This window comes from Xiphophorus hellerii, chromosome 4, assembly GCF_003331165.1.
Source record: "Xiphophorus hellerii strain 12219 chromosome 4, Xiphophorus_hellerii-4.1, whole genome shotgun sequence".
NCBI classification, from domain to species: domain Eukaryota; kingdom Metazoa; phylum Chordata; class Actinopteri; order Cyprinodontiformes; family Poeciliidae; genus Xiphophorus; species Xiphophorus hellerii.
This window is the reverse complement of record NC_045675.1, coordinates 26,497,072-27,028,212: the sequence shown is the minus strand read 5'-3', so window position 1 is coordinate 27,028,212 and position 531,141 is coordinate 26,497,072. Positions and strand designations below refer to the sequence as shown.

General features: G+C 40.2%; 9 protein-coding genes across 41 annotated transcripts; 4 read left to right on the top strand and 5 right to left on the bottom strand.

Moving 5' to 3' along the window:
• Positions 1–86,939: 86,939 nt before the first annotated feature.
• On the bottom strand, positions 86,940–178,918 carry cd276 (CD276 molecule). Of its 2 annotated transcripts, none has more exons than XM_032561188.1 (8): positions 178,681–178,918; positions 169,331–169,426; positions 154,048–154,398; positions 150,017–150,313; positions 118,972–119,109; positions 112,685–112,726; positions 106,070–106,108; positions 86,940–87,857 (listed from the first exon to the last, which is right to left on the bottom strand). In XM_032561188.1, exons 2-7 carry the CDS (start codon positions 169,374–169,376, stop codon positions 106,086–106,088), a joined length of 897 nt encoding a protein of 298 aa, XP_032417079.1. In that variant the 5' UTR covers positions 169,377–169,426; positions 178,681–178,918; the 3' UTR covers positions 86,940–87,857; positions 106,070–106,085. The 2 variants fall into 2 exon arrangements, with proteins under 2 accessions (XP_032417079.1, XP_032417078.1); XM_032561187.1 differs by having other exon boundaries at positions 178,677–178,917.
• Positions 178,919–179,850: 932 nt separating this feature from the next.
• LOC116719130 (ubiquitin-like protein 7) lies at positions 179,851–183,984 on the top strand. The gene is made up of 11 exons (XM_032561523.1): positions 179,851–179,961; positions 180,347–180,538; positions 180,664–180,783; positions 180,965–181,050; positions 181,458–181,542; positions 181,625–181,682; positions 181,771–181,904; positions 182,908–182,957; positions 183,043–183,219; positions 183,337–183,450; positions 183,586–183,984. Exons 2-11 carry the CDS (start codon positions 180,364–180,366, stop codon positions 183,724–183,726), a joined length of 1,140 nt encoding a protein of 379 aa, XP_032417414.1. The 5' UTR covers positions 179,851–179,961; positions 180,347–180,363; the 3' UTR covers positions 183,727–183,984.
• A 4,298-nt stretch (positions 183,985–188,282) lies between these two features.
• On the top strand, positions 188,283–193,337 carry psma4 (proteasome 20S subunit alpha 4). Its single transcript, XM_032561495.1, has 10 exons — positions 188,283–188,363; positions 189,297–189,349; positions 189,773–189,798; positions 189,898–189,940; positions 190,373–190,535; positions 191,031–191,108; positions 191,221–191,309; positions 191,407–191,537; positions 192,837–192,960; positions 193,101–193,337. The coding sequence occupies exons 3-10, from the start codon at positions 189,796–189,798 to the stop codon at positions 193,253–193,255; spliced, it is 786 nt and encodes a 261-aa protein (XP_032417386.1). The 5' UTR covers positions 188,283–188,363; positions 189,297–189,349; positions 189,773–189,795; the 3' UTR covers positions 193,256–193,337.
• Positions 193,338–219,215: 25,878 nt separating this feature from the next.
• LOC116718457 (RNA-binding protein with multiple splicing 2) lies at positions 219,216–231,617 on the top strand. 11 transcript variants are annotated; one of them, XM_032560426.1, is made up of 9 exons: positions 219,216–219,745; positions 221,997–222,074; positions 223,133–223,171; positions 223,324–223,386; positions 224,312–224,462; positions 225,798–225,961; positions 227,936–228,008; positions 230,568–230,599; positions 230,692–230,773. In XM_032560426.1, exons 1-7 carry the CDS (start codon positions 219,692–219,694, stop codon positions 227,999–228,001), a joined length of 615 nt encoding a protein of 204 aa, XP_032416317.1. In that variant the 5' UTR covers positions 219,216–219,691; the 3' UTR covers positions 228,002–228,008; positions 230,568–230,599; positions 230,692–230,773. The 11 variants fall into 11 exon arrangements, with proteins under 11 accessions (XP_032416317.1, XP_032416318.1, XP_032416314.1 ...); XM_032560427.1 differs by having other exon boundaries at positions 230,568–230,604; positions 230,692–230,770; XM_032560429.1 differs by having other exon boundaries at positions 219,221–219,745; positions 225,798–225,946.
• Positions 231,618–236,779: 5,162 nt separating this feature from the next.
• LOC116718456 (cytoplasmic polyadenylation element-binding protein 1) lies at positions 236,780–248,692 on the top strand. 4 transcript variants are annotated; one of them, XM_032560422.1, is made up of 11 exons: positions 236,780–236,995; positions 237,203–237,424; positions 238,670–238,899; positions 240,308–240,563; positions 240,649–240,762; positions 241,715–241,819; positions 243,963–244,099; positions 245,545–245,743; positions 245,820–245,914; positions 246,006–246,086; positions 247,237–248,692. In XM_032560422.1, exons 1-11 carry the CDS (start codon positions 236,965–236,967, stop codon positions 247,345–247,347), a joined length of 1,581 nt encoding a protein of 526 aa, XP_032416313.1. In that variant the 5' UTR covers positions 236,780–236,964; the 3' UTR covers positions 247,348–248,692. The 4 variants fall into 4 exon arrangements, with proteins under 4 accessions (XP_032416313.1, XP_032416312.1, XP_032416310.1 ...); XM_032560421.1 differs by lacking the exon at positions 236,780–236,995 and having other exon boundaries at positions 237,002–237,424; positions 240,347–240,563; XM_032560419.1 differs by lacking the exon at positions 236,780–236,995 and having other exon boundaries at positions 237,002–237,424; positions 241,715–241,804.
• Positions 248,693–249,629: 937 nt separating this feature from the next.
• Positions 249,630–252,365, bottom strand: rps17 (ribosomal protein S17). Its single transcript, XM_032560435.1, has 5 exons — positions 252,265–252,365; positions 250,834–250,985; positions 250,087–250,192; positions 249,926–249,991; positions 249,630–249,745 (listed from the first exon to the last, which is right to left on the bottom strand). Exons 1-5 carry the CDS (start codon positions 252,265–252,267, stop codon positions 249,668–249,670), a joined length of 405 nt encoding a protein of 134 aa, XP_032416326.1. The 5' UTR covers positions 252,268–252,365; the 3' UTR covers positions 249,630–249,667.
• Positions 252,366–252,999: 634 nt separating this feature from the next.
• On the bottom strand, positions 253,000–280,984 carry csnk1g1 (casein kinase 1, gamma 1). Of its 6 annotated transcripts, XM_032560790.1 has the most exons (14): positions 280,800–280,983; positions 273,101–273,512; positions 272,390–272,430; positions 271,754–271,823; positions 267,060–267,211; positions 266,729–266,963; positions 265,824–265,909; positions 265,003–265,087; positions 264,582–264,730; positions 264,393–264,500; positions 263,549–263,659; positions 262,158–262,261; positions 258,653–258,676; positions 253,000–256,811 (listed from the first exon to the last, which is right to left on the bottom strand). In XM_032560790.1, the coding sequence occupies exons 2-14, from the start codon at positions 273,279–273,281 to the stop codon at positions 256,757–256,759; spliced, it is 1,401 nt and encodes a 466-aa protein (XP_032416681.1). In that variant the 5' UTR covers positions 273,282–273,512; positions 280,800–280,983; the 3' UTR covers positions 253,000–256,756. The 6 variants fall into 6 exon arrangements, with proteins under 6 accessions (XP_032416681.1, XP_032416682.1, XP_032416684.1 ...); XM_032560791.1 differs by lacking the exon at positions 258,653–258,676; XM_032560793.1 differs by lacking the exon at positions 263,549–263,659.
• A 1,638-nt stretch (positions 280,985–282,622) lies between these two features.
• LOC116719017 (sorting nexin-1-like) lies at positions 282,623–291,712 on the bottom strand. Its single transcript, XM_032561365.1, has 15 exons — positions 291,562–291,712; positions 290,930–291,053; positions 289,559–289,680; positions 289,324–289,381; positions 289,154–289,197; positions 288,926–289,067; positions 288,408–288,486; positions 288,184–288,259; positions 287,063–287,176; positions 286,207–286,300; positions 285,879–286,084; positions 285,570–285,713; positions 284,717–284,797; positions 284,326–284,397; positions 282,623–283,696 (listed from the first exon to the last, which is right to left on the bottom strand). Exons 1-15 carry the CDS (start codon positions 291,679–291,681, stop codon positions 283,646–283,648), a joined length of 1,527 nt encoding a protein of 508 aa, XP_032417256.1. The 5' UTR covers positions 291,682–291,712; the 3' UTR covers positions 282,623–283,645.
• Positions 291,713–295,534: 3,822 nt separating this feature from the next.
• Positions 295,535–504,539, bottom strand: neo1a (neogenin 1a). Of its 14 annotated transcripts, XM_032560368.1 has the most exons (30): positions 504,287–504,538; positions 503,852–504,186; positions 423,372–423,695; positions 386,648–386,923; positions 384,892–385,042; positions 371,961–372,097; positions 358,955–359,109; positions 358,251–358,371; positions 336,326–336,560; positions 333,883–334,037; positions 330,172–330,320; positions 327,415–327,553; positions 326,406–326,455; positions 322,572–322,716; positions 319,843–319,953; positions 319,536–319,730; positions 317,677–317,772; positions 312,133–312,365; positions 307,695–307,833; positions 306,270–306,377; positions 305,416–305,610; positions 304,319–304,351; positions 304,051–304,119; positions 303,206–303,338; positions 302,848–303,092; positions 302,194–302,286; positions 301,757–301,927; positions 299,487–299,819; positions 298,507–298,643; positions 295,535–297,912 (listed from the first exon to the last, which is right to left on the bottom strand). In XM_032560368.1, the coding sequence occupies exons 2-30, from the start codon at positions 503,940–503,942 to the stop codon at positions 297,760–297,762; spliced, it is 4,572 nt and encodes a 1,523-aa protein (XP_032416259.1). In that variant the 5' UTR covers positions 503,943–504,186; positions 504,287–504,538; the 3' UTR covers positions 295,535–297,759. The 14 variants fall into 14 exon arrangements, with proteins under 14 accessions (XP_032416259.1, XP_032416267.1, XP_032416260.1 ...); XM_032560376.1 differs by having other exon boundaries at positions 295,535–297,846; positions 503,852–504,538; XM_032560369.1 differs by having other exon boundaries at positions 303,206–303,329; positions 503,852–504,538.
• Positions 504,540–531,141: the final 26,602 nt, after the last annotated feature.

The window sequence follows — 531,141 nt, the reverse complement described above, 5'->3', positions numbered from 1 at the left end:
TATTGCCAAGTAAATTCATATTTTGATCTATCATGCTTTACACACTGAGAATCAGTGCAACAGTGTCCCCATATTGAGGCCCAGATCTGCCAGAATCTCATCGTACAGTCACCAGTAAAATTTAATCCACACAAAAAAAAACTTTAAAAAAAACAACAACAGCTGATTCCCATCCCCTGGACTGACTAATATGTACATTTCATTTCAAAATCTCCCATTAACAGAACTGACTTTGGATAATAAAATCTTGATCTATGACATTTTGTATGGTAATGATCAGAAACGTGCCGTTTTCCAGCAACAATGTCCTAAAATAAAATCTAACGTCCAACGTAAATTCATTTCAAAAGACGCAGAAGCACCAGATGCAGAAGTGCCTACTCTGAGCATGATGGCGCATTTACAGCGATTATTGTGAACGTGTTTTACTTTTCTCGCAATGGCCATGTCACTGAGTGATCTATAACTGCTTACAAAAGCAATAAGAGTTTGAATAGCCGAGTGGAAAAATGTGTACGCTGACGAAGAAAATCAACTCACACCAGCCCAACTTCTTTTTAAAAATACAAATAGTCTAAAAAAAATTACTATAGATTTCCAATTTGCTGTTCATGCATTTGGAAGAACAGTTGTGCAGCCATAAATCCCTCGCCTTCTAAACTTTCATTTAGCTTTTGCCTTCCATTTTATGGCAGCAGCTGCTCCTCGTGTTCTTCAGTCATTCAGTCACCCCATGAAAAAAAAAGTGTGACTTGAGAAAAGGAGATCCTTTTCTCAGACCATTACCACCCATTTCCCAAAGGTGCAAATCCCATCACACAGTGTTTTTAGAGACTTTGAGAAAGAGGCTTGGCAGAGTAGAAGAATACATTTCTGCTTAATTAATTCCTTTCCTTACTTTAGGTATTAAAAGGCAATGGTCTGTTTAACAACTTTCAGCGACACTAAACGGGCAATTAGTCACAGCCTAATCATTTTTCATACATTTTATGTGTATGCCTAGGGTGGTGTGTGCTCCCGGGAGGGTCATCCCACTAGCCATCTTACTACCACACCTCCTTTTTAACAGCTTCCCACTTCTACAAAGGATTAAGTCATTTAATTTCCTTTGTTCCCAGCTAGTCTGCTGTTATCCATGCTAGATTCAGTTCTAAAATAAGACCCAATCTTAGAAAGCACTATGCCTAGTTTGTCTACCATTAGAATTCACCATGTTTGTTAGACAGTTATAACAGCAAGCAGAATGCCTTCGCAGCTTCTTTGCGAGACAGACTGATACGCCGATGCTTTGCCTCTCTTTGACATATTGGAGTATGTGGGGCGCTTTCACAAAAGCTTAGCAAAGTAACTGTTGTGTTTCTCTGCACCGACTCAGATCTACGACAGTGTTTGTGTGATGTGTTCTTGGCAAAGTAACTACCCCCGAATTTGAAATCCAAACATTGAATGATGAGCCCATTTGAGGGAAAGGCTGTCCACCTTCTGCTGTGCAGGCATTTGATTTTTGTTTTGATAATCTGCTGTTGCTCTCTGTTCTCTCTAACATGTTACTTTTCCAGCATCCAGGAAACCTGAGTTCCACAGTGCAAGCGCAGCTGCTGTCGGCACATCCAAGTTTGTGTTGGATTCCTGCTCGGCGATGACAGGGGGGCCAACTCAAGCTTGGGTGAAACCACGCAAATAGAACGTCTCGCGCAAGTATTTATACCTGTTGAACATTTAAACATTTTGCCAAGCTACAGCCTCACAGTTAACTGTATTTTATTGGATCTTTAGTCATCGATTAACACAAAATACAGCATAATCATGAAGAAGAGGCAGGGGTTGAGGGAAAAGTACAGGAGTAACTGATAAGATCAATGATCTGTTACATTAGCGTGTGTGTCAGCAACACAGAAGTCACCGCACTGAAACCATGTCACAGCGATTACCAAAGGTGTGAAAGCCGGCAGCTTGGCGAGTCAATTTGCAACGCAAGAGTCAAAATTAGCTGCAACTTCAAAAATAAAAAAAAAGAAATGTCCAACAAGGCAAGGCCAAAGTAACATTCACTGAACAAAGAGGTGCTTTTTTTATTATTATTGTGGGTCACATAAAACCATAGACTATAAAGGGGATTTAAAACATGATTTGCAAGTAGAAAGAAAGGAAAGGACACTCAACCCAACAGGAGAAAGGACTGTTCCTAGAATGAGTATGATGAAATGGGAGCAATGTTCATCTATATGAAATTATTTTAGCGTTCCTAAATCTAAAAACCCCATAATCTATCAAAAGCAATCTGAAGGATGATCTTCTTGCATTTCCAAAGAGTAATCTCTCTTACGTAATAAAGAAAAATTCCAGGCTCCCTGGATCTGGATTGGAATTTATCGAGAATCGCTGCTATAACCCAAAGGTTTTTATGAAGACCTAATGAGAGGCAGAAATCAAAGGGGTCAAGAATTAAATGTACTTTTAATCAATCTAATGGATACTCTCCACTAATTAGCTTAAACGAAAATGCAATAATCATGACTACCAAAACAAACACACTAAACCTATTAATCTGCACACTAATTAAGCTACAGAACCTCATAAAAATAGAGGAAATGAACTTTCAAGATAATATTATTAAGCTTGTTAAGAATTATTGCGCATTTGCTAATCTCAGAGGCCTACAGAAATGAATATTAATTGAAAGAAGGAGGAAGATTAATGTACAGGTCTAAAATTTCCTGGACCTATCAGCTTGACCAACACCAGAACCACTACAACACAGTAGAGCACCTTACTTGTCTGAAACTTGGTGTTTCAGTACCTGACCCAGTTTGATCTCTACAGGTGTGTGGGTCTGAACTCAACTCAGCTTGGGGCAAATTGTTTGATTTGGAGGTCATGCAATGGCAGCTCTGGCACAGGTCACTGGAGGGCTGAGTGTGTTTGGATCATGCAGGTTCTGGATTGCCTATGTGCCAGTGAGAAAGTCTTTTACATAACTCGCCAAGTTTGAGATGAACAATTCTCCACTGTGGAATGAGAGAAAACAAACACACTTGGTTTACACAGAAGACAAGAAAAACATGGTGGAAGATATTCAAAAATACTTAACAATACTAAATTTCAAGGTTGTACAGTCTTGGGCTCTCTGACCCAGTCAGAGTAGAATTGTTCTTTCCGATTCCCTGAACTTCCCAGAAGCATGCATTTCCTGGCAAGGGCTCGCCACAAGACAGTGGTCAACCAATCAGAAGTAGCCTTACAGGAAACACGGAAGTGGCATCATATTAAACAGCCAATTGTAAATGGATTCCATTTCTTTTCTTTTTTTTTCAAAACACCTTCTCTACATGTCCGAAAGACTTCTCATACTTCACCGATATAACTTTAAGCATAATTGAAACCTTTTTTTTATATTCTATCATTTCAAACGCAATAATCCCAGTGAACAAAAGAAAGGTTGGCAATCAAAGTTTGACAATCCACGTTGAAATTTGCAGTCATTTAAAGATCATTTTAAAGCTTTAAGAAAACAAGATTGTTGATATAACAGAACCTTTACCATGTAATGACAGGCACTCGGACAATTTTTGTTTAGCATGACAACTGATGAAGTCATACAGTCCAATAGATCCTTGGTACACAACTTTCATACATAACAAATTTGTTTTGATTACATTTAAAGCCCAGGAAAGCCATTCGAATTAATGTGAAAAGAGAAAACTCTTCCCAAATGCCAAATATGTGCCAGCAATACAAGAGAAACATGGCAACTGAAAATCAGTTGGATTATTTTGGTCTTGGATCCTGATATTAATGTAAAACCAAGACAAAAAGTGTTGCTTTTCAACATGAAAAATCCTTAAAGCAGTAATTTATACAGCGTATTACAGGGTTAAGCATTTCGTTTCTTTATTAAATGTGAAAAAGTCGTTGCTGGAGAGGCAGAAAGCAGCTCATCCAGGCAGGCGGGGAGCAGAGGCACAGCTGCAGGTTGGATTGAAGGCCTGATTAGTAACCTCACTAATGGGATGTAATCATTTTCTTACTTAATGAACATCATTTATTTTTAACCAAGTCCACAACTGTACATGATCAGGGTTGTAGCTGCATCTGTCACACTTGAATGGAAATTAATGCTGATTAAAATGAAGCAAAATGTCCATTTTGTGGTTGGTACTGATGCCTGCTGTTAAGTAGGGGACAAAAAGCACATCCTACTCAAATTGCTGCCTCGTTTTCTTTATAAGTTAGTTGGCAAACATCTTTTCTTCTCTTTTTTTTAGTTGGATCAAATTGATCTCCGTAGAAAGCAAAGTTCTAGCGGTGCCACTGTTGCCAATTTCTTCTCCTAGACCAAAAAAAAAAGTGTTTTGTTGTTCAGAGAATATTACTTTTATCTGTAGGCAGTGCTTCAAAGAAGTTTGAGTGCCAAAGGTACTTGTTTAAGGCTTTTATATATTCCTGGTTTGTCTCAGGCTTTTCATGGGAATAAGTGCAGCATCCTCAGATAAGTACAGTGCCTTGTGCTTGAATACCAAAGCTGACGAGTCAGACCCGTTAAAAACTCAGATGTTCCAGAACTTAGCAACGACTCGCTGCAAGCTGAATACTAATTCTACCAGACTTTTCATAGTCAGGAATAATCATTTTATTCTCTCTCCTCCTTCCCTAAGTCTACTGAGAATGTAAATGTTTTTATTATTATTATTATTCCTTTCTTTGTCCCAGACAATTTCTTTGATCGCAGCAGGGACCAAATTTATCTATTATTAATGATTTTGGGAAAAAAAGGAAAAAACAAAAAAATTCGTAGCCCCGTGTGTGTTTATTGCTTTACAGAGCTCCTATGTTGTCGTTAATCCTCTTGCCTTTAATTAACATAACAAAATCATTAATGTCTCTTTTTTTAATCTTTATAATCGTGACTTAAATCCCTTTAGCGATTGCGAAGCATGTCTAATCGTGAAGAAATGGGTTATGATGCGTCTTATTCGGCTTGTTTTCTGACTTGCAGCAGCAGCTGAATAAACTTAAATGGGGCTTATATTCAGCTGCTGTTTCAAGGTGATGTATTATTATTACCAAGTAAGATTTTCTTTCTTTTTTTTTTTACTGACTCATTTGTGCATACCTCCTGTCATATGGCTAAAAAACAAAAATGCTAGTTTCACTGATTTTATGGAGCCGTCATGTAATTTCCACAGATCTAGAGGCTGTGACCAGAAAATGTGGCCACATTCTGAATATGTTTTGTTGTCATACAAGTTTCTCTAAACATAACGGACACATGTGCCAGATCAGACCGTCTGCTCGTTCGACGCTGGAAACACCCAAAAACACAAATGCACCGTCTCATTAACCTTATCTTTAAGTCCAAAAGTTGTTTTCAGATATATTTTAAGTCACATTCCTAAAATTCTGAACATTTATGAAACACACAATCTGGTTCTCCATCCTACTGTGTGATGACTCACTGATGCTTTTGTACTTTCAGGGACAAAATCCTATTATTCTCTGACATTTGTCCCCCCTCTCTCTTTTGTCTGTATTCTACCTCGACAATGGATTGGTAGCCATGTGGCAGCTGCCCATCTCAAGCCTTTGATGCAGTTTTAGTCAGAAATTCAGACAGAAAGCTGCACCATTATGTAGTTATTTAAATGATGTGTAGGCACAGAAAACACACAAGACAACGTTCCTAGCCAACAAAACACAATGAAGCCTCACATTTTATACAGTCCATTTGTATTTATTTTAAGCCTAATATGGTGAACTGGAACAGGAGGAAAATAGGGGGCATCCGATAAGTGAACCTGATTATTCTTGTTATTTATTTCACCAGAGACCACCGATATTAAACAGGAATCCTTTTCTCTATTTTCTCAGCTAAAAAGTGAACTTTTTAACTTCACCTTTGGTGTCTAGGTTGCTTTTTTTTCATTTAAACTGTGAATCTCTTTCCATATTTTTTCATTTATATGACATAAGACTTACAATGCAAACACTGCTTTAAATCTATACATAATATTCTAGGGGGGGAAAGCAACATATTAATCAGAAGATGACCCACACCTGACAGTATTCAGCTCAATCAGCGTTTACAGATGAGCTCACCATTGGAAGCGCAAAAAAAAAAGATTGTTTTTGTTCTGAACAGTGAATGCAAAATCCAAAAGCAGTGCCAGGTCATGCTGACACTCTTCTATAAGAACACTGTTACGAATGGAAGTAGATATTTTTTGTTATCTGTGCAGTATTTAGATATCTACTCAAACAGTGTACTCCTAAGGTTATTGAAGACTGCGTCATATGGGAAAAACAGAGTACATTTTAGGCACTTCTTATGTCTACTAGTGCAAGTACAACTACAAAACTTTTATGTTGTAACAACGTACAACCATTTTGTCAATCAACTCAGAAATGAAAACCTAAAATTCAATGTCTCAGATAATTAGGAAATCATATAAAATCAATACCAGTAGGGTTTTGAAACAGAAATGCCAGGCTTCTGACATGTGATCTTGTCAGCCTGCAGTTCTGCTGAAGTGTAATTGAATCCCTGGTTGCTTTGATAGCGTCCTTCGAGTCATTTGAATTATTGGGTCTGGTGTCTCTCATCTTCACATTGACAATACTCAACAGACTCTCTTTGGGGGTTCAGGTCAGGGGAGTTTGCTGGCCAATCAAATACGATAACACCAACGTCTTTGAACCTGCTTTTGGTAACTTTTGGTAGTGTGGGCAGGTGCCAAAATGAAATCAGCTTCTCCATTAAGCTTGTCAGCGGAAATGAGGTTGAAGTTCTCCAAAATGTGCTGGTAGTCAGCTGCGTTGACTGCAAACTTAGTGGAGCAACACGAGCAGATGACATGATACCCCAAACCATCTCTGGGTTTGGAAACTTCACACTGGACTTCATCCAAAACAGATTCCGTCTCTCTCCACTCTTCCTCCAAACTCTGGGACCTCGTTTTACAAAGACAAAGAAAACTTTCATCTTTAAATAGGACTTTGCACCACTGTGTAGCAGTCCAGTTGCTTTTCACCTTAGCCCAGGTGAGACATGTCTGACGTAGTCCATGGTTTAGAAGTGGAACGCGACACTTGGAACCCATAGGATTTGTCTGTGCGTAGAGGTCCTTGATGTCCTGACTCCAACCTCAGGCCACTTCTTTTCAAATGTTCACTGGAATAGGCTTTGATGAAAACTTTGGACAGAAGAAAAACAACATTGGAAATGTTGTCTGTGTGCACCTGCAACTGACGTAAGACAACAGGAGAGAGGGAAAAGCACGAGCCTGCAGGATCCCCGCATGATCTCCCGCTGCCAGGATAATCTTTATTTCTACTAATCTGCAATGCACTATTATTTTCAAATCTTTTAGGTCAAGAGTGTACGCTGTTTGGAAATAGATAATCAGGCATTCTCTTTTTGTTGCCATTGTGTATGCAGCTTTAAAAATCAAACAAAATCAAAAGACAAAATTGAACCCACAATAAAATTACGTATGGGCCCGTGTGAGATTCCCCACAGTGAGATTAACATAACAACAGCTTCATTGTAACATTGCATTCAATCACAAAAATTAAACACCAAATGGCCTAACTGATTGAGTCTACAAGAGAAAACCAATTATTCCCAGTGATGCTAAAATCTCAGTAGTTACAGTCACAATATTGACTCACACAATAAACAGTTTTATATGTAGAAATTAGAGCAAAACAATAACAACAAAAAGGGAATAAACACCTGCTAAATTTAAAGGTAGACATGGCCGCAACTTCCTTCTTATAAAAGGTAAAAAGAAACAAATGGAGTGGTGTCAGATTTTAGCTGTTGTAGAATTTCTCCTATAAAGCATCAGATTTGCACGTTTGTTTTGGCTGTATTTACCCAGAATGCCATGCGCATACTCCCCAGTTCACCTTAACCAAACAGAATTAGGTTTTTAGGTGGACCACAGTTCTGTTTTTTGGTCTGCATCACAGTTGCCCAAATGAACTAGAGTTTGATTAAAGTATATGAAACAAGGCTGGTGTGAATGTTTATTTTACAGCAGGTTAAACTGCGTCGCTAACTTCTTTTGTCCTGAGACTGTGGTCAGCTGACTAACAGACATGCAGCTCACAGCTTACTCCTTCTAGATGTAAGACCGTGATAAAAAAACAAACAAAACTGTCCATGTTTGTCATGACTGGAGGGTATTTCCAAATATCTTCCTTGTTCTCAAAGAAAAAGTGAATCTCGACGCTGGACGGAGAGGCAACATTTCGGAAAACAAAAGTGTGGAGAAACTTCAGCACGTTTTTCTGGCATCTCACCAAAATACCATCACTGTAGGAACGAGATTACCAAAATGGTTTGACAGTTTTCCAATCTTAGCGTAACCAGGCACCTGTTTCAGAAAATGGCTCAGCAACATAAAAGCTCCACAGATAAATAAATAAATAAATAATACTGGCGTAGCTTGAGGTAAAGTTTTCTAGAATGATTGTGAAGTTGAGGATTTCTCAGCTGAAAAAAACAACAACTTTATTTTGCTTATTTTGCATTAAACAAGTCTAAAGACATGAAACATCACAATAAAGAACATGAACATGAGTAAAAATTCAGCTATTTTAAGAAGGGAAGTTACATTTCCACAGGTAGGTCTCACCTTTTCTGACATCCAGGCCCTGGAGGTGCCGACTGCATGTTTGTTATTAGCCAAGCCCCCCAGACAGTAAAGTTTTGCCGCTGCTCCAGCTATACTACTTTATGCATAAGCAGCCTTCATGCAGCTTTGTATCCTGCGTATATCATGGGGTTACAACCCAACTATAACTTCTCACCGGGCCTATTCATCAGGTGCTGTGATGCATGGTGTGATTTCCAGTGTCAGCACAATGTGTACAAAGCAGTAAATCAGAGAGGCTTTATCTTCATCCGTGTGTGTATTTGTGTGTCTGAAGGGAGCGCCTGTACTGTCGGGAGCCGATTCTGACAATAAGTTGAACCAGACAATAAAATTACAAATAAATAGGAGCCTGATAGGACAAAGCCATTTACTTAACAGTGCGGTCCAAATCAACTATAAGGACTCAAATGATAAAATATCAGTTCACTACAATTTTAACACCTTTACAATTAATTTTACCGGAACTCATTTGGCAAAACAACAGAAGCACTTATTACTTGATTTTAGTCCATAACAACACCTACACACACAAAGATTAGGGCATCTGAGAACTAACATCATAGCAAAAGATGTTAATTGCTCTTTTAAAATATTGCTGGAAAAATGACTAAGATTAATCATCAAAATTATACTTTTTTTTTCAGTTTCACATTAAAAATCTAGAAGATTTGCACTTAGTTGTGATGTTAAGGCAAACCAGTCAAAACTTTAAAGACAGCAGGCTGGTTTAAGAAATCAAATTATTTTTTTAAACATATATTTAAAAACAGACATGGCTTTAAAGGCACCAGGTTTAATTGATTCCCAACACCAAGTCGAAGTTCTTAAAACCGTCGATTTCATGAATGCTGTCTGTATTCTGTATCTCGGAACAGACAAGTATCTTTTTCTATTTAAAAAGCAAAGACACCCAAAAAAATACCCTAAAAAGTTTTTAAAGTAGATAACTGATTCATCTGTCTGGTCAGGATTTATGACTTCCACATCATGCACTGCAGTGTGAAGCCACCCGAAGTCCCTACAGGAGAACATTTAATCACATTGTCAGCTATAATTTGGATTCTTGTTGAATTAGCAGTCATAGTAATAGTTATCATAGAATGTTTCAAAGCATACACACTCAGTTTCGGACATCTTATCTGCAATAAACAGATGGAATAAATTGCATATTTTAGTGTCAATTGTAGCAGCATGATCAATTACTAGATGACTGGGGTTAATGACTCTTTTAAATATCACCCCACACTTCCTGCTACATAAGTCTATAAGATGAATAAGGCCATGTTAATTCTTACACCTCTAGGTCTAGTACACACATAGCCGGGTCTTTAAGAAAACTAAATTCTTCGCCAGATCGTTTGAAATAATATTATTGGTTCAAGAAAAGGGTTCATCCACACAAACGCACTGATTTTCACTACTGAGCAGAGGGCAGTGTAGGGCAAAGCTAAACCCTATGTCAGCCAATCAAAATCCATCAAAAATAACCCCTACTTCCTGTTATGAATCTGGTGCCAGGAGATTCACTTGTGCGGACAGGCAAATAGGTTAAACTACTTTTAAATGCCATGTTAGAAAATACGAGACAATGTCAATTGGGAATTGTGCCGTGTGTGGATGTGGAAACGGCATTATGCCTCCATATAGGGAGGAGTAGTTGGTGTGAAACAGCTGACCTCCAAGCGTTCTTTCTCCTTTGCAGTCCAATGTATTGGAACAGTCTGGCTTGTAAAAACAGGCAAAAAGCATCTGGACCAACGTAAGAATCAGCACCTGTCAAATAGCTGTCATTTTTCCTTCACTGCATGGCCAAACAATCACAAAGGTCACATATGTGACGTCAGCGCTGCATTATTTGTCGCAAACTGTAATGTGCATAGGAACCTCTTTCCTGTGTACAAACACCAATAGCGAAAATTCTCAAATCTCCACTTTGCTTGAAGTTTTTGTCAAACAATCGGTTTTAGTGATATTAGATGGAGTTTACGTGTGGATGAAAGGCCAAATAGCAAAAATCTCTTTCGAGTTTCCTAGACAACAAGCTACGTGTGGATGAGTCCTTAGAAGCTTGTTTTCTGGAGTGAAACATTTCTGTAGGATCTTTTATGCCACTGTGGTTTGATGTCAATGTAGCAGAAAACAGAACGATTCATCAATAATCTGACATTGTGTGGACTACTTCATTGGTTGAACATCCGGCACTTTCTTCCATCACACAATGTCAAGCATCCCGACGGACGGGCGCTTCTGTACACGCAATAAACATGAGTTAACATATGGAGACACATACAGAGGGCAGCAATATTCTGCCCTCGGCTCAGGAGCTTCATACAATATTTACTTGTGTACTACTGAGTGAAATGAACCTACTTTAAGACCAAAGCAACACAGTCAATTCAGTATGAGGACAGCATCCCAAGTAGTCAATAGCAACTATTGTATTACATGCTGGCAATAATGAGGAGAGCAGTCCAGAGGGAAAAAAACATGCCGAAATGCTGCATACCTTAGAGGGTTGCGCTGGAATCTGCAGCATAATACGGACAAGCGGGATAATAGCAGTCCAACTCTGTGGAGTCGAACAAAAGGATTCAGAGATCAAATAGATAAGCCACTCCAGACCTTTCCTTTCCAGTGCATTGTAGAGCTTACATCTCAAAATTCATCCTTTGGAACATCATCCCTTTCCTTCTTTGATATCTCCTACTGATGCTTAAACTACAAGTGCCCGGCTTTGTACAAAGATTGTGATCCAAACTGAAGCTTAATTAAATTCCCAAATATTCAATTGACCCCGCAGCTGGTGATCAGTTTAAACGAACCATGAAGAGGCTGTTTTATTAATACCTGTAATCTTAAATTATACAGGCAGTGTCAGCTCAAATGTGCAGTGGTTGGGCTTCTGCGTGATGCTAATTAGAACAGTAACTGAGTGTGCATCTTATTAAAAATCACAGTTAGAGCCAGCGTCTAACACTTGCACACTGAGTAAACTCCAGTCCCGATGTCACTAAATAAACAGATGTACTAAGGACTGGTAATGAAATTACAGACAGGACTATTTCTGGCAGAGAGCCAGGGTAAACAAAGAAATAAATCCATCTGCCTTTCATGGCAGCTCGCCGCCACACACACACACCCTCACTTCACCCTTTGTTTAGTGCATCGCTAACTGCAGCCAGCACCTGAGCTACACCACCACACAAGGAGGCAACACTTCAGTAGCTATTTTCTCCTCTTCAACGTCTCCATCATGCATCATACGCTCTTCAAGTGCCCCACTGTGGTGGCCCCACGTCTGATTATCAGCACACTTTTTGTGGAAGCCTGGATGCAGCATAAAGAAAGGGAAAAAAAAACAAACTGATTACGGGATCCCAAGTCGTGCCTTCATGGTAAAGACGCCACTTTGATTTTGTTGTATTGTTTTGCAGCAAAGCTAATGTGCAGAATAGCGTCGGGTAGCCCACCAAGATATTCCTGTGGTGTCAGATGAAAATAAGCCTTTGAAGCCAGACATTTATATGCAGTGTTTGAAAAGGTTCAACAATTCTTCACCGTCACTGTCTGACCATAAGTGAAACTAAACTTTTTTCTCCACATGAGGTCAGGAAGTTGAAATTTTGCCCTTAGTCATCCTTTACTCTGATTTTATGTATTTTATATTCTATCTTTATGTGAGTCTACCTGCATTGATTGCCTGTCCATTTGCTGTGGTTGAAAAGAAATATTGCCATTGTGGGATAATATAGGATATTTGCATTGTATTGTAAGGATAAACAAAACATTTGTTTGCCAGAATAATACATTTTTTTTTTACACATTTTTAAAATGATTTAAAATTCAGAAATATACATTTATACATCTGATGTCTACACATGCAATTAGGGAAAGACCATGACGGCGATATGGCTAAGTTAAGTTCTGATGGATTAATTTACAATATTTGATGTATGTGGAGATAACGGGTGTGTTTTAAGGCACTCCTAAAATCACTGCTTCCTTGTGTGACATCCTGGAAAAATCTAAATAAATCAGGTGAACAGGAAGTGAGGATTATCAACAGTTAAATCTTTTACTGACAGAGTCTGAAGAGCCAATCAGAGAACTCAATAATGTAAAAGCAAAATGAAAGGCAAGATTACATTTTATAACTGAACTCCAGTAAAAGGACAATTATTTTGTAGACAATTTTGATGGTAGAAGTGTTTGGTCATATTGGCCAAAATTCCAATATGGAAGAAAAAGGATTTTGAGGGTGTCATTCTCGCTATCAAATATGGATGTGGCAACATAATCTGAAAATATCAGAAAGGGAGGAAAAAGCTTGGCCACAAATTCATCTCCCAATTGGAGAATGACTGTAACAATGCCATCAGGTTAATGACAAACTGGTCAAACTCAGTATTTTGGAGTGACCATTAAAACGCGTTGACGTGATTTGCCATGGAAGATTTGAAAAGTTGAAAACAAGGAGATTTACAAACTTGATTCAGTTGCACCAGTTCTTTAAGGAGGAATGGAACAAAATTCCATCAAACTTTTGTGAAAAGCTTAAGAAAGAAACATTTTAGATCCAACTTAACAAATCCTGAAGAACACTTGGATAAGAAAATCTCTAACATTTTCTGACTCATTACTAATATATTTTGCAAATAGAAATGATTTTGGTAATCCAGTAACAAGATGTAATATTACTTTGTGAGTCACTTAGTCTAAAAGGGTATGTGTCTTTTTATAGTCTATGCAAATATCTGGTTTCAACTGTACCAAGATTTAAACTCCTATGTAGGCAATCAACTTTCAGCTTAGCTTCCTTTATGACAACTCTGTAGAATAAGACATTTTTAATCCTTCCTCTTGTGCCTACAACTTATCCTAGTTCTCATATTTTAAAGCAAAAAAAAAAGGAACATATTTCTCTCCCAGCTTTTTAATATTTCTCTCCCAGCTTTTTAATGATATGTGTTAACTGGTACCTTTAGACTTGTTGCGGTTCTCCTTCTGTTCATTGAAATAAGGCCATTAAAACGTGACGGTCCCACAGGTTGACAATTATTGAATATACCCAGATGTTTCCTTCAAGCTTGCATCATAGGAACAGCTTGGTAAGAATCCCTCTGGATTCCTTATCCAGAGACGATTTGGGGCTCAAGAGGAAGTTTAATAAATTTTGTATTTTACATGTATCATCATGACTAATGACCTTCTTACCAAACCGAAAAAAAAGAAGTCCAACAGACTGCAAGTATTACAGGCAAAAGTATTACAGTGAGTCCTCATGTTGTCTTCTGAAATAAAACACGGACTTATCAAGCACTTGAAAATCCTAAATCACTGATGCAGTTGACATACATACTGTAGTAGTGAATGCAATACAATGCGACAGACTGGCTTTAATAAACACTGTAGAGCTTCAAATAATATTTAAAGGCTTAGGATTTTTCTTTTCTCGCTACTAAAGGAGCACCGTGGAGTTCCACATGTAAAGGCTGCATATGGAAAAAAGTTAAATAAAATCTTCTGATGCTTTGTTGAACTGAACGAGCATAGCCCATTACCAATTTCAAGGCTGTTGCACACACACGCTTCTACATTCATTGTCCCGTTGGCCTCACCTTGAGGGTGTGCTAGGAAATTGTCAATGACGTAAAGATAACAATCATTCACATTAAGGACACATGATGAATACTTCATCCACATGTATGCAGTTACATGACAGATAACTGCATACATGTTACATAATCATGTATTAGATGAACCACAGAAACAACCCAAGATATTTCGATTTCTGTGTTTTGTGCATTACTGCACAAAACCCGTTTTGTCTTAGATAATGTAAAGGAGTCAAACTTACACTGTAAATCTGTTTTACGGTATAAATCAGTGGCTGGCCGTCCCTCAGGTTGGTATCACAGGTTGCATTGGGAGCTGAGGAGCATTGATGAACCAGAACAAGAATCCATAGTTTGACCCAGACAACTGCTGGCCCTCTTCTTCTCCTGCAGGCTTTTAGTTTGTTTAAGTGGGCTGGGCATTGGGGGCAGATGGTTGTAGGTAAGTGGAGGACAGATTTTTATTTTAAAAAAACAGCAACTGTGAATTTACTGACCTCTGTCTCCCCGTCTCTGTAACGGATGATTTGAGAGGGATCCGAGATCTCCCATAGAGTGAAGCCTTGGTCTCAGAGTGACACACTTGTTCCCTGCTATCTGCGGAAGAAGATTGGGGTAAGTGAAAGTATGTGCAGTCACACAGAGAGAGACAGAGAAAGGCCAGTTTAATGTAGGAAAATGTCCATGTCTTCCAAATACTACAGTCTTTCAGCGTTTATTTCCAGTGCGTGAAGTTCTATTTATTGTGATACTTCTAAGTAGAATCTGGTACAACTAGAAGATACTTAATTGATTTTATCTAAGTATGAGTTCGGGTGTTTGGTGAAGTGCTCAGTTTGTTTTTTTGTTGTTGTTGTTTTTGTTTTTTATAAAAAATTTGTATATCATAAAGACAAAGGAATACAGCAGGTAAGTCACAGAGAAGCTTAAAAAAGGTCTTAACTAAATCAGGCATTTGTAGAAAATTTGCAAAAGGTTTACCACCAGGCATGCACACACAAAGGGTAGAAAACCAACAACAAATCAAACAGTAGAGTAGAGCAAAGGTCGGTGGACTGTTACAAGTTGGTATCAGAATCGGTGAGATCAACACTTCATAAAGTATTTCAGATTCCTTTTTGAAATTTTATTTTATTTTTGTATTGCAGTTTCTCAAACCTACCTTGAAATATATGTTGTTTATTAAAGTATTTTGTAGATACAAATTCACCTAAAACACTGAAGAGACAGAAGTGTGATGGTACAGCAAACTCAAAAGGTATTGGTATCAATACTGGCGATACTTGCATGTATTTATTTGGAATCAGATCGATAACAGAAAATGCAGTATTTTAACCACAGTACATCTTATCCATTTTAACCATGGTTAAAACACCATGTCCTAACACATGAATATTCATGCATTAGGACAGTCCAGTCGAAGTTCAGAGCTGAATGCAATTGTGAACCTTACCCTTTTTACTCCTACTTGTTGGTGTATCGCATAAAATCCTAATAAAATACACTGAAGTTAGTGGCTATGAAGTGACAAAATGTAAAAACGTTAAAGAAGTACACGCACTTTTCCAAACTGCTGTGTTTTTTGCTTGTTTCATTTTCAACAACTACTAAATTTAATGACTGAAACACAAAAGAAAATACTTGAGCTACTTTTCTTTTTAATTTCTTCCACGTGTTTAGAAGGGTTATGGGCAGCCTGTTTTACATCCCCACATATCAAGCGAAGCTCAAAGTGCAATGCAGCTGGTATTAAATAATGATGCGTTCTAGATGCTGGCATTAATACTAAGGAGCAGAGTTCTCAGTGATTGGAGGAGAAGAGGAACTTGACTGTGGGCACATGCTGAGGATTAAAACGGCGCCACTTCACCCCACCGTACAATCTCACTAACTGGCGCATCTTTCACCGCCTTTACCGTGGAGACTGCAGAAGTAAATAACCATTTCAGACCCTATGCTCTATTACTGATATGTGCAGAATCTCATTAATAAAACAAAAAGCGACTATTTTTGCTTTAAAATCTCATTAAATATGATCATACATCTCCTCCTGTCAACACGCCGTGTGCATAAAGACAGCTACGGGTCTGCATATCCCCTTTAGAATCAATAGCTCTCCCCAGAGGAATCAGATGGCGGTGTTATAGTATATTTTACAGCAACAAATACCACCGTTAGTTAAAATGATCCAGGAAGGTCTATTAGTGTTTTGGTAGCATGTTCTATAAAACAGGGGTTGCAAATCTGAGGAGGCATGTGTGTGCATGCATTAGCCCCGGGGACTTATTGCTCTATCCTGAAAAGCGCTAGCATGATAATGGCAAGGGACTAGCATTTATCACATGAAGTAACTATTCCCCCCTGACACCAGAGCAGACCTTATCCCTCCAAGCCATCTGCACAAGAGAAAGCACCACGCACAGAGTGACCATAAAATCCAGCGTTCATCTGAGCATGTAATTTAATACCATTGTAAAGATTACCCGCGTTGGCCAGCTCGCACACGCGGGATCCTTCTGCACATGCACATGAACTTTTTATCACAGCTCTTTAAAACAGGGAGCCTGGCAAGTATTATATACACTTCATCAAGCCATTATCTTTGACCACACAGAAAGGTGTAGGTCCGTGTTTCACATTAGAGGGGGAATCAATAGTTTCCCCGCAAGAAAGCGGCGAGGAGTAATGGGGCTAAAGGTTCAGCCGACATCTCGGCTTTCTTACATCAGCGCCATATTTTTTTTTTTTTTCTAGCAAAACAATTTGAATGATTAAAGTTCCTTCTAAATTTATTTTTACCACCGCATAGTGTGTGTGCACTTTCAAGGTTTTAAGTACACAATCAAAAAGATGGGGGGCGGTTGTTTTACACATCACTCACTTGGATTTTTTCCTTAAATTGATCCATGGAAAAAAGGTTGGAAAATAGCTCACCCTTAACTTTTTTTTTTTTTTTAACTCGCTGTAGGTTCTGCGGTTTCCTGTACTTTGATCGCCTGGAGAACCAATGTGTGCAGATTGCTGATTTGTCTTGCATTTTGTCACTTTGTCTCAAAGCAAGCCTTTCTCTTTGAAAAGCTTTTTACAAGATTCAGACTGATGAACTAAACAATGACTTTCAAAGCGACTGGGGCGTAACGTGTTAGCAAATAAACAAAGACTCTTAAATAAAAAAAAGATCTTGCCTTTTTTACGCAACCGTTATGTTACTGCATTTTTTTAATTAATAACCAAACATCTGCTGTTGCAAAACCCTACAAACTCTACGGCTATTTATTCATTTTGTTATGAGCTCCCTGAGAAGTTTATTAGACTTTTTTTTCCTAATGCTCTTTTATGGTCTCCTCATTGGTACATAACACATAAATATGGCAAAGTTGCTTACAGTGGTCATTTGAAGTAAAAAAAAAAAAAAAAATTAAAAATGGAGGTTTAAAATCTAATGAATCCCAGCAGAGGATCATTACTGAACTCGTTAAAAACTTACAAGCAAAAGAGCCACTGTGACTTTAGATCTAAACTTACTTTTAACAATCTGCCGCAGTGACTGCAGCACTATGACAGTATAACACAGATACGGCCGCTATATTCAGCTTATCGTCGACATCTCTGCCTACAAATTTCTGATTTACAATCACAGAGCGCACACACAGTGTGGGTCTTCTGGTGGATGAGAAGTAATGACTTTTGAATTTTATTTGAGGATATAACTTTTTTTTTTTTTTTAAATCAATGAAGAATCGCTAGCTTCACCGGTGTAGCGACCAATACAATGACAAGTCTTAGGAAGACACCTATAACTGCTGCCAAACATAATAGTATCAGAAACTGCCGCTAACCTTCAGGTTCAGCTCTGCTCTCTTTTTGAAGCAAAAGCAGCACAAAGTCAATGATTCTTTGTCGATAGCTCCTCCAGAACATCAAACGTTATCTTTAAAATTGCTGCTGGATGATGATGGTACATTTGCAAGGCAATAGTGGAACTACTTTGTGTCAACGAGGAACATAAAAATAGAGAAATAGATTACTGGCATTTAGAGCTGACATGAGCTATATGAAAAGTAAGACGCAGACGATGATAGCGGCTTGATGAAGTGTATAAAATACTTGCCGTGCTCCCTGTTAGAGAGCTTCGATTCTTCTAATTTGCCTCACTGTCATATCTTCTCTCAATCATCACGAAGCTGCAGACATCTAGGCAGACAGAGTGCAAACAGTGATGGCTATCGGTATTGACATTGGTCTAAAAGGATCCGCTGGCCTTCCCCTGGCCCTGTCGGCTCCATAATTCCCTATTCATAAAAAAAGAAGATAAAAAAAGCCAGCCTCTGCATTCCTCTTCCTCTCTGGTGCTCCACGAGGGAAACAAAGAGCATTACTGCTTAATGCCCCATAGCGTTCTGACATCACCTTTCCACAGGAGAGGAGGACACACTCGATTTGATGGGCTAATTGTGTGTGGCATAATTAATCAATGTCTCCTGAACAGCAAATTCCCATGTGCGCACACCCTATGTCGCATGAATGCCTTCAAAAACATAGAGGGGGGTAATTGAATTTACATTTATTTATATTTCTTTACAAATGATTTAGTCGTTACTGAGAGATACTTGCGAGGTATTTTAACTGGGAAATGGATGCAATAGACGGGCATGAACTGAGTTTGCCCTCGGCAGCGCTGTACTCGAGTGCAGGGACGGCAATCAGCATTGCTTGAGGCTGATTATTTTTTAATGACAGAGTGGGAAGAGGCATCAGAAGAGACTGCAAGATTAAGGTGACGTTTCTGCTCTTTGTTTCACATTAGGTGCATCCTTATGCCACACTTACAGCAGGTTGATCAGGCACTGCATCCATGTAGACTAAAGAGCATTCAGCCGTAGACATCTTTAGCACCCAACAAAAGGTACAATAAATATTGTGTTTATGAAATGGGAGAAAATCTGATGTACCGACACCTCTGTCAGATGGGCTATGTCCCGAGAAGCAACACTGCGTTAAATTTTATTAGGCGCAAAACGGCGACGCCGAGCAAAACTGTTACATTTTGGCTGCTGAAATGTCAGAAAGGGTTTGAGCCACTGCCGTGTGAGACTATCAAGTCTTACCTTCAGGATCAAAACAATAACTACCCCAGAACGGAGTTACGGAAAAGGGAATGACTATGAATATCAAAACTGTCCCAAGTAATAAAATTTGTGTGCATTTTAGAGAGCACGTAAGGTAAACAAGTAACCAGCTGAATCCTGGAGTGGATTTAATTTCCATTACTTAGCACGCAGATCAATTTTAAGTGTCTCTTCACTTAGTTGTCTCCTCGGTTGTGGAAGAAAAAAAGCAATCACTGTCTACAGTTCACACTGTGTTAGTATTGCCAGCAGGCTGCAGCCAATACCTTGGGAAAGTTGCAAAACAAAATTTGAATAAGTCTCACAAACACAAGCTGAGTCACTGGCTTTAAATGCAGATGGGTTATGCAGCTGAAGTTTTGAACTTCAAGTTGTTAAACGACAAATTGCTATTGAGCTGAAAAGGTGCCGTTGTTGCTGTCAACATTTCAGCAACTGGCATAAATGTCTGCAATTTAGTTAAACAAGAAGTGCATAAAGGCTGAAACATGGCAGAAAAATATCAATTTTCTGTTGCCTCTTTAAAGTTAGGTGTATAACACCAGACACAACCTCCAGAGCACAAGGTTTAAAGGTCACACGGTTCCTAGTCACAACATCTAAACACCATCTAGGCTGCTGTGTAATGTGGCTAGGAAGCCCGTTAAGTTTGGCGTTAACAGCAACAATTAGGGAATCTGGTTAGCATGCAAGTTTCCTTTGGTAAAATATATGTAAAATATACAAATTAACAGCAGAGTTAATTTGTCAAGGATACAGATACGGGAAAAATTGTCTGTATGATAAAAAATACTGGGAAAAAACGAGATCATTGATAGGTCAACGAGGAATTGTTATTTTTTTGTCACTCCATTTAGGGATAGACAAAAAAAAATAACGTCGACATCAGGGTGTTCCTGAATAATACCCATTCATAGTTTCCTTTTAGGTCTGACCTGCTGACTCAATTGTTATTCCCAGGGCTGTAATTCACAAAAGAGCAAGATTGGGTTACGGGTGCTACGCCATGTGTCACAGGAGCTCCAAGCCTAACAGAAAATGAAGATTATCCCAATATAAACATGAAAACAAACATCTAAATCACTCCACATAAATGACAGACATTCTACTTCAGTCTCTCTTAAATAAAAACACAACTTGATAAGTTGTTATATTATCCAAATTTCTGAACCCTACAACAACGTGTACACATGGAGCAATTGCAAAATCAGGTTCACTCCATCAAATATGGATATATGAATTATTCTTTACAAATAGCCGTATGCACGTCTAATTTTTAATGATAGCTTATTTTCTTGTTTCAAAATGTCTGGGAACATAGAATTTCTGTTATAATCATTTGTCAATACTCAGAATGATTTAAAATTGATAAATGTTGTCAGTAGTTCAGAGAATAAAACAAAAATGTTCATTTTAATCATCTGTAAATGCTAAATTCAGATATCAGCTATTTTTCCTGTTTTATGTCCCCAGCCTTTATACAAATGCTACTAAACTAAAAAATAGTTTAGTTTAAAGTACATATCGTAGGTTGATCATTTAAAAACAAAGGAAAATATTAGCTTTGATGTATTTAATGAGTACAGAAATTTTTTTTTTTAGTATTTTTGGATTTTTTTAGTATTTGACCTGTTAATTACTGACCAACAAAAATAGAGAATCCTGTTCTCTGGGAGATTAATTGGTTTATCGAAAAAAAAAAATTAACTGAACTAAAAGTTGTCTCGAAGAAGAATATGTCGAAGTGCTACACCAACTAATCAATTGGCTCAGTAAGAATTGATCACCTTCAGTCACTTAAAAGTATGCTATTGATTATCTGGTTCCATGTGACAGAGCAATCGCACTCAGCCCAAAACAAAGACATCGAAACAAAACCCTCACTTAAAGGTCTTCCAGCGATATATGCATTTCTCTGAGAGGTTTTCACTCAAAATATATGATTCTGGAGAGGAGTGAAATGTTACAAGTTTATTTTTTCTGCCTTGCCGGGGCTAAATTCAAAGTGCTTTACATTATAAAACATAAAAACAATAAGCCCAAAACAACAAACTGCAGTGGCAAAACATAAAGGAAAGTTGCAATCCAGACTACAAATAATCAATGTTCCACAATCAAACTTATTAAGAAACGGCAGCTCTAAACAAAGGAGGTTTTAACCTCGATTTAAAGGACCTTAGTGTTTCAGCATTTTTGCAGTTTTCTGGAAGTTTGTTCCAGATTGGAGGAACAAATTCCAATCTGGAGCTTCACTCAGATTTAGTATGACTACTAAATCTGAATGCTGCTTCTCCATGTTTGGTTCTGACTCTGGGGATTCAAAGCAGACTAGACCCAGAAGGCCTGAGTGGCCTGGAAGGTTGATACAGTGACAACAGGTTTTTAAGATATTTTGGTGCAGAGCCCTTCTGTAATTTATAAACTAGCAAAAGTGTATTCCGTGAGCTGGAGGAAGCCAGTATAAGAACTGTGGAACTGGGGTGATGTGCTCTATCTTCCCAGTTTTAGTTAGAACGCAAGTAGCAAGGTTCTGGATCAACTGCAGCCGTCTGATTTTTTCTACGGGGACCTTTGAAGAGGCTTTTGCAGTAATCAGTTCGACTAAAGATAAACACGTGGATGAGTTTCTCAAGATCTTGTCGGGGCATTAGCCCTATCATGCTACAAATGTTCTTCAGATGATAGAAGGCCGGCTTTGTAATTGTCTTCATGTGTCTTTGAAGGTTCAGGTCTGAATCCATCACTTCACCCAGATTCCAGGACTGATCACTAGTTTCTAGTTATAACAGCTGAAGCTGTTTGCTGACTCTATTTCCTTCCTCTTTTGGTCCAAACATAATAACTTCAGTTTTGTTTCTACTCAGCTGAAGAAAGTTATGGTACATCCATACATTGATTTGTTACAAGTGTCAGTTTAGTGCTTGAACAGGTTCAGACTTGTCTCTTCAGAGATTTATTCATAAATAATGAGGAAACACATGCAAACTATACGGCTAAAAGCTAACATCTAAAACAAATGTTTTAAAAAATCCTGCATGTTAATTGGTCCATCTCAAGATATTACAGTTATATTGACATGAATGAGAAATACATTTGTATACATTTTCTATTGGAGTGGAGACAAATGCAACACAGAAAGCTTTTTTAACCTGTATAAGATGGTAACACTACAGACACAGATTCAATTCAAGATAAAAAATAAATAAAAGAGAACTGAGCAAATGAATCCATTGTTTTATTGTGGTGGTGTTATTAAACATTAGGATTTTTGCATAGTCAAATAATAAAAACAAATAAGTATGCAATTTATTCTATAATCACTTTTTTTTGTTTTGCAAAGTTCTTTGTCGTTTTTGTTCCAATATGAATATTAAATAATTTAAAACACGACTAAGTAATGGTTACTTGCATTCCTAATAAGATCACACTGTGCTTTTCAAATTAGATTAGAATTATTAAGAAAGAGGCCAACAATAAAATAGGTACATTTAAAGTACTGTATGAAAACAAAAACAATATCCCTAATAAAGCAACACAATGCTTTCTTTGTCCTAGCTACATGCTAGCAGTTGACCATCTGTAAAGTGGTCAGCATTAGTGTGTTTCTGGGCAGGCACCGATGGAGAGATGTGGAGAGGCTTGTCGAACGTTCTCTAAAGGCTTATGAAATGAGCCGCTGCATGCAGCCCGGCGTCTGACTTTTGGAGGACGGATCGCTTTGATGGTTGCAAAGATCAAAGCCGAGAGATTTGCTTCTATCTGCAGTAATTTCAGACCCCCCTCCACCCCCACCATCGCATATACACAGTCAGACACAGACGCGCAACACTCTTGAGCTCATTCTTCCCTAATTTGTTGTTTGCAGTTTAAAAACCTCAAAACACTTTGTGTTTATCAGCAGAGTTACCATGTCTCCTCTTTGTCTTTCATGTTGAAAAATGATGCTTTCATGCTGCTGCATGCACGCCAGTCAGGCATAACATTAACACCTACAACAGATAACGCTGTTTATCTCTTCTTCATGGCATCCGTTAGTGGTTGGGACACATAAGGCAGCAAGTGATCATTTTGTCGCCATAGCTGTTGTGTCAGAAACGACAGAAAAGGGCAACTGAAGGAGATGAGTGAGTTTGACCACAGTCAAAATTGTGATGGCCGAACAGCTGAGTCAGAGCATTTGGAAAACTGCAGCTAAGGTGAGCTTTTTCTAATCTGCAGCAGACGAAGGTAAAAAGCCGTGATAAACGGACAAAATGTTTGCTCATGGGCAGTCAAGGTTCAGTGATGCATGTAGGGAGCGATAGATGGCCTGTGTGGTCAGTAGAGCTGTCAAATTAATCAGAATTTAGATTAAGTCCATACAAGAAGTATTAACTTCTAAAAAAATACTAATTTGCATCAAAATTTATGCAAAATAAGTCAAATTCACATAGCAAACTAGCTTCCCTCCATTATTTTAAGAAAGCCATGATATGCTAATTGTTGTTTAAATGTTAGCAACTTGCTAGCCGCCCCTTATAGCTCTTTTCAGTTGTGGGAATAAACTGATGCAAAGTTGGCACAATTACAGATACATTTATTGTGTAAACAGCTAACTAGAAAGCAAAAATACATACATGTCCCCAGTTGAAGCAGTAAACGTAGGCTAAACATGCTGGGTAGCATCGGCTACTTACAGGTTTAAATTAGCCACTTTCTGATAACACCACAGGACAATTTAGACAGCTTGTTTAACCCAACAGTCATGATTTTAGACAGTGGGAGGAAGCGGGAGTACCTGGAGAGATCTTATGCATTCACAAGAAGAACATGGAGACTCCTTGCACAAGGACCAGGATTCAAGCTATTGAAAGCCAACAGTGCCACCAACATGCTCCACTGGGCAATTGTTACCCTGCAACCTCGGATGGCTGAGGGTAATGTAGCAGATGATCTTCCCTCAATGTGTGATGCTGCGATATAGAAAAGACAAGACACACACGTTGAGCTCCTTTTACCTTCAACAGGAAAATTTATTCTTCTTTTGATGACCGTACTCCATATACAACACTATATATGCAATACTTCATATCAAATACTTCAGGTATCACTGTATAACTTCAACAAATAACCCTTCAATTATTTGTTATTCGATTATTTCGATTATTTGTTATTGTTATTGATTGTTATTTGTAAATAACATTACAAATGACTGCAATATCCCTTTAAACCGAACGAGAATTATTTTAACATGCTCCATTATGAATTTTATTGAATGACAAAATATTTTAGATAGCTTTTAATTATAAAAACCAATTAGTTTTGTTTTAACTCAAATATCTTGTCCCTTTTCCTCAGACCTTTTGTATTTTTAACTGTCAAAATAAAATTATACGGATTTGCTTTTAACTATTTTAATAGCTTTTACAATTTTTATCCTGCACAAAATATACTTTAATATTTAAGCAATGTAGCTTTTAACTGTATCCACTGTTTTAACATTACAATATTTTATCTCTTACACAAAAAAACTACAAACTGCTCCGTTAATACTGTCTCTTCATGCAACCATTTACTCACTGAGTTTGACAACAACATTGTTTCTGTGTTATTGAAATAACCCATAAAGAAAAGACACCAGAAAAATGTATTTTACCGTTTCAAAAGTGAAAAATACAATAAGTTCAAAATGAATTAAATCTCTAGTCCTTCAACTGTTTCACATGTACAATGTTCGCTCGCATTAGCATTAGTTAGCCTCCCGAAATACGTCCCGTTTTCTACACAATGTCACTCCAAAGCTGTACAAAGTGACCCACCAGTTGACTCTCGAGTCTATAACCTCTTAACTCTTAAAGGACACCACATTTATGCATCAAAACACATTTTTACTGACCTGCGATATAGAAAAGACGAGACACACACGTTGAGCTCTTTTCACCTTCAACAGGAAGATTTATTCTTCTGGTGCTCAATCTTTTCTTGGTCACTAACGCGTCAGCGCCCCTAGCGGCCATGTGTAGAATTGCACGGACTAACTGAAATAACACTACAGAACTTATTACGATGAGAAATTAAAGATACAAAATGAAAAATTATGTTGGGGTGCCTATTTTCTTACTTCTTGGTTTTGTTTACTAACAACTTGTTCTTCCCGGGGTCTCTCTGCACGGAGTTTGCATGTTCTCCCTGTGCATGCGTGGGTTCTCTCCGGGTTCTCCGGCTTCCTCCCACAGTCCAAAAACATGACTGTCAGGTTAATTGGTTTCTCTAAATTCTCCCTAGGTGTGAGTGTGTGTGTGTGTGTGTGCATGGTTGTGTATCCTGTCTGTCTGTTGCCCTGCGACAGACTGGGGACCTGTCCAGGGTGACCCCCGCCTCTCGCCTGGAAAGTTAGCTGGAGATAGACACCAGAACCTCCCGACCCACTAGGGACAAGGGTGTAAGAAAATGGAAGGATGGATATATATACTGTATATACAGTATATTGTTTGTTTGTTTGTTTTTTATACACAATTTCTACTTTGAGACATACTCTAAGTGAGAGACAGCCCATATTTCTCAGATTTTTTCAGTGGCAGAGTTAAGGTTGACATTGAATAGCCAGATGTTGCAGCATAATCATATCTGGCTGTAAAACTTTTATGAGGCATTAGACCTCATGGCCAAGGATGCTGCTGATTATAGGGCCAGGGAGAGGAGGAGGGGGACGCCAGGGGAATTTCTAAAGTTGCAACAATGAGCCTGCTTTTTTTTTTTATCTGATAAGGCCTTCGCTTTGAAATTATTCCGCACATATTAGCCTACATGTTACTTCACTCTACATATTCTGACATTAGTCGGTGTTGTGAGAGATGGGAGTAACTTCCGTTTCCCAAATCTTGATGGCTGCTTATGTAGGCACTCTTTAACACAAAATGTCAGCTGAAACACCAAAGGAGATATGAGATTTTTCTAAGGGAGGATTTTTTTTTTCTCTCCTTCTCTGTTATATTAGTTTCAGCATTTTGTCAGCTAAAACCAGATCTCATTTCAACATCATGACTGAAAAAAAGCGGCTTAGAGCAGATGACACGCCTCCGTCAGAGCCTCCATGCCAGGAAAATGTGGGTTACACAATTACACATAATTCCATAGGCTTCAACAAGAACCCCGTAGTAATGGCGCTTATAGGCGCTTGAAGCCATCCTATTTGAGACATAGCATCTGGACAGAAGAATTCATCCTCTTCTGTACGTCTGCATCTCTGATTCATTAAGACTGACCAAAGGAGAGAGAAAAAACACAGAATAAGGTTAGTCCTGTCACATAGTGGCGCAGAGCAAATGTAGCTTGTCACTCTGAATCTGAATAATCCCATCAGCCTCAATTTTCATTCAGGTTTTATTTTATTTTTTGGCCTAAGGAGAAACACGACAATGAGCACATCTGGTAAACCTTGACAGACATGAGCAAACTATTGCATTCGGTTTTAATTTAAATTTTGAGCTTTTTATCCTTCCCTAAAGAGTGAAATGTCTGGGAATGTGCCGACACAATTTATCATGTTACACGTGCGTCCCAAAACCCAGCAAATTAGAGTTAGAGAAACATATTTGTTTACAGAGCTAAATCGTAAAAATGAACACTCGTATCCAAAAATGTCGCATGTAAAATTATGATGTTGATTTAAACATAGCCACTTGGGTAATGTTTTTTGGGGGTTGTTTTTTTCTTAGCTTGCAGGATCTCCCTTTGATTTAGTAGGTTTTGTCCAGGTGCTCCAGTTTTGTTCTGACACTGCAAAACTGACTTGCAAGTAATTATTCAGCAAGATACAGGACAGTGGGTGTTATTATTGATGAAACAGTACTAGTTACATTGACAGATTATTTCACTTTTAACATGGGGAAAAATATCTTCTTATAACTAAAACAAACTGCCAATGTAACTGGTATTTTTTTCCATCACTATTAATGAAATGATAAACAAGTGCTTGTTTATCTTGTTTCTCAAGATAAACAAACACCTTTATCTTGAAAAGTTACTTGTATGTTAGCTTTGTGTTATTTCAGGTGTGCAAAGATATTTATATTTATAAATCTTACCAAAATTACTTTGTAAGATTTTGTATTTTTGCAGTGCACAGTTAATAAAAACAAGCCTGATTGGCTGAACTGAAGGATTTTTTGCACAACTGTTAGGTCTGAGGGGCGTGCATGAACGTTTCTCTTGTTTCGAACGTCGTTATAAACAGGTGACTGTATGGATCAACCTTTGTGTAGTAATCAGACATAGATGATCGATGGTAAGCTTTCTAGTAAGGTCCCAGCTAGTCTCTTGATTTTTTTTTCTTCTGTTACAAATCATCACAGGCTATGTTGGCTTAAGGACATACAGATGTGTTGCCTTATTCATTATTGCCATTCTATTAGCTCAGCTTGCTGTTTAATTTAAAACAAGATTTTTTTATATTTTTTTTGCGGCAGAAGAGGCTTTTCTCTCTGGCTCGTTCTCATCTGATATTGGTAGATTGTGAAACCTGCCAATCAAGATTCTGTGCTCCTAATGCTAAGCTGAATTCTCCTTTGACACCAAGAGCACGCCCTGTTACCCATCTTTCATCATCCTTGCAGGTGTTCGTTTCAGTCGCATTTCATTCTGCAGCTTCTCTGTAGGGTCTGATTATTATAGATAAACTCATCTAGGTCATCTTGTCAGGGGCCGCCTGTCAATTCTGTACCTGAATCAGAGATGGAAAGTGAGTTTATTCCCTGGTTTTTCTCCACACGCCAAAATATTATATTGACTTACTGTTTTAAATGCGGATGCTTGGTGGGTGAGTGTGACGCCACCTTTTGCTTTGGTAAAAGAGAAAAGGGGGCACAGCCTGATTAGAATTTGATCTCTAAGAAATACGCTGCTTTTTGTATCCAAAAACATGTTTTGTTTTAACGTACTTATGTCTCGTAGGTCTTAGGTATACAGCATTTCAAGCAAAACAAAGGGAAGCGTCATCATTGGTACAAGAACCACACGATAGAAGTAAACAGTCGTCTGGTTGTTTTAAAATAACTCGAACCATACTATGCATAAAAGTCCATTCTTAATATTTCAACGCCTTTGTTCCCAGTGTAATTAAATATAAACTAAAACATATGTTTGTACTGAAATCAGTCGGACAATATTTAGATGACTAAACTTCATGAATTAACAAAATAAGCTGAATAATAAAGGATGGCATAAACGCTTGTATTTTTTATGTATTTTTTTGTTTTTAGTTTATTTCATGTATTTGGAAATTAAAGTAAAAATTACACTATTACTATACATGCTATTTACCTGTTTATTCATTCATTTACTAAGTGACCTTTTTTTAATAATGTGGGTGGATATAATAACTTAAGAGTTTAGAAATTGTGTTCAAGACACATTTCTGTCTGATAAAGCCATATTATTCCGAAACCATGTTAAGAAGTTGATTGAGAGCAAATTTATGCTCACTGAAAGAAAGTCTCCTCTTTTTTATGTATAGAAAATCTACTCTTTGTAATTTACGTAGTAATTATAGCCATTCATGTGTAATGGCAATTGAAAGTAACACATTCACCACAACGTGGGGGATCACCTCTTTCATCACAAACACTAACCACGTATCATCCTATACTCCACTGAGTGTTTATTACACCCACTGATGAGCAATGTCTGGGGCAGAGTACAAAGGTGATCTTGTAGCTTATGAAAAATTAGTTTTAATCAGGCAGATGCAGTGAAGGGACTATCCCCTGGAGCACGATTCAGCACTTCACATGCTGAGTTCTCATTGCATTTCGTCTGAAATGTGTGTTTTCATGCTTCTTTTTGAGATGAAGACATACTGCCCGACTTTCACAGATTTTTTAAAAAGGACTCAGGGTTCACACAAGCAGACACGTTTCAACAAGTTTTTGTTTCACGACTGGAGGACCAGAGATCACATGCTTGACATATCCAGCTGCCTAGGGTTCACACAGGATTTGTCAAACCAGCTAAATGCAAGAGACTCTCATTGCGGGATTCCACTTTAAAGAGTAAACAAACCCACCGGTTGGCAGCACTAATAGATGATATTCTATCAATTCTGACCAGATTGTGTTTTTTTTTTTTATTCTCCCGACAAAATAAAAGAAATGAAATTTAATTTTTCTGGTTGTTAGTAGGTTTAGTTCAAAATGTTGATTATAATATAATGATATGATTTAATGATTAGACTTGATTGACTGGATGTAGAATTTGTGATAACCTACATATTGCTTCTAAGTGTTAAATATTCTGTCCATAAACACGTAAGTCTTTCAAATCAAATTGGGTTAAACTCCAGTTAAAACACAGACAAAATGACCTGTTTATATGTTATAAATAACTGAAAGATTTTAATTTAGTCTATTTTTAAGTGTATGTTCCAAAGTTGAAATGTTTTAATTATTGGTGAGATATGCTTGATACAACCAAATTATTGGAGGCTTTGTGATTAATTCATTGCGATTAATCACATTTTAATCAAGTAGCAACATTTGACTAAAGAAAAGTTTTTCAATTTTAATCAATTTTGTCAGTGACAGAGAATCAATAAATAGACAATATAAAATTACCATATGATGATTGTGCAGCAGTGTGTTCTTGTGCTGTACTTAAATAGTTGTGATTACGTTTTTATTAATGTATTTTCAGGTAAAAAAAAAAAAAAAAAAGAATCAGCTTTTAGGTGAAGTGTCCTCTCACCTTTTCATTGGCTACATGTAACATGATGATGGTTGGGTCGGTTATCATTTCCACCTGTATGAATGTGTCCAAGTTTGACAAAAAAATAAAGATCATGTTTAACTGAGTGTGACTGAGGTTGGGCCAAGTCTGTTCCCCTCATAATCTTGTAGACGTGTGTCTTTACTCCCTCTGACAGTCACTGGTTGTTCTGCCAACTTATTTTCCCCAACTGTCCCCAACTAGTGCAGAATGATACAGACGTTTTTCCTTGCAGGATTCAAGGCTAGTACTGGGCAAAAATATTGTGAAGCGTGTCCCCAGCTTTAAACTGCAACCTCTGCCTTTCAGATTGGTCTTCCTAACTATGTATGACTTGAGGAAGCAGTAGAACAAAACAAGATAAAAGTAAATGAAGCACAATGTCATTCTCCTCAGGCAAGGGTAAATTAAACTTTATCAAAGCCAAACTGTAAACCAGTTCTTTTTGCCTGGCAAGGTTAGGTGATTTGCACATTGATGAGGAGGAGACGTTTAGATGCCTCCCGGAGTTCAGTTTAAATCCTGCAAAATCAGAGGAAGAGAGGAAGAGGGAGAGAGAAAGAGAAATGTAACACATAACTAGACAAAAAAAACCACACTCACAGCCAGACCAACCAAGGCATGCAATTACTCTGGCACAGTGGTTTGTCCCCCCCGTTTCTTGTTAGTGCTGCGTGTTGCTGAGTTCTCTCGAGCGCCGCAGATATACACAGCATCATCACTCCACCGGAACTCCTTCTTCGTTTTCATCACGACATTGATGATGAGGTCTTGAGCTCAATTACTCATTTCTCCTCCACTACCTCAGTATTAATCACCAAGCCCACCACACTGGAGAGCCGGATTTCAGACACACTCCTCTCAGAGAACAGTTGTGTTGTCACTAGATGGGTTTACAGTTTAAACAGACCTGTATCCACACAGCCTGGAGGTGCATGCACACTACAATTATAGTGTTGGACTACATTTTTCTAAGGACTGAGCAAATATTTTATGTCTTTTGGTCTGCATGCGCTAGAATGTTTCCATTCAACTCACCAGTGGCCTCATGTACATTTAGTGGGAATTTCCTTCTGAAAGACGGGACATACAGTTAAACCGAGATATCGGCTTCTGCACAAAGAACTCCAGATGTATGAAACTGCGCTTTCTTCTGAATCCAGCCACATGTCCTTTTATATCCAGATCAAGGTGAAACTGAGCGCACATGAGGGAATATCAGAACACTTCCCTTGAAATCCCTCCTTTTAAATATTCAAGTAGATTTAGAAATGCCCTAGACGTGTGATTCTCCTCCCTCTAAACTCCAAAATCACGTCTAAGTACTAGATGAAGAGGAAGTCAATGGACAGAGAGTAGAGGACGTTCCTTAATTAGGTGCTGAAGAACAAGTTGTGTTATATGGGGAAGATCATAAACTCATCCAGTAACGTTCTTCAATACTTGTATGTATTCCACATGCTATGCAAAAGCTCACCAGTAAGAGTGTGGAGGGGGTATCTCAAACTTTGAGTGTTTTCGTTCACCCACCCTCTGTAAAAAAAAAAAAAAGAAGAAAGAAAAACAAAGGCTCTTAGGAACTTAGATGGTTCTGAAACTGCTGTTTAACCAGCAAAATAATAAATCACTCACTGAACTACCGATCTGTACCAATGATGTCAAGACACTATGATGTCTGGGGGTGAGTATGCCTATTAGAGAGATTAATATTAGTACAATTAAAGGAATATGTTCACAATGAAACAATCCCTGGCGCAGTGTCAACAATCAAAGTCTATTCCCAACGATACAGTTCATTAGAATGGATGAAACAAGCATTAAACTTGACCACAATGTGGGTTAGTTGCATTTGCAAGTCACATAAATTCTAAATGTTAATGCTTCCTGTTAAGCTATTTCACCGTGCAGTGCTGCTTGTACAGCAATGTGCATGCAGTCGATAGATTTAATTACACTGAAACAGCGGTGTTCAAAGTCAGTGTTCAAGGACCGGTGCCCTGCGTGTTGTAGACGTCCTCTTGTTCCAACACACCTGGATCAACTGAATGGATCAATCGCATGCCTCTGCAAAGCCAGGCGACATGCTGAGGAGGTAATACACCCAATAGAATCAGCTATCTCAAATCTTCAGGCCAACAGTCCTGGGGGACTGAAGCAAGTTCTTCCTGCAAATCATGCAGTAAAATTTGATGTAAGCAGCAAAGAAATGGATGATACCATCACACAAGTTGCCTTTTGTGCAACTCAGCATCAAAAGGCAGAGTTCCAGTCTGTCTGTCAGGTCTCTCTGAAGTGTCTCTGTTAGCAATATCTCAATGTGGTCAGTCGGGCTGTGACCACCACTCGCAGGCAAGGCGAGTGACGTGTCTTGCCCAAGGACACTGACTGAGACAGACAAAGCCGCCCTGAAAAGGCAACGGTTTACGGGATGAACTCCTACCACCGTGGCCACTGTCAGATGTGAAGCCATCACCGCCGTTGGATGTTAAACCTTTCTGGCTGTCTTAGCCCCTGAGCATCGGTTTTCTGGTTTTCAACATTCCTTTGCTTTTCTGTGCTTGTGGTGGACAAAGTACTCACTTTCATTACATCAAAGTACTGATCCTAATTGTCAAATGTTACAAACATTAAAAGCAAAAGAATTGTTCATCTAGTACGTAGACGTGATTTTGTAATTTGTTGAATAACTTGACTTTCCTGCAGACGTGGCAAACCTAAAAGCTCAACAACGATATGTTGATGGAAGCGGTGAACAAATTTTAAAACTCAGCCCACTGAACCTCTGCTTGGATGGAAGCGTAGCCACGGGCCAATACAGCAGTGCCATAAAACTACGAATGCAGGCTGGTGTAAAAGCATCGCTGCTCAATGAGCCGCACTCATGAGATGTGACAAGTACTGCTGCCTTACCATATGTTGTCAAATTTATATAGAACAGAAGATTGTGTGAAAAAGCTTAATTCTCCAGCAAATAAAGCTGCTATAATCTATGCAACGCTCATCTGGACAAGACGAAAACTGATATTTATGAAAAATGCTGCTTTAACATTTAAGGTGAATTTGTAAATATATTGATGGAAGTATATGTATTAAATTCTCATGTTTCTGCACAGGTAGCTGACCTGTGTTTATTTATTATTCCATGCTTTCTTAAGCTCTGCGACTTCTTGTTAGTAAATGGAAGTAGACAGAGAAACAGCTTGAGAGGCTGGGGCAGTTTGCTTAATTATAATAAATTTGTGAGTCCTTATCTGTCCTTAGTCAACCTTGGCAATTTTTACTGCACTCGTTTTACTGCGCTCTCCTCTGAGGCGCAGAAAACACCTATCCTCTCGTCAAATATCTACTTAAGACACAAGACAAAGCCTTATCTTCAGGCAGCTGTGAGCGTGTTAGGAGAGTAAATGATTCAGTTCCTCAGTGCAAGACAACTTAGCCTCTGATGCATAGAACTCCTCAGAATTAAAGAAGCAGTACGCTCTCATGTCGTAAATTGATGTTTTCAAATTATATCTTGATAGTGAACGGGACATCTGGTGCTGGAAGAATAAATGCTAGTGACTGAGGGTCAATGCGTGTAACGGAAACCTTGTAAATTCTAGACACTAACAGGTACCATAGAATTGCACAAAAATCCGTGAGGGACGACGGAGTCCCTGAGCGAAATTCCTTGAAAGAGGTGTACGGAGCCTTGTGCCAGAAGCCCATTAAAATGCTTTCTACATCGTTTTAAACTGTGTGATTGTGAGCGTGAGTGGGAATAAAAATAGCAACAGGTATTTTGTTCCATATAACACAGTAGGAGTCTAACAGGTAAACCTTCAATGGATTCAAACTCGACTAAAAACCCACCTGTTTAGGATTGTATTTGAAACATAATCAATTACAAATTTATTAATGGAACCTGACCTAATGTCATGGTTTGATTGTTGATTCTATGTTGCTTTGTGTTTCTGTGTTTGATATGACGTAAAGCCCTTTGAAATGCCTTGCTGCTGAAATGTGCTATACAAATAAAATTTGATTGATTGATTGATTGATATCTGGAATTTTAACAAGCCCAACACTAAAAACAGAATCTAATTCAATACATCTGATATTAAGAAGTCGGATTTTTCTTTTTTTCACGAGTTTTTCAGACAATTACTTATTAAATCAAGAAATGTGACTACCAAGCAACCAGATTGATTACAAACATTTTCCATACCAAGATTAAAGTTACATCCTGTTAATATGTCATTCCATAACTTTTTATAGTCTTCTGATGCAGCTTAAGTCAAGACACAGTATGACTTAACAGATTTACAGACAACATGAAGGACATATATATAAAAGATCCACGTATGTTATTATTTACATTTTAGTACAAATCTTCTACCAAAACAGCATGTGCTGCTTTGATGATTTTCAGACTGATTTTAAGAAGTACTTTTGTTAAAGAAAATATTCCAAGGACCACAAATGTGATCAGAAAAGAAACGTTTAATTTCAACAACTAATGTCTATGTTGGATACTTGATTTTAAATAAAATATTCTGATTTCATATTATTGTATAGTGGATATTATTATATGAATATTTTACTTTATTTCAGAGACTCAATTCACCAAGTGAAGCACATTATATAGATGAAATACGCAGACTGATGTGTTCTAACCTTTGTTTATGGTAATTATGATGACTTTCCATTTATGTGGGCTTAATGACAAGTATATTTAATACCCGCTTAAGGGTATTAAAGGTTGTTCAAACCTTTTAATACCTTTTGAAGGTTGTTATTAAAATGTACTTTTAATCTAACTGACCAGCCTCATTGGGACACATCCTCTAGTTTATTGAATTGGACCATCTTTGCTTATTTTCTAAATATATGTGCATTCACACGGCCCTGGTAGGCAGAAAACACAAAGTAGTGAAATTGAACTTCCTAAAATTGTGTAAGCAGAGACTTTTTGTGTTTTAATAAATTGTTACTTTTTCTATAGAGGGTCAGGTTGGTTTAAAAAGATTTTCTACCTGAATAAAAAAAATAATCATTAGAAAACTTTGATTTACTCAAGCTTTCAAAAGATACCATGACTAATTAAAAAAAAAGATAGACCAAATCTGTGAGGGGAAAATACTTCTTCACATCACGGCTTACTCGCTAACGCTAAAATGACCCAAATGATAAAAGCGCTTGAGATCTAACAGCTCCCGCAGTTGCACCTAGACTGAAACTCTCTCTGCCAACTTAGTTTTTACAGCTTTGCTTTAGAAGTGTAGAAAATGAGTGGCTAACGTCTGATTAAAATTTTCTCCACTTGCATAAGAACTTGCAAGCATTTCGATTGTCAACATTCTCTTCTCAGGCTTTCTATGAGTTTCACGCTCTAATTCAATACAGCAATGGGGCTCTTCTGCCAATCAGAGGCACACTGACAGAGGAGCAGGTGCTTGATGTCATGCTGCAGCGACTCCATTGGTTGATTTACTTCTGAAAAAAAAAAAATACTCCAAAAATATTGTCCATTTATCCTTTTGTGTTTTTTTTAGCAATCCCTTGGTTGGGGTTAAATAGAGGTTTGATAAAGTCACAAACGCTTCAAGACAGGAAAATTGAAGAAAAAAACAACAACTGTACCTTACACAGGTGAAATCTTTTACACGAGTAGTGTTAGGATTCAGCGTGGGGCCACAGGAGACAGGCTGCGATGAAAACAAGGTGCAAATTCTAATGCGAAAGTTGATACAAGAACAAAAAGAAAATCCTAGTTGCCAAACATAAATACAGCAAGCAGGCAAAGGCTTACACACCCTTCAGCGAGGTTCTCAAACGGTAGAAAGAACAAACGGTGTACAACGTGTAACAAATGTTCCAAGGCGCAAACCAAGAATGCTGAGTATATGTTGGAAGAAGTATGGAAAGTGGAAGACAAATAACAAATACAGAAGAAATGTAGAAGCTAAATACAAAGGGACTTCCAGGGAGAACAGGGAGTGCAGAAGCTGCCAACAGAGAGATGAACTGCGAAGATGCGGCTTGGAAACAGATGCACAAAGAAAATCACACTTTAAAATATGAGTGCAGTAAGCACATCCTCCACTAAAAACAACTTCAACCGAAGCATCCAGATAAAATATAGCAGCTTATTCCTTTGCCCGTGTCTCAACTCCCCATCGAGGATTAAGAACACATGGATTAACCAAACTAAATGAATAACTCAGCAGGTGACCAACAAAATCTACCATGACAAGTGGATGTCAGTTGAGCTCAGTTTGGTACACACCCACACAATCCTGAAAGGAGATCCGATTTCTCTGAATAAATTAAATTGCAAAAAGGATTTGCATGTTCACTGGAGAGTTGTTAGCAAAAAAAAACAAAAAACAAGCTTGTTTCTGCAGTCAAAAGTAGTGAGTACCAGACTAAACATATTTACTTTCTCCATGTGTCCACTTGGTTGCAAAATAAAATATCCAGAAGCGAGGCCAAGTCTGTGGTGACTGGTCATTTTGGGGTGTTGGAAATTTTGCCACTAGCCTATACAGGATGCCGGGAGATGTTGGGTCGCCATGGTGATAAGGTTTATGACAGTCAGGGGGCACGTGGCACGTACGGAAGGAAAATACCTACAAAGTAATCAGATGTTTACTTCGTGGCACTTCCAGAAAAAGCACTCATCTCTTAGCAACAGATTAACAAATATTGTTATTGTTCAAAAAACATAGGATTTCTTCTGCTCTTTTGAAATGCTACTTATCTTATGCTATCTATGAATTCTGCAGTTGGTGAATTTTGCAGCAAAGAGAAAATGCTGCAACGTAATATAAATCAGAGCAGAGTGTAACTAATAACATGAATAACCACTCAGCACCGTGCAAAAGTGTCGAGAGCCAGAGATCCCATTTTGCAGAAAACAGAAACTGAAATATCAAACCAAAACAGAACAATTTATAATATAGCTAAATACTGTATATATTGTATATGACTTACAAAGGTCTCTGCATACGTACACAGAGGCACACTGGTTTATCTAAAGTATCAGTTTTAGCAAAAATTGAAAAGATGACCAAAAAAAATTCAGCTCCAAGTTCCACATCAAACTCCGATTCAAAGTTGTACTGACCAACATCATCGGTGAGTCTGAACATTTTGGACATAACACAGAGAAAGAAAGTGATTTAAGAGATAGCTCTTGACATGCAACAAGGTGGTTCCATATTTGTCACACAGCTCTTAACTCTTTAGGCCACGTTCTCCAGTATACGGCATACAATCTGCGCTTATGGCACCTTTTAAAGCCGTTTTAGGGCCTCTCAATGCACTTGAAATTTCATTGTGTTCCTGATTCTTCCCTTTGAGGTCCACACACACACACACACACCCACACCCACACACGCACGAAAACACTCACCCTGCTCTCATATACAGTATATTGCTTTCTGTATAAGCAAGGCTATTTTCTCAACTACCTCTCTGATGAGCGTATAGGGGCCAATGTGGGGTTCAGCGGCTCAGCCAAGGACACTAACACATGCACAGGCTGAGGATCAGAAATGACCTCCCTAGCCACAGGCATACTGTGCTGCTCTCTTTGAGATGCATTTGCAAATATCATTGGACATAAGTGCCGGTGGTATTCATAATATGAGCAATATAAACTTTATGTCTTTTTATTACGCACAATCTATAACGGATCAACTCCGTGTTGAGAATGTGGCAGATAAGATTCACATCATACATTTTTTTTTTTTTTAGCCTTGAGCTGCCTTTATCATGGTGTCGAACAGTGGGTTTCAGTGTTACCTGATAAGGCCACGGGGTATAATAACATTCAGTTATTACAGCTGAAGTCAAGTACCAGTGGAATCAATAAAGGTGAGGTAGAGTATAGCTGATCCTGCCACACAAACAACAGCTTGAGGAAACACAATGAACTGCATGCATTATAATCCTTTGCAACATTTGTTGGTTCTTCAAAGTTCTATTGCTGTTTGCGGTCCCATTACTGTTTTAAAAACCAAGCCCTCTTTTATTGAAGGAGTTAAGTTTCTGCTCGCTTTTTGGTCTCCAATTTTACTCACTGTTGTGTGCACACTGCGTAGCTTCGAACCATTAAAGCTCAGGGCGAGTCTCTTTCGAGTTTCATTCATTCTTCCTCCTAATAAAGTTTTGTGACTCCACAGGGAAGGCAGTTAACTGGAAAGTGGTGGTGTACACAATTTGGAGTGCAAAAAAATCCGAATTTCCACGACAAAAAAAAAAAAAAAAACCTCCACTTTCAAGCTGCCAGTTTGCATAATGTTCCACAAAAGGTGCATCAAAGTCAACCAGAGGTCTTCTTTCAAAAGGGGCATCTGAGTTTTCCTCTGCTGACTTTCCAAGGTAACCACACCAGGGATGCATATTGTGAGGAAGAAAAAAAATATGAAAGTGCTTGCCTTTACACATACATGAATTGAAATCAAATTCCTTTAATTTGGACTTAGCATGTCCTTTGCAACCTTAACAGCCTGAACTCTTTTTATAAAAGCTTTCCACAAGATTTATGAGTGTTTAAACAAATTGCCCATAGTTGTGGTGTTCAGTTTCAAGGAGCGTATTTGTCAGGTCACACTTTGTGCTTGCAGACTGTTTCAGTTCATCCCAAAGATGTTATGTAGACAAGCTGCGGGTTCATGTTCGCAAATTTTGCGCACAATACTGGAGGGCAAAAAGACGATTCTTATGCTTGCCATCCGTAGCCGCGCTAGAACAATTCTGTTGACAAAATGAAAAATGGAGATGTATGTATTATTAATTTAGTGTAGCAAAGGCAAACATAATCCAGACAGGTTTCGACTTGTTCCAAAGAACACGTCTTGCCATAGCAACTGACTGAAAATAGCTCTACTAGTGTATCGGCGTTCAACACCAAAAAACACCCAAAGAACAGAACAGTGAGTGTGTTACAGTGCTACGTATTCATGCCCGACACTTACTTTGCTAATAAGTGATCGTCTGAACGCAGCAGTAGTTAACTAGCTCACGTAAGCACCTGATGATCATTTTGCTGCCTTTTGCTGTATCTCCAGTTGATAAACGTATACAAAAATGTACATTGATAACGCAGGAACTATCGGTTAAACAGAAGTCAAAAACAGGTTGATGTTTAGTTCTTGAAAGAATGATAAGGCTTCTCTTCACAAACTGGGCCACAATTTTCCACCCAATGTTTGGTCAAAACATTTTTGTACGTTTTTACTGTGTGGTTGGCTAGAAGTGATCAAAAGTACACTGTGGGTCTAGTGTTATTTTCAATCAGTAGCTAAAGCTGAAGTTATGCTGTGTTTTATGGAGCAAGCAGTAAAAGAAAAATCCTGTAAAAATCTAAAACTTTCCATAAAACTTAAGAGTTAAACGTAATACAAGCCCATAGCTTTTAATCAATTAAAAAGTTCAGCTTTGCGAAGTGTATTCTTAAAGTTTTAAAAAGGCAAGATGTCTTGTACATTAGCCATTTTAAAATTTAGTCTTCGAATAGTCCCAATAAATCATCTTTAATCACTAAAGAGCTAGTTTTTTTCCTAATTTAATTCTATGCGTGCAGATAGGCTAATTACATTTCATAACAAATATTTCTTTTTTCCTTCCATTCTGGAGTGATTAATTAGGCGCCGTGCTGCAGCAAAGAAATAATATTATATTACAGATTCACACATGTTCAGCCTCCAAACAAATGAACATGAAAGATAACGGATGAATTATGGAGATTCTTTAGCCTTTTCTCTGAATCACAAAGAGCTACATGCACCAAGTACTTAGAGCTGTCATGATTCCAGCCCTTCAGCTCTGCCTTGGCTGTGCTGATTGCTTATTGCCCTCACCTGCACTGAGCTGGTTCCTACTTAAACAGCTGCTCGTCACCAGCTCAGTGCGAGATCGTCTGTTGCCCCTGTCACAGCTTTCAAGCCTTTGTCATCTCATGTTTCCAAGAGTTGTCTGGTTTTTGATCCTGCCTGTTTTTCGACCACAGATTTTTGCCTGATCCTTCGGCTGTAGAGAGTCCTGTTGCTGAACCCTGACTGTTTCTGACCCTGCCTCCTGCCTTCTGGATTTTGGATTTTCACTGCCTGAGAACCTCCCGTGTATGACCCTGGACCGTTTTTCGACTTTGTCTCTGGTTGGTGGATTTTGTCCTCGTCGTCTGTTTGCCCCCCTCAGACCCCCCACAGATCTCCCCTTGTCCATTCCCCCTACCCTCCCCCGGCTGGACTCCTGATCCCTGTGGATTCCTCGTCTCTGACCCACCAGTCTTACCACACCCTTCAACACCTTTCACTTTTTGTAAATAAACCTTTTGGTTACCATCCTCTTGTTGTGGCTGCGTTTTGGGTTCTGGCTGAATCTGCTCTTAACATTACAGTACGATCTCGCCAGTATGAACCCACAGCCAAATCCCAATTGGTGTTCTAAAGTAGAGGATGCTATTACCGGCCTAGAAAGAAATGTCCAGGAGCTCTTACGGGGACTTTCTTCTCTAAGGGATTCCCAAGCCCAAGCTAGGCCCTCAGTTATGCAGCCACGTCCACTTTCTGCCACTCCCACAGTTAATGCTAACAACGAACCTAAGATTCCCCCCCCTGAGCGTTTTGATGGGGATCCTGAACAATGCAGACCTTTTCTAACCCAGTGTTCTCTGCTTTTTGAACTCCAGCCCTCAGCCTTCCCCTCTGAACGAGCCAAGGTGGCCTACGCCATCTCTCTACTATCTGGTAAGGCTAAGCTGTGGGGAACTTCTGAGTGGGAGAATGATGCTGACAGCTGTGACTCATTTTTAGAGTTTTCTGATAGAGGACCACAATTCGTTTCCCGTTTTTGGGGTGAGTTTTGCACCCTTCTCGGCATTGACATCAGTCTCTCTTCAGGTTTTCACCCTCAGACGGATGGCCAGACAGAGAGGATGAATCAGGAGGTTGAGTCCAAGTTGCGCATCCTTTGTATGGATGCTCCCAGTCGCTGGTCCCAGAACTTACCTTGGGTTGAGTACGCCATCAATGGATTACCATCAAGTGCCACAGGTCTGTCACCATTTCATGTCGTTTTTGGCTATCAGCCGCCTATGCTCTCTGTTCAGGAAGGGGCTACCAAGGTTCCTGCTGCCCACTTATCAGCACGTCGTTGTCTCAGAGTCTGGAGAAAGGCCAGAGCGACTCTCTGCAAGACCTCTGCTGTTTATGCCCGCAATGCCAATCGCCACAGGTCCCAAGCCCCACGATACCTGGTGGGTCAGAAGGTGTGGTTATCCACCAAAGATCTGCCCATCAAGGTCGAGAATCGCAAGTTGGCACCCCGTTTTGTGGGCCCATTTCCTGTTGCCAAGGTTATTAACCCAGCAGCGGTGCGTCTCCATTTGCCTTCTTCGATGCGTGTACACCCCACCTTCCATGTCTCCAAGGTCAAACCTGTGAGGTCGTCCAGGTTTTGCCCTCCTTCCAGGCCCCCTCCGCCCCCCCGAATCATTGATGGAGCCCCTGCCTTTACTGTCAGACGCTTGCTGCGTTCCCGACGTTGGGGCCGTGGCGTCCAATACCTTGTCGACTGGGAGGGCTATGGTCCTGAGGAGAGGTCTTGGGTGCCTTCTCGCCTGATCCTGGATAAGGGCCTCATTCGCAATTTCCATTGCCTGCATCCGGACCAGCCCAGAGGGGCGTCACGAGCCGCCCCTTGAGGGGGAGGTGATGTCATGATTCCAGCCCTTCAGCTCTGCCTTGGCTGTGCTGATTGCTTATTGCCCTCACCTGCACTGAGCTGGTTCCTACTTAAACAGCTGCTCGTCACCAGCTCAGTGCGAGATCGTCTGTTGCCCCTGTCACAGCTTTCAAGCCTTTGTCATCTCATGTTTCCAAGAGTTGTCTGGTTTTTGATCCTGCCTGTTTTTCGACCACAGATTTTTGCCTGATCCTTCGGCTGTAGAGAGTCCTGTTGCTGAACCCTGACTGTTTCTGACCCTGCCTCCTGCCTTCTGGATTTTGGATTTTCACTGCCTGAGAACCTCCCGTGTATGACCCTGGACCGTTTTTCGACTTTGTCTCTGGTTGGTGGATTTTGTCCTCGTCGTCTGTTTGCCCCCCTCAGACCCCCCACAGATCTCCCCTTGTCCATTCCCCCTACCCTCCCCCGGCTGGACTCCTGATCCCTGTGGATTCCTCGTCTCTGACCCACCAGTCTTACCACACCCTTCAACACCTTTCACTTTTTGTAAATAAACCTTTTGGTTACCATCCTCTTGTTGTGGCTGCGTTTTGGGTTCTGGCTGAATCTGCTCTTAACATTACAAGAGCGAAGCATTTTATTTAATTCCTTTACGTTCCTGTCTAATCAACCACGTTTAAAAAAGACAGAGGCTTTTCCTAACAGTACACACACAATCTGGAACCAAAGGATTTGGTAATGGGATGGCCAAATGTGTTGGATGTGGTAAAAGTACAGTGCTGTAAAAATATTCCATATTCCCTCGTGGATTTCTTTTGTTTGGCTCAGATTTTTAAAAATCCACTACTAGACAAAGATCCTCTAACTGAATACAAAAATCATGACTCGTTACATTTTCCTTTAAACACATCAAACTGACTCAACTTTGGAAACGCTTTACTCCTTTATGAGAAAGCAGATTTTGAAATGGGATAACTTCTTGTTTGCTTATGTTTTCGATGAATCTCATCTGTACATGTATATGTCGCACCTGTCTGAATAAATAGCAAATAGTAGCACAATAACTGCATTTTCTGCATGTTCTATCATTCTGGGAAACTGTGCTGGAATGGCTAACAGAGGAGAAAAATGGAGCAATTCTTAATAGACTTTTTAAGCCCAAGTAAGAAGCCACAACTACAAAACCAGACTCAGACCAGAAAGAAACACCAAACAAGCAGGAAAACTGTCTCTAGATATCTACATATTGCCAAGGTCCATATGTGAGTGTTGAGTTTTCCGATAAGTCGTTATTCCTGTGGATTTACATCAAGACAATGTAAAGGGATAGAATATAAACATAAAAATCAAAGCAATGATGCAAATAACAAATATTCCAATCAAACTTGCGATCTATGATTGAGTGCAGCACATAATCAAACTCAGCAACTACATGACTTGATACTTTTGTTGTCGACTGAAGAAGTCAGAAGTCATTCTACCGGTGTTACGACTGGAGTCGTTAAATGTTATTATGTAAATGAGTGTGCAGGTACTTGTTTTTGATTGGTGCCTGGAGGACGACGGGGGACGTCCGATTGGTGGCTTCCCGGATGTGAGGAGTATAAAAGCGGCTGACGTGGACTTCCTGGAAGATCCCTCCTCTGCTCATCTCAACCGGCCACATTGTTTGTTTTGTTTGTTAAACTTCTTGGTTTGGAGTTTGTAGGAGTGAGCTGCCATTTCTGTTGCCTTAGTTTTTTCCTGTTTTTTTAGTTAGGGAGGTAAGTTTTGTCATTTGGTTTATTTATTTTCGGTTAGGTAAGTTGATTATTATTTAGATAGTTCCTTTTGTTTGTTGTTTTGGCACTAGCTCATTCTGAAGTTATATGCTCCATTTTTGTTATATTTAAATCAAACATATATTTTTTAATAAATATCATTGTAAAATGTTTAACTTTGTATGTGTTGGCTGTTTGGGATGGGACGAGGAGGGACCTTTCATGTTATGATCTGGCCACCCCTAGACGGGTCGTAACACCGGCCAAGCAGCATTTGTTGCTTTTAAAAAAAAAGAACCTGCAGAACCAAAACAGCTTTTCTCTGACGGAGCAAGTGAACTGGTGATTGGGAGCTACCTTACACTTTGTCACCGTTTTGATCAGAACACCGATTCTACACACCGGGTCGCGATTATCAGAAGTTTAGCTGCATCTTTTACAAAGTGCCCTTCTTTAATGAGACTAGTGAAGTGTTTTTCGAACAGGAAGTCTTTCATGACGAACACTGATAAGCATCCACCTGGGTATAAATTTGCTCCTCTTTTTTCTTTCACCTCCGGATAAAAATCAAGGCCACTGCTTTTTAAAAATTCTCTTGTGATTACATTTCAAACCTTCAAAATGCCTTTTGTTTTCAGTGGGCCACAGCATTGTGAATTAATTTAACACTTCAGCTCTTTTTTTCTTCTCTTCTTTTTTTTTTTTTTTGCTTGGTATAATTAACATAACAAGTGGGCTGGTAATTAGGTTTTCTGGATATGTCAGTTTGTAAGATTAAAAGAAAAAAAAAATCTGAATATCAGCCTGTTTTTTTTTTTTTGTTTTTTTTTTGGTGTGGTGAGCTATCAATTCGCCATTTCCTGGATAATTGTACATTTATTTTTAATTATATGTTACATTGTCTTAATGAGTTACAAGGCATGGTTAAGGTTGATGGAGTGAATTAAAACTGAGATCAAAACGTGTAAGCTAACTTAAGAAGGTAATGAAAACTGCATAGAGTTGCGAGTGTTTCATTGCCTAACTTGGAATGTTTGGTCATGTTTTACCGGCGTTCGTCAAAATTTGACAAGAAATAAAGGCCAATAAAAAAAACAGGAAGCTTAAAAGGGGTTATTATGACACTTTTTAACTTGATGTTATGATCTCATCAAAAATATATCTGGAGAGTAGCTTTGACTCATTCGTGCATGTTGGAGAAATCTTTTAATCTCCTGTAGCCTTAACGCCTGCGCTGCTCATTCAATGAGCCGCCTATTTACCCAAAGGTCTGCCTTGGATTTTCAATCCTTGGTCGAGCTTCCGCTTTTCCCTCTCGGCTCCTCCAGACTAGCCATAGAACCAATTAGCAAACATCTGTGCATCTGCTGAGCTTATATGAACTACACCGCTCATAAAAATGGTTGGAGATGGCATCAATGGATGACATGGAGAAGCGTTGTCATAACGGCGTACGGGTAGGAGGTTCTTAAAGACACAGAGGCCAATTTCAAGGCATCAGATACAAAGTCAAGTTTCTTCTAGGTTGTTTTATGCACAGCATTTTCTCAACTGGAGGTAATATAGTTCCTTGACTGTGCTATAAAATAACACTGAGTAAAGTCTTGAGACAGTCTCTTGTAGGCCAATAAGTAAAGTAGCTTGGCTTCATTCTTAAAACCAGTTCACTTAGTGTTGCAGAAACCGCGAGTTGACTGAATATTTCAACAGATGGCGTACATAGTTAATATTTGAAGATATATAGATCTTCAGGTTTAGCGTGGTCTCCTGTTATAAACTGGGAGCAACAACAGTTAAAGACACTCATCTGCAACCTTCAATCATTACAATATTGGCTCGTGGTTATTTTTGTGGAGGGTTTTTTGTAGTTTAGAGGGAAATTACAGAAGATCAGAATCAATACAAGTTAATCACCGGTGCTGCTTGTGCAACACATGTCTATGAGCAGGTTCATCAACATTCCTCACGATGCTGCTCATCGCGGCCCTGGCTACCCAAGTCTCCATCGTATAGTCCATAGAAACCAACACCCAGCTCCCTTGGCTCATGTGCTACTACATCACTATGGCAACTGCTCTTTAGATCAAAAACCCTTACACACGTTTTGTTTTTCCATATCTCAGCTCCTTTCAAGCTTAACAGCGAGCCGTCCTACTAATGCTGGACAACAGAAAAGCCAGGTGGTGGCAAAATGTGAACATTTTATCTACTGCAAAATAAAGCAGGATGGAGTATAAAAATATTTCACAACAGCCTTGTTCTGATACATTTAAGGCTTGTCTCATTACAAAATTAGCACAGTGAACCGTAGCTATACTTTACAGATGGTGCCACCTTTGTTTGCTAGGCTTTGCGCTTTCTATATCCACTGTTTATGGGCCACAGCACATATTCAATCTAACCCTCAGCAGTGGAGGTTACCATTAGAAGTGTAACAGTGAAAATGTTGGAGAACCAAATAAAAACGTTATTAATTTGTTTTTGTGGAGGCGTGACTCTATATTAGTGACATTATTTCCATTTTGTCTGTATTTACCTTTAAGACAGATGTCACAAATGAGCTCCTCCAGATTTAACTTAATGGTCTGAAGAGGCTGGAAAAGAGGTAAAATAAGTGGGGAAAGTAAGAGTTACTACTGACAGTAGCTCAGATTCTTGTGTGTGACTGCCTCATTAGGTTTCCCCACTGCTCTCAGTTGCTAGTAGGGGCTGTAATGTTCGAAATTACTCAGTGGTAACTTTAAGTGGCTCAGCAGTGCTATAGGATAGCATATACTACACAACATCTTGCACTGTTGGCAACATTTTTGTTTTTTTCCCCTCAAGGGAAAGAAGTTGGCTTCCTAGAAGTGCTCAGCAGTCAGATGCACGACTTAAGAGTTAGCCCATAGGGCATTCACCCATACACCCTGAGTTTGTTGGGTCCTTGTTCCAAGCTGCAGGGGAAACGGATATGGACTGGAGGAGCTGTTGAACACAACCATCACAATTAGGAAATTGTATCTGAATATTAGTCAAAGTGTACTATTAATAACTGTTTTAAATGGTATGCCTCTAAGGTAATACATATAGTCTTTGATACAACCCTTCAAAATAAAGAAGACAATAAAGAAAGCATAAACAGAATATTTATGTTTTTCTTTGTCTGTAATTGTCAAGTTACTTGTCCAGGATGCAACCTGCCTCTTGCCTAATGGCCGCTGGAGAAACGTGCTCCCCCAAAAGGGAGCCTGCAAGGACGGGTGGGTATGAACGATGCAAAGGTATTTCAGCCAATCAGGCATGGTGTTATTACCGCCAACCATAAAAGTGTCCACTTTTAGTTATTTCTTAAGGTTTATAACAACAACAGCTTTAAAAATTTAGAGAAAGTTCATACGCTGTCCCCATATTGTAAATTTCTTTTTACATCTGGGAAAACAATAGCTCGGACAATGTTAACATGCACTACCGTAAATAAGTTACGATAAAAAAAGATAATACATTTTCATTCAAGAAATGTGACCATTTTCCAACAGCCTCTTTGAAGTAGCAACTACACTTATTTGTCCACAGAAACATGTTATAAAATCCTTGGGTATCTGATGAAAGCAGAACTACGGTTTGCAACAGTTTTGTCTGCAGAAGCCCCTAAGTGAATATTGGGATAAATATTGCATGATTCAGATGTGATTTTATTGAGCTATATATGGCAGTCGGCCACACAGCGTGGACGTATTGTGAATGTAGATAGTGTTTTAGAGAGAGACAGATCATGACATCTCTGAGCATGGAGTAAAGACCTGCCTTGCAGAAACAGCACAGAGTTTGAGGGGTTTATCATGTAAAAGACTGAAATATTTATTGGATACAAACAACACTTACACTTGCTGTAGCTCAAATGGGACAATGTCTCCCGTTGAAACATAAAAAAAAGTGTTTGTTGTCTTTTTCCCCCTCTTGTTTTTAATGTCACACTTAAAAATGACTCTTTTTATTTTTACCAATTTCTGCCTCTTTTATTCACGAGCTAAGCTTGATGCTAAAAATGTTGCCTTGAATGATTTTTTTTATTGGATGTCCACCAATCAAGCTGTCAGAGATCAGAATAAAGTTTTGTTGATGCAAAATTGCATTGGGATGTCTTCTAGAGTTTTTTTTTTTTTATTATTTCTCCTCATTTTTGAAGGTGGAACTACCCAGCAGGGAAGGACATTTCAATTCAGTGCATCCACAAAGTGTTTGCAGCATTTTGTTACACTACAGCCTTATTCAAAATTGTACTATATTTATATTTTCCTCAAAATTCTACACACAAATACCCCATGATGACAACGTTACAATAATGAGGTCAACAGAGCATCTTCTTAGCATAGAGTGAGAAAGTAATTGCTGTTATGTCCGAAAATGTCATTTCTATAAAGGTGGCACATGTTTACTATATAAAGTTTGCAAGCTGTGGGACCCATATGGGTACATTGTTTTGCATGGCCCAGATATCAAGAGATCAGATTTTGTGTGTTACATTGAAACATGTAACACACTTTGTCATGTCGTTGTTATTTTCTTGTAGAAGTGCTTCTTACAAAAAAAATATTATTCTGTCAGTTCCACTAAATGCATCAAAAACTAAGAATTACTGCTGTCTGGTATCAGAATGCAATCAACAATTCTGTGCACTTTTGATACACTTTTTGAATTTCATTTTTTAAAAAATTCTGTTTCAATAATTTCATAAAGGTTCGAAACATGACTTCATGCATTAATGTGAAATCTCTTGGAACCCTTTTTATTATTAAAACTAGCATCTCTATCAGGAGACCTACGGCACATTTTGGTCTTTTGTGCTGTGGTTCTTAGAGCAAAAAATGTAATGTGTTTAAATTGTAATTGGCAGGTCAGACTTCAAAGAAAACTGAAATTTGTTATTGGCCAGGAAATATCTGATTGGTCAATCTCTACTTATTAGAGAAAGGCTGATAATCTGCCAAGCACAGAAGGAACATCTTGACCAGGAAGCTGCAACAAGCTTAATAAAATCAGAAGATATATGGTTATATTACAGGCTCTAAATAGTAATATTGCAATTCCCATAGCAGAATTACAGAGGTATTGCCATGTAACCTACATGAAGATTTCTATTAGCTCAGGTGAATATAAAATCAACAAATACTCCTTCTGTACTGTTTTACATTATGTTACTGTATCTAATTATTTCATTAAAAAAAAAAGGAATCTTCAATAATTTGCCCTTTAGTGTGACACATTTAGCCAGTATTCTATGGGCTCACATTGCTGTGCAACGGCTGCAGAAATGGCTTCACTGCTCATATTGCCTTTGGGTTTACTTCATTTAGATTTGCAGTATGGTCCCACTTTGATTTCGAATGTCTGTCTTTATCCCCGTTTTGTCCATGTTCCTGTTCATTTATGTCTTCATAAAGCAATCCTTTTATTTGTTTCACAGCATATTCTCATTATTAACATCTGATAAGGGGCTTTTGTGGGTAATATCCATATTTCATAAGCACCATTTTATAAATCACCCTTCTACTGCAAGACGCCCTTCTATTACAGCACATGTGTGGATATGTCACTGACCCAAATGAATGCAAATAGCCCTTGTTATATCTTTTTCAGTGATTTCCTTTTGTCAAAACAAAGCAGGACTACAGTATATAACCCTTTTCCCAAGCTCTGCCTTTCAGGACATTTTCCTTGTAGTGGTTTTAGGTGCTGTAATGAACTAGCTAGTCCACTATGTCCCACTGTCCTATCAAGAGTGTTTTTGGAGATGAATTTATGCACGCTGATTACCCTGAATTGGAACAACGAGTACAACAAACACGCACTAATAAAAAAGAAACACGGAAAATAATCAAATAAAAAAAGAACATGTGAGTCTGTGTCAGAGTCAACACAGATATTTTGTTCACTTGCTATAATTTCTCGGTTATTCTCCTTCGTGTGAACATATATACTTAAAAAATGAATATTGGGAAACGTTGCATATTTAAGTATTTGTTCTGCTCTGATAGATGCAGACAAATTGTTCAAACAAGTGCAATAATTATGCATCTGTCCACTCTTCTTCTTTTGTTGTGTGCTGTTGTAAGAAATATTATATATCTTTATGTATTTCTTCTATTTCTTAGCTGGGGTTTTTTTTTTTTCTATTTCTTTCCTCGGCTTTTGTTTATTGGTTGAAGAAATCTGATTCAGTTTTGAGAAATGAAACGATTCCCACACTTCAAAATCTTGAAGGCACAAATTTGGTTCTGATCTTTCAACGCGAATATGCCGCCTATGTCATCACTGTTTCTGTTACAAACTGTTGAGGAAGAATCACATGCAAAAGATGTGTGAAAACAGAGGTTACAAACGCATTCACCAGCTGCAGGATTGTGATCATCTTTATACAACTGGTTTCTTATTTCTATGCATATTGCACAAACACACATCTAACACACAAATGTTGGTCCAACTGCCCAGGCCTCTGTCATTTATAGACAATTCAATAGCAACTGGTAAATTGGTGTTGTATACACCAAGGAAAGATACTTATGTTAACATAAAAATATACATGTAATATCTAAAATGTCAAATGTTTGCGCCTCTGTATTTTTCTGGAAACAGAAGAAAATCTGTCTTCCTCTTAGAACACAAATTCTATTGAAATAACGGATTAAGTAAAACAATTTTGCAGAATATAAACATAGAAACTGCCATGTGAGACTTTCTTCATATCTAAAGATATATCCTAGCAGATTGTAATTAATCGTGTTTCCACATGGTTATAGTCGCAAGGAAACTGTTGCATAGAGAATGAGATGGAGACATTTTTGTTCCACAATACTGCATGCTTTCATTTTTCAAAACAGAATTAGAGCTACTTTCAAACTCGAGGAAAACTATATTTGTCACAGTTACTTTGCCATCCGAAGCTAAAGACAAGAGTAAAAGCAGGACATAAGCAGGATATCAAAAACTGCTCAAAATATGCATCCAGGTACGCAATTAATCTTTTACAACATTACACAACAAAAGTGAACAGTAGAAAAAAACATTAGCTCACTGTTTTGGATTACATGAATTGCAAACAATTTAGTATTTTCAGCTGTAACACCATTTTAATTGTCGTACATCATAGCAACAGTTGGGGTGCGGCTCTCAAAAAAAATAGTATTACTTGAAACAAACAAAATGAATAGAGCTCCAAAGACTTCTGTTAGTGAATGTCAAATTTTTCAGACGCAACGACTTTTTGCGTAACCCTAATTACCAGGTACGGTCGAAGAAATTTATATCTGGCCGAGGGTATTTTCGATCGTGAAAGAAGCCACGCCATGAAGTGTCTACAGCACCGTATGAAGTGGAGTAACCATCTCCCACTCTGAAGAGAGAACTTTAATCGCTCGATGTTTGGAAGCGTAGAGAGTGAATGGCTTCATTCGCTTCCTCTGCTGCCATTGCCAAACTACAACCAGGGGCAGACTACGATTCAAAAACAATCTAAGATAATCGACATCATCGTTCACAAAGCATCCATGAAACCGTCAGCTCACATGATGAAGAATTCCACAGTAAAGTGATCAACGCATAGATAACAACCTGAAAAATATATATATAAACACTTGAGGAATATTCTCTTTTCCTCTTTAGCCACTGTATTTAAGTTTCAGTGTCTGCAGCGCAATGACCTGGATTCAGATCCACTGGGAAGACTGTGAGGATGTAGGGGAGCAAACTACACAGGGGACCTTACCATGGATTGGCTTTAACATATGCACCAATTACAGTGAGCACAGCATGCATCCTTTTCCAAACACTGGTGAACACACCATGCACCCCCTGAGAAAACATCTGCCTCTGTAGACACATCCCAGTTCCAGTCCCATGTTTATGCACACGTTATTCTGAAGCACAAGAGCTGACACACACATGCAAGCGGGCAGGCAAAGTGCTCACGCAAATGAAAGATGGCACTTTTTAAACATTTTAGAGGACAGTTTCTTTTTCCTCTTCTTTCCCATCAGAATTGTAATGTAGAATCTCTATTTTATCCATCAGAACCTCAAAATTACTTTTAGAAGAAGGTTATTAAATAATAATTTTCATTTTAATGATCCCCACATTCTTTTTAATTTAATCTGCAGTTGAAATATATGATGTCTGCAAGACTCTGAGATGGACTATAATCAACAAAACATCTCTACAGAACACCTGAACCGTGACTGAGTGTGTAATTAGGCAACGGAGCTCAGAATAATAAGAACAAAAAAAAAAAAAATGTTATAAGAAGCATTGTTTCATTTTCACAGGATGACATTGTTTCTGAAATGCTTGGAGACTAGAAGCAGTTGAATTCAAGTTAAACTTTTTCCTGAAGTAAAAGCTTTGAGTTACAACTCAAGTGGCTTGCAGGATTCAGTGTAAACTGGTTTATACGTTAAAAGTTTAATATTAGTGTTTTAAGCTATTGTCCTAAACCTCCAAGTAGTCGGTGCAATTAGCTCTGGCAGAATGAAACTGGTTTCTTGTATTTGTGTTAAGACAACTTCTATTACTATGTTGCACAGTGTGAAATATTTCAATTTGATCTCTGTATTTATTTCTGCTTTGTTTTTATTCTGTTTTTGCATTTCTTTAGTTTTGTTGCGCTCTTAAAAGCAGACTGTTCTCAATCGACTTGACTTGGCTGCAGTGTCTGGAGGTGGACTGTCAGCAATCGGCTGCCGGTGCCCAGGTGTAGCGCAGAGAGCAGGCCGCATATAAAAGGAGCTCAGGCAGGGAAGCCAGAGAGAGGAACACTGGCATGACAGCCAGCACACATGTACACATTCCAAGCCCAGTGGAACCCACATGTGCCAGGAGCGAGGCCACCGACGATGGTAAGACAACCCAGCACAGATGATAGGGGCAGAGGGGGGACCTCTGCCTGCGCTTGTGTCTCGCGCCGAGGAAGGCGTGACACGTCCATGGAGCGGGACCGTTCCAGAGGGTCAGGGGAGACCAGCTGTGTGCCAGCCAGCAAACGAGGGAGGAGCACGTCATGGACGAAGCAGTGCCTCCTGCGACGGAACTGGCAGTAAAGAACCAAGAGGTTCCAAAAGACGGCTCCTTCCCTGTAGAAGACTGTCACTGCAGAATCGTCTTCTAGTGACTGGAGAAGACGATTCCCTGATTTGTTGGGGGGGGATTAAGCCGTGTTTTGTTACACTTCCCCCTTCCATTAAAAATTTGTTTCAACTTTGTGTAGCGTCTGTTCTTCGGATTTCCGACTTGTTTGCTCCACCCTGCATAAGAAACTTGAAAGTTTTGTTCCTTATACAAAGAAACTTATACTTTATGGCCAACAGTATTGGCTATCAGTAGCCAATGTAGCCACTGTTCTCAGAAGCTGCCTTTCCATTAAAAATGTACACAAATCTTTGTCTACTGCTAATGTTGGAAAAAAAAACACAATTCCAGTGTTTCCATTACATAAGAAATGAAATTAAAATCCAGTGTGAATAAGCTTGTTCACGGGATAATGGATGAAAACAGCTACATGGGATATATTCATAATTTACTCCTGGCACTAGCGTTCAACCATCAGTCAGAGGAGAAGCACCTTTTACTTGGGAGCGGCTATGTATGCAGCGTTTGAGGGAATATGTGGTCTGTGATTTTACAGAAGATCTATGCATTAAATATATTCAAATGAGAACTTTTTATGAACTGTGCGATGCGGTAAGCGCTCTGCGGGCTGCTCATTGTCCAAGAGAAAAAAGAAAAAAAAAAAAACACGTCATCCTCCTACTTCTTCCTGTCATCTTCTTTTGCGTTTTTACCAGTAGTAACATCAGGCTGTTGATCATGTGACTCGTATGATGCGGGAAAAAAAAGTATTTCCATTGCAATTTTGTGAAATACATTATTTTTGATACGACCGAAAAACGTTTTTGCGCTACCCATCGTAGCGCAAAAACGTGTTAAAGGTCAGTTTATTTTTTTAAATGGCATGTTTTCGTTAAAAGAATTGATTTTCGTACTTTCAATTGGTTCAACTCTAACGCTAATTTAAGCGTAGCTAGTGTACTTGAGGGAAGTGTGTGCATCGCTGTCAGAACAGTGTTCCTCTCCTGCTTCCATGTCTCAGCTCCTTTTATCTGAGACCTAATAAGTCTCTGCACTTCACCTCTGCATTGGCACTTGACTGTTGCGCTCCGCCTCCCGACTCCACAGCCAAGTCACTTAAGTTCAAAACAACCTACTTTTCAGAAGGGCTTACAGAGAGAAACAAAACTAAAGGATTGAAATTGAAAAAGAAAATCACAATATAAACAAATACAAAGATCACATACAAATATTTACCAATGTGCAACAATTACATAGAGATATCCCGAGTACATACAAAATGCAGTTTTCAAATTGCATTTGTATTTTTGGCATCTAGTGACTCATGTGGAGCCCCAGTGGTGTTGTTTTACTAACTTTGAGCTTAGGGCCACCTTTGAATACCTCCTATAAATGTATAAACCATGCACCAAGACAAGTTCACTACCAATGAAGAACTTAAGATTAAATTTGACTTAAATAAGTGACGGGCCACAACTTCTGTAAAAAAAAATAAACTAAAATAAACACTCTTTGCTTAGTGTTTTGCAAACATCGGTACAGCTAAATTCAGCAGCCCAGAATATTCACATGATAAAAAATAACTTCATTTAAATCTAACCTGTATTTCCCAAATGCTGAATGTGGGCAGGTGGAGAATTTGGGAGACAAAAAGGATTTTCGTATCCCAGTCAGAATGGATCTTCTGGGGGAAAAAACACTTGAAAGTGTCTTGGATGGAAACCGGCTGCAGTCCAGCCTGCTTTTCCTATGAGTGGATAGATTGCTTCTCACTGACCAGCTTTCTGTCGGCCTTCTGCCCATCACATCACCCACTGATGTTTGCTGATCAGTCAGCTTTTACTGCAATATCATGGATTGGTCCATCTATGTTGCAAAATCCCTCTTAGCTTTCCTATCCTCAGAGGTGAAAATCTCTTGGGTTTGAAAACTTTCGCCCATCTTGGACAAGACGGCCATGGAGCCTCTGCCTGCAATCTGCTCTTTGACGCGTCTTGTTTTTTTTTATTACAACTCATCCCTGCAGACACATTACTTTTAGGTTCACCATTCTCATTATTTAAACCATCTCAGACATATAAAATTATTACAGATAAATGAAAACCATTGCATGTTCTTACTCTTCCGATTCTTCAATAGTTATGGCTGGATTACTTCTGCAAAAAAAAAAAAGAAAAAGACAGATGAATTAGTACAACCAGGTCAATACAAGCTCCCATTCGAAGCCTTCAGAGTTGTTTGTTTAGATGAGCTCATTGTAAGTATCGTTATCCTTTATCTTTCTGCAACTTCTGCGACATGGAATGATCTCACCTTTTCTCAGGTCACCCAACAACATATACATTTGCGGTGCAGAAGGGTGACACCTTTATACATATTTCTAGCTGCAATCTACGGTCTCTCTCCAGCATGTCATGTTGAATATTTAGTTACTTGTCTTCCCTGCAACTGTAAATGCTTTGACTGTTATCAGGCACACCACACAGCTGTGGGCTGTCTTATCTAACAAGGTGGTGTGTGTGTGTGTGTGTGTGTGGGCAAATAGCGTAAGGTGCAAATAGGCCGGATGGCATTTTACTCTACCTCTCTATTAGTTATGTTATTTTATGCACTGCAGCCCCAATCACATGTAAAGACCCCCCATGCTCCCTCCCTTCGGCCACCAGAACGAGAGAGCATTTCTTGACGACAGAAACTATACGAGGTTGTCAAAACCAACCACAGCATTTGTGACTCAACAGTGACTATGTAGGTCAGCAATCTCTGACAGCCTCTATGTGCTTGGAAGGTGTTGCTGCGTACTGCAGAGGCAGCTTGTTCCCTGACACACCGAGTGAGGAACAGATACACACACACCTCGACAAAATTGGGGCTAAACATAGGACGGGTACAGGGAGAGGTCATGGTTATGTAAAGACTGAAACAATAACCACATTATACTAGATGAGGAAACAAAAGTATTCGACAAAAGAATGTCGGTTTCCATTTCAGCATGCAACAAAGAAAAGAAAAAGGAAAAAGGTGCCGTATTCATTCAGGTCATTATGCTGCTTTTCAAGCAAGAGAAGGAAACATTGTGAAATTAAACAGCGAACAAGAACTACAAAACGCAGAAAATTTTGCCAAGTAACCAGCCGATCAGATTTTCCCAGTAAAGCTGCTTCTTTTTTTTTTGTCAGAAATTAGCAGTTTTGTTTTAATATTATATGTTAGTGTGTCCTTTATACTTTGACTTACGTACTTCAGACCTTTTTTTCTGAAATTTAAAAGCTAAATTTAAAATGTTCGTCTCTTCTGTCAAAAAATAAAGTTCTCCGAGTCTTTCAGAATATTCTGGATAAAGACCCCCTCCCAGTTTAGTCTAGCAACATAAGCACCTGAACTATTCTGCTGCAACAGAACAGAACCCCATTCCTAAAATGTTTCTGTCTCTTTAACTTATATCTTCAGCTCTGCAGAACGACACAATGTGACACTAATGCACCCATTGCGCGTTGCTAACCGCGGCGTGCATATTATGCACGGAGCAGAGCGATGTGAAGCAGATCCTCCTTGCAAGACAGAGCCACAACCTGACCTATTCGTGTGTTTTTGCAAAAATATATTTCCCTTACAGCCTACCTCAAAGGTTTAATGCTTGAATTTGTCTTCTGTTTGCTTTTTGGTCGTGAGATCTGGGTCTGATCTGAAAATATTTGCAGCCCAACATATTTAAACTAGACTGTGTTCGTGGGTTGGAGGTTATGCTTGTTTATGAATCTTATAATATTGCCTTGCCATCCCTTCTCGTCCTAATCGCCTACCTTTGCCACAAACCTTCACCTCAATGTTCTCCATGCTGACTGAGACTGATTCATTGAAGTTTTTTGTTTTTGTTTTTGCGGCCCTAGAGGCCTTTGTTCGCAGAAATCAGACAGAAAATGAAATGTTTAGAGAGAAAGGATTAATAAATCCATTAATGGTCCCAAGGTTGGGAATCGAATGTTGAGGGCTGCATCGAGGACCAACCACTTCTGTATATGGTGTTTCACCACTGCATCACACATTGCTCTGTAGAGGAAGAAAGAAAAAAAAAAAACTCATTCAAATTCATATATAATCTAAACTGTGTTCTGTATATGAAGGTCTTTTTCATAACCGTTTTGTTGTTTGATTTCTGAAAAACTGTTTTCAGCTAGAATAATTCAGTTCAGTTGTGACAATTTTAGCTTTATTTTATATTTTGAGGCATCCAGATTTTTTTTAAAGCAGTAAAAACCCTTCAGTCAAGCTACAAATTTTGAGCTAACTTTGGCTTAATGACAGATGGAAAAAAATATTTTTTACAGATACTAAAAACGTTTGTTCTTTAATGTTACTCATTTGCATCAAAATCAATACAAATTGTGTCATTTTCATCTCGCCAGGTCAGCTCACAACTTCGCACAGCAAGCACACAAACTCGTAGATCCTCTCGTTCCCTCAAATGGCTGAGCTTCTTTTGGATGTTTCAAACTCTGGTAACATGCCGAGTAAAACCAGAGAAGAGCCTTTGTGACTAACTTTAGTTAAAAAGAGGGAAAAAAAGCCAGCACAAACCCAAAACCCAAAGGATGACAATATGCTCTGATGCTGGATGCTACACAGCTGGAGCTACAAAGCCAATAGTTAGAACCCTGGCAAAAGAATCTTAAACACCGATGTGCTGATGTTTGAGAATGTTCTAAGAAGGTTGGGGAAGTGCCTGTATGCTACAGCGAAGAAAAACCACATTGCAGATGGTGTAAGCTAATGTCATTTAAATATAAGCAACTTTCTAAAAGTCCCATTATGGTATCGACAATATTTTCCCCACCAATCAACAACTCTGTCTGAAAATAAATCCACATTGGGAAACCTCCAATGGCGGATGACTACCTTGGATGAGGAAGGGCTAAGCGATGACATGAACAGATGATTTTTTGTTTTTTACTTGTAGTTTTGTATCAAACACACTTTTTTTCAACAAACATAGCAAGTATCGTCATTTAAGGTCAATGATCAGTTTCTTAGGTTTCAGAAAAAGCTCGATACAAAACATGGTGAGTAAAGCAATGCCCTTGCAAAAGTTTTTTTTCCTATTTTTATAATTCCTTTAGACAGTTTTTATGTTTAGCAACCTGATTATGAATGCAGTGACTCCAAAGTTTAATCAAGATGGGGGTTTTTTTTTCTCCAAACATTAAACACAGAACAAATGAAAACAGAGGTAAAGCCCATTGCAGGGAAATATAAAAATGTGAGGATGTGGTTTATCACAACTACTGACTCCACCAGCAGTAAAAGCAGAGAGATGCTGTTTTCAAAGGGCATTTTCTCTCTTCAGATTAGGAGTGACCGGTCCACAGCTTTGACACAAACTGCTTTGTCATCCTTAAAGACAACCGAGTCACAAGGTAGAGACATGATGCCTTATGAAAAAAAAAAAAAATTAAAAAAAGATAATGATGGATTACCTTTAATAGCAGAACTCCTCTAAGACAATTAAGAAGAGAAATGACATTGCTAAATTCACCGTTACTCAAGGGCAATTTCTCTCAATACTTCTGAAGTCCACTGTGGGATCATCACTACTGCGATATGTGCTACTACAAAGAAGGAAGACAAACAACTGTCTTTCTCAACAAACAAAAGAAATACAGGGTCAAAGTAGGCGTAGCTACTAAAAAAAGAGAGATAATGATGACTGCACTAGGTGTAGTGTTTGGCTCTGTATGATCCTGACCCACATACACACTGAAGGGATCATTTTTTAAAACGAGGAAGATTCTCCGCCTCACAACGACCGAGGTACCCAGAGAGCGCATGGCAACTTAAGTTTGAAACCTTCTGTTTTAACAACAATTTAAATTTAAAACGTGATTGCCAGCAAGATGACACTTTTATAAAAGGTCACCATTAAAAATAACGAGTTCATCTTTACAAATCTAAGCCAACAGTGCTTTAAAACTACAGGGAGTTAGCTTAAAAGCAGCTGAAAGTTAGCTGACTGCCAGAGCAGAGAGACTACCTAATTAACCAGCGAATATCTGGTTGGTTTTTGTGTTTTTTTTATATTCCTCAACAAAAAGCAGAACAGGAGAAAAAAAAAGTTGACCCTAATATTCTGGCATAATACACAGCTTATATTCCACCTCATGCAGTTCTGATTTCCCATTGATGTGAAAATGAAATGAGCTCCATCTGCGACATGGAAGTTTCTGAATATTAAACCCCACAGCAATATTACGCTTTCTGTCACACTTTGGCTATTTTTCTAGTTAATAGTGTTCTGTTTCACCCCGCAAGCAAATCACACATATTTTTGGTGCTGTGCACGGTTCTTCAGGATAGGTAGGTTCATAAATCTAAATCTTGCATGAGGACAGCTCACAATGCCATAAGGCGGGAGCCCCTAACTAGTGCCTTGTGGGTCCTTGCTTATCATCAGCAGCATTTTTTTGTGTTGCAAATATTCCCACAACAGTCTTTGATGTAATTACTTTCCAAACAGCTCCCCTCCAGCCAATATCCCGTTCTAAATTCACGGCTCGGCTTGTTTGCGACGTCACTGGAGCACACACATTTTTCATTTGTTGCCCCACAGAAAACAAAGATGGTGCACGTCCACTGAGAACGGGGAGAGGATTGAGCTATAATCAGCACTACTGTATGATAGAGTATAAGCAGGTACAATGCGGAGTCCTGAGGGCGCACCAGAGGACAGTCACTCATAAATACAAACCCCCAAAAATGTTATGGTCTATTATTAAACCTGGCGAAAAAGGAATGAATGGCTTCCTCGGAGAAGAGAAAGCGTGCCAACCAACCTGCAGTGCTCTTCATTACAAGGAAACAAAGGGGAACAGAGAGAGATCAATCTACTTTAATGTTCTTTTTTTTTCCAAACAAGAAACTTGTAGACCTTCCTGTTATATGTCATACCAGCACTCTGTAAATGTGAAACTTAAATTTAATTATATCTTGTAATTTAGAGTTGTTAACCCAGGGGCAGCTCAGTCGTGTGATAAGTAAATACTAAGAACCAACTAACACAGCCTTAAAAAAAAAACACAATTAAATACAGTGGTGGATTTATGGTTCTAAAAAAACTGATAAAATCTAAGTAATATAATGATTACTTACTTTCAGGCCTGAAATTAAAAAAAACTTTGTGATGTAACCAACCAATAGATTCTAGAGCTGCATTGTAACGAGATGTGAACCAGCGAGAAAGTCTCCATGACCTTGAAACAGAGGTTACCCAACTAGAGGTCGTGTACGAGACCATGTTGAGTGTTTTAGCTTTTCATCTCCTCGGCTGGTTTGGTCACATGAGCTGCAGACTAGCAGACAAACTTTTCAGAATGCTCTCAATGGCAGGTAAAACAGCAGGTGTGGCACCAAAAACAACTCAACTGCTGAAAGAACATGGAAGACGTGGTCAGTTGCTATGGCAACGAGTCTGGCGTGTAGCCTGGCCAACGGAGAGAGAGCGAGAAAGACGTGGTTTTGAGTTGTACTTCAACGGTTTTTCCCTTTGCCGTGGAGCACAGCGCGAAATTAATAATACCTACATTTCAACGTTTCATTGAGTTGACGGAATTATTCTACGGCGGCAGCGCGGCTTTGGATGGCATGTAAAAGAATTGTCTTTTTGTCCTCCAGCGTTGTACGTATGCGCGAAATTTCCTTATGTAAGCTCACTGAAATATATCAGTGACGTATATCTATATATACTGTATATTTCAAGGGAGAATATACAACCTCCATCCTCTTGCTGTTACTCGGACACAGTGCTGAGCCTAATGTATATTTTTATGTCTGCAAATATTTCTTACGCTGGAAATGTAACAACGTTTTTAGTGTTTTACTTTGGTTACACAAACTTCATTTGAACTCTGCTCCCAATCATTCCACCACCACTTTATTAGGACTTCAAAGAATGAATAGCATAATAAATAAATGAATAAATAAATAAATAAATAAATAGTCAAATGAAATAATGAAATCTACCACGTGTAGAGTTTATAAAGATATAAATCAAAAGCAAATGTCTTATTTTAATACAAGTAATCTGTTTTGGGAAGACTTTGTGACTCAAATCCAATTCTGAGCACTGAAACCAAATTACCATTTTGAATGATCACACATAATGTATCCTAATAGAACACATTATCACATTTCAGTGGCCAATGTTTGTTTAATCTTGGGGGGGGGAAAGGGTCTAACTCATGAAAGATCACAGAATTAAAAGAAAGTCAGATCTGGACCACAGATTTGTCACTGTTTTCACAAAAGCCTCGACATTATTATAATGAGTCCGTGAAATATGCTTCAGAGGACCCGAGCGTATTTTGGGAGATGTGGAAAGGGGAAATTTCTGCTCGTGTTACTTGACAAATTGGGCTCCTAAGTTTCTATTTATATCTTTCTCATCTCACAGGGAGGGCAAAAATCTTCCCAATTCCCTTGCTGTTTGCCAGGGGCTTAGAGTGACAAATTGCTAATCTGGTTATTATGCAATTTATCAGCCGCCTGTATTTTACAGCCGTGTGTGGATATTATGCAGGTTTCATAAGAGCCCAACTACAATAACACTGCGAGGAGCTAATGAGCAACTGCTACTACAGTGGTAATACATCTGAAGTCACTTCAGGGTACTCTTGTTGCAACAACTTGTTAGTCTAAGTCACTTCATTAAACCAACTAAATTATATTTTTACTAATGGTACAGACAGCTTCTCAGGCTTTTGAACCAATGGGACGTGACCAAACGCAAGCAGGGAAGAAACCGAGGCCTGTCTGACAGCGGACACTTTCGGAAAGAGATATTGGGGAACTCGCTGCAGACCGAAAGCCTCGCACATCCCCCTCCTTCCCTGAACGGATGTACGGAAAGCAAGCATCTCAGCAGGAATTCATTACCGCCTCTGGCATCTCTCAACACATGAGCTATGGCCACAGCCATCAGAGGAAGCCGTTTCCATAATGTGAGTGTGGCCTAATACTGATGACAGATTAAAAGTGGCCTGAAGCGAGCATCTTCCCGAGCTTTAGATGGTCATCCTTTTCACAAGTGGCTGCGTTTTTGCCCCATCAGCTAATTAAGGGTGCCCCGTCATTAAAAATGCGTAAATCAGACCTTAATGTGACTCAAGAGCCTTGGTGAGACACTGGGTGGGGAAAAAAATGTGGTCCTCTGATTTAACGGGCCCTGAACTGAAGGGGATATAAGTCTTGATAATGATAGTCAAGTACAGTGTATTGATCACCACTCCCTCTGGTGCCTGTGTGGGTGAAAACAGGCAGGACGGAAATTGAACTGGGATTTCTTGACTTTGTAGAGCAAGCCTGAACAGAGGCGAGGTGGTCAGGATAACGTGACTAATGTGTTTGCATATTGCCACTTTGGTTTACTTTGTCTTCTCAACAGGATGCGCAACCTTTTTTTTTTTTTTGTCCACAAATACTGACAAGAACCCAAAGGTTTTGGGGAAGAAAACCCAAGAAAGAAAGTTCTGGAGCCTTCCTCAGTTGTTTCCTCTTTATCACATTTCTCTTGTGCAGTCTTTTCTAATAATATGACATAATAGGAGAGTATTGTTGTTTTAAATCAAGATTCTGATTATCAAGGCTACTAAATAGATGTTTACTTTAATAGCCTGAACGCACGTAAAATATGTCTAAAATTGCGTCTTATCTTCATGGATTATATTTCATACTTTAAAATATAATTGAAAGCTGCTGCTTCTTTGATCCAGTGCTGATAAATGTTAAATTTACGCAGCATCGAATTCAAAGTGACACACAGATTCAGGAAGCTGTTTACTCACTTTTTCTGCCTTGTTACTTATTTAAGTATAATTCTTTGAAGGCTTGAAGAACGACACCTCTCAAGCAAGGCTATCAGCTTTTTTTGTTTGTTTTTTTGTTTGTTTTTTTTTGGCTTTGCTTTGGTTTCTTTTTCCCAATCGCTGCAGCGAATCATTGCCTCCAGACTCTCGTGTTGATGGCTTTGTGCTGGAAATGTGAAAGGGTTTAATTTAAAGTCAAGATGCTTCAGTTCGGTTGAGGTTAATGACATCTGCTGTTCCAGAAAAGGGGAGTAAAAGTTCACAGTTCACGTTTCTGGGTAGAAGTAGATAATAGAAAGTATTTCCTTGATAGTTCTTACGAGTACTTTTAGAGTTAACTTACTCTAAATTTAAACATGATTAACATTCATAGAAAGACATATAAAGCACTGATTTGCTTGGGGTGGGTTCTCGCTTTTGCACTACCCACAATTCCCTTTCCTGTCAGCAGCAAGACAACTGCGCTCTGACAGACGCTGCTCAAAGAGGCGACTTTTCTCTAATTACACCACATCGACGAAAGTTTGACAGCTTTGGCATTTTTGCATCGCTGTCGTTAATGCAAGAAAACATTTAAATATTTATCATGCGCTCGCCGGCGGGGGGTATGATCATTTTGCTCAACAGTGTCATTAAGTTTTTGGTTAATTATCATGGCCCATTGGGTCCAGCACCTCCTCCAATGTGCCACAATCCTCTGTCCATTATCCACTCTGTAATTATCAGCACACGCTGTCTAGCCACCCCACAGCACTTTCTCTTGGAAACATGTTTATAATTACCTCAAGATGTTGATTTGTCAATTTCTGTTAATGGAAAGCTTCTGTTCGTTTGCCTGGTGTTAAAATCAAAAGGCTTTTACATTTGCACTTGGGGAGTGCTAGCCACAAATTACCTGTACACAAGCCGTGTTTTCAAATTGACTTTCTTTAACCATGTTTTTTTTTTCTCGACACGAGGCTTGAAATTAAAAGTGCAATCATAATGTCCTGGGGACACTAAGAACACCGTCTTGGTTCGAGAAATAAAAGGCCAGTCTGTTATGATTGTACATTATTCACACGGCGAATGTAAAATGTGCATTTACCTTCAAATCTACGCGGCGGCGTCAGAAAAATCGATCCCCTGTTCAAGCAGAGCATCTGCAGAAATAGCTGAAACGCGGTGGAGCACAAACACAGAAACCTGAAACGTCCATGCGAAAGTAAAAAAAATAAAATAAATAAATAAATAAAGGACGAAACGTTGTCAATGTAAACATTGTTACATTTCTATTAAATAAGCGTCAAAAGAGTAAACTGCATGATGAACATTTGATTCAATGTATACCAACAGTAAAATATTGCTGCCACAACATTCACAAAATTCTAAATATTTTTCAAGACATCACAAATAAAGTGCCTGAGTGATTGGAATATTTTGTAGCTGGCTGAAAGAGGGCTGTGCATTGTAATTTTCATTTACCAACTAGACACATTTTGTTGTTTGAGAATACTTGCAATTAAAAAAAAAACCCACAGGGAGACAGTCGTGATGTGGGAACTAAAAGTCTACCACCTTATTATTAAAGTTTCTTTGTTTAAAAAAAAAAAACACAGCTAGCAAGCTCTGAGCTGCATGTCAACCTGGGTATAGCCCAACTAATTAACCAGCGAATATCGCTTGGTTTTAGTGTTTGTAATGTAAAAACCATTATTAAGAAAACCAAAAACGTATTGTTTCGGCCATTATGAAATGCCCCTAAGCATGGGCGCTTTATTACGTTGTAAAAGTGGGTGAGTATTTGGAAAGATATAAAGCATCAAATTAATACTGCATAAACATACACCAACAATATCAGCAGCTCATTAAATGGTGGTGTCAAAATATTAAAGAAGACCCCTGGCGAACAGTGAAGAGCGCCGGTGTCAGTTATATGGTGATTAATAAGACCATTTACCAAGTTTACAGCTAGATTTAGTAGGAAAACCATCCTTGGGATTCTGTTTCTATGAGTGCTTGGGTGCAACACACATAATTAAATATTGCTAGTAAACTACAAAGAAGTGAAAAGCTTCTTTTTTTTCTTTTCTTTTTTTACTGTACTGCATTTTCTTAGATCCATTAAAACACTTAAAAGTTGGCTGAGATTGGGTGATTTTTTTCTTAACTTTTCTTTTTCATAGCTCCATTGGTTTTCCACTGAGGAGGATTTTGGTTTAACGTAGCATTTATTTGAAAATTACGGCTAGATATAGTTGGGATTTATCTTTTGGTATGAATAATGTATCAACATGACAATAAGTTTCACCTTAAGGCAGGATCATAGCCCAGAACGTTTTAGCCAGAGATGCAATGAAATGGCTTAGATCAAAGAATATTCATGTTTAGAGTGGCTTAGTCAAAGTCCAGACCTCAGTAGGGAAGAATTGAAATGGTGTGCTACATTCATATTTTTATTATCTCTACCATCTCTGACAAGAACAACCATTTAATATCCCTCAGCATCTTGCTAGGGGATATTTATCTCAATAGCAGGTCAATATTGACCCGGTATGAATTATTTTGACCCTCCACAATAAGTTCAAGCCCAGGCAATTCTTGGTTTGGAAATTTGTGGAAGTTTAAGTTGATCCTTAAAAGCCCTAAATTATAAAGCAACCCATGCCGCCAACGAGGGGATTTACTGCATACCCGTCTGACCAGCGCTGCACACATGACACATTTTTCATCGTTACCCTTTCAAAGAGCTTACAGATATTATATCCACATGGTTTTGCATGTTCAAACTGCTGCGCGGTGAGAAAAATCCAACTGGGGCTATGCTAAAAACCCCAAACCCAATGAGAGCGCTTTTACGCCTGAAGCAATTGAATATCTAAAATATACTGTGCACAAGCTCCAGGGGCCTCTAAAAACTTCTGCCTGGTTTATAAAGCTGCTTTAGTTTTCTGGGGGCGATGGGAGTAGATTTTTTTTTTTTTTTTTTGCTCGTAGGTTTTCACAAGTTTGGATACAGAAATTTTTATCATGTGTAACTAATGTGTGGTAAACCTTTTGCAATCTTTTCTTTAATTCCCTTACAACCACATGGGGAAAAAAATGTAGGAAACCCCAATTAGACATTAAATACAACTACTGCAGCCTAAACCAGGGGAAACGAACAGTCCAGGACGTTTGTACAGCACTAGCGTCTCATCTTAGATGCAAAAGAGGAAGCGTCATGGCTAAAGCTCACACTGGCTTAAAACGTCTGAAATACAAACCAAACCATCAAAAGTTTTAAGTCTGGAAGTGTTGAATATTTCTGCATCAGTAGCCTAAAGCTAATTTACACCAACTTCTAACTTCTATTTTGTTGGGGTGAAGGAGAAAGTGTCAGTTTTGTTTGTTGTTTTTTTTTTTTTGGTGCATTATCAAAACGTTCAAACTTTCCTGCAAGATCTCGCCAGAGTTAGCCTAAAAATTGGCACATCTTATTTAGAGATCAAGGCTAGGTGGGCAAATCTCATAAATAGTACTGAACATTTCAGCAAGACTGGAGACATGATCCTGAAGTAGTGGATCCAAACTTGACAAACATTCATCACGATGGGTGTCAAAATGCAGAGAGATGTTATTTCTAAAAAATAAAAAAAAAAGAGACATATGAACAGATTTGCTCAAAGTTTTGTACATAAAGGGTAATAATTTATTGTTGCTCAAAGGCAACAATAAATGGGAGGCACGGGTGTTGCTCGTGGAAAAAAAAAAGAGAGATCTGACCTTTCAAGTTTAAAAATCAAAACTCTAATAGATCACAAGAACTGTGAGTTATAGCAATAAAACAAAACTTCTATGCCAGGAAGCAGCTTTTTTTTTTCCAGATGTTTATTTTAACTACATTCCTCAGTATTCAGATGTCTTTAAATTTGTGGTGTGATGACTCCAAGACGCTTACTGTGCAGTTTCGACAGATGTATCTATGCAGGGATTTTTTTTTTTTTTTTTGTTTACTTGCCCAAGAAGATCAACTAGAGAAGAAACAAACTTTGTTGAGAGAGCAGGGATAGATGTGTGCTGGGAGGACGCTCAGAGTTTTACTTTTTGTCTATTTCTTTTTTTTTTTTTTTCATCAAAGCAGAAGGTTGAGACATGCAGTTGTTGGCAAAATACCAAGGAATGATAGTTATAGTTGTTTATAAAGCCTAAAAATAGATTTGCTTGATGATTACCATAATTTCACCAGCATTAAAAAAGGCCACTTCCAAATATCATTCTAATATCATTAGACATGTTTTGTTTTGTTTTTTTTCATTAAAAATACTCCAAACTCACTGAGATTATTTATGCAGGTGAAGAAATATTAGAAGATCAACTGAAAGGCTGATAAATGTCCCTGAACCTGGACAACTGCGAGCCGCTGAAACCAGATCCGCAACTGACGCTAATTGGTCCCTTCAAAGTCGAGGGCGTCTATGAGAAGATATCACGCGTCTCCGACTTGCAATCTCCGCTGTCTGAAATGTTATGCAAAAGAATGCGAGTTTAAATGGAACTGCGGCAGGCGACGTGAGATCTGGAGGCACGTTAAAACATTCGGGTAGAAACTGCACAAGAGCCAAAACCGAGGCAAAGGCGATTGTACGACTGCAAAGAGCTGCAGGGAAAACGGCGCTGCGCCAGCTCATAGTGGCAAACAGAGGAGCAATCAGAAGAGAACACGTCATGTGCAACTTTCACGTGAATAAGAGTCACTGAGAGAAACAAATGGCCCCCTATTGTTTAAACGCTGTTGTGGTATTCGTCCAGTAGTGATGGGCAAAAAAAAAAAAAAAAAAAAAAGAAAAAGGGGGGAAAAGAAAAGGATTTTATGGTAATATTGGGTCTGTGGCATGGAAACAACTGCAGAGTAGACATGGAAAGGATAGATGAATGGATTAGAGAGCACCAAGAATGAATTGATCAATTCACTTTTTGAGAATGAATCATATCAATAGGCAATAAAGAATTTACATTTGTATTGAAATTACAGCAATGAACCAGTTTTGATTGCTTTAGTTTTTTTCTATAGACTTCTGCTGATTTTTAAAAATATACATATATTTTTAGTCAACTATTTGGACATTTACCTTCTTAACATAATGTTTAAGTATTAATGTTAATCACAATGCCCATTTATTAGACTGTTCCGCCATATTCGCACACAGGTTAGTTTCTCAACTAGAGCAACGTGCACCAACGTGTAAATCAAGTTTGATAATGGATAAATTATGACGGCCAGACGAGTGACTCAGGGGATTTCCAAGATCCTCTGACCTTTCGAGGTGTTTCTGCTCTGCTGATCGCTTTAGAAGTCAGTCCCTGTTCTTGTAGAAAGGCGGAGACGCAGTAAGAGGATACAGCTGCAAACAACATTTCGGTATATCATAACACCCTGTTAGCGTCAGCATACCAGCGGTTTTTATCTAAAAAGTTTACTCATTTTAACTTTGTTTTTTGGTTTTTTTTCATTAGAGTGCACTACTCAGACTGGGAGAGGTGTGTTAAGAAAAGCATATTTTTAATTTTATTAAAAGAACATGGAGCCAACACAAATATGAAATGACTCTAATCATTGGGCAGAAGAGAAATAGTGTCTGTGTCATAAAATGTATTTCTTGTGATTGTGGTAACTGTCTCTATACATCTATGTAATGAAAATAAAACCAGGTGGCCTACATATAATACCGATCATAAGACAGTTAAGAAAACATGTTTCCTCAAAGCCATCCATCAGAGAAGACTGGTGTGTAGAGGATGCCTTGGCAAGTCAGGCCAGTTTCCAGCTGAGGAGTTGGTACACGAAATTTGCAGTCTATGCTTACTTTCTGACCTGAACTCTGGTCAGAAAGTGGGTTGGGTTGATCCTCATTTTACCTTCACGTCTCCTTTAATTCTTAATGGCATAGATTCAACAAGGCATGTGAAGCATACCTCAGAAAAGTCGGTTCGTATTGAGCATATTGAATCTTGCTGCCTACTCCTGTGGACATGGAGTGAAAGCTGGGTTGCGAGGTCAGTTCACACCCGCAGTGTAGTTGTGAAAGTGGCAAAGTAGCATGATAACATCAGAATAAACCAGGTACCCAAGAGGTCAATATTCATTCGAATCACTATTGACTTTTTTTTTACATTTTAAACGACAAACACTTTTGTATTATTCACAAGTATTACGTCATTAGCATTTGTAATGTCATTGGTTTCTACACCATGGCTAAATGAAAAGCTGTGACCTTAGCATAGGGGTTACATTTTCATTTTAGTCATGTTGATCCAATGATCAAATGTGTTTAGATTGTAGAAAAGTAGCACAGATTGTGAAATAGAAGAAATTATCAGCAATACATAATCAGCAGGAATTAGAACAAACTTAGAATCCAGAGAAACTCTTATTAGCTTATCTAGAGAAACTACTCATTACCTTAGATCAGTGCTTCTCAATTCCAGTCCTCAGGCCCCCCTGCTCTGCATGTTTTAGATGTGCCTCTATTCCAGAACAGCTGATTCAAATGATTGCATGACCATCAAGTGCTGCAGAAACCTGTTGATCACCCATAGATTCAATCCAGGTGTGTAGCAGAAGGAAAACACCTAAAACATGCAGGGCAGGGGGTGCCTGAGGACCGGAATTGAGAAACGCTGCCTTAGATCAACATTATCGGAACAAGAATCCGGAGAAACCCATACTAGTTTATAAATCACAAACTACTTATTTTTAAACATGGGGTTAGTTTATTGGGTTTTTTTCTTCTTCTTTTGCCCTTTCCTTTGGTTTATTTGTATTTTCTTCTAATTCATAAGGCACTTTGAATTGCCTTCTTGCTGAAAATGTGCTATATAAATAAAATTACCTTATCTTACCTGACCTTAATCACATCTCAGTAGCTGTGTTTCCATTGGCCATGTAATTGTGCAATTTGACATTTTGAAAATAAATTTGCCAACTGGAAACACTGCAATAAAAAAAAACCTCTTGTTTTCCAATAAAACATTTTGGGGCTAGAATATGTGTTTTTTGTGCCTTATAGGAGCTGATTAATTTTGCAAAACTGCAATGGAGACACTTTGTTCGCATCACACTAGTCATGCGATCAACAACCGGATGCCGCCACTGCCGCAAACCACAAAGAAGACAACAGGAAGCAGTTGGAGGATCACAGCGTCATGTTTTTTAGACTTTTTACTCAAACAAAACTTAATAACCTTCTGCTGGTTATTCTGCAGTTTTTCACAAAAGTAACCCAATTGCAAAATTGTGTTTTTTTGACATCAGCATAGTATGGACAAAGTTTTGCTCACATTTGTAATGGAAACGCAGCTAGCGTCTGGTAAAACAAGGTGCTTTTTCAGTGGACGAGACCCTTAATGCACTTTCGCTGTTCTGCTTGATTGTTATTTCGTTTAGCGTTTCAGTGGCTTATGCGATTCAGCCTTTGACCTCTCAAATATAAGGTAAAGTAGTATGTTATTAGTGATTTTTTTTATGTTTAAAGACATGTGAAGTAGGAGTTTTTAAAAAGTCTGAAAAGGAGCTACAAACGAACGCATAAAGAAAGGTGGGAAGATAAACACTTAGACCTTGGCCACCTCTCCATCAGATACAGAGGTGGATACCACTGAACAGATGTGTCTATTCATTATTTGTGTCCAGGGTTGTTCCTGTGTGGATTCCTGAGACACGCTGCAAAGGAAAGCACCTACTCGTCCTCACACCGGGCCTAATCTTTTATTGAACAACCTGAAATACACAAATGAGTCTGCGCATCTGTATTTGTAACATTCAAAGAGACCAATCATTATCTTTTAATTACTAGTGCCCAGTAGTGGGGCCCATTAAAGCAAAGTAATTAATCTAGCACCTTGGCAAAGGAAGGAGATCTGCTATGCTAACAGCAAGTCCACTAAAGTAGTTTTCACAGTTTTAATATTTGCACATGAGGAGGCACTGGAAAAACACAATAACAGAAAAGACAAATGAATGGTGCACACGGGATCTAAAGTGAGGCAATTCAAAGGACTGCAGGCCTCATGTTAAGCACACAATAATTTATTAGCGAGATATCTTTTCACATTAGCTTTCATTTCCTTGTTCCACCGCCGAGACGCCTGGCAACATGTCCAGAGATGAAACATGGAAAATAAATCAATAAATGAAGTGCAGACGAATCTCAACACCTTGGCCTCCTTGCAATATCGCTCCCGTTTATACCCCTTGTTAACATCTTGGTGTGCGTGTGCACCAGCCATGTTGATGATTGATTAACATGTCAAATTAAATCACTGTCAAAGTAACGCCGGCTATGCTGACATTCCAAACAGTCCAATTACAGGCATTAAATGAGTGAACCCAATCAGTCCTCAAGGACAGAGGCTACTGTAGACCACAAAGAGCTCATTTCACTGCCCTTGATCAATTAGCAAAGCAGCGGTCCAGTCGATTTCAAACAGTACAGCCGACTCGCTGCTACAGGTGCGTCTTCATAGATTAGCGTATCACTGAAAGTTCATTTGTTTCTGTAATTCAGCTCGAAACTCACGTAGGGCGTCATTGGGAGCCGTTGCACATGCCGAAATGCAATTCAAGAAGAAGAATTTGACATAAAACTAAAAGTAACATAATTTTTAATATACCCAATTTATGTTGTCCTTCAAACAGAGGAGGCTTAAGCCGCAAAAGATCTTTTCTAAAGATGCCGGCTGTTTAGATAATATATCCGAGCATTTTGGTAGAAAGTTAAGTGGATGGAAAAAGTTAATTAGAAAACGATAAAAAGACAACAGGGATAGCCTGAACCAGAGAGATTCTTTTAAACAACTTCTCACCTGCACTAAGGAGAAAATGAAATGGGATTTGTTGCTCAGATGAAAACAGATTTTGCATTTCCACATACAGAAAATGATTAATCTGCGTTCTGGAGAAAAAGAAGCTAACTTCAAAATAACCTCATTCAGAGTCCGGTGGAAGAGTGGAGAGGCGCTCAGCGGAAAGGATAGCGTGAGGTCCAGCCTGAAAGTTCGCCAGTCAGCTCTGTTATGAGCAGCCATGTCATCACCTGTTGTTGCTCCACTGTGTCTCATCAAGTCAGACTACTAGGAGGCAGGTCTTCCGTCCCTCTGTTGACAAGCTTCATGGATATACCGATGTCATTTTCCAGAGCAGGACTTGTCACACAGGCTCACTCTGCCAGAAACACCTGCTTTAATTATCATGGTGTCACTGTCTGTGTTCGGCTGGCCAGCAAACCAGCCCGATGTAAACCCCGTAGAGGAGCTGTGGAGTGTTGTGAAGAGGAGGATGAGAGACAAAGGACTAAAGTTGAAGGTCACCTTTAAAGCAACCAGGGCTTCCTTACCACCTGGAAGTTTGGTCTCCTCAATGCCAGGATGCATTAATGCAGTAACTCGTTTCACCGGTCCCTTCACTGAGCGTTGGGTGCACAATGATCAGAAATAGATTATTACAGGGGCAGTATTATGTGTTTTCCGGACACATAGTGCCATTTTATAGCATGATCGAGTGTTACCTTCACTATATATATGAAATATGGATTCAAACAAAAACTTTACTCACCTTGAAATTTAATGCCTTGAAATTGGGCCTCTGTCTTTTTAAAAACTCCTGCTCTTTCAGAAGCTCTGCCTTCAGGAAGTCATCACAACATGACTCCTCTAGTAACCTTTTAACAACTTTTGTTTTTTTAACAGCATTGCACTGAGAGGCAGCTAGCATAATGAGCTCAGCAGATGCACAGTTCCATCAGGTGTTTGCTAATTGCTGCTGGCTAGTCTGAAGGAGCTGAGAAGGGGAGGAGTACTCTGTAATTCAGAAGCTTGGAAACTGCCGCACAAAAGAGGAGCTGCGCTTTGAAGGCGGGGCTAGGTCCAACCAGGCTTTTTAAATAGTCTGAATGGTTGCCATGGGAGACAGAAGGATTTCTCAAACATGTTTAAAAGGATCAAGGCAACACTCCAGATATGTTTTTGATGAGGGAATAACATGGTGTAAAGCTGAAAAAAGTTAATTGAACATGATACTAACCCTTTAAAACATATGATTCCATGTAAAATGAATCCACATTCTATTTATGTTTATTTAATTAGTAAAATAAACAAAACCTTGTAATATTTTATTCTTCCGAGATAGATTTGAAATGTGAATAAAGTACAAGTTTGTTTTTAAAGCCTTTGATTTCTTTTCTATTTTCCCTTTTTAAGGGAGCATTAGCTGCAATGAGAAATAACTTTACATTTATTGAACGTAAAAAAAAAAAAACTGCAAAAAAAGTGTAAAAGCACTTGCCGTATTCTATTTAAAGTTTCCTGGATCTGCTGTGGGTTTTAAAAACAGTTGTCGTATTGTTGTTACATTATTGACTCGTTTTACTGGACGTGGATACGGCTGTATTGATCACACATCTGATATTGCGCGCATTCATTTTCTTCATCAGTAATGAAAAAGCCATTTCTTCCGATAACTCTATTGTACTATATGGACAGGAGGTGCAAATTGCTAAAATAAAATAAAAAACATTATGAATTATGGCATGTTGCCATGTTATCACTCTGTGCTGCTGGGTCACTCTTGGTTATTGGGAAAGATTTTTATTTTTGCCTCAATCAGGCAAAAATTTTCTGGAATATCTCGATTCCAGAAAAATAACTGGAAACACAAATTGCTCTTTGGAATAAAATAAATCGTAATAATTCTTCATACTTCAATGAAGAATCCAGCTAATTGCACTTTTTTTTTTTTTTTTGCAAACTCTTCATTTCTGCCTCAGTAATAAAAAAACCTATCAACGCCACGGAGAAAAGCTGAGGAGGGAGAAAAAAGAAGAAGAAGGAAAAAAAAAAAAAAAACTCCGGAGGAAACGCGGTAATTTGTGTGGGTCATTCTCCGGGAGCGTCCTCCTCTCCGTCGTGCCCCCACGCCACCCCACGCCACGCCACGCCATTCCACACACAGGAAATGATTCATCTGCATCCTGGCGAGAAAGAAGCTGAGCGCCGTTTCAAAATTACCTGTGAGTTATCTCCTCAATAACTTCTAATCAGACAGCTGCCGTTTCCTCCACTGTAAACAAAAGTAATTACAGTAGATGTGATGGATGGAAAGAATAAGGGAGCGTCTGCACGCTCAGGACCGGCGTGGGACTCCGCAGAGCGGAACACTTTAATTAGCCGCGGCCTTGCCCGGCGCGACCGAATGAGCCTGACAAAAGCGCGCGTGTTTCCTGTTGCTAAAATAAGCTTCCGCCGACGCCGCGCCGTCTTCTTCGTTTTTCCCCAAGACTTCCCCTCTTCAGCACCTTTGAGAGAGTTATTTTGGGAAGGGAGTAAAACATAGCGTGATATCACTTCATCCTTATTACACCTAATGAGATATTAAATCAAATTTCGGAGGAAAATCAAATATGCCACCGTGGTTCGACCAACCGTGAGTGTCGTCATGTGTTCGCTCCTCCGTCCTCAGTGTGCTCGATATGAGTTTTATTTTAACGCTGGTGTCCAAAGGGGACATAAAGCAGAATAACTTGGAGGCAAGTATAATTCAGGTCTTGTGTTATACATGAACACACATGTGGGGAGTAGAAGTGTTTACTGAGAGCGGATGTAGTAAAGCGTTGACCTTAGCTACAGAGTAAAGTAGTGGACAAGAAATCATAAACATGGTGAAGTTTATTCAGAGGTAGGAGGAACATATTTGCATTGCATTGAGCCTCGTCTTCCTGGTTGACCCAGTGGCACTACGTTATAAACTTTACTTCAACTGAGATTACCTTTGAAACGTTTTCAGAACTTCTCAGCTGCTTTCTGGGAACTAAAGTGAACGTTCTTTCATTTAGCTAACGCAAAGCTTTCCTAGAACTTACTATTCATTTTTACAGACTTCAGTTACCTCATTTCAGGAAAAGCCCAAAAATATTTTTAAGTGAATTTCCAGGTACTTTTCTGAGTCTTTGCTGAAACTTGAGTACTTTCCTAAACATTTTCAGGGAAACAGTACCAGTTATTCTTAACACATATTTCCTTTAGGTTCAAGTAATCTTACCTGGGAAATGATCTCTCAATTTTAAGAAAGTAGCTTCTGGTTTTGTGAAAGTTACTGAGGTAAAATCGCACAGCAGTTGTGGACTTCTACCGTTTTTCAACCAGAAAACAGTGGGTTCTCTCTGAATCAGGAATATTCCTCTGTGGCGAAACCCTCACAAGCTTGTTATCTCCCTGTGAGAAAAATTATCTCTGCTCACAGCTTTGTTTCTTGACAGCTTTGTTTCTGGCTAAACTCCCATGTTTTCGACATAGGATCCAACATTTTCCTCCCGCACTCTCCAGACGCAACGCAGCACCCCTTATCGAGTCTGTGGTTTCGAATTGCCAGGCTTTGAGTTTGCGAAACAGCCTCCAAACAATCAGGTCTTTGTTCTGCAGCAAATATTTTCCGCTTCTCCTGTGACGAAGAGCTCGCTCCTTCTCTCTCTCAGAAAATAATTTCATTTAGACCCGACTCATTTCTTAAAGGTCTTTGGCAAACTATTTCTGCTCTTTTTTTTTCTTCCAATGCTAAACTTGAACAAAATCTTTCAAGTCCAATCCTAAAATCCAGGTCAGGTGTGCAATCAATCTCTGACCTTAAACGTTCACGCAAGAAGCTGCTGATGCAGTGATGACATTTTGATCTTCTAGCTTTTGCATCAAAGGTTTTGCTCTTAAGGCGAAAGGAGGAGGAATGACATCAATGCTTTTTTTTCCTGCTTTTTTTTTTTTACAGCAGCAGTTTTTGAAGATATTTAAACTATTACTTTTGAAAGAAGTATTTCTCAGCTTCATTCATTACCAGAATCAGATGTTTTGAAAGCCTTAAGCGACTAAATGCAGCATCCTCCTGGCACAAGGAGACAATGACTCTCACCGGTATTGTTCTACCGCGGAGTGATTGCTGTAGAGTCAGATTGGACTGTAATGTAAAATTGGTGCCAGTTGTTTGATAGCACAGATTTAGAAAAAACAAAAACAAATTTATTTCTACCAGATCTTACTTGTTCGGCTAACAAAAAGTTGACACACATGCATTTTTCATGATCATGCTCACAGTACAATGGATGAAACGCATCTGTGCCCCCCAGCCTACGCTCACAGGGTTTTTGTGGCGGCAGAACGCCTCCTGCTGCTTCCGCTGCAAACAAGAGAACGGTCATTCGCATCTCGGATTCCTTCGCTGCGGCGGAACGCATTTCGCTTTTTGTTGGGGGAAGAGAACCACGTTTTTAAACAGCCTTTTGCAATGCATCCACAACAATCTAGAGCTATAACTAATGTGATTTTTTTTTTCCATATGTTGCACAATTTGTTTTACTTTGCCGACCCAAAGTTGGAAGAGCCAATTTGGATTAAAAGGAACCTTTTTTTTCCAGCATGAAGTAGCTAATATAGTTAAACTTCAATGATGGTACAAGAAATGTTTTTTTTGCTAGCATTAGTGGTTAAAAAATAAATAAAATAGATTGTAGTCACACAATCTCACTAAATTCCAACTTTTATTTTTATGGTTTTGTTAATAAATAACATTATTTCACAGTTTTAGGTAATTCTAGTTTCAATAGTTCGTTCAAACTCCTTTCGCCAGCATGACAGCTGTAAGTCCTCTCCTGTAATAATTAACTAGTGTGAAATATAAAAAAAGAATCATTAGTTTTCCTCTTTGCCTAATCACTGTGGATAATTTAAATCTTGGGACTCAGGATGTGATGGCTATGGAAAGTGGTTGTGTTTATGTTAGGCAAGGTCAGTGTGATTTGGCCGTATAATTTGGATAATTTTTCAGTTGCTGCAGATTCGTATTTAAAAATCCCCAGGTATTTGATAGAGTTAACGACGTCCCACACCAGAAGAAGGCTCCCGGGGCATTTGGAAAAGTTTGTGCTTCACAGCAGACAAGAGGCAATTTCCCACGTGTTTATCGATTGTTTGATGTTTGACCAGTATAGTGTTTGTCTTTTTTTTTTTTCTCATCTGACCAAAGCACACAATTTCAGGTTAAGTACCAGAACAGTTCAGTCAGCTTTACATGTTTCTGTATTTCTTGGTAGGAGGGAGAATGTTTTAGTATTTGAAGCATTTCCAAACAACCAGCTGGCATGTCGGTGACAATCGTAATGGAGACTCGGTTACTCCGGCCTGCTACTCCTCGCTCCAACTCTCAAACAGTAAATGTTGCTTTTGGACGATGTCACGCTCCCAACTTTCTGGGAACAGTGTAATGTTGCGTAAGATTGATAAAAACATGGATGATTGAGTACCATGTGTACAGTATGAACTTGCCTGTACTGCAGCTTAACTCGATGAACTGCAAAGGCTTGGCCAACATCAGAACAAATTTCAAAAGTTTAGACTACTGGAGTTAATTTATTAATCTATACGCAAAGGCAGATGAGCGAAGACATTTGGTGGTATAGTTTATGTAAATATCTGGATTTAACTGTATGCTGCATAACCTTTCAACAAGAGATATTCCTTTTGTTCAAAGCAGGTTTAAGAACAACATATTCTCTGTGATAGCAAGTTACTGCCAAAGCTGCGTCGTTAGGTTTTTAAATGTGCTTTATAGACAAAACAAATGTCTTTGAAGTGAGATACATAACCTGCAGTAAAGTGAATCCCCCAACTTGGCGTCGGGTTTCATTTAGTCATCAAATAACGAATGCACACCGATAAATCTCTTTTTATATGACAGCGCAAGGTCTCTTCTTTTCATTGGTCCTCTGCCTCGATCGACTTTGATTGTTATCATCAAGGATCTCCCGGTCTGTTAGCGCACACATGATCCCAAATCAAGGGCCTTCGCTCTCCGTGTTCACAAGGTGTAGCTCCCACACTCGTATCAATCACAACTGCAAATCTTTGATGTTGCAACTCGAAAATAAACCACACGCTGCTGACCTTTCCTTCACAGCTACCATCGAGAGACAGATGCATCACTGCAGGTATGGTGCAATTTTACTGATCAGCGCGGGCAACAGCAAGACGAAATTGCATGTTGGTGTCAAGGCCATGTTGCTGCGACTCATTTATTTGGCAAATCACTGAGTTTTGATGGCATGCCCCGCTATTTTTCGTAGGCTGGGTTTTTTTTGTATGTACCTAGAATGCTCAAGCTCTTGGGAAATAAGCAGCAGTGATTCCTGGAAGTAAACATTATTCAACAACAAAAAATGATTTAATGTAAATTAATGGTATGAAGGTAAATATTTAACTGCATCAACGTCTTTGTCAGACGCACTAAAAGTGAGCTGAAACAAAGGGAGTTGTTGTCTCAACAAGCTAAACAGTCTCATGTTGAATTAGTTTTTCCTATTGCATGCTTGTTCCCAGACAATAAAATATTCAGATTCATTTCCATAAATGAATATGTATTTTATCTTGAAGCCAACATTGTCTTTGAAAACAGGAGAAAAAATTTGAAGACAAAAAAAAATTGCATAGGCAACAATACAATTTTATATAATATCTGTTTCAATCTGTTATCAATCTGTTTTCTAATACAATAATTTCTGGCTCTGTTTATAACATAAAATTCAAAGTGGACTGGAGTGGAATGAGGATTGTTTGTACACCTCGCGATTACAGCAGCTTATATACAGTATATATATATATATATATATATATATATATATATGTATATATATATATATATGGGTGGCAACACACATACCCAAATTGTGCATATTTGGAGATTGTGCTCTTAATGTGTGATGCTCTCAAACAGAATCTTCGTATTGTATTAAGTGATGAAGATGAGGAGGATTCATTGTGAATCTTGGTGTAAATGTTGGATGACTAAAAAAAAAACCCAACTAATTACATTTAGCTCAGAGTGACCAACAAAAATGTCTGCATAGCTCATTCTTACTACAAGCACATGCGAGTGTAACAGTTATGGGCTAGGCAGCTAACTGCGGCTACAAACGCAGCGTCAGAAGAGTGGCCTTTAAGGAGCCTGAGGGGTGAAAAAAGCAGGAGGCAGTGCTTTTAGTTTTGGTGAATATATATAAAGTGATTTGAATAAAAAACATACAATTACAGCAACACGATGAGACACATGAGAATTGACTCAGAATAAATTGATTTCCAAATCATAAAGTCCATAGTCCATTCCTAGCTCACCATCTTCCGATCCAGATGAGGATCTGATCCGACAGGTGGAAAAAAAAAAACCCGACCTAAAAGGTCAGAAAACCCATTAAGTGTTTTATCAAAAACAATTCTGTACAAATATAATACAAAGGAAACAATTATTAAATTTAAACATCTAGTTTATGCATACTAAATGCAAATGCAATAATTAGATTCCTAATAATTAAACAAACATTTCAATCAGGTTAAATTAGCCATCATTTAAATAAAACAAAACAAAAAATATCAGATTTCAAACTAATCAATTTAAAGTTAAAGTGCACTTCCAAAATATCAATCAAGAAAAATAAAATAAATTAATTGTCAAATACTCAAGCAGAGTGAGGGAAGGAAAATAAATAAATAAATAAATAAATATACAGTGCAATATCAAACTTAAGTGTAGCTACATTCTGTTTTGATCAATTTTTTCTTAAACTTCAGCGCCTCAGCATCAATGTAAATGTGTCAGAACAGGCACAAAATTCAGCAACAAGTTACCTTTTAGAAGAGAGCGGGCCATACTGAGCCACAGTCAGCACTGACAGAATCCCGGTGACGCTCCAGGTAAACGGTGCCAGTGATTCTAATAAAACAACGCTCCAATGAGCAATCGAGCAGAAGTACCACATGAAAAAGTAATACTGTTATCAAATAACAAACCCACCCGGCAATCAAATCAACAGATTTAAAGATTGTTGGAGGAATTCCTGAGGAAGACGCCAGCAGCCAGCCACAATCACAATGGAAACAGGTGAGGATCTTTAATGCGCGCTGGAGGCGGGGCTTTAAATAAGCTGGCAGAGTTTGGGGCAACACAGGAAGTGGGCCCGCAAAAATAAAAGTCCTTCACTAATTGCGGTTTACACGAGCTTTTGGAGAATTGTGCTGCTTTAAGCGATTTGAATATAAATAGCAAGCCTCTTAGGTATATAAGGCACTCACGTACGTTCCTGAGAAACATTAAAGTTCAGATGGGATTCCTGTGTCATGTCATAGGATGGACCTGCACTATGACATGACAGTGCAGGTGCATCCTGCACTATGTCACTGAGTGCTAATAGCGCTAACTAACCTGACTAAAATCAGCTCTTCCAAATTTGCTGTCATCCTGCGTCGTTCTAACAGATCCCAGGGAGCGTAGGGCGGCCTTAATCTCGTGTTTAGGGGCTCTGAAAGAGCCGCAGCGCAACTGTTTTCAGAAATCCTTGGACTCTCCTGCGTAACTTGTGTAGGCTTAATAGTGTCAAGCACATCCAAAATACATTAAGAACTCTTCCCTCAGGCTTATCTCCTTCTTCTTGATGAAAGCCTGGTAGAATGCTGATTCAGCCCTTGATCCTATCCTATCCTCCATCCATTGCCTAAGAACTTGTTGTCTTTTTAATCTCAGATTTGACGGCTGCAGCTGTGTAAAAACCCCTACAAAGTAATGCTTTGTACATAGTCAGAGCTGATATTCTTGAAAATTTCGTTGGAGGCTTACATGCTTAGCATCTCAATTGTCTTTCTCTCCTTATTGCGGCCCCGCATGTCTGCCCCCGCAACTGCAACATTAATTTTCCGACGCTGATAAATCCCCCCACGCCAACGTCTCATAACCGGTAAAGCCGCTTGCAATTCAGAGAAGGCGACGAAAGCGTTTGGATTAATTTCTCTCTCTTTTTTTTTTTTTCCTTTTAATTATTAAGGTTGCATTGTGCTGGGTTAGTGGTCAGTGTTTAAAAACGAACTCCGATGGCATGTGAACCCCGGATGCCACTGGAGTTGGAGCTCGAAGTCATCTGCCTGTTTCCTGGAGTCATCAGATCAGTGGCCAGTGCATGGGTTGTGTCCAGCAGCAGTTCACTGGCCTAAATGTGCTTCGCCACCAGCTGCATAACTTTTTACCGAGGCGCTTTAGGTCCGCGGTGCGTTCAAGTCAAGTCGTACACTAGAATTCCCACATAAAAATAACCTCGAAATGAGTAATGTGATTGGTCAAATGTTAGCAAGTTTCTAATGAGCGCATTCTTTGTTTTGTGATTTCAAATTTTATTGTACTAGTCACATCCAGGGAGTTAAATTGTCACTTACAAAATGTCATCTTTTGACAAAAAAAAAGTAAAAAAATTTTTTTGGGCTAAAATTACTTTTTGCCATTTAGTGGACAGTTGTTTGTATTCATTTATTGTAAAATAGATGGTGGTGCTTTTGTATGGAGGACCAAAACTTTAATTCTAAATAAAAAGCAAAACTATATAAATGGTCCAGTAAATTAACCAACAGATTTAAAATGCATCAATTAATGTGGAAAAAGGGAGAGCTTTTCCTCAAGTTTTATCATTTAATTGACCTTCATGATTGATTTTTTTCAGCTCAGTTCCAACAACTTACATATTTGGGCACAAAATATGAATTTTACTGCTTTTAAAATATATTTTTCATGTTTTTCCTTTTACTCAGATGCACAACTAATACATATTCCTTACCTCCTATTAACCAAGAAGGTGTTGATGTTTTTCTGATTATCCGTGGCGTCTTTGTCAGTTTTTAATATTTCATCAAACCCACAGAAAATAATACAGTGTTGGTTTAAGATTGTATTTAAGAAGCATTGATTAAGACTGTGGTGTTATGAAATGATGAAAAAAAGTGGTATATTAGATGCAGTTCTGCCCTGCTATCAGATGGTACGACACCCACCAACACTCATGTTACTTTAAACCTCATACATAATTACCACAAAACTGATAGCATATAGACAAAAATAATAATAATCACGTGAGCCTCAACATTGCTGCCAAAGGAGTGTGGATGAATCATGCTCAACAAACTATTTTTATGGGTCATCATTACCCAAAAAACAGTATTAGAGAGCAGAATGATCAAAGTGTTGCAGTACAGGGGCAGATAACAAGCCATAACTGACTGTTCATGGGACCAATAGATGTAAATGTTTTCGTGAGCAAGCAGAGCACACTGTGGGAAGATGAGGGAGGAAAAAGATAGAGCAGTGACATTAAGCACAGCATCACAAGTTTCATTTGAATTTGAGGTACCAGTCATAAAGCATCTCATCAGGAGCGTACCGGTAGTCTCACAAGTCTCACACCTCCATAAGTCAAACATGTAACAAGACGCTACCTGTTATGTTAGTTAGATGTCAATTAGGAAGATTTTGTAAAAAGTATGAAGTTATCTAAACTATTGTGTGCTGCAGGCTAATTAGGTGCTTAGAATAACTAGTTTAGCACTAGGAAATTCTACTTCTTTCCTAGTTTTATATGCAAAATGTGGTTTCTAGTTACCCACCAATTAAAAAGCGATGCCCAGAAGTGAAGCCAGAGTACTCTGTGACAAGAGAAATTATTGCAAAATGTCTAAAGTCGTTAGCGAATTATTTTGTTTAGTATTAGTGAAATAGTAGATATTTCCCAGAGTCTCTGCACACACTCAACGCATAATTAAAAAAAACACCCAACCTAGCTCATTGTAAGGTACAATAACGCAATGCGTGTCAACCAATCATTTAAAGTCCACCAGTTTTCCCTAACTTTGCACTCTTAAATAACACACACCTCGGTTTAGATAAAATGACCTGAACCAAATGACTCAATACCCTCGTCCGCATTCAGCTATTCAGTTCCACAGATGACGAACTGTTCATCTGATTCAGGTGTGTTGGACAAGGGATGAATGCCTCGAAAAGTTGCAGGATGGGGTTCTAGACCTTTGATTCAGATATTTTAGTCTCATTTAGAGGTTGAGAAACTGTCTTATTGAAGAAATATGTCCTAACAATTCAGGCTGTTTAAACCTATCAAAAAAAGAGAGGTTATTTACACCAGCCTCTCTAATGAGTCGCCTAGACTCCCAAGTACGCTGTTTAACAATGTTATTAGTTTGGTTATTTCTCCAGGCTAAAGTTGCTGAAATGTTGATTTTGAAGGTTTTCTTGTAAGGAAGTTTTGCTTTTCTAATTTATTTAATTTTAATGACTTATTGCGTGAACAAACTGTATTCATGCAATTTATTTATTTAGCTATCTTGTTTAATGGAAATCAACAATTGCAAAATTGTGTCTTTTTTTCGACATTGGCGAAATATTGACAAAAGTTTCACACACATTTGTAATGGAAACGTAGCCGGTGTCAACAATTACACTCTTGAAAATCACCTGAGTAAAAAAGTCTTTTTTTCTTGTTGATCACATTTCAGTTTCTTGTTTGCCAGTGGTTCATTATTTGGGTAGATGTTTTTCTGTTCGATTGTAATTACTGATTCTACAGAAAACAAGTAGCTGAGTGCTAGCAAGGTTGTTGACGTCTCTGTACTCATCAAAAGAACTTTGTAAGTCTTTACATTTAAAGTACTCTTGGAGTGAGATGCTGCCTGGCAGTATTCTGATGGCTTTCGCTTGCCACGCGTCCCATGGCAGATTTGTGTATTGTCATAGCTGTGTATGAATCTGTATGAGCACAAAAGCAGAGGTATTGGTAGTGATCTGTATGCATCATCGGTGACAGTGTCTTCTGGAGTTGTGGCTCGTGTGACATTTGTTCTGAAAAATACAGCTGCCGAGATTTCAATGGACAATTTTGGGAACCTCCGAGGAAATCAAGTCCAGTCTATGAATGACAAAAGCAATCAGACGAGCAGCTGCTCTCCCATTGGCTCTGAGGTGCATGTAGACCACTGTGTGGAACAGCTGCGGGAATTTGTGAGGCGAATAAAACAGATGTTGTCAGCAGTTCAATGTCTGGCGTGAATGTTCTCTCTCTTAATCACAACAGTATTGTATTAACGTTTGTGTGCATATAACCGCACCGTAACTCCGATGATTTTTCCAGGTGACAGACGATTGGTCTGGCCAAAACGTGCTGCCAAACTCACCAACAGTGGGTCCCACCTTATTTGCGGTTCGGTATCCGCGTATTTCACCTGTTTCGTAGACTTTTGTGTGGAACGAAACTGCAAATTATTCTCAGAAGGTTCGCCCATTTGGGGATTTTTTTATCTAAAATATTGAAAAGAAAAGCTTTGGTGAACACTTCACTTAAGAGCTTATAGTTAGCATTGCAGCAGAGGTTTATATGAGTAATATTGGCTTGAAAAAAATGCATTTTGTGCAAATCCACTCCCACTCCTTGGTCTTTTTGTCTCCACAGCATTAAGAACAAAGTCATAAACCTCTGACAGAAAAAAATACAGTTCTACCTTTGTCAAAACAAAATAAGGATACAGACGGTGAGCTGAACCGATCGTGTTTGCTGCACCTATTTTCCAAGTAGCTGACCCACCAGCTACAGCAGCCGCAGCTCTTTATTTACCTGCATCTTGATAAGCTGTGATAGAGTAGCTCTGTATTTCCTCTTGTTAACCAATTGCACAGCGGTCTTCAACCCTGGTCCAGGGGCTGGTTTTCTTTACTACCATCTGCTTAAACTGAAACAAACGAATCTCTTTTCCCAGACTAGCTGGCCAGAAAGCCACCGACCTCAGGTGGTCCACTGTGAGCTGAATGCAGGCCAGGTGCAAATCCACACGGAGAAGAACTTGGCATTTGTCTGCTCCCGTTTGATCAGATATTGTTTATGAAGCAGTAAAAGGCTGCCACATTGTTGAGTGTGCACTAAATAAAATTCGAGGGGAAAAAAAAAAATTCATCAGGGCATCATCACATACTAAAATTTAAAGAGCGAAGCTGTCCTAATTTGACCGACAACTTTAATGAGGGCTTCTGTTGGATCAAGTTAAATGCAGCATGGCAGTGCTTGTGCTATGATTAATATCCTGTGTCTTTGGACTGCAGTGTGAGGCAGATTGTGGTAAATTATATATATATATAAAAGGAAAACTTTTGGAAAAATAAACTGTGTGACTGTAAACTTTTCACTGTTCATATACGTCATAAAACCAGTTTTGACAACAACAAAAAAGTCAGTTTAAACAACATCACGAACTGGTGTTATTTTTATTCTGGTTTCTGTTTGTGAATGTTTTCCGTCATGGAGTTATGCCGTACATCTATAATTATTTGCATCTGCGTGTGGTTATTTAATGCCCAAGAACATTTGATATTCAAATAAAGTTTGAAAAGACACGTACCTGCAAACATCACAACTACTGGAAAGCATTTATTTTATTCATGTTTGTATTAAAAGCTATATGCTCATCCCCACCATGGCATCTACAACTTCAAACCCAGCTGTATTGCCAATTTATAGAAATTAAAGCCCTAGCATCTTTATATGTTACTTCCTAAAATACTAATAAAGCCAAAACATTTTTTAAATAACTAAATTACAATAGATTTTTCAGAGTAGTTAAAGGCACTTCTTATAAGGCTGATTATGTGCAATAAAGTGGGATCTGCATACATGTGAGAGTCTGGTCACCCCTAGACAGGTCACAACAATTAAAAGAAACTAGAGTGTTGGGTTATGCTGGTGAACATCAGAGAAGAACAAAACTGGGACAAACATTTCAACATTTAAATGATGTCAGATTTTTTTGTGTTTTGAACAACAGAAAACAAACCTAACACCATTGGTGCCTCAAACAAACTGTCATTAATGTTTTTGGCTGCTTCCTTAGCTGCAACTTTGTTTATGTATGATTTGTTCATATTGTTCTTGATTCTTGACATGAAAATAAATATAAATATTGTGAGCTACAAGCTTGAACACAATGAAAGGTAAACAGTTATAAAAACTGTTACATTCTGGGGGTTTTTCTTTTAAAGAAAACACACATTTTTAGGAAAGAAAATCTAAAGCCTAAGTCACTGTTTGTGACGCAGTAGCAACCACCCGACCCTTTTTCACTGCCAACTGAGTGGGTCACTTGTATTTGAATGCTATGCAAGGTGAATGCAATTTGGAATTAGGGATTGCGAAAGGCTTGACAGACTTCTAAATTAAAGAGAGCCTGCCGTTTTCTTCTTTTGTCTCAGGAGAATGATTTTTTTAATTTCCAGACTGCACATCCAGGGGCTGAAAAAAAAAACTATTCTTCTTTCAGTCTTGTCCTTTTTGACGAGAGAGAAAAAAATATTCCTACACAAATACAGACAAGTGTTATTTTTGCTTCCAAGCACCCAGTTTATACAACTGAAAAACCTATTTCCACTGGGCATCTGTCCCCTCTTCCTATGAGATTTAGAAGTCTTTGCAGAGATTTCAGTATTTGGGCATCACTCGCTCGCAGAATACAAAAATATCTTCCAAGACTGGCACTTTCTTCCTTAATTCCCACTGCATTTCACCCCTTCCCAATTCCTGAATGAGAAAATGAGCGCTTCTCTGAGAAGAGCCAACCAAATAAACCCCTCTTTGGGCCTGGAGCCACTAATCTGTAATTTAATTTCACGCAGGCGTCTGGGGCGCGAGGACACAGACCAAGGTCAAGGACGAATGTACAGAGAGATCTGGATGTTTGGGCACAACCTGGGGTTTGATCAACACTCTCACACAGCTTAAACTGAGGACAGTGAGTGTTTTGTGAGCGCGTGTGTTTTAGCATTCCTCACCTTGCAAGGCCCCTATCTCCAAGAAATGCTACGTTATGAGGATCCGCTCCCCCTTATGGGGCCCAAATCCTGGGCCCTATAGAAAGAATTGCTGTTTGTGTGAGTTGAGTTTATGTTTAGGCTTATGCATGTGCTGGTATTGGGTAAGTTTACGGTTAAGGTCAGTGTAAGGCTATAGAAATGAATGAAAAATGACTGGAAGTCCATGTAAAGTCCTTGTGAAGATAGAAAGACGTGTTATGTGTGAAGGGGTGTGTGTGTGTGTGTGTGTGTGTAGAGGCTGAGAGGTATTTCAGTAATGGTTACTGAAGTCAGACTTGATGCAAGGTAGCTATTCAGCATATGACAGCAACAAACATTCGCAGAGAAAATCCATTATTCAAAACGAGTAAAATGTTTGCAATGACTGAGCATCTGCAAACAGAGAGAGATTAGCCCCAAAATAGGACTGCGTCTAACTGGGAACAATTCAGCATGTCAGAGTTGATCTGCATGCAAATGAAATATTTGTATTACTTTGACCGTAATTCACGCTTTGCTCATTATGGAGTGTAGTTGGCGGATAAATCACCTAATGGAATGTGGAAGGGTGAATTTGAACAGCCTGGCTAATCCTGCGGTAGAAGGGAAGAAACGTCTGTAATAAACTCGACCTTGTTCCGCCTGAATGAAGACAGAGTGTCCCCACCCAAGAACAAAACCAATAACTACCAATGAGCCGACAGTTTCACCATGTCTCTTTAATGTAAATAGGCACTGGCGGGGTTTTTTTTTATTTCAAACAAATGGTTTTGGTATTCATACATAGGCATATGGCACTGGGACTCGCTTAAGTAGTTCAAAAGGATGCAATAAAACAAAATGTACACCCCCGCAGGCTGGAAGAGATAAAACATTCGGCGTCGGCTGTAGAAACTAGCCGAGATTGTCTTTCTTCATTAAAAACTATTTCTTACATGTAAAAGCTGTCAGGTCAGGGAGAGGGATCAGAGTGTTTCACATCCGCCATTTGTAGTTTGTTGGAGCTTCGCTGGCGTTCACTTTCAATTGCCTCGACTTACTGAATATAGGAGAGCGGCGCACACTGACAGGTACAAGTTACTCCAGCGACAGACGCTAATTAGCAAGTCGCGGAGTAATAGGAGAGCCGGGCTCGCTCGCTTGCTCTCTCTCTCTCTCTCTCGCTCTGGCAACTGAAGCAGGGTCATCTCTTTAAGTGTCTCACTTCCTATTAGACAGCAGATCTCTGGCACACGCCCCATCGCAACGCGTGCAGAGTGATGTCAGTGACAGACAAAGGATCCTGTCACATCCTGTCGTTTTCAAAAGCGCCCGCCGCTCCTCGTGTCGCAGGCAACACGACTCATTCAACTGCGTTTACCCGCCGTTGCGTGTCTCCGTCGAGAGAATGAAAGGAAGGCAATAGAAACTAATGGCACATGATGTGTTTATGTGTTTGGATGGGAACTCGGGGGAAAGTCTAAGAAAGGAGATGATGGACTCATCTTCTGCTCAGCGAGGCTTTGACATTCTGCAGGGGATGCTGGAAACAGTCTCTAGGTTGATGGATAGGTGGACTGGGATTACCCGCCAGACTCATCTCCTCCTTCTCCCACCCCGACTGTCTGGCCTCGACTTCTGAAAAGAGACACACACAAAAAAAAACAACACACAGATAACTTTGGGTTCTTTATAGCAGAGGACATGAAGAAAAAAACCTGAGTAAAAAAACAAAAAAATTTAACCTATTATGTAGAGAGAAAAAACGTATCTGCAGTAGAGACTGCAGCCACATACACTGATTAAGCATCAGACTACGACCACTCACCCCTGCGGTGAGGTCGGTCTGCAGTGAATAACACTGATTATCTTTGAGTCATGCTACCTGTTAATGGATGGCATATATTAAGCAGCAAGTAGACATTTTATCCTCAAGGTTGGTATCTTAAAGGCAAGAAAGGCAAGTATGACAAGGGCAATTGTCATGGCAAGATGGCTAAGTTAGAGGAAACTGCGGCTCAAGTGGTTCAAGGAGGGAATGATGGTAAAACAGCGACGATGCCTCAGTAAACCCCAAAAGCCCCATGAGTCACATGATGAGCGAAGGCTGCCCCATATGGTGCGACCTTGCTACTGTAGCTCAAGATGTTTTAGAAGTTAATGTTGGGATGATAAAAAAGGTGATTCCCTGAATGCAGAGACTTCTTTCAGCAGGATAACGCAACCTGGAAAAAAACTAAAATAGTGCAAGTGTTTCTTGATCTGGAGAATATGAGGATGCATTGCCAAAACAAGGCAAGCTGACTGAGGTAGTGTGATGCTTTGGACGATGTCCTGGACACCCTTAGGACTTGTTATCTATAGTTATGTCATTTTGTGACTTTGACATGGACCACCTGCCTCATTAAGACAGTATTCTCTGATGACTGTGAGCTCTCTCAACAGGGTATTGAGACCTGCCCCAAGCTAAAACTGGTTGAGGAACGGTTTGAAGTGCATAAAAATAAGCTTAAGATGTGCGCTTGGCCTCCAGATTCCCCCAGATCCCCACCCAATCCAGCATCTGCACAGGAAAAAAAACCCAGCTCCAATCCATAGAGGAGCCACACCACAGCTTACAGGAGTTAAAACATCTGCTGCTAGCAGGTTAGCGCCACAAATCACAGCACACACTCAGGGATCCAGCACAGCAAAGGAGGGAGCAACACACTCTTAGGCATGTTATAATGCTATGCCTGATTGGTGTGTGAAATAATTGGAGCAAATATACTTCACACAGATTTAACATCATAAAATCACCAGCTACAACACCCCGACAACCAACACATCTATTTAAATCAAGACATCCTCTCTGCGCGTCTCTCTGAACTGTTCCTTCCTCGTAGCCCATGCGGACCACCCCACTGAGAAAGAAATTGTTTTCCTTGCATCATTAAACAGTTTGAATTAACTCGGGTGGAATTTAATTGTGTCACACATGACGTCCCCCTACTTGAAGCTTTTAAAGGCAACGTAGCTATAGCTAGACGTTCGGACGTTTAGCATTATTGAAACCAGTTTTAAATGATTACGGTCCAACCGGTCATCAGGGAGAGGATTCATTTCAGTTTCCAGATATTGCACATACTGTATGTAATCTGAGAGGAAGTAATAATCTCTGACTTGGGATGGAGGGAATATCTGTTTGTGTTCTCTTCGGATGTCAGCTGTCTACACTTGTCCTCATTCCTTTGTCTTGTTCTTGTCTCGTCCCGTCTTTTAAGAACTCGCTTCATAATCCATCCCAGTTATAGTTCGGTCAGGAAGCTGTTCGTAGCACATAACTGACACTAATTATCATCCCTTTATTATATTTTACACATGAGAGCCGATGCGATGCGCTTTAATTCTGAATGAAAACCCTACAGGCACCGCTAACTGCTTGAAAATGTCAAAACAAAAACTGACGCAGTTGGAGAGTCTGCCGGTTGCAAACGATGGAAATCTCAGCAAATTAAAAAACCTGCCGGAAAAAATATCTGCTAAACGGAGATTCTTTAAAAAAAATGCACTCAGGCTTCCATTTGCTCCCTGTCAGGATGCAATCCGACCTGCCATCTTATCCATCACCCAAATGAATACAACGCAATTCTCACACATGCACTGTTCATCGCATTCAAATCCCTCAATGTCCCTCGAGAGATCACTAAGTAAGAGTGTTTCAGAGTGGATTGGTTGAGTGAGAGGGTCAGAGGTGAAAAAAGGAAATAAAAAAAAAAAACTGTACTTTCGCAGAAGTGCAGAGCTATTTGGAGTCTTCTAAAATAACTCTTCCAGGCGAAAAGACTCAAAGAATAAAATCCCTTCCAACGTTTCCAACAATCAGCTTCTCTCAGAGGGATCCAAAGCAGTCACGGCAGAAACAATGAAACCTCTGCCCTAACAACTCGGAGACAAGCTGATGGACGGATCCATTTAGTGCAGGTAAACCGGATCGCGGGCTAATTTACTAAGGATATAGGTGGCTGGTTACAAGAACGGTGCAATGGGTTTAATCTAACAAAGCGTTAAAAACCAGTCTGTCCTCATTTACATCGAAATGAAAATTATTTTCTTTTACCTCCACCAGTAGCTTAGCTCAGCTTAAAGCAAAATGTACTTGTAAAAAAAAAACTAACTCCGCAGCCATAGTTTTTGACTTTGACAGAAACAACAACAACAATCGGAGCAACTATCAAAGCAGGCATCGCTCTGAGAAAGCAAATGACTGGGAATAACCTTGAAGACGAAGTCAGCATAATGAGGAAGCCGCTAAACTTTAGTGATACTTAGGAGAGGATTACCTGATGATGAAAAACACATCATGGCAGTTTCTCTGCACACAATGGATAATTACAAAGTATAATGCACACTGCTCACAGAGGATATACAAGCTCTGCCTTTAAGGATACATTTACATTTAAGCAGATACCTTTACAAGCCTGCACTGAAAATAGGATCCCAAGGGTCCAGCAGGACACGAATAGAGAGGTGTGGAATATATTTAGACAGTGGTTAGACTCATCAGCGTGGGAAGAAATATAATAGGCAATTGTTATTAGGCTTAACCACGCATGGAAATGCACTATTCCAAGCAAACTGTGGTGCTCCACAGTCCTATTGGCATTAAACTAGCAGGGGAGATGTTTACATATCACCAATGTTAGACATTACTATTCATAAGTGACACCTCGAATATAAACAATGCCATCATAGTTGTTTTGAAACCTCCCATTAGGGAGTCTGATTTCCTTAATGGAGAAAGAAATGTTTAGACCGATCTTCCAGATTTGCTAACTTGCTATAAGTTCCATTAATAAGAAAAATGTCAATGGAAAATTTCCAATGCGGAATATTTTCAAATTCTCCATCTTAAAAGTCCGATTGGGAAACTTCTGGAAAGGCTCCAGAAATCTATTTCTAAATCCATGTATGTCTCCTGAGTGGCAGTGGCTATGAACTCCAAATGAACTGTAGAGGCAGCGAAGCCCCAAAGGAGGTGCAGTCACTCACATTAGAGGGTGGTCTTCACTCAAGACTGACACTAAACTGTATGATGATGATGCTTTTATAAGGTCCTGGCACAAGAAAAGCTGCAACCGCTCCAGCTCTCTTTCTCCAGTCAAAAACAGAAATGCACGGTATGTACGATCCCAACAACAGGGAGCCCAGTCTGATGCCAGGTTTACGAGCCGATGCCAGGTGGGATCAGGACCAACCAAAAAAAAAAATCATATAAAATTGTAGTTTGTATCCTTTTATTTAATGAACAAATCCATCCATCCATCCATTTTCTTACACCCTTGTCCCTAGTGGGTCGGGAGGTGCTGGTGTCTATCTCCAGCTAATGTTCCGGGTGAGAGGCGGGGGTCACCCTGGACAGGTCACCAGTCTGTCGCAGGGCAACAGACTGACAGGACACACAACCATGCAGACACACACTCACACCTAGGGAGAATTTAGAGAAACCAATTGACCTGACAGTCATGTTTTTGGACTGTGGGAGGAAGCCGGAGTACCAGGAGAGAACCCACGCATGCACAGGAAGAACATGCAAACTCCATGCAGAAAGACCCCGGGCCGGGAATCAAACCCAGGACCTTCTTGCTACAAGGCAACAGTGCTACCAACTGAGCCACTGTGCAGCCCTAATGGACAAATCAATTGTAAATATATGAAAAAAATGCATGACTGTAAAATGTTATCAAATCTCCATGGCGTACAACACTGCAGAAAATTAAGCTAATCCAAACTGTTTCATAATTTGCTTCTAAGGACCCAGAGTTCCTTTATTGAACAGTTTCTAAGAGTTTTATTTTTAACAAATAGGGAGATAACATTTAGTAATGACCTGGCACAGGGCAGAAGAGATGCATAAACCTTTAGTTGATCATCTACTGTAAGACAAGTTTTCAGCAAAGCCCTTAAAAATACTACTACTGAGTTGCAAACAGCATTATTTTTCATACATTTATTAAAAGAATTCACAACAAAATGCCTGTTAGAATTTGGGGCAGGCTTGCAGCGATATAATTGGTTCGTTCCTTGAGTATTGGTCGAATACAGGACTGATAATGAGAAAATATACAGCGGAAGTCTAAAGAAAAGAAACTTTAAAAGACGTTTTGGAAGCCGGAGAAACTATGGATCAAAGACCACTTTAAATGGCGGCGAAAGTCTCGCTCATTAGAAGGAAAATATAACAGGAACAGGGATGACTAGGGATTTTTGTCCTTAAGAAAGTAGACACAAGAGTACCTTGCAAAATCGTCTCACAGTTTGTCACGTTATAACGACAGATTCTCATGATAACTCGAGAGGAGCTACAAGGATTCACAGCTCAGGTGGGAAAATCTGTCGAGAAAACGGCTCCGTGTTGTAAGCTAGCAAATTCTACTTTTATGGAAGAATGCAACAAAAAAACAAAAGACTCACCTGTCAGATGAGACAGTGTTAGTTGGCTATGATAAGTTTGAGAAATTTACAAAGCAGAATGGGCAAAAAGGCTTCTGTCTCTTTGTGTGTGAAACGTATAGATACAGTAGATACATAAAAAGCCTTGCAGCTGTAAGTACAGTGAAACTTGATACATGCCACACCTTTTCATTTTTATTTGCAAAAAATGTATGCATTCTTTTTCCCACCCACATGTCCGTCCCTATTTTGTGTTGGTCATAAAATCCCTACAAAACACATCTAAGTTTGTGTTTTGGCAAGGATTCTATATGCCTGCACAGTGGGAAACTTCTGGACTTCTATAGGGCTGCACAGTGGCGCAGTTGGTAGCACTGTTGCCTTGCAGCAAGAAGGTCCTGGGTTCGATTCCCGGCCGGGGTCTTTCTGCATGGAGTTTGCATGTTCTCCCTGTGCATGCGTGGGTTCTCTCCGGGTACTCCGGCTTCCTCCCACAGTCCAAAAACATGACTGTTAGGTTAATTGGTCTATCTAAATTCTCCCTAGGGGTGTGTGTGTGTGTGAATGGTTGTTTGTCCTGTATGTCTTTGTGTTGCCCTGCGACAGACTGGCGACCTGTCCAGGGTGTACCCCGCCTCTCGCCTGGAACGTAGCTGGAGATGGGCACCAGCAACCCTCCCGACCCCATTAGGGACAAAGGGTGAACAGAAAATGGATGGATGGATGGATGGATGGATCTATATGCCTCTTTGTTTACTGAAGCCTATAATATAGCCGCTCCTGCATGTTTTGTGCCTTGGGTTGACATTTTACAGGAACATGAGAGGATGTGGCAGACAGTTACTGGAAACAGGAAACGCTGTTGAAATATGTACACTCTGCAGGAGCAGGTCTCTGCGGGAGACAAAAAAAAAAAAACGGAAGAGTCCTGAGCAGTGATAATTCACATAGGTCACAACACATAACAATGATCACCGCTTGAATGATGGAGTAATGCAGCAGCTCCCGCTACAGGCCTTTCCACTTTATCCCAATAACACTAAGCCAGAGTGAGGCGTCTGACAGTTCATACTGTTGCCACAGTGTTATTCGAAAGCAGTGGCAGGCATCACGCACACACAAAAGAAAAAAATCACACCCCTTGATCTGCTTCTCCCCCCGCCCCTACATCAGGGGTGTCAAACTAAAGTCCTCAAGTCCTCCTGCAGTTTTTAGATGTGCCACAGGTACAAAACACTGGAATGAAATGGCTTAATTACCTCCTTCTTGTGTAGATCAGTTCTCCAGAGACTTAGTGAACTAATTATTTTATTCAGGTGTGGTGCAGCAGAGGCACACCTAAAAGTTGCAGGGCAGTGTCCCTCCAGGCCTGGAGTTTGACACCTGTGCCCTACATGGTATGGCCCAGCCTCTCTCTAAAAAACACTCTGCAGCCCCCCTGGTGTTAATTATGAGATCCCCCCCCACCGTCCTGTGAGCCTGGGTGGGACGTGGAAGTGCATTAATCTTGATTTTTCACTTTAGACTAGAGGATCATTTGAAGAGACTCCTGTGGTAAACCCCAAAGGCGAGGTGACTTGGTACCTGAAGGAAGATAGTGGGATGAGAGAAGAAAGACTCCCCTGTTTGTTCAGCGCACATATTGGGATGCTGTCCACCTCTTCAGGCAAGTCAATCATTTACCTTATGGGCCTTATTTTGTCAGCGTGTTAATCTGGATGAATATTTAGAGTCACACAGGACGGCGCAGCAGACGTCTCCCACCTGTGTTGTGATGGATTTTCTCCCAGACGCGGCGTGAAGGTGAGTGTCACCTTTTAAGATGAAATGAGCGAGAGCAAGTGACTTTGAGGAGTTCAGTCAAAGAGTTAACGTTCAGCTAGAGGCGTAGTTGAGCCCGACACGAACACACGATTTGCAGTGTTTGGGGTTTCTGAGAGCACCTTTTGTGATTTACACAAAGTCTGCATCTTAAAGCTGTTGTTCAATTAAAAATACTTCTGTGTTATTAGATTACAGCCACTGCCTCGCTACGCTCTTATTAGCAGGCTGCACAAACTAAATGGAGTGTGTTCAAGTGAATGCACAAGTCATTTTAGCAAATGAGAATAAAATTAGTTCTTTTTAACTAATGAACCAGTTGAGTATTAGAAAACTTTTAGGATAGCATGTTCTTAATCTATTAAAACCTCATATAAACTCTAAAATACATTAAAGATCTGTTGTTGTTGTTTTATTAACCTTTCAGACCTAGTAGTTACAGTCTACTCTACAATCCCAGAATCAGAACCAAACATGGAGAAGCACCGATCAGATTCTATGCACCACAAATCTGGAACAAACTTAGAGGAAACTGCAAAGATGCTGAAACACCGAGTTCCTTTAAATCAAGGTTTAGAATCTTTAATAAACTTAGGCGTTACATGGATCAGCACGAACCTTCACGACTGGTTTTACTAGACCAAAGGGTAGCTTTTGATTCTGCTGACCGCTTAGATTTGAATATTTAAAATGTTACAGAATTTTGTTAATTAGCGATTTTAGCAAGTGTTATATTACATTGCCAGTTTCCTCAGTTCCTTGTCTTCTTTGTTAGCTTGCTTTAATCATCTGTATGCTTTTTCTATCTCAACCCTCCTCTACAAAGGACTCTTTATCACATTTGTCTGTATGAAAAGTGCCATATAAAAATAGATTAATTTGCTACATACTCAGTTGTGTGCAGCATAAAAAAAAAAAAAACTTTCAGTCCTAATTCACTTTCAAATAATCAACCTCTCTGAGCACCAGATTTTTAAAGAAATAGTGCCATATACAGTATATATATATATATATATATATATATATATATATATATATATATATATATTTTTTTTTTTTTTTCTTATAATGATGTTTCTTCCTCTTAAGTTAATGAAGAAGCTCTGAGGCGCATAGCATACATGTAGAAATATGGCCATTGCAGCTTGCTCCATCTGCATGTGTGCAAATTTCTCTCCAAGTTCTGTGACCACGCTATGATGTTATCAGACTTCAGAAAGCTAACCATGAAAGTTCTGGGCAATATGTTCTGCATATTCCCATCACGGTGGGGGGGCTGCTCAGCAGTTAGGGTCTTTTTTTTGCCATCTTTAAATTCTCCTGTGTGGAACAAATCCTCTTTGATAGGCCACAGCTTTGTAAACAATATGCTGATATTAGCTTCTAACTAATAAGACTTCATTCGGTTTAGAACCTGTCTGCCAGGCGTATAGTGCTTGATGTGAAAAGTTTTTAACACCCAAGAGAAAACTCACTTTTTTTTATGTTGACAAAGCAACAATTTGACAAGTTTTCATAAAATGTCCTCTTCATCCAGAGGAACAGAGTAAACTGCTTGAGAGAGCAATGTTAGGCAACGCAACTTCATATAACATAATAACAGTATATATTATCATTAAAGCTGGAGATTTAATACAACTATTTACTTTCTGTATGTGTTCCGTCCATCCGTACAGGGGATACTCATTTCATCCGATTGTACTCGGAATCAGGATCTGGGATCTTGTACTTTATATCATGGGTCATGATCCACGTCTCACGTTCATGTAAAAAAAACATTTGTGGATACATTTGAGTGTACAGAAGTCACATAGCACTTAAGCCTCACGCAGTCTTAGTGCGACGCTCAAGTCTCATAACACCCTCACCAAGTCTTCAAAGACCCTGGGCCCGTTCTCCAAGGCCATGAGGAAAATCACACAACTCTTCCTGAATCTAAGCCTCGACAACGAGAGTCGGAGCCTCCTTTCCAACACCTAGTAAGTACGCTTTCTCTGCAAGGCGGGGAAGTGTGATGCCTCGATGGTTCAGAACACACTCTCCTGTTCCCAATCCAAAACACTGGGGCAAACACGGTAGTATGCCATTCTTCTATAAGTTACCTTGAATTTGAAATATGGAGGCTAAAACAAGCAACGGTCAATATGCTATATAAATCTAGGAATCCTTTATCCTGCGAGGTATAGCCCCTAATCATTTATATGCTGCTACCGCTTGCAGTCCAGTCTCATGTCCACTTTCCAGTACTCAAGCACTTCTTTTTGTACACTCATGAATTTCAGCATCAACACACCGCTGATTTTGTATCTCCCCTCTCATTTGCAACATGAGTAATCTATAGTGGTTAATTGAGCCCACAGGCAGCTGGTTTCAGTGAAGGCTCCTGTGCCGTTCTGGAAAAAAACAGGACCTCTCTAGAGAAGTCGGCTCTCTGTCGAGAGGCAAGCGGAGCAGAACTCTCGCTGCGTTCATTAGCTGTCATTGATCAGGGATCCAGTCACTGTGCAACTCCTATCAAAGCTCCCATATTACCAAGTTTCATCCCCTTAAAAAATACTTCAAAGGCAAAACAAGTAGATCAGGTATGACACGTTTTACAGTTTATTTTTTTGACTGGACTATTTGATGTAGATGTTTGCCAAGGTTTTCAACAGCACCAGACATTGCTACACAGCACAACTGACCATTGCAGTTTTTTTTAATTAAATATGAGCTACTATATTTGTTTATTAGCTCCACTGAAAGCCTATCCTTGTGTAACCTCACAGGAGGGGAACTCTTCAGCAAGTTTTTGACTGGGGAAAAACGAGACAAAGAACACGAATTCGATATGATCCAACATATTGGTTTATGGTGAGTAAAACATTGGTTCCTCCTCCATGGGCTGCCACCTTATCGTGGTGGAGGGGTTTGAGTGTCCCAATGATCCTAGGAGCTATGCTGTCTGGGGCTTCATGCCCCTGGTAGGGTCACCCAAGGCAGACAGGTCCTAGGTGAGGGACCAGACAAAGAGCAGCCCAAAGACCCCAATGATGAAGGAAAACTTTGGACTTGGTGTTCCCTCGCCCGGACGCGGGTCACCGGGGCCCCACTCTGGAGCCAGGCCTGGAGGGGGGGCACGATGGCGAGCGTCTGGTGGCCGGGCTTTTACCCATGGAGCCCGGCCGGGCTCAGCCCGAAGAGGAAACATGGGCCCCCCCTCCCATGGGCCCACCACCCGTGGGAGGGGCCAAAGGGGTCGGGTGCAGTGTGGGATGGGTGGCAGCAGAGGGAGGGGACCCTGGCGGTCCGATCCTCGGTTGCAGAAACTGGCTCTTGGGACGTGGAATGTCACCTCTCTGGTGGGGAAGGAGCCGGAGCTAGTGCGTGAGGTCGAGAGGTTCCGGCTAGAAATAGTCGGTCTCACCTCGACGCACGGCTCTGGTTCTGGAACCAGTCTCCTTGAGAGGGGCTGGACATACTTCCACTCTGGAGTTGCCCAAGGTGAGAGGCGTCGGGCAGGAGTGGGCATACTTGTTGCTCCCCATCTCGGCGCCTGTACGTTGGGGTTTACCCCGGTGAACGAGAGGGTAGCATCCCTCCGCCTACGGGTGGGGGGACGGGTTCTGACTGTCGTTTGTGCTTACGGGCCGAACGACAGTTCAGATTACCCACCCTTTTTGGAGTCCTTAGAGGGGGTACTGGAGAGTGCTCCTCCTGGGGACTCCCTTGTTCTGCTGGGGGACTTCAACGCTCACGTGGGCAATGACAGTGAGACCTGGAGGGGCGTGGTTGGGAGGAACGGCCCGCCCGACCTGAACTCGAGCGGTGTTCTGTTGCTGGACTTCTGTGCTCGCCATGGATTGTCCATAACGAACACCATGTTCAAGCATAAGGGTGTCCATATGTGCACTTGGCACCAGGACACCCTAGGCCGCAGTTCGATGATCGACTTTGTCATCGTTTCATCGGATCTGCGGCCGTATGTCTTGGACACTCGGGTGAAGAGAGGTGCGGAGCTGTCCACTGACCACTACCTGGTGGTGAGTTGGCTCCGGTGGTGGGGGCGAAAGCCGGTCAGACCTGGCAGGCCCAAACGTGTTGTGAGGGTCTGCTGGGAACGTCTGGCGGAATCCCCTGTGAGACGGAGCTTTAACTCCCATCTCCGGCAAAACTTCGAACACGTCCCGGGGGAGGTGGGGGACATGGAGTCTGAGTGGACCGTGTTCCGTGCCTCCATTGTCGAGGCGGCCGATCGGAGCTGTGGCCGCAAGGTTGTCGGTGCCTGTCGCGGCGGCAACCCTCGAACCCGCTGGTGGACACCTTCGGTGAGGGATGCCGTCAGGCTGAAGAAGGAGTCCTATCGGGCCTTTTTGGCCTGTGGGACTCCGGAAGCAGCTGATGGGTACCGGCGGGCGAAGCGGCATGCGGCTCGGGCGGTTGCTGAGGCAAAAACCCGGGCGTGGGAGGAGTTTGGAGAGGCCATGGAGAAAGACTTCCGTACGGCTTCGAGGCGATTCTGGTCCACCATCCGGCGTCTCAGGGGGGGGAAGCGGTGCAGCACCAACACTGTTTATAGTGGGGATGGTGTGCTGCTGACCTCTACTCGGGACGTTGTGGGCCGGTGGGCAGAGTACTTCGAAGACCTCCTCAATCCCACCAACATGCCTTCCACTGAGGAAGCGGAGCCTGGGGACTCTGGGTTGGGCTCTCCAATCTCTGGGGACGAGGTCGCCGAGGTGGTTAAAAAGCTCCTCGGTGGCAGGGCCCCGGGGGTGGATGAGATCCGCCCGGAGTTCCTTAAGGCTCTGGATGTTGTAGGGTTGTGTTGGTTGACGCGACTCTGCAATGTCGCATGGACATCGGGGGCAGTTCCCCTGGATTGGCAGACTGGGGTGGTGGTCCCCCTGTTCAAAAAGGGGGACCGGAGGGTGTGCTCCAATTATAGAGGGGTCACACTCTTAAGCCTCCCTGGCAAGGTCTATTCAGGGGTCCTGGAGAGGAGGGTCCGTCGGATAGTCGAACCTCGGATTCAGGAAGAGCAGTGTGGTTTTCGTCCTGGTCGTGGAACGCTGGACCAGCTCTACACCCTCGGCAGGGTCCTGGAGGGTGCATGGGAGTTCGCCCAACCAGTCTACATGTGTTTTGTGGACCTGGAGAAGGCGTTCGACCGTGTCCCTCGGGGAGCCCTGTGGGGGGTTCTCCGGGAGTATGGGGTACCGGGCCCTTTGATACGGGCTGTCAGGTCCCTGTATGACCGGTGTCAGAGTCTGGTCCGCATTGCCGGCAGTAAGTCGGGCTCGTTTCCGGTGAGAGTTGGACTCCGCCAGGGCTGCCCTTTGTCACCGATTCTGTTCATCACTTTCATGGACAGAATTTCTAGGCGCAGCCAAGGTGTTGAGGGGATTCGATTTGGTGGCCTTAGGATCTCATCTCTGCTTTTTGCAGATGATGTGGTCCTTTTGGCTTCATCAGATCGTGATCTGCAGCTCTCGCTGGAGCGGTTCGCAGCCGAGTGTGACGCGGCCGGGATGAGGATCAGTGCCTCCAAATCCGAGGCCATGGTCTTGAGCCGGAAAAGGGTAGAGTGCCTTCTCCGGGTCAGGGGGGGTGTCCTGCCCCAAGTGGAGGAGTTTAAGTATCTCGGGATCTTGTTCACGAATGGGGGAAGAAGGGAGCGGGAGATCGACAGGCGGATTGGCGCAGCGTCTGCTGTCAAGCGGGCGCTGTACCGGTCCGTCGTGGTGAAGAGAGAGCTGAGCCAAAAAGCGAAGCTCTCGATTTACCGGTCGATCTACGTTCCCACCCTCATCTATGGTCATGAGCTTTGGGTCATGACCGAAAGAACGAGATCGCGGATACAAGCGGCCGAAATGGGTTTTCTCCGTAGGGTGGCTGGGCTCTCCCTTAGAGATAGGGTGAGAAGCTCAGTCATCCGGGAGGGACTCAGAGTAGAGCCGCTGCTCCTTCACATCGAGAGGAGCCAGTTGAGGTGGCTCGGGCATCTGGTCAGGATGCCTCCTAGACGCCTCCCTGGTGAGGTGTTCCGGGCACGTCCCACCGGGAGGAGGCCCCGGGGAAGACCCAGGACACGCTGGAGGGACTATGTCTCTCGGCTGGCCTGGGAACGCCTCGGGATTCCCCCGGAGGAGCTAGAAGAAGTGGCTGGGGAGAGGGAAGTCTGGGCCTCCCTTCTGAAGCTGCTACCCCCGCGACCCGACCTCGGATAAGCGGAAGAAGATGGATGGATGGATGGATGGATGGATGAAAACATTGGTTCTTCATAACCTTTAGAATAGTTGAAGAGCATTTTATCTATTTGAGAATCAGAAGAATTTGAAAAAATATCTCCCTAAAAAATGTTATGGTTCACACTTTAGTAGAAACATTGTAGGGCTTCAGTAATTCAGTCGAATTGAATATTCCTCTTAAGTTTTCATTGTGATTTTGGGCATTACACGTTTGTATCTGCAAATCTTTCATCATCACCACAAACTCCAGGTTTTCCTCTACCTGCAATAAATTGTAGCACAATTATATATATATGCATTTATAAAAGTTACTTTATTTTTTAAAAACCAACACCTTTCTGTCTGGTTGCAAAGCTGGCTACTGTGCGCTGCACTGCTTGCAGTAGTGGAGGAAAATTAGAGACGACAGTCCAAAGGAGAGGGAGAGAAAAAGGTGAAAGAAAGGTACCAGAAGGTAAAGTTGAATACATTTTTAGTTCAAGCCTGTGTACAAAACCCTAATATTAACGTACATTTCATCTGAACGACAGTAACTTAATTAATCTAGTTTGACCGTAATGCTTACTGTTTCAAAAATGTTTTGAAGGCTCCTGATTATGGTGTTTAATCAGCAGCATGGTGTCACCCCTCAGTCTTAGACAGGAAACCTTGTCCTCCTCAAATGCCCCATTCCTTAAACTCCTTAATCTAAAGAGGCTATAAGTAATATGAGACATGCTGGCATTGGAGCTGGATTCAGTCCTGGGCATTTGCATCACTTTCATTATGAGTAGTTCTCTTCCACTGGCAATTGATAAACTTGAAGTTAATCCAGTGATCGGACTCACGGCTCAATTCAAGTTTAACTATTTTTCACTTTATAGCTGCACTTATTCCAAACCTCTTCCTAAACGACACTTTTCAGGTTTGGCATTAAGCAGATATCAACCACTCTACATATATATCTTTTACGTGAGCCCCTCTGTCAACAGTTAATAACCTGCTGATGACATAATTCAGGTTTCAACGTACCTGAATTATGTATCATCAGCAGAATTTGGGTGCATGAGGAGGTAATTCAGGAATTTGATTCAGGTGTGCTGGTCTTCCGACACAAACAAAAGTTTCAGGACATGCACAGCCTTGAGGACTAAACCCTGTTCTACACATCATCAACCTATGTGACTATGTCCATCAAAATGTCCTGTGACCTACACATTAACTTCACGCCCAACCCTCATTCTGTGGGCACAAAGACAATGAAACAAAAGTCTGGCCTGAAAGGGGCTTTCAGCACATTTCACTGTTATTGTAGCACTAAAAAACTTCCCGTCCCATTGATTACTGTACATCTGGCAGCTGCAGCTTCTTAAAATACACTTAGGTTAGCTGTCCTTGCATTCTACCATTTTCGTATCTCTCTTGTCCCTGGAGAATAGCGCACCGATGCACAATGCCGAATGTACTGAGAAAACTGTGACAGAGCAAAGCCTGAGCTGTGACAGGGGGGAAAAAAGTATAACAATGAGATGTATTCTCAACATGACAGGCCGGCGATTAAGTGAATATATAAGAGCAAAATGAATCGATATTTCCCATATTTGCCAAAGAACCTTCTAGGGGGCCGTTATGTAACACTAATTGTACCTATAGGGGACATTTTCTAATGCAATCAGCACTCTCATTGGAATTCACCGAAACTCTTCTGGTAGACAACCGGGATCACCCATGCTGCTCCTTAATTCACGGAGTTCTCTTTATTCCCTTAATGCCGACGTTTTCAATATTTCTTCTCCACTCATTTGCAGCGATCTCTGGCCATGCCAAGGCTCAATACGATTCCATATTCCCTTAATATATAATTAGATTAAAGAGAAAATATAAACCCAGGGATTTCCATCCACCCTTGTTCTTACACCCTCGTCCCCAGTGAGGATCGGGAGGTGCTGGTGCCTATCTCCAGCGAGACGTTTCGGGCGAGAGGCGGGGTTCACCCTGGACAGGTCGCCAGTCCATCGCAGGGATTTCCATCCACTTCATAAAAATATAGCAGTGAGGTTTCTCTGCACCATTGTTACCTGCAGGATATATTTTCACTTCAGATGATAGAATGTGTTGAATTTAGTGTTGAAGAATGTTTATCTGGCATTTAAGAAGTTTTAACACATGATTCTGTTGGTGCAAACCAAGTTATGTGTTGGGATGCCTTGACCCCTTCATTGTAGCGAAGTGTCTATCTTGAGTCCTGACCTTAACCCGAAAGAACAGTTTTGGGATGACTTAGACCAGAGACCGCGACTCAGGCCTTCTTGTCCAACATCACCTTGTAAATAGACTTATGTTAGAGTGATCAAAAAATGAATACACACATCACTAAACCCTGTGAAAAGCTGTCTCAGAAGATTTGAAGGTCTTAGGGTGGGCAGACAATAAAACCTTAGGGATAAAGAAAGAGATGCAACTTTGTACAATCTTATCACTTTAGCAGCAGTAGGAATAAACGCTGCTGTTCTAACTAAGCTAGATCTTGTTAGCATATTTGTTTTGATGCATCTAATGTGACGCCATGGCATTTTTACCTAAGGTTAATATACTGTAAAAATCTAATACTATTAGTGAGTTATACTTATAACAGACAACATGGACAGACCACTAAGGTTGACAGCGCTGTGCATCAAATATCAAGTGACCACTTTAATATGTGTCTGCATGTGCTGAACTTAATAAAACATTTTTTTTTATTATTCCTAAACATCATCAGTCACATGTGAACATGTATCGATAAGGAAGAGGTTTTTATAACCAAAGTGCTTCCTGACTCTGAAAGGACTTAATTAAATGCAGGGCCTTACTTTATTAAATAAGATATGCTGCACTCTGCATAAATGCATAAATCAATAGCAAAACTGCCACAGAAATATTAGAATAATTGATCCGGGGTGATTCAGCAGCAAGGAGGTCCGGGGGCTTGCAGGATATTAGCTCGACGTAATAATCTTGGTGAAGGTCAGTGGATACTCCAGTAATGACAAATGTCCTCTCTTTGACTCCTGCTGGTCAGACTTTATTTTGGCTAGTAACAGGAAATTACTTTCCACACCTTTCATCTTGTTCCACTCACTGTGTAAGCTGCAGCTTTACGACAATGACCAATCAGGGTATCATAAAAACAAGCTGTAACTGTCCCGACTTGTCATAAAAAAAAACATTCACTCAACTGACGTCAAACTGCTGGTTATTAAAGTAAGAATTGGAAGGTCGGTAAATACTACACAATGCCGGCACAATCGACCTTGCAAAACTTCTGTCTGTCTGTGGCATGTCTGAGGAAGATCTGAGAGTTAAATGTACCACTTTTGTGCTGATAAAACTGTAGTTAAGTTTTTCTTCTCAATATATCTGTACCAATTCTGCAGGAGTGTTTGAACAGAAATGCTGCTTTTAGGTAACAATAAAGAACTTGAATGGACTAAGTCCTAACAGTAAATATAGTTAGGAGATGCAAATTAATGACATGTACAACCTGCAAACTTTAATAACTGCAGACCTGATGCCACCACACCGACCGGCATAGCTTTATTAACAGGGTCTTTGTCAAAGCAGCATTAATATTAAAATATATTTATACAAAAATGAAGCCAAAAGTGTGTGAGATTTTTTTCTAGCTTGAACTTTTCTTAGAATGTGTTTCCAATCTGCTGACGATGACCAGGATGAAGAGACGGCAGTGATGAAGGTTTATTGTTAGGAGACAAGAAACAAAGTTGGTCAGTATTTTTTTTTTTTTTTTGTTGCTTCTTTCAAAAGTCAAATTGCTTAAAAGCGTTCTTTTTTTGATACTGGTTACTTGCAATGAAACACATGTTGTCATCATTGCTTTGAATCAAAAAATGCATCACAGTTAATAAGTTGCTTACATTAAATTTGCACCTAAATCGACCGTTTATCAAATCATAAAGAACTACATGGAGAAATGTTTAACTTCTGAAGAAAGCTTCAGGGAGCCCAAAGGGTTAATGGTTGCACCGCAATGGCAGCAGGCAGCAGGATGCTTTCATGGCGCCTAGAAGGGCATTTAAGAGGCAACCTCTCTCCAAGAGAAACCTCAAAAACAGACTGACATTCTGCAGGAAGTAGGAGGATTGGACTGGGGTAATGGAGGTCCCAATGAACTGTCCATCAGACGACTGGGAAAAGGGACTGTCAGGGGAAGGTAAGGAAACGCAACTATGACGTTTGTGTCATGTAGAGAAGAAGAAAAAAAAACAAGACAGGCGATTAAGTGCCGCAGGAATCAAAACACTGACCTTTCGGTTTCATGAGAAAATAAAAATGCCCAGATCACGATCCCAATTTCCGTTGTTTTCGACAAACAAATCCCAACAACACTGAAGAGGTAAAGGTTGCAAAAAAAAGCTAAACTGTTAATCATTCGTGTGATATAGTGGGGGCCATGCGTTTCTCGAACTGACAGATTTATTGGCACGTGCTGAAACGGTCAGAAAGTAGTCAATAGATCAGATAGTGTGCTGCACTGGAAAAACCATGAAAGGCAGCATTAAATGTGCCAAATGTGCTGGGCCTCTAATTGTGGGCTTGTTGTAGACAGGTCAGGCTTTAAGGTGCTTTTCTCAGGGTTGAGAAAAAAAAGGAAGTGAGGAGAATGGTTACACTTTGTCTTCAGTGGTGCCCAGAAACAGAAATGTGTCATTTTTCTTTCAGTTTTTCAAATCACAAAACCTTGGTGCAGCCATCTAAAGCCATCTCTCTCTTTTTAAGGTAACTCATAATTATGAGTGTTTAAGCAGCACTATATATAATTAATGGAGTTTTATTGTTTTTTTAAAGGTAGCAGTTAGATTAAGCCTCGTGTTTCAGAAACGTAAATTCTTTAAAGTAAAAACCATAACAATGAAACCATTGGTTATGTTCACATGACAATCTCATGTTTACCAGGAAATCCTCACAAATTAACAATTTCCCAAATTTTAAAAAATATTTTAAAGAGAAAGACCGACAGCCTATGCGACTCAAACCCAACCTATTTACCATTAATAAGACCCTGACCCTGACTTTGAGTGGACTAAAAAACGCCTAACAGATCAAATTAAGCAGATATTTCATATCAGACAGTGACCTTCTGATTTCTGAAATGATAATGTCAAGACTTCTAATATCCCATACTCTCTCCCAAATTAATGCAGCCTATCTTCAATACAGCAGCACTTTCCAATAACCTCTAGTGTGTGTGTGACACTGTGTCCTTCAAAGAATTCACACAAAGTGTACAAGACGGTGATGACAACAGAGGACAAAAAAAAAACTGTCACCAGAGCAACACATACATGTGAATATATTTGAAGAAAGAAACTGAAAAACGACACGCACCTTCACTCTGCCGTTCTTAGCTCTTCAGTGGCGTCATCGCTGGAGAAAGCAAAAAAAAGAGAAAAAAAAATAAACACACATGAAGACATGATTTCAAAACATCAAATTAACGCATAACAAACTGTAAATATTTACATTGAAAATGAAACGGAAAGATGCAACGAAGGGCATCCTTCGTGCACACTATGATGTGGACCTAATTCTGTTTCACAACCCCTCCCTCTCCGCCGCTCCGTCTCTGCTCACCAACATCGCCGTGGCTAACAGGAAGCAGAGGGCACGGCGTTTTATTTAATTAGTCACAGCAGCTGAGTGCTCATGTGGAACCAAACAGGAGAGGTAGATTGGGGTAGTGAGATGGATAGGCACACTCCCACCGGGCCTTGGCTGGGTTGTCAGAGGAGCACAGATTACATGACAGGGAGCGGGCTGGGGGAGGGCGATGGCTGCGGTAGTGGGTGTTGTTTGGCAAGAAGATGAAAATGGAGCTTGTACAGGGTGAAAGAGGGAGGAGGGGGGGATTCATCCCAGAAAATGGATTGCCTTTAACTCCACAAATATCCAAGCCCTCCCTCAAAAGCACTCGCCGATGGTTTTGTCTAATACGCCAACAAGCTGCCATCGACTGCTTTTATTAACTGTGACAATGCTCATTATTCCAAATGATTTAGAGGCTGCTATTTTTTTTCCCCCTCCCGTCTCATCCCAAGCTGGTCTGTTGGCCTTTTTCCTCGCGGACCACAAGATAACCCCTGCAAGGGGCGCAGGAGTAGCTCAATGTGTGGCAGACGCCTGATGACAGTCTGAGTCCAAGAGAGGAGAAGCGTTTCTCCAACAACCGGCTCGATCAAACACGACGAAAACATCAAGAGACGTCATGCGCGGGGAGAATCTATTAGTATGCAATCAGCTCATGCGGTGTAGATTAAAAATCGTCTGAGGCATGTAAATATAAGTTTCTATGCTTGTTATTATCCAATCGATGGCGCAAGGAAGATCAGCAGGCTGGCACACAAATAAAACATGCTCCTCTCGGTGTGGTGCTGAACCAGCCAGGAATGTGAACGGTGAGCTTATTATATGTGCAAACCGCTAAGCAGTGGTGTTCAGGGAGCTCTGTTAATTAGCACTCTTGAAGATATCCAGTGACCCACATCTAATAATGAAGGGAACACAAATGTTCTATTTACATATCTTTAGTCGGTAATGTGCGACCACTGGGAGAGCCCGCTTGTTCGGTGTGTAGTGTCAATGAAAAGAGAAAAGAAAGTTAAGCTGAGCTACCTGGAACGCTTTCCAGGGACTTCTCGAACTCAACTGTGGCTTTATAGCTTTAATTGATACGTTTGCAGCCTGAACAGAGACAACAACAAAAAAATAATAATCTCTTTTTTTTAGGGTTTCATGCTGTTAAGTCATACTTTATGCCTCTCGTTTCAACGGTTAAGCCATACATTATTCAGGTGTGTTTTCATGCGCTACTTTTGTTTCCATCTCTCTGAAAGAATACATCAAACAGGTGAAACAAATGAGCCCAGATGTAACTTAGGCACAGCTGTTCATCCCCTCAGTTGTTTTTTTTGTTTCTTTCTTTTTTTTTATCTAAAAAATCTACAACATTTGTCCTGATTGCCTGCCAGACCTCGGGCTTTAGTGCGATTTGAGCCTGTGCTGTCTGCCTTCCAGCGGTGGCCTTAGCATTAAGGAGTCAGAAACGAGCGCCGGCCGGGACTGCTAATGCTATAAGCTGTGTGAGGCTTGATATTCCATAACCTTCCACCTACTCAGGGCCTTGCCTCAGTTAAGATGGGTTAATAAAACTGGTTTTACCGCTCTGCTCTCTTTTTCAGAGGGCATGTTAAATTGCTCTTTTACCAATGATTCTGTCTGTGAAAGAACTGGGTCACTCGCGCTCCCTTCCACGGGGAAGTGCACACAAACTGAATTCAGATTCTGATAGGAGCCTCGCTTGCAACGACTGCAGCCGTTTCCTAAACAACGTGACATGCTCAGGTTATTGGACGCATGTCTGGTTGAAGTTGCGGGTTGGGGGAGTGTTGGAAACAAGAGGCGTTTGGTGCATGACTTTTCATCTGCATGAAAATTAGCAATAGGAGTCTTTTTCTGGCCGCACCTCTTGAGTGCCCTTCCTACAATCGACTGTGCGGTTGTGGGACTGCGAAGTTCTGTGCCTGAAAATATAGATGGGAATGTGAGTTACAGTGTTTGCTAAACATTATTTGCCTCTGCTGTATATGCAACAAAGGGATCTCATCCCGCGGCAAATGGATGAGCACAGGTCCCTAGTTATCATTGGTTATTGTTCCAATCAGGCCGGCTTTGAAAGGGGAAAGCGCACTCTCCTTTGGACAGCTCATTAAGACAACACACAAACGTGGCTCCCCATCATCCAGGGTTTATTAAAGTGAGTCTCATTTTAGCTCCTTTGTCTCGCGCAGGAACCTCTGGCTTTGTCAGCGCAATTGAAGCCAGATGGCGAAACAAAGCTGCTTGTCTGAATCGCTTAGAGAGTGATCTCAGAAGACAGAGCCATTAGCTTGACTTCACAAGCTCACCGCCCACAGTGTCCACCTGGTTCCAGCAGGTGCGTGCGCGGCGACGAGAAGGAGCGCAGGGAGTGGGGGGTGGGAGGGTCAAGCGTGGCGACGACGTTGCGTCGCGTCAGCGGCGTGCGGACGCCTTTAGCTACAGCTGAATTATATTGCGTCTTACTAGTTGTGGGATGGCTGACCCTGCTTCTGGCTGCACAGATTTCCCCTCTGAAACATTCATGAGAGAGGGAGCAGAGAATAAAAGCCATTGTCCCCCTTCACTCACAGACTCTCATTCACCTATCGGCTTATTAAAATCACATGGTATTAACTTTGGCGTTCACCAAAAGGCAAAATAATTCAATCAGAATAAAAAAAGAAAGTCAAATGAATAACTCTAATGACATTAATACTTGAGGGAGGACTCGTTCCAAGACCGCGAGGGTTGGTCGCTGAAGCTAGTAATGCAGAAGAGGCTCGCCCTGAGTGCTAATGGAAAAATTAATTCAGGACTCATAAGGTCATATTTCTGCCAAGCAAAATATCACAATCACCCTAATCATGCAAAAAGAAGCACACAAAGCAGTTTCCTGTCTCGGTTCAGCAGCGCTCCTAAGAGGCCAAATGTAAATACTCAGCAAATCAGAGATTTGAAAGGAGGATTCTGTTTTCATGATGAGAGTTTAAATTAGATGTTCTTCTTCCTTTGGCTACAAGGTAAACTGCTGGCAGAGGCAAAATGCCACAAGGGAGAAAAAAGAAAAAGGGAGTCAGATTCTGGGATGAAGAGTCAAAAAACGAGTGAAAGAAGACGGGATTATCGCGTTACCTTTAGTGAAGTACAGTAAACTTTTCTCCTGTCGGGCAGCTGGTTAAGATTTGTTTTTCATGGCAATGTTGACATCAAAATTCTCCACTAATCCCATATTAAAAATTTACTGGACTTCTTTGTTACTTTGCACAGCTCTAATGAAAGAACTGGGAAAATATTTTAGAGGCTGGAAGTCATCTCCCTGAATTTTTTATGTGTCACATTGGACATATTAAAGCTCTTCTCAAGCAAAACAAAACCAAACAATCATATGCCAAAACTTTTTGAACACAAAATCACTACCAGATGAAGACAAAAAAAAAGTTAATCTTCATTTTCCTGCTGCCTTTTTATTTTCATTTGAATAAGCTGCTGCATTTCTGTGAAATCTGCGTCTGTAAAGCTATAGCTCTGCTAACCCTTGTCATAAAATTGAATTTAAAGAAAAATCCAATATTTTGGAACACTTTGTGTAGAAATTGTCACAATTAACCATCCTGAGCAAATAGATCTTAAGTATAGTGTTGTGAAAATATTTGTGTCGATATTGATCAGTGGCAAATTAGCAGGACTTTCAAAAAACTCAAAGAAAGCCCCATCTAATGATATAAAATGGGCTTGAATTGGGTTTTCTGCTGGAAAGGTGTACTTTATAGTTATTCTCTACATAGGTAGGATTTCAGATAAATACTATACTTGTCTGAAAACATTTAGTCTTAATCTAAAATAACTTCCAGACTAAATAACATGATAATGGTTTGGTCAGTCAATCATGTTTTCATTTTCAGTCAGTGGGTTGTTGCGCCACTGGTCCAATCAGTCCTAACTAGTGAAGTGGCGATTTCTGGAGGAGTTGGTAACAGATACTAAGAGGTGCAAACAATATCATGAGAAGGATGTCAAATTGTCATGAACTTTACTTTTTACTTTAAAGACAGCTATCCTATTAGAAGATATGTGTTGTTAAAAAGTTCATCGGCTTGGGATTTTGTTAGCCGTTTTTCGGAAAGGATGAACTCGGTTCTCAGTCTCTGCTTTTCTCAGGAGATGTTACTGCTGGAGGAAATGTCTGGGTCAAGTAAGTTGTATGCAAGTGGAAAGGGGTTTTTTTTGTTTTTGTTTTATTCACTTAGCTTAAAAAAAAACACTAGAACAAAGGCAGCTATCTTAAGGCAACACGATTATGGGTTATTCTTCCAGCCATGTTTATGTGGTCAGGGGCAGCACACAGTCAGTGTTGAAATACACAAGCCTTTTAGCCACTGGCTAATTTGCAGATAAATCCCTGGTTGAGCTCCTCAGCCCCTGGTTGGGCTTTCTGGTCAGTGGTTTGGCTTTTCCCCATCTGATTTGGCTTTTCTATCGACAGATTCATCCAAAAAGACAGATGGATTCTGTTTGAACTGAGCATCAAACTGATTACCTTTTACTGCAGCCTGTCTCCTTGATTCACATTGTTGAATTTTTTTTTTTTCCCCTCCAACAACACATTCATTTGTGTTGCATTTTCTCATTTGGTCTTTGGTTCTGGAAGTACTTTTCTTCATTTATTCATTGTTTTATATGACAGTTGTCAAAAGATGCATGTCCCTTCTTAATGTTTGGGCATTTTAGTGTTTAATCTTCATCTTTTTGGAATCATTGTGTAAATATTTTATTGTATTTAAATGGTGACAGGTTTTTTGTTTGCAAGGCAGATCTACCTAATCGAACTAATAGTCAGCTTACCTAGCCTTACCTTTCTTAAACACTGAAAACTCATCTTTGGTTTGAGATTGGGGGTTAATTAAGTGTTTGTGTAGCATTTTCAAAAAATAAAATAAACTATTTGTAATTTATTTGGGTGCAATTGTGCAGTACTTCCATACTGTAGGCTACTTCTACAGTATGGAAGTAGCCCAGCTGTGTGGTGGTCCCGTCAGTTCACCCCAGAGTTTTTGCAAACTAAGCGCTTAATCAAAGGAAGCGTGAGTCTGAATAGTTTTGTGTGTCCCTGTTTCCAAGGTGACCTCTGCAAATCACCAGACCCGTTTCCAACATGTATCTACAATACTTAAGAACTCAACAGCACAATTAGCACTAGCTTTCTTGTCTTACATTAGATGATGAAATGCTATTGTCACCATTTGCCTAACTTTGCCAGAGTAATATTTAATTTCTAATCATTTATTTCATAAAGCTGTTAATTTATTTAACCAAGCAACAGATTATTGAACTGTCCATAAAGGTCTTCCTCCAACGCTTCGTATACTGAGTATTAAAGTAAAGCAGCAGTCAGAAGCTATGCAGGAACCATCTTTGTATGTTCAATCAGGTCAGTCAGTCATAATAAAGACAAAAACAGCTAAAACATGTCTCTAACACTGCAGCCAGAATGACAAAATATTTGATTTGTGAACTGGATCTCACACGTCTATTAGAGTTTAAGTTATTACCAATAACTATACAGAAAGGGCAGAGTTTTATTCTCTCTGATTCTTTATTGCTCACTAACTAGTTTCTTGGAAATGTTAAATTAAATAGAATTCACATGTACAAATTGAAAGAGTCAACAGTCTGTTTTTTTTTTCTTCTCTACTCGCATGATTTCACATATTACATGGGATGTTTTTCTGCGTCTATTAATTTGCTTTTTCCAAGCAGAGATTAGCTCAGCCTTTCCAGATGACAGGGCTGGAAACAGAAACAGTAGATCGACTCACTTACCTTGTTGTATTTTTATCCTCTGAATCATTTTTTTACTAAATCAACCATATAATCTGGATAATTAATCAATCAAGCTTGTTTGTAAAGTACTTTTCAACATCAATCAGTTTTAAGTGCTTTACATCATAAAAACACAAACAAGAAGTGACAAAAACATCATACAGTCACCAATCTGAGAACAAATATTACATTTTGTGCCATGATCAAAAACATCAATACAAATCATATATGTTGGTCAATTGTTCCATTAATCATGGTTCAAAAAAGTGAGTTTTTAGTCTTGATTTAAAGGAACTCAATGTGGACCAGAACCAGAAGATGAGTGCTTCATTTTTTCTTACAATGGAAAGAAGTCAAGCAAAGTGGCCAACAATAAATATGAATATTAAATGCTTTTGTTTGTTTCTGTTTGCCCCCATCTCACACCACACAAAGTGTGGGTTGCGTAAATGTAGGTGCGTGAATAAGTGGACGAAAGTCGTAGAACTTTACCAGCTGCAACACCGCGTGAGAAAATAAGACTTGACCAGGTAGGGATGGACTGACCTGTCTTTGAGTCCTCTTCTTCCAGCTCCTTGGCCTCTTCGGCTGTGGGGAGACAGAGGTTCCATTATCAGCGGGAGCCACAGCACAAAGCCGGGCGCACCATGGCGTCATTTCATTGCAAGTCAACAGCGAGCAGATCCTTCACAGCTCGAAGGACAAGCTGTGATAAAAAGAGCTATACGACGACGATGCCGCTACACAATGCTTCCCCATCACATCATACACACACACACACACACACACACACGCTGAGTCACGTCCAGCCTTTAACCTCCTATCATGCACTTTCACAAAGACTCTAATCACATTAGACTTTAGCTGCTGGCTTTCAGAAAACCCACTGTCAACACAGTAAGGCAGGGGGTGTGGGGTAAGTGATGGCTGTCACAGGACATGCATGTGGATACGGGCTAAAAATATCCGCCTGCATGTGTTCAAGACATGGATCTGCATTCTCTGTAGCTTCAGAATAAACTCTTTACAGAACAAAACTAAATGCCAGAGCGACTAAATTTATGTGTTTCAACATCGACGCATTTTAGCGCAATTTTCCTCGAACTCCGACTGCCGAGACTGGTGTCCTCTTGGGAAATTAATAAAAGAAATCTTGTTATGAAAGCGGCAGCACAAAGTTTTGCATTTTGAGATTCAAACAGCCTGCGCATGTATATATTTAAAGCGCCTTCCACTGTGTGCTCCGTATGAAATCGATACCTCGCAATGTTAATATTGCAGGTTTATGGATTCTAATGTGGAGCTGTGCAGTTCTCTGGAACAAATATCGCCAATATTGTGTTTGCAACTTCAATGCAGAAAGGAAGCAAAAATATTTTGTGGAGAAAAATATAAATGCAAAAATGCCCCGCTCACACTGCTTCACAAACTCGGAATTGCAGTGTAAAATTACCGCAAGATGCATGAAGCCTTTTCCGCTCCACCAACCGTCTTAGCAGTGTGGCAGTGGCAGAAGTACCTCAGGGGAAGACGCTTTGACAGGAGAGTGACGCTCATTTAAAGGCACCTTAAGGTCAGGGTGAATATGAGGGCAGTCAGAGAGAAGTGACTGAGAGCTGCCTCCGTCGTACACAGAGTGAAACAACTTCAAACCCCAGCTGGCTGCATTTACAACATGTGGCGGCGAGAAAGAGGGCAGCTACTGCTCGAGTGGGAAAGATGGACGAAGTGCATAAACAAACGGAGAATTAGAAGGAGGGAAATCAGCAGCTAGCCGAAGCCAGAAGGATGTTAATGTTTTGTGTCGTCCTTCATTCTGCATATGATTTTTATTTGATTAAATATTGACGCTAGTTAATAAATGTAGCTTTCTAAATCGGTGCCTTTTAGAGTTCAAGTTCAACCCCAGGAAATACTAAATATGGTAGAAAACACACCGCGCCCTGAACGCATCGTCTCAACAGTTAAACATGGTGGTGGTCTCATCATGCTGTGGGACTGCTTTTCTTCATTAGAGACACGGGAGCAGCTCAGAGTTAATGGGAATATGGAATGGAGTGAATACAAGGTTATCGTAAAATAAAACCAGTTAGATGTTGAAAAGGTTTGAGATTCAAGTTCCAGTAGAATAATGCATTTCTAAACACACTATATCAGGGGTTTAAACTAGTGGTCAATTAACACTGGTTTAAGTCACAAACTACTTTTTTATTTATCATGATTATAGAACTCAAGACCTTCTCCTTTTGTAAATAAAGAAAATCTAATATCTAAAAATAGAAATGAAACTGCTCCTCCTTGATTTAGTCATAGAACAATACATTATTCTATGGTAAGTGGACCAAATTGTGCTGTGAATTTGTGGTGCTGAACATGATGTATTTGGTAAGACAAGGCAGAAATGGCTCTTAAAGGTGAAGGTTGCTGATCTGTAGTTTAAATAGATCCATGAAATCGAACAGCCTCTTCAAAATCCAGACCTGGATCAAATTGATCGTTTGGGACAAGACTTGAAAATTGTCGTTCACAGATGCTTTCCTTCAAATCTAACTGAGTTTGAACTACTTTGCAGAGGAAATTAGGCAGAAATGTCACTCTCTACACATGGGAAAGCTGGAAGAGAGATACCCCCAAAGACTTTGAGCTGTAATTGCAGCAACATATGGTTCCATGAAGTACAGACACAGAGAGGCCTGTCACAATAACAAACTGTGTTAGATGATAAATTGTTCCAGAAGTCATTGCGATAAATGACAATATTGTTCTTTTGACATCATTTCCAAGTATTATAATGGTAATAGTATATTAGTGCAAGAATATATTCTCAAATATTATTAAACTTTAAATTCTGATGAATATTTTACACTGGAACTGGAAGATATTTTAAATGTCCAAAATAAACAAACAAAACAACAGAAACAACAAATACAATGAATTTATTGTAACTGTCCATCAAAAAAGGGTTAGTTTAGACCAAAACACCAGACTGAAGACTTTTATCATCCAGTTTATGATAGAGAGAGAAAAGAAACAAACAATAAATCATGCAAATGAAAATTATTGAGCTAATTTTAATCTATCATGCAAATATTATTGATTTATTGCTTACAGTGACAGGCCTAGATATGAATTTCAGATTGTAATTTGTAAATAAATCTTAACACAACAACAAAGGTGGAAAGAACATGGAAAAAGTTGAAACGATGAAAAAGTTCAAAGAGCCTGAATGCTTTTACAAGGCCTTGTATGCCGATTTGAGGTTCGGTTAATTATTTCTTGCACCACAGACACACATAAACGTATATGCGCATTAGGACACAAAGCTTTATGAATCCTGCAATTGAGCAGCATGTCTGAATAATTATATACTTTTCAAAACCAGCTCTTCGTAAACAAAGACATAATCATGTGTTGCTTTCCTAAAAAGCTTTTTTTTAGCCAGTGTTTTGGTCGGAAATGACACAGGCGACCAATATTAGTTATTCCATTTGAGTCACATGCACACACAGCTGATCAATGATAGCATTTGGCCCGAAGCAAAGCTTATTTACCAAAAGGTTAACCTCTGTGAAACATGTGTGCCCCATTGTTAAAAGCCCACAGCGGGGCGGGAGGAAACACAGCCGATATGAGCTATTTTTCACACACGGGGCGAGGGGATCTGTCCCATGTCGATTCTGCATGATCCCAAGAGAAGGTTTGATTAGATCACATGCTTGTCTGAATGTAAAAAGAGCTTAAGAGTGATGGATGACTGACTTCGGTTAGGGCCAGCGGAGGCATGCGCAGCCTCCTTTACACAGTCATTATATAAAGATGTCCAAGGAGGTAATAGAATATCTAAGAGAACAGAGCCACGCTGGCGCTCAGACACACACTGACACCGGCTCGGGGAGAAACTGCAATACCACAAACTGCTCTGTTCTGTTATGATACCCATTCTGGTGCGCCACATTGATTATGACAGGGAAGAAAAATGACTTACCCACTTCTCTACGTTTACTGACCTTTCCCGCCCTCCCTATCCAGTCACAGTGAAGAGAGAGTCAACTTCAATCTGGTTAGGCCAGAGAATACCATTAAAAGATGAGACAACCACAATTAGTTTGCACGTCTGTGTTTTGCTGCCCCGCCGCAGCGCTAGATGTGTGTTTTTGAGCCCATTCTTCCCTTCCATATTCATAGGCAATCCCTCCCATCAGGATTATAATAGTCTGCGCGATTGTAAAGAACGTGTTCAGGTCTGTGACTGGAAAAACCCTTAAGGCTCCAGAAGCACTGCCGGCAGGGGACACACACAAAAAAAAAGATTTAACATTTCAATAAGGCAGAAAATGGACGACCACAAAATGAATCCCGCCTTCAGTGTCCGAGCTGCAGGCGAGGGAATCAGCACCTCATCTAGTCCTGCTGAAGAAAAGGGGGCCCCACAACCCTCGGAGGCCCTCGCCAGTGGGAGGAACTGCATTATATTTCTCTCTTTCCATTTCATTTGATTTCATATGTTCTGTGGAGCTATTTACTCTTTCCTCTGAGTCTGTGTCACTTCCATATTTATTTTTAAACCTCTGGGCCCTGGTGCAGACTCTGGCTGACCTTTATTTAAATGTCTCCTCCACTCTGAGCAGAACTCATTACGGCAGAGCTGGTGGCTTTGCAGTATATATCTCATTTCAAAACTTTTTCCTTCTGCACTTGCGGGGACACTCGGCTATTCTGCGATGCTAATTACTGGACCCGAGTAATGATGTTCCTCCCTGTCATAGATACGTGTCCTGCCATTCGAAACCCTGCTATGTGCATTAAGTCAAACTCCCTCTGGATTCTCAAAGTTCCTTGAGCGGCTAACATCCCATCGCTGCTTACAGTTCAGTTTTTTGTGCTCCTCTAGTGCATCCCCTCGCCCGACGCCACAACACGTGTAAGCGCTGTTGACACATTACTGGAGGACTTGAACGAATGTTGTGTGGATGCAACACATGATTCTTTTTTTTTAGTTATTGATTAATCAATGGATTTATATGTTAATCGGATTTTTTTTTAAATCCCATTCTGCTGATTGTTTTATTTAAGCCTCTTTTTTTTTTTTTTTACAATATTGGAAATACTTTAAAAGTTGTAAGTAAATAATTCACTTTCTTTTTTAAATAAAAAATAAGGATTTTATTGCCTAAAATGCAGTAAATGCAGTAGGGCGACTGTGTCTCTATGGTAGAGTAGTCGTCTTGCGATCGGAAGGTTGTAGGTTCGATTCCAGCTTCCTCCTGCCACATGTCGATGTGCCTCTGAGCAAGGCACTTAACCCCAAATTGCCTACCGATCTGCGTATGGGGGTATAAATGTGTGTGTGTTTGTGAATGCGACTGGGTGAATGTGACTGTAAAGCGCTTTGAGTGGTCAAAAATGACTGGAAAAGCGCTATATAAGTCCAGTCCATTTAAAATAGCATTACTTTAGTGAACAATTTATCATCTGCAGCAACTTATTTTACAGAATTTGAACCAGGTGAGCATAAAACTATGTGACTTGAGGTAGAATGTATTTACAGACAAATGTTTTTAAATGCAAACTGTATATTTTTTGTACAGTTTTGACTTAATTACTGATGTGAATATGTTAAATTGCCTTTTTTGAGTCTGTATACTCCAGTTAACAGGTAATCGATTACTAAATTAGTTGACGATTATTTCAGTAATGGATTCATCACAATTAAGCCGATTAATCGTTTCCCCTCCAGAATGTTCAACTTAATCAATGGCTCTAGAAGAATTGAAAGGGCATTTCTGTCTCCTGGCTGGGTTGCTGTCTACAGCTCACATACTGGGACGCTTTCACTCAACTAAATGAAATAGATTTTTTTAATGGAACATTTTCAACATTAATCTAATAATCAACTCTAACAATTCAAGTTGAAACTTGACTTATTGTAATTGTACCAACTTAAGTACGACTTTAATCTAAGGCTACGTTCGCACAGCAGGTCTTGATGTTCAATTTTGATTTTGTGTTGAAATCTTTTGTTTTTCTTTGTTTGTTAATTCTACCGAATGTTGTGAACATAATTGAACTTCTGTGTGAACGGCTTATGACTCCAAGGCGCAGAAGAAGAACACTGATGTCACACAGCAGTGTAATGTTGCGGTGTTAATGGATGCCACCATTTATAGATAGGTTTTTAAATTATTCAGCAAAAGAGCCAAAAGTGTCGTCGCAAGATCATGACAAGACAAAGGAAGCTAATAAAGAGAAAGCACAACTAAGGGCAATGGTGTTTTGTGGAAAACTGACTGCAACTTCTGATGAGAAGTCTGTTTGGATCCGTAGTTTTAGACCAGGAGTTTTTTGAATGGCGTGCGATGCGCTTCACTGACACAGACTTCTTTCCTAATTATTATTTTCAGCCATTGTTTACGTCTAAATTTACTGCAACTACCTGCTCACACAAGATTGAGATATGTCTCAGGTCAACGTCATAAAAGTCCGATAAAATGCAACATGGCCATTCAGATTCAGACTCGAGGTGTTTTGAAAACTATCAGATACATTTCCGACTTAGTACCACAATTCCGATTTTTGGGGGGGGGGGGGGGTGAAATGGTGGGAATGGTGCCGTTTAGCCTGCTATGAAAAACATTTGATTTGGGTTGCATTCGCCTGCTGTGTCAACGTAGCCTAAGTCTGCGACTTGATTCACCTTTTCTGGCTCGTGATAAGCAAGGCAGCCCCCCAGATAATGATTTCAATACAAAATCTCAACTGTATCATCAACAGTAAACAGAAAAAAAATACAAAGGGCTTAACCCTGCACCTGCTTTTTTTTTTTTCTCCCCTACCTTCTCTCCTGGCCTCCTCACAGCTTTCCTTGATCTTCCTTCGGCAGACAGCAGCCAGAGCGATGAGCAGGCCCAGCAGACACACGGCCAGGCCTACAGTAACCCACAGAGCCACCGGAGGGAAAGCAATGTTCTGACCTGAAGCGAAGAGGGCAGAGGGGGAGAAATGGGCAGAGAAATTACAACCTTTCTATTCAGTCTTGCAGAGCTAAAATAAGAGTGCACCTATCACAACATCCATCACCATTAGTCCGCTACTTGGCAGTTTTTCAAAGCTGAAATTGCGAGAAATGTATAAATAATCCATCCTGCAAAACTTGCAGGGCACATCTTTAGGATATGACTTATGGCTTTTGGTGAACGCTTCCATATCCGTGTTGCATTCATGTTTGAGAACACCCGAGAAGCAAGAAACGACAAAAACTACAAAGGCATGGGTACCTTTGTTTAATGTGAACAGAGAAAGAGTTTCTAATTAAGACTTCTGAGTCGTGCAACTGTGTCCAGATGGTAGATAGCTCACCAGTCGCACAAGGCTGTGTTGTCCTTTCACTCCGAAAGCACTGGCAGAGCTTTCAGATGATGTTGGCACTATCATACCCCCTGCCTTCTGCTACACATTGCTCAGATGTCAGATGTAAGTTCTGATGTTGCTGCTTTAATATCCTCCCGTTTCTTAATATCCCCATGGCAGTTGTGGAAAGCACAACCTGGGCATTTTGTGAAAAAGCAAAGGTGCTTGTAATTGCATTCTCTTCCCCCACCCCTCCAAATAGGTTGACTAAAATGTTGTCTAGCTCGTTTACGTGTGGTAGATTATTTCAAGGAGGCACCTCGAATTACTAACAAAAAGACTAAAAAAAACCAAAACAAAGCAAAACATCTTCACACACGTGTGTTTTCAACCATACAACATTAAGATAACACTCAGCAACACGGAGTTATGCTAACATCCCCTTTGCAGACAATTAGCTGTCCAAGTTAGTCGGAGCGCCCTGGCAAACTGCAAACTGGTGAGGGGAAATAAAACCCGGTCAGCAAGACTAAAAAGATTTCAGACACAGCCAAATTTCCCAGGGGTATTCAAACCGAACAGAGGGAGAAGAAAGGCAGAAAACAGCAGAGCCACTAAATAGCTGTGGGTCGGGATGCGATGCATACAGTCTCTCTGAGTTACTCCGCTCCAGGCAGAAGGGGAAAAAAAATCTAAAAAATGAATGACATTGGAGAGACATAATGATGAGGCATTTGCCAGACCATGGAATCAGCTCTGATTTGGGACAGACTGCATTGCAACATGCACAATAATAATAATAATAATAATAATAATAATAATAAATCTCCACAGTGCATTTTGTTATGACGTAAATGCACCTGATGCGAAATAAAAAGGAAAGGTGCAAATACCTTTTGGGGATGGCAATATCATTTGTTCAGCCCTTTGGTCTTCTTTTCAGAAACTATTAGATGGACTGCCCTGACATTTCTGATTCCCTGCTATGAATCCTAATGACTTTGGGGAGTCGGTGGATTGCCCCTGACTTTTCTCGGAACCTATTGAGTGGAAGGCAATGAAATTCACCGTATTAATTCCTTTTAACTTTCCCTCAAATGCCAACATTGGATCAAATTTTCAACTTGTGCGACTGTGGTGGGTTTCATACATACTTGCAAAACTGCAACTGTTAGCTTTGCAACGGGAGAACATAGTTGTTATTATTACTCCTTAAGAACAGGATATTCACTGTGAAAATGTATGTCATTGTTTATAATTTGTACCCAGTTTATTAGGTATATCTGTTTCTTGCTTGCTGGTGCTAAAGGGGTAAAATAAAATAGCAGTTATTAATATTCCATTAAAAGTTCTGTTATTCTTGTGGGATACCACAAAAACGTGACAAAGAAGCACTCTGATTATTTGATGAAAGCTTTTTAAGATAACAGAGAAGAGGGGAGGAGAAAAGATTAATTTGGAATGTTTCATGTTTCTTCAATTTTTTAAAAATGGGATACAATGTTCCCCATGTATCCAGAGGCAGATGTATTTCAATGTAAAAGGAGCAAATGATAGAAATTAACTCTAAAAGAAAAAGTAAGCACAGAGGTCGCATGAATTAAAAAAGTAAAACAAATCAACTTTTAGCAATTTGGAGACCAAAGGGAGGCAAAATCGTCTAACAGTATGTCAGACTAAAATATTTTAGTCTGACATACTAAAATGTTTAGTCAGTATGTCCGTAAACAGGACTATTTACAGAGACAGAATAATGACAGCTTAAGAATTATTAGCTCACCGGTGGAAAAAATAATATATACACAGCTTTATATATTTTAAGGTCTTTCTGGCCTGTGTTAGCTGAGGCAGAGTTCTTCTAAGGTGCGTACATGATCCAATGAAGTGTTTCGTGGTGCTGGTCTTGCAAAGCAGGATAAACAACCAAATGTCAGAGAGAAAAGAGAAAATCTGGAAAGTCAATCCTGTCATTTTGATGAAACTGTGCAAGACTCCCGAGGCGAGCCATGACTGATGAGGCTGTGGCTCTCTGTCCAGTGAGTGCTTCACTATGCTATATTTAAAGAATGACCATCTGAAAGCCCCACAAGCAGCGAAGCCACAAAACATGTATGAAAGAGCAATAGTCATACCCACGCTGTTCATGTCACTCGAAGTCGAAAATGTAACAGATGTGTCTGCGTCGTTGTGATGAGTAAAGAAGGTGCAGAGCTTTTTGTTTTCACGGTCTCTCTCATTCTCTGTTCTTCTCTCTCACACCTTCCCACCACCCTCTCCCTCCCTCAAGGCAGACTGATAAAGACAAATGCCATAGTCCGCTATCATTGCAATGCCTAGGCCCGAAGGGCTGCAGGGTCATATTTTTCTTTCTCTCTTGTTTGATGATGTGATTTTGTTTTCTTCAGAAATAGATTTGTCTCTAATGGCTCTGTTTACCTATCCTTTCCCCCCCTCTCTTTTTCCTATTCCCTCTATGCCAGGAGAAGAATGGAGTCCTTTGGGCTCTAACGTGACATTATCCAGAGACTTCAGACTTAAAGAGCCGCTCCAAACAGAAATAACTTCACTTTTTTCATTCATTGGTATATACAGCATCGTCTGGAGGCACCTAATGAAAAGATTTAAACGATACGGTGATGACTGGGCATAATGTCGCAATTGACACATTTCTACACTTGTCTGTAGTTTTTGATGTGAATTGAAGCATTGTGTATTCTGTCATAAAACTTGTGTTCAGTGACAGGACATGTGGTTAGTTTTAGTCCAGATGTACCGTATGAACCACATGGGCAACATGCCAACAGGCAAAGCGTTCCAAAGGGTCCATATGTAATGGACAACAAAAAGCATAACCAAAACTCACAATATCCACCAACTGTGGACTCACATATTTGTGGATTTTTCATTATTCACTAAAAAATGTGACTACTTGTGGATATTTTCAGAAATATTCAAGAGGAAATGCTACTTGACACAGCATTGGCTGGCGTCTCAAGCAGATCTAAGAGCACCATCCATTTTCTTTAGCGCTGATTACCTGAACCTAAAAATGGAGATAATGAAGACTGTAGATGTTAACTTATTTGGCAGCGCGAAGACTGTTTCCACTGTGAGTATAAATCCATATTTAGGTATATTTCCTGTTTGTACTGCTTTAGGTAGTTATAAGCATTTTTTTGAGGAGGTTTCAGGTATCCACAAATTTTTGCTCTTTACAGACAGATGTGGTTCTGAACCTCTGCAGATACCAGAGATCTACTGTATATACAGTGGAAATAAAACAGTCCCAAAAAAGTGTCCCCTATTCTTATATCTGCTACCAAAGCAGACGGGACGGATCAAATAAAATACAGTCAATATTAGCTACGGTCCAAGACAAGTGGGCAGAAAGATCAGGCAAAGCATATTTCTTTGCTCTGATTTGTTGTTAAACCATCTAACAAGTACAACAACTGCAACAGATATTTGTGTGACTGAGGGGAAATTACTCTGTCAGCGAGAGAGGAGAGAAGAAGCTCGAAGATGTCATAGCACTGCCTGAAAAAGAAACTGCAAATTAAAGAGAAAGAAAAACACAGAGCATTAACTGCGTCGTGACGGTGTAGCTTGTGCAGCAGCGCACTCCTGAAGGTTTTTGCTAACATCACACGTCCACATGCATGTCAACGGTAGGTGGCTGTGTGCAAGTTCTCACTGTGTCTGTACAAAATACACAAATTTGACAAAATGTTGAACCAGTAGGAGCCGCACTGATATTAATTACGTTACACACCAATCAGGCATAACATTATGACTGACAGGTGAAGCGAGTAACACTGATTAACCCTTCATCGTTGTATTGATTAGCGCGTGCGATATATTAAACACCAAGTGAACATTGAGTCCTGTAAGTTAATGCGTCAATGCCTGAACGTACCGCTCCACATCCATGTCAGTGAGACATTTGGACCTCACAGTCCAGTACCCCCAGTTAGTCGTACTATCTTTACTTCTGTTGAACCACAGCTCTCCATTCAGAGATTTAGTTTTCCCTAAGGCTTTTGTTTAGGCCTGTCGCAATAAGCAATACATCAATTAATCGCATGAGAAAATAAAATTAACTCAATAATTTCCTTTTGCATGATTTATGATTTTTCTCTTTTCTCTATTTTTCTACCAAAACTGGATGATAAAAAGTCTTCAGCTTTTTGCTTTGGTCTCAACTAGCCTTTTTTTTTTTTTTTTTGAACGGCAAATTTGATTACAGACACTTCGTCATTTTCTTTTTCATTTGTTATCTCTGTTGTTTTGTTTATTTATTTTGGATATTTAAATGTCTTCCAGATTCAGTGTTAAATTTTCATTCGAATTTAAAGTTTATTGATCCTTGAGAATCTGTTTTTGCCATATTACCATTAATGCTTTTCCCATTATATTACATGAAAATTGTCTCAAAACAACAATACTTGTGTTTTTGCCATATTACCATTAATGCCTTTCCCATTATATTACTTGAAAATGGTCTCAAAACAACAATACTTGTCATTTGTCACAATAACTTCTGGGACAACGTATTGTGTCAGGCCTAGATGTGTTGGATTAACATAAACTAGGTCCTTTGGGGATTTCCCACATGTCTTCCACACTGACTTACAGGACCAAAACGTTATTATGCAGCTGGTCATAACTGTGTGTCTAATCAAAGAATATATCATGTTCTTCACCCCATCACAATATTCTGCTTAGATTTTTACATTCGTGTGACTAAAAGGAAGAGATACAAGCTGGAGAACCTAGAGATGAAGTTCAGCTTTCCTTGGGAAACAAAAACAGAAGACTGGGCGTTTAATGCTCATCGAAGCAATCCAGATTCCTTGGATTTCAAAGGCTCTGAGGTTTTACAGTGCACTTTAGTTTTACAAGAACTGTGTCTGCAACAGAGAGGAGGCAGCAGTTTCCAAACATACGTAATGGTGTGGCTGTGTTATTTTTATTTTTCTGCTCCGCCCGACATAAAATATGATGCGTCGTGTCCATCCCTTGACACTTCTTATCGAGCACTGTCAATTTTATTTTAAAAATAGCAAAAAGATTTAATGGGTTATTATTGCAGGTCAATATTTGGAGCCTCCTTTATGTGCTGCATTAACCACCTGGAGCATGTCCTTGACGATGATGTCTTATACAAGGCAGGGTAGTTTTTGTGTTCTATAGGAGCCCACAAAAGACTGAGATGGTAAGAAAAAAAAGATATTTACTGGGGGGGCCAAGCATGAGAATGATAAAACGCCACTTCCATATGGAGCCTCTAACACAGGACACAAAGCCCAATATGAAGCTTCCTTAGTCTCTGGAAGACACTACAGGGGACAGAGAAGGGACCAGCTTAGGTATTGTTTGGGCTTCAGTGAATGTAAGAGCCAAGGTTTGCAGGCATTTTTACAAGCCTGAGTGTTTTCTCTGCAGCACCTTTGGTGGAATAAAGTGTTTCTAAGACTCCCTTGCCTGTCATCTTGGTTCGGCGATGTGAAGACGGGAGAGATCAAAGCTGTTTTCTCTCTGTCACCCCAGTTTTACCTGCCTACAAGAAACCTCGCCTCTTAAGCTGGGACCAAAGGAGAATAATGTCCCTTGACAGAAGGATGGCTTCAGGCTGAGAAAGGCCTCAGGGCTCATTGCAGACAAGCTGAAAAGATGAGGAAGGAGGAAAGAAGAGTCAATTAGGTTTTTCTTTCACTGCCAGGATGAACAACCTGATCTTACCCTTTCTCTGTTTTAAAGTTGAGGAAAATAAAAGGTGGATCCAAAATGGAGATAAGCTGATCACAGAAAAGCAAGCTCTACCAGGGGCTAGCCCAGAAGTTGAACAAGGCCATTACCCTATTAAAGGGCTCATGCTTCCTGGAAGACTAGTGCTGTAAACTGTCATCAGTCACATGGCAATTTCTCAGATATTTCTGTGTAATAGTAGCATGAAATATGGTCACAAACATTCAGAAGGTCTAGAAAAAATAACCTTAGTGTCAACAGACATTGAATAGCTTCAGTTTTAGTCATGAACTTGCATTATCAACCTCAGAAGAGTCCATCAAAACCCTGGAATCCTCCCCACTCAGGCACAGTGTGGAAACCTTGTGGCCACGCACACCAGCTGTTCACGTAATGTCTGGAACACCTCTCCTTGTGCGGCGAGGACAAGGAAGTGACTTGTACGGGGGGAAACTTGGCAAACTAAGATTAATGACGACAGGTTTCCGTCCTGTCAGCATCTTTGTTTGAGCCTTCACTCTTTTTTTGCATTTCAGTAAATAGCTTTTCAGCGAAATGCTACCTCGGTGTCTTATTGGCATGCGGAGAGGTAATGTGCTCATCTCTAGGACAACCCACCGCCCATTTACTTACACAATTTGTTTGACATTATTGCCCTTCCCTTGAAGCTTTGGGCTTGAGGCAAACAAGAGTGTGTGATGTGCCGACTTGCACATTAAAACAGAGTAATGGCTCTGCATTTATAGGAATAAAGTTCCTAACAGCCCTCTTTTTTCTCAGCGGGAGAACTATAAAAGCCATCTGCTGGTGGTGGGGCAAGTGATGGAGGGTACACGAGGGAGTAAGGAGGATGAGTTAGTGATTCCATGAAGGTTGAAGGGACAGGATAAGGGGGTGAATGACCGAGTGACCCCAGCAGATGAAAACAAAAGTAGAACTGTGTTTACGCATGGCACTTAGCAAGGGGACTGACTGCCTGGATGCTGGAATGTGTCTCAATGAAGAAAGTAATTTTTGGTGTGACTCTAAACTTAGAGGCTGTTTCTGAGGCTCATTTAGCTGATCTTTCTCTGCAAGAAGTCTGGCTCGCACTCCAAAAGCAGTGCGCTTTTTAAGTGCAGGGTCATAGATTTAGAATGATGAGTTGATGTGGGAAGGCTGCCGCAGCAGTAAAGAGAGACAGGCTTTAATCTGGCTGATCAACAGGTGAATACTTTCTGCTATTCAAGGGTGCCGTGGCACTGAAAGATGCCTAAATGGAGACCTGAAGATCGAACGAACTTGAGGTCCGATTGGCAAGTTCGCCCAGACGTGAATTAGAGGACTGCAGTGTGTGCACACAAAACAAAACAATGTGGCGGCGGGAAATTAAGAGGTGGAGAAGTGAGTACTGTTGCCTGGCAGCTTTTCAGGTTGTGTGGAGTTTGACCGTTGAAGGTCAGGCGTGTCCCTCCCACATTTCAAAAACATACAAATGAAGGTAACTGGTGTCTTTAAACAAACTTAAGAAGTTTTGTCGGACAGTAACATGGTGTGAAAGGTACGCCAGGGTCAGAGGTCGAAAATAGACTTTTTTGTTCTCTGTCATTTTGACCAACAGTATTAAAAAAAATCGGTCATGTTCTATTTTTACCCGTCAAATTCTAATCATATTAACCTAGGCTATACTTAGCCGCAGTTTTATGCGGTTTAGTTAATATTCACCTAGTTTAACCGAAAGCAGATCCCATCACACATAAAGCAGATAAATGCATCTGACTTTTTTGTCTGTAGTGACAAAAAACACTGTGGCTCCAATAACTTATAGTAAATTAAATTAAAGACTCCACTTTAATTACCAACACTTCACCCGCTGGGTCCTGAACGCACAGCCTCACAAATTCCTCCTGGTCGCATCTGCAGAGAAATCTGCGCTGGTTCATCAGTCAGTTGGATCTGCCTGATCCAAACCGATCAATTGAACGCTTCTCCGAAACGGACAGATGTTACGTCTGCCACGCTTGTCCTGAGCGCCGCTCTCCTTCTGGGTGCGGGAGGGTAATGTGAACCAAAAAGACTCCATTTGTTAAAACTGCAGGATGAGTTAAGTTTAATTCTTCGCAAGGCGGAGCGCGCATTGGTTGTGCAGCTGCAGCGCACTGCACATGTTACGGTCTAAATAACTTCTGCACCATTATTTATTTCCTCAAGATAAACTGCCGGCTCCTCTGTTTAGACCACAGGTGTCAAACTCCAGTCCTCGAGGGCCGCTGTCCTGCAGATTTTAGATGTGCCACAGGTACAAAGCACTGGAATGAAATGGCTTAATTACCTCCTCCTTGTGTAGATCAGTTCTCCCAGCCTTGCTAATGACCTAATTATTCTATTCAGGTGAGGTGCAGCAGAGGCACATCTAAAAGTTGCAGGACACTGGCCCTCCAGTTCTGGAGTTAGACACCCCTAGTTTAGACTATAGATGGATTAACACAATGTTGCACTCTGAACTAGAATTATACGCGCCATTTCAACCAAAGGTTTGCAATGCGCTTCCTAACCGGACGCTCCAAACCGTTCGGTTCATAACTCTTCAACACGCTGTCAGCTCCCAGTCAGAAAGACGCATTTCTTTCAGTGTCCATGAGACGATATTCAGAAAGGATTTTTTTTATTGATTGATTTTAGTTGCCTCTACAATGAACTCTTTGCGTAAAGTATATAAAGTCTGTGCATGGGCACCAGTCAGGGTGCTTATTATAACCCGTCAAAATGACAGACGGGCTCCATATTTTCCTGTCGTTTAAAAAAATAGCCGGTCAAATAAATATTTGGTAAACGCGACCTCTGGCCTACAACTAAAAAAAACAGTTGTATTGCTTTGAATCACAATCAATAGAAATTGCTATAAATTTGATGGTGGTAAAGAAAAATTATGTCATGTTTCTTTCGCCTTCTTCTACATGTTTGCTGTTTCTCCTACATTGCTTGTTTAAAACCTTTAATTAACCGCATACTGACCCGCACACTGACCCTGTGTGTGCTTTTACGAGTATGGGTGGGTGCGTGTGTGTGTGTGTGTGTGTGTGGTTATGGAAATTGACGGTCTGACGGGACAAATCCCCCTAGCCCTGTACGACCTTGAAATTTTCCATGCTCCTCGTGAGTATCGCACTAAGACCACTTTAGGGTAAAAAAAAAAAAATACACTTGTTGCTTTTCTGTAAAGGTCAGATTTGGAATGGGTAGTTGTTCTGTCGAGAGATTTTTCGACCTATGCTGGAGATCTCTATTACTTAAGTAAATACAAACACTAAAAGAATGACCGATACGTCTAACTGAAATTGCGCCAGCAGCTGAGAGACAGGTACAAATAATGTGAAGATAAGACAGATGTGTCAGATTCATGGCTGAGGTCAATTTTCTCAACAGCTGAAGTGAAGCACATACCAAATAAGACTAGATAATTATCTGAACATAACGCTCCAAGACAACTGCAGGGCTGTTTGTGTTAACAGGACAGAGAGTGCATTACAGGGAAAGGGTTGTGAAAATGTGTAATAGCTCTGCTGTGGAGTATGTAAACATTAGCCTGCGGTGGAAGTGGGCAGAAGAACCAAAATAAACGTCACACTGGTTCAGATGCAGGCCCTGATCTGGATATGAAAACACCATTTGTTTTGATACAGAATGGATTTTAAATGTCACGTAAAAGTGCACCATGAGCATCAACTCCCTGGGAGTTACCCAATAAGCACAAGGCTCGGTTTCCTTCTAAAACAAACACGTATTTGCATGCTAAAAAAAAAAAAGGGCCAAGTGAAGAAATTGAGTCAGACAGCTCAATTGAGAGAAACAAGCCATGAGGAAACCTGTCAGGAAGTGAAAAGAATATTTGAAAATGTGCCACAAGCAGCAGAAAGCAGGCAGACCCGTCCAAATGATAGGACAAGTCAGCTGTCGAAGGCAGCATGGCAAAATAAATAAAAGATAAATGAAAATATTGATTTGTGGTACTTGAAAAAGACTTTCAAGCATTTAACCCAAAAAAGAAATTCCACATGTGCACTACACATGTGAAAAAGCAGCAAATGACACGCATGCACACCCATACAGTGTCAGCTGCACAGTGTGATAAGCTTTTTGGTGAGCTATCTCTCCTCTACATTTGTTGTAAACTGCAACGGCAGATCATAAGCGATTATAACTTTAGGTAATTATACAATTAGTCTTGCAGCAGAGTTTGTTTCGCCTCTTAACACGCGCAAGCAAATGAAATGAGAAAAATACAACGTGACATATGCCGTTACCATCAGTTTGGAAAATACACTTCTGAATAAATTTCGTACTGAGCTGTCGGTGGATGACTTTATACTCTTGAAAACACCCCGCCCACCTCATCAAACACCAGCCAAGCTAACTGTCTCCCAGCCTCCCTCTCGTCACATTCTGCCCCGCTGGGGCCTCAATTAAAAACTCTTCTGATGTCAAGTAACTGACAGAGAGTCCATCACTTTTGCACATCCTTCTCCGCCGAGAGTGGCATTAAGATGTTGGAGGCAGAGTGGACTATTGATCTTTTTTTTCTTCTTCTTCTTCTTCTTCTTCTTCTTTTGGGTTGCTCAATTTCTTTTACCGAGCCAGATTTGCGAGGCAGGTCAGACATTGGTGTAATAATCTCTTTACAATGTAGTGTTGTATAAAATTTTCATTAGCTTGAAAATAAGAGATGCCCGTTAAGGGTGCTGCGGACGACGTGGAGGAGACAATTAGTGACAGCTTTCTGAGCCAAAACAGCCTATCTGGCTGGTTGATGCTGCCAATTAGAGGATCCGACACTGAAGTGTCAAAGACAATAAGGTATAAAAGGATTGAAGCAACAGCCGAGACCCATTTAGTTCCTCTTACAGAAGCATCATACAACCATTTTAGAAGAGATGGTTAACTGTGATAAAGCATGATCCTATAGTGGTTTTGTGCTGATAGTTAATTGTTGTGCTCATCCAAATTTGCACATTTACAAATGTGTGAAAACTCTTTGGCTGTATAGATAAAAAAAAAAGAAAAGTTTTTCAGTAGGATCATGTCAGCACTCTGAGACGCCGCTCTTAAAAAAAAAGAGAGAAATCACTGTTTTTGGTCCCAAAAAGCACTTAATTAGACTCAATAAGGGTGCTACCATTATTTTTGAAATAGTTGCTAGAGAAATGTGTTTCCTGTCAAAACCCACTAAAATTATATTAATTCTAGTGGGTCCGATTATTGTGCTGGAAAGTGAATCGGGGAGCTCCAGTTCTGACCAACACCAGGAAATCAGATCATATCTATGGCTGCACAATGTCAGAAAGTCCTCTGATGGTGATAGTATTGGTAAATATTGCAATGATGAAATCAGCTGCACTATGTCTATTTTCTCCCTTCCTCTGTTTCCTTGATGTGGAAATCTGAGATGTGCAGAAATATGACTCCTTTAAGCTCAGACGGACACAATTTTTATCTGTTGCAGCTTTTCTACAAAACTCATCTTATCAGCTATTTTTCTATGCATTTTACTCCCCCCCCCAACATGATAAGTACATTTTACTTTACGTTTTTCAATATACTTTTTTTTCTTAAATGAAAATTTCTTTTCCGCTGTTCCTTTTATTTTTTTTATTGATTAAGTCCCTTGAATTACAACATGTATAAATAGTGCTATAAAGACCAGCCTGCCTTGCCTGTATACACAACACTCTTGTACACTATATTTCCAGTAATAAAATATTATAAATGGACTTTTTTTAATTATTCAGAGTTAAGCAACTAAAACGTCACTCAGATTGTGAATGAGCCACAACTCCACTGGGCGTATTAAAATGGTCTTTTCTACTCTGCAGACACCGTTATGTGTGCACCTTATTGCTGAAACAACCCCGACGTTGCATCAGAGTAGTGCAAAAAGGGTGTGAAATATCGTCCAGAATTTGAACTTTAAAATAATACTTATTGAAGCATCCATGTAAAGTTAGGCTGGAATATCAACCAGTAGTTGAACTGGGGTTTTCTTAATTATGCTACAAAGCTGTAATTACCCAGCAACATAACAGCTGTTGGACCATTTTTCTGTCCCGAATTTCCCTAAATTTATGTAAAACGTTTGAAACAAATTTCTAACTTTGAAATGACGTATTTGAGGACTGATGGTCGTTTGTGATAAAAACGGGGACGTAGCTGAAAGGAGGAGTGCTTGCATGATAAAATCTCTGAATACAAAGTAGCAAGGATGTCAGCTAAACCCTGTATCACAAACAAAGCGCAAGGTCTACCCATACATAACATTAAAGAACCACACGATCCTCTTCAAAGAGCCCAAGTTCTTAGTATGCTTCCCTTACTGCGGTATTACTGGGAGAATATATAATGACAGCTTTTTAAAAAAGACATGTCTTTGCCTAAGGCTCTCATTATAAAACAGCATTTTTCATTTTCCTCAGCTGCAGTCTTTGGTGGATATAGGGGAGACAGATGAATATCCTCAAAGCACTCAAGTTAGGCCACGCTCAGACTCTGTTGCAGGTCAAATCAGACTTGTTAGCCGTTCATCTTATGAACACAACCAAACTTGCACACTGTTTATTGTGTTGCTCAGATGAGAATAAAACACAGTCAGATACATTTAGATGAATAATTTTGAGTCCAGAGCCAAAATGCCACATATAATTCAGCCTCTATTTAACACGATGCGTACAGTTAGTTTTTTTGCTTTGATGTTTCACTGCAAATTATGGCTGCATTAGGTTGTAAAGGAGAACACCAACTAAAGTCGACAAAAACTGCTGCATCATCTGCCACAACCGTCAGCCAGTTGAACCAGTTAGGCTCACCACCAGCAGCATGGTTTATAATGACCATCATTCCAGCCAAAACCAGCAGGATGAAGTTCAAATCTAGCAATGTTAAGCGCATTCATAAGGAATCTGTGGTACATTACGATTAAGTTACACTTTGGACCAAAAATGTTCATACCCCATGCAGATTTTGATTAGTCAAATTACTTTCATTTTATCGAGAACTTTGCTAAAATTAGTTAGTTCACAAATCTTAACAAGATTCAACTTTTGGAAAAGTAGAATCAGATTACAAAAACATCGTTTTTGTTTAATTCAAACCAATGTCACATTGAAAATTATTATTACCGTCCTCAATATGCAATAACAGTTATGCTTGCAATTACACTAGTCAAATTCCTCTTGAATTTTTTTTACCAGCTTCTTGCATGTTTTCCCTGTCATTGTTAGCAATGTATCTTAGATGAGCTCCAACTCTCTGAGACTGGAAGGCCTACTTGCCATCACCTTAATCTTTAGTTCCCCCACAGATTCTCTATCAAGCCTTTGCCAAGAAGCCAAACCCAACCTCTAACTGGAGCCAGAGTTTTCTTAGAAGCAATTCTTTGTGTTTCCAACTCCCAAACTCTTGCTCTGATCCCAAGAACCTGGAGCTAACCTAGCAGAGCTCTGTTGCAGGGCCACAGGAAAGAATCGCTTTTATAAGGAGACAAATGTGGGTTCATGGGGAACGACGGTGTTTTGATTTGTTTCCAAACAAAAACACAGTAAAAACTCAGCGCTTAAGCAATGATAAAATGTCAAGTCAGCACCTGAATAACACAATCCGATTGTCTTATCTTCCTGAAGTTCATTTTGAAATCACAATCACAGAAGTTCAGTAGGTCACGGCTAAGCTTCACTCAATCCATAAGCACAATTTCTTATTCAGTCTGTTCACACTTTCAGTCTTTTAATACCATCTCTTATGGTGTTGATGAATCTTGCTCCCAAAGTTGAGTTTAGCTCCAGTTTGAGATCAACTTATTTTATTTTAGAAGAATTCACAAAGTGTTTATAAACACATTAATAAATTGAGAGTATGAATAATTTGATCTGTGTAGTTAGACTTTCTCTATGGATTACAATACCATACAAAATAATCACCTAATCAAATGGTATTGATTGGGTTGTATAAGTGCAAAATGTTAATTATTTTGACTATCTTCTGTCTTTGTTATCATTCTACACAACTGAAATAATATGAAGCCAATGTAAGACCCAAAGAGTCAGTACAGCATTTAAATTCTGGGGAAAAAACCAACATAATAACGTGCTCAATATATTGCTTACTTATGTCAAGTATATTCAAAACTCTAATGGAACAAACATACATACATATTTATACATAGACAAATGTGATGTGGCTCAATATATTTGCAGAGTAATGTCCACATGCTCCTCTTTTGAAGAGACACTGCCTCCCGAAGAGCAGATAAATGTTTGTCCAGGTATCCGACGACTACATGGTGTGAGCATGGATTTATCTATAATAGAATCCAGTTCTAATAGTCTCACAGTTAACCCTATACGTGTCCTCTAGCAGGGGTATGACAAAACAACACAGAAACGAGCTGTACTTTACCGAAACACACCTCAATGATTCCTATAGGGAGACGTGTTGTTGCATTGCAATATAAATTATTGACCAAAAACAAAATAAAGACATCATTTCCTGACACGCTGTTGGAAAGCATACGCTACAGCAGTGACAGTGAGGACTCAAGAGTAGTTGAAATCTCCAGAGATTACCGTGGTTCTGTCAGGGCATCGTGTCAACAGCTGACTTATGTTGCATGTAACACAGCTAGCCTATCTGAGTCACTTGCCTGGACAGGAACTTGCTTCTAGCGCTTAAATATCTGCAGTGCAGAGAGGCCTCTCAGGGTAACCTGTCTATTGTTAACCCACTTGTTAACAAGTACGCCTACTTTCCTACCGCTGCCCTGTCTGCAGGATCCGTCTGTCGGTTCAGTGTGAAAACCAGTGAGAGAGAAGCAGAAGTCTGTAATATGTTCTTTGGTAAATGTATATACAGTACATATATATATACAGTATATATATATTTATATGTATTCCCACAAATTCTTGGCAGCACTTCAAGCATTTATGATGATGCCAAAGACTGGAAATGGTTTAAACTTTTTTCCAATTGCTCTCCATGTGCAGCTGTTTTACATTCATGAGGTCTACAGTTATAGCTCACCTGAGCATTAGCTTCTCAAAACGTAATCACACCTGATGGCGCGATAGACTCTGTTTGATTGAAGACCAAAATTGCAACATTTGTTACATTTTCAGCTGGTTCGGTTAGATAGACTAGCACATTTGTTTTGCTTGTATTTACCCAGAATGCCCTGCGCTACAGTCTGGACTGAACAGGACTGGTGTGAATGCACCCTTAGTCAGCCACTCCCACATTCAACATTTTAGGAGCCATTTATATAAAAATTGTCTCTGATACGACTGCCTCTGTAAATAAATACTAGATATTTAGTTATTGTACAACTAACCTTTTTTGTTACTGCCTAATGTTAGATGAAACTAAACTTTTATTCTTAGTTAGGTCAGTAAGGATTACCAGAATGATTTCTATCTGCTACAATTCCCTTGAGTTTAATCATTAAAGAGGGGCTTCATTCCTGTTTCACGCATCTGGTAAAATACCTCTAATTGACTAATAATTCCATTCTTGTAAAAAAAATAAAATACTTGTTTTAACCAGAAGTCCTTTTTCCCTCTTAGTGACAGTATCGCAATCTATCAAAGCGATTAAGTTACCATAGGACATTTATGGAACATTTACATTATTGCTTTTATTGGACTCATTTGACAGAAGCAAAAAGACCCTTGAAGTCGTTGCATTTCAGTTCCTTCATATGAATCTAACAATGCCTCGAAGCTGTTCCAAAACTCACTGTCAAATACAGCTGTTCGTGGGTTATTGCTTAAATATACTTTGTTTCCTTCAAGCACTTTTAAAATATGATGCCTTGGACAGACTGAGAATGGCTCTGTAAATCTCCCTTAGTGGAACAAAGCTAATCGCAGACTTACAACTTGTGTGTAGCTAAGTTATTTAGCTTGAGAAGACGCTCAGCCTCGGGCTGGGAAAGGAATCAAAGACAACACGTTCCAACACCAATGTTCCACATGGGTTGCAACTTTCTCAAAAGAAAAAGAAGGGAGATGACAAACATATTAGTTTATGCACAGATTAAGACACTTCTATGTATTATCTAATAATGAGAGCTCATGAAACCTAGATCTGTTAAAATGGTTTGCTTTCACTGCCTTTCTTTTCTACATAAACCATGAAAAGACAAGAAGAAATGACAACAAATAGAAATTTTCTTCAAAAAAAGTTTGACTTTTTTTTTTTTTACATGATAAAACAAATCAGAAGGCGGATTAAGTTCAAGTGGAGTTTGGCTGTCTTTGATCAAGGCAAAAAACCTGAAGGTTGTTCAGTAAGTGCAGTAGGATGATCTCAGGTGTAGCCAGTCCACAGGCAATGTTGACGCTTGGTGAGCATTTTCTAAATAAAATCAAAGTAAATGTGAGTCTTCTACTGTGGCCACGACTTTAACAAAGTGCTTCTTATCTACAACATCAGATATTTGGAGAACTACTGTAAAAAATAAAAAATAAAAAAATAAAACGGGCAATAGATTATTTTTAAGCTATATTTGGTCATCGTTACTTTGTCTGCTTGGTCTACTTGCTCATCTTTTGATTTGTGGGGACCCATTTAAACTTAAGTACTGAAAAAAACTCTGTCAAGTTCACATTTGTTCATTTGAATATTATAAATTAAACTAAGGAGCAACCCAGGGTTCAATTTCAGGTCCCACTAATTTTGATTTATAGAGACACATGTCTGTCAGAGGACATGGCGTTCATTTTAACAACTGTGTTGATTTGCAGCTCTATGTTGCCGTGACTCAAGACAAACTGAGTCATCACAAAATTTCAGGGCAATAATATTGCAAAAGTTTTCCTTTGCTCGCTCACTCCAACACAGAGATTTAATACGATTCTGTAGAATTTATTCCAATAATTGCTGTGATTCATTTTAGGATGTTTTAGAGCTTTTGTGTTATTATTGTTGGTCCAAGATTTTATTTACTATTGTAGTTTTCCTAAACCCCTCAGGTTTCCTGGGATCTATTGTAACTAAAGTAAGAGCTAAAACGGCTTCTCTTATTACACCACTGACCTTTGAACCCTTCCTAATGACCCGAGGGCAGCTGATTCTTCCAAGTTAGTAATTGTCTATTTGTATCGTTTTCTTTTCTTATTCATTGGTGTAGAAACTTGGAAATGATTTTTACTCTTTTATTCTTGTCCTGTATTGTTTTTACTGCACTCCATCAGAAATATTGTGATCTTTAACATTTATTTTTGCTTTATTAATTGTTAGTTCCTGTTCTAGAATATGTGTCTTTCGTTTATTTCATGTGTTTCCACACGAGACGGCTGCATTTGCATAGTATGTTAAGGTGTCACAAGATTCTTTAAGCAGTCTTTGAAATTAGGTTTGATTGACCGTGAAAGTGACGTAATGATGTGAAAAGCAAAATGACTCATTGCCGTGTTTTTATGGAGCCAGTAAAAAAAGAATGAAAAAATCCCCTTCTACACTTTGTGCGCCTTCTGATGTGCAGCCAAGACTCGAATCATGCCGTCAGTCTGCCAGAATTGACATGCAATATCTGTAGGTGGGCACAAAAGCAGGTGAAAAAAAAAAATCATCACTTAACACCTATTGTTCCTTTTTAGCATGATGTTTTACAGCATGGTGTTTAGAGTTGCCTGCAAGTTGATTTCTTACATTTAGACAAAGGGACAGCAATTCCCCCAACACAATGCAAGTCTGAGACACTCACAAGACCGCACCCCTATTTAACCACAACAATCGGACAAACAACCTCACATCCACAGCCAGTGTCGCTCCTCATCTGGTGGAGTAAGTGGGTGGAAGAGCCGAGACAGACGCATTATGGATATGACACACTCTTGTGGTGTGGGTCACTGAGCTGTCTGCCATTGAAAGGGGAATTGCTCTTACAGCTGCAACACTCATGCAAAAGGCTGGTGATGAAATTAAACAGGTGACTATTTTATTAAAGGTAAGTGGAGCAGTTTGTCTGTAATGAGCACTACTTTGTCAGACTCTGGAGGTGTGTGTGTCTATGTCGGGGGGGAGAACGGGAGGGCAGGCGCAGCTATAAAGTCCAAACCAGCGGGAAGATATTAATCCCTCCTGAAGATTAAAACAGGCTGCGATGCATTCAAACTGGTATCACGAGGAGCACAACCGCAGCTCAGCTTAACCAGAGTCGCTACTGTGATATTTGACATCAGGGCTTAAAACTAAGGGCTGTTATGGTGGGCGAGTTTCTTACGTCATATCTCTGCAGGTATTTATGTATTAAGTTGTCAGGTAAAAGGAGGAGAGCCAGCTAATCGCTAAACCTCCTCAAAACTCCTCCGGCCCAGGAAGACACCAATACTCAACTCCCGACCTCCGTTTCCCGCTTGGCAATCAATTACTGGTTTCTGTAGCTATTACAAAAAAGAGTCACCTATGCTGCAAATAAGGTAAATGTCTCAACACCTCTTAATTAAAACCACATTAAAGCATTGAGCAATGGTCTCTTTGTAGAACCGAGCTCTAATCTGAACTGTTTGCATGCACAGAACAAAGCAATTTACTGAGTGTGCAAACATCCTTCACAGGACAATAACTCATAGTGCTATCTGGGGTAGTTTAAACATCAAATGAATGGGCTGAATAATTAAACAACCAAACTTTGAAGGTGTGCCTAGAGGTTTGTTTGAGGCTATCCTCACCATAACCGGAGGAAGCTGCAGTTAATATGATTTCATATTGTGAAGCCAAGACTGATGCCAGACCTACTGAAACCAATCTCTCTTACAGGATTTAGAGGTAGCCGTGTGAAATGCATGCTGCAGGACCCTGCTGGTCCTAGTGATAGTCCTTGCTGCGAGTTCAGATCAAAAAAATGAGCCTGATCGGCGGCAAAAAGAAGGCTTTTGTGTGCTTACTGGCATCATAAATACAGTTTCCTGAAAAGGCAAGCCAGGGAGGACAAAGAGAGGTAGTTTCCCATTAGTCCGGGAACAGACATAAAGATGTCACAGAGCGGTTTGAGGAACCGAGCAGGGTGAGACCTCACTGCTTCGAGACTATGCCGCAGATGGATTCTCTTTGAGACCTTGTGCTCAGGAGATGATGACCCAAAATGAGAAGAAGATACTCCTAGATGAACTTGTACAGATGAATCCGCAGTGCAGAATCCACAAAATACAAGCCAACACAAACACGCCCATCGGATCGAGCAGATGGGGGCAATGTCCAACTTTTTATATTACCCTCCGGTTGCAGTTCCTCAGCCGAAAACACAACCCATGCAAAAGAGATCAAAAAGATAGAGGAAGAATATTTAAAACTGTAAAACGGCTGAAACACTGACTTCCTTTAAATCTCGACCTAAAACCCACCTGTTTAGAGTTTATTTGAAACACAATCAATTACGAATTTAATGATGGTATTTGACTTAATGTAATGTTTTGATTGTTGATTATATGTTGCATGATTTTGTGTTTTTGATGATGTAAAACACTTTGAAATGCCTTGCTGCTGAAATGTGCTACACAAATAAAATTTGATTGATTGCTTGATTTATTATATCATTATATATGCATATATCACTTTAATTACAAGAGTGATATATGCATATATACATGAGAACTAGAGGTACCAATTTGACAATGTCTTTTTGAAAACTTTATGAGCAACATCTGACTGGAGAAATGCATCATAAAGGGATTTCTATATCAGAAAGTTATCCTACATGGTGAAACTGTCTTTAACCGACTAATTTGGAGATAAAGAGCTTTGTCTGATGGTAAAATGCATCAAGTCACAAGATTGATGAATGTAGTCTACACAAAAAACAAGATTTCATAACATTCATAACAATAAAAACATTTCCTCTGACTTAAGTTATTTAAGTTCCCTGTCTTCAACATGTTTGACGTCTTTCCACAATCATAAGATTTGTATTCCAAATTTCAGCATTTATTCTTTGTAAATGTCTGCCTTGAGACGACATTTGTTGTGAATTGGTGCCACATAAACAAACTGAACTGGGATGAAATCAAATTAAAAATATTAGGCAGACCTCACAAGAAGAGATCCCGGACAAGTTCTTTGCAAAGTTGCAAAACAGGCCGCCATCCGCTTCCAGCAGAGGATATTTATGTCACAATATTTGTCACATATGACTGATTGTTCAAGAATCTGAATCAATTTAATTTGGCTTAAACATAACAATAGCCAGAGTTTGACCAAAATGCATGAACACATATTGCCTCATGTAAATTTTGAGTGCAGAGAGAGGTCTTTGTTGCAGCAGATCTGCTCTTGGATCTCAGTTTGAAACAAATGCAAATTCCTTTGCAAATATGTCCCTAAATGTCCAAAAAACATTCTTAATCTTAACTCAACTTTGAGCAGTGCCAAGGAAATGACTTTGACAGGGAGACATTGCCAAAAGGCTTTTAGACTCGATGTTGAGATGGACAAATGGTTGTGGAATGATCAGAGAGAGTAAATCCCGGCCTAAAAGAGAGGAAGCTCTTCATCTTTTTGACTGTTCTGCTCTAAAAGAGCCTTGCAGACCACAAACTGAACACAACTGAATCAAACCCAGCAGTCCCTCAGAGCTGCTGGCAAGAATTACACGGGGGGGGGGGGGGAAAAAAAACTGGAAATGTGATAAATGGCATTGTTGTGGAAATAATACAAAGATAAAACTTTCTTGTGATGGAAGCTCAGGAAAAGCCACTCAAAACGTTTTAACACCCGTGACTCCTACAAGTACCCTCGCTTATTAATCCTGATGGGAATTAATGTGCTTACAATGCAGCCATTGCTGCCTGCTTGGGTTTGTTTTAGATGCTCCACATTACTTCGTCTGGCTATTTGGTTGTTTTCCTAGCTGGCCTCCTGATAAGACAGAGGCTGCATTCAGCAAGAGAAAGAAGACCTATTTGTTCACCAGGCCCTAATTAATACAGTGCTTAGTTGAGAAAGTTGCCCGCTCGCTGCTCTACTGACAACAGATCCATTTATATTGCTGCTTTCTGTTTCTCTGAAGACTCTGTTAATTGCATTTAAATTAGTTCTTGTTCAGGGAGAACATGGACCGGCACGGTAACGAGAAGGGGAAAAAAATAAATAAATAAATAAATAAACTTTGTATCTAAGGCTGTGCAACTGAAGAGCCTCTAAGTTGATAGAAGGCACAAATATGCTTGTAAAATATTGAATGTGTAAATCTCAGTGCAGAAACAGAACAGCGGAGAGCTCTGCCAAACAGTGGCTCAGCATTGTTCTGTTTGGCCCTTTGGCAAGACTGTGCTGCTACAGCAATGTTTTTAAGACATATAAATGTTTAAAACTCTCCTCCAATATCTGCAGTGTCAAGGAGAAAAGAATAATGTGTGCTAAAAATGTTATTAGAAGACTTTGTGGAACTGAGGTCTGACTGAGGTTGGAGAGTTTGTCGGCCGAAGAACCAAAGACAGTTGTTGAGGTACGGACACTCTACGGGTGGACACACATTTCTCAGGACAGTGTCCGCACAGTTTTAGCCCATAATGTCACCCATCGATAGGGTATTTACTCTTTATCTACTTCTTCTTACTATGTTCCCACGTCTTCATCTGCTTTGAATAAACTACCTGGAGAAGAATCAGCTGGCTTAACACATAAACACAAGGTTTTCATAACATGACAGCAGCTATTTAGAAGGTAAAGTCACATCAGACTTAAACTCTGACAACATAATAAGAAGTTACAAAACCTCTGATACTGGAGAGAGAAAAAAATATATTATTACACACCATTGAAATGTATCTGCAAGACAAAGGTCAATGTTTCTGCGGCAATTAAAGCAGATTTTTTAACTTTGATTTATCGAGTGAAGGCTTGTTTAAAATGTATGTGTTCTATGGAAATATCTATTAAAAAGGGGGCTTGAAAGGTGAAATTCTAAAAATAAAGTAATTAACTCTGGGATGACTTCACCAGCATATGCACATTCTGGCTCATTGGTAGGAGCTCACAAAGGGGCGGGGAGCGTCCGACTGGGTTTGAGTGTTAAATCGGTATAATAACTTTGCTGGACCAGAGGAATAAAGAGCGTTTGACACGCGCTATAAAAATATTGCAAAAACAATGTTTAAAGGTCTAGGGTTAGCTTTAATTTTGGATTTGTTTGATTTCAGGCACACATGAGCTCACCACTTCCTGTCTTCCTGGTGTTTATTTTTAAATTAAACCACATAAAAAAAACCACAAAAAAGCTGATACTTTCTGCAAAATCCATAAACGCTATTTCTGACTTAGCTCTTAAACACAATAGGTTTTTTAATATTCCAAAAAGGTGTTAATGCCATGTTACCATGGCATGCAGTTCATTGCATGCATGCTGCTTGGCTTTCGCTGCAAATAGTGAAGTAGTTAAAGAGGTACATAAAATACCATGACAGTAGCTGCGCTTCCATTGACCATATAACGCCGCAAATTGGAATTATAAAAATAAATCTGCTTAATGAAAACGTCAATTTAAGAAAACACACATTTTTTGATGAAAAGTGTGCTAGTAAAACTGCAATGGAAACACTTTTCGCATCACAAAAATTCAAGAACTGGAAAACACAAAGAAGAAAACAGAGTTTTAATAAGTTAATGTGTAATGTTCTTCAAGTGGAAATTGTGTTTCTCATTTAATAAAACAGCACAGTTGCGAGATTTTGGTTTTTTGGAATTAGCAGAACATCGAAAAGGCTTTGCGTGCATTTGTAATGGAAACAGGCTGATGAGGTAGCTTAGTCTGTGCATGTTTGAACTAGTTAGTGCAATCCATTCCTTGTACAAGCAGGTTTGATATACTTTCACAGAAAAAAGAAATGAGTGCCAAAAAAATAGCCATGTGCTTGAACTCTTGGTTTATTAAAGGTATTTATAGACTTCAATAGAGTTGTATGATATTAGAAAATCTTGGAATAATACCGGTAAATATTTCGTTTGGCATTTTGGGAAATATGTTGTGTGTAAAAATTTTAAAACGTAAAAAAAAAAAAAGTGCATCAGTGTGAGATTCTGTTTAGCACAGAATTAACACTACACAATGTTACACATGTAAAATACACTTAGAATATGTTAGTCAACAATTATTGGATTCCAAGCAGACCTTAGCAACCTAATTATTACATACACTAATGTTGCAATAGCATTTTTGAGACTTAATTTTCATTTAAGGGGGTCTTGTGTTACTAGTGGTATATATTCAATCATCCATACCTGGAAGGAAAAGGGGAAGTGAGAGAAAGGGAAGACATGCGGTAAATGGCCTTTCTCCGGGAATCAAACTCAGAATAGCTCCGTTGAGGACTGCACAAGTGAGCCACAAGGTGCCCCTGATTCAATTTTCTATACATTTACTTACTTCAAAGCATAGGCCAGTTTCCCGTATGAACTAAAATCTTTATTTAAAGTTATGTTTCAACAACATGAGATACCGGAGAAAGTGCTGGACTGACAGGAGTTTGTTTGGGGCTGTGTGGGGCAAAGAGTAAAGCAGCGCTGCCCCACCCTGACCAGTTGCTGCTTACTGCTGACGAGCTGGTTAAAAGAAGGCTAAAGCACTTATAAGAAACACAAATTACACTGTCTGGAAATATTTGCAGTCATGAGAAAAACAAAATTTTGCTATGGAAAGGGATGCCACCCATCATTCCTGTTAAGTTAATGTTGGGGTTTTTGTATTTTTCCAAGACTTTTTGGCAAAACTAGCCTTTATTCATAGTAATCAACCAGGAAACAGGCAAAGTGAGAAGGATGTGAAGACATGCAGCCGTCTGTGTCAAGGACTAATAGATTTTGTATATGTGGCACCTGCTTCTGGTGCACCAGCTAAATGTAGCAGGATAGTTAGTTGGCCTAGCCAGCAAGGTATTAGTAGCTTAGCTAATTAGTTGGGCTTACTAGCTTGCTAGTACAAGCCAGGTACTAGTTCCTTAGCTAAATAGTTAGCTGGGCAGCTAGCCCAACTAACTAGCCTGCTAATATCGGCTTGGTGTTACTTGAGTCAGCAGAATGGAAAAAATGATTGAACAGTCGAGGTAAAAGGCATTCATAAACTAAAATGATTGGTATTTAGTCAGTTTGTTGCTCAAATTTGTGAATCAAGCTAAGAATAGATTTAAATGAATGTTATAATAATAGGACTGTTACAATTATAACCAGCAATGTTATGATATATTGGCAGGAGTATATAATTTTTTATTCTGAACTGAAGTAATTAGATCATGTTGCACATTTTATTTAAAACATTTGTGTAAATCTACTAAGAGTGATCATATCAGCTTCAACCCGTTCACATCCTTGGGAATCTCACAATACAGGGTAAATGGACTGAACTTATATAGCGCTTTTCCAGTCATTTTGACCACTCAAAGAGCTTTACATGAGAGCCACATTTATGCACCAACACGCAGATCAGTAGGCAACTTGGGGTTAAGTGCCTTGCCCAGGAGCACATTGACATGTGACAGGAAAGTAGCTGAAATCAAACCTGCAGTCTTCTGATCACAACACCACTACTACACCCACAGAGCCACAATCGCCCAAAATTGTACACCAAGTTGTAAACTGGCATGACTAATATCCTTGAAAAATGTAGCATAAAGACATCTGCTCTGCTGCTAAGTGCACTGTACAAATGTGGCCAAGTTGTAGCGGGATTATAGCAAACCACAGAGTGGGATTCAGTGACAATTCTTCCAGGGAGGGCGGGGTGGTCTTGCTGCTCATCAGTGAGTCTATCTGAAGCCCATCAGGCCATCATATCACAGCTCTGAGCTCAGCAAATGTCGTTGTCTCCATCTTGCTTTCTGTCATCCACTTCTCCTTCTTCTTCTAAACCCCACTCTGTAGCTCCCTCTCTCTATCGCCCCGGCTCATCTCTGTATCTACTTCCCTTCCCCACTCTATCTCCATCCACACACTTTTCACTGTAAATGCTGTGCCAGCAGAGTGATGCTGGGGAAATGGCGCCATCCTCATTGAGAGAAGAAGCAGACGGAGTGGAGGGGGTTGATGCGGGGGGTGAAACGGGTGGACGCGGGGATTCAGTGACAGGCCATGAAACCCAAGCCATCAGACAGCTCACTGATCAGGCAGCATTCACACTGCAGCTGTAGATGAAATGCATTAAAAATTCGCATATAGAAAACCGTCCAAAACCCATAGAGTGCAGACCTGGATCTTTAAAGGCTCCCATTGGCTTTTTTTTCTCCCTCTTTCTTTTAAAGCAGAGGAAAATGTTCAGAACGGGGTCGGAGCACGAGACCGGAGGGTGTAGAGAAGGGATGGAATCGGCGCTCAGACACATTGTCCATGCATGCAGACAGGCCACGGTTCATTTGAAGACCGAAGCAGCTCCTTTCCATCACTCGACTCTTCATTAATACCAGCTGTTCCTGTGGGTCTCCCCGCATCCGAGCCTCGCTTCCCTCTGCAAATCTATCAATATGCCAAACACACAAACGCTTCCCATTCCAAGCCGCTGATGAAACCTGACCAGCACTCTGCGGCATGTTTTCACAAATCCGTCTGGAAACTTTTGAGTGCATGTGCCGTGATTATACAGCCAACCAGTTTAACTTGTGGTACTTCTGGAAAAAAAAAAAAGGGTGACATTAACTTGGTTGACTTGCCATTGACTCAACTCGCAGACCACACAGTGCTCCTCTCGGTATGGGTAAAGGGTTCATTTTCTCAGAATTAACCTTGTCAAACTCCTGTTCTGCCTGGGGGAGATTGGTATTAGAATTGTAATTTTTCAATCAGAGATTGGGAAGAGTGTGAAATTTTTAACATGCTTGCTCCTCTCTACCAGCCCCAGCCTCACTCTCTCTCTCTCTCTATTTTTCTGCAACTCTCCAGTTTCTCTCAGTTTTTCCTCCTTCTTTCATGGACCCTTCAGAATGTTAAGCAGATTTCATCAACGCACATATTTGGATTCACCACTGCCTGAGAGGTTGGGAAAGTGTGTTTGTGTGTTCATTTTATAGTGCATACCGCAGACAAATTTGTTTTTACCAACCAAGCAATTCCAGCAGAAGAGTTTTGCTCGGTCAAAATTAATTACAGAAACTGTTAAGCACACACCAGCTGTTGTAAACAAACGCAAACGTGGGTTTATTTCAAACAAGCCCCCCTTGTATCTTGCCACGCGCTATACTATAAATCTTCTGTGTATTTACAAACAGCTTGGGCCATCATCAAGCTGCGCTGTAGCACTCCAGCTGAGAAATGACTCTTATTCATGTGCACCCAGTTGCAGAAAACCACAGTCACCGATGCTTTAATTACAGGTTTCCCCTAGGTTTACTGGTGGATTTGTTTCCTTTGCCGTCCCTTTAAAGAGTCTTTGCTGCATAACATTTAAGCAGCTTCAGTTCTCTTCAGACTTTCACTTTGCTCTTGGTTCTTTTCTTTAGCGGGGTATGTTGATTTAGTCTGATTTTATTTATCATTTCATGTACTAATGGGCCTGTCAGGTTTATAAGAACCGATTACTTGAGATGGAAAACTCCTTGGTATCTTTGTTTGTTTATTTTTTATTTTGTCAATTTGCTCTCATTCAAAAGAAAAGTTCCAATGTCTCCTAATAGTTTCATTTTAATGGCAAGAGAGCGAACATCAACAAAGAAAACAGAAGAAAGCCATTCCTTAAAGTGGTATGAATGAAAGTGAAACAAGCATTTGACCCCCTACCGACAAGACAGAATGTTGTCATGTAGCACAAAGATCAATAATTCAAATCAATTACAGATACGCCTGATCACAACTCTTTATGTGGCTAAAGTACACCTCTTGACTGGATCAATTTCTTCCACTCCAACCTCCCCAGCACAATGGGCCAAGGATGTCAGGGACAAGATAGTAGATCTGCCAAAGGCTTGAAAGCTGTTGCTTATTAAAACCTGGAAATCCATGCGAGATTTTTCAATCTGAAACCACACTGGAGGAGCTTCGTCATTACCATGAAGGCAATCACCAAAACACAGCTGGTAAGACACTGCACTGTAACGTATTGCCACCTTGCATCCTTCGGGTACAGAGCATATGCATGTCTGTCTAAAACGTTCCAAAGCAACATTTCAATGATTCAGCAAAGGCTTGAGGAAATGTGATGTGGTTGAACGATACCAACACTGAGCTCAATCTGACCCATCCATTTGTAGGAGGAGAAATAATGAGTTTGACTCAGACAGCATCTTCCTGGAAACCAAACAGAAGTGGTTGCAACCAAGGGTGCAAAATTATTATTTTTGTCATCATGAGAATCTTGAATTATTAGGAGAACTATGATGTATAGAAACCTCCAAAAAACTAAATGTATCACTGGGATTGTTACTTTTTATGTATTCATTTATTTTATGTAGGTTTCATGAAAGTGGCAATTACTACTAATAGCTATAAAATTTTGTGTTTTTTTATGTTTGTGGTGTCCTGAAGTAGTCTCTATAATCATCAAGTAGATCATAGACATACAATTACTATACAATCTACTATTTTTTATCACCCCCATTTCTCAGTTTTGCAATAGATAACACAAAATATGATGATGAACACTTAAGTTTATATCACCCACCCCTAGAGGTGACAGAGTGAACTCTACACACTGTTTTTAAAAACTCTTGGACGAGAATGTTCTTCCCTCATATGAAAGAGTAAAGATGGGTTATGATTTCATCCTTTCAGTCTTACAAGAACATTGTAAGATGTTCAGTCTTACAAGAACATTGTAAGACTGGGTAACAAAGCAGTGGTTAAAGAAATAAACTAGGGTTGTGGAAGTCATGTCAATAAGCAACAATATGCCTAAAGTTTCTGAAAAAAATAGTTGACCAAAATTCATCCTAAGGCGTGTAAAACATCTGCTTATCAGTCAGAAATATCTTATGCTTGCCAGAAAAAGAGTTGTCTGCTCAGTTCTAAGACATGTTTTGTTTGGGGATCAAACACTTATTTTCAAAATAATATCCTTTATTTTGTGAATGAGGCTTTTGCTGGATTGTTTTTTGAAATTTGGTGTTACCACACTGAAATTAAGCTAGCAAATAGACACAACAGCTAGTAATGCACCAGTCAATCAGATAGAGATTAGGCTCAGCAAATCTTCCTGCAATCAGCTCTGATTTGTGATTAGAAACACTGCAATCAGTTTTTCCCTATAAAAATGCATCAAACTAAGAATTTGCACCATTTTGTGAACAGATTTCAATGAACAAAACAGTCAACAGCATTCATAATATTTTATGCACTGGTTTGAAGCTCAGTGACTCTCAGATAATGATTATGGACACATCCTTTGATACATGAATAGGGATAAAATTGAAATCCTTTTTTGGGGGGGTTGGATTCAACAACACAAACTCTATTAAGGAACATGCAGCACATTTCTCTTGTATTCATTATACTCCTTGGATTAAAAAAAATCTGAACCAGTCAAAATTGGAATCAGCCTGCCAGATTGAAAGAACCGGTGCCAGTCAAATGACAACTACATAAAATATTAACACCTACTGCTTCTGAATCCAAAGAAAGAGTAAAACCCAATAACTCTTAGGATATGATTTGTGATGTTACTTTTTTTTTAATTTCAAGAATAAATCAGTCAGAAGAATAAGAGGTCCGTGACACTCAGGCTAAAGGTAATGACATTAATTTCCTATGAGCCGCAGCAATATATTTGATTGTCCTTTGATGCCACTCCAGCGTGTCCCTTGGCTGTCATTCCAAAAAAATGAGCAACGTTCCTGCTGACCATTTTAGACTCTTTTATGCTTCTGCCATGATTGTTTGTTGTATTTTAAGACCCTGAATCGTATCTCTGTTCACCACTGGTGTCTTCTACATCCATGCCAAGGAACCAAACCTGGACAGAGAAAATGTTTAGCTTGACATGCTTACAATCTCTGTGCTGATCATGCAATGAAAACCAGCACAAATGCAAAGTTACATAAATAAATCATTTATGTTATGGCAGGGACTTTAACGCGTTCATTTCGATTAATTGATTAGACAGATAAAAAATTTAATGCAATTACTCACATTTCTGTTCTGGCCAAAACCTTTGTATTTGTGTGTTTCTGGTAGGCCTGTAAATCTGATGAACAGACGTCATCCACAAACAACAACGATGGACAACAAAGCTGCTTCTCCTGGCCCACAGGGAGTTTATTTTTGCTTTTTAGAAAAAAGCAACCTGATGGGATGCTGGAAAAGACTGTCGTGTGCAAGTTGTGCTAAAAGGAGTTGACCTATCACTGAAGCGATTCTAGCCTGAAATACCATCTCAATGCCAACTATATTGCAGCAAGTACAGATGTCCCCGACGCTAATTTCAGAGCCATACTTCACATTCCTAAAGAAGTATTTTTAAAAATACATTTCATGAATAATCAGTGGTATAATAGGAATGGATATTATAGCACTTTGCATCCGTCTGATGGGTGAATAACCTAAATAACAGATTAAAAACAATAAATATCTTTGTTGTGTCAATTTATGCAACAATTTAGCTGGCCTTTTAATTGCAAATGTTGCTTAGTCGATATATAGTTTTTGAATAAAATGCAATGAACTGAGATTAATTAGTTACACACCCTGCAATTAAGTTGATTAAAATTTTTAAATAGAGTCCCGTCACTAATTTGTTTAAGTGGCTTACTCAATAATTTTACAAATGTGCCGTCTAAATGAATGAAAGGCACGGCAGTGGTACTAAAGAATAGATTACAACCATACCTACAGAAGAGCATCAATCTAATAAAATGGAGAAACCAAAGGTAGCCAAAGCAACACACTACCAAAACAGTTTCTCTAGTTATATTTGTATTGTCATTGTGTGCTTAATACTCCCCCACCTCCCCATTGGCCCTTCTGACTGGTTATCTGTCCTGTTTTGAGGGCAAGCAAACTGTTAGAAAGGCCACCTTCACTCAGCCGTCCAGTTCTGCCAATCGGCCATCCTGTTTCCAGACAGCACAGTCATTTCCCAGCCCAGTGGAGCAGCACTCCCTGACCTCTGCCTCGACCTCTGTCTCAACAGGCCGAGCACCAGTACCAGCACCAGCTACAGTGCAGAGAGCCAGCGTGGGCCACCTCTTCTTATTTATGAGCCATTTCACACAGTGCTGCTCCCATTAGAGACCCAGCCCTAGCCCACCCTTACATGGCATTCTCGTCACATTTAACACAGAGAATACACCAGCAGGGCCAGGGAGACACGGCTCGGTGGTGCCTTGAGGTGAGGCTGAAACGACCATTAAAATCATCACATCGCTGCTGTCACAAGTAGAGTATAAATGATTTGAGAAAGGTAAACATGTGAAACCAATCTATGGCTGATATATTCCTGTATGTAGAGAACATCTAGAGAACCAGTCGCTTCCTTTTTGCATATGTTCATTATACTGCTAATTCTTTTGTAGTTTTTGATAAACAGCAACTTGACTACACTTAGAGAAAATATCCCCCACTGATCTAACTTAACGATGCGAAAGAACTGACAGGTAAAGCTTACTGAAGTGCAAGAAAAATGTTCCTTATTTCCCAGTGGTTTCATTGGAGCTTCAAAAAACACTCCACAGTGTTAAAACTCCACAGCAGGAAAACTCGGCAGACAGAATGGTTCACAAAAGTATATGACATTTTAATGAGAAACTCTGGAAATGCTCCACTGGAAACAAGACTGGTCTGTAGATTCTGCAGTGACAAAATTCAAACACGCACACCAACCAGTACAGAGTAGCTGAAAAAACCCTTACCCACCTGTGACTGTGACAAAGATGGAGCGTTCTTCACTAAGCAGCGGGTTGATCAGTCTGCAGTTGAAGGAGCTGTTGGGCTCCAGCACGACGGTTAGCACACTGGTCATGGTGAACAGCCCTTGTTCATTGGCCACCACTGAAGTTGTGATATTGTCTGTCAGGTTGCGTCCGCTCCCATCCTGCCATATGACATCGGCCTTAGGATACCCACCATAGGCCACACAGGTCAGGGCCACCTCGTCCCCAGGCCGCAAGTTGGATTCAGGCTCCAACGTGACCTCAGGCTTGGTGTAAGGAGCTGAAGGAGGAGAGCACAAACAATAGCTAACAGTAAGCCGACTAATGATATATGGTAAGTAGGATCTGGTGACAGGTTTATCTGAGATAAAAACATATCAGGACTCCGGAGGTGTGTCATGAGCATCATTTCTTGCCATAAACAGACACTGAATTTGTCATTAGTTAAGTGCACCTTGATAGTAGGTGACTGAACTTTGAAATAGACAGCTCTATTGGTACTGGTGACAAAAGAGTTGTCGCTCTTGTGATTAGAAATCAATTATTGATGCAATGTGACCCAAGATTTTTTCATCAGTACCTTCATCTAAATTCTTCTTAGGAAAAAACTTCACTAGCACTTGCTTAACAGTCCTCTTTTTGACATCGGCAAGGAACAACCAGCTTGTTTTCTTCCACCTATAGATAAAAACATGTAAAATAGTTTCTCCGGTGTGCTGTATGAGACATCTTCATTTTAGTTGTACCGTGTCTGCATATAGTGTGGTCATCTTCTCTTTAGCGAGTACTGGACGTGCTTCTTAATCGTGCTCCTCGTGTCTTTATGAGTCTGGGTGCCACACTTACGTGACATTTGTAAAATGATTATCATTATCAGCCATGTTCACATCACAATGTATCCAAAAACAGAATATTATGCATACAATTCTACTAGAGGTGTGGGGAAAACAACAATGTTGACCCTGCTGAGTGCTGCGCCCCAACTCCTTTGGTTGTGGTTCAACTGTGAAAGTTCATGTTTGTGGGACAGAACTGCTTGAGGCAGTTTAGAGAAGGGTTTCTTTGCGCAGACCTGTGATGTATTGGTTTTATGAAACAGTCTATTGAGACAAAAGGACAGCAGAAATGCCTACTCAATGTTCTTCTTTTCAGGTTGTCTGCAGTGAGATTCACCCTCAAAATTGCCTGACATGATTCCAATTAAGTTCCTAATTATATTTAAGGAGCTTAGTGTATCAGAAAACCTCAGATCATACAGAGAGAGACGTCCTCTACAGGTAGCAGTAATGCCATGCTGCTCTACTCCAAAGATGCTCCCTCTAGAGAACCAAGCCAACTCCCTGAGAGGGATTTGGCCCTCTAGAGGTGGTGACACATAGCAGAAGCAAAAAAGAGGGCTGGCAGTCCCTGGGAGAACACTAAATGGATAGCTCATCTGGAATCCGAGACTGCACAGCCCATGCCACCAAAAATGTAGAAGGAAGGAGGTGAAAGGTCCTTTGTCAGACTTGGAGAGTAACACCTTTTTACAAACCCGAAAGGTAAAACACAAGTAAAGAAGGAAGAAAGGAAGAGACAATGATGGCACAGCAAACCAAAAGTTGAAGTAGCTGAAGTTGAGATTAAATAAGTTTGTCTTTACTGCTTTTTAAAAAGTGGGGCTCTCAACACTGAGACAGAATGAGCACCGACTCCAGCTGTGCATTTGACTTACAGATTTCCATCAAGACCCGCTTTCATTTTCTTTCAGCACAGCGTGAAGAAAGTTTGCAGTACTAAGCGCAAATGCGGCCCAAAAATAGAACATCTAATAATGCGCACCATAAAATCAAACCAATTTGTCACTGCAGGACACACTGACAGATCAAAAAATGTTAGCTATCAACACCTCCCAATACACATCCTTCCTGGGAGAATCTGAAGCAATCTCACAACAGATATAGAAATGTGAGAAGGAAGAGAAGGCACACAATATCATTATAAATAAATAAAAGGCTCTCAGCTGTGAAGAGGGGCAGTGTGGTCTCACAGCACGGAAGATGTTAGTGATGGTTGATTGACCGTGACAACAGCTAATAATCAAAGTCAGCACATATTGACCATGACAAGGACCACAATCAGCGCGTATTGACAAAAAAAACAATCCTCGGCAGCCCGGAGGAAGCTGTTTATTACCTGTTTACATCTTGTGGGAAGAAATTATCCTAAATCAACTGCGCCATAAGTGTGTGTGTGTGTGTGGGTGTGTGTCTGAGAAGGCACAATAAGCAGTGATCTCTTAAAAATTTATTATTTTGTTTCTTTAGTGAACACATCTTAGAAACTGCGCCTGCGCTTTATGGGCTGGAAACATCTCGAGGTGCTTCCAATATTTGATTAAAAAGTCCAGATTTATTTAATTTAATATATGTTTCTAATTTTAAGTTGTTAAAAATATGTTTTGTTTTTGTAAACACAATCATCCTTATTGGCATTTGCAAAGTTCATTACCCGAGTTATTCTTGTATCTTGAGATTTACTTAGCTATTTGGGTATTTTACACAGAGCTACAACACCGGTTCATATTGCAGGATTTTGTGACTGCCTGCCACATGCACTGGAGATCAAAATTAACAACCTAGAATTTCCCAAATGTCAAGATCCCTTTGTAGTCATATTCCAAAGTATCAAAAAATGAGAAACGAACAAAACATATTTGTTAAATTGCACATACTCTGAGGCACCATGTAAAAACAAAAAACATCAACGAAAGAAAACTGATTAAAATAAAGAACATCTGACTTCCCTGGCATTTATAGAAAATCAATAATAAATCATGCATTGTTGGAAGGGAGTTTGGCAAGTCATTTCAGCTGAAACAGAAAGCGTGTTAGCATTGGCTTGTTAGCATGGTTGAAAATTACTGCTGAAAAGAGAAGTGATCCAAAGTTTACTTTGGCACTGAAAGTAATGGTTTTTGGGTCACAAAGGTAATATTCTGTTTGTGAAAAAGACTGAGCACAAAGTCTAAAGAAATAAATGAAAGGTGGAGGTAGAATCTTTGTTTCAAGAATGTTTTGTCCAAAAGGAATTGGGTCTCTTATCTACATGGCAGAGAAAAACAGTATGTCACACAGCAAAACAGACGAAGCAGTCCCTCGGAACTGAAAACACTTAAATAATAAGACAGCCAACCAAGACTAGAGATTTGCTGAGGTTATTCAAAGCAAGGACCTGTACACTTTCAACTAATTGTTGACTGTTGTATCCATCAGGAAGTTTAGTTGTAATTTTTCTCCATGCTACAGTCATTGCTGCAAAATGAAGATGCTGTTTAGAAATAAAGACCTTGTGAGGCTCTAGTAGCCTTTATTCAAAGTGAGAGAGAGGAGGAGAAGACATGAGGAAAAAACCCCAGGCTTGTGAATCGAACCCCGGATGGCCTATTTAATTAGGTTGAAAATGGATGAAAAACGTATCACAATACCAGCGTTTCATATTGGTCGATGATGTCAATAAATATTGATTCATTTCTTTTGTTTTAAACATCTGAAACACTGCCAAATTGGTGGCCTAACTTTTTCTGTTTTATCCAGTTTTCACTCCATGCTGTTCTTTCTTATTTTTAAGCAGTTTTGAAGCATTGTGGCAAAACTTTAAACTGCTGCTGCACAAGTTACTCCACAGGTTGTTGCTAGGTAACCAAAGAACGAGCCACCGACCTTGCATAGAGCGGTTGAGCCTTTCTTCTGCCTACGTTCCCCAGAATGCTGTGCAGTTTTGGATTGGAGTTCAGTGAAATTATTGGATTTTCTATCAGATATATTAGCTATTTATATTGAACACATATATATAGCAGTATATGTTGTAATTGGTTTATTGTCCAGCCCTACAACTTCTATATTTTTTCTCTTGTATTGTGAAGTGTTCAAGAACTGTTCTTAATTTTGATCACCAGAATATTTATGATCACACTGCTCCCAAAAATGCAGCACCCTTAACCCCATCTGTCACAGATCTCACAACTCAACTCACCTGCGACCTGCAGCAGCAAGGCAGCACTGTCGTACTCTTGCACTCTGACAAAGCAGGTATAGCTGCCTTCGTCAGCAACCGCCACCCTTTGTAGTAGGAGTGAAGCGTTGCCCATGGTCAGCTGGGAAGGGAAGAGGCTGGTTCGGTTGGCGTAGCTCTCCGCCTGCTCCGTCAGCTGGTCCTGCCCCATGGAGAACCCATGGACGCTGCGCTTGGTGTCAGTCAGCTGCCAGAACACAGTCACGTCGGATAGATTGAAGGGACTTGTGTGGCTGAAGGAGCACTTGAGGGTGACATCTTTGCCATGCAACGCCACCACTGGTAGGTCTGGGACTTGCATTTCCAGCTTAGCTACAAGAGAAAATGTGAGGCATACATGAGATTTAATCAATAATATCAATCACACAGACAATCATTTCATGTGCAAAATCATCAATGCATTTTCCTTTACAAGTTCATTGGTGCTTAAAAGTCCTTACTGTCACTTAATACCTTAGATTTTCTTAAATGTAAGAAAATGTGTTTTCTTACATTTTTGTTGAAACTGTCACTATGTTGTGATAGTATGATGTGAAACAGATAACTTGTGAAAAGAAACTGATCTCCTCTGCCTTCTCCCGGTGCCAACTAGAAACAACCAATCAGAGCCAAAAGAAGGATCTTGGTGCTGACAATCAGGTTTGTGTACACGTCATTCATACCCCTCGTCGCCTTTGCTTCCTACAGCATCTTCCTGAGAGCAGTGACAGTTTTCCTGGGACAGTAAGTTGTTTCTAAGGCTTTCTTCCTGGCTCTGGTTGCATTGATTCATATGGCAATAGCAGCTCAGGGAGGAGGAAGAAGAGCTCAATATTTTCGCAGATTATCTGTCTCATACTGTCACAACATAGCGACAGCTTTAACAAATATGCAAAAAAAAACCAACTTTTTTTTAATAAAAGTAACATACTGCATCTTTAAGAATTCAAAAATATAAAATAAATAACATTAGCAAATACTATGTGGCCCAGGCAGAGCGTAAACATACAGTATTCATTGAATCACAGCTTTAATTTCGTATGCGCTGTTCAGATGTGACTGACTGACACCTACACATATCTGGAAGCCTTTGAACACAAAATCAGAGCAGCATTGGGAGATGTATGCTGTGGCTCCTTCAGAAATGCGCCGTCTGGTTGTGCGGCACAGTAGCATGAAGAGGGAAAGCTGAAATGAGCATGAGAGGGAAGGAGCGAGGGGATCTGAAAGTAAGCATCAGGACTTTTCTCGCGTTCCTGAAAGCTTTGCCTCCTGGTGATGGCTCAGTGCTGTAAAACTCAGCAACGGAGGCAACATCTGTTTGGCTTTAGTTTAATCTTTAGTTAAATCTAGCAAAAAAAAAAAATCTGGGAAAGTGGTGATGGTGCAGGGAGATATGTGAAGCAAAAGAATTAAATGTGTGATCGTTGTGCTTCCTGACTTGATTTTTTTTCTTCTTCTTCTTGCATCCGCACACGTGCGCGAGCGCCCTTGTGTGTACTGTTTGTCTAGACTGGGCCGAGAGCAAAGTCCACACTGCATAATCATTCTGAATTAGTAGCCATCTCAGGCAGGCTAGAGTACATTCATGATATTCTCAAGAGTCAGCATTCTCCATTGATCCCTGTCTGGTGTTATGCAACTTGGAGACACTCATCAGCATCACAGGGGAGAAAAATTCCACTCGGGGCGGCCCCCTCAGAGCAACGCGCTCTACTTCCTGCTCAGCCTCTCTAATTGTTGTAATCAGGGTGGCATTTTAGCCTCCTCACCCCATTTTGAGCTCCGTCTATCACGCCAATGTCGGCGGTGGACCACGTCACCATAAAGGAGATTCAGCTGCAGCAGAGGTGTGAGAATTACTTCCCCCATTAACAACAAACAGCTCTTTCATCTGAAAGGGTTTCATACAAATGGGTATTGCCAAGTCAAGGCAAACCCCTATATTTAATCACATTCTGCCATTCCCTACAAGGAAGCAACTCTCTCTCTCCTCCTCTCTCTCTGAATCACACCCCCACTGACACCAACCCGTTCGTCTGCGAAAACAGTGCCACCTCATGTCTCACCTCACAAGTGCAGAGCGGAGAATGGAAAAAACGCACAGATGTCGGTACGATGAAGCGTGTGAAGCTCGCAGCATGGGTGCTACGATTTCATGGGAAGCCTCTTAGTCTGAGAAAAGAATTTCTTTCCATCTAAACATAAAATCAGAAGGTTTAAATAAGAAAACAAATAAGGGGCTAAAATGACTTGATTTTAGCTTAAATCACAGTGTGTATACCAGCAAAGCGCCAACTTAAAAAACAATTCTCTTGACTTCCAAAGTAGAAGCGACATAAGGCTTCCCTCCCACTTCTAAACTGCAATTACAAAGGCTCCTCTGCTGCTGTGGGGGTTATCTCCCCATATTGTGCTCACACTCACTCAGCAGGGCTGCACAATACCAAAAAGTTATCGCAGCAAAGCAAAGCAGACGCAGCATTGTTTCGGCATCGCCTGGGCAGGCCGAGTTGGTATTTCCGATGCGTTTTCAGGGTGGCCCAACGTTTGCTGTGCAAGTGGTTTTTTTTTTCTTTTACAGGAGCGGAAGGGTCAGTGACAGCCCTCTTCGAGGCACGCATGTTGAAAGGAGGAGGGGAGAGAGCAATTAAATCACTCCCCGAGCAGCCTGGGATGACTCACACCACTGACTTCATACACAAAAGGAGGGGTGGGAGGGGAATGGGAGAGGGAAATAGAAAAGAGAAGATTGGCGCTGAGCTCACACTTAAAGATAATATCTGGAAACAAGCCAACAAAGAGTGTGATGGAAGCTCACAGTCTAATCCCTCAACCAGGACCAAAGCCATGTCAGAGAGAGGGAGCGTTAGAAACTCGTTTTATTTGGCAAACATATTGCATTCTCCTTCGCGTTTTCCTCCCTGCTCCTCGAACCGGTGACCCCGTCTTGACTACGTGGGCCTGAGAGAATGCACCTTTACATACGGATCTTCAGCAGATAACCTGGCCTGCACTGGCAAAGCAGCAAATTCATTGGGTGGGTCTTAAACCAAAACTGGAATAAAACTAGATCATCCAGTTAGAGTACGCATGTACGCTGATGGCACAGTTTTATAAGTGGCTTTTAAAGACGTTACATCTGTCTGTGTAATTGGAGCCTTTTGCTGCATGAAAAGACATATCTCATGTTAAAGGTTAATGCTGTATCAACTTGTTTTCCTCATCTTTGTCCATCAGTAATGATTTAAGCTGGAAAAAAAGGCAAATTATGGAAAAATAAATCTTGTGGTCCTAGGTAATTGATTATAAACTTTGAAAGTTTCATTGAATTGAGTTTATTTTTCTATGCTAGTATAGTATAGCTCTTTTACTCAGTTTTGTATGTACATTTTAACCATCATGTAATATCTTCATTTGCCCAAACTGGAGGGTGGCTTTGTATCCATTTATTCTTGACAAATACCTTTATAAAAATTTTTTTAAATATGGTGGGAGGTGAAATGTAATCACACCTTGTTTTAGTCAAGAGGAAAGCCAAAACAAAATGGAAAACATTATTTCTGAGAAAATGAGGGCAAGTGGTGCAGACTCTCCTGCAAAATCACTTGGACCGATGTGAGAAAAAATATCAACACCTGGATGGAAGACAGAAATATTTCAAATTTAAGAGATTTTACAACAATAAACGGGGAGAATGGATTTATTACTGTCTACTATTACCTTTAGTTTGGATGTTTTGTTTTTGCTCAATTGAAAAACCAAATCTGATTTTTTTTTTTTTAAATCCATTTATGTCTGTCTCTTTATAATGGAAAGGTATATTTACTTTACTGCTATTCCATCCTAATTTAAATAACTCAGCTGACTATAAAGAAATGATTGTCCTTTAAAAAGGTAAGACGCCCTAAAAAGTATTCCTCTAACACAGTCTGGGACATTTTATGGACCCCAGGCCTCATTTATTCTAAGTTAGGTGTTGACTTTAATAATGCTGTTCGTATAAATGGGATAAAATATGCAAATGCAGATTATTTTTATGGCAATATTTAAGAGAGTATTTTCTATCTAAAGTACACAGAAAATACTATGTTACCAGAATAAGATTAAAAATATTTTTTTACAGCTGCATAATCAAAAAAACACATAATATTGTATTTAGCCAATGGCCTTCAACAACAGTTTTAGTTGTTCACATGGGAAAAATAACAGACCAGCCCTGTGTTGCTTCACTTTTTGTTAAAAACACATCTTACCACTAGAACTAATAAAAACAAAAATGGCAACAACTATAAACTATAGTGTCTTTTACTTAAAATCCCATCACTAAATTAAAATGACAGGTCAACATTAAAGCCGTCTTAAAGCGAACAAAAGAGAGCAGACTGCATTGCATGGAGGGGCAAGAGACTGGACAGCACAGACGCACAAGCAGAGATCATAGACGTCATGGAAAATGCACTCGTCAGAGGTGAAACACCACGATCCAAAGCAAATCACAGTGTGCTGTTTTTGATCTGCCAATGTTTACAACAAGCACGTCGTGTACAGACGCTGAGCGATCAGCTCTGCTCTGGTAACCTAGGAAAAAAAACAAAAAACATGTTCTCTCCAAGGATACAAGAGAGAGCAGGAGAGATTAAAGATTACAACACAGGTGGTCTTTAGCGGGGGTCTTGTAGGGAGGCCCGTGGAGTCTTCTCAGGGGGGCAGGTGAGGATCTTACGTCTCCTTCCCTCACCCCAATAAAGAGATGCTCAGAAGCCATAGAGGGCAGGCTGGGAGACGTCAGGCGGTGGGGATTTACACGCTGCACTTTGTGTTTATGGGCCTCAACTCTGTCTGAGTGCCTGCGAGACGGAGACGAACACTTTCACAGCCGACATGAAATAAACTCATTACAGCCTTTGCGAGTGTTGGCAATGGGCCCCGCTCGCCAGCCAGACATGGCCCGGCTAGAATAAGGCTGCGAGTAATCTTCACACTGCGCTCCACTCGTACTTTCATGGCTACCCACCACCTTGTCAATATCAGCTGCTCTTGCCATCCTGACAGCCTTAGATATGCAAGACATGGCTGCTGCCGGATTTGCCTCTACACGGGACTTTTCCATTCCGCTCTCTTTCCATGAGATGAGTGTGAAAGCTGACTGTAAGATTGAGAGACAGCGGGGTTTCAAGCAAGACAGCACTTATGTGCATCTGAGCTATTAAAGAAAGACTGCATGCAAGGTAATGGACGAGGCTATTTGCTCAGTAAATGACCTGGCATTAACCTTGGAAATGTAGACATGCAAGTGCACACGCGTGCTCTCTCGTGCATTTATGTTTACAGTATGAGTATGCACACCAGATTACTGGAAGCGGGATTGTAAGTGGTTCGATCATTTCAGCTGTTATTTTATTAGAGATTTTGAACTCTGTTGACAATCAATCCAACCCTATTGCTATGTGGTTTATGATGAGCAAGTAGTTTCTGAAGTCAAGGCCTTTACATTTACTTGGAGTTACTAGAGTGCCCATTTAACATTTTTACATTTCGGCACTTTACAAAGATTTTTTTTGTACAAACAGTATAAAAATTATGGCAGGTGTGGATGTTCAGCTCCCTTGAATCGATACTTTTAAGAGCCACCTTGCTGGGATGGCAGCAGCCCGTCTTTTGGGTCATTTTTCCACCATTGTTGCAGATCTGGAAACTGAAATGTTGCTAGTTCTTTGCAAAATAGCTCAATCTCAATCAGATTAGATGAAGAGCATGTTTTTGGATCTAGTCTTTGATTCTCAAAAGCATTTAGGTCAGGACTTTGATTGGACCATTTTAATACACAAATGTGTCTTGCTCAAAATCATCCCATTGTAGCTGTATGTTTAGGATCCTTTTGGAAGGTGACATTTATCCCTCACCTTTCTAATTCATAGAAGTTCATTCTCATAATGCAGTTTGTTAGTAAACAAAATGTTCAGCTTTAACTGCAGTAAAATATGGTTCAACAAAACATTGACTTGGAGAGGGCAGCTGAATATGAAGGCATGTCATGTTTTTTTTAATGATTCCTAAGTATAAACTACATGGAAATCTGTGGCTCTAATGTGTACAGTAAAGAAATAATAACTTAAGGGGACATAAATACTTGCATAGCATACACACACAGAGGGATTCTCAAAGGAATACAGATGTTTGAATTATCTAAACAGCTTTTGCCACTGCATGAACCAAGACACATTTCAAAAACCTCTCAGCAAGCACACTTCACATTTAATAACATGCAGTGTAAAGGTACAATTAGTAAGTTTAATAATGGCTACATCCTCTTTTAGTGAGCTAGTTTAAGAACACCGGTGTAGCTGCATAACATACTGGGACATTGGAATGTTAACAAAACCAGTAATATTTAATAAGAATCTACAAAAGATAACTTATTTACAAGAAAGTAATTATAAGTACATCCCACCTGAGCCAAAGTGTGAATGTCTTAAAAGGTGCTTTTAATTGGCTTTAAAGAGATCCAATCACTTCCACTAAATATGACACAAAACAAGCTAGCGTGACAAATGTAATTATAATGTAAAAAATTTATTTTTAAAATTCTGTTTTATGCTATTTTCCTATTTTTCAGTTTAATAATTTTGATCTCCATTAAGAGAAGTGTCTCCACACTGGAGTCATAAAACCACGCTCCTTTGATGTACTGCAGAAAAAAATAATTTTTAGTCAGATTTTTTTTAAGTGTGTACGAAACCTCTCCTTGATGATTGGTCGATACAAAATATCTTGAAGTAGATGCCCACGTTTCATACCCAACCAACACTGCAAAGGTACATAATGGCAAAGAGGCAAAATGATTAGCTGTGAGTAAGGACTCTACTTCTGCAATTTATGCCCCAATTTTATTCCAACTTGTTGCCATTTTGTCTCCTACCAACACCTTTTCTCACGTGAAACACAAACCATTTTAATGAATGAAACATTGTTCCATCATATCTCCCATGTTTTAAACATCTAACTTAACATTGTGTATACTTTGGTGTTTGGTGAGTGAATAAATATTGGTGAAAAGTCAGGGTTTCCCTCAGTGTATTATAAGCCTGGTGGGTCACCAGGCTTTACTTGCATCCCCACCAGGCTAAGAGATTTTAGGGAACTTTTCATGTTTGCCTTTTTTAAGACTGTATAGTTGTTGTTTAGGTATTGTTAATAATGTATCCCAATAACACATATCTACCTAGTGACATTTTCAAATTTCCTGTCAACTTTAAACATTTTTTTAACTCAAAGACACGATGGGCCACTGGATGAATACCACCGAGCTTGGGAAGTTTTCTGGGGGAAACCCACAAATTAAATTAAAACAAAGCTACATTATTAACATATTTGGCTCATTTAAGAAAATAAGTATAATAATTTTATCTTTTTAATTTTTGCAATTTAAAAACTTGTATTTTTATTATAAATAGTGGAGTAAATGGGCGAAATGTAAAGATTTAAGCAGGTAAAGGGAAGCAAAGTTATATATTAAGAAGCGTCCACCTGGTATGTGGGGACAAAACAAAGAAAGTATTAACAAGCTGTTTAAAAAAAGTGAATTAAAATATATATAAAATGTACAAATTTAGGTTTAAATAAGGTTATTCTAAAAAAAACTGCATACGAAAAGAAGTAATGAGTCCTTTCTGGACACCATGACATATCTCTACTTTAACACTGTCATAATCAAAAAAGAAAAAAAAATACATCTTTAGGTATTTATCTTCATAAAGCAGAAATTGCACTGGTATCAAGAAAATGCAAACAAAATTCCACTTTGGACACAGTGGCACACACTCACACAGACACCCAATTTCATGCAGAAACAGACACCCAAAGGCCAGGGAGCACATTGATATTCCACACTTGTATTACTGCTGACAGCTCCACAGCATCACACTGTCTGAGGAATTGGACACGAGGTATCCTGACACTACAATGGAGATGCTGTTACAAAGCTGCTCTGGAGCAGGGAGCTTCCATAATCACAACGAGCAACAGCCCCATACACACACACGCACGCATGCACACCCCCACACCCACACGTATACACAGAGGTACACAGGTGCTGGGGCCCTTGCACTGTCCTTGACATACAAAAACAAACACAGCACAGGAAAGCTCGCCACGCTGTTTAAGTTAGCAATGCGTATAAGAATATAATTACTTTGACAGCTCTTTGATTTATTCAGCAGGTATGTTCGATATATGTAAGCATTGCATGCATTCATCTTTTAGTTGGCAATTCAATACGAAGATCTGCCAGCTTCAGACGCAACCCCACTTCAGCCTCAATATCAGTTCAATAACATTGAACCAGACAAAGGACGTTACCTTCAAGTCTTTCTTCATAAATAAAATAATTGGAGCCGTTTAATTGCTGAGTGGCTCCATTTGGACAGTTAGTGAAGCCATTTGTCTATTACAGCGAGTACACATATACTGTATGTCTGTACATTCTCCATCAGAGCAAACAACTCAGACGGAAACAAAAGCATTTTATACATGAAGGAAATCAAACATTAGCATTGGAGGGCAAATTAGAGAGGCAATATTGACAAAGCAGAGCAAACGGATATGTAAGGTGAAACACTGAGACTGCAATGGACGTATGTTTGAGTTAAGCCAGAGGAAGAGCAAGGGCAAAAAGAAAAATGCTTTTACGACACTGCCCCCATCTGTCAAGCAGTGGGACTGCAGGAAAGCGCACTGTCATTCTGGGCATTTTGCACCAGCTACACTTCAAAGGAGTGTGCTCAAAAGAACTGCGAGTCCTTTCATACTGATAATTCTTATGATCTATAAAATGGCTGTATAGGTCTAAAGGGAAAGCTGGTTTTTGATTTCATGTTGTCCAAAGTGGACGTCTAGATAATGCCAACACTAGAAAGGGAGAGAGAGAAGCAGCATCTGGAGATCATTAAGAATGTGTGTGCTTAGCTAGCATGATGTGGATCAAAATTAGACACTGAATATTTTCTGCATCCTAGGCAGAAATGCCTCCTCAGTGATGAGGCAAAGTAGGGGTTGGATAATCGAGCACTCTGTAGTGTGAAAAGTAAAACTCAACATTAAGAACAGAAGATAATCTCCTCCATTTTTGCTCCCAAAAAACCCGCTGTGAAGTGCTAGTTTCCCCATTGAAAGGGAAATACAGCTGATGGCCCATAAAAAGTACTAGCTACTACTCCATTTTCAAGGTTTTTTCTTTCTTTAGTTCCCTCCCTTGTCCCCCCCCTTCCATTCTTCATGGATGCAAGCCAGCTCATATCCCGTCAATAAGCTGTTAATGGACTCTAGCATTCAGGTACAAGTGTCTGCAGAAGAAAAGTAGGCAGATAAAGGCAAGCCTCTGGCATACAAGCCTGAGGGACGGAGAGCCTTTGATGAGCAGCCGGCTGAGGACAGAAAAGAAGGGTGACGAACAGTGGAGCACCCAAATATAGCAGCAGAGTCATGGAGTCAGTCAGAGCTCGGGGCGGCTAATTTCTAACAATGACAAGCCATACATAATTTAAATTAACTGTGGTGTGTGCAAAAGTTTGCTTTAGCAAACTAAAATATGCCTAGGTCTTGATTTTCTTCAAACACAGAATCGCATTTGAATTTGTCATTTCATTGCTTGAGTTTGTGAAGGATGGACCAGAATAATTCTCAAATGAACATGCCTGAGTTGAAATCAACGCAAGATTTGGCTAATAAAAAGAGCCAAAGAGCTCCCTCAAGGGTTTGTAAGGTAATAATGATGTGAAAGTTCTTCAATCATACTTTATGATCTAAAATATAACAATTAACAGAAGGTAATTAATTAGAAAGTGTAAATGACTTTGGGATCTCCTAGTGTCTTTCCAAAGTGCGAGTATGAGTTAACAATATGCAAAGAAAAAATGACACTAGGATCATAATAGCTAAACTTACAATATTTGACAAAGAATTCAAGTTTCTATATTGGAAAAATCTGTATAAATTGTAATATCATTTTGTATGCATTCTCAGTTTTAACTCCCTTCTCTCTTTTTTCCTTTGAGACACACTAAGCTTACCAGAAAGCAGTAAGAAAGACTAGACAGATTAGAAATACGTTGGCTTATGTTAATATAGAATTGTCTCAGACTTCCATGGTGTGTTTCATAAACTATACAGGCTGTAGGCTCACACGGTCACGGCCTGCTATGCAGATTAAGGTGTACCAAGGTTTAAACAGGTTAGCAATACAAAACTGCTAAAAATGTGTGTCATACTGTTCCTCTACTTTAAAGACTTTTTCTTGAGATTCCAAGAGAAAGTTCTGTGGAAAGCTTTTTGCTGGCTATGTCGAGCGTAGAGCTGCCGGTTCCTCTTCCTGACCATGTATTCTGCTAGTCAGCTGCCTTAAATGACATCTTTCTGTCACTTACGAGAAATGCAGCTTAGGCTATTGAAAATATGATCAATCACAACAAACGGCGATTGATAATATTTCAGTCGCTGTTGATATATTAAGTTGTACAAACTAGAGCAGGGGTCTCAAACTCCAGTCCTCGAGGGCCGCAGTCCTGCAACTTTTAGATGTGCCTCTGCTGCACCACACCTGAATAGAATAACTAGGTCATTAGCAAGGTTCTGGAGAACTGATCTACACAAGGAGGAGGTAATTAAACCATTTCATTCCAGCGTTTTGTACCTGTGGCACATCTAAAAACTGTAAGACAGCGGCCCTTGAGGACTGGAGTTTGAGACCCCTGAACTAGAGGAACACCGCCCTTCCCTCTTAACAAGCTACAACTTAGCTTACCATCATTAGTGCGTGAATGTGCGTATGAATGAGTGAATGACTTGTGTAAAGCACTTTGGAGCCCTTGGACTTGATGAAGTGCTACACCAATGCAGACCTTATTTTTCATTACCTTATTTTTGAAATATAACTTGATTACGTCTGTAATACTTAACATTTCATATTGTTTTATGAGCTGTATGAAAACTGTGGATTACCTGCTTCAACAGCTTCAAAATTCCTAAAACTGAATAGGCTTGAGTAAGTAATGCGTTTAATATCTGCTCCCTTAATTGTTTTTACGTAGAAACCTTTTGTTACTGATCTGTTCATGCACTGAGAGATGCAAAATAAACAATCTACCGGTAGTTGTTGTCAAGGCTCTGTCTCAATCACAGAACCCTAATTATGATAGCGTCACCGCCATGTCACTCTTACTTTACCCAGCTAGTAGGAATCTACCTGTGGATGCAGCTGGTATGCTCCAGCAGCAAGAGGGAAGCTGTGATACTTTCCAAGCACAGATCAGCATCCATTCAACACCTTTTATCACAGCCCACTACACACAAAGAGATCAACATATGGCTGTAGGCCCCTTCTCCCCGGTCAGAGCAACAATCACAGCATATAATCCATATCAATATTTTAACGATCCCACAAGCCAGCCTTTTTAGAACTTGTTGAAATAATCATGAGATGCTTGTTGGGTAATGCACTTTGCTTCAATGAGTAAGTGGTGTGAAAAAAAAAATAATGAAAAAAAAAAATAGCTGAAAACCAACGAGACAGAGGCAAGCCAACAGAGACAGCTCATTATGTATGCACTACAGCGAAACCAATCTTTGTTGAGCCTGTCCTCGATTGTTTTTAAAGGATACTTTACTGGACGCAATCAAATTAGCAAGAACATCACTGATACGGGGTAATAACCCTAAATTGAATTTCTGCACAGGCTAAAGTGTCCCCCCTTTGCAGAATCAATTGCTGTGAAAAGAAAAGGAGGGCAGGGAGAGGGTATTCATAGTTAGCAGACCTTTAAAAAGTACACCAGAGATAAAGGCATGAGAGGGCTATTTTCACGCTCCGGGGCCTGCCCGTCTGCTTGCCCACTACTACACCAGATGCAGTCTCTCCAATTATGCTAGCTGGTTTGAATTACCTTCGAACTCCCCTCGTTTTTCTGGGTGAGGCTTCCGTTACTACATTTGCATGAATTTGACTGTTTTTGGTACCACGAGTCGCAACACAGCGTGTTCTGGCAGCCTTGCATCTGTGCTAAGTGAACACACACTATGACAACAACAAGCAATTAGCCAGACAGTCTCTTGTTAGCCGTGCCACTGGCTGACACTGCCGTGTGTTATGCTGACGTGAGCCAAGGATATCACTTTACTCAGCCATTTGTTGTGGCTCACTCGTTACTGTAACACAATGACATTTTGTCCATTTTGCTGACACTCAGAACAACAAATAGGGAGATGTTTGATGAAAACACTCTTAGGCTTTTAAAAGTTAAGGGTCAGAGGTCAATGCAACACTAAATGAGCCCTTATATTTTGGCATTAGTTTAAACAAAAACCAACAATTCCTCCCCGGTATGCCTGTGTGCAGTACTAGGTAAGTACTGGACAGAGTTTTACTGAGGGAGATTTAATAGGCTGATTTCTAAAGCAAGATAAGGCTTTCTGTATGACATCCTACTCATGTGTTGCCATGTGTTCTTCTCCCCCAAGTATTGTTCTTACAATGTGACTATTGGCAAAGCCTGCAAAGTGAAATCGTATCTAGTGATATGAGAAAGCGCTCCAGTTATTGGGCTATGATGACACAGTGGATTACAGAGAAGGTTGCAGCTGGTAATCCCTTGATGGGATCTCCGTAACCAAGAGACGGTCACCCACATAAAAATATGAACACAGTTTTCTGACTTACAAGGAAAAAATAAGTAATCAATTTGACCTTTATTAGTTATCCCTCTGGATAATGACTGTTGGGTTTGACTGAAAACAGAAAAACAAAGAAATGCACATTCACATTGCAATTCAATACCTACCCAATCGTTAACTGTTTTTAGACTCTCTTTTGGTGCCAAAACACACCTTATTTGTTTACATATGGACTCCACAAGACCTCTGAAGGTGTGCTGTGGTATCTGGCACCAAGATACTTGCAGCAGATGCCATTAAGTCCTATAAGATGCAAGGTGGGATCTCGATGGATGAAAATTTCTTGTCCAGCATGGCCCACAGATGCTTTATTGGACAGAGATCTGGGTCAAGTCAAGTCAAGTTGCCTCGAATCATTCCTGACTCTTTTTTGCTTTGTGGCAGGGTGCATTACGTGTTGAAAGATGCTAACGCCATCAAGCAATTCTGATTGCTTGAAAGAATGTACATGGTTTACAACCACACTTCGCTAGATCATGGATGTTAATTTGAAATCCACATGAATGGAAGGATTCAAAAACTCGCAGCAGAACGTTGTTCAAACTATCACTGCAAGTCAGTAGTGATGGTGTGATGGCTCACCCGGGTGTTCATGAGGGTAGGGTTAGGCTTATGGTTAGTCTACCACATTTACCCGGACACTGTGTGATGTAAGATGAAATGTGATTTATCAGACCAGGTCAACCCTTTATAACCTGGTCTAGTTCTGATGATCATGTGTCAATTGTTGGTGCTTTGGGTTGTGGACATGGGTCCCTGACCGGTCTGCAGCTATATAGCCCCATACGCAACAAAATGCAATATGTTGCAAAATATGCAATATTTTCTCATAAAATCAACCTCAAGATCTTAAGCAATTTGATCTTCATTTGCTTAAAGTCTGACCACACCGGAGAAGCGTTTCTTCCTATGCACATCACCCAAGGCTACGCATGAACTTGTAATCAGTTTGCCAATTATCCTTTCTTAGATCCCTTTTGGTAGATAGTACCACTGTAGACAGAGGACACGCCTCACAAGCTACAGATTTGTAGATGTTTTCACCTAGTCATCTAGCCATTACAATCCTGCCTTTGTCAAACTGTCTCAAATCCTTTTGTTTGCTTTTAACTATTGGCTTTGAAGACAAAATGTTCTCTAGCTGCCCAATACACACCACCCACTAACAGGTGCCACACTGTAGAGATAATAAGTGTTATCCACCATTTATTCACCCTTTCAGTGATTGTAATATTATTTTATATACCACAACCAATAGATGAAGATTTGAATTCGTCTGTGTTATTTGACAATGTGTGGTGGGATATCTTTTCAGCTTCTAATAAGCCAAACAAGGTTCGCACTGCATGTACCTTTTGTCTCATTGTACTGTGATACAGGGGAAGTCTATAGTATCAAACCTGACTTCAACTAATTCACTTAGTGCTCCAGTTAGCAGAGAGAAAGTGAATCATTGTGTGAGCTACAATAGCCCATTACCTGTGAGTTAAAGAGCTCCATCAGTCCACGACACCTCCTCCCCATCCTCCCCCCCAGCGTGGAGAACGAGTTAGGCACTGAATGCCAGACAGCAAGTAATGAGCAGGCCGCAAGCCCATTTGTGCTGGGAGAGAATAGGTCCCTAATGAACCACTGAAGACACTTAGGTCCACTGAGTCAGGACTGAAATGTGCAGCTGATGGCCAATAGAAGCTTGTGCCAATTCCAACAGAAAAAAAGGGGGAAAAAGTGACATGAATTTGGAAGATAAAACTTTCTTCGTAGATTTTGTATGTTCGCCAAAGACTGATGATGTGTCAGCCACAGACCAGCTGGGAAAAACTTTATGGTTACAAAAATATGCCTTCTTCGTCCCTGTGATGACATACTCAGTCTCTTTTTATTCACCGTGTCAGGCAATGCTATCAAACCAATCCAGGCCATTTGTTTCTTGTTTTTTTAGGACGACAGAAGCTCTTCTCCTGGAGTAAAATCTTTGGGTGCGTGAGGAATGAATTCTCAGTTGCAACATAAGTCTAAGCCACGCCACTATTTTGTATTTTGAAATACGAGAAGATAACTTCCTCATTGTACTTTCTTAGTCGCAGCAGAAAAACAGCACTTCCAGCATTTTTCGTCGAGAGCGTCAAGCTCTCCCCACTGCATCTCACGGAAAAGGTCAAAGCGTCTTTGCTTTACGAAATCATAAAAAGTCATAAAAAGAAAACATCTCAATGTCAAAGATTTAAAACACTGTAAAAACTAAACTCAAATGGCTTCCCATGAAAAGTAGGCCACTGCTTATATAGCGAGAGCATCTGTATGACTAGAAAAACAGTCTCTGTAGACCTGTCTGGGTAGACGGACAGAGTTTAAACAGGGAGGTTTATGACTCCCAGACTGCAGGCATGTTATATTGGGGAGTGCCCTCATTTGAACTGCTGTTTGGCCTAATGAAGCCTTTGTTGAGAAAAAAAAAATTACAAGCCTACAGCTTGGTGACAGACGGTAGTAATTCCCTCAATGGTAATGAAAGGATAGGAGAAGTGGAGACACCCACCCAGTGCGTGGACGGCCAGCATTGGAAGCAGCAGGAGGCCTAGCATGATGCTTCAGGATGGATTCAAACAGCGGGTTCACGTCTTCAGACACAGCACTGCAGAGGGGGGAAAAAAAAACTGAGATTCAATACGAGAAATGTTGAAATAATTAGGACAATACAGTAACATGGCAATATGGTAAGAAGTAAAGGTAAAGGTAGGTAAAAGTAGTTTTATTTATATAGCACATTTTCAGCAACAAGGCAATACAAAGTGCTGTAAAGTGTGTGGTGCAGAGTGTGATCCAGGGCAAGATTTTGCAAAGAGACATCTATTGGTACTATGCGCTGTGACTACAAGCCCTTAATGGAAAATGAGAGCTTTAATGTTGACATGTATTTATGATTGAGACTTTTATTTTGAAGGATAAAGGGAAGTCCTTCTTGAGCTTTTTCCCCTGATAGTCTCATCGCCTATCTTGCTGAAACACTTGGTTACATGAAGAAGTCTCTATACGGCTTCGAAATGATTTATCTGGTAGCACATTAGGCACTTTCTAAAAGACAAGCAAGCACTGTGAGGACATGATTACCATTAGCTGCTAACAAAGCTAAAGCTAGCTGCTAACTTTGCATTGGTGCTGAACAAAGGGGCTTTATCACTGTTTCAAAGAGTCTGACCTATAATTAATTATATAAGTTAAAAGCCTAAAAACTGCCCAAAACTGAACGTTAAGTATTTAAAGATGAAATTTAGATTTAAGAAACCTTACTCTACTTATAAATACACAAAAATGGGTCACCTCAGAATTACACAAGCACTGATAACACAAACATAATAGTGAAACATAGACCACACCGACTTCTGAAGCCTAAAATCAAATTTGTTTATTTCCCCCCAAAAATACTAAGATTTTGTCATACAAAAAATTGGATGCATCGTTAGTCCATGGAGGATATGGAAAGCCTATGGTGCTGTACCACCCAGTATGAACATCTTTGAAGACTGAAATTGTTTTTCTGAAGAAAAAGATCTGAAGGTTTCTCTGAAGGTGACTACCTCAGCTTGTTTTTCTCTGGCTTCCTTTAGGGTTTTCCTTTTTCTTTCAGTAGAAAAAAAAGCTGTAATGACAAATGGGGACTTCCAAAGTTGAGTGGAAACAGTCAAGTCATACTCTCTGCTTTACAAGTAAAAAAAAAAACACACACTACTTTAGGAGGAAACAGAGATAGAAAAGGCTATCTTCCCTCTTCTCTACCCTCAAATGTATTCAATATTTATGTGATATCCATCTCTGCTACACTGGTAGAGGCCACTGTTTGTCTATAAAATACTATGAGAAAATCTTCAATGTGATTTTTTTTTCTCCCCGAGATAAGAGGTCATCATTTAACAAAGAGAGAGCAAAAACACTGGGGATATCTCAGTTGTTCTTCTTTCTCAAGTGCATTACATTGTACAGGTACATCTCAAATAAAATGAGGAAATTATGACTCCCAATTTTTTTCTGTCACTCCTTTCAGATATTAAAACTCATAAATTACATAGCTTCATTGCGCATGGAGTGAAATATTTGCAGACTTTATTTCTTGTAATTTTTATGATTATGGCTCTCAGATAATGAAAACCCAAAAATCAGTCTCTCAGAAAATTAGAATCGTCCCCAACATCAATAAAAAGGACATTTTAGGCTTCTGAAAAGTATTTTCATTTTTATGTACTTAGTATTTGGTTGAGCCAAATAATTCCTGCATGACTTGCAGGAATTACAAATTCAATGTGGCGTGGCCTAGAGGAGATCACCCTGACTGTGCTGAGGTGTTCAGGAATTCCGGGCGGCTATGATAGTGACCTGACCTCGCTCCTCTTCCTTTTGACAATGAGTCAGGAATAAAATTTCTTATCTAAATGTCAACATGTTACAATTACCGTACAATTTTAAAAGATTTTTTAAAATCTTTTGTAAAAATGGAAAGAATGTACACCGTGTTCCAAATTATTATGCAAGTGATATTTTCTCAGATTTTCTTAAATGCAAATGATGGTCAGTATAGTTTTCAAGCAATTAACTATTACAGTATAAATCAAATTTTACTGAACAAAGCTCCCCATGCGAACAGTATTTTTTTTCAAAAATAAAAAACTCAAAATGCACTGTTCCAAATTATTATGCACAGCAGATTTTCTAAACATTTTATGGATTATAAAGAACTGCAAACGGTCATTCTTTGAATGTGCAGCATTAAGTGGTCACATGTACTAGAATCAAAAGCTATTTCAATCAAAAACATCTTAACAGACCGAGTTACATCTTAACATAGGACCTTCTTTGATATCACCTGCACAATTCTTGATCCATTGAACTTGTGAGTTTGTGGAAAGTTTCTGCTTGAATTTCTTTGCAGGATGTCAGAATATCTTCCCAGATCTGCTGTTTTGATATGAACTGCATTAAACCCTCAGATCTTCTGCTTGAGGAAACTCCAAAGGTTCTCAATAGGATTGAGGTCAGAGGAGGATGGTGACCACACCATGAGTTTCTCCCCTTTATGCCCATAGCAGCCAATGACACAGTGGTATTCCTTGCAGCATGAGATGGTGCATTGTCATGATGAAGATGATTTTGCTACGGAAGGTGCAGCTCTTGTTTCTGAACCATGAAAGAAAGTGATCAGTCAGAAAGTCCATATACTTTGCTGAGGTTATTTTCACACCTTCAGGGACTCTGAAGGGGCCGACCAATGATTCTCTCCTCATGATTTCAGCCCACAGCATGACTCCACCACCTCCTTGCTGACGTCACAGCCATGTTGGGACGTGGTGGCCATCCACCACCAATCCACTACTGCGTCCATCTGGACCATCCAGGGTTGCACTGCAGTCATCAGTGAACAAGTCTGTTTGAAAATTAATCGTCATGTACGGCTGGGCCCTCTGGGACCGTTTCTGCTTGTGAGCTCTGGTTAGGGGCCCAATAGTAGGTTCATGCACCGCAAGCCTCTGGAGGATCCTCCACCTTGAGGTTCCAGAGGCTCCAGCAGCTTCAAATAACTGTTTGCTGCTTTGTAAGGGCATTTTAACAGCTGCTCTCTTAATCCGATGAATTTGTCTAACAGAAACCTTCCTCATTATGCCTTTATCTGTACAAACCCATCTTTGTTCTGAATCAGCCACAAATCTCTTCACAGTACGATGATATCGCTTCAGTTTTCATTAAATATCTAATGTTTTCATACCTTGTCATACAGCACTACACTATCTGATGATTTTCATCAGCAGAGATCCTTTCACTTTCCCATATTGCTTGAAACCTGTGGCCTGCTTAATAATGTGGAACATCCTTCTAAAGTAGATTTCCTTTAATTGAGCTCACCAGACAAAGTAATCAACCCAGCTCTCTGAAATTAATTATAGTGATTCAAAGAGCCCTGACACACAATACCATCTATAAATTTAGTAACACAACAAAAACTTTCATCTTTATGACACTTAAATCCAATTTGCATAATAATTTGGAACACGGTGTAAATACACTCGTCCTTAGCATGCATTCAAGATTGATTTTGAACTTTTAATGATGCATTTTAAATGTTTTTTTCATCAAAGTGTGATTATAAAGAGCACAACTTCAACACATTTTAAAAACATGAATTTGGGGTACAAGTGTTAATTAAATTTAAGTTTTCTCTAGAGGGGGTGTGGAAATTATTGTAGATCCAAAATTTTTTTTTAAAAATTTGCAGGTTTGCCTTATTAAAATAAGGGCAATCCAGTCTGTTTTTTCTTTTAGGCTCAATTTAAAAAGGAGGGGAAGGAAATGTCTATTCTCAGCTATAAGAACAGGATTTGGTTTACTTTCTTTGAAAATGCTTGCTGTGTTCATCCAGGTTTAATTAATTAATTAAAAGCACACTGGAATCCACAAAAGTCTGTTCTAACATAAAACTCACTGGATGAGATGTTGGGCTATTTACTACAAACTAAAAGAGAATGGAACACCTTGGACAGCCGTAGGACAGCTTAATAAAAATGAAAAAAAAGACTAAACACAAATCGTTTGACTTTATCTCCAAGAGGTTTTAACTTGGACAGAACAGAGTGGGCCAGCACAGAAGAGATCACAAAATATAAGTGAAGAAAGTTTGGAAATAGATAAAACGAGCTGACATTAAACTTCTAGACCCCAACTTTATTAAAAGTTTTTGGGTTTCACCTAAAAACTGAGTGTGTCAGGAAAGAAATCAAATGAAATACGTAGGCAGAATCACGCAAGGACATTATTAGTGGGAGCAAAAAGCATTTGGTTTGCTTAGCAACCATGAACCAACTATTATTGTGCATGTGTATGTACAAAGTTTAATTTTGGGTAATGGGGAAAATCCACATTACATTAAAACTTATGCACCTACCTGCTGTTTGTTAGTTATTTGTTGTATAATCATCCCACATGAGGACTATTAAACAGAAACGAAACTCTGATCAAGACAAAAAAAAAATAGAGAGTATTCAATATTAAGGCCAGGCAAAATTAAATATCAGCGTAGCTTAAACAGCCTATTTTTGAGTAAGTAAAAAATACAGGAATCTCTCGAAAGAGAAAAAATAAAAAGCAACATATTTTTAGCACCAAAAAAACTTGCAGCATTAACACATATACATTTCTTTAATTTCTTTGTACATAAAGAAATACATGTCAGCTTGTTTCGTATAAGATGAGAGCCACCCAGCAGCTGCTATAACCCCTGTCTGCTTGGGATGGTGCCCAACGCGCTGCCTGGTGGATATTCCGCTTATCAGCTATTATGGCTTGGTGCTATGAATCATTTCAGCTCTGTAGCTCCACCCCATGGTTCACCCAAAGGATTTTCCATGCGTCTCTTTTTATAGCTTCAGCAGAAAGGATGTGGGCTAAAATTTGGGCTCGGCATTCAGTTTCCATCACAGCTTCGCTTGCCGTTTGTTCAACAAAGGCCCAGACAGAAGGACAAGTAGAAATGTTTGTAAGATTAAAAAAAAAAAAAAAAAAACTCCACCACAGAGAGAGGGTTGGAAAAGGTTCATTGAGCTGAGATTCAGAAGAGGGAATAAACAGTCAATGACAGAAAAGGGCAGATGCATACCACAATTATCCTGAGCAGAAATCTGCCAGCAGTACGAACCACAGAGCCTGACTCAGGCTGGCCAGACAGCAGGAAGCCAACAAAGGGGTTTTCACTGAATGAGTCAAGCACTTTGGGTCTTTGCAGCCACCTTGCCAGCGTGCGTCCTCTATCCTCCCTTTCATTTCACCACTCACCTCAGTGGAAGTGATTAAAAATAGCTGAATCAACTCACACAAGTGGAAAACTCGAAGAAAATCTGGTCAGTATTTAGGATCAGGGAAGATAGTCGCTATCGCTGCTGTACGCCGATGTGTCAAAACCATGACCAGCTTGCAGGGATGTTACCGGCGGTAGCTTATAATGGTGCCATTTAAAGCCCATTACGTCTGAGAGGAAAGAAGTCGCTGGAAGACTGTGACATCCTGAAAGTGTGGCTTCCTTTCCGAGAATGGCTGTCAGCGCATGAGTCATAATCATCCATGTATTTCATTTTGTCACAATGTAAAGGACTATTAAACTTTATATGGAGGTCAAAAAAAGATAAACGCTTTTTTGGGGGAGTTTACACAGATCATTAAGATTTAAAGTAATGCCGTGTCACCCCAGTAGGCTTTAGGGAAATTTCGCTGAGGGCTAGGTATCTTCCAACAGTTTGGTATCTATGCTTCTCTTTAGTCCACTCCTTTTTTCCCCCAATACAGACATAATGAATATGGCTTGCGTTCAGGGCAGTGGCATATGAGTTGCATCACAGCCAAGCTCCTTAAACCGTTCAAAACTATCGACCCTGTGAAGACACGGAGACTTCTAACCCGCAAAACGAGCACTTTAAACTGGCACCAACATTTAATGAGCCCTCAGGATGACTCAGGTCATTTGGTATATTACTTTGTCAGATTATACATTAGGCCATCAAAATGAAAGGAAGAGCTCCATAAATTTGAAAGGAGTATCTAATCGGAAGAGTTGCGTAACAAAGAAAACTTTAAATAAAGCTACACAAAGGAGGGGAGTTTATATTTAGCACAAATCGAGTGCTAAATCAATTTGATCGAGTCTATCACAGAGCTAATTGATCACAGACTGAAACATTGTAATTTTTAAACTGTGTTTTTTCCCCCAAATACAGTTTGAGAGCCATTGCTGCAGTGATTTTAAGAGTACATGGACCGAGGCCTTTCTTGTGTTTTGTTGGTTTCACGCTGTAAAACTTATTATTTTCCATATGTTTCTGCATGTGTGTGCATAAATATATTATTTTTGCCTTAAGAAGTAATCATACATACATAATATATCATTGAAAATGTGCACAATTCGTCAACTTAAAGGTAAAATCTTCTTCTGTATGTAATAGAGCAAAACAAAGTAGGTAATATCGGTGAAAATCGATAAATCGGTACCGGTTTCCTTAATTTTACGATACTTACATGTGAAACCAATCTTATGCCCCGGTCTTATCTACCTCCGCACAGGTATGAAAATCAGCCAATTTAGAAACTTTTTAGACAAAAAAATCTGCATTGGTCAAATCTGGAATCAGCAGATCAGGCATTTTAAATATTGGTGATTGGCAAGAGGACAGAAAACTGCAATTGGTGCAACCCTAGTAAAAAATTATTCATGTACTGACCCTCTTCTAATGTCATACCCCTAAATGAAATCTAGTCAGATGAACTGCCTTCAGAAATCACAGAAATAGTGAAGAGATGGTGCTTAAAAGCTTCAGGAACGGCTCAAGGATGAAAAATTAACAATAACCAAAGCAGGATAGACTCATAAAACAGCAACCCAAACGTCAACATTTCATAAAGCGGGGTATCATCATCTAATTAAACTGCCAGGCTAAAGAGAATGAGAATTATTTTAAGAAACAGACAAGACAGCTTTGGAAGCTCTAGAGGAGTTGCTCAGATCCACTGCTCAGGTGGGAAATATCAGCTGTGCAATCAACAAGCCATTGAAAGAAAGACAGGAGAAGTCACAAGCCACAAAGAAAATGTAAAGGAAGGGGAAAGTTAACTTCTTGGTAAACATGAAAAAGATTATATTTATGGGTAGTTTTTCTTCAGCAGGGACACCGAAAGTGGTCAAAGTAGGATGGATAATGGACAAAGGTAGTAAAGGTAAAAAGACCTGAGACAATGAACCTAAACATAAAGCTATAGGAATGGTTTAGATACATGGTTCTCAAACAGTGGTACAGTATACTTACCACTGGTGACTTTTAGTGTATGTCTTTGTATCAAATATTTAATTTCAAGTTCATAAGCCATGAAACAGAAAATAGGTAAATAATCGAAGCCCAATGATCTTTACTTCACACACAAATAAAGTACAGTGGAGAATATGTTAAGAAGAGATGATCAGAAGCAGTAATAAGTGTCAGTAGAAATGGCAACAGCACCAAAAATATTTTAACCATATCCTAGTTGCCAGCAATCACAAAGGTTTGCCGATGCCTAACACAATGACCAGACTAATTGTGTGAAAGAGTCCCTGAGGTACAAACTCCCAGAAGTTCAAATAAATGCTTGTTATCACTCCTTCCCCAACGTTTTAAACACTTGGTAGCCGTATTGAATTTTGAGATCAAAGTTATTGAGTATTCTCTTCACTGTAGGTAACTGAATAATTTAGTAATTAGCGAGGTTATGAAAAGTATGAGAACCACTGGTTTTGATCAATATATATACACAAGTACATGCTGTGTGTGTCTGTTTTGGATAAGGTAGTGTTATACTGTAGCCAAGAGCCTTACTTCCTAATTTACAAAGAATCAGAGCAAAGATTGAAAGAAAATACTCGGATAACTATTTAAAAAATGGATTCAACTTTAACAGCATGTCGACTATTAACCAAAGAGATCATATCATAAGCAGGTGTTACTGATCACATGAATGCTTTCTTTTTATTTGACCTATTTTTTGGTATATTCCATTAAAATTAAAAAAACATATTTCCCAAGCAGAGCAGCAACTAATTAGCAGGAGTTCACCAATAAATCGGCCAGTCGATACATCTTTCCCAATGACAGAACCGCCCACCAGTTCACGACTGCATGCGTGCTTAACAATAGTCATCTCAATGTTGTCAACCTAGTGACTTTGTCGATATATTTAGCAACATTTCAGAACCAGTCAAAATCGGAGTCGGCAGGTCAGGATTTTAAAGATGGACCAGAAAACTACAATCGGTTCACCCCTAGTGCTGTTTTAAAATGAGAGTAGCATGAAAGTTCTTGACCTTTGCCAACTATCTTTTGTGTATCTGTCTGTACACATAAAGACACAGTATATGCCTTTTTTATGTACAACATAAAAATCAACATTTGTCATAATAGTTCTATTAAAAAAGCAGTCTGGTTGATAGATCTGTAAAACTACTCACAACACATTTTTGTTCTTCCTTAACAAGCATGTAAACATTTGGTGTTGCAAGACTGATAATTGCTTTCACGGCACATGGGGGGAAAATTAAGTCACATGTTTTTCTGTTATACATATTAGTAACAATTGAAAATACTTGTTGAGGGAGTGTCTGGAATGTTCTAACCACTGCCTGAATTAAATGGGGAATTAAGGAATTGGTAGAGAAAAGAATGCTAGTGGTATGAGTGAGTTAAAGGGCAAAGAAAAATGGGACTCAGCCTGAAGAGACGAGGAAATAGAAACTAGTATTACTCCAGTTCATCAATGGTTTTGCTCAGCATCTCTTTGAACTACCTTCCTTATCTTTTCATTTATCCTCTGGGTTTCATGTCTCTTTTTATCGTTTGTATCCCTTTCTTTATGTGTTTGCTTGTTCACGAATAAACAGTTTTCTTTTTGATTTTGTCGCGTCTTGCTTTTTAAGAAAATCTTTTTTTTTTTTTTTGTTGCTGCCTTAAACAACCTTTTTGTGGATAAATGCAGTGGGTAGTTTTTGCCGAACGGGGGCGCAGCGTGTTCTAGTTAACGTTAGCTTATTAGCTCTTTTTAAACAGTATCCTGTGCTTTGAACTTGTTTGAAGTGAAAAAAACCCCGGACTAAGCCTGGCTTTGGAGCCTGTGAATAGAGCTACTGAGGTTATGAGAGGCTCTGTCTTTCTTCAAGTTTTCACGGTTCCATTTGCTCCACAGCCGGCGCTGCGTTTACTTCCAAAATAACCAAAGTTTACGGTTATTTATTGTGTGTCTTAAGCAAACAGGGTGGGGGGTAAACACTTTTATTTAGCTCGCACACATTTCATGCGTGGTGTTTTAGAAAGACGAAAGTTAAAACTCACCGACCGTCCAGCGGTGGTGGCTCTCTCCTCTGCCCAAACGATGTTATTTTCCAGAGCAGTTCATTCCTCTCACAACAAAGCACCGCTAGAAAACGCAGCCCGCGCACTTTGATTTGGACGGCAGATAAAATTACAGGGGTTTTTATCTGTCGGGTTGTTTCATTGATTTGGGGGCTTCTCTTGGAAGAAACCACTCCTTGCTGCTTTGTCCAGCGGTGATGTCATGCGGAGGCTCCGCTGTACCGACACCCCTTCACTCTTTAACCGTTTAGTGAACACAGCCTGCAAGGCAGCAGGTCTAAAAGAAGCAAGACATTCATTTAAAATTAACGACAATTACAGATAGATAAAGCCATGCAAAATCATCATATTAGTGAATTTATAATTCACTAATAAATTCACTTATTAGTGAATAAATTCACTAATAAGCTATCTCAAACCATGTGTGTGATACGGAATGCAGCAACATTTGTAAACTTTAAAAAAAATAATAATAATAAATACATGTTTAAATATATGTATATGTATTCCAGTTTTATTGAAATGACAGGATGTTTCTCTCTAGTACAGTAGAGTGTAATGAATTATTAATTTGCAATTATAAAATGCACGTTTGTGTCCTAATGTAACCAATCCCCCATTGCAGGTGTTTAAATAATCTCGCGTTGATTTAATATATAACAGTACCGGCTCAGATATAATAAAAATATTACTTTATTACTGAATCATCAATACAGGACACACATAGTTAAATACCCCTGTCTGTATTTTTTGTTAGTTATCATCTGAAATAATCTTTACAATATTCCTTTTTGTAATATTACTTTATGATATTACCTTAAATAATACAATTTTGAATTACCATAATACAATTATAATTCAATTCTGTGTGACTGAAAATAAAGAAGCACTTGTTCTTTTAAAGTACTTTGAAACGGGACTTGTTGTGAATTGGTGCTCCTGAATTGAACATTTTAAAATAATACAAACAAAATGAACAAAATTAGATTCATAACACCACGTAAAAAGAATAATTAAAATCTAGATGGATGCATAGATAGATAGATAGATAGATAGATAGATAGATAGATAGATAGATAGATAGATAGATAGATAGATAGATAGATAGATAGATAGATAGATAGATAGATAGATAGATAGATAGATAGATTTTTGCGTTTGCAACGACCTAAATAGACTTTCCTTTGTTCACGTGGCCGAAGTGAACGTAGCACAGGTCACGTGGCAGAAACCCGGAAGTAAGTGTCTGTAAACAAGAAAACGGGTGAGCGTGCATTTGTTTCACTGTAGCTCACAGATGTAGATTTAAAAGCCGCTGTGCATGACTTGTGATTATCTGTTATAAACCGAAAAAAGCAAAAAACAAATCATACCTTACGAAACTTTCATTTGTACTTCTTAAAATCGTTTCTTTGTGTAGCGCCTAAGCATCAGCTAGCATCAGTGGTTCAGCTGTTTTGCTAGCACAACTTTTCATTTATAAATGAACAATTTAGTCAAAAGCAATGCGGAAATGGCAACGTTTTACTTTGCTCTGACAGCCATTCAGGTTGCCAGAACAACCTGAATGGTTAAATCTAGGATTATCTGATGTGTCTTCAGAGCTTGTCATCTGCTAATCTGCGTGGTGGTTGTATTTTGGGTTACAGCCGTGCAGGTCAAAAAGATGACCTCTTCAGATTGGCACCTGTCGTTAAAACTGGTGGATCAGCCCAAATCCACCTTCCACTTTCCGGAGATGATGCCCGGGGACGTCCCGCCAGGAGGATACAGAGTGGCCACGTTAAAGCAGCTCGTAGCAGCCCAGCTTCCAGACTCGGTCCCAGATCCTGAGCTAATAGGTCTGTCAGTAGAATGAATAAATAAACTGTGAATATCTTCGTTTTCTGGGCTTCCCTGACCGGAAGTAAGGGTTTACAACACTATCGCATGTGTAAATTACACCTAAAGTGTCCCGTCTGTCCAGAGCTGGTTCATTGCGGGAGGAAACTGAAGGATGACCTTACACTGGATGCATGTGGAGTTCAGCCAGGTTCCACCTTACACATTCTCAAGAAGACGTGGCCGGAGCCAGAGGGCAACCCAGGTCTGTGGATATTGCGTCGATAATGAACAGTGCCTAATCCCTATTGTAAATTACACAGAAGATCTGATTGTGAAGGGATGTGTGTGTGTGTGTGGGTGTGTGTGTGTGTGTGGGTGTGTGTGCGTGGGTGGGCGTGTGTGTGTGTGTGTGTGTGTGTGTGTGTGTGTGATCTCTTCTACAGAGCCTGTTAACAGAGCAACAGCAGCCAGAGAGTTTAGAGTGTTTCACGCTGCACTTCATTCACTCAACTCTGCCTATAGAGACTCGGTGAGTAGATTTCCACAAATACTGCATCAGCTACATGTTTCTTGTCCCGATATTTCATTTTGGTTTTTCTACTGAGGTTTCATGTAATGGAGTAACAAAAAGGAGCGCATAATTGCAAAATGAAAGAAAAACATAAATGCAATGCTATATATTTTTAAATGTTCCACGAATAAAACAAAAAGCAATTGTGGTTTAACTTTGAATTTAGCGCCATTTACTCCAGTACCCTTTAATTAATTAAGCGTCTTACTTGTTCGTAATTTGATCTAAATATAAAATAGAGCTATTTGGTGAAGAAGAATGGGCAAAAACTCCCATCCCTTTTGCTAATCTATCACAAAGCACCCTTATATTAAATGTTGAATATTAGCTGATGTTGATGTCTGTTTCTTTTCTTCTGCTCTGAGGTTTATAAAATGCTGACAAACAAAGAGTCTCTGGATCAGATCATCGTAGCCACTCCCGGGCTCAGGTCGGACCCGGTTGGTCTAGGTAAGACTCAGCAGAACCCCACAAGACATTTATAGCTCTGCATCTTATCGCAACTTGTAACATGTCCCCTTTAAACATTCAGGAGTGCTTCAAGACAAAGATCTCTTTGTACAGTTCACGGACCCCAACATGCTGGACATGTGAGTATGACTCTTAGTTTCATTTTTATTTTTTTCCAGGTGTCATGTGACAGATAATATGACACTCGCAGTGCTATTTCTGCTGCAGACTAATCAGTTCACATCCGGCCCTGGTCAACGCCATCATCCTGGTCCTGCATTCGGTGGCCGGCAGTATGCCGGCCCAGTCCAGTGCCGGCTCCTCCCGAAATGTTTCTGCCAATTCTTACAGTGATATGCCAGGTGAGCCATGAGATTGATATGTGTAAAAAAAAAATACATCTTTTTTTTTTTTTTTTTACTTAATGAATACAGTAACGTTTTCACTGGAAGCTAATAATTGTTGTGTATGTTGAAATAGTCTAGAATTAGCAAGGCTGCAGATAACGATTATTTTAGTAACCAATTAGTCTGACGACTAATCGATTATTTGGATTTAAAAATTGGCGCATTCTGCTGGTTTTTCATTTAACCACTTCAGTCATCTTTATATAATATTAAAACTACATTGAAAGATTCAAATAAACAAAAAAATTCAATCCATTTTTTAATTTAGAAAATAAACATTTTATTGCCCAAAATCCAGTAACTCAGCGTGATTAAGTACACTTAAGCATTTTTTAGCAAAGGATACATCTGCAGTTAAATAATACTTCTGACGTGTATTTGAGTCGGTATTCTCCAGTTAACGATTAATCGATTATTAAACAGGGTGTCCCCAAATCCTTAAAAAGTCTTAAATTGATGTGACTTTGAAATGTCTCAAAATCTAAGTTGAAACTAAATACATTAATCAAGGGTCTTAAATTTTATCATGGCAGGACAATTTAATTTTGTATATGTAGTTTGTTTTTCTCATGGGACTTTTCTGTTTAGCAAAAGTATTACATTCTGTCACTCGAGGCGGTTGAAGGTACTTTCAATTGTATGCCAACGTACCCTGCTAGTTATTATGGATGAGTACAAATATACTGTCATTTAGCTGAACACCAGAAACTTTCCAGATTTTCTTGATTTCTATGTTTGATTATGATCCAGCAGGTTCCCACAACCTTCCCTTATGTTTACAGTTTTTTCATTCTTAAATTTCATTCAAGGTAGCATTAAAAAGGTCTTAAATTGGACTCTCTGAAACACGCAGATACCCTGCTAAATTAGTCGACGATTATTTCAGTAATCGACTCGTCACGAATAATCCGATTAATCGTTTCATCCCTAAAAATGAGTCGGATCTCTTTTCTGGCAGGCGGCTTCATGTTCGACGGCATGTCAGATGATGAGGAGGAATTCCACTCGGTAAGTCTTTTCTCACACCTCGTATAAAGACAAGATATTGTAATGGATACGGATGTGGGCTGATTATTCGAGCGTGTTTCAACAGGGGAGTCCGGCAGGTCCCTCCAGCCGAGCCGGGCTCCCAGCAGGAATGCGCCCCGTCTCTCTGGGCCACAGTGGAGCGACGGGGCCTCGGCCGATAACGCAAAGCGAGCTCGCGACGGCTCTGGCCCTGGCCAGCACACCCGACAGCAGCGCCGTTACCCCGACATCGGCGGGTCAGGTTAGACAGCGAAAACTGACCTGGATTTACTGCCTCTTATTTATCAAGGGGAGAATACTCGTTCCTGCAAAAACTTGGCAGCTTTGCGACTCTGTTCTATCTTTTTCTTTGATTAAGATGGACCCCTCCAGTGGCGCAGCCCCGATGCCAGCTGGCACACCAGTCAGTAATGATCTCTTCAGCCAGGCTCTGCAGCAAGCTCTGCAGGCCACCAACATGTCTGCTCTACAGGTGAGCTAACCCACAGCGCGCTCATTTCTTCTAGGGGATAATGAGAAACAAAATGTTAACCAGGTGGCGTTTGGATAAAAGGTTAGTCTTTCTGAACACGTTTTTTTTTTTTTTTTTTTCCTCTTGCTTTGCCAGGGCCGTTGGCAGTCCCAGCTGCAGCAGCTCAGGGACATGGGGATCCAGGACGAGGAGCTGATGCTGAGGGCGCTGCAGGCCACAGATGGCGATATCCAGGCTGCCTTGGAGCTCATATTTGCTGGAGGCCCCGGACTCTAAGCCCTTACCTCCCACCCGGACCCCCTACGGACAGAACCCATAGTAGAGGCGAGAGCAGGAAAACATCTGGCTCACCTGGCTGCCAGCAAATGAGGACATTTACGACTTGCACTGTGTGGTTGTTGTTGCTGTTGCACCATTTGGTTTTAATTAGCGGTTCAAATTACGCTCCACAGATTGTATAAACTGATGTTCGTGTTGATTTGATGGATCATTTCTACAAATGTGAGTGAGCTATAATAAAACTGTTTAAAACTATCTATGCCTTATCATATTTAAAGGATTTTATGTACATTTAATTGTTTTTTAAGCTTCGTATCATGTTTTTATGTTATGCTGTCATCAAGAACATACTTGGGGTGTTGCTTTGATTCCTTCTTGCATGTTGGAAGAATCTTTGAATCTCCCATGGCAACCATTCAGGGATGTCTAAACGCTATTTCCACAAAGCTCCTTCTTAGCGCTGCAGTCTCCAAATCAAGCTTCAGCCCCACACAGCTGCCTTCGCCCTCTGAGCCCTCCCCTCTCAGCTCCTCCAGACTAGCATCTGCAGCAATTGGCAAACACCTGGTGGAACTGCACATCTGCTTCTTAATCCAACACTCCTAAGAATGGCTATAAACAGCATAATAGAGGAGCGTTGCCATGATGTCAGAGAGGGTAGGAGCTTCTTAAAGAGACACTGCGAAGTCAAATGACTTCTGTTCTAATATATACATCATTTTTATAACAACTGAAGGTAATATAGTTACTTGATTGTGCTGTAAAATTGCACTGTGTGCCTGGAAAATACATAATACAGCCAAGCACCCCTTTAAATATCCTTGAAACTTTCTTTTTGTGTGGCCTTAAAGTCTTGAAAAGGAAATAACAGGCAGTATTAGGCATTTCTTTACAAAAATGTTTCATTATTCAACATATAGCAAAAAAAAACAAAAAACCATGACCTGTTCATGTCCAGTTAAGGCCAAAATGATAGATATTCCTGGCAGATTTAGATTTATTTTCATTCAACCAAGTAATGTTTTTCTGGGCCAAAACACAGAGAAGACCTTTTTTTTAAAAAAAATATACAAAACAGTGATGTCAAGATGTTACTTGCTTCAACAATAAACCTGTTTTCTTAAATGGAAAATGTTTGGTGCAGCAGCAAGTATGTTTATGTTTTTTTTCTTTTCATTTTATATCATTTCATTATAACATCCAGCAGCTTCTTACTCAGGCTAATAAGGGTTTGATTGCTGATTAATCAGAAGCTTGTAGATAACGTTCAATGTGCCATTTAACTTTAAAAATATATAAAAGTTGATTCCTCCCCCGCACGCACCAACCAAAAAGACTGCTTTTTTCATTCTTGTATTATCTGTGATGAGATTTAATTCACTGATAAAAAAAACACAGCTTGCAATAATTTCGGACTTCACTGTAGATTATAAAAGAAAATGGCAGCTAAACCAAATTCTGGACCTGTGCTGGGAACACTGAACTGAATATTTGTGTAGTAGATCATTTATCGTAAATTCTCTTGTGATTCAACAGAAGCAAAATTATTTCAGCAGGTTGTTTATCTAACATTGCTTTTATAATAAGCTGTAATGTGTATTTCGTTGTGGTTTAAAAGATTTTTGTAAACGTCTTACACTTGCGGTGCATTGAGCTCAACATGACTTGAGTCCTGAAATGGATTCGCTCATGTTGTCCTCCAATATGTCCACTAGATGGCAGTATAGTACTTTACCCAACCAGGTCAGTCTTTGTCTCTGAAATTAGGAGTAACAACATTAGATATGATATTACAAGAAACATTTGCTAATTCACTGACTCTGATACGTCATGTTGGGAAATAATACATAATTTAGCCCTTTGGTGAGCAAAACATCCGTCCGTCCATCCATCTTCTTCCGCTTATCCGGGGTCGGGTCGCGGGGGTAGCAGCTTAAGAAGGGAGGCCCAGACTTCCCTCTCCCCGGCCACTTGTCCCAGCTCCTCTGAGGGAATCCCAAGGCGTTCCAAGGCCAGCCAAGAAATATAGTCCCTCCAGCGTGTCCTGGGTCTTCCCTGGGGCCTCCTCCCGGTGGGACGTGCCCGGAACACCTCACCAGGGAGGCGTCCAGGAGGTATGCTGACCAGATGCCCGAGCCACCTCAACTGGCTCCTCTCGAAGTGAAGGAGCAGCGGCTCTACTCTGAGACCCTCCCGGTCCACTATTACACCGCTATTACGCAGCTTCAATATCTCACGTAATATCGCTACCAACATGCTCTACTTAACACCCAAAGTAATTAATCTGTTATTTTACGGATTTGTTTATTAAGGAGGACTGTTGACAGACAAGATATGAGAGCAACAATGAGCATCTCCATTAATAAACAGCCATTGCTGCACTGGATTCTCTTTGACCTGCTTCAAAATAAATATTTACAACCTGGCACAAACTAATTATACCACCTTAGCTCACTTCTAGCACACAAACAATATTTGATTTATTTCAAACAGGTTTTTAAAATCAAGAAAAAAAAATCATGTATACATAAACAAAATAATTGGCTTACCACTCCTTTTCTGTTTGAAAAGGAGTAGGAAGAACACTTATTTAATCCTATCCCTTATCTCAATTTAATGATTTACTTACAATGCCCTAATTATCAAAAATTTGTAACTGAAACCATGTTTTAATATTCATGTTCCTGTTCGATATACTGTTCTAAAGAGCCAACAAATAAACTATATTACATGGACAAAATGGTTACAAACTAACTCATAAGACAAAAAAAAATCTATGGAAACATAATAGTAATAGTGACAATTTAAATAACAATCGGACATACAGCCATAGAATAATTAGCAACTCCTTGCCAATGTACACAGATAAATTCTTCTTAATATCCAGGATATTTAACGTTGTCCCCGATTTTTTATTTAATCAAGGATAATGCTTAACTTTATCCTTGATGTTTAACATTATTGCCAATGTTTAGCAAATGTCAAAGTTCATCTCCAGAATAGTTTCCTTTTGCGTTAAACATTGGATATAAAGTAAAACATTCCAGATACATAGCAATAATGACAATTTAACCTTAAACATCCAGGACAATGTTAAGTACTGGAAATAAAATTTTAAAAAAATTGGGGACAGCGTTAAACATCCTGGACAACTTTAAAAACTGGAGATAACATTGAGGACAACATTGTCCCCGATGTTTAATATCGTCTCTTTTTCTGTCATCTCAAAAGAATCTTCATGTCGAATCTCCATATTCAAAGACAAACTCCCAGGATTTTCTGGCTTTATTCATTTTTATTTTAACAAATTGTGAGATTATCGCAGCCTGTGGGGTTTTATTTCCCTGATTGGGAGCGAGAACGCAGCCTGTGGAATGTGACAGGTAGCCAATCAGAAAGCGAGGTGACGTAAGAACGGAAGGGAATCAAAAACAGTTGACATGGCAACTGAGAGTCCGGTGGACATCGGAGGTGAAATGTGGAAATGTTTATTGCTATATGTAAAGGTCATTTTTATACATGCTTATTATATGTGGTTATGTTTATTCAATTAAAAATGTTAACTACAAACAAACATGACTCACCTCCAAATCATAGTGCAGCAAATAGAGCGGCTGCTCCCGCCGTCTTTTTATCAAACGGCTTTTCTTTTTTTATCGCTTAAAATGAATCCACAAACTATCACTGCTGCTCATCCGTCATCCGTGTTTGATTGTCGCTATGGTAACATTTACATATACCTTCAAAATAAGATACAGAATCAATGTCTGCGCGCAAGACGTAACCGAGAGAATCCGGTTAAAGGATTTTCAAAATAAAAGATCCTCCAGACTCAAATAATGCATGAAACGAAAATATTTAATTATTTCTTGCGCGGCCCGGTACCAATTGGTCCACGGACCTGTACCGGTCCGCGGCCCGGGGGTTGGGGGCCACTGGTTTAGATTACATTGGTAAGTGTTAGACCCTCCCATTAATTTGAGTTATTAAGAACACACCGGGTGATTGATGGAGGTTTATTGTTTTGGGCGAAATGTCCGGTGTGATGTAAAATGATATTTTGACCAATTTTTGAACTTGAAACGTCATTAAGTTAACTTTCGTTTTCAACTAAGTTGTAAGAGATTTTTTTGTAATTATTTTTGTTGTTATTTTTACAAGAAATGATCCCGGATGACCGACCTATCTCTAAGGGAGAGCCCAGTTACCTTATAGAGGGAACCCATTTCCGCCACTTGCATCTGCGTGAGAAAAAGAGTTCTGAGAAAAATATACTGGATCAAAATGTCCTTAGACATAAAATGAGTGGAGAAAAAAATTTAAATAAAAGATTTTCCTCCTTTCCCTCAGAAAGTTGTGAACTTTGGTAGGTGTTTATATAAAGTTTTGAAGTTTATTGATTACAATTTGATATAACGTCATCATAACGCCGAAAAGTTTATTTATTTAACTATTTACTTGTTGTTTTTTTGAGTGGACATTGCAGCCAGTAGAGCTCTGCATCACTGCCGGTGCGATGATGCAGAGCCGGCGATTGATCGGTCCTCCTGCTGACAGGTGGCGCTGCTGAGCCGCGACATCCCTACCGCAGAACGCCGGTGTCAGAAGGAGGAAACTGCAAACTGAAAGTGTTGGTAGAGTAGGGATAGCATTTATAATTCCAGATTTAAACATCATGGAAAATAAAAGATTAACGGATAGTTTGAATGTATACACAGGAGAGTTACTGGCTATTTCAATGGCGTTAAAATGGAGTGAAGAATTAAATGACAAGAAAGTGTTAATTTGTTCTGATTCAAGTAGTGCATTAATAAGTATTATGGAACAAGAGTCGGAAGCAAGACAAGACATATTGATAGATATAAATAAATCAATACATAAAATGGGGATACATAGATCTACTGTCAAATTTATTTGGATTCCGGCGCATATTGGAATAATTGGAAACGAATTAGCAGATACATTTGCAAAGAGTGCGAGTAAGAGAAGTGAAATTGAATTGAAAGTTAAGTATAGTAAAAGTGAGATAAAGAGTATAAGTAAAATATATTACAAGAAGAAGTGGCAGGAACAATGGGAGGGTGAAAAGAAGGCAAGGTTTTATTATAGTATTCAAAAAAAAGTGGGGGAGTGTAGAAAGGAAAATAGGAATAAACAAGAGGAAGATATTATATCTAGGTTAAGATTTGGACATGTAGGGCTAAATAGTACTTTGAAAATAATAAATAAACATAGTACGGGGTTATGTAATTTTTGTGGAAAGTTGGAAACAGTTGTACATATTTTTATGGAATGTAATAAATATAATCTAGAAAGAGAGGAATTAGTAGAAGAGTTAAATAGGAATAAAGTTAAATTAAATATTAGAGATCTGCTACAAAAATCTTCTGGAGATGTGGTTTTTAATTCCGTATTTAGGTTTCTTAGAAAAACAGGTCTAATAGGGAGATTATAGGGTTTAGGCATCTGGTTCATACTCCAGTCCAGAAGGTGGCGGTAATGCACCTGACAGTTGTTTGCCAACCGCCATAAAACAAAAAAGAAGAAGAAGAAGAAGAAGAAGAAAGTGTTGGATCCAAGCCTAAGCAAAAGTACGCCAACTTTGAGGATTTCACTAAAGGTAATAATAAGTCGGTGCCTGTCTTTGCGTCTCAATATGTTAATTTTGACAACCGCCAGCATAGTTGTTCTGTAAATTACGTTTGTACTGTAGACGTTTACACATTTAAAACAGCCAGTTAGCTGGCTAAGACATTAGCATGCTTCGATAATGCAGATTCATTCTGTTGCACTCGTTAGCTACTCGCTAGCTGCCAGTGGATGTTATAAGACGGATTAGTTTTAAGTATATTTAGCGTACTCAAGAGTCACAAGTGCACGTTTTTGTTTAAAAATATTAACATATTACGTGTTTTTACTTCCTACATGCGCAATATCTGCAATATTAGAGTAATGTTGAGGGATGTTTTAGCGTTCGCTCTCATTTTTTGTCCCTGATCTCTGCTGCTTAAAACCTGTCCTGTTCTCTGTCCTGTTTTGTCAGGATATTTCCAGTGACCAGGAAAAATGGTTCGTAGCTACGTTGCTTTTTACATTCAAAATGTCACATATATGTAAAGCATATCTAATGAATCTTTACTTATTTAATTAATGGTTGTTGTGGTTTAGTCACGCAGATATGACTCCCGGACAACCATCTTTTCACCTGAAGGCAAGTTGTGTTCCTTTTTTTGTAAAGGGTTTAGAATAGATTTATTGCAATTTATGATAATTATTGTGTTGATTGATGAGTTTTAGACCTAGTGGTATTTGTAGTATTTGATCCATCGATCACCAATCAGAGAAAAATTGACAACCCCAATCTCCTACCCATTGATTGATCTACTGATCAATCCACTCCTTATTATTAGTGTATTCGGCTACTAAGGAAATTGTACAAAGAAATTATTTGTGTAAATTTCTGAACACTATTTTAAATATTAGAAACACAATATTCAGCACAGCAACAATCAAAGTTTTAATTATTTCTGTGTTGAAAATTTAGATTTGACTAGGACATTTTAGTTAGCTAGATGACCTAGAAACTCTGTTATGGAGTAGCTTTATCTCAGTATTTTAATGTAATTTACCCTATAATTTGCAGGGCGTCTGTACCAGGTGGAGTACGCCATGGAAGCAATTGGTCACGCCGGAACGTGCCTCGGGATTCTCGCAAATGACGGAGTGCTGTTAGCAGCTGAGAGACGCAACATCCACAAACTGCTTGATGAGGTTTTCTTCTCCGAGAAGATCTACAAGCTCAACGAGTAAGAAAAACACACTGACTCCTGTTGAGGCGCTTATCAAGCTCAAATACATTCACATGCTTTCACACACTACACTCATATTCTCACACAAAAGGCCCTTTGTAATTGTAACATCTATAGAAACTCCTCAGACTCCCGTCTCCCAGGAAATAGAAACTTAGTTGATAAAATGACGTAAGACATCAGATGACCACCAGGTGCATCCGTAGTATAGTAAACGAATCTTCCCGTTTTTGATCAGATGATGTATAGACTCGGTCACATTCACACCTAGTCTGTAAGGGTAAGCGTCTCCTTTTTTAGCGCTAAAAAAGAATAAAATAAGTAAAGTCTGATTACTTGTACTGGCTGATTTTCTGCTCTGTGTGCGGTACATTTTTGATCCATTTTCAACACTCCCATTCTTACAAAAAAAAAACAACAACTGCTAATACTGTTTTTTTTTTTTTTTATTGTTTTCTTGCAGGAAAGCTAATTATTTGTGTATTCTTTCAGGGATATGGCTTGCAGTGTTGCTGGGATCACATCAGATGCTAACGTACTCACAAATGAGCTGCGACTTATTGCACAGAGGTCAGCATCGACCAGAAAAAATGTTGCAAAGCTGCCAGTGATTGATTCAAAAAGCTGAATACTGAACAAGCTGCTTCTTTAATCGTACCTAACCTGTTTCAATTCTCTCCAGATATTTATTGCAGTACCAGGAGCCGATTCCTTGCGAACAGCTGGTCACAGCTCTGTGTGACATAAAGCAAGCCTACACACAGTTTGGAGGTGAGATATTCGGGTTACTGAAGGAGATGTGGATCTGACCCAGTATAAAGTTGACTTTAGTGAACTACTGGATCACCGGCGCTTGGTGTCTCGACAGGTAAGAGACCGTTTGGCGTCTCTTTGCTGTACATGGGCTGGGACAAACACTACGGCTTCCAGTTATACCAGAGCGACCCAAGCGGTAACTACGGAGGCTGGAAGGCGACCTGTATCGGCAACAACAGTGCTGTAAGTTAAGCCTGTTGCAATAAATCAATTAATCTCGTGATAAATTTAAACAAGCTCAATAATTTCCACTTGCATGGTTTATCGATTTTTCTTTTCTTTTCTCTTTCTACCAAAAACTGGATGACAAAAATTTTCGGTCTGGTTCATTGGTCTGAACTAACCCCTTTTTTTGATGAACAATTTTGTTTTCAGAGACTTCATAATTCCTTTTATCTGTTGTTTTGTTTGTTTATTTTGGACATTTAACATTTCTTCCAGTTCCAGTGTTAAATCTTCATTAGAATTTAAAGTTTATTTATCTTTGAGAGGGCATACTTGCATTATTTTTCCGCTACAATTACTTTACTTGAAAATGGATACAAAACCACAATGTTACTATTTATTGCAATAACTTCTAGGACAATTTATTGTCCAGTAGAATTTATCGTGACAAGTCTGCTGTAAGTCTGAAATTTCTGCTGAACGTCGATGAGAGGAGCACAACCTCAGTTATAACCATCAGTGTTAGTGCACTAGATGTATTTTAATTGTTGGTGATTAAATTCCTACGGATTTCCGTTATAAAGTGAAGGTTTCAGCTAGGGATGCAAGTCATCGATTAATGAGTTAATCTTGCTTTGATTTTTATTGATCGACTAACTATTAATTGATTTTTTAAAAAAGCGTGTTTTCTCTTTTATCAAGCGGCCCGACATCTTTCCATAACATTAAATGGCTAAATGTTTTAGACTCTGCTGACGCTGCTCTGTCATGCAGCACCTCGGCTGAATAAGCTCTGTTGAAACTTAAGGAGCTCATAGAGTGTATGTATTTATAAAAACAGAACCACATGAAGTGCGTTTTCCATCCTACACCAAGCTCCATTTGGACTGTTTCTGTTTAGCCTTTAATTCTGTAGCAACTGGTTCTGCTTAAGGATCACTCTTAAGGTGGTGCCATCTGCTGGATGGCGGCGAAACTACTACAAGAAGGTTTAAGCAAATGTTATGAGTTAATCAAAGTCTGAACTAATTATGATCCATTAAACCAATATTAAGTCAATAAGTGGAACATTGTCCATTTGATGTGTATTGATGATTTCGATGGTGGCACTCATCCAAACGTTTTGCTGGCATTCTGAATTATTGCCTGTGTGGTGTTTTTGTGTTTTTATGATGTGAAGCACTTTGAACTGCCTTATTCCTGAAATGTGCTACACAAATAAGCTTGATTGATTGGCACCCCTAAAAATGGAGTTAATCTTTTCATCTGATTATTTTTCCCTTGGATGCGATTTAATTGTGTTTATCTTGGTTTCAGGCTGCTGTTTCTATGCTGAAGCAGGACTACAAAGAAGGAGAGATGACTCTGCCCTCTGCCCTGGCTTTGGCTGTCAAAGTCCTCAACAAAACAATGGACGTCAGCAAGCTCTCAGCAGAGAAAGGTGAGATCCAGAGAAACTAACTCACTACTTATAACAGGTTTATTTAAAATTGACATAAAATCCGATAAACTATGGAATTCATGAATAGAAAAATCCTCTGAACACCGTGACATAGCTCTTTGTCGCCCCGACTCTTGCAGTTGAGATCGCCACCCTGACGCGAGAAGATGGCAAAACAAGAATCAAGGTGCTGAAACAGAAGGAAGTGGAGGAACTCATCAAAAAGCACGAGGCAGAAGAGGCCAAAGCCGAAAAGGACAAAAAGGAGAAGGAGCAGAAAGAGAAAGATAAATAAGAAGAAAGCAAAGAATGTTCCTCCATTGTCTCATCAAATCCTGTATTGTTTTTGTCTTTTACAATAAATGCTTGGAAATTAATAGATGTGTTTATATTTGAGCTGTTAGCCGAAACCCAGGAATCTGACGGTTGAAGTGTGGGGGAAACTATAATATATACACCACACACATCACACTTACTGGCTCCCCTGACTAGGGCTTGTAATACATGAAATGTTACCAAAAGCGATATCAGGCACTGATTGTTCTTTTTTTTAATGAAAAGCCAACGTTTCGGAGTGCATTTCTATTCTGATATATATGTTGAGCTGTTGATGAAGCAAAATGAGTAATTTTAAGTTTATTTTAAAATTTTGATGCCAACCACTCCTGATAAAGTCCTCTGAGCATTTCGAAGGGAGACATGCCCTCAGTATCACAGATAATCCGCCATACTCATTGTTGCTATTGTTATTTTATGCAATACCTAGGGAGAATTTAGAGAGACCAATTAACCTGACAGTCATGTTTTTGGACTGTGGGAGGAAGCCGGAGTACCCGGAGAGAACCCACGCATGCACAGGGAGAACATGCAAAGTCCGGGCCGGGAATCGAACCCAGGACCTTGTTGCTGCAAGGTAACAGTGCTACCAACTGCGCCACTGTGCAGCCCCCCTAAAAAAAAGGTAGGTATTATTTTTTAAAAATGTACATTGATTTTATTATTTTACCTCATTGACTACATTCAAGGTTTTTTTTCTTTTCCATTTCAGTTTGAGATATTAAGACAATAAAATTCAAATTTGTCTGAAGATTTTCTACAGGCTTACCAGGGATGCTATTAAGCGTGAAAGATGGTGCATTCTTTTCTAACCTGGAGAGTTAAAAACAAATCTATGAACACATTCCTCAAGAAAGAGAAACTGAGCATCACACACCAACAACTTTACGAGTTTTTAAATCGAATATGCAGGTGAATACATTGAAAATAAAAAGCTAAGAAAGACAGAAACAATAACAAACAAGAAAAGACAAGTGCTTTTTCTAAAATATCCTAAAATCTCTCGTCTTCCCATTTTATAAAGGTTTTTGGTCAGACCATCATCGTACGTCATATCCTCGAAAGCTTTCTTTTGTCGTTCACTGCTACCACCACTTGGTGGCGATAGTGTTCGCATTATACCGCATTTGTAATTTCACCGTCTCGAAAAAAGTGGCTCTGATATGTTTTTTTCCAGATAACAGCAGATAAGAAATGCCAGTCGCCCGCCAATCGCACACATCCCATCATTTCTGAGCAATAACGAGACCCTGAGAGAGAATAAGACCCACATGTGCTGACAAACCACAGACTGCTGCAGGTAAATCAGAGGTTTTGGTTATTCTTAAACCGGTGTTGAATCTGCAGACGAGTTCTGAACTCAGATGTAACTTTGCGAGTCCTGTGGAGTCCAGAGCAGGTGGTAAATGTGACAGCAACCGTCTGTTTTATTGCTGAGCGGTGAAAACACGCAGTTACTCTGTAGGTGGCCGCGGCTGGACCGAAACCAGCTGCTGAGAGTGTTGAGTGTTGTCACTCCTTAGGTGAAACTGCAATATTGTAGTTCTTCGGTCTTCCTTTGTATTATTATTATTTTTTTATTCCTAAAGCCACCTGAGCAAATTCTAGGGAGAAATAAAAATTTATATTACGGCATTAGCTATCCGCTTGGTAGTAAACTGAAGGATTTGTTTCACCACTGCTTTAGCGACATGGAGGCACAATTCCAACTTATAATAAAAATGTTCCTTTTTAAACAGTTGAAACACTTTTTTAAAACCGTTTTTCCTGAGAATTCTGCATTAAGTGAAATGAATTTTGTTGGCATTTATTAACCTCAGCTTCAGTTTTTCAAAAATAATTTGGACTTGACCTCTGTTCCTGGCATGAGACACATTCCCCTCAAGAGCTTTATCTTCATTTATTTATGTGTTCTAACTATAACTTATGTCCATATTGACTCATAGGAGCGTAAATAACAATCCTGACAGAAATTCACGGGGTACATATTGCTATGGCAACATATTAGTTTGGTTTAAATGTAAAGCAACAGAATGACTCCTATTTTACTGGAAAGAGACTTTTTGATAAGTGAAGGAGAAAGAAGGGAGGTCAACTGCTTTGACCAATAGGATGAAGGTATAAAACATAGGCAGGCTTTGGACATCAGCGATAACGTAGTGGGAGGAGAAAACAGGGAGGTTCAAGACTTTCAGAAATAGGAAGAAGCTTCAGAAGGAAACTACAACATCAACTTCATGTAGAATGAACCCGAGTGAAATTGGCCTCCCACCTTCTTCAAAAAAGGGTGTCAGACGTTTATGCTAAATTTTGTGCTGCTCTGTGCAGCTAAAAGTTTCATTTGTGCCGCTATCATTCTAAAGATATTAAGAAATGTTTCTAGAGGTCATGAAAGGTCAACCAGACCCCTCCCCCCACCCCCCACCTTCTTCGAATCAGACAAAATTGCTGCCAATCAACTCAACTACGTTTGTGCTGGTTTGTGCAGCAAAAAGTTTTGTTTGTGCTGCTTTGGCTTTGAAGATGTTAATGAAATTTTAAAGGTTATTTTGAATTTGTAAAAGTGTGTGTGTGTGTGGGGAGGGAGCTGGGGGGTGGGCCTTTAAACTTTAATTAATATCTTCAAAGCCAAAGCAGCACAAGCAAAAAATTTTGCTGCACAAACCAGCACAAATGTAGTCGAGTTGATTGACACCAATTTTGTCTGATTTGCAGAAGGTGGGGGGGCTGAATGACCTTTCATGACCTCTGGAAACAACATATCTTTAAAATGATGGTGGCACAAACAAAGATTTTTGCTGCACAAACGTAGCACAAACGTTTGGCACCATTTTTGTTTGATTTGAAGGTGGTGGGGGCAACTACACTCAGGTTTAGAATGAAAGTAGAGTAAATCAGATTAGTGAGCTATTTGATCAGTAGTATAATAAGCATGTCATAAAACCATTTTTCAAATGGAGGCTCTGCTAGTTAATTAATATTTAGCTAATGAAATAAATGCTAACAACTACTTGTGGAAGAAATTATGGCACCAACTGTTCGGTCAGCATTGTTTTTACACACATTTTTCAATTCCAAATTGTAGAAACGTGAATGCTTGTTGGCCATTTTCCATGGCATATTATGTAGGAGCAGCAGCCTATCTGAAGCTGAGAGGAAGCGGTTGGATAAGAAGGCCAGCTCTGTGCTGGGATGCCTCCTCAATACAGTTCAGGCAGTGGGAGACAGAAGACCTTGGGCTAAAATCAAATCACTGTTGGACAATGTCTCCCATCCCATACATAAATTGGATAACTCCCTCAGTGACAGATTTCTACATCCTCTAGGAGCACAAAGGAGTGTTTTCAAGGATCCTTACGCTCTGCAGCTGTGAGCAAGACACAGGCTAAAATGTTAAGATGGGTCCAAAAAAAATATCTTAAGAAAGAGTTTTCAAAGGTTTTATGGACAGGTGTATGGTGGCCCTCAAGCCACTTCAACAATTTGTTAAACACAACTACACATTTTGTAACTAAACAACATATTCAAAAATACGACAATAACTTAGCACAATAATAAATTAAGAAAAACTTGTGCTTAGTTAGTGTCATTAACTAAGCACAAGTACAAATTGCAAAACTCAAAAACATTAACAAAACATAATAATTCTGCACCCTAAGGTGTTTTCACGCCTCACATTTCCCTAGACTCGGTTCAGTTGGGGTCCAAAAATTTGCAACATTTTCAGCTAGTACGGTTCAGTTTCACATTGCACTGTGTCAAACGCGCCAAACCCTTTGAAAAGTTTGTTCCCTTCATTGCCTGTAGTGGCGCTGACAACATAAAAACCTCTGAACAAGAAACTGAGCGCAACTTCCTCCTTCGCAAATACTAAACAAAAATGGAGTGGCGTCAGATTTTAACGATTGTAGGATTTCTCTCTTATGTTTGGTAAAAGACCATGAGTCATTTTCCTGCTAACGCTAGGCTTGCGTGTTTCTTTTCGTTGTATTTACCCAGAACACCCTGCGCTATAGTTCGCTCCCTGCTTTTGGAGCGTTCTCCAGTTTGCTTGCATTCACATATGCATTTGAACTGCGCTAGATTTTTAGGCGGACCAGAGTTTGTTTGTTTTTTTTGTTTGGTGCGCATCAGCATCAATTGGGCATTCACACATCCCCAAACTAACCGTGCTTTCTGGACAAACAAACTAGACTTTGACACCAGTCCTGTTCGGTTTGTTCCAGAGTTTGCAGAGTCTTCTCTGGAGGTTTTTGTGTAGCTCAGTTCAGTGGTTCTTGGTGCAGCGCCACAACAGGCGAAGGGGGGGAACAAGCTTTTCAGAGGGTTTAGTCTGTTTGACACAGTGCAGTTTGAAATTGAACCACAACAGCTGAAAATGTTACAAATGTTGCCATGAACAGTCTACTGGACCAGTGTTTCCCAACCCTGGCCCCCGAGGCACACTGTCCTACATGTTTTAGAGGTTTCCCTGCTTTAATGTGCCTGATTCAACTGATTGCAGTTCAACAAACGCCTGTTAATCAGTCATCAATTGAAATCAGCTGGACTGAAGCAAGGAAATACCTAAAACATGCAGGACAGTGTGCCTTGAGGACCAGGGTTGGGAAACACTGTACTGGACTATTAGGTATGAAAACGCCCAAATAGTTGCCCACTAATTGCTAATGCTTCAAAATATTCTCCTTAGAAAGTTAATGTCTCAGTTTTACTTTATTAAATATTCAGGTCTAAAGTTCTGTTGACATATTTTTATTGACTGAAAGCTCCGAAGTTCTTCAATAATAAAAACAAATGCTGAAAAATACAACTTTCCTTCTAACTGTGTGTGGAGTGAACTAGTAATAAATCTAAAACAGACAGGTTCATCTCAGGTTTTGTTGAGACTATTTTTAGGATGAATTAAATAGGTTTAAACGAAGACATCAAGTGTGATATTTGTGCTTCAGAGTGTTGCTGTGGAAGATCAGTTAGGAATAAAGCAGATGGAAACAAGCCCAGCAGGAAATGATCACCCATTCAGATACCTATAGTTGTTTATGAATTATGGCCATTTGATGTTCTATGGTAGGATAGATAAGAGATCAGAAGTAGAATCGTAAACATTTGTCTTAAAGGAATTTCTAGAAAATTAGGAGGAATAAATCAACCTTGAATCTCCGCTCTGCTGTCTCCATATGTTTTGCACCACAGGTAAATATATGTGAAAGGAATGTAAAATAATTTAAGCCCTTCCTACAGGAGCATATCACACACACAAAAAAAAATAATACACATTTCAACCATACATTCCAGTGGAACATAACGGGATTTTATGTGACAGACACAAAGTGGCACCTAATTGTCAAGCGGAAGGGAAATGACGTCATTTTCAAATCTCATGTCAAAAGAATTTATTTATTTTTTTAGGTTTGTTAAGTAGGAAAACAAACAGTTGAGCTGCAAAAAAGGTGACAATTTGACAGATTTTTAAAATTTATATTAGCCATATTTCTGGACGGCTTTCAGCTTCCAGGCTCTACGAGCAACAAGATGCTTGAGCCACATTTCCGATGAAGGCGCTTAAAATGTAAAACTTTCTTCCACTGATGTCAGCCTCTCATTTTGAGCATCTGTTTGGACCAAAGAGTAAATTATCAGAGCCGACTCATTTAAAGGGCGTACTAAGTGAGGTCAGGGTGTTCACATGAGCTCTGGCAGCGTTCAGTGGGAGGATTCTGGTATCTGAATGACTGGAGCCGCTCGCCGACCTCCTCCCCTCCCCGAGATCCTAAAACACTTCAAACTCTTGTTTTTTAAAAAAAAATTATTATACATTCACAAATATATATATATGTATATATATATTTCACCCTTTTGGAAGGAGCCCTTCCGAAACCTCATTCCGCTCTCACAAATCTTCCCGAACAAGCGCAGACACTTTTGGGGATGAGTCCGTCCCGCCGCGATGAAGCGGATAGGAAGAGCAGGGGGGGGGGGCGGCAATCTGTTGCAGTGTAAACACAGCGCCAGAAAAGGCACTGGAATGTCTCTGCAGTGGGAGCTGGAGAACGAGGTCAGCCGGAGGCCAAGGCAGGTGGTATACATCAGAATCAAGGCTGACATCTCAGCATTAACTTATCCAAACAAGAGGCAGCCGGTATGTTATCCTGCGAGCGCTGGAGGAGGAGGAAGACGAGAGGGGGAGGAGGGAAGAAGACTGAATATAAAGAAGTAGAGGAGTTTCAAAGAGGGGAAACTGACAGGAACAAGGGAGAACATCACTACAGGTCGGTAATCCCCCCCCCTTCACCCATCCAGTCCCCCACTGGGGAAATACACCAGTGTGTGGAGGAGGTGAAACACAACATGGAGACTTCTTAAAGGCCTTGATCGTCTTCCTGTCACCCATCCTCAAACTTTCAGCTGCAAATCTCTGGAAGTCAGTCAGCGATTATGTGTGTTGAGTTATCACATCATCAGCTAATGCCACTGCTGGCTATTTGGATTTATTTATATCTGTAATAAAGCTTCTGTTGTGCGCTGAGCTCCACCGAGATACACTTGTTCCTTCATATCCACTCACTGGCCGTGATTTTTTTGCCAAAAAAAACAAAAACTCTTAAACGATGTGAAATTCTTATCATTCCTCTTCTTTTGTTCGACTATCAGTTTTATAATACAGGCTTCACGCACGAAAGGTATTTCAACCTCAACATATATTTTTTTTCTACTTTTGTTTATGTTTCAGATCTGAAAATTACGGTATTGACTGAACATTTAAAAAAAAAATCTAAAGATAATGACTGAAAATTAAAAAAACTTATTAAGGCTATGACTGGAAAATTTTTTTTAAATATGACTGAAAATTAAAAAAAAAAAAAAAAAAAACATATATATATATATATATAAAGGCTGTAAAGAGGGAAAAAATATACTTGAACACATAAAACTATCCAGCCTGAAGTTGACCTTCAAATAAACTATTACAACTTCCTGTTACTTGTGTTTAAAGGGTTTTATGCTTAAATGTTGTCTTCATCTATGCATTACAAGTCTGATATGGAGAGCCTTTTTGTTTTCGTTGTAGCTCACAGTGAAAAATGGGTTCCTGAATCTGAATAGTGTGGAGGGAGTTCTATATTTCTCCAGCAGTCTTTTGGGGTATATCTCCATCAGCTTTGAAAATATAAAAAATGCGTTTTCTTCTTCATGAGATTAGTAGGAGTGTATCTGCGTAGCAGTGTTGAAGTCTTGCCACATAATTCTACTGGAATTCTGTGGAAACTGTAAAACATAAATATTCTTTCTTCTGAACCGGTCCGTTAAAGCCTTGGTTATATGTTTCAGGTCACTGTCCTGGTGGAAGGAGAACATGCACATCTTCCCACTTTTTAAAGGGTTTTCATCTATTGTGTTTCAGATTCCTCCATCTTGCCAGCCTCCTGGACTCTGTTGAAGCGAAGCATCCCCCCACAGCATGACGCTGCCACCACCATTTTTCACAGTGACGATCACGTGTTCAGACAAATGCAGCAAAGTCCTCCAGAGAGTTACGGAAGACATATTCACAAGGTTAGTCGGGAGAACTCGTTTTATTGGTCGGAGAATAGTAAAAAAAAAAAAAAAGTACAAAATTACGGTAAACAAAAGATTACAGAGTGTGATTTAAAATAGGATTTAAAAGTTAATTTTTCAATATCAGTTCAGCTTATTATTGGTTATGACAACAGTCTGACATCGGCCAACAAGTGGAAGTGGACCAGGATGCTTTGGCATCCAACCGGATTGAATATGTAAATTCAGTCAAAAATCCTCTCAACTAAAAATTTGGATTGATTCAGTTTTGATATTAAACATGCATGATTGCAGTTGTTTTCAGTATGATAGCGCCGATGTTTTCCACGAATTAAAGTGTAATGTGAAAATGCACACGTAACGGACATCCTCATTCTCGAACATGATGCGTTTCCGAGTCGCATTAGAGAGATTTACGCGTCCAGTTGGAGAAACGTCACCAGTTCCCAGGATCCCGCTCTGCATTACACTCCCTTTTGTTTATTTTCTTCTGTTCTAATTAGGACTGGCTGCCGGAATGGTACAGTCTGAGGATAATGTTTCTTTTAAAAGTAGCTTGGCACAGAGTTCAAATAAAGTTTTAGTGCCTGAACCGTTTTGATTTGAGTGCAGACCAACTCTTAACAGAGAGGAGAGCAGGAACTGAATTTCTACAGGAAGGTGGAAATCAGGTTTTAAAATGTCACTATAGGATGTCAGCCTGTTTTTGCCAAGCAATGTAATGAGGTTTGCTGGATTGTTATTATCTGGAATTACGTATTTACGAAGTAGGGCCTATAATTTATAGGTTAAGGAAATCTCTACAAAATAATGAGAATTTTAAAGTCTCCAAAGGAACTCATATTTAACTTTTTACATTTTACTCCTTGTCCATCTCACAATCAACTCCTATTTTTAGCCAAGGCCACTCACTGACTGGAATACAAAATCCCGACTTCAGTGAGAATCGCATATTAAATAAACTTCTCATCCATGACACTCATTTTGCGAGCAGCCTGAAATCCCGGAGATTACAGACTCTGTGCTCCTCATCAGATCAAGACAGTTCTCCATAAATGGAGCCGAGTCGCAGTAAACAGTAATTACAAGCCGTGCTGCTGATATGACCTATTATGGAGACGGGAAAATTAAGCTATTGTAGCAGACGGCGCGCGATTGTGGGGTTTGGTGAAGCTGAGAGTGGCACTGGCAGATTTCTGGCGGACTTGATATCGGACAAAGTCTTGAAATAAACCAGTGGTTGCTTTAGAGATTTAAATTTCCATTTCGTTCACTTTATCACTTCACACCAAATGTAATCTCGATTCAGTTTGTGACGACAAACTGGTTCAGTGTACGTGCAAAAACATACAGTCAGGTGCAAATTTTGTCTTTTTAATGTACACATTCAATTACAAATCTGTCCATTTTGGTCCTATATTAAACTGCAATGTAATCAAATTCACTGTAAAAGTGATCTTTCTGTGGAAGCCCATCCAGGAGCTTAAAGTCACTGACCTTGCAGCGATCTTTAACTTTTTGCAAGCATGTGGTGACAGTGGAAAGGAATAACTCCTTTTTAAACAGATAACAGATTTGAATGGATCTTTGCTTTCTGATGGCACACCCTATGTTCTCAGTGACAATACATGCTTAACAACTTCTTTTCACAAAGTGTGTCTCCACATTATCATTTCCCTTCTTGTACTAAATTAAAATAATGACTTGTGGAAAGGTACTGTAATAAAAATGCTTTAAACCTGAGCTGGAGCAGTCTTCATTGTTTTATGTGTTTTAAAATACAACTTGTTCTTTATTCTGTTTGTGATAAAAAAAACAACCTAAAATATGATTTCATTTGGCATGCAAGTCACTGTAAAGCAAGTCAAATGTGGACGTAGCAAAAAATATGGATTAATAGGAAAGTGGATTGTTCAACACTGAACAGCAAATTTGATGTTTTCACAAACAGAATAAAAAGTTTCACAAATCTGTTTAAAATCTGTTTAGTGTAGAATAATCCAGTCCAGGTTTGACTAATGTCAGTGATTTTGATTTAGAACTAAAAAATTAAAAATAGTCCAGTGAAGAAATTGCTCAAAGGCAAAACTGAATTATTTACCGTTGCTCCCAACATGTAAGTGAACAGAGCTAAAATGATATTTTCTGTACAACTAGACTACCAGTTCTTGCATAAACGTACTTAAACAAACCAGCGTAAACATTTCTGGCAACATTAAAAGGTCGCATATGTGATGCACTATTTTAACTCACTGAAACATATCACCAGCATATGACATGAAAAGGGCTCAATTAAATAATAACCCCCCCCCCCCCCCCCCCACACACACACACACACACACACACGCCCTCCTACCATCAGTCCATATATTTGGACTTTGGCTGCTTATTAATTAATCTTTTATCCAGCCTTTGCACCTGAAACTAACCATGAGCTAACATTAATGTGTTAGCTTAGATTTTCTTATTTTGAGAAAAATAAGAAAACTTATCAGGCCAAAAAAATCCTACAGCACATGAAGGGAATCTGCATCTTTAGGAAACACCTAAAAACCTATCAAACGCATCAAATGAAAAGGTGGAAACATGTCATCTTCAGAATGCCGGTTTATTAGCAAATAGCTTTTTAGAGAAACAATGAAGTCACATTCTTGTGCCATATTTGGTATTTTCCACAAATGGAGCAAAGGAAAGTAAACTAAACGACCTCTCTGAGCCAAGGGACTGGTAACTAAGTTCCTAAACATGTGATTCATCTACCTTTTCAGTTCGGTACATGTTTCATCCTTTGAGTTTGAGCATCTTTTCATGACCTAATGATTCATGTTCATAGGTTGGAGGAAGGAGGTTCTGTCAAACACTAACAAAATGTATCTGAAGAGCAAAGGAAATCTTTTAAAACCTCCCCAAAGCCCAGAGAATATGAATAAAATAAAATAAAAATCCAGTAAACTCCTGTTTTTCTTTCAGATATTTTGTGCAGGTGTTCTCTGCCTCCCTGTTTCTTAGAACTTTAGTAACCTTGACCTACCCGGCTGCAGATGTCCGAATCTGCCACACGAGCCACCTACAATAGGCCCTTTTGTTTCCCAGAAACAGTGCTCTGACTTATTAAAAATATTACACTTCCCACCTTACCCACATCTGTTGAGATAAGTGTGTTTAAACATTCATGCAATGTAAAGAATATGGATCAACTGGACTTTGACAGTCGTTCTACGTCAGCAGCTGAAACTAAGGAGCGGCAACAGATCCATATACGTGTATTTTCTTTTTATTAAAGGAAATCCAATAGATGACTCAGTGGAGGCAATGTTTTGTTTTCTTCCTCATTGGTAGTTGAGCTTTAAATATTTCAAACATGTCTCCGTTCCTCACTCCTAGTTTTAGGAAGTGGCTGCATGTGGCGAGTCATGCATTTAAGTGACATCACCAGGTTTCTCTAAAGTTGTGCGGTAAAAGTTGGAAAAGTTTTGGCCCGTCCCTACATCCATTGTCTCAACTGGAGCATCTTCAATTGGCCCCTTTAGATAAAACTCCCCCAGAAACTCAGTCTGTTGCATTTTTGATAAGAGATGAGCTCTGAAAACAGCGGGCGGCATCTAAATTATGCAGCCCCTCGCGTCCTCTTAGGGGCAAAAGCAGAGTCGGGTCGAGTTGTCAAATGGAACGAGCCATGACAGGCTTGCGAGCTGGGGGTGGTGACCATGCATTATGAATGGTGCTAAGTACGCCTCAGCTGGAGGGGCTGGGTGGAGGCGACCGAGGTTGATGGGATGGCGCCAACCTATTGGTCGGTCGTGGTTAATGCGCTCGATTTTTGCCCTGAAAAACATGCTTTCTGATTCAGTTCTGCCATTTTAAAACCCCCATCTTGCTACACAGTACTGGCTATGTCCTTAAAATGCCCAACTAAGGTACAGAATTTCCACTCTCTCCAAATAAAATGCATAAAATGCGTTTCTTTGCAGCGGGAATAGAGCAGGAGATGACTGTAAAATACGAACCCCAAAAATCTGGAACTCAGGATTTTTAAAAGAATTTACTTCTTTTGGCAACTTTCTTTCACACAGTGTGTTCTTCATAAACGTTGTTGTTGTATCAGTCTTCCAGACCTCTGAGGTCTTCTGGTCCTGGTCTCCTCTGCATCCCCAGAACCAGAACCAAACATGCAAGAAATAGCATTCAGCTTCTATGAACCACAAAGCTGGAACAAACGTCCAGAAAACTGTGAAAGAGCCGAGACACTGAGTTCCTTTAAGCCAAGGCTAAAACTCCACTTGTTTAGAGTTGCCTTTGATTAGTAGCAAATGGAACATTGATCAACATATTTGATGTGTATTAATGATTTTGATTATGATGTTTGACAAAACTTCATGTATATTGCTTGTTTCATAATTGGTGATGTTTTGTTTGATGACGCTATGAGGTTTTTAAGATGTAAGGCGCTCTGAAATACCTTGCTGCTGAAACGTGCTATGCAAGTAAACCTGACTTGACTTCACTTGACTTCAAGAAATCTAGTTGTGTTTAAAAGCTTCAAGGCTTCAGAAGCCTTAGGTATTGTTCAGGCAGATGTTTTAAAACGTTGTAATGTGATATGTTCTTATTTACCAGTACCAGAGTCACTGTTTACAGCATGTTTAGAGCTCTTTTGCTTGAAACTTATTTTAGTTTCATTAGTCATACCAAAATTGACCTTGTTACTTCTGTAGATCATTGTGATGTGTTTGAGAAACAGAGGATGGCCCTTTGTGACTTTAACTGAGGCAAATAAGGCACGTATTGTTTAGATGTTGTGTTCTTCTGTGACTTCCTGGATGAGTCGTCGATGTGCTCTTGAAATAATTTTGGTTGGCCAGCCACTCTTAAGCAGGTTCACCGCTGTTTCCTGTTTTCTCCATTTGTGGATAAGGTCTTTGTAATCATTTCCAGACTGGCAGATGTCAGTGACTCTGATTCTCAGCAGCTCTTGATTGCTTTTTATATTGGGCGATGTTGTGTTGCTTTTTGAGATATTTTAGTTTTTTTCATGTGGTGAGATGATCTATAACAATGATTTCTTAATTTTAAGCCTGGATGTCAACAGTGAGATTAAACCCAGCTTAAAGAGAGTGGGGGGGAAGCGGCAAATATTTAATTTTGAACAATGCTTAGACACTTTTTCTTTAAGGGGCAGGTTAGCTTAGATCCCTTTTCTCCATTAATAAAATCAGTTGTATTCAATCAAGTAGCCTTTGCCCTATATAAAAATTTGTGTTGACTTGAAACAATTACCATATTTTCCGGACTATAGAGCGTACCTCACTTATAAGCCGCACCTACAAATAAAAAAAATGTCAAAAACTGGAAGCGTACAGTATATAAGCCGCTAGTATCTCCGCCGCTCTCGGTTTTCCTTAATAAATGTGCTATTAAGGACGCAGCCCTCCGTCTCCAACGCCGAACCATGGATTCGTTCACGCCGCGCTTACGTGCAGCGGCTCAATTTCCCTCCTGTACTGCCAGATCACTAGCCCTCAACTTAAAAGCGGCATCTTTCTCTTCGTGTGGTTTCCATGAGGGGGTATGAGTTTGAAAAAATTTCTCCTCGTGCCTGCTGCTAGCATGGGCTTGTTCTAAATTAAAATTAGCGCTTTCTTATTTGATTATCAATTTTGACGTCCAATGATTCACTTCCTGCTAAAGAGCCCCCTGGTGGTTGAAGAAAAATCCACAGAAAAGCCTTACCGGGCTATAAGCCGCATGGTTCAAAGCGTGGGGAAAAAGTAGCGACTTATAGTCCAAAAAATACGGTAGGTGTGATAAAAAAAAAAATTCTGCCAGCTAGCAAACTCTGGTAGCTAGCTAGCAGAGGCCTGTTAACTAAAAACAAACGTATCCTAGAATACAAGTGTTACGGAAGACCTTTACAAACATATTCTTAAATAAAATGTAAACAAAGAAAGAAAGAAAAACATACTTGTATTTAACAACCCCTCGCCCATCCCAAATTTCTAATTTATAAATTTGTCAGAATAAAACCACAATCCGATTGTAAAATGTCTGAAATAGATTCATATGTTTGTGAACTGACAACATTTTAAAATGTCCTGACTGATTATTAAACGGGCCCGCATGTTGTCAGCTCTCATGTTTTGGAGACATTGTCCTGAAATCTGGTTTTAATATTTGATGAAATTAGTTCTGCTCACTGCCTCTGCCTTCTTATGTCTTCTGAATGCCCACAGCTTAATGCTGCGACCAGAGTTTGTATTCTTTTTCTGTAAATGAGTTCATTTATTAGGGGCAGATTGAAGCAATTTTCATGGCAAATTCTACTTAGAAAACTATGGAGGAACATTCATTTTGCACCACAGATTTTTCATACACAGCATGTATAATGATGTAAAATCAACTCAATATAATAAAGTAGCTGGAATTAACTTAAATCTGACACAATATGTGTGTTCAGAACAGGCTACAGTATGCATGATGAGAGGATAACATACAGAAGAAAGGAAAAGAGCTTTTAATAAGGCTCGATTTAGTCAAAATGCAAAAGAAAAACAAGGCATTCTATTGTCGGTATCTGTTTAATTCTGTTTTAGACTACAACAACAAGTTGCCAGTCCATCACAGGTCAACACAGAGCGAGGACAGAATAGGATTTACAAAGAGACCCATATTTAAGTGCAGTCCAGTATGTTTTAGGATGTGGTAGAAAATTCAAACTCCACACAGGAAGTCCCTGGCGGGAATCCGAAACCACGTTCTGCTCTTTGGGAAATATTGAGAATTGAAGCTAGCGTTTCTATTTAATTATCTTATGCAAATATAAAAATAAACATGAACGGGATATAAAATTGACATTGTAATTGGGGTGTGTTCAGAGCTCGACAAAGAGGCAAGAACATTTTCGCCAGCAAAGTCTGAAGTTATCCAGTCTGATCTTATTGGAGCTCTTTAAACCTTAAAGGCTGATGGAAAACGTCTGAAAAGCAACAAGAAATGCTCAGTTAGGAATATTGTTTTTTTTATGTGTGATTAGTGGAGCTAGATAATTTGATCTTCCTCTTAATTATTTAATCTGCCCACCTAAAGTGTTGTATTCTATAATATTTGAGTGTTATTTCTTTTTTTAAAAATGGCTCAAACAAGTCTTTTTTCTGAAAATGAGAGCGTCTAAACAAAGGTAGTGAAGGAGTGAAATCCTCCGGGAATAAAACGTTAATCCCTTTGTCCTTTCGCTATGATAAATCAGAGACCTTTACTCTCTAATATCAGGGTTCGGGGTGAAAAGTGTCGCTAAAACCTGATGTTTTGTTCGGTACTGATGAATTTAGTGTCTCTGAGCAGCACTAAAATAGGCCCGGCTGCTCTTGACTGCCGCGTTATTGTCCAGAAGATGAGAGCCATGCCAAGGATCTGTAAAGCAGAACAGGAACAGGAGAATGTGTGTTTATCACGTGTTTGGATTGGTGATCAGAGATTTATGGCGCGTGAGATTCACTCGTCACGATGAGGCGTCTCACTGCGCCATCTGTAGAGTCCTGTACAGATTCTAGGCCAGAGGCAGCAAAACAAAACAAGAATAAGGGAAAATGTCAAAACGTGTGCAGGTTCTGGTACTTAAAAATGAGTAGAAACAAATCACATCATTAAGAAAATTGCAATATCAGGGAGAAGAAAAACTTTAGGTAATGTTTACTTGTTAGAAAAGAGCAAAGAACTCCCAGTGACAATATCTACTACTTACTGTATGTTTACTTGAGCTCCAGATGACGCAGCAGACTCAGATGAATATTTTCTTAAGGGTTACAAACAAATCTATCCAAGATATTTATCACATCTTCATAAAATTAACAAAACATACTTTTTTTCCCCCTCCAATTTTATTTGCTTGCTACTATCAAATACCAAAGTAAATACCAAATACTATCAAAAACCTAAGTAGGTGAACATTACAGAGTTGACTTTAATTAATAGCAACAAAGATTTTATTAAAAGGAGCAGTTGTTAGTCTGTCCCAAATCATCCAACATCTGTCATTTACTCCATCCTTACTGCCCTTTTCGCCTCCTTCCTTGCATTTACAAGCATTATTAAACTACATGAGTCTCATTATAAATCCAACCAGCCAGAAGGATAATTTCCTCTTGCTTACATGAAATCAACCATTGTGCTCAAAAGAAGAGGAGACTTCTGCGTTTTCTAAGGTGAAAATATTTTACTGAGTAAACTCTGTGAAGGTAGAATAAAGTCTAATATGAACCGAGAATCAGATCTGTCTTTCTCCTCTCTAATCAATAATCAAAATTAGAGAACTTAAACATAATCCCAATGTACAGAGAGCACTGAGACTATAGAAAAAAAATACTTTTTAAAGAACCAACAGCTTATCAAAGGAGCATTGGGTAACCATTTTCTTACCATTGGGAGTTTCATTCTCGCCATTTTAACCTAAAATGGAAAGAGGGAGAAAAGAAACACTGAGGAGGCTCAAAATTTCAGAGCCACCAAGATAATCCATTAATTTTCAGTACTAGACCGTCAGCTACTGGATATTGAAAGACGTCTCACGTGAGTTATGGTACACCTCTTTTTTTTTAAGAATTAAGTGAGAACGTAATTAATTCATTTGTCAAGCTCTGCAAGTCGTCTTAAGACCATAAACATTGTGTTTCATGACATGTAGTGGGGTCCCGCCCCCCAACTTTAGAGAATGGCATATCAACAAGGAAGTGGGTTTTTAATACTTCCCACAAAACATTTTTGGGGCAAAGTTTCATTCAGTATCCAACTTAACTTTGGATAATGACATTATAAATACTGTTGTATATTTTACCATTAAAAACAAACACCTACAGTGTACCTGCTGTGGATCTGCGCTGAACTTGAGCCGCTTGTGTTGGAATTCATCACAAGTTTATGAGAAAATTCACAAAGGAAAATGGGTGTGCCTTAATTACAGAGATTATTTCCTCCCAGAAGGCTTTAGTCCAGGTCCCTTCGGGTGCCATTATCCTTTCAAGTTTGCTTATCCATCAAATCTGGTCTTTGTAAATTCTGCTTTTTGTAACATTGTCCATTTTGAATCCTTCTTTTCAGGCCAATCAATCACGCGCCAAGACTACGACTCAGATTTGTCTGCAGTTTGGAAGCGGCCTGAATGTACGATACGGGACGCAGCGCCGCAGTTACACATCTTAATGTGAGACCGGGCTGAAGTGCAGGGAGCCTCTTTCACAAAAACAGCTCCATAACACTGCTGGAAGCTGAAAATCCCCAGACACAAAGCTCATATTGATCCTCTGATCTCACCCTTCAAAAAGAAAGGAAAGCGAGCAAGTTGAACTCCTTCCGTAAGTTTGCTTTTTTAATCATCATTTTTGTTAACTTTTCTCTTGGGGGTGAGGAAGGGGGAGGAGGGGGTAAAAACTTAATTGCTGCAAAACCCGAACGCCTCAAAGAGACTTCCACTGGGCCCAGCTGTGGAATCGGAGGCAGGTTCTTCAGATAAGAACTGGTGTAAAACTCTGTTGTGTGTTCGCTTGCACGACAACCCGTCTCCTGCTGTAATTATCTTCCATTTCTTTTCCCTTTTTCGTGTGATTATCTTGTTTTTCCTCCTTTTCCTGCTTTCTGCCTTTTCCCACCCCAGTCCTCGTCCCCCTGAGGAGCTGGCAGATCCCATCAGCGTTCGCTGGCTGGGAATCTGCTGCCCTTTGGTTTAAATAGCATAACCCTCCACGTCCCATATTGCGTACACAAACAGGAAGTCAAGGCCTCACTTCTGAGGGAGGATGTTATGAAAGTGTTTATTCTCTACTAACTTACTGCATGTCGTGTATGCACTGCCTCAGAGACAATGTGGCTATGAGAAGTATTTTTAACTTTTATTTTCTGTCATATACCGTATCTCTACTGCTTGATTTTTTAAACTTTTTATTCAATTTGGGGAGGCGGGTTTATATTCTTTCCCATGTTGAAGAAAATCTCTGCGGACTGGGTTTGCCTTTGTGAGAAAATTATAATTTAAACGGTCCCAGTGGATCCTTTTTTCAGTATTTCCTCTTGCTAGGAATGCTTGGACTGGGCCATTTTTCTGTGCCTTTGGAAATAAGTCCGTTTCCACACTCGTCTCGGCTCCTGATAATTAACCAAATTCTGAAATAAGGCTTGCGAGAACTATTGAGGGACTTACAGCGTGGCCAGGGGGCTGGAAAAAAAAAAAAGAGAAAAGGTTGTTTTCGTTTCAGAGCTACAAAGTACACACGGCCTCGGTAGTTGGCAAATCCTTGGGAACATTTTTTAGCTCATAGTTTTTGTTTTCAGCTTGGTGTGAAACAACAAATAACGCAGTCACAGCTGGCACAGATATTGTTGTCATTGTTAAAATTCATAATAGCGCTGAAATCCTGGAGAGTTGGAGGCAATGAACTGGGGTTACTGTGTTCAAAAGATAGCCAGGCTATTTTTCTTTATGAATCCTTAATGTTAACCCATCGGTGGCCTGTGAGAACCCCGACTCTGACCTCCTGGACCAGGAGGTGAAAGAGAAAGAAAGTCACTCAAAGCAGTCCAGTAAAGAAGTTGGTTTTATTACAAAGTAAAAGAAAAAAAAAGGAAATTATTGTAGGATTTTTCCTTGTTTCTTTGTAGCCTACATTTTCAACGCCAGAAAACTTGCAAATGTAAGAAATATCTATAAAAATTCTTCAAGTAAATCATCCCCCCAAAACTATGCTGATAGTCAATTCAGTTCACTTCACATTATGGCTCTAATTCACAAGACAAGTCGTCTTAAAGCACTTTACAAAAAGATTTTAATGAGATCTGATCACACAGAATGATTGAAAGTTAAGTACCAACATTCCAGTTTCATCCTGGTTATCAACCAATGCAGTCTAGTGCAGTTCATATATTTATTTATTCCATGGTTAAATAATGTAAAAACTAATTTTACATGAAATAAAGAAAATGATGGACAACCCTGACCACCCTCTTCATGGTTTCTTCAGATTCGCTGTAATACAGACTGCTACAGGAGATCTTTTCTGTGGGCAGAAAAGATTATAACACACAATAACTCTTAATGTGTGTTACGACAACTTTTAACTTCCCCTTGGGATCAATAAAGTATTTCTAATAAATTAAAAGGTTTCCTATCTAAGGAAATCCAGCAGATTTCGGTAAAAGCTCATTAAAAGCTTTGAGAGAGATGTTGTTAAACCCTGTGTGTAGTAGTATAAAATATTAGCAGTTTTCATTTTTCAAAGATAACTTTAAAATGTGACGATTGTAAGCATGTGTATTCTACGGCATTTCACTAAATGCATTGGGAACTGAACAATTCTTAAAACAGCAACGGTTAGAGCCCACGCCGGTTTCTGGTGCTCATTGAGTAAAAATGTAATTATGCTGGTTTTACCTGCAGAAACAATTAATTAGTTACACATTTTCCTGTAAGTGTAGGTGGTTGTTAATGTCAACAACACATGTGATGTCTCTTCATATTCGGTTAACTTTTTTCTGCTATTTTGTAACCCTGTGAATTTTTTAATTTTGTAGGATCCAACTTGTTCCATAGCCAGACACAAACTAGTAAGAAAAATCCATCTGTGTACACTGAATGTAAGTTTTATTTAATTCGGTTTCCCAAAATATTACTATAAATTAGGCATGAAACGATAGGCATTTTTCACTTCCGATACCCGATACAGATATCTGAGGTTTATTATCGGCCGATACAAATCTGATACAAAAAAACAGTGCTGAATTGATGCAAAACTTTTAGTTTGTTTTCAATACTGGTACCGATACAGACACTAATATTGGATCGGTGCATCTCTACTTTAAATACCCATTTATTTCAGCAAAATTTTAAATTGTATTTGTTGGGGCATCTTGTGAATCAATTTTTTTTTTTTTTTTGGCATTTGGTTAGTTAATAACTAGACAATATTAATTTTCAGTAACCTTGTTTATAGCCTGAACTTCAAAAAACAAAACATGGTGCATTTCATTTGTAGTTGGAACTCGTAAATTCTGACATCCGAATCTAAAGAATTAACTGGAAGAGCCCCCCTGCCCCACCAAAGTCGGAGTTTCCACTCGAAAAGTCTGAAAATTTCTCTAACGCCGACTTTGAGATCCAATATGGCCGCTCCTCACATCAACAATAGTAGGCCAAGATGGAGACATGTCTATGTTGCAAGATACACTTGTAGCTGTGCGTCTAAAATCAATGTCACATGTAGCGCCTGCAACTCTAAACTGAACAAATTAAAAGTGGTTTTTGCAGGTGGAAAGTATAGCTTTAAACAACGTTTGTAAGAGGTACAAACAATGACTGGTTGGGAATCACCATATTAGAATTGTGATGTCTTTGACTATGCTAACTGGAATGCTGCTAACATGGATGTGATGTCATTCCCAGCTCAGAGTTCCAACTTCGGAGGTAAAAGGAACGCAGCATAGTTGACTTCCAGAAGCTGCTTCTCCGGCTGCTGCAGTCCTTTCAGACCAAAACAGGAAAGGTTACAATGTTTGGCACATGCTAGCAAAGACAACAGACACAACATTGCGACTAAAAGTGTAAGTGGTTTTATCACCAGTTAGTAAAGTATTACAGACGATAATATTTTCTTTGTAAGATCCCTCACTGAAAGAAAATCAAGTTTTCCATGAATTCAGGCCGAGCGCAAGGATGCGCTGGCAGATTCCATGAGCTTTAATGTATTCACGAAGAGGGCTATTTATTGGACAAAGTATTCACGAAATGGCACAAAGGCTGTCCCCCCCCCCGCACCTCCACGAGTGGGTGAAAAAGCTTCAAAGTTTCCTAGGACCTCCAAATGGATGTTTGGCTGGACCACAGAGGACACGGAGAACACAAGCTAAGTGCTTTAGCAGCGGGTGACGCTAACGTAGGAAGACAGGCTCAGTGTGGCGTGAAGCAGAAGAGTGCTGTGTGAGGTGACTTATGGGACAATGGGGCCGCTTTCTGCAAATAAAACATGAGGCTTATCCAGAGCCTCTGAACTATACAGTCTCAGCTTCTGTCAGGTGTTTTTGGGTGGAAAGAGAGGGAGGGAGGGGCATGGTGGGAGGTCGGATTTAGAGGCCCTGAAAGACGAATGAATCAGTCGAATATCAGTGTTCTGCTCTGCTCTAAATATTGGAAGAACGCACCAAAGTCTAAGAATTTTATTCACCTTTTGATACATTTATCACTACTATAATTTCTCCACTTCTCTAAGTAAAACAAAAAGAAAAAAAAGAAAACATCGACAGAGCTACAGTTTATTTGGGGTGAAATCAATGGGTCATGCAGACCCAAATCTCAGATTTCTTTCATTTTAAACACTTTTTAAAAAAAAATTGTTTTCAGAAGGGCTTTTTTTTCCCAGTTTAAAGACATTATTATGGATTTTAAAATTATGTGTATGAGGATGCAATCACCCGTCTATCTTGCATGCTTTATCTGAACAGAGCGGCAGCACTAGATCACCGAATTAAGAACCAGGTGGACTCAGAAGTAAAGTCCAAACACCCCAAAATGTAACTTAAATTCTCTGCATAACGGAAAGTAATTGGCTGTAGTAGGAATTAAGTTTAGGGAAAATTGTGCCTCATTTGAACTTGAAATGTTTATTTTTCACAGTAAATCATAACAGCGAGTTTATCTTCAGGTCATACCTGTGGGTGTGATCACAAGTCAGACTTAATGGGCTGATAACATCTGAATAGAGGAAAATGTGGGTGAATTTAAGATACATTAAACAAAGTTTAATGTTTTCAAAGTTATTAGCATTTTTTAGGGCATCAGAGTAAAGTTCGGCGAAGTCCTAATGCTTTTCACACCTCTGATTTTTCATTGAAAACAATTTTGAAAACTTTGTGTTCTTTTCGTTTTACTTCCCAACTATGCATTGTCTTGTGTTTCACCCTTGTGGTCTTTCCTATAATTGTGTAAACCGACTGACCCAGACTGAGAAACCATAATCATCAAAGTTACAAGAAAGAAAGGCTTTTTAATTGTTCCATCTGTGTGTATATATATTGTATGAATTTCACTTTCTGAAATGTGAAAGTGAAATGGGTATTGAACTTGTCTTTTTTTTTCTTTCTTTTTTTTTTTTTTTTACAAATTTCAAATGCTTTTCAAACATTTGGAAAGCCTTACCTTCAGCTACACTAAAGCCTGAGTGGCATATATTTGAACCCGTGTGTATAATTTTAATCCTGTACAGATTTGAAAAAATCTTTGAAACATTTTTTCACCTAATTCTTGCTTCCCATCCCTCCCTTCAAAATATCTTCATCATTTAAAGCCTGAAATAACCGCGACACTCATTACCATGATGAGCGTATGTAAACTTCTGACCGAATGGTAGCATGACTCCAACAAAAGAACCTGAACCACTCTTAAGTATAAGATTTGGTTAAACAACAAAACAAAGTGTTAATCTCAGTGTTTGATTTTAGAGTTCTGCAGCTTCTCCAATGTTACACTTTGCACCATTCCTCCTATTCATAATTAAGCTACAAAGCGATTCTCATGACATTAGAAACAGACATTAGAACATTTATCCTAAATGTTCATGTAACACTTTCATTCCCTTTGTGTTCATTAATCAGGAGGCAGCACACCGTCAATTTGAACATCTCTGGATATTTCCATCCAGCATCCCAGTTGTCAATTATGCAGAGCCTCTTTGGCAGCACTCAGGAGAAAGAGGCCGATGAGTTTATCTCCAAACAACTTGAAGTGTTCTGTAAAATTCAACCAAGGAGACGTATAAATAAGAAATATTTTACGGCTCCGCAGCCACACAAGGCTATCTTTGGCCGTGAAAATGCCTCTGACATCTCTGAGCATAAAAGGTTTGGAGCTCCGGTGAGTCATTTCTTTGCTCTCTGCTCTCTTGTAGCTGATTGCGTCTTGCTTTTTCAAGCTGACATCTCTTGTAAGGGGTTTCTGGGCCAGAAGCAGGGAGTCCTACAGCATTAATGACAAACTCTTGCTTGTTCTTATGAAGTAAAATAATAACAGAGAGATGATCAGGTGAAGAGTCCTGTCTCCAAACTCGAGGTGCATTAAAAAGTCTGGGCGTTAGAAACGTTGCATTCAAGCCGAACAACGAATACATTGACGGTCACTCACTCATTGGCACAGTCAATATTTCATAGGCGGAGAGTGTTGGTGAAATGGTAAGCAGAGCGTAAAATGATGTTCTTCTTCCGCGTCTTTAAGATTCAACTGCTGACAGAAAGCAGATCTCCCCTTGGCTCTCAAACCCCGGATCTGTTCTTTACCTTCCGATGTTAAAACTCTAATCTAACGTCAAACAAGCTCTTCCTATATGCTTTTGACTGAGCGGGAAACCAAACGTTGTGTCCTCTTAGTCTTCTTAGAACCATACATCAGATGTTTTAGCAAAAGAAAAACGTGGATATGAAAGATTTTTTTTGTGGTGTTTTTTTATTATTATTATTTAAAGAAAATTGTGCAACATGTACTTCTAAGTAGTGGTTCAGGAGTTGATAAAGTTATGAGGAATTGACTGAACATGTTCATACATGTTTAATCTTTGCACTTGAAAAATGGACTAAGACGACGGCAAGACGGACATTTAAGGAAAGGCTGGAGCTACTTCCAGAAATATGTCTCGTAAAGTGTCCCTCTTTGTCTCCATATATGTACGTACATGGCTGAGTCTCTCATACATGTGAAACGCACAAGATCGTGGCTATTTTTAGACCTTAAATCGAAGGAGAAATACAGTGGGAACACGTCCGTCCACTTCACCTCCTCCTCCTCCTCATCCTCCTCCTCCTTCTCCTCCAGTCCTGATTGTGTTCCTATACAAAGTCAGGAAACCGTCTGGCCTCTGAGAGCTGCGTTGTTGTGAGGAAACCCGCTGCACGCTGGGCTCGCGTCCAGGGCCGAGCCTTAACTCGCGGCCCCGGCCAGCCTTACTCCACCCACACAGCCTCTGACATCGACATGGTGCAAACAGTCAAAACACTCACAATGTAATTTATTTTTAACGTTATTGTGACACTTTCTATCTCATGCCTATCGGCAGCCGTTTGTCCAAATGGGTTGGTGCCAAACAAGGCCCGTTCTTTGAAAAGACACACGATAGATAAATGACTGCCTATTTTATAGCCTTTTTACCAGAACTGTATTACTGGATATTTGTGATTGAACGTGAGGCACATTGAGTTTTACTGTAAAACTGACTTTAAACGCTTGAATCTTATTCAATTTTGAAATAATTTGGTGTGTTTCCCTTTTAATGATATCACAGGAAAGAAGCCAAAAGTGTGACTGGTAAAATATAATGAATATTTTCCAGGGTGTAATCTCTGGTCTTTTTTTATCTAATTCATTAATTATAAAATATATTATGAGAGAAACGCTGCCAAGCAAATTGTCCATGAAGGTAGGATATTAGCTACATTTTTCTGTATTGAAATAGATGCATCTAGTAAAACATACTAGACATGCATCCTCGTCATTCCAATTTAATAATGATGACGGTTTTGATTACATTTCAAAATCATCATCATTCACCTGCCTTGTTGCTGAAAGGTCCTATGCAATCATTAAAAATGAATCCTGTACAGTATTTATTGTTAAACATTAAAATTGTTCAAATGTTAATCAAGCATATCAGTTTATAAATGCAACGTTTAATAAAGGTTAGATTCTGACATTAGCTGCTTTCCTGTCGTAGCAGATCCTACTTATCTACCTTGACCGGAACTGAACTGACGATGTTGGATCATTCAGCAGACGTCTGCATGTCTGATATAGTGATATGGGTTGAATTATGAGTGAACGTATTAATTTACAAGTGGTTAAGAGCTGTCATGAATCTGCGCTTGAGCTCATGTCCAGGTTTAACTAGCTGGAGTTAAGTCAAACAGGACAGCAAGCTGAACTCCTTCACCCTGAAGCAGCTTTCATCCATAAGCAGCACATGGCTCTGGTTGTCAGGGGAAACCAGTCCTATGCTACGTTTTCAGAACAGATTTTAAGAGTTTGTTAATATTTCATTTGCATTTTTTTTTTGTTTGGTCACAAATCCATTCTTATTTGTTGATTTATTTTAACACGGAGGATCAAACAGGTGTGTCTGTTGTGATGAATAAAATGCGTTTGCACTCTGTCTTTCATAACCTGGTGATTTTGGGAGAAATCATTCTGAGTTAGTAGGTTTTAAAAGTTTTTTTTGATTTTGCAAGCCGAATAATTGATTTGTATTTAAATGAATTTGAGTGGAAGGATTTATAAATTTATCAGCATGTAATTATTTGTTTTTGAGTCAGTACATTTTTAATTTGATTTTTACTCATTCATTTAAGCGTCTGTTACTTTTTACATAATTCACACAATCCATGCAAGTAAAATGGACGCGGATTCCTACACCTATATTTATTTATTTATTCTGGTAACATTATTTAGGAATTTAGTCAGCAAACATTAATAAATAAATTGTAATCTAAAAGTGAAATGTAGAGTTTCGAATCAAATCTTATCTAGAAGGAGAAGAAGCAGAACAGTCTTTAGCTGGTCAAACAAGTCATCACAAGAATAGGATCGATTTTTTTATTGTTATTATTATTATTACTAAATTTTCTATTTAAATGTGCAAGAAATAATATTTGTCTTTGTTAAACATAAGCTGGCCCAAAGCATAAGAATATGGTGCTTAGGTCACCCAGGCCAGCAGGGGGCACCCAAGACTCCTTGCATTCTCACACAATGTGTCTCAGTAAATGTTTTGCTGCTGTTGCTTGTTATCAAGTTAATTAAAAAAAATTATACAACTTTGAAATTGGATCCATAGTGTTTTTTTTATTTATTTTAAACTTAAATAACATTTAAATCATTTTAAGATGTAAATGAATTCACATATATACAAATTTTTATAAGTTGAGGCACAATTTTATAGTACTTTAATTTAATAATATTATCTCTGTTTGAGTCACACACACCGCGTAACTACAAACAAGTCTCCACAAGAGATTGTTTTTTTAACAACCAGCATTGTCAATCCTCCCCAGATCTATTGAGTCCGTTTTGAATTAGTTCACTTTAGAGCTTATCGCAAGTACTAATGAGTAAATCAAAGAAATAACACAGCCACACAAATTTATCCACAGCTTTTAGATAATGGCATTATGTGTAAGTGGGCCCCCACGTCAAAAAACCCTGATGAGGGCCCCATTTGACTTTGGGCCGGCCCTGCTGTTGCGTAAACCGGTGGAGGGGGCGGCTGCTCCCGCAACAGCTGAGGCGGATCTGCAGCTTGATTACAGCACACAGCAGACTCCAAGATAATTGATGACCTAATTGAAAAGCGGGAGGAGAGAGAGAGAGACGCTCCAATGAGAAAAGTTTACTTGTTCTCTGAACAGTCCCCCCTCCGTCCCCCCCATCAACACAGCTGAGGGCATTGATGTGAACGCAAGTCGCTTTCAGTTTTTTACGCGCACTTCTTTCCCCCCTCATCTCTCACCCTCACACACGGAGCACCTAATCCACCTTCGCACCTTTAGTTTTTTTGTCTTTTTTTTTTTTAAAGAGCGCGGTCTGTGTTTTCTTTTCTCCAGCATTTCTTTTTTTAAAAAAATCCCTTCTCTTTAATGAATGATTCCGTGTACTCCCGAACCGAACTCGGATAGCTCGCCCGCGCGACCTCACCTCGGCACATCATCTCCGCTGAAGTTCAGACGCCACCGGGACTTTTCACCGCAGCTTCAGACGCACTTCTTACAGGGGGGGAAACATCACTCGACCTGATTTTTCTGCCCAGCCACAGCCGAAGCGACCTTCAACATGAGTCTGAAAGCTGACTCTGAGCCGAATAACAACGTTTCCATCGAGGAGGAGGTGAGTCTGACTCGAGTTTTTTTTATTCTGCCTCGTAAGTTTTTCGGTTCTACCTGGTCATGTTCTAGCTTCCGGCCGCAAAATTCAGCCTCCTCCTAAAGCTTCCGAGTTTTAGCTCCTCTCTGCGGTGATGAAGCAGACAAGAGAGGAGGAAAATAAGAGGATTCCTGGGGTTTATAGTGTACGGTGTCAGAATACTGTTTTCAATTTTATAATTATCATTTTGAAAATCTGACTTGGTGTCTTTAAACTTCATAGCTCTTGTAATTTTGAATCCTTTTCTTTTTAAAAAAAATGCTGTGAATATTTTTTCTTCGGGTTTTGGTGAACAAATTAAATTCCTAAATTAGTTCCGTTTTGCAGAATTAATTTTTTTTTTCTTCCAGTATCCAAGTTTTTGTTTTTTAGTTTCTCTCTCATACTATTACGAGTACTTTGCAAATTAAATGCTTTTTTTATATATATATTTAAGGTTTTGTTTTTTTAATCAAACCTGTATTTAATTCTCCTATAAATTTAAGTATTCAAAAATGTGTCCAAGTCTTTTTAAAAATATATATCTATCTTTTATTAAAAAATAAACCCTGACCTTTGAGTCTGCAGACATTTTTTTATTATTTTTTACCCTAACGGGTGTATTTAATAAATGACAGTAATCCTATAGTTCTTGAATGATTAAATGATGTTTCTGGTGATGAGCCTTTTAAAGCTGCCACTCTTCTGCTCTCTGTGTGGCCAGTTTTTATTTCCTCTTTAGTGGCTCCTCATGGAGACGCTCTAAAGGAAGCAGCAGGCCTTATGCTGGTCCTCCTTTTGTTCCCATTATCCTATGACAAGGCCTTGTTTGGCCACTTGACTTTTCTCTTTTCTTACTCCTAATTTGCCTTGAAATCCCCTTCCCCCGCTTCGTATTTAGAAACAAATGGACTTGACTAAATCTTAGTGGGAGGGGAACAGATATTAAACGCTGCTGTAATTACCCCCCTCACCTCCCCCAGAATATTTTGGGGTTTTTAAATCATTTTTAGATTTTATTCCAACTATTCAGTTTCAGATTTGGAGCTGCTCACTCATTGCTGTGGGATAAATTCAGACATCTTTACTGTGTTTGATCCTTGCTGAGCTGGTGTTAATCTGCTGTATACATTGACATGCAAAAAAAAGAAAAGAAAAGGAAAAAAAAAGGGCTGAGACTTGCTGCTGTGCAGCACCTGAAAAATGTTGGGAGAGCCGACAGGGCCGGGGCCGCTGGTCAGAGGAAGGAAATGGTGTCATGCTGTGCTCTGTTGTCCAACGCTGTTCCTCTGGCTGCTCCATTGTACTTCAGGCCTCCCCGCCGACCGACAACTAATGGGCCTCCCTGTTTATACGCCGGAATAAAGACACTGAATGTCCAGTCAAGGGGTATTTGTTGTTTCCTTCAGGCGGGATCAAAGATTCCCCTTCTTTTTTCTTTTTTCTTTTTTTTTTTTTTTGAGATGGCTGCCTTCCGTTCAGATTAGATTGCTGGAGAAACACAATTTCAGGTTTTGAAAATTTGTCAGTGAAAAGTATTTTAGATCATTTTCAGATCTGCCAAATTAAGCTAATATGTTGGTGACAGCCGAGGGGCGTTTGGCTATGAAGGCTTTCTATTGATGAACAAAAAAGATGTCAAGATTTGTCTTTCCCAATACTTTTATTTTACCTTCCACATCTTTGGGTAATTTAAGAAATGCTCTAATGTGTTCTCAAGGATTTCTAGGCTGTAATGGCTCCATATGCCATTTATACTTCCAGCTGGTGCAGACTGATCCTTTCTACGCCATTTTCAAAAGCATTTTGTCTTAATTTATAAAGCATTATGTATCCGAATTCCATTTTTGTCTTTAGCGTTTTGTCAAATCTGTCCGTTTATCATAAAGTCTTACAGCTTCTGGACTGACTGCAGAGAGCTGGAACAACACCACAAAGCTCTAAGTGGGATCCTCGATTGAATAAATAGAACTGAATGAAATCTGAAATTGAACTGTGAGGATCGATGACTTGGAACTTGAGGGGGATTTTTATTTTATCATTTCAAAAGGGTTCAGAAAAGCCGAAGGAGAAATTTCAGTGTGAGGAATGTGGATGGGAAAGGATTATATTATCAGTACTGTTTTTGTTAAATTCTGAAAATTACACATTTGTTCAAAAGACGAACTGCATGCATCTGTTTTTATGATGTCAGAGGATGACTAGATCTTTTTTTGCTTTTTTTCCCTGTTTGCAGGTACGAACTCTGTTTGTCAGCGGCCTACCAGTTGACATTAAACCACGGGAACTTTACCTTCTTTTCAGACCTTTTAAGGCAAGTGGCAGCGCATATTTTTCCAAGGATGGTCTACTGATTTTTTTTAAATTTAATTTTTTTTTTACTCAAGCTTTTCAGTGTGTAAATGGAATAAAGTTGATTTGTCATCCTCTTTAAAAAGCAAAAAAAAAGGAAAAACCTCAAGAGTAGCTGCTGTTTGCCTGCTGCTGGAGCAGAGTCATGGAAAGTGGTTAAGGGATTATCTGTGCTGAGAGGCAGACTTTTAGTATTTAGGAAGCATTTGTCATCTGAATTGCAGGTAAATTTCTTTTTAAGCCACTCTTCATTTCACCGTAACGCACAAACCATGCAGCGCTCTGCTCTCTGTGTAGCTATAGTCCCTCCATTAATGGAAGACCACATATTTGCATATATAAAAATGAGGCCACATCATTGTTAATCTATTAGTTGTTTTTTTTTTTTCCCCCTGTCCTGTTCCATAAACACCTCATGCCCCTCCCACCGTTGTCCTAACGAAGCAAACTGGAAGTGGTGTCCCTCGCACATGGATGGTCCTGTGGAATGTGTAAATGAGTAGCTCTCCCGATTGGCCAAGCGGCTCTCTGTGACCCAGCTCTCACACAAGCAGGGAAATTTAGATATACACTCCAAACATTTGCACATTGTGAAACCACTGTAGTTTTTTTTTCAGTTGGTTGTAGCTTTTCTTTTTGGTTTATCTTTTATTTCAACACAAGGCAAACGCAGTTCAGCGTTAGCAAGTTGCTTCAATCATGGCTGGGGAGGCAAAAAAAAAAAAGAAAGCTTGACAGCTTTTCAAGATGGTGTTTTCCTCGTTTATTGGAGGCCATTTTAGTTTGGGATTTTTGCCACAGATTGCAATGGAAAGTTTGATTGTAAATCTGAATCAGGAGTGAACCATACTTTGTATGATCTCTGCCTTGTCAGCTACTCCTGCTGTTTTTAAAATCGTAGACTAGAGTATTGAATATATATTTGGTCCTCAAGTAGTGAAATGTTTTATGCCTGACCTCCTTCATGTGACTTCAGGGTGGATAATTGGCTATCTTTTTCTTTTTTTTTTCCCCCTGCAGGGTTATGAAGGGTCACTGATTAAGTTAACATCAAAACAGGTGAGGTGGTCTCAATCAGTCCTCTGGTTGACTTCCAGACTGATTTATTCTTAATAGCTTTACAACTGACTTAGTATTACTTTGTTGCTAGATTTTAAAATGCATGTTCGTGGCGAGTCGTTGTGTAACGGGGCACTTCTTTTGTCTTCCAGCCTGTCGGGTTTGTAACTTTCGACAGTCGCTCTGGAGCCGAAGCTGCAAAAAACGCTCTGAATGTAAGTTTTCATTCACAGATTTCATTTCTTTAAGAGTTTCACAGTTTCCCCGTCCCCCTGTTTTTCGATCTTCTACATGTGTTGTGCTAACCTTTTTATTTTTGTTTAAACCCACAAATGATTGGGACTTGATTGTGAGCGACATCATCTCTCCCTCTGAAATCTCTCAAAGCCAACCCGTTTTGTCTCTTACAATTCAATGGCAGGGCCATTTTTGGAAAGAGGCCAGAATCCCGTAGCCTTACGGTAGTTTACTTTGACCTTGATACACATCCTTCTTAGTCTGATAATAGCTTTCCTCAGTTTTGCATATCACTGCTTTACTGTAATACCTGTCTCATAGCCACATGTGTAGTTATTTGGACACATCTTTGGTAGTGTAACCTCTTATTTTGTTTGTCACTCGATAGCCCACATTGGCAGTATCTAACACTTCTCTCTCATAGCTTAGCATTCGTTATGAGCATCACCTCTTAGACACACACACAACACATACACACACAACACATACACCAAAATCCTACTCACCTGCATGTGGGCACAATGCTTAGGGCACAAAACACAAAAGCAGGGTTAGACCACCTAAAGGAAATTCCACTCTGTCTCGTTGTCAGCCCCTTCTCCTCGTCTCCTTCTCCTTCTGGCTCGAGCAGAGGCTGCGCTCATCCGCCAGTCGCCTCTGCTCTCGATTTGCCGTCACGAGGAAAAGGAGACGCAAGCGTGTCGAAATGCCAGAAGTGTATCCTTCAGATGGTGTTTTGACATCCTTTGTCAGAGGCTTGAAAGATGCACCCTGAGCATTGAAACACCGCTTTCAGGAAGGGGGGGTCCTGGCGAGACTGCTTAAACTAAGCCCCCCATGAACTCAGCTCGCCTCCCTTACGATCATATGTCCTCCTCCTCCCTCCTCCGTCTCTCCTCTCAGGGTATCCGTTTTGATCCCGAAAGTCCCCAGACCCTGCGCTTAGAGTTTGCTAAAGCCAACACGAAGATGGCAAAGAGTAAGCTGATGGCCACACCGAACCCCACAAATATCCACCCCGCTCTAGGAGCACACTTCATTGCACGGGACCCATGTAAGTTGTACGGCTTCACTACTCTAGGCCCTCATCCACACTCACCTTGGCAGTGTCAGTGCTCAGTGGCCCTTGTTGTCCTCTTTTTAAGACCTATAGATGTTATGGGATTAACTTCCATGTTTTGGGAGGGGTATGACGGGTTTTCTAACAAATTAAAGGACTAACTCACCTTCACGTGCATGTGTCATCTCGATTCTTCAGCCAGTTCCTTTTTGCTTCTGGGAAATTCCACTTGCAGGTTTTAGTCAGCGGTGACGTCTCTACTCTCTTTGCCCGAACATCTGCTTGATTCATTAGTTTGAGACCAGTGGTGGTTGACAAGTGAGGAGCTTCATTAAAGCCAGATCCTGCCTGGATAAATTTACTGTTGTGGTGTGGCAGATTGCCTTAAGTGAGAGCTTGGGGGGGATCAAGTGGGGAAGACTGAAGCTGGCTTATAAAAACAGTAAATCTTAGATACTTTACTCAACAGTTTTGGTACATTTAAAAAATGTACTACCAAGTTTGTTTAAAAAGAGAGACTTATGTTTTTAGTGCGCCAAAGAATAACCACTACTATGTAAATTACATAAAATGATTAATTTCCCTTAAAGCTGCAGCATGATGTAACTTATCTTTTTTGTTTTTTACACATTTGAAACGGTCATTATTTTGTGACTCATGAGACAGATAATCTGTGGGGAAAAAATCAAGCTCCTCTGCTTTCTGCTGGTGCCAACTAGAAACATCCAAACAAAGCCAGGAGGAGGTCTTGGCACTGTTAATCATGCTTGTGTACACATTGCACATCCTCGATCCTGATAGTCTGTCATGAATGCTAAAGCTAGTTAGCATGGCCACCGATGACAGAAGATAAGTGGTTTTCCTGGAATGATAAGTTTCTCTGTCATCAGCACAGTTAGAAGCACGTACATGTGTGTGATTGACGGTGCCAAGACCCTCTGCCTGGCTCTGATTGGTTGTTTTTGATCGGCAGCTGAATTTCTTCAGGGGACGGTAGTAGCACTGGGAGGAGATGGGAACTTTTATTTCCCCTATAGATTCAGTCTCATGCTGCCACAACAAAGTTTCAACAAATATGTGAATGTATACATTTCTCCAAAAGTTTCATATTCCTGCAGCTTTAAGACAGAATTTTCAGCAGTACAAACAGACGATGACATTTCAGTACCAGTGACCAGCCCTGTAACAAACATCAGACTTACTAGGTTATACTTTGATGGTGTATTTGGTCATCAGCATCCACTGATTTTTAACAGATTCAAGCATTCATAGGTTGAGCAAATGCAGCAGCGCAGTCAGCTTGTCTACTACCGTCCTGTACTTCCCCAGATGATCTGACAGGGGCAGCACTGATCCCAGCATCACCAGATGCCTGGACTCCATACCCGCTCTACACCACGGAGCTGACTCCAGGCCTCCCACACGCAGCCTTCACCTACCCGGCAGCTGCTGCCGCCGCTGCAGCGCTCCACGCCCAGGTGAGGGAGCAACCGGTGTGTTCCTCTTCTTCTTAAACTAACCTTCTGTACTCTGAAAATACAGTGGGGGTTGTATAGCTGACGTTGAGGTAAAAATTTTAAAGCAATTGGCACTAAATTGTCTATAATCCAAATAGGCTCTGCAACGTTTTGCCCGCTGGGGTGGAGCCCAGTGTAGATATGAGCCAGAAAGCTTTGTGGAAGTTCAAATGATGGGTGATGCTCACTGGTCACTTTATTAGACATCTACCTAGTGCCAGGTTGGGCTGCCTTTTTCATAGACTAAATGTTTGAAGCACTCCCTTTAAAATTTGGTCTATAGATTTGTCAGCTGGAAATCCACCATCATTGCATTATATACCAAATGTTTTATAATAAATTGATATGACTGTGAAGCACAGCTGAACTTTGTTCATGAACCTGCTTAAAGTGACTTAAACTGTTTATGTTATGGTTTTGGAAGTGGCCATCAGAAGACTGGTACACTTTGGACAAAAAGGTATTAGCAGTAATACTTACAGTAGGTAGGCTGTGCCATTTAAGAAGTTTTCAGTTGGAGCCAATTGTATAATGTAGGGACTTGACTATTGACCAGTTTGAGTCTGAATTGTAGCAGTTTCCTGTTATTGGCAAACCAACAGATTACGTTAAAAATCTTAGTTGTAATAAGTCGTTGTTTGAGTTGCTGTCTATTTTGACATCAAGGTATTTGCACATTTCCAAAACTGCCAGACCATTCTGATACCGTGAGATGGTTCTGTTAGACCACCAGCAGATCAGCTCTTTGTGATTGGTTTTAACTTCAGCAAGTCATCTTCACCACAACTGGGTGTCTAAAAGCATTGAGTCTCTGCTGTGTAACTTAGCAGTTGTGCTGACAAGAAATTAAATGGTGTACCTGATGAAGTGGGTGATGTGTAATCATTTTCTGAAGTGCAGAAAGGTTTCTTCCAATGCAGTTGAATTTGAATTTCTTCATGCTGTTATTTTTTGAATCTGGAGCACTCTGTGGACATACAACTTATTTTCCTTTAGCAGAGCTCTGCGCATACCCACCTTATCAGCTGAGGAGTTAAAAAAAGATGCACTTCCTGATCTGAAAGTACAGTTTTCTTGGAAAGCAAAGTATTTGTACCTAAAAGTGTAGTTGTACCTTTAATCTCAAGTGGCACTTCATCTGTTTTGACATGCCACCATCTAGGATCTTATTCTTGCAGTAAAATAAGCTCATTACATGTGTGGGAAAAAAGCTACATGGCATTATGTCATCCTGACATACAACAGCTACCAATAAAGGAATGGCCAGGACTTGTAACAATAGCAATGGAAAATATTTCTCATGTTGGGTCATTTAAAGTTCACTGCCAGCTAGCTTCCTCCAGGGTAGTGCTGCTCTGCAGAGTAGGGAGTCAAAACCCATTTCGCCTGACTCGAGGCAGAGGAATGTCGGGTATTTGACTCGGGAGAACTCGTCAAACTTGTTGATCTTCTCTGAAGGTGCCAACTAACTGTCCACCTTCTGGTTGTAGCAGAAGCTGACTGGGTAGCTGCACTTCTAATTGGATTCTGATGAAAGATCCTTAAAGTGCCCTGGGCTCACCAAATACTCCTTCCCATAATACCGTTGCTCAAAGATAAAGGTCTCTAAACGACTTCTGACGTTGTTATTAAATCTGCCGGGTTGTTCAGTGGTAGTGAAGGAGGAAAATGAGTCGAGGGCACACGCTATTGATGGGTTTATTGGAACGTAAATATGTCAGACACAGAGGTTCAGTTCTCCACGTTTCCATGCTGGTAATTGCTTGGATGATTGTCCTCGTTAAGCAGCTACACATTCCCATGGCTTCAGTGAGCTGGGCTTAAAGGGGCAGTCCTCTGTTTTTGTGTCTATTCAAAGGCTGATTTTTTTATTTTTTTTAAACATTTCTGCAGGAGTTGGAAATAAAGCTTGGTTTTGGTCTGTACATGACTTTGTCTGTGTTTCTTTAGATGCGCTGGTACCCTACTCCCTCTGAGACTTCCCAGCCTGGATGGAAGTCCCGGCAGTTTTGTTAGATATTTAGTGAGTAATCTCTTTGGGTTTTTTTATTTTTATTTTTAGGATTTTTTTTTCCAGAGCAGTCCCCTGAATTCTTCGCTAACCAAATGTAAAAAAAAATAAAAATTGGAAATGCAATATTCAACTGACCAAATGTTATTTGGTGCAACAACAAACTCAGTTTCTAAGCAACTATATAACCTGAGGTAATACTTTGAGCTCTGCTAGGAAATCCATATAATTATTGCATTTTGGTCCAAAAGATGTACTAAGGAAAATCTTAAAGCCTATGCATTTTCCAATAACTTACTGGTGCTTCAGAATAAATGGCGATGAAGTTAATTTAAAGTATTTCAATCTAAATTGAGTTGTGTTACATACATTTACTATGTAGATGTTTCAAGCATTTTTTTTATTGGTGCTTGCAATGAAAACCCACAATTCAGTCTGAATTTTCAATACTACAGAAGACCTTAAACACTTTTCATACAGATCTCAGCCTACTATAGTACTGTGTACAGTACATAATAACAGTATATTGCCTGGGCTTGCATTTTGAATTGCAATGCACTGTGGCATGGAAGCATTGGAGTCTAGGTTGCTTTAAATCGGCCTCCAGCTTGTCTCATTGTTGCCTCTGGTGCCAACTCCCTGTTTAAGAATACGCCATCGATTCTCCTTCGGGGTTTAGGTTGGGTGGGCTAGCATGGACAAGTGCCATAGCCTGTTTCAAAATGAAGCAATCTTCGTAAAACTCTAGACGGAAACAAAGTGTTTTCCTGTCGAATGGCTCCTGTAACTTTGGACTTGATAAAACCCAGCAGAGCAGTAATGAATGACATTACTGCTCTGTCCAAGTCGACTGGAAACGTCACATTTGGATTCTCTGCTCTTTAGATTTGAAGACCATGTTTGCATACTTCACCCTTGTGGAGGGCTTCCATGATTCTCAATGGTTAGCATTACGGTGTTGGCCATAACATGCATCTTAACATTTATTTTTAAAAACTATTGTTGTTGTTCTATACAGTTGTCTGAGAAATTGAATTTTGAGTTTTTATTTTGCCGTAAGCCATACTTAAAGTTTAACTAAATGCTTCAAATATCACCAATCTGTTTGCTGAATTGAATTAAACTCTTCAATATTTGAAATATGCCTGTATTTCCTAAAACAGGACTGCTTTGCTACTACTAACTAAACATTTCAACTGTAAAGTAGTAATTGGTAACTGGTGTGGATTTGGTGCACAAGAGTATTTGCAGCAGTAGGAAGGAAACTGGGCGCATAGTGTAATTTTAGCTACTGTGGGAGAATATAATGGACTCTGTTTTGAACTTTTCTTTTGTCAGATGTTTTCTTTAGATAATGCTACTTTGATCAATGGTGCACAATGTTTAAGGAGGACTGTTTATCCTTTTAATCATTTTGAAAGTACTTAAGTGAATAACCCACTGTCATGAATGTTTGGAGCCAATATTAAAGACTTCCAGATTATGGAAAAGTGGAATGTCTGGATTTTATTCATTGTTTTGGTACCAAAAAGTGTAACCCCCCAGCCCTCCAATAAAGGCTTGCTTGTTTTTTAATGGTTGGAGTTGACTGAGAACACAAAGAAAATCCAAAAGGACATTTTATTGGCTGTTTTGGCTTCTAGACTCTAAGGTCTTTTGCTCCAAGTATTAGACCATCCCCCAATCATTTTAAAAAGAATCAGGTCACAAATTGTTGAATCTTTTAAGCTTTAGGTACTAGGGGAGCTCCTACTGCCACTCTTTAAAATACCAGACCTGCTGATTCTTGACCTGTGAAACAACTGTAACTGCATATAAATGTACATGAAAAGTTTAGGTATGGTGGATGGGTCTGTTGGTTAGTCCCCTCTCACAACAGGGCAAAAGGAGACAGTAGCTGATTTTTTTTTTTTCTCCCTCGACTTTTGTGGCAGCATGAGATCTGCATATCGGTTTCACATAAAAATATTGGCTAATCACCCAAAGTTGAGAAAAGTGGGGGGATTTGATTGGTGCACCCCTATTAGATACACAAGTGTTGAAACTGAAAATGAAGCTGGCCAGGGTTCCAAAAGAATGCAGTGACCCTTATGTGCAACTGGAAGTCAATTTCATGATTTGTGAAGTTTGAGGATAAGTTAGAAAAGCCCCCAAAATGGACATTTACTGAACTGATAATCTAATTACCGTAACTGAACTGTTGAGACTAGCAACCCTGCAATACATTTCCTACCTTTTCTTCAAGTGTCTTATGAATTTTTTTTTCCCCCTTTCAGACATTTTGGAGCCTTTTTTATTGTCCAAACTCTTGAACACATCCAAATTTTGTTATCCAATCTATTAAGAATCATCAAGCTATCAAAATATTCTTTCTCCTGTAAATGTTCGGATGCATCAAATATACCCCACCAAACTCGGTTCACAACTTAAGACTGTGATATTAATCAACTGGCTTCAGTTTTGATGTGTAACTTTTTTCCTGATTCATTGTAACAAAACACTCTTTGTTCTGGGTTGGGGTTTTTTCTCTTTTCTCAGTTCACTAACCTTCGTTTCCCCTGTGCTTTTCAGGCCACTGGGAACCACACCTTTCTCCACCTGAAGTGAGGTTTGCCATGCTCTTCATTTAATTTAATCCCATTTATTTAATGGACAAATGTGCATTATTATAAACAGTATTTATATCTCCTTCCAGTTGTCTCTGGGGGGAGTTGGAGTTAAAACAATCTTGCTGTCGACAATCTGAACTTATCCTTGGCAACTACTGCGGTACCGTTAGCACTTCAGAATAACGTAGAACTCATGCAAACCCAGTCAGACTCCATGGATCCTACCTGCTGAGGAAAACTGAAGTTACTGTTAAGCTAGTCCTTCCATGGGTTGCCGCTGCTCCTGGGAGGTTTAGAGGCGTTAAATCATTGCATGTTAGTCTTTTTGGCATGAACTTAAAGTGCAGATTCCTGTGTATCCTAATTTTCTTAGTGTTTGTGTTGCCATTTGGCCTAGACAGCAAAACGTTTTGCTTTTCTTCCTGTAGATCCTTGGTCTCTTACCTCTGTGTAAGCTAGGCTGTTGTGTAAATGGCTTATCTCGCATGGACCCTGTGAATGCATCCCTTCGTTTGAACAATCCTTGGCTTCTTTATCAATGTGTGTCATTATTTGAGCAAAGGAAAGTGCAAAATTTTTTTTGTGCTTTTTTGCGTAATGTATATTTATGCATTTTTTGTGCAACTAAATAATGAACCTATATAAGTTGGATGTTTAGTCGTCTCCTGTGTTTGGTGTTAATTTTTGATCCTATATCCTGTTGAAGTAGTTAAAAAGTGCAATTTGTTTAAAGGGGACATTGGAATTGGCTTGTGCCATTCTGCTAAAATGAGATTGTTTTACGGCAATCTTTCAGAATGTGAAACTGGACTAAAAATGTAAAGGGTTGCTTTTTTTGGAAGGGGGAGGGTTTTGGGGGGAAGGGGGCATTTTGAAATGTTTAGCAGGATTAGACTGAAGGAATTTAGTTTGTGGTTTAGACAATGTTTGTCCTTGTATCTGCTGTGCATAAGATGTAAAAAAAAAAATGTAAACAAACTCCCATCTTATGAATAAAAGAAGTGAATGCATTCTTCTGTTTGGCATCTGTCATTTCTTTGCTGCACGTTGCTGACCAATCGAAGCTAAAATTGGTGGTTGGTCTATGGCAACTTCAATAAAAAAAAACCTGGAAGTGTCCAGCCATCAGATGTTTGCGTGAATTATTGATGCAAACTTTTCATTTGTAATGCATCACTGCATTAGCGTCTCTTTGCATCATTTGCGGCGCTGACCTCCACACTCTGCCCTCTCCTGTTCTGGGAAGATGCGCTGCTCAACCAACCATGCTGCATCCTCCAGGGACTCGACTGTACTGTGTAACCAGCTGCCTCGTCCAAACTGTGCTGGTGGTTAAACCAAACATGGCTAAATTTTAATGTGCACACATTTTAGTGTACAATTTAGCATCTGGAATATCGAAGCTGGTTTTAACAGATTGGATCAACCAGCTCATTAAAGCTTTTGGCAAGAGCCGTATAGTCGGTTTTTCCAGAAAATGAAATGATGCTCACATGACGTAGCCTTTTAATGTTGTGGGGTGTAAAAGTGAAGTGAAGAGAGCATACAGATTTTCTGAATGAGTTCAAAAGTCATCTTGGTAAAATAAACTTAAAATGGTCTTAAAACCCCAATGACTACCTTCCTAGAAGCAAATGGTCTCTGAAGATTTTACCATTTGCCCTTTGCTGAAAAATAGGTCATTTAACTTCACTTTCACACAGAATACTTGAATTGACAGAAAATCGATATGAAGGGGGCGGGGGGTGATGCGAGAGATTAGATGGACTGAAGTCTGCTTCACCCAAGGACAGTAGCTGCATGCCACATCTGTAGAAGGGTGTGTATACATTTTTATTTTTCATTCAAGAACCTCAGAATGTTCTAAATGTTCTCATGGAGGAAATGAACAGGAATTCCAAGCTCCAGGACTTCACGTTTCCTCGTTCTCTTAAAATAATTGATGATGCAGATCGATCTTTATTTGTAGAATCTTAAAAAAATGTTCTAAGTGAACTCTAGGAAAAAAATAAACGTTCCAATCATTAAAGGATGCCTGTGGTGAATCGATGCTCTGTGGACTGGCGACCTCTTCAGGATGTGTCCTGCCTCAATGTCAGGAGAAAAACACACTGGTCCTCCTGCAAAGATTAAGCAGTTAGCAGATGGCTGTAAGATGTGTTTTTATATTAGGTGTTTATGTGCGTATCAGTAATTGTTACAGCTGAGTAAAAACTGATGGGAGGGTTAAAATTAGTTGAAATATGAGCAATTTTCCCCCTTTTTCTATCTCTTGGACTATGCCGCCCTCTGCTGGTCAGAAATCAAGACACAACTCAAGATCAAACGAGTCATAAAGCCTTTTATAAACAAGCATGCTGGAGACTGAAGTGAGTTTGTTCATTTATTTTTTAAAATGATTATATTTTAGTCTGCCCCCACCCTCTAAGGACATTAATATAAAGTATTTAGGTCACAAATTAAGAAAGTGACCGTTCTCAATACGGGACTAAAGGAGGAAATGAAACAATAACGTATCAAATGAGCCAATTTTCAGTATTTTAGTGCTTGACAAGATGAACTAAAAGGTTAGTAGGCTATTTATAAGAAAGATCAGCAGATCAGTTTTTTTCCCTCATATTCACAATATGCATCAAAGCTTGAACATTTTTTGGTCCACAACTGCATTAATTGTCAGCATATTCCTTAAGGCACATTACTGAGAACCAGATGAAAGTCATGAACACATGACTGAAAATTAAATTTAAATAACTGATGCTTGTTTACTTTTAAGTCTAGACTTAAAACTCTTATTTTTCATGAAGATTACAGCCAGCATGAGCTTCTTCTGCAGTCACACTGCCATAGGCTAAGACGACATACTGTACACTCTTCCTCACTTTTTTCTCCTACTACTCTCCAATTTTCCATTATTTACCGTTATTTCAGCTTTTAACTTTCTGTTCTCTTTGTTTTTTCTCTTCATAGACGCTACACCTGGTCAGGCTTTCTGCTGTTACCGTCCTGGAGGGGGGACATCAGCTGAGCCAGTGCTGTTAATAACTTTGGTCTCTTCCTATAAATAGTACACTTGTACATTTTATAAATAAGCTGAATTAAATCCTGTTATTTACTCTTCTTTTGGGTTCATAACTACAACTGTTGTCAATGGACCAGCTGCACAGGGGTTTTTTTCTTGCCATGGTCTTTAAAGTAAAAAGTCTGAATATGTTAAAATCATGATTCAGATCTTTAAGAAAACTAGAAATCTATACTAACCAGGAAAAGCCTGATTGTTGTATTTCTTGTTTGGATGTAAAGTATGGACTAAAAGTGACATTTAAAACATTTTTGCATCCTGTTGGATTCTATTTGACTATGTTTTGAATATTATTAAGCACTTTGATATTTAGATTATATCTTTCTTTGTACAGAGGATTCAGAAACACAACAGCCACATTTAGTTCACATTGTCTTGTGAACTCCTGAGTTATAAGAGTTCTATAATAATAATAAAAAGTCGTTATTGGTATTGTGCAATAATCGAATTTTGTGAAACGGAATTGAAAATCCTGAATTCTAACCAATTAAATGAACAGAAATGGAAAAATAGATAGATAGATAGATAGATAGATAGATAGATAGATAGATAGATAGATAGATAGATAGATAGATAGATAGATAGATAGATAGATAGATAGATAGATAGATAGATAGATAGATAGATAGATAGATAGATAGATAGATAGATAGATGGTTTCAATAGTGTGGAGTTAGTTAGGAAAATTGACTAATTAAATATTGTTTTATAAGTTTATGTAAGTTTAATCTCAAATGAAAATAAAATAGACTATTTTGTCTTCGTTCCCATGTCATTATATTCTATGTGACCGCGTGCTAAATTGTAGTATTTTACGGTGAGCTCTTTGATGTTGAGCACGTGAGCAGACGGAGGCCCTCGAGGCCCACTCATTGGTCCTGCACACGTTCGGCAGATTAGGACTAATTAGCTGCTAGCATACTTCATAAAAATGACCTTTTGCTGCAGGCCGGGGTCGTTATTGTGACATTTCTTTTAGGCTGTCTGTCCACATCATGGCGTTTTCCCTGGTGAGTCAAAAAAAACGAAACTGAAGCGGCTTAAAACGAAGCCCACGTTGAAGTTAATAAATTTGACCTTTTGTGCGCCTTGTCAGCCAGTGGCGGGCCTTCTAATAAACCATACACGACTTCTGAATAGAAACTTTTTTTTTTTTTTTCAAATTGAAACATAAATATAGCATGTAGTGCAGATGTCGCTAATTTCTCCCCATGTTTATCTTTCTTTTTGCTGCTTCTTCACACAGAGAAACGATTCCCGCAGGCCCGAGAGCCCGGACACCGACTCCCCGGCTCTGTCCACCTGCAGCAACGCAGACATCTTCCGCCGGATGAACACCATGCTGGGCAACGCTCTGGACTTCACCGGCGTGTGCACCACACCCAACAGCACCAAGCACAAACCAGACCTGCTCTGCGGTAAAGACACGCTGCACTCAAAAAGTGTTTTTTTTTGTTTGTTTGTTTGTTTGGCTTTTTAAATGCAACGTGTTTGTGCAAAAACAACCCGGAAATGAAGCATTGCACTGGAGTAGAAGTGGCAATTAACTAGAGCTTGGCGTTCACAGAGTTTCTGTTGACAGACTTTTATTGGTGATTAGCAAACAACACGATTCTCTCCTAGAGTCCAAACTGAAACCCTCCTCCTCCATTTTGCTTTATGAATGACAAATTGGGATACGACGAATGTTTGTTTTTTTGTTGTTGTTTTTTAAAGAAAAACGTGCAATGTTTAAATGGCATTAAAAAAATTTACACTTTAGTTGTATTAAGTTCCAGCGCATGCAACTTAATATTAATAATGACGGTTGCAATGCCGGACCTCTGCAACTAATTTCAAGTTAGGCAAGCTGCTGTAAATACAGGAGATCAAGCAAAAGCTAATTGCTTTTAAGTTTATCTATGTTGACTAAAACTGTAGACTTTTGTGGTTTCACACCATGGAAAATCTACTAAAAGAAGTCTCTTAACTCAACCATAATATCAATATTTCTTAATATTAAAAGCCCAGTCTGTCATTTGTGTCATTCTGTTGCATAACTCAATCGCTAGAAAAACTGTGTAGCTTTTGTACCATTTTTTAAAAATGTGACTTGTCTGAAAGCTCCCAAATATAAAATTCTACTTTATTTCATAGTGGGTTCACTTCATCCACAGTTTAACCCGATATGGAGACAAAATAAAATGTATATCTGTTTGCCATAAAACTGAGTTGATTGTATTTACAGAACATTTTAAAGCGTATGACGGTAATAATGCAATCAAACAAAATGCATGAATTTTAGAAGCAAAACAGAGCAAAACTGGATCTTTTTTTTTTTTGTAGAGTTAAAGAAGAAACTATGAAACTTGGTGTAAAATTGAAATATTTAAATTTTGGGTTCAGTGAATGCTGATGGAGTTCCACTTGGACATTTAAGCATAGAAACTTGTTCACCTCATCATTCAGTTGCCAAGAGCTGATTCATGCTGAATCACTGATCTGCAGCAATGCAGCAGTCTTAGCCCTGGGAGTAATATTTTAGCCAAGCAATAAGCTCACTGTAGCATCTATCTTAAATTAAGTTGCTAATTTTCCATCTGCATTGTTACTCCCTTTTTTTTTCCTTTTTTTTATGATGTAGCTCAAAAGGTCAATGTTGCAACTTCCAATGTTTAAAAGAGTAAATTTGATCCTGGTGCAAAACGGAGAGCAAAACTCCTGCCTTTGGCTCGGAGCCCGTGCCTCGGAGAGCTCGGCGTTGCTGAATCAGGGGGAGTTAGCGGGTAGCTGGAAGCGTTCCAGGAGAGGGGAGGGAGTTCGCAGCGCATGTCTGCACAGACCTCATCTGATCAGTCAGCTGCTTCTGATGCAACAAGCCTTTTGCAAATTTTCTTCTGTTTATTTTGGGTTTTTTTAAATGGAAAATTTGCAAAATACAGATTGTAATAAAATCCCTGTGCATCCCAGAATGCGAGGTACTTTTGAGCTAAAAGTTTGCTGAGTCATTCCCTTCCTCCCTCCCTCCCTTCTGCCTCTCTCAGGAAATCAGACTAGACCAAGTGAGCAGCGCCAGGAACGGTGGCAGCTGTCGCCCTCCTCACTCTGAAGCGGGGGGGCGGGAAGGGTGGGGGAGGACTTCCATCTACAAACCGATAGCTTCGACTAGAATTTTGTCATTACACGGTTAAAGCAGGGGTGGCGGAGGAGGGCGAAGCTGATGTCATTAGAAGGGGTGTGCGAGTGCATCAGCAGCCATGTCACATGCTGCTAGGTGGGTCAGTGATGCGGACAGAGATGCATGGCAGTCGCACCAGGCACAGAGGCAGCAGGTTAGCTCCGCCGTCAGCCAGGGTAGGGGGGAGACGTGACGACGACGATGATGATGAGGGAAGTTTTATTGTTTTCTCACTTTCTCTTCACAGGGAAAAAAGACAGACCTCGCTCTGTCCTCTCTTCTGCTGTTTTTATTATTTTTTATTTTTCTGCTAATGCTTCTCTGTCTGTCTCTTCTCTCGTTTTGCTAACCGGCTCTGTAGAATCGGAGCTGGCTGCTGTGGGCAGCAGGAGGATGCTTTTTCCCAACTGCGGCAGCATACCCAACTCCCAGGACATCCCTTTACCCCGGGGCCCGTTGGATGTCACGGACCTGGGCCTCGGGCTCCAGTCGCTGCGTCTGTCCAGCTGGGACAGACCCTGGAGCAGCCAGGAGGCCGACTCGCATTCTCCCTCTTCCCAGGTTCAGAGCAGCTCTTCCTCCAGTAAGTGGCAAAGCGGAGTGTATCCAAGATTCACAGCCAGTCTCCAGAGTTGATTCTCTCTCTCGTTTTCATTTTTCAACATTCAGGTTCTTTTCTGTACATTTAATACTTGTGATAGTTCTGTGTGTGGGAGCAAGCTGTGGCATTGCTAAGGATGATGTGGCAGTTTTGCTTTGCTGCGTCTGTAGCAAGCAAATGGGCTACAAAAACACGCTTTCATTTTGATAACCTCAGTAATGTTGCTACAGTCGGCTGTTAAATGTTGGTCAAGTTTAAAATGTAGTTTTTGGCTTTGATTAGAAGAAGCTGTATTGGACCTGAACAATGCTGGGGAGCAAAACTACTGATTATCCATAATTTGTTGTGACACCTTTTTCTTCCCCCTCTATAGCCTTATTATTGACCATGTCCTATCAAACCCACTTGACCCGGTTTATAGGTGCCTAATCTGGGCCTGCAGCAATGATTGAAACTCAGTCACTTACAGAAAACCTTGTTACAGGAAGGAAGTCAGCGAACTGGTTTGGAAGAGGTGACTGAACCAGCCTGCTGCTGGAGGGGAAAAAAAGTTTTGCATTTTTTGCTTCTGGATTTCAGATCTCAAAGAATTGGAGATGCTTTGAGTAGGACTGGGAAATATGGCTTAAAAATAAACTTTCATTTTGTTAAAATTTCTCCTTGCACCAAATTTGATTTCCCTCACTTTTTTCCTTAAACTACAAATGACAGTCTTTTTTTAAAAACTGACTTTAATTCCTTCTGTGAGTTGACTTGAATTCAAAGTTGAAATAAATAGGAACTTTAAAACACTTGTCAAACAAGATGGTAGTTCTTGAGTGGGTTAATATCACTCTGGAAACCCAAGCAGTAAATTGGTGAAAAAAAGCATGTTTTTTTGTTTGTTTGTTTTCCCCCCGTAAAACAGAATTTGGTTGATTTGTTAAAAATCAACTTGCCACCCAGCCTTGGATAGAAGCCATCTGTCTTATCTGATACTTTGTAGACACATTGGTGCTTCCTCTGTTTCACTGCAGGCTTTCTGTTCCTAATCAACATTGAACTGTGAATTCAGCACAACTGTCTTGTCTTTATTCAGTTGCAAAATGCAGGGAAGAAAGATGCATCTTTTAGAAACTTTATGCATCCCACTTGCTGACGAATTGAAACAGCTCTGTAGAGTCAGCACGCTTGTCCCGCTTTCTTCAGCTTGTGCTGCTTTAACACCCCGAATGTCTCGTCTACCAGTGCTGGGCATGCTGAACAACCCTTTCAGTAGCATCCTGGGGAAGCCTCCGGGCTATCTGCCCCATGAGTCCATGAACGTGACCGCTGACTTCCTGGAGAAGTTCCCCGGAATGGCGCGGATGGTGAACCGGCTGGACTCCAGCTCCTTCCTGGACTCCCGCTCCAGCAGCCCTGAAGACTCTGAGACCAGTGGGTTCAGCTCTGGATCAGATCACCTCTGTGACGTGCTGGTAAGGCACATCATTTCTCTTTACTCAAACACTTTAAATGGTTTCATTTTCCACCCTAGAATCCAGCTGGGTTTTCCTGATATGCATTTTCATGAAGGATTTGGCTTAACAAGTAACATTAGCTGACCAGCAGATTTGTCCGACTGTTGCTGGCAAATCGTCCCCTCAGTTGCTTCATATTTTATCATATATGATAAAAGAACACATCCTCCAGCTTAAACCTAATTGTACTTGGTTTTTGCGTCAGAGTACATTAGTATTTTCTTCCACTTTGTGCTCAGCAGAGCGGTTGTCCTTCCTCATTGAAGAGCAGAGGTTTGACTTCAGTCTGACATATTGACAGAATAATTGCAGACAAAGCACAGGAAGAATTGCTCTGATTGCACACAGGGGACCTTTTCATCAGAGCTTCTTTAAAAAAAAAAACATTGGGCAGCAATTTGACTTTTGCAGAGTAATCAAAGTCTACAAGTGATTTTTTTTTTTTTTCTTCCTCAAAATTGCCACATCTATTGGCTTAATGAGCTTTTATTTACCTGAGCGGTTTACTTGTTAGACTGGAGATTTTTTGTTAATCTCTGGATCAGTAAACTTCCAGGCTTAAACTGTCCAAACTTGAGGATTTTTTTTTTCTTGTGTTGGTAAAAGGATACAACTTGAAATGTCATCAAGTGCTTTAAGTGCATAATTAAAAGAACCTTCAAATGTTCTCAAAGCCTCCACATTCAGGCTTTTATAGACGAAGACTAAAGAGTGATTATTTTTGTCTTTTCTTTCAGGCTTTAATCAGGGTGACTGCACATCCTTAAAATGTCTTTCATTTCATGCACACGCATGCAAAATTAAGGCCTTGAAATGTCTTATATTCAATTAAAAAATGTAAGAACCTTAAATACACAAATCACAGGTCTTAAATGTCGTCATGGCATAAATATTTAACTTTGTATGTAGTGGGGTTTTTCTTGTGGGACTTTTCAGTCGGGCAAAAGTGTTTCATTGTGTTCTGTAACTAGCTGCTAATATACCCTTGCTAACTATTTGGCTACTGTTGTGTCATGGTTAAGTTCAAATGCACTGCCAGTTGGTCGGATGAAGTTGGTTTGTGCCATTAGCTCATTATTTGTGAGCCAGCCTGTATAGTTTTTCAGTATTAAATAATAATTTAAAAAAGGTCTTGTAGTGTTAAATTTGACTTGTTTCTTGCTGCACAATTTAACTCACTTGACTTAAAATGGACACCTGCATTTTTTTCACAGCATGTTTTGCTACACATTTACAGCCTGGTTTAAACACCTGAGATGGTTCTGTTTAACCAGAGCCTTCCAGATGGAGTCATGGTAAAAATAATCTAGACTGATATTCCACTCCATCTCTACTGGAAATAATCCAGCCACGTCTTCTTCTGCAGTCTAATTTGCGAATCTCCCCTCCACTGCCTTACGTGAAGTCCAACATGCAGAAGGACCTGCTGCGGCTGGGCCCGCGCCTGGACCCCCAGGACATGAGCTCCCCCCTGACTCCGCCGCCCAGCGCCAGCCCCGCCTCCTCCACCATCTCCCGCCGCTGGCGCACCGGCTCCCCGTGGCCCGGCTCAGACATGCTCGACCAATCGGACGACACGTTCAGCATCGAGAGGGAAGCCCGTCTGCACAGGCAGGCTGCAGGTACGCTGCTCGTTTGTCTCAAACCTCTGTTAAAGATCGGATGAGACCATGTTTAACTTTTTTCTTTTTTTTTTGCATGCATTAGCTGTGAATGAGGCCACATTCACTTGGAGCGGTCAGCTGCCTCCCAGAAACAACAAGGATCCCATTTACTCCTGCAAGGTCTTTCTTGGTGGCGTGCCCTGGGACATCACTGAAGGTTTGTCTCAACATTAACTAGTAACATTTTGTATTTGCAAAATGGAAAATTTCTGTTCAACTCCTTCAGTGGGATAGAACTCGGAGGAAATACTTGGACCGGCTCGACAGAAATATAGTTGAAATAAAATGTGAAATGTATTTGTTAGAAATTCAGCCACTTTAATTTTTCTTTTTTTTGATATCGAGATTAAACCTGAAGTAATTAAATATTTCATGGATCTGATGGGTGCTTGGAGTCCTTGAAAAAAATGTTTAGATGTTTCCAAGGTTTGGAAAGTGCTTGATTTTTTTTTTTTTTTTTTTTTAAGTCCTTGAAAATGATTTAAACTGCACGGTTTTGTAATGAAGTGCAATTTAATGTTTGAAAGCGTTATTTACAGTTGCAACCAGATATTTTTACACACCTACAAAACAAATCTGTTTTCTGGCATTTTAGGAAGTAAAAATAATTTTGATGTTTCTAACTGATGTGAAACAAGATAAATTTGGTCTAAGTTCAGACGGTTGGGTAAAAAAAAACCGTCTTGAGTAAAAAAAATCTAGTTTCAACTGTGAATTTAAGCATTTAGTTTGAGCAGGAAGGTCATTTAGTAATGAATATTTAACTCACAGTAGTGTAATTCAAAAGTCAATAGTGTAATTAAAATAGAGGTTATATTTTAAAACAATGTTATTGAAATTGGGTAATTTGGTTACATTAGTGTTTTGTTCTCAGACCAGTCAGACATTACCATATCCCTGCAGTCATGGCAACAGAAAACATTTAATGGTAAATTGAAACGGTCTTTCTTGTGTAATATGCATTTTTATTTCCAAAGTGAGAAAACTTTGAAAACTTGCCTCAAAGTTGATGCTTGAAAAGTACTTGTATTTTACTGTGGGGAAAAGTGTTCGAACCCTGATATTTAACCAGATTAAAACATGGCTGCTCTATTGCTGCTTTTGTCCAGCTGGCCTGATCAACACCTTCAGTGGGTATGGCCCTCTGACTGTGGAGTGGCCAGGTAAGGATGGAAAGCATCCCCGCTGCCCTCCTAAAGGTAATGTTGCTAAAGGTAACTGCGAGCTGGTAGGCTAATTTCCATTTTCCCTCCTGGTTTTAGGGTGAACACCTGTGGTGAGCACACTGCATGCTGGGAACTTATCCTTTTTATGGGCACTCCTAGATGGTGACTCTAGGCATAGAGATGGGCCAAATGTGGGAAGCTAATTGGTTTCTAAAAGAGTACTGTCTATCAAAATGGAAAAGCAGATGCATTTTAGTGGGTATAGTGGTAAATTATTTCAACTGTCTGCCTTTGTTTAACTTTGCATATATTATAATTTTATTTTCTGTTACCGTTTCTTTCTGGGTTTCAAGGTTGCTATGTGATGCATAGTTCTGATTTTTGTGGAAACGACAATGGAGTATTAAGAATAAATAAAAGATAAAAATTTAGAGAATATTAACAAAATACGACATGACTTACAACTCAAAGCTGTTATCCATCCATCCATCTGTTTTCTTCCGCTTATCCGGGGTCGGGTCACGGGGGTAGCAGCTTCAGAAGGGAGGCCCAGACTTCCCTCTTCCAGCCACTTGTCCCAGCTCCTCTGAGGGAATCCCGAGGCGTTCCCAGGCCAGTCGAGAGACATAGTCCCTCCAGCGTGTCCTGGGTCTTCCCCGGGGCCTCCTCCCAGTGGGACTTGCCCGGAACACCTCACCAGGGAGGCGTCCAGGAGGAATCCTGACCAGATGCCCGAGCCACCTCAACTGGCTCCTCTCGATGTGAAGGAGCAGCGGCTCTACTCTGAGTCCCTCCCGGATGACTGAGCTTCTCACCCTATCTCTAAGGGAGAGCCCAGACACCCTACGGAGAAAACCCATTTCGGCCGCTTGTATCTGCGATCTCGTTCTTTCGGTCACGACCCAAAGCTCATGACCATAGATGAGGGTGGGAATGTAGATCGACCGGTAAATCGAGAGCTTCGCTTTTTAGCTCAGCTCTCTCTTCACCACGACGGACCGGTACAGCGCCCGCTTGACAGCAGACGCTGCGCCAATCCGCCCGTCGATCTCCCGCTCCCTTCTTCCCCCATTCGTGAACAAGATCCTGAGATACTTGAACTCCTCCACTTGGGGGAGGACACCCCCCCTGACCCGGAGAAGGCACTCTACCCTTTTCCGGCTCAAGACCATGGCCTTGATTTAGAGGCACTGATCCTCATCCCGGCCTCTTCACACTCTGCTGCGAACCGCTCCAACGAGAGCTGCAGATCACGACCCGATGAAGCCAACAGAACCACATCATCTGCAAAAAGCAGAGATGAGATCCTAAGGCCACCAAATCGGATCCCCTCAACACCTTGGCTGCGCCTAGAAATTCTGTCCATAAAAGTGATGAACAGAATCGGTGACAAAGCTCAGCCCTGGCGGAGTCCAACTCTCACCAGAAACGAGCCCGACTTACTGCCGGCAATGCGGACCAGACTCTGACACCGGTCATACAGGGACCTGACAGCCCGTATCAAAGGGCCCGGTACCCCATACTCCTGGAGAACCCCCCACAGGGCTCCTCGAGGGACACGGTCGAACGCCTTCTCCAAGTCCACAAAACACATGTAGACCGGTTGGGTGAACTCCCATGCACCTTCCAGGACCCTGCCGAGGGTGTAGAGCTGGTCCAGTGTTCCACGACCAGGACGAAAACCACACTGCTCTTCCTGAATCTGAGCTTCAACCATCTGTTATATTATGACTTTTATGTAAATAGTCATATTATAACTTTCTCGCATTTCGACTATATTCTTGCACAACTTCTCGTAACTTTAATTTTCTTAGTGACCAAAATATTCTGAGGTAGGAAATCGTTTTCAGGGTTGTTTTTTTCATCTGAAATTTTTGGAAAATTGGAGATTTGCATGAACTCCAGATTTTAGACATGCTTCAGTGTTTAGATAAAATATGCTAAATCATGTATTTTGCTCTGAAAATGATGGGAGTCAAAGCAAAGAACATATTTTTGATTTAATAAAAGAATGTTCAGAACAAATTTGTCTACTCGGCTTCTGAACAAAACTACTACTGTCAAAACCACTCTTTAAAATGAAATTTTGAAGTTTTGTAAAATGGGGAAAGTAGTCTTGTGGTTGAATTTTGCTAAACAAGATGCCAATAAGTGTTGGCCATTATTTATTTATTTATTTTAATGCCTTCAGGCTACGTTTACCTGGTGTTTGAAAACGAGAAGTCAGTGAGGGCGCTGCTCCAGGCGTGCTCCCAGGATCCCTTCCACCCAGAGGACAGTCGGGAGTATTACTTTAAGATGTCCAGCCGCAGAATGCGATGCAAAGACGTGAGTAGGAGCTGGCATTGTCGCAAAGCTGGACTGTGACGGGTTTACCTGTAGAATGTACTCTAGCATCAAACATAATGTTCTGATTTCACATCACTGTGTAGTGAAACCGTAAACAACAACAACAAGCATTAACTACACTGAAACAAACTGGCATCATGAGTTCCTTTGGGGGAAAAAAAAAACCCTCCATATTTGTGCCACTTCAAACTGCATTCATTTTTAACTTTTCAAGCAAGGCCATGTTTTTGTTTTTTTTTTTCCTTCCTTTCAATGCCTTTCTTTGACTCGAAGCTGTTTGTTTTTTTAAAGGACTCAAGTGATTCGGTTGGTTTTCTGAGCCACTATGAACTGTGTTGGGGCTTCAGAATGATGAGAAATCAGGAAACTGTGGATTTTTTGCAGCGGTAACATCAACATTATGATGCTCCCTAAACTTCCAACGCTACGTACAATCAGATGTTGGTTGTAAGAATCTATTGCTGTAAGGCTGAATATATCCTGGTGTGAACCGTTGAAATGTGTCCAAAAATATAACAATTACAAAATACACAATTTACAATGGCTAAATAAAAATAGAGGCTTATTTAAAGTCAGCCATGCAGTTGAATTGTGAAAAGTATCAATCAGTCTCCCTGCTCTGTAACAAAAGCTGAGAGTTTCTAATTGTTCTGCAGCAGTTCCCCTCAGGAATGCTTGGAGGAGTGAATTAGTGTTTACTTCTGAGCACAACTTCAAAATAATCGCTGCTGTTTTTAAATGACCCAAAGTCTTATTTAGAAACTGAAAGCATTCAGCTTGCTTGCAAGGTAAGGACAGCTGGCTTCATGCAGTTTCCATACAGATTCTACTTTTCAATGAGATTTCAATTGGTAAAGGCAAAGATTCCTCAGGAATTTACAGCAGATGATGCAACATTACTGATGATTAACTCGCATTATCCTCACTCTTGGGGATTTACCTGGCAAAACTTTTATAAAGTACTAGCGCCATTGGCAATTCAACTTTAGTTTTTCCTAGTTCCAATGGAACTAGGAAAAACTTCCCACAGTGTACCGCTGGTACTAGGACTTTTCATCATTGAAGGAATTGAACTTAAAATAATCTCTTGCTGAAAGGTAACTTATAATTTAGTTTTTGTCTTATTTCAAGTTTCCCAAGATATTTGCACTTGAAACTAAACCAAAAATACTTAAGGTTTTGTTTTTGCAGTGAAAACTTGCTGCAAAAACAAAACTAACAATTAAAGATTGTTTGTCGCAACCTTTAATTGCGATAAACATCGCAATTAAAGATACAACGCTACTGTTAATGATATTGAAGCAACAAAGAAGTCATGCTTCTGCTGAGCTACCTATTTTTTTTGATTTTTCAAAGTTTTCTGAGCTGAGTTTTTATCCCAACTCCCAGTAATTTGACCCCTGACCTGTCCATTCCTGCTCCAGGTGCAGGTGATCCCCTGGGTGATCTCTGACAGCAACTACGTGCGCTGTCCCGCCCAGCGCCTGGACCCCAGTAAGACGGTGTTTGTCGGCGCTCTGCACGGCATGCTTAACGCCGAGGCGCTGGCCAGCATCATGAACGACCTGTTTGGGGGCGTCATGTATGCCGGCATCGACACGGACAAGCACAAGTATCCCATAGGTAACGGCAGCTGCCCTCTAGAATAGTTGCTCTGAAAGGGTTTCTTGAGGATTCATGTCCAGGGTGGTGTGTGCAGGCTCTGGACGTGTCACCTTCAACAACCAGCGCAGCTATCTGAAAGCCGTGTGCGCAGCATTTGTGGAGATTAAAACGCCAAAGTTTACAAAAAAGGTACAATTGTCTGTTTAAAAGAATTAAGAAATTCCTTTTTGCAGTTTACTTATTACGGTTTTAGGGTTTTAAGTTGTGCGTCTTCCTTCAGGTTCAGATCGACCCCTACCTGGAAGACTCCATGTGTCAAGTTTGCCTTCGTCAACCTGGGCCTTTCTTCTGCAGAGACCAGGTCAGTGGAAAAATACCCAGCACTACTTTCTTCATGCATCTCTCCTAACAATGGTTTGAAGAACATGTCAAACTCGAGGCCCGTGGGCCAAATCCGGCCCATCATAACTGATTTTGTGGCCCACTAAATGGATCAACAGTTGTGCCCTTAAATATTTTTATAAATCAAATCAAAACGGTATTGATGTGATCAATACTTGACTTCAACAAGTTCTTGTTTTAACAGCTTAATACCACAACCGACCCTTTAAACAACAGATATCAAACTCCTTTTTATTTTGGGCCACGTCAATATTATGAATATCTTCAAAGGGTTCAAGAGTATTGAATGTGGCGCCTTTCTAAAGTTTTAGTAATCCAAGCCTTTGTGGGGGGGTGGAGAAAATGTTTTGGTCCAGCAAATTTCCTGTTGCTTTTGTTCCAGTAAAACCACTGGGAAAAAAATGCAGCCAAAGATCTAAGGCCACATTAAAATTGGACAAACTGGACTGAAACATGATTTATCAGATTGTTCCGAGATAGAAAGATCCTGCCGACTTTATAAAGTGACTTCTGGTTACAGGGTGCTGTTGCACAAACTTTTTTTACCTGTTATGCCTGTGATGTTGATCATAATGAGCTAATTATTGAAATGATTGTCAATTAATTTGGTAATCGCTTAACTGGAGTATGCAGACAAATGCAAAAATATAAGTATTGTTTTGTCTCAATTGTTGCTCTAAGACGATGTGAAAATGTTCTACCCAAAACTAAAGAGGCTGTTTTAGCTTCACCTGGTTCAAATGATTAAAAAAACCTCATTAAGCACTTTTTGCTATCCAATTATTCAGTTAATCAAAAAATTATCCGATTAATCCTACAATGTTAGTCAAGCAGTAAGGTCTGAGCTTTTCACAAGTATTTTTTATATTTTTTTTTAGCTGCAGATGCATCTCTGCTACAAAACTAAAGGAATGCTGTTATTGCATTTTAGAACATAAAATGTTAAAATGCGTTAAAAGATGCAAACAATTCAGATAGTATTTAAAAAAGGCATAAATGGAAAAACGTGCAGAATGTGAAAGTTAATCTCAGATTATTCTGACATTTGATTAATTGATTGGTTTCAGCCGCAGTTCTCACTTTTCCTGTCGGTCGTCTCTCCCCCTCAGGCCTGCTTCAAGTACTACTGCCGCTCCTGCTGGCACTGGCAGCACTCCATGGACATCTTGAGCAACCACCGGCCCCTCATGCGCAACCAGAAGAACCGAGATTCCAGCTAAATCCGGAGTCCCGACACTCTGAGGAAGTCTGAGGAAGAGCACCCCCTCGGCGGGGTGAAGGCCGCCCGCCGAGGAGAGCACGTGTGCCGGACGTCCCTCAGTCTGAGGGCACCAAGGCATTCCACCAGGCACTGGGGTATCACTGTAGGAAATGTTCACTTTTGCACTTGCTCCGTTTTTGCTGTTCACAGTGGCACTATGCACAGTGACCTTGTTGGGAGTAGACAAGGGGCCCGTCACGCTTTAAAGCATTTTCTCCGACGCGTGGCCACAGATGTTAGTCAGCCTAAGGTTAAGAAGTGGATGAAAATGGCTTTTTTTTTTTTTTTTTTCCCATTTTTTTGTTTTCATGTATTGCATAGTGAAGAGCAATCACGCAAGTCTCATTGCCATTCATTGGCAAATGCCATACAGTGCCTTTAAATTTTTAGTTTCCTCCCCTCTTCCCTCCCCTCGGCCCGGTTGGCGTCTGTTTTCCTGTGCAAGCCAGCTGGTGTTTCTTACTTTTTGGGAGTTGAATGTTGGGCTTCATTTAACCAGTCGCATTTCAGACATTTTTACGCAGTTTTTTACTAATTTGTACACAAACGGTTTTAAGTCATGACATGAAAATTTTTGAACAATTCTACCAGGTGGCTGTTTAAGGGAAAACCCTCCCCTTTTATTTTTTTTTTCCCCCACATACAGTTAAAATTTTTTTTTTTTTTTCTTTTTTTAATTTGCCCTCCCAAATTTCAGCTGAATGGGCACAAAACGTTGGTTGTACTACTTTAACTTGCTTTGTTAATCCAGTTATTAAATGTGAATCAGTACTACTGGATATGTCTCAACTTGTGAGCCATCACTTTTAGAGCACTTGATGGATATAGTTGGACTGGAGTGAATAATTTGATTTGTATAAAGTTTTGTCTTTTTTTCATTTTGCACTTTTTAATTTACACGTGTGGAGAGGTGGCAGTGGTTTTTAAATCACTTTTATACATCAGCGGGGGACATGCTTTATGTTCGAACAGCTGCTTGTTTCCTGTTGAATGTAAGAACTTCCACTAAGCTGATAAACTATCTATCCAGAGCTTGAGTAGACCCCCCCCGACAAAATGATCCCTAGCTTTCTTATTCCATTTTGCCTTCCTGTTCCAGTTGGACAAAAATGCATAAGCCGTGTGCCAAAGACGACGCGTCTTTCCTTTATCCATTAGGTTTGTCATGCTGAGCTTGTTGTCCTTTAGCCCAGCTGCTTTTTAGAGTTTTGAAAGTCTACCTCATTGTGGTCTGCCAAGTTTGCTGCTACTTAACAGTTGTGGAGTATGTTCAGATTGGGCACAATAAAGGTGTTTAAGCATTGCTGAATTGTCTGAGTTTTTAATATTTGCAGCTTTTCTTGCTTTTATAAAATTGTCAGCAATTTTCTTTTGTTTTTAAGGCATTTACTGATGTATGCTATTGTCTAAACTAGAGCATGCGTTCCAAGATGGTAACTTTACTCCATCTGACTGAATAGCTTTACAAAAATTCTAAAGTCATTTTCCATTTGACAAATGGAAAATGTGACAATTGAAAGAATTGGGGAAATACCTTTTTTTTTTCTTTTTTTTTTTTTAATAACCCAAGACTTTGTAGTTATGGTGTTTTTCAGTTTTTGACCCTTTTTCAAGTGAAATCAATGTTTGCATTAACTGTAGGTGCATGTGAAATATTTTTGTACATGCATTTCAACTTTGACTTGCAATACTTCTAAATTCTAGAAATGCAAGATGAGACCTCAGTTTAATTCAGAACTGAAATTGCCTACAACTGCTGACTCTGTCTAAAGCAGCGTCTTGTAGCCAACGAATAGCTAAACTTTTTATTTTTTTGAGCAACCAGGACAACTGCAGTCTTGTCCATTTTAAGAGCTTGAGATTCAAGAGTCATTGATTTCAAGAACTCTCAAACCTCTGTGGTATTGGCTGAAACTGTTTTCTTTTAAGTGAAAACCTGAACCAGCTTCTAGATTTAAGGAACAAGGACTGGGCAGTTTGAGTGACTCAAAGTTCAGATGAAAGTACACTTTCATTTGGAAATCAAGGACCCAGAATTTGGAAGAAGAGTTTAACAACCTGAAATCTAGAATAAGGTCATCCTTCTCACTTGCTGAGTCATAACTTCTCATTTTAGAAGCACCTGTGGGTCAAACTGCTGACTAACCTATAGAAGTTGTGCTTAAAACTGCATCCAATGCACACAAATTTTGCTTGTAGACATTTTTTAAAATTTTCTAGAGGATAAAACTGAGAAACCAGTTCTAATTCCGTCTCTTTATTCAGATGCTGACATGATTTTACAATCCTCGTGGAGTTTTGAAGTTCATTCCCACAGTTGGCTGAGTGACCTGAAGCTTGGACAGGCCACCGTAATCCTAGGAAGAAACACATGGACTTCAACAGAGCAATGAATCACCTTAAGATGTTCCACTGTGAAACTTTTTAATTCTAGTTATGAGCAGCTCATGTCTGCCAAGACTGAGCATTGAGTTGAAGTACTTTCCAAACATCTATATTTGGAATAGCATCAATATGGTTTTAGATTTCAGGCTTACCAGCATCTTGAGCATTTCTTTTGTATCTGGATCCACCTCGATGATCTCCTGGTCCAGAGCTGAAATCTGCAACATGCCACAGGCTCTGGTCAGGACACTGGACCTAATAGACTAACTTTGGTCCACTGTGACCTAAGCTTATGACAAAATGGCTTCCGTACCTCGGGGACGTAGTTGTCCCTCCTCTCCCTCTCCTCCTCTTGCAGCTTGATGGAGATTCCTCTGACGGGACCGCGCTGGATGCGTTTCATCAGGTGCGTCACATAGCTGAGACACAGCAGAGCGCATGATTACAAGAATAAGTTTGAAAAAAATAAAAACACCTTGGACTTTGATACTTCCTGAATTTATCATACAGCATATTAAGCCTCAACAGTCCAAAGAAGAAGCTCAGACCAACATGCTCCAGTGCTCCCCCTGCTGGTCCGAGGCAAACCCATCTCCTCTTCTGTGCTCATAAAGTAACCAATGTTTGAATGTGTGCTCTTCCAATTTCCTGTTCCAGGAGTACTTTACAAGTTTGGAGAAACTCCATAATACGGATGCCTTCCTTGTGTTAGGCCACTCCTGACCCGTTGTACCTGGCCTAAGGTGAAAAAGGGCTGGTCTTCTGCGCACTGGTCCAACAATGTATGTGAGGATGAATGGAAATGTAGCATTTTATGTGGAAGTAAAGGTCCCAGAGTCAGAAGGGAAAGTGGAGAGACACAAAACCCAGATTTCTTAAGATCTACAGAGAAAGTTGATAATGATGGGGGCGCCATGTTTTCTACTGGTGGTCATCACAATCAACAGTGATCATTTTAAAAATATTAAATAGGCTTAGAGGCAGAAACAGGAACAGATCCACACACTAGTAATATTCTGAAACCGTCACAAGAAACAAAAATAGATCAAATGTTACAAACCCTGCAACTTTGTTTCGCAGAGGTTTGCTGGGGATGATGGCGATCTCCTCACACACCCTCTTGTTGGTGTGGAAGTCGTTGCCCAGCCGTGTGTAGTATTTCTCAATGATGACCCTGGCGGCCTTCTTCACTGTTTTGGTCCTGACTCGTCCCTGAAGAGAGAAAATAAAAACCGTCACGTATGAGGAAGAGATATTTTTAGAATTTAATTTTAAAAAATGAAACATTTTATATGGATTTATTGCAACATAAATTGATTTCTGCCAACTGTTCATTTCTGTTGATGATTCTGGCCTACAGCTAATAAAGATACTCAGGTTTGGAATTTCACATAAAAACTGATGCTGTTTACAGACGGCATACTGAAAATAATGCCAGTATATGAACTTTTTTTTTTTTTTTTTTTTTTAACTGCATCCTTTCAGTTTCTGCTGAGGTGTTCAAGAAAATCTGGATTTAATTACAGCCTGTAGACAGTATTATTGGCTCTGGTGTCACCACAGACTCTTTTAGAGTTTGTCAGGTTAGATTGATAATGTAAGTTTTTTTCCTTCCACTCAACTTTCTATTAATAGTTCTCTCCACAGTCAGCTTCCATAACAATGACCTTATGTGGTTTATCCTCTTGGCAGAGGGCGTTGGAGTCTTCCCTGTTATTGTGCGATTTCTGCATAAAATAGCCCAGCTATGCAAAGTTTAAAACATTTTTTTAGAGAACTGAAGTTTGTTTATACTGTTAAAAAAACCCAACACGTATTACTGTGTACAATTTAATTCTTTAAATTAAAAAGAAAAATCACAATCACCAAAGCAGTTTTTATGTTTCAGATCGTTACCAATATCCAGATTTTATACATAAAAATTGTGTATGTTCACAATTTATTAATAAAATTACCAATTACTAATTACCAATTTACTAAAATGCAGCCAGAAAATAAATTTTTATCAACTGTATTTTCAGCTAATCTTCAAATAAAACTCTAATCCTGAACATTCTGGATTAGAACGTTCTGGACAGGGAACCATCAAGGTTCAGTAAAATAATGTGTTTATTGAAAAGTGAAAACAGGTACACCTGCAACATTTCATAAGTAATTTTTATGTTCCTTGTTTTTATATCAACAAAACACAACGTAAACAGTTGACGCAATCGCTTTGTCAATACGTAATATTTGTTGTTTATAAATAAAATGACTAAATAGGAGCAAAAAGTGCGGCTGCTTCTCGCTAATCGCTACTAAGAACAGGGACAAAGTTTACGTGTTTAATGTGAATTCCCCTCCACTAACGTCAGCAAAACCCAGCCGCAGACGGTCTTTTAAATAGAGAAATAGGGCGCGGGGGTCGTCAGTTTTCGGTGAGTGAACGTGGAAGGAGGATTGGGAAGGATTGTGTCCGAAGTCGAAGTGAAAAGTTCTCCGCGGTACCCACCATGTTGGCTCTGACCGGTGGAAAAGAAACGCCGCTACGTGACACCGGATGTTTATAGTTAAGAGACTGCAAACGGGTGCTGCAAAGCTGAAACCATCAGCGCCGCCTGGTGGTGGGAGGAGAGAAACGACCTGATAAACCTTTTAATTTCAGAGGACATTGGAATTAAAGGTTTGTTTCACTCTTAAAAACGAAAAGAAAACCTTCTCCAGATCAAGAAAGGACCGGATTAGTTATACAAGAAATGATGACTGACTGGGATTTAATTAAAACTAAGACTATTAATAGACAAACTGTGTTCACCAATGTGCCACGGAGAAAACAAGTTCTTCCCTACTGAATAAATGTGGTCACGTTAATAGCTTAATTTCTCTAAAATGTGTGAAAGATTGTGCAACAAATGTAATAAATTAGAAGTGCACCAATTGCACTTTTCATGCCGATCATCGATCTTTAAAAAGCCTGATCAGCCAATTCTGATTTTGTCTGATTTGGCAACAGTGACCTTGTACAGTTCTGTCACAAGGTCAGCTTCTCTCATAGCAGAATATGGGAGCATAACATCAGCCGATCTCCCATAATTAAGGAAATCAAAGCCGATTTTATGAGTTCATCCCTGGTAATAAATTATATGCAGGCTGAAATCCATTTACAAATCTTCACCACACATTTCTGAGTGTCATTAAATCTAAAAAAAAAAAAAAAAAAAAAAAGAAAATCATCACAAGTAGACTGAAAAAGGTGGACAGATCTTTTATTTTACATAAAAAGGGTGCAAATTGGAGATTCCCTTTAGGTGTGGAGGGAATAAAAAAGTGATTTTTAGGAGGTTCATGTGTGAGACACCATTTCATATGAATCCGAGAAAAACAAAGGAAAAAAAAACAGTCATCTCAGATAAAAAGGCCATTTACCTTTCTGCAACTTAAATATATGAAATCATTAAAAAGAAATGGTGGGTCCTTCAAACTTGAAGCCCTTGACTAACTCATTCAAATACATTTTTTTGAAGTGACATTCATATTTCAACACAATATTATTTATTTACAGATTAAGGATTTTTCTTAATCACAGCTCTAAAAAAAAAAAACAGAAAAAAAAACGCAGAGGGAAAGATAGATTCTTGGAGCTGTACAATTTGATTTTCCACAGTCTGAGAAAAAGAAATCAGAAATCATTTTTTAAATTGAAATTCCCCAACAAAGACTACAATTGTGAGGCTCTGTACAATTTACAGTTCAAATAATCAGCACAATATTGCAGTACATATCACCTCTCCCTAAAAAAAACAAGGTACAGTAAATCAAACAACCCTACAGTACAGCAACGAGGGGCGGGGGGGGGGGGGAGGAAAGTGCCAGAGAACCCCCCCCCACCCCCAAAAAAAAGATCATTCATGCGCTCATTTGCTTTGATTTGATTTACACACGTACACAAATACACACGAAAGCCATAAACCGTGACTGACATGAACAGTCGGAAAAGAACTGGAATGTGTAGCAAAAAAAAAAAAAAAAGGAAAAAAAAAGGGGAAATAAAAGACACAAAAGGTCGCGAGGAGCGGAAGCTGCATCGTCTCGCGGATCCAACATTAAGATAAAGAGACAGCTCGCCATGCAGCAGATACAGCTCACAATGAGTGTGGCGCTTTAAGACAAATCCAGAGTAATATAGCTATATATACCAGCTCAGCCAGAAGCTATAGAACTAGATGCTGCGTCACAAACTCAGCAGGGAAATGTAAGCGTGGGTCCACAAGGCGGTGGGTTTGGCCCCCTTCCTTTTTGGACTTTTAAGACGGGACGAGTCGTTAAAAACGCCGCCTGGTATGGCACCGAGCTGCCTGCAGAAGGAAGAAAAAAAAGAAACGATAGGGGACACGGGGTGGAGTGAAAAAGGAAAACATTCATCTTGATATTTTCCTGGCACAGGAAAAGGCATGGGCTAGTAGAAGTAATAGTAGTAGTAGTAGTCTCGGAAATGGCACTCGGCGGGGGAATCCAGGGCTGGGAGTGGAGAAGGCTAAATAATCTGGATTACTCCATCTCGGATAAACGGAACTCTTTTTAGCACAGGAAGCTGGAGCGACACGGATCCAGCTGCCGCGGACGACCTGACCTCAGATCGAATAAATGAATAATCGGTCATTCAAATAGCTTCTTCTCCCATCGTTTCCCCATTAAATCCTTTACGTGGAGTTACAGGGAACAAAGGAAGCAAAAAATAAAAAAGAAGAGGAAATAAAGAAAAGAAAAACAAACAAATAAAAGTGTTCCTATAGATTTACATATTCAAGTACTTTCGATAACACAATAACTTAGGCTCCCCGGAGAAAGTCGCGCGCCGGGTTGAAAGGAGCGGAGCTTAAAAAAAAACAAAACAAAAAAAAAAACCAGGCTGTACAGTGTAAATACAACTAGGAAGCAGGTTTACATACGGACTCATCTACAACATTCTAGTGGAGCAGGTCCACGAAACGCTGAAGCGGACACTCCACCGAGTGTCGCTTCATCTTACACTGACATGTCTGTGTGCGGAGGGAACGGAGGGCTGAGTGGAGGGTGGCCGTGGCACCAAAACTAAGGATGCGCCTCCCCAACCAGCACACCAGGCAGCTACAATTAAAGTAATAAGCACGTTCAAAGTGGATTTTTTTTTTTGTTTGTTTTGTTTTTTAAGAAGGCAGGGTCTCCTCTGGGAAAGCCTGGGGTCAAACAAATGTAGTGCAGTAATAATCAAGCTTTGTTTTGTTTGCCCCCGTGCCCCCCCATCACTTTCCCTATAAAAACCATGGCTAACTGGAATGAAAACAACAAAAAATATAATTGCATTAGACAGAATTCACATTAGCATAGAATGAAAACAAATGAAATTCTGTTTTTTTTTTTTTTTTTCCTGTTATGATAGGCAAGGTGAGATTTTGTTTCAAGGCATTTCCTCCGCCGCCGAGCTTCTGTCCGTCTCAGCCGCGGTGGAGAGGAGCCGCGGTTCAAGCGGCGGCCCCGACGTCGAAACATCTCTTTGCAGCACAGGGGCGGTGGTGGCGTTGGTGGGAGGGGAGCGCCTTCAGTTTTGGCTTTGTTTTTGTTTGTTTGTTTTTTTCCTTTTCGGTGGGAAATACATTTCCGTGGTAAGAAGAGAAAAGCCGTGGCCGGCCTTTAATGGCTGCGAAACAGTCTCTTGCTTTGGGTTTAATCATTTGGAAATCACACACACACACACACACCCCCACACACACACACACACACCCACAAACCAAACATAAAAAGTTTGTTTTTTTTTAAATCTCACGACCATGCTGTTAACTTGCTATCCAAAGCGGCGGTCAGTCGGGTTTGGTGGATGGAGGTTAAGGCATTGGACAGAGCGGTTTTTAGAGGCGGTGACTCTCCAGAGCATACTGTCCTTCCAGGGTGGCGTCGTCTGATTGTTGTTGTGGTCACAAAGTCCAGGAGACCCTTCCTAATCTGAACTGAACTCAGTTTTTGGTCAGTTTTTTTTTCTTCTCCTTTTTAACAACAACAACAAAAAAAAATAAACTAATTTTGTTAAACTTCTTAACTGCGACTTCCTTCCCATGCACTGGAGAGATAATAGAAATGCTCCAGTCATTTCACTCATCTGTCAATACATTCAGTGTGTATGCAGTGTGTAGGAAAAGTAGTAGCAACAGAGTGATAAATAGCATTATTTTTTTTTGTTTGTTTGTTTTTTTTCTTTTTCCCCCCTTCAAGCCTCATGTAGAAACATCAGGCCGCTGCTCATTATCGCCAACAGTAAAAAGAGGGACTGTAGTGTGTTTCGGTTCAACGACGGGACGTCCTGCGAGAGCCGGAAAGACTGCCAATGCTCCTTTTCGCCTTTGTGTATTCAGCTGCTTGTCCTGCATCGAGAAATGATCCAGAAAAGGTAAAAAAAAAAAAAAGCGAACAAGTCGGCAAACTAACGAAGAGGCGTGGCGAGATGAATCGCGTCGAAACAATAGGACCTGACGGTGCGATGGAGGCGAGATTCCACAGGAAGATCCTGTCTCTTCCTCTCTCTCTCTCTCTCTCAAAAAAAGAAAAAACAACAACACACGAGACTTTAGCAAAAAAAAAAAGAAAGAAAGAAATATGGCAACAATGATGAGAGAAAAACATTTTTGGCTGTCATGGAGAAAAAAAACAAAACCAAAACAATTCTTGGACCGTCTGACGTGTAAAACATCCCACATAACTTAAGAGGAGTGGGGGGGGGGGAAATAAAAAAACTCCCATCGTAAGACATGTTTCCTGTACATCTCCACAAACCACGGTTTGTTTGTTTTTTTTTTTTGTGTGTGTTTTACTTTCTTTTTTCCCCCGTCAAAGCGGTCCTGGCCGAGAACAATTCAATCAGAATCTTTCAGTTGACTCCCTCTTTTATTCTGAGTGGGACCATCCAGGTTTCTGAAATCACAATCGACTCTTAAGCGGACACGAGGAACGATTCGCTTCCGGTCCCCGACTCATCATTTGTGCCGCGGCGTGTTCTTCTTCCGTTTTCGCCTGAAGAAACAGCAGCACCTGCGGACAAGACGGGAGGGGGGAGACGTTAACGCGAACGTACGAGCGGCAACGCGTGACGCAGAGGTTGCCTTAGAAACGCTGCTACAACGTGGAAGAGGTAAAGATTTCCGTGGCTTAAAAAATCATTTTAGCATCAAGAACTAGCAACGGCATCCACTGTGCGTCTGGACGCTTATTCACTCCCAAGGTTTTCATGTACAGGTGCATCTCAATAAATTAGAATATCCTCAAAGAGTGACATTTATTTCAGAAATTCCTTTCAAAGCGTGAAATTTATGCAGAAAGTGCTAAAAAGTGCATTTATTTTTTATAAAATAAGTCAGTTAATTGATGGATTTACAGAAAATAGTCACCGAACTAAAAAAAAACCCGTCGTTGCTAAAGAAACTTATTCCAGAGTTGTATCCAAACAGTTGAAGGAAAACGTGTACTAAAAAATAAAAGAAAAAAAAAGTGCAATTTATTTTGGAAAGCCGATTCATAAATTTGGTAGACGTTCAAAAGGTGTGGACTTTGCCTGGAATCGGTGCTTCGAGAGATGCCACACATTAAAACAGTAATTCATGCAAAAGGAGTTCCGACCAAATACTCTGAGCTTACACCACCGAATACGCTCAGAATATTTGCACAATACATGGACAAAATGTTCAGTAGGCGGAAGTATCGGGTTGCAATTTTGTTTGGTTTTCAAAAACTGAATATTAGGTTTAGGGTTGAAACAATTAATCGATTATCAAAAAAATCCTCAACTAATTTCCAAATCGATTAATCGCTAGCTGGGCAGTACAGACTCAAAAACATGCCGTTTTCTGAAGGAACAACACCCTCAGAGCAGTAATTCAGCCAAAACTGCACAAAATAGTACATAGATTTTCTTGTTCTTTATTGATGTTTGGTCAAGTAAATGTTTTTGGGAGATTTTTTAGCTGCAGATGCATCCTATGCTACATATACTCAAGCGTACACTAAAGGAATGCTATGTTAATGCATTTTAGGCAATACAATGTTTATTTTCTTATTTAAAAAAGACATTGAACTATTTGTTTATTTGTGTCTTTTAATGTATTTCTAATATTGTATAATAAAAAAAAGCCTGAAGTGGTTAAATGAAAAATCTGCAAAATGTGTCAATTTTGATCAGATTAATCGATTATTCGTTAGGACAACCAATTATTAAAACAATCATGAGTTGCAGTCCTAATTCATTTCCATAATAGTAGGAAATTAACAGAACCAAATGCTTGATACATCACTTCCTGTGTGTGTAGTGCAACTAAAGGTTCTACCTTTTGAATCCAATGACTGAAATGACCTCGACCTTTTAATGACACTCTCATTTACCGAGCGACACCTGTACGTGAAAAGAGAGGGCGACTTTTTCCTGTATGCACTGAAAGAAAGGCACACAAAAAGCACAAGACATGGCGAGCCTGAGCGCTCAGTAAGGACACACAGAGACAAGACATAGGACAGTGACTGGGTTCTTTTCGATAAATAATGCCAAAACCTACAAACAAATACTTAAAGCCTGTAAAGAAGCTACAGAAGCTTAATAAAAAGACCAGCTTAGTATTTCTGCCTTGATCCGCCACTAGTTCCAACATCATCATGAAAAGAAAAAGCACTACTTAACTTATTGCTAAAATGACTGAATTAATTAGAAAAACAATAGAAAACCGCACTGTTCATTGATTTATTTGTTAATAGTTAATAGTTCAAGGCACTATTGTACCAGTGAGAGTCTGCTTAAACTTAGTGAGTAACTCCACTGGGCCCAGCCTAGGCCGGTCCACTCCCTGTCCCATGAGTATGATGTGGACAAGCAGAGAGGGACTCACCACAGGTTGAGCATTTTCACGCAGCTACAGAAGAGAGAAGAAAGAGTGTAAAGAGAAAAAAAAAAAGATAGATTAATACAGTAGGACTAGGCTTATGAGAGTCGGCGCACAAACACCCACACACACACACACACACACACAGGTGGACACAGAGGAGAAAGATGGACAAAAGGAGCAAAAGGATTCCATCGGATTTATATAATGCTGCTGAACTGATTAGTGCGTCATGTCAAAGTCACATTTGCACTCGTGTTCTGAAAGTCTCAATTTGCACAAACTCCTGAAGGGCATAAAAACAAGAGAGAAACCAGTACCAGTACAAACACTGGATTTTATTGGAAGAAAACTTCCTGCAGTTTTGAGATCTATAGAGAGAATCTTTTACATAGTCAATTGTTTCAAGCATATTGCTTAAAAAGATATTATTCCTAAATGTTTCAGAGAGCAGTTGGAAAGTTACGAAGCCTGATTCTGATCATTATATATATACATTATAAATATATATATGCATATATATATATATATATATATACTCTAAGTGGTATCAAGTTCTAGTTTTCCTTGTTTAGCTGTGGCCATTTTTGTTCTTTACATTTTTTTCTAAACACAAGAGGAAAACATGCTGTAGTTTTTCTGTTACAGGCAGAAGTTTTGAATCCAACAAAAAATGAAGATTGTAGCTGATCCACACTTGCACAGTAAAGCACGAGGCAAACCTGGGTCTGATGTTTATTAAAACAAAGTACATCTGGGTAAAACAACAGTAGCGATTCAGTATTCGCAGGCTTATTTTTTTTGTGGAACATGACTCCAGATAATTTGTGGGAAATCCACCTATTTTAGTTTTTTTTTTTTTTTTTTTCTTTTTTGTTTTGGTTAAGCATATGTAAAGTATTCAAAAGAAAATGCAGTCCCATCCAGCGTCATTCATTTTCTTAGGCGAGGATTGGCTGTCCACCCAGGAGCGAGGAGGAGGAAAAGCGTCGATGTTAGCTTCTGCGGTAGAGCTAGCACTGTTTCTACTTTGCGTATTAATGCATATTTGGCGTCTAAAGTGCCTATGAAAAGTATCCACCAGTTTTTATGCTTTTACAAATCAAACAGGATCAACAAAATTAGACTTTTTGGACTAACTTTTTTTTTTTTTAAACAAAAAACATTTAATGTCAAAGTGGAAACTGGTTTATGCAATACAATAATTAAATAAAGATATATTTTTTAAAAAGTGCATAAATAATCAAGAGCACCGAGGAGTAGAGATGCATCATTTGCATCGAGGCGCCGTTTGGTGATCGGCAGAAATACAAATACAAACTTCCTCTAAAAGCGTTTATCACTGCCTATGGGGATACAATGAGGCAGAAAACATGGCATGAAAACATATTTCAGAACAACATTCAAGTGTAATTATTAAAAGATTACTTGAGAAATTAGCTTCATTCAGGTTTGTGAACGCACTCTAAGCCGCTACTGACAGAAGAAGAATCAAAGTTAGCTATTTTCAATATCTGAGTTGTTCAGGAAGTCTGAAACAGAAACAAATAAAGACATTTAATAAGAAACTTTTTTCTATAGAAGAATGCTACTGTTTAAGCAGTAGACTTAAAAATCAACAGAAAGGCTAAGTCTACCATAGAAAAGTAGCAGTCTAAAGTTTACAATGTCATTTTGATGGTTCTTAAAATGAAATGAAATGTTAGACGTCAAGATCAAGCTAATTTGTGTCAGAAATGTCTAAATCAAAGCACCGCTAATGGAAACCGCCATTTCAAAACGGCCTCAAAAGCCACGTGAGATTATTTATGCATTCATGATATTTTCCTTCATGAATAAATAAAACGTCAAAAAGCCATCCATACGTGCCGTTTCAATTATTCATGGGTACAGACGGTATTAGCTCAAAAGATGAAGCTAAGCTGCTGCGGCCACCACGTTTACATTTATTACGGGTTGTTTCTAATTGCAGACCAGAAACACACCATCTGATAAGGTCTTAAATAAGCCGGCCATCATGCTAAAGATTTGCGTGAGCAAAGCAGAAAGACCTGCGATCTGAATAAATGGGAGAAACCTCTGCTGAAGGTTTTTTGGTCATGATTGTTGTCTCCTGAGAATGAAGGCAGTAACTCAGAAAGGAGTGATCAGCTCAGTAGGACTGAAAAATCCCCTCATCTATGTCTCTGTTGGTACTTCTGTTAAAAGGTGATCAATCTTCTAGTTCACTGTAACATGAAGTACATTTACTGCTGTTCAAATGTCCAAGAAAGCAAAAGAATACACATCAACTAAGACAGGTGATGCCTGCAACAGCAATATGATGAATAAACATTTTTTTTACATTTCTTTAATAATGAAAAGAAACATTTGCTCCCACTGTATGTCAGTCTAATTTTCATTAAATAGTTTATTCAGTTTATTTTCTGTAAATATTTCTCTTTTCTTACTTGAAGTAAAGAATAATAGCCATACATAGGAAAAAGGATTAAATAAGTTTACCCTTCTGCCTACCTCCTTTCCAAACAAACTATCAAAAAAATTAGACTTTACTGTTTAATTGTGAATGTGAATATGTTTGAAATGAATAAACTAAACTATGGTTGCATTCATTTTGATCAAAATCTGCATCACTGGACAAAATCCTCGATTGGCTCCAACTGGTTACGTGTTGGGAATATGTTGGCTGCATTTCCATTACAAATGTGCAAAAAACTTTGCTGATGTTCCAATAATAATCGACAAAACACAATTTTGCAAATGCGACGTTTTCGTTAAACGCAATTAAACTGACGCTGAATAAGTTTGTTCATGTGATAAGGCATTAAAAGACCGGGCCACTATCATCCTCCTGCAACTTCCTGTTGTCGTCTTTGTCTTTTTCCAGTAGAATCATCCAGTTGTTGATCACGTGTGTGCTGTGAAAAAAAAAGTGTTTCCATTGCAGTTTTGTAAAATACACTAAATTATCCGAGCTCATAAATTGATTAAAAACATGAGTTTATTTGAAATTGGAGCATTTCCCTTAAGCAAATGTATTTTCAGAATCAAAGTTGTTTAAAATAATCAGCATTTGTCCTGTTTCTTAAACACGTTTCAAAAAAACAGTTCCTCAAATGTGTGTGGGGATAATAACATGATCCCTTTATTTTGTGTTGGATTCAAAACGGTGCGCAAAACTTTACGGATATTCCGCTAACTTAAAGAGGAATCAGCAGCACTTTTTGTACACAGTTCTTTTTAGTCAAATTGAATTATTATATTTAAAGTAAAGGCTACATATAAAGCACCTCAACAGAAACTTGAATCTTATTAATTGATCTGCGTCAAATTTAAGTATTTAAGAGAAATTCACTGAGATAATGTGACAGAGAAACTCAAGTTCAGTGAATTAAGACTACAGCAAAAGGTCTGGGCTGCAACATTACTACACCCTAAGGAGAGAGAGGTACAGAAGGAGGAAAGCAAGAGAAGGACATGGAGAGAGACACAGACGGTCCAGGATACGTACTTGGGCTCGTCGACCACTTCCACATCTGCCTGAGGTGTAATCGGGGTGTTGGACTGAGCCAGAGGGTCGTCTGCGTTCAGCTCGCCGTTGGTTGAGCTGACCACCTGCAGCAAAGACGGGTGTTACTTCTGATTAAAAGTTTGAAACTGCCACAGTTTCACCCAATAATGCTGGCCATGAGACAAAAAAACACTTCAGCAGCTCAGCTCTGGTTTAGAGTCTCAAAGCCCATTTCCAAGAGTCTTCTTCCCAAACAACATGGAGGGTAGAAGCCAAATACAATGTTCAATGTAAAGTAATAGTTAAGAAACCCAGCGGGTAAATGCTGGTAAAGATTTTATAACATGACTAAACAAACAGTGAGCAAAGATTTTAACATTAAGGGTAAAAGCTCCCCCCCAAAAAAACTCTAATTAGAGTTATGAAACTATATTTGTAGCTCCAATTGTGAAGTCTACACAGGAAAAAGTATTGTACTCGTTATTCTCAAGTATTATTAAACTAAACTTTGCATAAAGTGCATAATGAATCTCTATAATTAGAAAAACTACTGAAATACAATAAAAATATATATTTTGCAGTTTTAAGATGTCTTTTTATGTCACAGCTTTTCAGATCCATTTAATAAGACAATTAACTAAAAAAAAACATTTGCTGGAAATTTAATACATTTAAAAAAAATATACTAACGTAGACTTTTTTTAAAAAGCCTACATTAGCATATTTTATTAACGCAATTAAAAAACTTGACTAATTGCACCATTTTATGGATAATTTCTCATTTGCCCACAACATATTCACACCTTATTAAGCAAACCTGGTTAAGGTAAAGAAAAAAAAGAAAACATAACCAGAATCGCCCTTTGAGCCCAACTATAAAACCATACCCAGCATGCATTTCCTTGGCAGAGCCAGTTCATCCTGCCATGCAAAAGGTGTGCTGATTTTATAAAAGAAGTGCCTCAGAGTCATTAAATGTAGAAACCAGAGCTCAAAATGCAAAACTGCTTCCAGATGCCAAAGAGAAAAAAAAAGGAAGAAAATTCACTTTGAACATGTGGGGTGGGTGGCACCAGATCACATGCATACGGCGGAGCAGAAAACAACATTTCCCAGCCAGGGGTAAAGAAAGTAAAACGCTGTAGATCTGTCTCACATAAAAGGCAAAGCTACGATGTAAAACGACAACAAAAATACTTTATTCACTTCATAAAATCTCATAAAACTCTAAATAAAAAAATTTAATAAAGAAAACTATGCAGGGAATCATTTGTGTTTACATTGTAAGTGTAAATACTTTGGATTTATGAGACAGATCTGACTTCATGGAGACTGTGGGTGGGGCTGGTGGGGGCGGGGGGGTGTGGGCTGAACGGGTAAGGGGTGTGTACCTGTACTGAGCCCCCGTGCCTGTCCGCTGCCAGGTGGGAGGTCAAATAGAAAGAGTTTGCTTGCCGCGTGGGCTGCACCTCCCATGCTCCTCGTCGGTCTGAGCCTGCCGTCTGCTCGGGAGTCGGGGGTTGCCATAGTGATGTGAGGGGGAAGTGGGGTTCGGGGTGAACGGGGTGAGGTGGGGGGTGCAACGGGAGAGGGAAGGAGGGGTGAAGGTGATGGAATAATTGCATTAGAAAAGATGGCATTTGGGTGTGTGAAGCAAGGTACCATGCAAAAGCAGCATGACCAATGAAGAAGAAAACAAAATAGTAAAAAAACCATGAATTAAAACAAGGGGGGGAAAAAATCTAAGCAAGGCCTGAGCCTAAAGCCAAATAAAAAAAAAATAATAACAGAAGCTCTTGCAGCTCACACCAAGTACAGAAATACAACCACCCACATATGGATAAAAATCTTTTGAAATACTTAGAAATAAACAGTTTTTATTTGATATAGCACAGGAAGTGATGAATTCCTGACATCATCACTTCATTAAAAACATCATTCAGAAAGTTTTTAGAGACAGAGGCCTAATTTCAAAGCGCTACATTAGGAAGTTTTTTTTTATAGTCATATTTAATATGTGCAGGATTTTTATAACAATTGAAGGTAACATAGCTAATTGATTATGCTGTAAAATGTCACTACGTGAATGGAAATCACAACTCTGTCCCTTTAAAAGATCAAATCAGGCCAGTTTGGGTTCAATATTCTTGCACATTGCTTTGTAAAGCTGCTAAACAGCTTCCCATGTTCTCTTTTACCGTTACTGGAACTGACTCTCTCTGCTCTGGAGCGTACCTGATTTCGAACCGGCGCGTGCTGCGAGGGCCGGTCTCTGTGAGGATGGCTCTCTCTTGTTACCGCAGAGGCACCAGAGTCTATATGGACAGATCCCACCGGCGTGGGCTGGCGGAAAGGAAAGAATGAGCTGAATTCAAGGATTGACGTATGTAAGGCATGACCATGAAAACAACACGGCACACTTACTATCTGCCTCCCAACCCAGTCGTAAGTATAGTCAAACGTGTATCCTTTTCTCTCAAACAGCTCAGTAAATAGAGTCCTCAGATATTCGTAGTCAGGCTTTTCGAAGAAGTCTAACCGCCTTACATACCGCAAATAGGTGGCCATTTCCTCTGCGTGAAAGGATACCAAAAAAGAAGCTTGATATGGGTAAAGTACAGGTTAACATATAATTACTTGAAAATACTAAAGACAATTTATTGTCCAGCAACAGTTTGTTATCATGACAGGCCCACTTATAATGTAGTTTTTACAGAGAAAGCTTTAAAACAAACTTAACTGAAATTTCCTCCATGTCTAGTAAATACTATTTCATTTTAAGAATTACAAAGATTTTTTTTTTAATAATCAGACTAAATTCATGAACTCGTCATCAGCAGCATACCTGGAAAATTCTCACAGAGGACTTCAATAGGAGTGTTTCGTTTTGTATCACCAATCTTCTGGTATCTTTCTTTCAATGTGTCAGCCTAAAAAAATAAATAAATAAATGAGATCATAAAAGAACATTTCAGTTCTGGTATGAACTGAAATAACAGAATATTAACTTTTGGAATATTTAAAAAAAGTTTATCCGGAATATTACCTTTTTATTGAATAGCACAAATGGTTAAAAACATGCTAGAGAAATCTCTCTCTCTTTTTTTTCTCTAAGAAAAAAAACCTCAAAGCTAAATGTGTGATCTTTCAACCCATATGCCGCAAAACATTATACTGGAAAATCTGACGTTCCCACTGAATTCCTTGAAGTATCCCATTATGGAGCAAATTGTGAATAATTTGCTGCACATCGCTCCCCGATATTCCAGTCTACAAAACCTACACCAAGTCAAAATCTGGACAGTGTACAGATCGACGATTTGAGATCACAGCAAGCGTCCAAAATTTACCCAAACTAGTGTGAAGGGTAAAAATCCAGAAGCACAGGATTTTGTCTTGTTTTTATTTCATTTATTGACATTACTCTTTTACTAAGTCAGGCAAGAAAGTAGAGACACATTTTATTAGTTATTTTTCTAAATTTGGTGAAGCCGTTTTCAAAAAGGACAAAGTATCAACTTCTAATGGTTAAAATGAAAAAACTTCTGAATATACACACTCTTGCATCAACTGCGACGAGTTTCTCTTTAATGATGAATCTTTTCCTAAGCAAGGTGCGAAACATTCTCCGACAGATTCGGTGACATGGCCATGCCCTCGTCATACCTTTAGTCCTTGCCAAGGTAAACTCCCACGCAGAAAATACATGAACATGTGCCCTAAAGCCTCCAGGTCATCTCGTCTGCTTTGCTCTGTATCAACACATTGTTTTTTTTCTTTCATTTTTACATTTCGTTTACAAAAAAACAAGGCTTTAAAAGTTCGACATATAGGACTTTGGTAAGTAAACCTTGAAACTTTATCCCATTTTGTCAGGTTAAATTTACAAACGTTTATGTGTTTTTTGGGGATTTCATGTGGCAAGTTAAACACAAAGTAATCCATGATTGCGAAGTTGAAGCAAAACCATACTATAAAGGTTTTGACAGAGGACTGTTGCTCAGTGGTCCTGCTACATGTCATTGTGCCAAGGCACTAACCTTATGGTGCGTTCACACCAAATGCGTTTCCAGCTTCAGGCGCCTCCAGTTTACATTCAAAGTCTATGCGGAGGTGCATCGAGGACCGTTGCGGTGCGTTTCGAGCGTGTAGCGCGGCACAATTTGAAGTGTTTTGAGCGTTTGACGCGTCGAATGCGTCCAACATTCCACATAGGCTTTGAATGTAAACCAGACGCACCTGATGCTCAAAACACGTTTGGTGTGAACGCACCATAAAGTTACCAATCAATCCACGTATTGGTGTATGAATTTAGAAATATTAGCGTACAGAGTGCCGAATGTAAATTCTCACCACGCTTTCTGGATTTTGATTTGTAAAAAAAAAAAAAGGCAACTACGAAAATGTTTTCCTTCCACTTTAAATTTTAGCATTACTTTGTGTTCATTGTATAAAATCCCAACAAAATACATCAACGTTCAAAAGTTAACAACACAAAATGGGGAAAAGTTGAGTACTAGCACGACACTGTATCAAACTCCAACAAAATCACAGCTTTGGCGTTGTCTTACCTTTGCCTAAGTGTGTGTTAATGGACATGTATCTGGCAGTACCAGTCAGGCTCTTATGCTCCCGGTATGGAATGTGTTTTTTGGTCTCGGGGTCGATGTACTCTTTGGCTAGGCCAAAGTCAATGATGTGGATGATATGCTCCTTTTTATTCCCTTGCCTTCCGATGAGAAAGTTTTCAGGCTTGACATCTCTGTAGATGAGATTTTTAGAGTGCACATACTCCATTCGAGAAATCTGGTGGGGAGAAACAAGAGGAATCAGCCACAGAAAACATTCCAGCGTCCTCCAAATGAGAAAAATAATAACTTGTTCGACAACGCTGGTACCCACCAGCTGAATTGCAATCATCAAGACAGTCTTCAGTGAAAAGGTCCTGTCGCAAAGGTCAAAGAGATCCTCTAGACTCGGCCCTAGCAGCTCCATAACCATGGCGTTGTACTTCCCACAGGGGCCGAAGTAGAACACCTGCGGTACTCCCTCTGCTGGAGAAGTGAAATGACACAAAGACTTAAGAAAAGACAAAGCTGAACCTCTTTGAAGGCACATCCCGCCATTACCTAGCTTAACAGTAAACAGAATGTGGTGTCTCACCAGGGTTTGGGTTGAGGGTATTAGTGGTACAGCTGAAATATAATCTTTTCACAGACTCACAGCACAAAGTCCCATTACAATCATATCCTCTAAGCTCCACTCAGTCTAATTGCTTCACATTTTCATGCATTCATCATCTCGTCTCTTATTTTATTACTTGCCAATGAGCAGTTTACTGCTGAGTGGCCAGTCTAATGTGACTATAATGATGGTAGAGATGAGGCCCTTTTACTACTCTGTTTGGGTTGTTTGTCATGGTGGCCTTCTGTGCATTGAAGCTCTTTGTTTCAGAAGAGCATTTAAAAAAAAAAAAGGAAAAAAAATAAAGCCAGAGCAGCTTCCATGCGAAGTCCTTTAAAGTTATTCTTCTTTAACAAAGGATCCACATGCAGCCAGAGATGCTGTGAGCGGAGGCTGTCGTCCTGATTGCATCGTGGTTTCAAAGAACAGGAAATCAGGTCAAACTGGTAATTGGCTTCAGGGAAGCATGACTCAAAGTTTGCTCCTTCTTACTGCCAGTCAGTGTCTATTAAAAGTGTCATCCCAAGAAATTTCAAAGAAAGCTTGCATTTTATTTTAAAAGCTTATCAAACGAAGGTGTGGTCAATCATGGGAAATTGGCTCTGGAATGCGAGGGACGCACATCGTTTTTGATGCAGCATAAGAGTTTTGCTCGGAAGATAGTTTGATTTTAAAAATTGTTAACAAAAATATGTAAATCGCCTGATGGAGGAGCAACAATCACCACATGAAAGTACAACACATTCACATATGAAGATGCAAAGGGAAAGTGGCTGGTGATCAGGTGGTCAACTTTTAGTTTCAGGAGCCCCAATTATTGCCTGACAGGACAGAAACATAGTGATCAGATCTTTTTCTGATCACTGAATGCGGCGTAATGAGAGCTGCCAGGGTGTACAGCAAACAAGCAAGCAAGAATGTCGTGAATCAGGTCTCTTTCATGTCAGGGATGGAGTTGCCACTAAATACATCTTGAATTAACTTGTTATAAATTTTATTATAACAAGTTCATACAAATGTTGTTTGTTGCCATGATTTCTCAGTTTTGTTTTTTGCTCTTTCTGCAGATGTAGCAGCAGACTTCTCTGACTTTCTAGCCTCTCCTTGTTTCCCTTTAAACCTTTTCCCTACCTTTCTATTCTCCTCTCTTTTCCCATCTTTGCGTCCACTACATTTAAAATAAAACCTAAGCGATTTCAATTACACATATATCAAGCGGAGAACCATAGTGAACGCTGCAATGCTAGGCCTGAGAAAATAAACCTTTTGGGCCTCACTTCTGCACTCGGACAACAATTCTGAGTTCCACTCTGCTGGATATGTAAAAAGAAAAGAAAAGAAAGAAAGAACAAAGGGAAGAAAGACACGTGGTCAAATAGAATCTAGTTGAGTGCAGAATGCTAACTTTTGAAAAAAAAAAAAAAAAACCCCACTAACTTCTGTTCAGATATCAGACATCTACATCTTCTCAGGATTGCACACAGAGATTATTGACCAGCTAATGCTAACCAAAACCCAAAGTCAGTTAGAAATAACATTTATGTAACTATTTTGTCCTTATTTCAAAATATTACAGCTGTTTTACAGCAAAGGCTCTCACACAGTGTGACCTTGCCCCCGACTCTTATATGAATAATGAATACTAGTGACCGGTAGAAGAACCTAGTCTTATGGTTCTTCAAGCAAAACTGGAATTGTCTTAAAAAAGAAAATTTTTTAAAGATTTTCAAGAACCAGAGAGTGGAACTCTACTCCTACAGTTGAAAATTGTGGACAGACATCCAAATGGCCTTCTATTTTTCAGCCAGTGCTTTAGGCATGAATTGTGAAAAGCGGCATTTTTGGCAGTAGATGGAGCATGGGAATGTAAAAGGCAAGCTGCGCTGCATCCTGTGGGTTGTTAATTACATGGCAGAAATGAGTGGAGCTAAACCCAGGGTGGCTGTGGGACGCCTAAAAACTGTTCCAATAAAAGATGCGCTATAAATTAGTGGAGAGGGTTAAAACAAAGCTGGTCAAGCTTTTGCGAACTACTAAACATCACCGATGACGTGAGCATCGATGTATGGAAAGAAACGGTCACGATGAGTAAAGATACTTTACAATACACAGGATAATGACTCTTTCCAGTTCTGCAGAACATCTTCCTTTTACCCATTCTCTCCTTAATATCAATTGTGATTTTAGTTCATTAAAAAAAATGATGTTCTTGAAACTCTTATTTGTAGCAGACAATCAGATGCGGCTTGAAATCCCACAGAAAGCTCACTCCCATGTTTATCTAACTCAAGTTTTTCATTTCTACCAAGCTGTAGAACGAGATGTTCACTCTTAGGAGTGTTTCATGGTGTGGCAAACCTTATGGTGCGCTCACACCTATGGTGTCTTTAACACCTCCTCTGTGTAAACCAACCCTTGGACAAACAGCTTTCCTCCTCAAACATCACCATCCTCATCATTCTTCCTGTATGATTCGAGCCGAACAACTGAAAGCCGACTCTTACGCCATGATGGAATCATCCTCATTAATAGCCAGAGACATTTGGTTACGCATCAGCAAACAACACCTGATAGAGGGTCAAAGTAAAGCCGCATAAATTCATAAAAACGCTGCCTGCGCAGATGCAAACAACCCCTTCGCCTGAGAGGAATGCGGTACAGCGAGCAGCCAAGACGAAATGAGGTCACATTATCCCATCTGGAGGAGAGGACAGAGGTGGGTTAGCGCTAAGAGAGGCAAGGCCTGCTTGCTAAATATTTAATGGGTTTCCGCACAGTTGGCCTTTTCCAGTCTTTGCCTTTTGCAAAACAATAGCCATTATTCTCCCAGACTGATTATCATGTGGACCTGCGGAAATCCAAAATCTCATTATGATTCGGAACTTATCAACAGCTCTAAAGCCATGCAGAGGCGTTTTCACTTCTTAATAAGTTTAGATATTTATAAATCAAACTCTTCAACAGACAAATTTATTATATGTCGGCATGTTTTCTCTATTTTTTTTTGTGTTGAAACTGACACATTATGCTTTTGAGGTCAAACCATTATCATAACCAAAAAACGGCTTTATTATGAGTTTTAAAAAATAGGATTTGAGTGAAATATAGAAAATCTCCCATCCAGACATAGAGAGGGCTTCTACAAACTTTTGTAAACGGGTAAAAAATTTACAGTGAAGGAAAAAAGTCCACTTTTCTGAATGGGCTTCAAAAAAGTCCATACAGAAAAGTTGCAAGTTGATCAACAGATTAAGAAACTGACTGACTCCACGAATGAAAGGCCTATCACTGTTACTGAAAAGAAGGGTGGCCATACTGGTCACAGATTCTTTTACTTTTTTAAATGTTTATTGGAAAATGTAGCGTTGTTTGTGTCAAATTTTCATTAACAGAAAAAATAATGAATTACTATTAGAAAATGTGTTTTTTTTTAATACTTGCTAAACAATTATGCCCATAATAATGTAAGAAAACAAAAACAAACTTGCCTCTACTTTTTATAATCATGTTTGAGGTTTATCAACATTTTTGATTAACCAGCAGCACTCTAGTTGGTAATTAATAAAAATAGTTCTCAAAAATATGCTAACAGCTTTAGCATGTGTTGAAAACTAAATGTAGGGCTTTCTGAAATCTTATGCTAAATTTCAGATCAGGATCACAACATTTTAAGATGATTCTAATTGGAGATCCTGAAAAACATCAGCCTGTACTCAACAACAGACACCTATGATTTTATGTCAGTAGCACCCTCAGTGTGCTGTGTGAGTATGTCTTGGCAGACAAGTTTGAAAATCGATGCCTGCTTTTCATGTTTAAAACTTTAGGGGGAATTTGAATGGATGACTGGGATTAATTGGGAATGGTTGGGAAGGAAACGCAGACAGGTTTGTCTCGGCAACCTTGGAGAAGATACACGGTATCAGAAAGGCTAGCATGGGGCCAACCATTTCATTTTCTAGTGTTTGTAACGAAGGAGACGGCAGATTGAAACCTTTAATCCTAACTGAGATGGAGACAACAAGAAGAGGCAAGCGAGACACAAAATTCTCTTCCCTTTGGGTTGATCATTTGTCTTTAAAATGGCTCTCTCATGTTTCAGTCAGCCATAAAATCTTCATATCTTTCTAGGTTAATAAGAAGTCCAACTTCAACTCAAATAAGAGAAACTGTTTCCCTACGAGGCATCTCTAAAGGTCACCATCGCTAAAGGCCTTCATGCACTCTTTGTACACAATATCCTGGGAGATTAAAGCAAGCTCTTAAACCAGCTTGATATCTGCTCGGAGATGTGTAATCACTTGTTGTGGAAATGATGCAATCTCTGTCTTTATCTTCCAAAACAATGAAATCATTATCATGCACTCACACATAAACACAGCAGGGAATTAAATCCAAATCTTTGATCTCACCTGTGGTCCCGAGACTTTTATAGAACCGGTACTCCAAATGTAGCTGTGGGGCCCTCGACTTCACTGGTTCCTACACGACGTGCACGTAAAAGATTTAATTAATTTTATAGTAAAAAAAAAAAAATCACACACACAAAAACCCCCAAATAAAACAAGATGCATTGATTAGGCTCTTCATAATGATTGTCGGTTTTCCTTGAGGTCTGACCCTGTTTTTGTCTGATTCCATTTTTGCTTTCTTTGTACTAAACACGCATAAAAGAGGAAGAGTCTACTGCAGGTTCTTTTAATATAGTAGTTTTTAAAAAATTCAATAAAATCAAAAGATTGTAAGAGTATCTCCACTTCAATCAAAACATGAACTATATGCCAAAAATATAATGTGGGTTCTTAGTTACAACACACTTAATTACTAAGAAAAAAAACAACATATTTAGGTATTTGATCTGTTGTTTATCAAGTAAAGCTAATCACCGCAAAAACTGATCTCTAACCAATTGATTGGTGCATATCTATATAAAAGAAATTGCTTTTTTTCCCCCTAAAATGGAAACAGTCAAAGGTTTTTGTAAAAGAATATTCATGCACAGCAGTAGTAATGAGTAAAGTGTTAAAGTGTAACTGCAGAGGACTTACCAGTTTAATGGCTACATACTCATTTGTGTAGAGATTTTTACCTAAAATAAGACAGAAAAGTAAAAATATATTAAAAATCGGACATTTCATCTGTGTGTAGGTTTTTTACCTCTTCACCATTCTATATCTTTAACACTGATGATGGCTACCAGTACTTTAAGGATGTTTCGCCCAGACCTTACATCAAATCAGAACGATTTGATGTAAGACTATTCTGACTTACATCCATTCCACAGAACGTTTAATATTGAGTTTGAAAAACAGAGATTTAAGTTAATTTTTTATGTTCTAATCAATAAATCCATAAATAAGCACATACATATTTAAGAAAATGGGCATAAAAGAGTTTGTGTTCAGGCACAAGTGAAAGTAGAAAAAAGCAAAATGGAGTTAAGAAATGGAGTTTAGGGTGCCTGCTGCTCTGTTTATATGACACAACTTTATATTGCGCATTCCTGTTTCGCTTTCTCTGTGCTGTATGTATCGTAGGCTTATTAAATGTGCCGCGGATCATCAAGGAGATAATTTTGGTCTAACCCGGCCCGAATATCAGGTCGGGCTCAGACCATAAATCTAAACTCTAGTACGAAGTGGTGAAGGGGATGAACTGACCAGGAGATTCCTCGACTACTCAACATGACATGAGCCACTGATGCCACAAGCGTCTCTTCAGTTCAGCGTCATTTCAGAAAAGATTCAAACCCCACTTACCGAGCTTCAGTTCCCCAAAGTTTCCACAACCGATCTTCTTCCCCACGCGAAAATTAGGTCCCACCATGAGAACGCCGGAGGTGTTCGAGGAGCCGGACGGTCGGTGTCCGCTCCGGTTTCCCTGGTTAGCTTTGGTGCTTCTAGTCGTCCGCTCGCCATATTTCTCTCTTTGTTGATCCATGGCGTGCCGCAGCACTGGTCGGCGGGAGCCTCGAGTGACGCACGAAAAAAGGCCTCCTGGGCCGTGCCCACCGCAGCAGCCACAGCCCTGGTTACTGGTGGCACCTGGATGGCACAGTCGCTCTCATGGGCCAGAAGCTGGAGCCGTCAACCCGCGGGCCTCCCCGACCTCGCCCTCTCAGCTCGATCAGTTGCTAGGCCTCGACATCTGTCACACAAGGAAGGTAGACACCTGGAGAGAAAAACAATTAGAGAGAACAGGTTAGACCTCAGATATGTGGGTCTGAAAGGGCTTAATTTATATTGTCACTATGAAATATAGTAGATTGAAAAATTTTAAAAAAATTAAACCAGACTGTAGGAAAAAATAACTAGGCTTGACAATCCTACCAGGGTAGTTCTTATTTACAAAGCAAACTGTGCAATGACCTCTAAACACCAGAATAGCAGACTAAGCAAATATATTTTGAAAACTCTTTAAAGACAACTTCACTTAAGTTGTTACTAAAAAAAACTGCACAAGGAAGTAATAATCTGATGGAAAGAAACCAACAAGGAAGCGGAACCAGCTTTAACATATCTTTAGTTATCAGGTTCAAAGCCTCAGCTTTGAACTTTCATTTATGTGTATGCATAAACATACAGGAAAGACAGAACTGGGTTTCTTAGCAGAATTCATTTAGAGGTACATGTAAGTCTTCCAATACAGTAGCAGACAGGAACTGGTCCATCAAGGAGATAATTTTGTCCTTTAGTACATGTCTGCAGACGCTTTAAAAAGAAAGTACATAGTTTTCAAAGTTCAAAATAAGTCTGTATTGAACAGGCCAAATTAAAACAACTACCCCCAGCCCCGTCGTCTTTTTTATTTTGCCAGCCAGTTTTGTTGTTTGACATTGAATTAAGTAGAAAAACTGTTGAACAAGCAAGTGTACCCTTACTGTTTCTATAGCATTCAGGAGGGAAAGTAGCAGCCATGTGCTGCTGATCAAAGCAACTTGAGAAACTGCTCAGCAACAGGACGATCGCTTCAACAAGAGCTGCAGTTTTGGCAGTTTGCTGGTCTGAAGAGTGCAGGTGTTCGACAACGCTAAGCCATTAAGAAAAAGCTCGAAACAATGAACCTTAGAAAAGGTGGCACAATATCAAGAAAATACGCAACTGTGATAAATGAGATGCCAATATCGGTTATAATTTTCAATCAATTTTCTTTGCACACCTGACAGTCCAAAATCCTCGGTTCGATTAATGTCCAAAATTGCAACATTGTTACATTTTTGCTTTCACACTGCACCGTGTCAAGTGGACCAAAAGCTTGTCTGGATCTGGTCACATCAGACCCTGATATCTAAGCTTTTTTCTTATCAAAACAGCTTTTCTTTTGCAATTTTTCAGACGTTTTTTCTGATAAGGATTCCGTTTTCTGCTGATATGACTATATATATATATATATATATATATATATTGTATATTCGCAATTAAAAGTTCTCTTGGCCTGACTTCTACTCCGTCATGATCGAAATAAAAGTCACTTTTTGAAAACATTTTCTGTAATTTCCATTTTTTAGAAAAGAAAGCGATTAAAAACAAGAAAAGACTCATTCACCACCTTTAAAACAAGCACAGATTGAGAAAATAGATCAACGGTGGTTCGCCGTAAAAAAGTACTGCTGTCCTTAAGAGACAGCGATCAAGTCACAGTGGTCACAGAAAACACAGCGAGCAGTTTTAGCATCAACACAAAGCTTAAGGCATAGTATATCATCACAAAAGCATTACACACACCACCCACAGCTACAACCTGGCGGACAACGTATTATGTCAACAGTTACATAAAGCCACGTCTACCTCCACTCGACTGCAGATCTAAAAATCGCTTGATTACTGCTGATGAAGACAGCTCAGTGTTTTATTATGTAATAATGACAAGTTATGTTTCGTCGATAGGGTTAAAATCCATCTAATTAGGTCTACTGCAGAAAAATAATCACTCTGATTTTGCTCAAAAGTATCCATTTCACAAAAAAAAATCATTTTAAAAACCTATTAGTAATTCAGCGCGAAAAAAACACAAACTGTTTTGAACACAATGGCATAATTCCTCAGCATGGTAAGGCTGATGCTGAAGGTATTCTGTGTGTGTGTGTGTGTGTGTGTGTGTGTGTGTGTGTGTAGGCTTCTGGATGACTCATGCTCAGTGTTGCCTGCACAGATCTCAGCATCAAAGACAACCCGTTTGCTCTCAAGGGCAACAGAGCGCTGTTGCTATTACATAAAGCCGAGAGCATAACACAACAATAATAAAAAAAATAATAATAATAATAACAAATACGTTTTCAGAGCCAAGCTGCAACAGCTTCCGTTGGGCAAATAATGATTTGTGGGCCGTTCGAAACCAAGCGTTTTGATTAGCGACCGAGGAAGAGCTTCCTCGTCTTCACACACACACACACACGAGCCGGGCCCTCGAAACGCTTTCATTCAGTTCACACCGCACAATTATATCAGAGGCACCGCAGTTCACTTTACAGCTGCAAGGTTGTTACAGAGATAATTACTTGTGTTTATAAAGGAAGAGGACAGCTACAGTGATTTTTAGGGCTGTGTGTAGGCTAGAAAAAGGGCAAAAAAAAAAAAGTCTACTACTGAATTTAACGGAAAGAGTTGTTGCTTTTCTGTTTTAAACAAGTAATTACGACCTGTTTTGCATTTCCGTCTCAAATATTTGTGCAAATGCTACGATACCCTGGTGTTTTTGTTACTCAAGGTTATTGCACCGACCCATGCATTCATCCACCCAGCTCTGCTGCGGTTACTCTGGATCTCAGACATGCCCGACCAGAAGACTACCATGGAGACGTAAACATGGTACCTGCAACATCCTTCCTGTATTATTTTAACTGATTGAACGTGCAAATTTACAAGACAAGAACTAATGTGTTGTGGAAGCTAAGTAGGTGTCTAAAAATAGAAACTGCCTGTGCTGAACATCTTTTTCAGTTGGAACTGTGTAAAGGGTGTAGCAGGATTGTGTGATCCCTGATGAGAGGTGGGGAATCCCCGGCCTTCGTCCCTGCGAAGGCAACACACCTCCAGACAAAGTGAGGACGTGTTGCGTGACACACACCTGTTGGCTGAACTTAGAGAAAAATGCATTCCTCAGATGGAAAACACATGAAATCACTTAATTTGTACTTTTATTGACTAATGGATTCTAGAAGTTATAATGTCTGTAAGAAACTTGCAAATGCCATGTCTCAAGTATGTTTTATTCAGCTCTCTGTAGTTAAATCATACCAAACCTTTCTTGTTTTTATGTCAGTTTGAATTATTTCTACTTGCTAAATGTCAAATTAGCGATTTCTTTCTCAGAATTCAGAAGGTTATATACATTTGCTTGGGGAATATGGTCTTAATAGAATAGAATAGAATAGAATAGAATAGAATAGGATAGAAGTACTTTATTCATCCCAGCAGGGAAATTACTTCGCAGTTACAGCATAGACAAGACACAATAACAACTACCACTGAGTAGTAGTTGTAGATAAAATAAAAAATAAAACTAAAATATAAAATGCTATAAATTGTAAAAATATAAAATGCTGTTAATACAAAAAGCAACTTAAGAGCAGTCCTCGCAAAGATTCAAACAATGCAGATATGTATATGTAAATATATGTACAGCAAGTGTGCCATAGTGCAGTTGTGCAAAATTGGACTGATTAGTGCAGAACAATGATTTAGCTTAATCTGTATGCATGGTTTATTATAAGTGTATTATAAGCCTGGCGGTCACCAGGCTTTACTTGTTTATTTTAAATAGGGTTTTTGTTTAATGCAGTAGAGGCAGATTAAGCCAAGTTTATAGTTGACGTGTTACACTGAGCATAAGGCAGTGCGCTCCAACCGCACACTCCCTACACGCTATCATTTTCAAATGATGATGCCTGCTTATGCACCTCCAAATTTTTGTATCTTTTAACACTTTTCAATACAAACATACGTCGAGTCGCTTGTGGACTGGCCCTACCTTAATACATTCTGGACTCTGCCCTTTTCTGCCAAGTCCAGAAAAGGGCTCGGCAGGTTTTCTGGAGGAAACCCTGGTATGACTCGAGTCAAACATTTTGGGTTTCCTTCCACAAGCTTCTCACGATGGCTTGCTTGGAGCACTGTCTGTTTTGTCCGTTAAACACTTTGTAACCACTTTGGTTGTTTTCTTGGGGTAATTGTCCAATTGAAGACCAATCTGCCCCCAAGCGCCGACTTCCTGGTTGATGTCTTCAGATGTTGCTTCAATATTTCTTCATAATGTTCTTTCGTCATGATGCCATCTACTTTATGAAATGCAGCAGTTGCCACTTCCATATTTCATAGTTAGGATGGTGCTCCCAAGATTACAAGCAATCCCCCTTTTTCCTCCAAACACAATGTTGGTTATAATGGCCAAACAGCTCTACTTTGTTTTCATCAGATCACAGGACCTGTCCTCAGGTACTAAGGTATACCTGAGGACAGGTCCTGCAAACTGCAGTCTGGCATTTATTGTCTTTGTTTTGGAGTAATGGATTCCTCCTTGCCGAGTGGCCTATCACTGCCCATGTCGGTACAGGACATGTTTCATGTTTCCTTGTACATAATGATACTGTCTTACCAGCTCCTGCTAGCATTTTCACAAGATTTTTGTGGTCACATATGTTGTCATGAGAATTATATTCTGAGTCTTTTAAAATCTTCTTTTCAAGGGCATAGGGTAGTAAATGTATCTCACCTGTTGAATGAAGGTGTAAAATACATGTTGGTGATGGCAATATGTAATGTTTCAATGAGGCTTGTGGTTTTGTTTTGTAACTGATTGAATGTTAGCCCAGCTAAACACTATTTAATGGCAATTTTGGACTTTCAACTCAGTTCAGTTCATCTATATAACAATAAAATGAAGCCAAACTGCTCCAATTTCTCTCTAATTCAAGACAATTTGTTCATTGTCGTCATTAAAATAAATTCACTTCAGCTCAATACATTCAAATAGTATCTGATTAAAAATACTATTATAATTATAAACCCAAATTATAATACAACGCAGTTAAATTCAGTCGATCAAATCAATATGCCAATTGAAATAAATATTATCTGATTAAATAAAGAAAATGATATTGAGAGTGTTTATTTTATGATTCTAAAACAGCAAAGGACTGTTAGTAGTTTGTAAAAATATAATAAAACATTATGAAAGTAATGATCAGTAACAAAACACATTCCTTGAGTTAAATGTAGCAGTTTACTTTCTCAAACTATACGTTTTTAAAAATAGCAAATATTTGATTAAAATCCTCAACAAATGTAAAAAGCTAAACTCTTTCAGCTGAACTGAATTTATTATAACAAATATTGTCTGACGCATTTTGTCTTTAATAAAAACCGTGAATGCTCAGAGAGCAGTGATTAACCTTCAGTGGAAAGATCAGCGTTTGAGGGGGGCCTGCCAGCAGCGCAGACCCCCACCGTGGCAGTGCCAGCTGACTCTCATTTCGAATAAACTAACTTATCACTATTTAGACTCCGATTACTCAAATATACATCGATTCTCAAATGTTACATACCTGTGCACCTCCATTTATAAAGAGCTTTTTTTCAATCTGGTTTTCAAATCAGAACTAATGAACACATCTAAACCTTATTAAAGCAAACGTCTCAGAAAAAACGGACGGCAATCTTGAGGCAGCCATTAATTCCTCCATCTCACTTGTATCAGTGTTCTGAACGTGCTGAAGAGCTACTGCCATTGGATTAAGAAAAATATATATATCATTATAAGACTCTTCTACTTTCTCCCTTTAGTTCCATTTAATTAATTAGTTTTTGTGTTCAACTTAGATTTGTCATTCCTAGATGCCTGAGCCGACTTCTCTGGCGATCAAAATAAAGTCTAAGGTTCCAAATGGCAACGTTTCATTATATTTGAAAGTAATAAATTGTTTTCATTGTTTCCCTGCATCTCTGCATATCATGTCTGACGAGTATTGCGACTTTATTTACAAACTATTACGCAAGCTTTATAACTTTTGACATTTATTTCATTTAGACCAAACATTTTGACTCGGCACAGGCGGGTTACAAGCAACAAGCTTAAAAAAAAAAAAAAAAACTTGCAATTTTTTCTTATCTTACTGTTTCAATGGTTTGAAGACATTTTAAAGAAATGCCAAAGGAGAAAATGGAGTTTTCTTTTAGCTAACAGATAAGAATCAGACACTTCCTGCTGCGCACTGCTGGTCAGCTAGATGCATAAAGAAAGAAAAGAAAAAAATGTAACTGCTTGGAAACAAAAACAACAATAAAAGAAATAAATAAATCTTAATATCATGTTTTGGAAATTCAAAGAGTGCTACCCAATCAATCTTTCTTTTTACATATTGCTATTATAACTAGAAGGTGTAATATTTTGTACCCTAAGCACTTGGAAACTCTACATATAAACAAATGTTATAATGCTAATTTTAGTGATCAATACACTTTTGCAGAATATAATCATTTAGCTTAGAGTACTCGGTTGGAATTTGTAACAAAATGAGTGTGAAAATCTCATCTTGTTTAGATTTGACTCAGTTTCTTTTAAAATATTTTTTAACACAGCAAAAATGAAATCAGGACTGATCCTGAATGATCATCAAAGTTAACACTGACTTTGATGATTTCTAATTCAGTGTTTTAGAAAATGCAACAATGTGAGTAATGTTTTATGCTTTGCTGGTTCTGCTGTTAAAGTCTTTCTGTGTAACCACACAAGGAAATGTAGGTCGAGACGCAACACTTGACCACAAGCAAAGGAAACGTGCAGGTGCATTTAAACAGAGAAGTCATAAACACACAACTTCAATGTTTTAATGCAAGACATAAGAAATGTGCTGATCAAGAGAGTCTATGCGAAACAAATCTAGAGCAGAGAAGCAACGAAGGCGCAGAAACACGCTTCAGTCGTGGGGAATGTGAGGATAAAAATGAAGATGATCGATCTAAGGAGGCCTGCGGTTGGTCCAGAACAGGGAGACGTGCTGGCAGCTGTGCACCACTGGGTCCCGGACAAAGCCATTACTGGCAGTCCAACATAAAGGCAGGCCAGACCGAGCAGTGAACAAAATAAACATGGACGAACTCAATTTAGCCTCTTTCAACATTAAACATAAATAATAAGCCGTGTAGGTAACGTTAGCAAAATATTACTTAGCGACAGGTTGCTCTGGTATAAATATACTCTGTGTACAAAACAAAAAAGAGGGGAAAAACGTAGCAGGAATATTTAATTGTTTCCCTTGTAAACAGAGTTGCTTAAACGGGAACAAAAGCAATATTTCTTTACAGGTTGTTGACGACAAAAACAACCAAGTGATGGCTGGGTGACAGCTGGACCGAGCGCAACAAGGAAATTAGCTCCGTTAGCAACGACAATATTAGCTTAAAACCTTTTAAAAAATGCTCCTTTCCGGGGCTCCGCGCGAGCAAAACGCAACGAGCTCACCTTCACGGGGGTAAATCCACACGACCAGGGGTCCGCCCGTGTTCCGCTCAGGTCCAATGTAACCGAGCGCTGGGGGAGATTCATGTGAGGCTTTCCTGCGCTCTCCTTGCCGCTGAGGTTTTCACGCTAACAGCCGTTAGCGACTCTCTCCATTCTTCGTCTGCCGTGAAAAGGTTCCAACACACCGGATGGAGAAAAACGGCACCGCCCGCTTCACACCGCACACTTCCAGGTCAAACCGAAACTGTCCAATTATTTTTTTATTATACTTGGAACTAAGTAAGAAAGAAATACTTGGGGCCAACACGTAGACAATTTTAAAAGACACGTGTTTTCATATTTCGTCCGAGAAATATTTTTGAAGGCTGGACCAATCTGAAAAAGGAATTATGTCATTACACGGTTCATGTAAACGAGACAATAGGGGGGGGAAAAAGTCAACCGGGAATAAATACGAATTCAGTTGGATCTTTTCCTACTGTAATAGTACAACACAAAGCATTGATCTTTTATAAGCTTTTTTTTGCTTTCATTTTATTTCACTGTAAACAGCTCTACAAATTAGTGAAGACTTGGGTGTCCCTATCCATTAACTGGCCTAAAGAAGTTTTGTGTTGAGAAGTGACCTAGTTCTTATTGATGTTGCTAAAATAGTGCGGATCCAGTTCTTTTCTGCAAACCACTGTCTGCAATGTCCATTAAAATGTAGTGTGTTCAGGCAAAAAAAAAAAAAAAATGAAAGGAAAAAAAAATCCTTGTTTTTGAATTTGAAAATAAAAATGTGTCCTGCGATTGCTTTTACGATGAGGATTTTTGGCCCACCTGGCAAAACGTTAGTTCAGAGATCTCACAGACCGAATCGCTCTCTCCCAAACACTTTCACACATTTCACTCCATTTTCCAACCATAAGTACCAACTAACTTCTAATTAGTTGCTTTGAAACATCAAATTGGTCGTTCTTTGATTTTTTTTAACCAGTAGAAGATTCACAGTATAAAGAAATGGCTCAACCAAATCCTTTCCACCATTCATAAAACGAGTAGAGTGGGACAGGTTGCTTGATGCTTCTCTAGGAACAAGTACACAATTCTCAACAGCGTGGTGGAAATACCACCATACACTGAAGTTCTCATTATAGTTGACCCTTTCTTCCAAAACGTTCACAGCACTGTACAAGTTCAAAACCCGGCTTCTTTTTTTGTGGATGAAGTTACTGTAGAAAAGCCACTTTACTGACCTGACAGCAATGCGCCTCTCTATATACTGCCACCTACTGGCCAAATAGTCTACGTTCATAAAACTGTCTAGTACCTGGCACCTTGTGAATATCTTTTCAGCCTTACATTTCTACAAAACCAAGGACTAAAACAAATAACAAAAAAAGTGAAGACTCTGTGAATACTTATGTAAATCTGAATGTACATTTTGGTTTTCCATATTTAATATATTTCCAAAGGCCTCCTATTTTCCACATTGTCATAGTATTTGTGTGCAAAATCTTGAGGAAAGAGTAATTTAATTTAGAATAAGGCTGTAATATAAAATGTGGAAAAAGTGAAGTGTTGTGAAGAATTTCTCGGTTCTGCTGCACCTCTGAACACAGGAGAGAGAAACTACTGAAAACAAAGGGAACACAATCCCGACTGAGGTTATCCCCAAAGCTTGCATGAAAATGCAAACATTTACTGTAACCTAAAATATGCAATAAACCTAGAAGATAGAAGTTTTCAGAAAAGGGTAAAGAAAAACTAAACCAAAACGTGTAAAATCTGAAAGCTGGGAAAAAAATAAATAAATAAATCATGGCAGATAACACCCAAAGCTTAGTCAAACATTTATTTTGTACATTTGCCTGAACACCATTTCAAAGAAAATGCATGTACTAATGCAAAGTGGTTATAAAAATAAAGCACATTCTTATGTAGAGGACAATCAGAAAACAGTAAATAAGGGGCCGCATCACTTATTGTCAGTTTTTCTGTCACCGTTTAACCAGTCGCTCGCCTATTCAGCAGGAAAACGATCAAACAGTGTCTGTGTGATTCAATATCTGTAACAGGTCCACGTTACCTGGCGACAAAATAAATGCAGCACTATTGAATATATGGACGAACAAAGTCATTAATACAATAAATATAGCAGTGATACAGATTGTATCCTCCTGTTGAGCTTGCCTTACGACTAATTAATTGGTTAAAACTTTGATAAGCTTGTGGCGTTAGTTCTGCACTGTAACACTGTTTCTAATATCCAAAATACATTGTGTTATAATAAACCTTCAGAATGCGTTAATACATTTAATAGTCATCAACACTGGTGTTTTAGTATTAAAAAAAAAAAGAAAAGCTTTCCGTTTGTGCGATCCATTTTAGTGCATCGAACTTTGCAACATGCATCTATTAAACAGCGGCTGCTGGGAGTGGAACGACTATCGTCCAATGTAAACTACAGACAATGATACACGGTGGAGTATCTCGGTATAAACGATCCACTGACGAGACAGTGAGTCCCGCACGCAATTCAGGCAAGTTCATGTCAGGCTTGAATCTTGCTTTACAATCACCCTTTAAACGAAACCCCCCCCGATCCCCCAAACACAAAATGTTGTCAAAGACATAGTAGGTACGTGTGGCAGCTTATTATATCAAACGTCTGTACAGAAGAATTCATTTGAATTAAAAAGACAAAGAGAAAAAAACGGACGGAAGTTCCTTCTGTGTTTCAAAAACTTTCCTCTCTCTCTCTCTCTCTCTCTCTCTCAACGTCTGGTAAAGAGGTAAAAGTGTTCAAAAAGGCAGTTGGGGTTTTCTTTTTAGTAAAAAGAAAAAGAGGAAAATCCACTTCATTAAGCTATCGCCTTCGCTTCAGGCAGGAACGCCTCCCAGAACTTTATGAGCTGGAATGACATCAGAGCGAGACAAACAAAAACTGTTAAAACGTGGCGTGACCAATCGCTTAAAAGCTTTTTTAACTTTGATGGTTACAGTGAAATATGCACACTAACTGTACCGTTAGCTCAGGTAAAGATGTTTAAAAAAAAAAAAGAAATTGCACACAAATTTGTTTTTTATTAAACATTTCAAATTAGGAGTTCAGTATTCTTATATAATATTTCACAAGGTTAGATCATACAAAAAGGATGGCTTGTTGCTCAACCTCCCTAGATTCACTCTGCACAGTTTATTACACATTTATTGTGGTTGCATTACCAATATTAAGAAATGATTAGAATACAATATATTTTAACTAATTTTAGAAGCTCTACGCAATCACACCCTCTATTCTAGTAGTACATGTTCTTGTATATTTAAGATAAGGGGAAAATATTGTAGGTGGTCATTACGATGTTCTGCTAAAGTCATTAAGACACCCAAAGGTGTCACAGGAAAATGTTTCCAGTTGCTCTTAACATGGTAAAGAAAAGCAATGAATTAATTTTTGTTTTTTCAGTAACTGAAAAAGAAAAGAGCACTTCATCGAAACCATAAATGCCTGATACAACACTTCTTTTGGTGTGATAATTACCCGTTGTTGAGACTGCAGCATCGCCTCTAAATACTTGATTATCTGACTCTTGAAGTCCTTTGCCTTTTCTTTCTGCAATGAGAAGATTCTCGTCATGTCTTAAGATCTTAGGCAATAAAAATAAACAAATTAAATAATAATAATAAAAAAGGAGATGCAGCAATTTTCTGCTCACTTGATGATATTTTACAAATAGTCACTATTGCCAATCTTTTCATGACAACATAGCAGAAATCGGGTCATGAGGATAATCACAGAAGACGACTAGTATCTTTGCAAAGTTGAAAAAAAACCCCCACAAAAAATAAACATCTTTTGGATAGTGCAGACGAAGGGTAAATAAAAAAAAAAGCTAAAAGTTGTAGTGAGATGGAAAAACTGTACAACATACCTCGAATCTGAGAACCTCCTTCCGCACGGTCATCCCAATCCTGTCGAAGTCTCTCTCGTACTGAGTAACCTTCGCCTCCCACTGAACAAAGCAAACGGGGCAACTATATCATATGATTCAAGTTACATTTAAACCTACATATTCAATCATATTGAACCAGCCTTGATAAATGAGAAATCTGTTATAAATTTAAGAATAAATGTGTTTATTTTTCTTCAGTTGTTGGAATGCAGCACGTTTCATTTTACGGTTCAAATAAACGCAATCAGATAGTGTCAAGTTTCATCCTTGTGTAAATAACGCGACAGTATTTTCCTTCATTGTTATTCCTTGAGACTCTCATGCTGACCCCTGATGATTCAAGAGCCAGAGAACGGTGCCCAGATTCTGTACTCAATAAATTAGGACAGGGTGATAAATCGATTTTTATCGATTGATCCAGTTTTCTGTTTCTCCAAGATTTAATTTCTGGAAAATCTGGATTTTCTTTGGGTTGCCATATTTCAGAGTGTGGTCAGGCAAGAACCACCATCTTGTTTGACAAGTGTGTTTTGCAACTGCACAACCCTAACTTTAAATTTGTTTGTCTTTTTTTTTTTTTTTTTAAAGGACTAAAACTGTAAATTAGATTTGTTTAACAAAAAAGTTTTACAGATATTATTTTTATAACCAAAAGGTAGATTAATGGGAATTGTAAGAAATTTCACCGTTTGGAGTTTGTGCTTTTAGCTTTCAGCTAAACGACACATCCGGTTGTTTGAACGCTGAACGTCTGTTGTTGTTGAGTAACAGTTAACACATCCCCAGGTGATGTAATGTGATTATTTTTCTGCCGTAGGATCGGCGCCGTTACCTCGCCGATCTCTTCCTTCGCCTGCTGCAGCTTGTCGGGTTTGTTAGCCCACAGCAGCTTGGCTTCGGCTTCTCTCTTCTTCTGCAGCGTGCCCTGAGCCTCCTGCCATCGCTGCCACGCCCGCACACGCTGGTCAAAGCAACCCTGCAAAAAAAAAACCCCATTCCAGATGAGTTATGAGGACATAAGTAGATATGCGCCGATTAATCAGTCGGTGTTCAAACTCGGCTGAACAAACTGCCTTTAAAAGTGGAAGCTCACGCTTTTCTTCGGCTGTGTTTTTATTGGTATATAAAGCTTCCACCGTACCCGCACGGCTCCAAGCAAGCGTATGTAGTCGGCGAGCAGCTCGGCGAAGACGAAGAAGTCGCTTCCTGCCTGCTCCTGGTGCAGCTGCTCCATCTTGTCCTCCACCTCGGCCAGCTGGGAGAGGGCCCGCGACAGGGCCGTGTTGTCCTCAGAGTTTCCTAGCATGGCCATGCTTTTGGCAAACACAGCTGTGTTCATGCACAGCTCTGGCGTTAAGAAGGGAGGAAGGGCAGAAAACGTCTTCAGGCCGTTTTGTTTTCGTCGAATATGATGTTCTGCGCTGCTTCTTTCGCCCCTTCGTCAGCAGGAAATCCTTTCATCAGCTCACCTTTTCTGTGATTCACCAGAGAATCAACGACAGCGTGAAGCTTCCTCAGCTGCTGCTCCTCCATGTCCACCTCCTGGAATTTGTCCTCAAACCACTGAGACACACACACACACACAAAAACTATAGATTAAACCAAACACACACTGCTTATGGCGCAATGGAGCTGCTAAAGCGCAAAAATGCAACATAATAATTTTTTTATCATTTAAATCGTCCTGCATTAGGAGCAGTAACTGCAACTATCGAATATTTTAGTAAAAGATTATTCTATCAATTATTCCGACAATCAGATTGAAAAAGGGGCATAATATTCTGCAATATTAGATATACATTAAAAGAGTCAAATAAACAATTACATTCCTTTTATAGATAAGAAAAACATTTCATTGCCTAAAATGCAATACTATAGTTTTCCTTATGTTAATTTGAACCAGGTGGAGCTAAAACTACGTCACTTGGGGAGTTTTGAGTAAACATATTTACAGACAAAGGTGTCCTTTTTATCTTAAATGCACATATATTTTCTACAGTCTTGGTTTTATTTCTGCTCTGAACATGTTTTGTTTTTCTTTTCAACAATTGTCATTTTTTTGAGTTTGCATATGCCAGTTAATGCAATGATTAGTTTAATACCAAATTAGTTGATGATTACGTCAAAAATCGACTCATCGTTTCAGCCTTAATTTCCACAGCATGATGCTGCCACCAGATGGGTCAGATGGGAATGGTGTGTTCAGAGATATGTGCAATGCTATATTTCCTGCCACAGATTGCATGCAGGGTACAAATTTTAAATTCTTTTGAAGCATCACACAACGTGACAGATGGGAAGACGCTTCATGCTGGCTCCTCTTACAGTGTCAGACTCGTTCATCTTGATGGTCATCTTGCTGACAGCGTCAGACGCCTTGGTGATCATTTTCAGGAAACCGGCTCCACTGAGCGCCTGGGTGTTTACCGCTCTGGGCAGCTGAAAATAGATAAAGGTTCATTAACTCGGTAATAAATCATTTTAAAGAATAGACGTCTTTCCATTGCCCTAGCGTGGGCCATACTTGTGTCCTGGATATACATTACCCTGCACCCTTAGTCTCTTTTGGCTGCAGTGCTGCTAATGTAAGTGGAGTCTGGTGACTCAGAGGGTCATTCTTCCTACTGCTACTCCTAGCATCAGAGCTGCTGTTTCATACAAATACAAATCAAAGATCTGAACTAGAACCACTCTGAGTCTTCTATAGCATGTTCATCTGTTAAAATATTTCTACAGTGGGAAGACTTGGCCATTACCTGTAGCTCTAATGAGCTTAGGTAGGGCCTGGTGTATAATCACCAGAAAATGAAGCCAATAAAGCAGTTTCCAGGGTCAATGCAGATTTCGACAACTCAAATTTAAGACTATTATGAATAAAATTAAAGCCCTATATCATGACAGATGTACAAAAGAAGTGTAGGAGACCAAAACTGGTACATTTCTGGAGTATTTTTGTGGCTCTTGGCAGCAGCTTTGTGCTTTTCACACAGCATAAGGCTCTCAAGCTAGCTAGTTAGCTAACTAGCGAGAGAACTAGCTTTAGCTCTCTAGCTAGCGTCTGGCTCTCTAGCTTGCTTTGTCTGCTTAGTTAAAATGTGTCTAAAGACTAAGGAAAGAAACTTATTTTCCTTTTTCATCAGTGAAACTATTGTAGTTTTACTCTATAAATTTAGTAAATGTGTGACTTTAAAAAGTTTATATTTATTATATTTCACACATGCAGCCTTCCACATGCGCTTCAATTGTGGTGGAGGAGAAAATAGCAGGAATTCTGATCCTGTTTCATGGCCACAATGTCCGATTTTCTTTTCAGCAGTTATATCCCGAAACTAAACACTCAAAAAATATGTAGCATAAAGATATGCTTATTGGATTACGATGACACTGCATTTCCCAAACAGGATGATAATAAATGCACTACAGGTAATGTTGACTGAAAAACTTACATCGTCTCTTTCTAAGAATTCACGGACGTCAGGATCTTGTAGTAGCAGCGGGTGAGACACTATTCTCTGAAGATACCTACACAGAAAGTGGAGACGGGTTGACACAAAAACAGCTAAACCTAGGCGGAAATTGTAACTATACCTGTAAATAAAAACAGAAATAATTTGTGCATTAGAAAGTATTTTAATTAAAACTGTGTAAAAAAAAAAAACATGTTGTTGACCTCTCCAGAGCAGCTCTTCTCTTTTCCACAAACTCCACAGACGAGGGGTCATCCATGCCCACCTTCACTTTTGTCATTCCTGTTGATCCAAAACAGAGTTAGAACAAAAGTTAAGCCCTTCGCAAATAAAAAAAAAAAAAAAAAAAGTCAAAACACAATTTTTTTTTCATGTAGTTAAAACACGAAAGCTTTTAGTTTTAACGAGATATAAAACTCCTCTTGTTATAACGAGAAATTCTGAGTAAAAACTTCTGGATGTTTCTGGTTCTATTTTGCAACAAAAACAACATGGGAGCAAAAATGGAAAATGAATGAGACTAATTTTTAAACATTTTAAAAAGATTTTATTCATCTGCACAAATGAGACTTCTTACAGCTTTCTTTTAAAAATCCTTTCCACTACTCTGTGCTGGCTCATCACGTCACAGTCAAATAAAACACATTGAAGCCTTATAATGGGACGAAATGTGAAAAAAAGACTGTGTGTGTATGTACATGTATACAGCACAGTTGCTCACCTACAACACTTTTCTCAGGTGGAGGTGGGATGATGCAACCGTGGAGCGACTGTTTGGCTGAGAGTTTTTCATAGAGGCCTAAGAAGTCGCTGAAACGCCTCCTGGCAGTGAAGGCTTTACTTTTGAACATGGGCAAAGAAGTCTGGAGGAGAACACGAGGAAAAGACGGTGAGTGGCCATGTGACACCTCACGCACAGAGTTAAACATCAGAGCCTTAAAATACACACCCTGGTGGATACTTTGTAGGCCACATATGCATTCATTCCATCTCCTGGAAGGAGGGGGGGGGGGGGAAGATTACACTTTCAGAAGGTTATAAAAAGTCTATAAAAAATACAAACTATTTCAGAAATAGATCATGGTGATCTTAAAAAAAAGAAAAAAAAACTTAACTGACCAACTTTCTCTGGGTTGGTGACGGCAACATCCACATCGAAGCTATCCTCTTCTTCCAGCTGCACCGTGCAAGACAACATTTACACAAAATCGCAAACCAAAACAGTTTAAACATTTGGCTTTAAACAGAAACATAACATGGCAGATAAGGCGCAGGCAGGCAGTCGGAGGTGACGGTGTGAGTGGTTTCTTCCAGGTGTTTGCGGGTTTCTAAGAAGCTTGGTTAAGGGCTGTACCTGCTCCAAAGAGGTGGGCTGCAGAGCTGCAGGACTCCGAGCCGACGGCGGGCCAGAAGAGCAGGACAGATCCTGACGAGGAGAGTCGGCGGACGGATCTGAGCTTAAATCTGCTTGTGCTTCTGGCAACAAAAGAAACAACGTTTGATTGGGTTGTAGATAAGCAACAAATTCTTTACAACTAAATCTAACAGAGTACTGTACGACAAACAAATTGAACTGGACAGAATTTAACATCAAAATAGAGTGATAAAAAAAAATGTTTTTACTACGATTGATGAATTAATGTCCATTCTTTGCAATTATTGTTGCTTTTTTTTTTTAGTAGCTGTCTCTTTTCTGTCTGCAGTGAATTTTGCCTGATTTGATGCTTTCTCTTTTAAAAGTAGCTTAAATGGCTACCTCAGGAAACATGACCAGTGTCTTGACAGACAAAATATAAGAGTATTGTTTCAGGACATAGAGTTTTTCAGCTGTATATTAAGAAATAATGATAAAAAAAATGATGATAAATCACTTATATCAATTAACAGTCTATCATTGGTTGAAAGAAATTTCTACTGAAAAAATAAATAAATATGGGCCACACAGTGGCGCAGTTGGTAGCACTGTTGCCTTGCAGCAAGAAGTTCCTGGGTTTGATTCCCGGCCCAGGGTCTTTCTGCATGGAGTTTGCATGTTCTCCTCTTTGCACGGTGGGTTCTCTCCGGGTACTGCAGCTTCCTCCCACAGTCCAAAAACATGACTGTCAGGTTAATTGGTCTCTCTAAATTCTCCCTGAGTGAGTGTGTGTGCATGGTTGTGTGTCCTGTCTGTCTCTGTGTTGCCCTGCGACAGACTGGCGACCTGTCCAGGGTGAACCCCACCTCTAGCTAGCTGGAGATAGGCGCCAGCACCTCCCGACCCCACCAGGGACCAGGGAGTAAGAAAATGGATGGATGAAAAATAAATATGATTGAATACACAAGAAAAGGTTTTCTCACCAACCTAGACCTCAAAATCCAACATGGCTGACTAAGCCTGTTCCAATAAGCAATTTCTCAATTAATCACATGATTATCGTAAAACAATAATTAAAATGACCTACATAATTTCCATCCCAATAATTAATATTTTTGAAGAGCAATTAAAGGATACATCATAATCCATTTAATTTATGGTTCCGGCTGTGCTCGGTTTTTATTTCCGTTTTATTCATTAGTTTTTGACGTTGTGTTTTCTTTTGGATATTTAAACCTTCCAGTTAAAAAGTCAAGAGTTCTTTTCCCAATTAAAGCTTATTGGTCTTTCAGAAAGCAATCTTTATCAACATACTGCCAGAAAACGGTCTCCAAACAACCGCGTTATTGTTCGTCGCCTTGATTTGTTCACCTGCAAACAGGTCATCGTCATCGGAGTGAACTCCGTTGGGTTGGGCAGCGGTGGCCTCCTCATTGAACAGATCTGCGGGCTCCTCTGGCTGAGAAACTCCCCGACTGACAGACGCCGGGTGGCTCTGCAAACAGGAGGTTTGACTTAGAAACACACAAACAAACATGGCAGAAAGTATTTATCAGTCTGCTGGCATTTGCCACCAAAATAAATGGGCGATAAGAGCAAGAGGCTGGGCAAAAGATTAGCAGAGAAAAAAAATTAAGAGAAGCAAGAAAAAATGGCTAAATATTCACCTGAGCAGCCAAACAAGAAGGCCTTCAAATTAACTAAAGACTAACATCACTACAGTGCAAAGAAACCAAAAACAAAAAAGCTTTAAAAATGGTTTTTAAAAAATCTATCTCACATTGTTTAGTTGTGTAATAAAAAAAAAACACCATCAAAATATCTGAGCTAGTTTTGCTAATTTGACCGTAAATCTGATATTTGTCACAGAACTATGTGGGGGTTTTCACTTCTTTTTCTAAGCAGGTCAGATCAGATAAAGAGGCTAACTCTCCCATCCTCTCTGTCACAGAACAATGCAGATGTGCTGAAACGCGTCAGACATGACAAGGCTGGAGACATACGTTGCTGACAAAAATGTCCTCTCCCTCGTCGCTGTCTCCGTCTGCCATGTCGGACAGTTCGGGCTCTGGCTCCTCCGATGCGGGGAAAGGAGGAGGATTTCGATCCGCGCTGGACGCCATAGTCCGTGTTGTCAGTGAGAGCGTCCTGGGCGGAAGTGACGGAATCAAGAAAGAGGGCGGCTGCAGTGACACCTGCTGGTCCCCAATGTGTATTACACTAACGCCATTTGGTTCCATTGGTTCATTTAATGCAGGGGTGTCAAACTCCAGTCCTCAAGGGCCGCTGTCCTGCAGTCTTTAGATGTGCCACAGGTACAAAACACTGGAATGAAATGGCTTAATTACCTCCTCCTTGTGCAGATCAGTTCTCCAGAGCCTTAGTGACTTAATTATTCTATTCAGGTGTGGTGCAGCAGAGACACATCTAGAAGTTGCAGGACTGTGACCCTCCAGGACTGGAGTTTGACACCTGTGCCTTAATGAATCAAGTTTAAAAGACAGTTTATAATATGTATGTAGAATTAAAAGTTATGACAGTTGTACTGTTAATTTTCTTCACATTTTCATTCAGGGTGAAGAGAAAATAATCAGCTCTGATGTATTTGGAGTACCTCGAGTTCACAGGTGTTGTGGCATGTGCATGGGATTATGTGTGCAATAAAAATAAATTTTTTATGGTCTTCAAAAAATTCAAATAAGAAAACAGGACAGAAACATGATCTACCTGGAGGTTGTGTGGTGAAGTAGTTGGTAGAAGGTTCTGGGTTTGAATCCCGGCTTGGCGTCTTTCTGCAGTTTGCATGTTGGTTCTCTGGCTTCCTCCCACAGTCCAGGACCATAGGTGTTCATTGGTTAATCATAAGTATGAGTGCGCATGTCTGTCCAGGACTTTATGGATTTTTTTGGGCTCCAGCAGCCTTTATTTCACTGTTCATTGACAGGCCAATGGGCCAGGACTCGAACCCATGACAGGCAACTCGAGGACTGAGGCCTCTTTACATGAGTGCTTTACTCACTGCGCCGCTGCCTCGCCTGAACCCCTACTTCTTAACAATGATCAATCTCTGAGGTCTTTCAGTCTGGTTTCCATGCTCACCACAGCATTGAGACTGCCCTTGTCAATGTGTTCAGTGACAACCACATACATATAGGAACCACAGTGCTGATAATGGACCTCAGTGCAGCATTCAACTCTGTTGATCATGTTAACTATTGAAATGACTGGAGAGCTGGGTTGAACACTCTACTAGCACTTCAGTTCGAGTCTTATCTAAAGAATATGGACTTCCTACTGTCAAAAGGTAATTTTTCTGATCTGTGCGTTTCTTTTTTGTGTGTGTGTTGTCTTCTCAAACGCCGAGTCGATCGTGATAGATGGCCGCTCATAGTGAGCCAGGTTCTGCTGCAGGTTTCTTCCTGTTAAAGGGGGATTTTCCTTTCTGCTGTCGCTACATGCTCATCCAGAAGGAATGAATCCTGCAAGTCGACGACTTTTTGCCGAATCTTTGGATGACAAGTTTCATATTGAATTTGTATAGTAAACTGGACCACAATGTTTGAGGGCTAAGATCAGTTTGGTTGTATGTACTTGGCTTGACATTGGTGTGAACAGTGTTGTATAGTAACGAAGTAAAAATACTTCACTACTTTACTTAAGTATATTTTGGAGTACTTCATACTTTCCTCGAGTATGAAAATTTTTGATGACTTTCACTTTTACTTCACTATATTTCCGAACTTAATTGCGTACTTTTACTCCGATACATTTTCAATGTGTGGTTTAGTTACTCGTTACAAAAAAGCGAGAGAGAGAAACGCAAGTGTTTTGACCCCATCTACTGATTAGCAAGTAGCAAGCAGGCTACCGAACAAAGTCCGTAGCCTGCTTGCCTGGGCTTGTTCATCACCACCAATAGGATACTTCTTCTTCTTCTTCTTTTCTATTATGGCGGATCACAAGCAACTTTAAGGTGCATACCGCCACCTACTGTACATGAGTGTGTAGAAGCATTACTTCATATCTATTAAATTCTACTTTTTAATTTTGTATTCTTAAGATAAATAAACAATGCTTTCCTTAATTTGTGAATATCTGTTATGTTTCCTTCATTTCCTAATATACCTTTAAGATTCCATTCATGCCCCATATTTCTAACTATTCTCTTTAATTCTTCCCTTTCGAGTTCATTTGACTTACAGTTCATCAATATGTGTTCTACATTTTCTTTCTCTCCACATCTCTCACATTTATCATTATTTTTCCTCCCTATTTTATAAAGCATGTCATTTAAGTAGGTATGACCTACTCTTAATCTACTAATTATTATTTCTTCTCTTCTGTTTCGTTCATTAATGCTTCGAATTCAAACTGACTTTTGTACTTCATATAATCTTCTTCCTTTCTTATCTTCATTCCACATTTTTTGCCATTTCTTGATTTCTTTACTTTTAATTAGGATACACCTGTTTCGCTTCTCCCATTAAACACAAAGCAAGTCTCGCAATCAGTAGCAGTCACATGGAAATTCTATCTTACAAAAACTCCCCGTCCAACTTGAAGAAACACATCGAGGTAACTTCTTATGAAATGGTTATAATCCTCCTGTTTCAGTAACTATAGCTTGGTCACTAGGCACTACTGTATTGTGAAATCTTGACCATAAATGAACTTTGTTTGGCATTGTTTCAGTTCCACACGTGGTGTATTTAGCTTAGGCCTAATGTTGACTGTCGCAGGCTACCTAGACTCCTCTGTTCAAGGGGGGACAGAAGCCATAGCGATAGCAATTTAGACTAAATTTAACGAATATAGGAAAGGCATGCAAGTTCAAAACCAGGTTTACAGATGCCAATAAGCTGCATTTCCCTCCCAATTCTTTTTTTCTTTTGCATAATGACCAGTTGTGTTCACCACCTACTGACTGTAGGATTGACTGATTCACTGATTTGTGAAGTAGAGTAATCGTAACAGCTCTTTTTCTTCATGTTGGCCGCATTTTCTGTACTATTTATTTTTCTCATTTTCAGCACTGACCTTACTGGAAGGGAAAACTTAAGGCTTACGAAAACTTTGTATTTTCTGTCCTGGAGGGTATACTAAGAAGCTGGTTCAGTTGTAAAGCAGGTTAAGTTAACCTTGTGCTATAGGTAAAGCACCTAATTTTCTTAACTAAATGATGCCTGCAGGTATATCTATTAGCAGGTTTAATTTTGCCTGCACTTGGTTGGGTACATTATTTTAAGTGTATTTGACAAGTTTACCAAAATATAAAAAATGTCATTCAAACTGCATTTGCTTTGTTTTACTTTTTACTTGTACTTTTCATTACATTACTTGAGTACATCCATTTTTACAGTAATTTCCATACTTAAGTACAAGAAGTTTCAAATACTTTAAGACTTTTACTCAAGTAACATTTCAGTCAGTGACTTCGACTTTTACCAAAGTCATATTTTGGAGAGGTACTTGTACTTTTACTTGACTCTGAGATTTCAGTACTTTATACAACACTGGGTGTGAATGATTGGCTTGAATCAACTTTTTTTTTTTCTTAGTAAAGAACGTTTAGAGAATAAGTGTCGTAAATTGGCTTTATATGTTTTCACCATAGTAAAACCTTTTGAATATGACTCTACTTTGATCACATGCACATATTTGTAAGAACACCATTCGTCTGCTTCAATAATTCAATTTAAAAGAGGAACTCATTTTATAGGCGAATTCCACACAAAGCTTGGATACGGCTCCCGATTTTATGTTCTAACGGTTACGGCATGTTGATGCCATAACCGAGCAATAAATCTCTACACAAGTTTCACTATTAATTTGAATAACTGAAATAAACCTTTTGATATTCTAGATTAATAAGGTGAATTTGTAGCTATATGAGCTCTGGTTAACCTACTCAGAGAACACTAAACGCCACATCAGTTTTCCAATCATTCCTGATGAAAAGAAAGACCAGCAGAGACGTTTACTTTGTTAGTATTCTTAATAGCTTGTATACACAATGTATAGGAGCACCAATAAAAAAAACATATTTTTGTCCAAACATTTTTCAACATTTTTTTTTTTAAAAAGCCACAGATTTTTTTTCTTCTTCTTCTACAGAAAGCAAAGAAAGCTCTGTACATGAACAAGCAGAACAACAGAATTCCTCATCACGAGCCGCCGAGTGAAACAACTCAGTCGCTCATTTCATATCATCTCTGAAGCAAAAAAAAAAAAAAATAAAATAAAATATATATAAAAAAAAAAGACAAGCTGCCTGCTGCTTACCTAAGACACTACGTTACACAAACAGCTTCTGATATTCAAAACACAAGATATGTAAGAAATTTACTTTCCAAAAATTGTGAAAAAGTGCAATACAGGTTCAACTGTTTTACAACTCAACAGATCGTTTCCCAAATGGAGTCTGGTTGCTTTTTCTCCCAGTTTCCTTTGCAACGTGTTCCTTGTTTGTCTCCAAAGTTAAAATCTCTTACAGTTATACTGACATTCATGACGATGCACATTTATGCAAAACATGGTATTCACAAAAGTAGAGGAAATTACTATGATTGCAAATGACAAAATTTCTTTGGGTAAGAGGGTAATGAAAAACTAGTGTCTGAGCTGGACCTTTTTTTCTTTCTCTTTTTTTTTTCCTTTACAGCAGATTTGTGTTCAGAACAATCTTTTTTTTATTTTTCTTCGTACAAAACCTACCATATATATATATATATATATGTAAAAAAAAAAAAAAAAATCCAGGAGTCCCTTTCAAAAGGTCAACATCATTGCATCCTATAACATTTGTAACAGAACCACAACGGGTGTGGCATTCAACGAAGAGGAGAAGGGGGAAAAAAAACAAACAAACAAACAAAAAAAACATTAAAAAGACTTTGCAGCAAGGAAATGCCCGAGTGTTTCAGCAGAAGAAATGTCCAAAAATCAAAGATTATTATGTTTTTTGTTTGTTTCTTTTTTTTGGAAAACGCACACATACGACCAAACTCGTTGTATAAAAAGATAACTTTTCATCTGCTGCTGTTCGATCGATCGATTGATTGATGCCTTCTTTTTCGGAGAGCTGTTGAGTGGCGGGTGTTGGGGTCAGCGCCCTGAGTCCGAGGTAACCCTGACCAGCGAGAAGCTGCCACAGTCCCACAGAAAGATCCAGGAGCTCCCACGGCGGCGTGGGAGAAAGTCGACGGCGAGTCTTCTCCGCGGTCCGACGTACAAACACGTTGGTAAGGCTTTTTAAAACGGAGCTCCCACAACGAACAGGAAAGACCGAAGAGCGATTTAGTGTACGAAGTGGACAACGTGACGCCAGGGGAAACGGGAAACTGTAGAAACCCGTCAGGCTTCACACCTCCACTGATATGAAAACTGAGCTTCAGGACTCAATTTAAATCACAAGTAATAATAATAATAATAAAATAATAATGAAACAATATTAAAGAAAGAATGAGGCAGTTTAAAAACATGTATGTACATATTCATAAGGAGACGCATGTAAGAAATAAAATAACATTGGAAATAAAAAGTCATGGCACAATATATGACACAAAAGGGTAAAAAGCAAAACGGACATGAAATATTGTGGGTTTGTAAAAAACAAAACAGCAACAAAAAAAGGTAAAAAAGTAGTAAATGGGAGGAGCTGACATCCAATGCTCACTTCACTGAAACGGCCCAATAGATATACAAAACGCACAAAGTAAACACTGATCAAACACCGTGTTGTAGTCGGCACCGCACGAGCGCCGGCATCAATAAAAACCCCTCCCCCGCATGTTTATGATCTTTCCACCTCTTCACTTCATGCCGAGTCGACCAGCGAGGAAAAACAAAAAAAGGTGAGATTCACAATCGTTCGGCTGAAAGCAACCAAAAAGTTCATCGTCTCTGAGGTTTGTTCTTCATATCAACATGAAGCGTCTCGATTTATCCTCCTCCTCCTCCTCGTCGTGGCAATCTCCTGTCTGAGACTGAAGAAGAAGAAGAAGCAGTTCCTACGTTTCAGTCTGGAGGTTCCGTTGTCTCCGTCGGGGGCCGCAGGAGGCCGGGTTTGTGTCCACGTGGCCTCTGGATGTGTTTTGCTTGTGAAAGTCGTGTGGCTTGTTTCTGCATACGCGTGTGTGTGGGTGTGTGCGGGAGTGTGTGCGAGTGCGTCTCTCTGAGCGAGCGAGCGAGCGAGTGCGTGGTCATGGCGCTGTCGTGATGGCGTTCAGGTCTTTCATCAGGCCCTCGAGGTGCGCCATCTCCTCGGTCAGCTCGTCGGGCTCGTAGCTCTGAGGGAGAGGAATAGGGTTACTGCGAGGGGCCGGGGAGGGACAGGGGGGCAGGGAGGCAAGCACCTGGGAGTGGGGGAAGGAAGAGAGGAAAGAAGAAGAGGAAAGGAGGGAGAGGAGGTCAGTCAGGGGATCCATCAGAGGCCGACAGGAAGGAGTGGGATGGAGGAGGGGGTGAGGCGAGCTGGGAGACTGGTCAATGAGACTGAAGCAAGACGAAAGCAAAACATTAACAACCAAACGGGAGCGACAGCCAATCAAATGAGAGTAAAATGGAGGTAAAAACCCAGATGGTAAACACACACACGCATACACACACACAAAATAAATAAAAAAAAACGTCATTCCGGTTATGGGTTTTGTTATGAGCAGTCGTTAGAACGAATCATTTATGTTTCGAAAGCAGCCGAGAAATAAAAGCGAGGTTGAAGTTGGAAGAAACAAGATGAGGGAAAGAGCAAAAACAGAAAATGTGGTTACAACAAGTCCAGCTGAAAGGAATGTTTCTAACCCAGAGCCTAGAGGAAAAAAAAATGCACATGGAATTTGGAGTGTGATGTGATTTCTTTTTTATAAAGAAAGGACAGATAACATTCACAGACATTTACCATCATCATCACTGCAAAGCTACCAGAGGCCATCGTGAGGCAGTATACTCACGCTGTCTACATCCTCCAGCATTTTGCTCGTCTCTGGTACGTCGGGGGCGTTGGGCACCGTTACGATCATTGGAGTGCGTGTTCTTCCTAGTGTTCCAATGGAGGCTGTTTTTACAACGTGAGGGTGAGTGGGGGGCCCTAGAGGAGGAAGAGGTTTGCAAAGGCTTGTAGTTAGAGCTGGCAGTATTCATAACTCTGCCTGTACACGTTTCACTATGCCACAACCTGAAAATGGGATGTTTTTTTGCGGGGTGGGGGTTTGACAGACCAACACAAAGTAGTACACTGGCTTATTAGGGCAATTGTAGATAGAAAAACAATTTTCAGGTTGAAAAGTCAAACATTTTCTAGAAAAACTCTGGAAATTTCAGAGTTTTTTCTAGAAAAGTTTTGACTTTTCAACCTCAGAAATTTCCTTGTTTTTTCTTGTTTCCCTGAAAACTCTCCTCTTAAAGTGCTTTAAGGTCATTTCAGTCAGACTGAGTGGACTTTATTGCTAGGTTTGCAGTTGTAGCACGCTCTTACCATTTTGTCAAGATGGGTTAAGCAGTGCTACGTTAGATCTTCAAAGCTTGGGGTATTGTTTTAGAAGCTGCTTTAAATTTCCACTTAGCCTTATTTATGAGCTGTCCGCTGTATTTTCTGGCTAAGAAAACCTTTGAGGCCTTTGCAGAGTAGTAGAGTTACAGACAGGTGGATAATTTAGCAACTAATTGACTTCAGAAAGAAAACAGATTGGACGGGATTTTATTTGAAGGCGGATATACAGAAAACAGTTTTTAAAGCCTTTTTTTTCTCAAAGACTGCTGAACAAATGAGCGTAACTATTCTGGATTAGAGTGAATGTGGATCAAACAGGAACGCAAGAAATTTGAAGGACGAACATTAACTTGGTCTTAAATATAAAACTTAACATTACAAGATAGATTTAACAGAATAAAACATTTTAAGCATGTAAATGAAGGCTATAAAACAACTCACACTGGTGGTAAACAGACTCTGGGTATGTCTGAGGTGAGTGCTCACCGGTCTGAGCGAGCAGAGGCGTACTGGGCAGGGCGGGGGACTCGTATGACGGATGGCCGGAGACCGGGATCGCCGGCACGGCGAAGCTCTTGAGGGGGTGTGCGTGGGCGTGCGGGTGGGCTGGCCGATGTGGCGGCAGGTTGCTGGAGTAGCTGGGCTCTTCCTCGGTGGTGGTGGAGCCGTGGTAGCTGCCCTCTGGGTCAGCCATGATCTCGGAGGGGCAGGAGACCTGGGAGGAGGCGGTAGGCGGAGGGAGGGGCTCCGAACTTGGCGTGTTCCTCACGGATTCTGGAGGAGAGACAAGAGGAAGTAGTGGAAGCGCAGGATTTAAACCATCTTTCACACGACCTTTGTGACTGTTAGGTGAAAGAACAGTCCAAAAGAGATGAGGATGGAAAACACAAAGAAATGAATTTAAATAGTTCTCCAGGGTTTCATCGAGTTTGAGAACTAAGCACTAAAGATAACAATTTAAACCCACTGGCTCATTTGTTTCAGCTTCCACAATCTGAATAAATTACAGTTTTGCTTGTCTTGGGCGCAATTTACATTAATGGCTCTGATTTTTTGGCAAAATTAGCAATTTAGATGTATCATCTCAAACTCCACATTATACACAACCAGGGACTTAATTCAAATGAGAAGATGACGGTGACAAAAATAAACAGTCAGCTGCAGATATTCTATGCTAATACGAACAGTGTCTTCTGACCTTTCCGGTTAGCCCGCTGCACTTACATGCAAAGTATGAAACAGAATGTGAAATTCAACAAAACCTGTACATTTATCAGAGATCGGAACGAGCCAATTATCTTTTGATCGCCAATCGAAGCCGAAAGCTCAAACATATTTTTCCTGTTCGTTGACTGCATCAAAATCAAAAGGTCCCATCATTTTCTGTCTAAAAACGCATCAGTTAACGAGATCCGGTATGAAGCACCTTTTTTTCCCCCCAGTTTAATTAAAATTGGATTAAGTTAATGACATATGGTGTAATCTGTAAATGGGCGTAGTCATGTAATTGTATCATTGTCAGACAGGGAATCTGCAGCTTTTTATGTGTTACGACAATTGGAATAATAAAAAATAAGAATTGGTCAAAATCAGATTTTACAGGATCTTAATAAAAACTGGAAATCGGTATTGATCAGGAGGAGACGCCTGATCCATGCATTCCTTAGCATTCATAGTATTGAGCTGTATGTAAGAAACAAATATGATGCACAACCATGAAATAATTGCAATAATCAACAATTGATTAAACAAGTTTTCTAAATCTACAGCGTTCAAATCAGAGAACGCAGGGTTCAGACCTCGTGTTAACATCATTCACCGCTTCCTGCTTCTACAGCACACGGCCAGTAACATTTCAATAATATGATGGAAAACCTTTGCACTATTTCTCCTGCAGAGGAGGTTTATATGACAAAGCAATGATCCAGTCAGCACAACTTCGTTTTGCTAAATTAGTGCTGAATATTCCTACAATTTCAATTGTCATCGCAATTTCTATGGCATCATTAAACCTATATTTGAAACAAATCTCATTTGTCCAATCTACTGATAAAAGAACTATTTCAGTGAATTGATATATTTAGTAAGTGTTTTAGGAACTGTATTTTATCACCTTTAGTTCAAAATCCAAAGTATTGATCAAAGATTAACTAAATTCTGCAATGTGCAAATATTTATTCAAGCAGTTTTCCATTGCTTTTACTTCATCTGTGAAAACACAAAAAAGGCCTATTTCGCATCTATGTTACTGGCACCTTACATAGTTTAAAACTGCAGTATTTAAACCAATTAAACGCTAATTCGAGATCCTTTAAAACTGTGAATTTTTTTTTACGCTATTTGTGAAAACACCTGTATGGGGGGAAAAAATTTAATTGTTCATCCAAAAGCCTTGGGGTGGAAGAAAAAAGCTGACAGGTGTAGTGTAGCAATGTATGAAAACATTAAGAAAAATCCTCATTCTGTAATCAACTGTTTGGGTCTAGGCTCCTCTATTGCAACAAGACAAAAAAAAACAGGAAATTGGCTTTGGCATTTTAATCCCATCATTATTTGAATAACTAGAGAAAATCTGCAAGACAGCAGAGAAGAATTACAAACGTAACAAGATGGCGGCAGCTGCCAACAGACGAATAATCAAATTCAGTAAGTGAAAGTGGCCTGCCCTCGTGCGGCTTTCTTGGGCTGTCCAGCAGGGGGCAGTGTCTCACCTGAAGAGTCCACCCTCTCTAGGTGGGAGATGGGGGAGGCGCAGGCGTGCGGGCGAGGGTACCCGCTGCCTTGATGGTAGAGGTAGCTGCGTGTCGGTGATACCAGGCTGCCCATGTGATAATGGTGATGATGGTTATCGAGGGAATGGATGGGGTGAGCACTAATCACGGCTGTGAATGGAAATGGACGTGGATACACACAAACAAACAAACAGGATGAGAGATGCTTAATGAACGATGAGGATTCACGCATGCAGATTCCTGCGATAAACACTCTCCCGGTCTGGGGTTCGTCACTCAGGAGGTAGACAAATTCAAAAAAGAACAAATCATGGAATAGATGAATCTGTTGCTTTTGATTTGGAGAGATTTTTACTATTTTTTTCCCCTCCATAATTACTACTGAGTTGCTGTGACACGTTCACACACACACTTACGCTGGGGCGGCTGAGCGTCAAAAGGCATCATCATTTTAGGCCTCATCACCCGGCGGCCTGCAAGTGTGGACATGCTGTCGTCTGATTCGTGGCCTAAAAGGTACGGTGGAAATGAGCCAATCAGATCAGTTGCTATTCTGACGTTGGGTGTTTCTAGTTAATGATCCCTCATTACTCTAATCCGCTTTGTATCGCTGTGTGATATTTCCAAATGTCAACTCCGATTGTCGCCTGCACTTGAAGGAAATCGCGGCAATCACGAGGGCTCGCGGCGTTATGATGTGTAATGAGCGCCGTGAGCCATGTCATGATAAAGCATGAAATGTTTTGCATGGCAATAACAGACAAAAAAAAAGAGGAGAAAAACACATCCTTCGCTAAAAATTGTCCAATAAACCTTCAGACAGGCTCCTGGAAGCATACCTGCAGGTTTTTATTGAATTTCCAGCTCAAATAATGAACTCACTTTCTTTTTTTTTTTTTGGTCAATCTCCTGAAATGCCACTTCCTGTCTGCCAGGCAGAGTCAAACTTATGCTGGATGTTATTATCAATGTGCACCCAGGCAGCAAGGGTGACATTTCGCTTTGATCCGTTATATTTCCAAAACATTAACTTAGAAGCGTTGCCTTTTACGGGCGTTGGCAAACCTGACCTCGGTAGGAGTTGCGCCTCTGCTGCAGGTGGGGGTTGCTCTCCAGGCCGCTGTCGGCGGGGGTGATGTCCTGCGAGGTGCGAGGGATGGGCGTCTCGGTCATGATTGGGTTGGGTTCCGGCGACTTGTCTATGGGTTTCAGTTCCAGCCTCTCGTGGTGAATCCAAAGGTCGGGCGGCTTCAGGTCTTTGGAGTTTCCCTTGTACTTATGGGAACCATTTGATGACTTCGAGGCCGCTCGCTTCCTGGCAGGGGGAAACGCCACGAACACCTCGTTTATACAAGCGAAGACGACAACCGGAAGAGAGAATGATGACGAAACAAATAACAGAATGAAATGAGTTAGTGAAGATCTCACTTTTTCTGCTGGGACGTGCTGCGCCGCGTGCACAGTAAGGCTCCCACTACCACCACTATGGTGGTGAAGACTCCCACTGCGATTATGCTGACGATGATCACGGTGAGATTCTCATTTCTAGGACCTATTTTACCTCGAGAGGAGAGAAAGTGAATTAGACTAGAAGTGCAAAGTCACAAGCACAGAAGCATCTTGAGCACCGTTAACCTGAAGCTGCCGCTTCAGGCTTCATCGGTCGTTCATATTAATTTGAATTTTGGTGTCTGAAAGGCTCTACAGGTGTCTCCACCACCACATTTGAATCAGACTGAGGTCTGGGCTTTTAGCTGGACCACCATTGTTTTCACACCTGATAGTTCGGTCGACTCAGTTCGATTGGGGACTAATATTGGAACGTTTGTTACATCTTCAGCTGGTGCGGTTTGCTTTCACACGACGATGTGTCAAGCAACCCGAATCAATCACAAAACCTTTCACCCACCCCCTTACATGTGGAGAGATGCCACTAGGAACTACGGAAGAAAATGACTCAAAAACCTCAGAAGACACTGAGCACAATTTCGTCCTTCACAAAACGTAAACAACAATGGAATGGTGACACATTGTACCGATTAAGAGATTTGTCTTTTGTCTTTGGGAAAAGATGACGAGACATTTCTCCGGCTAGTGTATGATTGAGTGCAATGGTGCTTCTGTGATTTATTTTGCTCTTTCTCCGTTTCTTTCTGCTGTAAATTTCACTCTTTGAGAAACAAAGCAAGGGTGGCCTTCCAATTAGCCATCCAATTAGCTTTAAAAGCCAATGGCAATCACAGTCTAGTCAGCAGGTGGGATTAAGGACTTACCATCTGAATTTCGAGGGGCAACTGGATACGAGTTGCCTGGAGGTCCTGGCTTTGGTGGGATATTTGAAGCTGAGTCAAACAGAGAGAAAGATAATAAGATTCTCTAGGCCTTCTGGTGCAAATTCAACGGTCTACAAACTGTACGAGCACAAACACAATCTGGCAGTCATGCATTGCAAGTTGTCATCAGCCCAGAAGATGGAGATGCTTAGAAAGAGAAGCACATGAGGTGCGGTTGGCAGTGATAAAGTGAGAAGAGGGAGTTTACCTTGGTCATTAGCCATTTTGTCAGAGGACTCAGCTTAACAGGCCAAAGGAGAGCAGAGAGGAAGAGACAATAAAACGCAAAACAAAAACAGTTAGCTGAGAAGAGTGGCAAGGGAAAGAAATACGGGGGTGGGAGGGCAGATGGGGGACTGTGGGAGGAAGAAGAGCAAATCTAGAGAAATGAAAAACATGTGAGAAAACCAAAAACAGTTGCTGAACAGTCAGAGCAGAGCTGATAAAAGGAGCAAAGCGTCGATCCAGAAATGATTCAATCGTCCCACAATAAAAGCACAGATTGATTTCCAAAACTTAAAAAGCTTTGCAAAACAAAAAAATAATAATAAAATATGGCAATAAAATAAAACAGCCCTGCTAAGTAACTGAAATTAAAGCCAAAATGCGCTGCGTGCGGCTCCCCAACCCAATTCATCCCGAGTGTTTTAATACGATCTACGCTGCGGAGCAGATTTCAAAGAGAATCACTCAAATGGAAGAAATAAACACAACTTTGGCAAAAAAATTTAAAATCTATAGCAAATAAAAGTAAAGAATATTGATAAGCCAGTGTACAATTTTAATTTAATGTCTCAGAAGAGGGATTATTAGTTAATAGGGCAAGCTGACAGGAAATAGCTGCTGCAGTAATAAAAGTAAAGTTCTAAAGCTGCCTCAGTTGATGTGTAATATTTGTAATCCACCTACAAAGTTTGTATAAGTATTTGAACTTGATGAAGATTTTCACATTTTCCCACATTACAACCACAAGCATCACTGCATTTTACTGCATTTGTTTATTTCTTTTATGTTTGGTATTTTTGGATGCGGGTGTTGGCCAGAAGCAACTTTTTCAATAAAACCTGGTTGCTCAGGTGGAAAATTTGTGCTTTTCATTAGTTGCCGAGTGGACTACTCGTTATCTGTGCTCTATGATTGCGATATACCCAAGGAAGATATACAACTGAATAATTTATTTATTGGAAATCATAACAAGAGCCCTCCAGTACAACAACAAAAAAAACCCTAAATAAAATTTGTAAGCCTTGCTGATGTTTTCACGTCGATCTGTGGACCGTTCTCCTGCACATTTTGGACACTTACTCTTGGGAGTTCTGAACTGAACAGGCTCCGACATGGGCCCCATTCCTTTGGAGTTCCTGGCCTGGATCTTGAAGTAGTACGTCGTGTCCAGAGTCAGCTCCTGGATCTGGTGTGTGAGGCGGTTCCCCACCACAGGCTCGATGACCCAGTCGTGGACCACCGCGTTGACGTCTGTGCTGTAGTAGATAATGTAACCTGAGGGGACAAGACAGGCGGCGTTAGACTGCACCTTGAAATACAGAATGGGAATTTTTGTTTGCATTGATTGAGATAAAACTTCAAAACATTTTCTACAACTCGGCACACAAGATAGTGGACATCCATGTCAATAACTTTTGTAATTACTCATTTCAATAAGATTAGTATTCCTTAGGATGTAGATTTAAATAACACTTTCCATTTTAAATTGTGGAATTTTTAAGGTTGAGCAACAAATGATTATGGGATGTTTAACCAAAACAGAAAAGCATTGTTAGCACAGGGGGTCATTTTTCTTTTACGTTGTGTTGAAAGAGCAGGAAAGCGTAAATAACATTGGTAAATATCCACAGTATTAATATTGGATATTGATATCAGCCTAAATCTGTATACCGGTGCATTCTTAATTAATACTACGCGAATTATATTTGAAGATAACTGAGCAATAAAACTCATTGAAAAGTTACATTTAGGCAGATTAACATAGATGCTTAATACTTAAACAAAAAAAGACATTAAAAGAAAAGTTTGAAGTTTGTTTCTCCCTCAGCAGTGGAAAATTGGCACCATTTTCAAATCAAACCTCTATATCAGATATAAATTCTGCAAATATTTTTATGACACATGCAAGAGCCACAAGACAGTTTGATGCTCACCGGTAATTTTCCCATTGGCTTCAGAGGGAGGCTGCCAGTTGACTATTATGGTGCGTGGCTTGTTCTCTTTGCTCACCACTGTCACGTCTTTTGGGGCGGAGCTGGGGACTGAGGCACGGACAATTGACAATTAAACGTGTTTTTAAAATGAAACATCAGATAGAAAACAACTGTGTTGCTGTGACTGATATTGTTTGACCTCATAGGATCCATTTGTTTGCTCACGTGTGCGACAAACCCCTGCCTGGGACGGAATAGAAACTTTTAGAAAACAGTTTAGATTCTCCATTTGTCACTTAAAGTACCTGCTTTGTTCTGTTCGGTGTTGTGAAGGCGTTAACAAAATTTTTTGTTATATTTTAGTGTGCATAAATACAGTAAGGGTGTTTATATTAAAAAATGGCAAGAAGACTAAATAATAAGGATTAAAAACTATCCCCTGAGAGGTAAAATATTTTAAATGGATCCGAATGCTAGTTGTTAGAGTCAGAGTGGAACATGTGCCTTTCATTATCTTCATCATTTAAATTTTAGTTAGTTGAGTTATAGATTATATTTACTCTTTAAGCTTAAAGCTTTCCAAAATACTGAAAATACATACCACGATCTAACTGCTTAAAAAATAACAGCAAAAACAGAAAAGCAGCAATAAGCCTATGCTCTATGTCTTTTTTTTTTTTTTTGGTTGCAAAAAAATATAGCCAAGAACATTTGCACAGACTGACACACTGCCCTAATTATATTGTTCTTTTAAGCTCTCATTTTGTCAATGATCTGCCCCTGTCTGAGCGTAATTTCATTCTGTGATGTAGGTGATGTGGCATCACATGCACAACATCAACAGGTAATATTAAAACAAACCATTGATTCATTGAGATTAACTAATTAAAGGGAAACTATATTCACAAGAGGAATGCCCTATAGTTTGAAGGCAGAGATCAGAAAAGGGCCAATAAAACCAGTAAAGGTTTTTTTTCCCTCCATCTACAGGCAGAGACTGAGGCAGGTGTTGGATTGTGACTCCTCAGACGGAGAAACATGGCCATGGGTCTGCAAATCAAGAAGAATATTGGAATAAATATCAACAAAAAACCCCCAACAATTCTTATTTTTATTATTTCCCCCCCCCCCCCCCCCCCCCCCCACTTCTGAGGAAGTCAGGTAGAATTATCCCCAATTACCAAATTTGAGGCAAGCTGCCTAATTTGAACAGCAGAGCTGCTCATAAATACCTGTCCAGATACATTTTACTGTGCTGCCATCACTTATCTTCTGGTGTGTCCCCTCCTTCCATTTGGGGTGCAAAACGTTCACTGTTATTCCCAACCAGCCAGGGGTTTGTCACTCTGCAGTCACTGATGATTCTCTCATGACAAATGTTTCTGCGGGAATGTGTGTGGGCGCGCGTGTGTTGGCGGTGTTTACTGGTCTCAAAGGTGGTCCCTTGAGCGGTCATGCTCCATGTGCTGGCGCGGCGGCCCTTGGTCACCATGACGGAGAACTCGTAAAGCGTGTTGGGCTTCAGGCCTGTCACTATGTGGCTCAGACTTGTGCTGTTGGCCATCTGAAGGAGTAAACAAGCAAAGAGAAACACGAGAAAAAAAAAAGAACGTAGTTAGAAAGACAGAAAAGATGGAAAATGAGAAACAACCAGAAAAAAAAAAATTACAGTTTACAAAAAGACTTCTCGTCTCCCAAAGGTTAAATGAACCTAGAATGTAGAATAACTTTATAAGATAATCGGATTTAGAAAACGGAAGAAAAATGTTCAACATGAGTAGGCAAAGATTTTTTTGGAACCACGTTAGGAGTGGTACAAGCTGGACCTAGCCAGGTATTGCGCGCAAGCCACTTGATTGCCAGCAGACTGTATTCATTGATTGGCCAGTGGATTTACGTCATCTTCACCGTCACCTTTGAGATTTGAGATCATAGAAGTTAGCATGATGACGAAAATAGTCAAACCTTGAGGTCCAAATCTCTTATCAGTTGTGGCGGAAGAGCTCATCCAGCATCAACAGGATTGGGGCAATGCGCAACAAATAAACGTTTTGGAGAAATTGGACGCCTGTGTGCTCATGGTCCACCAATATTCATGCCCACATATTGGGGAACACACTGGTAACGTGACTAGAATAGAACCAGACATTAACTGGCTAGAGTGAGACTTCACAATGGAGAAGGGACTAAAAGATAATCAGACGAGACATACACAAACTAGCTTGAATTCCCTGCTTTGACTACCTTAAGGGAAGTACAGCCGGACCTAGCCAGGTATTGCACGCAAAACATGTGAATTTACATCAACAATGTCATCTTAACTGCCATTTTGAATCTGCAATGATACAGTAGCATTTGGTCAGCTGCAAATCAATAACTCCACGATGAAGCCTTCATGTCCAGACCTTTATATCAGTTGTAGCAAAGACCGCAAACACCATCAACTGCGCGGGGCAACCAGCAACAAACAAATATACCGAGAGATTTGGGAGAAACTGTGTGCTCGCGCAAAATGACATAATTGGAGGGTCAGTTCACAGCTCCACATGTTCGAGTCCACATAGTCAGGAACACACTGTCAATGGAGACACAGTCAATTTTACTAGAACCGAACCAGACACTAACTGGCTAGAGAGAGACTTCGCGATGGAGGAAAGGCTAGAAGCAGTTCGATAATCACACCAAATGCACAAAACTTGGTCTGCTGTCTACCTCCTGAATTGATTTACGTGTACCATTACACACCTACTAAAAACAATGCGTCGGAAAAGTCTGAGCAAATAAAAACACTGCAGGTCGCCGTTTTCTCAGAGCTTACTGCACTCTGGTGATGAGAAAAACAATTTTCTGCATACTGAAGTGCTCTTTAACAGAACCGCAAACAGGCTCTCTGAAAGAATTTCAAACCTGCACAAGAAGTCTAGACAAAACAAATGGGCTCTACAACCACAAAGAAACACTTAACCATAAACACACCTTACGGACATGCTTAAACGCTGACTTATGCAACCATTTTACTTGCTCTCCACTGAGTTGGGTCGTCATGAAAAAATAAAGCATAAGTGGGAGAATCGGGTTAACCAAAGGAGCCGGTTGCCACGGCAGTTCTCCGCCGGGGGGCTGCCAAACAGAGGGCAGTGGGGTAAGCTGGCAAACGCTCCACTCTTTAGCTGCACGCAGCCAGTTTAAGAGCAGTCATTCCCTCAATAATGCACAAGCCTGTCTGGTTAGACTCGATCTAAGAGAGGCATTAAAGTGACAGCGCTTCTGTTGTTTGTGTCTGTAGGAGAGCAGAAAAATACAAGGAGACGCAGGACGACATTTCCAGAACACGGTGCGGCCTTAATATATTTGATTTCATTAACAGGACAGAAACATAATAAGCCTGAGCTGCTCTTTAATTATTGTCACGCTGTGTGAATCAGACCACTTAGAGCATCCACTTGTAACAAAAGATGGAGCTGTTTGAGTTGAACTTGTGCTGATTTACTTTATGGTCTGTTTATCGTGCAGTGTTTAAATGGCACTTTCCCAATCTGTTTTCCTCGGAATAACAATAAATAAATCACGAATCTCTTTACGTTAAGGTCGAGCAGCATGCGTTTGAAGCCCGTCAGCTGACTCGGTGCAGCTTCCCGGCTTGCGTTCGTTTATTTTGGTGCGTCCCGTGAGCTGGTGGTATGGGGAATGCGTTGTCAGATCTACACCCTCTTCTCTTTTTTTCTCTGCCTCTGTTTGTCTTGTCCTTGTTGAATAATTTATCAGTAAACGCAACCCTTTATCTGAGCTCCGCTTGGCCACTGTTTCCACACACATTCACGAAACCAGAAGGATGCAGGCAAACGTGACAACCCCAAACTGAGAAAACTGCAATTTAAATTTTACTTTAAAAAAAATTTTAAAAGCTAATTTGCACAAATCCTTAGCCTCAGGCTAAGAGCAAACAACTATAAAATTCAAACCGTGGCTCTGCTTGGGATAAATATTCATAGTCCTGCTGTTTCTGTCCGGAAAACAAATCGAAATCAAACCGATTTTCAAATTATAGGAATAATCCTTCTGAGATTACAATTACTCATTAGCATTGTCCGTTTTAATCCACAAGGAGCGTGCTGAGGGTAGCTAGCTACCCTGCAAACTGCTTCTGTCCACAGCAGTCAATAATTTGGACATGTGAGTGGCCTCTACCGCTATTTAATATCTTCTGATAAACTACTGAAAATGTGTCCTCTCTGCATCAGGTTGCGCCTCCCACACGTCACGTCTTTGTGTCTCATTCCAGCCGTTTAGTGCAAAAAAGGTTTCTGACCCTTTCAGCTTCCATCTATAACGTAACAGTGGCAATATCGGCGACTGTGGTGCTTTGGTAGAGTAGTGGTCTTGCGATCGGTAGGTTGTAGGTTCCTCCTGCCACATGTCGATGTGCCTCTGGGCAAGGCACTTAACCCCAAATTGCCTACCGATCTGCGTATCGGTGTGAGTGCGACTGGGTAAAGCGCTTTGAGTGGTCAAAAATGACTGGAAAAGCGCTATATAAGTTCAGTCCATTTACCATTCAATGTGCTTGTTGAATTCTATAAAAAAAATACTCAATTGTCAACAACATAAGCACAACTAAAACAGACTCAACAACAGTTTTGTTTATAAATGTATTTCTTTATAGCCTTTATATGCTGTTAGCTATCACTTTAAAATTCCCACTTGTTCTGCCAACACGCAGAACAAGATGGACCGATTTGCTCGAGGTTCCTCCCTGTTCAAAAGGGAGCTGTTCCTCTCCCCTGTCGCCTCATGCTTGCTCAATATGGGAGAGTTTTGGCAAAGTCAATGACCTCTTTGCTAAATGACATTAATTAATGAACAACAAGCTGAGCTGACTAGAGTATACAGACTCAAAAACAATTTGCTGATACAAAGTAAATCTACATTTTGCATTTAAGATTAAAAAAACAAAACCTCCTCTCTGTAAATATGTTTAAGTCAATATGTTCTAGTGGCATAATGTTAGCTTCACCTGGTTCAATTTCACTAAAGGGATATTATGTTATTCCGTTTTAGGTAATAAAATGCTTACATTCTTATTTCAAAATGAAATCAATTATTTGTTTATTTGCATCTTTCAGTATATTTTGAATATCATACACAATCTGTAAAATCTGCAAAAAAAGGCTAATTTATTTTATCAGAATAATTAATAGAATAATCAATTACCAAAATAAAAGTTAGTTGCGGCGTTACATGCAACTGCAAAAGATACGCCTTAATTCTAAGCCATTTTATGCATGTTTATTAACGACGGTAATAAATGTGGAGGGGGAAACTAGACTGCAAAATTATATATACACATTACAGATCACATTATATTGCATTCATAGCTTCTGGTGAGACAACGTCATATAGTTTACATAGAACTCTCTTTTTAGTGCAAAACTATTTAAAGGGTAGTGCACTGCATTATTAGTTTGGAGTTTTACATATTGCACATAAAACAAAAGCGAGTGAAGCGTCTGTCTGCCGCTTTATAGCTCCGACACTTAAATGACGACAGATGTTTTTGTTCTCTGTTACAAACTTCAACCCTATGTTTCCCCTGAGGTCCAGAGCCGCCGACAGATCACTTCACTCTACGCCACCGTGCGATATTACTGCCTGCACATCAGCACCTTCAGTAGTGTCAGAAAGCACGACAAGTAAAAGCGAAATAAGGAATTCAGAGGGTATTAGATATCAGTGATGTTTTATTTAGAGGAAACAAATTCAGCTTTTCTTGGAGTGAATTGCCCTTTAAATAAACAAAAGCAGGGCTATAACTTGAGTAAACGAGATTTAAAACTGAACAAAACTGAAAGGCAAAGTCTCTCACCTTCACTTTGGTGTTGGCGGGGATGTTGGTCTTCCATCGCACGGTGTAGTGGCGGTTGTCGGTGATCTTCTGATTCTTGGGCAGCGAGTTGTCGGCCCACGTCACCTTGATGGTGTCGTGGCTCAGCACGGAGGCCTGCACGCCCACGGGAGGCATCATGGGACTGGGGTCGGGCGCTGGGGTGTATGGAGCATGGAACAGTTCGTACAAGTCAACATCGGGGTCTATGGGGTCTGCGTGCCAGGCAGTAAAAAGCCCGCATGCATTGATTGCACACACACAATAAAAAAAACAAACAAACAAACAAAAAAAAAGACAAAAATTAAAAACACAACGGGAAGCGTGGCGTGGAGGATGAGAGTGGAGTCGAAACAGAAGAGGTGAAGGGAAGGAGAGGAGGGAAAAATAAAGGTTAATGCGTTGAAAATGAAGGTTGGTGGTGAGGAGGAGGAGGAAGAGGGAGAAGGGACAGGGGAGGAGGAAGACGGGCGGGGTTTTGGGTGGGATTGGGAAGGTGGAAGAGAAAAAGAGAGGACACTATTAGAAAAATAACAGACACTGACCTCTAGAACAAGCAAACCTACAGAACTGGTTGCTGTGTGAAATCTACCCGACAGTGTGTGAAGCTAAAGTGACGGCAGCACTATGGAGAGACAGGAGGAGATCAGCTATTCATGGCAAGATTGACTGCAAATGGGAAACCAGAGTGAAAGACACCACAAAATCCACAAAGACTTACTAAGAATATCTGGTCTACTTTCTAGTGCAAATATCTTAGTTAACTTGAAATAAGACAGAACTAACTTACAAGTAACTTTTCTGTAAGAAATAGGATCTTGTTTTGAGTCAATAATTTCTTAATCTTGATGAAAAAGTGCTAGTTGTAAGTGAAAAAATCTCCCAGTGGAACAAGATATTTTTCCCATATTACACATTAAAATGTGTATAATTTCACTCATAGCTAATACTTTTTCATCAATATTAAAAAGTGTTATGTAAAATGTTATGTAAAATTAACTTTTTTTTAGCTTTACATTAATTATAGTGTGTAAAACTACTGCATGGACCTAGCGCCGCCTTCAGACACAAATTTCTTTTAAGTCATGTTTGATATATGACTGAAGGTAACAGTTACTTGGCACAAATTCATAATACTGCATTTGTGCCTAGAGCTCCTATTCCTTTCTGAAAAATTACTTGTAAGTTAGTTTTGTCTTAATTCAAGCGTACAGAGATATTTGCACTAGAAACTAGGCTGAAAATATGCGGTAAAATGTTGTGTTTTTTCAGTGTACATGCAACTGCTCATGAAGACAAGAACGTATTCATCCAGTCGTTTCAAAGAGAGGCAATTCTGACACGTGTTTACATCATCCAGCAACTTTCATGCAAAGAGAACAATCGAGAGGGTTATAAAGAGTTTAAGATGTTTCTGTCGCATTCAAAACCGCAAGAGGAAAACCAAGGCTTTAAGCTCTCAGCCCGTCGGCGATGGAGGAGAAAGAGAAGGGTCGCCTACAAGTGGAGACACTGAGGATTTACGCGTTGTGCTGCTTCTAATTTGCAGCTCACAAACAAAAAGGGAAACGCTCTGCTGAAGAGCAACAGGGAGACCTTTTCTGATATTTGCCCATCATTATGCGAACCGTAGCCTTCACTCGGTAGGCGGCACTCGAAGACATCCTTCGGTGAGAAACCGCAACGTGACAACTATGTAACGTTTTATCCGATATGCAGATTCAAAAAGGGGGGCTGGCGTAGAAGAAATGTCCAACTTTGCATAATCACCTGAAACAAAAGGAAGCCTAACACACACGGCAAATTAGGCTGACTGTGGAAGGCTTCCCTGGTTTAGCTCAGAGCCACTTTAGCTCAGAGTTTAACTCATAAGAAATCCACTTGCCTGATTTAGTACATATGAATCACGGCTTAACTCATTAATCTGCATGGATCATCCACTACGGTGTCAAGACTTTGAAAGTCTTTCTTTCTTTGCAACTTTTATTTGCTATATTGTTTTAGCACCATGAAGTGAAAGACACAGAACATTATTTAGCATATTAGAACAAACCCCAACATAACGTAGCTCATAAATGGCACAAAATTTTCTATTAATCCAAAATGGAAATTAAATGTTGTAGCTCATTTTATCCAAGTTTCTTCAAGGAGTTGTTGTGGATGCTGACGGATGTGGGCAGGAAGGATATCCTGAAGCAGTCTGTATTACAGCGAATCTGAAGGAGCCCCTGACTGAAGACACTCTGTTGTCTAACAGTCTCCTGAACAGAACTGGCCTTTGTGATGCCTATCTGTATAACTTAGGCATTGCTTGGTCCACATTTTGATAATAATAACAACTCATCTATCAACTGACTAATATGATTTGTAAGTTATCGACATTGGTTTAGTTTTATCGCTGATTGTTGGCTGTGTATTCTGTTTGCATGTAAGACATGTTCTATGACTATGGGCATAGACTAGAGTCATATATAAAAACTAAATATTAAAGATGCACTGGTTAAGTTTTTCTTAGCCAGTACTGACTTGTGGTTTTCTTGCCAAGGACCAAAACCTGCTGCTTTAGTCCTATAGGCTCCTCACATCGTCTGAAGTGCAGAAATCGGCTCAAGTTGACGTAGATGAAAATGATCATTTTGTCCACAGAGAGCCATCTCTGCCTGCTGAATTCGACACTAAGTCCAGATTGAACTATTTTGAGAGAGCTCTCTGTGAAGTTTTGTATGATGGGTCAGACGTTTTATGCCATGTTTTAAGCAAAAATGGGCTCATACATCAACATCAATATTTCTTTTTAACTAGCCTGCTTCCAGTATCAAAAGTATCGAACAAACGTCACAAATCCACGTGGCTGTGTCGACTGTTCGGAATTGGTTGAAGTACGTGGGAGCCTCAATGCAAGAGAGCGACAGGCTTGGCAAGTGGTCCAAAAAAACCACAGGAAGTTGTCGGTGTGAACAGCCTCCACAGAACAAAAGAGAATACAGGTCTGGAGGTCGACCGACAGACAGTTTCTGCAGAATGAATCCTTTAGGGATTAGCTTCTGGTTTCACTGCTCCTGTTTCCGTACTCGGTTTAGTTGTGATGGGAGAAAAAGCTTCGCCTGGTCACCCGTGATGACACTCCTCCTCGATCACCTGGCGGTGCTCTACTCGCTCCATTTGACAACTCTTTCTACAGAGGTGCCCTCATTATATCCCCAAGATGGAACAGTGTGTGTGAGAGTCAGAGTATTTTTAAAATCCAAGCATTCTCATGGTTGCAGTCAGACCCTGAGGTTTTAGAATGGCATGAAGGTTGCATTACTTTACCCAGCTTTGAAGAACGTGCGTTGCGGTTTTTCTTTGCTGAGAATCAGCCGTGGGTAAAAAAATAATAAAAATGCAGCGTTACACGTGGGTGAAACGCCTCCCTCACTTCCTCTGTTTTTAAGTTAAGACGTCACTGTCATCTGCTATTCAGCCCAAGTTCACCAAGTTTTCCTTTGCTTTTTCCAAAAGTAAAGCACTATGTAGGTCAGCCCCGTCTTTTTAATTCCGACTCGAACAAACTGGCAGGAAGGGGAACGCGCCTCAGAGAATTCGGCATAAGACGACGGTGGCGGGCTTTTCGGTTCTGCTTTTGAGAGGAAGCATTTGGATCTGACGAAGGGGTTGCCAAAGTCACCACGGGGGGTCTTGCGTGAGTGCACAGAGTGTGTAAGGGAGTTAGGATGAGAGGGAGCTTTTGTAGAGACAAGTGTGCACTATGTGTGCGTGCGCGTGTGTATACACGTATTAAAACTCAGGCACCCCCAGCTCCTCTCAAAGCAAGTTGACGTGACTCACGTCGCCAGGCACCCCGCCCCTCTTGTGTTCCATGGTGCAACAGTGCTGCAGCGGAGACAAACTGCAGCGGATCAAGGAGGAGCGGGGAGGCGGGTGAAGACCGCATTCTGGGACGCTCCGGGGAGCGCGCTGCTGCTCGTCTCCTTGCACCGTCACATGAACTGCGTGAACTCAGCTGACATGTGGGCTAACTGGAAGCGTTTCGCACTTCTTCTTCATGAGACTCCACGGGCCGCGACACATGCTCTGCCTCTAATTGGTAAGTAGTGTGTCACCTGGCAGGTGGCCAAACAGGTTGTCCTTATTATTTAGCTAACAAAGTGGTTTTACTGCGCTGCAATGAGATGACTGGAAGACCAACTCTCACTAGACTTTCGCAACATTTAACATTAGGTGGCTAAAATCTGTTAAAAATGGTTATGAAACGCTAATCCTTACAACATTTCTGCTAAATTTGACTTTCTTTTCTAAGTTTTTAAATAATATTTATGTGCTAAAATTAATTTTAGACATGAGAGGCAACCTTTTATCTATTCAAATTTTGTAAATAGCGACTGTTTTTGGCATTTGCTGAAATTTTTAATTGCAATTATTAGGATTTTTGGGAAACAATAATAATAAAAAAAATAGTTAAGCTCTTGTGTTGTTAAAAATATAACGCCAATTGCTAGTTTTCCTCGACATGTAGCAAACATGTTAATGTTGGTATCGTCTGACCAGAGCACTGAAAATGCTGAAAATGTGCTATATGAATAAAATTACCTTTAGTATTTATCTGGAAAAATTACCACGGAGGAACCTAAGTGTGCTAAGTATTTTCAAAGTTAGCAAAAACTCTAAATCACTAAACAAAAAAACTTCCTGCACTAGTAATGCATTAGCAGGTTACCAGAAGTGTGCCTACCACTGGAAACATCTAAAGGCAACTTATTGTACAGAATTTTCTGAGATATACTGTATTAGATAAATACATGGCAAACTTATCAGATTTTTCTGCTTCCCAATTTTGCATTACTTTGTGTTATTTTGAATACTGTAGCTTTAACGAGATAAAAGGTGATATGCGTTGTATGAAAGACCTTTTGAAATACACTTACCTTAAGAAGCATTTCTAAATGATGTCATATATTAAGGATTAGATCCTTTATTTAAACGACAAAACAAAAACACAATGCAGTCATCAGTATTACCTAAACATCCCGCCTTTCTCCACGAAAGCTACTTTTCTATAACATTTCTGCCTGCATTAGCAAATTAAAACATGGATTAAAAAACCTCATACTCCCTATCGTAATAATCAGGTCTGCTCATATAGGTGCATCATTTGAGGCTCTGATCATTTGATTAAAAAAAAGAAGAAGGAGAGACTTGGGTATACTTACAGGCCACTAGTGAAGAGAGTTAATTAAAGCAGCGAGACAGACTGATGACCCATTTTCTGCCTGGTAATTTAGAGTCGAGACACACTGTGTCTGATAATGATGCCAGGTTAGAGAGAGGGCAACGAGAAATGTCAACTGAATCCAGAGAAACATGAGCAGCATTTTTTTTTTTTTTTTTTGCGCCCTCCGTATCAGCTGTGATCAGGAAAAGGAAAGCTGATTTGCTCTCAGCTCCTAATGCGGCCATTGAATTCTTTCTCTCCGCTGCTTTTCCTTTTCACTCCCTGTGAAAGCTGCAGATGCGTAGAGTTCGTACCTGACTGCACTCTGGTGGCTGCGCTCTCGTACACAGGGATCCCCTCCCCCACGTTGTTGAAGGCCTTCAGCGTGATCACGTAGTGGGAGCCGGAGTCTGCGGGGCGAGAGACAGAGGTCGGTGAGAGAGAGAGACGACCCGACGCAGCCGGTCTAATCAAGCCAAACTCCAGAGACTCTCCGCTCGTAATTGCGGTATTAGCGCCACGAATTTTTGAACACACAAGCTCCACTCGAAGTGATCGTGATGAGAGCTTTAACTATGAATGCCGGGACATTGGCAAAAGCTTCCTTTCTACTTTGTCACTCAGTTCTGGACACAATCCTGATTCTTCAACCTCAGCATAAGATGGTGATCAATTATCTCTTTAAAAATAAAAAAAGCCAATGGTCGACATGATAGATGCAGCAACAAAGAGCTCTCCATTCCCACAGAAGAAAATTTGCTAGCCCTGCTTTCTAGAGTTTTAGTATGACATAAAATTAATTAATCTTGAGAAGGTACTTCAGCAAAAGTAGAAGACGGCACTCAATAGATTAATTACATGAAAAATAATATATGTCAAATGTTTGTTTCAGTTAATTTTGATGATTATGGCTTTAAACTAATGGAAAACCCTAAATCCAACTTCCCAGAAAAAGTGTCATATTCATGGAAGGTTGAATGGAAGGAAAAGATGCTCAAACACTTGGGATAACCAAAGCCTTACATGGGCAGAGAGGGAAATTTGTAATTTCTTAACATGTCAGCAGAGCCACAAGCTGATCGTATTCATGCCACGCTACATGGATGCTGTAACTAATGCAAAAGGAGCTCTGACCAAACACTCAATGCATGTACTGTATAGTAGTCGAAACTTAGTAAAAAAATAAAAATAAATCTTTGCTTTATTGGTTTTATGTCTTATTAAAAATTTCTCAAACAAGTGATCTTGGGGTTCTGATTTACTGTAATTATCAAAAGTTCCAGTAATATATATTTGAAGTACAGTTTGTGTTTAATGAGCCAGTACAATTCATGAGGCTCTTTTTTGGAATAATGCAACTAAAATACATAATGATATCGGGGTGTCCCAATACAATTTTTCACTTGCGATACAATACCGATATTGCAGCTTTGAGCATCGGCGGATACAGATATTTACACAATACAATATCAGCAACAATCATACATACTTTTATTACTTATTTTGTATTGTGGAATGTTAGAAAATACTTTACCAAATTATATTTCTGCTGAGTCAGTTGTTTGAGAGCAAATGACCCATTTATTATTAACCAATTGGTCTACATGTGGGATACTGGATAGAAATCCTGGGCCGAAGCGCAGCATTTCAATCAGCGGGCCTAAATCGGATATTTTAGATGCAGAGAGATTTAATCCGATGCTTTTCTTTTGGTTGATCTAGGACCAATATCCTATATGTAATATGGGATTGGGACAACCCTAATTGATATTTTGTGAAATGGAGATGCAGCTGCAAATTCCAGTTTCTTTTAGCTTCACAAAATTTTTTTTATTTGAACGTCCTGACCTTTAACGAGTGTGTGCCTATTTGTCCAATCAGTGTAATTAGTGGCTCAGCAGTAGGTGAAGCTCTAATTAACTCCTTCAGCCTCCACTACCTGGTAGCAATGAACCGTTTCACAGCATTCGGGCGTCTACATCTTTGGTCGTTAGTTCATTAAATGCCATCTTTAAAATCAGATTTGAACCGTTTTCCTTCTCAGGAAACTCGCCTGCTGTAAGCATCCATATTAAGTGCAAAGACAAGAATCTAATTAGCGGTATATGATAGTTTCTCGAGCGAGATTACTTTTGTAACAAAAGCCAAAACCCAAATGGAAACCCGTTCATACTGAGGTTCTCAATAGTGTAGTAGCGCTGCTTGTAGTCCACTTTGATGGTCTGAGCGTGGGGGCTCCCGATGCCGTAGCTGATGGTGTAGCCGCGCACCACGATGTCCTGGTTCTCCGGTGGCGTCCAGCTCACCACGATGCTGTTGACCAGCGGCCGGACGTGCAGCGAGCTGGGCTGGTCCGGTACGCGAGATTCTATTGGGAGGAAATGCAGGAAAGAAAAGTTCAGTACAGAAGCTTAGCAGCCACAGCGTACAGAGCAGATCCGGTTTAGTCTGTTTGAAACGAGAAGAGCAGGACTCCTTACCGTCCAGGTCGCTCTCAAACGTCTCTGCCGGGGCCCACTCGGTGGCCGGTCCGGTACCGTTCACAGTCACGGCCGACACTCGGAAGGAGTACTCCGTTCCGGGCTCCAGACCTAAACAGGCAAACACAGGTTCACAGGTGAGGCTTCACAGACAGACTTCTGTTTTTCACCGATTCTTCCAGAAGTTTTGACAACACTCCAGACATTTTTTTTCTGTCTTTCTAGTTTGCCATGGTGCTACCCTTAAGTTTTCCTAACTTCTAACATTTACATAAATGTAAACAGTACATATAAATTTAAAACAAAAAATAAAAAAAAATCTATACAAGACAATCAATATTGTGAAAGAAAGGAAGGAAGAAAGAAAGGAAGAGGAAAAACAACATTAAATAATAAGGTGAAAAATAACTACATAAAAGTCCTTGATTACATTACTGATATAAAAAAAATACTGCTACTACTAAAATTAATAATAATAACTGACTAAATTGACACAGCAAGCTCCAGAGTGGAGACAGCAGCCTCAGCAATCCCAGGGAACATTCTTTATGACATGTTCATTTTGAAAACGATCAGTAGGTAATTCTCAACTTTTAATTAAAGTTTTTAGAGGCTCGAACAAAAAAGTGTGCGCCATTAAAAAAAAAAAAAAAAAAGCTAAACCAATGAAACTACGAGATAAATGGCAGCACAAAAAGCGAAACAGTCAGTTCTTCCAGAGAGCATAAAGCTGAACTTCACATTGATTCATATTTTATAGGCACATCTCCCTCTGAGGGGGCCGCGCTGCTGCTGGGTGCTGCTTTCAGTACTCGTGGATGGCGGAGGGTGCCTGCTGACAAATGGGGTGCTTCTGTATTAATTTGCAATAAAATTTGTCACTGTCATCATATTGTGCTATTTGCACGCTACGCTCTAATCCTCTAGTCATTTCTCTCTGTACTCGCTGTTCTACCACCTCTCTGTTCCTCCCCGTCTCCCCTTGAGGGTGTCTTCTAAAGACCGCCTTGCCATCTACGCCTTCGAGGCTACAACACGTCCTTCTTAAAGCTTCTGAACCAACAAACACCCCCTCTGTTCCACCCCCCCTGGAATGATCTCCAAAATCAACTTTTAAGTGTAAATTCTCTTTGATGCGGCGCGCAGTGGGAGGCCGGGCCACTTGAAAGTTGCTGAGACAACATCTAATATTAATCACCATTGCTGTGCGCCTCTTTCTGGCTGCGGTTGGTAGCAAGCGTGTAATCTTAAGGCAGCAAGACTTGTAACTCTAATTTAAAGTATTTAGATGAAGCTGAAGACCTACGATCCGACAGACAATGTAAATCAGCGCAGGTTCATGACGAGTTTGGGTTTTAAATATTGCAGCGCATCAAATAGATGCACTCCGCGGAGAGAAACTGGAGTCTGATGGCGAGAATGATTTAACAATAAAACAATCCAAAGAAAAAGGAAAGAAAATAGTATCTGGGAGCAGAAGCAAGTATAATCCACCTTGATTAGAGTTAGGGCATGTTATATAACTTATGTCCAATCACATTACAACAATATTTGTTCCCGACAGAGGAACAGAAAACAGTTTTAAGTCGAAAGCAAAAAAAAAAAAAAAGAGAAATCACTCAGTACTTTCACACTGTTTACAGCTTTAAAGACAAGTGTGAACACAAACCAGAACAGAGTCAATATCTGTTATGTACACAAGACGGCTTGTTCACGCTGCGATGTTCAGTGACTCAAAAGCTATTTATGTAGGAATTAGAACACAAGAAAAGAAAAAAATCACCCTCAGATTCTGCAAATCTTTGTAGTTTTACTTTGATTCTAGTTGAATGTTTAATACTTTGATGATACTAACTGAAATAATTTTTCTCTTGCAGAATGTTGCTGCCATATTTGTCTGTACAATCCATCTGCAATGCTTTAAATTGACTTACTGCAGCAGAACTAGCCAACGACCTATTAGGATCCTAACACTTGGTATAAAAATGAATAGTATGTCAATCCCTCTTTAGTTTCTTCATTACTACAGAAACTCTACAAACCCAAAAAACCTCACTGCTGGAGAACTTAAGCAAATGGTGACATTTTGTGGGCATCAACCCTTTGACATGATTTAAATTGCTAATCGGTTACTTGAGAGACATGCCTGGAAAAACAGTTTTCTGTCCTTCCAACCCAAACGTTACCATGTGGCGTTAGCTAAAGGCTTTGTTCAAAGCATTTAGTAAATTGACATCATTGTTCACATCTTTTATGGTTCACTGATTGGCCCGGTTGAAATTCTACTGGAGAAATCCAGCTCAATGGGAGAAATCCTAGACGGAGCACTGAAGGAGAGATGAGAATTGAGTTGAACTGCGTCGGAAGGTGACAGCCAGGCTACTGTATGGCCAAATCAACACAGAATAAGTTCCTTGGACATAAAAGTAACCATATTCTACAGTTTTTTGAGACTCAAAGTACCAAAGTTTGTACCCCTGCTGTCAATACTTTGCATTGTAACAGCGAGAGTACCAAAACCAGTGTCACTAATGATTTTGCAAAAATGGAAAGCTTCTTAACATAATATATTTCTGAATGAATAAGTTTAACTAAAGGTTTCCTAGATGTTTCATTGTGTTAATGCTACGTTAAGGCTTTCTACCCATCTTTACTAGCGGTATCCGTATAAGATGGTGCCTACCAAGTTTTCTCTCTATAAATAGGAGTAACATCAAGTGAAACCTCACCATCGATGAGCTTGTAGAGCTCTGTCCCAGCAGTGGTCACAGCTGATTCGCTCCTCCGTGGAACTTTCCGGTAGCGTATCTTGTAGCTGGTGATTTCCCCATTCTGGCCGCTGAGCGGAGGCGGCTGCCACCGAACCATGATGCCCTGAAAAGCAATGAGAGAATCTATCAAATGATAGCAAAACATTTGAAGCCTGCAGCTATAGAAGGTGAACTCATAAGTTCATTCACACAAACACTTGGCAGTGGGGGGGAAAGCCCTTTGTGTTGATGTGGCTCCCCAGGTTCCCTTCTCTGTCTCCTCTGCACCTCCCCTTCCTCCTGACGTGGGGTGCCAACAGGCGAGCCTCACGTAAACAAACACCCCTGTGAGCGCGAGTGTCAACCCGAGCATTACGAAGCGAAGCGAACATGAATAATGGAAGCAGGAGTCCTGATGGGCGAGGTGTGCGCCGAGTTTGAAGTTCCACAGCTACTCTAGTCAGAGATGAATTTGGGGTCTTTTGTTGGCAGGCTGCGCTGTTGCAGGATAAAGGCATCGGAGTTTGGGTGTGTGTTTAAAGAGATAGATGGGGGGTAGCTCAGCGTGGGAGAGCAGTTAATTAACGTTTTCTCACTGTCACACCGATGCACAAAAAGCCTGAAAACACGCCCAAGCTCCTCCCCTGCCGAGTCGAGGGAATTGAGCAAATTAAAATTGGGTTAAGTGTGTTCAATTAGTTCCATTTTTCTTATTACACTGTGGGCCGCTGTAGTGGGATGCGTGTTGCCTTTCTTTCATCTTCTCCCAGATCGCGAACACACATTTAATTGACTTTGCGAACTCACAGGAGGGAAGAGGTGAGCAGCAGATGACAGGAAACAGACGAAAAAACATCAACATGACAGAAATTACATCAAGGTTTTCACGTGATGTCGCATTTGAAGGTTCAACCCTCCTTCAAACGTGGGAAAAGTCATATTATGAAGAATCGTGCTTCAGGATGCTTTCTTTCACAGCAGGGATATGAAGGGAAATTTGTCCTTTAATTATTCAATAAAATGAAAATAAAATTTTATCAAAAGTATAGACTCTGATCTAGACTTAGAATTGTAATGAGATGTTTTATTTTTAAAAGTAAAGTTTTGCCAACAAAACCTATTTTTTCATTCACAATTATTTTTTTCTCATGAAGTGAAAAATAGAAACTTATACCTGCACATTTCAGAAATATTTGGTTATGATTCTCAAACGTTTGGTTTTGAAACTCCCTATTTTTGGTTGAACTTGAGCAACCTGGGCGGGGCCAAAGGACGAACGAACAATGTGAGACCTGTTCCTATTGGTCAGTGCAGCCTGAAGCAGATACTGATCATCTCACAGTTTTGAATTTTGCCCAGAACTCCCAAGCGAGTGGACAAGCCAGAAGATAAGAGGTTGCACAGATAGTGACTGGTAAGTAAATTTCACAATATTGTGTGTTTCAACAGATACTAAAGTGGCCATTTTTGAAAAGTTTGAAGCTGGGAGAGATCAGCATCTGACAAAACTTTTGTTGGGGGGATTGAAATGAAAATGTTATTTTGATTGAATAATAAAAAAAGGCAAGTTTCTCTCCATAAGGGAAATGGAAACCAGGGTCTTGGCAGATTTCCCCAACTCAAATGTAAGACCTTTTAAGACCAGTGTGATAAATTTGCACATAAACCATGGTAGACTCAAAAATACAGCTAGCTAGCTAGTTTTTCTCCTCCCTCCGTTTCCACTGCAGGAACCTGAACCAATGGTTCCTGCTAATATAGTTAGCAGGAATGTTGCTAGCTAGCGAGGTAGCAAGGGTATACAGCAGGCCTTAATTTTAGACCTAGGTAGGTAGAAATATATTTTCAGCAAAATATTGCTACCTAGCCTGCTAACTAGGTAGCAGGCCTTAATTTTAGTCCTAGCTAATATACCCTTGATAGGTAGCAAGGGTATTTTAGCTATGTTGCAAGCCTTAACTTTAGATTTATTAATTTAAGACGTTTTAAGAGTTTTCTAAGGATACATGAACACCCTGGGAAACGTATCAGTTGTTGGGAACATGGAGCCAAATACAAGGTAAGAACCCTAACCTTCTACAGCAGAATAGTTTAGATCAAAGTGTGTTTGAATGGTTCAGTCAAAGTCTACACTCAAAACCAACTGAGGATCAGCTGCTAGACTAAACTAATGCTCACAATGTGGCGGTCCTTGATCGATCTTGTAAACAGGGATAGGCTAACAGCTCAGTGTCTAAGCTAGCAGAGACACACACTAAAAGATGTGCAGCTGTTAACGGAGACTAAGGTGACTGAAGAGTATCCGGGTGGCTGAATTAAAAGCACTTCAGATTTTCATTTTGAAAAGAAATGTAAAAACCTGGAGAAATTCTCCTTCCATTTCAAAATTAAGAACCACGTTTAGTTAGAATATTGCCAAATAAAACACAACAAAGCTTGTGGCCATAGAGTGACGAAACATGAAGAACTTTAAGGGGTAGGAACACAGTCATTTATTTTCCTCTTTCCATTTTGCCGCACAGCCAACTGCGTAATTTCTTTTTTAAATCGCCTAAGCATTGTTTTTCTAATGGTAATAATTAAATGCGCTTTGAACAAAGAGGGAAAAAAAAGAGAATAAAATAATAATTATAGCTCGTTTTAAATGGGGTTTTTCTGGGTTTTAATTATCAGTTCACAACACTATTCCTTTGAGAGCACCCTCCTTATTTCAGTCTTAAAATTAGTTCAAGGATGTTTTCTCACCAAAAAACAACAAAAAAAAACCTCATCCAAGCATGCCTCAGCAGGGGTGGTCAGTTTGCACTCAAGCTGGGAGGCGGTGATAGGATTGTCTGCCAGCCCCCCCCCCACCCCCACCTCCAAACCCCAATTTGGGCTTTGCATCGACCAGTGAAGGGCTAAGAGTGCTGCTTCAGAAGTCGATCCTCGCACCCTGAGGTTTTGCCCATCTTTCTTTCTTTTCAGTTTTCTTTTTGGGCTCGCTCTCTCCCATGTCAGGAGTGGAAAAAAGAAAAAAAAACATCTTTTGTGAAATTTAATCCATCACCCTCATGGAGATATACAATAAGCAGGCCCACAGCTCTCTGTTTGAAGATCAAATGGCTCAAACGGCGGGAGGTCGAGGCCTGCTTCTGGTTTTAACAGCTGCCGCTGCTCGCCTAAGCCAGCAGCCACCTCCGCGAGCCGCGTCCAATCGAGAGCTTCACACGAGAACTGTAGTAAGTCTCAGTAAATTCAGCAACTAGACTTGAAAAGAAAAGAGCGAGCAAAACAATACAAGCAGACATTTACGTTAAATGATGGAGAAAAGTGGAGGTTCTCTAAAGTAACTACTGCCAAAAGCAACACCTTTGCTTCTTCTGTATCAATACATATTTGAGCTGTAGGCAGTTAAGCCGGGTTGCGTGTACACATTGATACGGGATAAAACCTTCTGACAGGCAAATCTCCTGTCGACAAAAATCGATGAGGGTTCGCACGCCGCCTTACCCAGCTGAGGCTACAAGCCTCTGATGCAGCTAATCGCGCGGCATAGAAGGACGTCGCGGCCTGCAGGCTACAAATCTACTCGGCTGTTTGTGTCCGCTCGCTCCCTGCTCGCGAGTCGGCCCGGGAGGATTTTGGTGCACAAAACAACAACCTGGATTTTGATTTGTATGCATTCGAGGACGATGGTTTGCATTGTACATTTTGAAATCTGTGCGAGTGCAACAAATCCTGGAACTTTCCACTCTGCTGCAGGTACAGAAACAAAACAAGACCAGCTACAGGTTAGCTAGCCAGTCATTAGCTTCTCCAATTATGTCTTACCTTTGAGTTCTGGACCTCCAAAGTGAGATTTTGAGGAGGGGCGCTTGGAACTGGGAAGATAAAATAAAAAAATAAACATTTCAAATCTGGAAGAACATATATGTAAGATAAAATATCAGGTTTTTGCTGTACGTATTATTGGGCAAAGTAGGTTTTATACTGTTTGGCGGATGAAACAATACATCTTCCTGCATTTAAAGAACTAAATCTTACCAAGTATTTTAATGCAACAACATCCAAGTGGAAGTAGTAGTTTTTAAAATCAATATTAAGGAACCATTTATTAAAACCAAGCTCCAGTATCTTGATTAAAAGTGACTTGTAAGCTAGTTTTGGTTCATTTTAAGTATATTAAGATACTGGCACTAGAAACTAGCTTAAAAATACTTGATATGGTAAGACTTTGTGTTTTTGCAATGTGGAACCCAGGTCACTTGTATTTAATAGTTCATTTGTTTGCTTCAAACTGAAAATAATAATCGGTTACTAAATAAGAATAAAGAGAAGACTGTCATTTGATCTAACCCCTAACCCTATTGCTTCCTTTGTCATCTAACCTAACATATCTAGTGCAGGGTTTCTGCAGTTTCCACCAAACGTAAGACTTTTAAAGTCTAGTTGCAGTTTATACAGAAATATATGAACTGCAACTAGTGATAAATTTCCACTCTCACATGGTAGACACAAAAAAAAAGCTAGCTACCGCTAGCAACTGGCAAGCAGTAGACTTGTTCATCTTGAGTCACAAGACAGAAAAGTCCAGCAAGAACCCCCTACACCTCTCCTGAGAAGATACAAGATTAAATAGTCCTGTCAAGAGAAAATTTAAGTCCTGTGATTTAGATATTTAAGGCCAACTTGCTTTTTTAAAATGAATTTAATACATTTTGAGGCCTCAATTTTAAGACTGTTTAAGGATGTGCGGACAACCGGTAGTGTTAAAACACTCACAACAAGCATTAGCAGATGCTGAAATTGAGTCAGGTCAACATTTAAGCAACCGACTGACCGTCAGAAAGTGTCCGGACCATGAGGTCCTCCGTGGAGACCCCCGGGCCGTGCTTGTTGTTGGCCACCACGCGGAAGCTGTACTCTGTGTTCTTCTTCAGTCCAGCCATGGTGTACGACTGGCCGTCTATGTCAACATCCTGAAACACAAGACGGAGCGAAATCAATGAAGCTTGCAGTGAAAGTCCTTTACTCATTCTAAAACAAAAAAGAAGTAAAAAAATAGATTCCCTCTACACGCACAAAAAATAGAAACTCTTGACAGCACCCCGGCTCTAAATCTGAGACAAACAAGCTGTAAACAAGACAGCTCCAGCAGCTACAGATGCCTGTTTTGGTCGGCTCATTTCACTAATTTCTGTTTTTCACTTGCTGTAAAAATGTCGTCTTCCGCCGAGATGCGCGCTCTCCCTTCTGTGATTAGTGCGATTTGCTTCACAAATTGGTTACGTCGCTGCATTCCCAATTACTCCGGGCCGTTTACATCCAGCTCTTTAATTGTGATGTTTAGAAAAAAGGAAAAAAAAAAAAAAAAAGAAAAAACAGCAGACAGATCTTTCAAATTCTACTCTCAGCTCTGACGTTCACCTGTGACCGCATCGTCCTTTGTACGTGATCTCTTCACTTCCGTTTGACCTTTCAATGTTTGATGTCCTTCCAACTTCATTTCTGTTTCATTCACCTCTCTCATCACCTCCCGCCTCTTCCACCTCATCTCCAGCTCTCTTCTCCAGGGAACCGAAGCATCATTACTCAGTGCAGTGGCTGACGTTTCGTCCATTATCATATTAAAGGCTTTTTAATGCCTCACTCGCTTGCACAATGCTGCTGCTGCTGGGGCTGATTCGCTATCTGAGCAGCTACGTTCCACCCTTACTTCTGCGAGAACACGGACAAATCCTGTCTGCTTTCTTTCTGTTCAATGCACACTTGCGTGGTCGATGACTGAACCAAGAATGGATGAATTTCTCAGAAAACCAGACTAAATGGAAATCAATTGCTGGCACCATTAAGGTACAGCATGGAGATCTACCATTTCCTATTTTCCTCTACTCCGGGATTAAAGATTTTTCAATTCATTTTCAGGCTTTTTTTTTGACATGGAAGTACAAACGGTTAATATACAGTACAGACCAAAAGTTTGGACACACGTTCTAATTAAAATGGGTTTTCTTTATTTTCATGACTATTTATAAGGCAATAAATCCCACTTATTAACCTGACAGGGCACACCTATGAAGTGAAAACCATTTCAGGTGACTACCTCTTGAAGCTCATCAAGAAAATGCAGAGTGTGTGCAAAACAGTAATCACAGCAAAAGGTTGCTACTTTGAAGAAACTAGAATATAAGGGCTATTTTCAGTTGCTTTACACTTTTTTGTTTAGTGCATATTTCCACATGTTATTCATAGTTTTGATGCCTTCAGTTTGAATCTACAATGTCAATAGTCATGAAAATAAAGGAAACTCATTGAATTAAAAGGTGTGTCCAAACTTTTGGCCTGTACTGTAAATGTATGAGTAGTAGTTAACAATACATCAGGAGAACAAAAAAATCCATTCAATCTACCAGTATCTCTATTAAGATTTTTTCTGAGTTTATGGTTTCAGATGCCCCGGTTTGAGTATTCTTCAATAAAACCCAACTCCTGTTAATTATAAGCTTCGAGGAAAAGGTTTGTCCTTGCAATGCAAATGGTAAACATTTGTATAAATGTTTTAGTTACATCTTCAGCAACGTTGCTAAAGCTACAGACGCGTTCCACTGGGGGAACCTTTTCAAGAAACGGGGAACTTTTTCCTCATCTCCGTGTTTCCACAGCAGAAACTAGAGGAAAAATCTACCATGAAGCAAATCTGGAAGTCGACTTCAAGGTCTAAATCCCTACAAGGTGGGTGAATTAAAACAACTTTGCAAAGAAGAGTGAGCCAAAATTCCTCCAGAGGGATGTAAAACAGTCACTGCTAGTTGTGGCAAACAGTTGACAGCAGCTGTTGACATTGGCGACATTAACCACGGATTAGAGAGCAATCACTGTTTCACGTGTAGGGTTGGATACTTTACCCTTTAATAAATGAAATCACCATTAGAGAACTGCATCTTGGATTCACCCAGACTGTTTTACCCCAACATTTATATACTAAAAGACAGTTCCATATTATGTCTTCTTTTTTATTTTAGTGAATCCTGAGTATGCGAGCCAAGACAAAAAGCTAGGGATGCCCAAATCAGTTTACCTTCGTTTAAGAAAGTAACAAAAAATACAAAAAAGCCACAAGTTTTATGATTTGAAACATTTAATTCTCAAGACAGAAAAAAATAACAAATCTGTTAGTGTTATTGTTGTAACACACTTTCCAGATTAGGAAAGTGCCTAATCTGGAAAGTCTTAAATGATTATGTGGAACAATAATCCTGATCAACACAGTTAAAACAAATCTACTTTTCAGATGCCAAAAATATAGTTTGAATGTCTGTCGTTGTTGTTTTATAACTATTTATCTTCATATTACACAGAGAAATCTCTGCGCAGACAACAATCGCTCCAACATATTCACGTTTTGACGTCTTCAGCTGCTTTATACGGCTGCGATGTGTCACAGCAGTCAGATTGGACCAAGTGAAATAGATCAACAGCATCATTTTTTAGGCTCTGGAGAGAAGGATTCCTGTTTGAATCTAAGAAACTGGAGAGAGAAATGCAGGCCGGCGCTGTCTGTGACTATCTGTGATGTGCTGCTGATAGAACGTCCTACCTCTTCGGTGCCAACGCTCCTGTCTGTGTAGTAGAGCTTGTAGGAGAGGATGTCCCCGTTGCCTGTGAGGGGTTTATCCCAGCTGAGGAAGACGGAGGTCGGAGTGTTGGACACCGCCTGCAGGTTGGGAGCTGGACCCGGCACTTGTACTGACGGGGGGAAGAAAGAACAACAAAAAAACACGAGAGGCAACAATTAGACACACTTTCTCATTGAATTCAATGAGAAAGTGTGTCCAAACTTTTGGTCTGTATTGAGTACAGACCAAAAGTTTGGACACACAGTTGTGTCCAAACATTTGGTCTGTACTGTATATATATATATTTTTTTGTCCACGTATTCTCTCTCCGAGTAATACCTAGGCTGAAAAGCGGAAATAACTTCCAAACTGTCATTGGGCTACAAGACGACAACTGGACTGGAATTTAAGAAGTCTGAGTTTACAAGATGTCTAAAACCAGAAGTTAGACGTCGAATTTATGCTAACATTTCACTAACATTTGTAAGAAAGGTTCAGGAAGAAAACTGAGAGAGACTACGTCTTATCAGAGGACATTTTTTCCGTTTTTTTATTTGTACTCTTTTTTTATGATTTAAATGAAATGATTCCCCTTCTCAGTGGCAGAAGGGAAATATTTTCACACTAGTGACATTTGGGATTGATCGAATGAGAAACCCTGGAAGCCTTTAACTTGGATTTGATGTCATAGATCAGTGGTGCCCAAAGTCGGCCCTCGAGGGCCGGCATCCTGCATGTTTTAGTTCTCTCCATGGTTTAACGCACCTGGATCAAATGATGGCTCACTAAGAAGAACATTGACATGCTGAAAAGGTTGTTACTACGACCCGGGAGAGAACTAGAACATGCAGGATGCTGGAATTCAAGGACCGGCTTTGGGAACTACTGTTATAGATTGACCCAAAGTGGTGCATTGTTAGAAAGTGGAACAGGTTCTTAAAAGAGTTCACAAACAAAAATTAGAAAAATATGAAGTCAAATGTAATTAGGCCTCTTTAAAAAGAGTGTTTAATTTAACGGTGGTGTAACTCTAGCTGTTGTGTGAACATTGCTAGAGAATATTAGTGAACCTGAGGTCTGGTTAGCTAACCCTACAAGCTAAGGCCAAAACACCAACTTTTTAAAATCAACTTAAAATCTCAGTAAAGCTCCCGTGTCTACAACACTGAAGTAGTAAACCACCCGGTCAACAGGAGCTAATGCTATCTGATTAAATATTATGGCTATCTGCTAACATTCCCGCTATCTGTGAATATTAGCTTCACAAACACAAACAGACCCGGGACGGTTTTCTATCAGTCTGTTGAGATACGCTTCCCAATTCCAAATTTTTAATTCATTTACCTGTTTCACTTTTAATTATTAGGTTTGCCCTAATTAAGAAGTTTATAATATTGTCTTTTTGTAACTAATCATATTTTTGCTCTCAACTAGAAAGAACCCCTTTGCTTTAAAAATTTTTTGCCAGGGTATTAAAAATGTCGTGGAGAGGTACGTAGATAAGCTGAGCGGGTGGAGATAGATAAACAAATAAACCATGTATCTTTTTCTTCTCCTTTCCAATTATGCAATTCTTTGTGTTGGCCAGCAAATAAAAAGACCCTCAGTAAACTAATTGTAGTTGTAACCACAAGCAAGAAAATCAAGGGCAATGCATACTTTTCAAGTCAAGTCAAATTAGAGCCCAAATACAGAACACTTTTAATCATTTTTAGTTATTAATAATTAAAAACCCTATGTTTGGTATATAGTAAACATGCTTGCTCCTTCTCCGTTCTGGCATTTTAGATTAAAAGTAACACAATGATGCTGAAGCATTTGCCTGGGGACAGACAGTATCTCTGCTCTCTACAAAACTTGTAACGTTTAGCTGCAGGTCCTGCTGACAGAAGAAAGACCCTCCTCCCATTTGTCAACCTGCATGAATGGTGAAGGTGTGTGTGCGTGTATTCGTGTACTAGCTCTGGTCCCTGTGGGTAAAAACAAACAAACAAACAAAAAAAATCAGGGCAGCGCTCAGTGCACAGACCAGGCACTCAGATGCAGGTCAACAGTTTAAGCTGCAATTTATAGCATGTCCTCAAACTAAAGATACACCACCAAGGTACAGGCCGCCCTCGCCGCCGTCCCTGTGGGCGGCTCTGCTCCTGCTGGCAAAGGCATTAAGGTGTAGTGTGTGTGTTTTTGTGTTTGTTTGCGTGTGTGTATGTGTGGAGCCATCCGGCCAGAAGCCGACAGGGACAGGTAGGAAAACAGAAGCTGACCTACAAAGCGACAGAGACAGAGCTGGAGCTCAGACAGGAGGAGAGGCGTGTCCGCGGTCTGAGGGTGTGCTGGGGGAATCCCCTCTACTGAGCTCTGAGGTCATGGCTGAAACTCCAGGAGCAGCCGAGAGGCTCCTAACACTTAAAAAAAATTTAATAAATAACCCAACGCCAAAGTCACTTTAGCCTAGTGCATTACAGACGTCCGCCAGTGGAAACGTTTAAAGCCGCTCTGTTGCCCTCTATAAGCAAGAAAATGTGCTAGAATCTGGATATATCTGATTTTAACCGTTTCATGCCTCACTAGTTTTCTCTCTCATTATCTGTCCAGACTCGGCTTTGCTAAAGTCTCAATATTTTAGGTCCATTTTAAAATATAGAACAGAAATGTTCACTGAGAGAGGGAGAGGAAGGAAGGGAGAAAAAATTTATGTACGACAGAAGCAAGGGTAGGAAGGAAGGACACAAGGGATGAAGGGAAGACAGAGGGAGGGAAAGAAAGAAGTAAGGAAAGAGGAGATAGTGGTGACAAAAGGAAGAGAGAAGGATAAGTGAATAAAAAAAGCACACAAGGAATATAGAAAGGATAAAGATATGATAGATGGATAAACAATATGAGAAGGACTAAAGCAAACAAGGAGGGAGGGACTGAAAGAGAGAAATAAAAAAGACAGAAAGGAAGAAACGAGGAAAGAATGAAAGAAAAATGCAAAGAAAGAAAGAAATAAAAGACAGACAGACAGAAAAAGGAACAAAGAGAAACAAAGAAAAAGAAAGAATGAAAGAAAAAACTAAAGGAAGAAGGAAAGAGCAAGCATAGACAGAAGGAAGAATATGAAGGAAGAAATCATGAGTGGAAGAAAAGAAGAAGAGACAAAAAACAACATAAGGCAGAATAACAGAGTTAAGTTCACAAGGAAGGAAGGAGCCCAAAATAACGGATTGTTATGAAGGGAACTCTCTTTGCTCTCTTTCTATACGTATCCAAATCTTACTACTGAAAACAAGAAAACAACTCCAGACTTTTCCAGGCTGCATGGGAACCCTGACCTGGGCAGGCTCAGCTAAAACCAAAACACACAGTAGGGTTTGAGGAAACGCTGAGGAATAAACAAGAAGTGGTTCACAGTAGGTTTTCTATTGGGTGGTCTGCTGGCAGCAGAGCCCCCCTTCCAGCCTCCAGTGTGTGTGAAGACGGAGGGTGACGGAGGCGTCTGTCAGAAGCCACCATACTCTGCATGTGAGTGAATATTTGCTTGTGCCTCCGTCTATTTGCACATTTTTGAGCGCATCTTGTTTACCCCGGAGTGTTGGTAAGCGCATGTTCCCAGCAAACTGCCAGCGGTTTCAGTCATGTTTGCACACGCCGTTTACAGAGCACGTATGAATTAACTGTACTGGGTGTGGGTGTGTGTGTGTGTGTGTTACCTTCAGCTTGGGTGGCCACTTTGAGTGCTGCTGAGCTCTCGCCCTGGCCGTTGCTGTTGTGCGCCACCACCCTGAAGCGATACCTGGTGTCTGGCATCAGGTTCTGGATGGTGACCTGCATCTCTCCTGGTCGGCTGGTGTTCACCACCCGCTCCCTGATGCGGGAGGGAACGGAAGAAAAAAAAAAATAAAATGTCCAGGGATTTCAATATTTCGTTTACAATACGCAGCTATTAACCTTTAGTAATGCTGTCGCTCCGTAACAATTATCTAAATGCTTAAAACGTTCTTCTAATTCCAAGCTCTAAGGATAATGATCCATATTAACCTCCTAGAAGTGTGTGTAAAATAAATTCATCTTCAACTGGAGCAGCATAATCAGAGAGTGAGAAATTGACAACATTCCAACCATTACCGGTAATTTAAGTTTTCCCTTTGACATTAAATGTTTTCCTTTGTACATTATTTGTGTGTAAAAAAAGCCAATTTTGTTGATGATTAATTTGTAAAATCAATAAAACAGGTAAAACATCCATGAGGATGAATACATTTAATAGATACTGTATGTAGAACTTAAGTATTTTCAAAAACTGGTCAGACTGTCTAGGAAAATGTCATTAAAAATCAATGAGTCAGTGCGTGCTGTGGTGGCGCAGGGGGTTAGCACGCCCCACGTTTGGAGGCCTTAGTCCTCGACGCGGACGTCGCGGGTTCGACTCCCGGTCCCGACGACCTTTGCCGCATGTCTTCCTCACCCTCCTTCCTGTCTGCCCACTGTCGCAAAAATACGAGCCACTAGCGCCGCAAAAACTCTTCGGAGAAAAAAAAATATCAATGAGTCCCTGATTCTCTGGGGTTTACATGCCTGTATTCTTTTTTTTTTGTTGCTACTTTTCAAAATGGAAACGATAAGAGAACATAGCATTTAAACAGAGTGAATGTGCACTGATCTGCATAGAAGATGCATACTTCTCCCAAGCATACCAGCAAAATGTGAAGGCATTGAATGAACCAACCAAGCAGCTACTTAAAAATAAATCCAGATGTAGTGAGGCAACAAAAACCAGAATTGGTGAATTCAGAAAAAGATACAAGACTTCTTAAGTCTTGCATTTAAATTTGATGTATTTTTATGAACAATTTCCTTCATATTCTTTTTTTTTTTTTTAAATGATGTTTTACTCGCAGAATGGCCTCAACGTTCTTTCTTCGAGCAGCTCCAAAAACGTCCCTGAGTATCTTATGTCTGACTTTGAACAGAGGAGAAATAGACACAAGAACAGATCACAGAAAAAGAAACAGATCAGATTTGTTTGAAGTGGAGTAACTATCTGAGCTGCAGTGGAAATCTCCATGAAACAGATATGAGATTCAGATTTGACCATCGAAGAGGTTACAATGCCACTGTAAATGAAGCCATTTCATTAATTTCACCCAAAAAGGTGAAACATATGCTTCACACAATGTGATATACTTCGAGTGGTAATTTATTTTTTCGTCCATTTTGATGACTATGGCATTCAGTTAATGAAAACCCAACTCTCAGCTCTTCAGAACATTCATAAGAGCATTAATAAGAGGGTTTTTTATTAAAAAAAGGTTGATTTTATAGCCCAGTTTTAGCCAACATAATCATAATTTGATGACTTTACAGTTATCCAGCAGAAAGTAACTGAGCCTCCACAGAAGCTTGCTGTTAAAGCAGCTGGCTGTTCACAAACTGCTGCATCAAAGAATATTAATGGAATGTTGAGTGGAAGGAAAAAGTGTGGTTAAAAAAAAGGTCCACAAGCAACAGGCACTGAATCCAAGTTGACCTGGGTACAGTGTGACTTTTCCACACGCAGTGATGATTTGGAGAGCCATTTCATCCGCTGAGTTTGCTTCACTGTGTTATAATACCCAAAATTAGCGCAGAAAGCACCACAACACTTCATGTCTGCTTCTGCTGAGAAGCTTTATGGAGATTCCCCATCACATTTTCCAGCAGGATTTCATGTAGAAGGAACTCTGACCAAAATTTGAGGGTATATTTTGTACAATACATAAACGTACTTTACATTAACCTGACATTTATTATTTTTAAAAATGATCCATTTTTGTTGATCTTATGCAATACACTACAGAAGAAGATTAGGGCCACTGAAACATTTTTTAAGACTATCTTCTCAGAATTCCAAGATTAAAGACAGAATTCTGAGAATAAAAGTCAGATATTCATAGTATATGGAAAAAACTACATTTTGAGGTTTTTATCATCTGTAATCAACAAACTCTTCCAATATTTCAATCTTAGTAACTAATCTACATGATATAATGTTCACCTTTTAAACAGAAACACTAAGAACACATGGAGACATTTCCACTTGCTGAGCTGCGCCCGTACAATAATCGCCCGTCAAATCGCCTCCCGTTAAGGTGCAGCGTTAAGTCGTGGCTGTACCTGCTGGTGCCCTCCTGGCTGTAGAACACGGAGTAGGTCAGGTCGTCTCCGTGCGGCTCGGCCGGCTGGCGCCACGTCAGCTTGATGAAGCGGGTGGAGACCAGGGAGGCCACGACGTCCCGCGGCGCGGAGGGGGTGGGCCCCGCCGGCGCGGCCACGCCTCCGGAGCCTGCTGTTACATGGTCAGTAGTGTTAGGAGTCAGTGAAGGGGGGGGGAAGGCGGGCAGGGCTACGTCTTCAGGGTGGGGTAAGGAGAGGAGAGGAGGCGGGGGTGGAGTGCGGTGGGGTGGGGGAAAATGGGACAGAAATATCGCATCCAAATGGACAGGTCGAAAAAGGAGGAGAGGAGTTGGAATGGAAAATGACAGTGACACGAAAGAAAGAAAGGAAGGAGGGAAGAAAGGAAGGAAACAAAACAGAAAAAACAAAATAACAACGTAACGAAAAAGACTCTTGGCATGACAAGGAACCACAGAAATAAAACACTTCTACTTCACTCACAGAGCTGACGAAAGCACAATACGAGGGAGACTAAACATGCAGATCCACACACGGCCCTCTAACGCAAGGCAGCAAAACACGCCGGGCGTGCGTTCAGCTCGAGGACAAACATGTTCCCAGCCAATCATTCGTGTGGCGGAATGATTGGTTTGCATGTTTCTGGTCATTCTCAGACTTTGCTTTGGACAAAGTTGAATAAAGGGGATTCAGTTTTATGACACAGTAACAAAAACTCCTCACCCTGACGTCGACATTCTGCCATCTGATGAACCAGATGATTTTATAAAACCCCTATTTACCGTCACGTTCCACTGTCCAAGCCACAGAAATGTTTGTGATTTTACTTCTTTTTTTTTTTTTCCACTTTTTTGGAGGAACAAACTGCGGTCAGACCAGGCAAGATCTGCTTTCCATTTGCCTGGCAAGTGAGCAAAACGAGAGCCTTTTGGAGAAGCGCGTCGAGTCTGTGTGACATTTCCATTTGTTTGGAGGTCAGGGAAATCAACCGGAGGGCGAAGCCGGAATAAAGAATCGGAGCGGAGCCAGCGTGCTGCTGAAACTGTATTATTACTGCTGAAATGCTACTGAAATGTAAAAAAAAAAAAAGAAAAGAAAAAGGCCGCTGGCGCACTTATTTGTCACATCATGCTGACAAGCCGCTAATTTGGCTTTCAGCATTTGTTTACATCTCAAACTGTCGGCGCGAGCTGCCGTCTGTGATTGAACTCATAAGATTTACCTTCACGCATGATTTCTGAACATTAACGCAAGGGAGGAGGAGAAAGAAAAAAGAACAGCAAACAAGCAGAGAGATTTAGTTTCAACTTTATGTCTTTCACGTTGAGTTTATGAGCTTCCTGTGCAGAAACTTCTGGTAAGAAGAAAGAAAGAGCCTCTCTCAACGTAACATGATTTACAGAAAGTTTTCTGGTTTAAAACGCTTTAAATTCTACCTCGAATGTTGAAAAACACTGAGTAGATGCCCTGGTGTGAATTTTGGAGTCACTAGAACCACAATTATTGACCTGCTTTTACTCAAAAGCAAATCTTACAGCCCAAATAAGAAAAAATAATTTCGGTCCAAATTATGTGGAAACTGTTGGCATATCTTATAGTAATGGAATCTTACAAGTTTTTTAAAAAATGTTTTTAGGATCTACAATATTTTACTGATCTGTTTTCCACACACACACACAAAAACACAACTATTTTATTGAATTCAATAGAATTGTTGTTTTTTTTTGTTTCTTTAGTTTATTAATGAGTTGATCAAATAAAAAAAAAAAAGGCACAAAAAGTTTGCTTTAAAGATGCTATGAAAAATTTTACTTAACAGTTTTGGAGATTATGGCAAAAAGTTTGGACACCACTGCTCTAAAATATTCTACTTTAAAGGGAATATGCATTCTTCCAGTTTTCTTTAACTTGCTGCTGGTACTGCTACATTTCCCCACTGTGGGAAAATAAAAAAATATTCCTAATCAAGTTTTTTCTATTCTAATTCTATGATCACAAACTTCAACATAGTAGCTGCCCTAAGTTGAAGCTCCTGGGTTTTTTGAACTGTCTGATCTTAGCATTGATTTGCTAAGTGTTTCCGCTTCTGGGTAGATAAGCAGCCGGCATAAATATTTTCCACTTATCAATAACCTTTATTGATGTAGAATGACTTCAAATTGTTCGAAAATGACCTCATAACCCTTCCTAGATTGATAGACAGCAACTATTTCTTCCCTACAGTCAATGAAGTGTTCAACACTTCATGATGATTCAATCAAGTAGCACTTTCCTTCGAAGAAGGAATACTCAATCTTGGCTTTATTTCGGTTAAAAAGAAAACAAACAATGATCATGAGGAATATGTTTTAGTTTTGGCGCACTAGTGGTTAGATTTAAATAATTCAGGCAGCTATTGAGGATTCAGACTGTTTTATGTTGTCCTGATAAGTAATACCCCAGAAGTGCTCTTTGGTGAACTTTCATCACTGTAACTTCAGTCATGCTCTGCAGTTCTAGCTCCTTCTTCTGTGCAGAATAAATCGATGGTTGCTCCGTAGAGCAGCAGGCACTACGGTTCAATTACACTCTGGATGAATCACTAACAGGAGCAGCTTTTCCCAGATTCAAAAATACACTGGTATCCCCGTCATTTCAGACAACAGTCTCATAAGAACAGCACTGCATCCAACATGGCCGACATGGCGACAGCCGTAAACAGTTTAAAAGTCAGAACTGCGGCCTCAGAGCCTCCGCTTCATTTCAAATCCTGTTTGCTGGAGTCGAGCCAACGACAATGCAAAACGCATTTTCAGCCTAATGCTTTCTGACTGCGGCGTAAATGACCAGATGCTAAGTAATTATCTTCAACTAGACAGCTATATGCATACACACACCCACACACACACCGAGCACACGAATGGAAACAGAGACCTAACGCAAACCAGGCTCCCGATGGCACAAACAAAAGCTTACGGCCTGCTTGTTGACAGGGAAGCACTTCCTTTACTTAGAAAACGGTGGATTCAGAAACATGTTGGTCTCCGCTGACTGAGGTGGGAACTGACAGGAAATATTGTCACACAGTAGAGGTGGGAGGTGAACGTCACAGATCACTGCTGCAGTCCGTTTAAGATTAAATCCCACAAAAAGAAAAAGCTCAGCGTTCCTCGTCAGCTACTTTTAATATGCCATATTTATTTAAATGCAATTATTAAAAGAATCAGCATGAGGAAGAAAAACAAGCAACTGAAAACTGTGGATGTGTTTGTTTCTTTGGGGTTTACATACAAGGATACCTGTATGTTTTTGCTACTCTTCAGAACGGGAAGATAACATGAGATTTAAACAAAGTGGATGTGTATTACATTTCATAAATTGAGAAACTGACTAAAAGGAAAATGATGCTTGATCCTAACTACAGTAATAATTGGAACTGTTTCAAGACAGTTTGTCTTTCCTACACAGACAATTATTGTAAAAAAAAAAAAAAAAAAACTCCATACCTCACTGTTAGGCAATGACAAACAGCATTGGTGAAGTTATTAAGAGATACAAATCTTACTTTCTAATTTTATTTTTTATTATGAACTATTTCCTTCATATTCATTTCTTTATTTAACCGTGTTTTACTTGCAGAACTGCCTCAACGTTCCTTGTTTGAGCAGCTCCAAAATTGTCCTTGAGTATCTTATATCCGACTTTGAACAGAGGAGAAATGGACACAAGAACAGATCACAGAAAAGAAATAGATCAGATTTGTTTTAAGTGGAGTAACTATCTGAGCTGCAGTAGAAATCTCTCTCATCTTAACGTATATAAGACAGATATGAGATTGAGATTTGACCATCGGAGAGGTTACTATGCCACTGTAAATGAAGTAAAACAAAAAAAAGAGTGCCATCTGAGAAAAAGCGTGGCATTTTTCATGAGCTACTTTTAATATGCCTTACTTATATGCAACTATAAAAAAATCAGCGTGAGAAAGAATAAAGAAAGCAATACAGGATGGGTGGTTTTTTTTACTGCAAACTGTGGATGAGGCTTAAAAATTCAGGCTGCGTAAACGCGCTGCAGGCGAGGTTCCTGTGAACGCTGCGGGGTTGGAACAATGGATGGTGGAGAGCTTGAGATGAAGATGACGTTCACAATGAAGATGTTCACAGAGCATGCTAATTCTGCTCCATCTTTGACAGCTACTATACAAGCTTTGCTCCAGCTAATACATAAATTAGGAATGAAATAGAGCCGATAATGAACTCATTAAATGTCTTTGCTGTAGTATTTTTACCCCTTTATCAAATTTTCCATCGCACTGGAGCCACAAACTATTATGCATTTTATTTTTTTATGTGACAGAGCAAAAAAGGGAATAAATCATTTCTAGGTAGAAGGAATTTTTACGCCAAGAATTTTTTTTTTTTTAGCACAAATCCTGAAATAAGTGAGATCAGAAACGCTCCGAAGCAGAACGATGAAAGAGAAATAAAACCACTCCTGGTGGCTTCCATCTTCATACACATCGTCACTTGTAGGTAACTGACACGCGCCGCCGTTTTTCGGTGTCCTTCCCACAATCTGTCTTGTACATGCACGCCTGGGATTGTTACAGTAAGGAGGTGTCAGCCTCCCGCTGCTGCTACCGAGCTCTGTTCATAGCTGATTAATGGTGTCATTAGTCTCCGTGCCAGAGGTAATGAATTACTGGCATTAAGGCTTAACGAGGAAGGTTACTCTGGATCCGCATGCCGAATCTGGTGTGCACAAAAGCAGTTGGGACAAAGACGCGGGTTCTTCTTAATATTCAATGCAAGTTGAAGCAAAACTAAAAACAAATAACTTGAGTCATTTAAAAAAGGTCTGACTGAAGCCACAGAATTTGGTTGCTAGCTTCCTGAAAGAAATAAGCTAGCAATTGTCTTGTTCCACTAGGGAGCTCTGCAGTTTAGTTGAAGTGACTTGATGGAAAACAGGAAGTTGGTTAACCCGTATCGGTCGTCCGATGCGTAGACATTTGGTTAAAAAAGCTAGCAGGCTAACCTAAACATTAAATTCACTTCTTATTTATGTTCTTTAACATTGCCCAATGTGGTGAAGTGATTTTTAATGTAACCTGTTGAGAAAGGCGCTTTCTCCTGGAGATAGAATAGAATAGAATTCAACTTTATTGTCATTGCACTGTCACAAGTACAAGCAACGAGATGTAGTTTGCATCTATCCAGAAGTGCTCTACAAGATATAAATATTTAAGTGTTTTAGCGGATTAGCGTCAAGCTAACAAAAATGCTAGTGATTATACGGGCTGTTTTGTACTCCAGCAGCTAATTAGCACAATGCTAGCTCTTGTTATTGCTGATGTGTTATAAGCAATAAGATATTCATGGGATAAACTACGTGCTTTATAATTAACGTTAGTTAAAACAAGTATAACTTTGGTGACGTTATATGCTCATAAGGTTTACTTCAAAGGTGTAAATCTGTAATTTAAGTTTATTTTGATTTTTGAGTATTGCCCCAGGCTCTACTGAGACTGCTCCTACATGACCCGGTTCCGGATAAGAGGATGATGACGAATACAAGTCAGAATAAAAACTATCTGGTTTGTATTATGTTCTTCAGTTATTATAATGGCAAGTAGGAAATAGTTATAATAAAAAGAAGCAGGTTCGATTTTACAAGCAAGAGAATCACAGGGTTTTTTTCCCCGTTCCACTTTGGCTTCTGATAATGTAGCTTTTGTACACCTGTAACAAATTTAGAACCTGGTACAGACCAGATCTCTTGGATTATGACCAGATCCATAAAACCTGTTAACCGAACAGCAGCCCTCTCAACCCATAACCGAACCTGTCAGAATCAAACACAAGACTGTAACTACAGAAAGTCTCTCCAGAGAGGATTCTGCAGGCTGTGCCAGGCTCTTGCTAAATGGGTTTCTTCTCAGGACTGATTTTCTTGTCTAAATGTGGTTCCGGTAATGATGATGGCGTCAGAGACAGATGTAGCACAATGCTAATGGTCCATTACCGCATCAGTACTTTTATCTTCCAGAGAAAAGAGGCCTGAACGGAGCGAAAGAAAGCGCGCAGCACTTTCAAAAGGCCCGGTCCTCCGCAAAGAGCCGGCACAAAGAAGACGGTCAATTAAAACTGTCAGCCTGCCATCACATTCGCCTCGCTCCCCCTACATTAGCTGCTTGCATTTCCACTGGAATATTCAGAAAAGGCATGAAAAGCTAAATAAATCACACAAGAGTGTCAAGACTTTGTCATATTCCATGCAAACATGCGATAGTTGCGTGATGACGACGCTAAATGGCGCTCGCAAGTAATTACAGGGAAATCCTGGATTTCTTCCTGGTAAAAAAAAGAAAAGAAAAAAAACAATATACAAGCTAAAGAGACGTTCGTTTATCAGAATGTAAATGAATCGTAAACAAGAGCTGAGCGTTTTTCTTGCGACTTCACAAGAATGGGTGGGAGGAAATTGTGGGTTTATTACTGCAACTACTGCTGACAATTATGGTTCTATGGTTCTATATATATATGTCTTTTCTTCCTCAGCCATCTTGTTTATCTCTGCTCTGTAAAGATAGGAAAGCCTGACAGCTCGTGACATGAGAGCAGCTCCTTAATGCACCGACAAAGTCAGAAAGTGAAGAAAAATGTGTCGAGTGAAACCAAAATGAGAGGTGAGGAGAGAAAGGAGGGATGTCAAAAAAATAAAAGCATCACAGAATGTGCTTTCTTTTCCGCCAGGATCTTTCCTTTGCTGTGTCAAAAATATTTTGAAGCTAGTTTTTGCTTTATGACCTATAGAGCATTACAAGAGAAACGAAAAATATGATACAAGCACCGACAAATAATCGACTACCGCTCCCACAGAAGACTCCTCTATTGAATGGGACTATAGGGCTAACTATTCAGACATCTAATCAGTGGCAAAAAAGAAAAAAAGAACTGACAGAGAATCAGCATCAGATTGCTGAAGGGCGGAGGCATATCAGCGGCTGCACACATTCCCTGTTGCTGTGATAATCACCAACAGCTGAGATTAAAGAGCGACTAGAGTCTCACAAAAGCTTAAACTGACAAGGTGCACTGAATCGCTGACATGATCCTCGAAGAAAAAAAAAAGCATTCTTGTGTCATACTGACTCGACAGAAATATCAGACAGCATTGTCTGGGCATCACGCTCCGAGGAATATTTGGTAAAAAAAAAAAAAAAAGTAGGATTCCTGCACATTTTTATAACCCAATTCCATATCTTTTTCACATATGAACCATTTTTAGAGTACAAATAGACAAACAGATGCACAGATAGATGGACGGACAGAGTACATTATACTGTCACAATCTATAACAACACAGAGTATGTAGGCCAAAGAAATAAAAAATAACAATGCCAAATGTTCTTCTAAAAGGCTTGGAGTGGATCCCAGATGTTTTTATTTCTCATGTGGCCCCAGAGACTAAATGTAACATGAGGGGGCCCCATCTGATAGAGCTGTGAGGCTCCTGGATGCCATGTGGGGAAGCTGAAGCTGTACATGAGACGACTTTACTTTAATAAAGCTGTTTATCAAACGACAAAACCCCACGGGCCAGCTCAATGTTTTGGTTTGCTAGTGAAGAGAGTTTAGCCTTTTGCTGGCCTGCAGCAAATTCTTCTTAGATAGCACAGTTTATTCAATTTTGCATTTACGAAACTTCAATTTCTGATCCAGAAGCAACTCTTTCTAGGAAAGTGGGATGTTTTGAATTGGTTGATGCCGACTGTGTTTGTATTTACTCCTGGAGATATGTACTCTGGTAAAACTGTAAAGTGGCTAGCTGGAGATGTGAAAATGGAAACTATACGTTAGACATCACACTACAACACGGAATGAACCGAGACTTCATACATGTAAAAGTTAAAGAACATTGCGGTGCCTACAGCTACAGGAGCTAGCAAAAAAGCCTATGTCTGGAGGCTGAGTGTTGGTGGTATATATCCTAAATGCAATTACAAACCAGTTGATGGATATGACTACAATTATTCCTCAACTTATCAATTAGGTTAATCTAACGATAAACTTAGTAAGGAGTTCCCCAGGTAACTGTTTTAGGTCCTTTTCGTTTTAGCCTGTGTGTTTAGAAGCAGTCGTGTGTCTATCCCAGTTTTGTAGCTTATATGCTGATAACATAATACTCTGTATGTTTTGTGAAACTCGGCAGCACAATGATGCTGCAGAAAAGCTAACCTGAAGCTAATAAGTTAACACCAGCCTCCATTTTGTAACTAAAGTGTACATTGAAATGTTTGAGTTACTGAAAGTTAAAAAGCCGCACACATTACAAATGAACCCCACTTATGTCTAGCTATAAATATTTAGTTTCAATACGTACTTTTTGTGTTCATTTTGAATTGTAAAATTATAAAATGGGCAAAAATAATTTTTCTAATTTGTTTTCATTTCAGGTTGTTACAAAAGAAACTATTAAAGGACAAAATTAATTAGCCGGCTAGTTAGCTCAGTTAGCTAACTTTAGCTCAGCTAGCTCATTTTGTCCCTAAGCTAGTGCGTTATATACATTTATATGCATATACTGGTGAGTTTATGCTAGAAAGCTACCTAGCTAGCTAGCTTCCTTCATTCAGAATTCAATAATGAAATAGTTAGGTATTAGAAACTAAAGATTTTGTGTAAAATAAAACAAGGCAGAGCTTGAAAAATCTTCCATCACTTATTGATGTGGAATGAGATTTATGACTGCATGTCTTCAATGGTCTCTAGATATGTAATATGCAAATAATTCACTTTGGTGACTTGTCTATCCACCGAGACGAGGAAAGCCCAGAGGATCGACATATCCCAACACATGGACAGACATACGCCCCGTTTGGAAGCGAGGACTATAATTGAAAGGGGCCGGGTGCATCAATAATTAATCATCCTCTGTGTGTACATACATCATGCCTTCAACATCAAACACGTGTACCCCCCCTTGATCCTTGAGCCACTGGTGAGTTCATCTGGGTCCAATTGCCTTGTTCTGTTCAACGCCTTGCTGCTCGCACCGACTCTGCATGCAAATTAAGACGCAACGTAATTCTCCCCGTTTCCCGTGTCCTCCCCCCACCGCCGCCCCCATCCCCTGTCCCCAGGCTTCAAATATGGAATCATACGCATCACATGCTCCACATGCTCACTCAGAGAACGGGAATGAGGCCTCTTGGGCTCACCTTTCAAGCACATCAGGGGAAAAAACAAAACAATAAACAAAAAAAAAACAAAAAAAACCCCAGAAACGCTCCACATCTCCGGAGCCGTTAACCGCCGATGGCCAGCGCTGGAAACAAGCTCTCTGTCTGCTCTGCCTCCAGCCTTTGTATCTTATTACCTTGGAGGTACACAAACACAATTCAACCTTTCTGAGGGGAACAGCGCAAGCCTGGAATAAAGTAATTGATTTCCCAGAAAGCTTTGTGTAACAGTGTGTGTATTTGTATGTGTGTGTACGTATGGCAGCAACAATTCATGTATAAAGTGAGTGGAGCTGAACAATGTTGAAAAGGCCTGAAAAGGTCAAACAGGATGTTTGCAGAAGTGAGAGCAGGTGTAACTCCCCTCTTTGAAGATCCTCTAACAAACACTCTCGCTAATCAGACTCCCACCATTAAAAGCAACCTCCCTGCGTCGGAACCTCCTGATGAGCGGCGACCGCATGCAAGCAGGGGAGCCTGCATCCCGCTGCGATCCTCCTCCCTGTTCCACTTTCGGCTTATGGAAAGTGGGAGGCTAGGCACAGAGAGGGAGTGCCAGGGCGATAGCAGGGGAAAATAAAAAGCTGCAGCTCCGGAGGTGCCGCTCGCAGAGGTCAGCTAGCCCGCAGCTAGGGGAAGGGCGTGAAGGGAAAGTGATGTTTTTGTGCCATTTGCTACTTCCAATTACTGCACCCAGAGGACCGTCCTCATCCAGAAACATCACACCGGCACTCCCAGATGAGCCGGTGTTAAAAGGTGGACTGGGTTGTATAGAAAATAAAGGCAGGCTGCTCCCACACGTATGTAAACAGTGGAGCCTCAAATGGGGTTCTAATAACTAGAACGGCCTTCATAAAATACTAGAAAAAACAATTAAAATCAGAGCGAACTCAGGTAATAAAGATATTAGCTCTCCTCTCTGTTGCTGCTGCTGTCTTTGCTTTGTATTAAACCCTTAGGTTTTCAATGGCTGCATTTAAATTACAATTGAGCACAAATCTCTGACCATATTCTGCTAATGCCAACCCGCCCCCAACAAACAACACAATTTTGCAATTGCTGTGTTTTCATTAAATACAAAACAGTTGCAACTCCCCTCCCCAAAACAAAATTAAAATTCCTTGCTCACGTGTCGTGTCATTAAAAATCCCTGTGGCGACGGATGTAAGCAGCTACTTTAAATATATTCATAATTCAGCCATGGCTATGGCGTTCATCATCTAACAACCATCAGAGGAGACTTTGGTGTCTTATTCAGGTGTTGGAACGACAAGCTTCATATACTTGGGACAGGCTACGAATGCTGCATTTTGGGGAAGTTGCAATTACAGTGTTACAGTGTAAAAAAAACAGACTGCAAACCACAAAGAAGACTACTTCCTGTCATCTTCTTCGTGGTTTTCGCCAGTAGTAACCTTTGGCTGTTGATCACGTGTTGTGTGATGCGAAAAAGTGTTTCCATTGCAGTTCCGTGAAGTACATCTATTTTGATACGGCTGAGAAACCACCTTTTCTCAAAAAACGTACGTCTTTTCGAAATTGCCAGGTTTCCATTAAGCAAATTTATTTTCACAGTTTCTATTTGCGCAATTCCATGGTTAATGGAAACACAGCTAATCGCACTTCTTCCTGAATCCCATGTATTCAGGAAGTGGTTACGAGTTTGCGGCGACCTCCGTAGGCGTCTCTGAGGGATGGAACAAAAGTCGACTCATCATCTTTCATTAGGGCAAAACGTCTAAACCTGACAATCTCCCCATATTTCTTCAATGTTGGCAGCTTGTAAGCTACATACTAAACATTTTTGGTGAGTGCAACTGATACTGATAGTCAGTTTTTAATCAATGTACTCGTAAGTCCTCTGGCTCCACTTTATCAACTTACACTGACTGGTAATGAGAGACTCTTTCTCCCTTCGAGGCTTCCCATCCTTCTTCTCGATTAATCACTTTATTCTGTAGTTCATCATCATCACATCTACAGAAATAATTAATTTTAGGAGTTACAGCTATGAAAGAGAGACCCAGAATAACTGGCTACCCCCAAACTAAGAACGAAACCCCTTTGAAATAAGATGAGGAATTTGTTTGGGAGCAGTCACAAGAAAATGTTAGAGCCCAAATATCCCAAAGTTTCTCATTAATCTGTGTTTACATCCGTATAGAATAAAGCATCTCTGCCTCATTGCATTATCCACATAGTCAAACTTCCCATTATGCTGCAGTTCTCAGGATGTCGTATTGTGTAACTAAATCCCAGGAAGCAGCAGGGGAGCTTGCAGCTTGGGGAGAAAAAAAGATTCTTGTTTAAAATAAAGGAAAGCTATTGAGAGAGAATATTTAAAGAATTCCCCTCCTAAAACTTTCCAAATACATTTCTTTGATCTTTACTGAGAACGTAGCGATGAAATATAAAGTTGAGACGCATCTTCACCAGACTTATCTGCAATCCGATTTTGGCTACCCGAGATAAACGTACAATTGCTGCAAAGCTGGATTATTGAACATGAATCCCATACTTGGTGGTGTGTGATTGGTCCTTAAATGAGAGAAGAGGCTACAAATACCATAACAAGAAAATCCACAAAAATATGTCGTCTTCTACAATTTTAAAATCCTTAAATGAGAACCCATCATTAATTTAGGAGATAGACCATGCTTCCAGATTTATATATATATATATATATATGTTTCTTTCTTTTGTTGAACAAGATTCTGCATTTTTATTGTCTCAACTTAGAAGAGACACCAGATGCAGTTGACCCCGGACTATTCGCGGTTCAGTATTCGCAGATTTTCCTGTGTAACATAACTCTAAAATATTTACGGATTTTTTTTTTCATGTAGAGCATATCTAACACATTCCAAAAATTCGCCTTGGGAAGTTGAAACACATAGGTTGGAGTGCTACTTGACACGCTATAGGCTGGCGTTTGCAAAGTAGCCAATCCAGTAGCACGATTTGTTGTTCTTGGAGCTGATTGGCTGTACCCAAGAGAAGAATTAAGGAAGACTGCAGATATTAGCTTCTGCGTTAGTGCTAAGATAGTCTCCGCTGTTCATATTATTGCATACTTATTGAGTTGTTAATATTATTGCATATTAACAAGGCAAACATTTTTAGAAGGGGTCTCAAATATTTGCGTAACTTAGCTATTCATGTGCAGCAGGTCCCTAATTAACCATAAACACAAGGGGCCCACCAGTACATTGCAAATATGCACCAGTGCAACGCAATTTATTGTAATTCAAGGCAAATATTAAGGGGTAAAAGCTACAAGAAAATTCTTCCTATGATCTCATAATATCTGCTGCGATGCATCTCACCTCAGCATGCCAAATGCTTGAAGTGGCTGTGAACCAAAGGTATTAGCCTCATCTTCCACCAAATATTTGGCAACTGGAATGATGATGCGCAGTTGATCATTCAGCATATACATTTTTGCACACTTCATCAAGATACACATGTAGTATATAACAAAAACTGCATGCAAATAACAGGAAGTGATGTCAAAACATTATAATTTCTATCATCTGACCCCCATTTCATGCAGCTATAAACCTCTATAAGTCAAATATGACTGACTGAACAGACCAAAAAGCGATAAAAAATTGCAACTGATGTACTCGTGCGTTCCTGTCTGAAGTTTTGAATCAAAGGTCAGAAATTTATCATATTTGTGGGGTAGCTTGCATGCGTAACATGTGATTTCCAGCAGTACCCGTCCCACGTTGTTTAACTGCTGACTCGAATGCCTGCTGTTCCGGCCACACTTCCAACGCCAGCGGAAAACACGGTGCTGACACATTCACAGGCTCACGACGTTGCGCGGCGGCTCCTGCTGGCCTGGTTTTGACCCTGCTAGCAGATGATGAAGCACACCGTATTCCCTGAAGAGCGCTTGGGCTTTTATTCTGTGCAGAGTCTGGCAGGAGGGCGGGGTCTTTTAGCAGCCCATTCTCACTTCTTGATTTGAACTGGGAATAAGGATGGTGCTCTCCAGTAGTAGAAAGAAAGGGGGGGGAAATCCCTCCTCTGCGACTCGTCAGTCACAAATCTACTCTTTTTCTCACTTCTTTGCCTGCTGAAATGGAAACTATTGGTTCTTTGTTGTTTAATCGTGATCCAGTTACATTTTATATGATATGATTTTTTTTCTTTCTCAAAACTAGCAGGTGGGATGGTACGTTGATAGCAGAACGGGGACATAAGAGAACATCTTTGAAAAGTCTCTTGTCGTATTTCAACTTCTTCTACACATCACGATGTCTGTTTCAAGAACAGAAAAAAGGAGAATATGAAGCGCAAGCATCAAGACATGCTTGTACACAAAACTCTCCTTAGCTGCATTGTTGCAAGTGTTCACTGCGGAAGATCTAGGCAAGTAGGCAGCATCTCTTGTGTAAAGTTAAAAACTAAATTGCTAGTGCTTGAGTCACAAACAATGGATTCTTAATATTTGATTACATGTTCTCGGTACAAATTTTCTGCACATATCAGATGGGGCTAAATGCCCCTTAAGGCCGAGATAACTATAGGAGTTCTGATTCCTTTGTCTTTTTGATGCTCGCTATGTTGAAAGAATCGCCTCTGGCTATCGGGTCTTTCCAGTCTGTGTTTATTCTGCACTCTGTGAGTATTTGAGTAAGTTGTTTCTGAGGAAACACAGTCACATAAGTGTGTAATAAATCACATCACGATTATCTGGCTAACAAATCTGTTTATTAGCCAGATTTTTAGATTATGTTTCTATACCAACGTGCCTCGGTTCCTTGTTTCAACACATTAGTTAACCATTGGCTGAGCTAGTGCATAAATATTGATCAGCTCCAGCGTTTAAGAACATTTTCCCATAGCATCACGCTCATTTAGACAAGCGTCACCTACTGGGAACAAAAACTTTATTGCAATATTTACTGGTACTGTTATTACTTATTTTTTCGGTAACTGTGACTGCATGGCACAGCGTTCAGAGCGCCACAAGCACAAATACTGCTCTTGAAAATAATTCCCATTTGACACAGGTGTCTTCAGGATGCTACTTACTTAAATAAGTGAGAGTTTAATCACTAACCTGCAAAGAGTAACTGCATTTTAAAATTTACTGGTATTTATTGTTGCTCTTGAGGAATAAATATTGAAGAAAATAGTAAAAATAAGATTTCCATTAATGCTGGCAGTTTTGTTTTTTAATTAGAATCATTAGTTGAAATGTATTTGAAACAATAATACAAAAAAAAAATTCTGATCATGATAACAATTATTTCACAATAAATGATAAACGATACGATAAATGCGCACCCACATTGGAAACCTGGCTTCACATTTACTCCTTGAACACTTTAGTATAATAAGGAGTTCATGCTGGTGACATGACAGCTTATAAAACAAAACCATCAACCCTCCACCACTGTGCTTACCATGGTAACTGCGACTGCTGTAAGCGTCTGGAAATTGTGTAGATGAATAAAAAGTAACTTTGTGTAAAGGAGCACAATCTTCACACCTTCTTCTGTGTTGGTAGTTTCTTTTTGTGTAATCAAGGGCATTTCTATGTAGAAACAATTTTGTGTTTACCCAGAACCTTGAATGGCAGAGTTAAAAAAAGGTTTTGGCTGAATATGGCGCCTTTGGTCATTCTAAATTATTGCTAAGTAACACACTAATTATAAAATGCCTTCGGAGACGTTTTTTCCCCAAAGCATATCTGTTATCGTCTCGAATGTAAGCACCTTTAAATTACATTAAACCTCTTCACAGATTGATGAGAACTAACAATTGCGTTTCTAAAATATTTGGTGATGTTCTAACACTTCACATTTATTTTAATAGGAAAAACTAACTGCACATTTTGTTTGTGGCTATGATGGGAAAGAACCAGAGCATTTTATCTCATGCCCTTTTTCATACGGTGACTGTAGCAAAGCAGCTTCAAGCAAAGTTGACGACTGATTAAATGTGCCATGCATTAGCTTACAAACATAGCTCATGTGGGCTTCATTTAGAAGTAGCTTTCCCAGTACTACATCAAAAAATGCTTATACTCACAGAAAAATCTACCCTAAAGTTGCTGATTTTATAAAGTTATCAAGTAACGCTGTGTTTAATCCTCAGCGTCTCTTAAAGCAGAGGTTCTGATTGTAAAAAAAACCACACAGGAATCTGGAGTTTAAAGCAGGAAACTTTGGTGGAGATGAGATGTTAGCGTTTGCTGCAATAAATTTCCATAGTGGGGGAAACTAATTGCGGCGGAGAGTGATGAAAGGGTAAAACAAGGAAATAAAGTAGTGCTTTAGGTAGAGCAAGAAATGATAGGTGGAAGGGATCAAAGGCAGCAGGAGCATGTGTCTGTTTGAGGAAAATACAAAAGCTCCAATAGATGCATTTGCATCAGAAATATGTCATCTTGACACCTGAATCAGGGCTCACAGTGAAAAATTCCTGCCGCAGCCTCGAGTCGCAAACATGTTTTTTTTAAAAAGGATTTCTTTAATTCATTTGACTCTACGAATTTCAACAGCCTCAGCTGAAACACGCTGGAAGAACAAGAAGATCCAACCGTATGAGTAGGCGCATGTAAGTCCAACTTCCTGTACATCACCACACTCCCATCGTTTACATGCCACATCTTGCATTCATGCGAGCCGTGGGAACGGCTCCGAAAATGAAGAAAAGATGCAGGGAGTTTCATACTTTAGCAAATGGAAGGAACAAAAGAAAGAAGTAATGGTATCGAGATGCAAATGGATGTACATCGTGAATTTATGTTGGAAAATAACAGAACGCATGCTCCTTTTCTTTCTAAATGCAAATTTGCCCCACGTTTTCTGAAATATGTTAAGACATTTATGGTCATAAATGTTTACATTAACACTTTTTGAGCTCATAAGCTTCTATGCAAACTGGACTTTTTCTTCTTTGGTTTATTATACATTTGGATGTACATTCAATTCCAAGAAACGAGAAATGTTCTGAATCAAATCAAAACATGTAAGAAAATGCATGTCCTCTGAATAGAAATCCAACTTTTCCAAATGAACCAGCCCTAGTCTTTCTGTATTCTTTGTAGAAAAAGTAAAAAAATAAAAAAGTTAAAAAAAATACTGCCTGTCTCCTTAAAGCAGTAATTGCAGCCTATTTGATTTGGTTTGCTTGTATAAACGCATCTCATGTGCCTGGAAAATGCCTTATTGTTTCTGCATGCCATCTGTAGAGGACATGTGACGATAATCCCTTAAATAGCAATACTCTCTGCAGCTGACCAACTTCCATCAGGATTGTTGTGACGATAAGGCCTCCATGAGGACAGCGCATATCAAACATGAGCGCGACGCCCATTAGAGGTTGTATTTATAGCGCGGTGAGGAAAAAAAGATGGGCAGAGTTGTTATGGAAGAGAAAAAGGAATAAATCCCACTACGGATTCCTCATCAACTTATTCTGGAGCCACAGCAAAAATCAGCTGGAATTGGAAAATCAAGCTAGCAAAAGTTGAAAAGTCTGGATAGAAGAACCAAAGACTAGAAGAAGAAAAATAACATTGAAAAGGATTGCATGACAAGGCGCAATTAGGTCACCTTGAGGTAATTTATTTTAACATTTGAGCCGTTGTTTGTCCACATCTGTTTGCAACTACTCGACTCATGTTGCACATGAGTCAGGAACGTCCAAGCACCTCGAGTGATTTCATTGTGGCACGAACTCGGACTTTGACTTTTTAAACTCAAAAGGACTTTTTTTTTTCTATACTCATTTATTATTCAGATGAATTAAATTCTTACTCAAGCCACAAAATTACACCAGTCTGTTATTTTTTTAAGAAAAAAAAAACAATGCCAGCTGCACTTACAAAACACAAGGTCTTTCATTTTCTTTCTTTGGGTTTTGACTAATCCAAAGTGAGTCATAATCATGTTAATGCTGAATATTTACTATATCGACGTGTCAGTGGCAGGAATCCCTAACAAAAATGTTAGTAACTCTAAAGCCATAAACATTAGCTAAACTAATGCTAACGCCCTATACGAACATGGTATTTAACTGAAGCTAACGCTAAAGCGCTAAATTCAGGCATATTGATAGTCATCATGCATCACAAGGAGAACATTATAACGTCTCTCAAAACAATTGGTTGTTTGTTTATACAAGTGTTGTTGTTTGTCGTACATTCCTACTTGCTCAATAAAGTTTCTTGGAAAAAAAAGGGAGAGAAACCGTCAGAAGAGGAAACAGATCTGCTGCGTAAACAATCTTCACCCACTTTAAAATAACACTATGTATGTAAATGTCTAACTACATGAAGAATTTTTAATAGTCAATAACCAAAACCTCAACACATTTCTAGCTTTATTCAGCTGAAAGATTCTAAAACTGACAAGTAAATTAGCACTCTAGTATTTATCTGAAAACATTTATTTAGGAGAAGCTAAGTGTTTAACAATTTTAGCAAAAATGCTAAAAACTATGCTGCTAGCTCATTTGCGGGCCAGCAGATTTGTAGCATGTAACAAACACTACAAAATATATGCAGCCTAAGCTCTCTGCCATACACAAGAAGACTGTTGCAGAGCACGTATCACTATAAATAACATCCAGATTGGTACACATACGCTAACAGCTGACCTTTTCTTTTCCACTGCAAACACCCACAAGTGGGATTCATCACCTGATCCACATTTAACTGCAGCTGGCGGTGTCAAGATGCAAAGATTATGGCACTAATTAATATTAGCCAACTCGCAGCCACTGGGTATTTAGATGCAGCTCACGCTCATCGATTTCCCTGCAGGGGGTGAAGACGACTTTATCTCAGCGGCGAGTCGACCGGCTTATTTCAGCCGATGGCGAGGCAGCCAGACGCGCGGGTTGTTTGTCTGGCCCCGTTTTGGAAAGATTCGAGCCCGGCAGGTGTGCGCGGGACACCTGACTGCGGCCGCCGAGGGTTGGTGAAGTGGACAAAGACGTCCGGCTGTGACGGAGGGGGCGGAGGGTCCATGTAAGGAGAAGATATCAAGCGGAGCACAATTAACACAAAGCCCAGTGCGCTGGATTATTGCTGGGAGCAGGTGGCTGTGAAAAGCAGGAAGAGTGAATAGTGTGAGGAAGGGTGACAGATGGCTTCAGGACTGTATGCTTTCATAGTCAAAATGAACAGAAGAGGTGTCAACAGAGACTTTGATGGAGAGAGATATGATTGCTACTGCACTTGATTTGTGGAAAAATAACCTAAAGTCCAATGAATTTTTGGGGTGTTCATTCAGGAAGCAAATATTTCTGCTTTGAGTGTGTCAGTGCAGAGACAACAAGGTTGTTTCCAAATAAAAACCTGAACAGAGTTGTTTGCATTTCTCTATTACAGCTCCTGTTGTATGTTTAGGGATATTGTCCTACAAGGTGAACCTCTATCCTGTCTCAGGTCTGTAACCTGCTCTAATAGACTTTCTACCCTGTATTTACCTCCATCTATCATCCTATCAACTCCTTCCTTTTCCTGTTGGGGATGCCTTTCTTCAGTAAGACAAGAATCCTGTGGTGGCAGTATCCGTTACACTCAGCACTGATGGAACAAAGACGGCATTAGGGGTTCCTCAAGGCTCCCTTCTCGGGCCACTTTTGTTCAATATACCGTAAGTCCAGGTGGACAACCATTTCTTTGTAATTTTGCAGATGTACCATATTTTTTTCATTAGAAGAGAATGATGATGCCTGATCAGTGAAATGTTCAGAGCTTAGGGTAATGTTTTGCAACCCATCTGCTTTAATATTCTCCTTGAACTGCTCCCGCTGGGTTCCTTGGTCTTCATGATCATGTGTCTCTAACAAACCTCTGAGGCTTTGGGATTAAATCAAACACAGGCAAACTCTATTAAACAAAGGACTTCTGGTTTACTTGGAGGGATTTGAGTAAAGGGCTCTGAATACAAGTTCATGTCTCACTTGTTTTCATCCACTTTATGAAATTCCCCACTTCGCATTGGTCAATCAAGTGAAATCCCAAGAAAGTTAATTGAAGTTTGTGATTTTAAGGGGACAAAAATGTTAGAAAACTGAATTAAAATCATCCCAAACCTTCATTTTGTCTGAATCTTCAATCAGTTTCTGATGACTACTGGACAGTGAACTGATGAAAACATTAGGGAGGTTCAGATACAGGCAGGCGAGAATTACTCTGACTGACGCAGAAGTAAACACTCACAGAAGCAAGAAAGGCAAAGATTCTCTGTGATTTCTTTGTGGATTAAGAAGAGATTAATTTATTCAAAGCTTTGCTGAAGGCAGACCTCCATGTACAAGGCCAGCTGCCTTTGTAATTCATCCCATTTATCTACAACTCAAACAAAAAGGAGAGGGAGCAAAAAAAAAAGAAGACTTGGGGCCATGTAAAGTAGCCTGACTCTTATCAATAGCGTCAAACACAAATACACAGTGAGCTGCGGGTCATCATTATTTCTGACTTAATGTTTTCCAATCAGTAGGGACGGCACAGCCGGGGGTGGCACCAGTCGCTCATTCATTCACCACCTGCTTCAAGTGGAGCCAGGCCAGGCCGGGGTCATGCTTGATTAAACTTCATCACTGTGCTCAACAGGATATGACAGAGACAATAAAACTGATTTCTGCTTAATAAGGGTTGCTTTGTCTTAATTACATTTATCACTATTATATATTCCAGCTCATATTCTGTGATTCATGGAAGTGTGTTTCACTTAAATTCAAGTTGTTTCTCTCCTGCTGTCACTGTTAATGGAATGAAAAATATCTAAAAAACAACAAAAAAAACGATTAATGTGTTTTCCTTTGTTGTTTCTGTTGGGGTTTTTTTCCTCTCTTGTATATGGTCTTTATCTCCAGTCCTTGTCCTCCTTTAGTTTCACTCTGAAGCTCCTGGAAATTGAAATTAATCTTTTGCTTTTAATGTGCCGTGCTTAAGCTGTAGCCGGCAAGTTACAGTCACTTTAAAAGCAGAAAGTTCTTTATAAGATAGGGATTGAAGTGGGTTGGACCTTTTAGTAGTCTGCTGAATTGATTTGGATTTTGCTGTATATATGTTGGAAGGAAGACTGCTTTTATTCAACATACTGTACATTTCCTGCCCTAGATAAGATAGTAGAGCATAATAGATACCGTCTCCTAGCACATACTGAAAACACACCGTTTCATAAATCCAGGCTACCATATAGACCACAGTCTTTTACATTTACTGTGTGTTATTGTCCATACTATGAATAAGTAAAGGTGTCAGCATGTCCTCCAGCTTAATGCAGATAAGAAAGACATAACTATTTCTGATCCCAAACATTAATGGTCAGGGATCAACAATCAAAACCCAATGAGGCTAAGAATCAAACAGCATCTCAGATAACCTTGGTGCAGTCATGGGCTCAGACCAAATGCTTTGCAATCACTTAATGTCTAATAATGAATAATCTCACTAATGTCTTTGAATCTTGTCAAAATTAATGGTTTTCAATCACAACAATACACAATGTCCTCATCAAATGCTCATCCAAAATGATGCTAGGACAGATCTGGTTTGAGTGCTTGGCTGTTTTGTGGAAAGCCAAAACCTGTTTCCATCTACTTTGAGAACCAGGCATGTGTCACCAACAGGTGGTATGACACAATATGGAAAAAGAGCGTAGAAGCAAGATGGCGGATGGCCTGTGCGCCTAATGTTTGCCACCATGCTGACTGTTGCATTATCTTCAGTTTTACCACGGGGTGACTTCACCGTTTATGTTGAACGATCAGTGTGTCTGACTGGAATCAGATTTAGTGTTTGGGAACATTGTTCTTTCAGTATAAACATGCAACACCTGTTCAAAATAACATTGAAGAACTGAAATGGACTCTGGACCGGGTCGGTGGAAAAGTGTCATTAGTGTTTTCAGTACCAGAAATAACCAACAGGAGATTCTATAGTCAGCACAGGAGCTGCAGAAAGATTTAGTTGCTTCTTTCTTACACTTTATAATTATTCTCCTAATGTATTTCCTCTATTATTTTATTTTGTTGAGCAACATCTTCTTGTTAAAAGAGCATCTGAAAATCCACCGTCTTTAGATTTTTTGGGTTTAAATGGCACAAACATTTCTGTAACCCTGGATGTATAACGGACTGCGTGCAAAAAGAACACGATTTAGTTCTGGTTTTGGACTCGCCTCTGTTTTAACAGGACCCTGAAGGTTTCATATCATTGTTGTTGTTTTTTTTTGTTTTCCATTTCCACAGATGTGCAGAGTCCCAACAATCAATTAACGCATCTTTAAAAGAGGCGACGCAGCACAGCAAGCCGACCGCTCGGCCTTTCATGTCTGAAAGGATTCGGAAAGAGAACTTCTGCTGTCTTCCTCCAAAAACTTCCGACTGCCCTTTCTTTTGTTTGTTTGGGATTGTGTAAAGCATTTTCACAAAGATGTAAAGCATTAAGCAATCTCTTCTCCCTGGAAGAAAACTCAGGTGTAACAAGCAAAGAGATAATCACTGCTGATATTCAACCTGCCTGCATTTCTAAATAGCCTTGTGTAGCTGTGCGAAAACCCGATCAGACTCTGGCTCTGATATTGATTACATTGTAGCAATTTTGCAGCTTTGTCATCTTCCCGAGGAGGAGTTGATTCATCTTTCCCAAGTTAACAAATGTGATTTGCACACTATTTGTTGTCTCAGTGTGTGGCGTACCGTGATCCAAGATGATGAGCTGCGCGCTCGACTGGATGTTGCCGGCATCGTTTTCTGCCAGGCACTGGTAGAAACCTTCGTCAGACTTGACCAGACCCAGAACCTGCAGGTTGTGCTCCTTCTGCAGAGTAAGGACGAGGGGAAGGGAAAGAGAAATAAAATAGCACAGCTCTGTGAGATCTGTAGAATCAAGAAATTACTGAAACAAAACATCTCTGACAATGTGAAGAAGGCGAAGAGAATCTGCCAAGGCCAAGACATACTCCGCAAGAACAGAGACGTTTGTTCACTATCTTAGTGGGGCAAGAATAAAATGACATTATTCTGTTTGTTGGTGCATATTATTCTAGGCAAAAAAAAATTTCTGGTGAAATGTGAGGTGAGTGTGCTGCAGTGTGAGGGAGTGCTCTGCTTTTATGAGTTTGTAAAGCATGAAATGTTGGGGTGCTTTATTGTTGCTGGAGTACAAGAAAGAGGTTGGGCCTACCAAAATGGAGTGACCTTGAACAGACTGCTCATGCTTGAAAATCTTCCAACATGCCTGAATTAAAGTGATTCTGTCACATTCCAAAATTCCTCCACGTAAAAATAAAAGATTCATTTGATGATCTGAAATATGCAACTGTGAGAAAAAGGCAAAAACGGAATAAATCTGAAAGCAAATACTTACAGTTAGGCACTGATCAAGCACAAAGTGAACTCACAATTATCTTGAAGTAGTCGCTGGGGATGACGGCGTCTCCGTTCTTGACCCACTTGACGGTGGGAGCGGGCGAGCCCGAAACTTCGCACTCGAAGACGATGTCCATGGACTCGTGGGCGTAGATGTTGGTGGGCCGTTTGACAAACTGGGGAGGAACTGCGGAGTCCAGAAGAGAAAACGGGGTTAGTGTTTTTTTGGTTTTTTTTCATTTAAAAAAATAAGCAGAGGACAAACACCGCTCATCATCCTTTCGTCCTAAACTTCCGACCTTAAGTTTCTCCACGCAGACCAAGGATTTCCATATCAATTTCTGCGGCATCTGCACCGGAACGCTCCACATCAAATGATCCCCACGCTTCCCCCCCTCCCTCTTTAATTACATGATCAAAACAAAAGCAAACAAGACAAGTTAAAGTAAAAAAAAAAGCTATCTAATTATTTCCTGCTTTGTCGGGCCAGCTGTGTCTGCTTTAGCACGTGGATGAAAGGTTCGGTGACCTCTGCTTTTATTTATGCAGAAACGGATGAAAAATAACTGCCGCTCGGCTACCAGAACAGCATGATCTGCTGTCTGAGCGGAGCACTTGAGATCTCTCCAAGACCTGGTAATGAGGGCCAGAAAGGAGATATTTGATCTGCTGGGGCGATGCGGTGCCTCATCAATCTGTCCTGAAACAAGGTCAGAGGGAGCGCCGGGTCCGGGCCTTGTCCTCTCGCTGTAATTGGACTGTACGTGTTGTGGGGGAAAGAAACATGGCCGTGCTCGTGTGTGGGCGTGTGTGTGCGTGTGCATTTTACCGCCTCTGCGCATTTCGTGATAAGCCGCAACCTCGCCGACCACAATTTAAACGAGTGTTTTTGTTGCCGAGTTGTGCGGTCTAACGCTTTCCCATCATCCTCCTGGGCCTCTCTGATAAAGAGTTATTAGCATCTATTTTGCGTTAATCCACACAAGATGATTGGTTATTAGCGGTGGTCGGAGGACGAGGTCTGTTTTTTTTTTCTGGCTTAATACAGTGTAGCAGCGGGTTATGAGGTCAAGCCTTCATCTCCCTTCGCCCTCTCCCCTCCCCAATTGATGCAGCGATGGCTAATTTACTCAGACGCACATGCGTTTGCGGACACAGTGATTCTTCATCCGCTTGAGACGGTTTTGAAGAAGGAACAATTGCTTCAGTTTAAAAACAGGCTCGTTTCTCTCTGAGCTGGAGATGCACTCTCTGCACATCTGGCGCGCATTTCCCTGCTCCACTTGCAGCACATGGAGCAACGCCGGAGGGAGCGAGGCAACTTAATAGAAGCTGAACAATAAACGACTGCAAGACGTTCTTTCTGGTTCACACGTTAAACACCAGAAAATGTCAGCGAGGGAAGGCGGTGTGGGGTTCAACTCGGTCCAATTCGGCTTATTTAAACAGTTCCGATTCACGGTAAAAGGTAATCAAAACATTTTCAGTTGAGTCGGGCGTTTTATTTCAGGTTTGTTAACTTCTAGTTATTGTTTAATCTTTTACCTGTTTTATTTATGCTTAGGCTGTCTAGTTGTCTGTTTTTTTCTTGAAGGGATCCGAATAGGTTGGTGTATGATTCACTTCCTGATCCGCTTGACAATTACATGAACACGAACCCAACAACTTTTGAAGACTTTCCAGCAACTCTTTGAGAAGTGACAAATCACACACATTAAAACAGAGCATGTCTGCACCAAAAGGCTGGCTGCACCTCCTCAACGTGTAAAAGCCTTCATCAATGTTTAGTTTGTTTGAAACTAAATGGACGCATGTTAATTCTTCCCTAATTTAGTTGTAGCTCTATACAAATAAACTTGATTGATTGGTTTATTGATTGATAAATGTCCCATTTACAGGTTGATTCCAGTTGTTTATCTGCAGTCATTTCTTTCAGGCATATAAATCGTAATCAAACAAACTCTTTTTTTGCAAAGACAAACTTCTCAATTAAGAAAAACAACAGTAGGCAGCATTTTGTTGGGATACAGTATTTTTGAAATAGAAGTTGATAATGGCGCTAATAAAAAAGTATGAGCGGGATCAGACTGAACTGAAGAAACCATGGCGTCGTTAATCTCAATTATTTGTGTGACAATTAATCTTTCTTTCTCAATTTCCGGACCGCGGCTTCCTCGTCCTAATAAAAATTAATAGCTGCTCCAGATGGACAAATGGTATCCGGGGAATCCTCCACACGAACACATGACGTCGATAACGCAATCCGGTAGGCAGGTTATCCCAGGACGATACCGAATTCTCCTTTTCCATAAACATACGACTTAACCTCCGACCTTTCCGTACAGTACGCTGCATTTTTCATGAGGCTCCCAGCAGCAGAAAGCAGAAAGTTTCCCCCGTCTCCGTAACTAATAAGCGTCTGGATGGCTCCGAGAGCCGCTGCGATGAATTCCGAAGACTGACACGGGGACAGTAATGAGGACTGCGACGCGTCAGACCGCCGTGACAACCATCACCCTGCTGTGCGCCTCCGTTCCGTGCGAGGCCCTGCGGAGTGTGTGTTTGAGGCGTGAATAATGTGTTTCACAGTGTGCCGTCCTCTGGATATTTGCCTTAAGTAGGTGTGCAGCGGAGACAGGTGGAATCGCTGATTTCCTTTGGTGTGTCGGGCTCTGAAAGCAGCGGTGAGTCAGTGTTTGTGTTTGTGGGCAGCTTTCAATATGGACACCTGTTTTCCTTCTTCTTCTTTCCGTTTCCCCCCTTTTTACCGATGATGTTGTGGGTTGGGGGTGTTAAATCAGCTGCTGAGGCGTCTAACCATATGTTCCTGTACATCCATTCTGTCCCAGTCTACATCTTTGTTTCAGAGTTTGTCTGGGCAGATACTGTATATGTTCTGGTTCTGAATGCCCAGCTTTTGATGCCAACTGCTACTCACAGGCTCCCTTTATCTACTCAGACTCAACGCTCTCTCTACTACCCACCCAACCCTTAAGCTTCCCATAACTCCCCCTCTATCTCTCCATCTTCAGCCATTGCCTCCCTCTCTCCAACCAAGCAGCCATGCACCATTTTCTCTAAATGGAGTTCAGACATTTGGAACCTATTGGACTGAGCAATGAGGAGGAACGCCTAAATATACCAATATAGGTTTTTGCGTGGCTGGGAGTAATGAGGGGAGGGGGAACAGGGTTGTTGCAGCAAACATACAGGGGAATGTGTGTTGGTCCGTGTGCCTCTTAGTGCAACAACCTGTATAATAACTGTCTTTAAATAGTCATTTGCTTTTCTATTTCTTGTACCTATCACAGAAATTACAGTACATAGCAGAAGTGCTCGCACCAGTGAGCGTTTTCACACTTTCTCTTGCTACAACAAGAAACTTCCCTGTATTTCATATGGATTTTATTTTTGCTACAAACTAACATAAAGCAGTGAGTGATAGAAATGTTTTGCTACAGCTTCGGTTATTGGAACGAGAAACGACACTGCGAAAAATACCAGTCTTAAAACAAGTTCAAAAATATAGAAAACGAGACACTTTTCCTCATGTTAGAAGTGGAAAAAAATCCGTCAATAGATGTAGTACTTTTAAAATAGATATTCAAGAAACAGGCTCCTACATCCTACTGAAAAGATACTTGTTTTGTCTCAGGTCAAATGTACTAAGAACTAGGAACTAGGCAACAGTTCTTGATTTTACATTGTAGTGATTAGGGCCAAAATGTGAGTGCAGTGCTGAACTCAGGCCTGAACCTTCACTAACACATAAAGACAATTACAAAGTTGGTCTTCTATCACCTGAAGAACATTTCCAGGAGTAAAGGATGAATGTCTCAGCAAGATCTAGGGAAACTCATTTGTACTTTTATTTGAAGTCATATTGATTATTGCAACCGTGTCTTCACAGGTCTGCCTAAAAAAAGAATATCAGACAAATGCAACTGATCCAGAACGCAGTTGTTTGCGTTTTGACTAAAACCAGGAAGTTGGGCACATTTCTAAAATCTTTCCACTGGCTCCCTGTAGCTCCAAAAACGGACTTTCAAACACTTTTGTTAGCTTGTACATCCCTGGACGGCTTTACATCAAGTTAAATTAGAGCTTTGTTCACCATTGTATCAACCTCATAGATCTCTCCAGCCTACTGAATCAGCATTCAGTTTCTAAACTGGAACAATCTTCCAGAAAACTGCAAGGATGATGAAACACTGAGTCCCTTTAGATGAAGGCTAACCCCCCACTTGTTTAGAGTTGTCTTTAATTGATAACAACTGGAACATAATTAATATATTTGATGATGATTATTATTCTAAGATGATTAATGTTTGCCACTAGTTTCATAATTGATTATTGTGTTGTTTTTAACATCTGAAGCACTTTGAAATTACTTGTTGTTGAAATATGCTACAAATAACCCTAACTTGACTACAAGTGAAATTCAAAGGACAGTGGGATGCTTTTGTATTCAGAGTACAACTATATGACCAGACAACAGACAGCAGGGGTTTTAAAAATTATTTTTAAATGGCGTCTTTCAATTAGGCACAACTTCATAAAAGTCTATTGCATAAAGCTGTACAAAATACATCAAGTGTAATTGCGAAGTGACAAAAAAAAAGTTCAAAAGGTGTACGTACTTTTGCACAGCATTAAAAGAGGGTAAAATGTGTATGTCGGGGACATATTTGATCAGATGACAGTTGTCTCCGCTCATCAAACTCAGAAATGTCTTTGATCTGTCCGCAGCCGTGACTCGCTATTTCAATTCAACGTCTCCAGTAATCGTGATGCAGTCTGACGCAGAATGCTTCCTACGGGCAGATTTCGTCTCTTCTTCGCCAGACGCCAGACACCAAGAGCACGAATCTCTCCAAATGAGCAAACTTGTTTTGGAACACAAATAATCCCCGTCTAATGAAAGAAAAATCTTGACAGAGGCAGAATGAAACGACCACAAAAGAAACTCCGGTGTAAAAAGAAGAGAAAGAAAACATCAATATGAATGTGGAGGAGGGAGAGCGGCTGAAAGGATTGGAAGAGCAGTACTTCAGGGCTGGTATTATCTCCCGAGCCCGTAGCTTAGTAAAAGAAGCTTTAATGCAGACTGACTCCAGCGAACTACTGAGAGAGGACCACTAAAAGGTCACGGCGTGTGTCTGACTGTGAGCTTGTTAAAACAAAACCCTGCAGGATTCCCCTAAAGGGATTTCTGAGCAGATTATTTCACTTAAAGCTTCGCTGGTATTTAAGAAGCGAGCCGAACGAGAGGCGGAGAGAAGGTCCGGCCGCGCTTTTAATTGGCTGGTAATAAAACTATCGGAGTCAGAAGCTGATGAAAGATGATGTTTATTGAGCTGAATCTGAAAATAACAAGAAAAAATCATCTCTGGTGGTCATACTTTCCCAAAGATCTGGGTAGCAGCAGTTATTACATGAGCCTTTGTGTGTGTGTGATTTTGAGTCCAGCTTTACAAGTTCTCCTTTTTTTTTTTGTGCCATCCCAGTGAAAACAAGCACTCCGGGCAGTAAAGCCCCAAACACAATGCTTTATGTTTGCATTCCTGCTCAATGAGCAGATGATGCCAGAGGCAGAGAGAGGCACTCCAGTGTGTTCTGGATGCCTTCATGGACTCCCGATGCTTCGGAAATTACAAGAGCTGAGTGAAAGCAGATGCACAAGGTTTGCCGGGGACATGCCGAGACAAGGCTCGCCGAGGCTGGCGTTTGACGCGCTTTCAGACGACAGCTCTTCAAAAACATCCTTGTCGGACATTTCAACGGGGACTGCGCTGAAAGTAGGAAAGAAGGGGAGGAAAAAGAAAAACTTGTCTGATCATGCTTTGTAAAGCATGCTAGCGTTAGTTTGAATCTCTGGTAATCTGGTGCAAACTTTTTCTTAACTTTTAGTTTCTCGGCTATAAATGTTCAGGTAAGGTGAGCCACTGCAGGGATGAGAAGGTCTGAGTGTCTGCGGCGTCGCTGTGTGAAGTTGTGCGTCAGCTTAGGGCTGCAACCAGCATTTATTTTAGAAATCGATCAATCTGCAGATTATTCTGACAATCGATTAACAGGATAAAAATTGCCACATTCTGCATTTCAATTAAAAGGTACTTCTACTTTCAACATGTGAAAAGATAGTAAAGGGGCGTGAGCTAAATACACGGTAGTAGTAAAACTATTAGTAGTTAGTGTTACCACCGATGTGTAAAGCTGGCATTATTGTCTTGTGTTAGCTTTATTTATCCACCCAGCTTAGGCTGTTTCCTGTAAAAGGTTTGTTTGGAAAGTTGCAATTTGACAATAATCTGGTAGAAATTTTGCCTCACAGTCCCTCCGCACTTCCACCCCCCCAATTCCAACCTGCTGCTGTCATGGAGCAGTTTAATTTTGGCTGAAATAAGCTTTCCATCCTGCTATTTAAAGAGATTTAATCTGATCAACCTGGCGCGCACACATCCCCACACACATGCCTTTTCCCTTTCTCCCTGGGAGTGTGTTTATCTCAGCCAGGTGTTTTTGTCTGATTCCCAGTCTGCTTGCTTTCCGCCGTTGCCGCAGCAGCTGTTGTTTAGTTTCTGATACGGACACATTTACATGATGATACCGTGAACATGCAACTTTTTTCTTTTTTTATTATTATCTGGCTTATTGTAATAAATCTTAATTGTTGTTTCTCTGGCTCGTTTGTGTTGGTGTGTCTCATCATGTCATCCCAGCTGCTGTCTGGATCCTAATCCAGCTCAGCGCTTCTTATCTGCTGTGTCAGTGAGGGAGAGAATCACCCTTTAAAAGCCACACTGATAGATGAGTGCTCAGATTTTACTCTTGTTTTTTTTTTAACTACTTTGGGGAATGCTTTTGGGTTTTTTTTGTTTGTATTAATTGAATGTTTTTCTTCAAACATGAGTGTGTATCTGCAGCAGTACAGTAGCATCCAAAAGTATTGACCAGTCTTGAGCTCCACAGTAACCAACTCCAATACATATTATTGAGATTTCATATGAAAAACCAACACATAGTGGTGCTTTATTGTCAGATAGAAAGAAAACAATTAATGGTTTTTCATATCTTTTATATATATATGTGAATAATCTGAAAAAAGTCATGTGAGTATTTAATCTATCTCCTTAGACAATACTTTATAGAACCATGTTTTGCTGACATTATAACTGCTAATATTTTTGTATTTCGACCTGTTTTGCACTAAAAACTAATTTACTTTCACCTCTCTGTCTGACAGATTGGATGGAAAACTTCCATTTTCAAATCCTGCCTAATGCAGACAATTAAGTCTAGACTTTGACTAGGTCATTCTAACCCATAAACATGCTTTGATCTGTAGCTGAATGGTTGGAGTTGTTGTCCTTGCTGGAAGTTGACTCTCTGCCCAAGGTAGAGCTTTTTCCTAGCTAGCCTGAGAATTTGTGGCAGGCTCTGCTAATGGGGAGAAGCTGTAGTGTAGCAGAGAGCAAGGGGGAGAGGGTGAGTGGCGTGTATACAAGGTGATTGACAGCGCTAAGATCCTCCTCCTCAAGTCTGGATAAATCAGAATTAGATGTTGTGGACTGACTGTACTAAAAAAAAAAACCAATGTCATTTTAATAAACTTTTGTCTGACATTAAATGTCGTTTGATTATCTGAGTCAATTAAGTCCAACTCAAAAAATGAAAAACAGAAGAAATCTGTAAGGGTGAAAGTACTTTTATTTCTGCCAGTTTTCCTCCAAAATGTTTAAACTTTTGCTGCCTTTGTTCATTTATAAAAAAAACCCCAAAACAAACCATAAACACTTGTAATCACCATGGCTGTTCATCCAGAGACCACAGCCCAAATGAAAGGCTTTTATGGGGGGGCAGGGATTTCCTGCCTGGCAGCCCAGCACATGGAAAGAACAATTAAGTTGATGACCTGATAGCAGCAGGGCATGATAGATGCGGACCACTGACTCGGAGCCCCATAAAACTGCTAACAAACAGGTTATAGACTATTTTTGTATAGAACACACCCACACCCCGACACAGAAACACAGAGAGCCCAGGTCTGGGTGGTGCCCAAGTCACGCACGGCCATAATCAAAAGCTGCTGCCTCCTCTGGCCTCATTTATTCTCTTCCCATCTCTAATAGTGGGTGAGATGTCAAAGCAAAGTCATCCACCACATAACATACACACACACACCCACGCACGCACACCCCCTTCCACAGACAGTTATCACAGAAACACATGCATGTGTGTCAACACCACACATGGGGCCCTGAGATATGACTCGAGTGGCCTGAGTGTTGCTGTTAACACTCATTTAGAGCGTCACCATCTTCTAAAGCCTCCTGTCTGTTGCGGGATAATTACAGGATTTTTATTAGCTGAACAAAAACAATGAGCCAAATCCTCTTAAACACACTGACATTGCGATTGTAATTATTAGAACGATAAGGTGCAATGCGATTTTAGTAAATATTGCTTATTTGCAAAATACCCAGCGACCTAATACAAGTCTGAAGCATATTGTTGCTCTGCAGCTAGATGTGTGATTCGTGGAGAGCCAAACAGAGATGTTATTGTTGCAAATTCAGCTGGATCCTCCTGAGATTAGATCGCTTCAGCCAGAGTGACTCTGAGTGGATCTGATCTGGTAAAATCTGAAAATAATCCTTTTCAGATTTCAGGTTGCTTTCTTATGGTTCTTGCAACAACTTCTGGATTTTCATTGACCCATTCCTTTTAAATTATTCTGATTTATTGCTGTAGATTTGCTGTTGCGTCCTCATCTACCTATGTCAGACAATCAGGCTCATATTTGACCCAGAATTACAGCAAGCCAACCACGATCATTGATCATTCAAAAACTTTAACTTTGGCCTATACCGTTTGTTTTTTTAATGACTGACACTGTCAGGTGTTATAAGGTCACAATACACCTTCGACGTTTTAATCTTATTTTATTGAAAACCACTGAACAATAAATGTTAATCAATTCAAACCTGTTTAGCCTTACATGAGGTAGTTCGTACGGCATTGCAATCCAGACTACCAAAACAGACCAAAATTTAAATAAAGTTTCTTAAGTCTGTTTTTTATATTTTAAAAACAAACTTTTGCAAAGGTAGATTAGATTGGTGGATTAGACTGATTTCAGATATATCGGTCGATTGCCTAAAACTAAGAAAATAGAGGTTTATCGATTGACCGGTTGATCTTTGGGCTCCAATTCCAGTTGTTTTGTTCACTTATTTTTCAAAGAATCACATATTCTTTTACTTCTACCTTACAATAGCTCCTTTGCGCAATTGTAACAATGGAGCAACCACATAAAAATGTCAATGAAACGCTGCGTTTGTAAGGTGACGCAATGTGGAAACGCTCAAAGGATATGAATAGTTTTGTGAGGCGCTGTTTGTAAATACACAACTGAGAGACGCCGGCAATCGTACATTTGTGTGTTTGGTGTTTATATGAATATCTGTGTATTTCTTCCTCTAAATTTATGCACCAGCTGTACTACAGACCCTCCAGGTATCTCCAACCCAACAGTGCTCGAGCAGTTGGCTTCCTGCATCTTTTCCACTACTAACAGTCCGGTGTTTATGAAAAGCCTCTTGAGGGTAAACATACAATTTCCTCTCGTTACTCCAGAAAAAAAAAGAAAAAAAAAACACCCTGGAGGGGTTTTAATGGAAGTCAATCAAAGAAGAAATAGTTTGTTGATTGTATGGATTAAAACCACATTGATTTAACTGTCCTTTACAGGAATAACTACTTACTGAGAGATCTTTCTAGGCTCCCTTTTCCTCGTCAAGAGAGAAAATCAATGCCACAATTTGGCTTCTTCTTGAATGCGATTGACACAAAAGCATTTAAGCGCTGAGTGTACAACATGGACGCTAATCAAAATGTCGCTCTGGTACAGCGACGGCTGTCCTTGTACCGTATTCCAGGAGTGCTGATCCATCCTCGAGTGTGTCAGGGAGGTCGGGCAGGACGTGTGGAGGATTTAAGAGGGAATTCGGTAGGCGGGCTGGAAGAGTTGGAAATGAATGAAGTGAAGTGTCCTCCTGTGACCCGATCCAATTTTCCAGTTCGGCCTCCTTTAATCACAGCAAGTGGCGGGAAGTGATGAAGGAAGGGCAAGGGGTGAGGAATAGATGAAGGGATTTGGGCAGAGAGGTTTGGAAGTCGTGGCACGACGGGTGTGTGTGTGAAGTGCAATAAAGTGTCGGAATGAACCCCGGGGACTTTTCCCCCCCTTGCCTCAACTCTTTTGAGCCAAAATCCCGTCGACTCGGAGCTGTCGGGAAACCCATCCAAGTCCACAAGTGTCTTTTAATGACAATTACTGCGCAACTATTTGGGCTCTGTTTGATTTGCTTGTTTCTGCCACTACAATCGTCTGCTCTGCCTCGGAGTGGCTCGCATGCGAGAAATACATCTTGCTTGTTTCATTTCCTTTCCAACTAAACTCTCTCTGGCTTTGTTTTATGTCTGAAATACGAGTCCAGGGGGCTTTTAATAACCTCATTCCCAAACATAATAAGACGAAATGAGATTGTTTTCGCTGACGGAGGGATGATCTGAGAGTTCAGCGAGACCTGCAGAGACTCTGCTCTATTCTGCCGCACTCTCCTCAGCGGCTAATGCAACTTGACTTTGCTGATGCCTCTCACCCAATTCCAATTTGCACATTTGTTCAAGTGGCACTGTCACTTTGTTTCTAACGTAGCCCAAACAATAAAGCTACTAATACTTCGGGATATCAGGTGATTTTCAGCCACAAGAGGATGATTTAACACTGGGAGTCCCAAGGGACTGATTACATGTATAATTACCGGTGTCGATGCAAATGCACCGAAGTTCGCTTGTGCTGTTAGCAGTTGATGATTTCATGCCAACTTGTTCCTCTTCATGCATTTTGGTGTGTGATTTTTCCCAAAGATTGGATTGAAACCCACACATTCAAAAAACTTTTTTATGGTTTTGAAAATCACAAGAACTCTTCCATCAGTCTCTAACAGGATTTCGGCCAAAGCTACTTGGAGAACAGTAGCTGGGCCGTAGTTCACGGAGAAACACCAACTGAAGCTTAAACAGGCACCAAAAGTTGGAGTTTCCCTGAATGAATTGGCATTTTGATACTTTTCTCAATTCAGACGTTGCTTTTAAGAGCCAGCGTTTCGATTCAAAGACCCTGATGAACCACCAGTAGCTGCAGCAGAGCAATAGAAACCCAACAGACCCAATAGTTTGAACATTTACTGTCTTTAGAGTGGATTTCTATTTAAGAACCAGAGTAAAATGGGTGGTTCCAGACCATTTTTGACTCCTCTCTAGTCAAAACATAGACTAGAGAGGAGTACAAATATAAAAAAGTGAAGAAGATGAGATGATAGCAAAAAAAGATGTTGAAGAAAATGGAAAACCACCATTTGAAAGGAAATTCAAAATGGACAAGAGTGAGCCAATGATCAGTTCCAGGCCGATCACAGATGATTTACAGCTTCGTGTTTTGTAGTGTGGCAATTAGAAGACAGCTTTAGGAGGTTCCAACACGGCCTAAAGATGTCACAGTTTGCCAAAGAACACACTGATCTGCCTAGAGAGCAACTGTTCTGTATTTTACTGACTGATGAAAGCCAGACTGTTCTTTTGTGTCTGTACAAGTTTGCTAGATGACTTCCAAACACTGAGCTCAAAGCACAGAGTCAGGAAATTTTATTGCATACCAATTACTGTGAATATATTGAAAGACGTTCAGAGGTAATGATGGCATATGCTGAAAAGGTAATGGGTGCTTCAACAAGACATTGGCCGTAAGTGTTGGAGCTTGCACAGTCAAATGCAAACTATATAATTTTTGAAAACTAATAATGATGACGCTTTTTTTTTGGTAGATTGATAGAGACAACAATCTACCAATGCACAGTACTCACAATGCATTTGTGTAAGAGGGCATACATGCTGTTAGGCTAAAAAGATTTTACGCTCAACTCATTTGTGTTAACGGCGCTATTTTGTTTGGACAGATCTTGGGTTTTACCACAGAATATTCAGATTTTTCAGACTTTGACATTTTCTGAAAGATTTGGAATCAAACCACTTTTCATGTTCACAGTTTTCCTTCAAAATATAGGGAATTTATGTCTAGCTTCAGTCACTGCTGTCAGACATTGCTGTAGAAATTACAGTATTCTATAAAATAACCCAAAAGTGAAGACATCATACAGCCAGCTTCCATTATGTCTGTACTCAACGTTCTCCTGAGTATTGACAGTAAAACCTCACAGATCTGCCAGATAAAACACTGCAGACTCATAAAACAAAATTCTCACATGTAGCCTAACCACTCTCATGGTTCAATAATTTTGACTTGTAAGTGCATAAAGCAACTTTGTTTGAGGCCTAAAATGAAGGTTTGCTCGTCCGCCTTTCATCTGCGAAAGGTGGGAATCGCCATAGCAACTAATTGTTAACCATTTTTATCCTATGCCTAAAAGAAGCAGATGTAAAGAAATTGATATATTTTAGATTTTGAGGCAGAAACAGCACAGACAGTGTTCAAAATGTCTGTTTTTAGATATTTGATATCTTTATTGACATTGAAGCAGTCTTCACTGCTTTTAATAATACAACAGAGAGCAGACAATATAAACCAGTGGGCCACTAAACACCGTGTTAAAGATCTTCAGATCATTTCCAAAAATCAAAATAATTCCTCCTAGCATATTTTGGTATGAACTATTGCGACGAGAGTAATTAACAATAGTTTTATGGTTGTAGAGGCTTCTTGTGTTTGGACTTTGGATTTACTGGTGTTGTTTTATCATGGTTCACATCCCAACTTTCAGAGAAATCCTTTACATTAATCAAATTTTATTTGTGAGAGGTGCTATACAAATAAAACTTTACTTGCTTAATGGTGTTTTCTAACTGATTTATTAGCATTAATCAGCAAATGTCTGGGTCCACTGATTCTGCCACTGTTGTTTTGTGGATCAGAATCCAAACTTTGTAGAAACCAGCGATGCTGGCTGATTAGATTACCTTGAACTGTGAGCTGGGCCTGGGCTTCGATGGTGGTGTTGGAGTTTTCAGCCGCGCAGGTGTACACGCCTCCATCTTCCTCCGTAAGGTTGGAAATCTGGAGGCTGCCGCCTGCCGTCACTTCCACACGACCATCGCTGAAAACAGAACGTGGGACCAAAGTTAGACATAAGCAAAAGCTTTTTCATTTAGATTCAGGGATCTCTACTCGCCAAATATAAAGTAGGTCTCCCATGAGCCGCGACACATTTTTATCACGCTAGCTGTACGTATAGATGAAGTACAATCCTCTGTCGCTTTACTTCAGAGTAGAAACAAGTGCATTCCCAGGAGAGCAACGCTCCTCTACTGACCGGAGTTTGACTCCACATTCTGCCCTCATTTCTTTTGCACCGTCACAACATCCATAAATAAATAAAATACCCTAAAAGCAGCCCCAAGTGGGTGAAAACCAAGTTAATCTGAGCTCCTTCCACGTCTTCATCAACAATAATTTTTACGGGAGGTTCCAGCAGCGCTCCGTAAATACAGACTGGAAAAAATAAGGTGGGATTTTTCAGTCGTCCGTATAGTGTAGCATAGAGCGATGAAAAATAAATGTCCTAGAACAGATGTCTTCATATTTTATTTTGCTGCCATCCCTCAAGATCCTATGTACAATCTGCCATCTGGAATGACTACAACGCAGGCAAGTTTTATTGAGACTGTGAGCTGGAAGTCTATGCAGTTTGTACTGTGACAACTGCTCAGGCTGTTTCATCATCCTGACATATGTTTTCATTTTCTTTCATCAGCTTATTGGCGTCTACTGGTGGCATGTGTCTGCAAACCAGCAAAGATTGGACTTGGAGAGCTGATTTTATGCTCTACAAGCGTAAGATTAAAAGCATCATAATCACAGATATTTAGAAGTGCAAATAAAGTCTGCATTTCTTCTTTTAATATGGATTTCCTAATACTTTTCGAACCAAAATGTGAATTTTTGGTCTTGTTTTGTAGCTAAATTTTAAAATAAAATTAAAAAATAGGTTCAAAATAACTTTGGCTGGCTGGATGGACAGGCTTTCGTAATAATAATCTCTTGAAATATTTTTCCATATGAATCCAAACCTGAAAAAAACTTATTTGAAATTCCAGGCTGCGTAGGATCCATATCAATAAAACTATAACATTTACAAATAAATAAACACAGCAACACTAAGGGTTCTGAGGCAGGGAAACCGAGGACTCGGTGATTGATTGCAAACTGCAATCATATGCATTTATTATTCTATTTCTATTCAGGGCATTCAGATCCCCAAATTTTTCTTGCAAATTTTCCACAAAAATGGTCAAAAACATTGGGTTGCATCAACTGATAAACCCCACCCGCAGGTGGCAGTGTTTCTTCCACTTGCAAATCGCAAATATTTCCAAAGTTACACCAAAAAACAGTGATTTTTGATAGTTTTTTTGTTTATTTTTTGCAATTAGAAAGTCCTAGAGGGGCTGTGTATTTAGGCCTATTACTAAAAATAAAAACCTCAAATTTATTTGTATGTCTTCCCTGTGAACCAATGACCCACCAGTTTAAACAGTCCTGATTTTAATTTTCACAATAGTCGCAATGGGATGCAGACTGTGGCCGAGCTCTGGCTGGATTCAACAACCACTGGAGCAGGAAGAGGCGGCAGAGAGGGAAGAGAACTGCAATCGATAGCTTACAGAGAGAAGCCCAGCATTCACAAAGGGAGAAGCAAAGACAAGAGAAGAGTAGCAACCAGCAGGTCAGCTGAGCAAGCATCCAGAGAGGGCAACTGTAAGCAACACAGGCTTTACAGAGAGGTAGAGATACAAAACGGCTCATTTAACTTGTGACTATGTAGGTCACAGGTGTCAAACTCCAGTCCTCAAGAGCCGCTGTCCTGCAGTTTTTAGATATGCCACAGGTACAAAACACTGTAATGAAATGGCTTAATTACCTCCTTCTTGTGTAGATCAGTTCTCCAGAGTCTTAATGACCTAATTATTCTATTCAGGTGGTGCAGCAGAGGCACATCTAAAACTTGCAGGACACCGGCCCTGGAGGACTGGAGTTTGACATCCCTGATGTAGGTTTTCCACATTCGTGCTGCTGTCTCGCCTCATGACGAGTCCTGGTTTGGCAACAGCGGCCTGTGAGGCCATCTGTGTGCTGAAGTGGAGCGTTGGAGTGGCGCTCAACCTGATGTTCCTGATGACATCACTGTTTCAGCATTATTACAAGGAGAGGGCTTTATCAAAGAGGCGATATTGTGCATTTCCCAGGCACGAGATGACATTACACAATCATTACTCTTCAGTTGTTATAAAAAATGTTGTGCATGTCAAACATGACTTGAAGGAAATTTGCAGTTTGACGCTTTGAAATTGGCCTCTGTTTCTTTAAGGAGCTCCTGCTCCTTCTGGGACTCCGCCTTCATCTCGTCATCACAACAATGTGCCTCTGTTATGCCATTTACAACTGTTCTTTGGAGAATTGGACTAAGTATTTAGTATGATTAACTCAGCAGGTGAGCCATTCCTCCAGGTGTTTGCTAATTGCTGGAGGACCTGAGTGGGGGAGGAGTGCTCTGACTTGGAAGATTAGTAAAAACTGTCACAGTAAAAACTTTTCAACAATAAGAAAGAAATATCTAAGTAAAACTCACCAGTGACACACCAAACTTGAACCATTCTGAACAAATAAATGTGTGAAGTCATAAAAAGAATACAGAACCTTTTCTGTTTAACCACAGACAAGCAGGCGCAGTTTCCAAAAGCACCTTATGCCCACTGTGAAATACAGTGGAGGATGTGTGACTCTGTGGGCCAGTTTCACCATTAACCCTCCTGCACTGTTAAGAGATGGAGTCATTTGAACCCCGGGAGTTTTTTAATCTGTGCGCAGTCATAAAAATTGCGCTTTTATGAGTTTTTTGTTTTGGTGTGTGTGTGGGTTCGGAATTGGCGGTCTGACGGGACAACTCCCCCACTGTCCGACTGACATTTGCGTCACACTAAGACCACAGGAGGGTTAACGGCTCTGGGAGCCTGGGTTAGAAAGCATGGAATCATAAACTCCTTGAAATACCCGAACATTTCAAATAAAGATCATGTCATCTGGCAGAAAAACCTAATATTTACAACAAATCTATTGGGTGACCTGAAGAGAAGAGAGCGAAAACACACTCACACAAATACACACATACATACATATGGTCAAGACATCAAAGAGAAATAAGTGTGACAAATCTTAAATCTGAAGACATTATGCCGTACTGTGACAGCAATGCAACGATAAAGGAAACACTTGGAGGGGAAAAAAATACAAAACTCAGCAGAAAACCCAGCAGAGAACGTCATGGATATTTGAGGTGGGAGAATCAAAGCGACATGAAGTAACAATCTGCCTATTCTGTTCTTCCACAGCCAAATGAAAGACTTCAGAAGTGCTGGAAATGGCCAATGTCTTGCAGAGACCCTCGTTCAAATTGGAGAGCATGGCTGATTCTTCTGAGGCGGGATGCACGCCAAATCCCCCTGATGAATGAATGAAGAAAAAAATTCCTCTGAAGACATCCGAGTTTGCTGTGCCAGGCATTCCTGCAGATTCTCTCGCTAGGACAACCATTCAGACTTTTGGCCCTTTGTCCCGTACGCTACATAAAAGGCTCTGACAGCTTCTTTTTTTTGGGTATTTGAAAATACATACAGTCCGACAATTCCTCATTCTGCTTAGTCTGAGTGTGTCTCAAGTGAAAGAGCTCATCTGAACAGGGGACGTCTGTTCTGACACCAGGAAGCTAGCTTGAGCTGTGTCAGCTGAGGATGTTTCTTACTGTCATGAGGAAGCCAATTAATTAGGATCATCTAGGAATAAATAAATGAACTGTTTCAAGCACAAACCATGCATTTCTTCCTTTTCTGTTCATCTGCTTTGAAAGTTTTCCACAATCCTGCACTGTGTTCTGCCATCCTGCCTGGGGAGGTCAGCCATCCATAACATAGACTAGTGGAAGGGTCAGCAGGCTGCAGACCACAGAAACACTGGTCCTGTGGGTTCTTGATGGAGGCACAGGAGTGTGTTGCCACAGAGCAATCAGTACTTGTGCAGAGGTCGCACCATCTGAATCACTACTGTCACCATGAAAAGAAAAAGAAAACTATGAACTCCAGAACCTGTTTTAGGTTTTTGCCCCCTGAAGACCCTGAATTTGAATTACATTCAAAACTTGGGGAAAATCATTTAAATTTGCAGGGGTTGAAAATAAACCTATTTTTCTGCTTTCAAATGCCCTAAACAAGAACTAAACTGTGTTTTATTTAGAAGTTTGGTATTTGTGTACTGTCAGAACATTTTGTTAAAAACCCTGAGAGAAAGCTAAGGGGATTTCCTCTGGTTTAATCCATCTAGCTACAGGTGTTCCTCAGGGATGAGTTCTAAGGTCACCCTTTTTCATTTTATACAACAATCCTGACCAAGGAGCATCAAAAGTACATTTTTATGCTAATGGTACTGTGATTTACTCTGCTGGATTCACACAGGATCAGTCTCTTTATCACAATTTGTTTAATACTGATCAGTGCAATTCGGCACTTTCTTCTCTCAATCTATCAAACTGGTTTAAAAAACAAAGATAAAATCCAGTTTCTTCTTTGAGGCTAAGAGAAATCTGCGCTACATTTAGGTCTTTGCTTGATTACAGATTTGTATTTTTTTTACTCTTAAACAGTTTACTTTGAGATTTAGCACAACCTTTAAAGACTTATTACTGTATGTTGTATTGCTAGTGTTGAATGTTCTCTTGGTTAGTGACACGATCAGTTTGCTGGCAAGTTTTAATTTACAAAGTCCTTCTCAACATTACACCCAAATATCAAACATCCTATATCATCCGGAATACAAGACGTTCTTAAATTTACTTAGAAAATGCATTTTTAATATCTGCGGGCTTGTACAGAGTTAAGATAAAACTAATAAATAAAGAAAATGTACTAAATTTCTCTTAAAATCACTTAAAGGAGTCAGATTTAAAGGAACTTTAAATCTTAAAGGAACTTTAAATCTAATCTAAAATCCCATATGGACCTCAAAGGAAGTATAAATCTGCTCAAATAACAGGATGTAAATGTTTTGATAAATGAATTTGCTAATAATTATGCTTGACACACTTAGTTTTATTATTTCTATTGTTAATGACATTTTTACTGTGTTTTATGTGTCGGTGGCAGCTTACCGCCGTTTTGACCAACTAATACATTGGCCAGGATGCTCTTGTAATTTTTTTTTATTCTCATAAGTCCCTTCTGATTGAACACCATATAAAATAAGTGGTGAAATACAATTCTGGGAAAAGAAATGTGAAAGGCAAAATGGAGGTAAAAAGTCCGACCAGTTATAGAAAGGAGTCAATGAATAACTAAAACAGACTAAGTGGAGAAATTAATGAAAGAAAAGAAAAAAAAACAACAAGCTGCTGCCAAGATCACAGGCTGCAGCTTCTCAAGTGACTCAGCCAAGAAAACATTTTTGTCCTCCACTGGCTAGTAATAAAGAGCTGCAGGGGCCCCGGAGACAAAAACAACTCCTGCATACCTGACTTAATTTGCTTTTTCGCTTACCTTACCGGGGTTCCCAAGAATAAACTGATCGCTTGATTAGCACATAATACAATAAAAGCCTGCAGCTCAGGACTCACGTAATATCCATCTAGATGGCTCCGGTGGATCCTGCAGGTCTCTTAAAGCTAAACTAACCCGGTACGCCCCGTGGTGCGCCACGTCTGCATATGCGCGCCACGCAACAATAAGCGTTTTAAATGAGGCAGACTCAGACATTATGCTTACTAAAAGAAGAGCTGGTAGCCAGGCCATGAAGCATTTTACCAATACTGCAGTATCTGTGTGGCTAAAACAAGGCAGGAGCAACTCAAAGATCTTTAATGAGGTTCTCGTTTTCTCAAAAAGTAGTCTTAGTTTCGCTCATATATATTCTAAATGAATAATTTGTGCTCATAGTCTAGATGCCAGAAACAGTTAACCGTATTCTGTTAAAGTTCCTCAACATTTTAATGAGTTAACATTTTCTGCTATGTTGAAGCTTACGTTAATATCCCATATGGACCTCAAGTTGTAACTCCATAAAATATCAGAGAATGCACTGAAAACAAGGTTCTGATATAATACAATATATCTTTAATGGACCTAGATCGGATGGACCTCGGAGCAACTTTGCGCGGCCCTTGATCATAATTTGATTTTCACAGAAAAAGACAAATTCAAATCTTCTTCAAGTAGGAAATGTAAGCTATGCCACAAAATATCCATCTTTCATCAGCCATGTTTTTGCTCTTAATTTAATAGTAAATAGGAACACAAACATCCATTGACCTTTACTAAAGAGTGGACTCAAAAATTATTAAATTATTAAATTTGGTGGAATCAAGCGAGAGTCACCCTTATCCTGGCGTGGCTGAAACAACATACCCAGAAAAATCCAGATAAAGATGGTCAACCTGAAGCGTTAATTGCATTATTTGCTCTTTTTCTTCCCTTTAACCAAGCAACACCCTTTTCATCTTTTGACTCTATCTACAGTGATCTAAATCCACTTTGTACTAAAATTAGACTGCTTTGCTTGTTTCATTAAAATATCATGTTTTTAGTTTATTGTTGTACAGGTTAAACAGAAAAAAAACATAGAATAGTTGTTGCAATTTTCACAAGAAAAACATTTTCTGTGTACATTTAAAACTAGAAGAGTATTTTAAAAAGTGCATCCTCCACCAAAGCCGCTATTTGTTATGCTAAGCAAAACTGACATCAATTTACAACTAAATTAAATATGCTCTTTCATTACAAACCCACTCCATAGTGCTGCACACAACTGCTCCACTCCATTCCATTGTAAAACTCTCCCAGAGAAGGAGCCACACAGGGATGATGTACAAAAAAGATTTGATTTCAGCCTTTGTAGCAGATATACAATCAAAAGCCCCATATTTAAAAAAAAAAAAGCTGGAATAAATCAGATTCTGCAAGTGGCACTGAATTTACCTACACACTCTCGTTCTGACAAACAAAATGAAGAACTTAACGTTTCCCTCATCAGATGTGACGTAGACCGACGTGTTCTTATGACTTTCAAAAAAGATGGATATAGATAAACGCATTAAGCGAACGATAACAACACCGATCACACGCTGCGGTTTTCAATTTCAGAGAAAAACAAAGGTTGTGTTTCACTGCAAGCAGTCAAACGTCATCTTTTCTTTTTATGTCAAGATTTTTTTTAAATGCCTTTGGAAACAACCTGACAATTTAAACTCGACGTTCCTCAGTGCGGGTGCTGTTGACGCAGCAACACTGGCAGTGCGAAGAGCAGAGTCACTTTACGAGTTTGTTTAAGACTGTAGACAATTATGAGCGACTGCACCCAAAAGAGCTGTAGCTCAGAAAGCAATTTTCAAAAGTCAGTCGTTCCGCCGGGCAGAGGCAGATCGTCGCTGTTTGAATATATAAACAAGATATTTAAGAGTGCATTATAAAGTGGATCCACATTTTATGGCGAAAAAAAAAAATGCAATATGCGAGTCCAAAGTGATTGGTTTTCATGAGTGAATTGTGAAAATGTCAGAGGATGGAATCAGACGATTTTTTATTGGTTCTGATCAGTGATCTGTGGGTAAAATACGAAAAATTTGGATTTCTCCATATTTATTAAATACAATAAAAACTCCAACAATTTTTGGAGAAACAACACATCAACTGTACTTCTTAAAAAATGTAGAACGAATCAAAACTGTCAGCAGGACAGACATAAAAAAAAAACCCTATAAATCTGTATCGGCTGAGGAAATAAACTTGATCAGTGCATCTCTACACATAAATAAAGACCAGACCCACCTGGGAACAGTATGTGCTAATGAAGGAAATTTACTAGAAATCATTAGCATAAGCTAATAGTTTGTGGAAAAAGTTGAACAGGAAAAGAAAATACATTATTTTTAACACCAAATTACAAAAAAGCACTGTCATCTGAGATAATGTGAACATTAATTTTAAATTATGGAAATTTTTTGTAATCCATTATGAACTGAAATAGCTGAGTTGTTCAGTGTTAAGTGCTTCTAATGTTTTTCAATGACACAACAAAGAAAAATAAAAAAATAAAAAACGGCACATTCTCCACTAAGGCTGATTTAGTGTTTCGTACATTAAACTAAGTTGATTCTAATTCTGCTCAGCACCAGCTCTTTGGAAAACCCTAAAAAACATGGAAAAAGCGCACATTTTATTTTCAACCTAGGCGAGAGTAGAATACTTATAGGCTCCGTAACAAAAGGACACCAGGCAGAGCTGGGGTGATTCAGATTTTCACCAGTGGCCATGAAACCTGCCTCCAACCTCACAATCTGACAAAACTAAATAAACAAATCTCAATTTGATTCCTGCTCTGCTGCGAGCAAGGCTGACGAAGTTATGGCCTTGTTGTATTCTGTCGGCTGGATCAGATCTTCCCAAAGACGCCTGAAACCAACTGTTGCTAATAAGCAAAAAAAAAAAGCAAAGGAGAAGAGATGCTTGCTAAGTGAGAACGTCTGCTAACCGAATCTCATCAAAGGTGATAATTTCTGGATAAGTCCGATTGTTCATGGAAAAAGTGTTCCTTCGTAACGTAATAAAAAGTCATAGATGAAGAGTAATTTTTCATTTTCTTCACGTTCCTCTTGTTCTCTCAAGGTAGTAAAATAAACACAACGGACAAAGTGCAACTCTGTATTCATAAAAGTGGTTGCCTGTATATATATATATATATATATATATAAATACATGTACGTATATATATGTACGTTTTCACCTGAAATGAGCAAAGTGAGCACGGAGGGGAGAAACCCAATCATAAACAAATCCCGCACGCCGAGATCCTCCGTTCTACACGGCAGTAAAACCTGACGCTCACAGCCGTATTCAAATCAGCGGCGGGAGAGAAGGAGGAGCGGAGGAGACGGGCGACCCGGAGGGTTCGGATGAGGCGCGATTTGCATCCCCCATCAATTCCCCCGCCGCTCGCCGCCATGCATAATTCATCCATTTTTACTGACTGCATGGGAATTCTGGTAGGTGACGGAGTGATACTTCGAAAGAACAAAAGATGACTGTCCTTTTCCTGATTGTCATCGGGACCGGCGCGTACGAGGCGTTCAAAGGACGGCTCCACCGGCCGAACACTCGCCTCCCCGTCTTTGCATACTGATATCTGGGGACGCCATCAATGACATACAGGACATTTACTTATAATAAATGTTGACTGAACAGCTTAAAGCGTGGCGTAATCTGTCAAAGTGTGGCAGGGCCTAATCTAAATAAACGGCAAGGTTGGCGTCCTTGGTAACAGACCTGCTAGGAGTCGACCGAATGTGAGGAGAGGGTGAGGTCGGAGATGAAAAATTGAACCGCAACTTGGAGTAGAATAACACGCTAAGTGTTTTATGTTTCGTCATGCAACAATACGCCACTGCTACGACTCTGACAAGACAAACTAAGTTCATCAGTTAATGAATAATCATTGAATCTACCTGTCAGAACCAATTCTGACAAATGAAATACGAAGTGGGAGATATTTAACCACAGTGAAACTAATGTTAGTTTTTAAGTAACCATTTCTAGGTCTTAAACTTTCACATCAGCCTACAGAAAACCAAACATGATTGGGCCCCATTAGTTTCATATTTCAACAACTGCTGCAGCAGCAAACATCTGAAATGTCTTTAGACACAATATGGATAACAAAAAAAATACACCAGCGATTTTAAAATACAAAATCTACTACCACTTACAGAGCTGCTGTTGTTATATGTGTCTACAAACAAAAGAACAGTGACAGAAACAAGAGGGATAACAAAGCTGAGGAACCAGCGGAAGACGCTTCGTGTAAGTCACTCTACTTTTTGTCAGTACTTTCCATTCATTTCCATCTTCTTTCATCACATGCATACAGCTCCAGCAACTCAACTTTCAAGGTTTGTGCTGTGCACCAAAGACTAATAAAACTATTCTTTTAAGGTTCTCCCTTTGTGCCTCTAATTCACTCCGTAGTGTTTGAACCGGCGGCATCGTCTCTCTCCTACATGCCGCCTCAGAGGAGGGAAAGGGAAACGCAAAGAGAACAGAAAGAAAATTCCTCTGATATTCTTCTTAATTGCCACTGTTGTATTAAAAAAATAAGAACTCCAAAGAAACGTCTTGAAAATGGTTTTGCTCCACTATCTGTTTGTGTTCTGACGGCAGGAGGCTTTCCGTCCTCTTCAATATGGCCAAGGTTTCCCTGATAGTTCAGTATGCTTGCTAATTACCTCCACAGACACCCCAAGAGGGGAGGAGTATTCACACTGGATGTTATTTTCTAATTAATACAAGGTAGATTAATAAGGACCATTTTAGCCGGCTCCCTTTGGAGGTCAGAACACTTGCAGACAATCAGAGTCATTAAAGACGTTTAGCTTACGTAGCGTCGCGCTTTGAACCGTCAGCTCGACAGGCTAATGACATTCTCGCTCACGCCACACAGGAGCCTTGCACATAACAATGTGACAACCTTACATTTAATTTCACTTAAGGCACAAATCCCCATCCAGAGCTGGATTTAGATAAATGGGCCTCATTTCAACCTGTTTTTTTTGTTGTTTTTTCGTATTGACCCACCAAGGTATTATGCTGCAGAATTGACAAACTAGGGGTGAGGTAAACAAACGCCTTTCTTAATTGGTGAGAATCAAATTTCCCACGTTCAGCGCTATTCTCTCTGCGGACGTTGAGTCACAACGCCAGAGTTAATGAGAGCCAGAGGAGCGAGAGCACACTCTGCCTCGGCTCTTTATTTGGGAAGCTTCCCGTCAGCTGGCGACCCGGCAGCACCGGTCTCCCAGATGAAGCGGCTCTGTTTTCAAATCTAACTCTCTCCCCGCCCCTCCTCCTCCGACGCGAAGCTCTTGGGGGAAGCAGGGGCAGAAAAGCATCGACACCTCTGGGCGCAGGCGCCAGGACAAACCGTTTAGCTTCTTTTTTTTTCTTGGGAGGCCAGAAGCACTGGGAGCAAAAGTGTTAGCACTGCTGCTGATTTTCAAAAACTAGATTGAATGGACCAGAGTCTGCCTGTAGACTAACCGCAGGCTCTTACTGGGTAGTTCTTGTATAAGTGACCCTTAAATATATTTATACAAGAACCCTGAAGTACAACATGAAGACACTGCTGTTACAAAACTCTAGCTATCTTTAGCTAATGTTTGGGGGACCCGTTCCCTCGCTAAGCAGCTCCACAGTCCTCTCACATTTGCCAAAGTGGCTGTGAGGTTTTTATTATTATTATTATTAAAACAGGAAGGATTTCTTGTTTTATAAAATATGGGAGAAAAGGTCAATATTGTGTCAGCAGCACTTTTAGCCAAGTCAAGTTTATTTCAATTCAGCAACAAGGCAGTTAAAAGTGCTTTATACTATAAAAATATCATCAGGTAAGCAATTAGGACACAAGTAATAGACATTACATTTTGTCAAATGTCATCATCAAAATCATTAAGCCGATATACATCCAATATGTTGATCGATGTTCCAGTGACTACTAATAAAAGGCAGCTCTAAACAGGTGAGGTTTAGCCTTAATTTAAAAGAATTCAGTGTTTCAGCAGTTTTGAAGTTTTCTGCACGTTTGTTCCAGATTAGAGGAGAATGTTAATTGCTCCTCTAGACGACGAGAAGCAAAATATTTTTCCAAGACAAACCGCGAGTACTCCAGATGATCTGCAGTAGATGGTTCTTTTCAGGCTCGACACTTCTCCTTTGAACTTCTTTCCTCATTTTTTTTAAAACTACACACAGCACAAAATATGTCCAATCATGGGAAAACTGGGAACGATTTTCCCGGTTTGGCATTTTGAGTTAACAGATTTGGATTCTGTCTTTTCCAACACATGAAAATGAACAAGCGTTTTCTTTGTTTACAGGACTTTTCAGGCTAACTAATTACAGTTTTTTTGATAACAACTCATATAATTTTGTGCTCAGTGAGAAACACTGGACTTTTTTTTTTTGCATTGTAATTTTTTTCTGTGCCTGACTTTCTGATCATAGCCTGATAGAAATTTGAAGAGGAAAAGGCTAAAGCAAGTGAGGCGGATTAGCAGCGCTTGCTAGCAACCAACAGATTAATCCAGGACATGTTACCGTTAAACATTGTCTTTGCTGCCGGATATTGAGCTGCTAGAATACGATGACAGTCATGAAACTGCCTTATAGCCACAATGTCTTCAGTCAGAGGCCTCTTCAGATTTGTTGCAACACTGACTGCTACCAGAAATCCTTCCTGCAAGAGTTACAGCAACATTTAAAATGCCTTTGGGATGAACTTTTTATTTTTTATTGGATTAATATAAATATAATTGCCACAGTCCTGCTGACCATTGTGATCACAAACCTGCACAATTCTGACTCTCATCTGTCTTTTTCCTTGTTACATTTTTCCCCATTGCTTTTTTTCAGCTTCAGGATCTCAACCAATAATAATACATATATCAAGTGTGAGCATCAACGCCAGTAAAAGACGATCCAACATGCATGGCATGCACCGCACTAGAAATATAATATCTTATCTAAAATTGCATTGAAGTGTTCTTTTTGCAAAAGTGTTATTGCACAACATGGATGTTGCGATAACAACTGTAATTTGATATATTGTGTAACTCTCCTGCCAGGTATGTTTAGTTTTATCTCTGCTGGTGTGGCAGAGAAACTTTCAGGAATGGTGTCAATAAAGTAAAAAAAAAAAAATTTCTGCATAACTGAATAATTGTGAAAGAAAATTTAACAACCATCTTTATAAAATCATTTAGGTGTTAAACTGTACGTATTGATGCAATTTAAATGAGGTTCATACCTGTCCTCCAGCGCTTTGTCTCCAAACATCCAGCGGATGTGTGGTGGGGGGTAACCTGTGGCCACGCACGGTAGCAACACGCCAGAACCCAGCAGCTTGGCCACAGGCGCAGGCTGCACCAGGAACTCCAGCTTCCTCTCCACTCCAGGTTCTTTGGAAAATACAATAAATGTTTAGGGTCAAAACAGAGAGAAAAAAAAAGAGAAGTGAAGTTTAAGAATGATTAGTGATAAACTTCAGAAGAAGCCAGGAAGGCTAAATCAAAAATGAATTATGTTTCAAGTCCGAGTAACATCAGCAATAACAATGATGTGTTCGTTAACAACCTGAGTCCATTTTTTTATAGGGTACAGCAAACAGCCATAAAGACATAGAACTAGGCCTGTCACAATAAGCAATAAATCAATAAATCACATGATAAGTCAAAACGAGTTCAATAATTTGCGTGGTTTATTGTTTTTCTCCTTTCTCTCTCTTTCTATCAAGGACAGTTTACAGTGACTTAATAATTCATTTTATTTGTTGTTTCTGTTGTTCTGCTCACTTATTTTTGATATTTAAAATGTCTTCCAGCTCTTATTTTTACACTTATTTTTAACAAAATAAAATTGAAAGTTTATTGATCTCTGAGAATGTGTTCTCGCATCATTATCTGTCTCAAAGAAAAACATGACAGGTTATCGCAATAACTTCTGGGACAATTTATCGTCCAGCAAAACTTGTCATTGTGACAGGCCTACACAGAACTAAACATTTTGGACGTCAATCACTGCCTCCCATTGGAAACGTCTTTTTAGACCCGTTTGGAAAATCTAATTTCCTCAAACGGTTTCACGAGGTCTCTTCTTACACGAATTCATCTATGAGCGAACAAAGGACGTGGAATCCCACAGAGGTCTTATTGAAGTCAGAGTTACGGCCTCCAATATCTCCTCTGTGCCGGTAGGAGGTCTGGCGTTTAACAGCACAGTAAATAAACCTTCTGGAGGGGCAGGAGGACACCCTGCCTCGCCGGACCTCAGCGTCCCTTTGTAGCAACAAGTGAGTTACTGTTGCATCAATTCAACTTAATAGGAATCAGTCGGCTCCTTTAGCATTAAACCAGTTCTCACCCTGGTTAGACGGACGTCTTCGTGCTAAAAGTAATGAGCAGCATAAAGGGAACACAATGGATTTCTGTAATTAAACAATAAAACTGGAATGTAAGGTTGCAAGGAAGATAAAAAAAAAAAAAACATAAATCAACAAAAGGCTAAACATTTCAATCAGAGAGGATGGGTAAGAACACCAGAAACAGTGACTTTGGTAGAATGGTTGGAAACACAGTATGGTCATTATGTGAACCCATCGAGAGGCTGAGGTCCCTGTAATGTCTTTACCGGTCTACATGCTAACAACTTCAGCAGATAAAGTGACAAATCACGCATAAAGGATGAAAAACCTTTGATTAGGATGAATCAACTGAAGTGCAAACAACTTGACTGATATTTCTTTTAATTTTATTTTTTTTAATGTTTGCCTTTTTTAAGACTTTATAGTTGGTGTTTAGTATTGTTCATAATGTCTTTCAATAACATGTAATTACCTAGTGATATTTTGAAATTTTCTGTCAAGTAAAAAACAGTGGGCCCCTGGATGATTGCCCTAGTGCCCACACCAAGGGGATTAGCACGTTTTCTGGAGGAAACCCTGCGTACATCACAGTAAGAAGGATAAAAGTGTCCATTAAGGACCGATTCTCAGAGTTTGACTCCACCTGGGATGGTCTGCAGCGGGGCCTCGTCGCTGGACTTGGAGGAACCCACGTTTTCCACGACGCAGCGATAGAGGCCGGCGTCCGTCTCCGAGGCGTTGCTGATAACGAGGGCCCCGCTGGGCAGCTGGATCAACCTGTCACTCAGCTCCAACGCCTCCTTGTCCTTCTCCCAGCGCGTGAACGGAACCAGGTCCGAGTTGACCTCGCACGCCATCACCTGACTGTCCCCGACGTGGACGGAGGCCGGCGACGGCTGGCTGGCGAACCGGGGAATCCCTAAAGGACGGGGAGAAACAGGAAAAACAGGGTGAATGAGATTCATTGTGCACCGAGGGAATCGAGACAGACTTCATTTCCCACTGTCACAGCAGCAACTTTCTGAGCGTATTTAACTTTGCAGCAGGGGAGTTCAAGGTGCTTCACTCTGAAAGATTTTGGGTGGCCGAATTCTGGAATTGAGCAAATCGGGAGTAGTGGGTCGCTGCAGATGGATGTTTTTTTTTCATCTTTTAGGGCAATTTAGTTTCACAGGAAACAACGTCTTCTTAGAAGTGTGGGCACTTTGATTAGGATGAAACAACAGAAGTGTAACGACGGCACTTGACGAAATGTAATGTTTTTATTGTTGACGTATTTTCGTGTTTTTATGAAGCACTTTGAAATGCCTTGTTGCTGAAAAGTCCCATACAAATAAAATTTGATTGATTGATGATTGATTTGAAGTGTATAAAAGTGCAATATAGATTCCCATTTCTCAAAGTTCTTGCATTCATCTTAGTTTTGGAAAAACTAGAACCATAACTACTGACCTGCTTTTGCAGCAATTCTTAGAAGCCAAATAAGAAGAAAAAAAATAAATCAACGATTAAAATGTAGAAACTGTTGGCCTGTTTTACACTAACGCAATCTTGCAAGACCCTCTTTATTTTTTTGTATGTACAATGGCCTGTTTTCTGTAAAAATAAAACAATAAATTTCAATAAAATTGTAATTTTTTAAGTTTAGAATTGAGCACATGAAATCAAAAAGGCACAAGAAGTTTGTTTTAAAAAATGGAATAAAAATTTTGACATTTTTGTGGCCCCACATCCTTTCAAATGAATGATTATGGGATTGTAAAGTGTTCCGTAATCATTGCGTCCAAACTTACAGCAAAAAGTTTGAACACCCTGAGTGTAAACAGTAAACTGTGGGTGGATGGATTGCGAGATGAATAAACGGATATAGATGGATTATAGACGGATAAACAGTGGACAGATGGACATTAAATGGACGGATGGACAAGAAGTGGACGGCTGGATAAACGGACATATAGAAGAAAAGATGGACGGAAGGACAGGTGGGTGGAAGGAAGGATGGATGGAGGGATAAGTTTGCTGAAGAATGAAATGAGAAATAAAGTGTGGAAATATTGTAGCTATTTCCATAACCATTTATATTCAAACTTGTAGGAAACAAACAAAACAAAACAGATGGATCCTTGAACTTGACACAGGATTCCACTCAGGTAGAAATTAATTTAAATAACAAAAACAGAAATATGCTAAAAAATGGAAAACAAATCCTTCAGCTCATATTCAGAACACCGCCCCCAAAACCACGGAGGTCAAGAAGTCAGCGCTGACCTCCTGCAGGCTCATTTAAACGCACTGAAAACCCTCAAAATAAACAGAAGCAACCACAGCTAATGCTAATTAGCCACACAGAGACATGGATACACAGCCATTTATAACAAAAAACAAACAAAAAAACCCCCCAAACTTGCATTTGAAGGCGTCATCCAACGTTCCTTTAAAACAAACCGCGGCCAGAGAAGAGACCAAACAGTGTGGAAGACGGCAGCAAAAAATAATTATTATAAAAATAAAAACATCCGTCCTCCGTTTATTAGCCAAGCAGAGCCTTTGTTTTGGGAAGTCAAGCAGGCCTCTCAATCAAGTGTGAAAAGAAAACCATGCTGCGTTATTGCCCAACGAGAGGCTCTCGAGTTTTTGAGCCGGCCGCGGTTGTCTCCTTGGCAACGTGCGCGCGAGAAGCGGCGGGACTAAGCCGCGTGGCTGCGGATGAGAGGAGCGGCGGCCGCGTTTGGCGGAATGTTCATCTGCTCGCAAATGCAACTTTGTCTCCTGTAACTGTGCTTTGATGCAGGAAGTGATGCTGAGCACTTGCTGAGTGATGATTTGGTGTCTCCACCCCCCTCAGCATCACCTCCCCCACACCCACAACACCTCTCTGGAGCAGACATCACTCTGAATCCCTGCCAAGAGTGGCTCCAGGGTAAATTACACTTTTAGATAAAGCCCCCCCCCTCACTCTCTCCTGGCTCTGGAGGATGTGTGCAGCTTCTCTGGGCATATCTCAGCGCGGCAGTTCGACTAATATGGGCTTTTCTGATGCCATTGTCTGATAGTTTTGTGTCAGAGCTGCCAATCACCTTGCTGCATAATCATGCCAGCGAAGAACGACCTGAATTATTTAGACTGGAGACGTTCGCGCTTTTCACCGGATCGAGTTATTGTTCGACATTAACAGATGCAGCGCCATCCTCGTGTGGATTTAGAACTCAACGGATCAAAAGTTTAAAATGATGATCTGCATTTATTACTGTCACATGTCGTCCCAAACTGTTTTTTTTTTTAATTGAGATTTTAAGGGATGTAGGATAATCGTAGTTAAGATGAACAAGATGCGGGCTAAAAATCAGAAAAGTGCAGCGTGTCTGTATTCAGGCTACATGGAAAGCGTCTGAAACCATGTTGAATTCTTCATTGGATTTATAACGGGTTTCAAGTCCTGACATAGATTCTCCACTGCATTTATGAGGTCTGAGCTTTGACTGGGCCGTCCGAACACATGACGCATTCTGAGCTGAAACATTCCTTGTAGCTCTGGCTGGATTTTTAGGATCACTTTCCTGTCTCAAAGTAGTATTTTTGTGAAACTCGGGCATAACATGCCCGCAGCATGATACTGCCATCACCATGTTTCACAGTGGGAGCTGCAGATCTCTGCAGCTCCTCCGTAGTAAGTATGAACCACTTCTTGTTTGCTACTCTGCTTGAGGTCCTCTTTCACTGGTCTGCGCTGGATTATATTTAAGGGTGTCAGAGTAAGACAGTATGTAAGCAAATTAGGGCTGAAACGATTCCTCGAATGATTCAAGTACCTCGATTATTACAATTCCTCAACGAAAATGTATCTGCCTGGAAGCTTCGTTAAATTATGTAGCGCACCGTGTTCCGCCCGGATCATCATTTGTGGTGGGGCAGCGCTCTTACTTCTGCCTATGAGTTGTTGTGAAGTGCTAGCAGCATGGTGTTGAATTGTGCGGCATTTTGTCAGGGTTTAGGGGACAAATAAGGATTGTTGAGCTTTGCAGTGCGATGGTAGGACTACGACAATTTTTGTGGAGTCAGAATCGCGTCGTCAAGGTTTTGGAGCGAACGGTAGCAATGAGAGAGAGAGAGAGAGAGAGAGATCTGATTCCTCGCATAATCATAAAAATATTCCATAGAGTACTCGATTACTAAAATATTCTTTTACAACAACCCTAATGCAAATGCATCCTATAATTTTGGGGGTTTTATGTGTGCTTTTTTCCTTCTACTTCACGATTATAAATTACTTTGTTAGTCTAGTGCAGTGGTCTGCAACCTGCTGCTCTGCTCTTCGGACCTTCCATAACATTAATAATTTTGTTAAAACGATGCAGAAATCACGACATAATATAAACAAAAATAGATATAACAAATGGAGATCTTAGTAGTTCTTTTGGGTTTTTTTTTTTTTGCTTGTTTTTGTTTGGAATAAATTCTGCACTAAATTTCCAAAACAAGTGTGAGAAATATGTGAAACAAACAAACAAAAAAATCATTAATAATATAATAATAATAACATCAACACAACATAAAAAAGCAAGTTGTCTTTTCACAAAAGGGTTATGTAACATTTGCAGCTCTAAACTTTTATTTTGCTGGACTTGGGGCCAAAAACAGCTTTTTGATTTGTAATGGTTTAACATATGAATCGTTATAAAAATCATAAGGTTTGTGGAACAAGATGTGAAAAAGTTCCAAGGTATATGAGGATTTTAGAAAAATAAAACTATTTCTTTAAAACACTAATTTTATAGTATATTTCAATGCTTTTCATAATCCTTTGACGCTCACACAAAAGCAGCCTTAGCTTTTATTGTTCGACAGAAAAATAAAGACAGGTAGCCATTTTTCTTAACAATAACGTGGGATAATATTCCTTAATAACACCACTTGCTGACTTTAATTGCCAAATCTTTCGTATTCTTACAGAAACAAAATCACCTTTGTGTAAAACTTCGTCTAACGTCTTACTGCGTCACACTTCGGCCTAAGCGCTTTGTGGGTGGGAGTTACAAAAGTCTACCAGCAGAGACTGATGCCTCCTCCAGAGATCAAACGCTGCTGCGTCACGCCTTCGGTTTAGCGCTTTCTGACCCGGTCGGCAGTCTCTCCGGCGGGTTTCCAAATCGACTAACCCTTTGTTCCTCCGGGCTCATCTCGTCTCTCTGGGCTGCGCTCATCAGGCGGCGAGCGAGTGCTGGTGTGCGGATGTGCGCAGAGCTTGGCTCTGCAGTTCAGTGGCAGTCGGTTTTCATAGAAGCGCCGTTACGAATGTACAGTGTGCTAAACTGTACATCAGCACATTAAGCTGAGGTCAAGACAGAGCGGAGGGAGAAGGGAGCGCCGAAGCCAACGCCACCGATTCCAATTAATCACAATCCTCCATTTAAATCGACTGGGCTGGGAGCTTCATTTTCCACGTCCTGGCTCAGCAGATCTATTGAACAGAAGTGCTGTGCTGCCAATCTCGAGTCTTACCACCGGGGTGTGAAGGAACCAAATAACTCCAGCGGAGCAGGGTAGTCTCTGTGGTCGAAAGGGAAGGGACGAGGAGAGTTCATCGGGTCCTCTGTTCACGTAAAAAGCGACAGGACGAAAGCAGAATTCGACGATGCCGATGTCACCGGTGGATTTCTCCAGAATGTAAAGTGTTTGGTCTAGTGAGGATGGAACAAAGGGAATGGAATCAGACGTTAGTCGTGAGATCTTCCTGCGTGGCTTTGTCTGTGGAGCTTATAATCATATGTTAATGAAGCAAAGTGTCCATCACTGGACGAAGATTAGCAGAAAGGAGCGACGCTACAAAGCGCAACCGACCAGCATAATGCCTGTATACCGCCGCCTCACACAAGATACACTAACACACACTGATAGGCATGCACTTGGAGCGGCTCCTACTGTTCTTAATTAAAATCAGGTATGGAATAAAAATGAGCAGATTAAAGGAATATGCAAGAGGCTTTAGGGATTTCCCCCGAGATCCAACTGACTGTGTAACGGTTTCCTTTCACCTTGGATCTGCTTTGTTACGTATTTTTTTCTACCAGAGTCAGAGTGAATAATTAAAAAACGAAAAAAGAAAAGTCAGGCTTATATATATTTTTAAATGTGCACAGGGGATTTTGTTGCGTATGCAGAGTCTGGACTGAGTTGAGAAAAGAAAAAATAAACCTTTTCTGGTGCAAAAATATATTATGACATATGAGGGAAATACCATCCAGGGAACTAGGAGAAATTTTATAGGTAAAAGCCGGAATGAATCGACTAAACGGAGCACTTCCGCCTCTTTATGGAGGCGGATTTTACCCATTAATTCAACATTTTCTATTAACATATAAATTACCCGGTGGGACTAATTAGAGGAAAATTAGGCATGCATTTCTTTCTCTTTCCCCTTTCAAAAATTAATTTGTTGATGGATTTTATGTAAATATTTGCTATCACAAGTGCTGCCAATATCTTCCAACTCTAATTAGATTAAGATTTAAAAACATGATAAAAATCCATTCATGACACAAAGCTGTAAATCACTTTCTATGTCAAATTTATTCAGTTCGACATGGAAAAAATGAGCAGATTCTTACTCTTCAGGCGCACTTGATTTCAATGAAATCCAGACATCGGTGGTGAAAACCTGCAAACACTGTGAGACATAAACACCAAGTACCGAACTGAGCTCGCACACGATGCGCCACAACTGGAGGCCTTGCAAGAAACTGGATAAGTGTTGCAATCCAAACCACTCGGATGAAGATTAGTGCAAGAATGTTTACTGCGTATAAATGTCAAAGTTCAATGCCTGATATCGTGTTAAGACTTCAGTTTAAACTCAAAGTTTGTCTGAGCTAAAACGTTGGAAATCATCAGGCTATTTCAAAAGACACCGTTTAAAAAAATGGTGTTTGAGTTATGCAAAAATGGAGAACAAATGACAACTACATTTACTGAAGATTTCGTCTTTGTTGGTATTTTAAAAATATAACTATAAAGCTAAGGAGCTGGAGTTAGCTAGCTACAAAGCGAACACCTGCTTTGGTAGCCTTGGGTAGGCTGACTTGCTAAATCTAGACGCTTGTTTTCAGCATTTGTTTATAAATATAGTTTGATTTTTGTTCATTTTTGTGTAGGTCATTTCACCCTCTTACCACGTCATACCTTCATAGTTTTAAATGTTTCACGCTTTTTTTGGGTTGAAAATTTTGTAGGAAATTACAGAGCCATTTTGTCCAGGTTGGAAGGTGATATTTTCATACTTACTTTTACCAAATGATGTAAAGTGAGCTTTTATAATCTACCCACAGTTTGCTGTAAGGAGGTATTGTTAAAGGATCCCAACAAATGGTATTTGTAACCAACAGACCTAAAATAAATGTATTTTTGTTTTACCAGGGGGTCATAATCAGCCAGAGTTCACATAAGATCAGCACCACAATCACCAGAAACAGGATGTAATAGTGTTCCGAAAATAATACACAATTGTATCAAACTTTAGAAATGATCATTTATTTTTATTCTTCACCTGCATAATTCATCATAAATAGATTTTTTTTTTAAGAAAAGAAAAAGCTTGAGTCATTGTTCTTTTTTGACTCAGCATACACACCTGGTAGTAACTCCAGTCATATAGAGCATATGACTGCTGAATTTGTTTTGTGATTTTGAAACCTTCACTACCTTGAAGCAGACAACCTGGTTACACCCAGTGAGAATTAGCAAACAGTCAAGGTTATTTCTTTAAGCTCAAGAAAAAAGATCGAATAATTGACACGTTTTGGATTGTTTTTCTAATTGAAGATGTATTAAAATGTGGCCAATGAAGAAATAATCTCTGCAGCAAACAGTAAGTAATCACACATATAGTGTATTTCCTTTTAGACTGAAAGGTTTACCATCCAAAATGAATTCTAATGATAAAAGACCATTCTATCGACCTTAAATGATTTTGGGCTTTTTGTCAGTCCACTGCCATTAATGGAAACGGTCTCGTCTCCAGATTTGACATTTAGTGCTCCTAAACAATTAGGAAGAAACAAATCCCAGAGGAGAGCCAGAAAGGCCCTCCTGTCACACATCCATTTATTGCTCCCCGTCTCCGCCTCGCTCAATCCAACAAATTCACGCTCATTCTCCGGGGACTATTGAAAGTCATTGGGAGAAATGTGGGAAATCAATACCTGAAATTGAAGTACACAAGTCAAGCTGAAGAAAAGTGGGTACTCTTGAAAAGTAAATTAAAACCCTTCTTGTCAAAATAATTCCTGGAAGCACTGACTGTTACAAATGTGCTGGGAGCGTACACACTGCAATCCGAAGGGTGCAATAATAACACGCTTTTTGTCCTCCATTATCAACACATCTCTTTCAGTTTGGCGACATGTCCACCCAAAGACAGATAATCGGAGTGTTGTGGGTGTATTTATGAATTTTGCAATAACGGACTGGGCCAAATGAAAGCTCTTCGGCCAGAGAAAATACCCTCTTCAGTCAGAGAAGTCACAGGTTCAACACCAGTAAAAGTTCACACAAAATCCTACTGGGTGTTTGTGGTGTGGTTCATATCACAAATATTTAATAGTACAATTTAAAAAAGACAAAGCTGACTTACAAGTACGTTTTCAGCATGAGCTAGGAGCTTATTTTAAGTTAGTAATTTCTTAATATTGATTAAAAAAATACTAGCAAGTGAAATAATCTGACAGTGGAACTCATAAAATGGGGAAAATGATTTGTACTTTTTCATCAATATTAAGGTATTATTGATCCTTAACACTGAACTAGAAACTAGACCAAAAGTACTTAAGATTTTGTATTTTTGCAGTGTAGATTCGATGAATGGGAAGGTGAGAGATGGTAAAAGGCTAAAAATATACATTTCAAATAGTGTCTGAGTGATGAAAGTGCTGTTTCCAATTATATGCACTTTTCTCTTTAGGTTTTCCACAGAATTTAGGATCTAGAAATTGAGATAAACATTGGAAAGAGGTCAAATTTTGTGTTTATTGTTTGTATATCTTATATATTGCTCACTCATTCATGTTCAGTTTTCTGATAATGGCCATCATTATTTATAATATAAATTGCTATTTCAAAGCGTGACACCATGCACTAAGAAGACCACCAAACTCTTCATAAAGTAAACAGACCCACAGCATCACACATCTTCTTGGAAAGAGGTTCTTTTCCACACATTTCACCTTTTGTTTCATGTCTGTTGGTAAAAAACCTCAGTTAGTCTCATCTGACCAAAACGCAATCAATTAATTACTGACCTAACAAAGTTAGCAAGTTCTTCATATTTATGCTTGTTTTGAGCTGAGAGGAAAGGCCTTTACTTGGCACATCCCCAAACAACCGGTTGTCATGTAGATGGCTTCTAATGGTTGTTATGGAGACTTGGAGACCCCCAACATGTCGCCCCATGACGCAGTTCTGCAGCCGAGTTTCTCTTTGGCTTCCATTTGACATCCTGCTCACTGTGTATCTGAACATATATTTGTATATTTGCCATCTATGCTATATTTACAGTCTATAAAGGTAAGTTTTGCAAATTGTGATAATTAATTGACATTTCTGATGGCGTCAAATGTTTAACATATTTCAAATGTTCCTTATTCAAGTTTCATGAAACCCTTTGTTTATGGTTGCAGTTTTCTTACTGGTAGCTGACTGAGCAGCCAGCACTGGCAAATGAGAAAGAAATCACTCACTTGTGTTAGCACCAAAGAGGCTAACATCTAGCAAAAAAAAAAATGCTTATAAAAAAATGGTTGACATACAATATCTTAAAGCCACAGGCACCACTCGCTTTGGAATTGGTATTTTTTAACACTATTTACTGGAATCCAACTCGATATCAAGCATAAATATTAAATATAAAACCTAAATGCTCAATACTATTAAAGCTATTATTGTGTATGAATGTTTTTTAGCCTGTGCATGCCGTCATTAGCCTCTCTAATGCTAACACTAACAACCTATAGCAGAGGGAGCAGGCATTGAGTGACTAGTCATTTGCCTCTCTAATGCTAAGAACAAACAATCAGTGCTAATGGGCAGTAGAGGGAGGAGGTATTGAGTGATAGCCTGCATGCTAAGTCTCTCCTCTCCAATGCTAATGCTAATGCAAATGCATAGCCTCCTTCTTATTAGCCAGCCCTGGCCTCTGAGTTACCATTGGCTACAGAATAGCCTTGTGCAAAAATGCAGCCATTGCTGGATGCACAACAGTGCACCAATGCACTGTTGCACCCTCATGCTGTGTCATACTTTTCAATTAAATAATTGAAAATATTTTTTTTTAAAAAGGACCACCTATTTGCTACATTCCTGATCTTTTCAATTGATACACAAATGTTCCCAATATATATTTGCAAGCCTCCATTCACAAGCACAGACATCAGAAATGAAGTTAGTGAACACGTTTCTTCTTAAATTTCCTCCACGGCATCTGCTATCAAACTTTTATTAGACTTCATTTTAAAACCTCCTGAAATACTTGAAGGCATTGCCTCCACATAAAAAAGCCATAACACTGTTGTCTCCCAATCAATTTTACTAGTGGCTTTTCAGTGGTTGCATTTCTTAAGAGACAGGTTGTGCATGCTAAATGGCTCTGCAGCAAAAAGGAAGTTTGCTGTTGCCGATTTCGGTGTGTGGATGATCTCCTCAGCGTCTATCTAATGTCTGAGTGGCACAAATTGCGGAAGTAGCGGCAGACATGTCTGACAAGTGATACTGTGGCTGTTTCCTAAAATACACATATAAGCAGAACTTGATGCTTTCTTGTTTCAGTCAGAAAAAGAAATGTTTGCAGACTTTCCCGACTGTAAAAGGCGTCGGCAGCCTTCATCCTGCCAGGAGGTGATAGGTGGGAGGTCTCCCAAGAACGACAAGAAGCAAAACAGGATTAATTAATGAATGTTGCATTGGAATCTATTAAGGAAGTCACAGAGCTTATTCATCATGTATGATGCCTGACAGGCCTGACACACTGAGGAAATAATGACATGCAAAAGCCTGATTGTGTCATCTCAACCTATTAGTCTGTTATACCAGCAGGGCGGATGATGAAGAGTGACTGCATTAAGTGGGTAACGCAATGTTGGGTAAAGCATAACACAGTCCAAGACAATGACTTGGAGTAGTATTAGCACCTCTTGAACTTTCAGATTTTGCCTTTTTATAAGCCTAGATTTCACTGTATTCTATTGTGTGTGATATCCCAAAACTAGGGGTGGGCATTTATCGTATCGTTGATCATTTATCGTGATAAATTTGACCACGGTAATGATGATTAAACCACCCCCAAAACCACCGTATTGTTGGGACTGTCAGTTTTACCAGTTTGTCCATTGTTTGTTCAATAACAACATCAATAAATGTCAATACATTTGATACATAGAATACATACTTTGCGTCCTAAAGAAGCGCATTACAAATAGGAATGTTTTTCAAGAGCAGTATTTGTGTTTGTGGGATTATCACAGACATACAACCCTCTAAAAAGCAAGTAATAAATAGTCTTCATGTCACTTTTATCGTTATCACAATAGTACCACAAAATACTGCGATAAAATTTGAAGTCCACATTGCCCACCCCCAAAACAGAGGTGAAGTGAAGCTTCAGATCCAAACAGCTGTCTGACAAAATAAATAAACTCAAAGAAACTGGTGCCTTAGCACATCGGGTAATAAAAACCCCGAAGGTTAAACACTAGCCTGATTGATCCATAAAGGCATGCATATTCTCTTGATACACAGCGGCTTGTGATCTCTACACACACACCAGAGAAACAAACACAAGATGAATAAACAGCGTTCCACAGCAGCCACACAGGGAAGCTTGTTTTAACCTCTGGGCTGTATAAATGGCTCTTGGATGCAGGAGATGAGAGGAAGGAAGAAAAAACATATCCTGACCTCAAACCGTGTCTGCGAAGGGAAAAGTAAAAGCATCAGAGGCCAGCTGGTGTCCAAGAATGACACACCATGTCAGGGTATATGAAACAGAAATTCACTGTTGAATACAAAGCTCCAAAAAGAAGTAGCAGTGGTGTGATCAAAGGCTTGATCCGCGGCCCAGCTGACTCCTTTAAGAGTGCTCGACCTCTTAAAGGAGGTCGAGCACTCTGTAGGAACGGGGAGGGAAGTTTGGGAATGCTAAACCACGCTGCATGCAGGCCAGATGTTGAACAAAGAGCGACCTTCTAAACATTTATGACAATCAGGGGACTCGCCGCAGGGCGCAGCTGCAGTTTGGGAGAACAGCTGAGGCGACAATTTCTCTCCTTTTTTTTTTATTGCGACTCGACTCAGACAAACAGACAGCGTAGAAAACCGCTCCAAATAAATGTCACCAAACAGTCTCTTTGTTACACTTGTTACAGCTGTGACAAGGAGCGCATTCTCCGAGCCGAGTTTCAGGAGCCAGAGAGAGAGACGAGGAAAGGAACAATAAAATCCAACAATCAACGGAGTGTAAATGAGAAGTGACACGTCGGGGTGAGATTGTTGGCAGCTCCTGATTACCTGTTGTGAGAACAGACAGGTGCTAAACCGTGATGAAGGGTGACCAACAGACACACCAACAACAAGACAAGGCTCACGGTTATCATATCTGCTTTTCGATTTGTTTCAGTTCCATAAACGTTTAATTAAATGTGTTAATCGATGTGGTTTACATACAATACAGCAACGCTAAGTTCATAAATGTTGTCAATTAAGACAACTGTCAACATATTTGGTTTTATAACCAGCCTTCCATTTGGATTCACCAACCCTTTATCCACCATCCATCCAAAAGACTTTTCTCCATATTTTGTCCATTCATCCATCCATTGTCAGTTCATAAACTGTCTATCTTATTGTTTGTCCATCCGTCCGTCCATCCATCCTTCATAGGATTTGCTCCAGAGCTAAAGGGTTATTTCACTTTCTGTAATTCATCAATCTCGTCTGAATTTGAACACCTGTAATTTAAGATCTGACATAAAAAAACAAAAAAAAACAGGTCCAACCTGAATCTGATAATTATATCCTTCACATGCCTCATGAAACAGATTGCTTTGAGAAAAAAATTGGACGTGGGACATTTTCGCTGATGTTTTGACTTTAGGACCACCATTAAAGTTAGACATGCATAGAAGTCCAAACAAAGGTCTAGTTAAAACCTAGACGGAAATATCCAGCGTTGATTCCAACTTCTTTAAACTACAGCTCAGGGTTTATGAAACATTTACTCAGTTTGTAAAAGCCAAAAAAAAAAAAGGAGAACTTTTCAGTTTTCCCCCCAAAATTTGCAAAGATCAAGGTTTTGTTTTATTAAAGTCAAGATTTTTCTCAACCATTTATATCCTCCTGTCCTGTCCTGTGAAAAATCCTATCTTTTTTCCCAGCGGCCATATTGGAAGGCACGCCCCGTATTGGATATCAAACAATGAGGGGAGTCTGCGGGAGGGGAACTTTTCACTTTTCAAGCAGAGAAGCACTTTGGGACTAAACCTGTTTAACACCCCACAGTATCTAACCGAGGGGCCCTTTTCATTAAAGCTAATTGAGTTGTAGATGAACACAATACTGATTGCATTAGGACCTTTAATCATGTTAAAGTGTCTTATTTTATTAAAGGGAATTTGGCTCACTCTTGAGCCATTTTGGAGGCTAACCTTCGTCAGAGGTCGTTGCCAGGGGAGACCGTGGGAGAGGACATTCCCAGGCGTCCTCCCACAGATAAGCGTGTGTGTATACACACACGCTTTCCACCTCACCTCCCTCCTCTCTCTCCATTTCTTATCAGGTAGAGGGAGAAGGCTCGTCTGAGCATGCTCCAGCATCACCGGTCTCACTTGTTTGATAATAAAGCGACTGTCAATCATTCCAAAGCTTGCAAAATTAACTTTCTCTCATCTTTCGCGAGGCGTTTCCTTCAGGTCAGAAGACCTGAGGTCACCCAGATAAACAAAACAGACGCACCCCGTCCTGCTGTTGGTACGAGATAAATGGATGAAACCGCCTCACATGGCATCTTTCCATCACTTTGACCTCCTCCTTCCCTCCCGGGCGGTTTCTAATTCCTCGCGTAATTCCAGGACTCGACATCCATCCTCCTCTATCGGCCTTCCTCTCCTCCGTTCCATCTCGCACATTTCAGGGAGCTCTGGTTGGTAAAGAGGGACAGCGCGGCTGCCGGGTTTCTTATCTGGCCGTGTTGCTGGCACATTTGAAGATGCTATCGGGGTCAGCCCCCGTTGGTCTGTTTATGCTCCAGCCCCAGCAAGTGCAGCCTGACAGGAAATGAGATGGATGGAGGATGGCGGAAGAAGAAAATGGGAACATCTTCCTCAGCAGAATTGATGGAGTGAGGAGCAGACGGGGCAGACAGGCCTTATAAACATGTATAAAGCCGAGAGGCTTGTCCAAAGCCGGATGAAAAACGGAGAACCACCGCAGTGCAGTTATTTAGACAGATTTATTTTCCGTTTACTCCGTTTGCAAGGTTTATTACTGATCGGTCGACACTCAAAGAAAAACCTTTACACTCTAAAAAAAAAAAAATTTTTTTTTTTCTTAAAAACCTTCCCATGGGTGTCTGCTTCTTAAATATACGAGACTGCAGCTAAGGCAAGAAGATAAAAAAAAAAAACAGTCATTGCAAAGCGAGATTTAGTCTCCTTTAATTGTTCCACACAAGAACAATCCAGATTGCCTGCCTATAGATGCGCAAACAATTGAAAAGCATTTTCAATTCCTTTCCTCGTCTCTCTCTCTGGCTCCTGAAACCCGGCTCGGAGAATGCGCTCCTTCTCTTTGCCTCCACGTCACATGAAATCCCAATAAGATTTCTTAAAGTTTGCAATCGTAACGTCACTAAATCAGAAAGAAAGTTCAAAGAGTTTAATTACCCTCCCAAGTGTCGGAAATAGGAGCACGTCATCAGGATTGGTGTAAATATTCTATAGCGTGTCTGATCATTTTCTTTGTGAACTCATATCCGCACACGAGCTAACTCGTCGTGTTCATGTGAGTTCGCTCCTGTCTGCTCTGCAGAGTGGCAGCTTGAGAGCAGCAGATGCTTCCGAAGACACAGCTGCAGACGGAGGCGGTGATGTCGGTCGCCGTGGCCAGGAGAATTCATCATCGTTTACCTCGTCAAGAGGTGTGATGGCGTGGCAAATTAGCGCCAGTTAGCGGCTTTTTCCCCCCCCCACCACCATCTCCACATACAAATGAGATGTGTGTTTTTGATCGAAGTTACCGATCATAAACACCAGTGTTTCGATGTGTGTAAATAAGTTCACAGCGGTGCAGATGATTCTGGAACATGCTGGATGTACATAAAGTGATGCTTAATTTACATATCTGAATACGTTCTATTAGAGCTGGACAATATGGCTGAAAAATCTATCATAATATAGGTGTTTTATAATAGTCGATAACTTTCAATATTGATTAGGTTTTTTTTTAAATATCTATAATATTGCCAAACTAGTGTAGTAACGTTTCCTGTTTTATCCACAGTTTTACACTGTTTTTTATTCTTTATTTTTAAGCAGTTATGAAGCGCGGCAACAAAAGCTGAAACTGCTGCTGTATTCAACAGGTTGTTGCTAGGTAACCAAAGCATGAGTGAGTTAGTTGATGCCACCAACCTTTCTTAGCTGGCCATAAGAGGTTAAGCGGCTAAAGCCACTCCTCTGCCTACATCTCCCAGAATGCTGTGTGGTTGTGAATGTTCTCTATATATTGAATATTCCATCAGATGTACTATCTATTGATACTGATCATGTGCTTATTGTGATATATATTGTTTTTTATTTACTGCCCAACCATACTTTCTATGCTTTGATTTGGGTTATAAACATAAAAATGTCTGACCAAACTAGAATATAACAAGATAAACAACAAGTACAGAATAACATTTCACTTATAAGCTCCATATTTGTGTATTGATGATGGCATTTGACAAAATGTAATGTTTATTGCTTGTTTCACAATTGGTGACTGTATGATGTTTCTATGACATAAAGCACTTTGAACTGCCTTGTTGCTGAAATGTGCTATTACAAACAAACTTGACGCATCTGTCACAAATGTAAACCCTTAAATGGTTAAAAAGAGGTCGGCCCTTTCTGTGTCTATGTGAGAATCTCTTTAGATGCTCCAGTGAACGTTGGTAGCAGCGTTCACGGTGAACGATCTGACACGATCAGCGCTGCAAATCTGTCTGTGTAGACGTGAGACGCAACGCACCTTCAAAGTTCATTAGAGACGTCTGGAGCAGAGGCAGATGCTGCGAATGACAGACTAAACAATCAGCAGCAAACACAGACAACAAACACAGCGAAGACGCCGCATGCCGAATGAGCTGCTGGAGGGCGGGGCTCGCATCTGGATGCTGATCACAAACCGTGAAGCAACAATGCGCTCTGGTAATGTCATCATTCTCTCTCAGACTTCGAATTCAAATTTTTGTTCATTTAATGTCAATCTTTTTCTGTAAAACTGCACGAGTCAGGGCAATGGGTTCTGAAATGATCTCATCAAGAGGAGTGAAAAGGACAAAGTAACACCGAAGGCATTCTAATCAGATATTCAACATTAATGGAAGCGAATGCAAAGGATCTCCAGAACATCTGGATCGCCCGGGAGAATGGCGTCGCCAATTACCTCGGTCCATCTGTGATGAAGTCCCCTCAGTCAGAGCAGGTGCCATAACGAGTGTCACTGAACAGAGTCAGAGTCTAATGGTCGGTAAACTGCACAAACAGATCGCCCGCAACATTAAAAACCACTGAGAGAAGAAATGATGAATGCTGATCTTATTATAATGCAAGCCTGCCTGTTCATAAAGGCGCTAAGGGCTTGTTTTAATGTCCGTATGTTGCGTGGATTAAAACCTTTTTATGCTTCCCTGTAGCCACGGGTTGGTTCCCCATATTTGCTTACCTAAGATCCGGACAAGGGGGAAATCAGATGTCCCTCTACACCACTGGTCTCAAACTTCGGTCCTCAAGGGCTGGTGTTCTGCAACATTTAGATATCTCCCTGCTTCTGAACACCAGGCTCCAATATAAGCTCATTAGCAGAGCTTTGTAAAGCTTAACTGTACGCTAGTGAGGCAGTTTCACCATTTAATTCAAGTGTGGAGGACAAGGGACATCTATAAGTTGCAGGACTCTGACTCTCGAGGAATGCAATTTAAGACCAACGCTCTACATTTCAGTCATGATCATAGATAAAGGTGGGAAATAGACAAGTTTCTGTACTGACTCAGCTGTTTCTATACCATAGATGGACTGAAACAGCACCCAAATTTTTATTTGAGAAAAAATTGAAAAAGTTGAATTCTTCAGCTTGATGGAACGACTGACCCCCAACGTGGATTAATCAGTCAACCGTCTTTCAGTTGTGAACCATGGCTCCAGACGTTTTGGAGCAGCCTAGCCTGGCCATTGCCTTCCTGAACAATTCTGCTCCATTATAATTTTGCTTCAGCACAGTCTTGGCTATTTCCGATAAACCAATAAAATGCACAACAATTTTTAAAGATACCATTATACTTCCTGTGGTAATCACAGTGAGACTGATCGAACTCTGAGTCGCAACAAAGGGACTTAAAAGCACCTAAGATCTGGTTTAGACGCTGCTCTTTGAACCTGAAGAGAGCCAATCATTAAATATAAAATGGATAATACATGAAGAAAAGACTAAGAGACAGATTTTATGTTCTCTTTACTTCAAAACTCAGCTCTTACAAGGAAACTTTATTTATCCAGGATGTTTAGGGATTGCATTTAATAAAAAAATCCGGTGACAAAAGGGTGTCTGAAGCAACTTAATTATAGCTAAAACATTTGTCATGTGCTCATAATTAAAGTAATTAGGCAGAAATTCGGAATAATTCCTTTCAGGAACGACTTCAAAAACTTGTGTTCATGCAGCTAATTACTAACTGTTAATTAACATTTGATCGCAGAGCAGAAGTTAATTTGCTCCAGTCGCTGTTTGTTCATGATCCTTTGTTTCTTTTGTCTTGTTTGGGTCAAAATGTGTGAAGTCGGGAGGGCCGGACTTGGATTTCTCCATAATATTAAGTACGTGGCCTAATAAGAGTTGAAGTAAGAATCAATGAAAAGAAAATCTTAATCATCCAGATGCCAGACTGAAATGTGGTCCAGACCCTGAAAATCATGATTTATAATTGCATGTAAATCTATCATTAAAAGAGTATTATACATCCAAAAAATTAGGTACAACATTATCAACACAAGTCTAACAGTGTGACGGTGCATTGACTCCAGTAGACCTGCTGAAAGTGTGCGAACAATTAAGGGGTCAAGTCCACATTTCACAGTCACTGTCATTGCTCCTCAAACCATTGCTAAACCATGTTTGCTTTGTGCTAGTGTGCATTCAGAAGGCTGTATATTAGAAACACACAAAATATTGGTATCGGCCAATGGTGGTCATTTTTTAACTTATTGTATCTGTCTGAAAAGTAAAACTGGGCTGATATTACCAGTCGATGCTGATTTCAATCTTTTTGCCATTTGCGTTTGCGGAGGGGGAGTGGGTTGATCTTGTTGGATTAGTTTGGTCATGTGACCAAAGAAACACAACGTTGATAACAATGCAGTACAGAATAGTGTATAGCTGAGTAAAAGAAATGTCTTTTTACGATATTGAAAGGGTGCTAAAATATATATAATATCAGTACATACCGGTTATCAGACATAACAGTAATATTAATATCGTTATCGGTCCAAATGTTCATATGAGTGCATCCCTACTGTTTATTGTCTACAACAACACTTAGGTAAGTGAACATTGAACATTGTTCAAAGCATCACACATTCTCTACTGGCTTACCATCTTCCCATATGTATCCTTGTGCTACATGTTCCCTGGATAATAGACAACCACGTTATGTCAAAGAAAACATGATCTATCGGACCAGGCCTTGTTTGACAATCAAAGTTCAAACCCTCCTGTCTGCAAGACTTTCATGATTCCTTGATGATGAGAACAAACATGGCTGTTCATGTTCAACCCGTCTGCAAGAAAACACCAGCCTTCGCTGTGACATGTTGAAACACCAACCACCATTTTTCTCAGAGAATGTTTTGATTTTCAGGCCAGGTTTGATGCTGACAGAAGCAATGTTGGCACTTCTATAGTAGACACAAGTCGGTATGGGCATACTGACAAGGCCTGCGGCTAAGCAGCTGTATAGCCAACGAACCGAGATGCATTTTTTGACACCTTCCTAACAGAAGCAGCATTAACTTATTCAGCAATCTGTGCAAATGGGTCTGTTGGACTACACAGGCCAAGCCTTCGCTCCCCACATGCATCGTTTGAGACTCGGCCGCCCATAACCCTGCTGTCAGTTCCCCACTGCTCCTTCCTTAGATCACCGTCAATAGATCCTAACCTCAGCAGACTGTGTAACCCCACAGAAATTGCAGTTGTGGATGTGCTGTCTAGCCATCCCAATTTGTCAAGCTCCTACAGATCCTTATGCTTGCCTGTTTTTCCCCAATCCAACTCAGAAACCAAGGACAAAATATTCGCTTGATGCCTCACCAACAGGTTATATAGCATGAAGAAAACTGGGCCTTATTGGTGAATATCCTCGATATTGAAATGCTTTGTCTGAATCTGAGCTTGCCTTGTTTTCACCAACAATAAATAGAAATTAAATTGATATCTGGGAGCTAAATCGTAGCACTCAAAGGGGAGGGTTAAAGCACAAAATTGTAGCTACTCGCTGGAAAAGAACACGTTGCTGCAGACCTCTCGTAACTATGGTGCGTGTGAAAACAGAGAGGATGCAGATCGCTGACCTCTGATACAACAGGATGCAATCTACTATAAGAAAAGCTACTCTCATAATGCCACACATTGATGTGATCAGCAGGGGGGAGACTTCCACTTCACCACCGCAAGCCTTTATTCTTTATTAATCATCCATCAAGCCCCATCAGGCTCAGCTCAGTCGGTCGAAAGATTCCGAAATCCTACGTCAACATCCCAGCGAATCTGACACCGTAACAGCTTTCAGCCGCCGATCAACAGGCCTGTGACGGCGGTGAAGGAAAAGGGAATGTCTGCACCCGCTCCCCGGGGCCATCGCATGCAGAGTTCAGGGCAAGAAGAGGAGGATGCACGCGTACACCCACCCCCACACACACACACACACACACACACACACACAACGTAAGTCTGAACTGCTCATGCAAACAACCTATCACTTCCTTGCTTTCACACTTTCTTTTTTCTTCCTTTCACACTTCGTCTGCGTTCCTACAACTCCTGTCTGCATCACACGTCATGCCCGTGCACATTAAGACGGAGGTGGTGCGCAAGCAGGTCTGAACAGGATCTGACAGCTCCCAGCCAACAGCCTTTATTCCAGGGCACGTTCCAGTCGCTATTAAATCTCACCTTTTGTATTCCCCTCTGCCACAGAGGAATACTAAACAACCGTGATTCCTTTTTCTCTTCTTCACATCACCTCCAAGTGAGGATGAAGAAAGACTGTCGATTAAGATGAACTCAAATGTTTGTTATAGATATGAAAAACATAAAAACAGCATTTTGAAGGCAGTAAAACCTGGTGAAGCGGGAAATACGCAGACTGAGTGGAACCGAAGCGAAACACCCTTCGAAACTTGATCGGGACCCCTTTCAGACGCAAGCCGGACCACCCCTCAGCAATTGTGGAATGCTGCAAAATAAGTCGATCCATAAATAATGTTGGTCTCCGAAGCATAAGAAACCAAGATGCTCACCAGCTGAGCACTTCACACTTTGCTTTCTTCGGTGCTCTCCATCTGTGCCCAAGGCGAGGAGTTCTCTCAGTGCGTTGCGCGCAATGAAACGCACCATATTTCTGCACCCTCAGCACCAGCCAAGGGAAGTAAAATAAGCACTTCACACATGTTTTATTTACATGGAGAGCTAATAGAATCTACCCATAGTCACACGTTTTTACTCACACGTTGCAATTCACGCATCTTCAGTGTACTGAGTGGGATTTTATCTTATAGATCACTGATGGTAAAGTAGAAGGAGCATAACGTGATATCTAAAAGTAAGTTAACCTTCAATCACAGCTGCAGCTTTTATGAGGCATCTCCACCGGAAGACAAATCTGAAACTTTTGCCTCTTCCCTGTTTGGAAAACAGGACAAGCCCAGTCTGATTGGGTGGATGGCAACTGTGAGCATCAATTTTTAAGACCATATTTTCAATGCAAGTCCATCAACCGATTCTTGCACCTGAGCAGTGGATTTCTGCTCCTCCTCCAAAGCAACAAGGAGCTTTCTGGCTGCTTCTCTAATCAGTGCTCTCTTTGCTTAGCCTGTCAGTTTAGGTGAGCAGATACGTCTTGGTAGGTTTCCGATTTTACCAAACTCTGTTCCCTATTGCTCTCTATAAAACCTCAAAGGCCTTCACAGAACAGATGGATTAATACTGAGATTAAATTACAAACTAGTGAGGTCTATAGAGTGGAACCCCAATATTAGCAAGTGTTAGCTACTTGCTAAAATCTGTGAATATTTCAGACCGCCTCTAGAAATGCTTATAACTTCCTATTTTGATAGTTCAAACACCAAGTATACCTTAATGTGCATTAATACTCAAACTGGAAACAGCCTTTGCAATACCGCAGAAGCTAACATCCACTGTTGTCCTTATCTCTGCTTTTTGGGTTATAGCCAATCAGGGAGAAGAAAAATAAATACAGTTTCTGGACAGGCTGTTTTGCAAATACCAGTTAATAGTGTATTAAGTAGCATTGATACACTATGCTAGGTACTTCAGTTTCTCAAGTTGCATTTTGTTCAAATACTTTAATAATGCTTTAGAAAAAAATCTGTCAATGGTTGAACTTTCTGCGAGTTATATAAATCAAATTCCAATAAAATGGACTGATGTTAGTTGTCATTCAGTCATAAATGTTGTGAATACATTTAAGGCCCTTAAAGTGGCACAAATTGAAAATAAAACCGGATCCAAACCGGACACATGGCCAAAAACAGATGAAATCTTTTCAAGGGCAGGGCACAAGAGGAGTGACCTTGAATGTAAAAACTCTGACAGCACTGTGTCAGTCTGGAATAAAAGTCTGGTCTCTGCTCTGTGTCTGATGACTGAAGGTGCGTTTCAAAGGATTCCCCCGAGGCATGGAAGAGGAAAAAAAAGAGAGACAGAGAGAGGGAGGGGGAATTTGTGAGAGTCAACTCTTTTTGGGTTCAAAAGCGCTGTGAAGCCCAATTTACCTTTGAAAGTAAGGGACGTTTTCATATGAAAATCCTGAAACTAACTCCTACACAGAGACCTGGATGAGCGCTCGTAGACTAAAGGACAATGAGGACTGTGGGTGTCTCTGCGTGTAAGGAGCGGGACAGAGACGGTGAATTTTAATCAAGGAGAAGAGGACGGACAGAATACTCTCAAAAATGCAGATTAAGAGACGGCTGCTGAAGTGATGGATTGGTCTCTGCGCCGTTCCACAGCTCCGAATGAAGCTTTTAACCCAGTTTTCGAGTGACATTTTTCTACCTGGCCTTAAACACCACGCCCACTTTCTTCAGGGAAAACACCCCTTCAGCCATCTGTTGAAGCCACAAGACTGTGAATAGAGGTCTTTTAGATTGGAAATGACACGGGCGATTTTAGATTTGGACGTGATGCAATCATTTAGCAGCTGAATGATTGATTTCAAAAATCTGCCTCGTCGCCCCGTAATAGCACCTCAGAGGCATAGCGTTGATGTATAATTGCATATTCAAACTGACGGGTGTGGAAAGTGCAATCTTTAAGTGTGCGATCCGGAATTTATACCCTCACATTAGATTTGGGAAATACATCAAAAACAGTCAGAGTCACTGACACATGATCCAAGGTTTACCAGATGATGGGCACATCCGAAACGCGTGGCATGCCGCAATTATGCTAATCATGTACAAGCAGACATTTCAGAACAGATGGCTGCGAGACAAAACATTCAATCTGATTAGCACGTCACGCCAGCAGCCAGATTCTTAGCAACACCTAAATTCCTTCTGTAAGGTCCAGAATTATAATGGGACCATTTAAAGTAAATCTCTGACGATGCGTGTGAAGCCTTGATCAGTGAGCCTCGCGCGCGCGCACACACACACATTGGGAACACGGCCGGGAGATGACGTTCAGCTTCACATGCAGGAGTCAAGAGAGTGTTGGGAAGTCATTAGGAAAGTTTATCTTCATTTGCTGACTGCAGCAGTCAATAATAACTCTCATTAGCACACAGCGGCTGCAGCGGCGTACTGCGGAACGAGGCTGAACAGGGTGCCTGGGCTTGATTGGAAGCAATGCTTTGATCTGAGATTCTAAATTTGGCTTCTTTGTGGTGAAGAATTCGGATTGTGAATCCTGGCAGGCATTTCCAGAAACTCCATCAACACCGAAAAACTCTCTGCAGATACATATGCAACAATATGTGCATCTGAATCAGAACCGAACTGGTTTGGATTGAGTCAGATCACAGTGGAATGACTGGATTGTGTGTACAGTCATGGGAAAAAGAATCCGCCCATCTCGCCATTGTTTGAAGCTGCTTGTCCTAGCAGGGTTGCCGAGGGTCACTGGGCGAGAGGCGGGGGACACCCTGGACATGTCCCCAGTCCATCACAGGGACACGCAGGATACACAATCATGCACACACACACAAAAATTAGAAAGACCAATTAACCTAACAGATATGTTTGGTGATTGACAAAGTACCCAGTGAGAACTGACACAAACATGGGGAGAACATGGAGACTCCATACAGACAGACCCCAACCAGGATTCCAACCTTTGCTGGAAGGTGACAGTGCTAACAATTAACACAGCTTTGAATGAGTCAACATTGTATGGCGTTAGACCAATGCATCACCTTGAATCTTTTCTTTTTCCTGCATCTCATAACAGATTTGCAGCTGATTTGGGGATCATTGTCCTGTTAGTGATCCAATACAGGTCGGCTCCAGTTTCTGTGGCTTATGCACAAGCCCAAATTATCACTCTTTCATGATAAAAACTATGTATTCCTTCGTTTTTAGGTAATTCTATTGTTCTGGCTGCATGACAGCGCAATCATAATCCGACAAATACAAATATTGCTTTTTAAAAACACTCATTTCTAATACGCTTCTTTAGGACAACAGTCACATAAAGGAGTGTGATTTTGTCACTAAACAGAACACATTTTCAAATTTGATAATTATTTATACTTTCATTGAAAAAACAGTGGAGAAAATAAGTAAAACTAACAATCCTAACAACATGGATAACATTGAGAGGTTTTAAACACAACAATAAGATCTAAATTCTTCCAAGAAATTAATCACAATAAATAACAGTACAATAAATACTCATTATCATAAGGAAACATACAGTTGCATTCATGCATTGATAACCATACATCTATTGCTAAAAACGAGGGTACTAAAATATTCAGTTGCAGTGTACCATCCACCACGGTGAAACTTGATCATGGGAAAAACTTTCCAGGGACTGTTTCAAAGAGCCAAGGAACCCGTTGGAGAAGAATCACAGCTTATCAGCAATTGATTGTGTTGTACGAACAATATCTGCTGTTACAGTCCAGATACGATCATCTCAGCTTGCGGCGAAGCTCAAAATTTTGCAGTTATCTGAACAGCTCAGATGCTGACAGACGACAAGCGACAAACAAGATTAAAAATCTATTAGACCAAAAGACAATTAATCTGCATAGGAGTAAATTCCCACGCTCACACACACACACACGCACACCCACACGCACACACCCCCCTTAACACACATCAGGGACTGAGGTGTCTGGAGAGAAGAGATAGAGCCGCCTCCATCAGCCTCTCCACCTACCCAGAGGACCTAATCAGTCTGTGAATACTCGGAAAATGGAAGCTGTCATCTACCTGCGTCCAGATAGGCTCCCTGCCGACACCCTGTTCCTACTGCCATCCACCACAGGGGAGGGGGAAAGAAGTAGGATGGATGTTTCCATAAAGTCCCACATTAAACCAAGAATTACCTTCCATCATTCTTTCTCTCCGTGTCCTCCGCGGACTCATCTGGTACAACTGAAAACACAACTTTTGATTCATTCAAACATGTCTGCTGTTTTCCTTTCAGAATATGAAGATTTCAGTTCCTGTCCTGCTTTTTTATTTATTTATGTTTTTTTACAGTTTCTTCCTAGTAGATGTAATCAAAGTGAAGGGAAACCAGGTCACTGATCCATGATTTCCACTAAGGACTATCCGTAATGATGATTATTCCACTACTCAGGCATGAGGCAACACCTAATTACCCTTAAGAGATTAGTTGTTCCACCTGAATGTTGCACTGAGGGCCAGGCCCTACTACAATAACGCCTGCCTTAAGGCAAGTAGCTTGGAAGCTAGGATAACATGTTGAGATCTTATCCAATTAAATTTCACCATTTACAGTGGTACGCTTAGTAAATTGTTAACTACGGATGCACCGATTCCAGTTTTCTGGCTCAACAGTTTTATCTCCCAACTCCCGATTTTGGTCGATACGGATCTTTTTGTAGAAATGTAGCAACAAAGTCTGTAAGTTGGTAATATTTGGGTGATTATTTTTAACTGCACACATGCAGAAATGATCTGGTGGGCAGTCTGTCAGTCAGTCCTCTCTCACAGCAGAGAGACTCATTTCAAAACCTTTGCGGAGGTAGACAAGATCAGTAGATAAGATCGATTTCTTGATTTATCAGTGCACCCCTATTGTTAACGTAAACTAGCAAATCAACCAATGACATGGTAAATGTCTAAAACTTGATGCATTTAGACATCTAAAGATGGTCAAGAACATTTGCTGAAGTTCAAACTGGAAATTATGGTCAGGAAAATAAAAAAATATAGAGACTAGAGAAAAAAAGGTTTATGTTACTTGAATGTGGCATACATTTCAGAGACTTCTGATCTTCTGGGATTTTCACACACAACTGTCTGTCATTTACAAAGAATGGTCTGAAAAACATAAAGAAAGACGTAGTTCTGTTGAGAAAAAAAATACTGTGTTGATGCTAGAGAAGAATGGATAAATCATAAGCTCAAATCATCTCTATCTGTTCGCTGTACACCACAGGCGGCTACATTGAGCATAACTCAATCCAAAAGAGCGTCTTCGGGATGCGGTGGAATGGGAGATCAACATCGTGGCTGCGCAGTCGAACAATCTGCTGCGACTGCAAGAAGCTATCCCGTCAATGCGGACAAGAATCTCTGAGAACAATTTCAGACGTCTTGTCGAAAGTATACCGAAGAACTGAAAGCAGTCTAATACATATTGGCAAGTGAAAGTGTGGGCATTTGGAGGCAACAGCCGCAGCAAACGATTACAGCAGAAAGTGTCTACAAAGCTCAGCTTCTTTGAACAGGCTCAGATCCTCTTTTCTGTAATCACTCAAATTGGGCATGATTACGGCAGCCTATTATGGGAGTTATTTCTGTTGCCACACATCTTAACAAGTATAATGCAGTGATTTGTGCACAGCTGAGCAACAGGATTAGATATTTCACTCAAATAATAGTTCCAGTAATGCAGCAACTCAGCGAGTGTGTGCTTCTGAGGTCAGTTGTTGTCAAAAAGATCAATGCCACTCAGCAAGCACTGCGAGATTGTCTCAAAGCCTACAGATTGCAGACTAAACAGCAATTACTCAATGTGCCATTCATAACATCAAGAGTTATTAGATAGTTGTTTTCCTTTTCATTTATGAATACTTGGCTTACTTATTGCCTGGCAGAAATGGAGGTTGGATGAATCGATGGATCAACTGAATAACGGATGGTTTTACAGTGAACGGAAAAAAACTAGCAGTCGGATGGATGGATGGACTCAATGACAGAAGGTTTGATATATGAACCCAGTTGATATATGAACTCATGAACTAGCGGTCAGAGAGATGGATGGATGATAGATGGACGGACTAAAAATTTAGACAATGTGACAGGAATAAATTGAAGATATATATTTTTCTGCTCTTTTTCTTCTACTTATTTTTCCTACTTTCTTCTCCATAAATTACCAAACCACAAAAATCTTATTTGGAACGTGTGTGTGTGTGTGTGTGTGTACTTGTTTAGCTATACGACTTCGGACCATTTCTGGCATATTTACTAACCTTCTGATGACTGATGGGCCTTATGGGGACCAAAGCCTGGTTCCAATATGGTGGACCCTATTGTTTAGGGTTATGGGTTAGGTTCAGGGGTAAGTTGTGAATTAAACTTTGATTAAGGTTAGGAATAGACTAGCAATGGCTAGGGATTATGCATAAACGCAGTTACTAAAATGAATGGAAGTCAATACAAAGTCCTAATATGGTTAGAAATACAAATGTGTGTGTGTGTGTGTGTGTGTAGCAGTGGTTGCACTATAGTCGTCAGCAGAGGGAGGAAAGAAAGAAAGCATAACAGAGGGACAATGGAGGCCCGCAGGGGGAGGCAGTGTGAAGAGTTAAAGAGAGAGGACAACAGGGTAATTTAGTGGGAGAAATGATACAGAGAGGAGGACATGGCTGAACAAGAAAACGAGCTGTGCTCCTCTGGTAGAAACACGAGACGAGTGGAGAACAAGCGTCTTCGGCTGGCTAGCCCTCCAAACTGTACTCAACTGTTTATATCACCAGGTCATTTTTCATTAAAACGGTGTTTTATCCCAGCTTTCAGTCTGTACCGCTCAAAGATCAAAATCACAACTGGAAACGATCTTAATCTAAAGAACATAAAACACGAGAGTCAAGTTTCTGTCAATGGCCTCTCCAAATAAAGCCACAATGCCGTCAACGCCATCTTAAATCACGCGCTAAAGGTCAAGAGACCAACTCACGTCAGGAGGAAAATATAACCATTAGTGATGATATTTCAGTGATGTGAATCACTAAATGACTTTCCAATATTCCATGTGTGGTGCAACACCACTGAAATAACAAAACAACTCGGCGGCTTTAGCCGAGTCTGTGACAGTAGAATTTATTACACGGAGATAACGCCGTTTGTTGGGAGTTTTTTTTTTTTTTAAAGCGAAGATAAAGGATGCAATTCTTACTGCTTTGAGTGTCTGCTTATGTTTGAGAAAAACACGGACTCTGCAACTGCTTAAAATGCTGTTCAACTCGAGTAATATTTTAATAAAACCTTCCCCAGTCCTGCTGCCTGTTGCATATTAAACCAGAGATGCTCTTTATATGCATTCTCTTGGAGTATTTGCGTTTTGATTGCCAGAATCATGGAATGAATGCATGATTAGTGTTGAAGATGTGTTGTGCTTTTCTAAGTACTTTAGAGAGCCAACTCTACCTGGACTAATTTGCTAGCAACTCTTATTTTGGGTTTATTTACCTCAACAGGCAGTAACCCTCACCCCCAATGTGGGTCAGATGAGCTTATCGATGTAGTGTCTTGGCCCATAATCATAAACGATATTTAGTACTGGTTAAAAATACAAAAATTATTAACCTGTTCACTGATACAGCTCAGTAAAAATACGTTAATATCTCCAATGAAAGAGCTGCTGGCTACTTTCATTGGCATCTCAGCTTCAAACCTTTATGCTGCCTTGTTCCTAAGGTCACTCCGTCCTCTTTAATTAAGCAGTTCCACAAAGTAGAGCCTCTGGCTGTTCAGAAATCACCAATCAAGCGGGTGATTCCCAGCACACATGAGCTTTCAGAAATGAAGCTGATATTGTGGAACCAAAGGCAGCGTAGCATGAAAATCAGTGGGGTTTATACAGAGTGTTGAACACAAAGTAAATGGCATTTCCCATTTGAAAGGGGCAAAACACATTAGTTAGTGTTCTCTTTTGGCGTTACCATGACATCCAGTGACCTGTTGTGACCTTAGTGAGTGTTAGTGGTAAGAACTGATGCATGATGTGATGTGGGACGCTAGTCCACAACAGTTTGGGTCAATTTTGCAGCTATGTGGTCTCACAGATTGTCATGTCCATGAACCAGTGTGATATATGGATCCCTTACATAAGTCAGCCATCAATTTCTTCTACTGACCAAATCACACATGACCACATTCTAAAATAACAGCGCCACCCAGTGGCCTAGAATAACAACTACAGCGGATTTAAACCTAGTCTAAACACGGAACTTTTTTCTAATCAACATCCGAAACTTTTGTCAGTCTTTAGACGCCCTTTACCCTTTATAGAATGGGAATTATCAAACACTTATGTTCAACTTTCTATGTTCCTTATTTGTACGTTTTTGATGGAACAGTTTTGTGAAAAAGGTTAGCGAGACAACAAGAAGTCACCACAGCGCCGCCTTTAAATAGAATTATAAACGCACTAAAATTACATGCAAAATTCAAGTCAGACAGCAGCTAAATCCAGCTGGTAATAAGTTTTAAGAGCATCAGAAATGGATGGCACCCAAGCCTAACCTCAGGTTAAGTTTAAAAGCAAACTGCATCTTTGGTCCCACATCAAAAATGTCCAAACTAAGAAAGGACATGATTATATGTATTTCATAAAAAATGCTAATTTAGCTAATCTGCAAAACAACAACAGGAACATCAATAGAGCAATATACAAAAATCCTTTAACATTATCTTTATACTTCATTCTATATGTTGTATATGTATTATTTGTTTTTTTAAAATACACTCTGATTTAATATATCTACTCATGTCTGAACAAAATGTGAGGAACAACATCACAAAGGGCTATCCATGCAGCAGCAATGCAATCACTATTTCAAACCAGCATGTTGGTGGGGTTATAATGCTCCCCTTCCCCAGTCAGAAGCGGATTAAAATACATCAAAAAAGGGATTAAAGAATCTGCAGACACCCCTAAATCCCCCAAAGAGCGTCCGACTCTATCAAAGGATGAGCATGCTTAAATATAAGGTGACACGCATGACACATGAAGAGCGTGGTGACCAGTTTACTACTCTATTTCTACTACTGAGGGGAGGAAGAAATTAGATCTCAGTGAAGCGTTACACTACTGCGAAATGACCTGTGGCTTTTGTTGTCTTTTTATGCCGCGGCTTTTATATTTTTATTTGATTCTAATTTTTGTTTTGAGGACATAAGGAAAAGCAGGACAAAGAAGGGAGGAAAAAAACCCAGCAACAAAAAATAAAAAAGGCTGAATTATTTGAGAGTACGCCGAGAGGTCACAAAACCGAGACTTCGAGATAAGTGGAGAGTATACTAATTCTCCGTTTTCATCATGCGGGGGGTTTCCCGCGTTAAGAGGCAGCGAGGCGGAGGGGGCGCTCACCTCGAGCGTGTTGGTGGTGGGGGGTAACGGCGGCGTGGGAGAACGGCAGCAGACGTTTCGGACTGGGATTCTCATTACTCCTGTCTCGCTCCGTGTCCCGGCGAAACGCCGCTGCACACCGCTCCTCGTCCCCTGCCCTGTAATTTCCCCCTTTTCCTCCTCCTTTCCCTTGCACAGACGCAAACTGAATACATAAAGCTGTGCACCGACGAGGCCACACTCCCTTTCTCTTTCATCTCAACCTCCCTGCGTTTCCACGGCATCCGACTGGGCACACAGGCTGAAAACACGCAGACTGGACACAACGGGAGCTAGCACAAGGTGCAAAGATGTCTAGCATGCACGGAGGTCAGGCTTCAAAGCTGAGCAATTAGGAAAATAATATGTCCTAATTACCAATATTTTAAAGTGTTTCTGCATTCTGAGAAAGGGGATTGAAAATACGACGGCTTTAACAAGATTAGAAATGGGCAATAGCAAGGAGGACGTATAACAAATCACTACAACGGGAGAAATGTGGGTGGAAAAACCTTGTGAGATTCTTCAACACACCTGCTCAGGAAAGCCACTATGATGGCGATCCTCCTACTTGTTTCATAAAATGCGAAAATGAAAATGCTAACTTTTATGTTTTTTGTGACTGCCCAGGTATAAAAGATTACTGGAAAAGGATAAATAATGCCTTACAAAATATTGTCAAGTCAGACATTCCTTTGGAGGTCAAGCTCATGTATTTATACCTCGAGAAGTTTCCAAAAGAAGTAGTAAATACCATTTCATTAACAGAAAGTCAAAAGAACATTATAAGAACTGATTATAACAGAATAAATCAACCCTACATGACTGGGTGGATGTAATATTTAACATGTATAAAATGGGAAAAGAATAACAACCTCTCTCAATCACAAGACCAAGCAATTGTGTTTATGGTGGCAAAGTTGGGTAGACTACGTGGAACTCAGAAGAGCCGATTTTATTTTTAAAGACCAAACTTGATAAAACCACCTTGATAAAGCACTCTCTTAGATTAGACTCCCATTATTTAATATGATGCTTTTAGTTTGTGTATTTTTGTTAATTTCTTTACATTTTTTGCTAGTTTTTTCTACTTTTGCATTCTGCTTTTTATTCTGGATGTAGAACTGTAGCACTGTTTTGTTTATTATAATGCACAGGTCTACATGTCTTTTGTTCTCAAGTACTGGCGTTGGAATTTTGATGTTGTGACTATATGTTGTTGGAAGTCAATTAAAAATATATATATATATATAAAAGAAAAAACTAAATGCAACAGCTTCAATAGTGCCTCAAGTTTCTTAATATTGGTCCTACTTTGGATACTAATGGCGACTGGAGTAAGTGCTGTTAATTTAATATATCAAAACCACAATAGAAAGGACATACATAGATGTATCCAAGTATATAAGTATGTACAAATAGTGACATCTATGTGCTTTTCCTTTCACTACGAAGTTCCTCCTTTAGAGCAGTCCTGGTGCTGGTTTGAGTTTCTACAGCCTGACAGAGTCACACTATTAGGTCATAATAAACTTCGCTTCCAGTTTGTTAACCCTGGAATGAAATGTCCTGACACAAGCTAATTTTAAATCACGGTGTGCCAAATCTAGATGAGAAATGCAAATCTGGAAACACGATGGAGGGCGTTGAAAGGGAGCGTTCCGTCTGCATGGACTTCAGCCATTTTATGTTATCTGACTCTGATGATCCATGAGCCATGATGGATGGGCGTATGGGTGCAGTGGCCGGAACAAGCAGCGATGAGGATAATGGTTGTGTCCGTAACTCAAACAGGTAGGGATCTATGTTTGACGTTTTCCATTCGACTGGTTGCTGTGAATGTTCGCCACTCGTGAACGCTCTTCAAAGCGCACAATCAGACCTAATTTTGCTGTGTCTTAATGTTTGCTCTGCATGTTGTTGTTGAACAACTTTCCTTGGATTCTGATTCAAGCGGTCACGGTGGAGCCAGTAGCTCTCTCCCAGTGCTAACTAGAATCAACCCATCAGAAGCATGAGGCGGGTATTAGCGCTTTCAATCACCTCTTCATGTGGAGCTGCTCATCCCATCCTTGTTCTCTGCTACGATGCAGACAGCAAAGTGTGTCATGAATGCTCTAACTAGTTAGCATGGTCACCGATGACGGTGGACAAAAGGTTTTCCTGCAACAATAAGTTGTTTCTCCACCACTAGCACATTCGGCAGCAAGAACAGGAGGTTGATTGACAGCACTAAAACTCTCATCCTTCGTCTGATTGGTTGCTTTTGGTCAGGAGTCGTACATTTCGTCAAAGAGCAGTAGTAGCTCCAAAAGGAATTGGAGAAGATCAATCTTTTCAATGATTATCTCTCTCATACTATACTGTCACAAAATAGTGACAGTTTTAACTAATAAAAACCAGTTTTTATAAAAGTTAATTCCAAGTTAAGTCTGAAAGTTAACACCAACAGTGATGTATTCAAGCGAACCGAATGCAAAGGTTTGCTTTTTACGAAGCTGAATTTTATCCTGTTAAATCCCAATTTACATACTAAAACAAATGGGAAAAACTGTCCCACATTTTCTTCTGGAGAGGATGAGCCATTTATAACCCGACTTTGAACGATTTTTATTTTGGCTTTGTCTATCCAGCTTGTTTTGGGTTCTGTACGAGTAAAAGGAAAGGCAAAGGTGAGTGGGTGCACCGACGGCGCTCATGTGTGGAAGCGAAGGTGGAATGAGCCTTACGTCTCCCGGCAATCAATCCCTGGTATTTGTCAGATCTGCTCCATGCCACGCCAACCATCCATGACTCCCTCTGTCATTACATCTCGGAGGTCACGCCCACTCCGCCCCGGCCTGCGCCATCGGTCCAGGGTCTGATGGTGGCCTAATGGCCTGCTCTCTCTACACTGCAATTAACCTTTTTATTGGCCACCTGCCAACAGGCCGGAGACATATCGCCGTATCAGCGCTTATGTGTGCAAGCAGAAGAGTAAACGCGTCAGCCCCTCGTCTGCTTCGACACTTGATGTGCTTGTGCATAGCAGCCGACAGCTTTAGGTCCATGAATTTTTATTGGGAAAGGAAGCCAGCGTAAATACAAGCACGCCTATAATAGCTGACAGATTTCACCTGCCGCACGGTACAACGGAAATTGATTGAATCCAACATCCCATCATTGCTGACCCGAACAGATCCCCCAATGGCTGTTGTGCCATCTGAAAGCAGAGCGCTTCTCAGGAACAGGAACTGGAACAGTTCTCGTTTGCACTGCACGCCAGCCAGCTGGGAGAACAGGTATGATTTGCACAGCAGACCAAACAAACGCATCCACTCTGTTGCTGTAAGAATAACAGGCGGAGACAAACTCCAGCTGAAGTCTCTCATGAATGTTCAAGGCATGGAAAGCTTCAAATTAGCTCTTCAAATCCTGGTGGCTGCTGGTGGAGTCTTGTCAAGACGAACCGCTGCTTTTGTTTGCGCACAAGGACACAAAGGGACACTTTTGGTTCGTGGGTTCTGTGGTGCGCTCACTAAGGGCGGGCATTTATTGTATCATTTATCATTTATTGTGATCAATTTCTTATGATAAGAATTTTGATTTATTGTTGGCAGAATAAATTCCAAAGAATGATGTTTAAAAAAAAACCAAAAAAACTGTCCTTATTGTTAGGATTGATAGTTTTACCATTTTCTCCACTGTTTGTTCAATGAAAGCATCAATAAATACCAAAATATTTGAAAATACAGCTACCACATGCATTTAGTTCACATTTCCTTATGTGACTAGTATCCTGAAGAAGCACAATACATTATTTTATGCTTTTCAAAACCATTATTTGTGTTTGTGGAACTATAGGACACTATAGTCACAGACACACAGTTTGTTCAAAAAGGTCTAATAACTGATATTGTCACTTTTATCGTTGTCACAATAGTACAGCCAAATATTGTGGTAAAACTTTAAATCCATACGGCCCCCTATTAGGGGGTGGGCCATATTATGGGAGTGTTTAGAGCAGAAAAGCAATGTAGGCAGTGTGGTCGCATTGAGATAGTGTCGAAAGTCTTGGGACATATGTATTGGTAAATACCAATCACCCGTCATAACAGCAGTATTAATATCGGATGTTGATATTGGTCCAAATTTTAATATCGCTGCATCCTTACTTCCTCATCAATTTTAATTTACTGTTACTGAAAATGTTTACAAAAAACGATTGAATGGAAACTTCAAGCGACCAAAGTGACTCCTCCAGTGTTGCAAAGCGCCTTGCAACACACACAGGTACGGAGACAATACCTCCCGCAGCAACGCAAGATGTAATTCAGGACCGTTCTTGATGCAAAATTTGTCAACTTTATAAATAAGAAAAAAAAAAACAGGATTTGTTTTCAAGCGAGTGGGTATTCACAGTTCTAATTCATTATTCATAAATAGAACAACAAACAGCTGGAGTGAAACTCAAGAGTGATAAAATAGTTTGAAACGCTGCTGCTGTATCAGCCCACTGTGCTTGGCAGGGAAAATCTGGAAATAGATTATTGAATAGATTATTGAATAGAGCCCGGCTCACCTAGGGGACTAATCACTGCTGTCACAATGAGACGACATCATCTGCAACAAACTGTTGTACTTTTCAGTGAAGCCCCCTCACCAATGCAGGAACGTTATCAAGTTTACAAAGCGGACTGATAATTCACCTCCATGTCAGGTATAACAATTCACCTGTGCTAATCTTGACCTTGAATCATGCCATGATTATCCGGGGCTTTTTGAGGATTTCTTAGTTTAAATAGTTCTGCCACAACAAAATTTAAGACCTGTGACTAATGTATTTGAGACAAACTTATTTAAGACACTACTGTATAAATGCCTTAATTTCAAAAAATAAATGTAAGTTTAAATTACCTTTATAGGATTCTGCCAAGAAGAGTGAGTCCTCACTATCAATGTCAAGCTACAATTCTGCTAAATGCTTATTGATGGCTAGAAAAAGCATGTACGACTAGTTAAGAGACATTTCACCAAATATAAGTGGGGATATTTGAAAATTTGTGTGCCTCTATGTGTAATTTTGATTCTGATTGGATGACAGAAAATCAACCATATATTCAGTATTGCACATCCTAATTCCTGTTTCTGAACAATCCTTGGGGTTGTTTGTTCAGCCCTCCTCCAGAAGTTCAATTAAATCATTAAAAACATGAATTAATTACATTTATGCCCAAAGTGAGTCGTAAAAAGAACGGTGATAACCTGAAAAAAGATTTAAACGACTAAAGCAATAAAACAAACTCCTTCTGTTTCAATGTCTTCAGTCCTAACACAAGGCCTTATTAACTTAGGCTTCAGACAGCCTTAAAAAGACAAAACAATCACAGTCGAAGCAATAACTTCTCTCAGGGGTTCAGTGTCTGAGAAGCACATAATATACAACCTCACTGTCAACAAGAGGCCTCTCTCGGGTGTCTTAAACCTGCTGGAGCAGGAAGCTCACTGTAAGCGCATTCTGGGTCCTCCTCCAGCTCCAAATTGAATTTCAGGGCATGAGTTGACTCAAAACACCTAATAATCCCGACGTCACCGGCTGTTCCCAAGCCGAGCGAGGTCACAGTGTGGGAGAAGCAATGAGAAAAACAGAGCCTTTGACAAGCATTTATCCAGTGAGGAAACGCATTTGAGCTCCTGCAAGGTGAGGGAATTTATTAAAGATAAAATAAATGGTTTGAGAGGAAGAAGAAGAAGAAAAAAATTCCCAGAAAGAGCAGTTGTGTATTTATAGCCGCTGTGCGAGAACACGTTTATCCCATAGCCGTGCAGTGGTAAACATTCTAGAGATTATTTAGAAATGGATGCTTTAAAGCTGCAGCGTAGGGCTGGACGATATGGCTGAAAAACTTATCACGGCATAAGCTTTTCATACCAGTCAATACTGATAATTATTGATCAGGTGTTTTTGTTTTAAATACAGCCACACTGATGGTGTGATCTTTCCTTTTTTATGCACAGTTTTCACTCCACACTGTTGTTTTTTTTAATTATTATTATTATTTTTAAGTAGTCATGAGACACGACCTGACACTGTTGCTGCGTCACTAAAACGGTTGTTGCTAGGTAACCAAAGAGCGAGTGGGTAAGTTAGTTGATGCCACCAACCTTGCCTGATTGGCCATGAGAATTTGAGCAGCTAAGGCCTTTCATCTGCCTACATCCCCCAGAATGCTGTGCGGTTCCGGATCGGAATTCAGTGAATATTCTGTGTATTTAATCTTCTATCAGATGTATTATCTGTTGTGTCCAGCTCTATAGCAATGTTTCTACATTTCAAATCAATTCAGATATTGATTGACCATGATATTTAAATTTTAACTGCAGTGCCTTTCATAAAAATTTATAGTAAATTTATACATTTTGTTTTCCTAAAAATCTTAAGAAACCAGCATTAAATGCAGCAAGACTAAGCGCCACACACCATCTACAAATGCGTCTATCAAATTGCATGCAGTAGATGCGACATTAGCTCAACGTTAGCACGTTTTCCATCTTCACCAAGTGTTTTACAATTCTCTTCATTTAAATTGCTGTCATGCAAAGTGGTGCAGTTTAGAGTAATGGCCCATAAAATGTCAATATATTAAGTCTATGCTAGCATTCATTCCTTTGGATGGTCTGCCTTAGTTCAATTTAATCTCTAATTCAAATATAGTGACTCATTAGTGCCAGAAAAAGTGAGAGCCAATAAACTGAAATGTAATGATGTGTCAGATTCACTGCTGTCCAGTCATCAAAACCCTCCGGAAAGATGGCAAGCCACAAAAAGTCATTGTTAAAGAAGCTCAGTGTTCACAAAGTCGTATACAAGAATATTATTGGAAAATTGAGTGGAAGGAAAACGATGGTATGAAAATTTTACAGCCAGAAAAACTGAGGGAAGTCAATCAGTGTTTATAGTGAATCCATCCCTCCACATCTAAAAGACATTTTCTTGCACAACATGTCTTTGAAGCACCTATCAACCACCCCCTTACCTGCTACAGCGAGGCGCGCCGTGCGGCTGGAGATGGAGCCCACATTGTCAATGTTGGCCACGCACTGATACGTGCCCTCGTCCGGCTTGTTGTGCTTTGAATGGACCACATGGGCGAAGAACAGCGAGCCGTCCGGAAGGACCCGCCGCCTCTCGTCCGAGACCAAACTCATGAAGGTGCCGTCCTTCTTCCACTCGATCCGCGCCGGCGAGGCCTCGTCGCTGTGCGCCGAGCAGTTGAGCAGCGCGGAGTTCCCCCGGATGGCCAGCGTGTCCTGGGGCTCCACCGTGAACCAGAAAGGGCTGAAGGGCTGCGTTGCTGAGCCTGGAGGGCAAGAGGGGAGAAAGAGGAGACGGTTGAGTATACATGTCTGAGCAGGAGCATTGGTGGAGATTCAATCTGCTTCTACAAAAACAGAACGACCTGATCAGCTGGTTCACACTGAAATTTTTGCCCATAAAAGAGAAAAATAACAGCAGAAAGTTATTTACTAGAAGTAGTAACTGAGTGCAAATTAAAGGAAAGTTCTTTGCTTGGAGTTAGTGGTGACTGTCTGATTTATTTGTGTCTGTTTAATATTAGGCCTGTCACATTAAGCAATAAATCAATTAATCGCATGATAAATTACAGCTACCTCAATAATTTCCATTTGCATGATTTATAATTTTTCTCTTTCTCTTCCTACCAAAAACTTGATGACAAAAGTCTTCAGTCTGGTGCTTTGCCCTCAGCTAGAGCTTTTTTTTCGAAAGACGAATTTGTTTATAGACTTTGCAATTAATTTTATTTTGTTGTCTCTGTTGTTTTTGTTTATTTATTTAAGATATTTGATATGTCTTCCAGTTCCAGTGTTAAACGTTCTTTAGAATTTAAGGTGTATAATCTTTGAGAATGTTTTCTAGCACTGTTATGCCATTACCATTGTGTTACTTGAAAATGGTCTCAAAGCAACAATATTATCGTTTATCGCAATAACTTCCAGGACAATTTATTGTCTTTCTTTTACGACTTTCATATTCAAAGAGTTTTGACAGTAACAGTTTATAACCAAACGCCAAGAAAGTCAAAAAGCTCCCTCTGAACACTCCTTTAGTTCCACTTTGAGCAAAAAGACAGCAACACCCGAGACGTCATCAACTCAAATGGGATATTTTGGAGTGCGCTCTGAAAATAAAACAGCATTTCAGGACTCCAAATGGTCCAAGCACTCAACGAAATGTTCCCAAAGCAAAACATCTTTTTGTTCATTGCGTCTTTTAGGCAGTGAAGCCTGTTCCATTCCCAGAGCCTCCGAGAGGCTTTTTATTATGGAAACCACAAGCCCCAGTGGAATCTGGTAAAAAGGAGCTGACAAATTTAACCCAGGCGAGCCTTCCTGGCAACTTAATGTCACGTCTCGCTTTATTATAAGTACAGACTACAGCGGCGGAGTAAACACTCTGGAACGTGCTCACCATTTACTCCCCCCCCCACCAGCACAAAATGGAAACGCTGCAGTAACGTGAATCGTGCCAAAGTCGGAGGAAGTGCAATTCCTTTGCATTTGTCCTCATCCATTATTCAAGCCCTCCCACCCTAAAAGTCACCCTAAAGTGGTATTGTTTAGATAAATATCACCAATTATCGGTCCTGCAGAGACGGGGTAGGGCTGTGTGTGTGGGGGGGGGAATGATTACCAGGGTTTATGAAGATATTTAAATAATGCAACGCGTGGAGTGTAATAAGTGGCTGAGTGTTAAACGCAGTTAAAAATATGCCCTGCACTTCTTTAAGAAAATGTCATGTCTCCCGGGGGGTGGAGAGAGAAAGTGATGAGCGATGCTACAGGAACTCTTCTCTTCAGCTTTTTAACGACTCCGAGGTAATTTCTCTACCTTGAGTCCCTGGTGTGAGATCGAGAGGAGGAGGCGATGTAGAGCGCCGACCATTACAGGGACGATACGGCTGATCGTCGGCAGTGCACTTCGTTCTTATGCAAGGACAAACAATTAGAGCAAAGCGAGGCAGAAAGTGAGCAAATTAAACAGAAATCTTCCACTTTCGCGTTAGGGAACAAATGAAAGAGGGAAAAAAAAAAAAAGCATTACAACTAAGCTGTGCAATTTTCTTCACATTATCAAATGGATAGAAAAGACCTGCAGAGTCTTAATGGACAGAGCAGGGTTTTGCATAACCCAGCACAGTCAAAGTCAGATTGACTTACTGTTCCACTGGTGAAATGCAAGAAATTTAAATATCATTGAAAAGCTAATTTAGTTTAGTAGTTTGATGTATAACTCCATATATAGATCCATTACACACAGAGTGACATATTTCAAGTGGTTATTAGAGTTCATTTTATTGGTCATGGCTGACAGGTTAAAGAAAACGCAAAATTAGGAACGCACCGAGAGGAAAATTTGGGCCAGTACCAATATCCAATGCTAATTTTGATGTTATGACAGATAGCCAATATTTACTGAGAGGAGTGCACCGATCAATCAAACCAAATTCCTTAATTTTGGGTGACTGGCTGATGCCTACACGTGAAACCGATCTTATCCACCAATCTTATCTGCCTCTGCAAAGATCTGGAAATCAGTCATAGTTTCCCTTTTGTTCTTTTGAGAAATGTTGACTAATAGCACTACATGAGAGCACAACTTGACACGAAGTTAAAACAAGTTTGTATTGTTTCACTGGTGCCGTTTGTTAAGAAGACTGGAACATTGAAGGTGTATTGTGACCTTATAACACCTGAATCAGTTTTAAACAAAAAGTACCGACCAAAACCGGAACCGGCAGGTCAGGTTTTGTAAGAAGCAGTGATCTGGCAGAAAACTGCATTTGATACAACTGCAGTTTTCTGTGTTATCGTTTCTTATCCTTTACACAATGTGAAAAACGAAACAACAACCACTACTTAAATAGCCCACAGTCCCAAGACCAAACAAAACCCACATAGCCAACCCACTCCTGTCCTCCCTCTGAAGCACCGCCTCTAAAGGCAACCAGATAGAAATAAACACCAGTTAATATTGGTGCAGTTCTACTTATGTGATCAACACCAATATGTTAAAAACTGTCAAACATCAGCTAATACGGATGTTTAATGTCGATATATTGTGAAGAACTAACCTTTTTTTTCTTCTGAAAAAAAAAGGATAAAATTTGCTGCTAAATTGACAACAACTCAATCTCTACAAAAGGTCATTGCTATAAGAGCTGAGTGTTGACACAAAGCTGTCTCCAAGCATATTTCCAGAAAGTTGAGTGAAAAAGGACAAAGTACCCTGAAGGTTTGAGCTCATAAATATACAAATCAAGAGTTTACGTAAGCCACTCTTCAAACAGAGACATCAGAAGTGTCTTACCCTAAAGAGGTAAAGGACAAGACACTCTCTCAGTTGATCCAAGTCCTCCTTTCACACAAAAGTAAATTTTCCATTTCATTCAGAAATGAAGACCCCATGGTATGGAGAAAGACTGGGGATCCTCCGAATCCAAGTGGCTCGTTGAGGTCAAGTGAAATTTCCCCGATCCGTGAGGATCTGGGGTGGCCTGTTATCTGCTGATCTTGGTTCACTCAGTTTTATCAAGTCAGGAAATGTTTGAGTATTCAGCTGATGAGCTTTATGGAGATGCTAATTTTATTTTCCAGCAGCACCTACTTAACATTGCAAAAGGTACCATACTACAAATGTCTATCTTGGTCCATGACTATGATGTTACTGTGCTTGATTGGTCATCAAGCTGCTCTGACCTGAACTCTGCAAAGAGTCTAGTGTATATCATCAAAAGGAAGATGATTGACATCGGACCCAACAGTGCAGATATGAGCTGAACACTTGAAACATATAACCGAGTGCAATGGATCTAAATAATAAGCGAGTTTCACTTATGCTGTGTAACTAAAATAAATATTTTTTACATTTTCTGGTTTACTGAGATGTATCTGTATTACCATTTAAATGTAAGAAAGCACAAGCACAGCGAAAGCAAGTAAAGTGAAACATCACCCTGAAGGTCTTTGTTAAATTTGCTCATCTGAATGCAAAAGTTAAGCAGTACAGACTGTAGTACAGTCTAGAAGTGGTTCAACATGGATTTAGCTGCAGCGCCCTGCAGTAATTGAGCAGTTTTAAATTATAATGAGGCAAGCAGTTGATTTCAGGAGATCAATAAAACCCAGAACAGGCCCGGCTCTATGCACACTGAGCTGAAAATGTATTATAGTGGCAGTGAACATAACAGATGGAGATAGACTCGGGTAGCGGCGTGAGGAATTCTTCACTGGTGCAAACCAGAGGGAGGGTGGCATCCTTCATCATCTCTGCTTTATGCTGCTGAGGCTGTGGGTGTATTAGATGGGCAGAGTTTCCCGCCCAGGCCTGGCTGTGTTCCACAAGCTTCACACGCTCGCTATGAGAGAAGGAAACTTAAAGGCCTCCCAAGCTCCCGACATTATCAGAGTTTCTTGTCAAATTTTTCCACACTCCAGTTTTCAGAGTTCTCAATGTTTTTTCTTCTTTCTTTTTTTTTTTGTATAACAACAAACATTTTCAAATGTGTTTCAGCATGGCTTCCAGTGTTGGTAGTCAAAAGCCAGAGTGCTGAGCAGGTAACAGATTAGGGTCATATTGATGTATGAACAGAAAACAAATGGACGGATGGAACAACAGATGGAAAATGGATGGATGGATGAATGGAAAATATATGGATGAAGAGAGGATGGACAGATGGGTGGATGAAAAATGGAAGGACAGATGGAAAACAGATGTATGGATGGGTGAACAGAAAATGGATAGATGAAACAGATGGATGGGTGGATGGATGGACAGGCGGATGGAAAATGGATGGAGGATGGATGGATAAATAGGTGGATGAATGGAAAACGGATGGATGAACAGAGGATGGATGTATGGACAGACAGATTGACGGAACAACGGAAAATGGATGGACCAATGGATGGAAGAATTTGGACAAATGGCTGGATGGATGGGCGAACAGAAAATGGATATGTGGACGGTTGGATGGAGAAACAATCACCATCAGCTGCTTTTATCCTCAACACAGAACCAGCAACGGAGGGCTTACGGCCTTATACCTTTTGGACAAAACAGCAAACCAAGCTGTTCAAGCCACAGACATAACAGCCTCTGTCATGAGATCAGGGCAGTAACAGACCAGCATGAACCAGGAGTTAGGAAGGATAATGATAGGCTACCTGCCTTCCCACAACATCCCCATTATTTCCCCCCTTAGATCCATTTCCCACAAGAATGTTATCAATTTCACCAAACAAAACCAGCACACGGGAACTTCAAACTGTGAATGTTGTGAGGAGTGATCGAAGTCCAGGTGTCTAAACACAGGAAGTCTAATCAATGATGGACCCTCAGCTCATTGAGCAAATATTTTGTTGAAAAAAATGACATCAGCTGAGAAGGGGCGGCGGAAGGGGGGAGTCTTTCTCCAACATTTCCATCAGGAAACTAAAAGAATAAAAGATAAATACACCCTCTTTCATGCTTCTTCAAATTATTTTTAGAAAATAAGCGCGCATGCATCAAAGTTCATATTTCACCTTTGTCTTGGCTCCCTTTGGGAATGACATGTGACTCCAAAATTCAGTTCAAGCTTCTGAACTTTAACCAAAAGCGGTTTCATTAAGGAAGGAGGAAGCCAGAGCAACACGTCTTTGTTTAATATTAAAAAGGTTAACCAGCCTGAACTGTCACTCTTCTGGAGCCCTGAGGAAGACTAAATGAGCCAGAACAGGCCCAGATCGCAGTGGGAGGCGGGTGCGTATTTGACTGACAACATCTGTCGCAGAGTAAAGTCAGGGTTCAACTTTTATCTCAATGTGAAGAAAAAGTTCAGCTTCTGCAACTAACGACATTGAGAACTGCGGGTCTTGAAAACGGATTTCTAATGAACACCTACAGAAGAGATCGGTGACAACTCAAACTCACACTTAGATGTACGCTAGCTTACATCTAAGTTCAGGGGGTGGGAGGGAATCTAACTTTACAGAAGCAGACAGACGGAAAAGGGAACAAGGTAAACTTTACAAATATGTGGATATAATAAAAAATGTATTGAATTGTCTATTTATTAACGATAAAAAAGGATCGGGTTGCAATTTGAAAAGAATGAAAGAGAGACTTGACATCATTAGTTTCCTCATTACATACCAAACCATCCATAATGCAGGTACATCCATCAGTCTGCTGGATTTCAAACTGGATGGTTCTCTAGTAGAGATGCACTAATTATGCTCCTATTAGCCGACAGTAGTTTTTGATTAAATTCTGACCTGTTAATTCCAATCGCCAGAATGTTCCCATGCCAGAAGCCCCTTGAGCGATTATTAGGGTCTGCCTGTTAGTCCCCTTCCAGTGGGCCATGACTGTAAAACCTCCAACAGCCAGACAGCAAAGCTCCTCACACTGTTAAGCCCCTTCTCCATTGTCAAGTCTCATTCAAGACCGTTAATGTCTGGTTCGCTTCTAGCTAAGTTGAGTGTCTCTCCATTGGCAGTGTTTCTCAACATGCAGCCATGAATATAGTCAGGAATGTAGGGGGAATGTAGGCGACAAATTAGTGCGCAGAAGCCGTGGTTGATCCTCCTATGATACTATTTTTCACTTAGGCGGACAGTTAGTCCGAAATCTCTTGAACTCTCCAAAGCTGCTTGTCTGTAACCTTGTAAGTCCAGCTTGTACAACCCGAGAGGTGGTTCCAAAAAACATGGAGGAACCGCCCAGCATCTGCAGATGGAGACAAATCTGGCTAGGGCTGACTAGAGAAGAACCGATTAAAGTCATGCCTGTGAGGAAATCCATTTTAGCTACCTATCGTCTATAGGCAAAGGTTGAAATGCAAACTGGTCAGAAAATTCTAGGCTTGGATTTTTGGCTCAAATCTTTTTTCTCACATCAGAGCAACATCCACATTACTGTGGAAGAGGCTCTAATCTATCTATCAAACTAAGCTCCATTTTTACTTAGGAAGAAACTAAGACACTTGATAAATCCCTGACTCAGAAGGAATAGTCCACATTTTTCTGAGTTAAAAACCATAGCCTTAGACTTAAAGGAGATGAACCGCATGATTGATGCTCTATAGACAACTCCCAATATTCATGTTTCAGTATTCACAGATTTTTCTGTGAAACATAATTTCACATTTTCTGCAGAAAATGTATCAATTTGTGGATTTTTTTCCCTATAGCATATCTAAAATATTCAAAAGAAAATGCAGATTGTGAAGCTGAAATATCTAATCACAATGCTACTTGACATACTATTGACTGCCGTATGCAAAGCAGCAAATCTGAAGCGACATTCATGTTGGCGCTGATTGGTTATACCATGTGTATGGAAATAAGGAAAACTCTAGTTGTTAACTTCTATGGTAGTGCCAAGACAGTTTCTACTGTGCATATGCATATGAATGTATGTTTGGTGTTTGAACTAATATGAAACTACAAGCGTTTTTAGAAGAAGTCTCAAGTATTTACAAATTTCTGCTATTAGTGGGTGTTTGTGGTTCCTAACCAGTGCAAATACGAGTTGCCAATGTACAGAGACACATCTTGCAACAATCACCAGCACTCCATACTGACACAGCAATAGGCCTGTCGCGATAAACGATAAATCGATTAATCGTACGATAAATTAAAACTATCGACGTCATTTTAATTATCGGCATTATCGTCTCTTCCGGCCTTTTTTCTCTTTCTGTTAATGACACTGAATGAAAAAAAGGCTCAACTCCGGTGCTCTCCACTGACCCTCCCTTCCTCATTTCCTTAGTGAAATGCCCAGCGCACACTACACGATCTTAGAGCTGTCCTAGGTATATCGGTTCGATCGGGTTCGTTCCTGCCGTGAGGTGTCCAACAACGGGCACAAAATAATGGCTACAAGTCCAGTGAACTAATTTTAAAACCAGGCATTAATCAATGCTTTACTACAATCTACCTGCAATGCATGTGGCCAGTGTCAGCGTAAAGTCCTGACCGAATGAAAATCATTATAACCTATTTACGTCACGTTAACGAAGAACAGCTGAAAAGTTACCGGGTTTATCAACTGCGGTAGCAATTTCGCTCCAACTCCTCCTCTTGTCATTTCTATATTCTTTGCATGTTGAATAAACATTAATGTTGTTTCCACATATCATCTCCAATGTCTGCTGGACTTCGGGTTGCGCCGTGTCAGCTGTTTGGGATCCCCCGACGTAATTTCCCCTCAGAAATCTCGGAGGAGAATCCGCGCTTTCTGATTGGCTCCCTGTCACATTCAACAGGCTGCGTTAAGTTCCCAGTGGGGAAAACCCTGATTTAGATCGGAGCGGCAACGACGAGCTACCGTAACACACCACACAATCTTAGAAAGATCAACGTTTTAAGATTGTTGTAAGGGGAAAAATAGGAGCAAAAAATTATGTAGTGTGAACTATTGCATCAGGTAGTCGATGTGCCCATTTTCTCTATTTAAATCTAATTATTATTGAAGGGCAATATAATATACAGACTTCATCATCTGCACTCTTTTGGTTGAATGCAGTTTTTATTTCCACTTTGGCTTTATGTTGTTTAGTTTTTTTTTCAAGTGCATTTTTTGTTAATGGAGACTGAGAATCCATTTTATTTTCGTTTTTGGTTGTTTTGTTTATTTTGTTTATCAGTTCCAGTGTTTAGTGTTCTTTTGAAAATAAAGTGTATCTATCTTTGGCAAGAAATCGCATGCATTATTATGTCATTTCCATTAAATCAGTGTAAAAAGGTCTTCAAACAATATTATCGTTTATCGCAATAATTTTTGAGACAATTAATCGCTCAGCAAAATTTGCTATCGTGACAGGCCTACACAGCAACTCTTCAAAGTGGGTCTTTACCCCCGTAAAACCCATGTAAGCCGGACAAGGACAGTCCCATGACTCCTCAGCAATTCTGCAAGAGTAAAGATCTAGCTGGCTGTTCCACAACAAGGATGGAAAACACACCGACAGAAGCAGGCTTGACTCCAGAAGGAAAAAGCGGATTTACAAGATTATCCCAATCTATGCGTACAACCATGTGTTCCTGACCTTTATCTGATTTCTATTAAAGGCCAAACAAAGTGCAACAAAGAGGAGAGATATGACTTTTCAGTCTGACCTGCTGATCACAGGGCAAAAACATTTCCCATTTCCAATCCCTGGCCTATAGGGTGCTGCATGTCTGTGTACGTTTGTTAATTGGAGAAAATGAAAAAGAAATGGAAAGCCAACCAGTGAATTGCAATAGATGCATCTCTAGTTAATAACAGTACTTCTTTTTACTACATAGTTGCAGGTTTTATGAGCTGTAGTGTTAAAGGAGGAAGTGGGGAGTCTGAAACCACATAATGGTGTGAGAGGTCTAATCTATTCAGGCGTGCCGGTGTTGCCGCCGCCCAGTTGTGCTTGAAAAATAGGAACCCCCACACAGAGGCAACAGCGAGAAAATGAGGTTGTCGCCTTGATAAGTATGGGCCGTTACCTGTGTCCCAAATCCACATTTCCCAGCGGTCATGAAAGGTTTGGGAGTCCAGAGTGTAATGGCGGCAGATATGCTGCCTTTTTCCCCCCAGTTTGTACCTCGCTCAGAGACGAGGGAGATTGATTGGAAGACTGGGAGCTGCTGGTGGATTTCTCCATCTTGAGTCATTTTTATTTAAAAGCACCTTTTCCAACCCTACACTGCTTCCTGTGAGTGTGACGTATTTGTGAATTTCTGACCAGATCATCTCAATACACCGACTCGGGCGGTTCGGAATGCCGGGTTAAGGAGTTTTCCTCTATCCCAAACAGTCGGGAGCTGACAGTCGACTTGTTTTGCTGACACGTATTCTACAAAAAGGATCAATTTCTGCTCCGTCCAGGCACCAGCCTGGATACATTTTATGATCTCTGCAGATTGCAAATGCTTTTCAGATTGGTGGTTGAGGGTCTTTGCTCCTCACAAAGACCCCCTGTTTTCTCCTATTCTACGCTTGCCTCGGCAGGAAGCCTCCACCCTCATTGAGGCGCAGTTTGAGAGCAGCCGTATTGACAGTCCTCCTTAACCGAGTCGCTCTTGACACAGAGCAGACTTCTCTCAGATCCAGCAACAGAGGCCCCTTCTGTGGATAGGCACACGGAAATGCTGGAGTTCATGAAAAGCAAATACAAAGATTTGTACCTGAACCTGAAGCCGAAGAACTGATGCATCATTATATTGGATTTTGCACTCTGCGTTCTATACTACCGATTTACGTCATGCATAGGATCCTCAAGCTGGAAGACCTGAGCAATAACTCAAAAGCAAAAAGGGGGGAAAAAAAGTCATTAATGGCACATCAAAGATGAATAGAGATAAAAAGATAGGAGGCTCGCAGGCGCTTTGTAATAAACCTCAGCACTTCACTCGCAAAGCTCCTGCCTCTCTCGTATTTCCACCCCTCCACTGTTTGTCCTTCCACCCTCAGCGTCAGGGGCTGCTTTAATGACACTAATGGAAGTGGTTGTCTGTCTCCGTTTCCCTCTCAAACCCCCTTCTTCTCCTTCATCTTTATACCTCTATTCCATGCCTCATTTTCTGCAGATTCTTTCATCCTGCAATCTCCCCAAACTCCTTCTCATAGTCTATCTGTCTCAGAGAGGCATCTGAGGGAAAGAAAAATTATCCTAAGACCAAACACAGAACAACTGGAGTAAAGCATGACGGGAAAATTTTATTCACTTCCTCTCACACCAACTTATCCTGAAATCAAATGTCCAGAAATCAAAACTGTTTTCTTTTTAAAGGGGCAGTGACATTTAAAATTGAGTTTTTTGAGCATATCATGTTATTACGTTATTCGCTCACCAAAAACATGCCTTGATTTTTTCATGAATGTTTTGAAAAATCCTTTAATCTCTCACGGCAACCATTCAACAGTGCAAAACACTTGGGTAGACCAAGCCTTGGGGACGCAGCTCCACCTCAGAGTTGCAGTTTGTGAGCTTCTACCTCACAGAGCCGAATTCTCCTGCTACTCCTCCACTCAGCTCCTTCAGACTAGCCAGCAGCAATTAGCAAACACCTGATGGAACTGAGCATCTGCTGAGCTCAATATGCTACTACTTCTCAGTGAAACTGGTAAAAATGTTGTTAAAGGGTCAATAGAGGAATGATGTGATGACTTCCTGAAGGTGGAGTTTCAGAATCGGCAAAAGTTTCTTAAAGAGAGAGTGGCCCAATTTCAAGGTGTACAATTACAATGCCAAATTTCTTCGTATTTGATACAGTATAGTTTAGTTTTAGTTTAGTTTAGTTTAGTTTATTTCAGACAAACCTTTCACCGACAGTGTAAACGACACAAAGTACATAATATATTTCTTTTTAAAAAAAACCAAAAACAATAAAAAAAAACAAAACACATCACATCGATGATTATGAGTCTGAAAAGGAGTATGCTGAAGTATAACTTATGTGGTCATACCCCTTTTCCAGCTGTAATTTATCACAGTATTTTCAATGTCCGATATCCTTTCTGACAAAGGAAATAATAAGTATAATAAGATTTCCTCAGCTAGATGAAAATAGTGTATACACACACATGCACATCTGTACACATGCATATATATATATTTACATACACAAACATATATACATACATACACCCATATACACACCCATCTGCTTATAGACAAAATACACTGTTGTTTTCATATCTTTATATATTTACCCACACCTGCGCCGACATGCCACCTACTTGATGACATCCTACCTAAAGTTTTGGTTCCCAACCAGGATTATCCCCCTTGTTCTTCCTTATAACTTTGAATAATAGCTGCCTTGAGACCTTTCTTAAAATGTCTCATACTTGGACTTTGCTTCAGCTCTTTATATACACAGCATTTTTACCCTTAAAGTGACAGTTACTTGTTTGTGATATGAAATGGCTCTATACTCCTCAAAAATACATAATACTGCCCCTTTAAAGAATTTTTGGCACTATTGGCTTTTATTTGAAAGGAATCTGACAAGGGGGAAAACATGCGGCTAAGGTGCTAAAGACGGGAGTTGAACTCGGGGGGGCCGTGTTGAGGTCTGTAGCCTTTGTATACGGGGCACCAGTTCTAACCACTGCCCCAGTTTTCTTTTTTCTTTTACCTACTTTTAAACTACACAACCAACAAAAACAAGAGACCAACTGACAGAAGGATGGATGGATACCTTCCTAAACCCAATAGATGGCTCATGTCTTCTATGTCTTTACCTATCTAAAGATGATCATCTTTACAGTTGATCTCAGTCAAGTAAAAGACTGGGTGGAAAAAGGGAAGATGGAAACATTATACAAACATGCCTGGAATAAAGACCAGAGGGATCAAAATTTTGACACACCACAAGACACAGTCCATGAACAAATCTCATGTCTGATCTGCAGTAGAGCGCTGTCAGCAGCAGTGTGGCTACTCCAGCTTTCTACAACACCTGACAACCCTGAAGCCTCTCGACTGTGATCAGAACCGCAACCCACTCGTTCTGGTCTTCCTCAGCACATTTCCCATGGCAGGAGATAAGACGTGGGGTTAAAGCCAAGTCATAAAGGAAAAGACAAAGCGACTCGGGACTCAGCTGCATGCTGGCTGTCCTGGGCTGGCACTGAGTCAACTGGCACATTAGGGACAGGAGAGTATCCTTTTTTTTTTCATCTGACTCATAGTGAGGAGGGTTTTTTTTTTCTTTTCTTGTCATCCTGTGTGTTCACTGCCACTGTGAGACTCTGGAGGTCCACTGACAAGATGAAGGTTGCTCACACAGAAAGCTACGCTCTAAACAAATGTCAGTCAATGCAATGAGATGATTTTCACATGATATTGGTAAGCAGCTGAAAGTACTTAGGTTTAGTATCATTGACGATCTTTAAGAGTGTAGCAGAACAGGTTAATGTTTTAAAGATTATAACAGGATAAATGAGCTATCACTTGATTCATGAGAATAGACCACATTCCCCTTCATCATGTAAGATGAACGTTGACATGTTAATCACTGACTGGTTAACGGTACTTCAACATATGTTGATCCTGAGATGAGTCTTTTTAAAGCACTTTTCTGTCACTGTTTCTTTGGAGACAAGCTCTTAATGAACACAATTTGCACTCCCATATGGAGGGATGATTCTAGTTTAACTTAACAGAAAATGGACTGGTTAGTAAATAAAAGAAGTCCTTACTACCTTACCACAGGACAAATCAACAACCAAATCATTCTTCGCTTCTTCGCTGTCCATTGTGTTTGGAATTAAGTCCTCTGTCCTTTTTTGTCGTTTTATTTACATATTTATTGACATCAGACCTCTAAACATAATTGTAATTATAACAAGCCAAAACGAATGACAAAGTGAATGTGAAGAAAAACCATTACATTTTCGCTCCATGCTACTGTTTTTGAAAATGACTAAGTGGTCGATTTTGTGGTCTCATTTACAGGATACTAGAAGTGCTGCAGCCAGCATCGTCTTGCCAATTCAAATTCAAAATTTTTTTTATTGATCCCAAAGGGAAAGCAAATGTTGTAAGTCACATTAATTCAAGATTCCTCAGAGTTATTGTAAATGATGATGGCTGTGGGCAGGAATGATCTCCTGTTGCGAAATTGAAGAAGCCTTTGCGTTAAGAGACTCTGCTTTTCAATTATATATACACATATGCAGCAATCGTCCACCAGTAAATTAGAGAATACATCAAATAAAGGGGAAAAAAATCTATTTACCTGCATAAAGAAAGTAACAGTGAAAAGTGAAAATGACAATGAGAGCAATTCTAAACTAAAACAAGGGAATAAAACACAAGAGTGGCATAACGACCTACAACAATTTCCCTGGGAACTTTACTTCCTGGAAGCTTCTATTTCACCCTGGCCGTTTCCTGTACGCATTTCAACCATAGAAGTACAAAATCAGGATGTTTGATCCCCAATCGAACCAAGTCTACCAAACTACCAGGTGTGAAAACAATCCTAGAATAATCTTCTGACCTAACAATCTATTTTGACCCTAGTGAATGCAGTGGAAGTAGGGGTAAATAATGGCACTAGTAAACCATCTTGGATTCAGAAAAGGCCAAAACCGTGCAGGGGTGCGAAACATGTCAAGGAGACACGAGGCAGACAGGGAAACCTTTCTCACCTCATCTGCTTGTGATAATTACCCAGCACTGATTGAGGCTCAAAGCCCCCCCCCTCCTTATCTTTCTTCCCTCATGGGTCCCAGATAAAGGATTGGCCCGCTGAGACGACAGCAACAGAGACATGCAGACTGTGAGAGCTGCTTCTGCGGTGGTGTGAGCGTACAAAGGGAGAGTTAAAATATCCTCACAGTGGATAATTGGAAAGAAAAGTAGTAAGAAACAGCATGTTTCTCCAGTTAGACAGAGACCAACAGAGCGGGTGGGTTTAAAGGTTAAAACCATCACTTACTGTCACGGTATGAGAATGGGGTTAACCTTTCCCAATCGTCCACTACAGCCCCCACTGTGGCTGCAGGTGACAAGCTCTGCTGGTTTTATGCAAAATGCTCTTTTAGCTGAAACCCAAAGCTTCTCTTTTAGTAATAAAAAAAGAGAGGCTCTTTTGGCCCACGACATTCAAATCAGAACATCATTGAGCCGAGAGACACACTTAATGTGAAAAATACATGCTAGATCTATCCTAGATGTTGGCGTTTTTGGAAGTCCTCCTCGCCACGTGGAGCTATCTGATCGGTCCGTAAAGTCAGCAAGCAGCAGGCGCACATGGCCAGGAAGTAGTAGAGCGTTTCCCCTTTCCTCCGTGAACAACTACAGGATGAGATAGTCATCTGAGACAGGAAAGAACATTCATCTTACCACCCAGCAGCTCCACCCCTGCCCCACTAACCCCGATGCCAAAGAAAATCATAAGGCTGTAAAGAGATATCATATAGATTTTTAAATGAAACACAATATTGCTTTCTCTTTCCGCTGCCCTTTTTTTTTTTTTTTTAAGCATCACACTCGCTCATGTAAACATATATACACACAGAGGAAAGAAAATCAATGCAGTCCTGTATGCCTGGCACAATCAAACGCCCAGCAATTTATCAGCGTCGGATTTCAAAGTCTGCTGCGTTGTCCCATTTCAACCTTGACTGCTCTGACTTTTGTGTATTTAAACCTGGGTTATGATGTATTTTTAAATATTTTTTATGAAAATTCTTAGAAGACACTAGCGGTGAGCCATTTTTTGTAAAACCTCGTCATTAATAATATTATAATGTTTTCACTGTATGTCCCCCCGCCCCCTCAAATAGTGTCACTTATGAGTACAAAACTCACAAAAACGAACGACAGACATCATGTCAATCGTCTTGAATTGATTATCGTCAACTAATTTAGTAACTAATTAAATGTTAACTGGAGTGTACAGATTTTTTTTTTTTTTAAAAAAGGTCCATTTGCTGGAAGAAAATCATTCTCAGAGCATTAATTTAGCCAAAACTGTAGAAATTATGTACATTTCACATTTCAAAAAATGCCTCCAGAGGCAAAAGTTCAGTGTCACCTGGTTCCAATTCTGTGGAAAAACAAAATCTCCCCTCCAGCACGGTTTCTGTCCAATTATTAATCTGTCAATTCAAAATATAATCAATAGATCAGCCCCACACTGTATTGATGTTAAGTCAAGCAGAAAGGATTGTATTTGCTTTTCTTTTTTTTTTTTACAAATGATCAAGAATTCACTAAACAAAATCTGCTACTGCATTTTAGGAAATAAAATGTTCTTATTTAAAAAATAAATGTAATTATTTGTTCATTTTCACCTGTTAATGTATTTCTAATATTGTACTTGATCAATGAAAATTCTGCAGAATCTGCCAATTTTCTTTTATCCGATTGATCGTCAGAATAATTGTTAGAATAAGTGATGACTAAAATAATTGTTAGTCTCTGCCCTAGATCTCCCAAATTTGGATGGATGGATGGATGGGTGATTAGTTGGAAAAATGTCCTAAAATTGGATGGATGGACAGACCAACACTGTGACAGACTAATGGATGAATGATCTGATGCCAGACGAATGAATGATTTGGATGATTGGGTGAAAGGATGAATAGATGCATGAACAGAGACGAATGAATGAAAGACAATACTTAAACAATAGAGTAGAGCATCGAATCTAGAAATACCAAAGTTTCCCCTACTATTTTCTTTTTCTATCTCCCCCCACCAAGTCTGGAAGGCACTAAAATTCAGTTCCATGTGTTTCCCAACTTTTCCAAGCGTCATAGAAACCAAGCCAAAAGAAGAAAGAAGCAAAAGTTGTACCCTCTGAGGTTTGCAACAACTAGTTTGGTCTGACGAGCCGCAGATAAAAGCGCCGTTCACGTCGGACGAGTCTGCTAGAGGTCACATCCAGATGCAATTTTTTGTTGATCGCCATCTTTGGTTCGGGCTCCTTTGAGCGGTCAAGTGTGACCAATCCCAGTCTGATAAGCCTGATGCCAATTACTGGTTCCAGACACAAAACCATTTCAAAGAACCTCAGTCTCTACCCATGTTAAGATAAGAATCATCATGTAAATTTCAACTAATTACACCACAGCCGAGTCACAGTCTTTACTTGAATTCGTAGCCAAACGAGTAAAGCGAACGACTGGCCAATTATCGTCATGAAAAAGGATGAAAGGATTTAAAGGATACAAAGGGATTTTCTTGGTGACCATTTTGTGTTGTCAATAGCAAAGCTTTTCATCTTCAAACAAAAAAATCCCACCAATTCCAAAAGACATGCACACATAAGCAGAATGTTCGACGCACGTATGCTGGATTCCTCTGATTTTGCTCGTCTTCTTGGGGTTAGTTTCTCGTGGCTTCAAAGTGCCGTTAGTGGGCTGCTGATAAAAGAAAAGCCGGTTGCTATGTGTTCACCGCAAACCAGAGGAAACCATTTTAAAAGTGCAGGACGAGGGAGATCAAAGGCTTGGAGTCAACTCTGGGAGGGAGAGTCAATTACTGATTTACTTTTTAAACCGGATACTACCCTTCCAAAAAAAAAAAAAAAAAAGCACACATACTACAGTGTATATATATATGTATAAATATATGCGCCTAAAATAACTCGGCACAGACTATCCAGGGCAGTCTGGAGAAGCAGCAGGTCAGCTGGGAATGGTTTCTGAACGCAGCACGGTAATGATGCAGCAGTTAGGTGTGGTCATGGGGGTTAAGTGTCGGCAGCAGAGGCATTGTGAAATTACAAAATGTAGAGGTTACGTGGAAGCTAAAGTCTTACAGATGTCATCATGGTCATACTGCTGATACCGGAGCTCCCTTTGAAGTCGAGAAAGCCTCATTTATCCTGAATGCCACAGACCCACGTCTCACAAAGGGGTGCAGAACTTTTCAGGCCCGCAGATTTACACAGTGCCATCGTTTTTCATAGCCGCAGCTGGTGAAGCTACTAAATGTTTTGGCTATCTAATGCTCTACAGAAAAAGCCAGCGATTGTTTCAGAAATTTCAGAAATTGAAGACTTTTTCAGGCCACTGGTAAAGAAATTCAAGTCCTGTATCACGACAGAAATGTACAAAAGAACATTTTATATTGTAATAGTGTCAAGCTTTTTAACACAGAATGAATGCTGCATCGTACGGGTTCGCAACAGAAGTCAGCCAATAGGCAATAAATTTACACTTTACAGGTGCAAAAAAGCTAGCTAGCGAGGGTAGCTAGTTAGAGGTAGACGAACCCTGAACACGACCATGTTTGCGGGTGACTGAACAGTTTGCCTGACAGAAAAGTCCTGTAGGAAAACCAAACATATACAAGACTAAATATTACTGCCATGACAAAATTTAAGATATTTTAAGGTCTTGATTTTAGATGCCTGAATTTAAGGCTTTTTAAGGATGCGCAGAAACACAGTGAAGTTCAGATTTAGCTATGAAATTATTTTTATTCAACCAAAAACCCTGTTCCTGATAGGAAATAAAGCAGATATCTCTCAGAAAATAAGACAATGTACCAGGGGGATCAATTTTTATTAAAATGACGATGTCAAATGGCCATTTTAATGTTAAAAAAATGTTACAAATGCTTTCACGTTTCTCATTAGTCAATGGGGAAAATCTTTGCTAGCACAAAAGCAATTCCAACCTTTTTTAGAACTGTTGCCCACTGTTTTGCATGTTTCCACTGGTATTTTGATTATGTATTTTGCGATGAGCTCTAAGTCTTTGAGGTCGGGAATCCCTTCTTCCATCATCCTAATCTTTACCTCCATTCACAGATTCTCCATCAGAGTCAAGTTAGGAGAGAGAACATTATAAAACTTCCAATCAAAAGAAACATGTATCCAAAATTAAAACTGACTGTAAACCAACTCTAACTCTACGCATGGTCCACCAGTGCCTGCGAACATTCAATGAAAGCTGCTCTTCACCGTTTCACCTCAGATTCAGATGTAAAGTAACCTTTACACTCTGAGCCGCTGATGATCCTCACATCAATAAGCAAACTGAAATACTTTTACATTCTTTCTAATTGTTTATAATAGTTCATAATCGTTCATAAACTCAGCGCTGACCTTTTTGTGCGTATTTGCAATGTGTAAAAACAAAAAAATGATGATGTCCTAGAGAATTTTTTAAGAGGCCACTTATCTTTTTGCCGACTTTGTTATTATTTTTCCTGAATATTTGGTTATCAGTAAACAATTCATTGACATGCTTAGACCAAATTTCTATTTTAGCACATTAAAGTTGAAGTTACTGTGGCCTGCTGGGATACCAAGGGACTTTCAATAAATCTTGGGGACACTCTTCAGCCTTCCTGCACTTAGCTGCGATATTTTATTTTATTGCATGCATGAAATAATGATGCTTTAAAAGTATGATATTATAGCAAGTGTATAATGTCGAAATGTTGAAGCAGTTGGAGGAATAAAAGTATGAGGTAAAGAAATAGTAAAAAGAGTGCTACAAAGGAAAGCATTTCAAAGCTGTGCGGAAATCACCGTCCATCAGCAGAGAGAAGATATAGGAGCAGCGAAGGAGTTTATACATTAGAAGAAGCTAGAAAATCACACACAGCATGAAGGTTACAGCTGAATAGAGTTTATTGCTTAGAAAGGTTTCTTATCGAGTGAAGTGACCTGGAAGTATCTCGGTTGCCATGATAAGAGCTGGTTCAATTCTCTAACTGACGGTGCTTCAGCAGCTCCTTTTTTTCTCTCTTCAAACATGTTACACTACACTAAAGTCGTTTATGAAATGAGATACAGCCGTCCCACAATTCATTGAGGCAGAAATATTCAGCGATTGTTCTCAATTTACACCTGTGTATGCAATCTCAAACTGTTGCCAACAGGCCTATATATATATATATATATACAGTATATATAATGGGAGTAAACAAAAAGAGATTAGAACTTTTAAAGCAAATTTGCTGTTTGTGTATACAACCAAACAGTCGTCAAAATTTTCCCAAGCTAATGTGTAAATACTGGTCAAACAAAACTGGGTTATAGTGGACTGCTGCAGATTAGCCGTTTAGTATTCGGAAATTTATCCGTGGAACCTAACTTCAAATTATGAGTGGAAAATTCGCAATTTAGCAGATTTTTTGTACTGAATATCTAAAACATCTGACAGAAAACGCAACTTGGGAAAATGGGAGACCAAGGCGTAATGCTACCTGACGCGCTATTGGCCATTTTTTGCAAAGCAGCCAATCCAAACGCGCCATTAATTTTTCTTAGCGGTGATTGGCTGTATCCTCAACAGCAGAGTTTGGACCAAAGATATTAGCTTCTGTGGTATCGCTAAGACGGTTTTTGCTGTGTGTTTTAATGCATTTTAGGCATATTTATTATTTGAACCATTGAAATAGGCAGCTATTGATGTCCTTAGAGGGGCTCTCAAGTATTCACGGATTTTAGGGATTCGCGGGTGTCACAAATGTCAGGGGTCCACTATGTGTTACACTAAATACTTGATTACCAGGAATGCAGTTTGTGGTTTATGAAACTATAACAAACAGAGACAGCCTAGTTGTCTTAAATATACTGCTTAAACTTCGTCTCGTCCTTATAAACCAAAAATAGCGCATCGTCTTGTAAGCTTAACGTATCGCTACACCTCTAATGGCAGCGTACCACAACTCCAAAATATCAATGTAGACGATGAAATTACCAGAATTGTTGGTACGAATCGTTTCTCTAGAGATATTCTGTTTAATATCCCCTACAAATGAACTTTAAAAGACAGTTACTAGCAGAATGTCATTCTTCCAGTTAATATTCCAACATCAAGTTATCCAAGACTTTAAGGGAACCATTTTGGGACTGAATGGAATTTCTTTGATCAATCATTCAGAGACAAATTGTTGAATTAAACACCTACATCTCTTTGTCTGCACCTTTGTTCCTTTGCTACCGGCTTCTTTTTCCTCCTTTGCCCTCCACCCCAGACTGCAACGCCGCCGCCAGTCTCAGAGGGTGTGCTACAACCTAAGGCGCAGGAGGATGTTGTGGCAGCAGTGGCACAATGCGAGGTGAAGTGTAGCATAAATATTAACCATCGGGAAGCCATCACATCGCCACAACAGTGCTGGTCACAGCCACTGAGTTTCTGAATAATACATGCTTATGACCTGTTTTGCTACCAATTTCACACTCCAGCCCTGAAGGGCCTTTCTTCCTCCCTCCCCCCTGCCCAACGGAGGCTGAACAATCATTACAGAGTGAGCTTATCTCTGCGCTCAGTCCTCTCTGCCCAGACAGCAGGAGCTTTCCAGGCTGTTGTGGATGCTAATGTGGATCACATTACAGGTGCGGAGGAAGAGGCAACAAGACGGAGAACTGTTCTTTTTTTGTGTGTGTTTGGTCGGTCCAAATATGAGGAAAATAAAAACCTACGGGAGGCGGCGGTGGCAGCATGAACGTCTCTCCGCGAACGTGTCGCAGACGAGAACAAAGAAACTTATTTGTTTACAAAGAAAATTATGGCTCCGTGGCCTCAATCAGTCTGCCTCGGATCAGAGCGGAATGAAAAGGGGGGCTTGTTTCCCAGCAGCTACAAAAACCCAGCAAGACTCGATCTCAGCAGGGGGTCGTAGCTCAGCGTCAACTTTTGGTGACAACGCCGTGGAACACGTGTTGCATATTTATTAAAAAGGTAGCGCCCAATGCTTGTTCATGGAAAATTTATTAGAATATAGTGGTTGGCTGCTGAACAGCGCCAGACAGTTTGGGGAAGAAAAAGAAAAATCTGACAATTTGGTTTCAGTCAGTAGGTGCATCTTAGATAAATTTGTTGGGTTTTTTTTCCCAATGCAACTTATCAAGGTTTGTGCATTTTTTAAAATCAGTGAAGCAATTAAATCTGAAGTCTGGGGAATGAACAAAAGGTCCAAGAGTCTCTTTCTACTGAGGCTTGTCTGATCCTCTTTCAGACTGCGGCCCTGAACAGGTGGCAGAAAAAGTCGGGAAAATTGTGGGAGCAAAACTAACCACAGCAGAAAGCAGCATGGCAGAAGAGATCACACCACATCTGAAACTCAGTTTTTTCCAGTTGAGCTCTCAAACCTTTACTTGTCCTGGATCAGAAAACATTTAAAGGATCCTGGGAAAGCTTTGAGCTACTTACCATCCAAATGCACACGAGCTGAATTTCCATTGTAAATGTTCGCAAATCTTTGGCTATATTCTGCAAACGTAATGAAAACGCCACAAATTTGAAATTGAGATGTTCCCATTAAATAAGAAATGAAGTTAAATAATGCGTGTTTATGTGGTAAGTCAATAAAAATTGTGGCAGCGACGGATGAAAACATTATATTCAGAGGAGACGTTGGCGTCTTATTCAGGCGTTGGAGCGACTCTGTATGCAGAGTTCTGGTGATGTTGTAGACAGGAATTTTACAGAAGACCTCTGGATTGAATACGTTTGAATAACTCAACTTTTTATGAACTGTTGAATGCTTGAGAGCTCTGGTGGAGCCAGCAGCACGTTGTCAGAAAAAAACAAAAGCAAACCACCATCCTCCCACCACTTCTTGTTGTCTTCTTTGTGGTTTCCTCCAGCAGTAATTAAAAAATGCTGAACCATTCAGAAGTATTAGCCCATATTTGATCTTGGGGGGGGAGGAAGACATTTTTGCATACATCCACATGTTTAGGAGTTCAGTAGCTTATTTTTTTTTCCAACCGATGAGGTAAACTCCCCAGCTTTGGCAGATTAAGATGCATTTCCAGTTTAACTTCAGTGCCCCGGTTTGAGCTGGCCCGTTTGTTTGTGTTTTAGGTCTTCTTAATGAAAATAATAAGATGGAAGACCTCCTAAGCAGCAGCTCATTTGTCTGCTGTAATTACACCATATAATCAGAATCAATTTGGTGGGGATTGGTGGGGGGCAGGGGGGCGAGGCTCACAAAAGGAGTCCTATCGGAGCAGCGCCAGCGACATCTCAGCCCTTTTGTCGCGTCAGAGGTGGATGAATCCCATTTCCTGCCTGTATCGCGGCTCCATTGAGCGGCGAGCGGCCGCATGCTCGTGCGGGAGATGGAGCCCGTCACCGATGGAGCCACACCGCTTTTTTCCTCCTCGCCTCTCCACGTCCATGCGCAGCTCTCACAATAAAAACACAGGAAGCAGAGACCACTTGACACAAACTTGTCCTTTGGCAGATTTGATCAGAGCGAAGATGAAATTCCCTCTTATCTCTCAGCCGAGGCGCGTAAGCCGTCAGCCGCTGAGCGCTTGGTGCAAATGTTTACTGTACGCGGATGTAACTAGGTCTGTCGCAAGAAGCAATAAATCAATTAATTGCATGATAAATTAAAAGGAGCTCAATTATTCCAATTTGCATGATTCAGCTTTTTTTTTTCCTCTCTCTTTCTACCCAAAACTGGATGATAAAAGTCTTCAGTCTGGTGCTTTGGTTTCAATTAGTCCTTTTTTTGAAAGATAACTGCAGAAACTTCATAATTCATTGTACTTGTTGATTGTGTGTTTTGTTTATTTATTTTGGATATCTAAAATGTCTTCCAGCTAGCTTCAGCGTTAAATCTTCATTAGAATTTAAAGTTTATGGATCTTTGAGAGAGCGTTCTTGCGTTACTATGCCATTACCACTTTATTACTTGAAAATGGCCTCAAAAACAACAATATTATCGTTTATCGCAATAACTTCTGGGACAATTTATCATCAAAGTTTGTCATCATGACAGGACTAGACATAAAAAAATTTAAAAAACTTCCACCACCGTTGCTTCTGCCGGAAACGAAATGACCGGTACGGCTTTGAGGAAGTTTCATCACCATCGACTCTGCATCCTGCACAGCTTATTAAGCCCCATTACTAATATTATTATCAGCGCGGCCGGTATCAAAAGACCATCAATAAAAGATGAGGAGATTATGTATTTAATATGCTACATACCGCTTCACATGATATAGCAGTCATAAATAATTCAGGGTTACGCGTTAGACAGAGGGCGGCGGATTGCTGAAGCAACACTTTCTCCGCGACGTCGCGGCTCGCCCCCGACGGTCTTCTGCCAAATGAAAAATGCACACAATTTGTCTGAGATCAGACTTTGAAGTTATGATGAATAGCGCAAATCGTGCTCGAGGCGCCGCAGACAAATTAAGACCCGTTGCTCTCTAAACAACTGGCGTTTCGCAATGATCTCCTCCTTCCCGTCCTCGCTCATAATGAGGTATGTCTCTTTAAGCGGAGTGCGGCTCTGTATCCGCGGTCTCAGCCGGGGCCGGGCTGCTGAGTATATTAAGTGGCTGAGTGTCAGCAGCCGATGAGTGGTAATGATTTGCGTGCACCGCAGTGTTTTCGCCCCCAACCCCACGAGGGGTTACATGTGCACCAAGGCTGGAGTAGAAACCCGGGGGTCTCTCTTTGGCCCCGACTATGAGGTCCCGTGTGGGGCATCACACTATGAATTTTTTAGCTTACAAGTGGATGTTTGAGCCCATCTTGTCATTGTGAACATTGTGTGCAGGAGGTAAGGAGATTTCAGCTGAGCAGATTAGCTGAAAAATAAAGAAAAAGGAAATTTCAAGATGCTCTGATTAATCTGCTGGTAACTGGAATTGGACGACTTTCCGAGACCGGCTGCTTGGAAACGCAAAACAAACACACCATTTCTAAGCACTTGGAGGTCGTAGTAATAAAGCTCTACGGTGTCTTCCTGCTGCATCAGTAAAGTGTCAGAAAATGAAGCCAAGAAGCTACTCAGAGGGGAACCACAGTTTCAGAGTTGGCATGTTTGGGTGTTCATTCAGGCAGCTACAACAGCTTGCAAGAATTTGGCGGGGGATGGTTACCATTTTGTATTTTTGAAATTAAAGTCGATTTTCATACCTGAAAAGGGAGCCCATGTTGTTGGACTGCATTATCGATTACGATAAAGGTCATCGATTAAATGTTTTAAAAACTTCTTAGAGATGAAGATGTTTTAATTGTGAAAGAGAAGTCAGAATTGGATAACATTTTTATTGGCACATAACTTTATTAGGAGGCTGAAAATGAGCCAAGATTTCCTTAATTTTGGTTAATAGGGGATTATCTGCTCACATGCGAAACCGATCTCATCTGCCTCAGCAAAGATCTGAAAATCACCCACTGTACTGCTTTGCTCTGTCATGATAGGCTGACCGACAGACCCGCCCACCTGTCGGCATCGGTATGTGCCAACAGGTGGACAGGTAATAGTCACCCCACTGTTAGCCACATAACCAATTCTGATGCTTTATTTAGCGACTTTTCAGACAAAAAGATTATCAGGCAAATATGTATTCGGCAGGTCAGGCTTTGTAAAGATCGGAGATAGACCAGAAAAGCTGAAATCGGGGCACCTGCCCACCTGGCGACTTGTACGTGTACAGTTAAAAATAGTCACCCTAATTTTGCTGACTTCGCAACTTTCAGCTTAGACACACAAAATAAATTCTTTATCACATAAACATGAAATCGGCAGGTCAGTAATTTAAAAAAAAAAAAAAAAAAAGACAGGCTTGAAGTCACCAATTGGTGCAACTTTATTATAACCAGAAATCCAAAATTTACATATCTCGTGTATGATTTTGTCAAATTAGCATTTGGAAACAACACTGTACCAGTCAGTAACAATAAACAGTTTTCCCATTAAGGATGCAGTTAAACAGCCAACAACTAGCTTGAAAACGGCATCTGGTGGCGCAGGCGAAGCAAAAACGATAGTTTTCATATTTAATAACTGCTCCCAATATGTGTGTTTCCCCCTTAGGTTCTCTTGTCCGCTCCATCATGTCTTTATGTTTCGCTAAATTATTAATGTGTTCCTTGTAAGCTGCAGGTTAACCAGAAGGCAGGGCAGTTGCATATACAGCGTAAGGCCACCTCAGTCCTTGTTTACATGCTCGGGACTGAGTGCTCACCTGCTAATCGGCTCTGGTCGTGTCAACTCCACTGACGTGGCCCACTGTGGATTTTCCTTGTACACCCCAGGCGTTTAATATACACACACGCACGTGCGCGAGAGTCATTTATATAAAACAACGCAGGCGTAAATTCACCTGCTGCTCGGGGCCGACTGGATTGGACAGTTCGAGGCGGTGCCTGCGCGAGGCGAACTCTGTGATTAAACGGCGTTGTGCAGGGGACGGGGCAGGCTGGGTGGGCGGACACACATGTGGCGAGGCCGGCTGTGCTGCGGCGATACGACTGGCTCTGCGGTCACGGGAGTTGGCTCCCGACACAGAACACGATCATCACAGGGAGGTGACGGCTCCGCTCTCTGACGCAGGTTTGTGTTGGCAAAAAAATAAAAAAATTAAACAACATAAAAAGGAATTGTTTTTTTTCTTTTTTGGGGAGCGAATTAAGAGCTGTAAGCTGAAATATAGCACTGCTTAAGTCCCCACTTTTTCTATAAGGTGCGTTCATGTCCTACTAAATCTCTCACACAGGGCGCTACGTCTTGTATTTTTTTCCTAAAAAAAGGGGGGGAAAAAGGGCAAGACTGCTGGGTTGAAATTGAGGTCGTTACAGGGCGTACGGCACGTATAAATCAGCGCTGCGATCTTAAAGAGGCGTCTTTCAGTTGAGACAAGATTTACACTTTTCTTCAGACGAGAGCTCCGTGCTGCACACAAAGAAATAAGTGAGTGTCAGAGCCTTTGGAGCAGGAGGATTTTTAATGGCTTCATTTGACTCCTGACAGGACTCTGGGCAGTCTCCAGTTCCACCTTTGATGGGTGGTGGGCGTCCAATGGGCTCCTTTGTTCCAGCGCTCAGGCTCTGGCACATTGGAGAAAAGTAAAAACTATGAGAGTAATTTAGCAAAGAGGGGTGTGTATGTGTGTGTGTTTTGCATGTAAGTATAGTTAGATGTGCAAGGGGCCTACTTTTATCCGTTTGATTTCTTCTCATGAGCTCAGATGGCACAAAGGAGTAATGGAAGACCCTTTCTGTGGGGGGGATTATAGTAATGGAGACCAAAAAGAAAGAAAAGCCTCTCTTTGTACCATCTGAACCAGTGCAAAACAGCACAAATGCAGCAAATAAAAAAGTTAAGTAGACAAACATTATCGAACATCACCAAAAGGCATAAAATGTGTTTAAGGGCGTTTTCACACCTGATAGTCCGATAGACTCGGTTCGATTGGGGACCAAAATTGCAACATTTGTTACATTTTCAGCTGCTGTGGTTCACTTCCACATACCATTGTGTGAAACGATCCAAACTAAATGAGAAACCTGTTCCGCCCCTCGCCTGTGGTGGTGCTGTACCAAGGACCTCTGAAGGAAATGACATAAAAAACTCAGAAGAAGACATGAAAAATTGAGTGGAGATTTTAGCGCCTGTAGGATTTCTCTTTTGTCTTTGGTAAAAGACAACAAGTCAGTTCTCCCGCTAGCGCTAGTTTACCTTTGTTTTGGTTCTATTTGCCCGGAATGCCCTGAGTTGTAGTCCATTTTCTACTTTTAAACGAGTCTCTGGTCATATTTCATACAATATGAAATATGAATTATTTCATATTGTATCCACATACGCATTCAAACTGCACCAGAGTTCCCTTTAATCTGGCCGAGACCTAGATTTACAGGCAGGCCAGAGTTCGCTTTTTTGGTTTCACACCTCCCCAAATGAACCAAATCAAGACAAACGAACACCCCACTGTTAGCCGAGTTGGATTAAAGCGGTCTGAACAAAGCTGGTGTGAATGCCCCCTAAGCCTCCAGCTCTGCCTGACTGCCTGAAAACACACCACATATTCCATCATATGAACCTGTTTGCCCTTGGGACAGAAATAATTAGCTCTGATGCTCTGTCTATTTCAGGGAGTAGCTAACGCACCAGCAACTGTGCATCATCACAGCCTCATACTGTACATGAAAGGCCAGAATGAATGATGAAGCCATCCATTAGCGCCGAGCTCCTGGAGTGTTACGAGGGGCCAGGGCTCGGCTCCGTCCTTTCTTTTCATGTCTTTTTTTTTTTTTTTCTTTTAAGGGGAGATGGAAGGGGGGGGTTGAAGGAGCGTCTGTCTCATTGGAAGGCAGGGGTGATAATTGGTCCTGGCTCCTTTGATGTGCAGACAACGGCGTAATCCACCATAATCATATTAAAGGGGACCTGATTTGGCCAGCAAGCGCCATCAAGCAATAGCCAGGACATAGGCGATACTTGCTGGCTTCAGTCGAGAGGAGAAGCGACAAAATGCTCTTTCATTCGGCTGCCATTAGGAAAATTAACCTTTCTCTAAGCTCCCTGGTTGACTTCAATGTCTTGACAAAAAGCAGGTGTTTTTTTTGTGTCGTGGAAGATATTGTTTCAGATGGGAGACATCGTATTAAAAATGCTGAAACGAGCTCTCGGAGGCGTGCAGTTTATCTTAACAGCAGCAGGACACAGAACCACTATAAGAGTCCAGGACCATGTGTCCGAACGTTGGGGGGCCCAGCCAATGATCTCGCTGTCCTTGGGGGCCAATATGGTGCTTCCTGTCTACACCGCAGAGCTAGGCACTGGGCCCCAACATACGACGTGTTGGTGACATATGGCAGTGGGGTCTTTTACAACAATGTATGGATTTCTGCTTTGACTCTTCTCTGTGAAAATTCTTAGCAGCATAAATGTTAGAGATGGACCGATGAGGATTTTGTGGCAAATTACTGATCTCTCCACTTGAGATTGTGTGGCAGACCAGTATCCGTTTTGACTGATTGCGATTTCTCTTTCAGCATTTGTATTTTAATGAGATTTAAAAACATTATTTAACAATCTAGGGATGAACCAATATAAAGATTTGGGCCAATATTGATATCTGATATTAAAACTGATGTTATGACCAATAAATGATATTTACCATTATTATATACATCTTAAATGTATTTCTCTACACTTCCACAGTGTATATAGACACTGTATATAACTATAGACAGTTATGTACAGAACAGTCAGTCCAGTTTCACTTATCAGACTGACACCAATAGGTAAAAATAATGACCAATATTGATCGATTTCAATATGTTGTGTATCTCCAGATCAATCAATTGTTTTTTTTACACACAGGGGCAAAGTAATGCTGCTCTATGAAAGAAGTTGCAAAAAAAGATAGTTTAGCATCTTTCATTAGCAATTTGCTATGTTAGCATTTTAAAAACCGCTGCTTTGGTGTGTAAAGATTAGATCCATACCCTACACTCTGATTTTCAAAGCGCTGCTAAAATTTCCATAGCCAGCATATTCAACAACCCCAGCCTTCTTGTTATCCAGCTGAAAGTTTTGCTCCCTCTCATTGTCCTGCAGCCTGTACTCACCTCACTGATACTGAAGTCAGCCAATCCTCTGTGTGCTTCTCTCAGTAACAGAAGCGTGTAAATGACGACGCAACAGAGTAAAAGATTCGATTTTTGTTTTTATTGGCCAGTCATTGACCCAAGTCACCAGTCAGTGCATGTCCGTTAGGCGCTTGCTCAGTTTTTTGAAAAACAAACTATTGAGAAATATGCCTCGTCAGCTCGTGAGGGGCACAAACATCTGAAGTGGCATGACTTGAGTAGTTAGCCAACAAGTCATGCAAACCAGTTTGAACACCTGTTAGGGATTTAGACAGCTCAAATCCCGCTTCATCAGCCGAACCTAGAAAACACTCAAATTTGGTTTAGAGCAGTTTGTGCTCGACTATGTAAAATCTTTTATTTCCTCCAGTGAGGAAAAAATGCAAATCACAGCTTATTTCCAAACAGACGCCAGAGTAAGCAGACAGTATATTCAATAATAATAATAATAATAAAAAATGAAATAACCACACAGATTCCATATGCTGCCAAAGATAACTCAAAGTCTTTTTTTTCCCTTGCCATGTTCGTTCCTCTGGGATTGAGAACACAACCTTCCACGAATACAGACATCTTGTTGTGCCTCCACCAGCTGCATTAGCCGTGCCATAAACATTTATACTGTGAGTGGAATGACTGGCACAGTCATCTACAACAGGCATATGAAAATATGCTTTCTTTTCCTGAGATTCTTACTGGGCTGATACAATGCTAGCAATATTGCAGCTACTGCATCTGTTTAAGGGCTTGGTACGAGTGATCACAGAGTTACTCTTCTATCAGCACCACCAAAGAAGAGCTAAAAATATCCCTTTGGCTGCAGATGAAAAGAAAACGGAGCAGAACTGAAATACGAGGACACAAAACTGTTTATCTACAAGGATATTGCATCAAGCTGTCAATAAAATGCTTCCCACTAATTCAAGGTTATCAAACAATTACCTGAAAGTTGCCTTTGTTACTTTGCCATTGTTCTTTGTATACTGCAAAATTTCACAACTACATGTATTTAATGTAAATCACATTTTAATACATTTTACACTGTTAAAAGTGTTTCCAAGCATCTAAGTTGTAATCCCGTTCAACTGACCTTAATTCCTTAAAAAGTTTCATTGATTTCTAAGTCTTCCTTGGACAGCTGTTGCTTTTTGCCACCCATTTTGGAAACTTTTTTTTTTTTTTTTTTTGCAATGATCATCTGAACTGGTCAGAGGCTTATGAGGCATCCAACAATTCACTGCCGATACAAAAGGAAGGTGAAAGATGAACAAATGATTCTGAAAGCATACTGTACATGTGTGGTTTAATTTTTTTTTTTTCGTGTCCAACCGTAACATCGAGGATGAATACTTCAAGAATATATGCCTGAGACATGATTCAAAGGTACAGTGGACTCTCTGTGTTGGCAAAAGATAGGGACCAAAGCCGCCTGTGAAGAGCTAAAATCTCAGAATACCTCAGATCCTCTCTACAAATAATGATAGCTGCTTATTTAATAGGTGAAGCACCAAATGTACTTTAATATGCCTTTATATTATAAAGTGGAAACAATGTTAGTACTGCAGCAGAAGCTAAAACCAATTAGCAGCAAGGAAAATGAATGCCAGTCCTTCATGTTTGATTGTTCTCAAATCCTTGGCAGCTAGTTTTCATCTTTTTTTTCTCTCTTTTTTTTTGCATTACCGGTTTCTTGTGACTCTGTTTGTTATTTGCAACAAAAATGGTTGATGGTTCTGTGATCACACCCCAATATCTTAGAAAATTCAAGAGAGCTACATTCCTCAGAGACCTTTTGGTCATTTTTGACTTCTAAGGATCAGCTGAATCTTTGCTTTGGCACATTTTGCAAAAAGAAAACAAAGCTACCTAATAATTATGCACATCTTGATATAAGGTGTTGACTTTTTTAAGCCACAACTTGCTCCCTTATTACCCAGATACACATCAGCTGTAAAGCTTCAAATTACTAGGCACTCAAGTTTATAAAGCTTGTAGTTAGAAAATTTTACTCAATATTTTCTACTCACTTGCCTAATAATTGTACACACACTGTATAAATACATATGAATATACTTAGTTTAGGTGAAATGCACTTATGGAAAATCTTCACAGATTCCATCGAGACATTTAATTTCTGATGGTTCCAGTATTTAAGCACAAATGTTTTCTGTATCTTTCTCTTTTTTTTCTCCATACCGCATTTATCTGATTATCTTCATAATGGGGTTCTGGATTGATGGCGGTGTAATTATGAGATTTAAATCATTTGGGAAGCGGCATTTTAATTTCATGCGAATCTGCTCTAATCCACACGGGCCTCGCCAGCCTCTTTTAAAAATCATGATCCCCAATGTAATCGGACGATCACACAGGCCTCGTCGGGAAGTTTGCACAACTGCGTGTGCATGTGAATGTGGAGCTCAAAGGGAGGAGGAGGACTGGCGGAGGGGGAGCGGCGCGCTCGCATTGTTGTAGGAATCAAATAGGGTTGCCATAGAAACACTCTGGCAGTGGCAGCCTCTTTGCAGTAACCAGAGAGTAAAGACCCCCAGGGACAACCCTCGACTCCCTCCCTTCACCCTCCTAGCCGGCGGCACGTTTGTGGAGAGGCAGCACGGCTCCAACAGGAGGTGTCCTCAGTACATGCGCCACCGATGGTCCTTCTGTCTGTTTCTAAACTACTCAGTTTTGAATTTCATCTCAGAGTTTGCCTTCAAACACCAAGGTCCAACACAGTGAGCCAAAACAAGAGCTGGAGCCTGTTGATAGGCGTTTGGAGAGCTACAGGACGGAGAGTGGGGGGATGAAGGAGGAGGAGGAGCCATACCCTGCCTGTTTGAGCGCAAAATAACTGGCTCGGTGTGTGTGTGTGTGTGTGTGCGCCTTCAGTCAGTCAGTCACTCACTCACTACAACACCAACCCCCTCCTCGGCCTAACACAGGTGGGTATTGTCTGCAGCAAGGGGAGCTCCTGGCAGCCGGCCAGCTGGGCTCAGTCACTGGGCTAGTCCTGTTTCAGTCGACTGGCTCCGCAGGTCCACCATGCCAAACCAAACGCTCAGCCCAGAAGCAGCATTTAACCGTTTCCTCTCCTTCTGGGCTTCTACTGCAACATTTCTGCTCCAGTCAGGAGTGGAACAGAGCAGCCTAAGGTTGTACAGCAGAGGTTTCTGCGGGGAATGTCCAAATGTAAAAACTGATTGATGAACCTCTTTTGGAAAGGACACAAATTCACGTTTATTGACGATTTCATTCAATAATTAAAATTATTTTGTGAAAGGAATATCTTGATATAATATGGTAAATTCATTTCTCAAACGAGTCACAAGGATTTATTTGATTGGGACCAGACTAACACTTTTAACCATTCTAACTCTTCTACTTTTTCATCTCCAAAAGAAACATGCTGGTAAAAAAAAACAAAAGCCTCAGTATTACAGTATTTGGAAGAGACTTGTTGTCACTTTAAATATGATATTATGAAATAGTAAAGAGACTAAATAAGTTTTCGGATAACACGCTCCAAGAGGGATGGGGAACCCAGTGGGTAAGGGCGTGATGTATACTTAGAAGAAGGGTGTACTCTAGGTGGTCAGTGCTGCTGCTTGAAACGTGTGGAAATACAACGACGAAACCACACCTCTACTGTTCAGCTTTGGTTGAAGTAAGTTGGAGTCTTTATGCATTCAAATACACACTTCTTTATTTCCAAGACGCCTCGATGGATGGATTTATTGATTGATGGACAATATCATACAGATCGTCTAGGAATCCTAACACGATGGTACGTGTGTGTCAAGCTGTGTAAGCAAAGCTATCCGAGTTAGTTCTGATGTTGATGTTAGTGAGGGAGTTTGGACTTGAAGACCATGTTGCCTTCATTGGAAATGAACAAAGTCAGAACAGTTCAGGGAAAAATAAATGGGCATCTGAGGACCGAATTATTGATTTATTTCTCAACCCAAAGACCTAAAAGCTGTAGTTCAGGAGCCTCGGGCTATTTTGTACAGAGAGGTTATTGATGGAGACATTGATTACCTGTCAAATTTAAACATAAAAGGCAGTCAGGCCATCATAGCAGATCAATTTAAAGGGCTCAATCTCTGTCTATAATGTGTAATGGTATGTGACCAAAATAGCGATGATATGAGTTGCTACATCAAGGTTCAAGTCCCTGGGGGTGAATCCGTTATTTGTGGAGAAACCATGATTCTCTGCATAAACAACATCACAGTTTGTTTTAGATTTCTACAAATGTCCTACAGAGTGATGGGAAAGAGCAGCGTGACAAGGAGAAGGAAGACCTCTGTATTCCCCCGAGACTTTTCACCTAAAAACAAGAAAGGAAAAGAGGAGATTTTCTTTCTGAACTTTAATTACAGTCTTCTTGTCAGAAAGATCTCTCTCCAAGCGCCGTAAATTTGAGGGAGGTGGTTAGAATAGAGCCTGCGTAAATCTTTCCCACTCGCAAAGTCTTCCACTTTTCACCTTATAAACAAGTCGATACACGCAAGAAAGCCACAGACACCTATAATGACTTTAGACATTTCGAACATCCAAAGGTAACAAAGAGGTGCGAGCAAAACCCAGCTGCAAAACACGAGAGAGTTAGGGATGCTTCAGCAGACAACAAAAATACAATCAAGATGATCCGTCATCTCCACAAAAATGTCAATACACTCATTTGGTCACTTTGTTTGACACACTTTGCTGGTACCGAGTCAAACCAGAACTGACTTCACTCTTTTGTACCATAGATTCCCCAAGGTGTCTGAAACATCCCTGAGGGACTTATCCAAAAATATTGACATGATGGCATCATTGCAGTTGTTGATTTGTCACCTCTGCCCCCCATAGGTGCTCTTGTTGGATTGAGATTTGTTGACTGTGGAGGCTTCTGGAGCACACAGACATCTTTGTGATGTGAAAGGAACCAGTTTGAGAAGATCTCAGCCTTTTCACAGAGTGGTCGTCTTCTGCTGCATGTATGGTGAGTGAGATGGTGTTCTGTATACCGTTGTAGTGAGTGGTGGCTTGAATCTCTGTTTCCTTTCCATCGCCTTAAACCGGTCGGCTCATTCAACAACACAAGACATTTTCCAACATTTTCTGGCCTTTATCTTTAAACGTGAGAGATTATTGCACAAGATCATCTCAGAAGATCAGCGGTTTGTGAAGTACTCACACCAGCATCAGCAACCCTGCCTCATTCAAATTCACCAAAACCTCCTTTCTTCTCCATTTAGATGAAGTTGCTCCAAAGCGACTGACTAATATGCAATTTGTCTTCACAAGCAATTGAACAGGTGTACTTCATTCAGTGGATGGGGAGCACATTTCTCATCACCAACGGTTGAGCTCCTTAAAAATTCAAACCCTCCCCCTCCTAGACTCCGCTCTCCGACTGGGACAAATGACCAAACTCCCGAGTAGAGGATGCCCCTCGAGACCCGCTGAAGTCTTGTCTTTATCAAATAAGGCTCCAAAATGAATAACAATCCACCCTCGGCTGCAGCTTTATGACTCCATGATTTACGACCGCGCAATAGAGCCACGCTGAAGTGTTAAATTTTCAATTACCTACGAGATATAAGAGCGGTCTGACAATTTTCCCCCCTCGCCACATGTAGCTGGTGACATCTTCTGTGCATAAATTTGACTGATATCAAGGTCAATATGGAAAGGCGGCCGTAATGGTAAAAGAGGACATAAATTTTATGAATTCCATTGCTAAGACAGGAAATGGGATTTTAAAAAAGACCCAGGCTAATGTTGGGAGATTGATTTTAAAATAATTTAAGACAGAAGTCAAAACATTCACTTTTTGCAGGTCTGCTTAGAGATGTGGGTTAACCAGCACACAAAATCAATAACTCTACAACAGAATAAAACCAGCAGGGCTTCTGCGTTTTCATCGTCTGCGTCTGTACAGAGACTAAATCATAAAAAGCCGTTCACTGGTTCATAAGCAAAAAGGTGGCAACATGTCCGCCGAGCTGGTAGGGGGCATTTTGGCGCCTTTGATGAGATCCGGGTAGGAACAGCATGCCATGGCCCGTTCTCATGAAGGCGCGGTCTGGTGCTGCAACAGATCCCAAAGCGTTGCGTTGCCAGTTTCTGTGCTTGCAACATGATGGGTGACACCGATAGATAAAGGCCCCGTCGCACCATTTACAGCCACTGTCTGGGAGAAGCTAAGTTGTAAGCCATGACAGCCAAGAGACTGGAGCGTCTGTATGTGAACCCTCAGACTCTGGTGGGAGTTTTCAGCAAAAAAAAAAAAAAAGACCGAAAAACATGGGCTGCTAAAATCATGTAGCCCTAATTCCCATGTACATCCCATCTGTTTAAGTATTGATTTAGATTTTTCTATCTCCTACTTTTAATGTCTTGTTATGAAGAATTGAAGCCAGAATGCCCTGAACTGCAGTACCACTGGTGACCGCCAGGTTAGAGGCACCAGAATCACATTACTACAACATGGGTAAAAGAAAAAATTATTAGCAGTGATGGACATTCTGAAATGTTGAAAAAAATCTTGATTTTGCTGCATTAATTGCAGCACCAATTGTGATTTCTACCTCTTTAGGTGCCCATTTCTGCATCAAACAGGCCAGGATTCTCCTGCAAGAGATTTCCTGGTGACATAAAGGTTAATAACATTAATAAAACTTCAATATGCAGTAGAACTCAGATAGAGGGAGTGTACAAAATGTTAGTTGCAAACAATATGCTAATTTGTAGTCCGTTTAATTTTCTGTTGCACTCAAATCTATTGGCTCTAACACAGAACCTGTAAGCTAAATTTTAACTTAGCTTTAATTAAGAATTTTAAAAGGCTTCTTCTAAGGACAACTCATTGTTGTTCTTAGAAAAAAGGAATCAATCTGCAGGTGAAACCCTAGAAATCTGTATCAACCAGGAAAAGCATAATTGGTGCTGTTCTCTCAGTTTAATTTTGTCTCAATTAGGAGGATCAATTCCAAATAACCCTCAAAACTTCAATTCCTTCACTTTTTCTTCCACTAGATCAGCCCGCCTTAGATATTATCCAGCTTTTGGCTCCAAAAACCCAAAACGGAGACCAAGAAATACTTCACTTGAGACATTCAATTGGTACTTGGGTCAAATTGCACAAAACATTTTTATGCCAATGCTTCCAACAATTTCTGTTGTCCTGTGAACCACCTGGTGGTGCCTGGATGTGCTAGCTTTTGTCTGCCATTACAGACAAGAGCTAGCACATCCTACTGCTGCTGGCAGCTGAAGACTCACAACAACGCCACCCTGCATCTTATTTTTCCTCCGGCACACTGGGGTGGGATCCCATTTTGGCATGACACCTTTGACACACCGTGTTGCTCCCCGCCGTGAAATCTGCTTGTCTGCTCGGTTTAACTAAGAATGCCCAGCCATGCAAACACACGTGTCACATCCTTTTCCCCCTGCATCCTCTCCTGGGGGTCCTCTCAATTCCCCATGCATGATTATTTGCATCTCATTACCCGGGGTGTATAACAGAGAGTGTGTGTGTGTGTGGTGCGCAAGCCTAATTTCAGAGTCCAGAAGTATCATGTCTGAGAGCAAATGGTGTTGTGGCGTGCGCGTCGTCTCTAAGTGTAGGCGAGGTCCAAGGCGCCCGCTGCGCCGCTGATTGCAATAGTCAACCGCCTCTCAGCGGGACCTAATCAGGACGGTGGCCTCTCTTTGCTTTCGCCATCTACTTTTAAAAATGCCACCTTTTCACCTGGGAGGGTTCTTTGTCTTTCCACAGCTGGAAGCATCTCTTTGACAACACCACGTCCGACTGCGAGGCCGCGCCGGGAATCCAAACACAGAACTAACTATAGCAATCAAATTCAGAACACGAGTTGATACAGACGTGAGATGGCGATATAAAAATTAAACCCCACACCCCCACAAAAAAAAGAAAACACAAGCATTATGTTGACGTTTCCAAGTAAATCATAGAACAATGTCACCTTGTGAACACCTCCACAGGCGGCGCTTGATGTTTTTCCTCCTGATCGGAAGCTTAATCAAGAAAATGGTGTTGGACGTTGTATAATGGATGAGGGAAATGTGACTGAGGAAAAGGTTGGAAGATGATAGATGTTTAGGTAAAAATGTCATGCGCAGAAACTATTTTTACCAAACTGAGTTTTTAGAGATGAACCGATCAGAATTTTGGTTCAATCTGATCTCTCAGTCCTTGGATGCCAACATAACACTTCCTGTCCACAATTAAGGCTTATGGCAGTGTTGTTTTAATTTAAGAAGGCTTTATAGATTTCTTGTAAGATTTTCCTTGAGCATCTTTCAGATAAAATTAAATGTTATAGATGCACTACCCAAAATATTTTGGATTCAGTTTTATAAATCTTTGATCTGTCTTTGATCTGATTTTAGGTGATTCTGTTTTTTAAGATATAAAAACGGCACTGAAAATACTTTGTCCAGACTTCCTTCGGAGCTGAATTCTCTTTTAGATTTTGCTGTAATTTAGGTATGATTCAAATATGCATCATTAGGCATATCTGGGCAAAAAAGTAATCAAAGAAATTTTACAATGTCAGATATGGAGATTACTTTATTGATGCAACTGTTGGTACAACAGATCATTCTTCTTCTATAATTGCAGTAATTTTAAACACCTCACTGATGAATCTAGCTAACCAACTCATCTTTTCCTTAATGATAGCGACCACACAAACAATATTACATAGTAGTGAATTGATAGTGCTTAACGTGGTGCATTCACTGATCAGAAAAGTGATTGAATCTTCAAGTTTCCACCTGAATGATCAACTTAAGAATCGCCAGCTGATTTCTTGCCATTGCCCTTCAAGTTTTAGTAAAACATGAAAAGGACTAAGCTTTCAGTCCTAGAATCAGTTTGCTGGATGGAACATGAGACAATATCGCTTGTGTGAGTTGGGGGAAGGAGGAGGTGAGGTTGTTGTAATCCGCCCCCTCACACGAATAGCACTGCCCCTCTGGCTTCCGGGGCCTTCCTTTTGTTGACAGGGGCCACAATGTCGCTCAATATTCGACCTGACAAGCACAGCAAATCACCGCAACCAAGCAGGCTGTCAAGAGGAAATGGGTTTGCTTGCTTATTGAACTGCAGCAAGAAAAGATGCGAGAATGTGAGAGCAGGAAAGAGAGGGTGAGCAGCTGAACGCACCCGCAGCCGATACTATAGGAGGATCCAAAAGGAATAAATGCAGTCACCGGCAAACAAACAAAGAACAAAGAGGACTTGGATTTGCAGGACTGCGGGAGGGTGGGGGGTGGGGGGTGGGGGGGCTCTGCGGCTCCAGAGGCTAGTCTGAAATGCAGACGATCCACAAATCTCCACATTGAGGTGTGAACGATCTGAGGAGGAGCCGTGCGTATGTGTGGAGGCGGCAGTTCCTGGAGAGCCTTTCCCAGTACCAAGGGAGACGCCTCACTCACTGTTTGTACAAGACGTCTGTGCGCGAGTGGGCGTACATGTGCCTAAGAACAGAGCCCGTGGATTTCTTTGTCACTGTGCGGCTGGGAGATGTACAACTCATTTCATGTGAAGTGAAAACTACAATCTTTTGAAAGACGCTTCCATCCTCGCCTGAAAGGAGAAGGGCGGGGGAGAAAAGTAGAACCCCGAAAAGAAAAGAGTTTTCTCGACAGCATCGTTGCTGTTTGTGAAGTTTATTTACCGCTGAGCATCATACGCAGATCTCAGTTCACTATCCGGAGGGAGTGATGGGCAAAGTGAACCCCAAAGGGGCCCTTCAAAACCCCCAACAAAGAGGTTAATCACTTTACAAGGGTGTCAAGCCATCGGAACGCCTCTGGTAGGGCCGTTATGGCTCCCACGGTCATAATTCCCTTTTGCTTACAGTAATGTTGATAAAATAGCACTAAGATTGGAATCAATAAAAATCAGTGACGTAATCACCGAAGTGCTGGCTTGATCACCCTGCTCTTAAACGCCTCACTGTTACGGCTCCCCCTTCCACAGTCAATTAACCGCATTCATTAACCAGCCAGTGCATTCGTTCGGAATCAATTTGGCCCTCATTTCCCTCTCTGCCCATTTCAAGCCAACTAAAACCAGAACGAGCGAAAAAAAAAAGAGAAAGCGGTGACACTAATCAGTCATAAATAAATTGCATGCATTAGGTGCGCATTTCATGGTCTGCGTAAATCGGATCAGCTTTCCATTTCCTGGGTGGCTAAAGTTGCTTTTTGTTTTCTTACTCAACTCACACATTGGGATTTTATATACAGGACGCTTAGATGGAGAAAAGTTTGGATACTTGTCCTGAAGAGTCCTTCTAGATTCAGTGTTTCAGCACTGACAGCAGCACATGGGTCAGATGGTGGAGCACAGAATGGCATTGTATGCCAGTCTAAAGGTTATAAGTGTCAGCCTAAAAAAATCTGATATATAATAACATTTTAAGCTCCATTTGCACTCACCAAAAAATTTGAACTACAAAAATGAATTTGCTGAACGGAATCTCTTGATTTTTGAAGAAAAAAGAAAAGTCACGTTGTTTTATATAGTTTCTGCATCAGGATGAGGTCATTTTTCAGCCGCATCAAAATTTGAATAGTTAGCAAAACTGCAGTGGAAAAAGTTTTTTCGTATCACATCATTTAAGGCGCATACTTGCGCAGCTAGTTCTCTTTCAGAGGTCTGACAGTGTCGCGTTGCTCATCAAAAGTTGAGTTTGTCATTTGAAATTGTTGAATACATGGATCTCCTGTAAAATCTTTGACGACAGTTTTCCAAAAACGGCACATGTATGCAACTCCTCCCGAGTATAACGGTTTTGTCGCGCCAACGCCTCGGTAAGAGGCCGAAGTGTCCTCTGACGGCCGATATGCGCTGCTGCTGTGGCTGAAATATGAATATATCTCATGTTTACATCTGTCAAGATTTTTAATGACTTATCACGTGAACAAACTGATTTACGTCTGATTTCAATTGCACTTTTTATTTAATGGGAACATTGGAACTGGAAAATTGTGTCAAAGTTTTGCACACATTTGTAATGAAAACTCAACTATAATACTCAGCTGAAAAATTCCTTTTTTTGGACTATTTCATCCACTCTTCATTCCATGACAATGTCAATAAATATTAGTATAATCAAACATATGATTAGATGTAGTTAATGGTTGCAAATGTAAAAAAAATTACACTTATTATGCAGGTGCTGTCCTGGAGGAAAACATTTTAAGATGGGTATGGTGTTTTGTCACTTATCATCACAGTAAATGCCACAAAACATTGTGATGATAATTTAAACTTATAACGTCCAACACTACTTGTAAAACTGCCTCAAAACATCAGATTTTTGGTTATTCTACACCCTCTCTAAGGACATGGTATGGATTGCAGACCAAGAAGTTTGAAGAAAAAAAAAAAAGTGTTAGACTTTTTGTAACAGTCAATCAATCAATCAGACTGAGCTCAACATCGGACAGTTTTTCACCGATCGACTCTGGCTGGCTGGCAATCACCAGGTCAAATGCTGAAAAATCTCTTCCTGCTTGCTGGATGTTTCCCAGAAAAGATCTCCCATCACTTTAGCTACAGAATTTCATCAACCAACTGCATGCTCTTTGGCGCGCAGGAATCCAATTAAAGTTAGGGAATTTATGCATCCACTCAATTTGTGTCAGATTCAAAACTCCCACATATACCACTGAACCTGCAGCACATGCTTTTCTTTCATGCGTTATAGTCCGAATCAGCCAAAGCTAGAAGAGACGGGTCAAAGACAACTGGAAGACTTCAAGGCCCCCCAACAACAGCAATCCTCATTTCTATGGAGCTTAGCATGGTTCGTCTTTTAACGGCACTCTCTAATCGTCACTCCATCCTCTATGAACCGTCCAAACCTGGCAACTAAGACCCTGATGATGGAGACCCTGCAGGCGGTAATGTGAAAGTCAAGAGATGGCTCCAATTAGATAAGCATTTATCACCCTTGATATCCTCTTGTCGCATTAAGCTCATCACTACATGGAAGTGTATGGATGCTTTAAATTATACCTTAAAGTCAGTCAAAATGAAACGTTATAGGGAACGAAATCTCCTAAAGTCGGCCAAACAGTAGTGGAGTCGGTAGACCTGTGAAGGTTAAAGGATAACGTGCTAATGCCATAACACCCAGATTTGGAGAGTCGCATTACAGTAACTACGACTGCAATCTGTTTAGCTCCTATTACCTCGTCAAGGCTTAGAACAATCCTTTTTGAGGATTAAGTCGAGGCCTGCAGAATAGCATTAATCTGGCCTACAAGATCTGGGCTCCACAGGGCGGCGGGGAGTGAGCGGCAGCACAGAGATGATTATAACGAAGTATCTCACGCAATCTGATTTCCCTGAACTTCGTGCCACCGCGACCTCGGAGCTCTGAGCAGATTTCTGAGGTTGTGGTGCCAATTGAATAAAATAAAGCTGCCGGATTAAACACATATGGCCCGGCTCCTTGTGCACAACACTACCAGCCTGTGTGCACAAGTCAGTTTTGAGCAAGAGGAGCCAACGCGCTCTGGTTCTTGTTTCCTTCTGAATAGCAACAGGGTGACCTAGACAGCCCTTCCCCACCAGCATCCTATATTTAACCTCCTGCTGTCTGCTGGCCAATAACATATTAATATAGCTCTGTTGAAAGCTGATTTGCTTAGGTGTTAAACTGATCCTCTGAGGGACTGCTCTGTCACACTGACAGCAATTGACTTACTGGCTTGGAAGTTTAGCCAAGGGCCAGGTCAAGGGGCGGGAGGGGAGAGCACACCGTAATCATAAGGAAGAACCAGCTGTATGGTTGTATGCATCTAAATTTAATATGATTATTTTTCTTTTTAATCATGGTCTATAAAAATTCATGTGAATGATGCAAATTTTGCAATGTTGTCATTTGGACAGGTCACAAATGACAACATTTGTTTTTTGGCAATTATGCACAGTTTTGTTGTTTTTGTACAAAATCAAATATCAGTACAAAAACATCATAGTGGTGGTAGCATAATGATTTTAGGGATGGTGTTAGAGAAGGGTGGCTGACAGACCCCCCCCACAAGGTCACATCTGAAAGTTAGCTGTTAATGATAGTCACCCTACTGTTGTCAACTTGGTGACTTTGTCAATATATTTAGTGACTTTTCAGACCCTTCTGAAAGTCATAAAAAAAATTATTTTTACAAGGCATATAACAGAACGGCTGTAAAAGAATCTAGTGGTTACCACAGCCTAATCAAAGTCAGAACCTTAACGAAGAGCAGTGAAGAAATAATAATAATAATAATATTCATAATAAATCAACAATAACCATTAATAGCAATGAGATGTTAAGAATTATTTCAAAATCCCTTAAGAAACCAACAAAGCCAGTCAATAAATAATGACAGAGGAATCTGCTGTGTGTTCCTGAACACTTCGGGTTAGATATATTAGAGCCTGGTGTAGGTAACCCACCCGGTTCCGACATGTAAAATCCTGCAATTGAAAAGGAATGGACTTTCTTTCCACCTTCGCCAAAAATACAATATTTAGCCACTACCTTTGAAGAATGATGCAAAACTGAAGCATTAGTCTCACACCAATCCAATCAGCCCATTCCTCTGTTCACCACTTTTAAACCCATAATCAATCTGATTGCCTGTTCATGCTTAAATATCAAACGCGAAGCTGAGATCCCACTTTAAAGAGCATAATAAACTATGTTCGAGGCTCTTCTGTTCTGGGTTGGAAGCGTTCCTGCTCCCGCCGGTGTAGAAATGTTGGGGGGTTTTATTTGATAAGCAATGAGAGACTAACGCTAAAAACCGGGAGATTTAAAGTTTTCTGAACATTTTTAGACATAAGCTTTTAACAAGCGTGCTTGGCCAAGGGATCAAAGGGGAAGCACTCAAGCTGTCTAGTGGTGTCTATATATATAATTTACCCTTTAAATAAACTCTCGGGGTTGGCAAGGATATGCTCCTTCTCCATACAAATTAAACGGGGAACACGCACGGAACAGCCGGCTGGAGAAAAACCGTGTGTGAAACAGCACATAACACGGCGTGAGGTGTCAAATATCGAGCAGGCACAACAGCAGCACAAGACGTTTAACAGGAGCACTGTCCACTGGTATTATGGCTGTAAACAATCTAAATCCCTGCAGCAAAAGAAGCATCACACCCTTTATTCCTGTTCTATGAAAGAGACAATAGTGGAAGACAGGGGAGCAAGGATCTTATTTTCTGGCAGGCGTTTACAAGACACACAGGCTTCTTGATGAATAAATCATTTCAATATGGCTTTGGTGGTAGGAGCAATTAGATGCTGCCGCTTCAGGCTAATCAAATCCAAGACTCTGCTTTCCTGGCATCCATTAAAAACGATTGGAGGGTGAAGATGAGACTAATCTTAGGGTCGGCTGCTTTCCTCCAACCAAAGCGTTAGCCAGATCATTGCCCCGCCATGTTCATTTGCTACATGTTAAAAGGTTGTGATATTGCCGTCAGAAAGAAAGCAACTTGCGTTAAGCTAGGCGTCATGTCTCTAGGTTTAAGACTCTTCTTTTGAAGTCGGAAGTCGCTCTTGATTTGAATTGTTACGTTGACAGAGCGGGCCGAGGATCGCTCGGTTATGAAAGAATTGAAAAAGCCTTCACCACTTTATTATTGTCAATCTGGAAGTGTTTTGTGTATTCTATAAAAGAATGGTGTCAAGCAAGATACAAATGATTTACACACATGTTGGTCCTTAAGTTTGAAATTGAATTCAAACTTAAATTCAATTTCCTTTAAATCTGGGAGAAATACAAGCTCCAATTTACTTTTCAAGGTTTGAGGTGAAGAGGGAAAATTGGTTAGATTTGCAGTTATTTCTCTTTTCTTAGTGATCAGCATAAGTACAATACAAGCCGATAAATCACTTCATGCCAACGTATGTAAAGATCTGAAGAAACACTTCCACTTACAAACATTACTCAGCTTAGTGTGCCTGAAACTGACTTATTAGGAAACACCAATTAAATTTGCGGGGGAAAAACATTAATATTACCAAAGTTTTCTTTATTTTTTTTGAGCCAGGCAGCCATTTTGGAATTTAAGATTGGAGTTGGTAAAAAAATTTCATATTTTCAAGCGGGATTTCTAACTTCAGAAGGTGTTTCCCAATTCCTAATTGTTTTTTGTTTTAATTGTGTTAAAAGGTAGTGAAATATATTTAACATCGGTTGATATTGGTCACTGTCCTTATCAGCAATATTAATATCGGTTATCGGTATTGACCCAGATTTTTATATCGATGCATCCTTAGTTATATGTTGGGGAAAACAAAAACGAGCCTGGAAATGAAAAGATTTTTCAGCAGTCAATTCCAACCTTCTTGCATCTTGATCCAGATTTCAGAACTACCTGAAGATACGACAGCGCTCCATTTGCAATATGCATAAAAATATGAGCGATCTGCAGTTACAAGGTGTTTCTTTGCATCTCTGACGGTCTGCATGTCATTAAACCCAAGGCACACTCAGTACTGTACCATCTCTATCTGTGCAGATGTGCAATTTGTGTTTGGATGCATAAAACGGAATGAAATGCAAACACATTTCAGTTACTCATCCTTCCGTAAACATGCGCAAAAATGCCCTCAGGTAAAAATATAGAATAAGTCAAATTAGAAAAAAAAAAAATATATATATATACACACTGCCTTCCAACAACAATCAGAAAAACATGGATCATAAAACCACCTCCGTGTGGAGAGAGGAGGCGACTGGCATGAATAATCCCCACCGTCATCAATAAACCAGCGAGAAAGCTCTTAAAGGTGAGCGAGGCGATGCCCTGTCCACCGGGAAACTCTGAATCTTCCAATTCTGAACATTTGTGAGTGAGTGCAGAAACATGGCTGCTGGGTGTTGGATCTAGGCCTGACACAATAAGCAATCAATCAATGTTTCGCATGATAAACTAAAGCAAGCTCAATAATTTCCATTTGCATGATTTATCGTTCGTCTCGTCTCGTTTTCTACCAAAAACTGGATGACAAAAGTCTTCAGTCTGGTGCCTTAGTCTCAACTCGACCTTTTTTTTGAAGGACAATTTTGTGTATAGAGATTTCATGATTCTTTTTATTTGTTGTCTCTGTTGTTTATTAATTTTGGATATTTAAAATGTCTTCCAGTTCCAGTGTTAAATGTTTAAATTTGATCAATCTTTCAGAATGTGTTCTAGCATTATTATGCCATTACCATTATATTTCTTGAAAATGGTCTCATAACAGCAATATTGTCGCAATAACTTCTGGGACAATTCGTCATTCAGCCAAACTTGTCATCATGACAGGCCTGGCTGGACGGTCACTGCTGAACCATCCCGGTCCAAACATGTAGAGGAAACCAAAGACACATCCAAGGAAAGACATTTTAGACTTTTGTTTTAGCACCAGCAGACAGTGAGAGAAAGAAAAGGCTATGTTTTCTACTAATGGAGTCCAGAACTCATATCTAGCCATTTCAGTTCTTTATATAGTGAACCTCGTTTTAGTCGGGAGTGTATCTGGACTCTTTACGGCTGCGCGTATGGCCACCCTCCAGCACACCCCACAAACAGACTCTACTCTAACGTACACACACTCATGCTGAATTCCTGAGCAGGGGGAGTCTGCCGGCCCCGCACCGAGGGAGTGAATTATTTATCGCGGGCCCTTTGCAGCGTGTCAGCGGCTCCACAGGATGAAATGATATTTATGGAGTCCCCTGGGCAAGGGTGGGAAGGACGGAGCGAGACCGAATTAAGGGGTCGGGGGTGGAGGAGAGACGGGCCGAAGGTCTCTAAGGCACACATGTACATATAAATGTAAAAAGCACATAGAGGATGGATGGGGGGAGGAATAGGGGGCAGAGGACAGTAATCAAGCAGAGGATTCATGCTACAGGGTGCAGCTTTATGATGCTTTCCTGCTTTTCAAACTTTATTAGGCCTATATGTGTTCCAGAGAGGCTCCAGCATCCTGCTAGTTCTTTCTTTTCAGTTACAACTAAAACGCGAGTATGCGCAAAGATTTTTAAAAGTTTATGTCGTACTGTTCCAGCCAGAGCTGAATAGATTAATCGAATTAATCGTGATTAAAATTATTGAAATAATCTGCGACTAATTGAGTAGTCGACGTATCGCTAACTGGAGTACACAGACTTTAAAAGTGGCTATTTGCTGACTAAACAGAAAATAGACAGAGTCAGAGCAGTAGTTAAAGGCAAAACTGTACAAAATGAATATACATTTTGCATTTGAGTAGAAAAAGCTTCTTTGTCTGAAACTCCTCAAATGGCATTTTTAGCTTCAACTGGCTCAAATTCTGGGAAAACAAATCTCATATTAAGCACTTTTTGCTATTCAATAAATAAAAAAAACATACAAGTAGAATATTTGTTTAGCTGTAGGTTAACCCTTTGCCACAAATGATCTAGCATACACTAAAGGTATATTTATATGCATTTTAGACAATAACATGTTTATTTTCTCATCTAAAATAAGAACTGGATTATTTGATTTTTTTTTGCACCTTTTAATGCTTTTCTAGTATTGTGTAAAATTAATGAAAAATCTGCAGAATGTGCCAATTGTATCCGATTAATAGTCAGAATAATCAATAGAAAACTGATTACTGAAATAATCTTTAGTTTAAGCCCAACTAATGTCCCTAATAGATTTAGTCGTTAGTTTAAATGGCTAAATCTATTTCATGAGATTCCAGAGAAAGTGCAGGAGGGACAAGAGTTTTTTTTGGTTTTTTTTATCTGTATAGATCATTGATCAACATCAGGCGCCCATCAGCTGCTTGTCAGCAGCTACGCTTTGTACCCACAAATCAATCACTCCACACTTGTGTCCTGAAACTGCTGCATATTGTTTTATATTTCTGCACAGTGAAACCCTGATACTCGTAGGGTTGGGTAGCACAACCGCTTGCAGATAGTTCCAGGAATACTTGAGACCCCCTATAAAAAACACTTATAGCTTCCTGTTTTAGTAGTTCACAACTAAATATACATTATTACGCACAATGCAGGTGATAGGTATTTTCCTTTCGAACCTAAATAAAAGAAAGAACCACAGACAACGTATATGAATTTTATAGCCAAGCTTTTGCAAAAGGAGAAGGCTTTAAGAACTCCTGGGAGAAGGCTCTGAGAATCCTTCCTCCGAGGAATCCACAAAGCATTCTGAACTGCTCTCACATGAGCTCCTGTTTTTATTGTCAAAGGAGAACAGGCAAGAGGGCAGTCAGGAAAAACAACAGAGGTCGTAAAACTTCTAACCCAAACATCTAACAACCCAGGTCCAGATGTGATATCTGATCAAAGGTCTGAGCCCGGTTCAAATCTCGGTCAATACTGTCAAGAAAACAAAATACGACTGTTCACAGGTATTTACTAAATTAGGGGGTGTTCTTGCAAAAGGGCTGAGAAACTCAGTGTTATCTATTTCTCGTAAAGTTGAACAGACAGTAGTGACCTCCAGGTCATTTAAAGAAGAGAACAACTTTAAACAGAAAATCACAAAGATCTATAGACTTAATGTGAACTAAAGTAAGAATAAAATGATAATACCAAAAAATCCCTAACAGCAGGTGTACTGGAAGCATTTGTAATGTCGGGGTGGGACAGGCGTGGCTACGGCTCCTGCGCTGACTTGACTGGTGGTGTCAAGGTTCCCATTTCAACTGCAGTTTGTAAGGTATTTTATTTTGAAAAATCTTTCGTTTTGGAAAACGTCCACCTCCATTTGTCTTCTTTCCAGCACAGACTCTCCACGCACACTTACAGTTCGATCGCTACCGCACAAGCACCAGCGCCGCTGAACCTAAAGGTTCTATCGGCTCGTGACTTTGTGAAATGTGAATGGGGCTGATGTTACCTTGTTCAGCAGCCTGCACTGGTGAGTCACTTTGTGGCTTATGTTTACCTCGCTGTAAATTGCGGTAGGTAACCAGGAAAACCCGGAGTGAAGCTTTAGTGGTACTGGTGTCCTCTTATCAATCAAGTGGAATGGATTCTTTCATGGAGGGAATCCAAGCTGACGTTTTTTTTTTAATTTTTTTAAATGTGAGGGGAACATGTCCCCTTCACACACAATCACTGCAGCGCCACGTTTAAGGCCCATATGGTTAAGTGCATCGCAAATTAGCTGAGGTTATAAATGTTCTAGAGTTCAATATTTGTTCAAACTTAACACTAGTTCCCATGCAAATCGATGGGAAAGGGAGAAAGAATAAAGAGAGGAATGATAGAAAGAGAAAGAAAGACAAAGAAGCAAAGACAGAAGGATAGAAAGAACAAAACTTTCATTGGGGACAGAAAAAAAATGTTTTAATAGAAATATACTGAGTAGAAAAGAAAATTACTGTGATAAGAGCTAAACAATATCATACTGAATTCATTAAGGCAATTTTAAAATATGCATAGTTGCAATCTGGAAGACCTTATGAGTCCAATATTTATTATTATGTTATATTTAGACATATATAAGTGCCATGCACTCACAATCTGACTACGTGTGACACATCAGCCAAGTAGTCACTACCTGAACAAAAACCTCATGCATGTTCATGTGAATCAAATGTGGTGAGGACATTGTAGTGACGCAAAAGAAATAGAACGGTGAGGAAAAGATGAGTTAATTGTAACCAATATCCTCATGGCAACATTCAACAATAATAATATAACTCCATATTTTCCAGACACTATGGAGCTCATGGTACGAGATTTAAATCATCGGTTGTCAAAGAGTTTCTATGCCGTTATGCATGATCGTTGGAAAACATTCTGTGACAGACGGCGCTTTTGTCGCTTCTGACAAAGTCAACCAACTCTGCAAAAGCATAAAATGATGGAGAAAAATGTGCCTCATCCAACAAGCTAATGTGAAGTTTTACACTGGTGTGTAAAGAGCAGAGAGGGAAAAAGAGGTACAAAGAAGCTTTAAATTAAATTTAAGGAAAACTGTTTGCAAACTGAGCTGGTGCATTATTGACTTAAAAATAATCATCTGAAAAGACTCGTCCATATTTCTGTCTCCACGTGTCAGAAAGTCATTTTAGGATTCAAAATGGAGTCAGGTTACCCTGCACCACAGAGATCATTCTGAACTACAGACAAACGCAAGAGGGAAATCAGTATCAGGTACGGGACACGAGTAATTCCCCGCAAAGGAAATGAGGCGTCAAGTCACGAGAACGGCTTCACTGCCCGGTCTCCGTGTTGCCCATGGGCCGCAGCCACGCATCAGGTGGCGAGGCGGGTCAGGAATGGTAAAAGGTGAGGATTCTGACTCCATTTGTCTGACCTCTGTGGTATGCGCTTCCTTATCACTTAATAACCCCGCCGCTTCTCCTGTTTTTCCTCACCTCCATCCATCCATCACCCCTCTGCGCTGCCTGCTGTCATGTCTGAGAGCAGATACACTGCGCAGACCTGCCGGCGGAGGAGGGGTGAGAGGTCATGTGACCGTGCAGGAAGGGGCGGGACGGATGGGTTCTAACATTGTAATGTAAATGGATGTCAGGGGCACAAAACTGACATCCGTGTGTGTGAGAAAAATGTATGTGGGAGTGGGTGTGTGTGTGTGTGTGTGTGTCCTTTCGACTCGAGTAACGGGATTCAGCGCAGGGATGGGCAATTATTGTATCTTATCATTTATCGTGATAAATTTCTGTTCATGATAAGATTTTGGATATATTATTGTCACAATAAATTCCAGTTACTGTAAGAGAAAAAGCTATTTTTACCATTTTCCTACTGGGTTTTCCACAAGAGCATCAATAAATATTTGTAAATTCGAAAATATGACTAAATGAAGTCACTATGTGCAGATTACTGATATTATTTCAAATAGGAATGTTTTTCAAGAGCAGCATCTATGTTTATAAATGCTACAAATTCTGTCATGCAGTCACCTAAAACAGAATACAGTTTTTAATCACTATTTTTATTGTTATCACAATGGTACTACAAAATATTGTGATTAAATTCTAAGTCCATATTATCCAATCCTAGTTCAGTTAATGACAAAATTAATTGAGAAGCTGACGCCGATAAGCCTCTACTGTCTCACTCTCCATTTACTGTATGTGTGTGTGATTTTTCTTTTTCTTTTTATAGTGTTTAGCCTTTCTAAGTGTGTGCGGTCAGGCTGCACTGAGCCTCGCATCTGGAGGACGTGTCCTCGGCGATAATGCCCTCCGCCACCTTTGATAGCTGGGATGGCACAACAGAGAACAGAGTGAGAGGCCAGCGATGCTAAAGCAAACGGAGATAAATAAGAGGTGCAAGCAGGAGGGAATGCCAGGGAGAAGAAGGGGGAGAAAAAAAGCGGATTAAGAGAGAGCCAAACCGTGTGTACATGCATGCCTGTGAGAGCCTGAGCACTGATAGCGCCCTTGGGACGAGTCGGTGGGTGACAGACACGCTAGAATTCACCGCAGAGCTACAGAGAAGAATGCACCCCTCAGCAGGAATGCCTAGGACAGCAACGCCCACCGCCGCCAGGAATCACTGACATCACTGGACATACTGAACGGTGACCAGCAAGAGTCCGAGAACGTAGCTGGCAGAGAGAGCCTTCTGCTGAATGCTGATTTCCAATTCATCCATAAATGCACCGAAACACTGTCAAGCTACAAGTGGATAAGAAAGTGCAGAGTTTCCCGCAGAATACCTGCTTAGTCTGACGGCAGGAGCGCTAGGGCAGTCCACTAGCGGCCCACTATGTTTTTGTGCTGAAGTATGTCAAAAGTTACTAATATTTGGGGGTGTACAATAAGGCATCATAATTTGGAAATAATAGCATGTGAGGCAAACATGCAAGTGCAGGGACAACGCATTTGGTGCACATCCCCTCATGCCCAGTTCAATGCGTCAACTATAAACCTAGCTTAATTCGTCTTTAGTATCACTGGTCTATGAAAAACCCTATTTAAAATAAACAAACGACGATTAGCCTGGTGAGGTGGGAGGCTTATAACACACTGAGGGAAACACTAAAGTGGACTGACCAGACACCCAGGAGTGGAGACTACCAAGCTAACCCCTGTGTAGGGCTAAAACAGTTACTACTGTACATAGGCCTGCCACAATAAAAAAAATTTGCTGGACAATAAATTGTTCCAGATGTTATTGCGATAGACGAAAATATTGTTGTTTGCAAGACCATTTTCAACTAATATAATGGTAGTGCCATGATAATTCAAGAACACATTCTCAAATGTCAATAAACTTTGAATTCTAATGAGCATTTAACACTGGAACTGGAAGACATTTTAAATATACAAAATAAGTTAACAAGGGCTAGTTGAGGCTAAAGCACCAGATTGAAGACTTTTGTCATCCAGTTTTTGGTAGAAAAAAGAAAAGAGAAAAATGCTAAATCATGCAAATGGAAATGATTGAGCTTGTTCTAATTTATCATGCGATTAATTGATTTATTGCTTATTGCGACAGGCTTAACTGTGCGTAATAATGGATATTAAAGTATACTTTGTGTTTGAACTAGTAAAATAGGCCGTTATTAATGGTTTCAATATTCATGAATACCGGAGGTCCCCTGCACTATGAAAAAATACAACTTTTAAAGTTTTTGCAAAAACGTCATCAAAAAACTCCAAGAAAACTTCATTTTAACCACTACCTTTTATATGTTCAAAAGTTAAATAGGTTAAAGCTTGTCTAAGATAATCAGAAACCTAAATCTATTTCAATATGACCAATTACATGCCATAAACACACGGTTGAATGTGATCCAAAGACTTGTTGCTTAAGCCACCGTTAAAATTATATCTAAAAATGTTTGGCTCCTTTACAGCAGCACAAAGAAATCAGAAGTGAGAGATCTGTTAGCGAAACAGCTGCCATTTAGGGTTTTACATCATTTACACCCCAAACCATCTGAGGGGAATAAAGTTGACGCCAACAAATATTTATTACCGGGTCTCAGAAAATGTGCATCTGCCAGAATATGCTTTCATACGATACCGTCTGCATATCAAACAGTGTCCGCCTCATGTGTCCAGAGAGTATGAATGAAAGACACACTAAGGTGTAGCCTCAGCGTGGATAATGCATCCATACTGCATGAACACGCAGAGAAGTGGTGGCCCCTTTTCTAAATGAGGGGACAAACTTTCCCCACCAATATTTCCGCTACATGCCATACATGTTCCCCATGTTCCCATCTATCCCCATCAGCATGCTCAAACACAGGCATCTGTGTGGCATTTGTTTGCATTTTCATTTGCCCACAAAATTGCTTTTGTGTCTGAGTGTATGCACATTTGATTATGCAGCATGTAGAGGGGCTCTGGGCTAGAGGATACAGGGAAAGGGAGGGTGGGGGGAGACAGGCAGTTTGGTCTGCCGGCACTTCAAAGCCGCCGTGGCGTGCTGATTGGCTGCCTGACTTGTCGGATGACTAAAAAAAAAAATCCCTTAAGGGCTTGCAGGGCTCCGATTTGATTACAAACCCAATAATAACAAGCTTCATATCTGGGATGTGAGCATTCCTCATAACTCGATAAGACAACTGATTATTATAGCCCACCCCAACAGACACCAAAAATAAGTTGAGTGAGCAAAAGGGTGAAAACAGGAGGCTTTGTTGGCAATTAGTCTAGCCGGGCGTAGCAGGGCTGCAGAGGGATGTTAATGCAAATCTAATACAAGTGTTTCCTTAAAACAATTTTCACCATGAATCAGTTTCACATATTACTTTGCCTTTGTGCTGAATCACATTATTCTGGCACAATTTTCCAAGAAAGACAAAAAAAGAAAAGGAACCCCTCACCTCTTCTCTCTGGTTCACAGATGCATTACTTCCCACTCTCCCATTTGCTCTCAGAGAGCAACACTTGTTTTTCCTCCAGGCCCTGATTCCGAGCCAGTGGGATGATCATTAATTACCATGGAATGGGCTGCTAATGGTTGTCTGCAGCACTCTCCTGCCCCAGAACCCCCTCCCCCAACCCATTCCCTCTCTGGGCTCCCTGTCTTGGGTCTCCATGGAGACCTGTGGCTGAGTGGCTGTGGGCCTTTAACAAGGAAGTATATGAGGTATAATGATTGGAAGGCGGGCCTGACCCTTATGCTTTCTGTGCCACTTGAATAGGCATAGCACTTATTAATAGACAATTTATCAGGCTCCTTACAATGGCCTTGATTTACTAACAAGTTGGTGGGGGGTTGTCTTGGAGAACAATTTCAGGTTAAAGGAAGGCTTTCCCATAAATTGTTGCCCTTGTTTGTGCCAGGGCTGTTAAGTGAGTACATCCGTCTCTGCCACCAAAAACATAGTTCCCTGCTAAAATGTACTTCCAGTATGTGTAAAGATTGATGAAACATGACAGAAAGATGAGATCTTGGACACAAGCAGCTGAAATAAGCTTCCCCTATTGGGTGGCAAACCTCACACTAAAGACTCCCACATACTCAAGCAGTACTCCACATATTCTGTGAGCTGCAGTGACTCTGCGCAAACTGTCTGTGGACAGTTGAAGTTTCATAAGGGAACACAGTAACAGATTTACTGCAAAAAAAAATGTATTTCCCACAATCAGAATGGTTACCAGCAAGTCTGATGAGCTAGTTGGGCGCATAGCCCCGTTTCCTCTCAAGGAAGGCAGACACCGGACACTTGTTAGTGCGCCACAGAGTGGCAGTCTAGCTGCTGTTGACAACTGTCAACGTTATCAGCTCAGTGTCACATACGAAGTAGTTTGATGTGAACACTGATTGCCGCTGAGCAGTTTACTGTGAATCACTGGACAAACCCTTTCTCAGTAACCCATGAGAAATGGGTCACTGAGAAATGGTTTAAGACAGTAACGTGAAAACTTTACCTTTGGCCCTTAATACTACAGCCGAGGACCCAATCTGGATATCTATTTTACTCACCATCTTTCTAAACAAGACATCAAGACACTTGAATTACAACTGGAAGGAACAGACTGCTCTTGTCTAGAACCATGGCTTCAGACTTCAAGGTCACGAGAGTCAAGATATCAGATCTCAAAGACAATCAAAACTTAGTATCTTCCAGTGAAAGCCTGATTGATAGCTGCACCATGTCCAGTCTTTACGAGGTAAAAATATGCACTGCAAGTCCATCACTTGCATGCTGTAATTTAGATTTACAGTGGACGTCCACCTATTCATGGTTATGTATTTGTAAATTCTCCTATTGGCAGATTTTTCTGTGGAACGTAACTTCAAACTATTCGCAAAAAGCATATGTAAAATATTTGAAAGAAAATGCAGCTTGGGAAGCTGAAATAGCTAGCTGCAATGCTACCTGACATGTTGTCTGCCATTTGCAAAGTGGCCAATCCTGTGCGCCAAAGAGCAGAGATAAGGAAGACTGCAGAGGTGTCATGATGGTTTCCACTGTGTGTATTCATGGCATATTTGGGGTTTGAAGTATTAAAATGGGCTGTCATAGGCATTTTCAGAAGGGTTTTCAATGATTCGTTTTCGCCTGTGGTCCCTAACCCAGTGAGAACCAGCGGTCCACTACAGACCAGTAACGAGTGGACACTTTGTATTCCAGAATCACTAAGCAGAGGACGATGTAAACACCTTGAATTTATCCGAGCTGTCCTTTCGGCATTGAAAGGGAGTGGTCATCTCTTTATCTCCTCACTGTTACTCAATGTGCACAGCTGCCTTCGAAAGAGAAATGATCAGTCTGGACTGTATCCCATGACAACGTCGGGGAGCATATGGCAGGCAACAAATTCAATATGAATGTAAATGAAGTGCAAATTAAAATACAACACTGAATGGGGGAAAATAAAGGACATAAAAAAACACAAAATCCAACCCAATCCAATGAAACATTTAATTTTCATCCACCTCGACAAATCGAAATACATCCGTCATAGACTCCCTCTTTCCTAAGCAAAGTGCCGGGGTGTAGTGTCAGCAGGTAGACAGCAAGCTGACATTCACTGAAGTGATTCTATGCTGGCTCCGGCTCAGCAAGGCCACTTGATGATAAGAGGTTAAAGCCCCTTGTTTTTATGCGCTCTCTGCTAGAACAGGGTTTTGTCATCGGTGTGTGCAAGGCCAAAGATCTCCAGCACGCCTCGCCATCGCCAGCTATGAAAAGATATTGGGGTTTTATTTATATGCAACTCGAGTGCAGGGCTCTCATAAAAGACCCTCCCGAATATTTTAGAGCATAGATGGAAAGCATCCCAGCTTTAGAAAAATAATCACCCCTCTCGATTCATTTGCACACCTCGGTATCAAACGGCGGTGCCGAGGCTCGCACCTTGGGGCTTGATGGCCCTTTTCCCATATTAATGAGCATTGGAGGGGATCAATAGGGATGACAGTAAGACAGATCGCCTTGGGGTGGGAGGAGGAGGATGGTCCCGTGAGACAAAAAGAAAGCAAATTCCTTCAGGCAATGATGCTTCTCTCTTCTTAGTCTGAAACCTCAAGCTGCCATGTTCCATCTCTTCGCCGTCTCTCGCCGTGGTGTTGACTCACTGCAGCGCACAGGCACACATATGGGTTAATCTTGGAGATACCGAGGATTTGTCTCCAGTGCACTACCACGAACCGCAATTAAGAAAAGGTCACCAATTATTCACCAGCGGTTGAGACGCTGATTGTTCCCAGAATGCTTGACAGATGGCGTTTCATACCGATGAAGAGGGGTTGATCGTATATTTGCCCGAGTGTCAGACCTCATAGTGAACGGAAACAATTAGCGTCGAAACTCTGTTGCTTCCTTTTCAGTGGGAGCGGCGGCAAGGCTACAGCATGAAGTGCCTCACCATAAGACGTTTATATACGCTTGAAGAAGATGAGGATAATCCCACCGCAGTGTGCAAAAAAGCATGGTTGTAAACCTGCCCTTAATCTGTCACCTGGAAGCTGCTTAGTCATCCTTGTCATGGATTTCTCTATATTGTCCTCTAGTTTGATCATCACAATGCATGACAGGTTCCAACCAGGCCCGTTTTCAGACCATATGAGTCTCATGGAGTGTTTCAAAGGGAATCTACAGCCTGCCACCGAGAGACACTCCACGTTCTGTTTGCTTTGGAGATCGACCAGAATCACAGAGAGCCAGAACTGCTGCGGCATGATAAGGGGATGCTGGTGTCAAGAGGGTCATAAATATACATGACACTTGTTGAATTGCACTAAAATTAGGAAACACCCACTGCATGTCATAAATTTATTAATGGGGGCAATGGTAGCAGAATATTATACGAAAAAGGTCTATACTTCATGTAAGGTGAACCATTTGTTTGCGACAAACTGCTTCTAAGATGAACGGAAAAAATAACAATATTCTGAAACTTAAAAGGCAGACAGACATATCCGACTGTATGTCCAACCATGCAACAAAACTAACAGAGGGCAATTCATAACTGTTTCAAAACAGCTCTTAAGCTACGGTCTTCAATACTAAAGCAGTTGGCTGCAGGATAGAGACCAGTGCAGATAACCAACCAGCTAAAATGTTTTTGTTATGATCAACAGGTAAATAGAGAAAATTCAGATTTTCTTTTGTTTATTAAACACATAACTAAAAACTTCAATTAGCTTTTCTCTACAAATGTTAGGTCTGTCGCACAAAAATATAATTAATAGTAAAATAATTTCTATTTGCGTGATTTATATTTCTCTCTTCTCTCTTTCTACCACAAATTAGATGAAAAAAAGTCTTCAGTTTGGTGCAGTGGTCACAACTAACCCCTTTTTTTGAAGTTAAATTTATTTTAAAAGATATTTATCATTTTATTTGTTGTCTCTGTTGTTTTGTTTATTTATTTTGGATATTCAAAATGTCTCCCAGTTCCAGTGTTAAATGTTGATTAGAATTTAAAGTGTATTGATCTTTGAGAATGTATTCTTGTATTATTATGCCATTATTATTATTATATTACTGGAAAACAGTCTCAAGACACAATATTATCGCTTATCACAATAACATCTAGGGAAATTTATTGTCAAGCAAAATTTGTTACGGGCCTAATAAATGTATCAACCATACTTTGAGGTGACTGTAAATTTACTAATGAAAACATTTTAAGAGCAAATCCTTTGATGAATGAATGAGAATAGTATTGTAATTCTGTCACAATTTCTGTCAGATTAGGATGAATTACTACCTTTAACAACTTGCAGCACATGTTTCCTCTTACTGAGTTATATTCCTGAGGAAAAAAATTTACTGGAATCTGCAGGTCAGGCATAAAAAGAAAAACGGAAATCAACTGGCTAGGGAAATCTGAATCTCTAATATTCTAAGATACATCTGCTAAACAATGTTTGCTAAACAACAAAATGCTGAAAATTTTCTATAAATCCTTATTTATTATGTCCATAATTAATACAGCACATTTCTAGCTGGGTGAAATCTTTGGATATTTATTACAGTATTTCCCCCTCACACTGAAGTCTGAGGCGAATGCATTACAGAGTTAAAGTCTGTGAAGTTAGTATTTAGGCATCAAATCAAGCTTGCAATGCTGAAGTGACAAGCAAACATGAATTAATATTAATAAAACAAGACTTTTCCCCCTCTGTGCATGCAGATGAGCGTCAACAATAGCTTGTTTGCACTCTGTTTACTCTCAATGTCTCCACTGAAAGTATGTGTCATTCATCTGTCATCATCGGTAGCTCTCCGTCAGGAGAAACACAACAAAATCTAAACCAAGATGAGACCAAGAGCTGCACAACCACAACACTTTCAGCTGCTCCGTTTGGGCAGGCAGGTGGGTGCATCTCTCCGATGATGACTGTTAGGGGGCTACAGGCTGTGTGGCCATCACCATAATGATGTATGCACACCTGCCATAGCTCCTGGCTAGCAGCCGCACGGCTGAAACAGAGTGTGTGTGTGTTTTTTATTGTTTGGGGGGATTGGGTGGAGGACTGGGACAGGATGGAGGTAGGAGGAATAGGCAAAAAAGGGGGGGGGGCTTGTGTGGGGGACGAGGGGGTAGACGCCTCTAGGGGTAAATCCAGGGGGAGGGGAGGAAAGAGCAGACGAGCTTTGAAAGATGTATCCATTATTAATGGAAGTTTGGTGTACGGAGAAAGAGATCTAATGTGGCCGTCAAGGTTGCAGTGCGTGTATAATCGACAAGGACGGATTCTCTCATTTTGCCTTTAAAATGTTTCCTCTGTTCCCTATTCTCCAGTGCGTGCCTCCTTTTTTTTTTTTTTTAAAGGTTTTTTATTGGCTCTAGTGGCCTTTATTTGATAGTTAATTGACAGGAAAGTGTGTAATGAGTGAAGGGGGAAGACATGCGGCAAAGGTCGTCAGGCCGGGAATCGAACCTGCGACAGCCGCGTCGAGGACTAAGGCCTCCTTATGTAGGTTGTGCTTAACCCCTGCACCACCACAGCACATCCGCGTGCCTCCTTTTTACCCCCCACCCTTTTTTTTGTCTTATTCCTTCCACACTGCCCACCCACTCCATCTGAAAAACAGGGTGTGGATTGGCCAGAGAGGATCTCCCGTTTCACAGAAAAACCCGAGAAGAAACTGCAGCATTAGCTGAAGGAGGATGTTTGATGAGAGGATTAGACGAGACGAAGATCAACAAAGCCAAGGGCTTCGCACGAAACGTTGGCAATCAAGCCAAATCCAGTGTGTAAACACTCGCAGTCTCCAGATTATTACATTAATAATTACATCCAACAACTGAAACATGTTATATTCACTAAAGGTGTGAACCAAACCTTTTCAGCAAACGCAATACACACGTGCTAATATTTAATGTGAAAATGAATTCTCTTGTGTAGCGTAGATATGTAGTGCTAATTAAAGCAAATGGCTCAAAAATCATTGAGGACAATGTCTAGAAATCAAGACTGTCCCATCATTCAGGTTGGACACAACAGGATGTTGTTTTTACCCGTCACCTTCAACACTAGAAATATTCAATTTATTTGCATAAGCATGGCTGTATGGTATAATGGGAACCCTGTCCCTATGTAGAATCTGTTTGAATAGGCAGATAACTTCATATTCCATCTACTGAGTGCAAAGTAAGTATAATTAGAAGCTTTATTTGTAAATTAGAGATGCAATGAAAAGCTAAAGCCAAGACTTGACCAAACACCAAAAAAAAAATAGTCTGAGAACATTTTGGTCACTTCAGGCTTTTTTTTAAGTATGCAGTTAGCATTCATAGAATAGGGGACCACACCCACCGATGACAAGTTCACGAATACTTGAAACCACCTCTGAAAATGCTTACATCTGTCATTTTAAATAGTTAAAACAATCTGAATTAATATGCACAGCGGAAACCGTCTTGGCACAGCCGGAGGAACTAGCATCCCCAGTCTTCCTCGTCGGCCAGTAGGCCTTTGGGTTGACGGCCAGTCAGCCCAAAGGCGGATGTATGACGTTACTGGATTGGCTGCTTTGGTAACATAGCTAATAGCACGTCAAGTAACATTGCACCTAGGTATTTCTCAAGCTGCATGCTCTTTTGTCACCTTCCTAAAATAGTGGCCTATGTCATTTTTCACCAAAAATGAATCATTTGTTATCAAATGAGAGGTGATTTGTTTAGTTATTTATTTTTTTCCAAAATCACTTTTGCCAAAAAATTACTTGGGTCATTATTTTTGGAAATTGATGATATTTCAGTTATGCTTTAGGAAAAAAAATGTCAGCAGGCACATTTTCCATGAAAATAAATTGGATTTAGTCAAGTTCCAGTGAAAAGCACTGAACCGCGGAGAAGTGAGGGTCCACTGTATATATAAAACTGAGCAGTTTTAACACAATCTGTGTCCAAACTGGGGGCCAAACAATGTAGTTTGTTTGGCCCCAAAGAACTCTACATGTGGGGCCATGTAACCTGGTCCTGCATAAAGGAGGTTAAGCAACATACATCTAGTTTTAGGATAATTAGGATAATTGATCATTTTTAAGAATTTTTGTGTTTGTTCGAAATATCATGTAGATACTTTTCTTAGACACTGATCTGTTTTATGAAGACATTAGCTCAAGCAGACAACAGATTGGTTGGAAGATTAAACCCCATTAAAATCTGGTCAGGCTCACACTGAGCACCTCTGTGAAATTTCAGGGCGTCCATCACCTTCAGTCATCCCCTACAAATGAGCTGCACTGGGATTTGAGATTTAAAGATCACCGACTGCATGCTTCACTGCCTCGTAACTAGAGAAGGATGTTGAGAATGATTGAAATCTTGCAAAGAAAGCTAGTGTTAATAAAGGACTTAATGTGCTTATGGTACACAGAGAAGCCATTAAACCAAACAACAGCCACATAAACTAATGTCAGGGTTCCAGACAAACAAAATAAAGCTCTTTGGCCCAAAGCCAGCGGGGGCAGGCCAAATCACTACACAACCGTGACAAATCTAACACAATTACACACACCATGGTGTTGAGGGGGCTGACAGAGAGTGATGAAGCCAACATCAAACACCGTGTTGATTAATGGAGAGCAGGGAGTGTCTGACCAGAGAAGGTGTTGAAGGCGGGGGAGGTATAGGGGGTTGGGTGGTGGAAGGAGAAAGAGGGTAAGGCAGTTATTGATTGTACCTCCTGTGTTCACATTGTGAGGAAGATGACGAGGGGAGAGGTGGCAGTGGGTGGGGAGAGAAGGGCAGGGTTCGCCCCGCGGGCAGCACTTAAAACCCACTGCCCCTTTGAGAGCACCCCAAACGAGCCCCCTCCCAATTGGTCATGCTGAATATTTGATTGACATTCACAACCATTTACTGCTACTAACACTCGACTCCACCCATACCCCCCTTCAAGCAAACACTGCAACACAACCAGGGCTGATTGAAATTCAAAAACCAGCGTCAACGCCACAGGCATGGACGGCAACGGACGGGAGAGGGGGTGGATCGGTTGTGGCTCGCTGGGGTCCTATAAACGACAGATGTGAAATCACTTACCAGCCTCTAAATTAGTTGCTCCGGAATCTGCTGGGATGTTGGGGGGAACCGGTCAATGGAGACGATGTGAATAGGCAACACAATGCAAATGCAATAGGTGGAAAGTACAATAATTCATTTGAGATTTTGTGCTGCTCATTTTTTACGCCCCTTGGCAATTATAAAACGGTGGATTTTACAGCAGAACATTTCATACCGATTTCCAGCTTCAGGTCAGATTGGCTCTTCGAAACCACATTTCTCATATCAATACATCACATTTCATCCCTTCCTACATGCCTTTTATACTCGCAAACAAACTATTTCTTACTTAGGTACTTAAACTACTTTGCATAGGTTTAGTTTTTATTGCAGAAAAGTTTTTTTTCATGAATTATTAACCTACATGGTCATAAAAGTTACAAATCTAACAGTTTATGGCAATTGCATATTGTTATCTAATATCTGTGTTACATTATATTTACTGTGTATTTTGGTTCAGATGCCCCTTTGGGCCTAGCTGACAATAATAAAGCATGATGGACCCCTGATCAAACCAAAATGTGACCTAGGGGATCTCCCTTGGGTAAATGTGTTTTGTAGTCATATAACCCAATGACCTTACAGAAGAATTAAATTGTTGGATGTCAAAGTGTGTACAGAACTGCCTGGGGGGGCAGGAGTTGATGTATGGGGGCAATACACCTCCTGTGGTAGACCAACCATTTTTGAAAAAGTTTTAATACAAAACAGCCACAATAGTTAAGGTCTGTTAGGGCAGAGAAGAGAAATGACCTCCGTCCATTCATACCATCTGGTGGATAGGGGGGTTGCATGCCTGCCTTGACACTCCACAACTTAAACTAGGACAATTTCTCTGGTGACCACAACATTCACTACAAAGTTGTAATAAATATTCCAAAAAGTCAATAAAGCCATTGGAGCAGGAAGAAAGATACCCGAACTGACCCGAATCTGAAGGACTGTTTGTTCTCTTATCACCTGAACAGCCGAAATCAATTTAAGGGGAATGAGGACATGAGCAGCTGGTGAATGACAATGCCATCCGTGCATCTAATTTTCTCGAGGGAGAGGCTTTATGGTGGGATTTATCATCACCTCTGATCTCATTTCCCTTTCATATGCTAGCAAATCCCAGGTAAAGCGGCCGGACGCTGGGGACGTTACAGGGAGCGTGGCCAGACAACTCAGATTGGACTCAGAATTAATCTGGGGAAAATCCTCAGTGCTAACCTGCTTAGCTGTCACTTAATCTGGTGGGGCTAAAACAAATATCAATTACACCACCGAGTCCTAAATGTGGACCAGATAATTACTGATCCTGCACCGAGCAAGGAAGTCAAAGTGACCATTTCGAAAGTAGTTCCTCTGAGTGTTAGCACGTAAAGAAGAGAATAAAAAAGAGACGATAGCTTAAGGGGAACTTTGAATTTAGCTTGAAAAGGTCAGGCTGGTTAATATCTATAACCTCAATCCGCAGTACATTACCAAACTGCAATAGGCTCAACTCAAGGACAGAGCAGCTTTCCCTTGGAGGCCTTCTCGGGTGACAGCTCGGGCAACAGCGTCTGGCTCCGAGTCCGAACGCCAGAGAAAACCGAGACAGCGTCACAGTGAAAAATCCTGAAACAGGTCGGCTAAGTGTGAGGACTGCTCCCAACATAATCTGCCTCTGGGTGACACGTTTCTTTTTCCCCTTCTTACACCAATTCTTTCCATGACACACTTGCAATGTTGTTTGGCCCAAACTACAAAAATGTATTTTACCCAAACTGGGTCAGACCGCAACAAGCTCAACAAAATCCAAAATTATGCGAAAGGGGAAAAAACCCAAAAAGCCCCATCTCGTTAGCCGATCTTTGACCGATCTTTGAGTTATTTTGGTCAAACCCAGAGGGAGAGGAGGGGGGGGGGGGGGGGGGGGTCTCTGTTTTTATTACCTCAACCTAGTTTGGTCAATTAGGAAGACAATGAGCATCCTGCATGCTTCTGTGTGAGTACAGTTCATTTCCTGCCTTTATTGTTACAAGTGCTGGGCTCATTCAAAAGTGGATGAAATGGGGTGAGGCCCAGACACTATTTACTCAGCAGGGAGAGACACGAGTCCCTGCTTTCCTAATGGCTTCCTGCATTTCACACAATTGTTTCCCCTCAGGAAATCTTATCTACACAGACAGCAGACGTGCTGACCAGCAAACCCACAACACATGGATACTCTGTGTTAATTAAGTACCTATGGAAGGAAATATTACTTTTTTTTTCCTTTCTTCAACTGAAATGAATTTAAATATGTTCAATGATATATTATAACTCCATTTAAAAACAAGGTTGCTCTCTGCGGTAACAGAGAAGCATAGTTTGATGGAGTATCTTTTGTAATTTGATACCAAAACTCTCTCATAAAATCAAACCAATACAATTTTAACCCAAAACTCATCCTAAATATTACTTAGCTGAGCTAGTCTTTTATGAGTGCATTTTCTAGATGAGTTGTTTATGTAAAATGCACAGTGGAAAAGAGAGGGCGCAAAACCAGAACTTTAAAGTACAATAACATTGAATACTTAAATTTAGGATGTCTCTGTTAACACAAAACAGTATTGAAATACAAGAAGTTAATTTAGTAAAAGTGGCTGAAACACTTGATAGGTGGCTTGGTCAAATGAAGTACAAACATTTGCCTAAAAGGTCAGTTAACTAACAGGTGATGAACTATAACCTGACCAAAATCTACAAGAAAAACCTACAACCCAATCAGGTCAATAGCTGTATTTCTATTACAAATGTGCACAAAACTTTGTCAATTTTCCACTGATGTTGAAAAAACACAATTTTGCAAATGTGATGTTTCTATTCAATAGGAGAAACAATTAAAATCACAGGTTACTAAGTTTATTCATACAACAAGTCAGTAATAAAGTAATAAAACCTGCTATGATATGATCCTCCAACTACTTCCTGTTGTCTTCTTTGTGGTTTGCCCGTGGCAGCAACTGGTTGTTGATCATGTGACTCGTGTGATGAGGAAAAAAGTATTTCCATTGCAGTTTTGCAAAATAAACAAATTTTGATAAGGCCCCCCAAAACAAGCCACTTCATCCTAGTTTTGATTGATCAAAAACTTGATCAAAAAATTGTTTTTCAGAAATTGCTGTAATTTTTTATGCAAACTTATTTTGGAAATGTCAAATTGGCCAATTATATGATCAGCTAATGTCACATTTTCATTTGTGAATTGTGCCATTTAAAGTCGTACGGATTTTGCCTAAATCTCCGCACCAGCTATGTTTCCATCCAATCGGCCTGCAAATTATTTTGCCAACTTTTAAAATGTCGCAAAATAGTTGCAGTTTCCATCAACCTGATCTTCAAAATGCGCATCAATAATACATTGATGGAAACACGGCTAGTGTTTATTATTAGTTTGAAAATGAGGAACATCATAACTAATCTTTGGTCAGTTTCTGGTATCGACGTATAAAACATGTTCAAATCTTAGTTACCAAAAGGTGTCACAAAGTTACATAGTACTGCTTCTATTGTGTACAGTATTTTATTGAGATGGGGGGAAAAACGACAGAGGGATCAACATTTCCATTCACCTGTATGCAGCACAGTCCTCCTCTTCCCCCATTTGTTGCTGTGCACTGCTGCAATCAATTTCCTCTAACAAATGAAGGTATTTTGGATTAGAGTGAGAAAATGTTACCAATTTACTTTCTAAAAAATATTGTATTCAATTCTCATTTCTTAATATTTTTGATTAGAACTTTTAGGGGACTCTTTTTGCTTTCCCACGATTTCATCTGTACTCACACCTTCAATGTACTCTTGTAAATAATTTCCATCTCACAATTTTATATTTGATTTACTCATCAAATTTTCCTTGACCGGCATATTGCATCTTGACATCTAAGCGATGACCTCTGAACCCAATTACAAGTCCCATTTTGACAGGTTCAACTGGTGTGTATATTTTTCACACTAATTGTCTCAAAGTGTCTCTTTTGCCCAGAGTAAACAACCAGAGTGAGTCATACAGTCGGTGCTGGTTCCTGAGATGCGTGATTATTTGTAATGTTAAACATTTTGCAGCTGTGCATGGTTATTGCCTTCACACAAGCACATGAAAAATATTCTGAAATCTAAACTGTTGGGTGACTGAGCCCATTCAAGGCTCATATGCTCTGTTTATTTGCCTCTGGATGTGAAGTTCGAAACATTCTACAATCATGAGGGTTTGCATTCAGAATACAAAACCACAAACGCAAGATTTAATGCTGTTTGACAATTGAAACAATGTCGACCATTCTGCACTGGTAGAGGATGTGACATTTTCGTTCTTTTTCGTCAACTTCCTGCATTTTATTTTTGCTCCATTGCTTTTATGGCACTACAATTGCCACCAGCTTTCTGGAGGTGCCAAATTTTTTAATGCTAGCTTACAGAATCACTGATGCATAGTCGACTAACTACAAGGAGTATCAGTTCATACAAATGTATTCGGTTGATTGCAGCATGCACTGAGGGTCCATCTACTCACTTTTTGAAACATCAATTTAAAAAAAAAAAAAAAGCCTTGGTCTGAGAGCTGAAACGATTAATCAGATTAATTATGATTAATCAATTGTCGTCAAATAATTCAGTAATCAATTAATTGTTAACTGGAGTATACAGATTCAAAAACCAACATTCGGACTGTGCAAAATATATTTACATTTTGTTTGTCATTTTACAAAAAAGGCTTAAGTGGTTAAATGAGAAAGCTGTAGAATGTGCCGGGTTTTTTTTTTATACAATTAATAGCCAGAATAATTGATAAATTGATCAATTACAATAATCGTTAGTTGCAGCCCTTTTTAACGTCATGTGATCAAATGACCTTTCTTGAGGTTATTAAGAAACAAGCTCTTTATTTTGAAGAGACACAAGTGTCTCTTACTGCTTTTAGCCTCCATGGCAACCAAAGTTCAGCATCATTTCCATATTAAACGTTCAAAAATGAAATGACTATTGATCTTCGTGCTCAGGTCCTGAGTAAGACGACACACAAATTCATTTTCTCAAAATGTCAGTAGATGCTTTTAGAGGCAATTAAGCGAGCTTGTAAATCAGAAGAGACATAAACCACGGGATGATAAACAGAACGAACGCTGGCGCTGAATTCACCCAGGACCTCCAAAGCATGTGTACCTACAGTAGTGAACTTTTACGACTTCAGAACCAGCAGTTGTATTTCAGATCTCACCCATGAGGGGGGTGGGGGAGGTCAAGCTTCTACAGCGTGCAAGCGTATGTATGTGAGGGACCAGCAGAAACCCATAAAATCCGCATTCAACCTCCGTCTAGCACGCAAGGAATGTTCTCCAACCGCTGGCCTGTAAAAAATGTACTAAATGAAGTAAGAGATACTGTACTGTTAGCCAGTGTTTCTTGTCATTAGAAACAAACTGCTGATGTGGCTGGCGTCGGGGTGGAACCAATACGTCAACAGGCATTCTCTTATATTTACCTATAAGAGGTAAATAAAGACACTGCCCCGGTGGGGTGGGAATGCAGCGGCAGTAAGGGGATCTGAGGGTAGATGGGAAACACACAAAGGAAATAGGGACTCTGCTAATTCATGGCCGATTGGTTTAGAAAGCTTTATTATTAGATCCCACCTCACTCTGCTACAAAAACAAAGTGCCCCACAGGCTGATTCTGGCTAATAAAACCGCTATCCTTTACGACTCTGGACCATTCCTGACATCTCCTTTTTGAGAGAAAGTAAAATTCTGCAGGCTAGTACGCATTTAAAATATATATATATCTCCTCATCTTTGTGCAGGAAGAACTGCTGCTTGGAGCTGAACACGAGCTGCAGTGTCCTGCATTAAGCAGCTTTCACACCTGTTTAATTAAATGATCTTGTGTGATTTTTCATTTGGAGCTGCTACACTTCACCACAATATCATTTGCCATATGGCACAGACAGACTGCAGGAAATATTTCTGGATAGAGTGCAGCACGTGTGTGTGTGTGCAGTTCAGCAGGTGCCCAGAAAGCCTGAATGACATGCTAATGCACTCCGGACTAATTCAGATCACTCCAGGTAAATTAAGTATAAAAGCAGAGAAAGACGTTTTTGCGTTCCGACAACTCGTAGCGCTCTCGGTTGCTAAGGGAGAGAATTAGACGAGTCGTCACCATCCTTCACACAGACAGCATGCCTGGCTCTGCATTGGTAAGAATGCTACAATTCATCTGTTGTTAGTGGAGATGAAACTGAAAGCTTGATTTCTGCACAGCGAATCTCTTTTATTGTGCTAATCTTGATTAAATGTGGAAGCATTTTGGTGGTTTACAATCAGGTTTAGCTTAGACGCTGATCTGTGGAATGTTGCTCCTCTGAAAGCTAATTGAGTTTAAAAGCGACACACAGAGGCTTCAGTGTTTTTACACATCTGCGTGGTCACATGTGGGGAGTATTATACAGCACTGCTGCTAATTTAGGGGGCTTTTCTTTTTTCATTTTCTATTTTTTTGTAGTTGGGAATCAAACACAAATCCTGAAGTCAAATTCTTATTAGAAAAGTTGCAGATCACAATGTGGCACCAAGTTAGATGTTCGATTTTGGACATTTAACTAGCTTGATTCTTAACTTGAATCTTCTAGAATCAGTGGAGAGAGCTAAAGATTAGGGTTATGGTAGGAAGACCTTCCAATTCCAACACAATTGGAGCTCACAACCCAAGATAAACTGACAAAATACAAACACAAAACTGGACAGCAATTATAAGAAGGCTTTGATTTCTGTAATGCCAACTAAATGTTTTAGAAATCATTTTCAACATCCCACTTTCTAAACAAAATCTACATTAAAATGCTGAGAAATACCCGTCTCATTTCTTAGAAATGCCCTTCTTAGTTGAATGAATATTATTTAACCTTTCACTCTGCCTGAGGTCTGAGCTCATAACTGAACTGTGAACACGTCTGATGGTTTATATCTCAGTAAACCAGAGGTTCACCTGTTGCTTGTTGTGTCTGTGGGGCTCAGCATTGTCCACCATCGGCGAGGCCCAGTACTCTCTGCCTCACCTGCCGTGTTTTACTGCACATTTATTTACAATCAGAAAGACTAAATATGTCACACACATTCATCAAATATATCAAACAGACTGTGGAACGTCAATGTATAAACAACAAGTACATTGGCAACATAAAGACCAATGGGCATGCACCGAATGCCTGCCTGCTTCAATCACTTGTGTGATACAGCGCCCCCAGTGGCGAGGCACAGCACTGCACCGCCTCACCCTGGTCTTTCATGCATTTCAACAGGCAATGCGTAAATTCAGAAATGTTGACAATAAAAATGTTGAAATGGACAAATTGATTTTCTTTCTTTGTTGCTGTCATCTATTTTACTTCTCATGGCCTTATTTTTAGTTATTCGTGAGAGGCGAGGCACTGCCTCCTCTCGAACTATTAAGATAGGCAGTTAAAAGCATCTTTAGAGGGGTTCTGAAGTATTTACTAATTTTTGGGTGGCTCTGATCCTCAACCCCCCACAAATACCGGGGGCCCACGTTACCGTAAAACTTCCCTTTGTGAATTTATTTAATTAGTGTTTGAACACAATATACACAAAAAAATTATATATACTGTTTTGTGTTACAAAAAGCAGCAAAAATGATAAATTCCTTGTAGTCTTCCAACATGATACAAAAACCAAATCGGTTGAGAGTGACATTTTTCCCATATTTGATCACCTGCATCTAAAGCAAATACAACGGACGGTCTAAGATAGAATTTCAGATCTGACATTAAACACGACATCTTGCTGTCCTGACTTTCGAGTGTGCTGTACAGCTAGAAGAATGTGCCTTAGTCGTAAAATAAATTTGAAGCAGACCCTATTTTGGAAAAAGGAGCCACAGTATTGATTGTTCACATCACGAAGGAACAAAGTTAGCCAAGAAGACCCAAGATAAATATTTGTGTTCAAGATAAAATCTATCAACTGTATCAGTACAGCACATTTCAGCAACAAGGTGCTTTGCATCATAAAAACACAAACATAAAAATCCAGAAACACAACAATCACAAATTGAGAGACCAGAAAACATGCATTACATTTTGCCAAGTGCTATTAGCAAAATCATCATTAAACAATAATCATAATGGACAATAAGAGAGCCTTGATACTCCAAGCATGAGTTGCTCTGTAGCTTCTCCACAGAGGCAAAATTCCTTAGATTTAATATTAATAGAAAGCAATCCTTTCAAAAACATAAAACAATTTATATTCCTAACTTTTAACTTATCAGGTCAAAAGGCAGACCTTCTGAAATGTTTACAATTTCAAAATTGGTTATTTTCCATATTTTGCGCCATCGATCAAAGTGACGGCATCAGAGAGGTGACCTTGGGTTCATTCAAATAATTTTACAAGCCAAACGATTAAATCAACCGATCAAATATAGACAAATAAATCAGAGAAAAGGATTTATGTACAAATCTATTCAAGTAAAACCTGGCTTGGAGTAATAATAATAATTTAAAAAAAAAAAAAAACAATTACACATGGGGACAAACATGTCAGGGAGCTCATCCTGGCATGATTGAAAGTGGGGCCAATAAATGAACAGACAGGTTTAACTGTAGTCATTAATGTTCATCTCCCCGTGTTCCTGATGGGAAACCTCATTAGGAATCTGTTGGTAGCAGCTGGCCTGCTATCCTACCCCATTACTGATCCACTATGCCAAAACCTCTGCCACCGTCAGCTCACACCCCCACCCTCACCCTCCATCCACCTCCCTCGTGTCTCATATGACATCTGTGTCTCGGGGTCCTGTGATGGAATGCTGCTCGCCTGCTATTTCTCTGCAGGTGCTCCCTGTTGGCTGCCGTCTATTTCGCAGCCGCGTCGCTGCCGCCGCCGCCGTGGCTGAGTGACCTGTCAAAAGGCTGGGGCGGGGACGGGAGGTGGCGGCGGAGTCTCGGTTCATGCTTAGGGAATGAAAAAAGGGGATAAATGCAGATGCTTCCCATCACAGCCTGTCAACCTGGAAAAAAATAAATAAAAAAAATCGGCCCCTCTTTGAGCTTACCTGCTCACTCTCTGTCAGCTTAACCTCTGCGTTTCTCCTCCTCCTCCATTACAGAAGAAGGTCGCGGCTGTATTTAGACACAGATGGAGAACTTGGTCCTTTTTTCACACGAGCCCGTCTTTAGGCAGCCTTTCGGTGATTCTGGCGCAAACCAATCAAGTCAAATATTTCAAGACATAGTGCTGATAATACTTGTATTATTACAGTTTACAAATGACTCTGTTCCTTTTCAGTTTTGTAGGCAGCGCACGTCATTAGGGAACTAAACTAGTTTGCAAATATTTGAAGAGTCTTTATATGTTGTGTATATTAGGCAAGGACAGGTTACCGGTATCACGATTTCAAAAAGTTTGCAATTACCACTTAAAGTGCTTTTAATGAGATAACAGAAAGAGAGACTGGAGTTTTTTTCTGCCCTACATTCCTCCTGTGTTTACAGCAAAGTGCAAACATGATGCAACAGAAGGCTAGGCATGGGTGAGTTACTAGTAGCAAAGGTTTTAAAAGGTCACTGTTTAAAATCTGCTGTACCATTAAAGATTCTTTTACTGGGATGTCAAACGCAACAGAAAGTGCTGGAATGACTAAAGTTTTCCCTTGGCTGTACGTATGGAGCTCAAAGTAACAAAGAGCTGAATCTCCTCCACCTTTCTGGCCCGTTGCCAGTTAGTTGCCTCGCTACCCTATAGAAAATAATTTCAGGCTGTATGGAAATGGGAAGGAGTGTCTCCTACCACTCCTCTTAAGGTAATGTTTTAGGACATTTACTAAGCTATAAGTGGTGTGTTTGTTAGAAACCAAGTGCAGACTGGCTAGTCAAAGTTAGCTAGCTAACTCAAGTTAGCTAGCTAACTTCAGTTAGCTACCATTATCAACTTGACGGAAAAGTAAATTAGCTTGACCCTCATGCTATCTTAAGCTAGACATATGTAGTTTTCAATGCAGCCTCCTAGGGGGCGATAATATGCTGGTTTTCACCCTGTCAACTCAAAAGAGAGGAAGAACATAGATAATCAGAAAGAAATAATTCTGCATCTCCCCAGAATGTCCTTGTCTCTGAGATAATTTAACCGCTTGGAAACGTATTCAATATTTTTGCAAAAATGTATCAGTTATTGCTTTATTTTTTAAAGTAGTAAAAAATTACAATGCAGCCATTTAGATTTTTCTGTAAATAGTGTCATAACGTACAATCGTGGTATTTGCACATTGGTTATAATGTTGTGAGAATCTCAAACCAGCCTGTTCTCAAATATAGTGTGGGACAAATACCACCATATGGAGGTATAAAACAAAGTGATCTATATCCATGTGTCGCGGTTTTGATCGGAAGGATTTTTAAGTTTAAAAAAAATGCTGTATTTTTCTTTAAAACTAAACTAAACTAGAGTTTTCACCAATGAAAGAAATAAAAACCTGATACATGACACTGAAGCGGCAAAAAGGCATCGCAGACTCGTTTCAGAACAAAATCACTCTGGATCATAATGTGGAAAATGTGCACTCATCCCTGCACGGATTGTGTAAGACTGTTAGATGCTTAACTCGTTTCTTGAAATTTCATAACCCGGCTCAACCTACTTCTCTCACACCATAAAACAGACTCCTCCGTAGACAATAATCTCCCCGAAAGGGTCAAGGACAAGATTTACACCACACGAGACAAAGGAAATGAAAAGTGAAATGAATGGGCAAATTATGTTATTATCGTTTCTACCAGGCTTTAATGCTCATCGTCATGCCTGAAATATTTAGAACAGGACATACTCTCTTTGTGGATGCAAGGCGAGCTTCATGCTGCTGGAATATGGCTTACTTAACACAAAAAGTGCTGCGTCTGAGCTGTGAAAGCTCAAGAAACCAGAATCAAAAGCGGCGGCCAATTCCATTACTTCATTGCAATTTATTTAGGCCGTATTTCCGCAGTTTGAGCCGACCTCGCTTCGCTGTGGATGAGCTCAGAGCTGATGAGGGCCTGGCTCCAAAAACACGGTGCAAAGTCACTGCAGTCAGGAGAACAGCCCCCTCCCTGCCAAAGGGGAGCTTCCTCCAAACAAGAGGGCCTTTATCTGACTGAGAACCCATAAAGAATCGTTGATTTTGAAGCTGAAACACTGGTTAAAGTCGCCATAGCAGCAGGTGAAAATCTAAATAAAAACTACGAGGCTTGAGAAAGACCGTCTGAGTTGTAAACCTTCCACTGTTTAAACGGAGACGGACGGTACAAGCAGAGGCAGAAGCACGGAAAAGTACAGAAGACAGAAAAAGGCTTCGTCGGTTGCTGACGCTTTAAAACGCCGTGCCAAGTTTGCTGCAAAACTTCAGGGGCTCCTGCCTGATGCTCAGAAATCACAGGAACCGAGTTTCCAACAGTCCGCCAATATTGGTGAGAGAAAAAAAACCTAGCAGTTTCAAACAGATTTGTTCTGGAGCTGCTCAAAACAAGAAAAAAAAAAAGAAATCAACAGCGGATCATCCTTAAGCACAAAGAGAGCGATCGTAGAAACGAGGAACAGAATGAAAAGGAAAAAAGAATTCCGACGTTTTCAAATGGGGAAACACCAAACTTCCCTCAAGACGTTTTCCTTTGGCGTTTTAGGACTCGGAATTCTTTAGTAAAACCCAAACCGCTGCGCTTTACAAGTCACAGCTGGAAGGAAATCTGTCATTTTGAAACGAAATAAACTAAATAAAGCCGTTCGCCAGAAGAAATAACAGAGTGTTTTGCCGTTCCTCCACAGGACTCATTCATTAGGGTAAGAAGCTGGCGTTAATTCGACGAGGAACAAGCTCTGAACTTTGTCAGCATGCCACTGTTTCTCCCTCACTTGGGTGGCGCACGCCTGTAAAAAAAAAAAAAAAAAAAAAAACACCCATCGATATACACACAAAAAAACACACACCATTCAGCCACGCGTGAAGCTGCCAAGTGCCTTCAGCCGGTTTCAAGACGGTGGCAGCGAACTCAACCGAGGAGCGCTCACAGTCGTCCCTCTGTCGCCGGCTGCTCCCCGCACCCTCTCAGCAAATAAGAAGCTCCTTTGAGTCAGCGGAGGCCGATGGTGTGTGTTGGTGTGTGTGCACGAGATATCTTCTGTTTACAGAAGAGGCGGGTGGAGCACAGTGATCAAACAAGATCATGAATGTTGAAGGAACAGAGACTAAAAGTAGGACAGAGGGAACATCATAGGTTGAATTTGAATAATTTGGAATCATTGAAAAGTTCATTTATTTTAGCGATTTAATTAAAATTTTTTTTTTTAAAGTCATACAGACTCAGATGTATTTCAAGCATTTACGTTTCCTCATTTTGACAATTCTTGCTCAAACGGCGCTCATTTAAACATTAGAAACTTGAAAAGTGTGAAACGGCAGAAAACTCTGGAAGCCTTCTCTCATGTTTGTGTCTTCTATAGTAATGTATATTTCTGAGGAATTGATTATGATTTTATTTGCTTTGTAGTCAAAATCATTCAAATTAACCCTTAAACCACACCACTGAGTGTGTAACGCATCTACAGTGTGTACCAGATTACACAATCAACTTACTAAAACCAGTCTAGATTTCATTGACACTCACAGATAATCAAAGTAGACAAATACTAAAAAGCATCTTCAACCAGGTTGCATTTATTTCTCCACTACTGGAGACTTTTTGGGGAAAATTCGTCACAACTTGGACGCCCTCCAGAAACACAGCAGAGAATAAATTATTGTCTGAGAGCTGCAAGGTGCTGGACATCCAGCATGCAAAAGAAGGTTATTATGTGTCTCGAAGAACAGCAATTTTTCTTAATTTACAACTAAGGACTGTGGGGTTTATTGGTGCGGCTTTGCAAGATTCTGCAGGATAACCAACATTTTAGCATAGTTTAAGCCAAAAAGACGGAGCTCCTCCTCATTGTCTTAGTAAAACGTTTTCCATTTAACGTATAAATGATTGTATGCAAGCTCAGCTCAGATGAGAAATAATCCTGGAAGATTTTACCTGAATGCAAGGGCCAAAAGGAAACACCAGGTTGTTTGCTCTGCAGCTCGCCACAGCTACAGTGTAGCTGGGAAAGACGTGCACTTTGACCCCGTATGAGCTCAAGACTGGGCAACGCCAGGCCGCTTACGAAAACACGAGCAAACTGCGGCACAGCAGAACATAAATATTACAGGACGTATCTCGGAAGAAGATGACGGCTCGCTCGTCATGCAGCATCCACTTACATGCCAGCATAGAGCTGCGACTGCATTCATACGTCGGGAGAATCATTATTTCTATGTAAACTGTTTACACTCATCGCTAAAAAAGAAACGGGGGAGAAGAAAAGCGAGCCGCTAAGGCTTAGTCACAACAGAGAAGATTTGATCCAGATGTCTTAGAGATTGCAGAGGTATGTTTGCAGATCCTTTTCGGGACGTTTTTAAAGAAACGGCTCTCACTGACATCTCAGATATCCATCTGTAGCACTGCAGCGACGTCACAGCGAGGCTTTGCGGGCTGACGGAGAGCAGTTTACGGCTGCAGAGGAGTACGCCGCATTTTTCACAACAGAACTAAAGATTTTTTTCCAGACAGAAATGATAAAAGTTCTCCAATGTTTTTTTAATTTTGTTTTAAAATTAGGAAAAATAAATTCTTACTATGAAAAGGTTTTAAGTAGGTAGGCATGGATGGATAAATAATGGATGGACAACAGATAAGGAAAAAACAAAGAATGGATGGATGGAAAAAATACATAGATACATAATGGATGGATAAAACAAATAATAAATGGACGAAAAAAAAGATTAATAATGGACCATGGATGGATGGATATTCCAGCTTTGGAACAAATATATTTCCCATGTTCCACTTTCAGTCTCATCCAGCTCTAGAAATTCCTCAAATCAAATTCCAAACTTTTCCAGACTGCATGGGAACCCTGTCTCCAAAGAGAGGGCACAGGTTGGTTTATATTTTAAATCACTAACTGGAATTTGGACACTGGATCGGAGCAACATGTGTGTCACCCTGGAGGTAGATAAAAGATGCTCTTCCAGAGCTCATTAAGCCTGAGCAGAACAGAACAGCCTCTGACAGTGCAAGCCCACCACGGCCGCTTCATCCTTACATCTACAAAATCAGGCACAGGGATGTTTTCAGCTCAGTCTCCTGCGAAGGATACAGCTGTTCTAATGTCTCGCGGGTAACCAAGCCTCAGAGGAATGCGCACGCTGTTCAGCACGGACAGCTCTCTGGTCTCCTGACATCTCTTCACAGTTTTTTGGGGGGGGTTGGACATGAAAAGGTCAGGCAGACATCCTGTCAGCAGAGCAAGGAAATGGGTGCTTCTGATATCTTCTTAAGATCAGCGGGAGATTCCCCAAAGAGGATTTGAAGTTCAGCTCTTAGAAGGAAAAATGGAGCTGAAGAGAATGGCCTGGATGCAGGCAGACATCGGTTGGACTCCCCTTCGCAGCAATTCAATTTAAACAGGTTAGGTTTAGTGTTGAGAGAGTGAGCTCTCTACGGGTACAGAAGATTACATCTTGAAAATATTCCTTTGCATTTGAAAGATGCATAACATGTGACTCAATAAAGCAGGTTAGAATGTATCTAGCAGACCAGAAGGTGAAGAAGACCTAATGTAAAAATTATTAAAAGTTGCAAACCAGAAAGACAACTGCAAAGCTTAAACGAAAATGTGGAGGGCTCCTGATTTTAGGGTCACAACCAGCTGAGGACTTCAGGATTTATGGGAGAAATTAAACCTACCAGCTGGCTTAGGAGTGCCAGGGGATGCCCGCGGAAGTACTGGTGGAATTGGGTAGGCGGACTTGGGGACAGATGGACGCCTCAGTCGAGGAGCAACAGATTTCCGTTGTCTCTCTTTGATAGCTCACAACACAAGCCTGGCTTCTCTCCACTCAGTTGCCCAACCCTTCAATGAGCGATCACAGCAACTCTAGACCTGGCTATGCCTCATAGGAGGGACACTGTGTGTTTTCAGCATGATGAACAAGCATTAAGCTTCCAGTCCAACGGCTAACGTGTGAAAGATTTGTTTGCTGAGAAACGATAGTAAATGAAAATGCACCGATTTGGACGGATGCCAATTTTCTGTTTTCTTTAGTCTTTTAAAGAGTATAAAACATGTATAGGCTCAAATAATTTGAGCCTTTATATGTCTATTAAGACTGTCTCAACAGACGGGGTAATTTGAATGCCAGAAATTTTTTATTATGCTTTTAAAAGATGTTTTTTTTTGTGTGGTTCCGGGAACTGACAGTCTGACGGGACAACCCCGCCCCCCCAGCTCCCCGTTGTCTGACCATGACATTTGCCACACTAGTCTTTAGCGTCAAGCTAAGACCATGGGAGAGTTAAACAGAGAATATAAGAATATCTTCAATCGTGCATTAAAGCAAGTCCCTAAACAAGGCATTGCCGGTTACGGGAATCAACGTTTTAAAAAGATAGCCGAAACTTTTTCCATCATAATGTTCGTCAGGTTTAAATCCTTTTTAACAAGATGCTGCAGGTACAATACGGATATTGCACACAAGCAATACTTGTCAATAGACTGCACTCTTTGATCAACCTGAGAATTTACATAAGGCAGTACTTGCAGGAGCACCAACTAGATGGGACAATGGAGACTTGACAATGGAGTCGGGGCTATAGTTACTAATGTGGGGAAATTATAGCACACCCTTCGTTTTTTGTTTTTTTTTTAAGTGTAGAGAAACTAAAAGGTATATTGTATGAAAGGTTTCCCCCAGAAAGCCAGCCAAGCCTGGCGGTATGGGAGGCAAATAAAGCCTGGTGGCCTGCCAGGCTTATTATATACTGGGAATCTGCTATGCAAGCAGCATATTTACTGAAAAAAATATTGGCACTAACTAAGCAGGTGTAATATGCTCTGATTTTGTGAATTTTTTTTTAAATTTCTTTAATCCATCCCCATGTTGTTTATTCTCAGCTAACGAAAGGGCATCGCCTCCTATGGCTGCAGCCTCGGTCACCCGTCTACCCACGTGTAATGTCATTTGTTTGTCTTGTACTGAAACAAATTTTGCCTCTGTACGATGACCATAAAGGCTGATTCTGTTTTAGCAGCAGCAGAAGTAACAGCTACAGCACCATACAAGCGAATCCAGACGCCAGAGATCCATGTCAGCTGAACGTAGCAGACCTCCCCCTCTTCTGACACACACACACACACACGCACGCGCGCGCACACACACGACCACCAGCACAGCCCACCAACAGATGTCAAGCCTTCCACCCTGCAGATATTGATCCCCGTTTCACACTTTCAGTAACTGCTTTCATTTAAGCCTTCACTAATCTAGACGTAGAAGGGCAAAAAAGAAGAAAAGAAAGCCAGTAGTTTTCACCTAAACATTACTTATAAGGAAACGCAGAGCGTCAACCAGATGAACCTCATCCCCCCCTCACTCCCCGTCTTGCACCAGCAGTTGGATATGAGCACCAAATCCAAACTGGGCAGCTTCATTAGCGAGGCAGAGGAGTCGAACGGTTTGCCAAGTGCACAATTATCCATCCCCTCATGGACAGAGGTCATTATGAGCGATTGGAGGCCATAAATAAGTGATCAGTAAACAGCACACTCTACCCAACAGAGACCGTTTCTCAGTCTGCATAATGCCACCCCCCACCCCTTACCCTTTCCGAACTCAACAGCTGAGACCAACATGTGCAAAAGATTCCTTCCTTTTGGGCTTAAAAAAATTAAGTTAGAGGTTAGAGAAATGCTTTTTTAGGTTGCGGTCACAAATTAAATTCTCAGCCTTCTCCCCTCCCCTCCCTTTCTCACAAACTGGAATGCGGGACCACCGGAGCTTGCCAAACAACATCACAAAGGTGGTAAATTATGTTCTTAAAGGCTAAAATCCTCCGGGAAGACCCAAAATGCAGCAAAGAAAACAAAAGGGTGGATGTTTGGAAAGCCTCTGCAGAGTTGCATCCGAGGTGGTCCGTGAGGATAAGACCCCAGAGAGAGAGAGAGAGAGAGAGAGCACTGTAAGAGCGGAGGATTGCCGAATGTTTGCACATTTTAGCGAGTTGTTTGCACTGTCCACGGGGAGATAATCAGCACACAGCTCCCTCCCAGGAGGGCCACGGAGATAAGATAGTGCCTAAATGGATTTTAGTCTCCTCTGACTGGGACTTGTTTACAAAAGCCTGACTTATTAAGGCTTTTTTAAAAATCCAAACAACTCCTCACCAGCCACAGAGGAGGGAAGAGAGCGGCGGGTTGGTTCAGCTTTGGTGGCTTATGTCAAAGAAAGAAGGAAGAGAGACTTTTTTTTTTTTGTAAATAGTAAGTCAACTTTTCAAGTTAGAGCCACAGGTCTTCCCTCTTTGATAGAGATAAACTCTGGCTTCAGTCAGGACTTCAAAAAAATGTGTTTTAAATAGACCGAAGAAGAAGAAGAGAGTGCGGGGGGACCCCACAATTAGTAACGTGAGACTCTCTGCGTGTGGGTCCCGGCCCAATTCTCTGGAATCAATCAAAGCTCCCGGAGGAACTCCCTGCACCCCTTAATCTCCTGGTTTTATTACTTTCCAGACAGTCAGCCTGTTTCAACCCTACCCCCTCGTCTTTCTTTTGTACTGAACTCCGCTAAAGCCAAGGAGGAGCTTTTTCTTTTTCCTCCAATCTATCTCTCTCTCTCTCGCGCCATCTCTTCCACTACCGAGGGAGCGCTTTTCATTCAGGATAGGGTCTTTCATCAGCCTGCACATGCAAGACAGTCCAACAGCTAGCAGAGGCCCATCACTTTCACTACTTTCATCCTTTTAACTACAAAAAAAGAGGAAAAAAACGATGAGTTCTTCTCACTACGACGCATTAACTATTTTGCATATCACAGGAATTAAGAGAGAGAATCTGGGCCACGTTGCACAACAGTCGGAGATGTTCAAAATTTTCAGATCACATGCTGCTGATCTTGACTGCACCTTCCAGCTTGGAAGAATGAAAGGACCAGAGGTCAGAAACTGACAATTTTTCCTTAATTTGCTCTCACCGAGCGATCGGCGGACCTATTGGTATTGGGAAGGAAATGCTGATGATAAGGAGTGTGATTGTGTACACTACGGTATCTAAGCGAGTGTCCCGTTCATCTAGACGCTGGGAGAAGCTTCCAACTCGTTGTTCCTAACAATTTTTCACGACAACAACATGAGAGGACGTCACTTTAAAATATTTGGTAAAACCCAAAGAGTTTCATGGTGTTTATCTGTCTTCTAAGCATGTATTGATGCTGGGGTAATGATATCTCTGCTGGTCTGATGAGGCAAAATGATTATCTGACATGTATCACAAATGATTCTTTTGAGCACAGACACACCAATCAATCTAGAAGAGATTCAAAACGCCTAATTTCCCTGTGATTGTTGTTGAAAAACCAGCAATTTCTTAATGATATTATCCTCATTTATCCCAAGCCCAAACTTCTATCAAGGTGATTTTAAATAAATTTTTTTAAAAAACATGAGTGAAAATGTGTGCAGTTTTAATAAGAAACAGACAATAAATGGTGACAGTTTTTAAGGGGGTGAAAGAGACGAGTAAAGGTAAATCTTACAACCGAAACGTGTCCAATTCAATGGCACTGGGGTCCCTCAAGGATGTGTGTTTAGTCAACTGGTATTCACACTGCTAACATACTAACCCATGCCTGAAAATCCACGGCATCCACGCATGCCGTGGATTTTCACGGCCGTGAAGACAAGAGCAAAACCTTAATCATCCATCCATTTTCTAACACCCTTGTCCCTAGTGGGGTAGGGAGGTATGCTGGTGCCCATCTCCAGCTAACGTTCAGGGCGAGAGGCGGAGTCAAAACCTTATCATGATCACCAAAATGATAGAAAATTAGAAGTGGGATCAGTGCATCTCTACTTGAGCTTAATATAAATTTTATAAAATGGGTTGCGTACACGTGCATCAAAAGCAGAAATCTCTCATTTTCCACTATCTTGACGGAAAAAAACAAAGAAAAAAAAATTACCACAGGACATTTTCTATCGCATCCAGGTCCATATGGAAATCGAACACAAAGAAAAACGAAAATAGTAACTGACCAAAAAAACAAACAAAAAAAAAAAAACAGATCAGTGCATCGATATAACGCATCTTCTGCGACCACTCAGCCTCACACACACACACACACACACACACACACACACATGCATCCACTGATTCATTCAGTCCACAAAGCAAATGTCTGCAGATGTGTTTGGATCGTCCATCGCCAGTCTGGTTCTTTCAGGAGACAGACAGGAGTAGACAAAAGGAGGGGAGAGCGTGAAAGCACGTTGGGCTGGTCTGGGATCAAACGGCGCGCGTGCTTATGGAAAAGTAGCCTACTTTCAAAGTTAATGAGCCGCTGACCTGAGCGCCCCAGCCTCACGTTATATGACTTCTTGGCAGAGATATTCCCCCTTACCTGCGTTCGAGTTCTGCCCCAGACTCAAACCCACCTATATGTAAAGCGAGCTTAATGGAGGCGGGAGGGGAGGAAGCCTGCAGCTCAGAGACGTGTTTTTTTTTTTTTTTTTTTACCTTTGTCGACATGCTTTGCCGCGGTGGTCTCCGTGAAGAGAAAGGTGAGACAGAGGAGAGAGAGGAGCGCCGGAGCTCCTCGCTCGGCCATCACTTTTCACGAATAAATCTCTGCAGGCTTTCAGGAAACCTCGGAGAAGATGTTGAAAAGCCCCCCCTCCAAAAAAAAAAAAAAACAAGAGATAGATATATCCTTAGAATCCCAGGCAAACCTCCTGCAAACACATCAAGGAGGGTTAAAAAAAAAAAAAGAAAAGGAAAAAGTTCAAAGTCCTAAAATGTGCAAAAACATCCAGATCCCGGTACTTTTCGAGCTCCGCTGGTGAAACGCGCAGCTGGAAGGAGAGAGCCGCAGGTTAGAGACTGTTTTCTCAACTTAGTCGAAGCAGAGGTCGTAAAGAAAAGAAAAAAAAGAAAAAGGAAAAAAAAAAACACCACACTGAGATCAATCCATTGCCGCGGAGGCACAGCCTCGCAATAGGTTTTGCGCACTACTGCGCACCAAACAGATCACTGCGGAACACTCCGATATCTACCGGGCACGGAGGAACAAAACGAGAAAGAGCTTCGTTAGAGAAGAGATAAGTAATCCGAGCAGAGAGGAGAAATCTGTGCCGTGGCCAGCTCACCGCTCAGGGACGGGACGTAAGAGTGAGCAGCGTGCTGAAGGGCTGGATCTGCGGCTCCCCGGAAAACAGGGCGCGGAGTCCGGCGGAAGCTCGGATCCCGGCTCGTTTGTTGAGCTCAGGCAGAAACTAAAATACGGTGTGGGACTTCACCCGGACAGAAGAGGCTTCAGAAGAGATTAAAAATATAACAATGATCCTGATGGTTTTGATAAACCTCTTATGAGTAAAAGACTCAGTACTTTTTACTATTAAATATTACTACTCTTATTTGAGTAAAATCTTTGGGTACTCTTCCCAACGTGAGAAACTTCAATTCGCTTGTTTAAACCAAAAATTCACCAGACACAAAGTTTCATAGGTTTTATTTAGAAAGAAATGTTAAAAGGGGGAAAAAATCGTTTACCTGACTTTGTTATTTTGTTATTTACATGAATTATTTTCCTCCTTGGCCTTTAAAATGCCAACATTTCTACGTAACTTTATATTCTGTTCCGTCTGATGATGTCATTTTTAAATATTATATCATTTAAAATAAAATGACTGTTTTTGACAGCTACGTTTTCCTTTTACTTGAGTATAAAACATGGTTTAGTGGTGCTTCGCTTACTTGAGTACAATTTTGGGGCACTATGATAACAGTAGTCAAAGCTCGTCTTAAACAAAGTTTATTACTAATTCTGTTTTTATGTTATTTGATCTTCAAGTGAAACCAACCCCCAAATCAACTTTTCTTTTTTTTTATCTGGTAATAAACTGTCTAAATAGATTCTTAGGGGTGCTATCTTTATGTTTCTGTGCAAATTTTGACATTTTCGTGTAAATGTGTTTTGTTGTGCAATATTGTGACTAAAACTCTCTCTCAGGTTGAACAGCGGCTAAGCAGTGGACATTTCCTGTAAGTTTTGCACGTTTTGCCAAAAGCCTTTAACATAAAATTGACGATTTTTGTTGTTTTTAATGCAAAACAAACCAAATTCCTCATCTGCTGGTGGGACAATGTAACCAGTGGATCATATTTACACGTGGATATTTAACCTCAAATTCAACAATACTGAGTAATTCATGGAATATGACTAATAAATCTCCAGGAAAGGCCGTTTAAAACGTTTTGTAAAAATTTAAGAAAAATCAATTGAGGAATACATCAGGAGATTTATGCGCATCAAAATCATTTAAATCACACGCTTGTACACTTTTGTCTCATCTTGCTGCTGCCACACCTGGATTCCCCCAGTGAAAGATTATTCTAGTCCATCCTGCAATCTGTTGTTGATGAACTTCTTCCCACAGGCTATCAGGTTTCACACCGTGCTGATAATCTGCTTTGAAATAAAATCTCGACGTCACTTTATGTTCAAAAGGACAGAAATGTGAAACTAAGCTCAGGTTTGAAGAGTTCTCCATGCCACCCTGGAGACTGACATCCAACTGAAACGCCGTGAAAGAAGATCTGGGTTCATCTCGCCAGATTTCCATGCATTCAGAGAGTTCAGAAGCAGTGACGCTACGTTATATTTCACTTTGTGACAGCCAAGTCTTCCCTTTAACAAGCTTCACAGATAAACCTACGCCAGCTGAAAAATGTTCCCCCAAAGAATAGGGGTATTTTTCTGTTGTTGTTGTTGTTGTTGTTCCTCTTTAGGAATATCTCGGCACAGAGGCTAACATCTGCAACCCGACTCTTACGGACGACTTCACATGATGGCTGGAAGTCAGGAGATGTGATTAAAAAACACCCGTAAGTTTCGGATCAAGTTGCAGGGGAAGGAAGCAGAGATCCAGTTTGTATGAACAGGGGGATTTTCTTGATCGCCTGATCGTTTTTGGCCTTCTTGAGGTTGTTAGAAAAGCTGACAGCTTGCTTGCAGTGAAATGGATCAGAATCCAGAGAGCTCGGACAAGCACTGCTGTATTCTCTCTCAGCTTGTGACTTGGCTCTAGGGAGAATCAAAACGGGTGGGAATGGTGTCTTTGTTGCACCAGCACAGCTCTGCCTTCCCCTCTTTACTCTCTTGAACAGCGCCCCCCGCTGGTCTGAGTCATTCACGGCAGATTAATCATGAACACATCAGCTCCTCGGACATGACAGAGACTCTTTTGTTTGCCTGCTTGCTGCCCTGGACATGTGCCCATTTGATATGTCAAACATAACATTTTCATTTTCACTGATAATGGTAATGCTTCAGCGACGGCATGGTGTGCCTCCAGGCTCACCTCCTGGACAAACAATGTTTTCTTTATACTTTTATCGCAATATTTCACATCACTTTTCAATCTTGTACAAACAAAAACTATCAGAGACATGAGGTGAGCTATAAAAGCAAAAAAAAACACAGATCTTTAACTATGTGGTCTGCCTGAGAGGTCCCTTCTTGTTATTAATGCTCACTGGGTGTTACTGAGTCCAGACACGCACATTTTATGGGTTAGCAGAATGAAAATAGGCCGAATGTGATTGGAGAAATAAGATAAAGTGTCATAAAACTGAGAAGTTCATGAGGAACTTATTTTTGTGGATGAAATCTATTTCAGTCTTTCACTGGTATTTAATTTATATTTTGCAAAGGCGGTGACATCCTAGATTGAGCAGTTTTGGAAAAACCTAACTTTTTAGCAAAGTATCTTCATCAAGTGAAAGAAAGCAACTAACAACAATTTATTTCTGTTAGATTCTATGCAAGAATTAAGTCACTTTCCATGATGTTGACTTGTTGATGGTTAGTCAAGAAACAATCGAGTGATTCATAGCAGAGGAGTTCAGGCGTTGACGAATGTTTCTTGTTTCTGTTGGGTTTGCCTCTTGTTCCCCAATAACATCTACACACAGTGTGGTCGTCTAATCAAGGTTTCTTTGAAAGCAGGAAGCAAGATGCTAAAAGAAGTCTCCAAAACTCAAAAAAACACTCTACAGGGTTAACTTCCACATGAGGTATACAACACCTTTGCTCTGTAGAAAAACAGTGAAGGCCAGACTGAAGTTTAGCAAAGATAACAGACAGAGACGAGTAATTTTTTTTTCTTTTTCTTTTTAGAAATAAGACAGAAATTGAACTATGTGGTCAAGCAGAGCAGAGAGGTGGAAGTATCATGGGTCGGTCCTGGCCAGCCCACCATAACAAAATCCACCATGAACTAATGAATGAATACTTGAGGTGTATGCACCATATTAAAAAAAGAAAGCGGCAGCAGAGCCGCATCCTCCAACATGACAATGTCCCAAAATATACAAGTAAATCCACCACAGAATTTCTGGAAATTAAGAAATAGAAAGTCTTTGGTTAAATCAAAGATATAACTTAAGAGCAACAGCATAAGATTCATAATCTTAACAGCATTTCATCACTTCAACAGCGATGATAGGCAAGAAAGCTGTGTAGCGGTGCTGATGGTGGGGCCACCAGATGTTTGCCAGAGGGTGTGAGGAGTCTCTGACAACATTCAGAACGCTGCTCTTGCAGAAGCTCTGAAACAGATCCTGGACAAAGAGGTAGAGACACTCCAACAGCCTTCTCAACTCCCCTTACTGTCCTCTGAAGGGCCCTCTTTGCTGCACAAAGACACACTCACCCACATGTCTGCAAAATGATGTGAGGATGCTGGTAACAGTGCGATCGTTGCTTCAGATTCTTTAGAAAGTGCATTCTCTGCACGAGGCCATGGGCCATCAGACATCTGTAATTTGAAGGAACTTAATGCCTTCCTCTCTCTCTAATGCACAAACATCCTAACAGTTCATTTAACCAGAACAGAAGGGAAGTCACACTACTGTGGAATAGTCTGCAAAATTTGATGATCAGGCTTTGCTCTTGTCTTCGTCATGGATTTGCAGGCATGGGTTAGCATGCTAGCCATGTAAATAGCAAGAGGACCAAACACACAGCCTTGAGGGGCCCCAGTGCTCAGTGCAATTGAGTTGGAGAGGTTTTGCTTGTAAGATTCGCCTTCATTCGGATTCTTCAGTCCCAGGTTGTCCTCGGATCTGTTTGTCCTCAGAGTGACCCCTGGAGGGCGCTGGTGAGCACAGCTCGTTGTCTGAACAGTGGGAACTCTGTATGGTGTGTGAGTTTTTTTTGTTCTTCTCTGCTCTATGTAAGTGTATTTTTTCTTTACTGTTTTGTAAATTAACTTTTAAATTCTTTTATTTTGTGTTTAACTTGTACAGTGAGGGAAAAAAAAAAACAAGTAGAAAATGTTTTGTTGTTGAGATACGGTCAAGAGGCTTGACCGTATCACCATTTTTTTTTTAAAAAGTGTTGACCCACAATTGTTTTAAATAGCAGCTATGTCATGTTCTGTATAGAAAATAAAGAATAATAATACAAATTAGAGTTCAAAAGCGATTTAATAGCCAACAGTCCAGACATCTGAAGTCTTCTTGGGAACAAAATGCTCCCCCAATCACAACCCTTTGATATGCTTATCAACATATAAGTGAGAATATAAAAGGCCTTCCATCCAGAAGGAAAATGCATCATACAACTTACTGTATGAACACTGCATAAGTAGATTTTAAAGGTTAAAAATGTAAACCGTTTAAAAATGTGTCTTTCAGCATAGATTTGCACTGTATGAACTAAACAAATAAAGTGACCCATACAAAATCTGAGCTTTAAAGTTTGGAGAATGTGTGGCAAATGCATGAGTACATTACTTAAATTACAAGAGACACTGTAGACTCATTGTGCTTTTTCTGCTTTCAGACTTCAGAGTAATACCCTGGAAATTTGCTGAATCTTCATCCAAAGATTCAGCAAATAAAGTTGTACCAACATCAGCTCATCTATTTACAAAGCAGTAACAAATAATAGGTATCAGCTAGATCGGTTTATCATGAGACTCCCACTCCCTACAGTCTAAGTAATCGCTATTTCTTTTAAAAGCTCCACGGGCGTCACGGTTTTGTTTTGGTTAAATATCCGGGCGGTTACTTCAGTTGACGGGATCACACTTGTACTGCCAACCACTTTATCTCTCCAACAGCCAAAAACGCTGTTGAACATGGCAAATACTGCACTGCACACAAGCAACGACGTCCAAGTTCAGACTTTTTGTAGCTTTTCAAACGCAGTGCCTTCAAAGTTATTGTCGTAGTTAAAGTACTCCAAGCTTTTCCACCTGTGGACTCATTACCAGTCACTTATCTCTGAGTTAATGGATTTAGTTTGACATTAATCGCTAAACTTTAGCAAAGGTCTAGGAAATTATAAACAGATGTTTCATGTTCAACAAAAGCCATGTGACCTGCAGACGTTTTATTTTAAATAAGTGTAACTACTGAGCAAAGCATTTTGCATTAATACAGACAAAGAATCTACAATTCCTGAACTGATATAGTCACGCGCACATGTTGTGATTAGCAAACCTCGCTAATCCTTTACGTTGTTGTTAAATTACTGTCCAGTGATTAGACGCGTATCGAATACCTGCATTGTTTAATTATCTTGAAAAGGTTCCTTTACAATAAAAGCTGTAGTTTTAGTCAGTTTGGCCCGGTAAGAAAATAATCAGCTGCCTTCATCTCACTAGAGTTATACACGCCCAAGTGAAATCACTCTATTAGTCTACATGCCAGACTGTTAAGTTGCAAAAGAGGCGCATATGTGCCTGAAATCTTTGATCCTGTGCTCATCAGGTAATGATAAAAAGAAAAGCATCTTCCTTTTACATCACTCGTCCTGGGAAACTGATGATAAAAACAGTTTTTTTGGAAGAAGCTTCAAAATAAAAGTGTCCAGGAACCAACAGGAGCATTTCCCCGCTGAGAGCTGGACTTCAGATATTGATGCTGCCGATGCAGAGCTTGCTCGGCACTGGCAGTATTTTTAGTTTTAGTCATGTGTCAATAATGCCAAAAAAAAGAGGAAAAAAAAGACACTTCTTTTTCAAGAATAATATCAATGACAAGTTGAGAATCTTGAGGGAAAAGAAAGGATGCTGGGTTAATTATCATTTTGAGTGTTTAGGATGAAAAGTTGCTTCTGAGAAGAAAAGATGTAGAGTCGCATTTCATCTGACGGGAGGGTTTAACTCTCAGTCCCGCTGAAGGACATGAATAGAAAGTGGGATCAAAACATCCAAGAGCAACTTAGTCCAACAATCCTGGCATAATTTAGTGATGATCTGTGTATTTTCCAGCGTGATGGAGCACCATCTCACAAAGCAAACGCCACAAAGTATATCTTGTCTCTGCTTTTTAGCTGACGGCACCTTTAAAACTCGCACCAAAAACCCCCTGAACGGAGCATTTTGTCAGATTACTCTCGCTTCTGCTTGTAGCTGGGGTTCACATAAGCGGTTATTACACCGTAAAGATCAACATTTGTTCTTCTGCAAGACACCTAAGAAGCCAAAACATATATTCAGAGAACAAGAAACACCACCTCAGCTTTTCACATAAGCTCATGCTCTTCATAATGAGGCAATATATCCCACAGCAGCACTGCCTGTTACACTCGGCACACATCCACAGGCCAATTATATTCTGTGCAGGCGCACAGCTGGGCTCAAAGTCAACTCATATTTCTAACAACAATTCCCTCCTCCTGCACAGCCTGTTGCTTTCTATTGTGGGAAAACTGTTTCCTCCTGATTAACGAATAAGGTCATCAGGATGCAGGGTCTTTGAACTCGGTTGAGATACTCGCGCCGTAAATTTCCTCATGTCAGCTGAGCAGTTGAGGAAATGGCCTGCAGATTACGCAGCATGGAAATGACGGTGGATTAGCGTGCGCCTCAAGCAGATGTTAAGTGCAGCAATTCACACGTACGATTATGTTCAGCTAGAAGAAGCAGCCATATGTACAGTAAGCCGACATCGTTAAGTTGCAAGGATGTGTCTAGTCAAGTTTACTTGTACGTATTTCAGCAACAAAGTGTTTCACATCAGGAAAACATAATACAGTAATCAATTATGAAACAAGCAATAAATATTATTTTTTCTGTCAAATATCATCACCAAAATACACATCAAATATGTTGATCAATGTTTCACTTACTACTAACCTCAACTGGTGGATTTTTAGTCTTGATTTAAAGGAACTCAGTGTTTCAGATGTTTTGCAGTTTTCTGGAAGTTTGTTCCAGGTTGTGGTGCTTAGAAGCTGAAAGCTGCTTCTCCGTATTTGGTTTTGAGAATGCAGAATAAACCAGAACCAAAATACCTGAGTGATCTGGAAGGTTAATACAACAGCAGCAAATCTTTAATGTATTGTGCTAAGCTGTTTAGTGATTTATAAACTAACAAAAGTATTTTTTTTTACCCCTCCAGGGGGTCTTTTGTGGGCTCTAGTGTCCCTTATATGATAGTGGGCTGACAGGAAACAGGGAAGGAGAGGGGGGAAGACATGAGGCAAATGTCGACGGGTCCGGGAGTCGAACCCGCGACGGCCGCATCAAGGACTCAAGGCCTCCAAATACGGGTCGCGCTAACCGCTACGCCACCACGGCACGCCCAAACAAAAGTATTTTAAAGTTATTCTCTGAGCTACAGGGAGTCAGTATAGTTGGGTAATGTGCTCTATCTTCCTGGTTTTAGTCAGAATGCGAGCAGCAGCATCCTGTATCAGCTGCATTTGTCTGATATTTTAGACAGACCTGTGAAGACACTGTTGCAGTAATCAGTGTGACTAAAGAAACATGTAGCTGAATTTCTCTAGATCTTACATTAGTCCTTTATTCCTGGAAATGTTCTTCAGCTGATAGAAGGCTGGCTTTGTAACTGTCTTTATGTGTCTCTGGATGTTCAGGCCAGAGTCCGTCACTACACCCAGATTTCTGATAGTTTTTAGCTGTAATAACTGAAGCTGAGCTTTGACTCTAGATCGTTCCTCTTTAGGTCCAAAAATAACGACTTCAATTTCGTTTCTATTCAGCTGGAGAAAGTTATGTCACACCCACGCATTCATTTGTTCTCTATATGTACAGTATTCTCTCTATATTCACAGCTCCTAAGGTCAGTGGATCAGACTTTCTGTTTGTATAATCACCATGGATTATCATCGAGTGGAAGATGATCCAGATCTTACTCGGAGCCAGATTAAGAGACACCCGAGGCTGAGCTCCACTGGTCTTCAGTGTGGAATTTGGCACATCCTCGGGATTATTTACACTCCGAATGAAATGTCACCTCATCCCGTGACCACTCAGCATAGAGGAGCTGCCATGAAACTACAACGCTTGTTCACTGACCCATTAACTCAATAAAGAAGGCATTTATTGTCATTTAATGGTTTTGTGTGAAACAGAGCTGTGTGTGTGTGTGTGTGGGGGGTGTGTGTGTGTTGTTTCTAATACCTTGTGGGGACCATTTTCCTGACATATACTACGTTGTGGGGACACACAGCTCCTTGTAGGGTTGTAGGGACTGAAGCCTGGTCCCCACAAGGGGAAATGCTGTTTTGGGGTCAGGGGTCAGATTTAGGACTAAGGTGTGAATTGAGTTTTGGTTAGGGTTAGGGTTAGGTATGTAATGGTTAGGGGTTAGGATAAGGGTAAGGGTAAGGTTTAGGCCAGAGGTGGGCAATCCTGGTCCTTGAGGGCCGGTGTCCTGCAACTCTTAGGTGTCTCCCTGGTCCAACACACTTGAATCCAACAGCTGAATCACCTCCTAAGTGCAGTCAAGTTTTCCAGAGTCCTGCTAATGACATCATTATTTGACTCAGGTGTGCTGAAGTAGAGATACATCTAAAATTTGCAGGAGACCGGCCCTCGAGGCCTCCTGCTAATGACATCATTATTTGACTCAGGTGTGCTGAAGTAGAGATACATCTAAAATTTGCAGGAGACCGGCCCTCGAGGCCTGGAGTTGCCCTCCCCTGGTTTAGGCTGTAGAAATGAATGGAAGTCAATGGAAAGTCCCCGCAACCATAGCTGCGCAAACATGTGTGTTTGTGGGCGTGTGTGTGTGTAAGGAGCCTTGCCTTGCGGACAAAAAAACCATCTCACAAGCAAGTTGGATTGACTTCCATGCGTGTTGCTACATTTGTTTTTGTTTGCCGTGCAGCCAATTCAAAGCTGACGGTGAGGATGGCAACATGGACGACCTCCATTTCCGCAGGAGGAGGTCGGTGCACACTGAGACACACCTATCGTCCAAGTGCTTACCTGGGCACATTTTCATACATTGGCACGGCTCGCTTCACACAAGTCAGCACTTTCTTTCCCTGTCTTCTTCCTTTTCCTGGACGCTGGTAATTACCGGTCCTAATTACCTCTCATTGTGAAGCAGAAGAGTTTCAGCCTGCTCACACCAGCCCCTTGGTGGATGTGAGACAATCAGATTCGCGCTTTCAACTGCTCAGGCTGAAAGACAAAGGTAAAGATTTTTCTTAATACGATAAATAAAATACTAGCACTCATTTGATCAAGAACAGAGCTGTTTAGTGGTCTTGATGGGTGTAAATAGTACAAAATTAGGTTTAGGGAAAAATGAAATAGAGTACTGATTCTGAGTGTCTGACGCCACTTTTGTTGTAGAAACAGTATTTCTAGACTGGTTATATGAACAAGTCACCTTTTAGGATGTTTTCACACCACACAGTCCGGTAGACTCGATTCAATTGGTGACCAAAATTCCAACATTTGTTACATTTTTCAGCTGGTGCGGTTCACTTTCACACTGTCCTGTGTCAAACGATCTGAACTAATTGACAAACCTGTTCACCCCCTCACCTGTGGTGGCACTGCACCAAGAACAACTGAAGGGAACTACAGGAAAACCTCTGAAGAAGACATGAGGGCAACTTCCTTCTGCACAAAATGTAAACAAAAATGGAGTAGCGTCAGATTTTAGTGCCTTATCTCCTGCTAGTTAGACTAGCATGATTGTTTTGGTTGTATTTTCCCAGAATGCCCTACACTACAATCTGCTTCCTGCTTTTGGAGCGGTCTCTGGTCCGCTTGAATTCCCAAGTGCATCCAAACCGCACCAGTTTACTTCAACTGAACAGAGACTTAGGCGGACCAGAGTTTGCTTTTTTGGTCCGCATCTGAGATCAAGTCCGCATTCGCACTCAAATGAACCGGACTTTCTATCCATAGCTTTGTTGTTTACCTTCTGAACTCAGATTTCTTGACCAGCAAGTCGGAAAAATTAACTGGAACTCCTGAAACAGAATCAGAGAAGTATCTCACCTCAAAATCAAATACGTTGAAATTATAGTTTATTTGAACTTTTTGTTTTGTTTCAAATTAAATTAGTTGCACATAGTACCAGTCAACCTGTATGGGTGAACATGTTACTACATGTTTGAATACATTGAAAATGATATCAATTTATATTCCTAATTGTAGGTAATCTGGTGAGTAATACGTTTATTAATCCATTGTCTCTACCTGAATATCTTTGCAGGACTGTGGAGGAGTTGGTGCCTACCTCCTGTGGTCGATAAATGTTAGTCTGAATGAGCTTGTCTTAGTTTTTCTTTCTTCTTAACCTTGCATCTTCTTCAGAGCCAACATTACCTCTCATTAAGTCATCTGTGTCTCAACAGAGGTGCTCGTGAATCCAGAAAATCAGTGCACTTGCACTCTCAGTAAGTGGGGGACTGGGTGACAGGAAACACAGCTTAATGCTGAGAAATTACAGTTATCCACAAATAATGATTCCCCAAACACATTCATTTACACAGGAGGGCACACATTTACCTGGAATTTACAATTCCTAAGATGTAGTTAAAAGTCCATGGGTATTTGTATTATTTCTTTCAAAACCACAATCTGTTTTCATGAGGCAGTTGTTTATGGGAGCATTAAAAGCCCAATCAGAGGTAAAACCGGAACCTCGCTGCTGTGAGGGATATGATAAGCAGCTCAGTCATTAAGTAAACATTTGACTCTGTAGATTAAGTGCTAACACATCCACCATCTTTCCTTTTGTGATGTTCTTTTTCTTTTTTGCAACTGCCTTTTACTTCGAACTTAAGAAAGTCATTTCTTAAATTGACCTTTTTTTCTGGAGCTTTGTCTCTTCAGGAAAGACACATCGCTCTTCTTTTTAAAGGTTAGTCAGCGATAATGGCTCTCGGTCTTCCCTGAAAATGTCAGCGCTTTCTAACGAAAGAAACAGAAATTCAAATGAAAGCCATTAAACGAGAGCAGCTCTTTGTTAGTACAATCCGTTCGCCCAGGCACGATCCCCTCATACATCCGAGTCCATTTCACAGCCAGGCGTGGACGATTCCAGCTCCGGGTCGTTTCACAAACAAGGGCAGTTTCCCCCTCACCCACCCCAACACTCCAGAGTGCATCCGAACACAATACTGGAAAGAGAAAAGGCATTTATGGAGTGTTATTAAGACGGAGTCAGGTGTAATTTGTCAAGCCTGGCATTTCGAATGAATTTCACAGAGGAAGATAACGCCGCTTCCTGAGCCGTCTGGCCGTCTTACAGTAGGCTCTGTCTCTGTTAGGCTCCATCTTGTGAAGGCAGATGCTTCCCTGTCATCCCAGCGGGGGGGCTGCTCCTGCTCGGAGACGCCACGCTAACAAACCGAACGGCGTAAACACGAACTTCAAAATGAATCCTTAATGCCGCGTGAATCCTGCCACGGTGCCCGGCTTTGAGTTACAGCCACTGAGTTTGTGTTTGAAGAGGCCAACCGGGGAGGCCCTTCCCTTCCACACTCTGTTTTGGCGGATAAATATTTAGAGACTTTGTAAGAAGCCTGTTGACGCGTTAAAGTTTTAAACACGCCGTGGTAGTTAGTAGTAGTATGAACGACGAACGAAGTATGCGCTTTGCAGCTGGTGTGTCCAAACGTTTTGTCAAGTGGGCCGAAAAACGTCCAGTCAAAACTATTGACAGGCCAAGAAAAAAACAACACTAAATTCAAGAAAATATAGTCCCTTTTTGTAGGAAAGGATGTTGTTTATTGTGGATTCAAAATTTTAAAAGGATTTTTCACGCTAAAATAAAGGCAACTAGTTCTAAGATTCTTTTGACTATGTTTATTTAATTAATTTTTTTAAAGGCAGTATACTGTGTTTTCCAGGCGCAATCAAGCAACTATGTTAACCTCAGTAGTTAAAAAAAATGCTATATATCAAATATGACTTAAAATAAATTTTACTTAGTAATTTAACGCCTTGAAATTGGGCCTCTGTCTCTTTAAAAACTCCTGCTCTTTCTGAAACTCCACCTCCAGGAAGTCGTCACAACATCACTTCTCTATTAACCCTTTAAGAACGTTTTCACCAGCGCTGCACTGAGAAATAGCTTGTGTAATGAACTCACACACTCTTCACAGTTCTACCAGGCGGCAGCTAATTGCTGCTGGCTAGTCTGCAGGAGCTGAAAATAAAATGACTAATACTTTGTGGCGTATTAAACATTTTCCACTGAAAGAAAACTATGTCAGTACTAATTTCACCCTGATTATAAAACGTCTCCATCTGCATCAGGCACAAGTACTGAATGGGCCACATGTGTCATCCTTGCATTGCACTTTGGACACCCCTGGCTTTACAGAATTATAGGAACATGTTAACACCATCGTGAGCTCTTTCCAGATGGAGCTGAGCTCTCTAATTTTCCCTCTCTGAATGAATGGCATTCTTTCATCTGTGATGAGCAACAATGAGATGGGGTGAAGTCACTTAAGGGGCTGTCTGGCCAACATATGCACCCTTCCTGAGATGAACATGCAGCTTCCCTCCAGGCTGCTGCTCTTGAGGTTAAGGGGCTTTCTTGCTGCCAATTGGTATGCTGTTTTTCTTTGTTGAACTGCCTCAGCCACTTTAAAAAGTCTCCTCTTCTCTCAAACAACGGGGACCGAAGCAGCCTCAAACAGGAAGCAACACCCAATCTCAAAAGCCCTGTTCAGAAAACACACTCAATTACCCAACAAATAGGGCAGATGCAACTTTAAGTGTTTCATTTTGGTACCAGGTGGCCCGATATTATTTGCCTATTCTCCGTGCTCATCTCTCATTTGTGAGAGCAAAGCAGGAGCCAGTGGGCATAAAGGGCTTGTGTAATGCTTTACCCATCGTGGATGATCAGACACTTTTACCAGAGAGGTTATTGGGGAACTAAGTGCACTCAAACGCAGCGCGACAGAAACAAACAATGAAGTGGGCAGCGCCGAGCTGTCCGACATGGAAATGAAATGCAGCAATCTGTTCAGGGAAAACTGTCTGAAACCATCACAGAGCTCAGAGTATTCAGATTAAGATTCCTTCTTCTGCCCCTAATGTCCTATTAAATGTGAAGGAGGCAAAAACAGACGCTTTGCCTCGTCTAATTACTTTGTTACGTGACAAGCCCAACACAAGGTGGTGCTTACTGTGACATGGAAAGAAGGTACTACGTAGATTTTTTGACTGATCCAAAGAAACCAAAATGAAGGTTTTGCAGTGGCCTAATCAAAGTCAAGATTTGAATCTGATCATCCTATTGTGGCATGACATAATGCCACAATAGGCATTACGTCTATTGTGGATTTTCTCACTTATTAAAGTGTGACTGGTTAACAATGATTCAGCAAACAAGAGAGGGGCAAAATTCCTACTTGAGGAAATAGTTTGATGGTAGTTGTTACAAAAAGAGAAAAAAATCATATTTTTTACGTTTAGATGGACTTTCTTCTAGATAGGTTTAATTTATTTAGTTTACCTTCATGTGATATAAAGTTTTATTGGAAAATCTGAAACAATTAATTGTGGAAAAAAAGGCCAAAATACAAGCATTTTTAAGACAAAAAGTAGGTTTTCAGTAGTGTGCAGTATGTAACTTAATTAAAAAAATCTTTTACATATTTGTTGAAACTGTCACAATGTCGTGACATTATTACACAAGACAGACAAGCTGTGAAGAGCTTCTCTGCCTTAACCCAGTGCTAACTACAAACAACCAATCAGAGCCAGGAGGAGGGTCTTAGCGCTGTCAATCATCTGTTTCCCCAAACAGATCCTGTTGCGAATGCTCAGGCTAGTTAGCACAGCCACCATAACAGCTTGTGACAGTGGATAAACAATTCTCTTTTAACAGTGAGTTCTTCCTCCACCATTCCCACACTTAGCATTGTGAGTGACAGCGTTAAGACCCTCCTCCTGGCTCTGATTGGTTGTTTCTGGTCGGGAGCTGTGCATTTTTAGATGGAATGGTAGGTAATGGAGGAGATTGATCTGTTCACAGATTATCTGTCTCATAACATACTGTCACGGCATTGTGACAATTTTAACAAACATGTCAGAAACATATTCTTTCTAAAAGTTACACACTGCAGCTTTAAGGATGATAATTAGGCCTCCAGACCCCAACGTAATCAAACATCAGAGCAATGTGCTGGACAAGCAAATCCATAAGTTTTGGTCCCAAAACATATGGAAGCACACATTGTCATGTGCAATTTCAAGCAGATGATAATAAAGTGATGCTCTACTGTTGTGCAGCAAGTGTAATTCTAAGCTGTATATTTATTTCTGCTTGTAATCCAGGAATCAAACTTTCTTCCATTTGGTCCAAAACTTTCCTTTCCAGTTTCACCCGAGAACTACTTGAGCAAAAAAAGAAATAACTAAAAAAAATCCACGACCAACATTGTAATTTATTCGGCCCGGTTAGAGGAATGTCAAATACTGACAGTAACTCTATCTAGGTTAATTCATGTTCCTCCTTAAACATTGTGAGTGTGGCAGAGCAGAACTCCGGCCTACCAGGCTGCATGCCACTGCAGCGCTGCATCGCTGTGATTACAGCAGCTCAGCGGGAACCAAACATGCCACAGCAATAATGTCCTGCAGAAAAATGATGCTTTAATTCCCCCATAGCACATTACGATGCATTATGCTGACGTTCCTGCCTTTTCTCACACAGTTATTTATTCGTGCCTTGTAATTAGGCCTGCCTGCAAAAAAAAAAAAAGAAAAAGAAAAAAAAGTCGATCTGTTTACTCTCGACGTTTCTCTCTCATTATGTCTGGAGTACATCCCCCAGAGAATCGCTCTGCATGTAGCTGATGGAGCACAGAGGGAGCCAGGGCTGTTTTCCCCACTGATGGATCGTTCTTTTGTTCTTTTATGGAAACAGTCCTCGGTGTTTCCCTGTGGGTCTAAAGCCATGTAACAAAGGCGTGGTCACACAGTCGTGAGCTTCAGGTGCGTTTTTGCTGTATGCCAGCAGCATAGATGACAACTAAGTTAGCAATGAGAAAGTTTGATTTGTATCCGGTTTAATAAAACTGAGGTTTATCATTTTTTTAAAATATTTAGTTTAGAATCAGGGAGACTTTATCATCGAGAGCTGGTTCAGGCGTTAGAGTCTTAGACAGGTCTTAGTTTTTTTCCGCTTATTTTCAGCACATATTTTGATCATTTTCTTAGACCAATATTTGTCTGTTTGTTGAGCAACATAATCATCATTCAGTCATAGAAGAGGCTTGTAAACTCAAAAGATGAAACTGTGCTGTGATGAGACACAGCAAGAATTCAGCAGGGACAAACAAGAGAAGCAGAAAGAGAACCACTGAACCAAACATTCATGATTTGGACAGCTGGACGAAGCCAGAGTACCTGGAGAGAATCCACCTGCAACATGCAGAGTCCATGCATCATCATGGGTTGGGTAGAGTGGTTTAGTCAAAGTCTTTGATTAAATTCAAGGGAGACGCTGTGAGAGGACCACAAACAGGCCCTTCTTGCTAAAAAATTGCTCCAATGTGACCAAATTAAATCAATTCTACAAGAGAAGAGCGGACCAAACCAACAAGCAATCATAGGGTAATTACTTTTCCACATAGTGCCAGGTTAGTTTCTCTTTTTATCTATTAACAAATAAAGTAATTATTTGAGAACTGCATTTACATGATCTGACACAGCTACATTTATTTAATTAAGTGGCACCAGGTCATAAAAAATGTCACCTCAACATACTTTAGAAGGCAAACAAATCCAATTATATTCAGAACAATATTAGATCAACTCAGTTACAATCGCCTATATGTAAAATGTACCTGGAAATCTATTTGGATGTAAATATTTTTTTTACTTTACCATATGATCAAAATACAGTAGGCATTATTAAAACATTCTTCCACAATCACCATTTGGGATTGTTGCGTCTCTTGGGACTTTGCTGAATTACTCTTATTTGTTAAAGAACGAATTCATGAAAAGTTCTTTATGAAGGACACTTTAAAAGAGCATTATTATATGTTTTCTACTCACATAGTGCCGTTTTATAGCACCATTAAGAAATTATGTTATCTTCAGTCGTTATACGACTAGAAAGAAATTTGACCTTGTAAACCAACGCCTTGAAACTGAACCTCTATCATTTTAAACTCCACCTTCAGGAAGTGCTCACAGTGCTTCCCTACTAACCCTTTAACAACGTTTCTACCAGTGCTTCACTGAAAAGGAGCTTGCACGATGAGCTCAGTCGACACGCAGCTCCACCAGATGTTTGCTAGTTGCTGCTGCTAGTCTGAAGGAGCTGAGTGGGGGAGGGGTGCTCTGTGAGGCGGACGCGTGGGGACTGCAAGGAGGAGCAGCGTCTCGAAGGCATTTTGGTTGCCACAGGAGATTGAAGGATTTCTCAAACACGCATTGAAGAACCAAAGCAACACTCCGGGTATGTTTTTGATGAGGGAATAACTTTATAGCATGATGTAATGCTCCCAAAAAAAAATAAAATAAAATTTTATATAATAACGTCTCCTTTAGCAGATTACAATGACTTGTTGAAAGAAAATATAAAAGGAACAAATTTTCCACATCAGATCCAAGTAGTTCATCTAGCAGTTCTATTCAATAACGTAAAAAAGAAAGAAAGAAAGAAACGAAACGAAACGAACGACGGCGACACGTAGATCTCCAACTGTCTGGCACAAACAGCCCTCGCTTGAAATCACACGTCTTGGAGCGGCGTTTCCTCACAGCTTGTCTCAGCAGGCTCCTTGTTAACAGGATAGCGCCTCCGAATCTGCTCCCGCAACACCTCCCAGCACGGGTCGTTACTGCGCAGAGGACTGCTGGGGCCCAATCAGACCACGACGCTACAGCATTTCCTCCAATCAGTCACAGGCACACGGAGGGATATGCAGCAAAGAATGGGCATTAAAAAACATAAAATGTATTTCCTCAACAACGACTGCCTTTAACTACTACTAAAAAACACACACACACACACACACCAACCCACACCCCCACACACACACACCCACACACACACACACACACACACACAGAGGGAAGGCCTCATAGAGACGGAGAGAGTGAGGTGGGGCTAAAGCGTCATTATCACACAGACTGCAGATGAGTAGATGCGGTGTGATGCTGCGAGCGACACACACAGTCCGTGTGTGCAATTACGGCACATTTACGGCACCAGCTGCTGCACAAAGCGAGACGCTCGAGCAACACGGTGTGACAGGCGCCGCCGGGAGACGGAGCCGGTCGCTGGCTTTGGAAGTGAATACTCACACTTGAAGATGTGCTGAGAGGATATTAGGTTTCTGGCACAACTATAGAGGTCGCGGGAATATGATACTAAAAAAAAAAAAAAAAAGTTGTGAATTTATAGTTCTGGCTTTTAGAAAAAGGTAACAGGTGGCGCCAATGTGTTTAGGAAGTAAAGGAAACGGATTCAGAAAAGATACAGTGTGAATGAGGCAGGCAGTTATTTTCTACTTATCCAGAATTTTTTATTTATTTTTAAAGGAAAAAAGGTTTTCTTCTTTTCCTAGAGTATTCCGGTATTCTAGGAGAGTACAGCTCTGCTTACGTCTCTTTTTCCAAAATAAGTGGAACGGGATTTTAATTTCTCAAGCTGGGGGGGATTCTTGTAATCCCTTAAAAAAAAATAAAAAATTAAGTAGTTTAAGAGTTTCCAAACTTGGGAGATTATTAGCAGTAAAATGCTCATTTACTGAAGGGGGAAAAACAAATGAATATTCATGTATTACTTAAAAACCAAACTTGTCATGTTTATTTAGTCTATTTTTGAATATGTAAAGCATTTTCTGTTGACTGCAGAAAATGACACCTAGATCATTTTTAAATGTTCTGCAGCACTGGATTAAAAGGATTTGCAAAATTACATTTTAACACTAGGGTCATCATCCCAAACCAAGTTGTTCACAACTACAGCTAGCACTTTCTGGATTTTAACTGGACCAGGTGTAACTTACCTCTCTGCTCTGGAAAAATGAGAATATAATCTCCTTCTGTATTTCTTGTAAAAACAAAAAATTACCATTTTAATCCGTCATAACTGAAAGTTGTTGGCCTCCGTCTTAAGAAATACAAATGCAGACACGGGCATTACTAGCTCTCCTTGCTAATAGCGGTTAGCTTGCTAACCTGGCACAGAAGGTAGCAAATCCTTCTTAGATAAACAGAATACAGCAGTAAGTTCAAATATAGCAAATGTTTATTTACAGGCTATTAAACTTAAGGAAGAGATTTTTTACAGCCTCTATTTTTAGTTCACCCTCCTCTGAGACTCGCTGGGCTCCCTTGAAGAAGAAAAAGAAGAAAAACATTTTTCTAGCTGTAAAAAAAAAAAAAAAAAAAAAGTGACAAAAATGATGGAGCAATCTTAGTCAATTTCTCTGCGGAAAACGTTCATAATTGAGGGATGTCAGTGGGTTTCGTCACATGCACCGCTCTCTCAGAGTCCGTCCAGGGTGTCTTTAAAGCAGGACTTTTCAGAAAATTGCCCATCATCCCTATGCACCCTCTTTACATCCTTAGCTAAAGATAAAAGCTTTGTAAAAAAAAAAAAAATATATATATATATATATGTAGAACAAAATTGGATTGATGAAGTCATAGCAAATTGGAGTAAAACGACCCAAACTGTGTTTAGCTGGACTTTGGTGTGAAGGGATGAATAATTGATTTGGTGACAGCACAGATGAGAGCATTACTATCACTTTGTGTCAGCACCAGATGTAAAAACGCGGCAGAGTCAACAGCTTGTCTCCACTCTGGTCCCCCATGTGTCTTTAGGTGAACGCCAGAGCAGAATATTCTTTAAGAGAGGCTTCACTTTCTTGCTGTTGTTCCACAGACGGCTTGATTGCTTGTCTGCATTGACAGGAAATCAACTCACACTGCTCTCTGAACTTAGAGCACCTTACACAATCTCTCTCTCTTGACACTGCTGCCACTCTGGGGAGTTTCTTTCAGAAGCCTTCCCCTTCAGCTCTGACATTTCCTGCGACACTTGTCACCGCCAATTAAGCTCCTCACGACCCAAAGACAGCAAAACTTGTCTCATGAAAAGTCTGGATGTGGAACACTTTTTGTCGGAAGTCTCTGCAGTGAAGAAGTCCTCTGGGAACTTCGCAATTACGTCTGTTCCATATCAGAGTGATCAGCACAAAAAGATTGATTTCTAGGCTGCAAAAAAAGCGACCGAAAGCATATGTATTTTTAAGACCATTTTGCTTATTCATGTTCTGCAAATGTTCAATAATTGACGCGACTTTCAGGGAGGGTTCTAAACACGAGTCGTAAAGAGCGAGAATATCCTCCTTCGGCTCAGAAACAAAAAGAATAATTCAATATGCCAGCCTGATCTTAAAATGCCAGGCAGTGCTGCTCCAAAATGCACGCTGGGAGTTTAATATCTTAGTGGCAGAGAAGTAAGGACTGCTGCCACGCTGCTTCGCGACTCTGGGATGGATGGAGGGAAAGTGACAGCCCAGTTTATGGACTTTAAGTCACGTTTTCCGGTTTTTTAGTTTTTAAGAAAAATGATCTAAATGGCAGAGGAGCCGCTGGTAGAACGGTGGAGACTCCACGACGGCTGCGAGTTCATAGTCCAGCGTATCGATTGCCTGCGTTTCTCATGACAATTTCTCTAATTTCCAACAGTCTGAATGGATACCAAGTTTTCGAACAAGCAGTTTACTCCGGGACGTTGTGTACGTCAAAACAAGTCTGTTTTGAGTGAGCGTTGACCTCCTGGCACTGAAGAGCAGCCTGATATGTGGGGGACAGAGCTGCAGGGCATATGAACACTTCTGGTGTACCGGAGAACCATAAAAAAGTCTTTTTTTCTTAAATGCCTAACAAGTGTTTATTTGTACCTAAGATAATTTTCTTATATATGTCACAAAACACGCACACAATTTGGTTAATCGATGGCAAGCACTTTTTTTTTTCAATCAACTTTATCAAAACACATGAACTTTTGCTCTAAAGGGAATTATTCTGCCAAACAATAACTCATGCTACATTTATGTTGTCAATCGTTATGCACCACCTTTCGAAATACTAGCAATTGCTGACTGCAGCGAAACAATATTTATGTTTTTGGTTTTACAGCAGTCAGCACCTAGATTGAAAAAATAAAAATAATAAATAAATCTGTTTATCTTTTTATATTGGTAGTACAAATAGCCTTAAAGCTGCACTATATAACTTTGTATAAAAAATTAATGTTTTTTATGTATTTGTTAAAATTGTCACTATTTCATAACAGCTTAATCTGAGACACATAATCTGTGAAAAGATTGATCTCCTCCACCTGCTCCCTGGGCTTCTATTGCCATCTGACAGAACGCACCACTCCCGGTCAAAAAAACCCGGTCAGAGCCAGGAGGAGGGTCTTAGCGCTGTCAATCAATCTCATGTACTCGGTGCTAAATGTGGAAACAAGTTACCATTACAGGAAAACAGTTTATTTGCTGTTATTGGTGGCCATGCTAAGTAGACTAAACATCTTAAAATAAAGAACTAGGTTCTTTATTTTATCTTTGTTTAAAGCAAAAATGAATTGTTTATTTTGAACAAAGAAAGAAATAAAACAAGTAAAAGACAAAAGAAAAAAACAGAGTGTACTAAAGTCAAGCTGAAACGAGTTTAGTGAATTTCACTTAATTGATCTTTTCACTATAAAGTATTAAATACTAGCATTTACACGATTTGTGCAGTACTGTATAGGAATTGAGGGTGTGCCTATTGCATTTTGGCTTCGTCTTTGTTTAATAAATTAATTTTTAGCATATGATGTTTGGCGTTGAACTCATGGAATTAAATTCAAATGGTTTCAGGGTAAAAACCAGATCATTTAGACATTTAAAAACCTAAAATTAACAGGAAGTGAACTTTCTTTTCATCGTCGCATCTAAATATTTCAACTAAGTCAAGTTACATTAAGATTGACGTAATTTAGCTGCAATTTTCAGCTTTAAAAGGTTGTTTGGCAATGCATTTTCTGGCAGTTTGGAGGTCTGAACGCACCAAGAGACTCACCACAGCTCTGAAAGCAGCAGATTAATCAGTGCCAAAATTCCTGGAGCCACACTTAAAAAGCAGAAAATATTAAAACATTTTCTAGGGAAATAGGAAAGTCATTACCATTAATGCCAAACCCTGTCACGGCTCTGTGAAGAGGCGCCCAGGAGCGGCTGGTAGGGGGAGATGTAAAAAAAATAATAATAAAGTAAATGGAAAGAATGAAGAGCTTCTAACCACAGAGAATTCAAGAACATAAGCCAGGTTTATAAACCATTGCAAATTGGCAGGAAAAGAGAGGAGCGTTTAAAACGCCAGAGGAGACGTAGGAAAAGAAAGTGGCGCAGTGAAACTAGGACGGGATTGTCTAGTTTCAGATGGCTTTACAGCCAGACAAGAGAAAGCATGAAACAAAAACACAAAAACCGAACAGATTGAGAACCACCATCTACAAAGTCCAGAAATGAAATTTGATCATCAGTGTCCGACCATTTTAACTCTCGCTCTCATAGATTCTGTGTACTCGCGTGTTTTCCTTTATCTTATTTTGAAAAACAAGTGACCAACTCTGGCTCTCGATTCCAACAAGTGCGTCACTACCAAAACGAATCCTGTTGCGCTCTGACTGTGTGTTTAATTAACCCACTGATGAATGGTTTTATTAATGTGATTTGTTTGACCTTTTTTACATATTTATATTATCATTATCGCATTTTTGATTTTGCTCCCTGATTTATTTAATTCTTCAGCAGTTTGATAAAAATTATTATAATTGACGTTGAAACTGATTGTGTATAGAATGGTAATCTTCGGTAATAGTTCAAAAATGACCCACGCAAGTTATTAATGAGGCTGTTTACTATGAAGACGCAACTCTGCTATCATGAAATGATATGATGTGGGTCATTAACGTTTAGGAAAAAGTTAAGTTTACTGCAAGTAGGGGTGCAAAGATTTTTTTTTTTCCATGATGTGAATCCAAATATGATTTGCGACATGTTTGTAAAATTACAAAACAAGCTAATAAACAGGTCTTTTGCTGTTGAGATTAAATATGAAATAGGTGAAAGCACTTAGGAGAATGTAGTTCATTATGATTTTCAAAAAACTGATCAGAAAGAAAATATTTGATGGTTACAAATAGCTTCAAATTGTGTTGCACCTGTTTCAGATCGTTTTCTTTGTTTTTATGTTTCTCTCTGGTGATTTAAATATAAAATGTGACATGCTTTGGGATTTTTATGTTTCGAACTACTTTGTGAAGTAGTTTAATTTGATGCGGAGGACATGCATAAATATACGTGAGGACATATCAGATAGAAAAAAAAGGAGTACAACTTTGACCTTTTACACTCGGAAATTCCCAAGTTTTTCTGGAAAGTTTCTGACTATTAAATTTCTTGATTTTTTTTTTAATTCAAAATTCAGAAACTCAGAAATTTCCAAGGTTTTTCTACAAAATCTCTGACAATAATCTCAAAATTTTTTATTCTATTTTAGAAAACAAAAATTTCAACTTTTGGAACTGAGACACTTCCAGGCTTTTTCTAGAAAATGTCCGAGATTACTCTTACAGTTTCTGCGTTTGTCCTTGAAAACGTTCCACTTTTGAAACTCAGACTCAGGTTTTTCTAGAAAATTTCTTAGATTAATCTCAATTTTTTCTTCTTCTTGCAAATCTTCAACTTTTCGAGCTCAGAAATGTCCTTTTTTTCCTGGAAAATTTCTGAGATTTTGAATTTTTGGAAGAACATCACTATTTTCTTCCATGTATAATGGCCGCCATACACCATCCTAAATGGAAGCTCGGAGCCGTTTCTGCCTGAACCATTTCAGTCAAGTTGTTTAAATTGTTGCCGTGTTTTCAAGTATGGTGAACAAGTTATTTGATTAATTAAAAAAAAAAAAATCACTCAATACTACATATGATTAAAGTCTGTTTTAGAATTAGAAGAAGGCAGTGTCCGAGCGATCTCAGTGTGGTGACATATGGGGGAGGTGTGCCTCAGGTTCCATCTGAACAGGTGGAAGAGCCAGCCTGTGGGGATCCTGGTGTCCAAAGGGTGGACTCCCACAGTGACCGGAGATGCCCCTTTTGGCACAGGCCCCCTCCCCCGCCGCCTGTGCTCCCACCGCCTCAGGCTGTGCCAGGAAAGTGGCAGGTTGCATGCCAGGGCACAGAGCCACGTCTCTGACAACTGCCAGGTTGGCCGAGCGGGGGGGGGCCCAGATTCAAAGAAGCAGCTGTGTGTTTGATCTATCTCGGGGCAAAAAGGTTCCAAGGAACAACCTCATCATAATTTTATCATTAGACATATCAATAATTAAACGTGAACTCAAGCAAACGCGTCGGAAAAGACTGCAACGTGGAAAAACCCCGCGTGGCATCGATCAAAACGTCTGACAAATGGAAATCAGTTAATGCATTTCCGTTGAGGAGCCGTTTACGTCTCAGGAAAAGGGCCCAGTCCAAACACGGCTCCCACCAGGCGCTCATTCATCAATCATTAGTCGTTACTGCAGATTCAACACTCGGCAAGGACCGTCAGAAAGATGATTCATTGCTACCGAGAGCTCTAATAAAGTCAGAGAAAAAAAAAGCAAAAAGGTGTAAATCTGGACCCTGTCTCAGCAGAGTGCACAGAGGATGTGTCCGCCTCCCAGGCATCAAACGCCTCACCACTCAACTCCACTTTTCCACAATTCTGACCAATCACTTTAACTAAGCTGAATTTTTACCAATCCCCTTTGTGCCTCTCTAATTTAACTTCCTGTTTTGCAACATCTCTCGAAAGCCAAACCTATAAGGTGAAGCATGCTCGACTCCAAACATTCGTTTGGTGCTGTTGTTGCAAAAACCTTTCTTTTTTTGTAAGTGTTGCCATTTTAAGACTGGAAAATGTAATTTGGACTTTAAATCCTATGTTAAAAATCTGTCTTTTTGGGAAGGTTACGTGCAGCAATTTAAATCTGGACAGACTCAGACGGAGAAAGACAGCGATTGAAAAGGTTTGTTGACATGCAGGAACTAAAGTTCTTTGGCGCTCGGGCCCCGGTTGAGGACATCGAGTTGTGAATTGCAATAAGCTCGGATGAGCATTCCTGATGCTGATTAGGAATGTCATCCCCCGGGGCCCGTACACTGGTGGTGGAGGTCGGTGGGTGATGTGTGCCTGGAGAGCCGGGAGAGTGGAGGTGGAGAAGGGGCGCAGGTGGGTTGAGCGCAGCTGGAAAGCGGAAGATGCCATGGATGGAGGTTCTTATCAGCGGAGCTTGGTCAGTGATTGGCCGTGACGTGACTTGGTCCGGCATTGATAGGTCGTTCACGATGAGCGAGACGCACCGATTGGATGGTGCAGGTGAGGCTAGAGGGTCTCCCAGTTTGAATTTACGCCAAGGCTTCATTTCAACTTTTCTTGTAAAACCAAGTTACGACAAAAATTAAGCTAAAAAAAACCATTTGCGACTTTTTGAAAAAGCTTCAGCGAAATCAGTCATTTTAGAACGCAACAGTCACAAATATACATCGCAAGGAACTGAAAGGAACTGAAAGCTGGTAGAGGCGAACCTCAAAACACCTAGAGCTGTAGTTGCAGCAAAACAAAGTCCTGTAAGGTTGTGAATACAAATGAACAACCCACTTTTCAGGGTTCTTTTGTAAAACCACCGAATGGAAGACTTTTTTTCTCCACTTCATATGCACTACTTTGTGTTAGTCTAGCACATAAAATCCCAGAGACACACATTTACATTTGTGGTTGTGATATGACAACATGGGAAGAACTTCAAAGGATATGAACACCTTTGCAAAGCAATGTGCTTCACATTCAAATGGAAAGTGCCTCATGGATACATTTCCATCCTCATATCATATTCTCATGTGTGATAGGTTTCCTTACCTGGTATATTGCTGGTAATGACAGATATATTGAAACACTCCTGCTCTCAGTGGTTCACTTAATAAAGAGCATTAGAAATAATTGAAGTGCTCTATTCTGCTCAAAAGGATCTTATTATTACTGGACACTCCTCATTACGACACTGGAAGTCCGATAAATGTCCCTCAGTGTCCATGATGTTCTTTTTAAAGTCAGAGGAAATTACATACTTTACGAGGTTTTACAAAAGGTTTTCCTTCCTATTCTTCAAACTTGGAAGCTTTGCCTAAACGAATGCGCCTTTCACCGTCTTATTTTGCTTTAGTTATGTGCATGAGTGTAAATATCTGATGGGCTTTTTGTTCATGTTGACCTTAGAGAGCTGAGATGTGAAGCGGGGGGTCGGTTTTGTATTTGTCGATCCACTATGTTGTCAATATGTGCACATGTTCAACAAGAATTATACATTTATTGTAATCTGTCCAATTGGCTCTTATACAAATATCTAATAATTGAAGCAGACCTTTAAATTCATATTGTCTTTGGCTCTGCATCCTCTCAAGGGCATTTTGTCGCTCTGTGGTTTCCTGACGCAGTTCCAGATTTATTCAGAGATGTGTGTTCCCGAGGTGTCCTCATTCATCTTGTCGCGGCAGATAATTCTTTTAGGAGTCCGTTGTCACGAGGCCGACTGATTTCAGGACTATCGGACATCTCAGTGGCGATTCTTTCTCTGCGGGGCTGTGTGTGATTGGAATAGATTTTCTTTTGTATAAAGGATAGAAAGTAACCTTGAGCCCATCATTATAAACCCAGCACAACATCAGCAGAGCAAGAAATTTATCTTCCAAACAAGACAGCGCCGTCTTATCTACATTTGCTCGTGTTGTGTTTTATTCTTTTTTTCCTCCCCCTCACTGAGGCCAGATTACATTGATGAGGTGCGAGTAACATATGGATTACTTTAAAAGCTTCAGAGATGCCTCCCATCTTTTTTTGTTTTTTAGGAAAATCTACATCCTGGAAGATGTCTTTGTTCGCATGAAAGAGGCGGTGTGCGTAGAGCGAATATGTTCACGGATTTCAAAAGGGACGCTGCTCATTTCTGGTGCGTTTACTGGTAAAAATAGAAGCGCGGCAATGTCTCTTTAATCTGCGGCCGGGATGAGGAAAGTTACTGGCCATCAACATTAATCCCGCAGCAACAATGAGACACACTTCAGGCTAAAAGCTTGAAGTTTTTGGAGAGGCTTCAGAAGCGGCCTCCCCACCCCCAGCAGCGTGGAGAGGCTGGGAGTCGAGATCCAGGGAGAGAAAGACGGGATGAAAGATAGCCGCTGAAGCCGTTTATTCTCTTACCTCTCATCTAAAGACAAGGACGAGGATGAAGAAGGCGCAGAGAGGCCACTTAGATATTTCTATTTGTCAAAAAAAGGGGATTGCAGCATACCAGTTTGGATCTGGTGGATAAATGACGGACAAAGATCTTTATCGTGCTAGAAAAGCCAAAGAAAAGAAAAAAATCATCGCCAATTTGTTCAGGGATTTTTGGAGGAAGCTGCTCTCTAAGGTTCTGATCCCACTCTTGATGAAAGTG

Coding starts and splice junctions, on each gene's coding strand:
- cd276 (XM_032561188.1), bottom strand. CDS start 169,376: ATGCTAGGCCTCCTGCTGCTTCCAATGCTGGCCGTCCACGCACTGG. Junction 119,110..150,016: donor CATCTTTGTCACAGTCACAG/GTGGGTAAGGGT, acceptor TCTTCGCTTCAG/GTCAGAACATTGCTTTCCCT. Junction 112,727..118,971: donor TGAGGAGGCCAGGAGAGAAG/GTAGGGGAGAAA, acceptor GTCTCCCCACAG/CCGAAGAGGCCAAGGAGCTG.
- LOC116719130 (XM_032561523.1), top strand. CDS start 180,364: ATGACCTCTTCAGATTGGCACCTGTCGTTAAAACTGGTGGATCAGCCC. Junction 181,905..182,907: donor TTCTTACAGTGATATGCCAG/GTGAGCCATGAG, acceptor CTTTTCTGGCAG/GCGGCTTCATGTTCGACGGC. Junction 183,451..183,585: donor CCAACATGTCTGCTCTACAG/GTGAGCTAACCC, acceptor TTGCTTTGCCAG/GGCCGTTGGCAGTCCCAGCT.
- psma4 (XM_032561495.1), top strand. Junction 190,536..191,030: donor AAGATCTACAAGCTCAACGA/GTAAGAAAAACA, acceptor GTATTCTTTCAG/GGATATGGCTTGCAGTGTTG. Junction 191,109..191,220: donor CTGCGACTTATTGCACAGAG/GTCAGCATCGAC, acceptor AATTCTCTCCAG/ATATTTATTGCAGTACCAGG.
- LOC116718457 (XM_032560423.1), top strand. CDS start 219,692: ATGAGTCTGAAAGCTGACTCTGAGCCGAATAACAACGTTTCCATCGAG. Junction 223,387..224,311: donor CTGCAAAAAACGCTCTGAAT/GTAAGTTTTCAT, acceptor CTCTCCTCTCAG/GGTATCCGTTTTGATCCCGA. Junction 230,600..230,691: donor CACACCTTTCTCCACCTGAA/GTGAGGTTTGCC, acceptor ATCTCCTTCCAG/TTGTCTCTGGGGGGAGTTGG.
- LOC116718456 (XM_032560418.1), top strand. CDS start 237,043: ATGATGATGAGGGAAGTTTTATTGTTTTCTCACTTTCTCTTCACAGGG. Junction 237,425..238,669: donor TCAGAGCAGCTCTTCCTCCA/GTAAGTGGCAAA, acceptor CTCGTCTACCAG/TGCTGGGCATGCTGAACAAC. Junction 245,744..245,819: donor CAAGCACAAGTATCCCATAG/GTAACGGCAGCT, acceptor TGGTGTGTGCAG/GCTCTGGACGTGTCACCTTC.
- rps17 (XM_032560435.1), bottom strand. Junction 250,193..250,833: donor CTGCGAAACAAAGTTGCAGG/GTTTGTAACATT, acceptor GCTGTGTCTCAG/CTATGTGACGCACCTGATGA. Junction 249,992..250,086: donor GGGACAACTACGTCCCCGAG/GTACGGAAGCCA, acceptor GGCATGTTGCAG/ATTTCAGCTCTGGACCAGGA.
- csnk1g1 (XM_032560789.1), bottom strand. CDS start 273,281: ATGGATCAACAAAGAGAGAAATATGGCGAGCGGACGACTAGAAGCACC. Junction 265,910..266,728: donor TAACACACACTTAGGCAAAG/GTAAGACAACGC, acceptor GTGTTGATACAG/AGCAAAGCAGACGAGATGAC. Junction 263,660..264,392: donor ACGCGCCGGTTCGAAATCAG/GTACGCTCCAGA, acceptor ACTCCCGAGCAG/ACGGCAGGCTCAGACCGACG.
- LOC116719017 (XM_032561365.1), bottom strand. CDS start 291,681: ATGGCGTCCAGCGCGGATCGAAATCCTCCTCCTTTCCCCGCATCGGAG. Junction 288,260..288,407: donor AGAAGAGCTGCTCTGGAGAG/GTCAACAACATG, acceptor CTTTCTGTGTAG/GTATCTTCAGAGAATAGTGT. Junction 286,301..287,062: donor AGATGAACGAGTCTGACACT/GTAAGAGGAGCC, acceptor TGTGTGTCTCAG/TGGTTTGAGGACAAATTCCA.
- neo1a (XM_032560368.1), bottom strand. CDS start 503,942: ATGGCCGAGCGAGGAGCTCCGGCGCTCCTCTCTCTCCTCTGTCTCACC. Junction 423,696..503,851: donor GGCAAAGCATGTCGACAAAG/GTAAAAAAAAAA, acceptor CTTGCCCTCCAG/GCTCAGCAACGCAGCCCTTC. Junction 385,043..386,647: donor CCCGCTGCAGACCATCCCAG/GTGGAGTCAAAC, acceptor TATTTTCCAAAG/AACCTGGAGTGGAGAGGAAG.